At 39.4% G+C, this 576,716-nt stretch overlaps 9 protein-coding genes across 38 annotated transcripts; 6 read left to right on the top strand and 3 right to left on the bottom strand.

Annotated features, from left to right (window-relative positions):
• Positions 1-12,490: 12,490 nt before the first annotated feature.
• FAM193A (family with sequence similarity 193 member A) lies at positions 12,491-94,163 on the top strand. 3 transcript variants are annotated; one of them, XM_052780635.1, is made up of 22 exons: positions 12,491-13,018; positions 45,618-45,683; positions 48,398-48,643; positions 51,000-51,166; positions 51,459-51,626; positions 54,556-54,790; positions 58,077-58,201; positions 62,673-62,817; positions 67,633-67,710; positions 69,317-69,429; positions 69,588-69,830; positions 71,823-71,976; positions 72,089-72,268; positions 75,331-75,582; positions 78,030-78,228; positions 79,507-79,779; positions 80,122-80,404; positions 82,629-82,815; positions 84,689-84,919; positions 86,778-87,621; positions 90,605-90,686; positions 93,319-94,163. In XM_052780635.1, the coding sequence occupies exons 1-22, from the start codon at positions 12,746-12,748 to the stop codon at positions 93,410-93,412; spliced, it is 4,638 nt and encodes a 1,545-aa protein (XP_052636595.1). In that variant the 5' UTR covers positions 12,491-12,745; the 3' UTR covers positions 93,413-94,163. The 3 variants fall into 3 exon arrangements, with proteins under 3 accessions (XP_052636595.1, XP_052636596.1, XP_052636597.1); XM_052780637.1 differs by lacking the exon at positions 12,491-13,018 and adding an exon at positions 14,131-15,667; XM_052780636.1 differs by lacking the exon at positions 67,633-67,710.
• Positions 94,164-136,542: 42,379 nt separating this feature from the next.
• Positions 136,543-145,821, bottom strand: TNIP2 (TNFAIP3 interacting protein 2). 2 transcript variants are annotated; one of them, XM_052780638.1, is made up of 6 exons: positions 145,181-145,821; positions 142,440-142,745; positions 140,445-140,528; positions 139,606-139,887; positions 139,110-139,229; positions 136,543-138,613 (listed from the first exon to the last, which is right to left on the bottom strand). In XM_052780638.1, exons 1-6 carry the CDS (start codon positions 145,661-145,663, stop codon positions 138,332-138,334), a joined length of 1,557 nt encoding a protein of 518 aa, XP_052636598.1. In that variant the 5' UTR covers positions 145,664-145,821; the 3' UTR covers positions 136,543-138,331. The 2 variants fall into 2 exon arrangements, with proteins under 2 accessions (XP_052636598.1, XP_052636599.1); XM_052780639.1 differs by having other exon boundaries at positions 145,574-145,821.
• Positions 145,822-199,090: 53,269 nt separating this feature from the next.
• Positions 199,091-239,716, top strand: SH3BP2 (SH3 domain binding protein 2). Of its 4 annotated transcripts, none has more exons than XM_052780633.1 (13): positions 199,091-199,186; positions 226,281-226,420; positions 227,509-227,611; positions 230,049-230,166; positions 230,763-230,833; positions 231,232-231,320; positions 233,257-233,322; positions 233,898-234,486; positions 235,567-235,675; positions 236,047-236,102; positions 236,542-236,623; positions 236,879-236,938; positions 237,409-239,716. In XM_052780633.1, the coding sequence occupies exons 2-13, from the start codon at positions 226,285-226,287 to the stop codon at positions 237,544-237,546; spliced, it is 1,617 nt and encodes a 538-aa protein (XP_052636593.1). In that variant the 5' UTR covers positions 199,091-199,186; positions 226,281-226,284; the 3' UTR covers positions 237,547-239,716. The 4 variants fall into 4 exon arrangements, with proteins under 4 accessions (XP_052636593.1, XP_052636591.1, XP_052636590.1 ...); XM_052780631.1 differs by lacking the exon at positions 199,091-199,186 and adding an exon at positions 220,258-220,695 and having other exon boundaries at positions 235,570-235,675; XM_052780630.1 differs by lacking the exon at positions 199,091-199,186 and adding an exon at positions 220,261-220,695.
• A 6,645-nt stretch (positions 239,717-246,361) lies between these two features.
• On the top strand, positions 246,362-312,951 carry ADD1 (adducin 1). Of its 13 annotated transcripts, XM_052780620.1 has the most exons (19): positions 246,375-246,527; positions 266,356-266,456; positions 278,433-278,645; positions 279,912-280,074; positions 281,805-281,956; positions 285,173-285,253; positions 286,986-287,135; positions 288,346-288,489; positions 288,616-288,714; positions 289,096-289,272; positions 291,600-291,944; positions 294,968-295,069; positions 296,933-297,022; positions 297,124-297,141; positions 297,877-297,969; positions 303,883-304,039; positions 306,078-306,173; positions 306,926-306,959; positions 310,470-310,695. In XM_052780620.1, coding segments are annotated over exons 3-19 (2,097 nt in total). In that variant the 5' UTR covers positions 246,375-246,527; positions 266,356-266,456; positions 278,433-278,450; the 3' UTR covers positions 310,471-310,695. The 13 variants fall into 13 exon arrangements, with proteins under 13 accessions (XP_052636572.1, XP_052636580.1, XP_052636581.1 ...); XM_052780612.1 differs by lacking the exons at positions 266,356-266,456; positions 306,926-306,959 and having other exon boundaries at positions 246,362-246,527; positions 310,470-312,951; XM_052780621.1 differs by lacking the exons at positions 297,124-297,141; positions 310,470-310,695 and having other exon boundaries at positions 306,926-306,960.
• Positions 312,952-313,390: 439 nt separating this feature from the next.
• On the bottom strand, positions 313,391-344,024 carry MFSD10 (major facilitator superfamily domain containing 10). 6 transcript variants are annotated; one of them, XM_052780627.1, is made up of 14 exons: positions 340,463-340,624; positions 340,104-340,249; positions 337,747-337,936; positions 336,474-336,570; positions 331,653-331,756; positions 330,516-330,674; positions 328,513-328,701; positions 323,960-324,068; positions 322,826-322,937; positions 321,334-321,442; positions 318,975-319,065; positions 317,143-317,190; positions 315,583-315,672; positions 313,391-314,179 (listed from the first exon to the last, which is right to left on the bottom strand). In XM_052780627.1, exons 3-14 carry the CDS (start codon positions 337,915-337,917, stop codon positions 314,073-314,075), a joined length of 1,386 nt encoding a protein of 461 aa, XP_052636587.1. In that variant the 5' UTR covers positions 337,918-337,936; positions 340,104-340,249; positions 340,463-340,624; the 3' UTR covers positions 313,391-314,072. The 6 variants fall into 6 exon arrangements, 5 of the variants coding, with proteins under 5 accessions (XP_052636587.1, XP_052636589.1, XP_052636586.1 ...); XM_052780629.1 differs by lacking the exons at positions 340,104-340,249; positions 340,463-340,624 and adding an exon at positions 344,004-344,024; XM_052780626.1 differs by lacking the exon at positions 340,104-340,249.
• Positions 344,025-345,886: 1,862 nt separating this feature from the next.
• On the bottom strand, positions 345,887-371,484 carry NOP14 (NOP14 nucleolar protein). Its single transcript, XM_052780610.1, has 18 exons — positions 370,993-371,484; positions 368,719-368,853; positions 367,131-367,272; positions 366,421-366,566; positions 365,855-365,992; positions 364,184-364,306; positions 362,828-362,959; positions 361,165-361,468; positions 359,751-359,881; positions 359,421-359,506; positions 357,657-357,792; positions 355,648-355,749; positions 354,696-354,849; positions 349,957-350,116; positions 348,968-349,115; positions 347,907-348,025; positions 346,543-346,698; positions 345,887-346,195 (listed from the first exon to the last, which is right to left on the bottom strand). The coding sequence occupies exons 1-18, from the start codon at positions 371,182-371,184 to the stop codon at positions 346,096-346,098; spliced, it is 2,604 nt and encodes an 867-aa protein (XP_052636570.1). The 5' UTR covers positions 371,185-371,484; the 3' UTR covers positions 345,887-346,095.
• Positions 371,485-371,737: 253 nt separating this feature from the next.
• On the top strand, positions 371,738-415,721 carry GRK4 (G protein-coupled receptor kinase 4). 6 transcript variants are annotated; one of them, XM_052780604.1, is made up of 16 exons: positions 371,738-372,044; positions 382,652-382,738; positions 383,408-383,520; positions 389,684-389,761; positions 390,969-391,069; positions 392,436-392,528; positions 393,898-393,961; positions 394,735-394,875; positions 397,630-397,820; positions 402,791-402,828; positions 404,665-404,754; positions 405,314-405,522; positions 406,353-406,490; positions 407,150-407,287; positions 409,502-409,624; positions 411,178-415,721. In XM_052780604.1, the coding sequence occupies exons 1-16, from the start codon at positions 371,993-371,995 to the stop codon at positions 411,229-411,231; spliced, it is 1,710 nt and encodes a 569-aa protein (XP_052636564.1). In that variant the 5' UTR covers positions 371,738-371,992; the 3' UTR covers positions 411,232-415,721. The 6 variants fall into 6 exon arrangements, 5 of the variants coding, with proteins under 5 accessions (XP_052636564.1, XP_052636567.1, XP_052636568.1 ...); XR_008234180.1 differs by lacking the exon at positions 411,178-415,721 and having other exon boundaries at positions 406,353-406,498; positions 409,502-409,622; XM_052780607.1 differs by lacking the exons at positions 407,150-407,287; positions 409,502-409,624; positions 411,178-415,721 and adding an exon at positions 406,767-407,102.
• A 3,197-nt stretch (positions 415,722-418,918) lies between these two features.
• Positions 418,919-506,157, top strand: HTT (huntingtin). 2 transcript variants are annotated; one of them, XM_052780602.1, is made up of 67 exons: positions 418,919-419,297; positions 425,631-425,714; positions 426,163-426,283; positions 429,909-429,968; positions 431,962-432,041; positions 432,497-432,635; positions 432,879-433,020; positions 434,487-434,665; positions 435,167-435,371; positions 436,255-436,302; positions 439,614-439,694; positions 440,128-440,489; positions 442,332-442,455; positions 442,744-442,862; positions 443,815-443,926; positions 445,324-445,464; positions 446,425-446,583; positions 446,683-446,780; positions 448,354-448,493; positions 449,321-449,384; positions 449,802-449,902; positions 451,418-451,564; positions 452,619-452,739; positions 452,954-453,030; positions 455,289-455,440; positions 455,867-456,073; positions 456,921-457,043; positions 457,729-457,856; positions 458,572-458,682; positions 459,257-459,334; positions 459,977-460,200; positions 460,791-460,869; positions 461,004-461,165; positions 462,123-462,178; positions 462,942-463,090; positions 463,737-463,873; positions 465,964-466,080; positions 467,952-468,074; positions 468,616-468,854; positions 470,205-470,347; positions 473,712-473,919; positions 475,296-475,437; positions 476,697-476,876; positions 478,330-478,506; positions 478,762-478,838; positions 480,122-480,260; positions 481,946-482,068; positions 482,950-483,163; positions 483,361-483,506; positions 483,994-484,171; positions 484,461-484,556; positions 485,414-485,601; positions 486,859-486,985; positions 488,167-488,267; positions 489,761-489,915; positions 490,293-490,432; positions 490,600-490,682; positions 492,183-492,313; positions 492,495-492,624; positions 493,392-493,547; positions 496,193-496,383; positions 496,943-497,057; positions 497,285-497,498; positions 497,640-497,745; positions 499,102-499,264; positions 499,963-500,123; positions 501,097-506,157. In XM_052780602.1, exons 1-67 carry the CDS (start codon positions 419,197-419,199, stop codon positions 501,308-501,310), a joined length of 9,288 nt encoding a protein of 3,095 aa, XP_052636562.1. In that variant the 5' UTR covers positions 418,919-419,196; the 3' UTR covers positions 501,311-506,157. The 2 variants fall into 2 exon arrangements, with proteins under 2 accessions (XP_052636562.1, XP_052636563.1); XM_052780603.1 differs by lacking the exon at positions 436,255-436,302.
• A 39,251-nt stretch (positions 506,158-545,408) lies between these two features.
• On the top strand, positions 545,409-568,434 carry MSANTD1 (Myb/SANT DNA binding domain containing 1). The gene is made up of 3 exons (XM_052780601.1): positions 545,409-545,826; positions 555,970-556,254; positions 565,473-568,434. Exons 1-3 carry the CDS (start codon positions 545,573-545,575, stop codon positions 565,711-565,713), a joined length of 780 nt encoding a protein of 259 aa, XP_052636561.1. The 5' UTR covers positions 545,409-545,572; the 3' UTR covers positions 565,714-568,434.
• The last annotated feature ends 8,282 nt before the right edge of the window (positions 568,435-576,716 follow it).

Genomic DNA, 576,716 nt, shown 5'->3' with positions numbered 1-576,716 from the left:
TTTATATGAATGAGGTAAGTTCATGGGGAAAATAACCTTTTTATTTACAGATGTTTAAGTTTTTCAGCTGAAGGCCTGAGCTTGAAGACACGTGCAGCCATGTGCAGCCTCCCCGGTGCTGTAGCAAAGCCAGGACTAACTTCCCCTACAGTGGTTACAATTGGGGGAAAAAAAGGGAAAATGGGTGCTTGGTGTTGCCATGGTTACTCTGAGGCTGGACTTGCTGAGAAAGAACAGGAGGTTACAGTAATTTGGATGTACCCTAAGCATTAATTTTCAAGAAAATGCTTCTTTTTTTTTTTTTTTTTGAGAAAAAGGTTTCATTCCTTGTGCAGAGGAGACATGGATGAGCTCACGTGTCTTGCAGTGGGGCATTCTGAGATTACCACTCCACTTAACTGTAGTGCACAGACCCGCAAAGGTGCTCTGCCAATGGGCTGATTTTGCATGTGGGCCTAATAAAGTGAAAGAAGGGGTGGCTCAAAAACTCAACATTTTTCCTTGTCCCCTTTGCCTTTTGTTCTTCTGTTTTCCATAAGCTGCATTTTCTATGCCATCTTCTTCTGGCTTCTGCTTCTCCACCCTCCCCTCTTCCCCTCTTGGCTGCCAAAAAGCTTGCTGGCTTCTCTTCAGGAGACCCTCACCGCAACTGGAGTCCCAGAAACATCTCCAAAAATCCACATCTTCCTTTCTTCCCGCCAGTTGCTACCTCCCCTCCGGCAACAGTCACTCACGGGACACTCACCTGCTCTCCCTAGCCCACCTCCCGGCTCTTTTGGGACTTGCAGCCCTGTGAGGTCATTGGCTTCTCGGCTTTTTTGGGGGGTACATCTTCCACAGCTGCGGCGTTTCCTTCATTTGATCCTCACCACGTCCAAGCCCATTTTGTGCTCCTGGCCCAATGACTGCTGGGGACCTGGCAGCTCTTCGCTCCGAATGCTGCTTCCCTTCTCTGCTTAGCCAGGTAGAAACGGCTTCTCTCCTTCTTTCTTCCAACACAGGACACGGCAGCTTTGATATCACCACCTTCTCCCTCTCCTTCTCTCGGATTAGGCTTTTCATATAAGGCAGCAAGCAAATCCAAGCCCAATCCTGCCTTGGCCCATAGCGGAACCCAGATATTTTTGGGTTTCTCCACCAAAGCACAAAGGCCCTTTTGGTGTCCTCAACATGCGGCTATTTGACACCGCATCCTAAATGTCACAGGCGGATTGCGATGTGCCCTAAGGCATGTCCTCCTCATCTCTCCTCCACTTTCCCTCTTCTTTCTGTTCTTACCAATAATTACAGCTGGGGTTAGACAAAGCCTTCATTGTACCAGACCTCCAAGGATAACAGGAGGAAAATGCTGTAAAAACTCACCCAAGTTAACTAGGCAAAACAGACGAGAATTCTTCTTGCAGTTTAACAGCAACAGAGGGGGCTTTTGCCAATTTTATGCAGAACTTAAAAAAATGGTCAGTGATATTCTCTGGAAAACAGGGCCACATTTTCAAACCTGGGAAGGGAAGAAGATTTTACTTTAACAGCTAAGAACATGCTCAGCATGAACTCAGATCTATTTCCCTGAGTTATAGGCAGACCAGTGTCTTATGGAGTGGAAAGTGGTCCATCTACTTTGGCTTAACATGATGGTGTTCAGACTCCAGCATCTCACTGTAGGTGAGAAAACTGGGACTGTGGCCTTTTGTAAGGCTTTAACAGTGAAAGCACTAAGGAAATACTGTAGGTAACTGGTAGAACCAGAACAGTTACTAAATTGCTATGAGATAGTGATTTAGTATTTTATTGCCATTTAAAAAAAAGTTTTTAAACTGCTTTAATAAATGCTTGAGGGATGATGCTTTAACCAACTCTCACAAATACTGTGACAAGACAGTGGATATATATCTCCCTACTGCAAATCTGAATTTCCTGAACATTAAGCCATCCTAACACAGGATGACAAAACAAAGAGCACAGCTTTTCATGTGCTGCCAACATTAGATACCAGTTCTTAGATTGCTTTATAGTGATTTGACCCGTGCCAATATAATTCCACTGACTTTTTACATGATGTTACTGTTGTGTTTTGTAGGAGAAAATTATGGTTTAGTTCAACTACAGCAGCTTTTTTTACAGATCAACTTACCTTATAGATCAGATTTATATGGTCCTTGCAATCTTCAGCAATTTATTCTGGAAACGGTAAGATACCATGCCGGAGAGGCTCAGAAGGAAGATTTGCACAGTGGTTTTTATTTCTGTTTTATACAAGGAAAACTGAGCCCCAGGAAGTTAAATAAATTGTCAGAATCACACAGGGCATTGGGCAGAAAAAGAAACTCAACCCAGACCCTGCACGTCCTAAGCTAGAGCACAAGCAGCAAGTAACATCCAAGGGGTAACCAAGGTTAGATGGATTTGTAAAGGGTATCCTCAGTAGAAAGTCTTCTTCCAAGAAGCACATTTCTGGCAGCCCTTCCCCTACCAGCTTTCTAAGCTTTCAAGCTGCCAAAAATGAATTGCTCTCTTTGACAAAGCTTTTGAATTCATTCAGGCTGAATCTGCTGCCCTTTCTGGATTTGAGTTATTAACCATTATTTTTATCTACGATGCATCTGGCTAGCACATACTCTTAAATAAAGACATTTTCCACTTTTTTTCTCTTGCACTTTGAAGCAAATAAAATTGCTTGAAATGTAGAGAGGTGACCCTCCTTTGAGAAGTGCAGGATTTTCAAGTAAATCTTTAGTGTAGAGTACTTCTCACAGCAGCAAGTTATTTTACTAAAGCACATGATGTAGTGGTTTTATATACCATTTATTTGCAGTCCTGTAATGAAATATCTTTTCTTTGTTCCAGGCTATTTCTAATTTAGTCACCAAAAAATAAAAGAATTTGGAGAATACACCCATCTCTTATCTGGCACAACAGCAATGTCATATTTTTAATTTTGACTAAAAGTGCGCCACTATCCAAAGACAGGGAGCTGTTATATGGCCTGTAGAAGCTGAAATGTGATAGAAATACATATAAATAAAGTTAACATAACCAAACCCAACTACAGCCTGCTTCCCTTGACTTCAGTTGGCGTGAATTGCCTACAATAATGTAGACATTTTAAAAGGGGGAAGAGAAAATTTCTCATTTCTCAGTCAGCCCTGACTCAGGTACCAATTAGCCAGGATGGAGAAAATTTACCCTTGAAAAAACAATTTCTGACTACTTAAAGTTGCAGCACTGTCTCGCTGTTGTTCAAAATCATTTCGGCACCATCCTGGAGGCAACTGGGAGAAGTGGGATGAAGACTTGCACAGAAGAAGAAAGAAAGAAAGATGCTGCTTTTGTGCCCAAGCTTGCCAGTGTTTTCCAGGGGGATACAAACAGGCAGAAATTAATGGAGTGATCCACAGTGCCTTGGAAGCTGCACTTACATGCTCTCTCTTGACGTTCTCTATAACTGGTAGGGTTGCATGTGGTAAAATGTTTGCAATGTCCAGTCTTTCCTTGTTCCACACCTTTCCCAAACAAACGGCACGTGATTGATGGCACGATACCCTTTCTGAACGTGGATGCTTTAAAACAAACTGTGGTGTACAACCGTGCCCTAATTTCTCTCTGGAGTTGAAGATAAAGGTATGCTCAAATATGTATGCTAAATGTGACCATGGGGGTTAAGTTCCTTTTTATTCATATACATGAACAAGTTGGTGCACATGTCATTTTTACTACTTCAAAGTAAATAAACAGATACATAGATAGATAAACTCAGACAAGCAAAAGCCCTGAAACCCAGCAACTGTAGCCTTCTACTAATGGTTTGTGCCCAGAAACAGTGTACATTAACAAGCCCATCTCTGCTGAAGCTTTTGATATTGCTGTTGCACCTGACAACTCTGATACTGAAGTGGCTCAGAAAATGTCTCTGCCGGCCTTGCTAATGCACAAACTGCCTCCTTGCACTTACAGAAATGCCTCTTGCCAGCACATACTGCGCAAACACGTCAGTGTTTATTAAATCTGAGGCTGAGATGTGGAGCGGCCTCAGTCTCTCTGATACCAAGGCAGACAATGTTCTGCTCCCTGCAGGATCAGTTCTTAGCTGGTAAATAATGCTATATTCTCATTCTTCGTCAAGTAAATTCCCTTTCTCTGGCAATCACACACTCTTGGAGTGATGCCAGCCATATCCAAATGTGACTTGCCCTTTGGGTAACTTCCTTGAATATTTTCTCTCGTAGGGATGAGAGAAGCTCAGAATTATGACACCCTATATTCATATAAATACCATGAAATGGTTGTTTACAGTGAACTTCTTATCAATCCGGCAAAAAGCCCTGCTGTGCAAATGATGTGAATCAGTTAGAATAACAGGTAGCTCTTAAAGGACCTGCAGCCAAAACCCAGATATATTTGTACTTCCTGCTATGAGGTTTCTGGTGCTCAGCATCTTTTTGGATCACATCATTATATTAACTGCTCAAGTTTTCTGAGGATTAAAAGACCTGGTTTGGACTTTAGGAGACAAGATGGAAGCCCAGTCAGTTCCAATAATCTCACCAAGCAAACTAAATATTTAAGTTGAAGTACAGATGCTTATTGTGGCATGGAATTCAGTCTGGACTGGAATTTCACAGCTGGTTTTGGTATCTTTGATCTTGGACCAAACACTAGCCCCCAATGCCCCAGGCTTGGAGGCGTCTCAGCCAGGCCACCTCTGAATCTCGATCTTCACTGAAATGTGCTGCTCTATGAGGAGTGGAAATGAAGTTTCCCATGGGGTTGGACCCTGCATCTCTACATTCCTTCCCTTCCCCTCCTGGCTCTCTCATTTCCTCTCTGCCTGGCCAGGCAAGCAGCAGCATCTTTTATGCCGTACTTGAAGTTACACGTGGGCTGACTGGCCAGCGGGTTCTTGCCTCTTGTTACAGATAAGAGACCGAAAGTGTTTTTCCCTTTGTGGGGCTACCCTGGGGATGTAAAAGTTAATGTCCACCTAAAACTTGTAGGATGGCATATCTGGGGGATCTCTGCCTGTGTCAAATGGGACTGAAAGTGATTGGTGGATTAAAAAAATTCTTAAGTAGGTCACTGAGACAAGGTGGTAGCATATGGTTTGGTTTCCTTTGCACACTACTGCTAGAAACAGCTTATAGAAATTAGTTTTTCTAGCTTACTTCTTTTTTAGTGCTTAAACTGATATGTTCTTCGGCAGCCAAAAACCTTACTCCAAACATGGGATGTGTCTACTGCACCGGTGTCGGATGGTTCAGATTAACCTTGTGTCAGAAGCCAAAGCAGCAAAACTTAGTTTTGGTGCCTTGTCCTCCACTGTGTCATGTAGCTAAAGCATCATGGTTTGGTGGTAGGTGTCTGCACCACAGCCTAGGGTGCAAAGATGACATGCTTATGGGGGTTTGAATCCATTCCTGTAAAGGAGCTAGAGGCTTTTGATGGACCTCTTCTCTCTCAGATTCTGCTCAGGGTGGGGACAGAAACAGGGACTGGCACATTGCAGAAGACCTGGGGAAGAGAGAGGCAGAGATCAAGAACCTGAAACACACAGGATTATCAGCTTCATCAGTGTTCCTGCTAGTCTGTTTGAGCAAGGCACCATAAAAACCAGTGCCCTGCCATGGCTTCAAAACTTCCTCAAAGTGAGTGCCCTGTGTTTGCTCCCCTTAGCCCTCCCACATGCAGAACATTACTCCTGGCCCTTCTGCCCCACGATGAGATCTACAGGCCCTGCTCCTTGCCAAGCCGAATTACAATTACTGCCAGCACTGAATCATTATTGCTTGGATTTGATCCATGTGTTGCTTTTCCAGCTCACTCTCCACCCACCCCTAATAAAGGACGGGCAGTGCCCTCACTTTGCTGTCATCCCTGCCCTCCTCCTGGGCAGTCATTCCCAGGGGAGCGCCCACATGCTCCTCATCCAGTAAGTAGGGAAGCTGTCAAAACGTGCAATGAAGAAGGAACGTGTTCCAGATGCATGAAATGACACTGGGCTTCCTGAAGACGACAACGCTCCAGGCGTGGCTAGTCCAGCCCGCCTGGCCTTGGCACCACTAACACTGCCATTTGCCTCTGCCAGGCAAGGCTGTATCCAGCAAAGTCTGGGCTGCGGGAGAGTTATTAACATTTTAACAAGGACGGTAATTTGCCTCCTCAGTTGAACTTTTTCTGTAACCACCTGTTCTCCGTTACTCAGTATTTTTAAGGTTTGGACCAGAGATCTTTTGGAAAACACGTTGCCATCCAGCAACTGATTTGGGAGCATCCCAACAATAAGTGAAATTTTAAGAATGTTGTTGATGGTGTTCAGGTAAATTGGGATTTTCTAGGCTTAAAGTTCTCCACTTCTTTCTGTTCAACCAGGATGGACAAAAGATGCTGTCTGTGACTGTTGCTAATTCCCCAGTGTCATGCTGGTGGAGAGATGTTCCCACCCAGGACTCCCTCTCTCCTGCCATCAAAGGGTGGCGTGAGCCCATAAAATGCCTCACTGTTACTCTGGGTTCAACTGCTCTACAAATGGCAATTAAAATTCATTAACCTGATTGCTCAGAGACAAGCAGAGGGAAACTGGAAATTTTTATCCCTTTTCTCTGCTGGGTTTCTCAGACATAGGGTGGAAACCTGGGTGATCCATGAGCTCTGTTGAGCATCCTCATGTTATGAAGAGATCTGCTACTACAACCACAACTCAGTGATAGGGAAAAATAAATTATGTGGGATATTTTGAGGAAACAGCTGACAGAAGAGCGATGAGATATTCTTTTTTCCCCCGTGGTGATAAATTTTAAAGCCAAAGAAGCAGAAAGGTAAACAGTAAGAAAGATTCACAAGCTGCATTGTTAATTTTGATAATGTTAAAAAGCTCCAGATCAACAAGTGCAAAAGCAGAACATGCTTTTATTGGCACAACTTGCAATGAAATTGGATGTGTGCTTGTAGGTGCTAATGGCTGCCAGGAGGCAGGTTCCGATCTTTCAGCTGTCATACTCTGGATTAAAACTGATGGATGGATTTAGCATCTTCTAAAAGGTGAAATGAAAAGGTCGAAAGAGCCCCAAACCTTGTTATACAGCAGTAGCTGGAAAAGGGAGAAACTCTACTAGAATAATTCTGACCTGATGGGCAGAACCAACCCAAAATGCTGGGAGTCCTCTAAGTGAATGGCTTAATTTTAAGCAATTTTAATTTTACTGGCAATAATGATGGAAGAAAAAGGCAGAGAAGGTGAACATTCCTGGTCATCGTGGCCTTCAGAGGGAGCAGAGAGCCTGGGCTCCTCGAGGCACAGAGCTGGCTGGGCAGGCAGGACTGGAAACTGTGAGCAAGGAGACTGCTGCTGTATTTTCCTACTGCGCAGGGACTCTGTGAATAGAGAAGATCACGCTATGGAAATATCCTCTTCACTCCCCCAGCACACCAGCAAAGCTCTCAATGTGTAAGTTAACACATCTGCTGAAAGGTGGAAATTGGATTTTCTTCCAAAACTCCAGCTGAGAGACTAAACTTCATTCCACATACACTTTATTTCAAGGGTTTGAAAGCATCTGAAAGCAGACTTGTCCGAGCTGCTCTGCTTCATTTTGAACTGCGGCTGGTATTGGTGGTAGGACATCCTCCTGCTGTGTGCCAGCAACCTGCAGGTACACCATTGCGTACGTACAGGTATATCTCATGCTCTTGTTAGGAAAAACTAGAACCAGTACAGCGTCTTATCTGCAGTCTTAGTACTGATGTGCAAAATGTTTCTTTGTAACTGTTTCAATAGGCAACAACGGACAGCAATGGGGCTTTTTAATGCAAAAAGGCACCATATTTCATTATGTAAAATGTCAGCTCGCAGAGAGCAAAATTACATGACATAACCCGTATTTCAGTGGCCAGATTTAAGCAATGCTTTATAAAATGCAGGTTATGTTTCAAAAGACATTCTTCAGAATAGGCTGAAAGAGTTTACTCTGAGGGGGGAAAAAGTTGAGAATCAAAGGAATATCAGGAAAAGAGTTGCTGAATTAAGATTAGTTCAGTAGACATACATGTTCTAGCATTCCCATTGTGAGAAACAGACCATCATTCAGTTTATTTACTGAGGTATTCAGAAGGAAAAAAATTAGTTTCCTTGCTTTTCTGCTTCTGCATTTATTGTTTATAACTTCAGCACAACACAGGAGTCTTTCAGCACCGGCACTGTGAACAAGAACCTAGGAATCACACATCTCAGCTACAGCAAGTACCAAGTCAAGGTTTCCCTGGGATATTTTTCTCCATGGCGGATGCTCTGGAGCAAGTCTGACTTTCTGCAAGACCTCTGTGCTTATGGCTTTAAAGAACACATTGTTTAAGGACCAGCGAAGATTGTCTAGAAAAAAGCCAATAACCATAAAGCCGAAGAGGTCATAAAGCTCCGGAAATCAAATTTTATTATACAACACGTGAGATTATTTTTATTTTGCTCTAAACCTCTTCAGCATTAGATAAAGTTTTCTCAGCTGAGGCATCTGGCTGTGAAACAAATTCCAGAGGAGATTAGGTGAAACTGAATTTGGCCATCTAAAGGAAAACCTGCAGTCCTTTGCTTTACAGAAAGCCTTGCTAGAAGAATGACGTTGCTTGCATCATTCTTCAGTTTAGTCCCACCAAGCAACAAAACATCTCTCAACCAAAGCCAATAAATCGATAACCTTATCCTGAGAACGTTTTCTTTCTTTGAAAAGGAGGCAGTGCCTGGGACTCCACGAAGGCCATCCAGGAACTTGTTGTCAATGTCTATTGTACGTAGAAGGAGCTCAGATACTCTGGCATTGGGTATGAGAACTGGAGGTAAGCTGATTAAAAGGTACTTAGTGTAGGTATATGCTGTGATGCTGCTTTAGTGATCTATGTGCCAGTTTGTAATCATGACACTATCGCTGTGTGACCACAGACAGGGCTCTTCTGTGAGACCTCAGTCACCTCCAGGTGCTTTCCCAAAAAGTGGTGGGATGTGAGTTTGGTACATGGATCATGGAGGGGGTCTCTCACCGTTACGATGATACTTAAATCAAAAGTGATAGAAATGCAAGGCTGGAAGAGCCCTATCATGCTGTGCTGTGGCAAGGTCTAGTCCAGTAGGTCCTCTTAACCCAATCTGGGGAGAAGACAGAACAGCCTCTGGAGGTGAACAACGTGGACCTCTAATGCCACAGCCCCTGTCAACACTCCCATGAGATGAAATGTCTGGGCTCAATATTTTCAAAGTGTTTTCACTTATGCGTAAATACATCCTTCCCCATGCCCACACACGTGCCTGTTCACTCTCCTGTAGAGAAGCCTTTCAGAAAAATGAACTTGCTATTAAAATGACAGCTTGTTGGACAGCAAAGATGAATTAGTGCTAGTTGCAGAATAGTTACATTGACAAATTGCTTGAGTTCTGTAATGTTAACGTCAGTGAAAAACCCCAGGTCTTCAGTAAAACTGTAGCAGTATGGGAAAAATGGAGAGAAACCCAGGACCTCAAAGTAAGTTTTGGAAATGTAAACAAAACAGTAGTTCTGTGAATCTGGGTAATTACAGAATGGTGGGGAACAGAAGGCCAGCTTTAAACTCTTCTTGGGGCTACCTTGCATGTGAGTTGCTCCTTTGACTTCAGTCTATTACTAATGTCAGCAAGTAGCACTTGCAGAATTAAGAACTAAATGTGTAATTAAGAACCCCTCGAAACTAAAGAAACCATAACTTTTAACCTCCCTGGCACAGAGACTATTATTTAAAGAACAGTAACGATTAGCAGATCTCATATTTTTTACTTGAAGTTACAACAACAGTTCAGTGTGTAGATTCCTTACATCATTTTGTGTGCAACGGGAGACTAGCACACAGCGAGGCAGTAAAAACATATTGAGTTTTCCCAGCCACCTTGGCATCTTGAAGGCAGAACTCAAAGGTAACTGTGATCTGCACAACTCTCCATATGGCCTTTTATTGACTTTATGGCTCACAGAGAAAACTACAATGCTGCTGAAACTGGGGCTGGTTCAAAGGAAGAGCATGGGAAAGCACTGCAATGGTCTGCACTGTTTAGGCAGTGAGTTTTTATAAATGTCATTCCTGGAAAATGTGAAAAATTTTCAGAGTACAAATAATTTCCCTCCCCAAAGGATTTTGAAGTGCAATGCCATGCTTTAAATTAACAATGAGGTAAATTAAAGTTAGTTTGTTCAAATGACTGAGTTTATTTTCTTAGGGATGAGGTGGAATGTTTTAAGTAATTTGATTCAAGTAAGGGCAAGAAACTTAGTTGTAGGTCTTCACAGCAGTCAAATTAATTTCCTCTCCCTTTTGCCCCGGTTCATACAAACGTTCAAATCCACCACCAAAGTGGCAAGTTCATTTCCAAAACAACCTACTGGCTCAGCAGCTAATTGTAAGTTAAAAACAAGGTGTGGTAGCTGAGTTCAGTTCAAAACCATAAAAGTACTTCATTTCCCCGAGCACTAGTATTTACTTGCAGGTTTAAAAAAAGACCCTGACCTGCACAGTTTATAAAAACTTACCGTCCTGCACTGTGAATTTTCTTTAATATTGAAAACTGGATTTAAAAAAAATCACTGGATGGCCCTTATTTTCTGAAGTGTAAAAAGAAAACACTTATGTTTCTATAATGAGAGTATGGGAATTAAATGCTGTGATGTCAGACTAAGTAGTATTACTTTAACTCCTGTACAGTTGAGTGATTTTACTATAATAGTTTCCTGTAATAATGCTTTTTATCTGTAATACATAGGGGATAGAGAGACTGACAGAGCTGTAATCTTTCTTTCAGAAGCATGGTGTTAAATGAACAGGGGCCAAGTGAAAATATAATTCTGAAAGGAAGATAAAGACGGCCCTATATAAGACTGAAATAAGACGTGTCACCATTTCAAGTGAAAGATGTTAGCTTTGAAATTAGTGCCATATATTAAGAAGAGATGTCATATGAAGTCAACTTCGAATTTATGCTACAAGGCCTAGAATTTATTTGTTTGTGGCAAAAGGCTGCATACAATCACGTGAGTTTTGTACAGCCCCTACTCTTGCCACTGCTATTTGCTGTTTATGCAGCACAGTGCGTGCTGAGCATTGAACGCGTTTATGAAGTCTAGGGCCCAGCCCCCAAAAACTCACCATTTACTAGACCACAGAACGAACAAACATGTTTTCCTGGTTTCACAGCTGCCTGCATGTACTTGCAAAGCTCCTCCATGTGTACCGAGGCAAACTAAGCCTGGAACAGCTTCAGCATGGATGGTAGCTTCTACTGGAGCTGCCAAACGCTCATCAGGACATGCTGAAATTAGCGCCTTCTTCCATTTCTCTCCCCAAACTCCTGAGCTGTCTTTCTTGTGACCTTTTAAGTGTGTATGGTCATCGGTGAATGAAAGGCAAATAACGCTGGTGCCCCTGAACTATACTCTGACCCACCATCGCTACCGCGCAACACCATCACAATTTTAACGCTGCAATACTGCCCTAAGTTATCACCAGGTTTAATGGGCTCGTATCTATTATTTTTACATCACGCTGCCCAGTCACGTCAAAGCCCACTGCTACGGTACTTCATCTTCCCTGGGCCCTCACATGCGATTGCAGAGAACAACCCTGGGAAACAACGGCGACTGCGGCGAAGGTTTATAATCCGCTAGCAGGTGCCGACGGTCGGAGGAGTAGCCTGGCTGCCACGGCTGGTGGCTGTTAGGCTACCGTTAGCCTCCTTCGGCCTAACCTGGAGGCTGGCACCTCAGGTGTGAGGAACCCCGTGGCTGAGGCCCACCGGCCTCACAGCCAAAGGCCTCGGGGCGCTTCAAGGGCCCTCAGCCACCAGCCCGAGAGGTGCAACCTCCATTTTCAGCCCGCCCTGCCCAGGATTTGGGGAAAGCAGGGTTCGTGGGGTGCTGACGGCTGCGGGGGGTGTGCGTGGGGAGCGTGTGTGAACACAAAGCCGGTCACGCAGAGCAACGCGCGACGCCAAAGCAGTCCCGCATCGAAGGGCTGTGTTCTCTCAGAGCGGCGGGTGGGCTGCGGCCCCTTCCGCGGGGGCTGGCCCCCCGCGAAAGGGGCCGCAGCCCACCCGCCGCTCTGAGGGAAAGGCGGCCCGTGGCGCCTCAACCCCTAGCGGGAGCGCCCGGGAGCTGCGGCCCCTTTAAGGCGCGGGGGCGCGCGTCACGTGGTGCTCGCCGGCTCCTGGGCGGCGGTGTAGTCCCTTGACCGGGGTGGCAACGTCGGCCGGCGGGGCTAACGGCGGCGGGGGGGACTACAGCTCCCGGCGGGCACCGCGGGGACGGATGAGCTCACCGGCCGCGCCCAGGCGGGCCTCGCGGTGCACGCCGGGAGCTGTAGTCCGCCGCCCCCCTTCAGCAGCGGGCCGTGGCGCAGAGCTGGAACTACGCGTCCCAGCGTGCCGCGCGGGGCGGGTTCCCGTCAGCGCAAGGGGGAGCCCCCCGACGTAAAGGGGGATCACTTTCCCCTTGTGTCCGCCATATTGGACGGTAACTCTGGTCAGCGGCGCTGGGGCCGAGGGAGTCCCCGTTGCCGTGACAGTCGGTGCGCTCCGCTCCTCGGCGCCCGGGGTGGCCCGTGCCCCGGCCCTGCCCGTCCCCTCCGCTCCCGGGCGCTCGCCGCGGCCCCGCGCCCCTTCCCCTCCTTCTCCTCCTCTTCCTCCTCCTCCTCCTCCCCCCCCCCCCCCCGCCCCGCTCCCTCCTCCCTTGCCCGGGTGTCAGGCACGATGAGTCCGGCCGACGCCAAGCGCGGAGCCAAGCGCCGGAAGAACAAGCGGGGCGGCGGCCTCAGCAGCACCGGCGGGCCGGGACCCAGCGGCGGCGGAGGCGCCGGCGGCCTGGGCAAGGCCGGGGCGGCGGCGGGAGCGGCCCCACTGCGGGCTGCGACCCAGGCGGCCGCCGCCTCGCCGAGCGCGGTGGGCGGCCTGCTGACAGCGCCGGCGACGGCCGCCGGCAACGGAGCCCTGGGCGGCGGCGGGGCCGCGGCGGGACACGGCGAGGTGAGGCGGGAGGTGGTGGCGGTGGCGGGGGGGGCTGAGGCGGGCGGCGGTGACATCCCGCTGCGGCGGGCCCGGCACACACCCACCCACCCGGGCGGGCGGGCGGTGCTGGCAACCGGGGAGAGCGGCGGGGGCTGCCGCCGCGCCATCCGCCCTCTCCTCCTGCCCTTTTGGTCGGGTGCGGGCCCCGGGGCCTCCGCGGGGCGGGGGAAGGGAGAGCTGGGCCCCTCGCAGCGGCGGGGGGCCGCGGCGCTGCCCTGCCCGGCGGGGCGGTGGGGCTGGGCAGTGTCCCCGGCTCCCCACCCTTTGTGGGGGAAGGGCAGCGCAGGCTGCTCGGGGCCGTGTCGTCCTGGGGTTTCTCCTGAAATCCCGGTAGGAGCCAGCTCCGGGGTCCCCATCCTCCGGGGTCTTCGGGCTCGGGCCCCACCTTAATGGAGGAGCTGTAAGAAATGGGTGGGCGGGCCTTGAAAAAGCAAAAATATACCTTTGTGTATGTTTCTTTCCACGGATGTTGGAGCCCTTTTTGCAGTGGACAACTTCGTTAAGCACAGGAGGTTCATTCTAGCTTGGGCTGTGGTTTGCACTCGTGCCTCAGAATAATTTAGATCTGTTACATTATTTCATAATACGGTGAAATTTATTGGGAGCAGATTGTGTGGTTTAATTGGTCTTTTTTTTTTTTTCAAGAAAAACTACTCAGGGATTATTGGGCCTTTAGAAAGGTATCCTGCTGGCTCAAGTGACAAAAGACTAAGTTTATGTTCCTTTCTCTCATAAAGGTTACCCCAATTTTTTTGTTATCTACACAAAGCTTGCGTTTAGGTATCGTATTTACAAAAGCGTTTCCTGCTGACAGCATCTTCAGACTTTCATGTGTATGTCATACAGCCTGGTCCGTTTCCTCTCTTGTTCTCATAAACTTGTTGTACGTGTGAGGAGGAAATAGAAGAAGTGGCTTTTGTGATGTAGAGCATCTGAAATACCATGATGTAACAAATGTGTTTTTTTGTTTTCCGTGTAATTTTGTGCCCATCTATTTTGCTAGGTCAGCAAGCAATTTGATGATTGTAGATTAACTCCGCCCCCCCCCCCCCGAAACTTGTCTTTCTACACTCTCATACTTGGTTACCCAAAATCCACAGTGCTTTAGATTAACCATTTCTGTATGTCTGTTCTAATCTGACACTTATTTTGGGAATAATTTCCTTTTGGGACAGTAGCCCTTGTGTGATTTAGATATCCAGAAGAATGATGTGCATAATGGCAAAGAGGTGTGTGAGTTTTTATTTGTAACTTTGCAAGTCATCACTAAACTCTTTTCCAGTTAAACCTCTAGCAGGAAGATGCATCTTGTTTTGTTTTACATCTCTAAATTGCAAGCTCTTACAGGCACAGCTTCCTAGGTATTGTTGGAATAAACATGATAATGATAAGGGAAATAAGAAAAAATAGTGGAGTGGGAATGTCCCAGCAGAATGGGACATTGATGTGATTCAAATAGTGAAGGCTCCGCTATTGCTGATACTTTGATCTGTTTGTATCTTGTGGTTATGTGTAGTCTAGGACTTTGGTTCTAACCTAATCGCTCTGTATCAGATCTTTTTCTGAAATTCATCTTAAAAGGGCAACATCACTGCTAGTCTTCCTACTTCATGTTTCTTCTTTCTTTCAGACCAGGTAGTTGCTAATAAAATTTCTCAGTCTTCAGGAGTCTTCACTTGGAAAGTATAAGTAATATCTTCAAAATTAAATACAGTATTTCAGCACTAAATTTCTGGGAAAATACTTCTGTATATTACATGTACTGATATATTATTCATACTCTTATAAGTATGCACAACGTGTTATTTTGAATGCATTTGTAACTTTGTCTTAATTGACCTTTTTTGCCTGTACTCTTAGATGTGTATGCAATTTGTCAAATGTTTCCATTTCACTTAACAGTGTGGTACAAGTGGTTCTGAAGACTGACGGACAAACGGGGGAATTAAGAAGTTGGTTAAATAGATCAGTTAGTTAAGCTAGAATAAACCTGCAACACAGACCTTAGTTAATCAAACAGTAAGCATATTAGAACTAGATTTTGAGGATAGATAAACCCCTGTGTTCAGTTTCTGAAAGATAAATGCTTATACTCTATAATACTCCTTTAAAGTTGGTGTTACTTATTCCATGCTGGTTTCAGTGACCTTTTTCTTGATGTTTTCAATACCTTTCCAAGGGTGGTGACATATGAAAGTTGCCACTACTTAAAAGTTAACTGATAATCTTGTTTCAAAGATGAAATCTTAAAGCATCATTACATGACTATTACTTGCATGAAAATGCAATTTCCTTAATGGTTAATAATGTGCTAGTTAAGGGTACATGGTCAAAACAAGACTTCGTTCTTTGAGTGAAAGACTAGCATATGTTGTTTCTGGATGAAGTTGAGAAAGAAAACTGTGTATTTTACATGACTGATCGCTTCTAAATTAGGTGCAATATTTATTTTGGATGGATGGAGAGTAAGCAACAACTAATAGCTGTGAAGTAGTAAACTGAGTTGCTTTACTTTCATCTTACACAGAATATTGTGAAGTTCCCATTAGTGGCTAAGAGAAATCATCAGCCAGTTCTCTGCTGGACAAACTTGAATGTTTAATCTCTGTAAGTATATAAAATATAAAAAACCCCAGAATTTCATATTTGCTGCACAGCATAATGTTTTCTACTTCTCAACGTGCTTTCTGTTTCCGTCTTTCCTCGCTCCCCTGGTTTTAGGGCATCCATTCTGGATGTGGTGGGCACATCCTTCTATTAATGTTCTATTAGATGCTTCTTCCAAAATTTCTCTAAAATATAGAGTGAAACAAGATGTTTAAGGAATGATCCCGTGTGTGCTCCGTCGTCTTGTGTGTCAGTAATTGTTCAGAATGAGGTATACTTTCAACAGGCTTTATAAAACAGGTTGAACAGAGTTTTAAATTGGATATATTTATGGTTGAAACTAAAAGCACATGTGCCAGTATTGAAATTCTAGCTAAGCCTGTTAGAGCTAACAAATATATTTTAACTGAGGTTTTTTTACATCTTATCTGGAGGTTTTTTTAAGACCGTAGGCTAAATTCTGCATTAGAGTACATGCTAAGTCTTGTTCTGGGATGCAAGTGGGCAACTCCTAATGGAATCTTCCTGGAAGCTATGTTGCCCCATGCACATGCTTTGTAGCATCCAAATTCATCCTCTTTAGCACTGTCAGATGTTTTAGAACCATAGTGAAATTAAGGATGCTTTGGCAGTGTTTCAGTATCTCAGTTTTGGAAACCTGTAACTGTGTCAACTTTAACTGGAATTGGAAACAAAGTCATTTAGTTGTGTGGTGCTGTTGGAGGACTTCCCTAGGAGTTGTATTTTTTTCCTTACAGAACTATTTACAGCAATGTTGTGGAGTGAAGAGTCAAGTATCCTATAAATAACAGTAATTTGTAACCAGCAAATAAAATAAATATTTTGAAGTTTAATGTATATATTTAAAGAAATAGATCTTGCTTTCTGTTGTTGTTTTTTTGTTTTTTTTTTTTTAAATTCAGTAATGCATTGCATCAGGCCTTCATAATTTGATCCTATAAATTTTTCACTGACAGCTGGATTATTGATGCTGTGAGATGCATTGATTATCTTTATCAACCACTGCATAACTCATAGATATACTGTAGTAAAATTGGCTGTTCCTCAATATGTTCAGGTACTTCAGGGTGAAGAGTTGTATGTCAGTGGCTGATCAGCCACAGTAGTAGTTTTTGTTATAGGCCTGACTGATCTTGTGTTATTAAGGGGAATAATTTAGTAGCCATTTTACAATTCTCTCGCATTTTTCAAAGTACTGTTTGTCTGTCAAGGGTAGTAATGTATTAAATCTTTTTACATTTGAGAGCTGTCTGTTTTAGAGTTTTCATAAAATATTTCACTGGACTGTTCCTTTATTATGAGATACTGCTTTTAAAATAGAGATTCTATACATAGCAGACCATACACTGCCATCTTCTAGACCCATTTTTTTACGCAGCTTTGTAGTTCATTGCATTTTACTGATATCTGTGCTTGATTTGTTGTTTGAGATTTTCCCTTTTCTCCCCCCCCCCCCCGATTCAAACATTCAAAAGAAATAGTATACAAAAGAGGAGCTTTGTCAGGAACTCAGAAGTTCAGCAAATAGCTAGCTTCTGTACTTTTATGTAAGGCCTCCTCCTCTCCAAAAGCAAACTTATTCTGGCCAATTTTTGTCAAGGCTCAGGTAAACTAGATAAATTTCAATAAATAAAATAGTATTGTAACCTCTATTGTTCAGGCTGAGGAAGCAGGTAGTTCTCTAAATGCTCATAATGCTTACTCGATGAAAAATAAGTCTTTTTGACAGTCTGGTAGCACATTTGTTCCTCTGACAAAATGCAGTTCTCTCTCTTTCTCTCTCTTTTTTTTAAAATAGACATGCAATCCCTGCCCTGAAAAGCTTATGCTCTGCTTGTTTTTTTTTAATAAAAGGAGTTGTAACAGAATGGGGTGAAACTACCAGGATTCGGTTTAGGTGGTGTGGTTGAGTTAACTTGCTAATTTAGAAAGAGAATCTATTGTGACTTAAATGAATCTAACTAGAACATTTCAAACTTTAAAACAAGCTTAATGGTTGCATAACATTCACATTAATAGCTCTTTCTTAGCTTCTTCCCGTGATCAGTTAAGGCATTTTTCAGCTAATAGATCTGAGACCACAGGCACACGTATTAGTGGTTTGTTCAGATCTTGTAATACTGCTCCTGGGAAGTGTGTGCCTGTGTGTACTCATGACCTTGACGTAGATTGAATCTCCGAGCGCTCCATTTCTCCCCCACCTCCTGCACCTGCTATATCATGGTCAATTGATAACAAGAATAATCGGTTGTGAATTGTTAAATGAAACATGTGGGAAGTGTGGCCAAAAAAAATGGCATCTGGTTCAGCGGTGTCTGATCTGTACTGGCTAAGTATCCTCCTATGGCTTTGTTATGAGACATTTAATTCTGGGTGTGAAGGTGAAGTTTGGTTTTTTGTGTGGGGTTTGTTTTTTTTTTTTTTTCACCTTGCTGTATTGGTTGCAAAATGGTTGAGAGAGATTGAGAGAGAGAAATCTTTTACTCCAGAAAACATAGTGAATCCCTTCCTCTCCAGACTTTTGTTTCCTGACTGTGAAAACAAAACCTTGTTGATTTAATTTGGATCTAGATTAATATGAAAAGTTAGTTCTGAAATAGATGCATATTGATGAGAGTATTCAGGGTTCTTGTCCTGCAATTGATCCCAAACAGTATCTGAAGCTTCATTTAGGTATTTAATATCACGTTCTTTTCTTGGTTATGGCATTTATCCTTTTGCAGCGGTATCCCTCTTGAGGGGACCCCTCAGATCCTTTCTCCTTTACAGTCTGTGCGAGGAAGGGATCCAGGCTTACTCTCTTCTCCTTGCCTGGCAAGGAGAGCTGAGTGGATGTAGAAATTCAATTTAATGGTGTTTGGTGCCTACAAGACTAATGTTTAGTCCCTGATGTATGTGTAGCGAGGGTGGTCCTTATTAAATGCAGGTCTGCTGAAGATGTGTTGTGGAAAAGTTATTAGGAGAAATAACCAGAAAATAAACTTGCTTTGCTTAGGATGTACAGGGCTTCATGGATGTGCTAGGCAGTGTTCCAGGTTTATATGGATCTGGGTAATCAAAGAAGATTTAATATTTGTGGGGGCTCTTTCACTGGTGGGAAAGGAGGTCATATATCCTCTTTTATTAAGGTAATGAAAACAGTTCCTGCATTTTCCTTTCTTGTGCTAACTTTTTTATTTTAATAGTGACTGAGGTAGCTTTGGACTGGTCTGCTTTGAGAAAGCATATTCCATGTGTGAAATTTTCCTAGGATAATTAAACAGAAGGAAAAATTTGAGTTAAGTGGATAAAAGAATGCTGCAGTTCAGTTCTCTTTCTCCGTTAATATCTTAATCTACAAGTTCCAGATTTCTTGTGCTGCAAATGAAGAGTTCAACTGGGAAATGACGTTTATGATGCCACTCTTAATGTTATTATGGGAACTACTCAAATTGAGGCTTGTCTGAGAAGGCAATAAAATAAATATGCCATTATTTTTTGACATAAGAATTACTTAATTTTATATTGTAAAAATTCAAGGCAGCGTATGACATAAGTGACCTTCACCTCCTAGCCGTGTGAGGAAACACACCAGAAATAGTATTAAAGATAGGTCTGAGCAACATAGTAATTTTCCTGAAGTATGTATTTTCTTTTTTATATATTTTCTATTTATTTTCTTATATAGAATGTACAGCTGCTTTAGTGGTGCAGAAGTTAGTCTGAGCACTGCTTTATGAAGTGGATTTTAAGGGAAAAAATCAATGGGGTCACCTGCAAGCCTGTTTGAGGCTGTTGAACTGAAGTTGTTCATGTTAGACTGGTGATAGTGCTGGAGAAAAAATTTTCTTAGTGTGTGAACTTTAACCATGTTCTTAAATAATCAACTTGCAATCTGTTGCACAAGCCACAAGTGTAGTTCTCCCCATCTCAAAATTCCTAGTAATGACAGAACACACTCAGGTGTCTGAGAGGCAGGCACTCCTGTTCTGCATGACTCTGTAGAGTGGCCATCTCTCTCCATTCTTTATTAGAGGAAGCCTTGAGGGACTTTGGTACAAGCTGGGTGCCCAAAGTTGGATAGTATGAAAAATCTCCGTAGGGAGGCCATGCTTAGCCTCTACTTGCCTATTCAGTTATGGCTTCTTCCTTTTTTTTTTTTTAAAGTTGGAGCTCAGAAGGGTTGAGATGTACTTTGCTCATTTATAGGGAGGAAACAGAAGATTGACTCCGCTGTGCATTTCTCAGAAGAAAAGCTCTGGGCGCTTCCATGAAATATTGCTATGCATAGTTTCTTCTCAGGCCTAGAGAAACAAAACAGAATAGATTGCAGATGCGTCTGTAGTGTTACTTATGGTGGAATGTCACAAAGTTAGGTCCTCATGCACAGTAGATCTTTACAGTAGTCCTCTAACACATTGATCTGTTGAACTGGTTTGTAGTAGCTTTGTCAAGTGTCTGCTTCCGAAGAAACTTCAAAAACATGAGACCACAATCATCCAGGTAAATAACTAAGTTTTTACAGGGTTAGAAAAGTCATTATTTTGAAGTACAGAGCTTTGGACTCCCTTGATCTAGAGCAGACTTGTCAGCCATGTCATCTGGGCTTTAGGGCTTCTCTTCTGGTCTCATCTTCTACTTGTCTTAGAACGTGGCTGTGGGAGGTGAATTGCTGGTGGTGCAGGAGGGGCCAGGAGCTTTGCACTGCAATAGGCAGCAAGGACTAGTTTTCGGGAGTGTGCGTGGATGGCAGTTGCTCCTAGAAAAAGCTGCTGGATTTTTTTTTTTTTTTTTAAACTGCTTTGGCAGCAGTTCAGTGGTCTGTGTTGAGCTGCGAACAGATGGAGGATGTGATCAGCTGTTGGGGCAGTGTTTGCTGCTCTAAATAGCTGTTCCTTGTCTTCTCCAGGGAAAGGTAGCACGCTGGATAGAAGTGTCCGGCTGGCAGCCCAGGGGACTTCAGTGTTCTAGGTCGAAATTTTCAGATGCCCGTCTCTATTCTTCTAGATATTAACTATGCCTACGCTATCAAAAGTGTTAGTTTAGTCATGGCTTGCATTGCAATGTCAGCATTGCTCACTTTGATCTGTAAGTCAGTTGTTGCTCTTTTTGGAACTAACAGCTTCTCTGTTAAAGCAAAACCAAACAGTGTAGAGAACTGGGCAGTGGTGGGTTTATGTCCCGAATCTGTGAATATGCTGAAGAGGTAAGCTTTCTAAAGATTGTATATAAATACACGCATCACTAGCATATAAAACTCTAGTGATTGATCTCTGTTTATTAAATATGAGATTGATATGTTAGCTATAGTAATTTAATCCAATAGTTGTCCTGTGAAAATGTAAAGGGCTCCATGCACCCATAACTATCTGCAGTTTTCTGAATTAGGAATGTAAACACTGGTAACTTAGTCTATGCTAAGGCTTTTAGTACTTAGACTTCTGTGGACAACAGTGAAATAATTGAGAGAGGTGTTTTAGTGTAGTTCTCTTTTTCCCTCCCCTTAAGGTCTCACTCACCTCCTTCAGGAAATCTGCAAGCACAGCAGAAGTAACCGCTGAAATTATTCCCCGAAGAGGGTATTGGAGAGTAAAGGGTAGAGTTGTAGGCATGTTGTTCTACAGGATCAGAAGCTGAAGGAGGTTTACAGTAATGGGAATCTCATTTAGTTATAACACTCAGAAAGCTATTGGGAAGGGGGCAACATGCATATGGCATGTTGTGTTAGGACCATCCATCTCCTGAGCCAGCTTTCATCTAAAATTGGTCCTCTAAGCTAATATATGATCTGGATTCATGGTAGTAATCTGCCTCACAGGTGGACTTGGCGCAGCTGTGTGCTAGCATGGCTGTCTAGCTTCTGCCAGAGCTGGTGCATAAATAACTCCAAGTTAGTGTTCAGCATTCTTTCTGTACCACCAGCAACTATTTAGGAGCTATAAACATGGATATTTACCAACTAGACCAACGTTTGAACAAAACCCTGAAACAGCACCTGGACGTACTTTGTGTGTAGCAAAATGCTGCTTTCTCAGGGACTGGTCTTTTTTGGTATACTTTTATTCTCCCCATCTGTCAGAAGAAACAGGTGGCAATTACAGATCTGGTAAGTTAAGAGAAGTCTGCGGTTAGTGAATGAGGATGAGGTCTTTGGAAGGACAGAATAAAACTATAATGGCTTTTTCTTTCCTCCTGGATGATGTAGGAGATGAGTTAATGTGGATGAGGAGAGAAGGAGCTGTAAAAGAGCAAGCATTATTGATGTTACATGAAATGTTCTTAGCCTTTTGAAATGGGCAAGTGAGTTCATGAAAGAAAGACTCTTGAACATATTAACTGAGCATGACATTATATAACTTTTTTTTTTAACTTGATGAATAAGTTTTGGTCATGTCCTTCATAGGTTTTTAGTGCTGTCATTAGTGACATCTAAAAAACTTAATTATATCAGCATTGTAAGGTGAGGGAAAGAAAAGAAGGCTGTCAATTGAATCCTGCTCCTGGAAGAAGCCTGTTAATGCAAGCCATGACTCTCTAAAATCTATGTATTTCTTTATTAGGGTGTATCTCATTGTGTGTAGTGCTGAGATTTGTTGGGAACTATATTAAATGTAATGTACATGTGATGTTCTGCAAAGTGCTGTAAGGCTCTACCTTGACTCCTGTTCTGCTTTAAGCTTTGTGCTGTCAGACTGCATCAATGACAGCTCCTTACAAACAAAAGAAGTGGCTTTAGGCAGGGGTGCCAGACTTGAATGCACTCTGCCACCCGCTTCTTCTCTTTGAGGCTTTTTTCAAAGAGAGAAGTAATGCAAACGGCTGTAGGTTGATGGGGTTGGGAGTCAGTGCACTAACTGGGCACTGCAAACTTCTGTATTTTGGGACTAAAGTAATTTTGCTTTTAAACTAAGATGATTATTTTTTTGAAAGGCAAAGCTTGTTTTCTGGTTGGGTTTTTTTTTCTGTTTTGTTTTTGGTTGTGGTGTCGTCTGTCCCCCTCCCTCCCCCATGTGCAGAAGTAGTAGCTCTTGGAGCAGAATTCTTCCAAAGCTAGGAATAGGAAGGTGGTGCTACTACTGAATTGTACACAAGGGTAGTTCAGCTATTTTCAAATATTAAGTGTTTTTTTCCATTGATCTAGGTGCAACAAACTAAGTGTGATTTAAAATACCTTGAGTTAAGGTGTTTGCATAGGCAGACTTTGGTTTGTGATTATTACAAGAAGTTACGGAACCTCTTTCAAATTCTGGAACCATATTAAACCCAATGGTTGACTATTTCAAACTTGTTGTAGGGAGTGTTTCACAGAGATGGATGTGAGGCTCTGAATTTGGATAACACTAATATTGATGCAAGCCCAGAGACACTTTCATGGACAGATGCGTGAGTGAGAATGTGTGTATGCATGCTCATACATGTGTGTGCATGTATCCAAGCTTTTTAAAACATGGCATTTTTGAATGTGGATTAATAATGTTGCTATGTAAGTGTAGGCATGAAGTGAATACTTTGTACGTGTGCATGTACATTTTTTTGGATTAGAAGAGTCCAAAGAATATATGTTAGGGCTGCTGATGGACAAAGAAGTGCCTGAGTAAGTGTGTAAAGGTTCTTTGCCACACTGGGTCTCATAGTGAAACCAGTCATTGGGAGCAGAAGAGTTTGCCTTAAAAAGCAGTTCTGAGCCACAGTACAGTTTTGCCAGCCTTTAGTGTTTAACTGGTGTGGAGTTAATGACCAAAAGATTTCTTAATTGCTGTAATGCTTCCAGGCTGCTTATCTTCAGTAAGCTGCTGCCACAACAGATGGCAAGTTAGTGGTTTAGCTGAGGTTCACTGAAGTTTTTCACCACTTTATTTTAATGGCCATAACTTACCTATGTGGCTATAGATAATGTGTAGTTGAAACCCAAATCTTCACTGGAATAGGCTTCAGATGCATTAAGGTTTTATTTTGTCACTCACCAAGAGATAGAACATTCTTCTGCTGTCAGAAGAAACTTTGCAGTTTTATCTGTGTGATAATCTTTATTTTATCTTTACTTCTTTTTCCTGGCTACTCCCAAGATTCATCTCCACTATACTGTCATTCTCTGCTTCTTCTCAGGGAGTCTGCAGGGAATTGTACTGGTGTCTGCTGTGATTTGAGACAGCTTGCAGCAGCAGCCTGAAGCTGACTGGGGTTTTTTGTCAGTGTCATAACTGGTGAAGAGTCTGAACCACAGGAATGAAAGTGGATGAAATTAAACTTCCATAATTTTCAGATATACATTGCTTTAAAAAAAAAATTCTATGTTTTCAATGGAAAAAAATTATAATGATTTCTTCTGTCCTGAAAATAGGCTACCATACTTGTACAGTATCCTCCACTAGCTATAAATCTGAAAACTTATGTAGGAGGAGGAGGAACTTTGTACTGAGGACCATTGCATAGTAACTAAGTTAAAAATTAATTACTATTTAATGTTTTCGGAAGTGCTGTTGTTGGCAACCTAGCTTACTGGTTTTCAGAATTATGGGGAAATCATGACACTTAATCATGCACACTTTGAATATTATTTAGACTGCTTGTTGCATGTTTTTTTTAAACTTGACAGCTGTATCTTATGTCTTCCTAATAAGAATGAAGAGGAATATTCTTTTGTTGATATTTAAAGTCATTCTGAGCCTATGTTTTCATTTTTAATTAGGTGAAAAATCTAGTGATTGTGTGAGGTTTAGGGGCTTGTTCTGGTCCCCAGGAATTTGTTAAAACATTACTAGTAATGTCCTGTAAGAATTTATTCCTTAAGTACAAGCAGAGCTTTCAAATAGAAGTCTGAATGTGTGCTTGCCTTTGTGGCTTTTGACTAAGGACATAGGAATGAATATTTGTGTAAATGTGAAGCCAGTTCTGAAACAAACTTTGAAGTCAGCAGCTTGCACCTAATGATGTTACCTGTTAGTGAGATTGACTCATCCTCTCAGTCAATAAAAGATTTCTGATAATTTGACAGCTAAGCTGAAAAAGTCTGTGGTAGTCTGTGTCTGTTTTCTGTTGAAGCCTAGAGGATCCTAACCAGTGTTAGGCCTTCCTTATACTGAAGACACTAAAAAAAATCTGTTAAAGAAAGTTACTCCCAACCCTGTTAATATATATGATGGCCCTGAGAAAGTAGACATCCCTATCATTAGCTTTTTCCATGAAGTCTTGGCTTGGCAAAATGGCTGATACATAGTGTGCAATGTTGTAACATGAGGATACTTGAAGTATTGCCCTAATATTAAAAAATCATTCGCAAATAATTGTATTTTTACATTTTAATTGTTTTCCCAAGTTAGGGCTGAATTCTTCTGATGAGAAAATAATTTTCTATGGTTTCTTTGTGACTCATGTATTTCCTTTTTTTTTTGTAGCAGGAAGTTAGTCTTCACTGTTTTATTTTGCTTGCATTGTCCTATCTGTAACACTTCTGCCACAAGTATATTCTTTTGTGTAGTTTGCTTGAGTAATTTAACTTTTTGAAGTTACATGCAAAGGTTTTTTTTTTACTGTTTGTATTAACTCATGATCAGCAAAAAAAGTTGGTGCGATAGAGTCTGCCTTTACTGATGCTTTTAAGGCTTTGTAATTATGACTAGTAAATTTTTAGTGTCCTTGTCTTAAGCTTTTTCACTGCAATGGATATTTTGTAGGGGGCCTGTCTGTGACATGAGGGAATTTGGATAAGTATAGGAATAATCTATTAATAAGTGTTAGTACCTGGTCAGGGAGGTGTTACATCTTTCTTTTGTAGGTGTGTCTGCTTAGTGGGGTTTACTGGGGTTTAGTGGAGCACGAATCCCTCTCGTTAAACCATGAGAGGATCACTGGAAGATGATGTCTTGCTGGCACCTGTTTCATCTGCCCCTCCAATATGTTGTTGTGATTCTTCCTTTCCTCTTAAGCAAAATTTGATTGACACTAGTGAACAGGGAGGATGACTGTAGCTCCTCTTTCTGGAAAGCCAGCCCTCTTTGTGATAGACATCCTGATCTAGTTGGCCTACTTGAAAGGAAATGACATTGGATAGGCTTAGAACTCCACTATAATGCTAGAAAATAGTGGTGGGAAAGGCGTAAAGGATGGCTGTGTGTCCCACTGCTGCTGTGTGGATTTATCCTTCTAATTAGGCTGTCTTTTTTTTTTTTATCTTCTTAATCACACTTTTACTTGTTGCACATTCATGAGAGAGCATGCATTTGGGTGACTGGTGAGCAGGTACTGAGCAGGCAGGCAGTGTGAGCACAGCGGTGTATCACAAGCTGGGTAGCTACCAGGCAAGTTGAACTTTGTGGCCCTGTTTTTTCCTTTTGTGAATTGTCTTAGGTAGACTCTACTGATTATAGAGCTTTTTATCTTCTTTTAAAATATTAATGGACAACAGTATTGGTAACTATCTACTTTGGTACATATTAAAAGGTAGATATTTGTCTGAAAAAATAGAATTAATTTTCTTTAAGGTTGATTTTTTTTGTTTGGGTTTTTTTTTTTTTGGTTTGGAGGGGTTTTGGGGTGGGGTTTGTTTTGGTTTTTTTGGGTGGGGTTTGTTTTGGGGTTTTTTTTTGGTAATTGCACTCTAGGAAGCAGGCATAAATTCAAGCAACCATCTTTTAGAGCACTGCTCATAACCATTCTAATTTAACTATGCTTGCTTTACCTTTTAAATCTCATGCTAGCCAAGTAGCCGGACTTGCTGCTAATTTAGAATAGCTGCCTACTCTGTGCAAAAATGCTTTGCTACATGTTATTGAAACACCTGTTTTTAATTTCATTCTGTTACAAAGGTATCCTTGCTGAATAGGCCATGGTTCTTGGGTAGGGGTTTGGGGATTTTTCTTGTGAAAGAGCACATTAGAATCTGATGTTTTATTCTTGTGAAGGTACTTGTTTACTGTAACAGAATTACCCCTCAACTTCCTTTTTCATAATCAAAACTCATTAGACTCTCAATTAGTCTAAGCATGTGCGCTGGCTCTCAGGTAGTTCTTTGGTTCCTTCTGCACTTTTTTAACTATCTCCTTAAGTTTGATGCCAGAGCTGAATGTAATACTCCAGAATCTCTTATCAGTGCTATAAAATCTTGACTTCAAGTTTCATTCCATCCTTGTTTTTCTCTCATTCATTTGTCTGTCTTCTGGCTGGTGGAGACAGCACTGATTATACTTTTGTGACTTGTTTGTCTAACCTGCTCTTGAAATGATGATAGTTGATGGGGATTCCACGACCTCACCAAGCAGCCTATCTTTGTCTTTAAATACTTTGCTATTAATTTTCTACTGCATAGAAATCTTCCTTGCTGCAATTCAAACATTTTATTGCTTTTTCTGTTTGCTGTGGATACAGAGAACTAACTGACTCTTCCTCCCCTCAGTATTCTGATCTGTAAGCTTGGTGTCCCCAGTTCTTTCAGCCTTTCCTGGCAGGTAATATTGTCTGTGTCTGGTTAGCTGTTCTCTTGTGGCTTTTCTTCAGCTGTTCCTGTCTGGCTTGAAGACCTGTGTTCAGAGTGAGTTGCAGTCGTCCCTCTGAGACTTATTGGAGCAGTATTAGGTGGAAGGATTATGTCATGTGTCACATAAGCTATACATCTCAAGGTAGCATTAGCTTTTCCCAACAGTCTGACCTTGTTGACTTCTCTTTTGCATATAGTCACCTATGCCTATTTGGATATTCATGGTAGTTCTATCAAGATCTTGCTTTTTAGTTTGGCCATGAGAAATTCTCAGTAATTAAGACTGTCACAAACATTAATCACATAAATCATGACATTTATTTTTTCTCCCCTGTGTAACTCTGTCATGGAAGAAAGTTGTACTGGTTTGACATGGCTTGTTTTTGACAAAACCAAGGTGGCCGTTCCTCTTCTCTGTATCGTCTAAGTGCTTAAAAAGACTTGTTTGAATATATTTGACTAGCTTTCCTGGGAACTGAAGACAAGCCAATATTATTCCTCAGGTGTTTCTGCCCTTCACCATCCCTTTTCTCTCCCTCAGTTTTTGGGTTTTATTTGTTTGTTTTTGAGGGGTGAGGTTGTTTATTTGCTTTAAAGAAAGGGTTTATGTAATTCACCTTTTTCTAAGCTTCTGATATCTCAGGCATCTTCCATGAGTTTTCAAAGATATAGGATTATTGATTTTGAGATGGCTCAGAGGATTTCCTGAGCAACTTGGTTGAATGTTATCAGATCTAGCCAACTTGGGAAAAAAATGTAAGTATGGGTATTTCCAATAATAGGCTGACTCTGGGTGGGTATTTTACCCATTTATTTGTAGTAATTGTGCTAGTCACCTGCTTGTAGTTGATCTCTTTAGTGAGGACTTCATTAATCTGTTTTCCCTCTTCATTCAGTAATGGACAAATTCTGTTAGTAGTGGTAGTGTGCTGATAGAATGATTTCTTAGTAGCCTCAAGCTGTTTTGTGAGAATTATTTCATTTTGTGCCTTTAGCCTTTTTGATTTGTCCCCTGTATTCTCTTGCCATTGTTATGCTTGTTATTCCCTTTCTGTGTGCTTTTTCTGAGTCATTATTGTCTTGCAGTGTTTTCTATCCCCTTGCTGTGCTTGATTTTCTTGAATTTGTTTGTATCTATTGTGTCATTTGAGAATTAGCTCTTCCTTGCCTTAGACTTGCCTTCTACAAGCTCTTATTTAGTGATGTTAAATATGTCTCTTGCTCTTCTTCCTTCCTTTCCCTCTTCAGTAACCATTGACTTGACACTTCACTTCCAACAAAACTGTCTCTCATCGTTTACTGTCAACCACTTCTTTCTTGCTGGCTACAGCTAAAGGAAGAGTCTCTGGTTGGTTTTGGTATTTTAAAAAAGTAAGTTCCTTGAACTCTCACTGGAGTTCTGCTATGTTCCATTCCCAGTAGGTGCCTAGGTTCTTAGTACCTCCTTGTAACAAGAAGTCCTATGCTTTTCTTCATTCTTCCACCTGCTCAGAAAAGGTATCATCTGTCTGTCCACTGTTTTTGATGGTCTGTAGTAAGCTTGCAGCTTGATAGCATTCATGGGCTTTCCTCCTTTTATTATTTGTAGACTTCCAAGATACCTCTCTCTGCATTTGTGATGCTTACATCCTTTAGATATAGGGCATAACACCCCTGGGCACTTGGATTTGTTTGTTTTGGTTGGTTGGTTTGTTTGTTTTTTCTATGAACCCACTGTATCCTCTTTCTGTTAGTATTCCAGCTGGGAGTGGACTCTTATGGAGTAGATCATAGTCTTGATCATGTTCAAAGAATTCTAGCTCCTTTTCTTATGCTTCATACATTAGTATGTGTACTTCTAAGACTGATGGATTGGTTGCTTGTTTCTTATGAACTTTGTGTGAATAATTACTTGTTCTTATTTTAGGCTTTTGTTCAGGTTGCCCTGGTATATCATCTTTGGACTCTTGATGCTTTGCTTGTGATCCTAGTGTAAAATATTCTTCACTCAAGTTAACAAGCAGGAAGAGCTTCTTTTGTGTGTTAATTCCTTGAAATCATCTACGTTCTCACCTACCAGCACGTGGAACCTCGTCATGTGATCAGAGAAGCCAATGCTGTCCTCTGACGGCATTTTCAAACACATGGGGTTGTCTGCCGGATGAGTCTGCTCCTGACAGTGTTAGGATATGGAGGGCTGATAGGGAGCTTCTTATTCATTCTTGGTTGTTTTTAGCAATATAACTAGCACCCATGTGTATAAGCAGCCATGAGCAGTAGTTGGTGTGATGAATGAACATTGAACAGCTTTCTGTTCACGTTCAAGTTGGTACACATCCGCTTGTTGGTTAGGCCTGATATATGTGATTTCTGCTCCTCTTAGGAGTTGCTCCAGCCAACCACTTTTGTTTTCTTGGATCCAAAGGAGGCAGAGAACAACTGGAGCAGTATGCAGCCCTAGGTATGGCCAGCAGACAGCTTGTTCTCTACAGCTTTTTCTGATACAGCTGTTTAGCTGCCTTTGGCTTTGGCAGTCTCTTCATAGATTGCTTTAAAGACATCGCAATCGCAGTGTCTCAGCTCAGCTGCCTCCTGCTTCTCCTTAATGCCGTCCCTGCCCCCTTACCCCCCACCCCCCCCAAAAAAACCCCCAAACCCCAAACAAACCACCAAACCCTACACCCAAACCCCTGAAACCACTTTCTAGGACAATCTGTAATGAAGGATTTACTGCACTGGATGTTTTTCTTGTGACCTTCCTCAGAATAGGAAATCTAAGCAACTGTTGTGACAAATCCAGTCTAGGACTTAGATTTAGCTTGCTATCTGGATATAGCCCTTGTGTCTTTGGGTCAGAGAACATTTGAGATGAGAGTTTTGGAGATGCCACTTTTCGTTTTTTGTTCCGGTTATGTATGTTGTGATCATGGTTGGCTTCCTGCTATTAGCACCCCTGCCTTTTGCTTCTCTGCTTCTTAAGTTGCAGCAGTAAATCAGATGCTTGGGTCAAAGGACTTCAAGCTTTACATATTTCCTCAGTTAATTCAGTAAATTTCTGGTCCCTCCTCCCATAGTGGTAGTTGAAGCACACCATGTGTTATGTTTCAGTAGTGTATTTCATGTGGCTATAAGAAATTTAATACATGATGTGATGTGTGCGTGTACCGTGGACATGTAGAGCTGGGCCATTTAGGGATAATGAAGTGCAAGGACTGAGGTCATCTGCTATGGATATTAGCTTAACTTGTGGTTTTAACAACTTTGTAGTGATTTCTTAGATAACCTCTGAATGCAGTTCTGATGTTAAAGCTTACTTGCTGCATCTTCTCCAGTAATTTTGCTGATTGCTCTTAAGTTTAGCTATTAAACTAGGACTCTGCTGCTTATTGATGCTGATTTTTGCAGAATTGAAGGGGCTTGGAACTGGAGAATTATTTCTCTGCCTTGTATTGTCTGTGTCATGTCTGAGTACAGCGTATGCAATTTGCCTGACAATTCTGTTTCTCTGTTATGGGAACAACATGGCTAGTTTTAGAAATTGTATTTGGTGGATCCTTCTGAAAATACCCTCTCCCGTGCATGGCTTGACTTAATAGGAGATTTTGCTGTCAAGAGTGAGTATGTTTAACCCTTTACCAGTTACCAGGTGAGGTCATTTTCTTGTAACATAATTCCTGGAATAGAGCATCTACAGTTGTATCATTGAAGCTACATATTCAAGTAATTAATTCCTAAATGTTGTCTTGCGCACTTAAACTTGCCTTTGGGTGAATGTTTCTTACTGTTCATAGGGAAAGTGCTGGCACATTTTTTTGTTGGTTTTTTTTGTGCATAATCCTATTAATTTTACATATTTCTCTTCAGGATTGAAGTATAAACAACAGATTAAATCTCTAACAACTCTCTACTAGGAAAAAATGTATATGCATGGTTGTTACCTGTCAGGGCTAGTTGAGAGAATTTTGGGGTGTTTTAACTACCTGCTCAGAACACTTTTGGCCATTGTACTGGGGAAAAGAAATGTTTGAATCATCTTCATTATTAACTTTTGGTATTTTTTTTAGTACATGTGGCTGCATAATTGCTGGAAAATCGTTGAATGTTTTTCTAGTACAGGAAAGGCAGAATCCTGGTAGGAGGTGGGTTGGCTCTGTTCTGCTGTGTCATATTTGGCTACAAAGAAGGGAAGCATTGCATGTGGGATATGTGCTCCTAAAGAATTTGTGATGCATGTAATTAAAACAAAATCTCTTTCCCTCCCTTTTTCCCCTGGAGAGTCTGGGTTCTTGGTGGCTGCACATCTGGGTATTACAGACCCAAGTCTTTTTTCACTCAAGTCTGAGCTTGTCCACGCTCAAATTAGTTCTGTTATTTTGTATACCTGCTGCCATTTCACTTGTCAACTAGGGAATAGCATTTAATGCTGTGCAGAAAACTCTTTAAATATAATTAATTACTATACTTCAACCAGTAAAAGACATGATTTCCTCCTCCTCCCCTTATGGCTTAATATTACATTTGATTTTAATTTGGTTTCAGGTTTTCAAGTTTGCTTTATCTTGCAAATTGTCCATACTTTAAACAAAACTTAAAATACTAATTTTTTCTGCTTTTTATTTTAATTGCAGTGTTAAAAGGTATGCAAGACCCTTAAAAACTACTCTAGGCAAATTTCCCTTCCTCTCCCCTGCTGCAAATAGAATTTAAAAAACCACCCAGAAGACAAAGGCAGCTGTTCTGGTTTTGGCTGGGATAGAGTTAATTTTCCTTCTAGTAGCTGGTATAGTGTTATGTTTTGGATTTAGTATAAGAATAATGTTGACAGCACACTGATGTTTTTAGTTGTTGCTAAGCAGTGTTTATACTAAGTCAAGGATTTTTCAGCTTCTGATGCCCAGCCAGCAAGAAGGCTAGAGGGGCACAAGAAGTTGGGAGGGGACACAGCCAGGACAGCTGACCCAAACTGCCCAAAGGGGTATTCCATACCATGTGATGTCATGCCCAGTATATAAACTGGAGGGAGTTGGCGGGGTGGGGGGGGACGGATCTCTGCTCAGGAACTAACTGGGCATCAGTCAGTGAGTGGTGAGCAATTGCATTGTGCATCACTTGTTCTGTGTGTTCCAATTCTTTTATATTAGTGTTGTCATTTTATTATTGCTATTATTATCATTTTCTTTCTTTCTGTCCTATTAAACTGTTTTTATCTCAAGCCACGAGTTTTACTTTTTTTTCCTGATTCTCTCTGCCATCACACGGGGTGGGGGGAAGTGAGTGAGCAGCTGCATAGTGATTAGTTGCTGGCTGGGGTTAAACCATGACAGCAGCTCATACATTACAATTGAGTTGCAAATATATTTGGGCAACTGCAAAGTTTTTTCATGTGAATGGTGATAAAAATGTGAAGGGATCTGGGCAGTTTTTTTCATATTGCCTATCTGTAGAAATACTATAAGATGCCTTTCATTAACTGATTCAACTTCATTTGAAATAGATCTTCACTATCCCTATCTTTAGTTCTGCTTTACATCGTTCATACTGTGACTGATAGTCTTTTACTTCAGTTTGAATGTATTCCAGGACATTTTACTCTGCTTTTCCTGTCCTCAGTTTAATTCTGGTCTTCCGCCCAACCCCAGTGCATTCACAGAGAGAACTTCATTGCTTTGCTAAGCTAACTGAACCAGGCCTCTTGCTGATGACCCCCTTTGGCTGTCACCATGTCTATTCCAGTTAGTCATTTCTTGAAGGTGGTTGACCAAATGAGGTCTCTTCCAGAGGGCTGCGAAGCAGTACTAATACTTTCCAGTGTCTCTTGAAAACAGTGTGGTGCATCCTGGAATCGTGTTTCCTTGTCACAGTCTTAGGGATGAGCATAAGCCCTTGGTATAACCAAATCCTCCCCATTCGCTTCCAAATCTTGATAGAGAATTAATCTCAGAAAGGATATTTGGTTGCAAATACAGCACGAGACACTTATCAGTGTCTCTGACTTTTTTTGATGTTCCCTTAAGATGTGAAATTTCTTAATTTGGAGCTGGGAATTGAAAAATTCTGACAGTTGAAAATGTAAAATATGAATAATTATTTGAATAAGATGAAAGGAAGAAGTTACAGAATTACTAGTACAAATCATTTAATATGGATGTGCACAGTGATAATTCTTAAAAAATAACCAATTTCTAATAATGTATTTTTTAGTTTATTTGTAGTACTTCAGATCAATGCAATGCAAAATACAAAGAAGATAAGGATATTAATTGCTGCTGGCTTTAATCTGAATAAATGGTCTTATTTAGCTAAGTAATTGGTTGCGCAAGCATAGGCATGCTGTAGTTTCTTGGTTACACACGATTTGAGAACTGAAAGCCTCATACTTATTGTAGTTTGGGTTTTGTTCTGTTTAAAAACATTGTTCTTTGAGAAGCATGAAGATATAATTACAAAAAAGATGAGCACAAGCTTATGTCATAGTTTGAAGCCTTCTGATTTGTATTTCATTTTTTTACTTCAAAACGTACAGCTTTGATTCTTTCTGTCTTCACCATTTCTTTGCTAAAGGGTCATTGTTTTAGTATGCTGAGAAAGCTGTAATATTTCTATGATAAATCCTGTTTTACCTTACTCCCTCCCTTAAGGTTAACTACAGATACATTTTTTTTTTTTAAATTATTAATTCTTAATGACCAAAACTAATGTTTTGTTTTATTCTGGAAGTGAATTTTTTCTCTTTGTGATGCTATGGGGAGATGGCTCATCAGCTGCGGGCTGCCCGTTTGTACAAACAGTGACACTTGTAGTTTACAAAGTGAAGTTTGACAGTTGGATAAAAGTGCAGCTTTAGGCTTCTATTTCCACCCCCCCACCCCCTGAGAGCAATATCTTTCATTTATTGCAATACAGTGTGAATTTCAGTGTTGTAGATGATACGTATTTTTCTACTATGTGTTTATAGATTTAAGCATGGTATAAATTGCGATTCTGATACTTTTAGTTTTTTGTAAGATGAGACGGTTTTAGGTTGAAAGGAAGATAAAATGACAAGATGGGACTTGCAAGCATAGGCACTTTTCATGGCATCAGGGATCTGTTGCTTTCTCCTGTATTGATCCTTCTCCACTGGAAGGCAATTAACCACTAACCATCAGAGACTTCGGTCGGTGCAGGTTCACTATCACATTAATAACTGTTGCTTGGAAGCATACATTTTCCTTGAGAATGAACTTATGCAGGTCTATGGGGACGGCTGGGGAGTTTTATCTTCAGGGTTGGGGTAGCACTGCATCTAGTGTTTACTGCTTTTGAAAAAAGTAAGGGTGACTTCAGCTTGTTCACTTCTGAATGCAATAGAAGTATTTTTGTTCCTAGATGATGTGGATCTTCCAGCTTTTTGTCCTGGAAAACCTTCAGTTACTAAATGTAAATGGGTATATTGCTAGTGGGATACAGGGAATTCTGCTAATGCTGTTGATCTTTTTGTGTTGACTTGGAAGAAAATGTGAAATTTTATTGATAAAGCTTCCAGAGGATATAATGACTCGGAAAGGGATAATAAGAGCGCTCAGATGATTGAGGAAAACCAGTATTTGTTATATGCTACAAACAAACAGCATTCATGCAAGTGTTGCCAAATTTCGTGTGACTTAGCTAGATAGACAGACTGACCTTGGGGGTGGTTGTGCTGATGGCCTGTGCCTAGCTGCACTATTTTGTATAAAAAAGACAGACCAGCCTGATCCTTGAATCTATTCACAATCAAACAGAGGAGTAGGGAGGTTATTTTGTATCCGGCAGAGACTTCTTCCTGAGTGCTACCAGTTCTTATGGCTACCTAGTAGAAAGGGCCATGCTAATTGTCTGTGTTCCTGAGTTCCAAGGACCTGTTTTCTAGCTCTTTCCAGTTTCTCAGAAGGTAAGGAATAAATGGCTCATCAGATAGAAGTGTCTGAATACATAACAGAAGAAAAGTGATGATGGAGAGTAAACAAATATAATGAAATTTGCTAATTGATTCTGAGCCCAGATGAATTCTGGTTTAGATCATTTATTTGCTACTTGCAATCTTTGAATAGGGATTACACTAGATCATATCTTCTGGAAAAAGCACCCAAACAGGAATTAATTCAGGAAGGTCTTTGGCCTTTGTTAATACAAATTTCATGAGATCATGTGGCAGGCGGTGCTTAATATTTTTCTTAAGTACAGCTTATGTAGCTTTGTTTTTAGTGGTGGAATTCAACTTAGAGTGTCTACAGAGCACAGCAGGACTTCTGGTAGGGTCTGGACACGTCATTCTACAAAGCAACTGTGTATTTCTTTTTTTTTTTTTCTTTTTTTTTTTTTTTTCCTTAGGGTATTATTTGATAGTGATTAGTTGTCACACCAGACTTTTTTTAAAAAAGGGTGCTGGTGGTGGATTTTATTGCAGTGGTTGAGGTAGGAATGAATATACTCATCTGTAAGTTTCATGGAATGAATAGTTTGACTGCATCATTCAAATTAATGTCCAAGGAAGTAATTTGTCCTTGTGTAATAAAACAAAATAGATGAAAAACCTCTTCTTTTGAGTATAACCTTGCTTTAACTTGCAGTTAAAAAGTTAAGCGATTGTAGATCATTCTGTCTTATAATGTGTTACAGATCAGAGTTTCATCTTTTTAATTTTGGTTTGTGAATGCTTCCTAGTTCCTGCAGAGATCATAGCTTTTTTGTGTGTGCTAACATTTTCATATTGTGGCACTATAACCTGTGAACTTCGTATTCTTAACAGATGCTCATTTCCTGAAGGGTGTGTTTTAGATTGATTCAGCTAAAAGAAAAATTGAGTGTGCTATTGAAGAATGCGTGAGAGGAAGGGCACAGAATATAGATGTTGCTCCCTTAAAACTCATTACAGAATAACAGTATCTGTGTTTTTTTGAAAGTACTACCTCAAAGTTGTCTTTTTGAGGTACTACTGAAAAAAACTTTCCCAAGATAGTTTCAGGCACCTTTATTTGCAGAGTAGCTTATTTCATTTAAGATGGATGTGTTTCTGAGTATAGCTTTTTGACAGTCAAGGTTTGATGGGTTTGTGGTTTGTGCATTTAAGTAGCTGTTTAGACTTCAGTCTATTCTGATTACTGTGCTAGAGTAGAATTGTTATACCTTGGCTCTGAGGACCCAAAGGAAAAAAAGATGCAGTAGGTAAATAATCGGTTCTGTGTAAATCTACCAAAAGTGTTGCTTTTACCTATTTTCAGAGGACCTGAGTCCTTAAAGAACTACAAGTAGAAGGAAGACTGGTTTTCTTCCTATTCTGCATTGTTCAGTGCTGTCTGATTTCCTTCCTCCCAGCTCTGTTTTTGAGGCTTTTGTGTGTGTCTGGTCATACTGAAAACAAAACAAACCCTTGATTACGTATACTTTTTGCACTGACTTGTTAAAGTTATCTATGTATTTGATCCGGATGATGCTAACAGTGCATGACCAGCACTTTGCCAAACCATGGGGGAAAAAAATGCCTTTAACTTTCTCCAAGTACTAATATTATGCCTTGTGTTGAAAAACAGGGCTGTGTACAGGTGACTTACCCTCCTTCTCCCCCTGCCCCTGTGATGAGCCTGTAAATAGTTACATTTTATAAAAATTCTTTGACACAAGGTCTTGTTGGCCAAGTAACTTAAACTTGAGTTTTAGCAGGGGTTAGTAGAGACTTGTCATCTTGTTCTGTTTTAGGGTATCTCCAAAAATGGGTGAGACAGGGACAGCCTCTCCACCCACCCCAACCTCACTCTTAACTCATAACTTCTGCTGAATCAGAAAGTATTGGTCTTTTTGAACAAGTCCCGTATATGCCTACTACTTACACTACTTACACTTTTTATAATTCCTCTCCCTAGATTGAACATCTATAAAGGCTTCAACTGGAAAAAGTATTTCCTTTGAAATAATCTCAGTTTCTGTTGAAAACTCCTTTGATGCTTTGACTTAGTAGCAAAGGTCCTAAGGGATTTCACTGCTGGAGAAGAAGCAAATCAGGTTTGGGATCTTGGGGGTGTGGGGAGAGGAATAATTTTGTTGGGGTTTTGAGTCAGTCATAGTAAACTTGCTTTGTTATCTATATGCAAGGTAGATCGAGCTTTCTAGATTAAGACTCCCCACCCTCAGCTTGTCAGCTTGTTTGACATCAACAATTTATTTTAGGAATAGCTTTTACTAAGCTGTGGAAATACCGTGTTGTGTTTACTTAAATCCAAGTGATAAGTTTTAATAATATGACTTGTTGAAGACGGAAAGCCTTCAGAGAACCTGTCTTGCAGGTTAGTCAAATTCTGTAATTATGTGATTTTACTTAATAAAGAAAACACTGGAAGTCAATGTTATTACATTAAAAAGATTGAAATTGCAATAGAAGTGTCACTGAAATTACTGAAGTCTTGCAATGTTGACTGTATATGAATAATGAGGAAAATTACAAACAAGAAACCTATTTGTTACATTGGCTAAAGAGGGATTTACCTGGGATCTCACAAACTATTTTAGCAGTAGCACAAATCAAAAGGAATAGAAACATTTTGCTCGTAAGAATTTTCTGTGGAGATGCTTGGATAGTGAGTACCTAATTTTGAATTAATATGATGACTGTCTATTGCTAAATATATCTTAAAAACTTTTAATAGATTTATCTTAATATGTTGTTCCTAATATGAAGTAATACCATACTTCACCTTTTGGAGGCCTAAATGAGTGACCTGCTTGACAGCAGCCTTGTTAGCTCCTTGAACAAGTATTTGGGTTTGTAATTGAGTGCAACAGTGGTGCTATCTGCTTGGCATTTTCCGATCTTTTGCTTGTCTTTACAAACAAAACGAGTGCGAATTCTCAAGTTAGATGAATTATCTTTTCCTGCTGCCAGCATTGTCTCCCTTCCCCCTTCATAGGTTATTTCCTGTGGTTAGCCCTTGAGTGCATGATTCCCGCTGGCTAAGCATGATGGAGGGAGCATGACAAAATGGGCTAGTGTACTTTACAGTCACAATATTTCCAACTTGCCCTGTCCAAATGTATATACACAAGATCATACATAAATCAGTTTTAGTAACACGCTGTTGGTTATCATAGCTAGTTGATGTATCTCACAGCTAAGATGGTGTTCTGCAGCAAATCTGCTTCCACAAATGTCCTCTGTGACCAGGAGGGGGGTGTGCAGTCACGTCATGCTTAGCTCCTTGGCTGTCGAGTGGAGTTTTGGCTTATTTCTAATTCAGAACAGTATGGTAAGGTTATATATTTGACTGAGCTCTCTGGTATGATGTTAATGATTTCTGTGAAGTACGATAGCTATTGAACATAAATGTGCTGTGTATTAGATACCAGCATAAGTAAGGGTTGAGTCGACACGTTAGCTGTATTGATGTGCAGTGCTTTCTGCCATCTGGAGCCTCTGCCAGGTTTCTCACTAACGCTTTACTCTTGGCTGTTGTTCAACTTCTGGCAACTTCTCTTTCTCCTGCTACTTAATTATTTCAGACCTAAAAGGTAGTTTATTTATATTTGAGTGTAATATTCAGATTTTGTATTTCAATTTTGGGTATCCAGAGAGTCACAAAAGCCTTGTGACGCTCTTTGGAATGCTTGTTCTTCTGTAGCCTTCACTTTTCTGTATCCCTGATAACTGATGTAAAGATTTAAAGGCTCTCTGAAATTGCGCGTAGTCCGGTAGCGTTTTAAAGGAGTACCAAGGGACTGACTTCATGCATCACTGACCTGTTTATGGATATATTTTTCTTCATTGAACAGTCTTCCAATCTCAAGAATGTGGACTACATGAGAATAATGCAGGCTGGGCTGGGAAAGGATAACTTACCTGTTTGTGAGTATTAATGCCCAGAATAGCATGCTTGGTAAAATGGATTAACAGTCCGCAAAATTAATCAATTGGCCAGATCACATGTTGGCTGCCTTAATGTGGATATTTGAATTTTAATTATTATCACCTCGTCTTTGCTTTCTCTGGTTTCTGTTTGGTACTTCAGCATCCTTAGTAAAAATAAGGATCTTTTTGTGTAGGAAACCTTCACAGCTTTCCCTGTTGGTGACGTTTGCAGCTAATCAATAATCACTTTTTCTGTCAGTCTCTCTCCTATAATACCGAGACTCCCTGGCAAGCAATCGTGTGTTGTAAGTATAACTGCATTCTGTTCAGTGTCATTGAGATGTGTGATTATCATGTTAAAAATTTAGGTGTTTATAATGTCAATTTCTTAAGCAAAACACTCCTGCTTCTAAATCAGGGAGGGATACTATGGTAGTTTGTTCATCTTCTATTGTTACAGTTACAACTATTTGGTGGTCTTTATTCATATACAACCTGTCCCCCCAAAACCAAAGGCGTGTTTCACTACTGCATCACATTAAACCATGACTATATTTGGAAGTAGGAACCTCTGAACTTTTCACTGTTGTCAATCATTTACCAATTTCCAAGCTACTGCTTAAAAGCTTTATGGAATTGGATTTTGTGTAACTGATGTCAAAAGAATTTTTTTTTCTCTGAAATTATAATAATAAACTCTGATAGCTGCTTGAGTTTCTTGAGTGTTGCTGTGCCAGTGAAACTGGAAATGTGTTGCATATTACTGATCATTTTCCTGCCTGTTGTTGGGCATGTTAATTTTGCATTCTTCATACACCAGTGCTAGGAAGAAAACTCTTATTTAATCTTTTTTAAAATACCATTTTAGTATGCTTTTGTAAAAGGACATGTCCTCTTACTGCAAAACCCCTAGTACTTTGGGGGGTTATTTAACAATGAAAAAAAAAAATCTTTAGACTTCTACCTTACCTTCTGTGAGAAAAATGTCCTGTTCACCTGCTACTTTGGCGTCAGACTTTCATGACCATGGACAGGGACCATTAGTCACCTGGGGCCAGCCCCTCGCTGAGTGCAGCAGACCCAGTCAGAGGACACTTCTACATTTCTTGGCCATGTCAATATTGACCGTAAATATACACATAGCTGCAGTAGTAATGTGGTCATCCTCTTCGAGAGGAGTCCTGAATATAGTTCTGAGTGATACTCATCTAATTCCAAGACCTTCCTGGACCATTTCTTTCAGTGTTATACCACCCTTAACAACAACTACTTTCATGAAAAAATGGAGTACACTGTTTTTTGTAGTGCAGGTAGTTTTCTGCTTTATTAGGCATATGCTTTATTTTGCTTTGGTTTTTGCAGTAGTTGATATCTTGCAGGGCTTTATGGTATTTTGGTGGATGAGTTTGTTCTTACTTTCATGTGGTGCGTGGAACTGGTCTGTCCAGAGTGTAGCAAAGACAACCTTTTCTGTGAGAAACCAGAAGTATTTTGCTTAGTCTCTTGGATGGGTACTTCCAATGCTTTAAAAAATGTTCATGGATTTCTTAAAGCATAGCAGATGAAAAATAACCAGACTGTTGAAATAGATGAAATCACATAGGCAAGAGTGATGACACTGCCAAGTAGATCTGTTTCAGTTTGCTCTTCCTCTGAAAAACTGGGCTGTACCAGATGTTAACTAGGTATAATGTGGATTTAAAAAAGGATTAAGGAAGGGGTAAGTGTTGATAGTTTACTGCTGGTTTTTACATTATAATATCTCTTCAGTGCTGTAATATACCTTCTGTAGAGGCTACTGTTACCGTAGAGACTATGGTCACTACTGACAATGTTCAGGAGCAATGTTTAAAGCAAACAAACCCCAAAACCTTGCTGTGCTAGAGGTCTGGCCAGCATGCTGTCCTGTCTGACGGTGCTTGGTACTAGATGAATGGAGAAAAGAACCATGGTGCGTGTGTAAAATAATTCTCCTCCTGTGTCCCTTTCCACATCTTAACCTGTCCAGAGATGTCCTGCATCAGATTTTGCTACCTACTGTTGAACCCCTCATCCGTGCGTTTGACTTCCAGGATGGGTTATCCTTAAATCAGTTGGGATTAGGGAGAAAGGATCCTAAATTTTCATTTATTGGATAGTTTCCTATATCTTGAACTGAAGGCATAAAGAAATCTTTCTTCATATCTGAAAATCACTTAGGATTTTTTAAGTGTCACTCATCTGCCAGCAGCAGTTCTGTGACCAATTTAGCTGTGCCTGGGAGAGGAGAGGAACAGCTCAGCCTGCGACTGGAGAGCACCCAAGTTAGAGCTTCACTCGGGCTGTGGGGAGGGAGGTCTTCACCAGCGAGTGCGACTTGACTGCTGCCTCCCAAACAGCGTTGGGTGACAGCGGTGGGAAGCGAGACAGAGCTGCTATGTGAAGCTGCAGAGCAATGTCATAGTGTGCTCGGTGACTGGAAGTGCCGGAGAAGGCTTAGCACAGAACAGCTGTGGCAAATGGGTTTTGGCATAAAAAGTGTAGGCAGGAGAGCAAGTGGCATAGACAAAACATCCTGATGGGTTTTGAGGGGTTAGCAAGGGTTAAGGGCAGTACCTTCCTTTAGTGTTACTCAGACACTTAAGAAAATGTGTTGTTTCAAATGTTTTAACAAACTTAATTTTTCATCTCCCTAATGTGGTGGTGCATTTCTTTCCCCACTCTGGGCTGATTTCACGACACCTATGTAGAAAAAAAGGGAATTAATTCAAGTGGTATGGAATACCTTTGTTATATTAGGACCTTGTAGAATAAAGTGTAGCCTTTATCGTCTCTTGGTAACATTTTTTTTCCCTAATCTGTATATTTCTTAATGCGCCTGAGAAAATAAGTGCAATATTTTCTAGCTGTTTTCCCCCATGAGAAATTTGATTAAATCCTGCATATTTTTTGAGCATCACACTTCCGTTGAACTTGTTTAGGGTTCAGTGATGATGAGCCAAATCTAAATATTCCTCCTGTGCTTTTCTTTACCTGAGCTCTCCTGAGACATTGCATCACTCTCACTTTCATGATGTTTGTGTGACTTCACCAGGCTTCAACTGCGAGAAAGATGGGGGTGTGTTGTCTAGTAAATATGTCACTCAGCCCACTGAAGATCTGATTTTGATAGTGACAGGCTGTTAGAGCAAATCATGGCAGTCTTTGAGTGCTTATGTTCTAATTGCTCAACTGGTTTTTCAAGGTCATTCAGGTGAAATCAAGCACTATTGTTTAAGCTGTGATTTTCACTTTCTTTGTACTTTCTGGTACAAATTATATTCTGCTAAGGTGGTGTATGCCTTATTCTCCAGAAAATTAACATTTTAGACAGGGTGAGTTAGTGTGACAGCAGCTTGCAAGAAAAACAGTATTTCCATATATCTTTTCCATTGTAAATAACATTTATAGAAAGAACAGAAAGATTCCGTGCCCCAACCCCCCTTTCCATTATGGTGAAGAGTGCGTGCAGAGAGTCCCATGTTCCTGATCCATGTCAGCCTTCTTTCTGGCACTTATTTTCGTGAAATAGTTTTTTTTAAAACATAAAACTTTGAAAAGGATACTCAGGACTGTAAAAATAAGTTTTCTTTAATTTAAAAAAAAAAAAAAAAAGTTAGGGTTGTCCAGAAGTGACAGCTGTCTAGCTTGTCACTTCTTTAAATCTCTGCACACAGAGTTATATCTGTCAACATATGGCCCAGTAACTAGATCTTGTAAGGTCCTTCTGCCATTCTCCAGTCTCTTTAGTAACATGAAGAATTTAGTTCTATTAGTTAACTTTGTCATCTCGGGCACTTTCTTGCTACAGACTTTAGATAAATGCAGTTTCCTGGATCTCTTTTGAAAGCTTAAAAAATAAATATTTAAAAAAAAATCATTTTCTTCTACTCCTCTAGTAATGGTGAAGCATAAAGCAAGTGTTAACATACTGAAATCATTACTGCAACTGTAACGTCCTTGAGCTTCTTCAGGACTCTTGGCTGAATGTCATCCGCTCTTGGTGCTTTGCTGATTTTTGAGTTGACCATTTGCTCCACACTTTTTTCTAGCAGTGTTTTGCTTTGAAACAGATCCTCTAATGCATCTTCCATAAAGAAGCCTTTCACTGGGAGAATATCTTTAAACTCCTCCATAGTGAACGTGAAGATGTGAAAAATAAATCTGGTGTTTCTAACACGACCTTTGCTTGTTTGAGCATTTTTTTTAATGCATTTATTTGTTTGCTTAGTTTAGACTTGGAGATCCTGACAGGCTACCTACTGCTCCTTGCTCCTCATGTGCCTTGAAAAAGGATTTAGTTGTAGTTTTTATACTTTTTTTCCTCACTTCCTTAAATTATTTGTGAGACTGTCTCGTATTTTTTTTCTCTCTGTCTGTTTTTAGCTTGCTATTGTTTGAGCCCCATTTGGACAACTTCTACAAGATTCTTTTAATGTTTTCTCTAATATGCTATTTAGTCATCTCCTACCCTTGCCTGTCATGTCATTATTCACCCCCACTCAAGTTTTCTTTGTGATTTTTATATTTGCTCTAAGCATCACATGCAATGTCTTAAATCTCATTGCCTACAGACAATTTTTGATTATTCCCTTTAAGTTTCTTCCTATTTCTCTGATTCCTTTCTTTAAATTCCTTGGTGTTTGTTCCTCCTGCAGATATTTAGGTCACCACTAAATTCTGGGGGGTTTACACTAATATTTTTGAACCCAATTCTGCACAGTGCTTAGGATCAAGAGATGCCTTTTCTTTTTTTAGTAGCATGACAACTCATTCCATGAAGCCATCACTCCTGATGTTCAGTATTTTGTCTTGGCATCCTGTGACATTTGGTGGATAACAGAAACCTCCCACTGGTTTTGTTTTTGCTTTTGTAACATTTCTGACTGCCTTCAGCTTGGTCATTCAACATCTGCATGTTTAAATGTGATGGCTCATGCATTTCTTGTTTTCACTGTCTTGAATGTAAAGAAGGTAAATGTACTCCCTTAATGAATAGATAATGTTTTTGGATAAACTTGTCTTTTTTGAATTTTCCCCCCTGAAATTTTTTTTGAACTGCAGATAACAATTTCATTCTAAACTTTCTTACTGGTTTCTTTTTTTCTTGAATGCATATGCATGTCAATAACCAGTGGACCTCCAGTACTGGAGGGTTTCTTTTCTTGGTGAAGACGACTTTCTTTAATTCAGAAGACCTTTTCTTTTTACCACTTTTTGGAAAGTAGCTGAATAAAAATAGGGAACTTGTTCCACATCAGCATTTTTGCTCCCATGATTTTAGATCTGAGATGCTTGACTTGCATGTGAGCATGTTTTCTTAAATACCTACTCTTGAATGTTAGCATAGGGTATGTAAGTGAAGTTGTGTAGCTTCTTATCTGTATCTTTTCTAGCAGTTACTTGAAGATGGTGTTTTATCCTCTACTTTGCCTTGGAAAAATCTGGCTGAAGACAATGACTCTGCAATAATCTCGCTGGCTCTGTAAACTGAGCAGTCGGTAATTCTGTGCCTGTGTAAAACTCAAGGACATTCCTTTGTACTGGAGGAGGCTCCAGTTTGAGTTTCTGGTTTGGTAGCAGGGTAAAAATATTTTCTGAACTCTGTAAATCCAACACACAAGATGTGGAGGTTCCTATGTTAAACAGACTGGTTTTTAATATTTCTAAGACCCCTCTAAAGACCACAATAATGGCAGGCAATAGTAGGTAGAAAACTGGAGAGCAAAAAGAGGTTAGCAAAAACATGTGAAAGGTGGAACAGAGGCATGAGGTAAATTATATCTGAAATTCAAGAGATAAACCAGTGCCCAAGAGGAGGGAAAATAAAGAATAAAATAATTGACTGACTTTATCCCCCCGCCCTTTTTTTTTTTTTTTTTTTTAAATCAAATGCCTTTTCTTCGAGTCATTGTGATCTAGGACTCTTCATTGTCACTGACTTGAATTTGTATGCTGTCTTAACTTTACTCTTGTTTTAGTGTCCTCAAATAATGCTGTATGAAAACACTTGGGGATTGTGAAAGGCACTTCATTGATATCTGGTGTAGTCTCTGTAACACTTGTGGAGAAACAAGGTATAGAAGAGACCTCTGAGAGGTTTCTGTATGAATTATAACCTGGGGCAGGAGGAAGGCTGCTGTGGCGGAATAGCTGAATGCCAGTTGGAGGCTTGCTGTGGAAGAGTCTTCCTGGTTAACACTGCATATTTTTCTAAGCAGTATTGTATTCAACTTTCAAAAGGCAAGAATCTTTGGTAATTGTCTCGATTCACAATAGAAGTTTAAAAGCTAAATGCAAACAATCAAATACAGAAGGAAAAATGTCATTTAGCTTATAACTTGCTTTTTTTCCTGTATCAATTCTTTCATCTCAGAGTTGCTAATAAATCAGCTATAGTGCAAAAGTTTTTAAAATACATAAATTGTAAACTTTTGCATCTGTGAAACTTTTATTACAAAAGAAAAGGGGCTTTCCATCTCTGTAGTCAAACAATCATTCAGGTTTCAAAAGCTGTTTTATCAACCCTCATGCAGGGGAAGGTTTTGTTGTTTAATTTTTTTTAATGCTCTTTTAGCATTAAACCCAACTATTATAACCGATGTACTATTAATTTTTTCCAGGTTTCGCTAAATGGTACACAGTTTACAGACAGTTCTGTTGGATCAGAGTTCACAGGTGTTTCTCAGGTATGTGCAGCCAAATTTTGGGGGTGTATATGATAGCAGAATTATTTGCTAACAGGAGAAGGTATTAAACAGTATTAAACGTACTAGAGAAAACTCTCCAAAGGGATTTCTGTTTGAGATTGGAACTTGGCTAACTGAAGTCAGTTTCTGATGACTTCACTATTCAAGCTTTAAAAAGCAGTGAAAGCTACTATTTCTAAAGTAAAATGTTATTGTTATAATCTTGAAATTGGACATGGATGTAAAAAAAAAAAAAGTGCAGTTTTATGGTAACAAGTTATTCTTGGAAATAAATCTAAATACGTAGCAGAGATGCAGTTATTTCTGTTCCAGCTTGTCCTACTTCCAGCTTTCATTTATGAATGTTACATCCGAACATGTTTCAGAGAGAAAGTGAGACTGGGTGTTTTCTTGCAGAGATGCTTCACACATTTTTTGAAGCTTGACTAGTGGAAAAATATCTTGCTTTTCTCAAAATGTACACTTTGCTCTGATTACACAGAAGACACATACAGATATATATGTGACCTAATTCCAAGCTCATCTAATCCAGGAAGAGTTTATTGCTTGTGTTGAAATGGTCACATGAACAGTCACTGCATTCATCATCTTTTAAATAAATAAGAAACTGCAATTCATAGCTTCATTTTAGTATGACAGAGCCGCAAGGGGAATCTGAGATACTTATGGTCTAGATTTTGTCAAGGTTCTAACTGTCAATTTTGTTAGAAATAAACTGCTCAGAAATGTTCATTCTTAGCAGTTGAGTTGCATTGTGCTGTAGGAACCAAGTGCTTTCATTTGAACTTCATAGTTGTTGTAAATATGGGCCCAACTGGGAGATTGTTAGCGTTTTACTGAGTCTGTGAAGTGGCCAGAATTAAGATTGTTGTTCCTGCTGTGTTTGCCATTGCTTTTTTAATGATTATGATGCAACTTTAAGTAAATTACACACACAAGTCTTAACCTCTAGAAGTATTTGCACCATGGCTGGGATATGTTTGCCACGACCCTTACCTTTGCAAAAGAGTAAGTGTCAGGTTGTCTTAACTTCTGAACTTTTACATTTTTGTCCTCTGCTTTTCCTACTTGTCGCAAGATGGACTGCAGATGATGTTCAGAAGGGTTTACTTGCAATAGCTATAAAGATGTCATCATTCCAACAGAGACTTAATCTGGCTTCAAAAAAATTTTATTTTAACAAGGAAACTTTGAGGGCTAAGGAGATGAGCAGCCATGGCCTCCTGGTTGCAGGTTTTTTAGCCATTAATAAGATCTGTAGTTGAGCGCAGGTCAGCCAAGAGGAATGTCTAACTTGAGGAATCTGTTCATGCTTGTAGAGCCAATAAGGGGATGGTTCCCGCCTTTCAGGAGGCAGAGCGAGTCTTCCCTCCTGAGAATGTTTTCTGAAAACCTGCAGTAGATACCTGGAGAAATTGTGTTCTTTTTCTTGCCTCAGTGCTTAGGTGGGAATTCTTGAAGTGGCATCAGTGAGTAAAGAGATTAGCTGTTCTTACTAAAACTGTTAACTTAAATTTCTCATGAACTTCTGAAGGAGAAGATACTTGTGGAGATAAATTCGGTGTGTCTTTTTTGATGTCTAGAATTCTCAGTTTTTCTTTCCATGTTGCTGAGTCTGTCAGTTTTATAAATGCAAAGAACATGAAAATCAGAGTTTGTAATGCTGTGCTGTTTTTCTTCAGATGTCAGCAATAGGGAATTGATTTGTTGTTGCTGTGAAGACAAGAGAGTTAGTGAATTGTGCTATAGCTTCAACTAGTCCTTTGCCCTAAAGAACTTTTCACCTGTGCTTGTGCAGTTCAGCCCTACAGGATCTTTAAAGCAGTATTTTTATTGGTATTGGGGTGGGAGCAGTATCTAGAGGAATGGTTCAATAACTTATTTAAGTTTTGCCTTTTCTTTGAGAAAGAATTTCACTATTTTGAGGCTTACATAGAAGATCTTGCTAATTAAGGCACAGCTAGTAGCTATAATATAAATGGACAAATCTGATTCCACCGTTACAAGATGTGTTGTTCTATTCATTAATAGAATGGGTTCTGTTTCACTTGTTCTGCTTGATGTGTTTTTGAGTATCAGTCTTGGTGAATAATCAGCATCTCATGGCAGAACCATAACTTCATGCACAGGAGTATCTTTGAAGAGAAACTAAGTTTTGAACTACCTCTGTCCTCATAAGTTACCAAGTCTACTTTATTCAATAGCTGACAGTGGATTTTAAGACCCTACTGATTGTGTTTGTTAAAACTGAATTAAGCTTTTATTTTGTAACAAGCTTAACTGAAAGTATCTTTGTTTCAGTTAGTATTGAAAGAGGAGGTGATGCAGAACTTCAAAGAGCAGTTATTTTCCTTTTATCTCTAAGAATGACAACAGTAAAAGGAATTGTACTATCCCTTTTTTTATTTTACTTTCTAGATTATTGCATCTAGGCTGAACTATTTTAGAGGGGAAGGCTGTAGTCCATGCTCACTAAAAACATTACTTTTTAAATGGGAGTGTATTCATAATCAAAATTGTTTGCCACATGGTTATTAACACTGCTGTGTTTGATCTTGGGACACTCCAAATATTCACCATTTAATGATGACTGTTAAAATATGGTTTGGTTTTTTTTTTTTCAATCTCAGAATAAGTTTTTCTGGTATGTATTCTGTGAATAACCAATTATCTATCAAAACATTTATTTCTAGACACCATTTACCTTTGGCTTGGGCCAAAGGGCACCATATACAACTGGCGAGCATTGTCTTCTTTGTAGAAGTGAACGAAAAGATACTTCGCTTTCAGAGAGCGGAATAAAAAATTCTAGCAAAACAGCACTTTCCACATCTCCAAAAGCAAACAATATGCTGCATCTTCCACTGTGGGTGTGTCCAGACTGTCGACGAACAGTCGAAAAGGAGGAAAGGCATGCTACAATAGAGCAATCTCTTGTGGTAAGTCGAAGTATTTCAGTTCAGTAGACTAAGAAGATATGTTGTTATGATGGGCTGAATGCTACTTAGTGCTTTGGAACCACTTAAGCTGTAAATGCTTAGAAAATGTTTTAGGAGATTTTGAGTTGGTTTTCCTATGAGCTAAGCTGAACAGGCAAGTTGTTCCAAAAATGAGGAATTCTGATTCTGAATTCTAGATTTTTGAGTAGAGCAAGGCTTGGATTTGTTTCTTGCTGGTTTTTTACCCTTTCAGTTTATTGGATCTCATATGTTGTCCTTTTCCCCTTTACTTAAAATTCTGTTTCTTCTACTCTTACCAATGCAACTTTAATCATTATACTTTTTTTCTATTCTATGTCTGCTCATGTGTACTTCCCCCCCTTTGTGAGGTAAACTGTCTGAATTTTCCTTGTTCTTTCAGTGGTGTTCCTGAGTCACTGCACTTGCACTTCCACCTTCCTGCATGTGTCTGAGCTTTACCATCTTTTCTTTCCTGTATTTTTTTAATAAAGAAGCACAACTCTGCGTAGTACGCATGTAACAAATTCTTTGTTGTAGCACTGCAAACACTGATTTAATACATGGTGCTAATATTTCAAGTTGTGATTTTTCTAAATTAGGTATTAAAATATATTTTCAAATGAGAATTCAACCTCACTGAAGAGCTGTGCTCAGTGTAGCAGAAAGATACAAAAAGTTCATTGACAAGTCCAGCAAAACCCCATTAGAAGTAAACTCTGATGCTATACTGCAGAACCAAATCTTCACAACTCATCTGGGAAGCCACACACTTCCAATAATTGGAAGCATCTTCGATTCCAGCTGACATCTCCTTGTAGAGAGCTAACAGACTGTGCACATGCCCATAGGCGCATACAGATTTTTATTTCAGTAAACAAAGTGTGAAGAAAGATTGTCTTTGTGTAGCATATGTTGTTAAACTTATGTTAAAAGCACATTTAACATAGTTTTTTAAGAGTATATCACTTGTATACAACTAGTGTTTACTGATATTCTTGCTATTAACAAGGGTTAGTAAAATTAGTCAAAAGAGATTACATGTAAGGAAATTATACTGGTAGTCTGATGGTAAACACATCCTAGATAGTTCAAAGCACAGCAAGACTGAAGCACATTATTGTTCAGTTGAGTCAAAATTTTCGACATATTTAAGCTCTGTTTAATGAACTAGTAAAGAAAATTAAGTGTCCTACAAGTGCAAGAAAGGCAGGATTTGCTTCCTAAATGTTTTGTTAAGTTGCAGATACTCCAGGTAAAATAAAAATTGACAGTATTTTTCTTTTAATTTGGCAACTGTTTTCTTAGTTAAAGAGGAATTTTTAAAAGCAAACAGCAAAAGGATTTTCTAAGTTGGGAAGCTTGACTTAAAATAGCTACTAAATGGATTAGGTGGCTAGTCAAATTAGAGAAACAAGCTGGGGGAAAAAACCAAAATGAGTTAAAAAAAAAAAATCTGTTATCAGTCACTGCAAGCCAGAGTATAAGTGGTTTGCTATAGATGCTCCTGTATTCAGGTTGCTGTTGCTCTCATTGCTACCTTGGTTTGCCTCAGCACCATCCCCAATAGCTGGTCTTGCTGTTGACAGCAAATGCATGCAGGTTTGTTTTGACCTGTGTCTGCTTCCTGCTCCAGAATCTGGGGTGAAGCACAAAAAAAGCTCTTCAGTCATGTTCCTGACGTGGCAGAGATTTCTGGTGCCACAGAAAGGTGGTGGCAACCTGGGGAGGGTGCAGGAAGGAAGCATGGTATGTACTGGTGCTGGAGCACAGAGAAGGAAGAGAAACTGGAGACCAGAATACCAGCAGCCTTGGGACAGAGGTTTGTGTCATCTGCTACTACTGAGCAGCACTGTACACAGCAGATAGCATCCATTCCCAATGACAGCAACTTTCTAACATCCATTAGTATGAAGTAGTATGTCTGGCTGTTATAAACAAGGAGATTTTATGCTTTTTGCTAGAAGGGATTGTTGAACTTCAAAAGTCAAACATACTGTCAAATAGAGACTGAAGTGATTTACTAGTTTATGATTAATCATGGATGATGCAAGCCTTCCTTTAGCTTAGTTCATTGTTTATGCTGGAGTACATAAAGGTGGTAACTGTAACCAACATGCTCTGGTTATTAGAAATGAAACTATATTTATATCATTGGTTTTCTCAGTCCCTATCTTGCATTTATTATGCTTTTTGAAGGTAAATTCTTTGTGCCTGGTTCAATGTCCTTCCAAGACACATTCAGCACTAAGAATTGCTGCATTACTATTTGCCTACCTATTAACATTTCAGACTTCTACCTTACAAACTGAAGGCTACCTGTGTTTTTTCTTTTCAGAGCCAAGATTTCCTTTTGCACATGCCTCTTGGAAACAGTGGATCACAGCAGGAATCTGTAGGAGGAGGAAGAATAACTGTTGCTGCACAGACGGTGCCTGCTGCAGATCTTAACAATTCCTCACCTTCAGACATAGCATGCAACTGTGAGGCCTGTAATGAGCGCAGGTAAGAACTGAATTCAAACTCAACAGCATGGTGCCCGTAGTCAGACTGTTGGCAGTGTTGTAGCTTATTTGTTGGTGTATGCTTAAACTCTTTAAACAGGTTATCTGACAAGAACAGGAACTTACGGATGGCAGCTTTTATCCAATTTTATACTTTATTTTAGGCATGTACTTTATTTTAGGCATTTTCAGATGTACGTTGTTTTTCCTGAAGATCATCTTCAGAATAGTAGGAATCAATACACCTATGCGATGTACAAATATAGAGTCATTATTTTTGTCATTATTTGCAGAGAAAATTCAGCAGAGCCTGAACGTGAACCTCAGCAGCTTCAAAATTACTGGTCAGAAGTAAGATACATGGTTCGGTGTATATATCGCCAAGCTGGGACCCCTTTGGCAGATGACCAAGACCAATCTTTGGTACCAGATAAAGAAGGAATGAAAGAGCTGGTGGATAGGTACAACATTTTGAAAAATATCTATTAATTGCTAAGAGGATTTTTAAAATTAGTTTTTAAGTAGTTTGGCATATTGCTTTTTAATAGAATGTTATTTACCATCTGTAAGTCTGGTTGCTTGGAATGATTGCCTCTCCACTACAATGAAAAATTCAGAACGGTCGATTCCATTTCATGCAGGATTTTTAAATGCTAGGTTGAATGCATGGGAAGCTATTAAATTAATATGCTGTTTGCAATAGGAATATTAATGTATAATTCTGGAAGGGTCCCAAAATCTTATTCTTCAAAAGACCTTGAGGTGATCATTATTAATAAGACACTGTTTAGTTTGAATTGCCCCACATGAAAATCTTACCTTGTTGAACTAACCTGAGTTATAATAGTGCTTGCATCTTACTGTAGCTGTAGCAGCTAGAAGAGAATTTAAAAAAAAAAAAAAAAAAAGTAATATTGGCTATTGATCACTAGATGAGGCAGATTCCAAGAACTTCCTTCTCATTTCAGAAGTTGAAATTGTAGCTTTTCTAGGTGTGAAGTTAAAGATGTGCTTTATGAGATCCTAAGTTGTGGGTTTTTTCCTTTGGAGAATAGTGTGGCTGTCCTTAAAGTGCTCCAGGAGGTTCATCTCAGTTTCTGTCTAACTAAATATGTGGTCAAGGAATAGTTGCTCTCCTTGGTTCTGTACATACTTGATATACTAAGGCCTGACTAGTCTGACAAACTGTAGTTCTTTTGTGGAGTTTCTAGTTGAAGCTAAATTCTAGCAAGGTAAGGAAACTTTTGAAAGATTGTAGTCATCTAGCATTGCTCTTTACATAACTATACTACTGAATCAGCCTTAATAGATAATTAAATAAGCTTATTGCACTTCTGTTATGTCAAAACTGAGTGTTTGGTTTTGAATATGAGTTGTGTAAATGTAGAGTAATATAGTATGTCTCCCTATTAGTCACAGTTTATTTAAGTGATCAAAACATGCAACATAGGTTTTGAAAGCAAAGATGCTTAAATGTTGCATAGTGTGTAGGTAATTAAAAGTGAATCACAGCTAAAATGGTGGTTGATTTTTATGCAGTTTCTCTTTAATGGAAAAATTTTGGAAATTGGAACAAATACTGTGTACCTTTCTTATGTACTTATGAGCTTTGATTTCTCTAGAACTGTTTTTCACTTTTGAGAGAGATTATTAAAATACAAAGGCAAAAACGGTATCTCAAAGAAGGAAACCTTAAATGTCAATATGATTGTTTTTCAGTCGAGTTCCTTATTGTCTCCAAAGTATGAAATAAAATTAGGATATTGTGTTTGAGCAGACACCAGTGTGTCCAGTCCATGATGCTAATGTCATGCAAAATTTTTTAACAAAGCTAGTCAATGTAGGTATTGAAAGAGTAAAACCAAAACAAACAAAGCCAAACAAACTAAAAACCCCCGAACAAACCATGTAGGTAGCATGCCAAAGATCATGCTGTGGCCAAGTAAATCTATGTTTAAAAGGCAGAAATTCCTGATTCCATGCTCAGCTCTGTTAGACACAGGTGGCAAGAAACAGACTGTCTGGTGGTCTTGCTTGAAAATAAGTAGTGGTGCCAGGTACTGTCCCTATTGTATGTTGGGGCACTTTATGGCAAAGTGATAGTACTCTATTTTGTGAGTGATGAGGGAAGAGCAGGTAGTAGACAGCAGCACACTTATTCATCTAACTCTTAAGTACTTCTCTAATCCCTTTCTTCTTCCCTACCTCCCTGTGCTGTAAAAAACCTGAGGCAAATGCTTAAACTCCATGCACAGGACTTTAAATAGTACGATTTCAGTCTGAAGTGCTTCAAAGCAGCCATCGTGTTCAGTTTTTTTCTGTGTGAGGTGGTTCAAACCCATGTCTTGCTTGCAGGAGAGTATCAGACCTAGCCAGCTGTATGCTGTCCTTAGCAGGAAGCCCTGAGCCTCTTTGAAGCTGTGTGTTACAGTGACAAGTCTTGCAGGTATAGAGTGGCTGAATAGAGTGCATGCAGGGCAACATCATTCTGGAGCTTCAGTGTCAGTGTGCTTCTGTGGGACAGATGAGTCCCAAATTCTGGTGCCTGTTCTAGGTTAAACAAACAAACAAACAAACAAACCACCAGTCACTTGTAATGATTGCAGTTAGGTGCTACCACACTAGAGTGCCCTAAGTCGTGTTCCTTGAAGGATGTTCTTTGTGGCCCTGTGAATCCCACAACTCTGCTATGCAGTGGGCACAGCTTTAATAAAAGGTGCAAAAAATGTTCTTGTACGGAAGATCCACAACTTGGGGTAAGAAACTCTCAATGAAGGCAAGACGAGTTTCATGGCTGAGTGTCTTAAAAGCTTGGTAATTGTATGAAATGCCTTCTTTCAGTTCAGCTCAACAGCAGAAGGGTCCCCCAAAGCAGTCACGAAGTCCAGTCTGGTTGGTATGTGTTTAGGTATGTTCTGGCTGCCTTAACAGGTCAAGCTCCTTCAATGGCTTGAAGTAAATGCCTGTCCTTCTACAGGATATTAATCAGGCCTAGGTCTGGCTGTTCCAGCTGGGACACTTATTAGATCTGTATGTAAGAACATGGAGAAGTTGTGAAGAAGCTTGTCTGAAGAGTATGTCTGTAGGGCTGTATGCAAATTGAGTAAAGTTTTTTTTTAGCTCACAAGTTGAAGTGCAATACTGAGGTCCTAAATTAATTTGTTCCTCAGGTGTGCAAGCATCCTAGTCCTAAAGCTACACAGGAGCTCAGTTCCACAGTGTAAAAGTAGGGAACTGGGCTGTGTTCTCCCAGATTTGAGGTAGTTCTGTAAACCCTAGCCATTGTTTCTTTTTGATGACGATGATGGTAACTGGTAAATATTTTTAGGAAAGTGAAAATTGTTTATTACATGCATATTTTTTTTTGTCAAAAATATTCTAAAAATACAGGCTTTGTGAAAGAGATCCATATCAGCTTTACCAACGGTTGGAACAGCAAGCTAGAGAATATGTGCTTGAAATGAAGGTTCGTCTGCTCAGACACTTGTCACTGGGATCTAAAGTTGCATCAACATTAGCAATACAAGGGCCACCACAGGCACATCAGTTCATCTCACTCCTACTTGAGGAATACAGTGCACTCTGTCAGGCAGCATGTACAATCAGCGCCTTTCTAGTTACTCTGGTAAGACTGAAAAAATAACCTATATGCTTCTACTTGCTAGGGGTAATGCTAGCAGAGCTGTTCTAGGCTTTTTCAGGTATCTTCTGTAGTTTGTAAGATGTAAGGTTTTTTGTGTATGCATGCTTGGAGACAGGGAGATTCTGCAAACACAAATTTAATTCTTCAGAAACGTAGATGAGGCATCTCTTACCGCGAATTGATGAAATTATCTTTTGTTTGTGAAGAAAAAGGCAGGATGCTGTTTGTGGCACTTTTTCTGAAACTAATCTTTAAGCAGATCTACAAAATTTTAGATAATGCCTTTGAAAATGTGTGAAACACTTCTCTGTTAATCTTTAATGGTCTCTTGACAACCATGTTTAAAGGACACAAACTCTTATGTGGAGCACTAACTTAGATTGTTTCAATGTTCAATTATTCTTTTCCCTTATAAGCAAGAATGGCTACTTGAAAAGATGATCTCCTTACTCGGAATTAATCTGCTATGTTATTATTTGTAAAGTTCTTGTTCTTTCTTAAATGCTTGTTTTGTCAACTGATTGTGATGTTAGACTTGGGATTATATTGTCAGGTAGAAAATAAGCAATAGTCTTAAAAATCTCTTCTTGAGTAACTGTCCATCCTGACTGACTAATACGGTAAACAAACTCTGTAATTCTACTTGTTTAAGGGCTGAGAAGGTTATTAATCCTGTTTTGTTAATAATTCTTTCCTGTACATCCCTTGTTAATGTCCTTATCCTGTTCATCCCTTTTCTTGTGTAAACTTTGCGCAAGCAAAAAAAACAAGAAGTGGATAAACTGGTAGATTTGGGGTTTATTGCCAGTTAGCTGAAAGTGACTGTCTAGGTATATAGAGAGGAAAAGAATAGGCAGTAACAAGACTATGATGGCCACAGGGGAGAAGGATATAAAATGGAGGGGAAGCAGAGTGTCATTAGTGAGGTAGGACTGTTAGTAAAATTGAATTGGTAAAGCAGGAAGATGTTTTCTATTAAGAAACTTGAGCATATCTGATGCTTTCTTCTGTTGTCAGTGCTTTGTATTTGCTATTGTCTGTATTGTCTTCCTCAGCTTTATCACTTAGATACAGGTGTGAGGTCACTGCTGTCTCCTGTTTATTGGCTGCTTTTAATAGTCATTAAGTCTCTAACAAGGTGCTTGAGAGAACATTGCTCTTCGGGTTGATTTGCATTGGAATTTAGAAATTTGTTCAGCTGAAAAGCAGATGGATTACAGTACAAATGTTAGTTTTCTCAAAGTAAATCTGCCAATAACGAACACATTAGTACCAGAAAATAATATTTTAATATTTTTTCCCCTGGTTATTATTGTGAACTAGTAGTCATGAAAACTTAGCAGGTATGAGATATTGAGATAATGGCCGTGAAGAGACAGAAGATGCTTGAACTCCCTAATCTACCCCTTTTCTGACAAAATTCAAAGTAAAATAAAATTCCTATTCTCTTAAAAAACAAAGCATAAGAAAAAACAAAGTATCCCAGATTTTTCTTGTCCTTTTCCTTCTGCAGCCCAGTAAGTACTAAAAACTTCTTTCTACTAAGCTGTGACATTCAGAAACTGAAATCTGAGAATGTAGGATACTGTCTCTTCTCGTACATTTCTTAGATTTATTAAATAACCTTTTTATTAAATGGAGTAGTATGTCACAGCTTTCAGTACAGGTAGTAGAGTCACTAGTCTTTTCAGTGTGCATGGTTGGTTTTTCTCAAGATACCAGTGCGCTATGGAAGAAGGAATCTTTCCAGCTGAAATATGTAAAAGGCAGTCAAGATCTCTAAACTTAGAGCAGCCTTCCTTTTAAAGGTAAAACCTTAGCATGCTGTAAAAAGGCATATAATGCCTTGAACCTCCACCTGTGAGGAGCTAATTTCTCATTGAAATTATGAACAGTTGTCTTTCCTTTCAAAGGAATCCAGCTAACTAGTGAAGTTCAAGAGCAGGAACTAAAGCCTTGTGCCCCACCAGGGAATGACAGATTTTACTGAGAGCAAGCTGGAAAGACTGTGGTCAGTACAGAAGAGCTCTCAAGTACGCAGACTAGAAAGGAAAACTTACGTGGTATTTCTTTGTGAGAAATATCGTACTCTGCACAATCTGATATAACAAATTTTGAAGATAACTGTTGACTGTTTTGTTCACAGAATAATATGGAAATTGCTTAGGAAATCAACCTTTCTCAGTGTTGACCCTTGAGAAATTATTAGCAATTTATAGAAATTTTAAGTGTTTTGAAGACATAATATTCAAAGTGAAAGGGTACATGTGTCTTGTGCAACTCGGGCCGGGGGGGGCGAAGAACAAACACCACCCACCCTTCTTAAATAATAATAAAACTCCAAACGATTCTTTTTTTGAATACTGATAGTCTCGTGTTTAGGTCTGATATAAATATGTATTTGTTTTTTAACCCACTATGCTTAACAAAACTGAAATTCCAGAGTATTCTGGTATTTCTGGGTACTTGAGGTTATAGTGCATAGGGCTTGCTTGCTGATCTAATAGCCAGAATGCTTGCATTTAATTTTGCTGTGTGGGGGAGTCCTGCTGTAGAAAACCAGCATACTGCAGGCTGTATGTGGGAAAACTTACTGACTTGAAAAAATAGTATAGTTGTCTTTGATTCTTATGTTTTGATAATAATAGATTTAAGTTTTAGGCCTTGAAATTACATACAATTGTGTATTAACCTCAAATAGAAAAACATTCTGCTTACTAGAGAAGCTAGCTGTTGGTCTCTTGTCTATTTAGAAAACTTCATTTTTTGAAGCTGTACTTGGAGAGAACTGTTCACTTGATTTATGTCAGTTTTGAATAAAGATTATAGCTTGCCATCATATATGTGCCTGTTACTAGATAAGTTCAAAGAACTGAAAAATAATCAGAGATAGACAATTGTTTGACAAGAAAACCTTGAGAGCAACTGGTTCAGGTCATAAAATACATCTTTCAGTGCAGAAATGAATGGAAGCATTCAACAGCATAGTCTGATTTTTCTTTTTTTTTTTTTTTTTTTTTCTTCCTCTTCCATGACAACTTAGAAAAACAAGGAATGAAGCTATGGTTATTTAAGTCATTAAAGAATTAGTTACAGTCTGAGTTTCTGGATATTAAAACTGAGTAAGATCTGAGCTGGATAATCAAGCCTGTAGGTTGGAAACTAGATTTTTAAAAAAATTCTTGCCTTGGACAGAAATTCCACCCCCACTCCCCCCACGCCCCAGCCCCTAGCCCTGCCTTATTTCTGGTTGTTGTTTTTGTTACAGGAAAATGAACATTTGAAGAAATTTCAGGTGACATGGGAATTGCACAATAAACATCTGTTTGAAAATTTGGTATTTTCTGAGCCACTCTTGCAGAATAGCTTGCCAACGTTGGTGTCGCAGCTAAGGTAGAGTTTAAATTTTCTTTTGTAATTTAAAGGAGAAATGAAAACCCGTGTTTGCAACCACAGCGTTTAAAAAAAAAAAAACAACCAACAAAAAAACCTCTCTGCTGCTTCTACAATTTCATAGGTAAAAATCCTTGTTGATCTGTCTTGAAAACAGTATTGTTGATTGAGCAGGCTGCTGTCATAACTTGCTTGTCAGAAGAATTACTACCCTAATCTGCTTGCTTGTAAGTTACCTAGTAAAATGACAGCATCCTATGAAAATGCTGATGGTGTGACTGAATAGTACTGTTTTCACTTGTCATTAGGTGTTGCTACTGTCTTTACAGCTCTACAACTGAATTAAAGCCTCAATACCTTCATGCTTCCCACAGTGCACAAATAACTTAATTTGGCATTTTAAGCAGTCTTTTCACTGGCAAAAGCAAAAGAAACAAAACCCCTTGCTATATGCTTGTAGGTCTGATGGCATATCGTGTTTCCTGGGGCTTTAGAATGTATATTTTGTTGGCAAGGCTGCTCTGCTTGTGATTTGTGTACCTGCAAAGTGTTTGGGTTTTTTAGGGAAGAGGTATTAATTCATAGAAATTTTATTCTTTTTCCTATGTCCGAACATTTTTAAAGTACAGTCGTGGATGGTTCGTGTTGACCTCTCAATCTCGTTTCTGATGAAGAGACTTTTATGCTCTGTGTACATGTTTTTTAAAGGTATTGTCTTGGGTATTTTTTCATGGTACAAGAGCAGTTTGATTAAGTCTGTCACAGGAGATGTTGCTCACAGTGAATAAAGAAATTTCTAATGAGTTGTCCTTCTGCTAGTAGATACTAGAAAGGAAAGCAAGAAAAGGGAAGAAAGCTTAATTGTCACCAGGCTCAGCAAGAAGTCCAAGGTCTTTCAGAATAACTTGTCTAATTGGTTTACATGAAACTGGGTTGGTACTGAAAGCCTTTTTTTTTTTTTTTCTTCTTTCCTTTTTTTTCTTTTTCCTCTCCAGACAGGTAATTCTGTTCCTATATTCAATAGCATGTTGTGCAGTCACATAGTTTTCCAGTGATCCGTGTTTGACTTCCCAGTACCACTGATACTGTATCCCTCAGTCATCTCCATGCTTTCTGACAAGGCTTCTCTGCATCTCTTCCTCCACCAGTCCTGGCTATATGAAGACTGTTTGCATTGCCTCAATCTGCAGAGCTGAGAATGGTCTTAGTGAAGCTTATGGTCATTTCTTAACAAAAGCATTGGATTGTTTTCATTTACCTGTTGTTCTCAAGTGCTACTGCAATTCAAGTCTGAGCAACAGAAGGCGTTTCTCTGCAGAACTTCACTGTAGTGACAGCTAAGTTCAAGGCTTGAATACGATGAAGTCAGAATCTCTTCCTGCAGGAATTTCTTTTCCAATACATCTGTGCTCGCTAGATGGCTTTAAGGGTGTTTCACAAAAACTATGGTTTTGCCTAGATTGATTCACATGAGCTTTTTTTTGAAAGGAGAGGTTCGGCACAAGCTTCCTGTTCCATGGTTTCTAGTTTATATAGTGTATGTCTTGTTTTTCTTCGGTAAACATAGATTATGCCTGTTTTCATGGACTCCCAGGATTTTACTGCTGAGTTCTTTGGGTCTTGAAGTAAGAGAATTATGTAGCCTTCCCTGAGAAATTTTTCTGGAGGGTAATCTGCCTTACAGTGGGAATTGGTGGAGGAATGTTCCAATCAGAGAAGCCTCACATGGAGAAGCAGGGATGAGCCTAGTCCCCTGATCATTTGGTCAGGAGAGAATCATTTATTTGCATGCATTAGAGAAGGTGTTGCCAGTCTCTTTACAAAAGAGCATTGGCCTCATTGTTTTCTCTTCCTGAAGAAGAAATCAGCTTCACTTAGATTTTGGGAGTTCACCCTTATTTCAATCACTAAATCTTTTTTATATCTCTGGCTTTTTCAAAATATATAGTTGGTGTGCTGTGATTCGTTCCACGGATGCTTATCAGATGTCAGACTAGAAAAGATGTTCACTTAGAGAGGTTTAAACATAGCAGTCTTGTGGGGTTGAAGGTTACTAGCTGATACAAGATCAACTGTGTCAGTGTTTCACAGGACTGGTCATCTACTCAGGGTAAACTATCAGGGTCTTAATGTGTTGTATCTTGTTCTGCTACCTAGTCAACATCTCTGGTTTGTCTAGGAGGCACACTCAGTTATACAATCTGCAGACCAGCTGTAAGAGCTGTCCATATGCTTATCAAGAGCTAATTAATCAGCAGGGCTTCTAGATCAGACACAGCATTTCATAAGGCTGTATCTTCATAATCAGTATTTAAGGAAATCCAGTCCTTTCATAGGTGACTGAGTAGCAATTCCTGATGAAGGTTGTCTATATTAAAGGTTTCTTAGAGGTTAAATACCTTTCTTGGGTTTAGATGCTTTGGATTACATGCAACCACTGATACGCCTCCTACATTCAATGGGCTGCTTTATTGGTGTTTGGTAATGAAGTAATAACTGATACTTGGGGCTTTTCTGTCCTCTTTGCTTTCCCTGTACGGGATGGGGCAATGTTCAGGGTGTATGTACAGCTTCAGTTAAATGCTGTTGGACAAAAAATTCTGGGTTCCTGATCAAGATACAGGCATACAGTAGGATTTATGTCAACACGTATGCCTTGGAAGATTCGGTTATTGTAAAGTAAGCAATTCTTGTTAAATTTTATGTATGTGTGATGTTTTCATTACCTTATTTTGCTGCAGTCCAGGAATATATTCCACCTCTGTTTACAGGACTGAAATACTACCTAGATTGTTGCTTTATACTTGCCTTGAGGGGGTGAAAGTGTATTTACTAGTAGCATGTTAACCTCTAATCAAAAGTCACAATAAAAACTGAAAGTGTAAATGCTGTTGCATTGGTAATCTAAATTTTTAAAAATTAAGTTCTTTTGCTTCTAGCTTGAGAGCGTATTTTATAAAGATTTTATGCACAACTAGTGTTTGAAAGAATAGTACTATTCAGCAGCAGTTAGGAGAACAGATTCTTGACTTATGTACAGTAGGGATCAGAATTTCACGTAACTGCGTAATACCAGAAACACAAGTTTCAAGAAGAGTAGTGAATTGTGATCTATAACAGGAATTGACAGCGTTTGCACTGATAGTGAGGAAGTGTTGTATCCTAAAGTCCCCATATCCCTTTAAACTGCTTTTTGTACTCTACCAAGCAGAATGTGCAGAATTGCTTACGCACCCTTCTAAAATGGTTGTGTTGCAGGTTCCAGGCAAAAACAACAAAATAAAACAAACTTGAATTTATTGGCAAAGTCATGCTAAGAGCTGTGACTTAATGCTTACTGAGTTATCTGTTTGCTCAGCTCTTCATTATACTTAATTGCCATGTGAAAATTAAGGGCCCAGTTCTTTGCCAGGTGATGGGCGTGCAGGACTATGTAGTTCTTGGGTTGTGTTAGCATCCTGTTGCAATGGAAATCTCTAACAAACCTCCCTGAAATGCTGGAACTGGGCTTAAATATCAAGTTTTGAGGTGCTTGAATTTTGGTTTTTGCCACTGGCTTTGACTTGCCACACAACCTCTGTGCCTAATTAACTACCAGCCAGTTTCCCCTTAATTACTGAGTAGAAGAAATGTTGAAAAGCTTCAGTTTGTGTCGATTTACAGGTCATTACAATTCAGTGTGCTTTAAACGCACATTATTGAATAGAATTTTGTCTTTTTATTTATTTCTGAAGTCAAGATTTTGGGAGTTTGCTTATTTGCTTAAGAATCGTTGTGATGATGCAGTCTAATAGTTTTTTTTTTAAAGGAATTTGCTGTACAAAAACGTAGTAGTAGAAAGGGAAGTAAATCTGTCTCCTGTTTCTGGGGCTCCTTACAGAGGCAGTCATCAGTGTACGGCATAACCACGTTTTGGACTTGATGCTGCTCAAGTGATAGTACATAACTGCATGCAACCAAATTATCTCACTTGCCTCATCCTACAGCACTTTTCCCAGCTGGAACTCCAACTCGTCTAGTAATCTTTTTAGCATTGATCATGAGAGTTCTGATTAACAAGCTCTGGCTTTATTTTTACTATATATCTCTTCAGTAAATAGTCAACATGTATATTTAGTCCATAGAATTTGGAAGGATAAATATATCAAGCAACAAAATTTGAATAAATACGGCTCAGTAGGTTTGACATCTGGTTGCTCGTGGGAAAGAGGCTCTAGAAATGTTGCACTTCCCACATTCTTGCTATTGTTGGTTACAGAACATTGGAACAAGCAGTTGTTGGATATTTTTTGGAAAATGACTAAAAATACTAAACTTTGGGATACAAGCAGCTATGTGGGCCTAGGTGTATCAATAACTGCACTTTAACAACGCTTTTTTGGCTGGCAGAACTTAAGTGTGATTTTTTTTTTTCTTTTTTTTTTCTCCAGTGAAATGTCTCTTCTATAACAAGTGCTATTTGAATTTTTAGGCTTGGAACAACACACGATTCCTGTAGTGAAGATATGTATAGTACCTTGCTACAAAGGTATCATCAGCTGGAACAGGAAATGGGTCAAGTTGCTGAAGCATGGCTTGAATGCCAGAAAAGAATAGATGACTATGTTGATGAACAGGTAAGAATCATGTAAACAGTCTCAAGACTGATTATGTAGGGAGCAGCCCATGCAAGACTGTGCCTCCAGTGAAGACTTTCTTTGGTATTTTAATCCAGATCTTTGAAGCAACAAAAAGTAACTTTTTTCATTGATGTCAGTCTTTCAGAATAGGAAAGAACACTAACATACAAATATGTAATGGCGATTGTACAGAAACATCTTCAAATTATTGAAGCAGATTGTTGTGCCATTGTTTAGAGATGGTCTTTGAACATTTTTTAATTACTTTAGCCTGTAAATTACCCATAGCACAGTAACCTGAAACTTCCATTTGTAGATGTCACTAGGAAAAAGAAAAAAAGAAAAAACCCACCCCATAAAACCCGCTAAGTTTCTAAAATAATAATTGCACTAAATGAAATTAAAAACTGTTGCATGTTGCATAGTGTGATGACCTTTGTACAGCTGTCAAAATCAGAACTCCAGAGTCTCACTATAGAAATATTTGAGACCTCTAAAGTTATCCTTTTTTTATTAAGTATATGTTCTGATAGCTGATTCTTCTGAGGTCGTTCTACATTTCAGAAAATAATCACTTTGCTGTACTGACTCCTACATTGTCAAGAGCTTAACTTTCAGAAAAATAGCTGTTTATTTTGCAAGTGGTTGTTTATACTTTCCCAAAATTGCTCGTGTGCTTTTTCTCTCATGTTTAAAGAACTTGAATTTTTTTAAAACGGCTCAGGATAAGGCTTTGGATACTGTTTAGTTCAATCTTAAGTATACTACAAGAAAGAATATGTCTTGAAATAACTGAAAATACAGAATTTTATAGAACTTTTCTTGTATTTTGAAGTTTTATGAGCATTAGGAATATGGAGATCCAATTTGAGATTTAGTAATGCTATGTTACTCCCATAGATAACAAACATTTTAAAGTCTTACAGTACACTGTAACTGTCCTTCAGAAGCTGTTTCCTGTGATGAAGATTTAAGTGAACTTTACCACTAATTCCATTACTTTCAAGATGGAGACAGGAGATAACTAATTTTATTTTTAGAGATTGTTCTATATTTGGGGTCTGTATCTGTAAGCTGTCAGTTACGAAGTTTTCTCTTGGTCTGGCTGCTTTTATGCAACTAAATATTTGATTGCAGCTCAGTAAAATTTCATCATCTCACATTTTGTGCTACTAGAAGCCATTTTCCTCATGGTGTCAGGGTATCGTGGCTGTCTGATACTGCCTCCCCAGTAAGAAACAAAGCCCAATTCACTTCTCATTATTCACTTACTTTTCCAAAAGATGGAATTTCTGTGGAGACACATTCATATCAGGCTTCTGACTGGTTGATCTGCACCACTTCAAAATCAACTCTTAACTGATTTTCCTGTATTTCTCTGTATCTAGTGACCATGCAATTGCCACAAGTACTGTCTTACAGCATTTTTTTATCTGCCTAGTGAAGTCTGTATCCTGATGCAAACAGAAACCCTTCTCCCATTTGGGGAAACTTAGTATGATGACTTCTTATTTCCTAATGACCAAAAAAACCTCCAAGGGGTATGTGTAGGGGAAACAATTCTAAAACTTAAATGATCAAATTTTAAAGGAGATATTGGTATTTATATGTAGAAAGAACATTTTCACAATTGTGCCTTAAACCCCATGTTGGTGATAACCTGTGGTTATACTCTTTTGATCAAAAATACATCATTCAGTATGACCATCTTACCTGAATTTGCAGTGATATTTTTGTCAACAAGGTAGAAATCAGAAAGCCTGGCTACTATGGAAACTGTGGATCTTAACAGTGAATGCATGTTTATTATTTGCTGCCTCTTGGCTTATCAAAATTGTGAGGTTTTATTGCTAGTATATCAAAGGTTAGAATGCAGACCATCACAGAGGACTTATGAATGGTCCTCATTTATCTACTGTGGAACTATATGCAAAATTTTAGACAGGGCATCAGCAGAGGTAATTAATGGACCCTCCCACTATGTTATGTTATGTTACTTGTTCTTGGGAAAAAAAGTGAATAGCTTTTGCAAGCAATAGAAATATGCTTTATTTTTTTCTTTAAGGCTGTGTAGGACAGCTGTGTCATGCACAGACATGTAACTTAATACCACGTGTGTATGCTGTAATAAAACTTAGAATAAGGATTCGTTCATATCAGCACTGATATTCATCACATGTTAAAATCTGAGGAAGGTGTTTAGGGTATCTGGAAAACAGGAGAGCTTAAATTTGGTAAGAAAAACAGGATCTGGAGGTACAGGCTGCATAGATTTAGACTACGTTTAACTCAGGGGCTCCTAAATATATCTGGATCATTTCCATAAGTAATGGCTAGATAGTCATACGTACTTTGTGTGAAAGTGTTACCTTTTTTTTACTGCTGGCTCCCACAGAAGAAAGGAATAAAGGAATGCCTTTGCCCAGCTCCACAAGAGCCCAGGGAGAGCTTCTTGCTTGTCTCTCCATATTCGTATGTGACTTTTTTTTTTTTTTTTTACAGTTCTGGTCAACTTAATAGAAAAAACAGTATTGTACATGCATAATTGTTTTTTATCTTTATGGTGGCTGTATAAATAATTTAAACACTATTTTTCAGTGCTGAGAGTTTGTGATAAGAGGAATTATTTTATTATTTCTAGTGAAACAGGCTAGGAACATAGATTAGATTCACAGGTGGCATTTGGGATGCTCAAATGTTCTATTCACATGTGATACAGAGTTTAAAATTTGGAAGCAAGTAACCTGTGATGTATGTATGAATGTCAGAGTTCTCACAGGTGATCTAGTGGTATGTGTCAGTTCTGACCAAAATGCTGGCTTTGTTTTCATGATGAAATGTATTTCAGAATGGAAAAATACTTGTTCACCTGTGTGTCTTTACCATGTCTCCATCTGATGGATCTCAAATACTTCTTAGTGTCAAATAAACAGGGAGGAAGGAAGAGGGTGGTAGTGGACCTCTCTTCTCCATTGGACAGCAGTGGTACCATATTCATTGCAGATGTGCAAGGTTGAAGTGTAAATTTTCTTTTCTGATAGCATTTGAATTTATCTTCCACTCCCTAGCAGAATTCTTAGGCATGAATCATGTGGTTTGTATTGCAGCTGCTTTGCTCTGCTGAAATAAATATTCATTGGGGAAAAGAAAGAGGGGAGAGAAGTGATTTCCTATTATTTATGGAATTAATAACTTAAGATACTTGCAGACATGGGGTATTGGAAAGGCTGTGAAGTTGGAAGTAGGAAAATTTTAGCTTCAGCCGCTGTTCCCATTAATACTCAAGAGTACCAAGACTTAAACCATGCTGCTTTCTTTGACAGTTTCTTGGCAGGCTTGAGTAGGCAGCTCCCAGTTAATGCACTGGCTGTTTTAAACGTCATTCTTTGGCATTGAAGTCTTCTCTTATAATGTATAGTGAATGTAGGTGCCTGTCTCTGATGGTGAGGATTCAGCTAGGTGGCAGGGCACCTAAACCGGTTAGTGTTGCTGTGTTTAAATATAGCTCAAGGGTTCTCAGAAGCTGATAGTATAGCCAGGATGAAACTTCCAATGTTGTTGGCCCTAGGCTCTGCAGTACCTTTTAGTGTGTCTAAGAAATGGTACCAATGGTTCAAGAACATTCCATGCATGCTCTTTTTTTAAAAAAACACACATGCACATGATAAACTCATTTTTTTGGTGTTAATGTAACCTCACTGGAGCAAGGGAAATCAAAATCCACAGTAGTAATTAGAATTGCGTGATGCTGATTGTTTCAGAAATTCATTAGGCAGAACTGTACCACTTAATACTGTTTCAAATCCCCAGCTTAGAATTTCATTTTCCCAAGTTAAATAATGATAATAGCAATAATACACTTAGGTTAATAGTAAGACTTTAAACTTTTGATCAAGAATGAATTTCTGGAGGCATGCTTTTGAAGGAAAAAAAAAAAAAGATTGCTAGTGGTATAACCTACTGGACTTTGCTCACTAACATATCTTTCTGAAGCAATTTGTTACATTCTATAAGGTGGTAGATATTTTTATTAATTTGGTAAATCAAAAAAAAGAACTGTAAAAGATAACCTAGATAGTTGTTTTTCCTCGCTAATGAAGTAGTGCTCTTAAAATGTTGTAATGTGCAACAGGAGAAGCTTTGTTCTTGCATTTTGCTGTGTTAAAATTCATGGAAGCTTTTGTGTTATGTCAGAATGAATTTATTTACTAAATCAGAAAAATATCATTTATGTACAAAAAGTTACAGGCTCTGTACATTTATGGTGATGTGATTCAGGGACGAGTAATTGTATAAAATATTTTTCTAGCCTTAGGTAAATCATGGGCATGAAATACATTGAGGAATAAAAGTGGTAAATAGTGCTAGTCTAGGTTACTACTTCTAATTTTTTTTGACTCTTTGACTGGGTGGTTAGTTCCACATGTGGTACATCAGAGTTTGCACTTCAGCCTGTGTTAAGGCCTTGCTGAAAGTCCTGTATCTCTAGATTATAATGAATTTTAGTGGATCTGAGATGTTGAGGATTTAATGCCAATCACATTTTATTGAAAATGCTATGAAAATACTTAATGAAAAGAAATATTAACGTAAGGAATAACAGTGGAATAATCTGACTGAAAAATAGTGTAAATGAATATAAAATCTTATGTTTAACTGACTAAAATCAAATGATTAGCAAATAAAATACACTTCATATTGACTTTCAAAATAGTATAGACAGGCTAGGTTTAACGAAACTGATAGACCAATTGACAACAGCCTAGGTTTTCTATGATTAAATCAATGAGTTTTCCTTAAATTCTGTTTTAGATGGCAATGAAAACAAAACAACGCATGCTAAAGGAAGACTGGGAATTTTTTAAACAGAGGCGTTTTATTGAAGAGCAGGTAGGATTTTTTTTTTATACCATACTAAGTTACACTAATGCTTCGTGTATATTTGTACGATGCAAACATATGAGTGTAGTATATTGTACTAGTTCTATGTGATCTGATTCTGCAACTATGCCAGGCATGAAATTTGGTCAGCTAAAATAGAGAAAAGCAAGATTCAAGAAGCGTATGTAATAGTATGTCATCTCAGTTACTACAAGGTAAAAACTTAAGCACCACAGTCTTAGGATTGAATACCAGGTGTTAAAGTTCTTTACACAATAAAAGGGGAATTTTTGATGCCTTAGAGTGGGATCCAAAACAGCCAATACATTGAGTGTGGAGCTGCCTTGATGTACATGGTAGGGAATATTGTGTTCAAGAGTTTAACAAATTCACTTGTGTGTGCAGAGCTGGGGAGTGTGAGCCACGGTAGCAGGGCAGATGACTGAATCTGTTAGAATTCTGGAGATGGCTCCTACATGTGTTTTGTGGGGAAAAGGCTGAGCAGAACTACTTGCCTTTTTTAAGCTGTAGCCAGAGAGGGGCCAGTAGAAGTTCCTACCTTATTATAAAACTGTCTGCTGTTTAAGATACAGTACTCTCTTCTGTAGCCTAGAAGTGTTCAAGTATGTATCATGTTGTCCATAAGAGTACAGCGTGACTCGGCTAGAGTCAAGACTGGATGGGGAACCTCTCCGTTCCTGTACCACTGTGCAAAAAGAAATGCTAGTCATGAGCCAGAGAAAGAGAGCATATGACAGTACGTTTTGGTAAACCTAAGCTTAAATTAGCAATGTCCCAAAGCAGTCATCAGTAAGTACTTTTTCCTATAAGGAACATAAGCCTGTGTTAACCATGTCTTTAGAACATCTGGTATACAGGGCTCCTCAGAGGACTTGAGGAAGAATCCACTTTTTCATTAATCCTAATTGGGCTTAAGTGAGCTCTAAGCCCATGGCTGCTTTGGTCGGGATGAGGTCTGGGCATCTATAGAAGTGGAAGCTTAGGCACATCCTTGTTTAACTTAAGATTTGTAGGTTTCTAATGAAATCAGGTGCTTTCAGGTTTAGGCCTCTGTCAGGTGGAGGTTATTTGGATTGTATTTTTTCACTAATGCAGTCAAGTCCTGTTTTGGGCAGCTATTTCATTCCTTGAATCTATCCCATTGTGGCTACAGAATTAGTCCTAATTCTTTTTTGCAAGCTAAGGGTGAGTTTGCGTTCTCTCTACATTTGTCAGCAGTGTCCTTTTCTGCGTACCATGAAACAAGACAAGAACTGCTCAAGTTCAGGGTCTGTCAGCAGAAATACCATGCAAGATGCATGTACAAATGAGTCAAGGAGATGGACTTGGCCACTTTAATATTTCATAGGAGAAACATACTTTCTTTGAAGAGTTTCAGTGTCAAATGTTTATTGTTTGTGACTTTGAACTTCTTCGTTTTTTAACTCAAGATTAAAACACCACCTTCATGAAATTATTCTGAACCATTCTGCTTTTAAAATATTTTGCCCAAAGAACCCTTTTTGATTATGTAATTTGTTAATCATGATGTGCCATTGAATTGTTAATGGAAAAACTTGCACTACTAAAACGCTGCCTTTATAATTTACTTCAGCTAAATAACAAGAAAGCACTAGCTGGGGAGAACAACTTCACAGACACAATGAGACACATGCTGTCATCACGTTTGAGCATGCCTGACTGTCCCAACTGTAATTATAGAAGAAGGTGAGCTGATTTTTTTTTTTAATATGAAATCATAATATATCATTAATTTCTTGTTCGAGGAAAAAGGAAATACATTACTGGAACAAAGAGTGTGGTTACTTTAAATGAATGCTACTTAAACAAGATCCTAAAAATCTGTAATCTTAATTCTTGAACAGATGTACTTGTGATGACTGCAGCCTTTCACACATTTTAACATGTGGCATCATGGATTCTCCAATAACGGATGATATCCACATTAATCAGTTACCACTACAAATTGATTCTGCTCCGGATTATCTATCTGAGATCCGCCCACCCAGTATGTCTTCAGCAAGTTCAGGATCAGGTTCCAGCTCGCCCATTACCATTCAGCAACACCCCAGACTGATCCTCGCAGATAATGGTTCTGCACCAACTTTGTAAGTTCTTTTTCTTTGTTTTAAAATTTTGTAGTGAATTGAACTTAAGCAGGTGAGTTGCATTGGCTGACTATCATTATGTAATGCTTTTTTTGCCTTAGAAAATTATTTAATAATGATATTGTAGTCAGCAGACCACAACTCCAGCACTATATGTTGTGCAAACATAAATTTAAAAAAAAAAACCACAAACCTAAAAAACCCCAAACAAACCTGTAAAATTCTTAAAAATTTTTGAAGATGTTGACTTAACACTATTGCTAAAAGTGTGTGTAGTATGTACCTTCCTGCTTTGCGATTACAAGGACGTCAGATACTGATCTACTTTAGAGCATCATTTTAAAATGGCCTGTTTTCTTAGAATGAGCAAGGAAATTGGTGATCTTTTCTTTGAGGGTTGGTCATTTCATATGAATCAGTTTCATGCCAAAAAAGCCTTTATTAGGAGGCTTTTAGGATTGTTGAGGTTGTGTTAACTTGAGTCTTGCATCAAAGATTACTGTCCCTATCAGAAGTATATGCCACCCTCTTTCTTTAATTCAGATCACAATGACCATCAGATTTGAGGCATTAGTCTAATGGTAGACTTGTGCCCCTTCCGTAATTCTGAAGGATTAAAACTGCTTGGTAGGCTGGCTTCTGTACATGTTTAGGGTACAGCTAACCAGCAGTCTTCTCTGTCATGTGATATTCTAAAGGAATTTTTTAAAAAACCCAACTTCAGTACTGGTGGGAACACTAATGAAACACCTGTTGTCAGTACAGTCGAGGAAATTGGCGTTAGCATTCCATGTTAATATGGTGTAATGAACAAGGACGATGCAGATTTGTGGGATGTTTCTGATGAATATCAGTTCACTAAGTTCAGTTTGCTTTAAACATTTACCTTTGCATCTACTACCATCAATGGTTTAATCTTCCATAACAGGACTTTAGTTTCTGAACCCATTTGGGGAGTGCTTTAAAACAGATTATGTGGCGGTATGTTTAGCTACATATTCTTAAATGTGTGGTTTGCGATTTCTGTGAACTCTCATTAGTTCTGGCGTTGAGATATCCAAAATTGTTCAGTTTGCCTTTTCAGAAGCTAGTTTAGTTAAATCCAAGTATTATTTATTCGAAGAAGCCTATTTTTAGGGAAATACCACTGCTCCTTGGGGAAGGGCCATTTTATGTTTCATATCTGTTGTATTTTAGTTCCTCATTGCACATTTGAAATATGCTTAATGATGCCATCATGTAATTAAGTTTTGGTGCAGTATTTCATGGAATGCAAAAAGATAATGTGCACACTTTAGGAGCTCTTCTAGGAGCTCTGGTTTGCTGTAGAAACATGAACTAACCAATCTTTGCAACACTTCCTTGGAGTGGGTAATTAAACTTGCATGTTCTTTTACTAGCTCTCTGTGTGGAAAATATTTCCATTAAGTATTTTAGAGCAGATTCTGAAAAGCACGTAGATGTGGGGTTGTCTAGGAACTGACCGCTATTGAGAAATTTAAGAGTTACGGTGATGTGGTCAATGTTCCCTACTTACTGGTTTGACATTTAATGTATGGAAAAACTTTAATTTTATATTGTACTTTTTCCACTTCACACTTTCTGTAAAGGAAGTCATCGGCATAAGGCTTTTTTCATCCAATTAAAGGTCATCCATATCCTGTCATTATTAATTCCATAGATTCTTGGTCAGAAAACAGTGGTGGAAAAATATTTTACACAGAAATAGCAGAGAATCTTATTTTTCAATCCAGTCTGTCGTTCAGGCATGCAACTGCTGTATTCAGTAGGATTATATGGCAGGTTGCTTGATTTTACTTGCTTGAAAAAATAAGTTCAGTTAAACAACTTGAAAGACGATCCTTTGACTCCTGATTGGAACATTTGTACAAGGGATGCCCTCAACTTGATTTCATTTTGGTGTTCTACCTAATTTCACAGTAACCGAGGTTACTAAGCACTGTGATTTATCTAAGCCTCTTTTCCCCTCAGTGGTAGTGATGATGAAGATGTTGCACCATTATCAGCAAAATTTGCTGATATCTACCCACTGAATAATTACGACGATGCAGAGGTTGTAGCCAACATGAATGGAATTCACAGTGAGCTAAATGGTGGAGGTGAAAACATGGCATTGAAAGACGAGGTACAGCATTTACACTATCATTTTTCTGGCATATCTTTTTCTGGCAGTTGGATGTGCTCACTGGAGAAAGGCCTGTCCTTCACCCCTATGTTAATGAGTTAATGTTGTCCAGTCTCCTCAGGTGAGCAGTACTAGCAGCAGTTCCTCAGAAGCAGATGATGAAGAAGCAGATGGGGAGAGCAGTGGTGAACCACCAGGGACTCAAAAGGAGGAAATGTCTTTAGGAAAAAGGGCATTAAGGAAAGATGAAGCAAAAATGGATAGTCCACCACCTTCTTACCCCAGTCAGCAGGTACAGTAATCTAAAAGCAACCCTTTTAGTAAATTAATTTTTGAAATGTGGATGCTCGAATGATAATGTATTTATATCTTCAATTAAATATTTAACTTTTAATGTGTTAAGTTTTCAGTAGGTAGATACTATACCAAAAATATTTTTCAGCTGATTGTATATTGTCATGGCTAATATTTTCCTTTAGTCAAAACCTGAAATATGTTAGTTATATTGAAGGTGGCTTCAGTAAGAGGGGAAAAAAAAATTATTCTTGCCTGTATGAATGAGAAACAAACTAGAAAGCATTTCTACTTTGAAGTTTGAGCTTGGTCTTTGTTAAATATTAATGCTATTTGAAATTAATTGGGGTGGGGGGAAATGATGTGAATTCTTACTTAACAGGCACTTTTTAATATTATATCTGAAGACTAACTTCCCCTGATGAAACTCTGTGTAGTTAAATCCATTGCATGACTTATGGCATGGGTCTTGGGGTGTTTGGCTCTTTTTAATTTTTTTTTTTTTTTAAAGGTTTAAGGTTATTAAGCCCTTTACTGCAAGGTCACCAGACCACCCAGAGAGCCATGTCTAGAGTATCTGCTCAGCGGTGTTTGGTTTAACCTGAGCACCAAAGCAAAGCATCTGATGGACTTATTTTTGGGATTGTGTGGCTTTTAATTTGAGTTACCCTGCAGCTACAACACAGGCTTGCTGCATTGAGAGGGAACCTACCAGTCGCTTTTATTGCTTATTGTATAAAAGAATCCACATGGGAGGGGGCACCTTTGAGACCTTAGATGACAGTCAGGTGGGAACTCCCATTAGATATTCCCCTGTGGTTAGGATGTTTGTAAGGCCTTCCACTGGAAGTATTTTCTCGTGTGTTAAGTATACTAAGAGTATTAAGCTACTTTTCTTTCAGTGAGTATGCTGACATGTTTTACTCTGGCTGACCAATGGCATAATACTTATATGGGCTGAGACCGCTGTCAAACTAGTTTGAAACTGGTGAACAGATTCAGCATTTGTTGTGGAAAATCAAATGAGATTATGTAAGTCTGCTTGCCTTAGGGAAGCAAACTAAAATGCAAGATAAAAAGGCAGATTTAACTTCCTCTTTTTTGTTTTCTTTGAGGAAAAAGAATTTTCTCAGAGTTATTCTGAGGAACTCTTAATGTCTTCCTTTTTTTAGCCTGATTTTCTAATCAGAGCTGAGTATCTACCTTGTAACACTGCATTCAAGTGACTGATTTCACTGGTACATGTCATGTGCATTTCCGATTTTTTGGCATTATCTGTTGGGGTTGCTCATTTACGCAGTATCTTTATTTCTCTTCGGATTCCTTTTCATACTCAGTACCCGAAGGTTTGTCAGAATTGGATTTTGAATCTTGCCATACTGTTTGACATCTTTTCTCCATTTACATTTGTTAGTAGAATAGTATTGGTCTCTTCATGATACAATTTTTTTTTTTATGAGAAAGTTATTTTTTCTTTATACACCTAATTAATGCAATAACTGTATTTGGTTTATGAAATCTTTGGTAGTTAAAATATACCTTTTGTTAAAGGCTGTAATTCTTTTTTGTGATAATGAAGAGTTATTTGTTTCTGAGAGGAAGGCGTATTTAAGAAGAATACCACCTGTCAATTCTCTTCTAGAAAGCTAAGTTAGCTAATGTTGCTTTTTGGAAAAATGCGTACTGCCACGTTGCTGGGAAAAGTAGCAATTGGGAAGTGTTCCTGGTATTACTTCTTGTAAAATTATCTTCCAGTGAAATGTCAGGTGACAGTGGCAGGAAAAAGTACTGAGCTGAGAGAGGGAAATAGAGCTGCTCTTGCCTGGGCTGTTTTTCTTCCAAAGTCTTGAATCCTTTTGAGACAACAGAGGCTAATGATACCTTGAGATCAGTAAAAGGTTCTAATAAGGCATGGATTTCTCATGGTTGATGTGATTATGAAATTTTTTGTGAGAAACGTCTGCTTCACACAATCACAGAATAGTTGAGTTTGGAAAGGACATCTGCAGATAGTTTAGTCCAGCTCTCCTGCTCAAAGCAATGCCATCTAGAGAAGGTTGGTCAGCACTGTGTCCAGTTGGGTGTTGAGTATCCCCAAGGATGGAGGCTCCAGAACTGCTGTGGATAACGTGTTCCAGTGTTCAACCACTCTTATAAATGCTTTAAGTGGAATTTCCTGTATTTCAGTCTGTGCCAGTTTTCTCTTGTCCTTTCATGGGATACCACTGAGAGGAGTCTGGCTCTGTCCTCTTTACTCTCCTCTTCCCTGCCCAGCCAGGGAACGCACACTAATAAGATCCCCCTGAGTCTTCTGTCTTGAGGCTGAACAGTCCTAGGTGTCTCAGCCTCTCCTTGTATGACAGATGCTCCAAGACCTAAATCATCTTTGTGGTCCTTCACTGGACTCACAGCAGTATGTCCATCTCTGTTGTACTGGGGAGCCTAGAACTGGACCCAGCGCTCCAGGTGTGTCTCGCTAGTGCTGAGCAGAGTGGGAAGATCACCTCCCTTGATGTGCTGGCAGTGGTCTGCCTGATGCAGCTCGGGACTACCTCCAACTTTATCAGCTAATCAACCCTTATTACTGCTTTCTACACATACTGGTTTTCCATATGCTTGGAAAATTGTGGAAAATAATAATCCAATTTGAATTTTCATACTGGAGTAATTAATTGCCTAGTAATAATCAAATGCTGTCAAGGTTCCTATTCCTGTCTGTTCTTGATTATTTGCATCAGTATCTCGCTTGTTGTCACTGATTGTGAACACTAAATGTCTATATAGTATGAAATGCTGTCAGTTTCTAGGCCGTTCTTTTCTTAACTAAGATAAAGATCTTCCACTAGTGCTTTTACTTCACTACAAGGTTTTTTCCATTGGTATTAGATGAAAGAATTTTGTGGGTGCTCTGACAATATTAATTGATGTATGCAAAATGAAATAATATTAATGATTACTAAGAAAAAAGGATGGGGGAAGTAGCTGATTTTACTGTCTGTCAAGTAGATTGAACTTTATTATTATTGTTTTGGGGTTTTTTTTATTTTTATTTTCTTACAGGCTGACCAAGGTCCAAATGCTTGTGAATGTCACGTTTGCAAACAAGAAGCCTCAGGTCTAACAGCCTCTGCACTTGCAACTGGACGCCTGCCTGCTGGCCACCAGTTTATGAATCCTGAAAAACCTGCACATCCTGCACTTCATCTTTATCCTCACATCCATGGACATATACCATTGCATACAATTCCTCATCTGCCTCGTCCACTTATCCATCCCACTTTGTATACGGCTTCTCCCTTCACACACAATAAGGTAAGCCTGACGAAGGAGATGGATGCATTCTCACCCTAGGAAAAATGCTGTTACACCTGTATAAACTGGCATGACTGAGTATCAATGAAACCATGAAAGTTGCTTTAAATTGTCTGTTTATAGTAGTCCGTTTGGAGGGAATAGAGAGGGGTAGGGAACAGGACAGATTCAGACCTGGTGGAATGTTCATACAGCAGGGATAAGGGTAGCTTTTGTCAGGAAGACTGATAATTTTCTTACTGTGGTTAGAAAGCACATGGAGTCAAATGAGTATTGAATGGTGGAAACAGTGATGGGACTTTAGTCAGTGTAATAGGACTAATTAAATCTTCATTTCATATATATTGAAGGTCAAAATTTAATATTCCATTTTGGAAATAATATCCTGAGGTTTCTAGTACAAAATGCTAGTAATTTTTTTTTTTTTTTTTTGAGAAAATTGAGGCATAGGAGTCTATTTGTAATGGGGGGTTTTGTGCTTTGAGAGAACTTGCTTTTTTGCAGGTTCTGCAAAATTCTTTTCACCCAAAACTTGTAATAAGCAAGAGAAAGATGTGGAACAAGGACTGGGACCAGGTGACAGCTTTTCAGAAATATGAGTCAAAAGCAAGAATTACTATTAATGTGGTGGTGTTTCACATGCCATTTAAATCAGCTGAACTGTGGGTGCTGCTGAAAGGGGCAAAGACTTTGTCATTAGGTACATATTCCTGTTGTCTCCCTTTGGTCTGGTCCAGTGATCCTGTGGTTGCAAGAAGAGTAGATTAGTTCACTAAGATGAGTATTACTTACTCTTACCGTCCTTCTTAACATCCACTTTGTTTTTTCATCTTACTGGTGTCCCTTCCTTATCTCTGTTGCAGTGCACAGTGCACCAGTGTAACTGCACTGTGCCAGTCTGCCATTTCTCAACAGCCCACTGCCATTCTTCTGAAACCCCTAATTGTTGTACCCTACCTTCTGCCATCCTTCCAGAGCTCTTTTTACATATGGCAGTCTACTCAAGCTCCCATCCATCTGCTCAAGCTCCCATCCCTGATCTCTGCTGTCTTTCCTTTCAGAAGACCTTTGTGTAGCGGAACATCTGCAGCGCACTGTCAAGGCTGCACCAGAAGCCCCACGCAGAGTAGCAGGCTGCTAGCACTAAGTGGCTTTGTAATGCAGGCCAGATCTTTTAGCTCTGGCACAGCACCTGAACCAGCTGGGCTCCATGTATTTATGTGGTGCTGGAGCTGGAAAGACATATGTGGAAGCTGAAGCTTTAGGGACCTTTTGCCTTTGAAGAGCCAGCTGAATGTAGCAGAGCTGGTAGTAAATGAGCTAATAAGCCCTGTTGGATCAGGCTTGGTCTATCATGGATAGGCTGTTCTGCCCTGTGAAGTGTTTCTTTGTACCCATGTATATGAGTTTTCTTTAATGCAGGGTATTCCAGCCTCTCCCACCTTCACCATTAGTCAGACAATGAAAATCCTTCTATATAGAAAAAGGAGACTGGGTATGTAAGTATTTTGTTTGGCCATGAGTGTTCAGACTTTCATGTCTGAAATGTCATTGGACTCAGCTGATATTTTTAATATCTATATCTACTTCTGCGTAGCTTTTCATTGCATCAAATCTTGTGCAAAAATAGAACAAACTCACTCTTCCCTGACTTTTTTAAACATGACAGTAATTGAATATAATGCTTGCATTGCACAAGGTCTGTGGGAGAAAGTTACTTTCTAGAATGTGAATAAACAATTTCAGCCAGAAGAAATGCGGTGAGCCAGAACAACTTGCCTCTATAAAACAAGAAAAACTGAGTGTTCCCTTTTTTTTTTTTTCCCCTCCTAGTTGCTTCTTAAAATAAAACAGTGTATTCCTTCCCTGTTAAGTTTTAAGTCAGGAACCTGTTAATACTTGGAGATTAAAAAAGCAGAAGAATATAATCAACTTTAAAATGATGTTTTCAAATAACAAGTGTTTTATTTCTTTTTCTGCTGTGCTTATTTTCAATCCTGAAGTGTTTGTAATCCCTTTATCACAGTTGTCTTATGTGGTAATGATTATCATGTCATAGAGGATTGGTTTTGGCAGCTTCGGCTTTGAAAGGTAGTAATTCCTAACAAGTTCTACATATATACAAATACTGTTTTTAATTAAAAATGAAGCCCTACCAATATATATTAACCCACGTATTTTTAGAGAACGCTTTTTTGTATTTATCAGTTAGCTGAATCTAAAAGCAATGTTTGTGATTATAAAATATATATATGTACATACAATCTATGTAATGTATTATCTGTACTAAAAATCAACAAACCAGTCTTTTTATCATTCTGGGAAATACTAATTATGCTTTTTAGAATGCCTTTCACAATTGAAACACTATGATTTGAATATTGCTGTTGGAGTGACTGTGTAAGCAAACAGAATATTAATGAGGAAAATACTCTTTATTTTTGTAGGCATTACCGCCAGCTCCAGTTCAGAATCATACAAACAAGCATCAAGTATTCAATGCATCTCTCCAAGATCATATTTACCCAAGCTGTTTTGGGAGCACTCCAGATTGGAATAGTTCTAAATTTATAAGTCTTTGGGGATCAGAGATGATGAATGACAAGAACTGGAATCCTGCTACATTTTTGCCTGATACGATTCCTGGTGAGGGTTTGTTAATACTTCACACTGACTATTTAAAAGCCTTATGTTTTGAAATGGAGTGTGGCACTTTTTTCCAGGAATGGTAGGTTTCATCATCATGGTTTTATAAGATGAGATTCTGGCAGAGATTTGCTGCCATTTCTACGCCAGTGGGGCTGAAAATTGAAAAATAAATTCTTATGTATTGGGAAGAGGATGCTAAAGGCAAAAGAATAGCATGCTATTTTTCACCTACAGTCATTGTAGAGGTATTTTTGTCTTCAGAAGTTTAGGGTTGCAAAGAAATGGGAATTAAGGGGAAACTTAAATAATTTTTGGTTTTCTGCCACAAAGGCATGCTCTTTTTCTACAGGGTTGTAAGAGCATGTGTAACATGGTACTACATCCTACTTCTTAAAATGTGCAGAGATAACTGCATTGTCATACAAGAAGACAGAGGCATAAATCAAGCAAAAGATTACTTTAAGCCAGGAAGCCTTTGGAAATACTAATGGTTACAGTGAAAGAGAATAGAAGAGGAATAACAACAGAGAGAGATCTTTCTATTCACATAATAGCAAATATTAAAATGCCTTTTTTATTTCATTTGACTTGTGTGAAAAAGGAAGCTTGGTTTTGTGTGTTGGCTTTTTTCAGACTGATCTGCTGCTAACCTGTGTCAAGATAGTACAGGGATATTTAAAAGGGAAAGGCATTAAAAGCTTCCCCAGTAGGACAGCCCATCCATTTACAAATGTAGTTAGGGGTAGCTGTTCCAACAGATGACTAGTGGCAAGCTTGTGTGGAAGGTCTGTCACAAAGATGTTACTGTAGTTAGCTGGAATTTCCAGTAGGTAAAGATAAGATTTATGATGTTATATTGATAGAAGGATATGTTGTTCCTGCTTATAATTGTTGCATGGCTAACCTGGACTTCAGATATTGAAGCTTATATACTTAGCATGTAAAATGGTGTACAATTTTAATTTTTAAATTATAAATGGATAAAATATCTGTAGCGTCTTTGCTACTTGTTAACACACATTTAGTAGTGTTCTTAAAATTGTAACTTTAAGGTTTGTGACTTTTGCTTTGAGACTTCTTGGTACTTTTTGTTACAGCTATATTTGCGGGGGAAGGAGGGGGAAAGGAGGATCACTTCACTAAGCCTACCAAGCCAACACTAACAACATATCCTTGCTTCTCTGCATCTAAATTATTGAATGTTTAATTCTAAATGCCATAAAGACAATTCTGTAATTCTGTGATTCTTAATAACTACGTGTGTTTCAATTGAAGGGAGTGATATATTAGCACCAGCACTCTCAGAAATAAGACCCGAAGCACTTCCTACTACATCTAGCAATGAAGCAACAACAGTTATTGACAGCAAAGAGAAAAAAAATGCTGCAAAGAAGAAATGTCTGTACAATTTCCAGGATGCCTTTATGGAAGCTAATAAAGTTGTCATGGCAACCTCTTCTGCCACTTCTTCTGTCTCCTGCACAGCAACTACAGTGCAGTCAAGCAGCAACCAATTCAAAGTATCATCCAAGAGACCTTCGTCGATAGGTAAGGATTTGTAATTCATGTACAGCTTAACTGACTCATGTACATTTAGCAAACCATAAAGATTTGTATATGTTTATTTTAGTAATATTATGTATCTTGATGATTTTCTTTAATTGCTGTTCTTCTTACTCTTGAGTTACAGTCTCTGTCCTCCTGGATTAAAGAACTTTGTAAAAGACCTTGATGTTAGGTTTTGGAACTGGTAATAGAAAGATGTTGAAATACTGCTGTTTTTTACAGAAGCTGAGAACATCCAGCACTTTGTGTGATTGCTTGGGTAGTTAATGGCGACTTATTAATTACTTTTAATTGTAAGTCGCTTCTTTTTTTTCCCCAATTTAGGTGAAGTGTTCCACAATATTAATAAAGAGGACCATAGACATTCTGCACCAGTTGCACCACGAAATAGTCCTACCAGTTTAGCATCCCTTCCTTCGCTGTCTCCTGCTGCACTGTCTCCAGCCTCTACACCACATCTTCCAAATCTTGCTGCTCCTTCTTTCCCCAAAGCTGCTGCAACAGCCCCTGGATTTGTGGATCCTCATTCAGGTCTTTGTCCTACTACAGTTGCACCTCCTACTTCAACCACAGACAGCTCTGTAAGTGCCCCACCAAGTGTCTGCAGGTAAGTTTGTTGTTGTTATTGTTGTTCTTTTTTACAATAGAAGGGGAATTAAAATACAGATACCTCTTCTCCTTTGCCAATGGTTGTAGTGTGAAAGAAGAGCTGTCTGTGTGTTCTGCAAATGAGACTGAGTTTAGATACTTAGTATGTAACTTGGTGTGAGACTTTACAAATATGATTTCCATTGCAGAATCTAGTTCCTGAGTTTAGAGGCTTAAAAACAAATGTTTTCTCACTTTTAGAAATATCACCTGGGATAAATAAGTCAAGCTCTATTCTTTCTTACTCTATCTTGTTGGTGGTGATTGCTGCTGAGACACAAACCTGTTGTATAATGTATCTGTCTTCTGTCATTTCAGCATTACATGGCAAGCAGGAATGAAAAGCTGTGAAAACTTAAGGAGTCTGTAGACAGATTTAGCTCAAACTATAAAAAGGTTTTGAAACCTGCCACATAGTAACACATTTTCCTGACTACACTTAAGACTTCTTAGGTATCAGTCCCACCATTTATACAGTGGTTGTAGTGTGGAAGGATGTTCTGATTTCTGAAGGTTTTCAAAGGTCTTGGAGGTTGGGAAGAGTTGTCTTCTGGTAGTGTTATGTATTGTGGCAGACTGACAATCGTGCCAACTCTTCGATATGTCTGAAGAGTGCAGGCATAACAGAAAAGCAGTTGAGTCATTACTTTAAGTATTCTGACCTGCAGGGCTGTGGTCGTGGTTGCTACGCATGTAGTCTGCTGGCTACTGCAGTAGTTTTCAAAAGATGATGTGATATTTAGGTAGAGTTAGTTAACTGCATACCTGAAGTGCTTCTAAAAATGCCCTTATTTCTGTTATCAATGGGTTTTATTGATGATATCACAAAAGAAGTAACTGTTCTTTCCTGTTCAAGAAACTATTTGCAGTTTTGGAAAGAAACTCTCTTACGTAGTGCAGAGAGAGAATTGAATATAGGATATTTAATGCGATAGAAATCCAACTTTATCATCATGTCCAGGTGCTAACATGACAAAGTAATTTTAGTTCGTAAGGAATGAACTGGGAGAGAATCTAGAAACAATTATTGCAGTCTGTATGAATCAGTAATGTGCTATAATGGGGAAAAAGTGCTTTATGCTCTAGTCTTTCAATCTAGTGACTGAGCGACAGAACTAACGAAGCCTTGATTTCTATGGAATTGTATCTGTTACCCCTAGTGCGTGCTATCCCAGTGTGCTGCTGGGCACTGTAATGCTGACTCTCAACAGACAAGAAACAGTGATGCAAGGGCTGCTCAAACTGACTAGTCAGAATGTTTGCACTGACTGGCAGTATTTCCTGTTCAGCAGTTCTGCATGCCTTTTCCCTAACTGAGATACTGAAGTTGAACAATTTTTCATTTTGTCCTGGTAACTAATTCTTGAGAAACTTATTGGTAGGGAGTGGAGGGGAGTAAGATTAGAAAAAAGATTCACATATATTTTGCAGATAAGACAGATTATGGCTTGTTTTCACCTTTCTAACATAAGAATGAAGAAATACTAATCCTAGATGAGTGGATTTTCTTTTAAATACTTTTGAAGCAAGATCACATCAGTTTTAGAAGAACTGGGTAGATATGTTGGGTGCACAGTTATGCAGAGCTCTGGAGGGAATAAACTGCTATGTACGTGCTTATTGAAGAGACATGCTAGTATTTCCCCTTGAAAATAAAGGTGCAAACAGGGTAATGGGAACATTTTGGTTTTATCTGACCCTGAATTTTTTCTTAAAGTCAAGAGGTTGCAAATCTATCTAAAACCAGGGGATTTTAGAAATAAGTTGAGTACTTTGCAACTGCACAGCTCTCTTCAACTCACAAGTGATGAGATGGGCAGCAGTTTCAAAACCGTTCCATTTAAAAAAGGTAGAATCACTACTTCTGAAACCATTTTACCTGTTTAAAGCCAGGAAGAACAGTTCCAAAACTCATTCTCTAGGCTGCTCATTCAATGAGTCACTAAATGAGGTTTTATAAATCACTTTCTCTTGTATCATCTTATCTTGCTGTTTGGTTTTGAGCATCTCCATTTGCAAGCTACTAGATGAAGGCTTTAGGATTTGATGCGTCACTGGTGGCTGATTTCCCAGTTTGAGAGTCATTGTTCCCGGTAGATGTACATAGAACTGTATATGTTTTTTGAAATACCTTATTTACTATAATCTAGAGTTTTTATAAGCTTTTTCTTAATTTAACATAGTGATCCTGATTGTGAGGGCCATCGCTGTGAGAACAGTAACACATATGATCATCAACAGTACGATGGAGAGGAGAGCCAAGATGAAGACAGCTGTTCAGAGCACAGCTCCAGTACCTCAACATCCACAAATCAGAAGGAAGGAAAATACTGTGACTGCTGTTACTGTGAGTTCTTCGGCCATGGAGGAGTAAGTTGTTGGATTTTAAATTGCTTTTATTTGCTTTTTTGTCACTTACTCATCATTGATTGCATGTGATTTATCAGACTGCAACTAAGGGAGTGGCACTGGAGCTCACTCAAGAGAAAGAGTAGAAGGAGCATGGTTAGAAAGTAATTTTCATCTTTGAAATGAAGGTCTGAAACAAACCTTTCCAGCTGAAAGCAATTCAATAAAAATGACTAAAAGATTTAGGAAGCAACTGACTTGCATAATAGATACCATGTTTGACTGAAACTGCGAAGAGGGGCATTGAGCCATTCTAATAACTTTACAAAATTCATGCACTCATCTGTAGTAGTGTAATTATAAATAATGTGATGAGTTTGAGTAAAAGTACACTTAACATAGGATATTTTTTAAATGTTTGTGGCAATTTATGAGCCATTCTCCCATCTGTAAAAATAGCAATCCTCAAAGTATTCACTTGAACTTGATTTTTAAAAAAAGGAAAAAAAAGAAAAAAGAAACTATTCTTACGTAGAACTTAGGCAGTGTAAGTTTAAATTATACTTTTATCAAAGGAAAACCCAAAGTGCATTTTCCCTGTTTTCAGTATTACAGACAATTTTATTTACTGGTGCATTTTGATAGGCACTGACTTGTATTAGTACTTAAAGGGTGTTTTGAAGAAATTATGGATTTCTAAAGCATGTGGGTTATAAAATCTTTTCCCTTATGTTCTTTATTTGAATACTTAACACTTTGTTTGAAGCATCCTGAAGTTAACTTCATACACATCTAGTGAATTCTTGTAATCATATCTTTTCATTTGCACAAATGAAATGCTAAAAGCTGTTAAGTTGCCACATTAAATTTTTTCTTAACTTAAAATTTCATTTTCCTGCTGGCCTCATTTGTAAATCTGTGTATAGTCTGGTTTAATAATCAGTTAACTAGTAGAATTTGAGTGTCTGGCATTTTTTTTCCTATTTGACATACATGGCCAATAAACTGAGCTTTTATTTGATCAGATGCAGTTTCATCTTAGGGCTTGAAGTGAATTAAAAGCCCCTGCCCTGTGGCTGAAAGGGGCAGGGAGGGGATCCCGTTTCTCATTGCATATTCCCACCATGTCCATGATTGATCTGTCTTTGATAGGTATCTGATTGCACAGTAAGTTATTCATTTTGCTGAAGTGGCAGAACGCTACAGGATTTTTAAGTTAATGGGCTTTGTTTTGCTCGTTTAATGAGTTGAACTGGTGTAGCTCCAAACAGATGGGCACCAGATCTGGTGCAGGAAGGGAGAGGGTAAGGCAGCAGGAGGGGAGGAGGAATAAGAAGTTGAGAGGCAGGAGCAGTGGATGGGAATAGAGATATGAAACATGACGCAAGGATTCAACTTGCAGCAGTGTTACCAAGTTATTGATGCGACTCTGCTGGAGGTACGCTGGCATGCTTCAGTGCAGGGTCATCAAGCCTTCACAGTTACAGCCCAGAGGCCCATGTAGCCTAAACTCTGAAACAGACTTCATAGAAAATGGAAACAGCAGGAAATGTCTGCTCCTTTCAAATTTTCTAATGTGGTATACCGATCACAAGAGAATATGGAAATCTTCCTGTTTGCTTTTAAAGGTATTTGTCGTCTTACTTGTGCGTTCCTCCACAAGATCAGTCATTCTTTCAGTTGGAAAATACAGTTCACAAGCTAGCACCAAGTCTGACAGGTCTGTTGCCTGTTAAATACACCTTCAGGTATGCATACAAACAATAAGGAGTCTGATATTCAGGTTTGGACTTTCCAAGTTATTTGAAGGTTTCTAAAATTTCAAAACCTCAAAGGTCTTAGGTCAGTGAAATTTTTATATTTATTCACTAAACTTTTGTCTCATGTCCTTCAGCCTCCAGCTGCACCAACCAGTAGAAATTACGCAGAGATGCGAGAAAAGCTTCGTTTACGTCTAACAAAAAGGAAAGAGGAACAGCCGAAGAAACCAGATCAGATCTCTGAAAGGGAAAGTGTTGTTGACCATCGAAAGGTGGAAGACTTGCTACAATTTATAAACAGCTCTGAAACCAAACCAGTAAGCAGTTCTCGAGCAGCCAAGCGAGCCAGACATAAGCAAAGAAAGGTAAGACATAAAAGTATGTTTATCCTAGACCTTATGTTTTTGAATCTGTGTACTCTCTGTAAGTATACCACTGTATACTGACTTTATAATAATAGTATAATTGTTTTCTTTGTAGTTTGTGGTACACTGCCTGTTTGTACATACGCAGCTGGCTTACCTGTTCGGATACTGCCTGAGGAGTTATATAGTAGACTGGGAAGATTCCTCACAACGTCGTTGTCTTGTGTTTTGTTGCAAGTCAGCTTTATATTGGAATCTTCCACACTTTAGAAAGCTATTTCTAAGTGTCAGAAATGTTAAGAATTTGATTGTTTTGTAGAATTGACATTTAAAAGTGGGGGAGGGGTTAGAAAACTAGTGTTTCTGTACTGGGATAATGGTTATGATAAAGTATCTCTGTAGGAAGCCAGGAGACATAAGGTCAGTGCTTTTATGAGAGAGGAAAAGTTGAGAATTTATATTTTTAGAATGATTGCACTGGGCACCTTGCTGTCCTGATTGAAAGAGGTTAAGTGCTAGGCCACATGATGACATGAAGGGCTATCCCAAGCTGGAGTGAAGTGGCAAGCTGCAAAGAGGGGGCAGGGAAGAAAAAATTACAGGTTGCTTTCAAATGAAAATTGGCAAAAACATTTCTAAAAAAACTCCAATGTATAACAGTGAAATTATTTTTTGAAAACAGTATTTGCTGAGTTAATAGAGGAAATATATATATAAAGTTGAACAAGCAGGAAATTGACTTTTCTTACTGCAATTCAAGTATCAGCCTTAGGTATAAAGTTCAAGGCTCAATGAGATTGGTTGCTGAATGTTTCTGAACGCTGATAAGCATGTTGTGTGACCGCACTGTAAATATTTCTTGTTTGTGAATTTCCTTGCTGGAACTAATTCTGTGTTCTTTAAATGCTTCCATGGGTTTGGAAGACCTGATGTTCACAAGTTATATTCTTTATGTTCATGTTGTAGCACTATTCAGCAACTTGAGGGCTTAGTGAGTTAGTTATAAATAAAATTCAATTTGCAAAATTCATAATGCAAAATTAACTTTGCTCTTGCAGTGCAGTTTGAGCATAAGCAGTGGAAGATTCTCCTAGGGTATTTTGCATGACTTCTATAACTGTGAAAAAGTAATCCCATACAGGCACTTCTAAATGTGCAAGAAAAAGATGGATGTGATTGTTCTCAGTTTACGATTTTCTTTCTTTTTTGCTAATAATGCAAGATCAATGCTGCACAGCAAAGTTTTAGGCATTTGCAGTAATGGCTGAAAAAAATCCCTTGTGTCTTTGTTTCATGTGGTTAATGAACTTATCGCTGACAGCAGAAAACTTCACCATGCTTACTATTTTTGACAACTTTTAATGTAACTTTATGTGCTTAGTGTTTTGCTGTAAGATGTTTTTAATGATTGCTTTTCCTAATGTTCATGAACACTGAAACAAAGCAACTCTGCTACTGTAGCAAGAGAACAGGTAAACGATACAACATGATGCAAACTTGAGTTACCTTAGTAATACATGCAGTTGTTGAGAATGAAGCTGAATGTTTTGTTTTCAGCAGGTTTTTGTTCAGCAGGTTGTAGAAAACTTTGATACCGAGTTAGGCTTAGCAGTAGCAAAGAGAAGATCAACAGCTGGCATTACCAACAGTCAAATACGTTACAGAAACACAGAAATATAGAAAGGATTTTAATATACTTTAAAGGGCAGCTTTTGTATAAATAGCTATTTGCTTGCTGTGCAGACTTCTGGATTAAGTATGTTCGTATGTTAACAACCTAGGATTTATAATGTAGAGAAAAGTAGTAATAATTTCCAAAACATTTGTCACTTTCAATAAACCTATTGTTATTTTGTAGCTTGAAGAAAAAGCTCGACTTGAAGCAGAAGCCAGGGAGAGGGAGCATCATCAGTTGCTTGAGGAACAGAGGCGGCGTGAGGAAGAAGAAGAAGAGAGGCTGAAACAAGAATTACAACGGCTTCAAGAACTTCAGCAGTTGCGGGCTGTGAAGAAAAAGAAGAAAGAACGAACAAGTAAAGACTGTCAGAAGGTGGACATGCTTACTCGAAACTGCCAGGCAGTGAAGGAATCTGTCCCAAACGCACCCGAAGACATTCACAATGGTACACTTGAGCAATCAGAAAAGATAGAAACCTCCTCCGGTTCACTGTCAGGACATGTGAATCATACAGAACAGAGGCCAGTTTCAGAGACAGGCTGTGAACTGTCCAATCCTGTAAACACTAGAGACTCAAAGCTGCTTTATCAGAAAGAGGGGAGTGTAAAGCAGCATGAGCCCCTCTCTTTTCTGCTTGATATTATGCATCAACATAAAGAAGGAAACAGCAAACAGAAACTAAAGCAGATAAACAAACCGTGTGCTGAACAAGTGAAAAAGCCTCTTGAATCCCCCAAAGCAGCTGAAATTCAGACTAAAACCAGAAACCAAACAGAATCCAAAGCAAAAGCAGCAGAGCTCCCAACACTTGCAGAACCTAAAAAAGAGGAAAAGAAACTAAACAATAACAACAAAAAGCAGTTAAACCATGTAAAGGAAGAGAAGGCACCTGTAACAAGTGAATCCCCTTCACCAAGTGATCAGCAACAAAATAATAAGCTAATACTTGCAGATTCTCCTCAACCAAAAGGCAAGAACAAGAAAAACAAGAAGAAAAAAGGGGACAAAGTCAACAATTCCATTGGTAAGTGTATAAGAAAGTTGAAGAATTCAGGTTGTTTTTTATCGTTACCATTTAAGTCCAGAAATTTGAAATCTTTATCTTCAGTCATTCCTGCCAATGTAGATTAGAGAAACAGAAAAACTGATGCCAGGAAAACTCAAGTCACTGTAATGATAACAATTAGGAGATGCATAGAGCTTTAGTAAAGAGGTGTAGGATGCTTTAAAGAATGAATAAACTGGCATATGCTGCTGGTTTTGTTATGGGGGTTTTGTCAGTTAAGAAAACCAGTCTCTTCTGTAAAGCCTATCTTGCTTAAAATAAATATTTAAAATAATTCAATAGTATGCCAAAATCCATTTTGAACTTCTTTAAAAGCAAGGTTGTTTCTCATACAGCATTAAGAGTATAGTCTAAAGTTGGTCTTACTCTTTGAGCAAGGAAAGTAAGGGGATTCTGCAGCCAAAGACTGATCATTTATGCATAAATATGCATTTTCTCAGTGGAAATAATTCCTTTCATATATTAATTACATTAACAGGTAAGTAAATACAAAAACTAATTTACCATTTTTTATTTGCCAGAGTAAAAACTTAGTGGGATGTTAATGAGTTGATAATATTGAGTGTTTTCTCCACATAAATATTAGTTTGTGCTAGTAAACAGATTTTTTAATTTATCTGGTAGAAATAATAAAACCTTAGAGGATTGAGTTGACTCAAACAAGTTGCACTTGCATAATTTTCTTCCCAACATATTTTTTTGTGTTCCTGAAAACATCTGACAGCTAATACCACAGCTGAGAAGCTCATGCAGTGCTAGCTGGTTGGCTTTGTCAGCACACTAATCAAACTGCCATTCTTGGGCACCAGTTTATTCCTGCACATGCTTGGTCCATGCTGGGACTGCCAGTTGGGATGGCCATTTTGCGGTGTGGACATCTGTCTGCTCAGAGCACCCGGTCATTCCCCTGGGATCACCTGGTAGCTGAGTGGTAACGGTGCATAGATTAAATGTCCATTCACCAGAATGACTTAATATTGCAGTTCCTGCTGCTGTTCTGTCTAGTAAGCACATCAAGATATGAGACCTTAATCCACTCTGCCACTGTTTCAGAATGCTTATGTTATTAAGCTTTGTTACAAAAATGTAAACCAAATTCTTAGTTGTTGCAAGTGCTAGGTATAGAGCCCGACTTTGGTTTTATGGTTTCATGCTTGGGTTGAGTCAGCCCACCAGTCTGTCTTTTTAACTCTTGTTATGTTCAGTGTTTCCATTCCATGTCAATCGAGCAGCGATACAGCATTGAACCCTTTTCTTACCTTAGTTCTTGTGCATACTGTGTTGTGTGTTTAGGTTAGGTTTGGGGGTTTTTTAATTTACTGAGAAGAATGTGCTCCAGTCAATGGAGCAAGACAAAACTCTAGAATTAGGAGCAGAAAGAGAAGACTGGAGAAACCATTTGAAGACATTTGAAGGAGAAGCTATTGAAGGGGGGTGGTGGTGGAGGGTGTTTACTATAGGAGAATACAGGTAGCTTCCTGCATCTTCTCCTTCTCCCGGCCCCTCACCATTGTTTTCTGCTGCTTAAATCAAGAAGGGTTACAATTTCTGAAAACTGATGTTTATATGTGAAAAAACATAAGGACTTGTTTCTGAATTTATAAAGAGATAATTGTGCTGCTTTCTGAAGAGTTGGGACTGGATCACTACTTTGAGTAGTTCTGACTTCAAAACTACAGGAAAGATAATGAAAAATTGTATATTGCAGTTAGTTGTAATTTCTTGAAGACATAGGGTTGATGTACCAAATTAGCGAAGGCACAAAAAATGAACTAAGGAAAAAAAAATAGAACTAGGATAATTGAAAGAACATGAAAAGAGGGTAACAAAGTTTGTTGGGTTTTTTTAACTGAGTTTTAAAATGAAGTGATAAGGCAGTGAACATTACTGCTTTTGGTGTGATGTCTGTTTCTTGAAGAAAGTAATTCTGGCAGAGTATTTTAACTCCTTGTTATGAAGAGGCTGAAGAAAAGTAGGGGTATAGGGAAGCCCTCTGTTTATAGGGCTTTCTGGTTCTTCAGAAGTAAATTGCATGGCAAAGATGTGCAACCTTTAAACTACCAGGAATGCCTTTAGAAAAGAGTTGTTTGTTCTCATAATCTCAAGGATTCTAGTGTCCTGATGTGTACTAGGTGGTTTTGGTTAGTTTGTCTCACCCTTTTTGGAATGTATTCTGAAGCTGCTTCAGAAATGAGATTGGAGTATATATGTATAGGAAGATGCTCAAATTGTTTTTTGCAAAAATTTATGCTTTCCTACACATTTTTTTTTTTTAAGTACCAAAGAGAATCATACACTGAGACAGTACAATATACCAACAGACTTTAAAGAGACTTTGTTGCTATAGCTGAGACCTAAATTCAGGCTGTATTAAACTATGTTAATAAAAGTCTTAAAAAAAATTCCTGACTGTAGGTAGCATGACTTCATACTCTTGCAGACACAGCCTGATGATCATGTCCCAGGGGGAGTACAGCAGCTCTACAAACCCAGAATTCTTAAAGTATTTTTCTTTATAAATACCATTTTTAAAATGTTTCTAAAGCTGCCTTTTCTGTAGTAAGGCCAACAAATTTCAAGCAGTTGAATGCTGTTCATTAGCTATCTGATTCTTTGTACAATTTGATTATTCTCATGTGTATTCCAGGTTTATTGCATCTTTTGCAACCCATGCAATCAGTAAATTTATTGTTGATTCATCTGTCCCTTGTTCCCAGTGTAACTCCTTAAAGGCTGAGCAGAGGTACTAGTATAGGTTTTTTAAGGTGTCTTTTTAATTATAAGTTTGTATTAATTCAGCCTAAACATGAATAATCAATAGCCTACAAAGTTCAGGCAGTTCTCCAAAAAACACCTTTCATGCAGCTTCTTCAAGCTTCTTCCTCTCTCCTTCCTCCCTCCCCATGGAACCTAACATTGTGTCATCCTTTTTCCTTTGTAGATGATGTGTTTCTACCCAAAGACATTGATCTAGATAGCGTGGAAATGGATGAAACAGAGCGAGAAGTGGAGTATTTTAAAAGGTAAAGTGCCATAATCCCTACGCATAAAGCTGCTGTGCTTCCTCCCATATGCTGTGGTTTTTAAAAAAAAAAAAAAAAAAATCGCACCAACCCACAACTTAATAACTAACTCCTAGCAGAAAAGCCTGTGTTGTACTGTGTTGTAACATAGCAAATCCTGTTACAGCTGATGTTCTCAATACTATAACAATCACCAAAGCTGTAGATCTATGGGCACAGATCGTAGCTGAGTAGCACAAATACAGAAATGAATGCCAGAATCATCTGTGTGTCCCCCAGGTTCTCATCAATGCTTTCAGAATATCCTCAGTTAACATTTTTTTTCTATAAGCAAAGTTTGCATGAATATTTGTTTTATCCACACTGACCAAATACTGATTAGTGTTAAAAAAAAAAAAAAAAACTATGTTAGGTGTTAATTGTTGAACAAATAAAACTATGTTTTAAATTCCAGAGCAGATACTTCAAAAAGGTTTGTTCATGATGTTTTCTTCCTTGTTTATAGGAGCTGTTAGTTTGGAATTTTATACTGTACATGAAGTAGAGATGGTATAACTGTGGGATATTAGTTTATGCAAATCAAAGAGGGGATGTTTATGCTAGTGCAGTGTCAGTAAAAGAATAATATGAACCTATGCTTGTGAAACGCTTTTCTGTGCATTTTGGTTGCCTTAGGGATTTACACATCACATTAGTTATGTTTAAATTCCTCAAATATGAGCAGACAGCTCATGTTTAAATAATGTAGCACATGTTCTTCCATAATACTGAAATCTACTCAAGTTTGTGTTCTTTAATGGTGGCTGGGTGTACTAGTTTCCCATGAATACATCTAGTAAGCCTTTCATCACGATAGCCAAATCTGAAGTGTTACAAGCAAATCAGTTTCCTGCAGTTGAATAATTTAGGAATCAACAGTAGTATTTCATGAAACAACTAAAGCCATCTGTTTAAAGGGTAGGGTTTTTTAAGAAAGGGCTTTCAATATGGATTTCAAGTTCTTTTCTAAATTTATATAGTTTTCGTAGTCTGTGTGCCTGGGATATAATGTATGTCTGGGTCTTGCGAAGGACAGAGTACAACTGCTTCTCTGTGCTGCTTATTATTACTATACAAAATGCATATGTCTGTGATTATTTATGGAGTTACTCTATTCTTAACAATTATTTTTGAGTGATGCAAATTAAAGGATTTTTTTTAAATCAGAGTGTAGGTTTTATAGGTGAAATGTGGCATATATTAGTGCTAGTGTTGGTATAGCATAAGGCTTTGTTATGGGTTTCATGGAATATTCTTAGTTTCATTCAAGTTCGCAGTATCTGTAAAAATAAAATAAAGTTCTTTTCACCAATTCCCTACTCTCAATAGGATGAATGAAGTAGTGTCTTATATTTGTAGAAGTGCAGCTGAAATTTGGAGATAAACTTGTCAAACGTGATTCTAAATGAAGAGTTAACACTTTTAACTGTACTGTTTTGTAATCAGTTCAGTAACTGGTGTAATCTACTCCTGTACTGTCATCTGTTAGCAAGTGTGTGTAACTGTCCAATAGCCCTGATAGGTGCTGTTCTTGGGGAGAAAAACAGCTACTTAATGCAGTGAAGGCACCTTTAATGCATATGTTTTCTGTCACTTGATAATTTCCAACATAATACTTAGAAGGCTAGCAACATTGCTTGTTTTAGTAACCCTCCATGGCAATGAGCTGCACAGGCCTACTGAATTCATACTTTTTACTGATAGTTTGTTAATTTGTCATCTTTCCTTCTTGCTTTGTAGTGGCGTAATAGATGGATACTTTAATTACACCCTGACTTCGGAATTAATTTTGCAAGCTACTTTTAACTTTAGCATAGAAAGAACAAAATAAGTCTAGCTCTTCTAACCTTCCACTGTACCTTTTCTATTTTGCTTCTTCTGTCTGCTCCCCTTTTTCAGCTTTCAGTTGTTACAGAAGCTGTATAGCCTTCCAGAGAGGGGTATGCACTACCTTGATGCTGTCATGCAGCCTTTAGCCTAAACGAGTTACAACTTGCCTTGATAAAGTTCTTCAGCATGAATAACTGTTACTGAAATGCCTGCATATGCCAACCTTTTTCAAAAGTTCTTCCATAAGTTGTGTTCAGTGAAAGCGAATAAGTAGATTTTTGTTCTAAAGGTGCTTTTTCCAGGCATGTGGGCTACTTATCTGCTGTATTTATAAACAAACCTCCTTTCCCTAGGTCTTTGTCTCAAACATAACTTCGCTGTATTCACAAGAGAAGCAGCCGTGTCCCATGCCATTGGTGCTTCTGCTTTACACATCACCTATCACTCATTCTTACTGTTACAAAGTTTTTGGTAAATAGAGCAATGTCATCTCTGTTTCTAGTTAACATTCAGCTAGCTTCTGTGCTGCTAAATATTCAGTGTTCTTTGCTACTTCATTCACTTACTCATGATAATGCAACAGTGTTTAAGGTAACTGGTTTGTGATACATTTGAGTGATGGACAAGTGATTTTTTTTTTTTTTGGTATGATTTTTTAAGAGGTTTTGTCTTTCTGAATGACAGCTGCTTGTCTAAAGAGGGATAACACCTGTGGTTTGATTTTAAGTATATTGGTTTCACTTTATCAATTTTTTCTTTTCAGATTCTGCTTGGATTCTGCCAGACAGACAAGGCAGAGACTTTCCATCAACTGGTCCAATTTTAGCTTGAAAAAAACCACCTTTGCTGCACATTGAAATGACACAATATGGGGAGGGAACCCTGCAGGAATCAATGAACGACAACTCCACTTACCTGTCCTGCTGTGCTGAGAGCTTATCTGGTCTTGAGCCAGTGCTGCCTTGCCTTGTCCCCAGTGCTGTGTGGATCTGCACTGAACCCTTTGGCCTGATAATTCTTGCGGACTGAAAAATTGCCACTTTCTACCTGAATTTGTTAGCTTGTGTGCTTGTAGTCTGTGAGTGAGACTTACTTGATTGTAGCTGTATGCCGTTGGAGTTGGAACAATAGCTCTTTTCCATCTCCTTCTGAATGCCTTGGCCTCAAAGACTTTAAATTGCTTAGGCTTGGGTGGAGGCCAAAATACTAGTTTGCATCATCTGCAGTGGCTCCTGTCACTTCTGCATCTAGCTATGTTTTGTCATTCTGACTCCTGACAAAGGAATGGACCTAGTCAGTTGTGCTTTCATCTGCTCCAGAATTCTCCTGACATGACTTCATGAAAAAGAGGCTCTTATGGGACAAGTATTTCCTCAGTTCTTTCACAATCTACTGTTTAAGAGTGTACAAGTTACGCTATTTGTGTTTTGATTTTTTTTTCTGACTTGTAGCCAGCTTGTGTAAGAATACTTGCAGAATGAGAAAATTTAAAAAAGAACAGTACTCACACTATCAAATCTGTTATAGAGTGTATAATTGTATTAACACTGAAGCCTAACTGGCTACTTTTTTAACATATTGTTAAGTAATATTAAAATCATGTCTTTCTTTTTGAAAGATGGAATACATTAGTATGGCAGAAGACTTGTGTCTTGCTTTTTTCTGCTTGGGTGGGAAAAGGGAAGAAAGAAACATACCAAACAAGTAATGTTTTTCTAAACTAAATTTCATCTTATGTCAAAATTGGTCAGTGAATGCTACTCAACTTTAGCGTATTCCTTGTTTGCCAGCTCAGCTGATGGTAAAACCTGCTGTCTGCTAGAGCAAGGAAGACTCCTGCTGAATGCTGGAGTTAAGTTTGTGAATTCTGTGAATTACAGTAATGCTTCTATTTCAATAGATAATTTGTAAGAAACAAGGTAATACAAAAATTTCCAATTTAATATCAGTGCAGAAATGAAGCAGATGGGCTCAATGCTGCTATGGTGTAAATAGTTAACAATATGGTAATGTTATACAGGTTGCATAGTACTGCCCAGCGTGGAAGAAAACTGGTAGTTTAGGATTTTGATCTGTGTAGAGATATTGCACTTGTATAAGTATTTCTGATACTGTGCTATTTATTCAGAACAGAGACAACAGAATCTTTTTTTACTTCCAGATGACCATACTTATACAAATTATGTCAGTCTTCCTTTTTTTTTTTTTTTTGAGAAAATAGTACTTCCACTCAGCATGTATTTAAAAGGACTATATAGCTTCAAAGCCCAGTAATGTCCTTTTCCAGAACCATTCCACATTTTTCTTTCCTCTACTTTTTAACACATACTTTTTTTGTGATATACCCACTGGGCTTGGGACTGCTTTGCAAGACAGTGTAATTACACTCGGCTTTGGACTCAAGAAGGTTTAATGGATCATTGCTTCCTTGTCCGCTGTGAGGTCCAGATGTAGCAGGATTGGGTTGGCTACAGACCACTGGGATATTTACAACTTCACATCCTTGTTGGTCCTGGAGCTCCTATCCCAGTGTGTGCTGCTGGTACAGAATATAGTTGCTCAGCTTATACCCAGCCATTGTAGCTAAATGAGCCCTCAGTCTCCTTTTGTAGAGGAGGGAATGACAAATACCTGTTCTCAAAATATAGTCCAGGGATGTAAAAGGGAGAACTTATATTACTCTTCTTCAGATTCAGGTTGTGGAAGGGATTAATAGCTTAGCCTCACTTTTTTTGTCAATGCAGTATTGTAGTGTATGTATTTATTTGCTTGTGCTGGAGGAATAGCATCTCAAATCTAAAAGGTAGTATATATGCCACTTAGCACCAACTGCCTCTGCAAAACTATGTACTGTTGAAAATACCTGCATCAGTTAATGGAGAAGAATTAACTTTGTTTCTTGGGATCATGGAGGCTTGCATCTGTTGCAACCTGAGTTATATCTTAGTTATGTAGAAGTGGTGAGGCTTCTCATGTGGGACAGTGGCTGTGAAAAAAAAAAAAGCTGTTATAACAGCTGAAGCTGGATGTTTGTGTGAAATCCCAACTTTTCAGGCTTTTTCAGTTCTGAACTGTTACACAAGGTGGCAGTGTATGTCATCACTAGTAATTTCTATGTCGGTGATCTCAACAAATTGAGGCATAGGATGGAAAAACTAGCTGATGTCACATGGGCGAATATTGGTGTAGATCCCAGCTTCTCTAGGGTAGGAATGCTTTGAAAGTACTGAGATTTTTAATGGCGCTAGAAAACTCATTTCATAGCATTTGTTTTCACTAGTAAATGGGGAAGAAAGTCAGCTTTATTCTCTATTAAGCAAGCTGTTTGAAGAGTGTTACATGAATGTGACTGCTTCTCTTTATTTTGAAATCCTGGGTTAGGACAACAGAAGTCCTTTTACATTTGAGCAGTACATGTATGTGTTTGTAATAACCTTCAAAGATACTTGTCTTATGCTCCATCATGGTATATTAGTACAACTGACATGATTCCACGCACTACACAGAAAGCGTGAAGAATGAGGCTCCATGGATCTGCTGTTGTTGCACCCTGGTGAGAACTTAAAGGCAAGTCATATTTTTCTAAATTCATAATTAAATGAAGATAAGCATGGCCTAGTCTGGGAGCCAGCAGATTTGAAAGTACTGGCTTCAATTCTACCACTTCTGTGGCCTTGGGCAAATGAGTTAATTACTGTTATCCCATTCATTAAATGGGTTTATTAAGGATTTGCTGAATTATGAGCATGTTTTAATGCCTAAATAAGTAGCTATTTGAAGTCTGTTTAGGTGCAACACTATAACCTCCTATTAGAGGCACAAATATTCTACACTGGTATTTGTGTAGTTCAGATTCGTTTAGTCCAGATAAAATACATTCAAAGGTAACTTTGAGTAGAGGAGACCTCTGTAAATAATACATCATGACTGAGTAAATTTGAGTTCTTCATGAGAGTTGGAAGGAGGAGAAATTCTACCTTTGAGACCAGTCTACTTTGATAACTGTAGTGTAACTTGTCCCCCTATTCCTTACTTATCTTAAGCTGTATGAAAGATTAATATCTAAGCTCTGGAGGTGACTGGTGGCATAGCTATTTTAGGCCTGTCTGCTGATATCAGTGCTGCTGAATCTGAGGATGTGGTACTTTTTCAGGCATTTCCTTAATGGAGGAGGGCATAATTGCATAAAATGTTTGTATCTTGAACAGTGTTGATATTGGATGCTCTAAGACAGCTCTTACACAGGGATGTCTCATCTCGGCTTGGCATTCACTGTTGCTGCTTTCTGAGGTAATGTAACTGAGAGTTCAAGTCTTCAGCACACTTTTTTGGTGTGGCATTGTTGGTACTTAAAATTGTGTAGCTGAGGTTCAGCATGCTGGCAACACAAATCTCACCGTAGCCTGAGAAGAAGATTGATGCGTTAAAAATTAATTCACAATGCGACTGTTGAGTGCATAGGCGTTTGGTGTGCTCACTGCTGCTCAAAAAGGCTTTACAAGTTGCTTTCTGTTTCAGTGAAAGGTTAGCTCACCTTTACTTTAGTGTGGATCCTGTTGTATCATGATGGAAAAATTAATGGTTACTGGAGTAAATGTTTACTCTAATATTCACGATTTCACACATCTCCCAGTACAAATGAAGGTGTGCAACTTGTAATTGCAGAAGCTATTCTAAAAAAACCCCCAAATCTTTGATTGCTATGTTGTAACATACATCTGAGTGAGATTAGGTGTGTAATATCTTTGTTGTCTTTGGCTCTTTCTCTGTATTTAAATCTCCAGGAAATCTGAAGACTGAAAACTTTGGTAGGGGAATTCTCTGAAGTCACACAAGTGTTGATTTGGGATGTCTTCCTACCTCTTCCTGTCCATCAGAAAGAACTTTTTAAAAAAAATTCCAGTTTTCCAAATTTTAAATGCCTTCCTAATCACCAACAGCTTGTCTGTCCTGTTACCCCATTTGTCATTAACTGAAAATGTTAAACATAAAAATGTTTTATCTTGTACTGCTGCTACAGGCAGCTGATATAAGTGAACTGTTGTTGAAAGGAGGATGTTTTTCTCTTCTGTTCTGTTTTCCCCACTGAACAAAGATGTAACAATACCAAACCTTTGGACCTCATTTCTATTCTTCACAGGTGTGTGCATTTAGTTTCAGCTTTCCTGCTGCTTTTAGCTGTACAGTTGGGCTTCTCCCAGCTTGCTGCTTAAAGATGTGGAAGAAACTACCTATTGATGCACTCAAGATCTACATAAACTGTTGAAAAACATGCCAGGTAAACCTGTGTTTTCCTGTAACTGTACTCTTGGATTTTTACTGGTTTGCTTATAAAGATGATAGGTACAAATGGGATTTTTTAAGTAGATGGTGTCCAATTTCTATCTCTGTGGAAGACATAAAACAAAAGGGGAGAAGGTATATATTGATTGTATCTTCTCCGATGTGTTTTCCTCAGTGATTTTTACTTTTTAAACCTTCTACTAGTTTTAATGTCTCGTTTTAGGATGGCTTAAAGCATGTTTTAACACTTCAATCACAGGTCCATAGCCCTTAAAGTTGCTGTTTCACCAGGTATTATTTGATCAGAAATATGTAGTTTTATTGTGTCGTTAGCGGCTCTTTAGGCAGAGTTGCCAGGAGAGCTGACTGTGTGTAGTCTGGATGTTTGTTTAACCTAAAATTTCCTTCCAGTATATCCGTGTTGCAGAAGTACAGCAATCCACAGATCTGCATAGACACAATGTGTGAAGAGGGATCTACTTGGACAGTTCTTCTCTAGAAATCGCCCAAAGAAACCTCCACCAGTGATGAGCGTTTGGCAACCTCATGTCAACCTTAACCTCCATTTTTTTTCACCAGTTTTTCTGGAAGCTGAACAGAAAAGTAAAACCAAAATCTCTTTGACAATGCTGTAATACCCGTAAGCTGACGATTTCAGATTTGTTAACTGCCAAGGAACATATGAGAAGGTAACGTTTTTGCTGCACATAATACTTATGTCCAGCTTGCCATCTATGAAGAGAGGAGGCAGTGGGCAGGCAGGTGTAACATCTGTGAAGAAAAAGTGGCACCTAGTATTGAATGGAAGAATAAATAAAAATCTATACTGATGTACTCACAAAAGATTATGTCACTTACCTTGCATAAACTAGCATGCATTCCACACCAAGTATGTCACTCAACCAGCTTATACAAGTTTGATTTTTCTGAGGGAAAGATGTCTAGACTTGCTTTCCCATTCTGTTTGTTTTTTTTTTTAAACAGGGTGTTGACTCAAATCAAGTTAGTACAATGGCTTGTGCTGGTTTTGATGGGTTTTTTTTGCATGCAGGCAGCATGATGTTGTCTAAGGTTGTTTTACTTGACTGAAATACAAGATCTGAATCCAGTGCTCTGCAGTGGAAAAGCTGGAATGCCAAACTCCTCAGACCAGATGAGTGTACTGCTGCCTGCTGTTGCTTCAACAGACTTCATGCTGCAAACCAGTCATTTGTATCAGCTCATGGCAGAGTGGTTCCATATTAACTGGAAATACATAATCAGCAAAGCCCTCTTCTTCCAAAAGGGAAAAAAAGTGGGAATCAAGTCACCTGAAGTCAGATATTTCATAGAATCATAGAATGGTTTGGGTTGGAAGGGACCTTAAAGATCATCTAGTCCAACCCCCTGCCATGGGCAGGGACACCTTCCACTAGACCAGGTTGCTCAAAGCCCCATCCAACCTGGCCTTGAACACTTCCAGGGAGGGGGCATCCACAACTTCTCTGGGCAGCCTGTGCCAGTGTCTTACCAACCTCCCAGTAAAGAGTATCTTCCTAATATTTGATCTGAATCTACCCTCTTTCAGTTTAAAACTCTGACCCCTTGTCCCATCACTACATTCCCTGTTAAAGAGTCCCTCCTCATCTTTCCTGTAGGCCCCCTTCAAGTGCTGGAAGGCTGCTAGAAGGTCTCCCCGGAGCCTTCTCTTCTCCAGGCTGAACAACCCCAGCTCTCAGCCTGTCCTCATAAGGGAGATGCTCCAGCCCCCGATCATCTTTGTGGCCCTCCTCTGGACTTGCTCCAACAGTTCCATGTCCTTCTTATGTTGGGGGCCCCAGAGCTGAATGCAGTACTCCAGCTGGGGTCTCATGAGAGTAGAGTACAGGTGGAGTATCACCTCACTCGACCTGCTGGCCACACTTCTTTTGATGCAGCCCAGAATGCAATTGGCTTTCTGGGCTACGAGCACACATTGCTGGCTCATATTCAGTTTTTCATCCACTAATATCCCCAAGTCCTTCTCCCAAGGGCTGCTGTCAATCCACTCATCGCCCAGCCTGTATTTGTGCCTGGGATGGCCCCAACCCATGTGCAGGACCTTGCACTTGGCCTTGTTGAACTTCACAAGGTTCACACAGGCCCACCTCTCCAGCCTGTCAAGGTCCCTCAGGATGGCATCCCTTCCCTCCAGCGTGTCAACCGCACCACACAGCTTGGTGTCGTTGGCAAACTTGCTGAGGGTGCACTCAATCCCACTGTCTGTGTTGCCAACAAAGATGTTAAACAGCACTGGTCCCTATACCAACCCCTGAGGAACACCTCTCTTCAGAGGGAGAGATGGAAGGAGCTACATATCTTATGCAGGGAAACAGAGCTTTTGGGTTTTCAGAGCTATCCATGTAGTGGATCTGTTGAGAAAGAGGTTTTTTTATTATTTTTTATCGCTTTTGAATGATGACATGCAATGAAATAATGAGAATGTATGTTGTGTATTTCCATGCACCATAGTTGTGTAGTCTTGCTGACTGTGAAAGATGTGATTGCCTCTTCAAAGTAGGAGTGGAAGAAGTGCCCATAGTACACTAGTATCTAACGTACCAACACCACTGTTGCCTTTATCCTTTCATGCAAGGTCATCTCTTAGATTTCTTAATTGGGTGTACTCTTACTTTCTGTAACAGTCTGCAAATCAAGTCTTTGTTTACCTGTTAACTAGAAGACAAACTTTTCCATTTGAAGAGTAATGAAAATGCAGTTTGCTACCATTTATCTTATATGGGGCTTCTATTTACTCCTTTCTGTGCCATCAGACTATCTTACAAGCTTTAAAAGGTAATGTATCTTTCCTTCCTAGACTCAGAGTGCAGGTCTGAAAAGTCCATTTAAAGAATTAATGAACATTTTCAGTAGTGTAACCATGGGGCATGTCACTTGCCCAAACCATTTTGTGGTCTACAGTGAAATTGTTTCAGTCATTCATTCTCCGCAGCTGTCTCTGAGCTTTTTTGTCATTTACATTGGTCATACTTTACATATTTCACCAGGTGGGGAAACTTTCTGAAGGCCGTCTTGCAGAAAATCCTATCCTTTCTGTATCATGAGTTATGCTCTTTGAGTCAAGAGGCATGAAATTGTGTATTGACTGTTCCTTTTTTATTAAAAAAAAAAAAAAAATCTGGGACTGCTGCCTACGGTCTTCAAGTGTAATTCTGAGAGGAGCTGGCATAATGTCGGTGTAGATAAACTTGAGTGGGTAAGAACAGAATTGTAAGGCAAAAGGCTTAAGTCTGTTATGTGATGTGTTGCTCCTTATTCATACTACAGAGCTTTTGTTTAACACCTAGCAAAGCAGTTCATAGAACAACCTGCCAGGGAAAGTGTTAAGTACATCACTCAACTTCTCCATACTGTGTTTTGCTGCTTTGTAAATTGATACAAAAACATAATTGGTAGTTGAGCACTGGTGAAAGAGTTATGTAAATCCATGTGTAAAGTCATAACAGGTTTCAGATGTTTCTGAAATTCTCTGCTGAGCTACAGCTGGGGACATAGTGCTAGATAGTGATGTAAACAAGTGGAAATGCAAGAATTAAACAGGTCAGTGTACTGATTATACAGTGTGAGAAATAATCATCTTGCCGCATTGGAACTGTTACTCTCTTCCGAAGTATTTCTTTATTTCAGTTCATTCAAAGACCACCAGTTATGATCATTATGGTAACTGCTCCTCTGAAATCCATTTTTAACCAATCTTAACAATTGGGCAATCCCAAGTGGTCACAGCTGAGTTACTGGAGGGAGTTGGCATGTTTTTATGTGGTCTGAACTTTAAATCTCTTGCTTTTGTCAGTGTTAGCCACTATAGCCTGATTGTTTTTCTCTTTCTTCATGCAGATGCCTTTTTTTGGACACTAATCCACACTTGTGCAATAGGAGCTTCATCTCTAGATGCCTTGGAACATCTTAGGCATAGGAGTCAGGGGCTTGAACGGATTAAGCATTGGCAGAGACATAGATTTTGGCAATGCCTTGAACTAGGACATGATAATCTGTGTGATCCATGCAAGTAGACTAAACATGGAAGAGAAGCTTAAAATGTTGAAGCCATTACCCATGCAAAGGTATGTTTGTCCTTGGGTTGGAATCCTTTAAACTATGTGGTATAGGGACAGATAAGATCTGGCATGACATGTTGCCAGTTCCCTTTTCTCATACCACCATGTCCTGGTTTCAGCTGGGATAGAGTTAACTGTCTTCCTAGTAGCTGGTACAATGCTATGTTTTGAGTTCAGTATGCGAAGAATGTTGATAACACTGATGTTTTCAGTTGTTGCTCAGTAGTGTTTAGACTAAAGTCAAGGATTTTTCAGCTTCTCATGCCCAGCCAGCGAGAAAGCTGAAGGGGCACAAGAAGTTGGCACAGGACACAGCCAGGGCACCTGACCCAAAGTGGCCAACGGGGTATTCCATACCATGGGACGTCCCATCTAGTATAGGAACTGGGAAGTGGGGGCAGGGGATCGCGGCTCGGGGACTGGCTGGGTGTCGATCGATGGGTGGTGAGCAATTGCACTGCACATCATTTGTACATTCCAATCCTTTCATTATTACTGTTGTCATTTTATTAGTGTTATCATTATCATTATTAGTTTCTTCTTTTCTGTTCTATTAAACTGTTCTTATCTCAGCCCACGGGTTTTGCTTCTTTTCCCGATTTTCTCCCCCATCCCACTGGGTGGGGGGGAGTGAGTGAGTGGCTGCGTGGTATTTAGTTGCTGGCTGGGGTTAAACCGCAACACACCAATATGTCAGCATGACATGGTATGGTGTTGTGGGAAAAGCATTTATTGAAAACAACTGGAACCCGAACACAGTTGTAGATCACAATCTCCGGGCTGGCTGGCTGATTTTGCTTATTGCCCAGTTTCTTTAAAAACAAACAAACAAAAAAACCCCCAAACAAACAAAAGCCCAAAACACTCTATGTTTAAACTGGGAGATTATCATCTATACTCTGGATCTGGTTTTGATACCAATTGACACTTTGTAATATTTAGCTGTTGGTAACTTAAGCAATCTTGAATGTTGCTGTAATACAGAATCACCCAAACAAAAGTAGCCCAATGAGGAAACAGTGCAGCTGGTTGAGAAATTGTGGAAGTGATAGTGTTTTGAAATGACTGGGAGGAAAAAAAACCAACACAAAACCTAATTCTTTTTGCGTATAGCCTGGAACACATTCTGTGTGTTAGATGGCAGGAGATAATGCAGCATAAGTATGAAAAAGCAGCATGTTACTTACTTCAGTTATGTGTGTAAATATGGATGCCCTGCTTTAATGTGTAATGGTCTAAAATGGTATTGGTCTTAAAGGTAACATTGTTTTAAATGTGTAAGGCTTAAATGTTGCATAGAGATGACTTCTTAAAATCCTACTTCCTCTTTAATTTGGGGGGGGGGGGTAACATTTTTATAGGCCTAAACTTTATAAGATGTGTTATTTCATGGCCATGCTGAGCAAGTGGTGTGCTCTGCACAACTTCAGTCATTGTAACTTGTATGATACCCAAAATTAGGTAGCTGTGGGTAAATGAGTAAGGGAAAAATAGCTATTTTTAAGTACTTTTTTCTTAAAAAAAGGGGGGGTTCTTCATTCTAAGGTCTTTAGCAATTCCTTTTTGCATTTTAACTTTATTTGTAAAGCATGTAAAAGAAGATTGTTGTAAATCTTTAGTGCAAGCTTTTGTGTCCTACAGCTCTCTGGAAATGTGTTACTTTCTTTTGGTAAAGGACTCTGATTTAATCCACTTACTTTCTTAAATAGCTTTTGCCTTAACTTGCTGACAGTATTTCTGTTTTATTGTCACCCATGCAATTCAGTAGCTCATCACTGCACTGAGAATTGTTCTTTCTTTAAGACGATTATTAATGAATATCTGAACTGTGGTAAAGATGTCTCCAAGCTGACATTGGTGTCCCCCACTGGTGTACAACTGGTGAGGCAGGAAAGATGTGAGGCAGCTACGACTTTACTCCATTTTACAAAAGAAGCATCAGCACAGAGATGCACTTTTGTTAAGCAGAACTTAGGAATTAATACTATGGGGTTTATTTTGTTCAGTTAAACTGTTATCTCGTGCACGTCTGAAATGCTGCCATCACACTGTAGTGTTTCTTATCGTGTGTGGACAGCTGCGTGGCTGAAAATGGATGAAGTGCCCCATGCTGTAGTCAGACCATGTTGCAAGTAAGGTCAGTGGGGTCGGAATGAATTAAAGCTCCTAGTTGTTCTCTAAACAGCATTGGATGAGAGAAAGAGGAGGGGTCTGGTGTTTCCTTCTTAGCTCATTCCTTCGTGGCACAGTAACAGCATGTCCTGTGCTGTAGGAGGTAGTGGATGGGATGGGTAGGAGCTGTGGATTTCCTGGCCTGTTGTAATCTCTCTTGGTAGATTCTCATAAATCAGGAAGCATATACCTCACCGCTCTAGCCAAATTGCAATCCAGACCCTTAGTGCTCAGTTTTCTATGGGTCGGTTTCACCTCTTGTTCCTGGCTTTAGTAAATTTGTCTTTTGTCTTACCATGTCAGGGTATCAGGTTAATCTGGTTGCTGTTTTCCATCACACATGACCATGTTTCCTTGTGGGAATAGGAACTGTGAAGTGACCCTAAAACTAAGTATCGCTTTTGTACTTCTGTAAGATGGCTTAGTCGTTATTAAATACTTCTTTTATACCCCTCAACGGTGCTTGGTCTTTAGAGCATGGAACAGGCATATGGGGGGAATTTTCTTTTGAAAGGTGTTGTGCAGAAGTTTAGCAGTAACTGTTAAGTAAGGTGATGGGAACATTAAATGCTAATTAATGGTGTAGGTTACATTCTGAGATCAGTGTTGCATGGACTGGCTACCTGGTACGGTATCACCATCCTATGTATGGGGAAGTGAATCAGCTGGCTTATGTGTTTAATGCTTAAGAAATTCTAAAGATACAGGACCTCATGTAGTTCAGCTATGGTATAAATGTGATCTCCAGCCGTGATTGTCTACTGTGGAGAATGGCAATGGTTTCTACCCACTAGAAATTAATTTCTAGGAAAGCACATGACTTATTTTGTTCACCTTACTTTTGCTAATAGAAAGAAGCTGAGAGCTTTGATCAGTGGCAGCAAGTTTTGCATTGAGTGAGGATCCTTGTCTCATAGCAGATGTACTCATTTGCATGGGAGTGAGATAATTTCCAATGATCAGCTCAAAATGGGTTTGTCTAATTCAACTAGTAAATCTGCCATTTCCTGCCAAGAAGTGTAGAGAGAGTTGAAATCATCTACTGCTGTGCAAACACAGGGGAAGGAGACCAGGTATATGTAAAGAGCTTGGCCAAGTCTGTTTAAGCATCTTGGTCTGGTGCGATAGCTTTATTCCAATAGAATGAAAAGTTGCCTCTTAAAGCTTTTTATTGAGAATTCACTATGAAACTTGACACTGTTTAAAAAAAAAAAAAATGGTTTTCCAGTGTCTTGGTCTTCAGGTGAGAAAATAATCTTCCCTATAACCAGCAAGACAGGATACTGGATGCTAAATTTCTGTAAGGAGTGTGTGGCGCTTTTAGATCACTTAAGAGTTGCCATAATCTGTGCAGAAGATTAAAACCTATCAGTTGCTATGTTTCAGCCAAAGTGGACTTGGCAGGATTGCAAAAGCTGTAACTTTTTTAGTGGTGATGAGACCCAAATGTTAACCCGAAAGGTTAAAGTGCCTTTTCAGGGTAATGTTCACTTAGGTGAAATTTGGTTTGCCTTTTGTCTGTGTAACTGTGCTGGGTTTGCATGGCAAGGTTTTGGTAGCGGGGGGGCTACAGGGGTGCCTTCTGTGAGAAGCTGCTAGAAGCTTCCCCTGGATCTGACAGAGCCAATGCCAGCCGGCTCCAAGACAGACCCGCTGCTGGCCAAGGCCAAGCCCATCAGCGACGGTGGTAGTGCTTCTGGGAGAACAGATTTAAGAAGGGAAAAAATTGCTGCACAACAGCAACTGCAGCCAGAGAGAGGAGTGAGGACATGTGAGAGAAACAGCCCTGCAGACCCCCAGGTCAGTACAGAAGGAGGGGAGGAGGTACTCCAGGCGCCGGAGCAGAGATTCCCCTGCAGCCCGTGGGGAAGACCATGGTGAGGCAGGCTGTCCCCCTGCAGTCCATGGAGGTCCACGGTGGAGCAGATATCCACCTGCAGCCCGGGGAGGACCCCACGCCGGAGCAGGTGGATGCCCAAAGAAGGCTGTGACCCCATGGGAAGCCCGCACTGGAGCAGGCTCCTGGCAGGACCTGCAGACCTGTGGAGAGAGGAGCCCACGCTGGAGCAGGTTTTCTGGCAGGACTTGTGACCCTGTGGGGGACCCATGCTGGAGCAGTCTGTGCCTGAAGGACTGCACGCCATGGAAGGGACCCATGTTGGAGCAGTTCGTGAAGAACTGCAGCCTGTGGGAAGGACCCACGTTGGAGAAGTTTGTGGAGAACTGTCTCCTGTGGGAGGGACCCCACGCTGGAGCAGGGGAAGAGTGAGGAGTCCTGCCCCTGAGGAGGAAGGAGCAGCAGAAACAACGTGTCATGAACTGACCACCACTGACAGGGAGGAGGTAGAGAAAATTTGGAGTGAAGCTGTGCCTGGGAAGAAGGGATGGGTGGGGGGAAGGTGTTTTAAGAGTTGGGTTTATTTCTCATTACCCTACTCTGATTTGATTGGTAATAAAATTAAACTAATTTTCCCCAAATTGAGTCTGTTTTGCCTGTGATGGTAATTGGTTGAGTGATCTCTCCCTGTCTTTATCTTGACCCATGAGCCTTTTGTTATATTTTTCTCTCCCCTGTCCAGCTGAGGAGGGGAGTGATAGAGCAGCTTTGGTGGGCACCTGGCATCCAGCCAGGTCAACCCACCACAGGCAGAAGCTTGATTACATTGGAAACTCAAATTTCAAAACAGTAGATCTGAATTTCACTTGTTAGAAACAAAAATAATTTGTGTGGATCCTGTCTGTTCAGAGTGTGAAGGTTATGTCCTGCTTTTCCTCTAGGATGAGTTGCTGAAATATTTCTGCTCCCTTGTTGGAGAAGCCGCCCAGGAAAGGAAATGCTCTGGCCATAGTGAGAGTGGTGTGACCCGTACAGAAGTTCATGTACTTCGTGGCCAAGTGAGCTTCCTTTTTATGTTCGCTGTCATCTTCCTCTGCTGTTTTCCATTGCCAACACTACATGCTTTTTCATGTTTAGGGATCAGCATCAGGAATGTCTTAAATTTTATCCAAATTTTAAATCATTTCCGGTTCTTTCTCCCTGTTACCCCATGTATGGTGTCTCAGTGGACATACCTCAAAGGACAAATGAGTTCTTTGAGCAGAACTTAGCAGCTGCACTCTCCAGGGGCAAAAAAGTGGTGAATTTTCAGGTAACAGCAAAGCTGCAAATGCAGTTTGATGCTATTCGTGTCAAAATAAATGGGACAACCAACAGGGCATCAAAAAGAGTACTGTAAATTCTGTCTGGTTCCTTAAGCCAGGGGTGCTGCTAGCCAGAAACAGATGAGAAAAACAGATGACAAACAGAGATTCATTTTATGGGTTTGGCTGGAATTTAAATTGCATTTCTCCCTGTGTTAATTAAGAAAACGAATGTTTAGCACAGACCAATGAAGACTGGTAGCATGCTCTAGAGAGGACTCCTGGTGCAGCATCCTGCCCCTGCTGGCAGTGCTTGTGGGAAGCACGAGGTGGCAGGCGGCGAAAGTCTGTACCCAGCGGAGGGCTGGCCACCGATCATCAGGATGCGGGCATTTTGCAGGGGTTTTGGCTTCCCTTTCAAATTTTGAACTCAACTCAATTCTGTATGACTCAGTCTGGTTTGACGCTTCAAGGAGACAGGCTCGGGCCATGCCTGTTGCAAGATGCCACCTCTCTGCCACCCTGCCTGCTGCACTCATACGCCAGCCCAATTACAGACATGAAGTGTGGGCTGCAGTTTTCATGGTGATTGTGGCTTCTATTGAGCCCTGAAATCTGGTAGGGTAGTGAAGTCTGGCACACACGTTACAGCCTGGGCATCCTTTTAGATGCTCTCTAGCACCCTCCCTGTGCCACATCAAGGGTTGTTGCCCAGCTCTCTGGTGCTGTCTCAAAGCTGCTGCACTACCTGGCAATAGATGATCACAGAGTTGATGGTTCCATTAGGCAGGAGGGTTAATGACTCGCTCACTTTAATATTTTAAGGCTGGAAAGCTTGCAAGGGGAATTTTAGTTCTGAAGGTGGCACGTGAACACGTCTGTATTGACAGGCTTGAAGAGTTTGATAGTCCCTGTAGTCAGAGGCTGAACCTAGGAAGGCTGCAGAACAGGAATGCAGGACAGGGTAATTCAGGTTGGAAGGGACTTAAGAAAGTCTCCAGTCTAACCTCCTGCTCTAAGCAGGGTCAGCTTTGAGATCAGATTGGATTACTCAGGTCTTCATCCGGTTTGGCCTTGAAAACCTTCTGGTATGGAGAGTGCAACCTCTCTGGGCAATTTGTTCATTGATTTATTGGTTGTAATAAATGGGCATTTTATTTATTATTACTGTTCATTTTTAGCCCTTAGGCTCATCTTTCATGTCTCTAAGCTTTCTGCCTGTATTGGTAAAAGCAATCTCATGGCTTCTAAGCAAGTTCTGGGGAAAGAGTGGGGATTAACCCATGCATTTCAAGAATTTGAAAGTGAAACAGCATTGCCATTCCCAATTTTTCCATTTTGTTTAAGCATGTTTCCTCCCTTTGTTTAAAACCCTCACTGTCTTTTCGTGCTTCTTTCTCCTTACATGGTTCCCCACCCACGCCTATGATGCTGGTAGAGGAGGAAGGACTCTGTTTTCCGTGTATCTGGGGCTGCTGCTAGGACCTTTGTAGTATGTTTAGATATCTCAAACCATTTGATGCTTCTTCTAGTAAGTTACATATTACCTCAGTTCCTGAGGAAGTGAAGGATAGGGGCGATGAGAACAGGATCCAGATCTCCTGTTTTTAGGTACTGCAGTAAGAAGCTCTCCATGACAATTTTTATTCATATAATGTATTTCAAATATTGAGCATTGGATAGTGAAGCACCTGGTTTACATCAGCCTTGAGGTAGAGATCATGTTCTTGCAGGAGATTGGTCCACTATGTGACGATAATGGTGTGAGCATTGCAATGGTAGCGTTTGTGGTGGAATAGCATATTAAACCTGGCATGCAGTGTGATATGTTTGTTAATATTGTCTCAGGCTGGTTTTGTTGATGAGGAGCCTTGTTTCGTTTTGGCTGCATCATGGTTGTCTCAGACCTTTCCCTTTTTAACCTACTCACTCTGTAAGTTACACTAAGGAAATAATAAATAAATGGCAGTGGGCTTTCCCTGGCTGAAATTAGCTGTTGACCTTAGACTACCATAAGCTACACCTACAAAAAGCCACCGCTGATTTTCCCGGTGGGCTTGAGGAAGCCTCTGAATGGCTTTTTGTGAGTTAATGTTTGGAGGAGGAGTGGCGGGGATGGTGTGAATGTTATGTGTTTTGCTACATGAGCTGATGAATGAGTGGACTTCCTGATTCAGAGGTAAAGAATGAATGGTCTCTCCTCATAGTTTCAATTTTATTATAAAAGGTACTTCAGCAGCTCAGTGGTGTCTCCAGCCCCACGCAAGTGCTGCCTAGACAATTGTTTCCACTGCTTGAGAAAAAGTCCATCTGACGCACCAATGGGAAGTTGACACTTTCAGTTCATTAAAGAGAGTGTCTATGAGTGTATATACTCAGCTGAGAATGTTTCAGCCTCTAAGAAGGGTCTGAAAAACACTTGAACTTTAAAACCTTCCATTGTCTGAAGGCACAGGCTTTTACAGCTCAGCTCCCTCCTGCTGTAGCACTGGGACTAAGTGTGTAGTTGCTATTTGATTGTTGCAGCAGCCTTGCTTTATTTAAAAATAATTAAAACTGTTGCTTTCTGTGTTTGCAAGATAAATTCTTCTACATGTTTCAAACTAATCATTATCTGGCTGATGGTTCAGTGAAGGGACCTTTAGAGAGAACTGATGATATACTCATGTTTTACTCATTTTTCTAATATTTGGTTTGTTCTCTTCACAGAGCTAATATACCTGTCTGTATTTGCAGACTAGCTCCTTCAAACTGGTTATTACTGTGATCCAAGTAGTTCTGGAAGGTGGCCCTGCAGGGGCTTTCTTTCCCTATTTTGTTCTAATGGTTGCTTTGACATTACATCAAAATAATGCCACTTGACAATGCAGCAGGATACTGATGACCTCTAGGAAAGGTATCTTAATACATTAGCAATTGCATGCTACAGCCCAGACTTAAAGGGAGCCCAGATACTCTTGGAGAAGTTAGCAAACACAAACAGCAGGATAGGGCATCTTCCACATGGAAGTTGTTATTACCTTTTCCATCCTAAATGAGTTTACTGTGGTGCTGAAGCAATGGACATCCTTCCTCTAAGGGCTTGGGGGCTTTTTAATATTAGAGTATTATAGTATTCAATACTTAGCCACCAAATCTCTGATGTCAGCCCCTTGGTAATAGGGGGAAGCAATGATGTTAACAGCTTTTCTGATATGATTTAGAGGGCAGCACTATGTTTGGCCCCATCTTGTTCTCACCTGAGATAATGGTGTCTGAAAACGTAACTCTAGTAATGTCAGCATCTGACAGTGTAGTGTATATGGATAAGAACTGTTAGTGAACTTAAAATCGCTGTTTCTCGTATGCATTGTTATATTATGTCTTCTGTCTTTAAATATAGCAGATTTTTAACTTTGGCACAGCTATGGTTAAGATGATAGACTGAGATGACATTTCTACCTTGATTTTTCTTTAGATAATACAAGAGTTTATGGTGATCCCTGGGAATTTGTAATCAAGACTAATTCAGGTTGGAAGGGACCTTTTCAGGTCATCTAGTCCAGCTTCCTGCTGTCTTTCGTGATGTCTAATTTGCTGAACTGGCCCCTAACCCACTCTTTTTCTACTCTGGGTTATGCTTCACTTGCACAGACTCTGCCACTACCTTCAGGGAGGACTGAGAACAGACCTTCCCAGCCAAGTAGGCGTTTTATACCTTGGCCTTTTTTTGTGCCCTTTGTCCATGGACCAACATTTTCCTTGCTGCTGAGGTACTTCTTGTTGCCTCCTGCACCTCTTCCACGTTTCAACTCCAGCCACGCTTTTACTTTACTGTCCTCCTGTGTGCTCAGGAGTTGTCTCCATATTCCTCCTAAAAAGCCTGTCCCCACTTCCACCGCCTGTACACTTCCTTTTAGTGTTTGAGCTCAGTCAGGAGTTCCCCCTTGGGCAGAGCTGGCCCCCTGCCATGTTTGCTTGACTTCCTGCACATCAGAACAGGCTGTTCTGCTTTGCGTGGTTGTTCTTGGAGATCAGTTGGCCCTCCTAGCCCCCTTTGCCTCTGCCTCCGATGGGATCCTGCCTACCAGTTCCCTGAACAAGCCTAGGTCTGCTCTTCCGAAGTTCAAGATGTCTGTTCTGCTACCTGCCTACCTTACTTCTTTCAGGATCTTTATATTGCCATCTTACGATTGCTCTGGCCAAGGCTGTGATGAACCTTCACAGCTTTAACTAGTTTATCTTGATTAATGAGTAGCAGATTGAGCAGAGTGTCTCTCCTAAATTGACTTGTCTATCAGTTTTTTCAAGAAGTTGTCCTCCAGGATTGCTTTCTTGGATTGCTTGCACCCTTCCTTCTTTTCCTCCCAGCAGTTACTGGGGTGGTGAAAACCCCCAGGGAGAAACAGGGCCTGCAATCAAAAGGCTTCTCCTAGCTGATTACGGCTGATTTCATCCACTTTCTCGCAGTTTTGGTGGCCTGTAGCAGACACCCATCACACTATTATGCTTGTTGGCCTCCTCTCTTGTCCTGACCTATAAGCTTTTGACCAGTCTGTCACCTATTGCTTTGCAGAGCTCTGCATGTTCAGGTCACTTCTTTGCATAGAGCACAGCCCCAAGCTCTCTGTTTTCTCTTTTTTTCTTTCCTGAAGAGCCATCATCCATCCATCCATCCCAGCACTGCAGTCATGTAAACTATCCCACTGCATCTCTACTCTTAGAGATATTGTAGCTTTGTGTCTGCACATGGACTTCCAATTTGTTCTGTTTTGCAGCATTTGTTTGTGTACAGGCCCTTCAGAGAGGCCCCCTGTGATATACCTTGAGAGTGGGAGGGGGAGAATCTTGGGAAAAGATTAGGGACACTGGCTACTGTTTGCTCCTAAATTTTCATTTTCCATGGAACTGGTTGTGGTGTCACAGTGTCAATCCTTCTGTGAAGGAAAGGAGCTGCTCCACTTGCATAGGAAATGTCAGGAATGTCGCTCCTGGGTACTGTTATATCCTGGGAAAAGACCTTTTGTAACCCCATTCTAGGACCGAGTGAGCGAGTACACAGTAGGAGATACAGGCATTTCTAATTTGGTTCTTTCATACGCAGCTTCCATGACATATGGTGGGTTTGTGTACCTGTAGAATGATAGTGGTCTACCTCTTGTGGATTGGCCACTCTTTAAGACAGTTTGCAAATATGCTAAATCCCAGATGATTTACTTTAATACATACTTTCACCTACTTAATGCACTTGCACAAACGCATGCATGTATTCTATCTCTGTGATAACTTCTGTTCAGCCTTCTTCAAGCAGATTTTGCTTTTCTTCAGCGTTTTCCCATATGGTGGACTCTGTCCCACAGTGGATTTGAAAATTAGTCCCCAGTGAGGACGAATGGAGGAAAACTTTTTCTTCCTCTCCCCAGTGTAAGGGAGCAGAATCAGCTGGCATGGGTCCCATGCTTCCTCCTCCTCTTAGAAGCTGGAAGACTACAGTTCCCTCCTCCCACATCCTCATCTCTACTGAGATGTGTGCAACTATTGATGATTAGAAGTCTTTTTTTTTTCATGTCCAGGGTTCTTCAGGTGAATTCCACCCAGGCTGTGATAGCTCCTAAATTGTGCCCTGACTATCTGAAGAGGAACCGTCCTAGAACAATTGCTAGGAGCTCAGTGCACACTTCCCCTGAGCACTTCTCCATAGCTGTGGAAGTTATGATGTGCTCAATGGCTGTAGTATCTTCGTAACTTCTCTTCAGCCTTTCTCTTTGAGGGAGTTCTGCTGTACATAATTTGAGAGACTCTTCAGAAGAGAAACTAGCCAGTCATTGTGGTGTCATGTGTCCATCTGTCCCCCCAAAAAAAAGAATTCTGTCCACTGTCAAATGGATTTCTCTTATGCTGGTTAAAACTCAAAAGATGTCTCCATGTTCTGTAATGTATTTTGAACTCTGTGCTTCTAGAGCACAGTGATTGTCTACTTTGTCACACATACAGCTGTGCTGAGTTCCCTGCGCTCTACAGCTGCTGTGACCAGATTGCTCAGTGTTATGCTCTCCTTTACTGTACCTGCCTATAGCCAGGACAGTGTGTCTTGCAAGGCTTTTGTGGCAAAAACATTGCAGTAAAGTAGGCTGGAGACTGATGGCCACTGTAAAACCTTGGGATGGAGTGCCTTGCTGTGTCATTTTATTGCATGCAGCCTGTCACTAGGCAGATGTGAAGGTGGAAACAGCTTGTTATTAGTGGAATCCTTTTCAAGAAGGAGGAGACCTTTTCACATGCTTTGACAGTACAAGAATACCTTACTGCTACTTCCTCAGCTTACTGCTTATCTGAGGGCATGTATGTTTTGATGAAATCATAGTAATGTGTTTTTCTTGTTTCTGTTGTTAAAGATTACAGGGTAGTGTTTTGGGTAACTTCATTTTCTGATCTGTGGTGTAATGACCGCTCTATCCTTGCCTACTTGTCCCACATTCAATACGGGCACCAAGACTTTACAAGCAAACAATTGTTTTTTAACCTTTCCTCTTCTTTGATTATATTTGGAACTATAGTCAAAGGGGGATCTGTCACTTGATTGAAAGACTATCATGTTCAAAATAGATGTTTAAGAAGTGTATTAGAAGTGTGTGCTGAAAAATACTGTGTACTTCATTTCTTACAGGATAGATCTGTCACCTCTACAGAAGACTTTCTCGCTTAATATTTTGATTTTAATATTTAAGTGAGCTTTTCTCACTTAACATTTTGAAAAATGACAGTATGGGGAAAAGCTTTCTCATAATTTCCTGCAAAGCACCGTTTTGCCTTGATCAGATGAAGGTCTTTCAACCAACTGATACCTCTCTATTTTTAGTGTTTGATTCTGCTCTAGCTCTTAGCAGAGCAATCATAATTTGATGCTTCTTAGGTGCCTGTGGTTTCCAGCAGTGCAAGTGTAATGTAAAGCTGGAGTTCAGCCTAATGAATGCAGCATTCTGTGTTTTTTCACTTCTAGAAAATAAATTTGAGCCATGAGGCACAGCAGAGGGGAAGATCAGTTCATTGTCATTTAAGAGCCATTAATCTCTTATAAATGCTTTCCCTCTTCTAGCTGATCTCTTTTTGAAATGTTGCCTGGTTTTAAGTGACAAACCAAATGAAGCAGATGAACCGTACTCCTGCATTATTTCTGCAAGCTATGTGTTTCTTAATTACTGCTTTTGAGCCAGAGCAAATACAGAACACCTCTGCTACAGGCAGCATTGAGGCTAACCTCTGCTCTTGACCATGAGGTTTCCAAACCTTTGTGATGAAGGCTAGTACGGCTAGTGATGCACAAAGGGTATCCCACTAACAATTTCCACACCTCGTTTGTCTTCCCTGCTATGCAGAAGACTTGCTTAAAATATCGGCATCCCTCAACCACAGTCTGGTTGTGGTGGCTTAACCTTGCAATAACTCTAGCGAGCTTGGTAATTCCAGCGCACCATTCATGCGTAGCTCAACAGGGGCATTCCCATGCATGGCTCCTATGCTGACAGCGGCTGTCTGTCTTTGTTCCTGTCTAGATGGATTTTCATCTTTGGGTGCAGCCCCAGCTCCATGAAGCTGCTGATGCAATTCCCATTGACTTCAGTAGGGTTTGGCATTCCCCAATCATTCTTTCCTTCGTGCCTGCGTTCGTTCAGCATGTGTTCAGCTCTGGTTTCATGCTCAGCTCTCTTCTCTAGCCCTTCCTCCTCCGTTCTTGTCTCCTTAAAAGATGATAGAGGCACAGAAATAGCACTCTGCAGTCTTCAGAGGGGTTATTTTGTGGTTTCCTGGAGAGTCTTAAGCTTGCGTCTAACTTGCTTGTCAGTCTTTTCCCACCCCCCCCCCCCCTTTTGAAACTTTTATGCTGAAGGCCCAGCCTCACAGGAAACCATCTTTAACCAAACCACAGCAACAGAATTATCACATATACTCCCCTCCTCAAAACTGTCTGAAAGATCACATAGGTGGCACAGTTTCACAGCCTTAAGAATTTCACTGCTTTGCAATGGGAATGCACATGCTGTGTAGGAAATCCCAAGACGTTCCACTGTCTCTGCCTCAAACGGCCAGCGCTCATTAGGCTCATATCAATTCCTCTAAGGATTTTGGGGTAGGTTTTTTTTGCTGGGGTGAGGGAAGGAGGAACATTGATTCTGCCTTCATCACAGTGAACTTCAAAACAGCAGGAGTACTTTTTCAAGTTGTGCCTGTGCTGAAGAGGTCACGGATCAAGGCCATGCTGGGTTTTGACTACAGCGGACAAAAAGTCAGATATTAGCTGGAACCTTTTTGAAGTTGCCATTTGTTGCCTACCATCAGGATCCTTTTCTTTCCCATGCCTGATGACTTTTTATTTTTACTAAGATGTAAGTTCACTTAGCATCAGTATGGAATCAGGGATTCCTTCACTTACACTAGTGATGCCCTGTTTTGGGAGTGTGCTGGTCATCCACAGTTGTATTCTCTATTCACCTTTGTCCTCCACAAGCCTTTATGGTTGGGTGGGTTTTTTCTGCTAAAAGGTAATGCCACCTGTCAGGCATTCTTTTAACATGCTGTCTCTGATTTTAGATAATGCTGTTATTTGGCTAGTAATGTGCTGAAGCTGTTCTTGTTTCTTTTCTCGCATCCAGGAATATTTGCACAGAAATTACAACATCCTCATAGAACAATAACATAACTTTTTCTGATAAAACAGTGAGGGCTTTTAGATAAAATAAGAAACCATGCATTTGCATGACACTCCAGCTCATCTGTTGGAAGGCTCTCTTCCTGTGCCATTCCTTTTGTTTAATTTGGTCTTCTCAGAATTCTCAAGTTTATTTGAATTTTCCAACTTCCCTCTGATTTATCCAGCTTTCACAGTTCATTGTCTGGGCTAATCCACCTCTCTCCTTTATTCTCAAGTTTAGTAACAAGTTAGTGGAAGGCCTCATTCTGCTTGTAGTGTTGGTTGACCACATAAGAAATTACTTTTTCTATCCTTTTTTAAATTGGTATTTATTTCCTATAATGAATAATACCTTTCTTATAACCTCTTTAGGTCTGGTCACTATACTGCATTTTTTGTTGTAGCATGCTGAATAAATTATATTTGCATTAAGTGTTGCTTTTTTTTTTTCTCTCCTCCAGTGTCTTTTCTGTGTTTGTCCATACCTTCCTTCAAGCATGACTTTTATTTCCTCTTGTTCCTGGAGATGGGAAAGAAGCTGTGTGGGTATGGCACGGTTGCCTTTCCTACAGATGCCCTGCTGGTGCTTGTCACCAGCTTGGGGGCTGGAGCAGGTTCGGAGATGGATGTTCTCTACACACATGTGTCATACCTGCTGTGTGGTCTCCACTGCAGTTAGCAGTCATCTTCTTCCACAAGCTCCAGAGTTTCATCCTTTTTTCTGCTGGCAAGGAAGAGGATCAAAACCAGTTGGATTTAACACTTAGAAAGCGAAGAAGCCTAAGTGCTGTGATGCATGTAAGGAGAGATAACACTTTATCTTTCCTATTTTTCTCTCTTTTATCCTTCCCCTTGAGTTTTTGCAGGGTTGATGGTTGTTACCCTGTACATCTCTGTCTTGGACTGGCGACTCATGCCAGAGTGAAAAAGGAAACAGTTTAAAAGTATGAGAAGCATCCTGGGGCAGGACAAAGAGATTTGTGTGGAGGAAGGGCAATTTGATGTAGTGTTGCAGCTGTGGTCTTTCTTTTATCCATATATTGCTTCAATACTGTCCTGCATCTCTAAAGCTTTCACACCTCTGTCTCTGGGGCTCAGAAAGATGATCTGAAGCATGTTCTTGGTTCATGGCTCATACCATGAACCTGTTCATGGTAACATCTGAAGCCTGTTCATGGTTTGTACCTCTGCTATATGTGGTCCTGCATTTTTGGACAAGCAGTCCCCTGGTCATGGAGCAGGGACAAGCAGCACCAGGAACTTGTTCAGGAGGGCTGACACAACCCACATGGCCGTGTGATATGGCAGACTGGCCGCATGACTGCGAGATAACGTCTGGCACATGGCAGCTCTGACTGCAGGTACATAATGCAGTCGCTGGATGGGGAGGCAGGGGGGAAAACCCAGAAGAATTTAAAAATCTCCTTGGGAGAGAGAAAAAAAAAAAAAAAGCTCTTGGCCTTCTGGCTGCATGCTGAACCAGAAAAAAACTGCACATGTAACAAACAGTTCAAATAACAAGCCATAAAAGAGGCCACACTGCGAGATGAAAGTTTTCTTTTTTTTTTTTTTTTTTTTTTGACTTGAGGTACCAGTGATGAAAACTGCCAGAGGATGTCGCAGTCGATGACTTAAGGATGGAATTTCCACATTGCTTCTGGGTCCTCTTGGTTATGCAGAGTGACGCCAGCGCTTTGGGGTTACTTGAACGCTGATGATTTTGTAACAGCCTTTAACGCACAGGGATTTTATTTTGGACATCAGCACTCCTATCTCAGGAGTGGATTTGAGTGACGTTTTCACGTTCCTGTCCAGGAAACGTGAGAAATCCTCTCCTGTTCCTGTATGGTCAGAGGAAGATGGGGAGAGGAAAAGGCTTGGTTACCTCTCTGAATGAATGAATGAATGAAACTGTCTCTGCAACGTCACGTTGCCTGGTGTGTTTAGAGATGCTCTTTGGAGCACTTCCAGAGATGGGTTTTATCTTCCAGGAACAAAGAGCTGTATATGACTCTGTGTTTGCAGTTCCCAGTAGTGCTGCTGTGATTTTGCTTCTGATTGTTCTGAGCAGACATGAGCAGAGCTGCTCACTGGTAGATAGCAGGGTAGTAACACAAGCAGTTGACATTTCTGCATGAGGTTCGTGTGGCTGGCAGTTTGCTTTAAAGGTGGACACCTCAAGACTCATTCCTGCTCTTCTGATGCGCTATATGGATGTGTTTAAAGTCATTTAAATGAAAAAAAAGTTGCTTTCCTCAGCCCTAATTTCAGGATTTCAGTTCCTGATGTTATTGGTAGTTTCACCAGGTCAATACTGAGATAGGTTAAAAAATCCTCCTAAAAGTTAGAAGAATTACCTCAGGTAACCTATTTGTTACAGCCATAAAATCTGTCCCACTTCAAGTAACATAGAGGCATTATGGTATTGCAGTGACTAATAGGACTCTAATGCTGCTGCTTCGCTCCTGGCATGGTTTGAAAAACCCTTGTCAAATAAAAATTCAGCTGGATGCAGTGAGTGTTCCCTGTTGTAGCAAGTTTGTGACATGAAAAGTTTAAAAACACAATGTTCTAGGAAAAGTTCGTAGCTGTGGCAGTAAACACTTCTTCTAGCTGTCACCCCAGGTTTCATGATAAATCTGTGTGTTCCTATGTGTATGCACGTGCCCCCAGTCACGACTACTTGCAAAACTTGTTTGAATAAATTAAAGTGAAGTGTCTATTATGCCTTCCCAGGCAGCTGTGTTGTCCTCTGGCTGTCGATAAGAAGCGAGCTTCTCGGCTTCCTGTGCCGCGTCCTTGGGCGCTGCAGCGTGCCGTGCGTGGTGAAATCAGGGAATTTCAGTGAGCCGGAGAAGGAAGTGAACGTTCTGTCCTCCTGCGTGGTCATAGTCAAAAGTACCCGGGTAAAACTGAGGCAGTGGGGGGGGGGCGTGTTCAAAGAACTGTGGGAAGTGACTCCTTTCCTTGACCAAATAGATGCCAAATCCCTGGATTTTCAAAAGTAAAAATCTCCAGAGGTGGAGTTCTGTGAACCTGACACAGCTGTGGTGTCTGTGTGCCTTTTGGTTAAGGTTAACTGTGAAGCAAATGCCATGTTATACGGCTAGCAGGTGGTTAACCAAAGGGAATTTTGCTTTGTTGCAGAGAGAGGCAACCACAGTACGTGTGTCTTCCTCTAGGTTATTCAGTGGGCATTCAGAGAAAAAATCCTGGGGGTGGAGACTGTGGGGAAGATACTAAAAATTTCAAGTTTAGGTTCCTTTAGTCCATTCAGAGACTCTGTAACAGATCTGTTGGGTGGGTGGAGAGGGATATGTTGTGCCACAGATACCTTTAAGAGCTCTCCTGTCTTTTGTTAGCCGTATCAAGATGTGTAATCAGATTGTAGTCAAGTATGCCCGTTGTAAAGGGCGCTACTTCCAAATAGTTTCAGCAAATGATGTGTTTATAGTAAGGCTGTTAAAATGGATTCCTCATAAAGGTCCCTCTTAAAAGCAGCGATAGGAAACTAGAGTTTTTGGACTCCTTGCTTTGTGCTGGTATTACCAGGGACCACTCTTACTGAATGGCAAACACTGAGCAAAATGTTGTTTCTTCTGCTGAACAGACTAGTTGAACGTGGCCTGCAAAGGAAAAAAATCTAACTGGTGATGTTTCAGGTTTTGGGGGTTTTTTAAATAAATAATAGAATTCTTGGAGGGATTTTAAGGGAAGGAGGCAAGGTAGATGAATGGCCAGAAACCAACTATTTCTGCTTGCTTTGCACCATATAGACATCTATCCTTTAATTTGGATTGCTACCTGGATTGGCCCTTTTTGCTGTGTTTTACAGAAATAAGTTGGGTAAAGAGATAACTGGATCCAGAAGAGCATTACGCAATTTCAGACACTTAGTAATTTCAGTATGTACTTCAGGTACTTATGCTGTAGTGGTGTTACAGCACCAGCAGATAACTTACAGTCATCAAAATGAATTACATCATCTACTGCCCTGATATCTTCTCTCGTACATCAGTTTTCCAGATACTCAGAGACAGCTAGAATGAACAGGACTAAAATCAATTATACAAACCACCAGACCAAGATAGACTTTCTGCAGGAATCTCCCAGAAACAAGAAGTACAGAGCTTTGTTCCCTTTCTGTACATGCCAGTACAAGAATGTGATAACTGCAGTTCTTGGTAAAGAGTCTAGGATCAGCCTCTGACAGAGGCCAGTAATGAATAATATAGTGATGACTGTATATTTGCTCCATTTCTAATCTTATTTCCCTGAGGATCCCCTGCTGGCTTTTGTCAGCTAGTGATTTAGGGACTTCCTGAGCCGGATGCTGCATCCACACTTGTGCTTAAAAGCCAACAGGACTTTCTTCCTTCAATTCATCTGATCATTTTTGAAACCATTTATCCTTTTGCCATCCAGAACATCCCATGGCAGTGAGTTCCTAAATCTGTTGGTTTTTTTTTTTTTTTTTAAATGCAATAACTTCTTGGGTTTGGTTTTGTTTGGGTTTTTTTCTGTTTGATACTGAACTCTTGCATTATGAAAACCACTAAGTACTAATCCTTCATTCACCACCTTGTTCACTCATGGTTTTATAAACCTCAGACATCGGTCATCTCTCTTCCTACTTAAGAAGTTTGAGTTTATTTAATCTTTCCTTGTGTGGAAGCCTTTCTGTATCTCTCTATGTTCCCTTTCTATATGTTTTGTATGTTGTCTGCATCTCATTTATTGGAAGGCGACCCAAGCTGTACAGTGGTGATGAGAAATGGATTTTTAAGTTAGCACAATGGCTTTGGTTTCTCTCTCTTAATTCTCAGCTTCTTTTTGTCTTTGTTGTGGCACCTGATCCCTGCCCTGTTATGTTCAGGGAGCTTAAAACTAACCTTGAAATGGCAAAGGACGTAACGTTTTCTGAATGACTCACAAAAGATACTCTGCCTATAAGCGCTGGTTCAGACTTTCTGTGGAAGTACCTGCCAATACATATCAGTTAAGACATGGATTTGTGATTTTTACAGAAGTTCACTTGCTAGAGAGGGAGAGGATGGCTTTACGTTGTTGTAAGTTACAGTCATTGGTCCTCTCCAAGTTCCATGCCTGTTCCTCTCTCCCCTCCCAAATGACACAGCTCTGAGAAATGGAAAGGAAAATCTTTCCTAAAACTGTTTTGGTTCCTTTTCTGATTCTGAAGGAAAACACCCAAGTCGTGCTTCAGGATACCAGTAATTCCCAGGATTACAAAAGCAAATCACTTTCTTCTTTTGATTATAAGAAGAGGAGCTGAGAAGAAAACAGGAAGCTGATCCTGACAGTCTGATCTGTGCTGCATGCAAGGAATTTGATTTCAAAAGCCTTCCCAAACTCAGACTTGAGGGATGGAAAGTGCTGTGGTTTTTGCAGCAACTGAGGAATTTTGTCATTGGCTTTACTGGTTTGAACTACTTTTGGTTTTGTGGGAAGGTAGAAGCATAAAGAAACTTTAAATGTCAATGATATGTGCTGATACGTCGTTGATCCTACAAAAACTTGAAGCTTCAGGTCTCTTGTATATATGTTCAAATGTACTGGAAGGTCCAAATGTATGCTAAGAAATGTAGGAAAAGCTCTGGGAGGTAATATTGTGAGAAAATTACTGCAGTACTATTGTTGAAGCTTTTAATGAATTTTTTAAAGAATCTTAATGAGTTCTGAAATGCCAGTCTTACTCTGCAATGCAAAGCCAGTGTTAAGTATGCATCGTGTTTTCTTCTGTTTCACTGGATGATTTTGCCTGGCGTTCCTCTCATCGTTATCAGACAAAATCCCCTTTGTTTTCCTGCCTTTTATTTTCATCCTCAGCCCCTTTTGTTTACTTTTCTCAGCCCTCTCGAGTGTTCTCCTTTCTAGCAGAAGACACAACCCTGCAGCAGATGTGTCTCTGTTTCGGGTACATGGTACCTCTGCTTACGAAGCCAGAGCACCCGGCTGTGGCCAGAAAGACCTCCCCTTAGCTGGGAGGTGGCTGTAGCAGCATGTACACAGCACCCCATCTCTTCCCTGCTCCACCTGTGCGGGGGTATGTTGCAGGGAAGCAGGAGGTGAAGCCAGACCTGCAGTTCTCACCAGCGCTGCCAAAGACAGCATTGCTTTCTCAGCCTTTCATCCATGTCAGCCCTTCCACTCATCATCATCTTGTCCATAAATTTAGTGCCTTTCTATGCTGTTTGGTTTTTGGGTTTTTTTTGCAGCAATGCTGGGCACTCCTTTAGCAACATCAAACTGGACGAGTTGGGGTTACTGGGGAGCTCTGAAGCTGGCCTGCCTGCATCCCACTGCATGCTGCCCACCGTGGGCAGTGAAACCCCATCACTGCTCTGCTGGAGGCTGCAGCAGCCTCCTGCTCCGCACCTACCCACCCATTGCAGGTACTGAGCAGTCCCTGGCAGTGGAGGCTTCTTGGAGTCACACGTGGGTGTTCGTCACTCCAGTCTCAGCTGTGTTTTAAGGCACCTCTAGGAGCTTTAACCACTACAGGTCTCTGTTATTAAGAGCAGAACTGCCCCACAGCTGTGAGGCTGAGATCTAGAAATAGGAGCCTGAGAAATTGGATCAAGGCATTAAAAATCCAGGAACTTTATTCACTGGGATTAGGGATTTTTTGTTACAGATGGGGGGTGGCACAGGGAGTGTACTTCCCCCTCCCTGCCCCCCCCCAGTCTCCAATTGTTTTGCATGAGTCACTGGTGCTGATTAAAGCCCAGCCCAGATTAAATATATTAAGGTGACTCCATTACCACTGTGTCAAGGAACAGGAAGGTATAAACTGATAGATGGACGCAATTGCGCAGTCTGACCCTGTGTATCTAGTAGGTCCGTATGTCAGTTATCTCTCAGGTGGTGGTGGTTAGTGGAAAGGCTTGTGCAAGAGCCAAGAAAAAAGGAACGAAAGGTTAAGCCTGGAAGAGTGGAGAAGGGGAGAGGTGGGCATGAAGAGGAACTGAAGAGCTGGCAAAGGGGATTCAGCTTCTTGCAAACATGCAGCTTCATGAAATCACAACTTGGATCTGCATAGCTGAAGGTTTTTGGGAGCTGGAAGAACAAAATCTCTTTTCTTTTATAATTTCTCTAGTCCTGACTAGTGCAATGGGGGTGCAAATTTTTTGTCCGTATTTGGTGTCCTTGGGCTGGAGGAAGCATGCAAATGATGCAGCTCCCAGACATGCACTTTCCAGAACATGGAGCCATCATTTCCAAATTGTAGTATTTGAGGAATCAATCGAAACAGGGTGAAATGTTTGAAAGAATTGAAAATACCAGGCCTAGAGATACTTGGAGGTTTTGAAAAGCTGTTTTTGTTCTTGGAGAAAGCTAATTTAGCAGAACCAAAACTTTTATTGTAACTTAACCTCGGCTGAACTGTTGACTTTTCCAGAGGATATGCAGAAAGAAAGAGCCCCTATGAACCAGAAGGCCAAGGTGAAGAGTGGGTCTGTCTGCAGGTCAGGAGAGTCAGGTTCAGGTCTCCTTCCAGACAGTCTGTCTGAGCCCCCATCAGCGTTTGCGTGTGTAGTGGAAAAACTTCATCAGAACAGAATGGGAGAGACATCCCTGAACAACCTGTCACTTAGAGCACTGCCCTGTGGCGGGAAAGGTTCCTGCCCTACCACCAGATGTAGATGCACACATGTGCCTAATTTAATCAAATACGCACTGTTCTGCTATATGCATACACGGATGTTGGAGGTTTTTTGCAGGCAATGTAGTGAGCAGCCATGGGAGGTGGTGCACAGCGTCGTTTCTCTTCAGTTTGTTGCAGAAGTACTGCATGACGCACGTCGTGTCTGAACAGGGTAGGATGGCAGAAGACAGCTGCTAGATCTTGTGGTCCCCAGGGTCAAGTTAAGTGCTGTGGAGGGAAGGAGGGATTGCTCCATCCCTGGGAGTGCCTGTGCTGGGCCTGGAGGTGCTCCCACAGAGCAGGGTAGGGCTGCCAGCTGGCAGAGAGCTGCAGCAGGCTCTGCAGGCTGCAAAGGCTCCTTGGAGGAGGGAAGTGCATAGCACAGTGGCGGAAAAAGGGAGTAAACTTTTTGTAGGGACCAAGTGGACACTACGCGGAGTTTTCTAATCAGGGAATCTAATGAAACTTGCTGTACTGGAAAGACTGGAAGGCAGGCTGTGTGGTTTCTTTGCCTTCTGCAAGGATGTAGCTGCACTTCCCTCAATATTCTGCTCTGTTGTCATATTTTTGTTAAAGTCCTGTGGTCTTTTGTCCGATTTTTCTTTTTCCGTGTTTTTCTTGATGTACAGTTTTGAAAGCACAGTGCAATACTTCAGCTGCGCTTTATCAATGCCATGTGGAGCAGAGGGATTTCTTCACATCCAGCTGACAGCTATTCTGTTTATCCTCTGCACTTTGGTGCCTAGCTTATTCACAGCAGCCTGTGACTCAATTCAGCCTCTGAATCTTCTTGAGGAGTTGCCCTGTTAGTGATTCTTCATCATGTATTTGTGTAATTCATTGCCCTCAAACTACATAACTTTGCATTTGTCCTTGGTGAATTGCCAGCATTTTCCAAACCACCTACCCAATTTGCCAAAGCCATTCATTCCGATTCCTTTCACCAATGCACTGGCACTTTCTTTTCATTTAGGATCTGCATGTGTATTTAACACATCTCTGTCCCATCCCCCAAGCAGTAATGAAAGTATTTGATTGTTAGGTCCAGGACCCATCTTTGAGGAGCCTTGCTGATAAATTCTCCCAGACTGATTTTTGCACCCTTTGAGATAACGTTTTTTGGAGTTTGCTTATTGAAATGCCATGTGAAAATGGTATTGAAACTCTCAGTATCTCTCACGATATCTACTGTTTTTCTTCTGTCCACAAGAGCTGTCATCCTGAAAAAGGAGGAAACAATCAGTTTGACCATGAGTAGCAGCCAACATGGATTTCTCAAGAATAAATCACCTCCTTGTTGTCAGGTAGGCACTTAAAAATCATCTGCTTGTTCCTTTGAGGGAGGGTTGAAGTTAGTTTGTTTTCATTTTAAAGATGTTTGTCGTTTCCAAGCTTCTGGAGTTTCATCCATGACTTCCCAAACGAGATTGAGTATCTGTGGGAATTCAAAAAATTCAACCAATTTTTTTTATTCTAAACTTTGTGATGATTAGCATCAGCACAGTCACTTTGAAAAACCTAATGTATCCAACAAATCCTTAGTTTAAGTTCATGCTCCCTTGTTACCACTTGTCTTTGTGTTAACCACTCTCTTACAGCTCATTTTTGTCAAGACAGCAGGAACCGTGCACCTCTTTTATCAGATTTCAGTCCTTTTCTCTCAGTCAGAGTCCAACTCCTTCCTTTGTCTTCCTCCTTCAGTTAAATATCAGGGTCCTAAATGTGGTATGCACACAAGTGAGATTCAGAAGGACGTGCTGAAGTTCAGTGTAATTATATATAGATGCACTGTTGTACTAAGATCAGAAATTCAATAACATCAGTAGTGAGTAATGCCCTCTTTTTTGTCACTGTGTAGGTACCAGCAATTCAGATCCTGACTTAGAAAACAACAGAAGTGTTTTGTGCTTGGTCTTGCTCTAGTTCTTCAGTAGATGCAGATCAACATCTCAGGGCCGCCTTCGTGCAGCCTAGGAAAGCACAGAGGTTGCAGGTCATATTCGTGATGCACTCACAAACTCACAGGAGAGTTTCCAAAATGACGGCTTGGTTTTAGTCAACGCTGCTGTTTTCCTCACCTTTGTGAGCAATGGAGCCGCGCCACATCAGCATTGTAATACAGAGGAGGGAATACTACAAGCACTGACAATAAGCGTGAGGGATTTTTATGTTATCGCCCACTAGTTTGCACATGGTCTGGTGTGATTCATCATCTTCGCAAAATGGGAGAGCAGCTACAAAGAGAGCAATTTAGAAATCTCATCCAATTGAGCTGTGAGGAAATTAGACATAACAAAAGAATGGAAACAGTTGCTGTACCCCAGGCTTACTGTAAAACCTTCACAAATTGCAAAAAAATACAAATATCATGAACTGTGAAGTCAGGAAAGAAGGGATAACTCTGAGAGGGTCTAGCATATGTATAGTGAAACCATACTGTCAGGATTTTTAACTTGCTGTGATTTAGGGAACCTAGTTATAGAAGAGGTACGCATTAGACCTCCCAGGTTTTCAAGGCTCTTTTGCTTTCTACCTGTCTGTTAGATGAGTTTTCAAAACAAGGCTGTGCATTTGAATTGAGGAATTTCTAGAGTCTGCCAAAAAAAAGTGAAAGATTTTTTTCCTTCCTCTTCACCCTCCATCTCTGCCAACAACGGACCGTGTTGTCTTTCTTGTAAACACTTCAAGAATTGTTTGTTTTAGAAGCCATGCCAAATACACCATTTTTCTGAATATTCAGCACTGGTTCCTGAGATAAGTGTGTCACTTCTTTGTTTAGTGTTTTAGTTGAGGTTTTACGTGTCTCCTCTGTATCTCCATAGGATATTTATTTATCTGCAGATCCTGAATATTTTGAATGTGACAGTTAATAAATAAATACATAAAATCCCTCTCAGGATCGGGGGCAGGGGGGACAGGAGAAAGGGAGAAATAGGTCTATTTTTTAACAAGAATAATTCATCAAAATCAATAAGTGTTTTGGTTTTTTGTTTGGTTTGGAGTTTTTTTGCTTGACTGGTGTCAAATAGCTCAAGCTGAAGTTAAGCTGGGGGTCCTGGTAGGCAAGTTGAACATGAGCCATCAGTGTGCCCCTTGTACTAAAGGTGGCTGCTGTTAGGCAGGGTGTTGCTAGTAGGTCAAGGAAGGTGATCCTTCCCTTCTGCTCAGCATTGGTGAGACACATCTGGAGCAGTGAGTCCAGTTCTGGGCTCCCCAGTACGAGAGAGACATGGACATACTGGAGAGAGTCCAGCAGAGGGCCACAAGGATGATTCAGGCCTTGGAGCATCCATCAAACAAGGAGAGGTGAGGGCTGGGACTGCCCAACCTGGAGAAGAGAAGGCTCAGGGGTGGGTCTTCCCAATGTGTATAAATATCTGATGTGGGGGTGGCACAGAAGACAGGTCCAGACTTTTCTCAGGGGTGCCCAGTGACAGGACAGGAGCCAGTGGGCACAAGTTGAAATAAATGAAATTCCATTTAAACGTAATCAAAACCTTTTCTATTGTGAGGGTGGTTGAACCCAGGAGCAGCTTGCATAGAGAGGTTGTGGACTCTTCATTCTTGGAGGTGGTCAAAACCTGACTGGCCACAGCCCCAGGCAGCCTGCTGTAGCTGACCCTGCTTTGAGCAGGGAGGGGTTGAACTAGACGATCTTCAGACCTTCCTGTTCCCAAGCTCAACTATTCAGTGATTTTTGCAAAGTTACCATTGATTGTGTGACAGTCATAAATTTGATTTAGACAAATAATTCATGCCTAGACCTGCTGTCTTCATCCAGAAGTTCCAGTAAGCTTCTCTCTGTGTTTCCTTTAGGTACTGGCTCCATGCCCATGTCCTTTTCTGTGAAGTTTAATTCCTATCAGTACTCTCGCACGCATACAGAATTTTCCATTATTGATTTAATGCATGCTTGAAAGCTATTCTACTGTTTATTTCCTAAAAATCCCCTCCTTCATGGTCAGTCTTGGCTTCCAAATCAGTAGGCTTTTATGTGTTTATTTTATCCTCTTTCATGTTTGATCTCTCACTTGCAAAGAGCTGGAGTGAAAATCCCAAACTCCAGACACACAAACACAAGTTGACATTTTCAGAACCTGAAGTCCATAGCTGTTGCTTCAAAGAGATTCTGGCTTTCCAGATGTGAAGGATCCTGCACTGCTTACACTGGGGTCTGAGTTTACCAGCCTCAGCTGTCAGCCTCTTGTGTAGATCAGACTCATGTTGACTCATGAGCAATTGCATCACTAGTTGGAGTAATTGCACCAGTATAAACAACTGTGTAGCTACAGGTTGTACTGGTTTGGCGCACTGAAGACCTGAATGGCTGTTGCAGGTTGTGTTGCTACTACAAGTGCTCCCTAAATGTGGCTGAACTTTCACTATACAAACCTTTTCTGTTTGGAAATAGGTGTTAATGATGTGTTGATACATTTAGTGAGGCAGGTTTTGAACTACAGCCTGTTCATGGACATCAAGTAATGGGACAGGGTTGGGTGTACTGGAAACTTGCTCTTTGTTCTATAGCTGGAATTTTTAGTCAATATAGCTTTCAAAGGTGTTGTTTTGGGGTTTTTTTTTTTAATGCACTTAAGAAGTTGCATGATCATTGTAATTATTTAAGTACATGACCCCCAAATGTGGGCACAGCCTTAAACTACAGCAGTGCGTCAGGCCTCAGAGTTAGCCTCTTCAACCCAGGCATGTTGAATCGGTGGCTGCCTAAAGGTGCAGGTGGATGCAGCTTGCTGGTCCTTGCAAAAACTGGCTGAGAACTCTGGTACAGAACCAGGCCTGCTTCCTTGCTTATTCTTTGTCAACCACAGGGAGGAAAAACATTTAAATAATGTGGAAAACTATGGAAAGAAGAGCCCTAATGGAGTCTGTAGCCTGTGACCATACAAAGTGGCTGTACAGGTGACCCAAGGCTGAGACTTTTAGCGTACCCAGCCCAGGGCTTTCTCCATGAAATCACAGGGTTGTCTCATTGAAACGATGTCAAAACAGTTGCACTATTTGCGCAAAGCTTGTTCTGGTTTGTGTTAGCACCATCTCTAGAAGAACTGCAGGAATGCCCCTGTGTTGTGCATGGTGCCACAAAGCACAGTGCTTAAATGAGTCACAGCCCTTCCCGAAGTCTTCCTCAAGTTGAAAGCTGCATAGAGGGTACTGGAACTTAACTTTTAAAGTCCATTCCGATGTTAGCCACTTCAGTATTGTTGTAAGGCTTAATATTAACACCGGCTTGTAGACAAACGGCTCAAAGATTCAGAAGAATCGCTGAAGGGGTGTGCAAGCCCAGCTTCTTGCTTATAGACATTGGGGTCCTTTTCTGTAGGTGCTGGGGACATTATGTGCCCCTCTGGTTAAGGAAGCAACCTAAGAGATCAATTTTGTGAAAATCTGTTACAAGTTATTATCTGTTCTCACTGTTTGTTTTTGCACTATTGCAGCAAACCAGCAATACGTGCAAGTATGTATAGTGCAGGCATCCTTCTGGGGCTTGGCTCAAAATCATTCAGTTGCCTAGACTCTAAAAGAGGTCCAGGTAAAAATTTTGGTGACTGCAGGGTCTGGGTTGTTTACAGTTGCTGGGAAGGCAAAGGCACGAGCTGGCTGCAAGGAACACTAAAAGGTAGCGCTCGCCTGCCTTTCCAGGCAGTATTTCCCAACCTTGTTACTGCCCAGTGTGTGTAACAACTGATATTAATGCATGCAAGAGAGTACAGCAGAAGCAGGAGGGAGAGTGTCTTCATGCTGTTTTGCAACACTGCACATTTGAAGTTCCTCAGCTGTGCTAAGAGGAAGTGCTTATTTGGCTTTGCTGCCATTTCAGGAAGGATAAAGCTCCAGTAAACTTTCCCTGAGAGAGTCACCTGGAAACCACAGAGATAAAAATTTGTATTTGCCCACTGCCTGTCAAAGGAGATGCCACCAGAAGGAAACTTAGGACAAGGTGAGCACAAACCCTGAGTTGAGGAGAAAGGCAAGACCAGTGCAATCCCCACTGCACAGGAGTTAAACTGGTCAGCACATACTATTTTCCCCCCCCCCCAAATGGTTATTCTTGGGAGTCGAAGACTTTGACATTTTGTAGGAGGGGGTGCAGTGCCATGCGACCAGTGTGTGTAGGTGCAACAAAACAAAGCCTCAAAACAGTTCACAAAATAAGTTGTCGCCCATTCTTTGGGTGACGGTGATGAGGTGGTTGTGCTCATCAGTATTTTCCACTGCATGTTGTGCCTCCCCAGGAGCTGTCACCATGCAGAGAGTTTAGGGGATTCCGCATCTGCTTATCAAAGGATGGATCTTGTGTGGGAGGGGAAAGCTGCCTGCACCCCACACTGGCTCCTAGTCTCGGCCACAGAGATTCATCTAAAAAGATCAGTTTAGCGCACGTAACTGTCTCTAAAACACCCTGGTCTAGTCCACTGCTTTGCCTCTGTGTCTCTTTCAAACAAATTCCACCTTACTCCCCTTTCCAGACTCTCTCTGCTCAGTGGCAAGTGCTGCAGAGCTGTTCCCTCTGCTGGGAGATGAATTCCTGGTTTGCATGTAGCACAAATCGTTGGGGCTGTCAGGGATCTCCCCTCGGTCCCAGCACACCACTGGGCACAACCTGTGTCCTGTATATTCTGGAATATCTTTCTTGCAGGAAGACTTGCCCTGAAAAGGTGTAAAACCTCGCAGGTGGGAAAGTGATGTTACCTCTGGAGATGAAGTGCCTTTTGATGACCACTCTTCTTTATAATACAAGAGGTACTTGAAGGAGCGAGAAGGGCAATCATATGGTGCTTTTGGGGCCAAGCTGTGTGTCTTGGTGATTAGAGGCACTCAAATGGGGTGGCCAGTGTCATGGGCTCTGGGTCCTGCCCCAAGAACTGTTATTGTGTTTGAGTGTCATTGGAATAGGGCACAAGTGGGCTCTGGTGATCAGTAAGTGGACTGCTCAGGAGAGAGAGCGAGCCTGACCTCCTCAGTCCTATTAAAAGAGGTAACTTGTGGTTTTAAAGCTATTTTAGAGTCATGGGGGAGCTGCCAAAATTCTGCTTTATAAAATACAAGAGGTGCAAGCTCAGAGGCAGAGCATCTTTTGCATCATTCACCCTCTAATAAAGGCTAAAATCCTTTTTTTTTTAGCACGAGAAGTGTGTGTACTTGCACACGCATGCCTATTGCCTGCTATACCCAAGTTTCAAATTCCTTGCAAACCACTGCATTCCTTGATTGCTCCCTGGCGATGCCATGTTACCTTCATCTATATCCCTTCAACTTCTCTTCAGAGGGTTGCTTTTCATGGCTAATTGTAGGTCTGACCTTGCAATTACTGGTAGTGTGAGCTTCAGCTTCCTGTTTAAAAGCTGCTCTCAGGACGCAGCTCTGTAGTGATGAGGTTAGTCTGGATTTCGCTTGCTCTTCTTGCAGGCTGTAGCCACTGTTCTGTAGGATTTTCACGTGCTCTGGACTCATCTCTTCCCCTCTCAATATGCTCACCCAGCGAAGAGCATCCCGGTAACAGGAATGCTGGTAACTGGGAGGCTGTTGTTTTAAGAGCATTAGAGTAGATCACCGTGGCCCTTTTTAATGAATTTCGTAATTGCAGTAAATGAAAAGACTTTTATATTTTCCCAGTCCTGCCATTGATAGATGGAAGTTTTAACAACATTTAGACTTTGTCCAGGCAGTTGCATTTGGTGTGATGCCCCTCCTCTGCGTTGTGCAGAAGTGAAGCACAGACAGACAGACTTCCTGCACATCTCTGCTTCATCGCTGGTGTGACAGGGGACATGTCCTCACCCTAAGACTCATCTCATGTACATTCACAGTTGGCATCTGTTTGATCTTTAACTACAGGTGCAACTTGTGCCTCCCAGGTGAAGGCCTCGCAGCAGAGGACGTGTGTTGCTGGAGAGCTGTCACTGGGAAGGAGACCTTCCCCACTGCTGTTCCCAGGTGGGCCTGCATGGAGGTACCCCAACATGGGGAAAGATGCCCCCCTTAAAAACACGTCCTTTCTTGTGCCCACCACGTGTGTGTGTAACAGCCGCTGTTTCAGTGCATCACTTAACTGCCTGGAGAATATGGCGTGTTTTAGGAGTCATGCCACGTTGTGAGTAAGGAGGGGTCTGGAAGATGCAGCTGCTGGTGGACCTCTGCCGCGCTCACCTCTGTGCCGCTCTTGCTCCTCTGGGTCTTTGCTTTGACTGTCCTGTTGTGACATGTGAGGGGCAGAGGTGGGCTTTTGCAAAGTGCTCTAACAAGTCTCGGAGGCCATTAAGGATGGGAACTGCTCTAGCTCTTGTTTTCTAGGGACCCTACACCAGGTCTCTGATGGGGCTTGCTTGGTGGCTCTGGCAGCGCAGAGCAGTCAATGCTCAAGGAGCAGTTCCAAAAATGCACCCAGGAGGTGTGTCTCATGGGTAATAGATGTTCCTGCTGGTAAGGATCAACCACTACTGAAGTTTAGGGATGAAATTAGGACTGGTTTTCGTGGAGGGTGGAGACGCCCCTTATCACAGCAGCTAGGATCAAAGGAAGATCCCTTTCTCTCCAGAGACGTCTGGTTCTGGTCTGCCAGCTGTTGTTAGGGGTGGCACATGGGAGAGCTTTGTCCTTCCACCCGGGGAGGTAAGAACAGGCCTTGCAGAAGGTGGAGCAGGTACTCAGTGCTGAGGTCAGAAGAGGGGCTGAGAACCACTAAATTAGATCTGCATCACTGAGGGCAAGTTCAGACGGTGGGAAGGAGGAGTAGGATGCTCTTTTAGACTGTGCTGAGCTGTGGTGTGCATGAGTCACTTCACAACCCACCAAGTCCCCCTTTCTCTTGGTAGGTTATGTTCTTCCTCGAATGTCTGTGAACCTTTGCATGCCTCTTTGGATGCCTGAGCTTCCTTGAGATGTGGTGGTGATAGTCAGAATGAGGGCTGATTCCTCTGTGGGTGACTGAGCTCGTTTCCTTACTCCTTTTCCCCCTCGTATGAGCTGGGATCACTTAGTCCAAGCAGATCTGAGCTCCTGTCACTTCGCCCACCGTGTGTCCCAAGAGAGATGGAGACCCTGCCCTGTAGCGTGGTCTGAGACCTGCTTCTCACCGGGCAGGAAAAACTCCAGGGCTTTGAGCAGGACTAGTCACAGTGGGGCTGCTCCCAGAGCTGGTATGTCTGCCTGGGGCTCTCCTCCTGGCCCGGGGCCCAGGTGGCAGGCGCAGGTGGCTGGCTCGCATGAACTGCAGCTGGCCCAGCCCAGGGAGGGCTGCAGGGCCACAGCTGGAGGGAGACCACAAGTTGGCACCTTGCCCTCCATGCCAGCAAGGCACCATTGCGTTGGCGTGGGCTCCTGTCTCGGCAGAGAAGGTAACGCCAGGCATCACCCAAGTCCGGACTGCTGTGGAGCAGGATGCTGAGCTGTGAAACCCACTGTCCCATTCAGCCGTGCCGGTTTGGGCTGTGCAGGGGAGGTTTGGGATGTGGCTGGAGGAAGCCTGGCTGCAGCAGGAACCCACCAGCTCAGCAAGGCATGAGATGTGCTAGTGCTGGCCGAGGAGCTGGCGGGGCAGACACCAGGCTTGCCTGGTAACACGTGTGCCCCTCTTGTAAAAACCGCCTGTGATATTTGTGTGTAACCAAGAAGGTGTCTGTCTATCGGCGATTTTAAAAAAAACCTAACAAACACACAGATGATTTTTGTATGAAGACAGATTTGACAAAGAGGTTGGGTGAATGCAGGGTGGGGGAGGCAGGGAGAGAAGGGTGCAGTGGTGATAGGGAGGGGATGGAGGTGGATCTGCAAGTGCTGCACAACTGGGTCCCACTGCTCTTTCCTCCCTCCCACTCCTTGAGAAATTAGAGTGCGAAAACCTCAGGCAAGGTGAGTTCGTGTGACACCGAGGAGGTGGGCGTCAGCACGAGCAGCCAGAGCTGCCCTGCTCGCGGGTGCTCAGTCCATCCATCAACCAGGTCTCCAGAAGACGTGCTGGAGGACCAGCTTGGGGAAGGACGGTCAGGGGAGCAAGCATGGTTAAGCCAAGTACACACTTCATGTGTTTTGGGGGGTGGGGGGGTTGTGCCTTCTAGAAATAAGCTGTCTCGTAACCTGCCATCTAGTTCAGTGCTGTTCGCAGTGGAACTCCATGTGCTATGGAAATGTCTCAAGTTCCTGAGGGAGGCTATGGGCCACTATGGATGCCATACATCCAGTGCGTATTGTGAGGAGTTCCTGCACCAACAGCTTCTTACCAGTAAATGTAAAAAAAGAGGAAAAAGTGGACATACTAAAGAGAAAGGGGAAGAATGCACTGAGCAGCAGCAGGAGTGGAGGCTGTGCCGCTTGGGATAGTTGGTGCCTTTCGAGAGCCCCTGTTTCAGCAGTTGCTGCAGCACCTTGTAAACCCCCACCCAACCTTGTTGGAGCTCTGACCCTCCAGCTAGGATGGCCCGTGGCAGGGAACACTTCAGTGAGGGTGCTGGGCTGCGCTTTGCCCTTAGTGAGCGATTTGCAGCATCGGGTGAGAAGGCAGGAGTGCTTAGCCTGATAACCCCATCCCTCTGCTGAGGTCCTGCTGGGTTGACCTAGTGCCTTGTAAGTATTTCTTATGCTTTAGGTTTTTAGCTGAACCCCCCCAGCTAGTAGCTACTGGAGCATGGTACTAGGAAATATTACTACAGCATACTTTGAATTCACATAGATTTTGTAGAAAAAGCATTTGAGACTTCCCTTTTTTTAGAATGAGAAGCACTGCTGTTCTGAGTATAATGGTGTGGCATCTTGTTTGGAATTTCCCTTGCTTTCTATATATACACATGCAGAGAAGCCACAGGAAATGGAAGTTTAAAAAAAAAATACCATAGAGCATAGGTATCTTCTTCTTGAACAAATTTTATTCTTGTAATCGGTTTTATTATTAGTGAGCACTTAATCTTGAGGGATCATTTAAGGCTTGTTTTAAAAGACGTGATGTCCTAAATCATTGGAGGGGGAAGCAGGCATTGCCTTAAAAGTTGCAGAAGATTTGAGAAGCTTTTTAGGCTCTATACTGCCCATGCTACAGAAGACAGCATTATTGTTGATCTTCTCTCCCTTGGGGCTTTTGGGGAGGGGACCAACTTCTGAGGCTTCTCCCAGTTGTACTTTCTGAGATTCAGGGAGTTAGTCTAGCCCACAGTTGCTGTCGTGATTGTGTGCCAAGGGCCTACTTCTGCATGGCAACCAGCATAGTTATTAGTAAACAGCATTTACTTTAAAATCCCAAGCAAAATACATTATAATTAGGTCCAGGACTAATGAGAACCAGCTTGCCAGCACTTGGAGGATATATGGTCTGAAAACCTCATTGTTGGTGAGACAGCTGCTCAGGAGCTCTGAGCTCGTCCTGGGTCTGAACTCAGGCTGGTTTGGAGAGCAAAACTGAGGGAAGGTAATTTAATGAGGGAGAAATTTTAGGAGAAGGGATGGACTAATCATGAAGGTAATTGGTCAAATACATCTTGGCAGCTTTTAACATGCTAAGACACATTCCTGCAAGTCCCAGAAGAGACAGTTATCCTGTCTCCTCCCAGCCTCCCTGGACTTACAGAGGTACCTCTGTATTTCTTCTAGTATTGGCATGCCTCTCCAGTACGGGCATTGCTCACCAGCAGTGAGAGGTTTACAGAAGCCGAAACGGGCATTAACTTTGCCTGATAACAGGGTTCAGTTATCTTGGATGCCTTTTGTTACCAATACAGCAAATAAGGAACCAAGTCCCATATGGTCACATAGTTTTTCTGTATCATTTTAAGAGTCTCTTGTGTGAGGACTTGTTTCTGCAGTTTTACAGACGATGTGTGTTTCAGTGAACAAGTGTAGTACAAATGGATAACGAAAGTTCATAAAGTTTATGCTATTGAAGTTCCTTTCATTTTATGCAGTTACTTTCTTACTCATATGCCTTTATTGCTTTCTTTTGGGAAAGGAACTGGGTTACTTTTACCGTTTAACCAAACAAGACATGCACAACTTGGACGGCCATCCAAGTGGCAGAGAACACCAGTGTGAGGCCAGAAGGAGCTCTTCTTAATGTAAAGGGTTCAAAAAAATCCTGGGAGCTCATGGCTGCTTTCACTTCAGTGTTGGGGCAGTGGAGCTGACAGGTTTTATGCATTCTGGTCTACAAGTTGAGGAACCTGAACTGTGAATGTAGGTGGTGGTGGTGGCAATTGCTTGGGATGCCTTGATGTGTATGCTTTGACTGGTGAGGAGAGGGCAAGTAAAGATCTTATAGTGTTTCTTCAGGAGATCTACCAGTCACTTTGGAAAAGTCAAAGCACTGGGTAATAGACAAGTTCTCTTAGGAGGAATAGTTTATGCCCTATAATCTGAGACAAACATTTGCATGTAAGACACTGGTAGTTCTTCATAGTGTGTGTAACTGATTTCTTGGTTAAGCCCAAACAAGAAAGAAATAGGTAAGGCTTTTTACTAGCTAGAAAAATAAAACTCAGTAGGAAAAGGTAAAGTAAAATAGCTCTGAAGTGAGGTGTTTTTATACTGAAAAACAGCAGATCTGTCCTCGATTTTTGCCATGGGTATTCAAATTCCAGTCATCATTTATTGCACAGCTTTAGGTGGTAGCTGTGATCTGTGCGTGATCTGTAACTTCACCTGTTTGTGCCTGTTGGTCCAGTGTGGTCCTCATTGTAGGTATATCCAGTTTCCCAGCACTGAAGTGCCCTCCTTTCCCAGGATTCATACTAATCTCTGCTTTGTCTGGGCACTAACCCACAAGAATAGGTACTACTAATTTCTGGGTACTGCAGACTGCAGATTCTCCTATCTAGTTCTTGCATCTATTTCTAATAGTTGTAGGTCAGTCTGTCCCATTGTACCCACAGGGATTAACAAGAGGGGAAGCCTATAGCAGATGTGAGCTTCTGATGTATATTAAAGCAGTGATTATCTCAATGCAATAAAAAAAAAACACTGCCAAGATCTAACTCACTTTATTGTTGTGTTTGTAACTGTCTTGTAATGTGAATCACTAAAAAAAAAAGTCCATATTCTGCTGTATCAATCACCGGCGATATAGTATTGATGTACACTGAAGCTGTAAACAAGGTTTGTCTAATGAGAACAGTCAGAAACAGTAAGATTAGCTTATGCCACAGGAAGTTTAATCATACGTTTCTCAGCCTATATTCTGTGGGCTGCGTCTGATCTCTAAGACCTTAAAAGGCAATGTATAAAATGGTCACTAAAAAAAAGAAGAAAAAAAAAAAATCTCTGCATGTTTGTACATGTTGTGTTGGGAACAAGCAGCTGGTAATCAATCACAGGTTTGCAATCAGTTAGATTAATAAGAACAATTGCACCTGCACACTGCATGCAATGGCCCATGCATCTTTTTTGGCAATATCCCACCTAAGACAACATTGGCATAAACCATCGTCTTTCTTTGGGGCTGCAACAGGATCCTGAACAGGAAACATCAAGGAAAATATCCACAATCTTCCTAAAGTGTAGTACTGGGAAGAAAGCAAAGCAGAAGACAGGAGTGTTGTTACACAAAGTAAATTTTTTTAATTATGAAAGGTCCTGGTTGCAGTAGGCCTTTATTTTGTATCCTGTCCTTAACTCCAGCTCTGACATGGTGAGAAACACTTGGAGCCAAGGCTGAAAAAACCCGTAGCTCTGTTTGTTACATTTGTACACTGTAACTTCTGATACTTCTCAAAACAGCCCCCTGTGATTTGTTGAAGTTATTGCCAGTGTAGGTAGGTTAAGAAGACGTTTAAGCTAGCACTGGCATCATCACAGATGTGTGACAGGGTAGGGCGTTAATGTGCTCTCATGCATCTGAAAGGTCATTCTTCCTCACGTAAATGAGGAGTGATTTTTCAACCCATGTGAAAATAGTGTGAGACACTGGTTATCACTGAAGTAATGAAGTAACTCTTAATCTGAAACCATGACATTTAGTTAGCCCTTAGTATAGTTACTGGGACTATTTCACATTTAAATACTTACACTGAAAGAGAGATTTTTGACCACTTTACTAATGTAGTAAAACAACTGCACAATCACTTTTATTATAAAAATAATCCTTAGGTAAAATAGGAATACAGTCAATAATTACACAAATACACATTTACAAATGTGTAAAATAGTTACTTATTGCACAGAAAAAATAAATATTCCTGTACATTGTTTCTGTGCAAGAAGACAAGCTAGTTTTAGTCAATAACCAGCCCTTTTACATTTTCTTCACTTCTCCTGATTTCAGTGGAACACAAGGATTTTCGGATGAGATGTCTGAAAGTTCAGCCTCAGTAGACTGAGAAGAAAATACTTTCGCTTTTAATCCAGATAAAGCACAATAAGATTTTTTCCTATCTATCTTCTGCCAAAATGCTCCTCCTGCGTTCTTCAGCCTACTTTTTTGGAAGAGGAGGAAAATTTCAAGTTCAGTAATTTTTTTCACAAGACTTCAGACTGCTGGGAAGAGTTAGACTCAAATACAAGTCAAGCTGCACTCTGAAGCTAACTACCACTGTAAGTTTCAGTTTAGTTTGTAGTAGAATTTGCATTATTCTTGCCTTCCTCACAGTTGTTAAAAATAGTTCTTCATAAAAACACTTTGCTTTATCTTGAAGTCTTTCATACAGTCCAAGAGAAGGTGAAATCAAATAAGAGGTAGATATTGTTCATCCTCCTAATTCCTAAGAGTTTTACTGTCTATAAAGTAGTGATCGACTTACACGCTCACATCACGTGGTCACTGACAACATTCAGCAACATGCTTGAGGAATTCATCACTGAGTTCATCACTGAAAAACCTCATACAATGAGGGCATCTAAGTTCACCCTGTGCCCTGCCCTCAGATCCTGAGTTTCCATTGTTCGCAGGAGGAGAAGCTTGTTCAGACTGTGAAGATGTTCTTCTCAAGCCTGTTTGGCCTGGGCTATTGCCTCGTAGATGTTCAACGTTCGTCTGTACATACATATGATTTTGGTTACCAATGTGAACTCTGAAATGACTACTTGTGTCTCTTGAGTCCTAGAAAGAGAAAGAAGAGCTCTTGAAAAAGATGAAGTAAAAAGATATTCTTTAACAGACTATTTCATCACCTTTATCTGAAACACTGCTCATGTTTTTATCAGAAGATTTGTAAATAAAATATGCATCAGTTTTTGCAGTTTTATTAATATAGTTGTAATAGAATGCTTGTAGAAAACACAGAATATAGCCAGTATGCTACTTTAAAGATGCCACTGTTACAAGCGTCATGGCCATCCTTCTCTTCCTTCTAAGAATTCACCCTTAGTATGTTGATCCAAAATAGAAGGGAAACAGACTGGAAAGGGGTATTACATGTGTATTGGGAAACATCTCCACTAGAACTGACTATGAAATCATGTCAGTTTTGATAGCTGCCCTGAGCTGAAATGGTTTTAGAAGTACTAAGATTTTTTTTTAATCTATTTAAAAGTATATTTTAGTCCTGAATCCTGTTGACATGTTTAATTGAAAAAGTAGGATGTTGCTTCCTTACCTGTCTTCTTGCTAGCTGGTGTTGCAGACATGCAACTTCTGCCTGAAGCTCTTGTATTTTACTCTGTGCTCGTTCTCTGTCTGATCTCTCAGATGTGAAATCATCTTTATAAACTAGGACCTGAAAAATAATTATTATGTTAATATTTTATAAATTAGAGCATTGGAAGGTTAGACTAAAAAGTTGAGGCTGTGATTCCTTTGTAAATACTCATTCTGAGAATCTCAATATTATCTTCTCTACCATATCTGTACTTTAAAGGTATTTGTATTTCTTTTTCAGACCTTTCATATTTTGTATTAAATCCAGCAGAACTGCATGCAGTTCTTTAACTAGTGAGTTTCCTTTAAATCTGTGTTGTTAAGTATCTGTATAGCCAAATGTGGCAAGACAAGTGGCAAATGTCAAAAGAAATAATTCATTTTTCCCCCTGGGACTTCAGTGATCTGGGGAGAAACTAAGAATTCCCACCTCTAGGAAAAAGAAACTTAATGACCTGTTGCTCCAGCATTTGTATGCGCTCATTATCTCCTTCACTAGCCTTCTTCACATCTTCTAATTCTCTCTTTGTTTTTATGCATTCATTCATTTTTTCCTCCAGTAGCTTGTTTAACCGGAATATCTCCTTGTGCATCAGGTCAGAATTCGTTTGTGCTGAAGTTATGCCATGCTGCTGCTCCAGTTGAGACTTCATCTCTTTTAGCTGCAAGTGGAGTCGCTTCACATACTCATCCCTACTCGCATCGTATTTCTGCCATTTTGCATTTAAGTCTTCCACCTGAAAGATTACCCAGGAGAGTCATGAAGAACATGAAGACACAAACTTCCAAGCTTTCACAGACTGTCTGTATGTGCAGGACCAAAATTCTCTAAAAGACAATATAATATGCTGACTCAACTGCTGAGTGTGGCTAAGCCGCTTTACAGGTGAGCAGAAGATTATCGTGCTGTAAGCCAGGCTCTTCACGGGCAGCCTTCCCCATTCGCCAGTCCATAGGGACGGTATTAAATAACAGGGAATGGGGGGGTTGGCAGTCACTGTGGCCCTGGTGCTGTTCTCCTGCGGTGCAATACTGATGCATGGAAGGAACACAAAAATTTTCTTCTGCAGTGTATTTTTAATAACAAAACCCCAATACATTAAAAACAATGTAATAAGTTGTTCTTAGCTAAGGAAACAAAGACAATGTGCCATGTTGAAAGGACTAAGAAAAATTCTGGACTGGCATTAAACTGTCATTTAATTAGATTAACCAGGTCTTACCTATGCCAAATTTACTGTAATTCAACAATACTCAATCAAATCTTAATCTTGTACAGAATGAAAGTACTCACGTGAGCTACTTTTTGTTTTAACATCCTGTTTTCATCTTGTAGGTTGCAGATAAGAGCTTGAAGTGAAGTTTCATTGTCTAAAAGCTGTAATTTTAAGATAAAGGAAGTGTTACTTTAACATAAAAATCCCAAATGCTACTTAGCTATGCTGTTAAACTGTAAGTAATCTTTTTTTTAACTCCTCTAAAACTATTTGCTAAATACATACATCATTTCTATATAGCATATTTCTAAATACTAATAGTATAGCCTACAGTTTTTGTTATTAATAAGCAGAGCAAAAACATACTCAGGTTTTTACTACCTTGCTATTGCTTTTAAATAGGTGTGTGGTGTCATAAAAACATACCTGTCTTACCAAATTCTGAGCCTACTGAAGGTAACAAAAAATACCACACATTTTACATGCATGAGGGTCTACACTGATGACAACAGAGCTTAACAGTTTACACGAACTCCTTGGAAACTACTTGTTTGGAGTGGGGGAATGCATGACAAAGACACAGATATGCCTTCATCTTGCTTTGTTATTACTGTCAATTTTGGCCAGTACTAGGAAGAAATTACTGAGGGGGAAAAAAAAACCCTGCTTGCTAAATAATTGACTAAAATGATACCCCTTTTTTACAGTTGTGACATCTGCTTAAAAAACCCCCAGTGTATGTGAGTAATATAGAACTCTTTTGTACAAAATTCCCTAGAATCAGTTAGTAATTGCATCTGAAATTTCTCTTCTTCAACAGGGAAGTCCCCACCGTACAAGGTTAGCTACTTATTACATATATCAAAGTCAATCAAGTTTCCTGTCTATCAATTACACGTAAAATATATTAATACTAAATGCCTCAAGTCCCTTAAGAAGTCATTTTTTCTTATATCTGGTCAACCTGTAACTATTTCTTACAGGTAACTTTGATGTGAATAAGTTTTCTTCGGAAATACTCCTGGGATGTTTTACAAAGTCGAAGTGAGCGATGTATAGTTTATCATAAAAGCATAGATGAGTGGTCATGTGAAACACAGCATTACCACTACGTAGCAGTAAGAACATGAGACACAATTATTCTTTTTTTGTGAGAACTGGCTGTAGCATCCTACTCAATGCTCTGATCTGTTATTGGGGGTGGCACCTCTAGTGTTATTTCCTTATGGTATTATCATGAATTACCTAACAGCTCTGAACCATCATGACTTCTGGAAAAACAGAATAACATGATCTACCTCTACCCTACAGCTAAGGTGATGCAGCAAAGCCATACAGCTGTTAGCAAAGTACGCCAAAATCCAGGTGTTTCTTTGTGCCCCTCAGTAGCATTTCTGCCACCTTCCTATCATGAAACAATTTTTCTAAACATCCCTGCTGGAGAGAAACATTGCCTGGGACTGGGAGGCCAGGGGGGAACCCCAGAGCAAAAAAAAAAAAAAAAAAAGGTAAGACACCTTGACTCATTCTTCCCTAACCAACTTTCCATAGGTCTGTACTGCGTGTGCAAAGCCAAATCCTGATCTGAGAAAACCACGTGCTATAGAGTTCTTCATATAAACACTACTTTAAAATACCTCTGGTTTGTTTTGTGATTTAGTTGCTTAAATAAGTAATCAGGAGATACCACCTTCAAAAGCGCAGCACCATCTAGTGATGCACAGAAGCCTGCTGCGGTATAAAGAAGTTACGGTCTCCTGTATATGCAGGGAAGAATGGTAATCATGGAATTGCTGAGGTTAGAAGGGACCTCTCAAGATCCTCTCCTCTCCAAAAAAAGCCTCTGATGATGACATAAGTGAGATGGCCAAAATGCAAGTGACTGACAACTGCTTCCATCCCAAATTTTTGGTACTCGGAATTATTTAGAGCTTGCCATGGTAGTCTTTTCACCCTACACAAAATTATTTGAAGGGATGTTTCTCACCACTCCCCAGTTACAACTATCACATTGTAATTAACACCTCAGAAGCTAATAAGACTTTAAAGAAACATAGTACCAGTAAGAATACCTGATTAGATCTTTCAGTAGGTATCTGGTCATCTGAATTCCCCTTCTCTTTTCTTTGCTTCTCTTCTAGACATTTTGCCAGATGTTGACACATTTCTGCTGTGGACGCTAATTTGCGTTGAAGTTGATGAGTTTCATCAGTGAGTGAACGGCACAAAACATCGCTGGTGGCCTGAGCCTTTTCCCTCTCTGCCAAGCTCTTCTGAAGTCGTAAGATTTCTCTCTCCTTTTCATACGGAGGCTGATTTATCATCTGTTGTATCTCTCCATTTTTCTCCTCTAGTTGCTGATTCAACTTCTGTACTTCCTAAACATAAGGGGGAGGGGAAGTTATTTAAAAGCAAAGTGAACTCAAAAGCCAAAATACGTCTAAGACTGAATTCCATACTGCAGTAATGCCATATTGTTCCTATACTCACTGCAAAGTACTTAAAAAGTAAAATAAATCCAATTCATTTCTATATAATCACTTGACCTTGGAACCAACAGATCGATCAGTCAAAATCAAGAACTGCTCAGAGAGCTATACAAGCACTTCCTAGTCAGTAAATGAAGAAACAGCCAGCCAAAATTCAGGAAGATTTTATGAAAAGATAGACAGCAGCAACAAACTAAAGATGGAACTTACAAGAAACAAATTAAAGGAATAACTACGGAGACTGAGAAATGCTTACTGGTCCTGCATGCTAAACTACCAGATAGTAAAGATTTTCCTGAGGGGGGAAAAAAAAAAAAAAAAAAAAAAAAAAAGAACTGGAAAGTCATCTTATCAAAAACCAGTGAAGTGTATTCATTGCCTGGCACTGTCATAAGGACAAAGCAGCGGAAGCACACACAGCAACTTTCCCACCTAGGAAAGGATGAGTGACAAGGACAAGCAAACAGAAAATTAAATCCATGTGGCAGCAATGACTCTATTTTGGCCATAGCTGACTCTCCAAGCTATGTGAGCAGGTCGGACATACTCTTAGGAGACAACTGTGTATCTTGTTGCCACGCATTCTTGTTGAATTGGAAGCTCTGTGGGATCATCAGCATGGCATTAAGTTAACGTCTCTGCAGGTGTTTGGAGGAGGAAGAAGTTTGCTTGCTGACTGGGGTAAACCGCTTTGTAGTACCATGCATCTGAAGCACACCAGTCCTGACTTTGTCAAAAACAGCTTGTGCTCGATATCCTCAAAAAGTAGCGGACGCTGATAACAGAAGCCTCTGTAGCACGGCTCCTGCAGAATCAATGACGCCCTGGATGCCAGCACAGACCACGAGACAGGTACAAGCTTGACTCTACCCTTCCAGTTCTTCGGGAGGGCTAATGGAGCTGTAAATCACAGGGAACACTCTTCTTTGCCAGCACGTAGGTCTCTGACTTCACAAAATGTCTTTTTTTTGGTGGTGTTATTTTTAGTGACAATGATTTCAGTGTTTCTGATTTGGGCATAAAATATTTATATCTAAGAAGAATAAAATTAGTATCTAACTTACAGAAACAGTACTTGTTCTTATTACTGACATTTAAATTCTTCAGCATCGTGCTAAATTTCCCTTTTGCTATAGATTAAAGACATTCAGCATCAGACTTCAAAATATATTCAGATACCACAGGTTTGTCATCTGTCTGCAAAGTGTCAGTAAGATCATCTCTTATTACAAATTTCCAAACTTGAACTTCTTTAAATGTGTTTTAGGTGAGTGTCATATATGGAAAATGTTTTGTATAAGCATTAGGTCAAGAGATTACTTATGACAAAAATACTTGTTTCAATTTTAAGTACTGCTTCTGGGTTTGGAAATTCCTTTATGCGGCTTCATATAGAAAGAAATGCTTTAAAATTCTTTAAGTATTTCAGACTGAACGTGGGAAAGTCTTAATGACAGTAACAAAAATAGTACTTGTGGCGGATGGGAGGGGATGCAGTTTAGAGACTTTTTTTTCCCTGTCATGAAAGGTACCGATTTCCCTAATCTATCTCCTCACAATCCAGACTTGCCAGTTACTTCTCCAACTATTAATGTGCTGCCTTAATGTCAACAGGAAAATCCATCTTTAAGTGCACTTTAAAAAAAACCACTTTAACAGAAAAAGCAGTGGCATCAGTTGTTTATCCTACAGAACAAAACTGTTGCATCTGATAAAGAGTAAGAATTACTTACTTCAGTAAGTAATATGGAACTTCCAAATTTAGGGCTTTTTACTATTTTTCCTTCTCCTTGTGAAAATAGTTGCATGAAGATTCATAATGCCACGCTACGTTTTTGCTTTAGGATTTTATGGTTTACCTCCTTGAACTTAATGCAGTGGCAACTACTGTTGGATACAGATGGCTGAATTGCTTTGGGCACAGTCCAACTCTGGGCACAGAGCGACAGAGCCAGTCCTGTCAAACGCACCAGCATTGCATTGCGGGGGTCAAGACATTTGCTCTCTGGTCCAGGCTCTGCCGCCACCCACTTGCCGTGACAGTGGGCAAGTCACTGAAACCAAGTTGTCGGGACTGGTGCCTGGGCACCCCCATCTGTCTCCATAAACGCGAGTGAGCAGTCTGAATGCAAAACGTCTGCATCCTCGATTCAAGACAGCCACTGCTGGGCTCACTGAACTGAAATCGCTCGTTTTTGCTGGAGTGCGGAACGCAGCTCCCGCGGTGCGCGCTGCTGCCGCTCCGCGGCTATACGCGCAGCCTTTCGCCCGGGGAGGCGAGGCGCTGCCTGCCAGCGCTCTCTCGAGGGCATTCGCGGTTTTACCTGGCTCAGAGCTTCCACTCGTCGCGCCGAGAGTCGCTCGCTGTCCCTGAGCTGCTCCCTGGCCTGCCCCAGCTGCTCCAGCAGGCTCTCCACCAGCGAGCGGGCCGGCTCCGCGCCCGCCGCCCCCGCCTCGCCGCCCGCCGCCGGCTGCGGCTGCTGCTGCTGCCGCCGGGCCAGGCTGCTCCGCAGCTCCCGGATCGTCGCCTCCTTGGCAGCCAGCTGCAGCTGGAGGTGCTTCAGTTGCTGAGCGGACTCGTGGTACAAGGTGCAGAGCGCGTTGTACCGAGGCACTTTATTCTTCAGGCTCCTGTTTTCCCGGTGCAGCTTCTCCAGCGTCTCCTCCACCTGTTTGAAGCGGGCCACCAAGGGCTCTGTACTGCTACCCTCGCTTACCGAGCACATGGCCGGGGAAGGTGAGCCGCGGTCACGCTGCTGCCCCTTCTCTTTCTTCTCTAGGGCGAGCAGTAATCCGGCCAGGTGCATATAAACCCGCAGGGGAGCCAGGCAGGGCCGGGGGCGGGGGTAGTTGTTGTTGTTTCTCCTGCTCCTGCTTCGCTCTTCCGCCTTCCCCGTCGGGGGAGGAGGACGGCCGCTCTCCTTTAAGGGCTCGCAGGGCCCGCCCGCCCTGCCTCCCCTCCCTGCCTCCCTCCCTCTCTCCTTCCCCGCCGCTTTTTCTACGCCGCGGGCCGGCCCGGGCCGCGCTCCGCCTGTGCGGAGGGGGGAACCCCGCCGCGGGGGAGGGCAGCGCTTTCCCCCGCCGCCAGCGCGGGAGCCGGCCCCGGGGGCAAGGCTGGTCGGGGAACCCCGGCGAGGGCTGAAAAGGAGAGAAGGCACCCGGGGGCTGCGGGGCGGGAGAAACGGGAGCGGGCCGAAACCCGGGGGCGAGTGAGGGGGCCCGGGGGGGAGCGGGAGGCTGCTGAGGGGACGGGGGAAGTCCGGGCTGAACGAGGGGGGTGGTGGCTGAGGGGAACGAGGGGGAGACTGCTGCAGGAGAGGCCGCTGGGGGGGGGGGGGGCGGGGGCGGGGGTCCTTCGAGGGGCTGGAGGACGGCGCGGGCCCCGCGTTGCTAAAGCCCCGTAGCGCGGCGTCCCAGAAGGAGCCGCGGCGGGAATTTCCCGGCTCGGAAGGGGGCTTTCCCCGCTGGCGGCGACCCCCGCGGCCGGGCCGCTTGTTCCCCCCCCACCCCCTACAGAGGCCGCGGCGGTGGCCGGGTCGGCGCATGCGCCGGGGGTCAGGGCGGGCGGGGGCGGCCTCCTGCCCGCCGCCGCGGCCCGACCCTCGCCCCGGGGCGGCAGCCGGGTCTGCGGCCTGGCTTTGTCCCCGCAAACTGTGACGAAACGCCCAGGATATCCTGTATAGCGTGTTGGAGCTGGATCGGTAGCAACGGGAAGGCTTTGGACCCAGGCAGAGCAGCGCAGCGCTCCTCCGAGGCTGCACAGCTTTGCAGGTTTTGAGGAGAAGCTTGGCTTAGGAAAGGCCTCGAAGAGACCAAAATCTAACGGTCGTCAAACTTCCCGTCATCAGCTAGTGTTTATACCCTCGGGGTTGCGCATGGAGATGAGCGGAGTTGGTGGGAGTAAACCCAGCTGTCTGACGCCCACCCAACAAACAGGTGCCGGTCAGCTGACCCTGTGGTGGATAACTTCGTTATTGGCAGCGTAGCGATAGAACCTGATAACGGAGGATACAGCTGTTGGAGAGGTTACCCTGGTGCGGTATTCCTCACAGCAGGAGGGGAAGATGGTAAACTGGACTGATGTGGGTTTTAGATTGGTTTAGTTTTGTCCATGTCATCATACTGGTGGAACGGCTTGGGAGGAAAAAGCTGTAAACCAGTACAAAAATAAAGCCTAGGTTACGTTTTGTTATTATTTGTAATAATGTTTATTGTGTGTATATGTATGCATGTGTATAATAACGTATACCACATGGAGCTCTATATGTGCACGCAGACTTATTACACTCAGTTCAGCACAATCATAGAAGGTGTTTCTGGACCAAAACGCTGTCCAATTACAGAGCAAGTGAAAATCACCACATGCAAGTGGTAGAGGGGGAAAAAAGAGAAGACTTTGGTCAGTGTGATGGAGAGCAGCCTCCTGTGCTGGCACTGTAGCTACTCGTAGGTGTCAGGGCAAAAAGATACAGCAATAAAGAATTTGCGTGGAAGAATTTACAGGAATCAGAACATGATGAAAGGAGAGGACACTGAACTTTAAAGTCGAGACGCTCAGTGCCACTGGTGACAGATCGGAAGCCACGTGATACTGGTGTGTATGAAATGCAAGGTGTAATGTTTCAGCCTTTCATGAAGGCAGTGGGTGTAAGTTGAAACGAGAGGTTGCAATCAAATATAAGGAAAGGTCTTCCCTGGAAGGGCAGTCAAACATTGGAAGTGCTCTGAGCAGGAGTTTGGGCTAGAGACCTCCCTGAGGTCCCTTCCAACATGAATTATCCTGCGATTCAATTCAGCTTTTTCAAGGTGGAAAGTCGTAATTTTGTCACCTCAATTATGCTAGAAAGGGTTATCCAAAAGATTAGGAGCAATACATTCAAAATGGTCCGTTAGCTTAGCTGTTTCAAAAAATATAACTGAATTTTATGTGCATAACAGATCCTGTGTGACAGAAAAGGGTAAAACACTTGCCTAAGGTACAGGTCTGTGGTGTATTTGCTGTTTCATCTTATAAATAATGTAAATACCCCATGATTAAGGACAGTGAAAAATCTGTGTGGAGGTTGAGGGAATACAGTTTTTGGTTTTTTACTTGTACAGCGTTATATCCTACAACCTTAAGACACTGGTTTTGCTGTGAAGGAAGTAAAGTTCCTGCTTTAAAATACCTGTACTTTATGGTTTTCCTATATACTAGTAGGAAAAGGGAAAAAAATACATAGACTTCATTATATATTTTCAACATCATTGTGCTACAGTCAGAGCTAATTGAAAAATTCAGAGCAAGAATGCTTTTGATGACTGTCAAAATATTTTGTAGAAATGTATGATGAAGCCCTAGTAATGGAGAAGTCTGTTTGGTTTCCTGCCAGTTCAAACTGCAAGGAAACTCAGAAATCCCATGTCTGCAGATGGGGCAGTGATGTCCTTAGACCAAACATCAGGGAATTTAGTTAGCTATCAAACAGAATACTTTATAATACAGTTATATTTATACTCTTATATCAGTATATTAAAATCAGCATTGCATCTGATTACTGAAAGTTTGGTATTAATAGTGCTTTGGATAAAGACAGCACTCCCCCAAGGAAAACACCACTGACTTAAGGGAAATTTGACCTGCGTAAGTCGTGAGTAAGAAATTGATCCCGTATGTTCTCGGGAATGCCCTTAGATGACTGTTTCCTTTTGTCAATTCTGAAATACAGAGGAATTCCTGGGAATTCAGTAAGAGAAGCTGGTACCAAAGAATGAGTCACATCTTGAGATGTGTTTCATAGTGTACCTGGCTTTTCCGGGATTGCCTCTCGTGTGCTGTTCGTCAGATCTGCTGATAAAGCAGCTGGTCTGTGGAGTGGCATAGTTGTCCTTTTTTGGTTTTAGACAATCAAATTAAGGCTTATTAAATACAGTAATTCTGGTCAGCAAATAATCACATGAACAACAGGCATGCTGTGCACTACTTTATATAAAGGAAAAAACTTTATTTTCCATACCTTACTGGTCTCCACTTGAAATATAAGGTGAAGTTCATTTTAACTCTTTCTCAGTACAGGATGTAACAGGATATTAAAGCCACTAGAGAAAAATTTAACCTTAAATTAAATTTTGTTAAAGAAATCTTAACAAAGTTATTTTGAATAAGTAATTCTATGCACATCACAACCAACTGTTACAACGCGTAAGAAGTGTCACACAGTGTATGAACAGAAGTGATTAGGTACTACCTAGAAACAAAAAGGAGATGAAGCAGATCTTAGGAAACCAGGAAGAAGGAAAGGTGAAGAGTATAGTTAGATTAGATTAAATATGCACAGACGTAGATATATTTAAAAATTAATTTTAAAATGAGTTATTTGTAGATTTGGTAAGAATAATTCCTCTGAACATAGTAGTTATAACTCTGTAGTATCAGTGCAAATAATACAAGAACGAGTCTCTGTATTTGAAAGTGTAATTCTGTGTGGACAAGACTATAAAACATATTGGTGCAGGTTCTGTTGTTTTCCGAATAGTGATGTATGCTTAATTTGCAAGAAACTGTATTTTTATTTGTGAACTCCAGACACTGTTCAGCCAATCAAGCTGTGTTTTTTTCCATTGTCTTAAGTCACCACTAATTGTCCTGGAGGGTAAGTCATGACCTAGTGACAATTATGATATGTTCTGTTGCCTTGAGCTGATTTACCTAAGCAGAGCTGATTAGAAATTAGTAAATTATCCTCTTGCTGCTGTAGGCTGAAAAAATCAATAGCAGTTCACATTTTCTTTGCTGTTGATTGTGCAGTGCAAAAGGGAATAAAAACCCATAATGGTTTATTTTCCCCAGTGAAATCATCTGATATGATGCTACTGCTACAAAAGCTGCCTGCCTTAGAGCTCTGCGTGCATCCGAGAATCTAATACTCCTGCTGAGCAAGTAGAATGTCTATGCTTCTGTGACTCATAGTTTAACAGTAATTATAAGCTGCAGCCATGTTTACATTTCTTACATGGGAAGGAGTAAACATCCTTTATATACATTACTCTACTGGATGTTCTGATAATTTAATGTTTTACGTATTTTACAGTTGGAATGGCAAACTTATGGAGAGGTTAGCTCGAGGGCATTCAGGATTCCCAAAACTGGGTGAACCCATTGCTATGACTTACGTATTTAGCCATCTCTCTCAACTGGGACTCTGATTTGGGTCACAACATTCCTCTTTCAGTCTTGTTTTCCATTTATACACATGAAAATATTTAGTGTAGTTAGGAGAAACAGAATGATTTTTATTTATTTCTAATGTAAGCTTTTTCCCACATGTGTTTTTTGCACGGCTTGAACTTGGGAGGATGTCAAAACCAAAAGTGTTTTGATGCTTAGGGCAGAGTCCCAGGACCTGTGTTCTGAATCACAGCAAGGCTGAAATAACCAGAATGAAGAGATGACATTGGTCAGATCCAAAGCAGTGCTGTTGCTTTTCCCTAAGAATTGTTTCTTTCACATTTATCTGGACTAAGATGGTTCAGTCTCATCTTTATAGGTGTTGGCAGATCAGCAGGATATACACTTGTAGGTCTCTCTCACAAGTCTTGTGATCAATTCAGGTCTGTATCCAGGCAACAGGCTTCTGTTATGCCTTGTTACTCTTTAATGCTTTAAATCTTTGCTGCAGTTCACCTTTCTGTGCAGGCTTACTGGTCCTGTGTTGGATATTCCCCCCCCAAGTGTTTAGCTATTTCAGGGCCGGCTTTAGTTTCTTCTGGATATTTTTACTTCTTGCAGTTTCTCCTCTGTTTGCCTATGGCACAGTAGTACGAGTTCACTGGGTCTCTCCTTACAAACTGGAATTTATTTCTGTTGTTGATGCTGTCTCTTGATCTGAGAAGTTCAAGCAGTATGCTTCGTCCTTTAGGAAACTCTATCACAACACAACTGATTTTTGAGCTATAATTTTATTTACAGGAATGCAAAAAAGCTCCCTGTTTGTTGAACACAAGTTATTGACAACTGGAGACAGTTTGCATACTCACAGGCTTAGACCACTACAGCTACCACTCCTACTGAGAAAAGCAAATTACTTCTTTGAGCTTGTAGTTTAAAAAACTTAGGGGTTTGCCCATGTCTATTTATTCCTGGTGGGCAGTGCAGGATACGCTGCCTTGTATTTGTCATAGGACACTTTTTCCTAAAAACTGATGCTTTGAAATACTCCAGAGAAACCTTTTTTGGGTTGCAGGAAACACTCCCCAGCTCTGATATTCTTAACATGATCCATATTACAGATTCTTTGGGGATTCTGTATATACAGATTGAATTTTCTGGTTTGATTAATATAGAGTGCTGCGAGTTTTCTGGTTTCTGTTATTCACCTTTCCTTAAAGGCCAGGCAGTTTTAAAGCTAAATTGGGGGGGGGGAAATAAAATTATTAAGTATGACTAAATGCCAGGCATTCAGTTGCAAGACTGGAAACAAAAGGTTGCAGGTGAAACCCTAATTCTTTGTGGATTTGTTTTATACATTAATGTTGTGTAATGAAGCTTCCTAATGCAGGCTCCATGGTGTCTGTGATCCAGACCACTTGTTCTAACTAGAACAAAATCAGTTTACATGTTTCTGATCTTTAGCTTTTCTGACCTAGAGGGCAAACAGACCTCTAGAGTTTGATTAGAGAAATGTTTGATTTAAATGTTTTATTATAAATATTTGTTTTAAAAGGATGATTGGGAAAGGTAATTTCCTAAGACTATTGGGAAGCTCAAAAGAAATCATAGTTGAGTAGAAATTCTGTATATAAATCAGGAAAAAAAGAAATATTGGAGGCTTCTTAACATGTCCTTGGTACTAGATGGTGAAATAGTTTTCAGAACTAGAATGTTGAAGAAGGGCTGGAAGGAATTAAGTAAATAGAACAAGAAAGTGGAAGTGGAAGCGTCCTTGCCACGCCATTCACTCCCCTCCCACGCACCATGCCGTTTCCACATAAATAACAGAATTTACCAAAATTCTGATTAGTGTCCGGTTGAGAGGCAAGAAACAGCACGGTAATGTTCCTCTGGAGCCCCACTATAAAGCGGAAAATCCATCAATCATCCTGGCAGGACATGGAAAAGCTGTTTTCAGCAGAGTTTTAAATTCAAGTAATTGATGTAGTCTTTTGTAGGCTGAAGTGAAGAAATAATGCCATATAGATACCAACTGCTGAAAACTTCAGCACTTGTTTGAATGTATTTTTGTTATAAGCAAGAGTAAGTATATTCTTAATTGTAGACGAGTTGTCCATCACACTTGAAGTAGACAAGCATTTTGACACTTTCTGCTCTCAAACAGGATTCATGGAACATGAAAAAATAGTGTTTCTGAGGAGTCTGCATGCCAGTATCTGTTGAGCCTTAGAGCAATAAACCAGTTGTCCCAGTTTTGGCTAGAATAGAGTTAATTTTCTTCCTAGTAGCTGGTATAGTGCTGTGTTTTGGATTTAGTATGAGAAGAATGTTGATAACACACTGATGTTTTCAGTTGTTTCAGCTTCTGATGCCCAGCCAGCAAGAAGGCTGGAGGGGCACAAGAAGTTGGGAGGGGACACAGCCAGGGCAGCTGACCCCAACTGGCCAAAGGGGTATTCCATACCATGTGACATCATGCCCAGTATATAAACTGTGGGGGGGGTTGGCTGGGCGGATGGCTGCTCGGGAACTAACTGGGCATTGGTCAGCGAGTGGTGAGCAATTGCGTTGTACATCACTTGCTTTGTATATTCCAATCCTTTTATTAGTATTGTCATTTTATTATTGTTACTATTATCATTACTAGTTTCTTCCTTTCTGTTCTATTAAACTGTTCTTATCTCAACCCACGAGTTTTACCTTTTTCCTTCCAATTCTCTCCCCCATCCCACTGGGTGGGGGGGAGTGAGTGAGTAGCTGCGTGGTGCTTAGTTACTGGCTGGGGTTAAACCATGATACCAGTTTAATGTGGACATGCAGATGTGTGGATTATAGAAGATTAAATCAGGAAACAATAAGAAAAAAACCCATATTTCTTAAAAGTGATAACTCTTGAAAAAAGCCACTGCAGCTATTTTTCATGGCTAAATTTGCCTAAGATATCACCAAGTGGCACAGGAACTTATACTTGTGGTACAGTGAAATATGCCTGTTTCAACAGGAATAAATCTTTTTGGGTCTAAATGAAATGCTTTCTCCATTTAATTATATTATATTTATGCAATATGTTATGATTGTTGCTGGGTTAATGTACATTTTAGGGCAGATGGCTGTTTGTTTGGCAAAATTATTACACTATCTTTTTGCCCTAATCTGTAGAGGAAGGACCACAGGGAATCCTATACATATGGCTTTCACTGAAGTTTCTGATGAGAACTACTAATATATTTAACTGAACAAATAAAGAGGTCACCATCTAATGGAGCGAGTTTGAGAATATAATTTGAGAACTGGTTGATTTCTAGTGTCTCTTCCCTTGAGTTTACTTTGAGTAAGTCTTGTCACATCTTAGTTTGCTTTGCCATTTGAAACTTGCATTGATGATAATAGTGACTTATTGTAGATGGTTTAAAGGCAAAAAGGCTGCAGAATATTAAGTATTTGGTCCATGGAATGAAGATCATACTTAGTTTTCACTTATCCTTACTTAATTTTTAGACAAAATCTCAAAGTGTTGACTTAAAACCGGTTAGCAGAATGACATCAGTGTCTGACCCATTATGACTTTTTTTATTGATACACTTATCTGCCTATGACTGAAATGCTTAGAAGCCAGCTGTGAGAAAGTTAATTGTGTTAGGCCTTGCATAAACAAAATACTTAACGATCTCTACACTGGAATACTCTACACACTGGCTTCTTTGGGAGCTAGTCTTAAGCAAGTCATATTTAGTATAATTGTGACATTCCACTTCAAGTGTGTCCAGATACACAGATACCTTTAAAAGGGCTAGTTTCAGAAACACTGCTTTTGAATTTTAAGGATTTCCACCAAAGTCATGGTTTTCATGTAACCAACTTAGGAAATATTCCTGTTTCTTTAAGGGTTGATTGAAATATCATCATAATCTTATATTTACTGAACTTAAGTTTTTAACAAACTTAAAGATGATGTTACAAGAGAGGTGTGGCTTGGAGGGAGAGAGTGGTGTTGTTAGATCCTCTGATACAGCTGGAAAACAACAAAGACCTTTTGAGACCATCCCTACTTCCCCAGATTAGTTAATCTGTCTCTCGCTACAAACTTTGCTTCCATTCTATCTGTAGACCATCACCTTTGCACCATCGCTACTGTGACTTACAGATAAAACAACTTCTTGTAGTAGTTCTTTTTACCTGATTTCTGAAACGATGGTGATGGCCATTAGCTGACCCAACAGCTTTAAAAAATGAAACATAATCTCCCCTGTCTCTTATTTCCTGTAAGCTATCCAGGAAGTGTCTCAGAATGAAAGAAAAGCTATGAATTTGCCAGATAATGAATCCGACTCTTGGTTCATGGTTCTTTCCTGTAGGCAAAATTATAGGTTTCTTGTAAACTTAAAGGAAGTGGAGTGAAGGAGTTCACTTGCGTGATAATGAGAGTAGCCAAATGATTGATTAGCAGTTGAGAAAACTATGCTTTGGGCATTATTGATTTTCAGAGGCCCTAGAGGAGTGTGGTGGGTTGACCCCAGCTGGCAGGTAAGCCACCACCCAGCCACTCACTCAGTCCACCCCCCAGCAGGACAGGAAGAGAATCGGAAGGGCAAATGCAAGAAAAATGTGGGCTGAGATAAGGACAGTTTAGTAAGGGAAGAGGAAAAAAAAGGAAAAGAAACCAAACAAGTGATGCAAAGGCCATCACTTACCACCTCCCACCAGCAGACTGATGGCCAGCCAGCCTCTGAGCAATGACTACTTTCGACACACCACCCACCCCCAGTTTTATTGCTGAGTGTGATGCTCTGTAGCATAGAATATCTCTGTGGTCAGTTTGGGTCAGCTGTATCGGGTGTGTCCCCTCCCAACCTCCTGCCCACCCCCAGCCCACTCCTTGGGGGTACAGAGTGAGAAGCAGAGAAGGCCTTGACGCTGTGCCAGCTCTGTTCGGCAATAGCTAAAACACTGGTCTGTTATCAGCACTGTCTTGGTCACGGATCTAAAACACAGCACCAACCAGACCCAGTACAAGAAGTAAGTGGCAAAGTGTTACTCCAAAAAAGAGCCTGGGGAGGACACCAATATTTTGTAGCATTTACATGGCTTTTGCAGTTTTCATTTAATAGAAGCAGGCAAGGATTTTTTTTCTCTGTTTGGGAATGAGGAAACCTGAAGCAGTGAGATATCAAGAGATTTGTTCAAAGTTGCATATAACATCAAAAGACTATGAGCTGAAGAAGCGTAAAATGCTTGAGCTACAGAACACTGAAAAGACTTTGGAAAAAAGTACAAAGACATAGGCAATTTTATAGATGTAATGTCTGATAATAATAGGATCAGAATTTGTTTATGACTACTGCTAATAGAAAAAATTATGGTTAGAATAGTCAGAAAACAAAATTTGTTTCTTTCCCAGGTTCACTTATGGATTAATGTCAATCTATACTAGAAGATTATACTTGAAAGACATTTTCCAGCCTCTCCTTTTCCCATCTTCATTAATAACGTCTCCAACCTCAGCAAAATTCTCAGAAGTACATTTCCTGCAGAGCAATATAAGCCAAATGGAACCAGTCTCTGCCAGAGCAGCACCTTCAAAATTTACCAACTTATCTCCGTAACAACTACAAGATGTTCTTGCCACAAGGGAACCACGATACCTATCTTGTCAATGGCTTTTCTGTAGCTCTTCTGACAGAGCACATAACATTCAAACTGCTGTTATCCCCAGGGTGATCCCTATGTATTTATTCCTGCAGCAGCCTGTATGTGGGATTGCAGAAGAGGGATCTAATAAGCTTGGGCAGAGGCAAGCGGAAGAGAAACTGGCCTTCACGTGCATTGCGTGAGAACCACTGTGAAAAAAGGGCTTTCCTGGCTGCTCTGTGTGGGGAGCAGTTTGAGAGTCTTGTGCTCCTTCAGGTGCCCCGTTGGAAAGAAGAGATGCTTTTGCATGGAGCAGTGAAGTGCTGTCCCTGCTTGTTGTGCAGCTTGTGAACCCCATGCTGCTGTTTCAGGGACTGCCTGGAATTTGGGCTGTTCCTCACTAGTGCGCAAATTCTGTGACCCTTGCCAGAGGAGTCAGCCTGGTGCTGATTTGGCCCGTATCTGTCTTGCTATGGCCTTAGTCTTACAAAGAAACCTGGAGTCTTCAGGATCCATGAGGGCAGATAGCGGAAAGGGGCCCTGCCAGCCTCTCCAAATCACTCTGCTCCTGTCTTTGTGTACGGAGGCTTCCTTGTGTGTGGAAAAGGATAATGTCCACAATTCTCCCCAGCCCTCTGAGAGTGTTAGCCTTGCAGTGACTATGCCCCATTTGGCTTGTCCATAGACTGGATAGGTTTTGCTAAATACATCGTGAGATATGGTGAAGTGGTAGAATGGGGAAGTGATACCTTTCTCAAAGTGTAGCATGCTCAATATGATGGGGAGTGGTTATTACTGTTACTTCAGAAGGGTGATGCTGAGTAATTTGAATAAATGTCTGCCATTTATGGTTCTTGATTTCAAATCTGTGTGAGAGAGATACTTTGTTTTCCCGGCATGTGCATCACTGTTTTGAAAGTAATATGATGCTATTTGATTTTCGTAGAAGATAAGATGGGAAGACTTGGGTATGTAGCAACTGGTATGGAAGCAAACTGGGAAATACCTGCACCACTTGTGTTTGATGCAAATATGTACTCTTTGCTGGTAGTGTCCAAAGTGTGATGTAGTTGGTTACTATGCAGAAGCCATCCTGCCGCTTACATGGAGCAAACCATTCAAAAAGGCTGTTTTTCCATATTTTTCCTCCTTCACTGAAGCAGAGAAAACCACCCAGCCACACTGTGGAGGCTTGTAGTGATGGGGGTTGTAAAACAGGGGTTGAGAGCAGGCCCCCCTCACACACCTTTCGTCTGTGAAATCAGGCTGGCCGATTGCCCTGCTTCCCAGGCCACGTGATGCAGCATCCAGGCGTTGGATGGATCATACAAATCTGACATAGCTTAGAAACTGTACGTGTATACAGCCAGTCATTGGTTCACGTACCTAGTTTTTATGCAAGGAGCTTTTAACTTTTTCAATTTCAAGCAGTATTGCATATGTAACCTGCTGTTGGAGCGATGGCTGGACCAACAGCTCTGCAGCAGGAGCTGCTTTTAAGCTCGGGGCGACAGCCTTGGTCCCTGCCCGAGCAGCACTGTAGGGATGCCTGGTACACCAGCCATGGACCTTGCTGATCCTGACCCTGCCTCACTGACCCCGGCTTGCCTTGCCGGGTACTCGTCTGGCGAACACCCGACTCTTGGCTGACCCTGGTTCCTGCCAGGGGAGCTGCTCTGCGCTTCTGGCTTGGGTCCTGCGGGACTGTGACTTTCGTGGGTAAGGATGCTGCCCCTGCCTGCCTCGCTGTCCCCCTTGGTTCCCGGGTTGTCTTCCCTTGTGCAGCAGCCCACTCTTGCTGCTCCTTGACGCCCACAGCACTGAGTTAGGAGGCATCTCCTGTTGGTGGACTGGGATGAATGAGCCGGAGACCTTTAAAGCTCCCTGATGTTGGAATGTCTCTACACGTATTAAGAACGGGACCATATTAAAACCCTGGATTCCAAGCTTGTTGTACAGCCCTGAGGGTGGGGTATTGTTTGTTTTGTTAAGCTATCCAAACTTACGGAAGTACTGCTTTGTATCCCCCAGATTTCTGTGTCATAGGCTAAGGCATATAGTACATGCCCTGGCACATTGTTTTGGGCATATAACTCCTCCTTTCAGCACACTCCTCCTTCATAGAAGGCTGCTAGCAAGGCTACTGGAAGAGGAAAAACATTAACAGAATCATGTGCATATTGTCTGACCATTGAGCAAACAGTCCCCCAAACTATGCTCTTAAAGGTATAGTCATTTTATCCCTAAAAGACACCCAGGAGCATGCTAACACAGAAGCAGACTGGATAACTGGGAGATCAGGGTGCAGGAGTAAACCAACTTCATAATAGCATAAATCCACAAATCTTTACAAGGAGCTTGCGTATCATAGTATCTGAGCTGCTGCTAATAGCACAGAGTAACAGAGATGACCTTATGGCATTTGCTCTATTTTATTTTCCCCAGGAAAAGCTTGGATTATTTTACTTGCCACGTGTCTGCTGTTGCTTTTTGTTTAAAATCTGTGTGTTGCACTATATTTGGGAGAAGTGAAAGTTGAAAATTTGCCATATGCCTGAAAATTATTAGCCTGTATATTCTGAGAGGGTCAGCAACATTTATCACTTTGCTCTTGTAGTGTAGCCATTTAAAATTCTAAAAATTGATGTCAAACGTCAATAAACTTATGTTGGGAGGTCAGTATATATGCAGTGACATCCTGCCACGTGGATATCCTTCCATAAACAATGCCAGGCTCCCTTAGCATACCTCTGTAAAGAAAACCTCTGTTTGGATGCACTCAACTTTCATATTAATCTGTGAGTTACGTTAATGTTTAGTTGAGTATCTCTTCTTGTAGCATTCTGATTTACATGCAACATCAGGCTATTTAATATCTATTTAATGAACCAGGTACATCGCTTCCTAGACGCTTATTGGGAAAATGAGGTACAATATAGTGGTAGGACGTGGCGTTTGATTTCTTTCAGTTTGCATTGTTTTGAACTTTGGTTTTGGTTGTATTTGTGTAACAAAGCACAGCAAGTATTTATGTGCCAGTCAAGAAAAAGCAGAAGTTGTAACACGGCAGCTTGAGCTATCAGGGTTCAGTGCTCAAGACTGTCACGTTTCTTGTTCTGGAGGTCCCCAGTTTGGTTCTTGATGTGTCAGTCAGGAAAATGCCTGTCACAGCTGTACTTGTGACTTTCTGAAATTTTCTCACCACCAAAAGAAATCAGACTGAACCTGGACTTAACCAAGTTAGTGCAACTATAGGAAAATTTCAGAGAACATTTTGGTATGGGTAAGGACAGAGTCTGAAACTGAGACTTGTAGGATGCTGTTTGTATGCCTTTCCCGTTTGTATGACGCTGCAAACCAAGAAAATTGATTCCCCGTGCTGTGCATGACTCTGCAGTTATGCGATTGCTTTACTGCGCGAGATAGCTGGTGATTTATAAATAGCTCCACTTCCTCAGATGCAGCTGATGATTACAGAAAAATACTGCTCAGTGGTAAAGGTGGAACAACTAGTACTTATTTCCCATAACCAACAGAAAACAGAAAGCAAGGTAAAAAAAATGGGGAGATAACTTATAACTTACAGTTCATTTTCAGCATTTTGTTTTTTCTTATTCCTTTTTGTGGGATCAGTTATTTCTTAGGGCATGGAGGTCCAGCCATTTCTTATCCCTCTGCCATTTGCCAGGGTGATGCCAGTCCTGCATTTCTGTAACTTGGGATCTTTGTGAGAACAGGTTGTTAGCTTGTATTCCCTTTGATCTCTCCATCTCAGACATCTTTCATAGGCACCAACATGCCCACTGGGGTCGTTGCAACATGCAGAAGATCCCATTACCTCAGTGTGTCATTTCCGTGTAAACACAGATTTTCCCTGAAAGTTAGTTACAAGACTTTTAAAAGAAAAAACCTTCTCATATAAGCATTCCAGGGTAAAAACTTTTTTTACATAGTCTTATAAAATATTGTATAGAAATTATATTACGATTATAGGAGCTGGTTATATATTGTTAGTTCACACTCGTGTGCATGTGTAGACACACACAGTGTATGCTGTACAGTCTTTGCAAATATGGTACAAAACTGATACAACATACTGTAGAAAACCAGATGATAAAAGTGCATCAATCTGTACAGTCAGTTGAGTCCCTCATTCTGTTGAGAGTACCAGTGAATTTTTTTAATTACTCTGGACCCATGGATACTTAGTTACTGAGCTTCGGACGTCAGGATTATTTCGTGTATATCACAACTCAACCTAAGGCAATGTATTTCAATCTGCCAATAACTATCTAGTCTTGTTTGAAACAGTTTTCATACCAAAAGATTATGGATTCCACCCATTTACTTCAGAAATTCTGTGAGTCACTGCATTGAAGAGAAGCTGAAATGGAAATTGCTCCGCTAATATTTTTTTACCAATTTTTAATCCAGTAGTACCCAGATAGTTTGCTAATAGGTCAGGGCTCCAGAGGCTATTTACATGTTACTCGGGCACCATAGATCAAGGTTCTAACTCCATGTGACTGCAAGCCAAGAAAAAAAGATCACCTTATGATCAGTTCCAAGACCACTTTCTGGTTATGTTTCTCTATTATAAAAAAAAAAAAAAACAACACAAACACCCCCCCCCCCCCCCGCAAAAAAACCAAACAAAGAAACCACCCCCCAAAAAACCCAAACCAAGAAGGATAGGAAGATTGCTATAGGGGTTAGCAGGAAAATGACCAGTGAAAAATCTTCAAAGAAGTAGATTAGTCACAAGGAAGCAAGCCTGTGGGGTTTATTTACTTTCAGTCAACAGGACTTTGTTATTTACAGGACCATTTCCATAGTGGTTCTTAGTGGAGGAAAGTTCTCAGTGGGCCTCAAGACGTGAAACTAGCAAATTCTGGTAATCTATAGATTTTTATTGAACTGGCATCCTTCTCAAAACAGAAGTTATTTCCGTCTTTATTACATCTTAATACAGCTGTATGAAAGCTGTAATACAAAGAGATCCAAATCATATTTTACAGTAAGATTTGTAAACATTTTCCCATTACCAATTGTTCCTTTTCTCTGTCTCACTTTTGTACTTTTTGTGATCTAAATGGGGGACTGTGACATGTTTGGTTTTCAGTAAAGTAAAAGGAAGTGCACACAGTGAGTTTACCAAGTTTGTCATCCCAGGCTAATAAATTGACTTGCCTCATCTTTGTAGAAGCCACACTCTCCCAAGAATTTTCTAATTCAATATAAAAAAAGAAGATAAATCACTGTAGCCTAATTAATAAATGTGTTCAGTAGAGCCCTTTATAAAATGTTGAATAAAGCAAAACATCCATCCTAACTGGTCCAAATTACCAGGAAACTGCTGCAGATTTCGTTTAACATTTCTTAAGCATTAATATTTGCTCAAATTACTGATTTACAGCTAATAAAAAATACTGCAAATTGCTGTGACTTAGCAGTAATAATGTTACCTAGCACTCTTCATCTGCTTTTCAAACAGTTTACAAAGGTAAGTATTCTTATTCCCCTTTTAGTGATAGGAAGCCTTGGATGAAGAGGAATTAAGGGACAATTAAAAAAATATAAGCAGAGAAAAACAGGTGTGTAAAAAGTAAAGTAGCCCAAATAGAGAAATTTAATCTAGATATAAATGGGGGGTGGGGTGGGGTGTGTTAGAAAGAACATAATGAGGCAAAATGAAATCTGTTGTAATACCTATTCATTCAGAACACACAGTTCTGTTTCGTAAGCAAGTTCTGACAGCATTGCTCATTTTTCCGTGTTTTTTCTCTAGAAAGAAGATAAAGGTGAATAAAAAACTCAAAGCCAATAAACGCTTTCACATCAATGGGAGAATGTGCTCTTTCACAAGTTTCGTCTGTGTCATCATTTTCCCATAATGTATGTTACATTTTACACGCTGCCTCTCAGTTTCCTTCTTTACTACCAGTAAAAGCTACCGTGTTTTTAGTAATGCTATTTACTGTAGCCAATGTAGGAAAAAAACTCCAACTTTTCTTCTAGAGAAGGCGGCAAATTCTATACCAGAGATTCAGTTCTTCCTCTCACAGATTTCTTCTCGTGTCATTTCAAATAAGCCTAACCTCTGCTTCAGAACGAGCTAACTTAAACTTACCATGGGAAGGCCACTGAAACTAAATTTATCAATCATCTGAGTTTATACTCGCAGCCTGAATCTTATGTCCTTTCCCACAATTGCTCAGGTTTCTGTTTCTGTCCCGAACTCTTTCATTTTTAGCTCTCAGCCACTTCCCTTCTATTATTATGATAGTACCAAACCTCTTGATATATATTCAGATTTAATATTGATTTATTATTTTTAAAAGAATGAAAAAATGTCCATCTGATTGCTGAGAAGTCAAACAGATTATGGAAGAAGCTGCGAAGTCATGCTGTTAAAAAAAAAAAATCTCAGCTGCCTTTCATCAGTTTCAGTAAAATACTGAAGACTGTTCAGTGGAGCGGTACATGAATATTACCAGCTGATGGCCATCTCCATTTCTAAATGGCATCTGTGATATTTTTAATAAAACATCCTTTACAATAATAGATTGACACTGAGGAGGTAAATCAGATCTTTTCCATATTTTTACCAGTTTTCTTACTTGCCTTGTTTGGTGTTGTAGATGGTGGCAGAGGGAAACAGTGGGAATTTTGACTCTTCTATTCATTTTCACAGCATTTTTCTGTTCTTCGGTGTTGGAAACCTGGCTACCTCATATCACACATTCCTTTCCCCATCTGTAGAGAAGTTCTGGTCTTCGTCCAGGTTGTCACGTATCAAGATTCAGTGGACTCAGTTTTCTGGCTGCTGCTTTTGGTGAGAACAGCATCCCCAGCAAGAACACAGCTATTTTGTATCTTCTGCTCAAAAGTTATTTGATCTCATCACCTTTACATAGGCAACAGTTCCTGTATGGTACAAAGTGATCCTGTGCAACATCCTCATATACAAATACCACCTTATTAATGTAACTCAGTAAGTGAAAGGCAGAAATTGCTTTAAAAATAAACTGATAAAATGTCAAGTGGAGAGCAAAAGCGTAAAATACTGAGCAGATCAGTCCTCCTTTTGTGTGTTAGTGGCTGAACTCTGTGCTCAGGCTGATTAGGCTTTCCTTGTATTAAATTCTCACAATTTAATCCTACCAGGAGAATTACATCACCTACCCAACACCCTCTTTCAGCTGGTATCGATGATCCAGCAATCATAAAGTCGAGAGCTATGAAGTGCTGCATTTGGCTTTGTTGAAGGCCTTGGGGACCCATCACCCTGATAGTAGACAATCCTTCTGGATGATGCTGCTTCTGCCCGTACGGCTGGGAGCATCAGGGGTTCCTGTCGGCACCTTTGCAGTCAATCTGCCATGCTCAGTCATGTCTTACTGCACCGTGCCCCGGCGGGACATCCAGGACAGCCTGCTGGGCTAGGTGCCTCTCACAGACAGGGGGTCCTACCTATATCCCGGGGGTGACACTGCTAACCGTGATCATTAGCTCACAACCGCATAGCGGGCACGTGTGTCTGGACGTTGCGTGTTTGTGTGTATTTTGAATTTTGCTTTATTTGCTTTTCCCACACATTCATCAGAACTGTAATAGTAAAGACATTATCATTCTTCCTGGCTTACAGAGCTCTCGTCGTTATCATCATCATCCACATTTTGCATGCACTGCAGTGTGGTTTTCTGGAGGCTGCCTTTGACACTCAACACAGAGCACTGATCCTCACGAGATAAGAATTCCTACCCGATTAGTGGAGTTACTCGGCTGGATCACCCACGCGCTGAAGTTTTCATTTGATTCAAATGCACATTTTTGGTCTCGGTCTACAGCATGTCCAAGGTTCATCTTCATGAAACTGTAGCTGTGATGACACACTCCTTAAAATTAGTAACTTTGCCTGACTATGGAAGGTAGTGGTGGATTCAGACAGGCTTAAATTTGGGTTTATTAGTCGTTAGAATATTGGGTTTATTAATCATTAGAATATTGGGTTTATTAATCATTAGAATATTTCACGAGGCCCAGCTCTGCACTGTGACAGCTCATCGGCTTTCTGTCATTTTTCCCCATCAGGTAGGTACTTCCCCTTGTGCTGGGTTGTCCTGGGAAGGACTTGTTGTGAAGTGCGTGGGGAGTTTCATGTACCGTGTCATGTAAATGTAATGTAACATGCACTGTATGTCTGTATGTCACAGCAGTCATCGGTGTAATTTCTAGTTGTGATTGCACTGACTTGAAACCACTTGTGAAAGTACCATGTGATCAGGGGTGAATGTGTGTGGTGTCACTATCAATACAATTTTCTCTGGTGTCATTAGTTGTGAGCTTCTAGTTCATATAATCACTCTGTGCTTATTTCCTCAAGAGCTCTGCAATTGGCAAGTCTGATTTGATTGTCAGAAGTATTAGGTAGCTGGAGCACAAGAACTTGGATTGAAATTGCTTTGCATCATGGTGAAATTCAATTAACTTTATTTTTTTATTGATTTAAAAATAAAATTAAAGCTTTTTAATTAAAAGCAAAAGAGTTAACGTAAAATTAAAAAGTAAGTTTGAAGTGTTCACAGAGATTTCAGGGCAGATTCACTAGCCCACTTCAAAAATGCCACCTTTCTTTGGAATATTTTGGAATTCTTTTGGAATATTTTATGGTCCCTCAGGCTACTATAAGCCCTGTGCTTTGAGTCATGTACTCCAAGTTTTCATATATTCTAATTTTTTAACGTATTTGCCTCGTATGTCTTTCTTCTTAGGCTAGATAGTTTGAACTTTGAAGTTCACTGATTTGACATCAAATTAGTCCTCTGGTTTACCATCTCCTTCAGTTCTTCACCATTTTATCTATTTTATCAGCTGAATCTTACCTTATCTTGTACGGTGTTGGGGCAAAATGGAAATTAGATCTGTGACTCCTCTTCAAGCCTTCGCCCTGTTGTCAAACAACATAAACACCCCAAAAATTAATTAATGGAAAGAACTGATCTAATCATTATCTTTGCTGAAAAAGAATTTTTTTCTCCTGTTCAACAATTTTCCTCTTTACAGTCCAGTGGGGATTTTGCCTGTTGAATAAATCTGCAGAACATGACTCATGAAATTACACACAGGCTTCAGTCTGTATATTAGTGGCCCATTTTAAATCAGTTTGTGCTACTCACAGGCATAAAATTAATGTTTTCTGTAAGTAAAGTTTTTTGTAAGATTTTAAGGCCTTGGTATTTGTGCTGATATTGTTTATACAGATGAAATTATATTTCGGTTAATCCTGAATAAAGAAAAGGGCAATAAAAGCAGAGGAGGATTTTAAATTAGAAGACTCTAAACCATCGCTATTCAGCATTAAATGTACTTTTACAGGAAAATGTTTTCTGGACTTTTCTACTTAAACTGCCCATATATTGAATTAATATCTGCAGAGTGCTCTAGAATAACCGTATTTTGGGTAATAAGTTCTCCATTCTTTTCCCGCACTTGTGCAGGTCACTGGGGAAAAATGCCAAGTTTGTGAACTAGAAGTCACCATGTAAACATATACCTAATCATATATGTGTAAATATACATGTGTGTGTATATATATACACAACACAGTAGTGATATGACCACATGCTTTTCCCATTCTTACGTTCCAATATGATACTTTGGGGAAAGTAATAAATATAGTATTTGGAAAAATAGAAAGCATGTAAAAATCAACACAGAAAAAATGGCAAGTCCAGTATTTCCCATGCTTCTAATCTAATCTGTTGTAATTGTTATCAAAAGCCGTATTTCATAAATAGCCAATGATCTTTTCTTTCCTTCTCTTTGCTGGAGTCCCACGCTCTCCTGGGACCTGAGTGCAATATAAAAAAATTATAACAACATAGTAATAAATAAATAAATACCACTTGCTTATCTGTCTCGGGAAGGGCAGCTGGGCAGCTCTCTGGCTTCAGCCCCGCTGCCGCTGGAGGGGAAGGGAGGTCACGCAGCAGGTCCTGCGCTGGCGAGGCGGGGGTGCCAGCAGGTTCCGTCAAACCTCCCATTTACTACGAACTTAGCCTAAGTAAGTCCACAACCAACCTTTCAGTCTTCTGGCTTGCGATCTTTTGCTGACTGTTGTAATCTCTAGATTTTTGCTGTTTCCAAGGGTTTTTGCACTGACAAAACACAAGGGTGAGACCCACAGGCCAACGTGGCCTGGAGGTACCTTCTGGGGGAGGGAGGGATGGAAAGAAGGGACGATAGGAAAGAAGGGAAGAAGGGAAGGGAAGAAGGGAAGGAAAGAAAGGAAAGAAGGGAAGAAAGGGAGAGAGGGAGGAAGGAAGGGAGGAAACAAACAAACAAACGAACGAAGACCCTCCCCGCAGCACAGCATGGCAGGGCAAGAGGAGGGGAAGCAAGCGGTGCAGCTGCAGCCTCACGTTTCGTGTGCTGTGGGCTGAGACACAGCCTGGGCTCCACCTGAGGTGCGTGCAGCTGCCAGCGCTTTTTGATTCAGGACGCAACCCCGTCCCCGCAGCCCCCCTGCCACTCCACCGCTCAGCCGTGCCTCGTCAGCAAGTCAAAAGTTAGCAGCTGCATTACGTCTGTGCGCGGTGGATGTAAAGAAAGCAAAATCTGATTCGTGCCATTTACCCCGATCTTACAAAGCACAGCGGTGTATCACATTGAAGCAGCGAAGGCCTTTACCGGTGGGATATTGCTTGCCTCTTCCCTTCCAACAAAATGTGGCCATGCCCCGACCAGCATATTCACACTGCTTCGCATAAACATTGCAAGAGATGCTGGGGAGGGCTAGGGACATGCATCTGAGGGCTAAAACCCAAACTGGACAGGGTTTGGTTATTTCTTGTGTACGAAGAGCGTAGCTGGAGAAGGAGGGGATAGCTGCGTTCCCATGGCTTCCTGCTGCGGCAGCGCTGCTTCCCCATAGTGTCTCGTATAGCCCATTTCGCACCGTGACGATTTAAAGGTGATGACACCCATATTTGTTTGACCGTTCTGGCTGACTCAGGCTAAACGAGAAAAAAAGGAATTCTGAGGAAGCCGAGGTTTTGCAGTGACCCTCTGCCTTGGTGCCTGAAGCCTTCATTGCCCTCTAGTGACAAGCCATGAGGAGGCTGTGGCCCCTGTTGCGGGAAGGGAAGAAAGCGTATAAAAGTAAAAAGCATTAAACAAACGTGTAGTGCTCACTCTCTATGCTTATTTAGTGTTTATCCCCATTAATCTTTTGTAATAAGCTTTTTTATTAGTGCTATTGATTTACTATCTGTTTAGAAGGGATATCTTTTTTCCTTGGATGATAGCCTGCACTGTAATGTCTAAATTTACAATATTCTTGCTGAAATAATAAGTAACGAAGCTGTAATCGCTTCAATGTTAAGAACGGGTTCCTGTGTGATGGCTAATACAGGGAAGATATAGCTGCGATCGCCTGTGTTTGAAATTCCCATTATCCGCTTGCCTCCATTAGGAATGCTTTGCAAATACAGCTTTACCAGCACACTGATAACAGTCCAGATGGAAGCAATTGATAGTCATAAAAGGGGGCAAAAATGCTTTTGCTGATACAATGTTATGTGAATTTCTGAAATAAATTTTAGCACCTCTACCACTAGTTTAGGTGGTACTTTTATACCATTATACCTACGCCAGCTCTGGGGCTGATTTCTGTGTCAGTATGAATTGCAGGCCCTAATTTAGACAAAGTTTAAATCGTTGCTCTGTTTGGACTGCACTAACTACCACAAAGGAGTTTATATCAGTACACCACCTTCTCTTCTGAGAATGCAGGCTCACAGCATGGCTATACCCGCATGCAGTCACTCAGGCTGGAGACCTCGGCTCTCGCCACAGCACGTGTGCAGCGAATGCCCGTACTTCAGCCTGCCTTGTACCACAGACGTGGGATTCAAGCGCTCTCCAGCCACAGCACGTCTCTGTCTGCAGCTGATTTCAGCTTCTCTGCAATCAGATTATTGTAGTCCTTTTATTTTTTTATTGCTTGTTTGCAGGTTTTATTTTGTATGATAAAGGAATAGTCTCATTTTCACTGGATTTTCCTGTGACATCCCTAGCTTCTGAATTTAAGTAAGTCACATATAACCACGGACAGTTGTGCTCCCCAGGTAGATGGCTGCGCCGTGTGTTCTGTCTGAGAGAGGAGCTCAATCCCCGCTCCTGCATGGACAGAGATCATGCTTCTCGGCAGCAGAGCCCTCAGGGTGAGATACTCAATTACTCATAAATCTGCATTGTTGTTGCTGAGGAATGATGACCCGCTATGATACTATACTGATGAATGATGCTGATGACCTGCTAAATGAGGCAGAGCCAAATTTTTGGCAACGGTAGGGCACACAGCACCAGGAGTTTCTGTCCCACCAATATGTGTGCCACCCAAAAGCCGCTCATGTCTTTTGTCCTAGAACAAGGGGAAACACAACTGCATTTAGAGGCCCTTTTGATAGGAAATCTCCATCTGCCCACAAGTATTGGAAGGCCCTCGATTTTTACATTTTCATTGCAGATTACCTACAGTACAGAAAACCTGGCAAAAAGATATTTCGTGTTTTATTCTGCTAAGAATTCCTTGTCTGTAGGGCTTTGAATTCCTCCTTGAGATGCTGGTCACAAAGATTCTCACCTGAGATCAAGAATCTTTTTGTTGCCTCTCTCATTCTTCAGAATATTTACTTTTACATTATCATTAAGCCAACTCACAGCAAAAATTTTTCAGTTCCTTATGAGTCATAATCATCAGTACAGAGCTTCCCACTCTGACCATCAGTGGACGTAAGAGTCATCATCACAAACCTTGTAGTTATGGTGTTCACTTCTTAGGACACAGTGGCTCTTTAGCCTTGTCTTGGTGATTGGCTGGTGAGAAATCATCACCCCAAGTATATAGTTCCTTATGTGTTATTCTGTGTGTCTTTGACTGTGGATATACTGAAATACGATACTGCCCTAGTTCAAAAGTTCACAAGCATACGTGAGCCTGATGTTAGCCAATGCTTACTTCTACAGTAATTATTTGCTAATGCTGTAAAATCCTGGAACTCATCTCAGCATTGGCTGATGTGACTGCATGTCAGATTTGCAAAAAAACCACATGCTGTGCTTATCCCAGTCACATGTCATAGCAAGTCTTACCTTGTCTCTGATGATGCACAACTCTTCCTAGGTCTGCCTGAAGGATGCTTTTTCTTTCACAAATCCTACCCAGGCTGACAGTAATGTAAGTTCCTGGAGTTTCTGTAGATGGTCTCAGGTCACAGGATGCACGAATGTGCTGGAGCTCTAGAGCATGAAAAGTACAGGCTGTACATTTTTCACTGCATCAAAAGATAACATGTACAGGTGCTGATAGACTATCAGCCTGATTAATTACATGGTAGATCAAAAAAAGGGCTAGTACAGAACTTCTGTCTATTGAGAAGCTGTTGATCTTTGGATCATGCATTCAGAATTATAACCATCTGACAGCAATTTATCTCACAGCTGTCCTGAGTATGTTGGCTCAAAATTCATTTTATTCTTCTAATAAAGGCGAGAAAACAAATTACAAAAGGGCAGATATTTGTCATGGTCTTACAGAAGACAGTAATATCTCAGAGTAGTCCATATATTCTATACTTTATATAGAATAAAAAAGAACAGAAATTCCACATTATCATGTGATCAGAGGTGCAACTGAATTTAGAGCAGCATGAATCTTTCCCACTGCATGTAGTAACCAAAACTCTTGCTGCTCATAGAACAGAACGTTCAATGATGTTGCTTCAAATCTCATAGTGCAATAGGTGTAGGGAGTAGGATGTGTTTTGTTTCCAGGCAAAATCAGAAATACATCTCCCACACTTACCATATCTCAATAGAGTGAGAAACTCTGTAAAGTCCCTTGCCCGTTTCCTTCTGCTTTGTCACTCCTGAGTAAACTTCCCAATTCTTGACGTTCATACTTCTGTATAAATATAAAAGGATATATAATGGCAATGGTATTTACTGTTAAGTATTTTTCACCATAGGAACTCGTAGTCATCAGCTGATTAAAGGCTGCAATCATGTGTGAAGCAGGTGTGGCTTGATTTACATATGCCTTTTGCATTTTGTTGAATAGGTCAGTGACAGAACCAGAAGGAAAATTCAGGAGTCAACTCATTTTAACCTTTCTGTAAAAATAATCCAATTTACATAATATATAAACATAAAGTAATTCAGCAGCTTGACCCCAAAGGTAGGAGTTCTGATCTCTTAATTATAACATGGAGTATTTTGTGTATGTCAGTTAAAGTTTCCATATCTCATTTTCCTGGTTTGTCAAGTACAGAAAATAGTAATTACCCTGTTTCTAGGGTTGTTAATCCTTTTTAAGGATTTTTAAGCACTATAAAAAGAAAAATCCCCTGTGATAGCATTCCTAATAATTATGCAGTTTGGCTGTCTGCAGACCGGAGGGCTTGACTGGTTACCAGGGGCTGTAATAACAAGGGTTTCAGACACATCTTGATGAGATGTTATTACTCAGGTCATGTCTCTAGCCTGTTGCTGTGTTATGAGAACTGCTGCCTTCACCACTGGCAGTTACACAACTTCCTTCTGGCTTCTAAAGTTGTTTCCAAGGAATTCCTTTCTTCTGGTAACTGGTAATGATTTCCCAGGCAACAAGTCCTGATGCTGGTGACTGTTTCATCTTCTCCTTTATTATTTTAATGACATGATAGAAACAGACCACATCTTCCTTTTTCTTTCCAGAGCTTTTATATATAAGGTCACCTTTGAATTTAACAGTGTGGGTGCTTGTTGGAAGCAACTGAAAACCACGAAGAGTCATTCATTGCTTAATTTTTCCTAAAGGAAAGAAGGAAGAAGCATCCATGGGCTGGAAGAAGAAGAGGGAGTCTAAGGCTAGCCCAGCTCTGGCCAAGACAAGAGCAAACAGGACAACAGCTGGGGTGTATAGGGAAGATACCACATTGATTTGGTAACAGTTTTATTCCCTACATCAAAAAACATCAAAGATTGATTTTCTCAAAAAAAGGAGAAAAATCTCACTCAGATTCATTCGTTCCCCTTAGCTCATCCCTCTCAGATACTCATACACAATGGATACTCCTGATCCCAGTAAAGCTTGTGATAGACACCTTTTCCAAAAGAAATAAAGGCTAGCATTCGCATTCCTTGAAAGCAGCAATGGTGAAGAAAAACTGGAAGCAAAGATGTCTTGGGAATATGGGAAGCCAGCTGGGTAAAGCAAGGCTTGGTCTCCTTTTCCAGACTCCAGAAGAGGAAAATTGATTTTTCATGTTGTACCCAGAAAGGCTTTATCCTGAGCATGGGCATACCCAGCTGATAAATTGAGAGTATTTAATCTAATTTAATCTAATTATCAGTCACCAGTCTACAGCTGTTAATCAGTCATCAGTTTGCTATTTATTGGTTCAGCAAACAGTACTCAGTGTTCAATTAGCTAAATTGATAAATGGTGGTTTCTCTGAGTGGGGTGCTTTGACCCTTTGGGGACCTTGAGAAGTACCCTACAAAGTGCAAAAAGGCCCAGGGGGGAGTAGTCTCCTCATACCCTGTAGTTGCCCCCACCTCCAGCTGCCTGCTGGGACGGTGCAGGATGCAACTGGGGCAGCTGGGAAGGAAATAGTGTCCCAAACTGGATGAATAAGATGGAGAGTGGTGGGGACCAGGTGTGAAGGGCTGGGAAGCAACTGAGTGAGAAGAGCAAAAGGATGGGGGAAGTATTATCCAGGAAGGCATGGAAATGGGGGGAAATATGTCTGGTATGGCTAAGATGGAGGCAGGAGGGAATGAACAGCCCCAACGAGCCCGCTGCTTCCAGTGCTGCCCACCTCGCACACCCAGCACAGCGGGAGCAGGAGCTGCTCCGTCCCTACTCCGCCGCTACTCCGAGTGCGGACTGCAGGTGGTGCGATTGCCTCGGGAAACGCCTTTCAGGTCGGTTGGGCGGTTTTTCAGTGTGGCTTAATCACGTTCACGGAAACTTTCACCGGTAACTGCTGTTTTGATGGCAGAATAGATAAGAGGGTTACCTTAATCTTTTATTTCATTCTAAGTGCTTCCTAAACTCTTGATAAGAGTGGTAAATCCCCAGTTCATCGCATGGAGAACTAAACCGTCGTTCCTAGAGATGGTGATGCAATCGCTGGTATTTTCCTTTCTCTCATCTATATTTTAATTAATGATTTCAGACCCTGCAGCTAGACTTAATAATCAGTACAGACGTCTCAGCTCGTAGATAACGATCAAGTCAATTCAGCCGCAGGGATGCAAGTAAAATCTGCGCACAGATTCATGCAATATGTTACACAAGCAGCAGGCAGAGGCAAAAACAGCTGAAGGAAAAAAAAAAATCATGTTACACAATGTTCTTTCTAAACCTTCCAATCCCTTTGTTTTAATGTGCTCCTATATGAAATAAAGTCAGTAGATACATTTATTTCATTGCTTTGGCATTTTATAGCTCCTTTTGCAGAATACCAGGACCTTTTGGACCTCCTCTTAGGTTCCACCGCATATAGCTCCATGGCCAAAATGTCAACAGCTATAGACTTACAGTAAAATTACATTATAAGCAGTCTATGTTATTAATGCCTATGGCAGAGTTGTCTTTCGGTAGCTGAGCTGTTGTTTGGATATCTCATGAGACGATGCTAAACATCCTAGAGTAAAAGCCTTCTCCCTGACACTTTGAAGTCCATGGGACTTTTGATGTTGGCTTCATTAACGGTAGGATGAAGCCATACATGCCTATGTATTGTATAAGGCTGACCTTTTACTGAATCACTGTGGCTATGAGTGAGTCAGTCAGCTATTTGGTGCGTCATCTTCTCTCTCTCTATAAGGTAATTCAAGGAAATGTCATCCCAGGTGCAAGCTGAGGAAATTCCTGAGATAGAAGAGCAAGTTCATGGAGTGCAGTTAACTATCTTTTTCATTCTTTGTGGTCCTTTGTACCAATCTTTTCTTATAAGCGTTGCTTGTTGTGAAAATGCATTCCCCAATGCTTGTAGAAAGATTAGAATCTGTGCCATTAAAGAAGTGCAAGTGTTTGTTGAAATGAAAAATGCGTGTTTTACAAATTTGTAAAATGTGGTAGCAAAATACCACGCGGAGTTCAACAAAGTGAAACAATTCTTCCAGCCCCGAGAGTTACCTGTTCTTGTCATGCAAGGCACGGAGTCACATCACAGGGGACCTGTGGGGTAGGAGTACTCTCTTGTGTGTAATGAGATCTGCAGTGTGATGGGAGATGCTCTGCTACGTATCATCGATTCAGTTTTTCAGGACGGTAGATCCTTCCTGAGCCAGAGGTGTCGGTGATGGGTTGGGGACTTAGTCTCCCCATCATGTGGATACGGCAGCAGAGGCACCTTTGAGGTCTGAGGATTTATCAGTTCATGGACAGATTACAGGATGCTCAGTTGTTGGACATTGTAAGCTGCTCTCACAGCAGAAGAGATGGTATGAGATTGTTCTGAGTCACAGTCATTAATAAAACAGACCTTGCTTGTAATTTAGCTGTGATTGCTTTGGTAATGTTGTAAATTTGCATGATTAGTTCGTTATTACTCATATGAGAAATATAACTAATGTGCAGCAATCTTCTCTAGCATTTAGTTTAAAAGCAGGATAGAGAAACAGCATAGCAAAGAGTTTCTTTGATGTTCACGTGGCAGTGGCTCCCTAGCATTGAATGATCTGTAAAACCCAAATCTTCTCTCACTTGTATTGGTCTCCTGAAGTGACCAGAGAATTGCAGTTCTATTCTTCTCTGATCCCTGGGAAATAATATGTTTTACTTTATGGGATAAACAGCTTCGAAATCTCAGATTTAGCTAGAAAGTTTACCACGTGTGATCTTTGGACTCACTTTTGTTTGTCCCTAATATTCTAGCAGGCATTGGCCTTATTTGCCTATATATCTGGTGTAGTCTTACCATATTAATTACCTTTTCTAGTGTAACAGTTTAGAGGTGTATACCAGCCTTTTGCAATCACTGGTTAATACACATTCATAATTGTTCACTTTTTGTTAGCCTTTCATCCATCACTTCACACACACATTCAGTAACTAGTGCAGTGAAACAGTCAACTCAGGTAAGCCTTTTTGTTTCCTTGTTAAGGATAAGAATACTGAAGTGTTATATAGGCCAAGCATATCAGAAGTGGCCTGAGATTTTTGGGCGAATAGCTGAGTTTGTTGGTGTCCAATATAAGCCACCTAGAGACCTGATTTTCCAAAACAGGCGAGATACATGCTTTCTGAAAGTCAGGTGCTTCTAAAGGGTCTCTAAATAGACATCTAAAAAACTGAGTCACTGAAGCTGCTTCTGGAAATCCTGATGAGTGTGCTTTGTCTGAAATCACATAACAAGTTAAAGGCAGGTAAAAATGAGTAACTGACTCTTGCTTTCAACTGACCTGTGATGCCTCCTTTGCCTACTCATTAGATTTCTCCATGGCTTTTGTCTAGTCTACCCTTTTTGCATCTTGTAATTGCTCACCAAGATACATCATCATCTTTCTGCTGGTTTGTCATTAACATTCCTTTTCTGTGCTGCCTCCCCCCAGCAGCAGACCAGTCAATACGCTGGCATGATAACACTGTCGCACCAACTACCGAGTTATTTTCTTATATTTCCTCTCTTTATCCTTCTGCAGTGTTTCACATTACACTTGTATATGAAACTCTTTGATGCAGGAACCATTATTTTTGATTGTACAGCATCTAGAATAATGCTAAGTTTATAAATGAGGTTCTTTGGGGTTCACTACACTACTACTACTACTACTAAAGAATTACAGGATTTGCTTGTCATCTATGTTGATTTTTCAATTTAAAGTCAGCTCAGTGCGTTGTGAAACAGAGTTCAAGAACCTTATGCTTTATGCCTTATGCTTGAACACATTAGGGTGGGATTGCTGCTGAAAGTTATTTCCAGTTTTCTGAGTCAGAACTATCAAATCTGTGTATTAGGTAGGACCGAAGCAACTCTACTTACTCCAGAGGACAAAATTTAGCAAATTTTCCCTATACTAAATTTCCATTGCTTTTTGCCTGAGAACGCTCTCATATGTCAGAATTGCAAGAGCATTTTGTGTATGATGCTATGGAGCCGCCTCTGTGAGATTTATAGTAAAGAATTTTCCATGGATGGTATGCAACTCTCATCCTTACAGTACACTGGAAGGATGAAGAAGCTGTCTGTGTCTAGAACATATTTCATCACAGTAACTAAACATATAAAACGTCTTTTTTCTCGATACATTTAGTATTTATGGAATTATCAATTCGTTTTGCTTTGTAATAAACAGGAAGTAAAAATTCCTAATACGCTCCCAACTGCTCCAATTTCTGGGACCAGCTGGAAAGCCATCCCTCCCTACATTTTTCACAACTACTCCATGCTCAATGCTATACTTTGCAGACCCTGTCCTTCCTTAAAGCCTGGTTTAATATCCAACACATTCTGTTGCTTTTTGTTATTATTTAATGAAAGTCCTGAGTGAGCAAATCATAGTCATAAACCCCTCAGGAATTCAGTTTTATTAAACAATTTTCTCAGTCTTAGCAGAATTATATAGTGCAAGTTAATTAGCCCTTACAACAACCACTTTCAAGAGTAGGGACAATGAATGTATTATTGTCCTCACGACAAAGCAGAGAAGTTAAATCTTATTTAAATCAGACAGAGTACCTTCTGGTCTTGTTCTCACAGGTATTACTGATGAAGCATGTTCCTGTGAATGACTGATGTGCCTGTTTGATCTTTTTGCAAAGAAAATGACTTTGGAAAGGATCGTGACCAAGAGTGCTCCTGATTTCCTGAGTGTATTGACCTGGACCAGCAGGTAAAGCGAGGCACACCACGCTACAGGTGCTGGGCACCGAAGCATTTTATCAGCATATGTGCTGATGTCACTACGATATAAAAATGTGCAATAGCTGCTGTTATTTCCATTGAGTCTTCAGTCAGGTCCAAATTCAGCACAGAAAAATAACCCTGTCTTATTTTAAGCACGCAGGTATTCTCAATGCTTTATTTTTACTTTTGATTTTTTTTCTGGTTGAGCCTGAGTGACTGGTTGCTAACTTTGACATCTAGATTTTTTTATGTTCTTTACATGTTTCCTGGAACAGTTTTATGTCATCTTTTTTTTTTTTTTTTTTTTTTTAAATCAGAATACCTGCATAAAGGCACGTGGGTGGGTTTTTAAAATTCTTTTCTTGTGTGCTGTTTTTCACCGTAAGATGTGAGTGGGTACTTTGTCAGGGTACTTTGTCAGTATTTCTTCCAATGTTCCTCTTGCAAATGCTTTTTTACTATATCCAGCTTAGTATTGATGTGTTTCTTTGCAGGCACTGTTCTGCTTCTGTCTTCATGATATCTGAATCAATCTGGATTCACCAATTAAAATTAATTATCTTCATAACACTCTTGTGAATTCAGATAGTGTTGTTATCTTTGACCTACAGCTAGGCTCTCTAATCTGGAGATATTAAGTGTCAGATGACCATCATTTTGGTTTAATGATTTGGAACATTTTAAACATTTTTTTTGGCATAAGTGAGCACAGTGTTTAGCATGTTCGAATTCTCTATTTTCTTTAATAGGGATGTTTTTATTTCTCCTTTCTGGGATGATTTTCCCCATTGACTAGACATTTTACATTTTTTTCAGCATCTAAGTTAGGGACCCTACCAATTATACCATTATTAACTACCCACCCCTGGTACATTTCTTCTCATACTGAGGAGGAATATTCACCCAATGCATTCAATAACAAGCAAAACCACTATGTTGTCATGCAATTAAAGGCTGAATTGTAATGCGCTTGCATGCATGCACTTAATGAATTTAATTAATTAAGTTTCATTTATGTTTCTCAGCTTTTGAGGCCTGGACTTCATAACCTTTGTATTTTTTAAAGTAATTTAAAAATAATATTGTAATTATTAAGAAGAAGAGAAGTATTCTATCACTTAGATTTTGTTCCTAGGTTGTCTCACCATGAAGTTTATTTATATAAGTGTGTATACCAGATACCAGAGAAGAGGCCTTTAACGTTCATGGCCAGAAACATATAGACTCATGACTTCTGGGCTTGTTGCCTGATTTTGGAAAAGGAGATGCTCCAGCGGTTGTAGACCCTTCAGCCTGTTGGAATCTACTAACCTTTTCTAGCCCCAGATCTGAAACTAGTGACGTGGCCCATGTTGATGCCAGCCAGATTTCTGCTGGAGACAGCCACAAACTGAAGTCCTTGATCTTTGCTGCACAAAACTATAATTTTAACACCAATCCTAAACTAGCTTATGAAGTCCTTTCAGACACCATCCAAAGTCTGTTATATCAACCCTACTCAACATTGAGATCTGGGGCTGGCAAGAACCAGTAAGATTAAATTTAGGACTAACTTAAATTGGTTTTTGGATCACAAGGGTGGTTATAATTCAGGATGGGACAAAAACATGTCCTGGAGTTAAATTTGCCACCCAGACTGACAACCTGAACCAGGTTTGGGTCTGGGAATGGCTGAGGCTGGCTGCATCTGCTGGACGGGAGTTGGGCTTAAGGTTTAGGTGATGGAAGAGGGCACAGGCAAGCAAGGTCAATGAGTTTTATTTAGTTCTGGACCTGGCAAGGGTTGCAAGGCTAGATCACGGCTGTGGCCTCTCTGGTTTTTATGAGGCTGGAAGGGCTCACTGTGTTAAAATTAAGAAAGGATTTGCACTGCTGTTGGATTCATGCTTCTCTTGGCGCCAGCCTTAAATTTAGCAAGGGCTTCTTCCCAGTCCAGTACCTGATCTTTCTTCACCAGCCCCTGCTGGCCTAAACTTTTTCCCAATAAAAATCTTAGAACTAATTTTAACATCCAAAATTCTGTAAGATGAAGGCCTAAAATTAGGGATGTCATATTGCCACAAGCCCCAACATTACCTTAGTAAAGCCTTCTACGTCCACCTTAACCCTACATCATAGCCCTTGTCAACCTGAACCTTAAACTCTTGTCTTGTCCTAACTGTGACTCTTGCCAGTCCAACTCTTGATCTAGTTATGTGGCTGAAATCACAGTCTTAAGCTAAGAAGCACTCATTATACAGTGCCAGCGCAATTATAGCAGATTTTATTTGCTCACATGGAGCAGTTACATTCAGTAATACTGCTTCAAGGCCCAGCTAGATAAATCGGTGTATTTATATCCATACATTGTTGTTCCTGAAGAACTGAGCTCTCCCTGAACACTGGGGGACGTGAGGACACAGAGCTAGCAAGTTCGGGCAAAAGTAACTGTACCAGGTTTAGCCATTACCCAGAATATACAGGTAGCAGGAGGTTCCCTTTATGGCCCGTGCGTAATGACAGCAGCTGGCAGCTGCTGAAACTCCAGCTGAGAGCCTTTATATCTGAAAAATTCAAAACTAACAGCTTTAGAAACAGAGTGGGTCCTATTTCCACTGCCAGAAAAAGTGCTGTTTAATGTGCAAGGGCAGTGTTTATTTTTGTGTATGACACACATGGACACTTTGATATACAGCTCAGATGCTCTTTTTCAAAATAGCACTTATTTTGAGCTCACAATGGGAGCTCTCATTAGAAAATTAGTAAAGTTGCATCATTTTTCTCAGGAGTGAGATGTGTCAGTTTTATTTCTTCTGGTAATCCATATCCTTCATCAACAAGAGACATGGCTAAACATTTTAAACAGTTATTGGAAAACCAGTTCTCATTCTTCCTAACTAGAAGTGACATTCACAGGAATTCACATTTCTTGGGGACCAAAGAATGACATGCAGGATGTTACTGAAAACAGGAGCAAGATAAAAAGAAAATGCAAGCTCTTTATCCTCCAACAAAATGAAAAACAGAGTGACAGGGATTGATTTATTCTTTTTTTAAGAGAGAGAATGAAGGGGAAAAAAATACTCTCAGTATGATAGTGAAACATTGCATTCCCCCAAGAAATCAGTCCTTGTTATCTTGCTGTGAACTTCCCCTGAATGGCATTTCACACATAACCAAAGATACTGGAAAAAACCCACAACTTTTTTTCTACTACCGGTCAGTGGTATCAGACTAGAAGCAATAAGCTGTTTCTGAAGTATCTCCTTACCCGATCCCTGGCGGATCAGAAGAGCTATCATGGGATTCTCCTTTCATGGAAAACTTTTTTGAGGTGGTTAGCTAGTGCATCTTGCCAGTAGGAGACGCTTCCCCTGTGGATACAGGGCACAGCAGAATGCCCCTACATTTCGGGTGTGCTGGGAGATCATAAAGGCGAGTAGGCAAGGTCCTGTTGGTGCATCCTGGTGCAATATTGCACTAAGCACAGCTCAGATGGATCAGGATCTTCAGCTTTCTCTTTCGTGGCAGCTTAGGAAAAGAAACATTAGATAAAATGGCAAAAATAGACAGTTTAGATTGAACAGGATTCTGAGTGCTGAGGAAAACTGTGGAGGAACTCAACTTATTGGGATGAATAAGAAACTTGCCAAAGAAACTTTCAGGTTATCACAGGGAAAGGAATAACATAAACTATTAATTTATCTCATTAGTTCCTATAGTCATTGTCATCACTTACTAATTAACTCCAGATGTAACCCTAGGTTGACTATGGAAAATGCTATCTCAGTGTGGATCAGCAGCCAGAAAAAATTACCTAAATCCTTGGATGCATAAAAGCCTGGAAAATACAGTGCCACAGTCAAGGGAATGGCTTCACCTGGCATGTTCTTTGTAGTTTCACTCATTTCTAAAGAATTCAAGATACAGAGTGAGTTATAAAGCAGGCAATGGAAATGATTAGTCACGGGGATGGTGTGCATGGGCAAATAGTGCAGAGCAGGTGACGTGCCAAATTATGACAATGATGTGTTCTTAGGTTCATGTGCTTGTACCTGCCTCAAGATTTCACTGAGGCCAATAGTGCAGCAGGAGTCAGGGCTCAGAATCCACAATGCTGAAAATAAATGCCATGATATTAGACAGGATAGTGTTTTTTTCAGAGATACCCAAATACTTCAGAGCATGAAAGAAATATCTAGCAATGCAAATCTTGCTTACGGGGAAGTTATTTTATATTTTTCCATCTGATGGTTTGTTGTGCCTTCCTCAGAAGTACTTAACGCTGAGTGCTGCTAGAGAACTTGGTGGAAATTTCATATGATCTAGCCAGGATGTTCCCATATAACCATATGTACAACTCCTTTGATTTAGATAATATTATTGGAATGAATAAACTGTTCACTTGCATACCTATTTCCAGGACAGGACCTAGCTGCTGTAAAGTTCCATCCTGTTATTTGCAGTGTGAAACAAGTAGTCATAAGCTAACACGCTTGACTGAACTTCCTCATATTAACACTACTAACCAAGAGCTGAGCTTCTGCTTCATATGTCTTGCTAATCTTCACAGAAAATTGTCTTGGAGGATGAAAGGTGTAGGCGGAGTGAGTGACATGAGGACACAGGTTTGTGTACAAAACATTCCCCCTACGCAAACGGTACTCTGGGGGGTGGCTGCTATTTTTAGTCTCGAATTTAAAAGCCACAGTCCAAAAATAAAGAAGTGGCACTACAAATAACAGAAGTGAGGCCAGCAGGTCAAATCTGGGTTCTTGCTTTTTTTTTTTTTTTTTTTTTTTGAAAGGTGGATGTGTGTGGGCTGTGAAGATGGTTTGAGCGAGTCACTTTTGAGAATGAAGAACAATATGGGAAACAAATGAAAAGTGCTTTAGGTGTTGATCATTTCCTTTTTCATAATAACAATGGAATGGAACATATTGGTAAAGCTCACATACTGTACACCTACGTTTTGTATTTTTTAGAGAGTATGTTTGGTGCTTAATCCAAGATGCCATAGGAGGATCTAGTGCTTCTGTTGACTTAATCACTTGTTTAAAAAATGTGGTTTAGCATGGCATGTATTTTTATGCAGCAAGAAGGCCTATTTATGACTGAAAATTAGTACACAGTAAATTAAGGAGTGAAATTATAATCTGCTCTTTACCCTGCATTCATTCCCCATGAGGACACTTCTACTCTTACATGGAAAGTGAAGTAGCCAGTTCTCTCTGAACTCATCCTTGCTTACTCCACCATCGTTCCCATGTGTTTAAGTCCCTCCAAAAGTACTAAATGTCGCACTTGTAGGTGAGGATGTGAGATGAGGCTCTGCTTGGCCTCACGCTCTGTAACCCTGGGGGCTTAGTCTAAGATCAATTTAGGCACCCAGGTGCCTTTAAAGCTATAGGGGCTTCAGAGGGAAATTGCACTAAAAGTCGAACCAGTATTGTTGACAGTGAACTGAACCAAACCCAAACCTGACCTGCAAAGCAGCTTCAGTAACTTATTTTTATCCTCGAACTGACATTGAGCCATTAATTTTATGTTTCTGTTGATTCCTACCAGGAAATGAAAGCCTTCTCAGGGTAACAGCTCAGCAGTGTTTCCCAGCAGGGACCTGTTCAGCCTAGGGAGGGCCGGCAGCTCCCGGGTCCGGCAAAGCTGCTGTGTCGCTGCGTCTTCCTCCCTTCTGCCCCCGTCTTTCTCTCCCCGTATGACTCACCCGTGCACAGCAGATGTTCCTGCCCCTGCACCACGATGCCGTGGTGCTCCGCAGCCCTCAGCAGGGATCGTTCTGGCACGGGGTTTTTTGCACTTGCCTAAAGTGAGCTCCGGCTGTACGGTTGGTTCCTGGCAGGAGGAGGCTGACTTTCATGTCGTGGGGGTGAGCAGCTGACTGCCAGCACTGCCCCTAAAGCCTGCCGGCACCCTCAGCCTTGATTTCCCACTATCATCAGCCCCATTGCGTATCCCTGCATATGGCTGTGGGATTATGCTTGCGTGGTCTTCCACCTACGTCTGTGCGTGTGTGTGCTCTTACGTTGCTATATCGTCTGCATGCAGACACGCATCTACTAGGTGGGGATGGGAATGGCAGAGAACCGCAGCTTCTCTCCTTCAGCTTCAAGGAGAAGGTTGAGAGAAGTGGAAACGCTGTGCTAGGGCAATCATAGAATGGTTTGGGTTGGAAGGGACCTTTAAAGATCATCTAGTCCAACCCAAATGTCTGGTGTCTGAGCTGAAGATAGGTTACAGAGACATCTTATCACAGGACTTCCCATTTTTAGGACTTATGTGTTTTTTCTGGGGAGCAGTTCAAGGCCACCAAATAATTAGGGCTTGTTACTGGACTCAACTGGAACTGAAACAGAAGTAAGACTAAAAGGTACTGGTCTGAATCTCTGGTTATAAGCATTCTTGTCTAGAGCAAAATAAGTCAGGAGGAAAGAGGGTTAAAATAAACTTGAATTAATAAGGGAAGTATATAATTTAGAATCTGCTGACTCTCAAGAACTGTTCTGATGTTTGTTTTGTTTGGCCTTTCTATCTGCATCATGATACGAAACCCTACAGCTTGACTTTCAGTGATTTCCCTTTGAAACAAGATAATGTTTCAACTCTCCAAAGACTGAAGGCTGAACTCCTACCACAGCTGTGATGGTGGAAGTGCGGAATAACTCACTGACCTCAATCTCAGTTGCTCTAAATAATTTTATGAGGTACGTCTTTAGCTAGGTTTTCCTGTCACTCTTGTATGTGAGGAATTTTTATGTGGGTCGGGTTTGGGTTTTTTTTCCTTTTGCAAATTTTTTTCTAATGATAGCAGCGCCTTCTGAAAAGCATTGGATTGACATTCTGGACATCAAAGCCTCTGCCAACAGAGCACATACTGAAATACTGCCCTGCCTATGTTCTTGAAGCATAACCTGAAGGGATCATTTGTTAAGAGATGAAGATAATTCAGTCTCTAAAACCACCCAAGGCCTGGCCCTAAGCAGCTAGAACAAAGATCAGTTTGTCTCCAGACTCCTTTACCTTTCTTTCCCCCCCCCCCAACTCTGTTGAAAGCATTTCCCAATGTCTTGTTCTTTTAGGTAGTTTGACAATAGACAGAGTAAATTTCCCCTATCTCTTGGTCATAATTCTGGTTATTTCAGGAAAGGTTGCTGTTCATTCAGTCTGGTTTCTTTGGACACCCAATCTGTGCGGTCAATATGTGGCTCTTACATCCTGTAAATGATAACACGTTTCATACCTAGTCACCAGATGGATTAGTCGTACCCAGTCACCAACATCTAGTTCTGAATTATTCTCTCCCACCACTTTTCCTCACACTTTTACTCAGATTTTCTGTCTTTTGATTTCCAAGGGGTCTTGGTTTGTGGGTTACAGCTCCTACGGGCTTTGAGCTGGCTGCATCAGCTCAAAGGCCTGAAGATGGTCTCAGCACGCTGCTGGTGTCACCAGATAGCACACATGGGTCAGGGCAGCAGCTCTCTGCCATGGGAGCTCACTTCACTGACAGCTACAGTGGACATGAAAGGTAGTAGTGATAGAAATATTTCTTGGTTTCTGTCAAGGCAGATGCTTTCATGCAGGGGACGTGGACTTTTCTTGGTATAGCAGCTATGTTACCTCCAGTCTTATTAGAAAACACAGATTTACAACTGCTTATCTCAGAGGTGACGGAATGTCCTGGCCTTGATGCATCTTATTTTGTGGTAATTTCAACAGACAGAAAGCTTTCAAAAGCTCCAAGGGCTGAACAATTTCTTTGTGATAGAAATATCTCATTGTGCTTTATCTGTGATGTTATCATCTGGGTGAAATCAGAGATCCCTGCATGCAGAGGGTTCTTGCGAAATCCCTCAAAGACAGATTTTGGGGATTGTTTTTCTCTAAACATCGCAGAACAGCAGATTATCATTTGGTTTGGTCGGATCTCAGTAAAAAAAGCCAATAATCAGCATGTACCTTAATTCCATTTATATAGTTGTATAATTTCTTAAGTTACACATATGTATAAAATCTAAGTTTCAGTGGATGGAAGATAATTCATAAACCTTAGGCAAGTATAGGTACAGAATTACTTATGGAAGTGGTGGTGCGTAGTGCTGGGCAAGGGATAAGAGTGGGAAGTCTTTAATTGTTCTGTTGAAAGAGGTGGGTTTAGCCCCACTTCCACTCCCCTCCCTGCATGTCCTGCCACCAGATGGGGAAACCTGACTGCACACTGTCAGGGTTGCACCTCTCTGCCAAAGTCACGCTCGCACCTCCAGGGCAATGCTACTGACAGGCTTATAGAAGGCACATCAAAATACCTTTCAAAACGGATTAGAAGTGAAGGAGTTTTGCAGAGATAAACTGAATGTGAAGGGAATTCCTATAAATGTCTGGGGAAAGGACCAATTGTAACAGATACCATCATTTGTGGTTCTCTCCGAGGAATGTATCCTCCAACGTGAAATGTAAAGGACAGCAGAGTTCCCAACCATGGGGGTCAAGGAATATGCACAAGCAATTGAGTGGATATGGGAAGAGATTTTTGTTGTTGATTAAGCATTTTTTTCTGTTTCTTCAGAAATATTTTATCAACCTTTTTTAATTTTTTTTGCCTGGCTTGAATGTTGTAAGTAAACATTTTTACTTACCATTTCTTTATACCTCTTTGGAGACAAGGGTGGTTTCAAAGTAGTTGCCTAATTTTCGCTTTAAAGATGTGGCGGTCCTTAACACTGGAACACCACAAGCAAGCTTTCAGCTTCCCTTATGCTGGTCTGAAATGCCCAGAGGGTGAGAGAATATTGTCCACAGGAACTGCACAGGCCAGTTTGAAAGCTGGTGCTGTGACGGTCAGCAGCAGCGGCAGCAGCATCTCCCAGTGGCTAATGGCAATGAGGAAGGTCTCTGGCATGTGGCAAGGTGAGGAGGAACCTCACCTGAACCCCAGGTGTCCCCATGAAGCAGTTCCCAGCTTTGAGGGACAGACTGAGTGATATTGCAATTTTGGAAATTTCAGGAATGATTTGCCGAGTCAGCCTGAGGCAAAGGATTGCCCAGTGCCAGATTGTAGGGAGACATTTTCACTGGCAGGCTCAGCACCTCTCTGATGGTGAGCAGGAGGCAAAGAATAAGTTCACAGCTCTGGGAGTGTATGAGCTGCTCACGTTAGCTGATAGGCATGTGTCCTGAAAGACACCTGGCCTTGGGCACCCCACTCAGTATTACTGGGACACAACTTCTTCCATGTAGGATATAAATTTGATGGCCTCCTCCGAAATCAGACACCTAGAAGCTTTCATTCCAGTATTTTCTTTTCCAGTAGTGGTGGTGGCAGTGTTACCAGTGACACTGTGGGAAATCCAGGTTCAAGTTTTTCTTTTGTGTCTGGGATGATACAAACCCCTGTTGCGTAGATGCTCATGAGATGCTGGGAACAGGAACCGGACACTTGGACTGCAGTTTCTGCCCATGGGATTCTCCATGCACGTCATCATATGACACTGCATGTAAAATGCAGCAGGAACCCAAGCCTCCATGCTGTATTCCCTCTAATAAAAGGGTTTATCTTTATAGTCACTCTATACCTTATAGGGACTTGATGCGCAGCAGTAAATATATGCCTTTGTGGCGCAACAGATTTTTTAAGCAGCACTATCAGAGCTGGCTGTCGGAGAGCAAGCTGAAGACCAAAGCCATATAAAGAGCTGTAGAGCTCTGTGCCAGTTGATTTAGCCTGTCTGTTAGCTGGACTAATTAGCCCAGATGGAAAGCAATACTAATGTAGTCAGTCTGCTTCTGCTTTCTGAGCCAGTTTGTTCAGAGCCAGCTCTGGTATTTCAACACAGTAGTACATTGTCTCTGTAAATATATTCTCCATGCTGCAAATCAAATCACTTCGTAGCACCCTTACTGCTTGCGCATATCATTGCTAACTCATATCTTTATATGTCCTGGGGACTGCTTGTATAGGGTCTACAAGTGAAAAAGGCACAATTTTCCCCATGTTACTTAGTGGTAGAGTTTGTATTTCCTACCCTATACGTTCTAGATCACATGTATTTTTTAATGACTTTTAATATGAAAATTCCTTAATGCTGCTGTGAGTTGGCTTCTATTGTGCAACACCAGCATAAAAGAGTATTTTATACATTATTTCTAATGTAGCTGTCAGTGTTGGCAAACATATATTCCAGTGAAAAGATTAAACAGTCTACACAGCAGAGTACAAAGCAGACTAAAAAGTAGGCTAAAAGAAAGATATTTCTAAGTGGGTTATCTTCACATGGATATAAAACATAGAGGGAAGAAAATTAAATACTCTTCATCAAAGCTGTGATCAATTATGTAAGGGTTGAAGAAGGATGACTACTTATGAATAATTCTTCTTTTGACTTCTAGCTGTCCTTTAAAAATGTAAAATACAATTTAGAGACAGGTAATGGAGCACTGGAGTGAAAATACATAAGAAGGTCTGGGGAAAAGAATAAATTGTACCAAACTGTGCTGAAATCTATATGAAAAACCATAATGAATGGCGGTGAACCTGAAGCCTGAAGGAGCAGAGGTGGAGAAACTGAACCCGTACCACAGTCTTCAAACAAGAGGCACCAGGTGCCCATCTGCCATCTGGGAGAAAGGATGCCTTTGCAGGAAACAGGGGAGGTGTCCTTTTGACTGTTTATTTGCCGGTGGTGCAGTACCCTCACCAGAAGTGGGGATGCTGTGTGACTGTGCCGACTAGCAGAGCGTTCACCAGATGGAAGTATTACAGTCAGATACAGTGGTGAAAAGGACATGCTGGTGCGAAAGCGTTGTTTCCATGACACCTAATCTGGTTTAGAGAAATCTCTAGGAATTTGTAGCAAATTGCCTAGGAGGTGGTAACAAATTTAGATTTAGGCAAGGAAATTCTCAGAGAAATTTCTCAAGGCCTCGGGTGCCACACAAAGCATAACACATACTGGAGGGCAGATAAGAAAACGTTCTAGGGAAGTTACACTGAGTTTTCAAGGTCATGTAAATATCAGTGCTCAGTCAGAAAGGTGGGTTAGCAATAACTTGTATTTGTTTAAATGATAATTGGTGTTAGTGAAGAGTGTAGCGTATTTTGTGCTTACCTGAGGCATCCTTACCAGAAAGGCAACTGGTCTTAATCTCCTAATATCAACAGAAGGAAAATTTGCTTCCTTAGCTAGTTTGTTCCCCTCTGTACGTATTAGTGGTCCATACCACTAATATAAATATCTTGGTCTCATCTTTATTTAGGACTCCATCTTTGTGTCATCTGCAAATTTATCCATGTTTTTTTTTCTTTTTACTTCCACGTCAAAGATGGAAATATTCAGTAGTGTTTGTCCAGCATAATACCCTGCTAGAAACATACCATTCGATGATGATCCCCACTGAAGACATGTTGAAATCGTTCAGCTAGTTCTGAATCTGTGCACTGTTTGGGTTATTTGTATTTCATGATGCCATATTTGTATCAGGATGTCAAGTTTGAAATACTGAATAGATACCTATGCTTTCATTGAATTCTTTATCTGTTCTTCCACTGTTTTACCTGAGATTGACAAACTTAAATCTTTTCTTGCACAGATCTCCCACACAATGTGTTTGTGTGTTTTTAATGTTGCCACAACAGTTGCACTCTTCCAGTCTTTTGGAATTTCACTCTAGCTGCATTTGATATTGTTAATGCCAAAATATATGAAGAAATATCAGTAGGCCAGAGATACTCCAGAGCCTGCTTTCTTACAGTTCCTGGGTGCAAATAATGCAGGCTAGTTGACGTAACAGTATTTATTCCAAGAGATGCATTTTACCGTCACCTGACTTATTTGCTGATTTGACTGCAGTTCATCATCTTCATGTGATGTGGGTACATCATATCCCTTCCTCCAAATATAAACTAAAACCCTTAAGTACTTCTGCATTTTCTGAACCGTTATGGACAGTTTTATCATTTCCTTTGACTAATGGGCCTTCTACAATAGCTAGGGTTTATTTTCTTCCTAATGCATGTATAAAATTTCCCAACTTCTTCATAACTGTAGTCTCTTTTAACAGTTTTCTGCCATACTCTAGCAGTTGCCCACCCCGTGGAAACCTCTTATGAAAACCTGTATCTGGCAGGCTATAAAATAATTGTTTTATGAACGTGCTTCCTGGCGAAAAGGCTGCTCACACATAGCAGGACCCGAGTTACCTGCAACCCAGAAGACACAGGGGCTCGGTAATTGTTTGCTGAGACCCTCCATACCTGTATGTAGGGTTTTAGCTGTGAGGAAAAAACATTTTGGTGATAAGCAGTGTCCGTTCAAGTTCAAGGAATTTAGTATGTTATGCATTCATGCGAGTGAGCTGCCTGTGGGTGCTGCTGTGTGTACTGACTGATCCCATGACAAGGTGAAGATGTCCTCAGCGAGGAGGTAACCAAGCCTTTGATGTTCCAGAAAGCCTTGAGGTCAGGGTGAGGGTTTGCATGAACCTGCCAGGCCCTGAGAACATGACCTTCATCTCAGTTTCTCTGACCACTGTGGCAGTGGAGGATGCAGCTGAGGGGCCTTTTGCACAGACCACAGAGATAAAAAAAAAAAGGGAGGAAATGGCTAACACACCATACCTTCAGCACAGTAGCAGAATCTAGGCTTGATGTGGTTCTTGTAAATCAACTATATTGATTTGTAGTTGAGGGGAAAGGCGAGAGAGCACACAGACATGTGGAACTTCTGGTTGCCTAAACATGAGCACCAAGCACCGTTGAGGTGCTCTGAGCTGCGGGGCCATGTCTCTAGCTGCAGCTCCAAGGACACAGGTGCCTCGGAGCTCCTATGTCATAGCTGGCAGCTCCATGTGAAAGTTCAGGATACCTTAAGGCATCTCAAATGGCATAAAATGCAAATATGTAGGTATCTGAATTAAGCCCTTTGAGTGGGAGTCACATTAATATACCTTAAAAGACGTAGCTGAGTGGAGGTATCTAATTTGCAAATAAAGCTTCCCTCATAACCAATAAAAATCTCTAGTAATGCACTCTAGTAATTTGATGAAGCATAGGAGGGTGCGTTTGGATAAGCTGAGTAGCTCTTTGGAAATATTGACCAGGGACAGGACACCATTGCCTCAACGGAGGCACGTCGCGACTCGTTAGATGCCTTGGGTATCTCACCCGGCCCCTGGCTGCTGCTTCCGGGGTGCAGGCCCTGTGTCATAGCTACTATCCTCCCTGTGCAGATGTCACGGATACTGTAGGGCATCTTAAATAACGTTAGCCATTTATGTGTGAACAATGGGAAAGCTATAATCAAGCCCTAGAACTCCACTGGCTGCAAAGGAAAATTACCCAGCTAGCTCACATATAGACATTTAAATTTCTGTATCTTAATCTGGAGCAGAATCTCACCCACTTGTGTGAGGCTAACATTGTGCTTAGTTTGGCTCAAAAGCTAACATTTCTAGATTGCATGTCAACATGTAGCTGCAGATACAAAATGGGAATACTTTGTGTGGTTTACTTTTAACCTATGCAGGATATGTCGTCGGCTCAGATGCTCTATTTGTAGAAGCAGAATTTAGCAGCAGTTTTCTGTCCTTCATGCCACTGAGACCTGCAGTCTCTCAAGTCATTTATGCGCAGTAGTGAGGACAGGGAGGGGAGAGTATTAGCATACCTAGCCGTGTACACCCATGGCCTGAAGTGAAGGAGGCACATTAATATGTGAGCAAGAAGTTGCAACACCGTATTATTGGCCCTTATAATATAAGTAACAGCTTCTGTCACATCAGTTTTGCTATCCTTTATTCCTAATGTAAAGTGATGTTTTGCAATAAAAGAGGATATCGCAAAGACTTTCTCAGGCACCAGTCTGTTCACATCAGAGACAGAGAGTCTTTCTGCTTCTGCAGACACATCAGTTCCGATCAAGGCAAAACTCTCACCACTTTCCTGGAGGGAAAAATCACTGGAAATATTTTGTGGCATCAGTGAGTTTTGTGTGAGTAGAAACATAGGAGAAATGCCTCCTTTTTCTCAGTGGTTCAATATGTCACCAGATAACTCTGCCCTGACGCACTGGAGAAGATTTAGCATTGAATGGAGATGACAGAAGTTAATGAATAATTACTTGGATGTATTATATCTTTCATGAGAAGATTTCAAATTGCTTTACAAACAGTAAGAAAATAAGCTTCATAACACTTGGTGATGTAAAGCAAGGTGAAGGAAAATTCATGTCATATTGAAAATGTGTGGTTGGCTCGATTTTGAAAAATGTAGGGCTTGGAAAAATAAGCAAGCTCCCTTATTATTGTACCAAGAACAGAAATAATAATTGTATTTAAAAAAAAACTGTGGAGAAACAAGATGAGCACTGACTGTTTACAATTAGTTTGAGATGTGAACAGCTCAAACCCTTCAGATATTTGGCAGTAGGAATGAAACCTTGCAGGCAAGGACAATTTTTTCTGCACTGAAACTTTTGTTACCTTGTTTCACCAGGGGTTCAGTAGCCTATATATTTTCTAAAAGTTTTCCTATAGACTTTCAGTTGTTCAAGTACCTGTATGCTTTGCGACTACTATTTTTTCTTACCATTATTGTTGTCTGTTCTCGATATGCAGACAAATATTATAACAGAGCTGACTGATAGGCTTCAAAGATCAGATTGGTGTAATTCCTCCTATATTGTTACTTCATATTGTGGTGTTTCACAATGCATGGTCCTAGCATCAGCTCTGTTCTATAACTCCACAGCATCTCCTGTGCTTGCTTATAGTGATCCATCCTGTATCGTATCTGTTTCTGCCTTAAGACTATGTGGGGCATGGATATAATTTATTGTTGAAATAACTTTGTCTCTTGTAAAGTGTTATGTTCGTTTATGGATAGTGAAATTGCCTTCAAGCGATGAGTCATAGAAAATGCCAACCCACGTCTCTCTTGTTTCCTTATTCCTGCTTGAAGGCTCACATAATTTCATTAGGACTGTTACAGTTTGATATTAAACTTGCCTTGAAAACACTGCATTTCAAATACATTCTTCAATCTAAAGTAGGGTGTCAGGGTTTGTAGTCATCTGTATTATGTCTGTCACAGAGTATATGCACTCTTCAGAGCTAGACTGCAGGGTATCAGACAGCTTCCCCAAGGAAACAACACTCCTTTGTTCGTTTCTGGCTGTGTTTTTTACTTATTAGTTGAATTCTTGGCACAGTTGTTGGACAGATGTCCACAGCGGTCACAATCACAAGACTGTTTTGGGTCTTCTGGTTGTTAGGTTTGGTTTCTAAGGAGCTTTCAGCTTCCTTTTCATTGTCTGTGCCCTTTTGAGACATAGCTGTCCTCTCCACCACCTTTCTGAAGGGCGAGGCAATTTTCTATGTAATTCTGAGTATAGAACTTTCTCATCCTGATAGCACTGCTATGTCACAATAATTCAGTTATCATATCCAGTCCACAGATATTTCTAATTAAAGGATTGGAGCTGTATATTAAAAGGATGAAAAAATTCAGAGGTGCTACCTCTGCAGAGCCTTTCCTGTTTGTACTAGCTTCACCTGGATCTTACAGAAAGTCCCAGCAAAATTCATGCTGAATGTAGCAGGCAATGGATTGAGCCTGATGAAATATGACATGATGGCTCAGGTGTTATGAACCGATCTGCTGGTACAGTTTATCAGGTGGCTGCAGAAATATCAGCTGAGGCACTCTCACAGTGACAAAGGAGCAATTTATGTAATATATTTTGAGAGCAGTGATGATACTTTGTACTGGTCATATGAAAGGTCTGTCTAGCCCAGTGGGTTTTTCCAACACTTAGAAAGGAGTGAACTTTCTGGAGGGAGAAGTGGTATATTTTTTTAACAACTGATGATGGGTTTTGCTGCTTTAGGTTTGCCCAGGCTCACTTGAAACCCATCTGAACTCCTAGAATCCACAGCATCCTGAGGCAAGAAGATCTACAGCCTAATTGCACAACTACCACCTTTTGTGGTATTTGTCTGTATCCTTCTTGGAATGGGGGAACTAGAACTGCACACCGTTTCCAGCCTGTGAGGCTTGAGGGATTTACACTACGGCATAAGGCTGTTCTCCAATTTGTTCTCGGTTCCCTTGCTAATAATTGCTAATGTTCTGTTTGCAGTTTTACTCTTGCTAAGCATTGAACTGCCAACTTTTTGGAACTATTACAGCCCAAGTGCTCATTCCTCCGTGGTAATAACCAGCTCAGGGCCCATCATTTTATATGCTGTTAGGAAAATTTTCGCAATGATTTGCACTCCATTTCAGCTTGCTCTGTTGCTCAGTATTATTAAGTCCTTCCTCACACTCAGCACTTATCTTTACTACCCCAAATAACTTGATATCAGCACATTTTATCACCTCCCTTCTCACAGTAAATTTTGCATTGCAGTACTTTTATCGTATCGTGTATGACTATGTTGAACAGCTTTATTTCCATGCCAGTTCCCAAGAAAGGAAAATGTCTTTCCTCACTGTGAAAACTCTCTGTTTAACTCCTGCCTTCTTTTTCCCATCTTCTAGCCAATTTTTTTGCCATTGGTGCTCAGCTGCTTGAAAAGTCTTTGATGAGTAATTGCACTGAGGTTGTTTTAGAAATCTGAATAGGCTGTATCAGCCACATCTCCCTTTTCACGTGCCTAGTGACTCCTTTAGGGAACTCCAAGAGATTTACTTGTGAGGTATAAGTCCTCTTTCTAAGAGCTATGCTGACTCCTCCTTAACACATTATCTTTATTGCCTCTCCTAATTCTTTTATTATACTCTTTATTAATTCACCCTGGTCCAGATGCAATGTCTGTAGGTCCCTGACTCTCTTGGTACCATCAGAAAAAAATCACAATCACATTTATTACCTTTCTCTTCTCAGATAAAATGCTGGTTTTAAGCAAGATGTTATACACCATAGCTTAAACTATATTCACTTAGAACTCCTGGGAGAATACAGTCTTGTTCTGGTGATTATATAGTTCATTTAAACTATAGCTTTTCCTACTGATCCTTCAATTTGTCACAGATTCTCTAATAACTCTCCCGTAAAGAAAGGGTCTTTCTTGCATGGAAACTTCCCTAACTCTTTTAGAGAAGTAAGACATTTATTCAGCTTTTCTGTAATGCTCTGCTACGATCTTATCTTCTCTGAGGGTACCTTTAAACCTTAATCACATATTGACTCTACTGATTCTCTGGTATGCTTCCTGCTCTTGATGCATTTGGAAAAGGATTTACTGTCAGTTTTTATACTTTTTGCGAGTTGCTCTTAAACAACAGTTCTGGCCTATTTTATTATGCTTTTAAGCTTTTTTAATTTATTATTTTCTTCATTTGGGTATGCATCAGTTTTTAAAGGATGCTGTAATAGATTCTACATCCTTGCAGGATGAATAAGCAATAAAAACTCTGCTACGGTTTTGCTCAGTTCAAAAGGATGATTCTTGCTGGTGAGGATTCCTGCCAGAAATAAGCTCAAAGCAGTAGTTAAGAGAGTTAAATGGTCTTCATGCTGTCTAACAAGGATTTAAAGAAAGATAACTATGGGAGAAACAGAGCAAACATAGCCACATATGAAGAAAGATTTGAGAAAGGGCATAAGGATGTCAGCACAGTCAAAGGGCAGAATAAGGGCGACTCAGTGTCCTGTTGTTAGGGAGCAAAGCTGGAAACTGCCCTGGTTTCCCTAGCAATACTTGCTACCCACACCAGCAACTTCAGCTTTCTCTACCAGGCAGACGTAGGCAAGAGCTCCACACTTCCTCACACTAGAAGGGTTTTGATGCTACTGCTGCCTTCAACCCTCGGCTGCTCCCTCCTTTCGTTGTGCCTAAAATCAGCCCTGCTCCTGAGAGATGCCTGCTTTCCCATTCTTCTAATGATGATTTCATACCTAAATCCTCCTACATGATATTGAAACCCTTAGCCACCAAGTTTTCTGGTGTTCATGCCTTCATAAGCATGTCTGGAGCTGAACAGCCCTGAAAGGTTGTGTTTCTGTGCTGGATTTTGTCTTGCCCTTCACTCTTCTTGGTGTGAAGCCATCATAAAAAGGCTGTAGTTACCCGAGTAGTCATTTCCTGCTGGAAACTTCACAACCATGTAAGTTATATCATTTTGACAAGGTGAAAATAATTTTACTCACTAGCAGCAGACTGGAATTGATCTGATGATTTCCGTTACTGTGCAGTTTGCTGTAAGAGGCTGGAAAGAGTAGGAGGAGATGAGTGTGGTGCACTCAAATCACGAATCGTATGTCAGAAGTTTAGCAGCGTGTTATTTGGGATTCTCTGCCCCTGCAGCTATAGCGAGATTTCATTTACTCAGTTTCAAAAGCAAAAAAAAGAGCACTCTATCTGGAGACAAGTTGCACTGTTGCTATAAATTTGGTGTTTACTGTCATTCTCATTTATGTGCTTAGTGTGAAACCGATTACTGCATTTTGGATTGTAAGGAAATATTCTTTTGGAACATACGATGGAAACTGATGCTTCTCACCTGTCTTATGAGAACACAGGTTAGCAGATGAGGTCATACTTTCATACTTTCAGCTAATAAGAGCAGGCAAGTTAAGGAAAATGCATTCTTCTTTTCTCAATAATGGCCTTCTCAATAAGTATAATCATGTAGGCTGAAAATCCCAGCTATCCAGAGTGTGGTTATTTCCTCTGAAGACCAGGTAGGTAACAGATTACTTTCCTGGAATTTTTATGAATCCCTGTTTTCAAATACTTTTCATGTTCTTCCTAGATGTTTCATGCATTTGCAAAACATGTTAGTCAAATGGACATCCCTGAGTCTCCCATGACAGAACTCGGTAACGTAGATGCCAAACCCAAATTATAGCTGCTTCAACACAAACACACTGAAAACCAGGCAGAAGAGATTGTTGTTTTCTGTAGAGGGAACAATACAATTTGATTGCAAATGCAGTGCAGCAAAAAAGAAAGGGAGTAATCTGTGTTGCCAGCAACAGTAACGACCGCAGGCAGATCACTTTCCTCTTGTCCTGCACATCAGCAAGACTGTAATATTGAAGACAAGGAGCGATGTACTAGCTGTCAGCCAAATATGTTGGAGAAGTATTAGTCAGTTTATTTCCTTAAAGCTTCAGCCGGAAATCATGACAGAAATAGGCAAAATGCCTTCACGAAGCCTTGCTTTTTCTGGCATACTTCCTCCATCCATAATGAATTGTTCTTTCTCAGCAGGGATACAGTTGGACCCTGGAATATGTTATGAAACTTAAATTAATTGCAATATTTGTCAGCATTAAAAAACAACAACAACAAAAAAGCCAAAATAGAGGTTGTATTTTTACCAAAGGCTTGGTAAGAGTCCTATAAACACAACAGAGAATATCACTAATGAAAACATTTGCTCTTTTTTAGATATCTTTGTCTTGGGAATTTAAGTATTTTTCATGTTTTTCTGGCACTTTGAACTAACAAAGATAAGTACCCTCTTTGCACCTAAATATATTGTCATTTCAATGCGTGCCTTTTGGGGAGAACAATTGGAGTCTTCGTACCTCTCGGAGCAAATGTTATTATTTACGTGTACTGCACTGTTACTGAGAGGCCCCCATTAGGGCCCCTTGTGATAGTGTCTCTGGAGCCAAACTCATGAGCTTTCAGCCTGCATTCCCAGACTGGGATAACAACTAAAAGAAAGAACAGCAAGCAAAATCAAAACTGGCTGTGATTCTGCGGTAGAACAATAGATTGAGAAATACCTGAGTATATTTAAAGCATTAGATGTGTTGCATATTCAAATAGGTAACTCAGTCCTGAATCCCATAGTCGGAAATCTTGTTAGTGTCACAGTACCAGCTTTTAACCTGGCACTTCTGTATTTTTGTAGTTATACAATTCTCTGATGCTTTTCAAGCAGAGCACAAGTACTTGAAATTTGGCACAAATGCTTCTGTTCCTTGGGACTAAGCATGTTTTAGCACATGTTTTACAGGGTAATTGATAGAATTACAAATAAACAGAACAAAAAAACCAAGCAACCCTTCCACCCCACTCTTACCCCCACCCCGGGTTTGCATTTTGGATGATGCTCAGTTTGGCACAGACAGGTTACATGGGGCTCTTTACAACTTCTATGCCACATGCCTGCATAAAAAACATGGAAAGAAACTTTTACAGAGCAGCTGGAGCTCAATGTGAGTAGCGAGCCATCACAAATGGGAAATCAGGTATAAGCAGAGACTATGCAAGAAACAGAAAGAAAGACTGATTGGCAAAGGTAAACCATGTCTTGAGGCCAGGAAATGAGACTTGCCAAAAGTCAAGCTAAATTAGACATGCGAAGACAATTCTAACAAATAGGCCAAGGGTTTGTGGGCACATTAAAAAAAAAAAAAAAAAGAGAGAGAGAACAAGGAAAGAGGAAGCAGGGCCACAATGAAGTGAGGGACAGTATCTTTCTCAGAATTCTGGGTAAGCTGGCTAAGGAAATCACAAACAAGTATTTTCCTAAGTCTGTTAGGTTGGGAATCTAGTCCAGCTAAAAACCACATAATAATGCTTATGCAAATTCTGTATTTAAGAGGAATGGAGGTGAAAGCAGCATCACAGCTATAGTCCCTTCAATCTGATTTGTTACATGCAAATTTGAAGAAAGAAAATAATTAAGGATGTAGAGGTAAATGGGATAAAATGGAAATTTTTTTCCCCAAAGTAGACGATGCCAGACTAGTCTGACCATTCTCTTTGAAAAGACCATGGATTGTTTAGATGAAGGTAATGTTATAGTTACAGATAAAACGAAGTTGGGGTGTTTCCTCACTACAGAAGATAATTGCAATTCAGAATAACTGGGTGGCATCAATGACTAGAACAATGCAAGTTCAATAGTATATAATACAGTTGAGAGCTGGTAAAAGCTTTAGATACAAGTAATGAGTTCATCAGTTTGAGACAACTGAGAAAGAGCAAGCTCATAAATTAACTATGATTTCCTGACGTTACACAAGTGTGATCCTAAAAGGTACTGGGCAGAGTGTTTCCAGGAGGAATAAGCAAGTGTTCGAGTCCTCTCAGCTGGAACACTGCACACAATTTAGGTCACCCAGAAAGCTTAGCTTGTACAAAAGGAAAACTCAACTCAGAATAGAGATGGAGAAGGGCCTGTTACCCTGTAATACAGTTTGTACAAAGGCTTGTCAGTTCAGCCTTCAGTTTGGGGGTGGGGAACATTTTCCTTGCTAAGGACCAAATATGCCTTTCCAGCACACTTGGCAGACCACACGTTAACATGCTCCGCTATCCAGTAATAACACACACACTAATTTTAATCATGGGCTGTACCCTATAAAATGAAGTCACAGGGCACATTCAGCCAACAAAACGAAGGTTCCGCACACCTGCTTCAGCTTAATGCTGTCAATGCACTAATCTGTCTTCTCTGGAGACTGAAAGTTCTGGGTTTAATCAGGCAGGAAAATAAATGCTGTAATTTCCACCAACAAAGTCAGGACGTTCTGCCACAGAACTCGCACCAAAATCAGTGGAAGTGCTACATACAAACAGCTCTCCTGCTTGTGGTCTTCATATGGGATTTATTAGTGTTACGCAGCCTGCCCACAGCTGTACACAGCTGGCAGTCTTTGTGCAACAGAAAGCTAAGGCCAGGGTAAAGGCTGCGGCTGGCTGCAACTGAGATACACACTGTAGGAAAGTTTAAGAAACTTCATTTTCCTTAGGCTCTGCCAGCGCAATTACTCCCTTGTACTCAGAAATTATCTTTTTCTTTACGTAAAGGCTCCTTCAAATCCAACAGTAGGTTTTAACAGCGCTGTATGTATGTTATAGATCCATCAAAGATCATCACTAAACCCCATTTCCTAACCAGCTTTTGCTAGTCTCTGTTGTACTAAAAACATAGGGCTTCATTTCACAGACCAAGCACTCTCTCTGTTGTATTTAGAAGAGGGATTCTCTTTGCTACTTCATACTGCAAATTTCTGTGAGTGACAAAGAAAAATACTAATGAATGGTATTCACAGGAAATATCACACCACCTTATTTTCTGACCACAGAAACTACTCTAATACCATTGTAAAGGTTAAAGGCTTTAAAACTAAACTGAAGTATTAGCTGACTAAACACCAAAGGAATCTGCTGCTTTTTATTCAAATAAATCTACAGATTTATGCAAAGAAGATCAGTGTTTTGGGAATATTGCTTTATTAAGTGCTCTTTTTCAGTTACATTCTTGTTACAAAAGTAAATGGAGTTAAAACTGACCACTTTGTACCTCTCATAGCAGTACTCTCACAGCAGTAATACTACTTTGTATATAATTTTTACAAGACGAAAAAATGCATTCTAAGTTGCTGAGCATTTTAATAAAGTAGCTTTTTGATAGATTTTTTTCATATTTTGCTTCCGGATATTTTTAAACATCATTTTGATTTTTCAATTTTCTGTTCATCTTATTTAAAAAAAAACCCCACCTTTATTTTTAGTTAGAAAAAGAAGTCTGGGAAGTAATAAAAGGCAAACGGAGAAACAAACAAAGGCCCAAGAGAATCCGAAATACCGAATGAAATAAAAGCATATCTTAAATTAACACTTAACACGTGAGAATGAAGTGAATGAAGTAAACTTCATCTTACCAAATTTTAAAAGTCACCTTTTAGAGCACTTAAAAATACCTTTCCAACCGTGTAACATCTCTTGGGGGTACAGGTAAGCTTCAGAGTAATGGAGTCTAGCTACCATGCGTATGGGGAAAACCTGGATAAAGCGAGAGTTGAGTGCAGAGGTCTCTGTGTTCAGCCAGCATGGCTGGTGGGCCCCTAGGGTATTTCGGACCCAGACTAACTCTGCAGTGCTCCTGGTAACAGAAGCAGGGCATTGAGGCACTCCAGCTGCTTCATGGAGAGCCAGCCTGCATCCACACCAGCCGGGCTGCAACCCACCGCTGTGCCTTCCCCAGCCCGGAGCTGGCCATCCCCGCAGCGGGGCCACGCTGGTGCAGTCCCCCCAGACCTGAGTCAGTGCCTCCACCTACTTCCCGATGGACACAGGACACTCGCAAACGATCTTCACCGCGTGCAGGTGTGTTACAACCTGCTTTATCCCTGCCCCCGTGTCTTCCAGGTAGGGACCTGTGGCAGACCCTGGTGTCAGTCAGATAAAACCCGACCCTACCAAGTCACGTCCTGCGGGGCTCCGACTTTTATCCCCGCACTTGACAGACCTGAGGCAGCAGCCGCCGCCAACAAGGCTCATGAGACTACCGAGAGTTTTCAGCGCACACGCAGCCCCGACAGAGCCGAGCGGTGCCTAGGGCTTTTAAACCGGACCCTGCCAGGTCAAGGCAGCCCCTCAGGCACACACGGCCAGTGCTTCGGCACGGCGTTGTACAGCCCACCCCACCCCCCTCCCCGCCCAGCCCTCCCCCGGCGGCCTCCGCCCCTACGGCAGACCGAGGAGGGACGGCGCTGCTCCGCCCGCCGGCAGCTCCCACCGGCGACGGCTCGGGCGGGCGAGGGAGGGAGGCGGGTGCGTCCCGGCAGGTGAAGGAAGGGGCGGGCGCTGGGCGCGGTGACCGCGGCGGGGCCGGGCTGTGGAGCGGGGATGAGCGGCCGGCGCGGCAGCTGCCGCCCGCGGAGCTGAGCCAAGCTGCGGCTGAGGTAAGCGCCCTCCCCTCACGGCGCCCTCCTGACGGGGCCGGGCGGACGCGTTCCCGCTCCCACCCTCCCCCGGCTACCGCCACCCCGCTCCACGCGCGCCCTCTCCAGCGGTCCGCGCGCGAGCCCCCCGCCGCCTCCCGTGCTCCCCTTCTCCCCACCCCGCCCCGGCCCCGCGCACCGGCGGGGCGCCCGTGGCGGCGAACGGTGGCTGGGGGGCGGGAAGGGGCGTCGCGCGTGTCCGTGTCTCCCTTCCTTCCCCCCCCCGCCGCTTTGCTGCCTCAGCGCGGTGCCGGAGGGCGCCGGGAAACTCCTCGGGTGAGTCACCGGGAGGCTGGAGAACCGCCACTGCCGCCCCGCGGGAGAGCCGTCGTGCCGGGCGTCAGGGCGTGCGGCCTTCGCGGGGGAAAGGCGCGGGGTCGGGCGGCTCCCGGAGCCTCCGCCTGGCGTTGAGGCGTTCGGGAGCGGCCGGTTTCCCTCGCGAGGAGTTCTGGAAGCTTCCCCGGCCTCGGTCTGCGTCTCTCGGCAGCTGCGCGTCTCTGGGAGCGAAGGTAGTCCTCGCCGCGGCTCTGGGGAAGGCGCGGTTCCTGCTGCTGTGAGGGAAGCGGTGGGAAGAGGCCTCGTGTCTCCCCGTCCCATGTGTTGATGCCTTCAGTCCGGTGCTGCTTTGGTCGCCTGCAGGTGGAAGGTGGGACGGAGTTAGTTCGGCAGTGTCAGTCTGACCGTGTGAGAAGGAAAGGCTTTTCGGGGAGGGGAAGAAAAAAAGTGTAGGTGCTTTCCTTCAGGAAGGAGAAGGTCAAAGAGCTGTGCTGTTTCCCCACTTATGCTGAGCCGTGGCTTTGGTGTTAAAAGCATCAGGAGTAATTTCCTAGCACGTTTCCAGTGGTAATATATGTTAAAGGATGAGGCAGGAGTTCTTAGAGATGAAATATAGAATACAAAGGCATTTTCAACAGCATTTTCTTCAGTGTTACCATCTTCAAGCCCCTTCAATCTTGGAAGCCCCCTCATTCTTACTTGGCTCACCCTGTCATTTCTGTCTAGGTTTGAAGTTCCCATTCATCTACAGGTAGAGGCTCTGTGCAAGCTATGTACTGTGCTTCTTGTGTCAGTAGAGAGCAAGGACACCTGACGTGTTTATTTGATTTGTCAACTTTTACCCCACAAGTGACTGGTGCAAACTGGTAGCAACTTAAGGATACTGCCTTCCAGAATGAATTGAGAAGGTGGAGAAATGTTGCCCCTCCTACCATTCTGTTTGCGAAGACCCCTTTTCTTGGGTCTTGATGATGCTAGCAAAGAACAGGTCAGTAGTGGGACTGAACTGGCCTTGTACCTTGTCTAACTTCAGCATTACAGGTGAAGCAGTGTTGGCTGAGCGGATATCAAAGAGCCTCTCGTGCTGGTGTATGCACTCTGGCTGGCTGGTGCACCAGGCAACACTTCATTTTCCTGTGTGAAATTAGTTGCAGTAAACTGGTGTGTTTCCTGCTGTGAAAAGCCAATTTCCACTTTCACTCTGCTCTTAGTGTCTTGGGGGTTATGAAACAAATTCAGATCTGTATAATTATACACCTCTTCTCTTTATTTTTAGTTGTATTTGTACAGGAAATGTAGAGCTGGAGCCTCTGCAGTTTATTTCATTCACATACTTCTTTCAAGCTACAGACAAAAGTAGAATTAACTTGCTGTCTGTCTTTTAGGCATAACATGTTTCTTTCCCTTCTTGTTACTGTATTTTGGAGCCATCTTGCCGTTGCAAGAGAGCTGATTAAAATATACCCCTTGCCAATATTCCATTACTGAGGAGTCAGTACTGGGTCAGCTTAGTGGTAGGTTAAGTGCTGTTTCCTGTTTGTAATTTTTTTGTTTTAATACTTCCCAGCTCTCCATAAACTTCTCCACAAAGCATGACAAACTCCATGCTAAAACATCCAGAAAATAAAGAGCTTTTTTTGAAATTATAAAGGAGGGATATACAGAGACACCAGTTCTGGAAAAGGTTTAAAGTTTTCAAGCCAGTGAAAATGAATACACCAAATATAAATTCCTGCAGGCACCCCAGGCAGGGCTGTCCGAGTGAGAATTCCTGTGTTTGAGGCCAATCTGATCAGTTGACCGTGCATCTGTAAGCTCCCACAGGCAGACAAACCCTCTGTACTTTTAAGACCAGACTTCCAAGCTAATTTTGTTGTTAGAAAACTTAGCCTACCAAAAAAAACCCCCAAACAAACCAGGGAGTGTGAAAAGTCTCCTCCTCCAGTGTCTTACTTAAGTGGACATGGAGCAGCCTCCTTTGATAGAAAACCAAATATGGCAGCCACTTTGGTAATGAATACTAAGTAGAAATGGAAATACATTAAGAACTGTTAACTTACTCTTTACAACATTAAAACACAAACATGCATGACCAAAGGGCACATACATATTTGTCATTTTAACTGTAGGCAAAGTGCTTTTGACACTAAAACCCTGGTGGTTACATTCCTTACTTTTCACCCCGTAGCTCTTACATTGTTAGTACATTTATTGTTATGCGTTATGATATGGTAAGATTGCAGTAATAGAGGGGTATGTGTTTTAACTTGACGTTGACTTAGTATTGGTATATCTTCCAGTCTGTTTGGCATGAGATGTTAGACAATGGGTAACTTAGGCTTTTGTCAGATTATCCAGCAGTTTCGTAAGTTGTTTGGAATGTGCAGCCCTGCAAGTATTGTGTCAATTAATTGTTGCTGGCTTAAGCCCTGATCTTAAAAGTACTTGCAGATGTAAATAACCCTATTATTTGTAAAACTGTTAGTTTGTATTACTGTAGGATCAGGATCTTGGCTTGCTACTTCTGTCGGACCTTGCAGGAAAGTTCATACGAGCTCAGACTCTCAGCAGAATTGATGGATAGCCCTGTTAACAACGGTGAGGACTCATAACAGTTACCAGGGGACTTCCAGAGTAAATTGGTTTTGTTTAGATTTGAAAGTATTGGTTGATACAATGATTCTTCCACAATGCATTTTGTCTTCTGATGGGGATTTCTGAGGGAGGAGAGAAAATAACGTCCTAGATGGCTATTCTTCTCTTGCGTAGCTAAGCTGCTGGCCTTTTTTTAACGTAAACATATTCCATGAAGGCATTTCCTGATAACGTTGCTTCACAGTTGCTTTGAACCTGTACTGTAGTGGAACAAACAGTGTCTGGAAGGGAGCTGGGAGTCTGGAAAACAGAGGCACTTAAAGGCAGCCTCAAAGGTAATATGAGAGATGCAATATATTTCTGTAAATAAAATACTAAATGGAATGTGCATTTTTTTATACTGTTGTCACAGGTACATATGTCACTGTCCATTCCTCTAATAATTACGGACCATTGCTAACTCGCTTGTTAATCAACACCTCTTCTACTCATCTGATGCTAGAATGTCTAGACAAGTTATGCCTTTTGCGATGTGTTGAGGAAAGAATTGAAGGCACTGAAGTTTTGATCAGTGTAACTACACTGTATATCACTTTAAACTTTAAGGAATTATTTATGATGCTATATATTACAAGCATATGTATCATCAGATTGCTTGCTTAAGATAGATGACTAGACTAGAGCATGTAACAGAATGCTCTGTACTCCGTGCTTTTTAAGAGCAGTGTGCTGTCTCCACAGTATTCCTCCAAGACCTGTTTGAAGGTTTTTTTTCAATCTTGCCTCTTCTCCATAAACTATGCTGAATTTCTTATTTCTTTGTTAAAAAGAAAGGGGGTTGAAGAGTCTGCATTTCATTTAACACATGCAGGAATCTGAAAACTATTTTTCCTGAGGTAAGGGATGAATTTTAAACAGGGCAATAGAGGAGAATGCAGAGACATGACTTCCTATGGAAACAAACCAAAATGTTGTTCTCCCCCTATCCCAGCATACCAGCATAATGGAAATAATCTATTTATTTTACTTGCATGCCAGCTCATTTCCAGTAATGACCAAGTTCTTATCTCTTCCAAAGTGGTGTTACTGCAGTGGTTACTCATATGTGACTATCTTTGGCAGAAAGGTATTTAAAGATGATATACAGTGCAGAGAAGGAATTACAATTATTCAGAAATCAGACCTTGGCAATACTTAGGTCTTCAGCTCCTGCTAACTTTGGTTTTAGAAGAGAATAGCTTGCATGCCTGTTGTAAGAAGTGCTGTTGTATCTTCCTGCCCCAGTCACAGGCTGGTTTAACCAGACTCATTCAGGGACACCTAATCTGTAGCTAGGGCTCTCTCTAAAGTAGTTCTGGCAAATCTTAGCTTCGTGGTAAGTGGATGTTCTGGATCTCCTAAAACGGTTGTAAAGAGCTGAGCTAGATAGAAGATGTGAAATAAGCAAATCTTTGTCTAAGTTTAGGAATAGCTGCTTGCTGAATTTTGTTGCTGGAATAATCTTAATATCTGTGGGTGCCCAGAGGTAGGGAAAGCAGACCTTTGCTTCATTACAATTTTATCTTTCTGGAAAGGCCACAGGTAAAACTCCAAGAAGGTTAGGGAACTCCTGTTTTCATCCTCTTTATGTTTGAAAATTCTCACTGTTTAACTGCTTATGGTTAAAGCTTTCTGGATTTTTATTTTATTTACGCTAAGTTATAATATTGTTTGACAAACTGTGCATCATTAATCACGTATGATCAGGACTGCTTCTGTCCTAATGGAACAGCAGGTACATTTGAATCATTAGGTCTGTTCTGTCTTCCAGGGAGTGCGTATGTCTTTAATTCCTTCCTCTGCTATTCTAGTGTTAATTTGTCAGAGGGAACTTCTCAGTTCAAGCTAGCTTTGTATTCTTACATTTTTAAAAGGTAAACACTTTTTCCATAGTTAAATGAAACTACTCTACTGTAACTTATAAAAACATGAGATTTGTTTTTGTCATTGTAGACCATTTCCTTGGTTATGTTAGGGCAGGAAGACAGGAGTTTTGGGTTCTGTTCTTTATAGTATGTAGATGGTGAAACTGTATATTGTATTGTGTGAGCACTTAAGGATGACTGTGGTAATTCCAAATGGATTTAGGTGCCTAAGGAGACTTTTACAGCATGGAAGTGGCTTCTTTCATTCTTTCATGGAACATTTAGAAAACTTAATATCTGCACATAGATTTGAGATCACTTTACAAAAACTTTAGAATGGCCTATGTAAACAGATTATGATTGTTGTTGCTTGATGTAGTAGACATTGCAACTAAACTTTGGTTATGTGTACAATATCATCTCCTCTTGACGAATGCATGCACAAATGACTTGCATGTATCACTGTAAAACACCTCATTGATATTCTTGATTGTTTCAGTGCAGGGTGTATATTACAACCCCCAAACAGGAAAGTTACCAAACATGTTTAACCAAGGCTTTTATTTCGTTATCCCTTCAGCTTTGCCGTAAATGAGAGTACTAGGAGAAACTCGGATTTATGCCTTTAATCATGAACTTACCTGTAAGGGCTCTTCAAACAGGAAATCTTTCATTCCGGATGGTTTCTTCAAAAAATGAAAATGGAATTTCCATCAAAACTCATATGGGAGCAACAACTGAGCAAAGTATCAGCCTTAATTTTTTTTTTTTTAAATCTGGTGGCCATGCTGAGTAATATTTAATGTCTTTGTGAGCAGCAAAAACCTGAAATTTTAGAATTGTGTTCTTTTTGGCAGGAAGACCACACAAATATGCAAAGGTCATGAATGAGGTCCCTAAGAAGAGGGAGTTGTATGTCTTTTAAGCAAGCATTTATAATTAACTTTCTTTGTGTACCTGTACTGTATGTCTTAAGCCTTTCCTCTAATTGGAAGAATAACATGGCGTTTTAAAAACCCAGAAACTGAAATCCGTCAGCATAGTAGCTGGAGCCTTAAAAGAAGCAAGGGTCAAATTTAGTAGTTGGCAACATTCAGTACTACTTAAATGTGATCAATAAGGATGCCTTTCCAAGGCTCTGGACACTTTCGCAGAGTTGAACGTTCATCAAATTATTTCAGTTCTCAGAGTTTGAATTCAGTTACGAGTTTCTGTATAGATAGAGCATAATTTTTGCCCTGTAAAGGAGATAACTGTTTCACAGACTGGAGCAGCTGCCTTTTGTCATGTGGGTTGAGACTCATGGTGTCAGGGTGTAGTCATCCTTTCTTTAGTGTGTTCACTTTTCTTTTGATTGTTTACCTTCTCTTCCTTCCTTCCAATCCAATAACTGTATTGCTGTCTTTTTACTGTTTTCAGCATACCTATGAGAGTGGTAACAGTCTGTGGCCTGAGTCTTCAGGCTGAGGTGGGGTTTTTTGTTTGTTTTCTCCTTTCTTTGTCAAAATCGATGGCATGACAGAAAGACTGGAGGTGGATCAACTAATTATCTTGCCAATTATTTTTAACTGTGCTGTGCAGCAATACAGCAGTATGCTTTTTGCATAGATGAAGCAATACTGCAACAATGCTAGAATTCAGGCACTATCAGTTTCAGCATAGTTTTAGTGAGTTTAAAAAAAGAAATCCCACATTGACTGACTTGTGCTCCTAGACAGTGGCTGCTCACACATAGAGCAGAGGAGGAGCTGCAATATGTAGATCAGAAATTTACTAAAGGACCCAGTTCTTAGTATCGACTATTAGTATTTTATGTTATAGTTCATCTCCTGTCTTACAACTAATTTGTAAATTTCCAGCACCCTGACTTAACAGTGGCTACCAAGTTCCAGTTAAGTGATTAGTCCCAACTTGCTGTAGAAAAACAATATGCATTTTAGAGTTTGGAATGATATTCCCCATTCTTGCTTCTGGCAGTACTTGGAAAGAAAAGGCTGGGAGTGTCCAATGGCACCAGTATGCATGTCTGGAATTGCTGCTGCCTCAGAGATCGTCGTCTAAGTGTTGACTAGAGGGAGAGAGATGATGGGAAGTGTGCTGCAAGGCTCATCATGAAAGGTGATTTGTGCATAACAGAGACATGACTAAAAGCAAAAGGTTTCTCAGGAGTTTGAAGTGCATCCAAATCAACAAGGGGAGAGAGAATAGTAGAAGGAAGTAGGAAGATTTAGGATTCCTAGGTCTAGTACTTATATGCTCAACCACCCCCTCCTACCCCCATACTGGGTGATGGAAATGTAGTCCGCATGTATGGGTTTTCTCTCTATTAGGACAAGAATTTGAATTTAGACTGGCCTTCAGTGACCTGAACTCCATTGCTACTGAGTGTAAATGTACTTTTTCATTGTTCAGGTTAGCCAACCTGGAACTGCCAGCTGAACTGCATCTTTTGGTGTTATTCTGCTTTAACAGGTGGAAATAAGGTCAGGTCTAGTTTAGCTGGCAGTCTTTCTATTTAGATGAACCATGAACCTGTGCTGTGCAATTTAATAATTAATCCTTAAACAAAAGCAAGACTTAATTCTAACTGTTTTTAAATTGAGATGACTTTAAATAACTCCAGCTTCATCTTGTATTAGCATTGAGTTTTTAATTTAAAGATATGCAGAATAAAAACCAAGAACCCTTGGAGGAGGGAAATCTTACTTAACATGTCAGTTTCCATTTTCATGTTCAGTTCCAGACAAGCTTCCTGCTTGCCAGGAGAGCTTTACTCTGCTGAAATCAGTCGCTGAGACGTTGTTATCTTTATTTATGCAGCACTTCAGGGCAGCATCTCAGATCCTGAAACAGATTCAGTAAGTGTAAAAGCGTGTGTTACTCATTTTCATTTTTCATGTAATAACTGCTTAGTAAGAAAAAGGAAGAAGAGAGGCGGAAGTAGATAATGTTGTGAATACCTCGGTCTTGTCTGGTGAAATATGGCTTGTAAGACAAGAAAAAAAAAAAGTGGTTTGGTCGGAAGCTTTGTTTCTCTGTTCTATTTTTAACTTCAGCTACTGTAGTGATAGACATTAATCATCATTCTGGAAACAGTCATTTTTATAATTGTTTGCATATTTTCCTATTAAATAAATGGTAGTCTGTTGAGGTGGGAAAAACCTTATTTTGAGTTTAAATGTCTCATGAACTATGACTTTTGGGATTATACCCTGTTGAACCTATAGCAGTAGAAACTAGATTTGATCTGTGATTACCTTTCGATGTCTGCATGTAAATCTTATTCCATGTTAAAATCTCTTTGAAGCAGTCCTTCATCTCATGTTTTATTAGCTCTCTTACGTTATTTTACAAGACTTGCCATACTTCTTAACATTCTGACATGAGTGAGGGACAATCTCTCTATTGGTGTATTTGTAAAACTTGTTAAAACTCTTCTGTAAAGTAAGAAGTTTTGGTTTAAATGCTACATCCTCACAAATTTCACCTCAAAGTCTACCTAGTTCCCCTTAATTTCAGCAGAAGTTGCTTGCATGCATCTAAGTGCCGAGGTTGGCATTCAAACCAGAGTGTAGTTAACCTTGAGAGCTAGTTCCTGCAACCAAGCAGTAGAGGCTTAAATTATTAGTCTCTAATCTTGTGACAACCTTACTAAAAAGAGTAAATCATTACCTTGATGTTGCTTAACAGTAATTCTATTACAACATGTCACATAATTGTTTGTTTCTCCCAGACTGAGCTGGAAGTCTGAAGAGACTAAGTTCAATGTATTACAATTGCAAGACAGTTATTTCCTTGAGTGAGAGCATCTCTTAGAGCATTGTGGTATGATCTTATTGCAGAGATGGCATGGGTTGTTACTGAACATTGTTCTTTTGTTATACGTGCTCCTAAACCTTTTAAAAAATCTAGCAATTGCACTGTTTTGACCAAGGCTATGTACTGAAGTCAATTTCTGGTATTTCCTTATGCTAATAAAACTATACACCTTAGATACATAGGCTTGTGTAAGAGCTAGTCGTCTTCCTTTTTATGTGCTCTACTTTACTGTATTCCTGGAAGGATTAGCATTTTTTCTACTTTAAGTCCTGATAATAATGCAGAGGGAAATTGAGCACAAAGAAACCTGGACTATGAGCCTACAGGTCCTATTGACAGATGAAAGGCTTATAATTAGCTAATTCAAAACTGATCTGATCTGTAAACTTGACTAATCAAAATGAGGCACTTCAAGCTATGTTCAGGCAAAATAGTGACCTGACTTGCACACTTGCTGAGCATCTGCAGCTGTTAATTGCTTTTAATTAGTCAGGCTTAAACATTCAAGCTTTCCACTAATTTTTCTGTCAGTTAATTAGACTCCACTATCATGCCAAGTAGGTATGTTTCCAAAGCACTGTACAGTTTTGAGTGAGTGGAGTGGGATTTGTGTATATAGGCTTTTGTACATGTTACATGGAGAAATATGCTTTCTGCTGTCAAAGTGGGCATACCACGTGTAGGAGCACAGGACAAAATCAATCCTGTGCAGTCTTTGTTGTTTGGTGTCTAGGAGAGAGTACCTTTCATGTCTAGCTGGAGACTTGCATTAGGACTGTAAATAGGTGAATATACTCAACAGAACACTAACCAGAAGAGGTTTTCTGAGAAGGCAAACTACCCATTGCAGCAGGGGCATGTGAGTCTTGCTATAACATTAGTAGTTCTCTTCCCCCTAAAGAGCTGGAGGTAGAAAACTACCTTGAAGAATACTAGTGGGATTATATACAATGGAATTGTGATCCTGGGTTTAGGAGAACCCAAACAAATAATAAGATGATGCATGGTCTCGCCCAAATTTATCCAATCCCACCATTAATAAGCTTGTGTGGGTACTCTTATAGCATGGCAGACTACTGGGATTGTGCTAGATAAATACTTGATGTGTGACTGTGCAGTGGGGGAGGGAGGGAAATTTGGAAGGGAAAGAGGAATATTTTAAATGTACTTTTCATGTCTAAACTAGGAGAACAGAGTTTGATAGACTAACTGTTCTCTAGCTGCTTAGAGGAAATTATTGTGTTTGTGGGAAGCTGTTACGGGAAGAACTCACAGTGAAATTCTTTTTTCCCTCTGAACTCAAAGCCTCAGTGAGTAATTTTCCTCCTGCCTCCCCCCCCGCCCTTATTTCTGTCCCTGTGTAAATATCACAGCTGTTGTGAAGATGCTTATAGTTCAGAAACCCACTGATCTGAGTGTCTGAAGAGGCAAATAGAAGCATTATCAGAGGAATGTGTGAATTTGCTGAGTCTCACATCTCTTGCTTTGAGGTGCAGATAACCTTTCTAATAATGATGGAAACAATGCTGATAAGATGGAATACTGTATTTCCAAATGTACACAGTACTAGGTGATATCAAAGTGATTAAGTCTGGAAACTGTCTGTCATATTGGCACTATGCCTGCTGCGCCTCTGCTGCCAGACTGTTTCTCCACAGCCGCATGGCATCACTACTCCTGCAGTGGAGAGCAATTGTTTCTCCTCCTCCCTGCTGGCTGGCAGCTCCTCTGCTTAGCAGACCTGGCCAGTGCTGTCACTTATTGGTCCTAGAGGAATGAGAGGACTGCCAGGGGTAGAAGAATGTTTTGGTGGAAGAGAAGGGTGCCACAGTGCTGCTGATGCCACCTGTGTACTTGCACTGTGGGATTCAGCTCTCCAGCAAAATTGGGTTGGCAGGTGGCGAGGGATTAGTGACAAATCTGTTAATTACTGAAGATGTACTAACCTCTGATCTAATGGGCTGCAACGATATCATGCTACTTAATAATTACTTGGTAGTGGGAAGCTCACTGCTGGGCTATTGAACTGGGAGCTAGGTTTCTTCTTCCAGAGTTGGAGCTCTTACTCCAAGGAATGTGGCACTTCATTGATGGGCTTTGTTTATTGAGAGAAAGCCAAGCACAAAGGATTTGCAGCAGCGTCTTTGCTATGAAACGTGGCAAATGGAAGTCTTTTTGCTTGAAACTCTTCATTTGGCAACTTTATACAATTCCCTTCCTTCCTGGGGTGTTCTCTTCCATTTTGGATAGCAAGGAGCAAATTAATTAGATGAGTGCTTCTAATTAATTCTTACTTCTATGCCTATGCCATTTCTACCTTTCTAGTCAACGTACTGAGTAATTTGACTGCCATGTGTTACTCATTCACTGTCATTTTGGTAGCCCTAAGGAGATGATGATAAGTGCATGGTCTAGTGGTCTGGTAGGATTTTGCTCTAAATGCACCTGCTGGTCTGTGTTAATTGAGAAGGTATGTGGAAGAAACGCACCTGACACATAGGTTGGCAGTTGTGAAATGTCATTCTTGCCTTCTTATGGAAACAAAAGTTGTAAGAAAGCTGTCTCCCACACAGTCTTTACCTGTTGTAGTATTGGTGTTGGTAAGTCTTCCTTTCCTTTTTTTAGTTTCTTATTGTTGGGCTTTTAGGTTTTTGAGCAGCTCACAGGTAAAGATTAAATATGAACTTGGTTCAGGCATGAGTGCACACAAAAACCAAATACAAACCTGATGCATTCCTAATAATTCTGTGCTAAGAAGAAGATAAACTATATCACTATTGACTGTTTAACACTGGTGCCCTAAGGTCTGATGGTTTTATGTTGTGTATTTCAGCAACATCACCTAGAAAAAGAAGAGGGAGCTCGTACTAGAATGAAAAGGATTGAGGATAATATTCCGTAGAACAGCCAAAATACCAAAAAGGATGATGAGTCTTGAAGAATAGATTCTTTGTGATTTCTAACAAACAGTTGCATCTCCAGCAAAGTGGAATGAAAAATGAAGAAAATATATATATCATTCCAAATGACAAAAAAATTCAAGCTTTAAGATTTCAAGTTATACAGTACATCGCAAGAGCTCTTTTGAGATCAGTTATGTATACTTTAGTCTTAATACTTTCTAGTATTCTCTCTATCCTTTCTGACTTAAGGCTTATTTTTCACATTCAGTTAAATTATAACTATTGCAGTCCTTGCACTAGTTATTTGTGATTGTGCCATGCCAGCTGCTGGTTCTCTGGTAGACTGCACAGGAGAGGAAGTGGGACTGGAGCAATGGAAGTAAAGCACAATGATTGTTGTTACTTTCCTGTTGCCCATTTCAAAAAAACAAGAAAAGTTTTTACTAACTGTTATTACAATTATAAATGTCTTATCTGGACTTAAAAGGTAGACAAGTCTTATTATGTCTTGTGAACAATTTGACTTCCTTTTTTAAAATAGGTCAACTGAAGATTATTGAAAATGGAAGTTAATGCTTTTGCTACTTTTTTATTGTGGAGAGAATCCACACAAGAGGTCTTTGGAAGAAGAGCAACTACTTCTCTGATACCTTAATACTTATTCTTGCTTAGATGCAAATAAAAATGGATGTTCTTGTTTGTACAGTTAGAAAAATTTGGCACTCTGTTATAGCTGGAGTAATCTAACCACCATCTGTTACGGTTCTTCCAAGAAAAACAAAATAGCCATAAATGCAAGACTAGCATTGTTAATCAAAAGTGTAGTATTATGCTACTTTTTGTTAATGGTGGTTCTTTCCAAAGAACAGATTTTATTCATACATACCCACATTTTATGTTACATATATAATGGGTATATGTATATAAACATGCACAGATATAAATGGAATATAACCTGAATAACAGGAGGTGGAAAGAGTCTGCAGTTTTACCTAGAACAAGCTATTTTCCAGGATGTGCCTTTGATAACCATAATGATGCTTTTGTTTTTCTGGTATGAGAAGACCTTTGAATAATCAAACAGCTTCTTGCAATTTTCCTTTTTTTAAAGTGATTCTTTGGAGCAAAAATCCTGCTTAATCTGTCAGTAGTGTATCTCCATTGGTTTATTGTATAAACTGTATGTGCTTTTGTGATTATATCAAAATCTTTGTTAACCTGTGATGATGCTAAATTTAGAAATATTTTATAAAACTCTGTAGACAAAATTTTTTCATGTAAGTAATGGGATAATTTTAGTTTGAAGCATTGGGACTGTTGGGTTTTGATCTGCTGGAGGTAGACGTGACAGAAATTGAAAATGAACTCCCATTATAACCCGGGAAATGTCTTTCATTAAAACAGTGGCTTACTAGTTAACAATAAATGATTAGGATGCATGAAAGATTGTTTAATATTTTCTGGAAGAAGGGGAGGCTTTTTAGACAGTGTAATGCGTTTCTAACACTTTCTAGTACGCCTCTGAAGCTGAGAGTTCTTTTTATGGCTGTAGATACAAATGTGTTGGTAATGCATGTCTATGCTTTGAGATAGTTAACAAGTGCAGTTTTTTAGAGGATGTTAAGTGTATCAGTCTGTATGGTTTCAAATGCTATATAAAATGTCACAAATACCATTAAATATTTAAAAAGTGTGCAGAAACAGCACTTTCTACAGAAGCTGAACTTCAAGGAAGACCTTTTGTTTTGTGGTGCCAGTAACACACATAGCTGAATCAACACATCTGTGATACTTATGATCTGTCATTTGGCTTGGGTCTGGGTGAACTGTTGTTTTATTTACTATACAAAGATGTCAGGTTTGATTACTTAGGTTGAAACAGGACTAATCTCGTTGACCCAAATTCCTGAATTTCCTTTGTGCAAATGAAATCCAGCTTCAGCTCTTCATTGTGTACAACTGACTCGTATTTAGAATGCCTTAAGAGTATCTAGGATCTGTAGAGTAGGAAGATAATCTGTAAATATTGTAAAAGCTTCTGCTGGAAGTGTTATATGCTCCATATGAATTCTGTGGAGTACCAAGACTTGGAAATGAAAGAATGCTATATGGACTCCTTCAACGTAATGACTGTTAGTTCTAGGCAGTGCACAAAACATAAGATTTTGGAGGTCATGAAGAAGAGTGCCCTTCTATCATCACCAGCTCATCTATGTAAAGAATCTGGCTGCACTGTTTTGAAAGAGCTTTTCAAAGAAACCTTATAGGAAAGAATGGTGCACAAAGGCAATGTATTCTTTGTAGCTCATCTTGCTAAGAAGATTAGAAGGGTTGCTGGAGTTTATAACATACAGCATTTCTTTAAGAACTGTATACAGATGTATTTTTATATATGTATGTATTTATTTATAGTGTGTGTAATAAATAAAAGTAAGGTTTGGAGGTGAAAAGTCAATGAGGCCAGGAGTCAGCCAAATGTTCTTTGGACCAGCTTTGATGCGACCCTAAGAATGGAAGGAATAGACAATGCTATTAGATGTTTAAGAAAAGATTTGGAAAGAAGCAAGTTCTCTATGATAGGATAGGTTAATGTGATGTCAAGAAGCATCTTCAAATTAAAAGGCGGGGGGGAATAATCTAACTGGACTGTAGAGTGTATGTAAAAAATTCAAGGCTCCTGCTAGACTCAAACTTTGGCTGGAATAAGTCCTTACATCTTAATTTAAAAAAGGAGAGTTGGTGTGAAGGGAATGGAAATATCTTTTAAAGTGAATGTTCCAGTTTACAGACTTTTCTTTTTTTTTTTTTTTGATCTCTCGATGGGACAATAGGAATAGCTGTATGGGGTCAGATCTGAGGAGTGCTTACAGAAGAGTGCAAGAACTGGGCAAAGATATAGAATATTCTTCCAGCCTAAGAATTTGCAGCTCAGGGGCTTATTGGTGTCATTTTGAAATGCCAGAGACTGAGATCTTGGAATCTGAGATGGATTTCTGTATTCCCAGTTTCTCAATTGTAATGCATCTAGCTTAGTGCACAACAGCATTTTTCTCCCTCCCCCCCCCCCCCCCCATATTAATGATCACCACTCTAGGAAGGGGTTTGATTTACATGTGCAGCACCACTAAATCCATTCCCATTATCTTTAGTTTTCTGAAGTCTTTTTCCCAGTGTGAGCGAGTCAACCCTCATGAAGACTTTTACAAGAGTATATGCCTTGACTTTCAAGACAGGTCAGAAGAGGAGCTGATTTGAGGAGAAGAGTTAAGTGACATCAAGATCAGATGGAAAGTAACAATCTAGAACTTGTATTTTAGGTCCTTGCCTTTGACCAATATTACTGTCAGGTGTTACTTTTATAATATGATGTGCATTTTTTGTATCTATTGGGGAAACCTTTCTGCAAACTTTGTTGGCAATATGCTGCTTGAGCAGGCAAACTGTGATCTGTGTTGTAAAATAAGAACTTTGTTGTTCATGTCTTACGAAGTATTGTGTATGAATATCTTGTGTACTTTAAAATAGACCTGCGTGAACTCACTTTTGAATGCAGTTCTACAGCTTCGGAGGTGTAGGTCAATGTCAGGCTAATCCTTGCTGTTTGAGTTCATTTAGGCAAGATTCAAGGGGAAATAATTTTTTTCCTTTTGGTGATACTTCTGAAGCAAGTAATGGTTTCCATAAAAGAAATGGTAATATAAAATGGCATTGTCCAAATTATCTTGTAAAAAAAGCCTGTTGCATGTGAGTATACATTTTTAGGGTTATTTTAAGTGATATGAAAGGACTGTTCCCTCTGTCCTCTAAATTAAAATTGTTTACTGCTGTCTTTCTGGCACAGCCTTGCAGTGTACATTTGTTTTAATTTTAAAATCTTGACCTAAAATCCCAGCTACGCGTGATCTGGTGGTTACGATTAAATTCAGCTTTTGTAGAAAGTGAGCCTGAGCTTGCAGAGATTCTTCTCTCCAGTGCATGTTTAAAAAAAGACAAAAAAAAAAAAGAGTAGTATTTACTTAAGTGATGAAATATACGTTAGCCTAAAATCCTGATTCTTGTAATCCATGCTCCTACCTGTTTCAGTCCTTTGATTTAGTGTTTTGCATGGTTGGAGTTGGGAGTGGCAAAATACTTATGCCTTACAACATCCTTTAGAAAAGTTCATATTGTGATTTAAAAGGCAACAGTTGCTGGAATCAGAATAAAGAAACCTTGTTTCTGGTACACCTACTTGCTTGCATGAGGTTTTGAGCACAAGGAGCTTCAAAGCTGTTGGAGGTGGGGACTGTCCATTAGCAATACAGCCCAGTTGGGCCTTCTAATTCTATAAATTACACTTGCATGGTTATTGGCTTATTTTGAGATTCTGGTTCCTAGTCAGAGTTTCCAAGTGTAAGAAGAGCAAACTATGAGATGCTTCACTGCATTGCTTAGAAACCAGTACCATCTACTGTGTTGTACAGCAGTAAAGTATAGAGTAAGTCTTTGCGGTTACACTTTGTCTTTAAATTGTATCACAAAGTCTCTTTACAAGCAAAATAAAAATAGCAAATGTTTGTCTCGTGTTGTATTCCCAGGGTCTCACAGAAGCTGAGCTCCCCCTTTGGTGCTGGCTGCAGTGATTTGCCTGCAAAGGTACATTTCCTTAAATAAAAGGTTGCTGCAGTCCACCAGAAGAGGGACACACAAGCTTGAAGGGCTCAGAGATGATGTGACCAAAAGCTTCCTCTAAACCAGGGCTTGCTGAATTTCTTTAGTATTCAATTAGTAGCTGCTTGTTGGTATCAGCGATAGTGTCTATGAATTTACTCACTGCAGTCTTTTGCTGATAGACATTCAAAAGGACTTTCTCTATAAGCTTTATGTTTTTGTTGTTTTTAATATCCTGCTGCAGGAATATTTTAAAATTGCTTATATTCAGTAATTTTTCTCTTGACTTGCATATACACTCACATGAAATATTCTCTTTAACTGGCAATAGTAGTTTTGGACCTAAGTTTTGTTAGTCTTGTACAAGCACAGTAAACAATGAACTAATGGATGTTGTACGTCTTGCCAGTATGCTTTAGTATCAGAAATGGTAGAAAATGGTGAACATAAGTGTAGACCTCTAAGGTGGGGGGTTTTGCCTTTCTTCTTTTTTCCCTTGGACTCTTGATGTTCTTTAAATTGATTTAAGTAAAATTCTAAGAAAACAGAAAAAATATTTCCTAACAACAGACTTGACTTTATATGGCAAGATGTATGCTGGTTAAATGTACCTATCAGATATGCTTTATAATCAGTAATGGATATTTGACTCCCTCTTGTAAATTTCTAAAAGCTTTTATTTAGGTGTTGCTTTTACTGATGTTCAAAGGTATGCCACCTTAAATGCTTAAAGGTGTTTTGACATCTAAGCAGAAATTATTTTGTAGTCCAACAGTGCTTCCTAAATTACCAGTTATGAGTACATTAGTGATGGAGTTGTATGCAGTTCATCACAAACCAGCCTAGCAGTAAAACTGTTTCAACAGTAATATCTTATAATCAAATACTTCTGCCAAGGAAATAAATAATTTCTGGAAACTCCCACTTTAAGTGTCTACGTGTATTTGGGGAAACTCCCTTTGCAGTTGTTTGCAGCGCAACTGTCTGTAGGAATAGGACTTTGGCAATCATGTTTGTACTTCTGCTCAGTTGTGGGTTTTTTTAACTATGGTCTAAATTGTTCTACAAACACTGGTGAAAGATACCACTTAATCATAACCATAGCTACATTTACAGTGTTTTTTACAAGGACCTTGTGTATAGGTAACAGTTAAAAGGAACAAAGAACCTGTCCATCTGGTTTGAATAGTAAATGAGAATGAAAGTCTTGCCTTGGTAATGTGTCTTTGAATTTATTTGAAGAAACATGGTAAGCAGCAAAAATATTTAAGAACTTGCCTTCCATTTTAAGTGTTACTTGTATGAAGTGTTACTGGTATAGTCTGACTGGCATAGACTTGACACCCAGTTAACTCGCTGGGTGAATGCTCCTATACAGTGTTGAGGGGCCTTTTGATTCAGTAGAAATCCCTTAAACTTAACTTGAAAAGCTACTCAAAATTGCCAACATAGAAAACTATGCTAGGATAGCTGTACTGATTTTAATTCAATCCTTATTTACATCAGTATGAAGTCTTAAGTTATTTTTCAAGGCTAGCTGATGTAAGAGAATCTGTTAAATGATAATGTTTTTATATTGAGAGTTTGCAGAAGGTTCTTCTCTTCCAGCTGCACAGTATAATTTGTTTTTTACAAGCTATGCATGTACTGCAAATACTTTGCGGCTGTACTGTGGTCTACAGACATCTGAGCAATATATGAAGTTAATTAACCATATCCCAAAATCAGAGTCAGTATCGTCTAGGACTTTTGCCAAGCTGGTGAAACAACCAAGGAAAGTTACAACTTTGTTTTAAAATTGATAACACTCTTTCTCTCAAGTATGGCTCATTTATTGCAGACCAGTGATGGCTGGCTTTTTTGAAGTTCCAAGCCAACAATATGTCCATCGATGTTCAGAGCTTAAGAGCAGTGGGATATAAATAGAAACTCAGACGCTTTTTGACCTGAAGTGTTTCTCAGTTTTGGATTGAATATATATTATCAAGGCTCCAGCTACCTTCTGAAATATATGTAAGTAAATAAGTAAAAATAAATATTATTAAGGCTTCTTCAGCTCTTCCTAAGTAAGCTGAATGAGGGAATGATAGTTGAAGCTTAAAGAATAGGAATTCTTTCAGCATTGAAAGAGGATTTTTGGAAGTTCTGGCCTCATTTCTTCCCTTTGTGCTGATATTTTTTTTTTTTTTTTAGTTATAATTCTGCAGGTCACCCAGCAGAAGTAATTCTGATGCATGGTTATTCATATTTTCACAGGACTGCCTTACCTAGCAGATGAAGGATTCAGGCGAGTAATTTACACTTGCTCTTTTACAATCTGCAGTTGTGGAGTATACAGTTGACATATATTATCTCTCAATATAGTGGATTTGTTTCCGCTGTGATCTGGAAACTTGGGACTAAACGAGTTTGGTAGAATTAATGAAATAATAAAACTCATAATAATCTACTCCTGATTCAAGCTTATTAAAGTCAGTAAAACTTTAACAGAATGTGGCCTTCTTTAATGCCTTACTATACTGTAGGCTTTTATGGAAATATATAATGTATGAACTCTTACCTTATTCTGAACAGAACTTGACTACTGAGCTGACTACTTGCTGCAGCTGAAGGAAAGTGGTTTTCATGCTTGTTTTTGTTGTTGCTTTGTTAATTTTTCTGCCTCTCCTGTTGCTGTGTTCTTGTGCTGCTTTTATGTACACTCCATTCTTGCAGTTTCCTGTAAATTGGTCAGCAAGAGGAAGCTCTCTTGCTGCAGAGACAACTCAACCCTTCAGCTAGACTAGTGAATTTACACTGACAAGGACAGCATAGTGCTAGATGTATATTTGATTGCTCTTGCTTTCCATTAACTAAAGATAAGTAGGATTGCTTTTGACTGGGAGCAAGAGCTGTTCCTAACAGTGGCAGAGACGATTGACTGATGCAGTGGCCCGGCTGGAATGAAATCCAAATGTTGGTTCCTGATGCTTTGGTTCTTCCTTTTAAGGTTATCTGAGTGAAATCTCATAATGCTAAATAAGTGAAGTAACTCCTTTTGAGTGAAATTTTCCCTAGGCTAGCTTGGTGCAAAGTTCCTTCTCACCACTGATTTTGTAGGGATAAATGAAGGTTAGTGGTCTGAAAACCATATACCAGAGTTCCTTGCAAGACAGACTTTTGTGTTGTGAGGAAGGATATATTTAATACTCTTTCACTTTCATGACAGACATGTTAATCAAATCCATGAATATTTCATGTCTCTTCAGACTCTTTAATTGCAATTTTGAAACACAACCCTTCTGCTTAATGTTCGGTCTAGAAAGTTAAGTTGAATTTTTGTTCTTCCAAAATTGTGAAACAGCTAAAATTTTTTTTGTTGTTGTTCCCTAGCGGAACACCAGCTTGTATGTGTGCACATATGAAATGGCTTCTGTTCTAACTCTGTGACCATCTTGTTACTGTTGGAAATCACCAAAAAAAATAAAATGGAGATCTTAGAACGTGAAATGAAAAATACTGTATTTCTGAATGCTTAAGTGAACAAAGGGAGAGGACAGGATCAGAAAGGTTAGAGTGGAAAAGCAGTACTTCAGGAACATGTGCTGGATAAATGAGGCATGATTAAAATGAGACTGTTGAGGCCAAAGAGCATCGTACTGTAGTTGTGGAGTTTGGACGGGAAAACCAAGACTTGTGTGTCAGACCAGAAAAGGGAAAGAGGAACTGATTTTTTTTCTAGTGTTACATACACTCAAATGCTGTCATTTTGATCATCTCTTTTTTACTGAGGTAGAGATACAGGTTGCAAAGATGGTAATGCAAGCTTAGAAGAGTATGCTTAGATAGAGAACTGGGGAAGGAAAGATTGCTTTAAAGTATTGCGTGTTAATGCTTAAAGTCTAAATTGGTAACTGATATTGTAGCAGATAAAGCAAGTGAATTTAATTCACAAATTGCTGAGATGTAGTCCTCTACATCTTTTCTGTGTGAAAAATCTGTTAATTAAGCTACTGAGACAACTGGATATTGATTCTTATTAAAGAGCATCAGGATTTTGTGTTGATATGCTGATCCTTTTAGCTAACAGCAGGTGTGTGGTATATATGGTTTGCTTCCCCTTCCTATATAGCCTGGCTATGGAAGGAGGGCAAATGGATGCCCTATGGTGAAGACTGAGAATTGCTTTTCTAGCCAATACAGCCATGGCCAGTATCTGAAATGTTATTTTCTTCTGTGCATTGAGTGTTGGGTAGTTTACACAAAGAAAAGACATTGTATAGAAACTTCTTCCTTCTATTTTGGAGTAGAGATTGATGTCATTTTCCACAAAAATACATGAAGTAAGCTTTACTTGGCATATTTATGTGTGTAGGTTTTGTCCATCATTCTGAAACTTGCTAGCTGTTTTTGTCTTACTTGAATGTTCTAGTCTGGGGTGTTGTTTAATTCCAGACAGTCAGTGAAACACTTGAATCCTTTTAAGAGGTCCAGATGAAGATAAGTGTAAAACAATGGCATTTATTCATCATCAGTTGGTGATACTTGTCCTGTATAATTGCTGCCCTTGTGTTGTGAGCCTCTTGGATTTGAATTTTATTGTCTTTTGTGGTTTGCATAGCATCAAATGTACAGGCAAGACTCTCTAAAGCACATACATGCTGCATAATCTTTCAAAATGGCTATTGTTAATTTCTTGGGTTGAAGAGGGAAGGACAAGCTCCAGCTACAAAGAAGAAAACAGAGATGAAATACTTATCGTAGTTCTGTGGTGCAGTGCAAATACCTGAAGCACAGGCTCTTCAGAAGCACAGGCAGCATTTCTGAGCTGTGCCTCTGCTGGTGTGAGAACCTGAGTCCACTGTAAGAAAAAAGGACTACTTACTTTTTCTCCCATGGGAAAGTAGTTGATTGAAAGGTGAGTAGGAAGCAAGCAAACAGTGGAAAATCCCCTCTGCTTTCTGGCTTGACGTCTGACAGATGTTTGAGGTATGCAGGGTTTGATTTATAACCTCTCTGGGAAGTTGGGAAATCTGACAAAGATAGTGCTGCCTGCTAACACTGGGGGAAACAGGAAGTAACAAAGGAAACAAGTCATTGCCTAGGCGTCCCTTTTGGCCGCAGTGCAGATGCACAAGCAGTTGGGGCAGAGTTTCTTTTCCTTTTGTGTGTTGAGCGTACAGCAGCTACCTTATAATACACAGAGCGGGGAGAAGCGCAGAGATGTTCCTGTCATGCCTGAGAGGGGTCCGAAGTTATTAATGGCTTTGTCTTCACAAAGGAAACAATCATTTGGTGAAATTGTTGGCAGAAAAACTATGTGTCGATCAGGAATGGTCACCAGGTTAGTGCATATTTGTGGCTTGTATTTCTGTCATCTTCTCATTTAGGTAGAGAGCAGACTAAGAGTAGAATATGGTATCTGGGGTAAAATACTTTCAACTCATGCAGAAATTTCAAGACTAAAGAATTGAAGGGCGAAGAGATGAGGCGAGTCTTGGTTGGAAGCGTTTGCCAGAAAAGCAGAGCAAGTTAAACTGAGTAAGCTTACTTACAACAGTGTATTTCTGTTGGGCTTCATTCTCTGTTTCCTTTGTCCTGTAAGATTTATTTGACTTCACAGTGTTTGTACTGTGCTATTAATCCTTCTGAGAGACTATTGTGAAAGGGGCTGTTAGAAGTATTAAGAAATGGAATGTGTAACCAAAAACGTATGAGAGATATGGAAGAGTATTTTAGAAATACTGGAGAATGGTTAATATATGGAAAAGAGGCCTGAGAATTTTGCAGAAAGTGGTTTTAAGAACAGATGCTAAATGTTTAGGTGGTTGAATTAGAGAACTAGTTTTTGTTCAGAATTGCTCAGAGCACATTGGGGAAGCTTTTATTTTACAGTTCTGCTGTATGTAATGGTGCCTCATTTTTGGTTAAGCCTTTTGTAGAGACTGAAACTTAAGTCCCTCTCTGCATTATATGAGGAATGCATTTGTTTCTGTAAGTTGTGTGTTATATATGTAACGTTATATGTAAGTTATGTGTTCAGAAGGAAACTAGCATCTTGCTTTGCTAGGTTTTACTTTCAAAACAGATTTAAACACCAGAGGTTATGAGATATTACGGAGTTTAAAAAGTTCTCAGGCATAATTGGCATAGAGATACTTGTTACAAATTCAGATCAGGTTTAATTTTTGTACTGCAGCTTTGGAAGCTGTTTTTTATTTGTTTTCAGCATGACCAAACTGGGCTCCAGGACAGACCATAAATGTTACTATAAAAAGTGAGAACTTCTAATACGAGTTTTGGCAGCTGTAGTTTCAGAGATGAGGGGTTTTATGCCTATATACTGCAAGATGTGGAGATGATCACATCTGCCATATGTTCTGCTGAAGTTAAGCAAGAACTGAGGACTCATGGCTCTTCCAGGATGCAATCCTTAGTTGAATCAGCTTGTACTTGCTTTAATTGGGTTGAATACCAATAGCTCTTCAAGCCAAAAGGGGTAAGTGTTCTTCTATAATGTAATCCAGATTTTTAATGTGGCAGAATTTTATTTTTACTTGTGGAGGGACTTTTACCCTGTAAAGTTATGCCCTAGCCTCCAATCTAGCTATTCTATATATGCTGACTGAGGGGATAGGTTAAAATTACTTCACAAATGTATACGTTTGCATACTACACAGTAACAGAAGTCTACTCTCCATTTAGAGTTTGAGCTTGGTAACATTATTGTTGTGATTCAGAAGAAACTGGCATTATCTAGGTTACATGATGAATTGTGTAATTTCACATTTTTTCATGCTGTTATTCATCGTACTTTGAAATAAAAAGCAGCTCATTGTGATAGTGTTTGAGAAGTATACTCGTGATAGACTTGGACTGACTTTATTGATACATTAACAATACACTGCAAATTGGTTTGTTTTTTAGTCTGGCAGACCAGTTTGTATATGTGAAGTAATTACAATAGTAAGTGTATAAGCTGTGTGTCATGCTCGAGAGACTGACGCTGTTCTGCACTGAACTGCAGTGAACTGCACTGGTGTGTCTTTCCAAAAGCTCTGTTGAACGATGAAGCAAATCCTATAAACTCCTGTTCCACTGTTTTTCCTATTAAACTCTAAGGCCTATCGTTTCCCTCACAGGCATAGAATTGTCATGGGGATCATCTGAGAAACAAAGCGATGCAAGGCCTTTCACTGTCTGCTGCTGTCCTCTTCTGGTTCAGAGGGTTCAGTTCAGTGCTGTTTCAGTGGGGGAGAAGGTTGATTCCATAGTCGCTTATAATGGGTTTGGAGGCTTGATGGGTAATTTAAAGATACGCATCCCTTGGTGAGTGGAAAGAAGAATAAAGTGTGTAGCTATTACTAGAAGCTTGCACAAAATGATGCGTGAGTAATGGTACCTTCCGTTTGTAACAAAGGACCAGCGTCAGAAAGAGAGCATGGCTTGGCTCTGATTTCACTTAGTGGGGCCCTTTCTGTTAGCTTCATTGTCAGCTCCATGCCGATTGTGAGACTCTGCTGGTGCACCTGGGGCGAAAATTTGTAGTGGGGTCTTTCTCTTGTAGTGCAAGAATGTAACTGCATAAGAAACAACTTGGAGATGTCTTTCTGTTCTTAATGATCATGGAGCTAACAGGCTCTACAGTGACTTCAGTGCTTGCTGTTGTGTATACCTGGTAATGCAACATCGATCTGTTCCTCACGTAACGTTTTAAAAAAATAAGAGTGGAAGGCACAGAACCACTTCAGTGAGCTAAAGGCAACCATATTGTAGATGCTAAGGCCAAAAAAAATCTTCAAGAGCATTTGATTTTCCTTCTTCTCACCGCTACAATAAAGATCCATTGGTTGCATTGTTTTGACAGCTTTCTCCCAGCAGCTTAATGCAAAATAGCATCTAATGTCCTTCCAGAGTTGTTTTGTACTGTCAAGAAAAGAAGAGAAATCTGCTTGGGACTAAATTCAAGTACTTAAATGGATTTTACAAGCCTACCAAACATTTCAGTTCAGAATACCAGTGTCCTCCCTGTGCGTCTGCAAATGAAAGTGCTTGAGGAGTCTACAGATGTGATGGGGAGTGCTATAAGCCACAGATCCAGAAAATAGGCATGGCAGCCTCAAAATCTGTTGAAAAGTCCGGTATGTTAGGTGGGCTCTTTAGCTCTTACAATGTGTACTTGCTTGCCTGGAGTTCAGCCACATCTCTTATTCACTTAGCTGGGTTGGGGAAGTTCCGAGGTTTGGTCTCTATTCTCAGGACCGTTTTATAGTAAGTAGCTAAAAGTAAGAAATGATCATGAATAGAGGAAGCAGAACCTGATACTCTGATGTCCTTTCCCCTCAGTTAAAGCCTGTAGTCATCAGACTGTAGAACTGGATTTATTTTTTTTCCGCTGCTTGCTCTTCTGCTTCCACTTTTTTTTTTTTTTTTTCTGTCTGCCTGATATTCTGGCTTTTCAGGTGGAGGAGAAAATGCCCCATCCAGGCATGCTTTAGCAAGTAGTCTAACTAGTCTACTCCCATACTGAAGGCCAACATGACCTAGTCAAATATTTGTTTTCTGTATTTACCTAGGGTGGGATACCCTTGTCCCCAGTGTTTGTCATTGGCTTCTTAGAAATCTCAGCTTACTGGTTCTTTTGGATAACCTCTCTGACACATTTAACTCTGCCTTTTCTGATATGTTTTCAACCTAAGTACGTAACACTGAAACAGTTTCACACCAAAGGCTAGGTCCTTAAGTCCTTTCTTGTTCTGTTCTTTGTAGTAAAAGCACACAGGATTTGAAGACCCATGATGAACTTCAAACTGTTGGATGGCATTGAGACTAATGTTAGAGTTAGTTCAAGAAAACTGACATCAGAGTATATTTGAATAAAAAGGTTCCATTTTTACTTATTCTTTTTTCTGAATGTAACTAGAAACAGACTGAAATAACTTCATCATAAATTAACTTCTAATGTTTGAATGTTGATGTGCCTGTTCTTAAAAGAAAAGTTTAGCCCAGGACTTGCTTTTGCGTTCCTCATTTCAAGGAAATCACTCTTAGCAGTACTGCAGTGTGGTTTGGTATCAGCAGCCAGCTGGTTAATGCTCTCCGTTTCCTTCACTTTGACTTTTCTGCAAGATGTGGAGAATTAATTTGAAGGATTTTTTGGGGGGGGTGGAGGGGTGTTGGTGTTAACTTTTATGACTATTTTTTAAAAATTCTTAAAAACTATAAAATACCTGTGTGTAGCTGCTTCTTGGACCTGTTAACACATTGCTGTTGCTAGAAACTTCAATGTGGGGAGGAGGAAGAAGGAACAACTCAGCTTGGAAGGACCTCAGTCATATAATAAGAACAGGGAGGAAATAGCAGAAGGAAGGATATACCTGAGTACAATAAAAGTAACTTACCTTCTGGTGAGCAGGAAGGTCCTGGAGGAAAATTGGGAAACCATGGTGCCTTGCAGTGTCTGCTGTGAGAACCTTTCTAGGGCCTTGGATCCTATCTTCTCTGCTTGTGCCTGTTTTATAACACTGGGGACTAAAACCTAATTTTTGTGATTAAGTTTTCTAGGCTGCCTAGAGAATTTAATTGAGTTTAAACTCTCCTGGTAGAAATTGCTAGTAATTTCCACACCTGCCTACACAGGCATCATCAGCAAAGGGCAAGCAGCTAGATCTAAATCCTAAGCTGATACACTGAAAGATCAATTGACTTGCATTTCTGTTTTTTCTAACACATATACAAGGGATAGGTTCTCTGCTGTTGCAACTAATCCCTCAATAAAACTGTATCACTTGCTTATTCTTTTCAGTATGGGTACTTCAAGTTGCCATCTTAGGCTGGAGAGACTAGTGCTTGGGTAGGTGTGTTGTGCTGTAGGCTCTTGGATTCCCATACTGAGCTACACTATTGATTTCCCTTACTGTCCCTTTTGGGGAAAGGAGAAGCAAACAGGATCCATTAGATTTCAGTCCTCCACTAAAAGCTTTTCAGTTCTAAACCATCATTCCTTTATCAGAAACTAATTAACTGGAACTTTATTAGTTTGCCTCTTACCAGCAAAGGTCTCTAGCCCTACACCTGAGGATAACAGACCCTTTATGTCTAGGTCTAACTTCCCATTGAGTTCATGCATGATTTCTTTTCTGTATACACAGTAGGATTTTTAGCCTAGTTCCATTAACAGTTGAAGAAAGAAAGGTGTCATAGTGATATATCAGACAGGAAAAAAATACTACTTAACAAACTAATTTTTTTGGTAACCTGTTTAAGATGACTGCAGAAGAAGTGTTAACTGCAAAGGTGCTTGGTGGAGCATGGCATTAATAATTCATATCTAATTTAAATGTAAGCCTGCAGCAATCTGAGATGAACTTCATTGGCACAGGATGCTGTCACATATGACATCCAGTATGAGATTATATACTAATGATTTCATTCAGAATAAAACATGCAAATATAAGGAGTAAGTAGTACTGGATACTGCAGATACTGGATACTTACTAAAATACAACTGTTGATTCCTTCATTATACAGAAAATTACATTGTATATACATGCATGGCGTAGAACTTTGGCGAAGAAACTGATTTTCTTTCTAGTCGCCTGCCTGATTAAGTCTCACAGTGTTACCTGGGGCATTTTTAAAATATAAATACTTAAATAACATTTACTAAGCACTCTTCCATTGTTTCGACAACTGTCAATCACTTTTGAGAGCTGTATAAAAATAAATCGGGACTTTCTGCACCATGTTTGTTTTATACGTTTTAAACTTCCTGGAATCTGTGAACACCCGTCTGTGCTACATACTTGACTGCTGAACCATGTTAGTTGTTTGGAAAACTTGTTTAAGGAAACAAGCTTTGTTTCTCAGTACTCATTTCTTAAAGTAAAATCTAAGTTTTAAACTGTTTTTAATTATTCTAAATTGCAGAACGATGGCCTCACAGGAGCAGGTCTGGCCAGTCCCAATGAAGGCAATTGGAGCACAAAACCTTTTGACAATGCCTGGAGGAGTGACCAAATCAGGGTATCTTCATAAAAAGGGAGGCACCCAGCTGCAGATCTTGAAGTGTAAGTTGAATGAGGTATTAACTAAATTAAATGTTTTAAATGCTTGCCTTTGGGGCCATTTTGGGGCCACATTTCATGTTAGCAGACTATTCAATGAAGCTGTTCTTTTGCTTACTTTGTCTGTACTGAATTACAGTTTTACTGGAATATATGTATGAAAGACCCATATTGAAACAATTTCCTTTAATTGTTTTGGAACTGTAAATCTTAGATGATAAATGTTGTGGTTGATTTTCTTTTACTTGGTTAAATCTCTTATCAAGTCCTTCACAAGTAAGATTTTAAAGACAGAAGCAGATACCTGGGATATGTATCAATTTCAAATATTCTTTTCTAAGAGAAATTGGTACTCAGCTTTTTTTGCAGTCCGTTATTCTGTAGTGGAAAAATGTCCCCATTTCCTACTGCTGTTGTGAAATGGAAATTTCTCACTGCCAACGTTAGGCTGTACTTAAAAACAGTAATTGCTTCTGGAATCAGAATCTATTTACATGGAGAAAACTTAAGATTTTGGGTTTGTTTATACGCTATTCATTTGCTATCCCTGTTTATAACTAAACTATACTAATATAGTTAAGGACAAAGATTACTGCCTTTGATAAAGTGGCCCCTTTAAAAAAAGAAAATAAAACATAATTTTATTGGCAGCTTTATGTACTTGAGGTGAAAGAAGAGAGGGAGATGCTGTCACAGTTTTGGGATGGACATAAATATGTATTTGTAGCCTGTGGCTACCCTCCTCCCATTTTGTTTTAAGTTGCATTCTTACATTAGCTTATTCGTCTAGTAAAGAAGCACAGGTGGAGGTCAGACCTGCAGTCTCTTAGGCTTCTTTTGAAGTTATCAGATCAGCTGCCTCTCAAATGAGGGAAGCACATACTACCCTTAGACCTGAAACTCTGTGAATGGACAGCTTTATCATGTGACTAATCATGAATGAGCTGTCACTTAACTAGTTTGTGCTTGTTTATAATGATTAATAAGATTACTAAAATCTTAAATGATAATTCTACCCAAGTTAAGAGGTTCTAGTTCATGTACTGCCTTTGGATTTATATTTTGCTCATTCTTTTTTGTTATCTTTCCAGGGCCATTGAGATTTGTGATTATCCATGAGGGATGTATTTACTATTTTAAGAGCAGCACATCTGCATCTCCACAGGGTGCATTTTCTTTGAATGGTTACAACAGGTGAGTGCCAAAGAACTTATTTAACATGCAAGCTCCTTTTACTTAATGCAGGGAACTATGGTTTTCACTTCCAACAAAGTTAAAGGCAACTACATCTGTTGTTTGGTTAAGCACTGATCTCAGATTCCAAGAGATGTATTTCTTCCAAATTGTATATATGATGTTTCCTGTGCTTTGCAAGTGTATAGCCTTCATCTTTTGTAATTTAACCACTAAAGCTATTAAAATTGCAGTGGGCTTACTCTTGTTACCGACTTAATGCAGACTTTGCACATGCAGGTAGATGCGGATTCTTTCCGACAAATGATCTTTGTTCTCTAGTGATTTCAATGATAGTCACAAAAATAGAAAGGAATCAGAAAGGAATATTTATGGAGTTACTGATTCAGTAACACTAATTAGTGTCAAAACTGAATCAACTATGGAGTGATAAATGAGAGAATGCATGTGCAAAATGTCTGACTCATTTCACTACACATTATAAATCTTAATATTTGCTTTTTAAGTTGAAGGCCAAAATAGGTGTCTTTTTCAAGTTAACCAGTACTATCAGAATATGAGCGCAGCATACATACAAGGCCTACTAATAGAAGTCTAACTTAACTTTAGGAATTTGCTGTTGTTGTAATTAATGCTAAGAAAGGAATAATGAGACACAATGTAGAGAAATATCACATTATTGGTCCTAACCACTGCAACTTTATTGTATTTGTAAACTTTAATGTTATTCTTGTACTGCATAATGTTCTCAGACTTTTGGAATAAGGAAATCTTTTATTAGAATGTGAGAGCTTTCTAACTGACTACAACAATGGCACGTTTTATGGGAATGGAGTTGTAAACATTGTAGCCAACTAAAACTTCAAGATTCATTTGTATAAGAAACCTATACTGTAACTTGGTCATGACACTAGCTTCTGTAATCACATTAATGTGAAAAATACAATGGAATTTGTAAATGCTAGGGACTGTGTTGTTACTTTTTAATAAATCTGCATTCTAGCAGCCTTGTAGAGACCTTGGTTGGAATTGGGACCAGGTCTTGGTTAGTGTTATGCACAGACACAAGCATTATTGAAAAATAATTTGAAATGAAAGAATTTGTTAGACTGGGTAGTTGCATAAGGTTGTGTGAAAACAAGTCACTCCAAGGCTTCCATGGACTTGTATTTTGCAGTCTTTCTTCAATAGCCTTAGTTTGTTAAGAGTGGACAGGAGATCAGAAAGTGCTGAGTTCACTAGTGACTCAAAATGTATAGTGATGCCTATTGCTAGTATCCCGCCCCAGCTGTACCATGGGCATTTCCCACATTAATATCCTTATTAGCCTTACATTAGTGAAATAACTTACAGTTCCTTTTGTGGCTTTGTTTTGGACTGGGCAGATGCAGAAAACTACAACCTCCAGCTTAAAAGTAGGGTTGGGGTTCTAAAAAAAGATGCAATCTCTAATTTTGAAATAATTTTGCAGTTGACATGGTTCTTAATGGCAGCTTGGGGGTGTTGATTAGATATGTTTTATTTCAAAATAAGGTTATCCTGATTAGGTACCTAACTAAAAACCAAATGTGCCTGAGAATCTTTTTTTCTACGTTTACAAACCACCTTCCCTAAATATTAAAGGACTTGCAGAAATACTGTATTATATGAGGAAATAGGTGAGTTAAAGTTTAAGAACAAGAAAGCAAGCCCCAATAATGATTGTAAAAAATTTAATCAGATTTCTTTATGGATATGCTAAATAAATCTTAGACATGTTACTTTTAGATTCCCCTCAGTCCTAGGATTTTAGTCTCCTCCTTTATTCCAAAGCCTTATAGTGAGCATTTACAACCAAATTTCTGTATGTGTAAGGAACTTCCTCATTTGAGACCCCTCTGGGGAAAAATTAAAAAGAAATAAACTTATGTAATGCAGTTTGTGAAAGAGGTTGAGTTATGCTTGTTTTAAAATAATAAAAAAAGTGCAAGAAACTGTTTATAAAGGAAAGGTGGAAAAATAACTAATATTAAAAGTTAACTTATCTTTTATTTTCACGGAAAAGCTGTGTTTTGATTTCTCCTCTGTACCTTTCTGAAATAAGGATCACAGGCACCATAAATGCTTCTTACCGTGGTGTGAAGCTTGTGAATTAATGCAGTTCATTAAAACTACTGAATTTCAATGTGGTCAAAACATCTATTTGTAAGTCTGGCTGGTGGTTTAGCTAGTGCTTGTTCTCCTGTCAGCGCTCTTGCATTGTCCTTCCTACCACTTTGATGGAGAAGTACTACAAATGCACATATGGGGATTTTTGTGGTGTTTTCCTGGGCTTGGGTGTTATTTTTCGTAAGGTAAAACTGGCCAGTAAAACTGCTTTCTATCAGACCTTTGACTTGCACAGCAGAATTAACTTTATAAATTAAGATTTTTATGTATTGTTTGTTCTGTTTGTCAGGGTTATGCGGGCAGCTGAGGAGACAACATCAAGCAATGTGTTTCCTTTCAAGTTAGTTCACATTAGCAAGAAGCACAGGACGTGGTTTTTTTCAGCTTCATCTGAAGATGAAAGAAAGGTAACTTTCTTCTTCTTTTGCAGTGTAATTTTCCTTGAAGCAGAAAGTGAATCTTGGACTTCCCTAAAATCTAATTGAAATGGACACGCAGCTGTCACTGAAATTTGTATACCTAGTTCTTTGGGCTCCTCTGAAAATCATGTCTGAAGTTTTAACTATTAAGTTAGCGTTAGTTCAAGTTGTAATTTAGGGAATGACTATAAGTGACATACTAGATGGCATGGTTTTCTCCATATTCCTCGTTTTATTTTTAGCCAAGGAACAAATATTTGTATGTTAAGCCTTTGATAAAGTATGAAAACTGTTAATTGAAATCTCTTACCCGTAAACACACTGTGAACAAGTGCCTGGCTTTAGAAATAACAGCTTGAAGTTTGCAAAATGAAAGTTTAGTATTTTAATATGTTCTTACAGTATTTTAGATAGTCAAAACATTTGACTGATAAGGCCTCTCAGTATAAAGTCATGGATAAATACTATTTCAATGTAGATTCTTTGCACAGTTACTCTGTTCTTACAGAGGACAAATGCTGTGCATCTTTGTTTAATGATTTAAAGATGGATGTGTTGAATGTTGTATTTTTATACTTATTTAGAGTTGGATGCTATCCTTGAGGAGGGAAATTGATCACTACCATGAGAAGAAAGAAACAATAACAGAATTCAGGTATAAACCCTTAATCTTTATTTGCTTTTTATCCCTTTTGCACTAGCTCTTGACAGTGGTGTTTTAGGCTCTTTCCACCTACAAGTGATTTACTGTGAAATAAAAACAGGTGCAGTAAGGCCCAAGAATGAAAGGCCTTCCTAATACATAGTTTAAAGAATACCAAGACAAAAATAAATCTTTTTACTAAGAGAACTTTAAATGTCAGCTTTGTGTAAAACAAATAAAAACTTTAAAAAGACAGCAGCACCATACCTGGCTGTTAACTGGTAAATAGGAATAGATTGCTTCTGCTTTTCCAGCATTCCTTTCCAGTGCTGCAGTCCTGCTAACAGACATTACTGTCCCAAGACCGATAACACGGTGATGCAGAAGGTACTCTGTCTTTTCTTTTGCAGTGACTCTGGTTCTGATGCAGACAGTTTCTATGGCTCAGTAGAACGTCCCATTGATATCAAGTATTCTCATCATTCAGCAGATAATGAAGGTGACAAATTTAGACACTGATAAATAAGATTTATTTATTTGCTTATTTATTTCTTCTGGATTCTGCAGGAATTATTCCAATAGCTTAAGCAAACTGATCCAGTTTGCAACAGAAGCAGATATTCTGTGCCATAAACCACTAGTAAAAATAAATGGTAACTAAAGAAATTCAGATCTTTCAAGGTGGTGTCTGACACCCTAATAATACTATTTAAAATTTTTATTAAGACTGCATGTTGGAGAGTTTGTAGATCTAGCAAAAAGATAAAACTTTTGAGTATGTCCATAGGTCATAGTGTAGAAATACAAAGTGATCTTTATTATGATAATTGAATATTATTGACAGTAATTGAATACAATTATAATAATAGGATATTAGTCCCTTAAAAGTATGTTCTGAAAACATGCGGAGACAATGCAGTAAAACATTGTGGAGCTAGTTACCTCCTATCTAGATGGTGAAATTAATTCACCTGTCCTGCAAAACAAGCAGTCACCCACACTGGGATGTTGTGGCATTTGTGTTATAGTCTGTTTAGTATGAAACAGAATTGATCATCTCTCCGGTTCAGGAAGATCTTACATTAGGCATAGGATGGGCCTAGGTCAAATGCATAGGATAACATTCTTCAGTAACTTTCAAACTGAGTGACTTTTTGAAGTAAGGTTCTCAAAATCTCATTCTTAACATAGCCTTTTTTATTCACAGTTTGATACCTGTTCATTGCTGTAGTTGTTTCACAGTAAACAGTTCCGGCTGAGTGTGTTTATTTTTTAATTAGAAGTGAAGACGTTACAGAAAGCCTGTCAGATAGGCATTCACAGCATATTTCAGCAACTGACCTCCTAGTCGAGAAACGTGTTAGTAAAATCCAACATGAGAAGCCTCACCTCAAGGTTCAACATAATTCCTTTACTACGCCTTTTCCCATCTGCCCTTTCAGATTTCTACGGGCAGGGTTGATTGGAGCAAGTACTCTCATTTCCTGCAAGGAAATTCCTGACTATTTTTCCTGACTAGGACAAAAAGGCAGGAGTGAGTCTTTTTAGGAAATCCGGTTCAATTGTTGCAAAGCAGAGAAAAACAGACTCATCAGCATTTCGTGTAGGATTGTAGTTTAGTACTTCTGTGTTTATGGGAGGGCAGGGTTGTATGCAATACAAATTATGTTAAGAAGCCTAGCAGGAGTTCAAATTAGGAAAATTAGAAGAGCTAACTGATTTTTATCAGATACTCTTACCTTTTTCTTTTTGCGGGTTTTTTTGTGCATTTCTTTGGGGAAATACTGCATATTGTCCTTGAGACTCTATCGTAGTCAATGATGAGAAATTACTGCCTAGAAGTAGCATGTTTTTCATGTCTTGATTATTGTGACTTACAGTTAAAGGCAACATTGAAACCATTTAAGCCATTTCTTATGGTGCATTTTTTTGTTACCAGAGCAAGGCAAAAGAATTAATTGTTTTGTAGATCACTAGGCTTGCTTAGGCTTCCATATTGCAAAATCATAAATGTTTCTGTGTTAGTGTTAGGTTTTGGGGATTTTTTTTTTTTCCGACTGGTTTCGCCAGTACATCCATGTAGTTGTGTCTCTGCAACCAATTTCAGTTTTTCTCAGGAAGGCTATAACACTAGAAAGTGTCACCAGAAAGAAAATTTAAACTTGAAAGATGGAAAAAAATTAATGTGCAGTGTAGTTCATCTCCCACTGTTTTAAGTGATGGCTTTCTTAATTGACATCAAAATTTAAGGAAACACCTATTCTAAATAGCAGAGTGGTGGACAAAAATATATAATAAATAAATTTTTTTCAAGTCTTTTAAAAAAAAAATTCAACTGAAAAATACTTGTTTATCAAAAAGCAGTAAGTACTCAATACTCTTTCTTGGTTCCAGGAGTACTTATCAGAGTCTGACACGTTGATTTTTATCTGCAGATTACGACCAGGAGGAAGAGGATGAGTCTTACTTGCAGCCAGACACTTCTGACATAGTGAAAGATGGTATGTGATTTCTTTCACTCCCTTCACAAAAGGCCCCATGAAAGGCCCCCAATGAAGACAATATTCATGTAGAATGCCAGATTACTATTTTGGCTTCATCGTATCTAAAGCATTGCAGGTGGTAAAATAACTGAAGTAATGCACAGGTATCTGATCTTGAGAGGTATTTAGGGTCAAAAGTTCCTAGAAACAGCAGTAACGATTTACAGAAAGTGTTACATGCCTTTAAGGGCATGTTTTCTTGTAGGCCTCCTGCCCTGGAAGGACCTGTATCTGGTCATCAGTCTGGAGGAGTGTTAATGCTTTTAATGTAGTCTCTTTATTTTTAGCAAAGGGAAACCTCTTTGCTAAGTTATCATAAGCTATGCCTGAATAAAAATTGCAGGAGTTTACTACACATAGCATTCAGAATTGTGCTGCAAGTTACATGTTTATTGAGCATTTTGAGTACTATCAGACCAGATGCCAGTGAAATATCTTAAATCACATAGAAAATAAATTTGAAAAGTCTCGTTTCTTGAAATACTGTATTGCCCCTCAGTGTGTCATGTCTTTTGGATGTTTTCTTTCTGTAGATATGGTCCTGCCCCCAGCCTACCCGCCTCCACCGGTTCCTCATGTCAGAAAAGCTAACTACTCAGAATCAAGGGCAAATTCCTTTGCTGGCAAATCTACTGTGCCAGTACCACCACCGCCTCCTAAAAGAAGCTTACCTGATATCAAACCAGAGGATCTCTTAAACATGAGAGAACCCCTGTTACAGTGCCGAGCTGAACCTAATCTAAAGATTCAATCTTCAAGCCGGAGACTAAGTGAACAGCTGCCCCCTGTACCCACTCTACCTCTTTTCAAAAAGCCGGTGTATGTCAAAGAATCTTGCTCATTGCCTCCAGAGCTTTTGCCTCTAGCTCAAGTTGTTTCTACTCCAGAAGGATGTGAGAAGCTAAAAACCTTAAACCTTTCACCGCGAACTCCTCCTCCGCTACCAAGCAGTAAACCCAAGCTGTCACAGTTTACTGAAAAAACAGTAGAGCCCAAAGTGCCAAGAGAACATGGTAAACCTGGACTGTTTGTACCACCAGTGCTCCCAAAGCCACCTGTGCCAAGCCACCAGCCCCCTGGAATCAAGCCTAGACCAGAGAAGTCTTCATGTTCCCAGTTACAGTAAGTACAAAAATACAACGCACCATTAAATTTTTCCATTGTGTTATTAGTTAACTAGTTCACAAACATATTTCTCAGATTCACATCAACATCTGTTTCTCTTCCCTGTACCATCCCTCTCTTCCTCACAGTGGTGTGCTTTTTTGCCTCTCTATTTGTTATTTGAAACTTTTGCAATGAGTTTAGCTTCTGAAATAGTTCAGAAAGAAATAGAAATAGTAGCTAAACCAAACTTTAAAAAAAATTACACCAAAATTTTGTAGTTCATTTGTTTTCAGTCGTGTCTTAAAGACTTAATAGCCTTTGCTTGCAGTGAATAAGAAGCCTTTGTCAGAACCTCAATGAACTGCAAAAACAATTTTAGGCTTCTGTGGAGATAGGAAATGTGTTTCATTTTATATTCAGATCAGCTTTAGTAAGGGTTGTGGAACTAGTTATGGTGGCGAGTCAGATGAAAGTATTTTTGTCCATTGGATTGTTTAGCAGCTCTGAAGAACAAGTAATAAACTCTTTAAAGACAGTACAGGGAAGACACTGATATACTGGAGTGAGACCAGTGGAAGGCCACCAATATGTTTGGGCTATAGCACATGGTATGTGAGAAGAGGCTAAGAGAATTGGATTTAGGAAGGCTAGTGGGAGATCACTGCTGTCTACAACTACTTAACAGGTAGGTATGGAGAAGACAGAGCAAGGCCTTAGTGGTCTGCAGTGGTAGAATAAGAGGCAACAGGCAGAAGTCACAACCTAGGAAATTACAGCTAGGTATTGGGAAAAACTTTTCATCACGTGGATGGTGAAACACCAGAACAGGTTTCTGCAGAGAGGCTGTGGAATCTCCATCCTTGGAGATACTCAAAACTTGACTGGACACGGTTTCCTGACCTGGTTGGACCTGCTTTCTGCAGGAGCTTGGACTAAATGATCTCTAGAGGTCCCTGCTACCTGAATTGATCTGTTCTGGGGGCTAAACTGAAACTTGTTCTGCAGTTCCAGTTTTATTATCCCTTCAGTGTTTTGTGTATATTTGTTCTGTTTTCCTGAGGAGATGTCCTTCAGTTTTTGTTCTGTTTCTGCCAGGAGATCACCACCAGATGGACAGAGTTTTAGAAGCTTTTCATTTGAAAAACCAGCACTACCCTCTAAGCCAAACCAACCTGATGATGATTCTGATGATGACTATGAAAAAGTAAGATCAAACAGATGATCGATTCTCAAAGAGTATTTTTTGTTGCTTATGTGTACTCTTGGGAATGTTTTAAATGCATTATTTCAGGAAAAAATAACTTTCTGAAAACACAGTGCTGTGTGATTTTTTTTTTTTTTTTTTTTCGGGGGGGGTGTTTGGGTTTTTTTTAGCTTTAAAGAATGCCTTGATAAATTCTGGATTTTAATATTGGATGTAAAGGAGGAAGAAGCATAAAGGAAAGATTAAATCACCATTAATAATTTCAGATACTGATGGCTGTAGCTTATTTGCATAACAAGTTGCTAGCATTTTGAGTTGTCATTGACTTACATGGTGACTTATTTTCCTTTTTTTTTTTTTTTTTTTTACAGGTTGGGCTCCCTGCTTCAATATTTCTTAATACTTCTGAATCCTTTGAAGTTGAAAGGTAGAATGTGACTTTAAAATAGTTGCTTAGAAGTCCTACAAAAACCTGCACTGAACAGTAGTCCAAAGATCATTTTGATAGGTACAATTTGTGTTTATAACCACAATAAAAGTATATAAATTACTTTAAGATGGAAATCACTTTTTAGGGGAGTTAGTTCAGTGCTCATGTATCAAATGAAAATACATACTACTTGCAAAGTGATTTTCCTCTATCTAGGGAAGGTTGTTCTGCCGGGATGCTAGATGGGACAGAAAGCCAGATCTTCTGTGCTGTATTGCTGGTTCAGATGCTAGAACAGTGAAATTCCTTCAGCTATAATGTACTATGAATTACTACAACCAAAATAGAGATTTATAATAAGAATTTTAAGAATCTAGGCATTTTACTTATCTGAGTCAGAAAATGCTAATATATGTAATTGCTGTATTATTTTTAGGACATTTAAAGCTAGTAGCCCACGGGGCCGACCGCAAAATGGATTGTACTGTATTAGGAACTCATCTACTAAGCCTGGAAAGGTAACTTGCAATTGCTGAATCTACCCCCAAAAACCTTTTTGATTTAGAGATACTTATCTTATGTATGACAAAGTATTTAACAATTTAGATGTGCTCTTTCCTTAAAGCAAGAAAATCTGAGACAATCACTATTATAATTTCGGGGGGGGGGGGGTATTTATTTATTTTAGGCTGGATTGTAACTAACTCCTTAATAATACATTGACTTAGAGTTTATTAGCATAGACTGAATATGTCGCATTTTTCTTCTTCAAGGTATTGGTTGTATGGGATGAATCTGCAGAAAAAGTGAGAAACTACAGAATCTTTGAAAAGGTTAGTAGCTGTACTATGTGTGCCTGTGTATATATGTGCATGTATATATGTATGAATTTCATGTATTTATATGCGTATAAAGAGTGCATGTGCATAGGGATATACCAGAACTAAAAAGTTAAAGTCTAAACTTCTCCCCATTCCTAAAAGTAAAAATAAGCTGATTTATAAATATCTGGTCTAGGATGAGAGTCTCAGTACTCGGATATGGGCTTTCTAGTTGCTGTATCATGCAAAAGACAAACTAGCTGTAAATGTTCACATCTAAATTTCAGCTCCAACCAAATCCTAAAGGAAGGAATATTAAATTCCTGAGTTTAATTTGGATTGTCTGTGTAAGTGACTAGTTTGCAAAGCAGTAGCTTGTTTGAAAGAACTTTTTAGTTCTGATGATGTTTGGGGTTTTTTTTTTAAATATTGAGTTGGAAAAATTACTGTCAATTATAACACATGTTTTTGTTCTACAACAGGATTGCAAGTTTTATCTGGATTCAGACATCATGTTTTTGAACATGGGAAGTTTGGTCGAGTACTATAGCATTCATGTCTTACCTAGTCATGACAGCCTTATTCTTCGGTGTCCTTATGGTTACTCTAAACCAAGGTGACATGACTGGCATAATTCACTGATGCTTAGGACAAATGGGTTCCCTACTGCCCTTGAATTAAATGTGGACTCCTGCCACTGTTGGACATCCCATTGTTTGCACACAGAAACTGACTCTGTTTCAGCCATTTATTCTCACATTCATTGTATATAAACTCCATTTAATGAACTCTTGGTAAAACCTTACAATCCAGATCAGTGGATTTTATGGTCTTGTTTTAAAAAGATCTGAACTGATTATGCTGTGAAAGCTGTCCATGATACCTACACCTTTTATAAAACTGCTGCTATTACTAATCTCCTTGGAATGTGGAAGATGGACACGAACAAAGTAGTGGTCTGAATACAACCAATACAGAAACGGGAAATTTCTGAAAGTGTATCAGAATTCACTTGTGACAGGGAATACTAATACTCTGACTTGAAGGTATTACTCCTTAAGTCAGCACTGGTGCTCAACTGAGAGTTTTTGTATTACTTGTATAGTTGACGTGTAAATAATGAAGACTTCTGTGCAAATAATTTGGTTTACTATAGGTTAAGATGATCAGAAAATGTGGCTTTTTTTTAAGCCACCTCATACGTAAATGTAGCTTCTGATTACAATGTCTGCAGTAATCAATATCAGGGTACTATCCAACTGATATGGTTGTGGCATCCCACGTGTTACTTAATGATGTGCATTTCAGAGAGACGTGGAATAATATTGATTTGGCTTTCACGGGAGCCTGATTCCTTAGTTCTAAACTGGAAGGGTAGGTGCCACTAGTATTTTTAATGGGTATGAGAAAAGAGAAAGGACTACTTAGGATTAAGGGGGAAGGGAGGGAATCTTTTGAATGCCCCAAATTCTGACTAGCAGTTTTCTCTCACATTGCTGTAATCAAAGGTTCTTTAAAACAAAACACACACACAAAAAACTGAAACCATGAGTGTGATGCTACTATCAACTCTGTAAATCTTTGTGGTCAGTCTCTTAGGATCAGGTTGTCAGCCCGTTGCATTTTGTTTTGTTCTAGGGCAAAACACACTGGCCTAGGCTACTTCTTGTAGATCACCAAGAATTTTTCCATTATTAAAATTGCCACTCGGTTTGTAGTTGCATGCAAAATAAAATCTGTTTTTAACATACTATCAGTGGTAGGCATTACCAGGGTGCTTGTAATATTTGTTCCCTAATATTTTGGGGACAGGTATCCTAAAACCAAGGGCTTGATATTTATGCTAAATATCCTAAATTTTAATAAAGAGGAGAAATTTATTTTAATGACCTGTTAAGTAAATTTGTTGATTCAAAAATACTGTTACAATGGTCTCCTACTCTAATAATGTTTACAAGACCTGCAATAATAATAAAAAAAACCCCAAAATCCTGTCGCTCCTGACAGAAGGTATCTAGTTTCTATCAGTCTGAATCTGTATCCATAAACTTAACTCTTTTTTCTGTTACCTTTTCAAAGTTTATATGTGTCAGTTTTAATCTTGTTACAGTTAGATGGTCACAACTTTAAAAACATGAGCAAAACCATTACAGAATAAGAATTTTCTGTTAATGAAAACAATAAACCAGGATTTAATCCCTAAGGGATTTTCTTTAATAGAGATGTACTATTAGGACCATACATAGGAATTGAGGCAAGAAGCTCTGCCTTTATCTTTTGCAAGAGACACAGACATACACAATATCAGTCTTTTGATCTCTGTTCTCACTGTAATAGGTTTTATGTGCGTAAAAAATGTGATACTTAAATTTCAGATTCTGTTGAATATTGGATATTTTAAGTTTCTAATTCCTTATTTTAAATGAGTATCCCTGTGGTTTACTACCCTGATATGATCCACTCTGTAAAGAAGGCTCAGCCAACAAAGTATTTGAAAAATATTTTTGGCATATAGATATATGTATATCAGAGCAAGTTCCAGTTTCTTGCAGTATTTACACATACTGTTTACAGAGTAAATTTTTCTCTGGGAATAATTGACTTCATTGTGTCAGGACAGTCGTACTTACAGTATGCTATCTTTGGGGCCCTATTCAGATATTTCTTTTTTTTTTTTTTTTTTTTTTGCAACCATATGCTCTTTTTTAAACTGTAAAAATACTTACATAATCCAATACATATAAAACATAACACTGTCTACCTGTGTAATACAAGATTTGCAAATATGTACATTTCTGTGTTGATTTCCTTTTTTATGTAAATGTATATATTTCTGATGTGGATAAACTTTCAATGCCAATTCACTTAATTTTGTGTAGGCATCTTTTAACTTCATGGGTGTGTGTTTTAATGCTTTTGTTTGTAGTTGTGTTAAATAGTGCTTGATTCTTCTAACCGTGAAGTTAGAAAATAGGTGGAAATTACCTATTTTCCATTTACTTCAAAGTTTCTTGAGTGCCGGGTGGAGGACTGAAGCATTCATTTTATCTATGGACACAAATGCAAGTACGACCGTAATAAAAAGAGCACCTCGGAGAAACAGGAATGTTTGAGCAAGAAAGACAAGTCTCCAAAGGTGTTCTTCAGGAGCTTGCTTGGTTCTGTCACCACAAATCAGCCTCTTGTGTATACAACCTACTGCAAGCTCCTTAGCTTTAAAATAGTTTGTGGTGAAGTGCAAAGGCAGTATCTGGTATGCCAAAAAAAATGCAGGTTGTGAGTTTGGTAATATCCAAGTCAAAATAACTGATAATAATTTTGGAAGAAGTCTTGCCTTTTCTGTCTAAACTTACAAGATAGTGTTAGAGGTGATAGGTGTGGGGGGGATTGCTCTTCTAGGGAAAAAAAATTAGAGGGCTTTTGAAAATAAAATTTTCAACAATGGACTGTTAAGTAGTGTATCATAAAAAGTGAACCGATATCCGGACAATTCTTCAATGATAGTGAAGGTGCTTGGTGCTTTGTGTCAGCAGTCAAGTAGTCCCTAGTTCAGAACTTCAGTTTTTACAAGAATGTAAATAAGCAGTGAGAGTATTCAGGGCTTCTGGTGCTTCATGATGTCTGAAGTTTTAACTGTGATTATTTTGAATGTGGAGACATCTGCCGGTCAGCCTGTTCCACTCAGGGTTCCAAGCAACAGCAGTACAGCCGCCAAGTGTCTGCATAGAAGTCATTTGGGTAGAAATCAATCCGAAGTGAATTCGGATAGAAGCTAGAGATTAAAGCTTAACTTTAAAGGTGGAAACTTAATGGGCCAGGTCTTTGAAACTTAAGACGTCTTTTGGCTCATCTTTCTCATGTAAGTAGCAATGTTGTTTAGCAGAATCACTCATCTGAATGTCTTTTAACCTACGTGGCAATGAAATGAATTGAATTTTATATTTCTGTTTTTAAATTATTCTTAAACTTTGAGGTAGAATTTACATAATGGACGTCTGAGCACCACCTAAATTATCTGCATCGTGAAGCATTAAAGAGTTGTTCTGAACATTAAATACTTCACCTAGCTGCAAGCAAATCACATGATGTTGCAATAGTTTCTATCTTACTAAACAGTCAACTCCTTGAAGTCAAGGAGGTTTGTTTTCTAGCAATGGGACTGCTTGAGATGATCATGATTACAACCTCTTAAATGGGAGAGCTCATAGTTCTTCTACTATAAATACTCCAAGTACCAAAATACCAAATAACAAATGCTACTAAAACTTTCAGAGTAGATAGCATTTGAGCTCACTTTAAAACTGGGTGAAGTGATTAAGTTCAGTTGGTTTAGGGTACATAGTAAGTCTTGTAGCATAGCCAACCCCCAAATCTATTCCTTCAGGACTTCCATTCCCGTATCTTAATTACAGGACAGTCATTACTACCCGTCACCTGTACCTTCTTCCGTACAGCATCTAGTTACCAGGGAAGTGGGTAATCCAACCTCTCGTGTTCATGACATGGCCCTGATGGGCATGTAATCTTAGAGATATCAGAGTCATTTTTAACGTCATTTTACTCGCACATCTCTACTGGAGTTGGTTTGCATAGAAATGACAGTAATAATAACTGCCTGCAGGATCAGATTTCTGGATATATAAAACCAGGGAAAAACATCTAACCCTTCTTTGACTTGCCACTTTTTCTGCCTTTTAACAACCACTTTATAGTAACTCCCTCTGTGTGCTATCTTGACACAGTTGGTTCTTGTATTGGGAGGCTGATGTGCACTTAAATTCTGACCTTGAAAGCTTTTGCATGGACAGAGTTTTGCACCTGTACTGAAGGCCAGTGAGGTGAAAGGTCTGCCACAGCAGCACAGAAAAAAGAAGTCTATTCCATGTAAACTTATTAAAGGGTTTTATTACAGGATGAATAAGGAAAGATGTACCAGGTGTGGCCTCACATGCTGTCTGGTTTAGGCTTCAGTGATTACGTTGTGCTTTAATTTACACTGTGCTAATGTTCATGCTTATTTATTTTTCCCAGTAAATTCTAGCCACACCCTAACCACGGGAGTACTGCTGAAAATTTACCTTCTTAAAATTAAATGTTATTTAAAGGAATTCAAAATTTTATATTCTAATATTACAAAGCTTCTCCCAAGATTAATTAATTTTCTCCTATATATAATAATAATAATAATTCAAATATTAAATACTTTAAAATATTTTTCTTATGCTTCTCAGCCCTTCGCATTACTTTGAACTTGCCCTGGTATCTTTTTTTCTTTTTCCTCTCTTTGTTTTTCTCTCCTGGGTCTGTTTTTAGTTCTAAGTTAGTTCAAAAGTTCTAACTTTGGTTAGAAAAGTTTGGCACTTTTCCTTCTCCTACTACTAAGGATGAAGATGTCATTAGAGAGCCGCTAAAAACAATCTCCACAGCTCTAGTGACATTGGAATTTGTATAGAAGCAACTTGTAGAGAACATACAGGTGGAAGGCACATGATGCTTAGGAAGTCATGAATGTTGCAATTAAAAGAATCAGCTTTACTTGGAAAAGGAGTTTGGAAAAACAAATCCAAACCTCCACAAAGAGTGTTGTAATGTTAAGAGAGGAGGTTGGTTGCTTGAGTTCCTTTTGGCTAAAGCGATCATTGCACCTTTGGTTGTGCTTAATTGAAACTGTTATTAACCAGCTTGAACCATGAAGCTAGATTTACATTTAATCTCAATCGCGTATAAAAATTTCCCTGTGCCCCTCTGAGCACAAAGTCAGTATTTTTCAAACTTAATGCCAAAGTGGCCTCTTCGTTTACTAGATTGTGTGAAATCTGGCAACATTTAGTGTTGGCCTGTTCAGCTGCTCTGCCCTTTCCCCACCTGCTGCTTCAGTTCTCTCCATTTTTATTTTTTTCAGCTCAAATAAACCTCAGATATGTTTTTGTTTGGTTGTGGAGGGAGATGAAAGTAGACCAGAATACTCCCCCCCCCCCCCCCCCCAGTTGATCCATCTAATATTTCTCAGATATATATACATTAAAGATTGTTTCTACATACTATTTTTCAAATCATTGGGAAAGTTCTTCCTTACATAAGTGCATAAAATTCAAAAAAGCAGCTCACTCCTGCGAAGAATATGACTGCATCTGGGACAAAAATAAAGTTTCTAATAGTACAGTATGGTAGCAACTCCTGCCCAGTCAATAGACTGTAAGGATAGAATGGTTCTGGCAGGCCAAGAGGGAAAGATCTATTTTGATACTCTCATTGCCAGTTTAGGTAAGAAAACTGACCTGGAACTGCTTATGTGGAATGAGTGCACCCCATATAAAGGAAAAGATAAATGTCCTGATGCCAGATTCATGACATCTACCTAGTACTGTGCTTCTCACAGGTAGCTGTAAGCGGTTTGATCATCAAGGAGTGCTAATGCCAGGTAGGGAGGTCAGTTGGGTAAAAATAATTGTACAGCATTATTTTTCTGACACCTAGTAAAGACAAACTAAAATAATTTGTAAATGAATACATTTGCATGGACTTTTTTATTTGAGACACTATGATGGAAGTTGACTCCAGTGCTGCTGATGCTTGAGCCTGCTAAGGAAAACAACTTACTGTGGATGAGTCAGCAAGTGGAACCTCTATACTGCCTGAACAGTACCACGTTCTGACACCTCTTGTGGGAACGTTGTGCTCTCTGTAAGTATGTGGTAGTATTTTTCTGTTTTTTGAAGGGCGAGTCCATTTCCAGTACATGTGCAGATGTGCATATGGCAAGTGCAAGCCTACTGGCAACAAGCTTGTCTTTGTCGTTTTCCCAGACCCCTCACCAGCAGTGCAAAGATCTTGAAGGAGTCAAATACTACAGGCTGAAAAATACTGTGTGGTTCATACTGTACCTTCTGTTGTAGCTGTCATGCTGTCAACCCAGCTGGTAAGAGTTAACAAAGACAGACAAGTTCTTCATGCCTTAAATAATGCAGAAGTTTTTTTTTCAGGTTGTCTTTGATGCCTTATTTCTGCAGCACAGCATACTGCTGTAGTACATGTCAGTACGTATGTGCCGTATTTTATGTTTCTACCCGTGTAATCCGACCTTTGCACCAGCACTGCTGTTCCTGCCGCTGGGTAGAGGCAGTTCAGGAACCTGGCCAAGCAAGATGAACACCATCATGCACCAGTTTTAGCAGTCTGGGGCTGCAAAGTGAGGTGGTCGAGTCCCTGATTCAGCAGAAAGCTGGCCTTGCCTCCTCCCTCACACCCCAATTTTGCTATCAGATTAGCCACGTGAAACAGTATCTTCTCTGGCCTCATGGTTATGGGATATGATGCAAGGGGTGGGGGGAAGGTTGAAGGGGACAGTGGGAACCTGCGTCCTTGGGCAGGTCACAGAGTAGGACAGCAGAAGAGAGGGGTAAAGGAGCGGCACTCTTCTGCAGCCTTTCACTGTTAGAGTGAACAGGTGCAATGATAAAACACATCCTTTGATCAGCCTAAGGTTCTTGTGACACCATGCCCAGTGGTCACACAAACACTTCAAGCCAGCACTGCTAGTCAAAGAGATGACCCTGCCCTCCCCCTGTCCCTGGGCACTGCTGCTGTCCTCTACATCCCCCTCCTTCTTGGCACTGCTGGTCTTGCAGCCATGCACTGAGCTGGAGAGGAAGCCCATTCATTTTAAAACAAAGCAGTATTTTTTTGCTGAGTTAGTTTTAATGTGGATCTGTTCTCCCATTTACTTTACCAGACAAGGAGAGAGCGAGCTTTATGTGTTGAATGCCATGGTGAGGAAAGGAAAGAGAGGTAAGTGAGGTGCCAAGATGAAGGAGAGTTTTGTCAGAGAGTCATCTACACACCAAGGGGAAGACAGTGGGTGAGGCAGGTGGCTGGACCCTGCAGGTGCGGAGCACCTGCAAGTCTCATTGAGTAGACTTTGAACAAGGACAGAAGTATGCTGTCTTGTATGTAAACATCCACTGGATTTAACAGGGTTCAGCACTAGCCAGGTGAAGTGACTTAATGTTTTAGGCTTACAGCAACAGTTCTTGCAAAAAAAAGCTCAGACATGATTTGCTAATTACTAGTAAGTACACCAACACATGTCCTATCATGGGATGTTTTTGATGAGGCAGGTCTATGTCCAGCACTGTCGTCTTGTCAGATGTGCCATAATCATTCTGTGTCATCACTTGACAACTAAACCACCATTTTTGATGGTTGAATTCACATTCAAGTTTACATATATCTCTGTGGCCTGTTTTTCCATTCTGAACAGTGAACAAACGAGGATTAATTGCCAGAAAGCATGAACTAGGTAACTGGAGTGTGTTTTCTTGGTGGAGGTGGTTGGAGCAGGCTAGATTCCTCCCATACTCTAACGGAGAGATGTTTATGGCTCCTGAAGGCACCCATCGGGTTCTGCTAGCAGGAGTCTATTTTTCTTCTGATCGTATGGCTAACTTGGGGATAGGGGGGTACAGATAACAGAGGAGAAGAGTTCAGTGTTTCTGAAAGCGTGTTCCCAGACTCCCAACTCTTCCTTCGACCTGAGGCAGGCACTATTCTATACAACAGTTTCCAAAAAGAAGTGTAAAGCAGCATTCATAAAATGATACAGAAATTATAGTAAAAATGTACAGAAAATAAAGATAGCTAACAGAACAAGTTAACTTTACAGTTGGTGCTTTATTTGCAGTGACTAACAAACTGTGGGGCTATACTAGCCACACAGCTCTTCAAAAGGTTTAGAAGATCTAAAGGGCTGATTTATAAAGATCTAATCAGGCCTCCTATATACAAGCTATACAATATATCTGCAAGCTTCCTGAATCAAGTATACAACTTCTCATTAGACTGGAATTTAACATCCGGATGATATTCGACTGACTTAGAGACATCTGTCAAAATTGAAGGTATTTAACCCCCACCAACGCAGTTCTCAAGCTTGACTACTCTCGCTGGGTATCTGCACTTCTACATCGACCTTGACTCGCTTTGAGCTTCCAGCGATTAGATATCGTCACTACCGTGCGTTAAAGAACACTTCATCGTAACGCTTCCTTGGCAATTACCTGATTTCTGCCCCTCTCCCTCAGCCTGCTCCAAGATAAGCTTCCCAGACGGCGCGCTGCTCCTTTCCGAAGGGAGCCTGCTCCACGAGAACCCGCCTTCCCTGTGTCGGGGGGGGCTCTTCTCAGCCTCTGCCCGGTCGTTCGGGAATCACCCAGCACTTCCCGCAGCCTCACAACCTGCGAAGCGCGGCCCCGGCCGAAACAACCCGCTCCCAGAGTCGCCGACACCGCTCCCCGCCATTCCCCTCACGCGCCTCCCGCCCACCTGCCCCTACCAATAGGAGAGCCGCTTAGTCGCCGAGCTTGCGCCCTCCAATGGGCGGCGCCGTTATTGGCCTGCGGCCTGGGGAAGCCGCACCCTGTCAGGTGGGGGGAGGGGGGGGGGTTGGGGCCGCTCGGTGGCTGTGGGGGAGGAGGGAGCGGAGCGGCGGGAGGCGGAGCTGGGGCCAGCGGCGGCGGAGACAGCCTCGTCGGGGGGGACCGTCTGCAGCGGCCCCTTCTTTGCCGCTTCCCTCCTGTGCCGCCCGTTTCTCATCTGCCCTCGGGTGAGCGCTGCTGGGGAAGGGCTTACGGGGGTGGCGGTGGGGGGTGGCGGTGGCGGGAGGCGCAGGCGGGGCGCCGCCGGTAACGGTCGGGGGGGGGGGGTGGTGGCGCAGAGGAATGCGGGGGGCGCGCGTGGCTGAGGGGCGCAGCCGTTAACGGTCGTCGGCGCGGGGTTTGGAGGGGGGGGTAGGCGGGCGGGGGCGCAGCCGTTGGCGGCGGGCAGGCTGTGAGGGGGAGGCGGGCGCTGCGGAGGGGCGCAGACGCTGCGGGGAGGAGGGGGGAGGCGAGGCGAGGCTGGGGCGCCGACGCTGGAACCGGCTTGTTTAGCCCGGGGCGGCGGGGAGGAGAGGGGAGGGGGGTTGTTGTCTCTGCCTTGAAAACAAGCGGCGGGCGGGTGGTGGGTGTGGGTGTGGAAAAAACAGCGGCCCGCTGCTCGCAGGGTGCCTGGGGTGAGGGGCTGGGGTGGGGAAGGGGGGTTTCGGGTCTCTGGGGTGCTGGGGGGGGGGGGGCAGGAGGAGGTAGGCTCCAGCCGCTGAATGGGGTGGGGCGGTGGGGGCTGAGCTGCGGGGGAGAGGCAGGGTTGGAGGGGCGGGTTCCTGTCAGCCCCCTCTCGGGAGAGACGGTCCCCCCTGCCCGCCGCGGCGAGCGAGGTGGGATGCTCCTGCTGCTGGTGCCGCCGCAGAAAGCGGCCGCTCAGCGTTTAAATTTCCATTGCACCCGAGCGATGCGTCTGCTGGCTCTTCCCCCGCCGCCCTTCTGCTTCACCTGCCCCTTCTTCTAGACTGCGAGGTGACCTGCTGATTATGCTTGGCGAAATGCGGGCATTAGAGTGTCCAAATAATCGTCCGCAGAGGACGTAGGAATGAAGGAGGAGATGTGATGCGTTTGTGCGGTGTTATTGATTGGCCGGGTACCAGCAGCAGCAGTAGCAGACGGGCAGTTGTTTTGTTTCCTCTGCTGGAAGGGGCATCTATATTTTAGCATTTCCAGTGTCTGCTTTTGATATAAAATGTCACATGTCTTTCTGCACATAATTACTGCTCAGTCTTTATGCTGCTTTTAAGGTTGATTCTTCATCTACGTCAGCTTCAGTTAAAACTAGCAATTAGGAAGGGGGAAAATCCAGTCAAGCTGGAAAAATATCCATGGCTGTACGGAGATAGGGGGGTAGGAATAGCACTGGGCTTAAATGGTTCGTGAGATACTGCTGTAGCTCAATGGTGCAAGCTCATTGCTGGTTTTGTTTTATTCTCTGCTTTTTGGAAAGTTGCTGTACATCATAACATCATATACCAAAAGTATTTTTTCTTGCATGGTGACTTATGTCTTTATATGGAGCTTTACAAAACATGTCTGCCTTCAGCTTATGAATTCTCAGACTGCAACTACTGCTAGGTAATTTCTGTATGCTTTGCTGAAAGCTACAGGTATCTCCGTGCACACAGGCTATTTACGGCTGTGGGTTCTTGTAACATGACTGAATGTGCTAACAGAATACTCGGCAACTCTTAACTGCCACAAATTTGTTCTTTTTTGTAGAACGAAAGAATTTATTTTAAAAATAAAGAAATGCAAACTATTTCTAAGATAGGCTTCCATTTTTCTTTGTTAAATTGATTGATGTAACAATTCTGTACCTCAATAAGGAAATATTCTTTTTAGAGTTGTTGTATAATAAGTGAGAAAAAATGCAACTATGGACTGGACTACTGAAGCAGGTGGCTTTGGTATTTCTCTATATTCAGTAAGCAGATTGGATGTGATCGTGTAAAAATAGTCTGAAGTGAACATGATGTTCGGTGTAGTTTGCCTCAATTACAGAATTTAAACTTGGTGGTTTTCTTAGAGTTTTGAGGAAGACACAACTGCAAGTTTTTACACCTTCACTGTAGCAAGATAATAATATGTGCATTACTATGTTTGTATGTTTAAGTATCTTGTAGTTTTACTGGAGTTCTTTTTTCTATATGAGGTTCCATACTGAGGATAGTGCTTTTTAGCCAAAAGCTGTTGTGTTGCCTGAATGTTTTCTTTTTATGGTTGACTGTTATAAAATGGTGTGAGAAATCTGAACATTTGTGCTTCATCTGAAACAAGCACTTTTGCTAGCATGCTGTGCCAGTAAGTTCATTAGAGTATGGTTCACTAATGCTGTAGAGTGAAGAAGGTCGTTTACTGAATCAGGATCTTTCTGTGACAGTTCTTTTTAGATGTCTCCCAACAGAAAATGACTCAACTCTTCTCATTCTTTGAGATTCACTATCAATATTAAACGTTATTTTGCATGTATGGAATTGGATCGTTTGGTGAGATTATGTGGACAAACCCATTTGAGGACTGAGAGACTTTCACAGGCATAAGGATAAGCTACTTCAGCCCCATTCAAGTCTCGGTTTTTGAAGGATAGCTTTGCAGCATGAAGTGCTTTCAAATCTCGTCACCCAGCATTCTGTGACTTGCTATAGGAGGAAAAAGCTGAATTTTGAAGTAGCCAATTTTGTTAATAAATAGAATAAAATATTACAACTGGAGGCTTCAACCTAGGAGAACGATGTTTGGCATGTTGATTGCTAGTAAGCACGCAGCTTCTATGTGACAAGTGCTTTCTAATGCTGAGGAAGTTAGGCAGTGTATCTTATACCCACTGCTTTTCTGAGTTGTAGAAATAGTTTTCTTAATTATTTAAGAACTGTAGCAGTGGTGAATAGTGAGTAATTCGTAAATCCCAAACTGTTGCTATGCAAATGAGCCAGTCCTGCTTTGAGGGAAAAATCCATAGTAACAAAACTGGCAGAGCGTATCAGAGAAATGTTGCTTTTGTTGTGCAGTGAGGACATGAGGTAAAAAATAATGCTAAATTTCTGATTTTTATGGCTTTCAAATTAGAATTTACTCTTGGACCACGCTGCATGGCAGAAAGCAATCTCTGAAATAGCATAGTATTAGTAATTCATACTGTAACTAAATATTTCTTAGACACTTTTAGAGTGATAGGTGCTTTATATTTAAAAAGTGGTTGTGAGCAGATAATGAATGTAAGTTTAAACTGCTGATTTTGTTGTGCAGGTCATTTGACATCTGCTGAGGAACCTGTCTAAAACTCTTCTGTTAAATTATACATCTATATTAACAGGTTCAAAAGCAGGTATTTTTTAAAAATAGTAGAAGTTCCTAGATTACCTGAGTTTTGCAATTTTCATTCATATAATTTAATCAGCCTTCTCAGGGGAATAGGAAAACATTACTTAGTCTTGCCACTTATTCAGCATTTCTCTTCAAAAATACCCTTTTTTGGTAGGACTGAGAACAGTAGCTGTACAAACCTCTCAGTAAAGAAAGGTGTAAAGTGTGAATCTTATAAACCAGTTTATTTCCTGAGGAAAACCTCTTCTCATTAGAGGTAGTAAAGCTTAAAAAGTACTGGTCATACAGATATTTTGATCTATGATAATTTTTACTTCAGAATTACCCTTTTCTATGGTTACTCTTTCTATCACTTTGAAGTATTACGTGTACAATAAGAGGGTTCTGTGGTAATTTAATTGGGTGTTCGACATAATTTTATGATAACATGTTACCATCTCAGTAAGCATCTGTTTATTGAGAATAATCTTGACAATCTTTAGTCAAATTGAAGCAAATAATTGGTTTCTTTCCTCACCAGTCAGAGGATGTTGTTTACTGTGGTCTTGTCAGTTCAGAAATTTTAGTGGTTAGTAGTTGCAAAAGTTGTAAGGGCAGAGGCTCCAGGAAACACCCCGTTTTAGAACTATTGCTTTTTAAATCGGGTACAAGCTGAGCGGATGTCATTTGTCATGAGGGCTCTGGTTTAACATTCTAACAAACAGTCCTGGTCTTGAATAAAGTTTAAGTATTGCTGCTACTTTGGGGAATTTTAAAGTCTAACTGTTCTTCGTTTCACGGCAAGTTAAGTTTTAGTGTAGAGATGGATTTGAATGACTATTACCAGTCAAGCTGGCTGACCAGCATGGATGCTTGCTGGCTTTGCTGGATTGACTCTTTGACCGTTAAGAAGAAACTGAAAATGTCGTCCTTGAAGGCGTAGCCAAACGGGAGTAACAACTTCTTCAGCACCTTCCTAACTTCCTCCTTTTGACCTTGCTTATTAGATTGCATTTTGAGAAATGATCTCTGCCTCCTCTGTTGGATGCAGTTACTAGTCAGTGAAAGATCAACCTTTCAACCTCAGATCAGTTGTGTTAGCAAACAGGACATCAAAAGAGTTTTTCACTATCACTTACTTGAGTGGTTTTCCTTGCAGATTAATTAAAAGTCAACATACGTGAAAGCGCATTTCAATTCACTTTTAAAACTGGGATATTAAGAGCTACTCTTTAAAACTGAGATTTGGAGTTTCTGTGGTCTTCAGACTAATCAAGTATTCCTTTGCATTTTTAATTGACTAATGTATTGGGTTTTGTCTTTTAAAACTACTGATTTTTACACCATGTGTTTTGTATAATTTTTAGATCTTGACTCATGAAAGCTGAAAAGGTAGGGAGTAAAATATTTCACAGTTCTGAGATTTTCTTCCGTATACCTAATTGAATTGCTGAAAAGGGGTCATGGAAACAGTGAGCAGTAAGTGCAGTTAATCAGTAGCACTTTATGGTATCTTTGATACTTTCACATCAAATGAGTAGATAAATGCACTGAAGACTGGGGGAAAATCAAATGCCTATACCTAAGATGATCTAGGTTTTTGGTTAGAATCAGTAAACAAGTAAAAGCAACTTCAGACTAAAAACTTTAATTTGACTTGCAGCCATAGAAACTTATTTTAGTTTATTTTGGGTTTGTTTTTGTTTTGTACATTCAAGTTTCAAATTCTTGTGGTGCTTCTTATGCTTTTTTATCTCTGTCCTGTTTTAGATCTTGAATCTTGAGAGGTCTGATGCACTATTTCAGCTTTATTATAGCTAATGCCAGATTAAACCAGCAAGTGTCTGGGAAAACCTCGACCCATGAAGACTGTCTTCTGTGGTTTTTTTGATTGGTTGTTTTTTTGTTGGTGGTGTTTTTGGTTTTGGGGTGGGGTTTTTTTTTATTATATGCTACTGAGCATAAAGTTGCTGTTGCTGCATTGTGACTATGGAGGTGAAGGATAAGGCATACTTTGAGTTTAGTCTTCTTTTAACAGATGAAACAATTTCTTTAGGTGTTGTCACTACAAAATATTGCTGAAAATCTATAAAGTACATGTGCATGTGAAACATCCATTCCATTTAAAATTCAGCAAAAGACATTGCTGCCGTTATGCATCAACTGAGAGATGCAGTATACTTTGTTTTTTTCCTCCAAAAAATCTTGTCTAACAAAGCTTTGCATAGTAATCTTGAATCAACACAGCTTAAAGTATTACAAAGTTAAAGGGACTTATTTTATTTTTCTCTTCAACTTCTGAACCTATTAGCTATGTTCAGCTACATTTAACAGGAAAATGGGGACTTCAAACATACAAAGTTTCTGCCAGTAATGGGATAATCTGATGGCCAAACTTGGGCCCCCACTAAGAGAGGGGCATGGCTCCCTGATTTGTTTTGAGAGGCAGGAGCATCTGGCTGCCTAGCTGTTACACACTTGCCTGCCAGTCAGTATATGGGTGCCTCTGAACCAGTCCTTGTGTATTTTGCCACTTGGATGGCTAACCTGGGTGGGCCAGTGCTCAGGTGAAGGGCGGAGCAAGGATGGACTTAGGGGGCAACATGAGGACTTGGGATAAAAAAGGATAAATAGGAAAGCATAGGAGACTTCAGTTGACAGAACTACTGAAACGTGATTTCCTGTCATCTTTCTCTAGGTGCTTTCAGTTACTGAAAAGTTTTTCATGATTTTCAGGTAAAATTCTACACAGCTAAAGCATTGCTTTATTTTTAAATGTCACTTCAAGTTTCCATATGATTTGAGTAACAGATTCAGTGTAAAGCACAAGATTCTACTTTGATTCCAAAGTAAATTTTCTTTCTTAACTGTGGATATAATTTTTAAGCCTACTAGTATATATAGCAAGGTGTGGTTTGGTTTGTTGTTGGGTGGTTTTTTGTTTTTTTTTTTCCCCTCCCAGTTGGACTTAAAGTAAAATTTATTAGATGGTGAGTTTTCAAAGATATTCTGGTAATTTCGGTTATAACTGATAACTTGGAAGCATTTCAGAACAATTTTATATCTTTTATGAGTGAATTAAGGATGAAGATATCAGGGAAGTGGTGTTCGTTTTTGTAAATTATTTTTCATAAAGTGTTCGTGGCCAGAAGTATACAGTAAAAATTTATTTGGTTATGTAGAACATTTGCGGTACAGTATTAAATTATTTTGGAATCAATTATTAATAGGCAGGAAAAATAAATTAATAATGATCTTAGATGTTTGCTTAGATCTCAACTGTACATATGAAATGAATCTTTTTTTTCTGTTTGCTTTTAGGTAAAAAGTTAGTAAATTCTTTAGAGCTTTCCCAAAGCAAGTGAATCATACATGGTTTGGTGGAGAGGGAGGTAAAATACACATGCTTAATCTAAGGGAATTTTATGTGTCAAGGAAAGGTGATGGATTCCTGGGCCTTGGACTCAGAGGACCATCCTTTTGTTCTCTTTGATTGCTGCTACTTGTAACCGAATGTCTGCCTGTGTGTTTTTCCCAGTTTACTTTCAATCTACTTCAGAACCTGCACTAATCTTGATGCTGCTGAGTTATGTGGATCATCTTATACTGACCTTCTTGCCTCTGTCCTGGAAGTAGAGGATGTTTGTGATTGCAACATAGGGTAAGAGTTTTGACAGGTGGAACGTCCACTGCTGGATCTGCCATAGTCTTTATTGTTGATCTAGGACACTTTCTTTGACTCAGTTCCAGTCTGTTAATGGAGATGTTGATTTAAGGACAAGGAAACCCCAGTTAAGATGCCCATACCTTTGCTTCACAGTCGTGGAACGATAGTCCTTCCAGTATACTCCAGTTTTCATTCAACTGCAGCAACTTGGGGAGGAGCCAAGAGCAGAGAACCCAGTGAACAGTTTGCTGCACAAATTGGAAGAAGGTAGTATCTGAAACTGTCCTGTGGCCTGCCCAGCCACCAGAAAATAAAGAGCATTTTGGCAGCTGGTCAGTGAAAGCCAGAAGTGGTGGACAGAAGGCTGGGAAGCATGGTTAAAATCTGAATGTCAGCCAGAGAAGCTGGACTTAGGCAGTCTTGCAAATTATGACGGCAACCTTATTAATTGAACATTCTGGCTGGTGGAAAAGTTGCCTGAGGCTTAGAGTCATTATGGGTCAATACTTAGCACTAAAGTGGGGAGACATCCCTCCATGCCTCAAGCAAAGCTCACAATGTCAAAAGTAAACCTTTGTGGCTGCATTTGCCACTTCAGCTGCATGTTTAATGGCTTTGGGATCCTGTCTAATGTGAGTGGGCTAAAATATTGAAATAGCTGGTCTCCAGAAAAGACTGAGACTACTGTTACTCTTTTCAATCATTAACATAAGTATGATATTTATTGATACTGAAATAGTGTCCATTCTGCTAATTATTTTTAAGCATTTATTAAAACAACCCCAAAATACAAAGAATGTTAAAAGATTACATAATGGAAAGAGATGTGAATAATTAGTTACTTAGGATATCCTGGGTTTGTTTTTCATAATGTCACCTTTTTTAAAGAGCTTAAGCTTATTTCTGTATTCCCTGGTTTTCAGGGCATTAAGTCATTACTGTGTTCACTTATGTTGTTGAAATATGTTAGTTCTGTAATAACCGAACTGTATTTTCAGAAATTCATTACACCTCCAAGTCAAATGGGGCACATTATTGCATGTTTTCAGTAGTATTATAGTTACTGGAGTCACTTTTAATTAAGAATGAGGCAGATTTCGAATGCCTCTTTTTCTTTGCAGACCTTTATCAGGACTAGACACCTTCCTAAATAATACTCTTTGTTATCAGTTATTGGTTTGAAGACCTGTTGTGATACCAAATATTTAACGGTAGAATGAAAAGGTGAGGTCATTCAGTCTGAAATTTTGTATTTGCTACTTCTTGTACTACAGTTTTCACTTGTTTATTTTAATCCTTAATTTGATGTGTTACTCATTAATGAACAGGATAAGTTCAGTTAATTTGACTGAAACTCAAATCTAAATTTACTCTTTCAAGGATTTGATGATCTGAGAGAGTAATCTGGTAATTTTCCTCTCCCTCCTCTCTGTTGCTATAGTAATCCTAAATCTGAACCTTGTTTCTGCAGACTTTTTTTTTTTCCTTCAAGTAAGTTTTGTAATAGCTGTGCAGTGTGTTCTTGAACCAAAATATTTATAATACAGGTTTTGTTGTTGCCTTTTTTTTTTTTTTTTTATTTGGATGTAGCATCTGAAGTAAAGCTGAAATTAAGCAGCTTTGACTTGCCTTCTCTTTCTAGCTCTGGGGAGACCTTGCGGCATTAAGCTTTTTATTCATGTTTTAGGCATATATCATTTAGGGGGAAAACCAAGCAAACAAGGCCAAACTAAAGCCAAAAAAGCCCCAAACCTCTCTGAGTGTCATGAAAAGCTGTTAATAATTGTAATTATAGAGGTGAACGTTCAAATTGCAAAGGCTATAAATCAGTTTAGCATCCAGATGTTCTTGCAATTCCAGTTTTACAGCAATGTTCAGGGCTTTCAGCTACTTCTGGCATGGCTGAACTTCTGATACAGCAACAAATGCAGATAATTCTAGCAACTGTATAAAATACTTGTGCTCTTACCAAACTTTGATTTTTGTCATATACAAAAAAAGTGGCTACGCAAGATCTGACAAGGTTAATAGCAAATTGAAGAGGAGCATCAGAAGTAAGCAGAAAACCTGAAAAAGACTGATTGCCTGTCTTGTCAGGAAGCATGGGGACAATGAAGTAAGACTAAAAATAATTTAGATACAGATGAAAGACTACATGAAAAGTTTGCCTTAATTTTCAGTGAAGACAGTTTTGAACATTCGCATGCTGGCAAATAGGTCTTAATGAAGTGAGGTTATAAAAATTATTTCCATAAAGATAAAGTTGAACTTAGAGGATGCAGATCAGTGGGACTACATAATTTTACTCTGGAATTTTGAAGTGGGTCATCTGTGTAACTAGAGGCTCATTTGCAAGAATTGTTATTAAACATGAAGGTGGAAGGGTATTGGCTGGCTGGCGAGCAGCAAAAGTATTCACTGTTCAGAGGAAAAGGTGGTTTGAGATAGTTACTGCATCATTAGTGTGACCTTAATATTCAGGGATTTGTTTAAATTTAGAAAGAGAAGCTATTCTATGTGGAGGTAAGATGAAATTGGGGTATGAAGTGATATAGATCTTAACAGAGGAAGACTTTGTCAGAGAAATCTAACGGCTCTTTTTATAAGATACCTGACTTCTTGGGGAGGATACGTGGTTAGAGCTGACCACTTAGAAGTCATACAATGTGTAATATGATTCCATGTAAAAACTACAGTGATGTTTCTGTGAAAATTGATTTAAAATGGTGACAGGATGTGTCAAGTGTGGATAGAACTGGATGACCAGAAGATAATGTATTGGAAGTATGTTAGTAGTGGAATTTGTCACGGGTCAGTTTCAAGATTTAGTATTTTCATTAAAAACATTGATGCATTCCTACTTCTTATGCCAATCTCATGTTTTCTCATCAGATGTCAAGTATCATCAATACAAAAGACAGTTTTGCACAGAACAAAGTTGAGACCTTAGGACATGACTAGTAGAAAAAGGAGTCATATTTAATAGGATTAAAAAAATGAAGATGATCTTATTACACTTCAGGATGACTAATCTATCAAAGTTAGCAACTGTGAAGAGTATTAGGAAAACATGTTGTTGCCCTACTAATATTTTCCTTTAAAGAAGTAAAGCGGTATTGACTTTTTCTGGTACTAGTGAAAGGTTATCTGGAATATTGTGTCTAATTTTTACCACCTGCCATCAAGTAAAAATGGCATTCGCAGTGGAGGAGGTACAGGGACTGATTCCTAGAATGACCAAGAGAATGGAGAATTTGCTCTGTAAGGGAGACTCAAAGAATGTTGTCTTTGATCTGGGGAAACAAAGCATGAAAGAGGTTGCTCTTCATAAAAATGAGTGAAACAACACAGGTGGGTAAAAAGAGCTTCTTAAGCTTGAGGTATGAGAACAAATGGGTATAAACTATCCAAGAATAAACCTAGTCTGGAAATTAGAAAAAATGGTTCCTAAGCAACGGAGGCATAGAAGTCTGCAACAGCCTTCCCTTAGGAGTAGTTGAATAAGACTGTCTTTAAGATGGAGCTGGTTAGCTTATATAAGGGGGGGTAGTGGTGGATATAACATGTCATTTTCCATAGTACCTTGGGATTTAACTCCTTGACCCAGAATATCAGTTTGTTCCCATGATTCCTGTCTTGTTAGTCAACTATGAACTTGACCAGATATTGTCCAGAGACGGGTAGATACAGAGGTGGTCTGTTTCTTAGACAAATAGACCAGTTGCGTTCTGAGGTACATAAATGTTTCTATTGAGGGATAATAAATGTTAGACAAGTAGGATGTTTTAAATACTGTTTTATGTAATACACTACATTGTATCTTATGTAGTAGATATCTATTATGTTTTAAATTAAGAAACCCCAAATGAACACAGAATAATTCAACAGATTTAATAATGAGCCCTGTATTGTTTTCTTCTTGTGCTGTCCTGTGTGATTGAAGAAAGCTGCCCACAACATGTGCACAGCAATGTCATCATCTTCATATTTCTCTGAGCAAGCTGGAGGGTTGGTGTGGTGAAAACCCTTTATACCATGTTGCTGTGTATTGCCCTGCTTTTCCCGTATATTGCCCTAAGACAATGTCCATCTAGTAAGCTTGGAATGTAATTTCTTGAGGAAGCACTGTGCTTGTGTTTGCACTAATGAGAGACACTCCCATATCTCTGCATAATAGAAGGTTGGTGGTTTTAAAGGAGACTTGACAAAGAAAAGGGTTCTGCTGCCTTCTCCCTGCCAGAAAGACACTAACTGGCAAATTGGGGAATTAATGTTGCTTGAGGTTACAATATTTTTCTATTTTATTCAATTGTTATGACATGTTAAATCATGCTTTAATTCCTGCTGAGGTATTTCGGACCCAGGAGGAAACTTGTAAACGCTCATTTGTGCAATTGTTTCGTGTATGTCAGTAGTGTGTGTGTTACTGGATGTGGGTTTTTTATACGAACAGAAACAGAAATACAGTATCTGCTTTATATTTTTCTATTCTCTAACTCTGCCTTACTTATTCTTTCTAAATGTTCACCTTGAAGGCTTCATTTTTGGAAGGAAGTTCCAGCATAGAAAGTAGTTTGGTTAGGACAGGATAGAATTTTAATGATATTTGAAAGGTTCCTTCCTGACTGTGCTTAATGTGTATTATTGACTTCCCTTCAGCTGTTAGTTGAATTTCCTGTTGATTTTAGGGATAAATAATTGCCAAAGCAGTGTCTGTCCCTATCTGTGTGCTTAAATTAGTGTTGTTTTCTATATTCACAAGTTTAACAGTATTTTAATATTTTCAGAACTAATGTAGAAGACTGAGAGCTAGATCTTATTCCTTTAAATTGCTGTATTCACACATAATGATTAATATGAATGGTAAATAATCACATAGGCATAACATCAATGACTTAAGTGGCACTTTGCACATGTTTAAGCGTTAATGTTAGTGAAGTTACATCCCAAAATGGAATTTTTGGGGGAAAGTGCTTGACAGTTATAATTTTGAAAGCTGATAAATAATAGTTAATACTTCAAAGCTTGAGGTAGTGTTCACTACTGAATGAATATTGACTGAATTGTATTTAATCTGCTTTATTATTTAGACATTTTGTCTTGTCATTTACTGTTAAATAGGTGTGAACTACAGACAGTCTCATGTAATAAAAGAAAAAAAATCCAGAGTCTGAAACACTTTGGCAATAGTCTCCGAAGAGCGGATGACTTAGCAGATGTCATCTTAAAGCTCTTGCAATGAGGAAAATACATTTAGGAATACTGGTATTTTGAAAGAATGTATTAATGTATGTGCAGTAAGAAAACTGTAAAAGTTGATTATCTTGACTTTTTGTTCTTAAAGTATGTTTTTCAACTAGACTGTATAGGATTTGTCATGGTAACTGAAAAGTTGTCAGATTAAAGTAAATAATGTTATTGCCTTGGAGTGATAGAAATAATAGAAATAATTACTGAAAAGCCAAGCAATTTTTTTTTTTCTAATTTGCTTAATGAATATGACACTGGAAGCCTGTCAGTTTCCCCCTTCTGGTGAACCAGGTGATTTGTTTGTTAACTGAAAATATACTATTAAACACTGGAGAGAAGAAAAAGCTTTCTGGCTTTATATGCATTTTTTAGTTGCTTTTTTTTTTTAAATTCATTTATCTGTTAAAATTGAAGCTGAGGATTGCTCAGTTGTCTTAAATTGAAATAATCTTTTATTGTGTGGTCTAGAATAGCATCCCCTGCAAATGTGGCCTATGCTGTAGCTAGTTCTGAAAGGGATGCAGTCAACACTGGAATAATTTACATTTTCAGCAGCATATTCAGATCTGACATTTTGGTTTCTTATTTCGTATGACAGTCATGTCTGTTAACTTTTTTTTAAATATTATGTCATGTTAGCTGGTGACACACTTTTAAGTAAATGTTTTTAAAGGTTTATTTTTTGCATTGGCACTGTGCCTCATAAAGACATAAAATCTAAACTGTCTTATAAAGTGAAGATGCATGTTGACATGCAGTTTGATCTTTGGAGGATAAATCAGAAAAATCTTACTTCCCCCTCTCCCCCCAAAGAAGAGTGAGTGTATATCCTTTCCAAGACTTGGTGGATTAGATTAGTTTCCCTGTGAAAAATGTTACAGAATAGTTGGTGAAGACAGTAGCATCTGCACACAACCAGTCTGCAACAAGGAGATACAGTACAATGACTAGATAATGGACTGTCCGGATTTTGTCACCTTTAATTTCTTCCTATATTATGAGAGATCTAGAAAACTGAAACAAATTAAATTTGAGGTAACAGTCTTGTATAGGTTGCTTGAGACTTGGAGGAGAGCAAGGAACTTGAGCATGACATAGAGAAAGATCAGGTATAAGGTTGATAACAGACTTATTTATAAGAACAATTTGAGCTAGTGAGATGTATTGCTATTGTGTGTCATTGAACATCTTCATAAACCCATGTGATTTTTAGTGATGTTCATAGAAGTTCATGAGATTAAGGGGGGGGGGGGATTCAAAGTATTTCCTGTTCATTGTTAGCTATCTCTGAAATTCTATAGTAAGGTCTGGTACTAACAGGAAAGAAAACAGTGGGCAAGTATGAGGCAGGAGAGAAAGTTAAGGTTGGTTTAGTTTAGAGAAGACAGATAAGAAAAATAAATTGATACTGTAAGGTCAGAAACAGTTTTAAAAATCTGGATTACATTACACAGGATTTCTCTAGGATTTTTTTTACACATAATGTGTTTAAAACACACTGTTTTTAAAAAGTCTCATTCTGTATTAGCCCATGGGATTTACTGCTATAAGGTATTGTTAGGGTCAAGAGTTTAGCACAGTGCAAAGTAAGATTACACATTTTATATCAGTTATACAAGGAATGTTAAAATATATGTAACTTTTTTCATGGTGTAAAGCATAAATAGATAAATCTGCATATATGTGTGGGTGGTTTATACTGTTCTTAAAACTGCACACTGGCAATCGTTATTCAGGATATTTAGAGAGTTAAACCACTAGTTTGGTCAACTTTGGCAATTTTTGCCCTTTTAGACAAAGTTTTGAAATTTGCTTATAAAACCCCAATTGGTTTTTACTCTGGCAGCTACAGAAACTCTTTGTATACAAAAAAGAATGCTACAGAATCTCTTCTTATGAAATCAGGGCAGTTGACTAAATAAGCATCAGGCTTAATATTTGAGGATTAGAATTGCCAGACTTTTGTTTTTGTATTGAAAAAAAAAAAAAAAAATTCGAAGCTACTAATTTCTGGCTCCAAGGTAGCTGAAGTTGAATGGCCTACATAGACTGTGTATATCTTGTGTGGGGACTTATGGGAGAGACATAGTAGTATATATTGGTGTCTGGATATGCATAGAAAGGTAACATTTTAATGTTAGAAGTGTGGTAGTATATGCATTTATCACGTGGCCCTATAGAATACATTTTTGTAGGATTTCTGTTGGATTTCGTGAGCTTCGTTGGATGCTTTGTTACTGAACAGCAACAACAAAGTGGGAATTGCTTGTGGCCTAATATGTGTTTAAGTATGCGGACATCTTGGATCCTACTGAAATCCCTTAAGGGCAGGAGCTTCTGATGAACAGGTCTGATTGCAGGTTCGGATGGGGGGAGCGGTTTACAAATTACTTACCCTAGCCTGTTATTCCAGCTCACAGCATGACCACACAGTTGCGTAGGCTCAGCAATGTAGCCCATGCAGTGTGGGAATAGCTGTCAAGGAAGAGTGTAAAAATAACGCTGTGCTTCTGAGAAAGCATGATATACTTACAAAATATGGAAACAAAGACTTAAAAGAGTAGATGTTTCTACATATAAAATAATACTGTTGTAAAAACCAATACCACAGTACAGCTCTAATGCAAGTGATTGTTGTTTTCATTTCACACAGTTGTTTTGCCCACCTCCTTGGAGAGCTGCTTACCAACTTCTAAGGTTCTGTTGAAATCAGTTGGACTTCACATGGGCAGAAACTTCTGGCATGTATCCGACTGCATGCTGTTTGGGAATCGCTGTAAAAGCTGGGTTTAGAATTCTGGCTTTGAATACTGTGTGCATGTCACTGTGATTTGCAATTTCTGATGCCAGTAGCCTTTCAATGAACTTGAAAGAACTGTACATACATATTTGAGCAATAAAATAGTGGCAGTAGGGTTTCTAGAAAGAGTTCATTTTAGAACTTGAGTCAGGAATGAAAGTACTTTGACAGTGCTGTGTGGATTATTCAACTGATTTGATACAACTATGTATCTTTGTTGTTCATTATTTTAACTTACATTTCTGTTTCTGGGATTATAAACCTATCACTGGCTAGGTGTGATTTTTAGAACACAGTAGGGAAAGGTCTCTGGTTTCTACTAGGCAAACATAAGTAGGTGTACTGTGTTTTTAGAAGTTTTCTAGCTATTGGTAGTGATAATGTTGAAAGATGGAGGACATTTTGTCCATGGATAGAAGAGGAGTTGCTTCGATAGGGATCTGAGTAAAAATCAGTAATAAAGACAATATGATAGTCAGTGGAGTTGTTTTTAGACAACCAATAATAAGACAGATGTGTAGAAACATTGGGGGTTTTTTTACTATTAATCTTCAAATTTTTGTCAGCTAAAATAATCCTTGCCTAAAGGTGTTAGTCTTTATGGATGGATAGTGTTCAGTTTAATCTGGAAGCATGGGTATGTGTAGAACAGGAGCCTTTCAGTTTTACATTCGAACTTGAATTCAGTAAGTGCAGAATGCCCAGAAGCATGATTTCAGTTTTGTTCTTTGGTTTTAATAGTGGTTTGGTTTAGTTTTCTAAAACATTACAGCCATGCAAAACTGTTGTGACCTTTGGATACTTTGTTGTGCACTTCTGTCTGTACCTGAGGCTTGGGGCAGAACCTTAAGAGAGGACTTGTGTGCTTGGGACTGGTTCTCAAAGCTATATGTGTGGAAGAGCAGGAGGGAGAGCTGATGCGTGGCCCTTAGGGTCTCGGACTGGATGGTTGGAACCAGACCGAAAAAATAAATGCATCCATCTTGGCCTCTTCAGTGAAGACAGCCTTTATGAATGGGCCTACTTTGTAACAGCAGAGCAGAGCATGAGTTGCTCTGTCAATTAACCAGGTTGTGGTGTGCAAGGCTCTACAGCCATTCTAGTAATTGAGCAAGTATCGGGCTTGGATTAGTCCTTGTCCTCCTGCAACGCAACCAGAATATTTATGCCATGGTTTGTGCATGTCTTTCTGTGTTGTGTGCGTTCTTCTTTATTCTGTTGAATTTTCAGTTGAATAATGTAACAGTCTGGAGACTGGAATGGTCCTAGTTAAGAAATTAAGAAATAGGCCTAGTAGAAAGTGTGAGAGTGGCCGTGATTCCTGAAATACTAAAGTCTGGGCTTCTGTAGACAATTGTGTTTGTGATTCTGAAAGTAACTTCGCTAAAATGGCCATTAAACACTGTGTTCGCATGATTTACAGTGACTGGAGAAACTGGACTGCTGCAGTTCTCCCCAGATGTAATTCTGAAACCTTGTAGAGCAAAGTAAATAACATCTTTTTGCCACTGTCAGGTAGAAGCAATGAGAATCTCAGCTGGAAGGTAAGTCCTGGGTTTGCATAATGTTGATTTATGCAGCCATATTTGGCTGTGCAATACTTGCCTGACAAGGGCAACAGCATGATCAGGAAGATGGTTTTCTTGTGGTGTTTCATCTGTTACCATGTGGGTGTGCATGACCCTCGAGGTTTACCCAGAAGTAGGAAACATGACTGCATAATTTTGGGGTGGGGAGCGCATTCACACTCCCTGGGGAAAAACAGAAATGAGTTGCTCCTAAAATAGAGTTCATGGGGGGTTTCTTGACATACTATTTCCTAATATGGAACAACCAACAATCTAATATAGGAAAATGAGTTCCAGTCAGACTTTTTTCCGTAGTTTATATGTCTTTAATCTGTAGATAAAAGTTGTCAGGAACATTCTGAGAGATGAAAAAGAATGCTCTTGGATTTGGGAACTGTGTAATGGGATGAACTTTGTCTTACTGTCACTTCTGTGAAGGTAGTGTTAATATCCTTTATATAGGGCATGTATTTTAAACACTGTCCAGAAATTTTCAGTGTAGGGTGGATAAAGGATGGTGTAAACCACTTTGTCATCCTAAAAATTTTTCACCTACCTGAAGGACTTAAAAATGCCTAATTAACCACCATGTAAAGGAGTTTTTTGAACTTCAATAAGCCTGGCTGCTAGCTGTCTAATTTGGAAATAGAATGATGATACATATGTGAGGCTCACGTTTCAAAGCTCTTTTTATGTGCAAGTGCAGTATAAAATCTCACATGGAAGGTTTACGTCAAAATTAATACTTAGGCTTGCATTCTCCAAAGATATTTGTTTCCTCCTGCTTAAAGGCTTTTTAAATTCTGTCCGATTCTACTGTGTCAAGAGACTAAATTGGTCTCATAATTTATTTGGATTTCCGCCCTTCCCTCCCTCCCCCATCAAAACTGGGAAGTGCTATAAAAGAACTGGGGGGTGCCACCCAGAAAAGCCTCAGCTGAACGCGAATGAGAAATTCATGAAAAATTCAACATCTCCACTGCCTTCATCTGCCTGATTCAAGCCTGCTTGAAATCTCCAGTCTTCGTATTAACCTCCGCCTCATTTATGTACTTTGATTCACTCTTTTCTAGCTCAAACCGGTAACACACCCATCAACAACATTTGTGCTGCTTACATATCAAACTTGCTGGTTCCAGCATAATGCCTGCACACTCTCTAATCACTGTAGCAATTTCTGAGTTACTTGGATTCTCTGCCAGAAAATAATGACTGAATTCATGCACCTAGTCATGAATATTCAGGTTAGTTCCATCTCAAAAATCTTAACCAACCAGTCTCATAATAATGCGGGATTTTTTCTTGTGGGGCATTTGCTGTATGATCTCCAAAGTTAGAGGTATATTTTAACCATGAATTCATCAAGAAACAGTAAGTTCACCTTGTGGCTCTGTTGTCAAGTTACTTAGCCTCTTCATTCTTCTTTTTGTAATTTCATAATCTCTTGGAGCAGCCACACTAATTGCTTATAACTTTCTTACCATTTCTTGAAAACCATAAAGAAATTCACGTAATTCTTGAATTTTATTTTTGGGGTTTATGACATAATTTTAAGTAGCAACAGATGCTGCCAGAGCATATTGAAGATTTATGATGTCATTGCCTAACAAACCCATCAATAAAAATGTGATATTGTGTAAAAAAAGACAGTTTTAGTGTACCTCTGATTCAGATAAAAATTGCATAATGAAGTATAAGCTCCTAAAAAAAAGGGGGGGGGGGGAGGGGTGCATGTCAAATTCTCTGAAAACTAATTATCACTGTTGATGGATAGCAAGTTAGATTATCAGAGCAGGAGCTCAGAAAAACACAAGAAAAGTTAATGAATGGGATGTCTTGGGATGTCTTAGCATAACAAAAATAGATATCATGTAGTACAATCTAACATTAGCGACTGTGTTCCTTATTGTAATATGTAAGGAACATATTAAAACTTCATTTCAGCCTGGAAAGCAAAACTGATATGCTTATGCACTTTTAGTTTGCCCTTGCTTCAGTAAGAATGTCTTGTCTCCAAATCAGGATGTGTAAGAGCTGTTATTAAGGTCTAATAATTTCTGGTGAATGCAGAAGTTGAACTAGAGTATTTCGATTTTGCAGTCCTTTTTGCAGAACACTTTTATAAATCTCTAAGCTCTGTTTATACGATCAGAATAAATTGTGAAGCAGAATCTCTCTCTGGTTGAGATGTTTTCAGCATTTAACCTGAATTAACTTTAAAAAAACCCCAATCAAACCTATAAAATAGCTCTCATGCTTGCATGAAGTGAAATCATAGCTTTAACAAGTCTAAGGTAGTGTTTTTCCTATTTATGTGTAACTGAAGAGAAAAAGATTCTGTGACTACTTTTCTCTCCCCTGTAAATAAGTAAAGATGCATAATGTCATCCAGCTGTTCTGGAAGAAGTTATCTTTGCAATGTAGTTCAAAGGGTTAAATGACATTGTTCTGTTCATTGCCAACGCGTTTCAGAAATCTTATCCCTCGCTATTCAGTCTACATGAAAATAACTGGATCCTGGCCAAAATGGGGCCACTTCGCCTATGCACTGCTGCATTTCAGTTGATCCTTTATGCATCATGATACTAATATCTTAGATTTGAATCAAGTTACTGAAATTTATTGCATTTTTAAAGTATCGGTGAAGTATCTATGTTCCTTTTCAAAAATGAGTTTTAATTTCTTCTGTCATTTGTAGAAGCTTTTGTTATTCACAGCACTTTTTGAAAGCACAGGTTCCGAGTGGCTTCAACAGCGATGAACATTAAACATAATGTAAATTTTAAACATAAGTTTTTCAGTTTTTTATATCTGTGATAGCACTGGGTATATAGGTGGGGTCTTTTTGCTTGTTCGTTTGTTTTTTCCTAGACACTGATCTGGTATAACCTTTTTGAAAACCCTAACAAACATTTTAATAAAGGTAGATTTTCAACTCTAATTTTAGAATGTCCACTCTCCTTTATCTAAAAAACAGAAGGGTAGCACTGGAATAGGTAGTACCATCAGAAACTATTACTTATAAAACCCTATACGAAAAGTGAAACAATGCTACTGTGGTCATACTGCATAGTGGAAGGGGCCTTGTTCATTTTGCGTATTTTGCTGAAACTTGAGGTCAAAAGAAAATCTTGAGGGAAGAAGAAGGCTGCTCTTTCCTCTTGTCTTTACACCTAGAGCACATGTGTGACTTTCCTTTAGACAACCTGCAACTCATACTGTGTCCTGCATTCAAATGAGCTCTGGAGTCTTCTTCCTTCTGGTAAAGCTGCTTATGACCTCCACAGTTCTCATGCAGTGCTACAGCCTCTCCACTGCTGTGGGGAAGAGCCCGTGCTGTGTGCTCTTCCTCTTGACCTGCTGTATCAGAAGCATCCCCAAGTTTACGACGGACAGTGGTAAAACCTTGTCCTCAATTGTAGGTCCTGACCTAGTTCTCAGTTCTGTCTAAAGCTGCTGGTGCAACCACTGCGCATCTCCCTGAACGTAGCTATTCTGTGAAGCAGCAGTAGACTCTTCTTGGGTAAGTGCCACCTCTATGTAAGCAGATGGCTTTCCTTCTGGGGGACTGTGTGGAGTACCGCTAAGGAATTTGGAGACTTTCATGACTTTAGGTGTGTTGTTTCTGAGGAAAATATGCTTTCAAACATGTGTATGTGAAAATTATGGAAATCTTATTACCTGATTTATTACACTGCAAATTAAACGTCTAATTTTGCTTTGGTCAGTTTTGGCTCTTTCTTTGATAAACTGATGTGTGCATTTGTGTTTTCCACAAATCCGGTGTTGGAATTAAAAGTTTAGCGGCTTTTATAACTTCAGTTTAAGGTCAGTGTTCATTTTTGGGTCAGACATGCTGATCAGTTTGTCTCAAGCTTTCCACGTACTTGTTGGCTAAAGCTGGGGCCCTGCCCTTGGAAAGCTGGTGATCTGATTTGACCTGTGCTCAAAAATCTGAGGGCACTGGCTTATTGGTGTGTTTGGCATGAGGCTTGGGAAGTGCATGTGGGTTCACAGCAACCTAAAAATAAGCAGTATTTGGGTTAAACCTCTTTATTTGTATGGACTCGTGACCCTGAATGCAAAAATAAACGTATATTTGTTTTCTGGTACTGCCACCACCATCCATGAATATTAATAGTGGAAAAATATTTGAATTTTACATTGTCTTGGCCTCAGATATTTTCTGCACAATTAGAGGATGAAAACGAAAGTTCGTGACTTGACTCATTCTTGTGTAGTACTGAGTGGCGTCTGTAGCTGAGTCTCTGCAACATCAGTGATGAAATTTAATGTAGCAATAAAGCAGACTGGAAAAAATACTTGTCACTAATGTTTTCTGTTCAACAAATGTTGTAGTTTTGTCAATAACGCATAGAGAGATCGCCTCTCTAGTGCAACCCTTTTTATTCTACAGGCTGTTAACTTTAAAAGCCATTAACCTAAGCAGTTCAGTTTCAGTGGACTAAACTGCTGAATGCATCGAAGAAGCCAGTGAGACAAGCTAAGTTATTTGGGAACTTGTGTAGTTTTTGTCATTGAAATTTCTCAGTTAGGGTATGCCTGAATGATTTGGATGGGAGATTTGCACTTCATGCTGCAGAAGATCATTAAAAAATAGTAAGAGATACCCTACCTGATCTGAGGGAAAATTTGTCCCAATTGCAAGTCTGATGAGTTTGACCTGAGCACAGGAGAAGGATTAAGGAGGATTTTTGGTACTGTCTCTGAGTACTTCTGCCTTCTGTCTGACATTCAGCCTCCAGCTGTCACCAACCTACCAGCAGAGGAAGGTGCTATTTAGAAGAAAAAAAAAAAAAAAAAAAAAAGTGCTAGAATACTAGAAGTGCTTTGGAAGCTGCAAATAACACGAGCATATTGTGCATATGGGAACTTATTTTTCCCAAAGCGTAAAAAGGATGGGCAGGTTCATAGATTTCAGAAGCAGACGGGACTCTGATCTCAGTACAGACAGATACTAGAAGGTATTCTGGAAGTTGGATTAAAACTTGCGTTTTATAAAGATTTTCAAAGCAAAGTTACTGACTCAGTATTGTACATATGCGGTTAGGAAACTTCCATCTCTATTCAAGGGCAAATGTGTCTGGTATTCACTCCCAAGTGCTAAATCTCTCCATGCTTTTGTTAGCAGGACTGAAAGGCCCTGTCACCTCTATGACCAGTCAATCTTTCTGCATAACTGAATAGGTCAAGCTACTAATCCTTAAAAGTTAGTTTTCCTGCTCTCCGGATCTTTTTTGTAGCCCTTCCTTGAACTCTGATATTTCGTGTCTTTTTTTGAAGCGTGTATGTGAGAACCAGAAATAATATTCTAGCAGTGTTTTTTTCAAAGTTAGGGAAGATAATTTTGCTACTTGATATTCCTTGTTTTATTTTATGGTTACAGTAGACCACCTGGCCACAGCATAATCTTTGCAATTACTACATAGTGACCTATGACGGCTCCTGAATTCAGTTCTAATCTTGCCTTTCCAGCACTGAGTAATTCTGGCTTAATTTTTGTATCCAGTTGTACTCCTTTGCATTAGCTGTGTTAAATTGAGTTTTGTGATGCTACACTATTAATTACGTAATTCTCTGTGGTTTTTACTTGAGAAGCTTATTTGAATTGGAACTCAGATTTCTGAAATAAAATTGCAGGCAAATCAACTTCTGTGGTATTTGGCATATTTTTATGTGGCAGTGTAATTATGAGGACTCATTTTGGGGGCTCTTTAAGTCCAGGTTCAACATGCAGGTTTCAATGTCAGTGTTGGTACAACTTCATAACATAAATTTATCTGAAAACCATGATACTGCTCTGAACCGTAACACTGAAGCCCATGTTTTTTACTAACTGTAAGGAGTTATTTTGAGGGCTAACAGACACCAAAGTAGTGGAAAGGAAAAGTGTCTCCACTGCTATTACCACCTGTGACCATTGGTGCTCCTCTGGTAAAGAGGCAGTGGAAAAATATATGATAGTTTGCAGAATTCATACTTCCACATTGTGCCCAGAGAAATACAAAAGACACTGGTGAAATTCCTGTTTTGTAATTTGCATGTAAACTCTCTGATACATTTGTGAAGCTCTTAGGGTTTCAGCAGAAAAGCTTAAGGTATCTATGGTTTAAGGTACTAATATAGAGAGTTTCTGTTATATGAACAGTGTGACATGTTATGTTATGATTTCTGCTATTCACTTTCCTTAATCTTTCATGAATTTACGTACCAAACATTTCCAGAAGTGCTGTATGAGAAGTGCATGAACAAGTAGATTACGTTACTGAGAGAAGTGAAAGCAAGGTATTTTGATGTTGAGTTAGTGAGTTCGTTTGAAACTGTTAGCCTTTAGCAAATTCTTGGAGGCTAGAAATGGCTGTGCTGTTGTTTCTCGTGTAAACTGCTTAGCAGGAAAATTGGAGGAGGAAATAATCTGAAGAGGCAAAGGGATGTTAAAAGGCTAGGACTGAGAAGAAACCGGGGACCTCGTCAATAGGAGATACGAGTTAACAGTTTCAAGAGTCATTCCCTTTTTAATCCTATTCCTAGTCCCATTTTTAGATTGGGATTCCTTCCCATTGTCAATTAGCTTGGAATGACCTGTTTGTTGGAAACTTGATCTTTCCAACATAAATGAATAAATCATGTTAGAGAGGGTTTAACATAAAAATGGTACCAATGGTGAGCGTAGACTGCAACCCTACCTTCCAGCGAGGCCAGTGCCAGGTGCTGAGGGGAGGAATAGCGCAGTGTGCTGCCCTGTTCCTCCTTGTGCATCATGCTCGGCTTCCTGCAGAGTCCTATCTCTGGGACGCAATGCTTTTCCAGGTCAGGGAGGGGAGGTGAATGTTTCTAAAAGTTTGATACTCTTGGTCTTTTAAATCCTGTATTAAAAAGAAGGTAGTTACCTTTCTCTATCTTAGCTTCTAGTGTAGTTTTAATGCTGGCTTCTCCCCTCTTCTGTTTGCAAGGACTGAATTATGTATTCTGAGCCATATATATTGAAAATTCTGCAGAGTTTAGACAGCTGTATTTGGCCCTCCTTTGGACCCTCTCCAGTCTGTCTGCGTCTTTCTTGAATTGTGGAGACCAGAACAGGACACAGTAGTCCTCCAGGTGTGGCCTGACAAGCGCTAGGTAGATTGGCATGATCACATCTCTTATCTGTGCTAGTAATGTCCCTGCAGATGCAACCCAGGATCCGATTTGCCTTCATGGCTGCAGCGGTGCACTGCTGACTCCTGTTCAGCTTGTTGTCCGCCAGGACCCTTGAGTCCCTTTCAGCAAGGCTGATCCCCAGCCACACAGATCCCAGCCTGTACCGGGCTCTTTGGTTGTGTCGTCCCAGCTGCAGGACCTTGCACTTGTCTCTGTTACACTCCATACTGTTCTTGCTAGCTCACTCTTCCAGCCTGTCCTAGTCTGTCTGTAAGATGGCTTTCCCTTCTGATGCATCCACCTCACCACCCAGTGTGGTGTCATCAGCAAACTTGGTGGTGGTGCTCTCAGTCCCATCGTCCAGATCATTTAGGAAGATGTTGAACAGTGTGGGTCCCACTGTCGATCCCTGGGGGTCCCCCACTTGTGACAGGCTGCCAGCCTGAGTAGAAACCATTGATCAGTAGCTTCTGAGTGCAGACTGTGAGCCAGCTTCCTGCCCATCTTGCAGACCACCCATCCAATCTGTATCTTGGCAGTTTGTCCAGCAGAAGGCTGTGGGAAAGTGTCAGATGCTTTGCTGACATCCAGGTAAACAATATCTATTACTCTCCCGATGTTGACAGGAAATGTTATTTTGTTGTAGAAGGTTATCAGGTTAGTCTGGCAAGATTTGCCTCTGGTGAATCTGCACTGGCTTTTCCCAGTCACCTGCTTCATTTGGCTTTGGTAAAGCTAGACAACAATTACATTGTTTTACAACCTGACATAGTTATTGCTGTGCTTTACCTGTGGCTCCTTAAATGTTCTCTTAACACAGCAGCCTAGAAAACTTGTTTATTAATGGGTTTTGATGTTTTGTTTCTTAAGTAACATAATTTCCAAGATGTTGGGGGGGGTTAATTGTGTTTTTTCTTTTTTTTCTTTTTTTTTTTCCTCCTGATTTACTGTAGATTATGCTTCCTGTTCTAAATGCAGGATCTTTTAATTTTTCTGTACAGTCAGAGGATGCCAACTAAGAAAGGACTTAATATTATAAGTATATGGTCTTAATGAAACATTTTTTTGGTGATCATTGGTTCTTTAAACAAAGAAAATTATAACTTTTTTTTGTCAATCGGAAAGCAATTTGATATTTTGTATGGTAAAAGGCCTGTAGCAACTGCTATTTTGACAATTCTGTTATATAGATTCTTGCCCTTCATAAATATTTGGAAATTTAGGTCTAATTTGAAGCAGATTTCTAGCTCTATTATTTGTTCTTAACAAAGAATCTCTTAAATTTTAAGAGGGGTTTTTTTAGTGTAAATATTGGAAATAATAAGAAATGTTGATGAGCTTCTATACACAAGTAATACTGTGTCTTAAAAATGTTTATAAATGTTTACCCTTTTCTATGGTTTGAGGTCTCAAGTCTACCCAAATAAATTTTTGCCAGTTCTTTATGTAACCTTGTGATCACCTACAGCCCACTGTGCTAAGCCTCTGATTTCAGTGTTTCAGAGAAGGTGAAAATGGGAAAGAGTTGCTTACAGAGTAGGTGCATTTCAAGTAAGTTTCTGGGACTTGATCTATTTTTTCTTTTCTTTTCCTTGTTCTCTAACAGAGTTTGTTTCTTGAACTACTGTCATAGATAGTAAGGCATGATATTACAGATAGAAAATGCAATACTTTTGGTCAGATAACTGTTGGATTTCTCTAAATTTTTAGAGTCCAGTATTTAACTTGCAGCATCTCTGTTAATAAGCAAGATGATGGTGCCTGCATTCAGTACAAGATAAATAACTGTTCTTGTTCATGAAATAGTCTCTTCCTGTTTGAAAACAAAGAGCAGGGGAAATTCTGAAGATGCATGAGCTAGGAACATTTGCTAAAAAAGAATATATTTGTTCATGATGTTAAGCATGTTGTCTGGTAAGTAGTACAGTCATGATTTACTTTCTTTGTTCTTAGACTTCCTAAGATAGTGCCAGCTTTTCCTTTTTTAAAAGTTCAGTAGGAAACATTTGAAATGGCAAGAACAAATCCAGTCTCATTGGTGCCAAAATGTTCTCACTGATAATGATGGAAATTGTAGGGCAAATCATAAATAATTTCCCTATTACAAAGTTATATTGATTTCTTTTTTTTTTTTAATGGAGCAAGTTTGGCCAATGTTATTCTTAAGTAAAGGAAAATTGAAAAAAATACAGAAAGTACCAGAATATTGAGTGAATTGGTAACACTGCAAATTTATGAACAGTTTTTTTGCAGAAAATGCAAGTGATAATGAAACCTTATTTTCTGTAGATGGATGTTCTGCTTCCTCGCCATCTCCCCACCAACTCAGTTTTCATGCGAACTCAGACTGTTTGCAATGGCTCAGTTACCTCTTGGGTTTTTTGCTGCCCACAGTGCTGCGCCACCCCAGTGCTGCTCAGCCCTTCCCTTCCTATTTCTCCCTTCTGTCACCTCTTGACTTCCCTGTGCAGTAATTTCAGCTCTGTAGCTTTCCGCAGTCCCCTAAGTCTCTTTCTTGGGCCATAAAATTACTCTGTCTTTTCTCTGTTCTTTCCCTGTCCTTTTCTGTTTGCATCCAAAATAGAGCTCCCTTCCCTCCTCCTGCCAGCTCACTGCCTGACCTGTCACTTACATGAGCCTTTAGGTAACTTTTAGTCTTCAAAGGCTGCTCATTTGCACAACAGTAAAGAAAACATGTTACTTTAATTTGTTTTGCTACCCCCTTGTCCCTTCCCCAGTAACTTCTTGTCAAATCTGTTTTCACCTCTGTTAGACTTAGTGGCATAGTTCTGGTTTGAGAGAAGATAACTTGTTGAAAGAACTGTCAGAAAAACTTGGATACAAAGCAAATTACTATGTTGTTTTAAAAATAGAGCTCAGAAGCTATAAGTTCTGGAAATGGTTACCCTCGATCTTTGTTGCTAGTGTCTGGGATAGTATTGACAGTTAACAAGTGTGCTGCTCATTTACTTTGCAAATTTGACGCAAGGTCCCATACAGATGTTTTGCTTGCATGTTATTTTGTACAGAGAAATTGTAAGCCACCAGGAAGAGGGCAGGTTTTTGTTTTCATTTTTTTTTCTTCTCCGAAATGCCTTGATTTTGTAAGGTCTTGATCAGATAACTCTCTTAAACTTAAAAAAAGCCAAACAAAACTGTAGGAGGTTTTTTTGCATGCACTGTCTTGTGAGTTGACAGTGTATTTTAAATTTTTTAGAAGTCTTTTAGGCTCCCTTGTCGTCTTGTCACAACCTCCTTCCTGCTTCTTGGAGTGTATTTTTATTCTGAACTGGCCTCAGCAGACTTAAAAGCTGCATTAGTGTGAAGAGGCGTGCTCAGTCCTTTGGTGGCAGTGAGCCTTTAGATTAGGTCAAATTCCATCGACTGCAGCCTTAGTAAAAACAAGTTCCTCTGGGTGTGGAGGAGCAAAAAACCCATTACAAGTTACTACAAAACAAAATGAACCTTTAAGCGATTGCAAAAATCATTTCTTCCAAGAAATGTAGTTAGCTGGTCCCTGCTAGTGTACATATTGTGAGACATTTTAAATCTTCTCAAGGTTCCCATAATATTCATGAGATGATTCAGGTGAGAAACACTGAACCTATAAACTACCAGAAGCATAAGTACTTAGATCTGTGCCAACTTTCAGGTATTGAAATGAGTTTAATATTAAAGTTTTAAATGTGTTTATTAACTACAATGAGATCCCAGCCCTAATCCAATGTTGTTTTTTTAAATTATTTTATATAATTTTTAGATTTAAGGGTTGTTTTTTTTTTTTAACGCACCCTTAAATTATTGTAGATTCTTATTGGGTGTTATTCACTGTGTTACCTGTTTAAGTTTATTTAACTATATGTGCATCATCTAACTCTCCAGACTGAGTACTGAGGAACATAAGCTGTTTAAAAATTGAGATTTTGATTCTTCCTGGATGTTAACGTGAATGATTATATGGCATTCCTGTTCTGAAACTTTCTTCTTTTGTTTAAACTAAACTTTGTAGCACCACTTCCTCTTGGGTGAATCCTGTGATGGAATTCGCTTGAGTTAGAAGAGGATGGGGAAGAAGGGGATTTTCAGAGATAAAAGTAACCCAAAATACTAATACTAATTTCAGAACGCTTTTTGTAAACAGTGCTCAGTATCTGTAAATGTGCTATAAATTTTATAAATTTTTTGTCAAGAAACCAGTTTTATTTCGTGAACAACCTGTTTATAGTACTTGCATACACATGTGCATGCCCTGTGATAAATAACAATACGCTGTGAGTTGGCTTGGTGGCTCTCATTTGATGTGGTGGCTTATTGAAATTTCTAGTGTTTATACATACATATGTATTAGAAGAATGGATCTAATTGCGTCACACTATAAGGTGTGATTTGGATTTTATGATTTGGGGGTTGTCCCCCGTCCCGTCCTCCCCCCAGTAATAGATGCTGTTCCCTCTGACTGTCTTTTTATATTTGAAAATGGCTGCTTCCAAGAGAAGGGCTTTTTATGGACTTATATTTTCCAGCCACAGCTTTTTCAGTTAAGGGTGTGGCTTTTTGTGATACAGTTGTGTTAGAACAGGCTCTTGCATAAAAACACTTATCATGGGAGAAAGTTCTTTGACATTACAGCTTATCTTACTTGGGGGCTGTAGTACACTACATTGGAAAGGAACTGTCTGTACTGAAGAGTTGTGGGTGTGAAGATGGTCTTAATTTTTTCTTTTTTCACTGCTTGAGCAGCCTGATGTGATTTTCAGTGTGACTTTCCAGTTTATAGAACCATTGGCCATTCCCCAGTGTGTATTCAGCTTAACTGTTCAGATTCCTTTTATTTATTTATTGGTATACATATTGCTGAAGCTCTTTCTGGAGAGTTCATCACACCTTACTCCCAAAGGGTCTTCCGAGGAAACTCATAAATAAATTTCAATGGCTTGTGCAAAGTGTTGTCAAACACATCTGTTTCTAATTCAAAAATCAATACCTTTATCATCAGTAGCTGACAGCAATTAAAGTAAACAATTACTATTACAGTTATGTTGAAACAGTTAATTACTAGACCTTGGGGGGTGAGATGCCATTAATTTTGGTTATCTACAAAACTGAGCTATGAAACTGATATTTAACCTTAGATATAAAAAGATTGCTTAATGTTAAACACTGAATTTCCTATTAAATTATTGCCACTGCATAGTGATGAAGCAGTAATAGCTTCCCAGGACCTTCTTGAATGCCATTTTATACCTGAGTGAAGGAGTAATACAACTTTGGCAAGACACTGTGATTCCATTTTAATGTTGCCTGTGCAGGCTGTTAGGGACCAGCTTCTTTCCAGTGTGAGTAAGAAACAGTGAAGAGAAGTAATTAGGTATATAATTCATTTGGAAATAGCTTTTGGTACTCTGAAAGTAAGAGGAATTAGTGTGAATAATTAAACTCAAAATCATGTTTGCAAATGTGTGTACACTCTTCTTTAAATAAGACTGCACATACACATATACACAAGATACAACATTACACTTAAATATATTCAGGAAATTGAATGCTTCATCAGGCAGGAGTGGGCCATTGTTCTCTGCTGGTGGCCGTGGCAGTAAGCTCAAACTTGATTGTTTTCCCATGCTTTGCTTTAAAGTAAATACACTTTTGGGGCTGCACTCAACAGAATGCGGTATAAATTCTGAACTACTTGAGTGGTTCAGTTTGTCTTTATTTGTGGACTTGCCCGTGCACTGTTTCTAAACTCCCTGATTCCTTGTGGTAAGCACAGGGTGGTGAAATTCAGACTTAGATTGGGCCAAGTGAGCTATTATTGTAAGAGAGTAAGCCATATGTTTGGATCTGCAAACTGTCATTTTTCAACAAAAAGCTGGATGCGGAGGCATTAGGCTAGCTGATAGAGCTCAGAAGAGGGTTTGTGGAAAGTGGTAGCGGGCCTTCAAAAGCATTGTTGAGGTGTGAAATGGCAGATGGTGCAGGCTGGAGGTTGTGAGGAGGAAGGGAACTTACAGGGATCTGAAGCTGCAAAAGTAGAGGTGGCTCCTTTGCTATAACATCACTTGCTTAAAACTTTCTAGGTCTAACACCTTAAAAGGTTTTCCATGCAGATAAAAGCATTATTTTTTCTCGCTATACCCTATATTTCTTCCTGGGTGGAGGAAAGCTAGTAATTAAAAGAAGTTGTAATAATAAAGATGTGTGTATGTGCTTACTTTAAAGAAAAAAAGAAAAAAAATCTGACCATGACTTTTAAAGCCTAAACTGATTGGTTTAAAATGAAATACTTTAAACAGTGCAGAGGTGTCTGTGTGTGTTTATTTAGCAACTCCGTGGGTGGAAATCACTGAGCATCTAAAACTTGAGTGTCTTAAGTGCCAACTTAGATTTTGATAGTAGTATCCTGTTCTGCAGAGTCAAGGAAAATACTTTTCTTTTGCTCATTGTGTTCAACTGTCTCAGTTCAGTGATTTGTTCATTCTGAAATAAGAAACCAGTTGAGTTTTGAAACTTGTTTTCTAATGTAAGAATTAAATAGGATGAGATCTGCTAATTCTGAAATTTTGAAGTAGATGATTTTCTTCACCACAATGATTTTAACATAATCTGCATTTCAAAATAATTTATGTAAACTTGCCTTTTCTGTGTGCATCTACATCTGAGGTGGTTTTAGCTAATAAATATGCAAGCAAATTCCTAATCAAATTAAAATCCACAAGCAAGTACAGTTTAAGACGAGTCACTAAGAAAAATCTAAAAACAGTAAAAGAATAGAGACGTATATCAAAATTTACTAGTTATGATATGTAGATTAATCATTACTTAAATAAAGATATGTACAATCTTTCCTACTGCATAGCAAGAAGAATTTCAATGACTTGATAATATCAGCAGATTTTAATGGTACTAATCCTTGCAAAACTAAAGATGCATAATGAAATTGACTGTTTAAATCAGCGTTCTCCTTACTGTGTGAACCCCGAATCCAAATCAGCATTATTGAAATTAGTCTGTTTCACTGTACTGGGACAGGGAGCCAGATTCTGCTACTTTATTCTCTTTATCTATTCTTCCACCTCTAGGAAAAGACCTGCTAGCTTTTCTTGGCTTATTTTCTTAGTAAAGTTGCTAAATGTCATGATGGCAAGGGATTTCAACCTTGCATATTTTGTGTATAATGTAAACAATTGCAGTTTGCTGAACTAGCAAGCCATTCAGAGTTAAATATTCTTATTACAGTTCAGTGAAATACAGTTTGTGTCAGTGCCATTTTGTTTAATCGTGTACAATATGCAAAAAAAAAAAATCTTTTCTGAAAGAGCTTTAATTTGGTATGTCAGATGATCAGGAGTCAGAGGTTTGAGTCTCAAGGTGTTGCAAGGGTGGCTTTATTGAACTGGTTGCTTGTCAGTAGAAGGCTTCAAAAAATCTTCTAAAAAGGGTTTTGGAATGAAGGTTATAATAATGTGCCCCAAAAACTAGGGTCATGTTACGCAAAGGGATTCTTCTGAGTGAAAGAAGGATGTGTGTATGAGCAATGCCAGCGGGGTTTTCAGCCTTTCTAGTAGATACATGCAATTGCTGATTACAACATGTAAAACTGAAATGAACCCTAGCCAGTGGGTGGGGGTTGTGTTTGTGTGTGTGCTTTCCAGATTCCAAAAACCACATGCTAATCTAGTGATGTTGTTGAATGAACCTAAAATAAATACATTTGTGAAAAGTACGCCTCAGGTTGCAGAGTCAGTATTTCTGTGTTTGTCTCCAGAAACATTTTAGCAATCTGAGCATGTTTTGGTGGGGTTGATTCTTCATATTAATGAACATGTGTAATGTCTTATTTTCCGTAATGATTTAAATTCTGATTTATGCAATATTCTTTTCATTATGTCTGCTTAAACTTTTTAAGTAAAAAAAAAAAAAACCAAAAGACCAAACCCAATGAGTTCAGACCTCGCGTGTCTTGAACTTCTCTGTCATTGTCTGTGAGAATGTTTGAAGGGCTCCCGTGCTTCTGAAAATCAAGCTGCGTAGACAGCTTAAAGAACTGGAGGTACTTTAGATGGGAACACTGTTATTAGTTTTGTGTAGCATGTACGTATGTAGCATATTTGACTTTTTGTATATGTTAACCTACTTTTCCAGTCATGTATTTTAAAAGCTTTCTTTCTCCTCTAAAATATTGCTATCCAATTTCACAAACATGGTTTCTGTGTTTGGGAAGCCATGCTAATTTTAGGTGGATTTTACCTGTTAACTCTGAAACAAGAAACATGTACAAAGTTCTTAATTATTTCCTTGCTTGATTTATTTATTCCTCTTCTCTGCCCCCTCTTCATAGGTTCCTTAAAACTGTGCTATGAATGGTGATTCTGGTGTGGGGGTGGTGACTTCACCACCTCCAACAACAGCCCCTCATAAAGAGAGGTATTTTGATCGAGTTGATGAAAATAATCCAGATTATTTGAGAGAGAGGAATATGGCACCTGACCTTCGCCAGGATTTTAACATGATGGAACAGAAGAAGAGAGTCTCCATGATTCTTCAAAGCCCAGTAAGAAAAGAAAATGCTCCACCTTTAAAGTGATAAATTTATTATCTCTCTTTTTAATGTCCCTATGGAATTGGAGAATTTTGTGGTATCCTAGATCCATTTGATCTTTCTTCTGGTTGGCCTTTCTTCTGAAGTATTCTAATTGTAGCCTAATTTTTCCTCACATTATCTGGTTGAATTTTTATTGTCTACTCATGAAGCAGCTCCTCAGTCTTGCTTTCAGAATTCTCTGTGTAATCATCAAAATTTTTTCATATTTTCCATCTAGTCCGGGACAGACATTTTTTCACTTGTTTCATATTTCAGTATTCATAAATTAAGTAACGCTTCAAAGAGGAGCTTATACAAGGCAGGTCTGTCCTGTGCTTAATTTTTCATACATGATTCTGACATGTGAAATATTTTTATATATCTCTTTCTGAATGCTGCACAATAATAAACTATGAATGATTGACATTTAATATTAAAGATGTTTCCCTCAGGGAGAGAGTACACAAAACAACATTTATCTCATAACATTTTTTTCCTTTTGTAATAACTGGTGGTTGACTTTAGATACAAAACATTTCATGACAGAACTTCATTAAAAATAGGGATGCATTGGTATATTCACAGTTTTTCCACGTGAAATCAACCCATTTGATTTAGATTCACTTAATGATTGGAATACTTCTCTTTCAGTACAAATTCCAGTGTTCTTGTCAAAAGCAGCAGCTACTAACAATAGTAAAAAATACTATTTTCTTCCTTTCAAAGTTAAAACCAAAAAAACCCCATTACCAAAACAAAAAGGAAAAAAAAACCAACCAGGAGAAAAGTAACCACCCCTTGTTTAAACATATTTTAAAAATTTAATGGCTATTCCTTCCTGTGTTCCTGGATTCTTTCTTGGCTCTCAGTTCCCTGTAAGCCACACTTACAACTTTCCTTCTCTTTTCTGGTTCTACTACTTTTCTTTTCATGTTTTGTGTTCAAGTCGATTGTACGTACTGCTCCTTCTTCCAGAAATCCATATTAGTAGGTTCAATGAGTTTTGGTGTTACTTGGAGAGAATGCTGGAATTTCCATTCACAAAAAAGTGACTCATATCCTTGGAGCTCCAGAGAGCAACATTTTCAAGTAACGGTGTGCACCCAGTAATTCTGCCCTGAGCTGGTTTTCAGAAGAGGTATAGGATGTTTCCATCCAAGTGCTAGAAAGAAGCTGTGTGTGAAAGGTTGATGTTCATTTGAACACGCTTTACAGTATGCCATGTCCTGTTGCTAGGCTTTTTGTGAAGAACTGGAATCTATGATCCAGGAACAATTTAAGAAGGGGAAGAACCCAACAGGTTTATTGGCTTTACAGCAGATTGCGGATTTCATGACAACAAATGTACCAAATGTCTACCCTGCAGCACCACAGGGCGGAATGGCTGCGTTAAACATGAGTGAGTGCACCTTAATTTATAATAGTTGAATTTCTTTTTTTTTTTTAAAAGCTTAAAATGAAGGCTGTGTGAATGAAATGAAAAGTGCTGTGAAGTTCAAATGCTATACTGTTCTGCTCACAGGAACATGGCAAACATAAAATGAATTGATTAGTTTCTAAACGCCACAGTGATATGCAATGTGATTCATGTATATAATTTAAATCAAAAGCTATTTCAAGTGTGGTATTGTTGTGGTTTAGCCCCAGCCAGCAACTAAGCACCTCACAGCTGCTCACTCGCTTCCCCTCCAGCCAGTGGGATGGGGGAGAGAATTGGGGGGGGGGGGAAGTAAAACTCAAGGATTGAGATAAGAACAGTTTAATAGGACAGAAAGGAAGAAAATAATAATGATAATAATAACAATTATAAAATGACAATAATAATAAAAGGATTGGAATATACGAAACAAGTGATGCACAGTGCAGTTGCTCACCACTCGCCGACCGATGCCCAGTTAGTTCCCAAGCAGTGATCCACCCCTCCCTAGCCAACTCCCCCCAGTTTATATACTGGGCATGACGTCGCATGTTACGGAATACCCCTTTGGCCAGTTGGGGTCAGCTGTCCTGGCTGTGTCCCCTCCCAACTTCTTGTGCCCCTCCAGCCTTCTTGCTGGCTGGGCATCAGAAGCTGAAAAATCCTTGACTTAGTATAAACATTACTTAGTAACAACTAAAAATATCAGTGTGTTATCAACATTCTTCTCACAGTGGACCCAAAACATAGCACTATACCAGCTACTAGTAAGACCATTAACTCTATCCCAGTCAAAACCAGGCCAGATATCTTAACTGAAAAATAAGCCTGATAAGTCAGCACTAGTAAAAAATGTAAAGATTTAAATATTGCTAATGTTTACCACATGGATTGTCTGCAGGAAAATGAAATGTTCATTAGTAGTCTAGTAACAGCGAAGGTCTTTAGAAACTAATTATTTTTGTCATTGAAATACTGTTTGCAGCTTTCTCCTGTGAAGTGAAGCTATAGATAAGAAACATCAGCAAGCAAAACGAAGAAGGAAAACAAAAACTAAAATGTGTGAATGCATGTACACACAGGTTTCGTGTTAAGATAATATAAACCCTTGCCTGTGCTCCAAAATAAATCTATGGTTTAGACTGTAGCATGGCCTGGTTCTGCTTTATCACAGTTACTTTTAACCACGTTTCTAATCACACTAACTAGAACTACAGCGTTTGTAATTATTTACTGTAAGCCTCCTCTCTCTAGCTTGTACTTAATTTTTCCTAATTAAATGAACCTGTGTGCATCTTTTTATATTCTTCCTTTTCAGGAATACCAAATCACGTATCTCAAAAAAGTGGAATATTTGGGGTTACATTTTTCTGTTAACAATGAAGTTGTATTTTACAGACAATCATTAGTTTGAGAGAGAAAAAAAAATACTTTGCTAAGGGACACACTGTCACCTTAGCACTTATGAATATTAAGGAAGAAAACGAGCGCTGAGTCTACCAAAGATAAATGATGTTGTCCAAGACTGTCATTGTATTTGTGTAATATAAATTATGACATTACAGTAATTAAAGTTTGTTATCCATTTCTTAGGTTAATATGTTGTTATAAACTAGTAAGAACAATGACTATAATAGTGGTGCGTGTTGTTAGGTTTTAACTGATGTTGAACGCAACCCCCCTTGTGTTTTTTTACCCCTTCTCCTTTCCAGGTCTTGGCATGGTGACACCCGTGAATGATCTGAGAGGATCAGATTCCATTGCTTATGAAAAAGGGGAGAAGTTGTTACGATGTAAATTGGCAGCTTTCTACAGATTAGCAGATCTCTTTGGCTGGTCTCAGCTTATTTACAATCATATAACAGTGAGTATTGAATCAACAGATAACTGAACCAATTGTTTTAACATACAAGAGGATTGCTTCCCTCCCCCATCTGTCATTTTCTCTTTGTGTGGAAGAGGAGCAAAGTGGTTCTGAAAGCAGTATAATAGTGAAGAGATTTGTCATTGCATCTCACGAATAAGAATTGGAACAGCTTGGATGTCAGCTACCATAGCCTGAATAGAGTCTTAAGAGAGTGTACATGAAAGTTCTTATGATGAAATTAAGATTCCTGAAAGACTCAGTCTTTTAGTATCTTAAATGCTTTGAATAATTGTATGTATTATTCTGCAATTTCATGTCTTAGTTTTCTTGCTAAGTACTAAAATATCTTCCAATTAGTCATTCAGATTAATTTTATAATTCAAGGTACCAATCTTTTTGAAAAAGGAGCCATAGGATTTCTGAACATGAGTGAACTACTTAGCTTAATGCAGCGTGCCAACAATTTTCCTTGTGACTGAGTAATTGCTGGCATCCATAAAAATAATGACATGGAGGTCAAATCAAGGAGGTTTTATATGCCAGAAGAATGATCAACATGAGTCTCATGAGTGAAGTCACAGCTGTGGTGTGCAACCCAGTCAATTGTTTTCCTGACAGAGCTGAATTGTTTTTTTTCTACATAGTAGAGGTTGTCCTTCATGTATTTTCAGTTATTCTAGTTGCAGTCTGAATGAAATATGGTAATTTTATTATTACTGCTTTTTTGAGATTTCAAGGTATATTATTTGTGAACTGATGAAGATGATAAATGATATTGGTAGGCATAGGATCAAGGCAATGTTGGTTATGTTGTTTCATTCCTTTAGTATGGGAACATATCCAACATTATGGTTCTTGTAAACATCTCTGTGCCGCCCGTCATTTTTCGTATGTGACAGGAGAATTGATTTTGTAAAAGGGACATTAATGCAATAAAAAGATTATTAGATAAGTAGGTTTGTAGATGGCTTTTTAGTGTAAAGTTCAGCCCTGGGAATGTTTAAGCATTTAGATAGAAAGATAAATGTAATGAAGAGCAGCATGCCTAGGGAATTGGTTAAGACAAGGGCACGTGATTGGGGTGGAATGCCTCAAGTTTGGTTTCTTTTGGTGGCAGGGGAAGCACAGGAAGGTGATACCAGTTGGGGTGGAAAACAGTCAAAGCACTTGGAGTATGAGATTCTGCAAGTATTTTAGACAGTTTTGAAGGGCAAAGTGGTACTGGAAAGCTCTTGCTTAAATGGTTTGTCAGCAGCAATCACAAGTCATAATTCACCTGTCTTTTACAAACGCCTCCAGTGAATAGCATTCTGAAAGGTGACTAGTAGATATAATTTACCTTCAGAAGCTGATCTAGAACAAGGTTGTTATATTTACAAAATAGTCTTGTCTTTGTTCCATATACCCATACATTAAGTAGTAGTGTGGTAGTAAGGCACTCCTTTGGAAATGTGGTGAATGCCTATTGCTTCATGCAGAGCTGGAGTTTGACTCCAGGTTTTCAGTTTTTTGTGAGTGGAGGCTCTAATTACTACGTGATTACATTCAAGTTAAAAGCTGCCAGTGCAATTCTTAAGTAAGAGAAAATATACAACAGCATACTGTGAGGGGCATAAGCCTGTGTGTTAGAGGAGAAGGGAATTGTGAGGATATGAAAGTATATGCCAATCTGGGCATATTAAGGAGCTGGGTGGAGTGTCTTTGCTTTTCTGGATCCTTATCAATCACTGACAGCTGCTGTGTGTAGAATTGTTCAGACTGGTGCAGTCCTGACACAGAAGCAGAATTACAGAGCGTCAAAAGCTTTCATGTCAAGTACATTAATGTGGAGTAAACTTGGGTGCCTCCAGGGTTAGGCAGAATTTGAGATTACAGGTTTACAGAAGGTATACATCATTCACCAAGTCTTGGTTTGCTTTGAGGGCATGAGCTGTTGGATCTAATCCTAAAGTAAGGTGGTTTATGAGTCTTGCTGCTTGTTTATCTTACATTTGACCTTTCTTATTAGCTTTTGGGGCATTTTAAATAATACCTGTTCTTGGTTTTGCATAAATAAGTAAAAGATTTTCTAGATCATGTACACTTCTGTAATGGAGAACTATTTTGGTGATTCGTAAAAGTACAGGTTAACTTCAACTAACTGGTTCAGTTTAAGGCTCTTGTGCTATAGCATGTTACCAGCTGGTTGTAAATGAAGCCAGATTTGTACTAGAAGCTTTTGGATGACTGATCAACTACTTATTTTAGAAATTTTTTTTCCCTGCAGTAGAACTATATCAAAGCACACATGTATTTAATGTTGCAAGTAGTAGAAGATATGAGGGAGCATAAAGTAGCTGCATCTCAGGGAAATGCAGAATTCATAAATAAATAAAGAAATAAAATTTTTAAATTATTGAAAAAAAAATATCAAAAAACCCAAACACAAAACCTGGGTAGACTCATAGCAAAATAGGGAGTTGTCTCGCCTGTCTAGTAAAACATTTAAAGCCTTTTAATTCTCCATTGAAAGACACCTAAACTACCTAGCTGTCCTGTACTTTTCGTTGTACAGACTTTTAACAGATGCATCCCAAGATGTGAATGGTTTGAAGTCAGAATTATTTTTGTATTATAAACTCCTGATTGTGTGAATTAGACAAAAGAGCAAAAACATAAGTGAGGGTCAGGATACTTGGTAGAAAACCTGCCAAGTGTGCTGTACTGCTCACAGATGTCTCTCAGGCACCAGCATCAGTGATAAAACCCTTCTCAGCATCAAGGTGTTTTAGATCTGTGGGCTAAATTCTTGTGTTTTCTCACACACTTCTATTTCATACCTTCTGTTTTACTAGGATAGAAATACAGTTGCAGTATAAACTCATTCTTCTAAAAAAAAATGGTAACTTTTTATTTTCCCATTTCTCTCAGTATCATTCCTTTTATCCACAGTAGTTGAGTTGTCATTACCACAGGATCTAAGGACTTATTACCTTCCACCAGTCTGAAGGACCCTGATACGTATCTGCCATCTGGTTTTGTTCAACACGAGTTAATTAACTGTTCTGTATGTTGATTATCTGTTACAGCATACATGAAAGTCATATTGCATATGTTGTAGGCATACTTGCCCTGTCCATACTCAGGAAGTGAAAGTAACTGTCATGTTTTTGGGCCTTCTTGTATGCTTTACTAAAATATTCTTAGTAACTTTTACTCTTGTTTTATCCGTAGGCCAGAGTAAATTCTGAGCAGGAACACTTTCTCATTGTACCTTTTGGACTCCTCTATAGTGAAGTTACTGCATCTAGTCTGGTAAGCAATTACTATTTTTCATAGCTGTAAAATATGAATAGCTGAATCTGCTCTGTATATCTGTCACTGTTTAAATTCTATCCTAGAGAATATTTTACTCTGTGTTACATGTTTAGAATAGTTTCATTCAACAGGGTTGGTTTTGGGACAGCTGAGGTATTTCTGAGAGATTTCTTTGCACGTGTTCACCACCAGGTGTCCTCCAGTTGATCTAGTTGTAAAGAGGAGCCAGGTCATTTGGATAGCTAATCACATCACACCCTAGAAAGCTGCTGGCTGTTGAGTCAGGCTTGTCGAGGGAAACAGTATGTGTTTCAGACATAAATGATGCAAACCACTTACAATTTCAAGACGTTGTGTCAGATGCCTAATTTAGTTACCATCATTTAATGATGTAAGTAGCTGAGGGTATAGATGGATTATGTTTTTGAGATCTAATGGTTGCAGCTGAAGACACAACTCTCTTGACTGTTAGCTAGTGGGAAGCATTTTGTGAGTGTTTATTTTCAGTCTAGTCGACACTGCTGCTGAAGGCAACTTGAGTTAATGTGGTTGACTCTCTTGTATTGAAACAAAATAGAAACTTACACACTATTCTTTCTACCTGGCTACTGCAAGGTAAGTAACCTCTAGCAGAGAGGTGAGGTAAGTATGTGCAGAGTAGTAACATTTCAAACTTGACACCTTAAGGTCCCAATACTCTCCCTCAGCTATCTGTAAAGTTGGCTCTTTCTTACATAACTCCACCTTAACCATCCATGAAATTTTAATTGAAAAAGCTATAGGAAAAGGAATGGAGAAAACAGAGACCTGCCCTTTCTTGCCACTACAAGATTTTTAGAAGAGGGTAAGGGCCATGCTGTGGGGGTATTTTGTGTGTTTTGCATTTTTTGAAAGGTGTTCTGATTTAATCTCTATATCAGGAATGTAAGTACCTTGAGAATTACGGTTGCATGAAAGTAGCAAAATGCACATATGGTAGAGAGCATGTTCACACAGAAAATAGCTAGCAGCAGGATTTAATAAGAGAGACTACGGTGATAAGGCACATAGCTTAGCCAAATGAGCATGCTGACCAGCAGCCTGCTTACACAACTGGCCCTTCATCGCCCCTTTCTCTTCATTTCTCCCATGCTTGTTCTTCCCTTCTCAGCTTTGAAACTCCATTTTCTCCAATCTTGTTCTCTCCCAAATAAACAACCCATGCATAATTACTTTTTCCCTTTTATTCCAGTTTTGCTATGTCCATATCCAAATTTGGTATCATAACATTACCACCTGGGCAATCTCAGCCTTACATGGTATCAATGGTATGGTTACCTAGGTGCTGGCCTTTCAAGAACCTACTCCCCAAAAGGTCCCAATACTCTTCTTCAGGTATCTGTAAAGTTTGCAAGTTTCTTATATAAATCCACTGTAACTCTCTGTGAAATGCAGCCATTTGTCGCAGTGCTGTCTGTAACTTTTGTTAGCTTCTTGCACTGTTACCTGTTACATGCAGCAATTTCTCATGTCATATCCAATGGTTTCTGATGTCCTCTTTAGTTAGCTTAATCTCAAGCCAGGGCCCTGATCATTATCCTACCTACAGCCTTATTGTGCACATTTTGACACTTGTTAAAATAAAATACTGAAAGAAATATGGTTTTAGAGTTTCAGTGGTAGATGCTGAATTAAATCAGATTTTTGGTAGTCTTGATTCATTTATGAAATTAATTCTTTTCATTCCCAGGTTAAAATCAATATTCAGGGAGATGTAGTTGATCGTGGAAGCACTAATTTGGGAGTAAACCAAGCTGGTTTTACTTTGCACTCTGCAATTTACGCAGCTCGACCTGATGTTAAATGCATTGTTCATATTCATACACCAGCAGGGGCAGCGGTAAGCACAGTTTTTCATTTGTCATCTGTCCTGTTCTCCCCCCCTGCCCAAACTGGAAAATAGGTGAGTCCCCCTTAATCAGATTTACTTTCTTTTTGAAGAGCACAAAGCCTTTAAGTCTGCCTTCAAATATGTGATTCTGTTTGAATCAATCAAATCCTCCTTATTTGGTTGTTACATGAGTGGTCAGACAGTAAATCGAGCTCTGTAATTGGAAGATACGTATTTCATATTTGTGTGGCCTTTACCACAAAAGACCATAACTTTTGACAGTGAGTCATAAGAGCTATAGCATATTTTGTTGGTTTTGTAAAGCAAATATACCAAGGTTTTCTTAAATATTTGAAACTTTTCCATTGCCTCTCATTAGAACAACTGGTTACAAGTCAGTTTTACCTCTTTGGAATTTTTTGAGAATCATCTGGTGACTCTATTTCAAAGTTCACATTCTGTTTGTTTGGGTTTTTTGAACTGATTAACAGCAGTGATACAACCGTTTTAAGGATAATTGATCAGATTCCTAAAATGGTGAATTCTAGAGTAGTCTTTAAAAATGTTCCTGAACTTTACCCGCAGCATTGCGGAATTACTTGTGTCAAAATTCATTACTAGATTTCTTCTTTTGGGGGGGACGGGGAGGGGGGAATCGCTGAGTGGGTTAAAAGGAATGAAGGATGCAGCTGATTTTGGTGTTTGTTTTTGGTGGTGTTTTTTTTTTCTGAGTCTTTTCATATTGGTGTTGGTGTTGTATAAAAGCAGCCATACTGAGTCAGACCCAAGATCAATGTGACTTTTGTATCCAATCAAAAAGTTGTGAAAAATAGAGGCTTTAGGGATGGAGTATACGACCACTATGTATGTGCCTATACAGACACATACATATAATATACAAAAACATATTTTCTATTATAATTCTCATCATTATAAGATTATTCACAGTGAGGTTGGTGAAACAGTGGCACAGGTTGCCCAGAGAGGTGGTAGATGCCCCATCCCTGGAAACATTCAAGGTCAGGTTGGACGGGGCTCTGAGCAGCCTGATCTAGTTGAAGACGTCCCTGCCCATGATAGGGGGGTTGGACTAGCTGACCTTTAAAGGTCCCTTCCAACCCAAACTACTCTGTGATTCTATTATTAAATTTTCTTTCTTTTTTTCTTTCCATTTTTTTCTGTTGCAAGAAATTAAGCTAGTTGTTTTAATACTTCTTAGGTTTCTGCAATGAAGTGTGGTCTCTTGCCAATTTCACCTGAAGCACTTTCTCTAGGGGAAGTAGCTTATCATGACTACCATGGTATTTTAGTGGATGATGAAGAAAAGGTGGTTATTCAGAAAAATTTGGGGCCTAAAAGCAAGGTCAGTATTTACACCTAGAATTCAAGAAAAGTAGGGGGGGGGGGGGGGGGGGAGATATGTTCTTTAATCAAGAGCAAGAAAATACTTGCCTTACTGCTGTTAACTTTATTTGCAATGTCTCTCTAGGTCCTTATTCTCAGAAACCATGGCTTAGTATCAGTTGGAGAGACTGTTGAGGAGGCTTTCTACTATATTCATAATCTAGTGCTTGCCTGTGAGATTCAAGTAAGAATTTTAGTATGTTATGTAATAACACAGTCTGCTTTATTAACCTTCAAACAGATTAATAGTTGTGCAATTCACTGGTTAAACTCTTGATCTAAACTAACATGTTGATTTGGAAATCATTATATTATGCGAGGACATCCGAAACATTGGTTTAACCAGCAATATTGAAATACTGTATTGGAACCATTGATTTGATATATGCTGCCTATTAAAACAGAGATATTTCCAAAGCTTTAAGATAACTTCTATACAAGTATGTTAATTTATTTACCTTTAAAATTAAGTAGATCTCTTCTGTTTTTTGATGTCAATTTTGGGGGGTTTTTTGGTTGTTTCCCCCGCAACAAGAAACCTAAAGGTGACTTTACTGTTTTTAAGGTACGTACCCTGGCCAGTGCAGGTGGACCTGACAATTTAGTGCTTTTAGATCCTGGAAAGTATAAAGCCAAGTCTCGTTCCCCTGAGTCTCCAGCAGGTGAGGGTACTGTATCCCATCCAAAATGGCAGATTGGCGAACAGGAATTTGAAGCTCTTATGCGAATGCTTGATAATCTGGTAAGGCAGGCGTTTTTGTCTAATTATTTCATATGATAATGTATGAATTACTTTAAAAGCTGCAATAAGGGACGTTAGTAAAGAATGGGCTGTGTGCAGTTAGGATAGTTTATACAGCCTGCAACCTGTTCTTCCCCAAAGATTAAGTGCCCTCAGAGGAGGAGACAACATGAAAAGCATCACAGAATGCTTCAGGTGTCCTTTGTGCAGACAGCAGATTTACTTCGGTATTCATAATCTGGTAGTTATCGGTGAGATCAGAGGGGAGCCTTGTGTGATTTGGCACTTCTAAATCAGAATACTGTGGTGCTTGCTACTCCTTAGTCCGTGTCCTCCCTTCTGTTCCCATCCCCTCCCAAAATGTGTAAAACAGTGTTAATGTTTTATCAGGTGCAGGGTCCAGCATAATTTGACTTTGTAAGACTCTACTAGAAACTAGAAGAGCTCAAAAGGCAGACTTCAAATAAATAAATAAAAGTCTTCAGATAAAATGGTTTCAGTAAAATTCCATCTGTAATGAATGACCAGCTACCAACATTTTTTGTCCAGCTTTAATGGGAAAGGTGATAGCTTTCCTTTCAGAAGGCTCCAAGTGGTGTCTGTAGATAACGGTAGTGAACATATAAAGAAATATGGTCACTGTAATAATCAGACATAGTCTTCTCATTTGTGATTTAATTAATCTTTTCCTTCGTAGACTTAACTGTGGTCTTCATGGTCATATGATGCATATGTCCCTGACAGGATCTTTTTAAGATGATATCTTAAAACACTATCCACCACATCTACTATGTAGTAAATAAATAGATTTTTTTCCCCTTAGATCAGTGTACTCTGTGTAGTATGGAAAAAAAAAATTCAGGCTACTTCATTAGTAATTTGAATATCTAATGTTTTCATATCAGACAAAGTGATCAGCCTTAAGTCCATAGAAAAATTCTCATTGATTTTAGTGAGCAATAATGAGACTATTAATGTAGTTGGCTGTGGACAGCAGACTCCCTGTATCACTGACTGGTACCTTTGGTAGATTCAGTTGGATTTCAGTTTCTCTAGGGAATATCAGTTTTATGTTTCTTACTGCAAACAGGAAGCAGGATCACAAAGGAAATAGCATTGTACACACTAGGAATGTAGGAATAGAAAGGAGCTTTCAGTCATGTAGTGCAGGCCGTTACTATGACAAATAGCCACATATTATATTGGATAGTTAACTACATTAGGCAGTAGATAATTACTCAAGATGCACTTTGATCATTAAAAGATGGAGCAGCAACCAAAATAATGCCTCAGCAGTGCTTAATGCATGGAAGCTCTGCAAACAAAGCTAAGTCCGCATACTCAGGGCTGAAGTTCCTTTACAACTAGCTTTATAAAGAATTTGAGTGCTGTGGGAGGTAGGCTATTCACACTGTTTTTCTTTGAGCCATGTTGATAATAGTTTGCTGGTGGAAACTTCTTGGAGAAACTGTTAAATGTCCCTTTTGTATGTTAAATGCTGAGGAAAATATGGAAGAAAGTGGGGGAAAACATGACTAGTGTATTAGGGAAGGTAAAAAGCAAAACTAATTCAGAGGAAGTAGGAGAGAAAAACAGCATAGGAAAGAAGATCATGGAGAGGAGAGAATAAGGACATAAAAATAGCATACTTGAAGCTTTCCCTTGTGTACAATATGTTGAATTCTAGATGTTAGAACACAGAAACGACCTTCTTATCTACCCCACACTTTGTATCATACAGCTGCTTTTTTATGTCCTTGATTTAGAATTGTGAGAACAGTCAGTACATTTTATTGCAGTTAAAAAAAAAAAAAAAAAAGAGTAAATTATTAGCTGGAATGTGGTACAAAGAAAAGTCAGAATTCTGTGTTTGGACTTAAATCCAACTCCAGAGACTTGGAACAATTACTTGAGAATTCAGTGAAAAATACCAGAAACACCAATATACGTTCCCTGCCCCACACCACCCTGGTGGAAAAAAAAAAACCTAGCTTCTGAAAAGTATGGCTTTTTGCAGGACTACTGTAAATTCTTCATAAAAGTTTGATACAAAGTTTTTGAAATTTGATCTACCAAAAATGGTGACTCATTTAAATAAGTGGTTCAGAAGTTCATTAGGTTGGAAAGGATGCTGGTATAGCCTCAATAGTGTGTGTCATCCACCTTTGATGTGGCTTTGTCCACCATAACTGGTGAACAGCAGGTAAAGAAAAGGCTGTGTTGTAGAATGTTTTTTGCGATTAAGGGTATTGATCAAACCAAAATTCAGTCGTCTGTTGAAAAACTTGGAGGTTTAGAAGACTAATTCTGCTACTCTGCTTCTTCAGGGTTACAGAACCGGCTATCCCTATCGATGCCCTGCTCTGAGAGAGAAATCTAAAAAGTACAGCGATGTTGAGATTCCAGCTAGTGTCACAGGTTACTCCTTTACTAGTGATGGTGAATCAGGCACTTGCTCCCCCCTCAGACACAGTTTTCAGAAACAGCAGCGAGAGAAGACAAGGTGGCTGAACTCTGGCCGAGGGGATGATGCTTCTGAAGAAGGGCAGAATGGCAGCAGTCCCAAGTCGAAGACTAAGGTGTGGACGAACATTACACACGATCACGTGAAACCCTTGCTGCAGTCTCTCTCGTCCGGTGTCTGCGTGCCAAGCTGTATTACCAACTGCTTGGTCTGTGCCTACCTTACTGTTCATAGTTAGATGATGTAGAGCAACTTGGGGTGGCTGGCACTTAGAGGCTTTGGGAAGAAAAACGTTACTCTCCTAATTCTTTTCTTCTTTCTTACCTAAAAAAAACTACATGTGTTTTACTAACCACTTAATTTGGCTTTGATTGGATGTGAGCTGTAAAAGTCATCTTGCTTGTTAATGCTTAAAACTGCTTAAGACTTCAAAGCCTCTAGTTTTCTTTCAGCTTTTCAAGCTAATGACCAAACAGATTGAATCATAGTTTTGACTGAATGGGTTCTGCCTTTAAATGGTTTAAGGACAACTGTGTTAGGGAACTACTAATTCTATCTGCATGAAAGCTTTTCAGTTAAAACAAAAATGAAACTAACTATTCAATGTACTTTTGTACAAGTACATGTAAAAATAATCAAATTTCTACCTTCTGTTACATATACCAACTTAATTTGCAAGCCATTTGCAACCCTCTCTATGTATGAGAGGGTAGAATTGATTTCAAAGTATTTTAGTGTTGTGGATTTTTTGTTTTCCCCCTTAAGCAGTTTTTCTTGTCTAGTTTCTCAGCTCCTCTTCCTGTCCTGTTTACTATGCTTTTGTCTACCCCAAAGCCTCTGAGTGTTCACAACCAGCTGCCTTCTGCATGTAGTGTTGCATGTAAGTAGATGGCCATGAATGGAAAGTCTTTCCTAAAGTTATCAGCTGGGTGCGGCATGACTAAAGTGCAGCTCAGGCCATCAGCAGGCACTAATCGATAGATTCTGCAACCGGTGCTTTTTTTTGTTTATCAACGCTGCTTACAGTTAAATTTTGCACTGAAAGATATGTTAATTGAAAAGCAAAAGTATCGATTGCTTTCAAGTGGACATCAGTAGCTGTTGGTGTGTAACTGTGGTTTTGATATTTTCTTGGGTATATACAGAGCATCTAAACTGTAGGCAGGGATTTGCACGCATACAAGCTTTTGTAATGGTTGACTTCAAGCTGAACTATAGTAGTTCAGTAGTACTTCAGTAGTGGTACTATGTATAGTAGTAATATGGTTACAGGTGAGTCTTAAAAAAAATAAAACTAGTACTCTGGAAAAGGAAAAAAAAATACACATTCTTTTTTTCTAGAACACCTCTTCGTTCTTATTTACCCCTACAAAACTCTGCTTCACCTCTGAATACACTCAGGAGTTCTCTATATTTTAAATACTTCCATGGAATGACTACTCAGGCAATGTGTGTACTAAAGTATATAGTGTTAACATGTAGAAAGTCCTGAAAAAACAGAGGATCTCTCTCTCTGTGGTATTTTTTGTGGTGTTCTTTTTGGTTTAAGAAATTAATATATACGTGTTGTTTGTACTATCAACATTTTACTAAACTCAACTATAGTTTTGCCTTGATTGGAAGAAGTTTGGAGCAGTTTGTGCTTTTCAACCTTAGCTCACAAAGTAGGTAGTATTTTATATTTGAAATTATCAGTGAAAGATTGAAGCAAAATTCCTGCTCAGAAACTAGTCTTGTTTAATGATATACTGAAGCAATAGAAAATTTTATACAGTATAACAGGTTTGTGTATTTAATTTTTTTTTTAATGCTTGTTATTAATCTAAAGAAAAAGTAGCTTGTTATGTTGAGGTTGTTTTTATATATGTTTTGACTAAAAACTATCTTTAATAAAAAGCTGGAGTAGTTTTTATCTGAGAAGATAATCATCAGTGAGTATTTCACAGCTCCATGTTCATTCCATTTTTTACTTTACAGTTGCAAAACATTTTAAAATTCTGTTGCTTTTTGAAGTTCGACAGTTTCTGGCTCTCTTATTGTTTCTTGAAGTTACTCAGGAAAAAACGCATAGCATTTGCTCTATAAACAGGTTTGCTTTACTGTTCGGTGCATTTTCTATGCAATAGTGATTGGAAATTAGGACGCCGCATATAATAAACATATCAAGATAAAGAGTTAGTTGTGCATCAGATTAAACAGAGCTCCATACTAAATGCACTGTTCAAATAAAGCAACCTTCTATGAAGAACCCATGAAGCGCTTAAAGCTTGTGTTTGGGATATTTTTGTAACCTTTTGAGCTATGAGTTATAAAATATTCGACATCACCAAACTGTTCCTCTAGGTTGCTGTGCTGATACAGCTATTTATTTGTGCAGAAACTAATTCTGGAAACAGAACATTTTGCTGAAGTAGCTTGTTTTAATGCAAAACTTTGGTGATGCCCACTCTTGCTTCACAGTACAGAATCATTCACTAAACCTGGTTAGTGACATCACATTGCTTTTCATACTTCTGTCATCTTATGCTTTAAGTTCGCTTTGGTGTCTGTTGAGTATTGGAGGATTGAATCAATGATCTCTCTGTCTCTCTCATGCTATTTTGTAAAAACACCCAGCAGAAAATGAAAATGGCAGTAACAGGGTTTTAGAGCTCGTGTCTTAGATCTTGCTGTACTTCTGTTTGGGTAAGGAATAGTGTCTTTTTTAAATAAATATGAACTCATTGTGAAATTTCTGATAAAAATGTCCTTAAAAATAAGTAATTATGTTGGAGTTTTCCTACTCCTGTATTAATATGTCTCTTCATAAAGTGAGAAGAGGACCCTTTTTAGAAACAGGGAACACTGCAGTTGTCAGTGTGGTCAAGTGCACAGAAAAACAGCTTAAAAACCTTTCAGTCTCCATAATCTCTGAATTGCACATAGCTGTAGTAATTGCATCATTTTGGGTGGAAGTTATTTACAAGTTAACTGGCTCTCTAGTTTTTGTTGTTGTTACTAGCTTGACTTAATAGAATGATTCTGATATTTAGAAATTTACCTGAAGGTATAGTTTATATTACTGAAGAGGGAAGCAACTTAAATAGTCTTAGGAATGAATAGAAAAATACAATCATTGGTTCAGTTCTCTGCTATGTATCATGCATGATCAACTATTATGTGAATTTGCTGCTCTGAGTGTCCATAGCCATTACAGCAATTCTGACTGTTCAACTGTTCTTGATATTACAGTGGACTAAAGAGGATGGACATAGAACTGCCACCTCTGCTGTCCCTAACCTGTTTGTTCCATTGAACACCAATCCAAAGGAGGTCCAAGAAATGAGGAACAAGGTTTGTAATAGCAGTAAAATAACTTTTTTGGTCATCACTACAATTAAGTTGCATACTTGTAATGAACTAACTTACATTGCTATAGTGAAATTCTTGGGGTTCAGGAACACAGCTCTGGTATTGTCCTGCCCCTTTCTAACTAGATACTGAAACAATTCCTAAATGTTCTGAACTCATCTTGGAAAAAGATGGTATTACTGTCCACTATATGAAGACTTTCATTGTCTTACGTTTTGTTTTTGTCAGACCAGTTGCTGGATACCTCTGAAACAACCTCTACTGAGTTTATGGTAGTAATTTTGTTCCCTGAGATCATAGTTTTACATTAGTGAATTGTTTTCCTGCTTTGGTTTCACCAGTTGAAATTGTGGCCTCGACAAAGAAGTCTATGGATCTCTCTCCATATTATATTTTATTATATTATAATATGCTGTGATTGTTGCAGAAATTTTGGGGGCCTTTGGAACTGCATGTTAGTCTTTTTGAAATGACCTAGCAGTTAATTTTCCAGTCTTCAAATTTCAGATCTTCTTGTCACCAGTCTACCAACAGGAAAGCATTGAATGCATTGGGTTTTTTTCACTTTATTTCTTTTAAAGTATAAAATATGCACTGGTATCTTGTTAATATTTAATTTGTTCTGGATTGTTTTGCTGCTTCTAACTGATGGCCACGAGGAATATGGGAGTTAGCATTACGTCACAGGAAGGTCTGTGTCACAGGAAGGTCTGTGTGCAGGGGTACTAGCAGGAATACTGATTTATTCTAAATAATTTGTGTAAGGTTGACAGAGCTTTTGCTTTTCCTGACTTGGCATTGTAAAATAATAATCACTTGAAATGAGAAGTCTGGTGAAATTGCCAAGCAGTTTCTTGGTGTTTGAAACACAAATACTGTTTTATTAGAAATTTGAATAAAGCAACTAAGAGGAGGGAAGTAAAACTTCATACTTTTTACCTTCCTGATGACAAGAAGGGTAGTAAACTAGAAAAAAGTACAGATGATGCAGGATCTTCATACTTTCTGAAATACTTGTGTTTGTGTACTTGTATGCATGTATTTTTACATAAATTTAATGTCTTTTTTAGTTGTAAAGTAGAGGTCTTTCTGGCTGCATGCTTTCCTTCATTTATCTTGGAACAAGAACCAGAATATTTTAGAAATAAATTTTGAGTCAGTTGTTACGAATTCTTTACCACTGTAGGATATCTAATTTAAATAGATAATACCTAGATTTAAAGATCCAGTTTCTGTTCCCATCTTCTGTATGGAAGGAACTGGGAGATATTTAGGATGCATCAAAAGGGATATGTTGGAGTATTCCAGAGTGTCAGTTTATGCATAGAAAAGCATTTATATGCCCTTTTGAGAATATGGTCCTGACTAGATGTAAAAATTGAATGTTATGCAGCGTTTTACAGTAAGTTCTGTAAGAAGATGATATTGTGGTGCAGTATTGGTGGCTAGTGACAGAAACCTCTAAATGACTGGTCAGGTACAATAGACTTATATAAATATGACGTCTGTGCTTCTCTTCTCACTTTTCTTTGCAAACTGGAGTTGTCTGTTACCTGATATGTGGAGTTTTACTATGAGCCAATACTAAAAAAAAAAAAAAAAGGACAGTACCTGCTATGGTACTTAAAGATGAAATTCTGAGAAATGTGAGGAAACAACTAGGAGCCTGACCATCTATCTTCAAGTGGTGTTTATAAGCAAAGTTTTATTTGATGGGTAGGGCCATAGCAATCAACACTAGTTGCAGCCTGTTGGCAGGTTCGCCCACCCCTTTTTCAAATATGAAAATGTGGTTAACTTTTCTCTGTTGTTCATATGACTGTATTCTGCTGCTTTCCTTTACAGATCCGAGAGCAAAATTTACAAGATATTAAAACCGCAGGCCCTCAATCACAGGTTCTTTCTGGGGTAGTTGTGGACAGGAGTCTTGTACAGGTGAGAGTATAAAATGCCTACAACTATTAGCTTAAAGTTAATCTACGATATCCTCTGCTTTCACCTAATATATCACTATAAAATTATTCTTTAATTGGCAGAGAGTAACTGTTTATAAGGTAAGTCTTAGAGGTAACACCATTGTCTTTGCGAGAGTGCTCAGGGTCAGAAATTTTAAGAGGCTTCAGCCATGTAGCCCAAGCATGTCTGTGGAGGATGCTTCTTGGTTTTTTTGCTGAATGTAATGCATGAAATTCAGAAGGCTTATTTATATGGGTTAGATACTTGTTCAAAACTAGTTGGGCTTTGTGACACTTTTTCTTTGTTTGTTTTCCAAGTTTATGTATCTTGAAGTATTAATACTGGGCACAGCAGGCTCACTGTGGGGCAGTAGTGTTGCGTGTTAGATATGTTTTATCATGCTTCATAATATTTTATTTGAAGAGCAGTTTGGAAAAAAAAACCTATTATACATCAGTAAAACTTCAAAGCAGTATATCTGGATATACAAAAGGCTTTATCTATGAATCATAGCTCCAAAGTAAAGTTAAGAATTAGAGCTATACAGCTATACTGTATAGCTAAATGACATTAAAGTTCTGTATATCTGAGTGCTTTAACTGCCCCAGATAAGTATTTTCTGATATACTTTAAAAAGTTTGGCAAGCCTTATCATGACCATAGCATTATTCATGTTGGGTGTCATGTTGTGTGCATGTCAATTCATTGCCATTTGCAATTTTATCTACCAGTTACTGTTTCTTTGCATGTTTTTAGCAAGCATCATAATGCTTTTCGTTGATGTTTTAAAGCCTGGGCTCGGTTTGCTCTGTTTACTCAATTTACTGTTGCAGGATGCTCCCCTCTCAGACTGTACGGAATCTATTGAAGGGCTCGATCTCACAGAGCAGGCCTTTAGTCCCGCTAAATCTCTGTCTGTTAGAAAGGTACTGCCCTGTCATACTGCTCTAAATACTGTTATTCACCCTTCATTTTACCTCTTCCTTACCCTGACCTTTTCCCTCTGTTAGCTAATGATTTGGCTAGGGGAAAAAAAAAAAATAAATAGATGGATCTCCAAATTATGTATATGCAACTATACAAGCAGTTACCTTACCCTGTTAAAGTATCTTTTAAGGATTTTGATCTTTTTCTTTGTCTGTAGAAGCCGGTGAGGAAACACATTCGATGTTAAGGTGCTGATTAGGTTCTGCGTATAGTGGGTTTCTTTGCGCATGCTGTTAGTGTAGGATTGCTCTAATTTGAGATCCATTTTGAATTAGCTTAATCTCAACCTGATTACATCAGTGTAATTCTGAAAATATCCACATGTTCAGAGTGTGTCATGCTGACAAACACTGTCAACTTTTGATTGTACGTTGCTAGACGTCTTGTTTCCTTAAAACTTCCTGTGGTTATCTACAAGAGTTGCTGAGTAATGCCCCACATTTCCGAAATCAATTGGCTTTCAAACATGTAATCGTGCTTATGTAATATACTTTAAATCAGAATAAATTCAAGAGGTGTGTGTATGGTTGGGGTGGGACAGTCCTTTGAGGCTGAGTAAACAGGAACAGTTTGCACATTGGAAACAGTCTGTCCATAGCTGTCTTTCCAGGTTTTGAAGGAGTTTCTTAGTGGTGATCTAACATGGTAGCACAGTGTGTAAATAAGCGTCAGTGTCTCTTCTGCTCCAGTATTTTATCTAAAAGATTCTTAAATCTTGGTTTAGGTCATGCCTAACAATCTCATTATCAGAATAACTTTCCCATCAAAAACCAGGATACTTTGAATTACGTCATTGTTGTAAATCTCATGACTTTATAATGCTTTCTAGTGTAATGAGCCAGTTTGTATTATAGATGGTTGTATCATACTGAGAACTTGATAATGATGCTTTTCAGATTACAGTTTGTTTTATCCATATTCTGAAAGGAAAAATAATAAAGCACTATTTCCATATTTAAGATGAAAAATAAAACAAAGCCAAATTCTTCCAGGCAGCGCATGTCTTTTATTCTCTGCTTAATAATACCTTCAAAGTGAAAAATTGTTTTTATGATAGTCATAACAAAGGCAGCTTCTTTCATCAGTGATGTGCAAGATACCTTTCAAGTATTATTTTTGGATAATGGCATCATCTTTCTATAAAACTAGTCAAATATTTTGCCTGCATTTTTGTAGATGGCAAGGAGCCAGCAACAGGTCTATTGGTATATGGTTTTGCCTAGTAGTGTCATGTTAGGGTTTAGATGTCCAAATGATGTGTTTCCTTTTTGTGGTGTCATGAAAGTGCTTTCCTCTGGAAATACTGTGTAAAATTACATCACGGTGTTAATTACAGTAGGAGTGGCCTATTTCGTAATCTTTATCATATTAATATGGGTTGTGACCTGAATGCTTAATAATTTCCTGTTGCGGGGGGGGAGAAACAACAACCTGCCCCCCAAACAAACCAAACAAACAAACAAAAAAAAAGGCAAAAATACCCAACGAACCCAACAGCAACAACAAAAGAAACCACCACAGAAATTTTGTAGAAAGATTATGTAAAAAATCAGTCATGTGTTGTGGAACAGAGGAAGTACAAGAAATCTTAATGATGCTCACATAAACATCACGTGAAACTTTGAGGAGACCTGTAGATCAAGGAGTTAAGGACTGTTAGGTACCAGATACTTACAAGTTCTCAGTTGACAAATTCTTCAACACTCAATTACAGTTAAAGTAAAAAGTTCCATCTGATTGCAGTAATGCTTAAAATGTATTATGTTTTCAGTTAACATTGAGATATATATCAGATACTAATGCACACTATTTTGGGTGAAAAAAATCCTGTTTGTGTACAGTATGCATGTAATGCTTTGAGTCTTCTGTGCCTATGGCTGCAGTAGTAAATACTCCATTTTGCCTTGTCATTTGCTTTGTCCATGTTCTGAGAAGTCCTGGCCATGTCGCAACACAAGCTCCTTGTGCATCATGTAATTTTATTCATGTTGCAGACTTGGTTAACCAAGCTTCTGCTGCAGTCTTGGCTGAATGAGAGGGAATGTTGGTTACTCTTACCAATGACCATTCTGCAGTTGGATTTAAAAAGAAGTAAATTCACATGAATTTTCAAGCATTTTAAGTAAAAGGGGAATCACCCATTTCGTGTTTCTTCCTTTAGAATGGAAATTCTCTGGCTTTGTTCTTCATGAAAAGCCTCTCACTTCTGCCCCAGACATGGCACTGTGTTTTAATGGCGACTTCTACACGAACAGTACTTTAAGAATCTTGGTTTTTTGGATAAAGGCACTGCATTAATACCAGGTTGTGTTAAGAGCGATTGTTAACTTCAGACAATTATTATGAACCTACTGTCTGATTGAGAGAAAAATTGGCATGTGTGAGGGTCCAGTTTTGCTCATATCTATCCCTGAGAACAAGATGAAGTGCTTGCCTGTTAAATGGTGGTCACCTCATAGCAATTTTGAATTTTTCTCTGAAAGCAAGATTTGGTGGAGAAGTTGCAGAATGACTGGATAATCTAAAATTTCCTTGTAGGATATGTGAGGTCCAAGTTTAGTGTGAAGGTATATTGTGTATAATTAGCTATAAATGCCTTTCCCTTTGTTGGGTCTTTGTGGGAGAGTATGGCCCTACAAAATTCTCAGGAGTGAAAATATATTCTGTTCATGAGTGTGATCTATCCATTATTTCTTACAGTGGAGAAAATGCTTTTGATATTCAGGTGCTTACACATGCAATCAAACTTCCAATAGTCATCAAAATAGTAGCAGAATTGTCATCAAAATAATACTAGTACTAGCATAATCCAGATGAAATCACCAGAACATTTGTTTTTTACATGTCATCCTGCATTGAAACAGAGTGCCAGTCCTTTATATAGGAATTTATTCCCTCTCTACAGGCTCTCTAATACTGGAAGCAACTCCAGACCAATTTTCTTGTTCAGTTTTTCTGAACGTTCGTAGGAATCTCCAGACAGCATGGACAGGTTGATAGCTCTGCAGAGTCTTGTGTATTTTAGTGTCACATTTAACAATCCAAAATATGCCTTGTACTGTCTTTTTAGTCCTTTATTCTCGTTTCCTTTCTGTCATGTGTTACTCTCTTCATTTGGTGTTGTATATTTTTATTTGAATTCTTGGAAAGCTGCTGTGTGGCCTATTCTGTGAAGTAATGCATCTCTACTTCTTTGATTTGTTCATGTTTTAGAGTAATCATGTTGCAGAACTTACTAGCATACTACTATAATTTATTTTCCCCATAGAATCAGTCCCTCTACCCTTATAATTTTCACTAGTGGCCTTTGAACTGCTTCCGTATTATTGATACTGAGCAAAACTGGATGTGTTAATCTGGAAGCAGCTTTTAGCAGATCAAAAGTTTGCCTTTCTGGTCTCTTGTGTAATTTTTCTGCTTTTACAGTCCAAAAACCACAAGTGGTTTTTCTTTGTAATACATAATCTGCTTACTGTCATTGTCTCTCATCTTTTTCAATATTTCTCTTAGGTCAGAGATACTCAGACAGTACAAATACTGTTTGCATTGATGGTGGGTTTGGTTTTTGTGTGTGTTTGGTTTTGCTTTGTTGGTTTTTTAATTTAGTAAATGCGATAAGCTTGATGTGGTGCTTTTATTCCCAGTAGTTAACAAAGGTGCTCTCTTAAGGAGGAGAACACATACTGCCAATGCAGTAGTCATCTTGCTGCAAACTGCATGTCTTGCTGTTCGTCATTATTAAATCAATAGGCATTCAGTAAAATGTTGTTTCATGCGAAAGTTGTTCTACCCAGTCATTTTTGGATTTAACTTGCAGACAAGATTCAAAGCTTCTTAAACATTCCAGGAAGGAATACCAGTGTGCACTGTATGTCTTGTTCCTCTGTTGACTTTTGTAATCCTGGAAAACTCTAGAAACTCTGCCTGAAATCAGTGCTTTACAAGCCCCTGCTACTTATTGCTGAGTTTCACTTAAAACTACCTATTTAGTTTGAAAGGTGGATAGAGATAGAAAGGGAAATATAAAACTGCCATGGGCACCAATTTTCTGCCATCATTAAAAGCTGGAACCTGTAGTTTTGGGGGTGTTTCACATTTTCTACAAAACAATTAGGATTTGGACAAAGGTTGATGTTTTTGTGACTTTCTTATGCATTATCCTGTAAGAAAAGCCATGACTATCAAATCGGGAGGTTTTCTGGTATTGATGGAAATAGTTGAGAAAAGGCTTTTGACATTCTACTCACATTCTGCATCTGAGATGAGAGTTCCTCTTATTTTATGGAGAAATGGAGGTGAGCTATAATGTTTTAGAGACGTTTCTCTCCTGCAGTTCCTTTCAGGATCTTACAGTGGAGAATTGTTGTTATGCTGTTTGTTTTTCAGTACTGCTGGCTGGTGTTTGCTTCCTGAAGAGCAGCATAGATTCTAACAATCAGCTGTTCTTACTTCCCCGGATTGCTCTAGACCAGATTTCTGGAGATCTCTCATGAGGCTTTCAGAAATATATAACTGCTCTTGTCCTCATTCGATCTGGACATTCTTGTCTGTCACCTTTTTGGTGCTGACAGCTTGTCCAAAGCAGCTCTTAGCATCCAAAAGAGTACTCTGTCTAATTTCATCTTCAGTTTTACAGTGATGATCTCATGCTTGTCCATCAAGCATGGACATGGAATGGAATGTTTGTATGTTTGGTGCTATTTATTTTTGAACTGTGCTTTCTAATGCTTTCTTTTAAATACTGGTATAAATAACATTTGAATATGAAGATCACTTGGACCAATCAATAACCTGTACTTATTTGGTACTGGAATTCAGATACCTCTTTTCACCTGTGAAGGCAGTTCAGGTATCACAATGACACAAGGCACAGACCACACATCAGTCATTTCCAAACTAGTGTGAGTAGAGTTCTGTATATCTAATGAAAAAACCAAATGCTTAAACAAGGCACTTGAACGATACAGCAGCTATCCAGGCAAGCATCTTCCGTATCCGAGACAATGAAAAGCAAATGGCTTTAGTCTTTACTGTATGATTAGAGAAGAAAAACTAAAAACCTTAGTATTAGAAAATCTCTGATGCAGCTGCTTTTGTCCATTGGAACTTACTGTACTTAGAATTGCTAATGTTTTATTTTTATTTGTATAACTTTTTATCTGGCTTGTATGACATGTTATAGATGCAAATATGCTAACTTGTATAAGATTACAGTTAACCTTAATTAGTTAAAAATTGCTTGTAATAAACTGTTAATCTGGTGTGTACAGAATGCATAGAAGATGGCTTTTTACTATAACGTCTGTTTGATGTTACATAGTAACTACTAGAAATGGCTTTTCCCTTATTAAAAACAACAAAACAAAATAACAAAACCAAAAAACCCCAAAACAAACCCCAAACAAAAATACCTATGAGCTGAGTCCTGTGAAGTTCTGCAGGTATTCTGTGCCCAGACTGCCCTGCAGTTGGGCCTGGTATCCTGTTTCTTTTGTGGGGAGAAAAAGAAACGTGATACTTCTGTGACTTCAGATGTAATTCAGCTAGACTGTTTGGCTGCTGTTTGATTTACTGCTTAATGGTGGATATTCCCTGGTGGAAACACTGATGTGTCTGTAAGAGTGATTAATGAGACCTGTTTTCTCCTTTATATTAACCTGTTGTTGATTTAAAAAAAAAAAAATAAATTCTGTCATAGATTTTTTTTTTTTTTTTAATCTAAGAGAAAATAAACGCAGCATTTTTCATATTATCTTTTTGTTTTGTTTTTGGTTGCTTTGTAGCCTCTGTACTTCTCAGGGTTCTGCAAGTTACTGCATGATTGCAGATGTATCTTAATTTTCTTTTGTCAGGGAGAACTGGTGACTGCGTCCAAGGCAATAATTGAGAAAGAATATCAACCAAAAGTCATAGTGAGCACAACAGGACCAAATCCCTTCAATAAACTCACTGATCGAGAACTGGAAGAATATCGCAAAGAAGTAGAAAGAAAGCAGAAGGGACCAGAAGGTTGGTTTCTCTGTGTGTGTTTTTTCTGCAATAGACTGTAATAACAGCAAGCTTATTACTAATTGGAAGGTGGGTTACCTGCAAAGGCCATGGATAAATTACTCAGCTTTTGTGTGTTTCAGTTTTTCCAGTGTGAATTAGAAATTTAAAAAGCATATTGGAGATAGAATGTGCGATCTAAGTGTTAATGGAGTAGTCTGTAAAATGCATAGATCTTATTTTAAAAATTATCCTTGTAGACAAACTGGGGTGTTTAGTTTGGCCAGTTACTGCTGCTGTTAGGAAGTTGAAAGCTTGAAACTTCAGTCAAAAAAATTTTAGGTCCTGCAAAGTATTGCAGATTGTTCCGCTTTGTTTCCTTTAGTGCTAGAGAGAGTCTAGGGTGAGAGAATGGTGGTGTTGCTTTTCAGCAGCAAAACTGCAGTTTTCTAACTCATTGAAAACTGTGGATTTGAGAAATCTGTTGAATGGGGAAGATACAGAACAACATTTGATTGCTACTTGGCAGTGGCACATCTTGGGGACTTCCCCTAAAACAGACCTTCTAAGTTACCATAGAATTATGAGAGAATTGTGCTGTAAAGAGATCATTGCTGCATCTGAAGTGGTTATCCTGCTTTACTTCTGTATAGTTTTAAGGGATGATACTTGTGATGCTCATCTGTTGTTAGGTTTTGAACCTTGAGTGATGCAGGAACCAGAAGTGCCATTTCTTTTGCAGTGTGTGCTCCCTGCTTCTGCTTTTTAATAAGAAGGTATAGGAGCCATTGTAGATTGTATGTGTTCGATCAATCAAGTATTGGACTGTGCGGGGTGGGATACTCTGCTGTTAGGCCTGTACAACTCATACGTTTATTCTCTCAGTAACATTGCTACATCCTTCTTAGATAAGATATCAAAATATGGAGAGACTGTGTTACTGAGACAGACACCAGCTGGGGAACAGAGTACATTGCTTAGAAATCAGATCATCAGTGAGCAAAATACATCAGATAAAAAAAAAATATCTCTGGATTTGAAAGGCAGATCAAAAACCTTTCAAGGAACAGATACAAAGACTTTACAGGATCGTTGACGTATCATCACTGTCTAAATCTTTAGATAACACTCAGTTTGCTGCTGCATGGGTTTCTTGTCAGACCACGCAGCAAGTCATCGCACATCTTAACCGAGAAGAGCCAGATGGGCAGAAGTCCTCCCATAAGGAATTTCATACTGCAGTGATCAAAGCATTAAGGTCTGATCCTGACCTTTTGGCTGAGGCCTCAGGTATTACTAATATGGTACAGCTGTGCTTGCAATCCAAGGAGCAACCTCTTTATCTACACCATTTGGAGATTCTGTCAGTTGACTCTCATCTGTGGGACTGATTTCACTTGTAATTGTATAAGTGAACTGTATGGAACAATGTTTTAATATTGTTCCTGATACATGGTGTACTCTTGATAGTTTTGCCTTTGGATCTAGGGCTGTTTAAACCTCGAAGCAAGGGGGACCCTCCTTACTAATAACAAATACACCAAGCACTGTGAAATCTGTTTTGAATCATTTAATTACTGCATGTTTCCCTGATTATCTGTGCAGTCTTCTTTTCTTTTGGGATGCAATTTTGTTTACTCCGAGTTTCAGCAATACAAAGCAAGCAAAAGAGCATTATCTTGTGTAGGTCTGATAGCATTCCCTATGCCCCCCCCCCCCCCCGTTTGTTTCTATCTGCCTTGTGGTTTTTCCTCACAAGTTTTCTTTAGAACAGCATGATAAACCAATTCATAAACAATTACATTATTCATGCCCTCCTATGAAAAAAACCCAAACAACAAAACACCACAGAGCACAACTGTGACTCGAACGGTTTTGTTAATATCAAATGATCACTTAATTTTCTTTTGCTTGTTTTGGTATTTAATATCCTGGCAGAATTTTGATTCAGAAAAATGTATTCATATCTTGTGTGCATGGAGCAAAAGGACACACTTGTTTTCTCACACGTTGAAAGGTTTTGTCTGCCTTTTTAATTTCTCTTTGTCTGCATCTGCAGAACCTTCAGAAGACGGCAGGCAACAGAAGGAGAGAAGCCCCCCTGATCACACTTCAGCTCGCACTCCTCCCAGTACGCCGATTAAAATAGAGGAAGGTATGTTCTTCTCATTTGGGGGCCAGGGGAAACCAGTAACTGCATCATTAGTGACTGACGCATGAAAATGTATGAACTAGTATCTAATAAAGGTAAATTATTTCTTGTATTTATTTTTATACTACCTAAAATATACTACACTGAACTATGAGTGTAATAGGACTTATGTTTACAATAATAAAGAAGTGTGCATTAATATAAAGACAAATTTCCATCTTTTCAGTACTGCCTTGTCATCTCTTGGTGTTTCTCAACTGATTTACCCTTTTGTACCTTTTCTGCGAGAAAGACTTGCTCTTACAAAATGAAATAGTGTCTGATGGTGAACCAGACACCAATTTAGATGCTTTGGTAAATCTCCTTCACTGATTGCACATTTCTTAAACATTATTGTACTTGGATTACACCTCAGTAAATATTATTTCCAACTCAATTTGAATCTAACTATCATTATTTGCTCACCTTATGGAGTATTTTAACTAAAATGAGAGCAGGGCTAGTAAAGTCTACAATTTCCTCAAAAAAGGATAAAATAACAATCTTGAACAGGTGTAATCTAATTTTTGTCTTGTTTCCTTTACCTTGTACATTGGATATATCACTTGTCTGTTAGTCTTCCATTCACTACTTCATCTCATTCTGTTTTCTATAAGAATGGTTGCAACCATTCTTCTGACTTAACACAATGGCTGTGATGAATGCATAGATTCTCTACTTGTGCTTTTTTCTTCTTGTGGCTGCGTTACAAACAGGAGATGGATATGCTAAAGAGTACCTGTTACCATAGTAAGTATCATTCCATACTCTGACCTGCTTATGTGCTTTGCTTCACTCTTGCATCTTTGTTTACTAAGGGCTTTTTGTTGCTTTTGTTTTTTGCTTCTTTTTAAAAAAGCAGGCTTTTTCAGTTGAGACGCTGATTTCTTTAGTTGTTGATTTCATGAAATTCTAGGTAGTTACAGATCTTATGTTAAATGCACTTCCCCTTTGAAAAAGACTGTGAAAGTGACATTATGTGTTCCCATATCTGTGTGTCCGATTCCTCAGTTTAAAAAGGAATAGTCTGAAGTTGTCTTTTAGATACAGCTGAAACAGGTCTGGTAGTTTCTGCCCCAACAGTTTGCTGCTGCCTACACAGCTTGGACCTGGTAATGAAATGAAAGAAAGTTCCTAATCTATTCCAGTGCAAAAGTGTTACCACTGACATTGATTTAAACTTACCCAGCAGACTTCTGCACAGAAGTGGATATGGAACTACTCCTATGTTATATATGTCAGCTGTAGGGAAATGCAAATTCCAGCCAAGGAATAGCAGCAAGTACTTGGTGGCAGCAACTTCTATGGCTGTTTCAGCTAGATCTGCAAGGCTACCTCAGATTATACTTTAAAGTAATAAGGATGTTTGGCCCCCTCCATTTGTATGTCCTGTTATATCCGAAAGTCAGTGTGTTTGTCATAGACGTGAAAGTCAAACTACATCGTAGACACCTGTGATGTTACTAGTAAATTCTAAAACCTGAAAATTCTTTTAAACTGAGAATTGTGTTCCACAAACTCTTCTAGTTGTATAAATTTTCCAGGACAAACATACTAAGCTTGTTTTAAAGAGTAACTGGAAGTTCATGCCATGATGAGTTTGGTTGGCAGAAGTTCTTTTGAATGACAATGTTCTCTGTATACAGCTGCTTCTCAACTTTTTTTCCCTCATATTGTTTCTATTTAAGCATAGCTGAAGTCAGAAGAGTGTGTTGTGTTAACTCAGTTATAGCCTAGTTTGAATGTTTGTCCACATGTTTGTGTTGGGGGAAAAAAACCCATAAACCTTTATTTTCATAGATAATGTGAATTGTAAGCCCACACCGGTATTAATGTTACTTTTGAAATTCTTATGCCACAGTATATATAAAGGGAGAGCACGGATGTAGACATGATTATTCAAAAAAACTGAAGAAATTTTGAGGTACTGCTGAGTTCTTAAGCTGTAAATAGGTTTTGCAGCAAGATATATTTTCAGACCTTCCTAGTTATGTTACTGAAATCCATCAAGTAGAATAGCAAGGTATTTACATATTGTATACTTTCTTTATCAAATGTGGAATTTGTAAGTCACCCTAATTCTGGTAAAATATTGCCCTTCACGAGCTAGATAAACAGATGTTTGTTTGATTCCAGCATAATGTTAATCTGTTTAGTAAAGATGATGGTAATTTGACAAACTGGGAAGGGATAGCAGTCCTGGATTAATGAGTTATAAACCTGTTTATATTTATCCAATGTTTAGGCCAACTGGCAAGTGTTGTTTGAATGCCTGTGGCTTCCTATTTTTTAATTTTAAGAATTTCTAATCTCATTTTTTAAAACTTTGTTTAAAACTTTCTTAAACTTCTTTTAAAAAGATAAAACAAAACTGACCGATAATCTAATATGGTGCCTGTTCTAAAAATTGGGACAGCTAATGAATAGGCTAGACTATTTCAGTTGGAAGGGACCTACAGCGATCATGTAGTCCAACTGCCTGACCACTTCAGGGCTGACCGAAAGTTAAAGCATGTTGTGAAGGGCATTGTCCAAATGCCTCTTAAACACTGACCGGCTCGGGGCATCGGCCACCTCTCCAGGAAGCCTGTTCCAGGGTTTGACCACCCTCTCGGTAAAGAAACGCTGCCTGATGTCCAGTCTCGACCTGCCCTCGTGCAGCTTTGAGCCATTCCCAGGCGTCCTGTCCCTGGATCCCAGGGAGAAGAGCTCAGCAATGCTTTCAGTTAATTCCTGAGAAGTAAAATGAAATCCAAAAAGAGTGTAGTGGTAATGAAGAATTGTAGGTGGTGCTTCTTACAAATTTGTGTGTCACATACATACGACATTAAGCTAGAGCTTCAGGAGGCAGCTTGTAATGTACATAGTTGCTTTCTCTTTTTCACCCTATTTTAAATCCCGCCTGCATTATAACTTTTAAACTGCTAACTTGTGCATTCTGAGTGTTTGGCACTGAATACTAGTGTGTTTTGGTTTTTAACCTATTAGAAGTTCATGGTGCTCTAGGTAAAACATGGTTTTCTAGCAGGTATTCACAGAACAGAGCCCTCTGAAGTATATTAGAGGATTATTAATCCCATCTGGCAGAAACAAAAAGAACACTCATTGTCATTTTCATAGGAAGAATGGGAAAGTATCAAGTATTTCTGTAAATTCTTGTGAAAGCCTTCAGTCTTTTCAAATTAAAATGAACAAGATTTTAAAAGGGGGAAAAACAGTTGCCTTTCTTTTGTGCCTTTACAATGGGTATGGCCTGGATTTTGTTCTCAATTCCTCCTTACGTAACATCAATGGGGATATATTTGGCACCGCTGACAAGATACTTCTCAGCTACAGGGAAGTGATGAACATTGCAGGGAACTTTAAAAAGTGCTCGTTGTTAAATACATATGCACAAATTGGAGCTTTAAACACAACATCTCTGAAGCATAGTGGTGAGTGAGGGAAGTGTTACAACTGAGGGAGTAGTGGTAAAGTTCACCTTTGGATGTAAAGTTATCACTAGATTTTTGATGCTCCTTTATACAGGGGTGAGTTTTGCTGTTAGATGTCACATACATTTTTTTTAAAAAAAGCTGTATCGCATAACCTGCTGAGCTCATTTAATTTGATAAACTACATGGATTTTACGTCTAGGAATCCATAATATATGGTCATGTCTTGCAAAAGAAGTGAAGCCTTTGTGATAGGAAATCATATTCTGGAGCAACATCTGTTAGATCTCATGGAAGAATATTATGAAAATCGAAGCATTGTGATTAAAAATTGGCAAGCCGACAGTTTAGAAATTAATGGATTTGCATGTATCAGATCCCTGCAAACCAGCAACCAGTTCTATCCCACCAAAAGAAAAAATAATCAAGATACAGAATTTCATGATGCTTTCTCTTCAATGCCAATGAAAACTGTAGGTTTAATTCCTGCTTGCTGTACTAAAATCTCATGTCACGTGCAAATATTATAAATAAAACATGAGAGCAGTCTGAACAGTTACTTTCTTGCTGGTTTACACCAGCATGATGCAATTCAGCTTTATCTGTTCTGTGGTAAGAAGCATAAAAGCCAACAAAACTTTTGTATATCCTATTTCTGTCTCTGTGGCCAAAGCTAAAGGAGAACAGACCTATTACAAAGGCTTTTATGCAAAGTAAATACCTTAGGTTTTTTTATAGAGAGCGCTCTACCATCAACTCGCTTCACTGTCTCTGTTGTAGGGACACTTATGTAAACTAACTGTGTCATTGTCTGTCCGTCCACTAGAGACACAGCAGGACCAGACCTACAAAGATGACAGTGACGCTGCAACTTTCAAGCAAACCCTCCCAGATCTCACCCCTGATGAGCCTTCAGAAGCACTCAGCTTCCCTCCCTTAGGAAAGGAGGAAGGGAGATGTGATGAAGATGTGCCCAAAAGCCAAACGGAATCACCTGCAGTGGAAAATAAGGAACCCCAGTCTCAACCCGCTGAAGAGCCAGTAACACCAACAGCTGAGGAGGGGACAGCAGCTGATGCAGGTAGTGATGAATCTCCAGGGAAGTCCCCATCAAAAAAGAAAAAGAAGTTTCGCACTCCTTCCTTCCTGAAGAAGAGCAAAAAGAAGAGTGACTCCTAAAGGCCAAACACACTGCAGAAACACTGTCATATTTTAAAATCCATTAACCACTAGAATGTACCAGATCGTACTGAGTGTTTTGTCTTATTATGTAAATGAATGCAACAAGTAATCCAACCAGCCCCTCAAGTTATGGCTTGATTGTTTAAGGTTATAACCAGAAACTAATGTCCAAAAAGGTGCTAATCCTGTGTTTTCAGCAGCTACCGCAGATCTGATCCCTAATTTGTAATCAAATGTAAATGACTTCCATGTGGAAGGTATTCGATCGCTATTTTTAATTTAAAGCCCGCACCGCTTTACAAAAGAATAAAAAAAAAATTTCACAATTAATAATAAAACACACATTGCTTACCACAAGAAGTGTTCTTTTCCAATATTCTGTTCCAAGTCACAAGTAAATTTCTTCTTAAATATTGACTTTTAGAGAGGATGCTTTTGCCGTGGTGTTTTCGAGCGGGATGTATTCTTGAACTGACAAGTAAACTTCTGCAGGCTTGTGATTACAGATCATGTTTTAGTCAAGCTTTGAGGCTATCCATTCCTTCCTCTTCTTCTCCCCTCTGACTATTGTAACAAAATGAAGGTGTTTTTCACTTTGTTTTATTTTATAACTGGCTCGTGGAATCATCTTTGATGTCTAGGACTGAAATAACTGTGGTGTGTTCCGCTCACGTTGCGCATTGAAAGAGCCCAATCTGGTTTTGTTTTGGTTTTTTTTTTCTAGTGAATAGTTTAAGGGAAATCTGTCTGTCAGTCTTGCCTCCCTAAGAATCAGTCACATGGTAATTTGGCTGTTAGAAAAGGTTAAAAAGTAACTGTCTTAAAAGTATTTCACAAGTTTTTCAGCTGGTGGTATGAGGCATGGGCAGTTGTATTTTGGGCCTTAGCATAGGGGTTTTTCACCCTCTTAAGAATCCCTTGGGTGCACGTGCAAACCTGCTGCATATAAACCCTATTTGCAGCCTTTTGTGTTTGTTCCTTCCCATACTAAAAATGTAAATGCATTACACTGAATATTTAACCTTGGTTTATATTAATTATTTTCACTTATAAAAACTGGCATTTCTTTAATAATTTTTTTGTTGTTGCCAGCAGTAAAGTACAGAAATCCCAAGTAACCTTAGAGGTGTATTTTCACAGTTTGCTATAAATGTTTGTTTAATATGTAGCATGGTAAAGAAGATCACTTTTGCCACTGAACTCACTATTTTCCAGTGATTGCCATGCTTCTGTCTATCACTAATTGTAAAAGTAGTTTAATATCAGATAGGTAAAGCTTGCAGGAATTCTCCAGAAACTGTAATTACCCCAGCCAAAAGCAGGGAAGGTTGGTAACCACTTCTGGTTTCTAGTATTAGCATTTCTGATTTTAGCAGAAAACATCGACACCTGGTGTGGGAGAGAGAAACACTGACTTGCAGTAAGCGTCTGTAACAAAACAGAATATGGATGTAACCTTTTAGGACAATATTAAACATTGCAATTGGTAAAATAGCAGAAAACTGATGCCTTATCTTCATGCAGCAGAAAGCATCAAAGGAGAGGTGGGTTGAGCGGTCGGAGGCGGCTGCGGACGGACAGGGCCTGTGTTAGGCTGGGGGTGCTGATACCTCGGGCTGCTCTCAGGCAGCGAAGGGGAAACAGCTGAAAGGAGGATGAGAGCTGTAAGGCCTCAAATGGGCAGAGAGGTGTGGAGGTAGTAAGTGACGTCATTGAGAAGTGTCGGGTGGGTGGTTGTGGAACGGGTGGAGGTAGGGTGGGACAGAAGCAGCAGGAGAGCACTGTGCAGGAGAGACCCCTGAGCAGCAATGTTTAGTCAGGACTGCATGGCACGAGTGGCTTTCGGCTTGTACTTCAACCTTGTATGTCCTCTGTACACTAGGAAGCATACAATACTTATTTTGCTAAATTGTGTTCTATTGCAGGGTCATAATTAAATGACTAATTGCTATATGTTTCAGTTCTTTAATGGAGTCCCTCCATTTATCTTGACCACATATGCAATGACTCTTAATTTCTAATTTTGTAGTTTGTTCTTTTAATTCTTTGTATTACGATATGAAATGTAGTCATGTATGGTATGGTTACACACTTTGGGGCAGAATAAAGTCCTGTATTTTTCTTTCTTTCTTGTATCATTAAGTTCTACTCACAAATAAAATCTTTAAAAAAAAAAAAAAAAAAGTCTTTTCCTGCTCTGCTTTCAAGATTTGTACAGCTTTATTCTGCAGCTGTAGCTTGTTGAATTTAGTTTGCTCCACTTTCTTTTAATGATTAATGTGTTGATTAATGATTGCTTTAATGTACTCTCGGGAAGTATTCCAGTTGGCTACCTTAGGGCTTCCTTCCCTGAGAGTCCCAGCTGGGCTGCAGGCAGAACCTGGTGGAGGGGTCCTTCCTTCAGCAGCCCTGCCTGGGAGTCAGCACCCTGGGAGGCTGGCCCACTGGAGGAGGCTTTTGGCACCTGGGGTGGAGTTCTGGACCCCACTTCAGCTTAGCCAAACAGCCATCTTTGGGTTAGGTGGGTCTAATGTCGTAAACTGTAATTAACTGACTAGACAAGTGTACAATGTAACACTTTATTTGTAATGCAAAAAGAACAGTACTTGGTCATCAAAAAACATCACACAGTATTAGAAATATAAAAGATCTCTCAAAATTTAATTGTGTATTGAAAACAGTCCACCTGTGCCACAGTATCAGTCAGGCTGAGCATTTGTGAAGATCTCATGACAGCTGGATAGACACTGCCCATTAGAGGTACCCTGTGGATTTGTTCTCTGCTGGACAGAACCAGACAGAACAGACCAGTCCCTGTCGCAGAGGCTTCGGGCAGTGCCCTCGATGGGGCTTGTGCTGATGTGGAAGGGAGAGGCGCAGAGAAGAGCTCTGTGAACGCACCGGTGCCGCGTTCAGCAGCACTGGAGGGTGAGTTGGGATTGCAGCGTGCTGCATTGCTGTCACACCCCCCTCTGCTTGTCTGATCATCTTAATGCTTTACTCAACTGTTTTGTGGGTTTTTTTCTGTTTGCAAAGTGAGCCCCGCTGGCTGGGAGGCCATCTTAAACATCACTGCTTGTGGAGGGCCATAAGAAACTTTTAGTCTGTTGTTGCTGCCAATGGTTATGGCCCATCCCCATGCAGAACATCAAAATCTGCCTCTTCATGTTTGATCAGCGGAGTCAGGTGCCGAGAGTCAGGCCTTGCAGAGGTCCTTGGAAGCTGGTGATAGGTCTGTGGTTACTTTCTACTCCTCCTTTCTCTGCTGTTTTATAGAGCCAAGTAAAACAAAGGGGATGAGGAAGAAAGCGCCACAGACGGTGAAGCAAACCTCTGCCCCTGCCAGCCAGTAAACTGCAAAGGAAACAAGATTTAGCTCGTTAGTACACTTGTCCTTGCATCAAGGTAAACTGGGCTTCAGAGCTGCTGCTGTCAACGACTTGACTTACCGATACAACTGTAGAACACACAACTACTGAATCTTTCACTGCACATCCTTGCTGGCACATGAGTTATAAAGAGGAGGTGGCCAATAGCAGTGCTGGTTCTCTTCCAAGGAAAAGTGATTATTTTGAATAGGATATTTTCATTCTTGCCAGTATGGCAACAGGGAAGTTCCTGTTCACGCATTCATTCAGCTTTACAAGGCAACTATTCAGCTCTGCCCCAGCACCTCCTCCACAGCTGCTCCTGGCACTGCCTGTGCTGCTCTTGAAGGTCTCTCACTGTTGGCATCGCTCTCCTGACATGAAACGCTCCTGAATCCAATGCCGAGGGCAGGACTTGCACTGCACTCGGGAGCAGTTTTGCTGTTACGTCCAAAGCCCGGCTCTTCCTTTCAGAAAGCTGCCGTGCACAGCAGTGGTGTGGTGAGCCAGTTGCTTGGCATATGGATGCAGTCAGGAAAGAGGGTCTGGCTTTGCTCAGAGTTCAAGCTCTGACTTGCTGTGTAGCTGCTTCCCCTTGTTCTGTCCCTTTACCCTGTAATGGCCTGGGGGAACTGAACCCCGTACAGGGGGTACCTGTGCTCCTTAGGCACGGTCTAGGTTTGGCCTTAGCCAGGGCCACTAGGCACTGCACACTCCCTGAGCTCCGGGGCGTTAGTAGAGTGCGGACTCTTTTATCTAGTTTATAGGTTACAGATGCTTTTAATGCTTAAAGTTCTCTACTGCACATTATTGACTGTCCCTCCTTAATTTGTCTTAATTAAGACAATGAAGCACCTTAATTAATCTTGGGATGCAGCTTCAAGAGATGTGGGGGAACCAGTTACCACAGCACAGGAGACCTTTATTTTACCCACTCCTGCTTACCCAGTGCCAGGAGGGCCCCTCAGCAGGTGGGGTTACTTGCTAAAAATGGCTAAAAATAAGTCCAGTGAAGGCAAGGGTTCCTGGTCAGCCTCGGGCTCTCTGCATGCTGGGGCCAGGCCCTCCATGGTGCTCCTCTGCCCGCACAGCTACACCCAGGGCTTAATTAGGTTGACACTGTTGCTGGAATTTTTAAAGAGTCAGGCAATACCTGCTGTCTAGTTTATCTCTGCTTGTATGGACTTTTTTAACTTATCCATGAGGCTTTCATTGGTGCTAACAAGGACCATGTCCTGCCCCTGGTGCAGCTCTCAGGGGTACCTACTTCTGCAGAGACAACTTTATGGCTCTGAAAACGTGCTGCACTTCCGACCCGCCCGGGCTGCGGGGACCCAGAGTGACACTGTATGTCGGCAAAGGCAGGAAGGAGCACAAGGCCACACTCACCTGTAGCTGACAGGATTGGTCCCAGGGCTCTGGCAAGGGCACCCAGGCTCCTCAGGATCCCCATGACTCGTCCCTTCTGGCTGGCAGAGCCTGTGCAAGCAGAGAGATGTCACTCAGTGCGGAGGTTTTGCTTGGGGCAGGGAAAGCATGCAGGGCAAGGCACTGCTGTAGCTCTTGGAGCCTTGTTCTTTTGGAGGTTATTTATTTCCCACATGCATCTCCCCCTCCTTTAATTTCACACTCACTGCCCAAGCTGCATTAATTTCTCCTCCACCAAGATAAAAATGACTGCGTCACTGAAAAAACACTAGGGCTTGTCAAGAGTGCTTATCCATAGACAACTTATCCTGCACTCTCCCCAGCCCCCCAAACAAAAACGACAACAAACAAGCTTTGCATTGTACAACAGATCTGCTGAGGCAGCACAGGTGTATAATAAACACAGAAGCATGGATGCAAGTTAAGTAAGAGCAACATAAAAGTGGCATTAACGAGCAAAGCCTTCCTTTTTCGCCTCAGCAAGCACTGTAGTGCTGCCAACCAACTGAACCAAAGCTAAAGAAAGAACTGTGTCATCCACAGATGGCAACACAGCTACATCTGCTTTAGAAGGTTACATAGCAACCAGTGCCACAAACACGCAAGGTTTTAGAAAGTTCCTTAGAAGGTCTTTTCTAAGGAATCAGGAAGAAATGATTTTACTGCTGGCAGCGATGCCTGGTGTCTCTTTCAGAGAACCCAGGCGATTCCCTGCTCAGTGCTGTTTGTAGCCTTTGCCCACTCTTCCTCATCTTCTTAATCATAACTGGAAATAAGGTTGCTTCAAGTTTCCCTATCACACTGGAACAAGGTGCGTTACACAGTACAAAATTGAAGTGCAATACCGATGGTCACTCTGAACAGATCATTGCTGTTTGTTAGCTCTGAAACTATCCATTACAGAGTGCCGACAGTTTTCAGAAACGGGTACAAGTCAGTTTGGGGTTTTCCTATGCTCCCTTTGCGGGGCGTTTCTGAATTTCCCAGAGTCAGGATATTGTCTGCCCATCCCCAGCAGCCCCGCTTAGCTTCCCTTCTGTGAAGGACATTCATAGAAGGGAAGGAGTCGAAGGCTGTAGCAATTCCAGTGCAGCATAGCTGGTTTGCCTTCCCATGGCAAAGCACGGTGCGATCGGAAGGTAACGACAGTCATGGATCGATCGCTGGCTATACTGAAAAGGGGCAGCATACAAGTGACCAGGAAGGGCTCTTTTCTAGGCTTTAGCCTCACTCCTGCAGGGGTGGTTATTGCTTCAGGGTTACATAAGTACAACATGGCATAGGAGTTCGCTGTAACACTTAGCATTTCTGCCTTCCTTGTTAATGCATTTGGGGGGAAAAGAGGCCTTTTATGAAGCCAAGCAGCAGCCAGAGGCACTGGTCCAACATTCAGACCTGAGGTGGACCTACACCACAAGCGTTCTTGTTGATGCATCACTAGACTTGAGGTCAATTCTGTATTTGAGCCAAAGGTCAATTATGTGGCCAAGGGCTGCTGCTCAAAGCAGGAAAGACACTCACCATAGCCTGACACCACTGCTGACAAACACGGGATAACAATGGCCGCAGCTGGAAAAATCCACAAAAGAGACTGTCAGTGAACAGCAGAGAGCTCAAAACAGTTACAAGAGCAATAGTGAAAAACATGTGGCCCAAACTCATTACTACTGCAGAGAAATATGCTGAGCTCTGGGGCACTGTACCAACAATGAATCATCAGGTTTAATCCAGTTCAATAATGAAAACAGCCAACCTGCACGAAGAGCCCAGAGCCGCGAGTGCTCTGAGCAGATGTTTCACATTAGTATCTCTCATTCTGTGAGCCCACAGGAAAGGGGCAGATAGGTCAGATCAGCTAACTAACTGGTAGTTTTCCAAATCGCTGTGGTCTTGTCAGGTGGAGCAGGGAAAAGGAATTGCCCATATTTCAAACAAACAATGAGGTGGCTGTACACAGAATTGTGCTGTCCCCATGCATATGGCTTTACCGTACTCATGGATGGAAGAGGCAGCTATGTTCTGTCTTGGGAAATAAGACAGTCAAGTCCAAGAAGAAGTTACAAAACTTCTGGACACAAAAGCCAAGAGCTGTTTAACAATCACTGCCCTTTTACTGAAACAGGGGCCTTCTCTGCCAAGAAGGAAGTGCTTTAAGCATACAAAGCAGAATCTTTTCTGGGAAGGAAAAGACAATTGGAGAGCAGGAACGATAGACGTGTTGCCTTAACTGCAGGCACCCTAACTCCTGGGGCAGAGGGAGGAAGAGAGGGGGGGAAAGAGGCCCCTCCAGAGGCATTTCTAGCTGGCTTAACTGGGGAACAGATGGGGACTTCTGCCCAGGTATGGAGCCTAGGAAGATGAGGCTCCTAACTTAGAAGCACAATTAGACAAAATGAATACATCCTCTCACCCCTCCTCACCCAGTGGGCTTTCAAAAGCAAGTTAATCTGTCAATAAGATGTAGATTTTGAAACCTGTCAAACACACAGCTGTGCCTAGACAAGCAAGCTACTAAATAGATGCATTTTGTGGTTTACAGTTTACTCTTAAATCAAGCTGTATCATGCAAAAGAGAAGTCTGCTACTGTTGTAATTAGTCCTATTTGAAGCTTTTTAACAATAGTTATCAGCATTGGGAATATCTGCAATCTCTTTTCAGATAAGCACTTCAGTAGATGAATCCAACTTCATTCATAATCATTTCCCTGAATAACGGCTTAGATGATTGGCAGAATATTATTTATCTAAACAATTAAACATCTTTGAAAACCATCTGCACTTATCAGAAACAATAGGTGCAGTTTTGTTCCCTCCCTGAGCTACCAGCTTGCAATGCAAGAGAGAAGAGCGGTGTCCAGCCAGCACAGCCCTGTGCCACAGTGTTCAGGGCAACACTGATTTACCCTCACTCTTGCTCAGCCTGAACGCACACTCCGGCCTTCAGCTTCAGAGCGCGCACGTCTCTTCAGCCTAAGAAATGATGCAGCCACCACAGAAATACAAAGACATGCCATCTCCCTTCTTTTCCTGAGATGAGCTATTTAGTGAATATTTTGCTTCTAGGTCTAGTAAGAGGGGAAAAAAAACACCCTCAAGAGCTCCCCAGTGAGACAGGACAACAGGAGCACTGGGGATGCTTCCAAATATCACTATGGCAACTTCCCATGATACAAACAGCATCAGAAAAAAAAAAAAAAACCCAGACACTATTTCTTCCATATTTTATAAACAGAAACATCAACTTTCTGTTACTTATAGTTTGAAATTAGAAGTGCATCTTTTTTAACAGGGTGAACAAATACATGAAGAAAAATTATTTGTGCTTAGCTTTCAATGCGTTTTGAAAAGCTCACCAAAAGAGTACAGCAACAGTCCAACACTCAGCATGGTCACACTTGCAGCCCATCCAATTAACAAGAAAGCTGGAATCAGCAACATAATAGCCTGCAAAATGAATGAGTCACACAGTTACATTTAAGCCCGGCTTGTTAAAGCTTAACTCCAGGTGTCCTGCCAGTTCTCTTCCGCTGATAGGACTACATTTTAAGTTAGAAGCAGAAAGCCCTTTCTTCCCAAGTAGACTTTTCAAATTCACCTGGATGACCACACATCAGCACAATTTACTTTTCTGTTCCCTCTCACTGTCACATGATTGCAGACCACATGCAGGCTGGAGTCACCTGTAACATAGGCTGTAGTTATCCCACCACCAATTTCACACAACTGAGGAAAAGATGATTTTTGCAGGGTTCTCTCTCTCACACAATCTACTGGGTGTTGGTGATTTTTTTCTCTTGTTCAGTGTTGAACTGGACAGAAATCTAGCTTTAACTTTATCTCCTGAGCTGGTACAAGAGATCAAAAAGCTTGCATGCAAGAGGACTACAGCTCCTCTGCTTTTTCTCAGCAGTATTGACCGATTTTATCTTTAGCTTTCAGAGTCCATACTTCTGGAGCCAAGAGTTAAAAATGGGGGAGGAATGGCATTTAAAATTCAAACCCCAAAAGAAAAAACATTCTTCATCTCCTCCAAGAGCCTGGACTGCAGTTCCCCTGTGATGTCTCCCTTGCATACAGAGCTCTCGCAGAAAAGACAGATCAGTTGTTAAGATCTGCTGCGTGTTTCATAAAAGAGGGTATTCACTCCTGCCAAATGTCTCATTTTGAAGATTTGGTTATAAATGAGCTACTGTAATCACTGTGCTAAGAGAGGCCACATTTGCCATGTGACCCAGATTCACAAATTGCCAGAATAATTTCAGCAAAAGAGGGAACTCCCACAAAAGCCACTCAAGCCACATACATCCACGGAAAGAGTGCCCCTCGGCCAGCGGGTTTCTGCATAGTGCACATGGGTGTTTGAGAAGCGATCAGCCCAGACCAACTAAACTAAGTGTTTAAAGGTAACTACAGTTAGTAGTTAGTGCAGGCAAGAGGACGGAGTACAAAAATTAGGGGGCCTCTACTACTACTGATAAAATCAAAGAGCTGCTTGAACTTTGAGTGAACTATCCTAATTAACATAGTAAAAACCCCGCCCTCGGGAAGGGAAAGCCCCTGACCAACAGAAGCCCCCTCCTCCCGGAATACTGCAGTAAAAGAGGAGGACTGTGACTAAGTGGAGCTGAGGCTGGTGAGAACCAAAAGAAGCAAGGGTGACGGAGCGAAACCGTGAAAGTACCGATCGCTGTTGCGTGGGGTGTGTACACGTCTTCCGCTTGTTAACCAAGGGGTGCTAGGTTTGTGGAGTCACCACCTGGCACCCATCGCTGTGCAGACACGAAATAAACAAGTATCTCAGCTCTGTGTGCAATCAGCTCTTCGCACACCGGGTGTGCATGCTGCCACTGTTGAAATCACACTAGCCTCAAAATAACGTATAATAAAATTGATGGAGGCTTTAACAGTCCATAGCATACCTACTACCAAGCAGCCAACAAAAAAAGTTCAGGAATGCTTGAAACCTGCTTTTTCTAGTTCCACGCACAAACGTAAGTGACAAGACATGTCTACTTGTTCCACAGCTGTGTAAGCTGCAGGGAACTGCTCCCTGTCATCCCAGTGCAGCAGCAGCAGCATCTCTATGAAGAAAGAGGCAAGCAAAACAAAGAAACGCAACACTTTCGTCAGTGAAACTTCAGTCGGAACATTGGTACATGCTGTTGTTACATGTACTGCTGATGACCACAAATCGAAGATTGGAGGAAGAATCTATTTCCCCCTGCCCACCAGTGAAATATACTCTAGGGAAAGCCTGTCAAGCACAGAGATGGCCAGACTGATGATGTCGCTGAAAATTTGCCAGAAAAGGAGTCAGAGATCAGCTCTGAAGCAGCTTTAGTAGTTTCAATGTCTGCACTGCAAGAGAAATCACTGAAACAAAGCAAAACCTTCACAGTGCTTCACCTAGCTTGCACAGACAGACACTCTGTTCTCATTCCCTACTGCAGTTATATATGAAGAACTCAAAGTTTCAATAATATCATAGCTGATATGGTAAGAAATGGCTCTAATGTTCCAAAGTTTAGTTAGACTGGTAAGTGCCCAACAACCAGGGTCTTGAGAATTCATTTGGCTGGATTAATGAGGCACAAATTTCTTTTGATTTGACAAGTACAGTTACAGCCGCCAACTACCTTTTGTTGCACTTTAGACTGAAAATTAACATAGCAGATTTGTGGGGGAAAAGAAAAAAAAGTATTATTTTTTTACCTTTTTTACAGCTCTGATTTCATTTCCTGGCTTGATGCGGCGAGCATAGCCTCCCTGGATCACAGCCATTGTTATTCCAATAAAGAAAAACATCTTGCCCTGGTGCATGCTAGAAGGGAGGCAAAAAACTCAGATTATGGAGTCACGCACAGAGCATTCCACCCTGGGATTCACAGGTCAAGTGTAGACCCTTTCCTGGACAAGTGAGAGAAAATGCTTTTTGGTGCTCGCATGAGCAGCACGAAGTTCTTAATATGTTGACATTAGTTTCCATGGCAGGCAGACAGCAAGAAGATAAACCTCTGAGGTCTTACGTAGAGATGGGACAGCTGCTGGCAAATGCTGCAATCATCTCTAGGCTGCTATGATGTAGTTTAGTTGTTTCTAGGGTGGCCCACAAAGAGTCAACACATTAATTACCCTGTGCCCTGGAAGTCTGTGCCATATGCACAGGAGTTGTTGGTTTCCAAGAAACAAGTGTTTTGCTTTCTCACAACCATTGCCACCACTCATGCAGAGTTTGATTAAGGTCACCAAGGCACAACATGGGCAGTGGCATGGTGGTGATCATGTATTGCACCAGGAAGCTTGCAACATTATTCCCTCTGCCCTTAAATATTGCTTCAAATTTCTCTTTCGTCTCTCTTACCTACTAAACTATGTGGACATTCTCAACTAAAACTTCTCACCTCCATAACAAGCTTGCTTGTCACACAGCCTGTACTGTTAGCATGAAGTTGTGTATCTACTACATGGTCATCCTGAAAGGACTGTGCAGAAGCAAGCTTAATACACTAGAAAACCTTTCCTTGATGCACACACATTAGTTAAGCCACAAACTGTAATGAAAGACAGACAAGGAAAGATGAGACAAACCTCTGAGAATTACTCAAAGGAAAGGACACACATAAGGAATCAAGCTGCAAGATCATGTTCCTGGCTGGAAATCTTCCTATGAGCTGGCAGGAAAAGTATTTCAAGCTGAGCTGCTGTTAGTGGATTCTGCTCTCTTTCTTCTCTTGTGTTTGACTAAAGGCAATGAAACTCTATGATGTAATGACTGTACACCATATGCAATGCAGAACTCTGATGAGCAAATGTAATCACATAGCTATCTTTCCATCCTTAGCCTTTTTTGAACTTCAAGATTTGTCCTCATACTGAAGAACTCTTCGGGGCAAGAAGAGAACAGCTTTTATTATAATCAATACAACTAGCCCAGCTATACATATTTCAGGAGCTTTAATTTAATCTTGTGTTGATTTTTCTCTAGTATTAGAAGTTGTAGAATGAGTATTTCCTTTCATGATAAACAGTGTGCCCATATTTTCAAAATTCTTCCCACAAAGCCCAAGTATCACTGAACGCAGTGGTTGCTTTCTGAGTGTTTTTACTAACCTCATAAAGCCTCTCTTGAAAACAAATGAAGAGACCTCAAATCAAGATTTTGGAAAATAACCTAGACAAAATATACAACATTTATCTTCTATACCTGCTGAACTGGAATCTCTGGTGAGTGAGAAAACTCAGCGTATACTCCAAGCCGGAAAACAGGAAGAGGTACAGGAAATAAGCCAGGCCCAAGATTTTGAGATTCTGAAGATCTAAACAAACAAAAAACCAAACAAACACCAAGGGGGGGGGGGGGGGGGGAAGAGAGAGAGAGAGAAACACGGTGGTGTTTTTCAGGCATAGCTTGAGAATGTAACAACAATAGTAGAGCAACATTGATCAACTATACAGGGAAAAGTTCCCACCTCAGATGCTCATTTTAAATATCCATACAAGACAATGCCACAAAATGACTTCTGCCCACTACCTCCCTTCTTATGAGGGAAGGAGAGCCAAACAGACTAATCTCTCTATGGGTCACCCTGGTCTCACTCACCCAGTCCAGCCCCTCTGCCTCACACTCACACCCCCACCTATATGGGGAATTATTTATTTTAATCAATACCTGTACCCACCTAATACCTTGACGCTGCTCTCAGGATGATACTGGCTAAAGCACAGTATCCCTTTTTGCAAGCTACAAATGGTCTGTGACATATTACCTTACTTATTCTTCTGCCAATGCAGGGTTTAACAGGTTTTCTCCAAAGTGGCAAATACTACTCTATTCCTGATGCAGCAGCAAGGAGGACTGAATGATATGTTGGTGTAGCTGCCAAACACTGATTTATTTTCTACAGCTTAAATAATTTAATATATAGAAATGGCCAGCTCAAATCCTACAACTCCAAGCCCTGAATTGAGAAATAAAATTTCAGTCCAAAGTTTCCTGGTTTGCAGCTCAAATAAGCAAACTCACACCTCCCTTACTCATACCTTGATCTATCTTTTAAAATCACTTTACTTACCCCATGCTGCAGCCAGTGCCTGAAGATAAAGCAAGTAGCAAGTCAGAAATCTTCAAAACACTAATCTCTAAAATCTTATTTTGGGAATAACAGGACCAGCATCCAAGGGAACTTGCAATTCCCTGTTCCTTAGTTTTAAATGAGGTGGGTTTTACATGAGTGAATGGAGTGCTGCTTCTGAAATGGTTTGAGTAAAGTTTTCACTTAGAAACCACCGTCACATACAAAAAGACACACAATATTATAAAAAGCCAGCTAACACTTACTCTCCTTTGAAGGAGATTCCTTTTCTCGGGTGACTGCAGAGAACTGAAATAAAGCCAAAGGACTGAGCAAGTCAACTGCTGCCTGAAATCCAGACGTCACAGAAGAGACCTGATCAGAGAAAGAGAGAGGTTTATTTAAAAACCTGATGTAATAACTACTGCAAGGAATTGACAGTAACAGTCAAATATGCTTATACACCTACACAAATTATCTGAGATGAAACAAGGGAACTGGCATTGGGGTTCGAGTGACCCCCAATAACAGCCCAGACTTTCTGAACACAGAACTAGCTCCAGCACTATAACTAGGAGGTAAAGCACCGATAGCAGCTTTCACTGAAGACAGAAAACAGATTCTCCCCTGGGTTCTTAAAAGCAGAAGAGGGTCATTCTCCAAAGCTTGAAGGTGCCTTTATTTGGTTCGCTTTTTGCATCATCCCTCATGTGCAATGAACATTTACTGGGCAAATAATGGCCTATCTGCCTGCAAGTTCATGGGAAACGGGATTTGCTTGTGTGCTACAGGTCTGAGAACAGTACGTGTAGCACATCAAACAACGGTCTGTTTTGGTAGTGGTTGTTCTTTTAGCTAGCGACACCTCCTGGGGAAGAAAAGGAAAATATCATTTTTAGAGAGATTCCTTGGAGAGATTTTAGAGATTCTGCCCAGATACATTGTGTGGCTTTTTGAAGAGGAAAATCTATTTTGTAGCACTTCTCGTCCTTGTACTCTGTACATCTCAACCTAATTACACATCTCGTGGCACTCTCCCTGCTCTTTATCAACAGAAGCTTAAGAGATGCTTATTCCTTGATCTATAGGGAATTTAATTTTTTTAATTTGTTTATTTTTTATTCTAAGGTATAGAAAATTAAAGAAAATACTAACAAAGAAATAATGTCTAAATTCTTAAGGAAACAATTCCTTTTAAAGTAGTTGAAATTAGACTGTCACTCTACATGACAGTCACAGGAAGAGATAAGACAGACTCAAGAATCCTGAATAATCACACTAAGTATTTGACGTCTTCAAAGAACTGCACAGACTTTATCTGATGAGCTTCCTTCTCTTCCCAGATAGGGAGGCAGAGAGCTATTATCCCCTGAGGGCAGAGACTAAAGGTCAAATTATCAGTGGAACATAATCTCTGTGCATGACCTCAGGATTCATATGCATTGGTTTTAATAAAGCTGTAAACAAATCAACATTCAATATAGTATTAACAGGACCCCTGTCTTGTTTTGACAGTCAGAGCTTCTGAGTATCCAACAGCAGAGCTCTGGAGCACATTAGTCTCACAACAGCAACCAGTTCAATATACCAGGCTGGTTTTGTATAAAGCCATAAAGCTGCTGATCCGCATAGAGCAAACTGGGTGATTTATTTCCCCTTCCACTGCATGTATTGCAGAGAGTAAACAGGCACTCCCAAGAAGAAGTTTCCTCATGCTTTTAAAAGGTCTGTAAGAGGATTTCCTGAAGCTGGCTTGTAGCAATCCTCAGTTCCTGCATTTGTTGGCATGATGGTGTTTGTACTACAGCATAGAGAATCTGGTAACTAGCAACTCTCTTCAAGCATGTTTGCCAGTAATAAAAAAAACCTGTAGTTTGTACCTGTTTTGAATTATTATCCACATCAGACAGGGTGCCAAGCTGCTTTGTACTACAAGGTTGATTTTAGTTTGGTCCGGAGGATATACATTATATATGTATATGTTTAAAATTTTAAGTGTTTTATGAAACATATATATCTATTAGTTTTTTTTTAATACACATGTGTGTGCGCATGTAAATTTCTTTTAATGTCTCCTATCTTTGCCCTAGAAGCAGTGGTCTACAAGAGACTTCATCCACTGATCGACAATGAAAACATTGTCCTAAAACTGACAAAAGTGTTTCACCACCCCCAAATAACAAAGTATACACTGCCAATTTCAGTCAATGTCACCAGCTGCATGGAGTTTAGATTCTTCACAGGTTCAAAATCTGCAACATCTAACTGTATTTAATTTCTATGTTTATAACTTATTACTCCAAAATTGCTCAATTTTACTTCGTAATTACCCCAAAAGTCACCTTGAATGGCAGACATTTTTCACAGTGTCTTTATTTACTCTGTTTTCCTCTAGTGCAGAGAGTCTAAGTAACATGTCTTGAAGGCACAGGCAGTCCAAATCAGGAATACAGCCTGGGCTTTCCAAGCTCCAGCCTTACCCTTCAAATAAGACACTCTTCTGTATGCATAGAGCAAAAGCCTTTTTTTTCCAAGTTTGCTAGTGATGCTGCACAGCCCTACACATAGTCCTTGCATAATTAGCTGGACACCAGAAAAAAAAAAGTTGTAAGACCCTCCAGCTAGGCAGCCCTGCCCATGACTAGCTTAGCTAAAAATTAACTCAAAAGCTCTTAAAGGGGACAGATTCCACTAGAGACCTTTCTATTCCTCCCTTCTCCCAAGCAGGTAACAGCAAGAGGTGTTTTGGCCACCTCATGTAAGACCAGTGTCTCTGACAGGTGAAAGGTACAGGTACTCTTCACCTGATAAACTTGTTGAACAGTTGAAAAAAAGGGGAAGAAAAATAGCAAAAATTCTGTTCTCTTTGGATGAAAACTCATCCTTGCTCTCCCTGTCCCCCTCCACCTTCCCCTTTCTACAAGTTAATTCCAACATGAATGAATGTGAAATACTTGATCTTCTCTCCTGTGAAAAGAGGACTGATAAAGAAACAAGACTATCATCAGAACACAGCATATTTCAAGGAAACAGATGTCTGATCCCACTGGCACATCCTCCTACCGGTTATCATTATAATTTCCCTTCTTTTTACAGCTTTGTCCTTCCAACCCATCCACTGTTATACTCTGGGAGCACCTGCTCCAGCTCAGCAGCCCAGCCAAGTTCCAGAAAGGCAGCCAACATACCTGCCTTTCCTTCATCATCCACAGGCCAAGAAAACTGCTCCCCTCCCACTCAGAAATTGAGAGGAATTACCCAAGAAAAGAGTAAAGCAGCCTAATAGGTGAAATTACAAATACCCTAGAACATATAAATCACATGGGACCACTGCCCAGATGCAGGCTGAAAGGAGACAGCACAAAAGCACTAACACTGATACCAACCCCAAGAAGCTCCAATGCCAGACAAACCACTATCTCATCAGCTATCAAACACTCCGTATTTTGCATGACTGGGACCTGACCCTGAGAGGCAGCTATTAATCCACCTCACGCAATACCCACTGCTGCACAGAGCCCCAAAAAGCAGGGACAGAGCACTCATTTTCTTATCAAAATTCAGTCATGTTGACTAACACAGACTAGCTTATCAGAAGAACTCTCAAGAGAATCATAAACGGGGGAGGGAAGTATTCAGGCATCACACAGTCCTAAAAGGCACTGAAGCCATTTATCCCTCTACAGCAAAGGTGGAATTGTTTATAGAACACAGATTCACTCTACAGCACTTCCCCACGTCAACATGTTGCCACCACCCCAGAACATGCAGTTCTAACCAAGAACAGGACTTTATCCGGAATGTTTAGAAACAGCCAAATAGGAAAGGGGAACAGGTGATGCATGGAAAGGCTGTTAAAAAAAAGAAAAAAAAAATAGCTGTAGTGCTTGGGAAGATAACATGAGCGACCAATTTCATGTGAGACACAACCTGCTGGGAAACACTCAGGGAAGGTCTAAAGTTTTGCCCCAGCAGAAGCATTGCAGACAAAAGTTTCCTGAACAATTCCCACTGTCAAATGGGTTTGGCTATCCATAGACCAAGCATGCTTCAACGGCTGAGGGCTGCTTAGAAACAAGGGATGATAGGAAAGATCCAATCCAGCTGAAAGCCCCAAACTGAGTGCTTCACCCAGATACCTACGGCTGAATTCAGTGTCTCCCACACTTCCAAAGGAGACTGCTCCATGAGACTTTTAAATCAGATATATCTTGGACAGTGTCCGATCACTTAAAATTAAATCATAATGTTAATAAATGTTTGGCCCCACAAATCCAAACAGTCACTGAGTTTTAGCAAATGTAGATATTTTCTACCTGTGGAAGACAACACAGCTCAGAGATAACAGTCATTTGCTACTTGAGTGTTCAAAATAATCAAGCAAAGACAAGATAATAGTTAAGAAAATTTCTAACATACTGGCTAAATGAAAGAAAATCCAGTCTCTGATGTGTTTACTTTTATGATTAGCTGAAATTCATCCCGAGGGAGTCATTGTGATCACAGTTTAAAATTCAACCTCTTCCTCCTAAGGTCCCATTAATTTTTTAGAAATTTAAACCTAACACACCAAAACCAGCAATTAAGCAGACATGTTAACTATAAAGAATTTCTCATATTACACTGGGCTAAGAGGTAGGACCATCATCCAACCACTTTGACACTAGTCTGAATAATAATATTAAGTCCTAGTCCCAGGAATGAGCTAAATTCGTGAGATACTGACTCAGCCCCTTCTTCATGGTTTCCAGTATTTCAACAGTTCTCAAATCCTGTTTTTCACAAGAAACACAGATCTTCAGATTGATAGTCCATTTACCCGTTTTTCTTTGGGAAGTGTCTCCGGAAGTAGGAAGAAGATGAAAATTAAATCAGCCACAGCAAACATGAGTGCTAACAATGCTGAACGAAGATAGAATACTTCTCCTTTCTCTGTCTCCATGGCTAGGTAAGCTCCGATCATGGGACCCAGGGTAAAACCAAGGGAGAAAGCAATGCCAATCATTGCCTGCAGTGATACAATGAACAGAGACATGTGGTTTTAGACACCAGTTTGTTCAGGTAGCTCAGTTCTAAAACAATTCGGATTTCCTGGCATTTATCTTAAAGAAATGCAACCACCCTGAGGATATACAGAGTACACAGCAATGACAGTTAAATGTGAAAAAACTGTTCTTTCCAAATAACTGATTTTATTTTCTGTCTAGTCAGGAAAGTGGCAGGAACAAACTGCAACATGGTTATAATTGAAAGGAAGGTGGGAAGGGAAATAATGATTCTCACCTCAGGGACTGCTCAGCCAGCAGATCCTTCCGCCATAGGATAAACTTTTGTAGTGTAGAACTGGAGAAGGGAGGACAGCACCATGGTAGGAATTCATAATGATGTCTATAGCTTCTAAAAAGCTTTGGCAATTTCTGTATTTAGGAATTTATGTCTCATGGAGAAAACAGGCTGAGGGGCGTCCCAGAACAATCTGAATTTAGTGCAAGTACTAAATAGGATTGATGAACTCACTATGAAACCAGTATATAGGAAAAGGGGTAGAATCTGTACACTCTGGGTGGGAGCTTAAAAAAGCACTGATTTGAGTCATCAGCCTCAGTGAGATTGCTTAAGAATACAACAGTGCAGGATCTGGCTCATTTTCTTTAAGAGACATTCAGAGATGTATACTTGCATATACAGGACCCAAACATGACATCCCAGGACACAATACTCCTGCTTTCCTGAGTCTATTTAACTATACCTACAGTACTAAATTAACAAGGCCAGGGCACACTCAGGTGTCACCTCACAGTCTCCAGTGTTGTTTCAGCCCGCCCAGCTAGCGCTCTCCCAACCAATGCCCCATCACAGTTTGTGAATAGCATCAGTCAGACGCTATTCTCTTCCCAGAAAGCAGAATTAACATGCCTATTCTGCTCTGAAAAAGAAGAGAGTATAGCCATATGGATGTGAGCCATGCTGTACTAAGTGACTTGCTCTCATGACTTGCTCTCAGACCCTAAAAATAGGCCCTGACCCATTTTATTTACTAGTGCTGTATAGCTCTCCCTCTCCATACATAAAAATACACTTTGGCTTACCAGGACTATAATAAATTGATTGGAAAATTCATTAGCTATTGCTGTGAAATCTAAAGCTTTCCCCGCCTAAGAAGCAGCTGTCTCGCATAGTGGCTTGTAACAATCTGTTAAGAGAAGTTTGGACCCCCAAGGTTTTTATAAGATGAAAGATCTAACTGGCAATTCACAGGCAAAGTTCAGCCTGCAGGGTGTTTCCATCTGGTCCACTGCCTTCTGGAAGAGGACAAGGCAGCTGTTCATATTACTTGCTGCTCAGTCAGTCAAATGCCACATCCTTTACCCACTGAGCTCAGATCCTGAAGCCAGTGCAGCATCCAAGGAAGTCAGGACTGTGCAGTGCTGCTGCACTTCCACAGTTTGGGAAGGTGAGAAAAATGGGTTGTCCTATAACTGGCTTCCGGCTACCAAAATTGGGCCATAAGACCTTTCAATTTCTCAGCTATTACAATGAGGATTACAGTTACCAGCAGGAGTAACAGCTGTAACGCTTACACAGGTAGTTTTTCCACCTCTAGGGCATCTGCGTTTCACTTGTAGGTAAAATTCATTGACAAGTAAAGTCTGAGAGCTCACCAGCAAAATGATCTGGCATCCTTCCAGAAGCAGGGTAGTATATAAAGTCATGTTTTCACTTGATCAATGAATACACACCTGAGGAAGACATTCTGAGCACCTGCAATCAATTAAAAGTTACCCAGCAAACCGAAACATATACCCCACATGTGTAACTCACCATGCCCTTGCTCCGTGCTTTTGGAGAGTGTAAGTCAGCAATTATAGCTGTGGAGAGGCTGACATTCCCTTTGCTTATTCCACCTACGATCCTGGAGAGAAGAAAAATGCCAAAAGTCCTAGAAGCAGCCCATAGTGCGTATGATGTTATCAAACCCATCTGCAGAAGCAAGAAAGGGTTCTTTATAAAGCAGAGCAAAGCTGAAATCATTTCTGCATATTTCCCAGCTAAACATTTAATGTTTTTGTTTGTTTGTTTTCAACACCTGCTCCAAAGCTCATATAACAGCAATGTCTGTATATACTGATACTGCACTATGTCCTGGACAGTGATATAAAATAAGAGAAACAAATCCATACAAACTTCATATAAATGTGAGATTACTAATAAAATTAGAAGAGCAAGGAAAGTTCAGAGGGAGCTAAATCAGTCCTGGGCACAAAACCACTTTTGTACATCCTGCTCCACTTGTTTCCAACTTTAAGAGAATTCTGATTTCAAGATAAGAATAATTCACAGTTCCAGCCCTTAAATTGCATAATCAATCATAAGCATCCGTGTTTATTTAATTCACTCTCCACAAGCCTATAGGATAGAGAGATTTGTATATCATTTGCTGCCAAGTTCCTCCATGTATGTACATACTTGCTCTGCGCTGCTTCTGTAATTAGAACCCCATACCAGCAACAAAGAAAAAGTTTTGGAGAATGTTCACGTTCATAAGAAATAACACTGCTATACAGCACTTCCTAACCAACAATTCCCAGGCTCTGTGAAATAGGTCATGAAGTGATCAGCCCTCATGAGTCACTTGGGGAACTAAAACATACAGGGATTAAGTCTAACATTTGTAAACAGAGCATCCGAAGTCGTATTCCCATACACAGGGGAAAGAGATTCTGGAAAACCCCAGAAACAGATAGGTATTTTGGTGCCTTCTATGTACAATTCTGGACCTGGGAACCTCAGCTTAAGCACTTGCATTTGGAAGTGTGGCCAAGTGACTTGGCAAGAAGCAGTCAACAACCAACAGACCTAGAACGTTCAATTTCCCAGTCCTTTGTGCTAACCACAAGACCATAGTGCCTTCAACTGTGTATTGAGATGTCATGACTAAAATTGGTATGAGACACATACCACTGTCATCAAGATGACAGGCCTTCTGCCCAAGCAGTCTGACACAGCACCAGTGAGGGGAGAGGAGAAAAACTGTAGGATGGAAAAGATTGAGCCAATCAGACCTAAAAAAGAAAAATAAAAAAAAAATTACATGTATCATTAGACTTGCTGCCTTCACCTTAGATACAAATACAGCCAACCTGTTCCAGACCTATCACTCCATTACATCCTTTAAAAGCATGCAATTAAATGTAGAACAACAGCTATAAACAGCAGCTTTACTTTGAAACTAAGCCACCCTCTAAACACCGATCTTGCATTGCTACTTAACTGAGGCGGCAAATACAGACAGACCAGAGTAACAGGCATAAATCAGATAATTCACTGGTTACTTCACTGGTGAGAGGCATTTGAAACTCACTGGTTATAATGGAACGCTGATTCACCAATGCTTCCCCAGCTGACTACATACATTTTCTGTTCTTAAAGCAGAGATAATGCAGTCTTCAACAGTCACAATTCTTTTTAGATTTTTTTGGTTGTTTGAACCTGATTCTGTCACACTTAATTAGCTTTTCTTTCCTTCTTACCATGGAAAGAAGGACATAAGCACTGCTGTTAGTGATGCACCCTAAGAGGTAGGAGTGATTCCAACAGACTCCAAGAGTCTTTTGAAATCTGCCTCCAGCTTCTGTGATCTTTAATTCCTCTTCTCTCTTGCCATTTCTAGCTTCACACACTTATTAATTTGCACTACACTCTCAACAAGCAGGCAAAAAAATGCCTTGCTGTCACAGTTTTTCTCTAAAGGAAAAACTGGGTTGTATGTCTCAGATCATTCAGCTACCAAAGCTTTAAAAGGCAGAGGAGGGACCAGAACTCCTGCTCCCATCAACTTTGAGAGAGGCAGAATATTGATACTGAACACCCTGGGGAGAACAGCTGCTTGTGATAACTCAAAAACCTGTGCAAAAAATCTTACAGATTGGTACACTGGCAGTTTATGTTAATGAGAGACAAGTATTCCTCCTTGTTTTTCTAGTACTGTAAAAACACCCAGACATGCCAAACACTTCACAGCCAGGGAGCAGCAAGAGCAGGGCTGTTCCACATGAGGGAAGGAGCCAGGAGCTGAGTGTGACCACAGCACTGGCAGTGCCCCCACTAAGCAGGGCGCAGTCCCACACGACCCGGGTGGGTTGGGCAGAACAGGGTCTCGCTAGCAGGGTCCATTGACAGTCCCAGACAAGGCAAGGGTTATACAGCAGGTCCATCCAGGGAGTCCAGTCAAGACCAGCAGGAGAGAGATCAGAGAAAGGAGTGGAAACAAGACTATGATGTAGGTCCATTCAGGAGATAAGACACCTGCAATGTAGGTCCGAGGTTCATCCAAGAGACAGGGCCAGAGACAGCTCTGGAGACAAGGCTATCCTTATGATATAGCTCAGGCAAGGCCCAGGCCTGAGCCGAAATACAGCTCCTGAATCACTGGGCAGAAAGTGTGTGGGTGAAGGCTGGTCACTGCAACTGAGTATTGGTGCCCTCATGGCCTTGACAAGGGCGGGGAAGGTTTCTGCCCTGAAGAGGTCACAGTCTAAACCAAGATGAAAGAGAACAGAATATATCCTGCACTGGGATAAGCAACAAGATGATCTTGGAAGTATCTTTCCAATCCTGTGCTCCTTGTAGCAGATGAAGGCAATGAAGGAATGAAGGCCACAGGAAGACTGCAGTGGCCTCTGATTAACATCACAAGTACAACGAACCTTTCCACTATAACCTTTTAAGGTGCAATCAGACAAGATGGACTGAGACAGAGCTGACTACAACTAAGATAGCTTGTTCATCTTCCCCTGCTTCTGCAGCCTCAGTCAACTCTCCAGTGAGCTAATTCAACTCAATCTGGCAGGAAACTAATCTGGAAGAAAAGAAAAGAACAAAAAAGTTTTCTGCTGGTTTAGCAAATCAGATGGCTCATTAAGAATAGCTGTCATCAAAGCCAGCAGAAGAGATGGAGTCAAATGAGACAGATACCAGGTTGATTCAGCCACCTTGTCTGCACCCTCACTGCCTGTGGCTGCCAGGTAATTAGTGAACATTCCCACCACTGCTCATTACTCTTCTAAATACTTTTCTTCAATACTTCTCTCCTAGAGAGAAAACAGCAAGGGATACCAGCTTCCTTTCCGAGACAAATAGCATCCATTTTATTTGCACGTTCCCAGTTAGATGCTATATTTTCTTCGAAGGGCAGAAGAGTCAGTTGGACACCTCTGGAAAGAGCCCGGAGATTTTTCCTTCCCCTTGAAAACAACTGAGCCAAGTCAAGGGATACGGCACTCCCAAGAGTACAGGACACAGCAGGCAAAAGGACAGGCAACAAGTTCAACACAACTGTGAACTCCCAGCTCCTTGTTTAAACAGTCTGAGACAGAAGGAAGGAACAAGGAGGAGGCATGCAGTCAGGCCTTAGAGGAGGCAGAAAGCAGTTTCTGAAGGATTAAAGAAAATTGTTTTCTGCCATTTAAAGCCAGTAATCTGACCGAAAATGAGAACTGAAACAACAACATACCTGCAAAGACACTGTGGGAAAGAAGAAAATGGTTTATAAACTTTCTAATGTCTGTTAAACCCCCAAAACTACTTTAAATAGTAAAAATACATTCACACATTCTAACAAAGTTTTAGGTTTTTTTTTTTAGTTTAAAAGCCTTTTGCTTATCTTGGGGGAGACCTCAGCCTCCACTAAAAGGAATAGGTCTAGACATCTCCAATTAAAATTAACCCAGACACCCTCACATCTTCATACTCTGAAATCCCAGTTTCCTCACAACTCTCTAGATCGCAAGGAGCCAAAAGACCACCTGATGCGTAACATGACATATATGCTGCTGGATTTCCTGCACCACTCCTGGTGGAGCTCACCCACACCAGAGCGTCCTAGTGACAGCAAACGTTTCTGGACCCTGAAGTCAGCAGCTCTCCTGCTTTTAATAGGCCTAATGAGATTTAGAAGCAGTGCTGCACTATAGCTGCCCAGGGGGGAGGTGAGACTTGAACTCACAAGCTTCTAACTCCACTGTTTCCTACTGATTGATCTCCAGTCACATGCGGATCAGTTGTTAAGGGAGAGTAATTTCTGTGACTGTGCAGGGTGTAGCACAGCACGCTCCTGCACAGCAGGCTCCTGACCCTCAGCTGGCAGTCTGACAATAAGGAACAGCAGGCCTGTATTTCTGTAGCAATCTGCAGAACAAATTGGGCAAGATCATAGGATAATTCAGGTTAAAAGGGACCTCCCTGGAGGTCACCTACTCCAACCACCTGCTCATAGGGTCAGCTATGAGGTCAGACCAGATTGTTCAGGGTTTCATCCAGTTAGGGTTTGACAGCCTCTAAGGATGGAGACTACAAAACCTCTCTGGGCAACCTGTTCCACTGGCCATCCTCACTGTGAAAAAGTTCTTCCTCATGTCCAGCCTGAACCTCCCTTGCTTCTACTTATGCCTGTTGCCTCTCCTTCTCCCACCATGCACCACAGTGAAATGCCTCACTGTCTTCTTGATAACCTCCCCATAGGTATTGGAAGGGTGCTAATTGCTCCAGGCTGAACAAGCCCAGGCTCCCCAGACCCTCTGTCTTCCTGGCCCTCTGCTGAACTCATTGCAGTTTTGTCCTGGTTTCAGCTGGGATAGAGTTAACTGTCTTTTTAGTAGCTGGTATAGTGCTATGTTTTTGAGTTAGGTATGAGAAGAATGTTGATAACACACTGATGTTTTCAGTTGTTGCTAAGTAATGTTTAGTCTAAAGTCAAGGATTTTTCAGCTTCTGATGCCCAGCCAGCAAGAAGGCTGGAGGGACACAAGAAGTTGGGAGGGGACACAGCCAGGGCACCTGACCCAAACTGGCCAAAGGAATATTCCATACCATGTGATGTCATGCCCAGTACATAAACTGGGGGGAGTGGGGGCGGGGGGGATCACCACCTGGGGACTAACTGGGCGTCGGTCGGCGAGTGGTGAGCAATTGCACTGTGCATCACTCGTATCTTCCAATCCTTTAGTATTGCTATTGTCATTTTAATAGTGTTATCATTATCATTATTAGTTTCTTCTTTTCTGTTCTATTAAGCCGTTCTTATCTCAACCCACGAGTTTTACTTCTTTTCCCAATTCTCTCCCCCATCCCACTGGCTGGGGGGGAAGTGAGCGAGCAGCTGCGTGGTGCTTGGTTGCTGGCTGGGGTTAAACCACAACAAGTTTATGGATGCCTCTCTTGTACTGGGGGGCCAAAACTGGATACAATGCTCTAGATGTGGTCTAACATGTGCTAAGTAGAGGGGGACAATCGCTTCCCTCAATCTACTGGCTCTGCTTCTGTTCATACAGCCAGGTGCTATTGGCGCTTTTGCTGCCTGGGCTGGCTCCTGCTCAGCTTGCTGCTCACCAGGACCCCCAGGGCCTTTACAGCAGAGCTGCTTCTCACCAGTCAGTGCCCAGTCTGTATCACTGCAAGGGACTACTCCTTCCCAGGGGCAGGACTTCACATTTGTCCTTACTGAATTTCATAAGGCTCCTGTGGGCCCATTCCTCCTGCCTGTCTAGGTGTCTCCAAATGACAGAGATGGGGCTGTCCAACTCTTCATTGCTATCAGTGTGATGAAAACAAAATCACTTATAGCCTACTGTGTTATTTAAATCTAAATCTAATAACAGGCAAATATGCTTTTTGTATTTCTTGTCATTTTCCTCATACTTCCTCACATCAACAGTGCAAATAACTTGAAAACACGCTTTGTTTTTTTTGTGGTCTGTTAGCTTGTTTCTCTAATGTCCATACCTCCAAACAAGACACTGTTGTACTTCCGCTCTGGAGGCATCCCAACCATCACTGCAAACCAGTCCACACCACGTTGCAATGACAAATAGAATCCGTCCTGAAAAACAGATAGTTGGGAAATAGAAGCAGGAAGACAGTCACTCTGTTTCATTTCCAAAGACAGCATCAGAGCTTAGTTAGATGACTCCTTCCCTCCTCCTCCCCCCAGGGAAAACCTCTTTGCTGATCAGTTGTCATAGGCTAAAAATAGCTTAAATTGTGAATGCTAACAGGCAGCAGATAATTGGGTGTTTGGGTGGAGGAATGTCTGAATTTGAACTTTTCAAACCATCAGGCCTGCTACTTGCTAAAACTTGAACTAAGCAAAAGTGGAACGTCCTGAATCTTTCGATTAATAAAGCAACATGAGACACACTCTGTCCCTCTGCACATATTAACCATTTAGAATGGGAGAACCAGGGATTTGTAAGTCCAGAAAGAAGAGGTGGTGCAAAAAAGAACAGTTTCTGAAAAGAGGAGGAGGACTTGAAAAGAAGGGGGCCCTGAAAAGAAGGTGAAGATCTTGGGTATAGGAAATACACTGGAAGTGGGGGAAGATCCTGGAGATCAGAGCCCATGGTTAGGGTTAGAGATAAGGATGTAAGAAAGACAAAGCCTATAGCTGCAGTTGGAGTGGGGTAGGAAAGGGACTGTGAGATAGAGGTGTGAGCAGCAAAAATAGTTCTCCCCTGACATCTTCATCTTGTCCAGTAACACTTGAGAATGGTAACTGTGAGCAGCTGCACAGCAGGTAACCAACACAGCTTTCTGCCCTGCGTTCCCAGAGCAGCAGCCAGCTCCCTAAGAATGGAAGTTGAGACCTAGTGAATGTGATGCTGGGGATGGGAGGAAGCAAGTGTGTGAAACACTCAAGTAGGGTAAAAGCTCTCATCTCTTTGGTTCTTAGATAAAACCCAGGATGCAGATACATTGTGGATTGTCGTTTACTCTGTCTCACCAGTGACAGCAGTGTAAGTTAGAAATGCACTGGCAATTACAAGGACTACCCCCTAAGAAGTACCTGAATTTTCCCCAAAACACGTCTCTCATTTTAATGAAAAAGCAAGAGGGAAAGAGTCTTATGCAGGTTCACAAACAAACTCAGTCCATACACCATTTAAATGTGCTGCCTATAGCTATTTGGTTTGCCCCAAGGCAGGGGATTTTCCTTCCATCCTTCCCTAAAGATCTCATACCTAAGATTTTCAGCAGGCTGACTTTCTCTGTTACTTACCTCAGTCTGGCTGTAATAATCAAGGATGGAAGGAAACAGTGGCAAGATGAGAGCGAATCCCAACAAGTCAATGAACAGTGCCAGGAAGACAACTGTAATAACACGACTACAGTTCTGTTCTTGCTTGTCATTTATGGAGCTGCTGCTGCTTTCTCTCTCTCGCAGGGCCATGTTCCCAGGTGCTCTGCTTCTGGAAAATTACATTTATATCCGGTCAACAGGAAGCATTTTGCAGGACTTTCATAACAGTATCTTGCTGATTCATTCTCACTTTCTACAGACTTCACACACAAAAAAAAAGCTACCTGGTGTTCAAGGGAACAGGAACCTCAACTCTCTAGTCTTGGTTATTAGCTCAGCATCAAGTTTGCTGGCATCAAGAACAGACTACAATGGCAATAAGATAACTCTATTATAGGAGCATCCCAAATAAAACACAGAACTAAGGAGCATTTAAAGTTTGTTAACATGTGAGCAATGCTATACAACTTTCCCAAATGTTTTCAACTCAGCATTGTTTTGAATATCCCCATTCAGGTAACTAATAGATTATTTATGCCTTCAGGATTATTTATGCCTTCAGTGTATACTAGAAATTACTAAAGCAATAACAATTTAAAAAAAAAAAAAGGTAGACTTCCTAAATATTGCAGGAATGCTGTCTTCAAGATAAACCCTGGAGAACAACAGCAACTCAAGAAACAGCACAATAAAATTTTGAAACTTTAAATTTTTTTTTCTTTCTCTGGATGACTGCCATTGATAGGTTATATGAGTTTGCATCAAATGATTAAAGAGCATTTTAGTTTGTCAGAAATATCAGAACTATCAAATTTCTTTGATAATACCCCAAAACTGTCTTAAAGACCTAAACAAGAATGCAGACCATACCCTGATCAGTATTTAACAAATTAAGAAATCAGTCCGTATTCCGAAAAAAACTCAGTTTCAACAGATACCAAAATTAAGGAGTAATACACAAACCATGAGACTGCAAACTTCGGATTTCTAAAACATTACCGTGTATCTCAGTCATAAAACAATCAAATTTGCAGTCCCTTTCACTGAAAAAATCCCTGAACATTTGTTGCACTAAAAGAGTAAAAAAGGAGACAATTTCATCCAACATAGCCAATCAATACCAAAATATCCATTGACATTGATAAGCCAGGATTGAAAACACTGAGCAATTCTTCATACAAATTCTATTCCAGACAAGACATACCATATTACATACACAAGGCCCTTGTGCATATAACATCATATTACACTAACTGAAGATCATAACTTTGTTATGCTCAGCAATAAATATTATTGTGACATTTCTTTACGTGTGGATTCAGTTTCCTAGCGCTTAAGCAATATTAAAGGTCAAATGCCATGAGCTAAACATGGAAAGGGGCCACCTGCAATCCACTTCTTAAACTCTTGGCATAACGCTCTTAAATCTGCTAGTAAATAGAGCAGTTTGGTTATGTTCAGGATCCTTTTATTTAAAATGGTAAGTCACCACCACTACAAATATTTAGCATTATGTATTTACTCAAATGATATAAGAGCATCTGGAGCCAAAACAACCATTCCTTTAGACAAATTGCCCTGGCCCTAGATCCATCCAGCCAACAATTGAAGGATGGGTTCATTCTGGCAGATTCTGCCTTGTTTTTCCTCACAACTTGTTTATTCATCCACTGAATTGTATGATCAAGCTGAACTTTATTCCAGGGTTCTTTACACAGGGTAACATCCTTTACACCTCACCTTCACAGCCATTTCAGCTAGCGTGCGGCTTGAACCTATTGATGCTAGCACTGACCTTTCATTCAGCTCCAGTTTCGGCTACGTGGTTGCAATTTCCCTTACGCAACGTCCCAAGGTACTACGCGTTTCTGCCTTTGTGCTCCACCAGTTTTGTTGTTCAAACCTCTCCGTATTTTTTGCTAGGCAGGAAACCACCAAACATTTTATAGACCCTGGCATCCCGTCAGCAAAAACAAAACGCTTCACCTCTACCATGACATTCGATTTCTGTGAGACACGTCTGAAGAGGGGGGAGGATTTTCAGCTTAGGGAAGTTGTTTCGCTGGACACTCGTGGCCCTGACAGTGGCTCTGCCTCGGCTCTCCCCAGCCGTCCCCTCAGGACTCCCCGTCTGTGCCTCATCGCTTCTGCCTTCCCCCCCGGCCGGCAGGGCCGCCGTTCCACGTCGCGCCTCTCAGGAAGGGATCGGCCGCGAAGCTGGCCCTGCCCTAACGCACGAACAGAGATTTGTCATCTGCCAGCAGGAAGAATTTCATCCTTCTGGTGTTTTCTTACCACCCCTTCCCCTCTCTGAAATCTGCTAGGCCCGGCTTTACCTGCTACGCCTTGGGAAGGGGCTCCTCTGACTCTTTAACAAAGTCCTGATTCAGGTCAAGAGCAGGAGTTTCAATCGGGGGGGGACGGGGGGACACCGGCAACTCCCCAGAGAGGCCAAAGCCCCGGGCACACGAAAGGGACGGCCCTGGAGAGAGGTGCTGTCCGCGGCGAGGACTCGCCGTGTCCGTCCGTCCCCCCCCCGCCCCCAGCAAGGCACCCTCCGCCGCCGCCTGGGCTGAGCCCCCAGGGACCCGCAGCCCCACCGAGGCCAGCCGTGCCCGGCCCAGACCCACTCCTCCGGCCGCCCGCCCGCCCTCCCACGCCGCCGGCAGAGCCTGCTCCGCTCCGGGCCACCTACCGCTCCTCAGGGGGGCTGGGCCCGCAGGGTGCGCGGGCGGGTCCCCTCCGCCTGCCAAGAGCCCTCCCTTGGGGATGCTGCGGGCGGGCGGCGGCGGCTCCTCCCCGGCCCTCCGCGGCGCCCCGGCGGCCTTCCTCTTCCGGCCGGGGATGGAGCCGCTCCCGCGGCCCCCGCACCGGCCGCCGCCGGGCCGCCGCCGTTCCCCTCACACGGCGGGCGGGCTCCCCTCAGCGCGGCGGGAAGCCGCCGCTGCTCGGGGCTGACGGAGCGGGGAGGCAGGGCCCGGCGGCCGAGAGGGACTCAAAAGGCAGAGTGAGGGAAGTGCCTTGTCGAGACACCCCCGGTCCTCCTCAGTTAACGGTTTTAACAATGTAAGTGGGCTTCCCGTACCTCAAACCACAGCCGTTCCTTCGTGCGCTGAAGATTTTTTTAGTGAAAACACACGTGTTCCGAGAAGAAAGGGGTGTTCGTTCGTTGGTTGCTACATGGCCACGTTACAGCAGCAGTTAGCTGTGGTTTTGATAAATGGAAATTTCCTTGTATCTGACAAACAAAAAAAGGTAGTTGCAGAAGACGTAACCCTGTTCCTAAAACAAACTGCTCCCTTAAAACACTTGTGGGTTTTAGCACAGAGAACATGAATAGGTTTGATATTGATAGCACCATCTGGCATTGTTCTCTTGTCCAGCCGTGTCTAGTCTCCAGGCTGCCCGGTTAAAATGTGAGTATATGGTTACAAGCGGACTAATCGCATGCACCTTCATAGTCTTAAATACATAAGGATCTGCCAACAAAGTGTTTAAAGCAAATTAATACAGTTGTTGAAAGGACTTCTGCTTCCCTTCAAGGTAACACAGTCCCATGGGTGGTGTGGATTTACAGTTACTAGCACTGATGAGGACCTTTCACTCAACAGTGACATCTCTTGTCATGGATTCCCCAACCGATTAGATTTGGAGGAGCTTATCTAAGCATAACATCAGGATTAACGTGCCAGATCAAATAGCGAGCTGCTACTCTCATGTTTACCTAAGCATTTTATGTACTCAGTGTGGTGTGAGAAAACGAATGTGGTAGATATGGTACATACGCTGAAAACCAAACGATTACGCAAGGTTCGCTGCTGACTTGGAGGCCAACTTCTGCTTTAAGGTGCTCCAGAGTAAGCATGAATAATCATTTATTTAATGTCTGGAAAATACATGTAGATATATTCTTCTGGCTCTGGATCATTGTATGTAACTGACCAGGCACCATCTGAATTCAGATGTGTTTAAAAAAAAAAAAAAAAAAAATCCAGCTCTTCCTGTTCTTAAACCTACCAACCTAAAGCTTTTGCAGATCACTGAGCCCAGTTATTACTGCAGTCAACCATGTCATACAACCTTGCATGTAAACACAGCATGCTGTTTCTAGAACCAGATAGGTCATTGCCCACCCTGTCCCAGTGGAAGGCCAGTCCAAAACCTTGCAGGTCTGATAGATAATAAATTATTATGAGGGAACTGAGGTTGTTTAATCTGGAGAAAAGGAGGCTGAGGGGAGACGTTATTGCGCTCTCAAATTATCTGAAAGGAGGTTGTAGTGAGGTGGGTGCTGGTCTCCTCTCCCAAGTGACAGGACAAGAGGAAACAGCCTCAAGTTGCACCATGGGAGGTTGAGATTGGATATTAAGAAAAATTTCTTGACTGAAAGGGTTATCAAGCATTGGAACAGGCTGCCCAGCAAAGTGGTTGAGTCACCATCCCTGGAGGTATTTAAAAGATGTGTAGATGTGGTGCTTAGGGACATGGTTTAGTGGTGGGCTTAGCAGTGCTAGGTTAACAGTTGGACATGATGATCTTAAAGGCTTTTTCCAACCTAAATGATTCTATGAAATTTGGGGTTTAGACTACATTTATTAACATTGATTTTTTTCTTATGTCAGTCTTGGTTTTTTACTCAAGCAATGCCTCTTCCACTCTGGCTTCTACTTACCTGATTATCACTAAAGAGCAATAGTATTAACCCAAACATTAGTATTTTAAAGGATTTAATGCCATACAGGGTCTTCATCTTAGTATTTTTCACTCAGCCAGTGTTCAGGCTGCATAGAAAATTTTAGTTATCCACTCCGGACCTAATTTATTGAAAAAAAAACCCCAAACACCAACACCAACAAAAACCAAACCAAACCAAACAAACCCTTACAAATAACCAGTCATTTTAACTACGCAAGGTGGCACAGCTAATACTTTTAGGACTGAGAATGTACCTGTTTAGCTTAGGTGATAAACTCGGAGACCAAAAGGAGCACGTTTGTAGGATGGTTTTGGCCCCCTGAATATATAACACCTCACAGACTCAGAGTTATGAAAAGCAGCTCCACCAGTTCCTATGGCCAAAGAGGCTGCAGTACCGGAGACACTAGCCTCTGCCCAACAGAGCTCCATTTTTGCTTCACAATAAACTCTACGTGCTGAGCTCAGGAACAGCCTCAGTACCTCCATATAGCAGAAGCTGAAGGCAAAAAGCAATGGCTTACACAGAATATGGTTACACCACAGTAGATGGTAACTTCTGCAAGGCACAACTGAGAATATCAAACTGCATACCCACTTTCAGCTGACAACTGAACTAATGAGGAAGCTTTTCATGCTGTCATAAATAAGGTAATTTATGCAATATCTAGCTGAACAGTTTTATTCTCACTCTATTATTTACAGTATTTGTATTCAGGGTAGAGGGGGCATGGTTAATGGTTGGACTTGATGATCTTGAAGGTCTTTTCCAACCGAAATGATTCTATGATTCTATGATTCTATGATTCTCTGGACAGCTGATGTTGACAGATAAATTACCTGAACTAAAGGCAAAATGGTAATTTTCCTTTTTTTGTGTCTGATGATTGTAGTTACTGAATAGTTTCTTTTTTTGCCTAATTAACAGCAGATTTATAGTTGATAACAGATGTGTCAAAAGGCCTGTTATGACAATTCCTGGTTTAAGAGCAACACAGAGACAAGAGAATAATTTGTGAATGTGATTGTGTTTAAGAAACTCTGTGAGAAAGGGTTTGCTCAAGCTTGTCCAAGCCCTTTGTAGTCCAAATGACCAGACCTTCCTACCACCTTCTACGACATCAGAGCACCACCACCACCTAGTTACTGCAGTACCTACACAATGACAAAACTATCGGACGATATTGATTATTAAGCTGAGGCAGGACTAGGTAGTCCTGTTTTCCTAGTAATGTAAAATACTACATGTTAAGCATCACCATTAGTCCCAGGTTTATAATACTAAATCTGATTTTAAATATTGACAGTATGATTTGTAAAAGTGCATGCAGTGATTTTCATTCAGCATGATTTCAAAAACAACTACTTTCAGTCTGGCATTCCAAAACAGTCATGTAAGTTTATCAACTGAAGTCTCCCTGTCCTTTATCTTTGTTCATCAGCATCGCAAGACATCCATGTTCATTGTCTTGTTCCAAAAAATGTCCTTTCCCACAAACACTATCAACCCACCTTACTTGTGTCTCTCTGCTGTTTCTTACCTCCCTTACTGAGGAATAACAAGCAGCTGCAAGTGGTATCAAGAATCACTGCCCCAGGATCAAAGTGCAGCTGTCAGCCTCTCTGTGGTTCTAATACCCTGCTGGATAAATCCTCTATTCTTCCAACAGCAAGTAGCTTCAAAGTCAGATAAATAATAATACTTTTTTGACAGTTTATTTGTGCAAAGGAGAAATATACTGGGACTAAAACCCCAAACTGAAAGTGCTGATTTATAGCATGAAATAGGAAGCTAACTCCTTCCTCATTACTTCAGTCTTAAGTTCTTGGTTTGAACGATATAAAAAGTTTTGGGTTTAAAGATACTTTTTTTTTTTTAAAGAAAAAAATGCATACTGTACCAAATGGAAATACAACAGGAGGTATACTAGTCTTCTGAGATCCCTTTGAAATTTCAGAAGATGGTTTTACTGATTTTTGAAAGGTTAACTGAAAATATGTTTGTTTTCAGAAGCGTGAATGAATTTCAAACACAGAAATCTTACTAATTTTTATGTGATATGAGTATCTCCCCCCACACGTACTTAGTATCCAGCCTATTTTAACACTTAATACAACTGGTTTTGCAAGCCAAAAAAGCTGATGATAATCACACATTACTTGCACTGCTACAATTGCACTAAGATTCAATAAAAGCCCTTTTCTTCAAATAAAGTACTTTTCTCTTTTAAGAAACATACATAGATAAACCTTTAACAAGACTTACCTTACAAAGATAGTCGTCATTAGAGTTTAAACGTAAAGCCTAAGCATTTAAACTCATCCCCTCCTAGTTTTAGTCCTGCTTCCATTACAAGTCTCATTTGAAAAAAAACTAAAACCAAAAACCAAACAAAAAAACAGAACAAAGAAAACATTTTAAGCCACCCTGAAACAACCAGGCCTAACTGTTAAATCAGATTTACTGACAGCATTTAAGTCTTTCTTCATGAACACTAGGTAAGCATTACCACGTCTGAATTACCTATTGGCCAAAACACAGGAGATCAGGTCTAGGAACTGTGTTTGAAAACGGAAGAGGTTTTGGGGGTTTTGTTTGTTTTCATAAAGAACCATGACCATTAGTTCAATCATTATAGGATCTTCTTTATAGTTTGTTCTTTAGAATGAAATTGGAACGTTATTGTAAAAGAGGATTTCATTTTCATAAGTTTTCCAAGAAAACATTACAGTTTTCTTCAATGCCTAACAACTGTCACGGAACTTACCAAATAGGTAGATTACAGTGAATACCTGAATAGTGAACCCAGTTCAAGCTAGCACCTTTAAGTAACTCTGATGCTCTTTGTCTCATTGCAGTGTTTCTTCAGAAATATAGTATTTTAAAAAAAAGAGCATTAGAAGTATTTACTGGCTCTATTTGAAGAGCAGATGTTTTCCAAAGTCATGCTGGGCTGTTATCACTGATTAGACACACATGATAAAGTGGAAGAGAGTTAAGGACTTCACTGCCCACTTAAATCAGACAGTTATGAATAAACTGAGGAACTCTAGTTAAACACCCTAGATTATTAACAATTTCAGAGCTGTGCTCAATTCAAAACTTACTGAAGAGATGAATGAGTGTACAGCTTTAACAAAGGACTTCTACTTGAAAGCCGATTCCATTACTCCACTGAATACATGAATTAATGTCCCAATGCCAGAGACTAATTAAAATGTTACTGCTCAAATTCCAAATATACTACCACTATGAGAGCTGCCTGCAATTATTCAATATTTAAAAAGATAACAAAAAGTTTATGCTGTACAATTTTTTTGTTTCTGTGTAGTTCAAGTTAGACTAACACCCGGTCACACACACACTTAAGAATTCTGATTATTCATTCAAATATTCTCTATTATTAAAATAAACAGAAGTATACCACATACAAAAGTGTTATTTTTATTTTCTTTATGGAAACCTGTGGATTTTTCCAATAAGCAGGTTCACTTTTTCAGACAGATCTGATGATGATGTCTCCTCAAAAGGAATGCATCCAAAGAATGCAATTAAAATCTGTTCAAAAGCTGTAGGATTGGGGTATCTTATATGGCAGTAAAAACAAAGTTTCCTGCTGTAGATAGTCCCAATTAATTCTTCCCTTTTTTCCTTTTCATTGCTTTCCATTCACCTTCCTGTGTAGCAAGACTACCAAGAAGCTCTTTCACTTTTCTTTTTCTGGCTGAATCTCTGTAAAACAGTCAACACAAAATATTTCAGATAGATTGTATTAGGGAAAATAAGTAAGTATATTTAGACAATAATTATTAATATATAAAAAGCCCCCCAACTCTTAAATTTCACCAACACACACTTTAAATAAAAACAATCTGCATATTCTTAAACTAAAGAAATGAAACTGCAAAGTTGAAAACATTTTAAATTATCTCTACTGAAAATGTTTGGTTTTTCCCAATTTGTCCAATTTTATTTATTTTAGTATGGTTGATCATTATTGTCAGTCTTGGCACACAGCAAAGAAATCAACACACAGCAGAACAACTCCCAAACTGCTGCTGAAACAAAGGCTACATTACCTCTCCATGATTTCTGAAAGTTGCGTTCTAGCCAGAAACTGGTTATCTTTCCGAATCTCACGAATGGCTCCTTTAAGCTCACGTTTATGCTTCCGAATCAACTGCTTTCTTTCTTGCTCCTTCTTGCTGCCTCCCTGCTTTCTTCCAAACTCTAAACTGAAATGAGAATGTATGTGTGAGCACAGAACACCTTAACAAAAACAACTTTTTCATGTTTATAAGGAGTGAGTTTTTGTATGAATACTAACTCAGTATTGCAATTCCTGCGTATTATATGATTAACTTGAAAAATAAGGAGCTGCCCAATGAACATACTGGAAAAACACTCACCAGAGTGTATGTCGTCATCATGCAGACAACAAGCAGACAACATTTACACTTCAATCCCCCATATGCAGCCTGCATTTTGAACAAACTGAAAAAGCTAGAGTAGAAGAATGAAAGACATCTGGAGAAAGATGGAATCTCCCAATATATTTTAAGTTTTTGTAGACCTTCTCTGCAGATGAATTCTACAGAAAAAGTCTGATCAGTTACTTGAGGATAAATGCGTACAGCAGAGGAAAGCTGTCCTCTTCAATTACTAGAATAAATAAGGCAGACAATTTATGCCCCTGTAGATAACCAACATGGCTAAATAAGTCAGCAGCCAATATAAAGCAAACTTCCTGAATCAGAATAGTATTATTTACAAAACCAAACTAGTGTTATTAAAATTTAATTCCAAAACAGAATATAAAAATGCACATGGTCATTGCAAACTCTGTAAAAAAGGGGAGAAAAAAACCCTATGTTTTTTGTCATTGCTGCTGTTGGAAGGCAGAAAGCTGCTTGGTTTGGGGAAAGAAAGGAACGGGGCAAGTATATTTAAAGGTACACTTAATCTGACTGATCATTTGTTATGATCTATGATGCGAAGTACAGGAATAGTCTGCCTTATCTTTTGTACTGGTGAAGCATCCCTCAGTACATTCATGATTCATCCTTACCTTCATATAGTTCATATACATATGAACTACTCACTCTTGTTCTTCAGACTTGAGTGCTTGGCAGAGCATTCAGTAAAGCACTTGACTAGATAATAACAACCTCTTTTCATCTTGAAATTTATTAATTTACAACTGATTATATGGGCAAGAGTTGACTTCCAGTGCTATTTTTTCAGCAAAACAATCTTTGCTCTATTCCTTCCTTTTTCTTTCCCTCCTTACCACCCAAATAGCTGGTCCCTTGTGATTTGTGCACAAAGTCTAGCAGAGAAACAGTTATCTGGTTTATGTCCTGTTTTCCAAATCCTTCTAGCTTGCTGAAAATCTTAACGTTTAAATGCACTTTTCCTTTGCATCAAGTGTTGCTTTACTTACACTTTCACAATTTTAGGTGTATACTGCTTCAATGGCACTGGCTTCTTTTTCTCACATATCAGTGGGGTATAGTGTTTTACTTTGTTCTCTAGCTCTTTCAGAGCACTGTGATACCATTCCTGAAAATGCAAATCAAATTAAAACTTTAAAAGCATATCAAAGACACCATAATTCACAAACTACTGTAAATTGAATCAACAGTAATGTTCTCCCTGTAAGTTCTTTTTCTGGGTAAAATCACTGCTATTCATTAGGACATTGCTAACATTGAAATGCTGTAAGCCTTCCAGGCTGGATAATTTTTAAACACTTTTGGAAGTCTATTAAGATGGTATCACAGACAATCAGAAAAGTCTGCAGGTAGTTTCACCTAACAGAGGAAGAGGCAAGACTAAAGCCAATTTAACTCAGACTCTGCCTTTCTGGGTCATTTTAAGAATGATTGTTCATTTTGTTTATTTTGATGGCAAAAAATATAAGCCATTTTGCATCATCTACGTTACAAAATCTTGTTCTCTAAGGATATTTCATGATGCCTCTTTGAGGAGAGGACAATTCTGCTACATTCAGAAGAGACAGATTAAAAATTTGAACTTCATTGCTAGAAAATAAACAACTGCCCTGTTTTAAGTAAGGTAGCTGACCAGGCATTATGTTGTTAGTTTTACTTACACGGTTATAAATACTACCTCATAATTTGGCACACGTATTTGGTTGTACCAAGGTCTTACAGATTCATTACAGAAGTACAAGAGCAACTGGATGACCAGACTACTGTTCTTACAAATTAAGTCACTCGTGGACTGTTACATTATTACAAGCTAAGTGCTAGTCTCTTCAATTAGAGGGGCAAGACAAGATACACAATGAAAAAATATCTTTTCTAAACATTCTCTGCTCTTCTTTGTTTTTTCAACAGAAACATCACTGTGATTTTTGAAGAGCACAGAAGGCAAATACCTGACCCTTGAAAAAATCTCACTGATGCTTATACTTGTTTTTTGTTAGTTTTTATTAATAAAACAAACATATCAATTATTTCATTCCTGAGGAACACATACCTGCATTTTTTCAGGATATTCATTCACTGGCACATGTTGTGCAAGGAGAATTCTGACAGGATGCATTATTTCATGGAACGATGGTAAAGACTCATACAGAGATGCACATTTTTTAATAAGGTCAAAACACAGGGCTAGACATGATAACCTGTTAACGCACAAAAGAATTAACAATTTCACTTGCAAAAACTGTAGTGGATTTTCAAATAAAATGAATCAAATTAATTAAATTTGGAAGTGTTAGCAGCATCTATTATTAAGACTGCTTGACAGAACCAGTTACAAGGCTGTTTCTAGTTGTTAATTCAGACTAAAAATTTCACTCTGCTAAACAAATACCCAGTAAATCCAACAGCAACTAATCTTTATGTCAGTGCACAGAGCACAAGCCAGTATTGTGTCTTTGCCACTTATGTGGAGTAAGAAGTTTTTATACTGGTTCTACAAGTGTTCTGGTATTGGTTCTGAAGTTCTAAAATTTCATTGAAACAGAATTAGTAATTTTGGTTTGGGGTTTTCTTTTTGAACTTCATAACAAAACACTTACTCATCCCTGAAATGTTATAACATAACACATGTGCAAGGTGAAAAATGAGGCTGAACATGGTTAATGAACATGTTTAATTGTGGTCTTTCCTTAACTTCAGTGTTTTATTACTTAAGTGACACTTTCTAACATAGTCTTTGTATGTAAATACAATTATTTGCTTCTGAAGAGATTGACAGTTCAAAGTACTGAGTACCTCCTCTATCTACATCATCCTCGTCAGTTCACAGCTGTACTGAAAAGGAATGGAAGGGCTGAGCACTCCAACAAGCGCCCTGCATAATGTTCTGGCAAAAGATTAGCAATTTCACATGCTGCAGAGTAGCACCATAAAAATAAAGCAGAACAACTCACTACTCCTATTGTTACTCCAAAAGAGCACTGTCATTGAGATTACCCAAAAGATGATATGGTATTTCTTCTGTTCACATTTCCTACGTACCTGATATGATTCATTTCTGTTCTGCTGGTTTCCTTTAATCTAGTCACAGTACTTAATGGCAGATTTTGCTTCTGCCAACTTTCCAGATCCTTCTTATCACACACCAAAAGCAGTTCTAAATTTTTCCCTACTGGTGTAAATGGATGCACTACAGTATAGCCTAAAAAACAAGAACAATAATCATTAAACAAGATCAATTCTAAGCATTCTTTCTGAAGGAAGAAAAACCAACAACTCTTTTTACGTTTTCAATCATACTGCCTTAAAAAATATTTTACCAGCATTAGGTTTGTTTAAAATAAGGGAAAACACCGGAGCATGGGTGCAATCATAGGTAAGTGCTCTAGCCACACTACCCAAGTCACAGAAGGCAAAGGCAGGGACTTGGAGAATGAAGTACTGCCCACCACAGGAGAAGATCAGCTTCAAGGCCGTCTGAGGAACCTGAAGGTGCCCAAGTCCATGGGACTTGATAAGATGCATCTGTGGGTCCTAAGGGAACTGGCAGATTAAGTGGCTAAGGCACTCTCCATCACATTTGAAAAGTCGTAGCACTCCAGTAAAGTTCCCAGTGATTGGAAAAGGGGAAAAATAACCCCCATTTTTAAAAGGGAAGAAAGGAAGACCTGGGGAACTACAGGCCAGTCAGTCTCACCTCTGTGCCCAGCAAGATCATGGAGCAGATCCTCCTGGAAACTATGCTAAGACACACGGAAAACAAAGAGGTGACTGGTGACAGCCACCAGGGCTTCACTAAGGGCAAACTGTGCCTGATAAATTTGGTGGCCTTCTACAACGGGGTTACAGTGTTGGTGGATAAGGGAAGAGCAACTGACGTCATCTACTTGGACTTGTGCAAAGCATTTGACACTGTCCCGCACGACATGCTTGTCTCTATACTGGAGAGATGGATTTGACGGATGGACCACTCGGTGGATAAGGAATTGTCTGGGTGATCACACTCAAAGAGTTGCAGTCAACAGCTCAATGTCCGCATGGAGACCAGTGACGAGTGGGGTCCCTTAGGGGTCCTTACTGGAACCAGCATTATTTAACACCTTTGTTGGCGACACGGACAGTGGGATTGAGTGCACCCCCAGCAAGATTGCCAATGACACCAAGCTGTGTGGTGCAGTCGACATGCTGGAGGGAAGGGATGCCATCCAGAGGGACCTTGACAGGCTTGAGAGGTGGGCCCATACAAAAACTCATGAAGTTCAACAAGGCCAAGTGCAAGGTCCTGCACTTGGGTAGGGGCAATCCCAAGCACAAATACAGGATGGGCAGAGTGAATTGAGAGCAGCCCCACAGAGTAGGACTTGGGGGTATCGGTGGATGAAAAACTGAATATGACCCAGCAACGTGTGCCTGCAGCCCAGAAAGCCAATCACATCCTGGGCTGCATCAAAAGACATGTGACTAGCAGGTCGAGGGAGGTGGTTCTCCCCTTCTACTCTACTCTTGCGAGACCCCACTTGGAGGACTATGTTCAGGTCTGGGACCCTCAACATAAGAAATACATGGCCCTGCTTGAGTCAGTCCAGAGGAAGGCCATGAAGATGATCAGGGGGCTGGAGCACCTCCCATACAAGGACAGGCTGAGAGAGTTGAGGTTGTTCAGCCTGGAGAAGAGAAGGCTCTAGGGAATCCTTACAGCAGTCCTTACTTGAAAGGGTCCTACAGGAAAGATGGGGAGGAACTTTTTTAACAGGGAGCGTAGTGATAGGACAAGGGCTAACGGTTTTAAACTGAAACAGGGTACAGTTAGGTTAGATATTAGGAAGAATCTCTTTACTGTGAGGGTGGTGAGACACTGGAACAGGTTGCCCAGAGAAGTTGTGGATGCCCCAGCCCTGGAAGTGTTCAAGGCCAGGTTGGATGGGGCTTTGAGCAACCTGGTGTAGTGGAAGGTGTCCCTGCCCATGGCAGGGGGGTTGGAACTAGATGATCCATTCTAGGATTCTAAGTATGGGGAGAGAGAAGACATGTTAGGTACATGTCTACCCTGTGGAGAACAGGATGCACAGTTAAACTGTCAGTGAGGATGGAGTATTGGATATGCTTAGGATGGACAGGCAGGAATAGGACTTTCCTATGGAGTTACAAGTAGAAGGCTTTGACCAGAAAGTGGTCAAGCAGCACAGTGAGCTGGAGCAGCAAGAGCCCACAGTTGCAGTACATCACTGAGCCTCTCCTGTAACCTCTCAACACAGGCCCTCAGATGCATACTGTGAAGTCCTCTCCCACTCCAGTTAAGTAGTATTAAAACAAGAACACCATGGAACACAGAATATATACTGGGGCAGGGCATACAGAAAACACTTAAGAATCACTGTGCTTCTGATCATAAGCTGATCTGTGAAATGGTACTTATAGAGCAACATGAAAGAAGCATCTGAGGAATTTCATGGCTAAGGGAGAAAATAATTTGCAGCCTTTGTGCTGGACCTTTTTTTTTTCCTTCGTCTTTGTTTTCCTTACCTCCTGCAAGTTTGCAATGGAACTTACTTCAAAACTTTTTCAAACTGTAAGTTAAGATTATTTACATGCTCTAGAACCTATACAGGGCTCTTTACAGATAGGCCAGAAGACAGTATGTTTAAATAATGATTCATAAAGTTTGAGACTCAAAGTTGTGAGAGATTACAACACACACAGACATATGCAAAATCAGGAACTAAGGTACATGAGTTTTATTATCTGCTTTACTTGTGAGAGGATAGCAGATCTCATTAACAATTCCATTAGCTAAGGCTATCAACAATGACAATTCCTTCCCACTCCCTCCACCTCCAGCTTTTCTCCTTTTTTAAGGTAATAAGTCTCTTATGAAGTTGTAGCGCATATAATTTCTTCATGTCAGAAATTTATGGATCAAGCTCATAAGATGAAAACAGTAAGAGTTCTATTTTCTGATTCTACTTACTGTCAAAATTGAACCCCAAGAAATTTTTTGGTGTGACAGTAGATCAACATTCCAGAGAACTGGATGTGTGCTCATTTTAAAATATTCTGTGTTGACAGCCTAACCATCACATTTATCAGCAATACTTTTGATAACTTCAAAACATCAGTATTGACTGAAAAATTCTTGAAGAGAACACTGTGCCTCTAACATACCTTTTATTGAACTTTTCCTCACTGCTAACAGAAACCAACACCATGCAAATTTAACTAGTGCAAAATCATTAACAGAAATACAAAGGAAATTTAAAAAAATGGTTAACACGTGATCATCAATTACCATTAAATATTTTAAAATAGTTTATCTGATTTTACAGAATCCTATATTTTAACTGCACCAAAAACTTCTGTAGATCAAACACTCCCAAGAGATTACAGAACACAGAAAATACTTTAAGTGCTATGTAACCCACCCACTCCATAACCTCTTCCCACTTCCTTCTAAGAGTTCAACTGTCTGTGTTCTGAGAATCCTGGGCTTAGCTCTGATGCAGCCCAGCTGTGTAACCTTGGCTTACACTTCAGAGGAAACTGCTGAGCCGTGAGAAGCAGCTGGGAGAAAGTCTGTAAGGTACAGCCATACAAAATAATAAAGGTGAAAATGCAGTGCTAAGCTTGTTGAGAAAGGAATCATTCGTAGATCAAAAATTCAAAAGAAAAAAATGCCAGCATGAAAAGGCATAAAAATCCTAAGGGGGGGGGGGGGGGCGGGGGGGAAGCAGGGAGCTGCAAAGCAACCACTCAGTACTACTGAAGATGTACTGGAATACTGCAGCAACAGCAGCTGAACCTTCTTCACCAGACTGATGACTACCTAGAGAACACAGACTCTTCAGGTGTCTTATCAAGAGTGACAAGTGTATTAATATGTAGCCTATAGATCATTAAATCCCAGATGTTTTGTGAGTTTGCCAACAAATAATTGAATTTTTCACTTGAGAATATCCTGCCTGCAGACTCTTCTCACACATGCTAAGTGACACTCAGAGTGACCTGGGCAGAGATACTTACACATGAATTAGTTACTATGCTCTGACAAAGCTCCTCATAAGTGAGTAATTGTCGCTAAACTTGTCAACAAAAAAGCCCCATATCTAGAATAACTTTAAAGCTAGAAATGAATCCAAAAGAAAAAGTTGAAGAAAGAGAAAGACTGGCAAATAAAAATCATTTGCTAGCATATGGATCAAATTGAAAAGATAATTTTATTCTCCCTGTTGTCTATGCAAGTTGCTAAGTTTACACAGTTATGTTACAGCACAGACTAATCCTACTTGTGGGGATAGCTGCCCTCTGTTACACTACAACAAATCTATGTCAAATAAATAAAAAGGAAGAATACCAACTTTGAGATATAATTCTTATTTATCTCAGCAATAAGGCTATTAGCTGAAGAGAGAGGGTATCTGCAGCATTAGCTACTGCCTCACTGTGAAGATACAGGGTACTCATCAGGAATCCATTAGGGACTGAATTTCAGAGCACAGTCCAATCACACAGTCTATTTAGAACAACAATATTGCAAAAATACTGCACTGTGGGTAACATGACTTAATTTCCTTTAATAACTGCAGTTCTTTCCTTCCTGCAAACAACACTAGAGGAGCTAGTTCATAACAAGGTCCCCAAGAATCAAGGTTGTGTACGGCTAACCTAGCAGATGATTTTGGTCTTTTGTTCAAAACAATAAATTCAATGTGAAATATTCTTATTGAAATTTAAAAGATAAATCCTAATACAAAAATTTATTACTCATTTACTCTAAACAAACTCACCTTGGGCCTGTTTTTTGGGTAGAGATATGTGAAGTACTCCAAGAAGAAAATTGATGAGTTCTGGTACAAATCGTCTGGAGAGAGATACATATTCCAGGAACAAACAGCATACAAATAACCCTTTAATAACATCTTGCAATGTTGTGATGCGACACTAAAAGGAGAAAAAAAAGCACAAAATATTAATAATTAAAAGTCTATACATCACAAAAAAGCAGAAATCTCCCCAAAAGCAGATATAATTTAATAACTTGTATACATTTAAAATCTGTAAAATTACACCCTTTGGAATCACATGAAAAACATACTGGTTTTCCCTTGCCCTCACTAAAGAGTATATGCGGATTGAGTAGGAAGTCTGTCAGAACTGGTTTAGCCACTAGAAGGTGCTAAACCACAATCAATAAGTTCTTCAGAAATGAACTAAGGAAATGTACGGCTCAGAGCAACTTGGATATCTGACAGTAATAGAACAACTAGCTCAAGACTTTTGAAACATATAAACAGGATATTTGGACAGAAAAATAAGGACATATTTTAACTGCGCTGCAATGCACTGCATTAGGTACATTTTCAAGGAAAACAAATACTGCCAATTTTCAAGTAAGTGTCTTCAGTAGGAACAAATTCAATATATGGAAGAGAAATCACTAATGAATGATTTCAGACTGTATCAGTCTGTTCAATTAGTCCTACATAATTTGCCATATAAGGAATTCTTGTGTGACAGCTTGAAAAAATGATTAGATATGGTTTTTTGGGTTGTACTATACTCTGCAAGGGTTTCTTCCTCTTCACTTTTTCTTCCAATTACTATCTGTGACTATACCAAACAAAAGCTGCCTTTTCAGTACATTTCCAATATATACATTAAAGCTACACATACATTTGGAGTGCTAGGAAGAAACAAGGAAATGAAGTTATATATTGAGATACAACATCATAGACATACCTTAGTAAGTAGCTGACTCATGTACATAAAAGCAGGTGTTACAACTGGATGCCAGAAGTCAGAAGTTGGAAACAGCAGGGATGTAATTTTCAAATAAATAAGCTGATAGCACATAAAACAGAGTAAGGCAAAATATAGTTAAGACATTATTCCCAGGATCTTGACTTTACACATATGTAACTGATGAATGAGCAACTGCCATGTAGTAGTCTAAAAATACTACAATATAAATAATTTTGAGAAATCTGATATGATACATGACCTATTTGAGACGACTGTTTAAGTTACATGAGAAAATGGAACATGCATTATAGGTCTAACATTGCATTAATTCAACGAGGCAGCTGAAAGAACAACCAAAAAGTAACCATGCCTCCTAACCCCATTTACTCCATAAGAAAACCTGACCCCTTGCAGTCCACCACAATCACATACTCTCACACCTCAAACAAATGAGCAAGTGGCTACACTTGCTGAAAGGTGTCACAGGTCCTCAACACAGACAATTAAGTGACCAGGATCCTCATGCACTAGCATACATCAAAAAATAACAGTTGCAGCCAAAAGAACTAAACAGTGATTAGGTACACTTTTACTAAAGGGGACTTATTAGAAAGCTACAAGTGACCTCCTGTCAAGACCATAAGGATGTTAAACATCAGTTTCGAGGTAATTCTGAAAATTATCTAAGTGGATATTTACACAGTAAGCTAGATGCAAGTAAAGTTTTATTGTTTCAGTTCTTGTTTCTCCCTATGAGGTTTCTGTCGTAAACAAATATTCTCCTGAACTGTTCTGGTTACTAAATACCACAGTACAAATTTCAGGTTAGATTAACTATAGGCACATATAAGGTCTACTAACACAACCAGTCTAAGGAACATTCATTTAAACAAGTGCTTTGAGAATGGGAGAGTGATATAATTCCACCCTAAAAGATAATGATGGCTTGAAACCAGGAAAAGTCCACTGAAGGGAATGGAAGTCAGAAGTGTAATTGGTGTCGTAAGGGTGACAGTGACAAAATAAAAATAGAAGTTAAAATCTCTCTACAATACATTTCCTGCAAAACCCAAAACATCCTGAATAAAGACTCTTCAAAAGAACTCAATATAAATATTTTCCATACTGTAAGAACCAAGTCTTCTAGGCAAATTCTTCAGTCTATTTTCTTTCAATAATCTAATTATTCCATTAGGCAGCACTGCTCCATCAAGCTGGGAGACAGAAAACAAGTAGCTCCCTTTGGATTACTGACTTATGGTTTGTCTTTGAAACTTTTTACTACAATAAACAAATACTCATTTCCCACATGCTCCATTCTTGAATTTCCTAACAGCCATTTACCTAGACACTGAAAAAGGAGTCAGTTCACATTTAGCATGGCCGCTGAAATTTTGAAATATTACTAATATAAGAAGGCAAGGTCAATTCTGAGTCATTAATTTAGCAATTATGATATATAAAGTATATTAAAAAATGCTGTATTTTTATACCCATAATAATATTTCATTGTTACTTTTGTTAAAGTAGGAGATAGTGCTCCATAGAAGTGCACTTTTTTTTAAACATTTGCACTTAACACAATTAAAGAAATCAGGACATAACTGACAATATCACTTCTTCCTAGAACTACCCATTTAAGTTTCATCAGGAAAACAAAGAATGTTCTGCTATGAAAACTGGAGTGGCAATTTTAAGGTATTTTCCTTTTATTAATATCATAGAGTCACACTTCTATTCTGAAGAACATGTCGGGGGTGTGTGTTTGTTTGTTTGTGGTTATTTGTTTGTTTCTTGGGATTTTTTTTGCTGTTGTGGGGGTTTTTGTTACAATTTACCTCCAGAGAGGCAATTTAAAATATTGAGAAACCTAAAAAGTCATATATGCTAATAATTCATTACATACTTTGAAATATAAAATTAAATTTAACGTCATCTCGCATTTACTGGCATTTCTGTACTAATGGAAAGAACGAGAGATTTTCCTAGCAGTATGCATTCGTTACCATGTCTAAACCTGGAAATGTTGCACGGCTTTTGACTTCAATTACTTCTGCCATATCATGTGCAGCGTCTCGAAGGATAAACTTAATGCTGTCACTGGCTGCCTCAGGAAACATCTGGCAAAGATTGTACAATGGCCTATTAACAAGAAATGTAAGTCATAATCAAGTTACACCATTGATGTTAATAAGAACTGATTTTTAAGCACCTGTAGGAAGATTTCTTGTGTTCCATCTACATTATAATAATAACAAATTCCCTGAAACAAGTATATAGATTATTATTGTAATACTTTTAGTTTACAGAGACATGTATTTTTCATTGGGCCTTGTGAGATAATCTTTGATTCAGTGGTTTCTAAATCTTAAATAAAAAACAATTAAAAACTTTTAAATACATTCCCAAATCATCTGCTGTGGTTAAAACATATCCTTCTGATTCTCCTAACTCTACATTTTACTGCACTGAGGTATACCGGCACATACTAGGCAGCCCACTACTCTAAATACTCTTAGGCAATGTTAAACAACATGTGAGGCGGCATGTGGTTAGCAAAAATTGTTACTGAAAACAAGAAAAAAATACCCACAAAGTTAGGTCAGCTTCTGGCCTATGGTTAGTGCCTACAGGGAGATGTAGTCAAGAGTCTGCATGGTCAGAGTTTTCCCAGTATTTTCAGTCAAAAATGTCTGTAGTGATATAATAAATCCCAGTTCTAGAAAACAATCAAAATGTGTTTACACTTTTTTACAAAGCCCCAGCATGTGCGACAGCATCAACGGGTCAGTGCTCTTGCTGACGAACGCAACAGAGCAATTAATGCTAAAGCTGCACATAACAGACTTTTTAAAACTTATTTACTTTAGCATAAAATAAAAAACATATGCTGAAAGCTACATACAAATAACTCACTGAAAGAAAGCTGTCTAGCCTGCAAAGTCAAGATAGGAATCACAGACTAATTTTGGTTGGAAGGGACCTTTGGAAATCATCTGATGCAACCCCCTGCTCAAAGCATGGCTAACTTCAAAGCTGGATCACGTTGCTCATGGCTTTGTCGCGTTTTGTGTATCTTCAAAGGTGGAGATTCCACAGCCTCTCTGGGAAACTTGTTTTAATGTTCAGCACCTCTGCTGTGAAGATTTTTTTTCCTTACATCTAATTGGAATTTCCCGTGTTGCAGCCTGTGTCCATTGACTCTTGTCCTTTGCTGTATACCTCTGAGACAAATTTGGCGCCCTCGTCATTATAACTGCCTGTCAGGTATTTGAAGACAACAATGCTAAATTGACAACTTCCTGCAAAGTGTTTATTTGGAACTTCTGTATGAGCTTACTATAACACTCTTTAATTCCATTTTCATCTAGCCCTGAGTGAATTCTCAGAACAGAAACCCCTGGAAAAAACAAAGTTGCAAAAGGAACTGCACACCATCATTGCAAAGCTTAAAATCCTTAATCAGTAGTCTAAATAGCTTCATATACAGAAGTGTGCATCCATACATGGCATTATTTGTCTACTACCCATGAAAAGCATTTTGCAGTTCAAAAATTACATTCTGAGGTTTTGAAAATGTCTCAGTACAATTAATAGCTCACCAATACATGAAACAAAGTTAAAACACTATAGAGCTGCAGAGTTACCAGTTAGTTGCCTACAATCCCTATAGAACTATTTGAAACAAACAACATGCTAAATGCTTTACCCTAGGTAACTTTTCTCTTTAAATCATAAAGGAGCAAAAGTCCATAGGATTTATTACTTACAGGACTAGTTTGTCAATTGTTCTGAGCTCTGGTAAATCCAGAGTTGCTAACTCCCCAATATACTCCAAAAGAAAGCCAAACAATTTCTGCAAGAAGCATAGTATGTTAAAATTATTAGGATTTTTTCTTCATTGTACATATTCTTAAACAGCACAAAAGAACAGTGATATGGAAGTTAGAAAATGAAGAGTGGTATGTTGATTCTACTGCTACTTACAACATAGAAGCATGTATGTTTTATACTGCTTCCTGAATACTTACTAAAACTCACTCTGGAATTCAAAGTTAATTTTAAACTTAAAACAAAACAAAACAACAAAACCTCCATACTTCCAACTTTGCTTTGTTTCCCACTGCAAGGCTTGGATGATTGCATTTCTGAATTCTCTCCAGTATAGTAAGCTGTTGTTCTATTGTTCTTCCAGCCAATAAAGACTTAAACGTCTCATAGGACTCAGGAACTAGGAAGTAAAAACAAAAATTGACCAGGCAAAAATCTCAAACTTAACATACTTAATTCAAGTGAACATCTAACAAATTTCCCATTTGAAAATGTTATTATTCAGGAAAAAAGATACCATACAGCTTTTAAATAATCAACTTTTAAACACTAATAACCTATCAGCATATATATAACATTATATAGATGAACATAAGTCAGAAAGTAATGTAAATGTTTTCAAGGTATTAACATTCAATCCATCCTGTATTTGTTGCCTAAGCTGTGCACAACTATGTTGACACACACAAAGCAGAACTAAACTTAAGCACACATTCAACCATAAATTTACCATAATGCAATCAGCTCTATGTTCAATTCATACCTAACTAGCTTTTGTATGAAGGATATTAAGAAAAGTAAGAATCTTGCCACTAATAGAAAATAATTAAACAAACAAACAAACAAACCCCAACCTGGCATATATTTAGTCTTTTGCATAAGTCCACATGCTAGAAAACATCCTAACTGGCTATGTTTTTTGAGTTATTTTAATGTGACTGCTTTCTGGTTAACACAAAACCTGAGTGCAATTTAAAAGGCTTTGATGGAAAAATGCAAGCACTGAAGCAAGTTGTTTGAAAGGTTGTTTAATCTTGTGACAGATACTTTTGTTAGAGAAATCTACACCAGGACAATAGTTAGATGCATTATGTACTTAATATTAATGAATGTTTTGTGTACTACTTGAAAATGCGCCTCCTCCTTCCTCCTAGGCACAGACCCAAAAGGAATCAAACTTTGAGTGTCTAACAGTACTGCGATGTTGTGTCACAGGGATTAAACCTCAGAATCCTGCCTCTCCGAGCATGTTCTCTGACAAAAATGTCAGTCCTAACACTAGAGAAAGTAACCTTTTCTCATTTAAGTATAGATAATAGACTACTATTCTGGCTTCCCTTATGCAAAACACTAGAACTTTGGATCCAATGTGTTAGTGGCTTTCAGAAAGGGGTACAGATCTCTTAATTTTTCTCCCCAGTATTTATATTTCAATTCTAAGGCTGCTTGGAGGAGCAGAAACAGCCCTGGCATGAAACAGCCCTGGTTCCCATTGCTCATAGCATGACTAGGGCTGCTCACTAAGAACAGCAGTTACTGACTACTCTTGGAATAGTAGAAGACAACCTTGAAGCAAAACTTCACTGATGAACAAGAATATGTAAGATCTTACAGGGCAGAGGTAGAAGCTGGTTATAAACCCCCTGAAGACAACTGAGATCTCTGGATCAGTCCTTCGCTTACCAGCAAACGTATAGGGAAGCTCTGATTTGGCAGCTTCCATTTTTGGATCTAGTTCCTTCACATTCTGTGATTCATTTTCATTTGTCTTGTGTTTTTTCTGTTCTTTATTCCCTGTAGCTTCTTCTTCACTCTCAAGGTCAGATTCAAGATCAGAGTGGCTATCTGCAGCAACATCCTCTTCATCTTCATTAGCAGATTCTTCCTCACTTTCTTCTTCGTTTTCGTTATCTTCCTTCCCACCTTCCTCCTCTTCTTCCTCCTCATCTTTTTCCTGCTCTTCATTTTCAATATTAATTTTTCCATCCTGTCAGTAGAGAAAATAAGCCAGTTAAAACACCAATAAAGGGACAGCACCTCACACTGATAAAGGGACGGCAGCTTGCAACCATGCAAAGCTATCATTAAATACACATGAACAGGATCTGAGCCTTGCTACACTGACCAAACAGTGAATGGCAGCAGTGCTGGCCAAGAAGGGATACTCTCCTTAGAGAGAACATGCATACAGATATACGAATAGTAGGGTATTTCCAAGGGGCTGTAAGAAACTGGAATAATAGGAGGTAGTATATGAGGACTAAAAGAATCAACACAGAAGTAAAAACTAGTAGCAGATGTTATGAAAAAAAAGATTCAGCATCACTTACAGAAGCATTCTTGGTTAAAAATAATACATTCCTTCTATGTATTAAAACAGCATATCAGATAAATATTTGTTCCCATCCTTATTTTATTAATCATCAGTTTAAACTCACATTCACCATTTGTATTCTCCCCCTCGAGGACAACAGCAGTTCCCTTGCTACTTACATGTGAGAGGATAAGAGGATTAGTATGCACACGTGTGCACCACAGTCAGGGTGACTCACTACACCAGCTTTAAGGTTATATTGCTCTGCTACCTTAATCAAAGCTACTTCATAGGGGAAGGGTTCTTTCAGAAACCCACTCATCCTCAGGCTGAAATTTGGTGGAAGCCATTTCAAATACAGCAGGAATTAAAAAAATTACCAGAAGTGCTAAAGCCCTCTCTTCAGCCCAGCAGGCTAACAGCATAGAAGGCTACTATAATAGCAGGTGTATAGTCAGTAGATCGAGGGAAACAACTATTCCCCTCTACTTGACACTTTTAGGACCACATAGAATACAGCATCCAGTTTTGGGCCTTCAAATACAATGAAGACATCTATAAACTGCAGCAAGTTCAGCAGAAAGCCACCAAGACTGTCAGGGGGCTGGGGCACTTGCCCTGTGAGGAGAGGCAGACCTGGGCTTGTTCAGCCTGGACCAAATAACCACCTTCCAGCACCTACAAGGGCGATCACTGAGAAGGCAGAGCAACACTCTTTGTCACAGTCCATGGCAGGAGAACAAGAAGCAACAGGCCTAAGTTGAAACACGAGATGTTCAGACTGGATACAAAGAGAAACTTTTTCACGGTAAGGACAGTCAGTAGAACAGGCTGCCCAGGGAGATGTGCAGCCTCCATTCTTGGAGATTTTTCAGGAACAGACTAGATAAAGCCCTGAGGAAACTGGTGATTTCATAGTTGACCCTGCTTTGAGCAGGAGGTTGGACTAGAGGTTTCCACAGACGTCACTTCCAAACTGATTTTCCTATCTTCTTTTCAGAACTCTGAAAATTATGAAGTTTTAAACCTTACCTTGTAAGACAATAAATGCCTGTCATCTTTATCCAGGATAAAGCCATCAGCTAGATCATCAGCTGATATGTGGCTGGGTTTCTTTTTATTCACCTGTTCATCTATTCCACGCATTCGACGTAGTCGATCTGCCTGTGTTTTAGAAGAAATACCACAAACAGATGTGAGCCATCTAGATCAATCAGGTAACTACACCAGAATGGAAGATCCCTCAAATACTACAGCTAAGAAAATAAAAGAAAAAAAAAAAAAGTTAACTGGGATTACTCAACAAATTGATGAAAAGAAAAAACAGAAACTTGAGAAATTATGGGCAAAAGCTGATGATACCTTATTTTTTGTGGGGAGTGCAATCCAATAAGAGCACATAGACAACTGGATTAACTTATTTGGAAGGCTTTAAAAGTGGCTTTATAAGAAGCATTATGCTCTCTCATTTTAAAATTTATCTGTCTTGCTTATGAGACAATGTGTCATTACTAGAAAATGTAAGCTTCTAAAGTGTTTTATGATTCTGCAGTGTTTATCTGTGTTTCCCATACATGTAACAAGTTCGTGGTAAACACAACCATATCCTAAGATTTTTTTTTAAGACACACTAAATTTGTAAATAACCTCAATGGGCAATATCTGAACCAATCATTTACCAGAGGATTTCTACCTGGGCAGCCAGATAGACTGTGCATCAAACATGATGACAAGAACAGAAAAGAAAAAAAAAAAAAAAATTCTTCTTTCTGAAGGCTACTGAGCTGTTCTGAGGTAACCTGAAGGTACTGAATCCCTGCAGTCCTAAATGTGTCCCTAGTATACCAAAACAAAAAGAAAAGAAGGGACAGAAACATTTACCACATTATTCAATCTTTCCCTAAGACCCAGAGCTCCATGTAATAGAAAGAGCATTCAACATTTCCCAAGAGAATCCTATTCCTATGCAAAGCAAAGCTATATACATGCTACTGCTGGAAGAGTCTTGCAACACCAGAAGAAAACAATAAATGACTTGCCAGTGTATTAATTCAACTGCTGTGCAACACGATGCTCCCCCTTACTCACTTAGAAACACGTCTCAACTCTGAATAATTTAAAACATTTAAAGGCAAATCGAAGTGATAGCACATTTTTATTGAAGAAAGATCAACTCATTTCATAACCTTCAATAGTCAAGTACTAAGCCTATGTTTTTTGTTGTAATATCAGATTGCAAACAAAACACAAACAGAAGATTTCCTGAATTCACCCTCTGAAGAACTGCAATTTAGTACAGCCACTTTTAATCTAAGGTCATGCAATGAATATAAGCGGTCACTCCCAAAAGACAGGCCACAAAACAATCTAAAGCCATAAATGGTATACCTCCAGCTTCTGGAGTCGCGCCTGCTCCTCTTTTGCCAATTCTTCTTCTGTCTTCATCCTTTCTGAAGGTTTTGCTTTCATCTCAAATCCAAGTTCTCGAACAATCATATCATATTCATCAGGCTAAAGAAATATTTATATAATTGTTTATTATCCTAAGTTTTATTATTCTGCTTTGCAGCCCCCCCTCTGCCAGACTAACAGCTAAGAAATAAGACTTTTAAGATATAAGGAAAAGCCCATTTCCAAAGAAAGCTGCAAGAACATTCAACTGAGTATTAAGACAAGGAATGGAATGAACACTTGAATAGAAATTATCCTGGAATTTCCCCCTCCCCAATTTAAGTTACTTACAACTGAAAAACTTACAAATAGTATCTAAAATAAAAACTGGTTTACTTATTAATTGAAAAACTTTAAAATACTGTTTATTAATAAAATACTATTTTCTCAAAAAGCAGCTAGAATTAATAAATTTATAGTTTACATTTCACTTCATACTGTCAGACATTAGCTAAGTCTTTGTTATCTTAGTTACATAGATGTCTACCTTAAAGAAAAGAAAAAGTGACGCTGATATTCAGTGAGTTTAAGGAGCATACTTAGGAAAACAGTCACTAGCAGAGATTACACTGGACTTGCGAATAGTCTTCTTGATACCTGCTTAAGTCACTAAACCATACAGCTTCTCTAAAATTCAGTTCTAGGAATTTTTCTTCTTACACACGACTAGATAATTTTCTCCAATTCAACGTTAATATTATAGAGCATTACTAATTCACACTTTGCATCCTTGATAATTCTTAAATTGGATCCACACATATGAAGCAAGGGAATCTAATCTTCCTTTTCAGCAAGCTATGATGACAAAATCTTTGTCTAAGATACCACACTACCAACATACTAGAGTATTCAGCATGTTATGAAACATCTTAAAACCAAAAATCAATACACCAGAATATGAACTTTTGATCCAGTATCTTCTGTTTGTTATTTGAGAACAGTTTTAACATAAAACCAGTTCATTATTTCAATCTTTCAAAGACTGAATTCTACTGCTAAAGAATAAATGGAAATTCACAAAGTTCTTGCAACGTAATACAAAATTTCTACAAGAAAAAAAATAGCGCAATGTATTACAATACCTATTCTTAGATTTAAAAGTTCATTTCCCTTAGTAAAAAATATGAATGATAGAAAAAGCTTTGAGACCATAAGATATCTATTCAAAATTTAAATATTTTCATTCACTTTTTGTACAGACAGTACCCAATTTACAACAAGGAAACGTTTGCTGTCAAATAAAAGTTGGTTTATCCAAGGAACGCTGCAGAGGCATTCAAACTAAGTCAATCTTCTCAACAATTTTAGTTCTTCAAGAAAATGTACGTGTCAAAAATAAGCTGTAGCCAACAGTGTTGTTCAACCTGCAACCTCTCTCAGATTTGGTAACTAATGAAAAGCAATAGGCAATTAAAATCAGATAAATCATACAAAACCTTATATTCCTCCAACTAACCAAACTGTCCTAAAACTGTAGCATTCCTTCAATGTGAATAGCAGCCAACATTTTATTTTACAAAGAGATGAACTTTGCCTTATGCTTCAGCCACTACGAGTCAAAACCACAAGTTATTAGAGCAAAAGAAAGCAGTCTAGCCAAAACCTTACCTTGGGTTTTTCTACTTCTTTGTCCTTTCTCTCTGACTTTGGGGTTTTGTGGGCAATAAGGGTTTGGATTTCCTTCCAGTCATTGTCAAGCTTTTCTGTGAGTTCTAATGCACTTTCTCTCCGAGTTTGCCTCTCTTGCTAGAAAAACAAAACAAAAACAAATGCAGCAGTTATGTTCAGATGAACATGACATAACATTTACAGCGTAATACCAAAATGCTGTCTTTAGCAAATGAATAATTTTAAATATTTAACATTTTAAAGGTGTAAACATTCTTTGTGGAAAAAGCAGTATAGAGTTATGCTGAATGGCACATGGGTTGCATACAGAAAACAAGTTAGAAGTCAACAGAAGGGGAGATTTCGGGATATAAAAAACCAGCAGATATTCAAGCATATCCTAAAATGCCTACGAAGTCAGATGGACTTTATTCAAGGAGCTTGCACTCTTCTCCTAGACAGCTATCTCCTTTGTTTTCTATGACACTACTATTTTATTCTGCAAAGACAGAAATTGTGACAGCTGCTTAATCATGCTCATTTATAGTTCAGGGCTAAAAACTCACCTTTTCTTGTTTAGATTTGGCTATCATCTCTTCTATGAGTTCCTTCCTAGATTTAGGTTTTTCCTCCTCTTCATCTTGCTGCCCACTTGATGCTTTTTTACGAAGAAGGCCTCCACCCCCTCCAAAGTGAGCAGCAGTTAATTCAGCTAGAAGAAAAAAAAAAAAAAAGTAGATTGTGAATCCTTTCCAAATCCATACAGAAGTGCTAGAGTGCTGCTGGGACAGTATCTCCCTATTCTTTGAGAATGGGAGCAATTAAAACTATTGAATCAATCATGTGCTATTCCCATCCCTATGGGAATGGCCATACCAAAAGAGATTGATGCTAGACACACAATTTACGCTCACATTTTGTATGAGGTAGGAACGTATTTTTTTTCAATATTTTAACTAGTATTTAGGTGCAGAGGTGCAAGAAAGCAACATGAGAACTCACACTTCAGATTCTGCCCAAAGGGCTCGAAATACAGGTACCTATTGTATGCTGAAAAGCCCATAGATTAAAGAACCTTGCCAGGTAGGTAGTACCAACTTAACATCTGCTAAAATCCAGAGAGCTGTTCTGTGCGTGGTTAAGAAGTAATCAAATCTGGCTTAAACATCCCAATCAATTACATAATTTTCTTTTTCATTAAAAGACAGTACTGAATGAATGATGTACATGTACCAACAATAAAACCAGCAGTGGGATACTAGCTGACATGTCTTACCTGACAGTGTTCCTCTTTCTTCTGTGTCACTGTCACTATCAAGAATATCATTTAGTTTTTCAATTTCTGCCAAAGATTGGCCATAATGAGTCAATTCCTCATCTTCATTAAGATTATAGATATTCTTCTTTCCATAATTTTGCTAAAAATAGTAAAACAAACCAATTAAATAAAAAAAAAATTTTAGTTCCCAGGCAATAGATTGATAAAGCCTGTATTTTTAATGCTAGTTGAGGAGATTCTTATTCCAATATTCTGCTGGAACAGAACACTGGAATGAGAGCACTACCAGACCAATACTTTCATTCAGATACATTAAACCTTAAGCGAGGGAGTATGATGTCTCTTATTCTTATGTACAAATGGAGTAACTCAGAAAAACCAAGGAAGCTTAAGTTTTATCTATGTATCAGTAACATCAATTCTTCCTTACTACATTTCATGCCTAACAAAACAGACTTTAACCTATAAACATTTTAAGTAGAATATGATATTACACTACTCAGTTCTGGATACTGAGTATGATGAGGCAGAAAGAACACTACTGCACATACAACTTACATTACAGAATGACAGCAAGTTACAGAGTTCTTCTAGTCAGCAAATGAAATGGCTGCTGTTCAACAGCTGTACTGGAATCTCAAAGCATACTTGATGGTGGTTGCCTTTTCCTAATTCAATTCCCAAATCATAGTAGTCAAAGCAGTCAAAGAAAATCAAGCAATCAATGAATCTTCTTAAAACTGTCTTTCCTGCATACCAGTGCTCAAAGAAATTTCTGCTTCAAAAAGTTGTCTTGCAAAACCAGAAAGTTTTAATGAAAAATTTTGCATTCCCACAAAAAATTGCTTTTTCATAAAAGTTCCAAACATATAAAATCAAAAGGAAAGCACTACCCTGCAAAACCCTTTTGTGCCGGTTTTGGCTGAGATAGAGTTAATTTTCTTCATAGTAGCTAGTATGGGGCTATGTTTTAGATTTGTGCTGAAAACAGCATTAATCATACAGAGATGTTTCATTATTGCTGAGCAGTCCTTACACAGAGTCAAGGCCTTTTCTGCTTCTCACCCCACCCCACCAGCCAGTAGGCTGGGGGTGCACAAGAAGTTCGGAGGTGACACAGCTGGGACAGCTGACCCCAACTAACCAAAGGGATATTCCAGACCATATGACATCATGCTCAGCATGTAAAGCTGGGGGGGACGTTCAGAGTGATGGCGTTTGTCTTCCTGAGTCACTGTTACGCATGATGGAGCCCTGCTTTCCTGGAGATGGCTGAACACCTGCCTGCTGATGGGAAGTGGTGAATGAATTCCTTGTGTTGCTTTGCTTGCATGCGTGGCTTTTGCTTTACCTACTAAACTGTCTTTATCTCAACCCACAAGTTTTCCCACTTTTACCCTTCTGATTCTCTCCCCCATCCCACTGTGAGGGGAGTGAGCGAGTGGCCATGTGGTGCTTAGCTGCCAGCTGGGGTTAAGCCATGACACCTCTGTCAAGGTGGACACTCCCAACCTAAAAAGTCAAGTGTTTCTTGTGGTTTGGGGTTTTTTTGTTTGATTGTTTGTTTTAAATTCCTATACTTTACCTGTCTTTCCAAAGTGAATCGTCTGATCATCTTTTCCTCTGGACTTATTTTGGTGTTATATTCACCAAAACGTTTATCTTTAAACACATTTGTCTTTTCCCTTTCTTTATATTCCTTCAGTAATGTTTGGGTACGCTAGAAGAAAAAAAAAAAAAAGATCAAATTAAAAAACAAAGATAACAACTACTTTGAAAGCCAAGGCAAAAAAGGCTCCATGGTATCCTGGCAACATAACCTAATTTATCAGAATGAAATGAAAGAGAAGGAAAACAAGAAAAGAGATGGGAAGCTCATACAACATATTCAGAGTCATTAAGTTCTCTTATAAGCTGCCCATATGAAGATAAAATATGATGCACTGTATCCCACCTTTATTTTATCACATATAAAAACTCTGCATTGCCACTGAAGAATTCCAATTTGTCTGAAGCTTAGTATACTAAGAATAACATATTAAAGAAAGCAAAAAAGCCCCAATGTCAGCTGAACCTCTTTTGGTCTTGTCACCTAAGACCTAAAAACCACCCCAAGTGGGTACATACATTTAACTCTCTGCTTTAGTGTTGAGCACAGGGAGATTATGCATCAAAGCAGTAAAAGGAAGTTTAGCAGACCTATATGAGGTAGTATGTGCTGTACTTATGGTACAGGTAAGGAGACAGGTTTACTTTTCAATGTCAGTGAACTAATTAATGATAAGCATTTGATTTACCTTACTATTAAATAAAACTCAAAGACCTTAAAATATGATATTAAACATTCATAAAGTTTTCTAAAATCTGGACAAACAGTAATGAAGACTGAAAGCTAATTTATAATTTCATGCTGAAGATATTATATAGTTTCTAAAGAACGAACATGCTGGCTGTGTTTAGACTGAAAAAAATCCATGTTTATTAAAACATGTTAACTGATTCTTACGGAAAGGTACTGTTGCTATTCATATTACCATGAACTCACAGACTGCTGCACTGAAGGAGAAGGCTGAGTTTCCTACAAGAGGCCTCTGCAGCCTCACTTGAGCAGTCACAGCTTTCAGATGCCGCTGTAACCGACACCAGAACTCAGGTTTAATTTTAATCTACTACTGTGCCAGTTCTACCTTGTATTTACTTCTTGCACAGAACATATAAATTATCATGCAGCTTAAACACTGTGCATGAACTTTAATATCTCTTACTACCTTGGATATGGAAAAGTACTTTTGTTTACCAATTATTTGATGTCCTCTCTCATTGATTACTTTTACTGATAAAAACATATGTAATGCGTCACCTCTTACAATGCATGCAAAATGATAAACTATCCATTTCCTTTTGCTGCACTATTTTTAAAAAGAACTTCTCTTTTCAGTAAGTGCTTTGAATTCTGTTTGACAACAGATTGTATGTAACATGTCAGAGAGAATCTCAGGGACAAACTTTCAAATTATGCTTTTCTCAGCTTTAACAGAATCTAGAGGTTTTAACTTGTTTCCTGATTTGTTTGAAGGGATAGATCATAAAAAATTCCAGCGCTTCATTCAAGGATAGGGTAGGTTGCTGGAATCCCAGGTGCACAGAACAACACAATGTTCTCCCTTATGCATTACAGGTTTTGGTCAGGTAGCTAGTGATGTTAGTAGAGGAAGAAAAAGAGGCAATTTTAAAACAGTGTAAGGATAGAAAGATTTACTCTCCTTAAGTTGTATGGTCATTCTTATGAGAGCAATGAGGACAGATCATTATTTTGCATCCCAACATACTTCTACAATGTAACTATTTAACCAGTGCACAAAAAGCCATCTGCATGCTTTCCAAATCAATGGCAGTTTCTTTGTATCTACACATTTCTCACTGCATTCAGCCCTTAGTGCCTGTTCAAGCTTTCACTATTGCAGCAACGTTGCACGATTATCAAGAAGCTTAACATCCTGCAGCAACCAAAACTGACCAACATAATGAACACTTGTAACCACCTGCACTCTGGTCCAGTATTTGCTTTCTGACAACATGTGCCGTTGTATTCCGGACCTAGGTAATTTGAAAAGGGAATATTCTCACACATGTGATAAAGGAGACTTGCACTACTGAACCCTGTGCATTGCAATGGAGGGAAACATTTTCAGCAGACTTTTCATCATCATCTAAGCAATGCGAGGTGACCAGCCACTCCTCCTGTGCGCGATGGAAGTAGTCTCCTCTCTCACCTGAGATGGCTCCATGCTTACCACCTCTCTACCACAACTACATCTACAGATGCCATCCTTCCTCCGAACTCTCAATGTCCTCTTACCTTCTTGATGGCCTTGGACCGTGAGACACCAGGCAGCCCCACATCATTCTTGGTCTTCCTCCCCAAGATGTTAAACTTCTGCCTGTTGACCTTCACCTCAAAGGGGTTGCTCTTGACCATGGCCATAGCTAACTTCACAGGGCCCTTGGAGGGCACCGAGACCTTTCGCTTCCGCTTAGCTGCCTTCCCCATTTTTGGTTTGGCTGCCTGCGTGGACGCGTGTGGGGACGGAGAGGCTCAGTACTCACTCAGCGTGCGGGGGCCAGGGCTGGAGGTGCAAACAGGGCGAACAAAATGGCGCCCAGGGAGGGGGACAAACCCGCCCGAAGTACCCCTCGGGCCTGACCACTGCCCTCCGACCGGTGCCAAGTCGCCCGAGAGCTGCCCCCGAACCCCGTGAGAGCCGGCGGGGGGGGGGTGCAGAGGAGGGAGCGGAGCGGTAACGCCGCTCCCCCAAAACCGGCGTGCCCCGGCACTACCACACGCGCATCGGTAGCCGCGCACCTCTCGCGAGAGCTTCGGCCAACGATCGCGAGATTTGCCGCTCCTCTCCCCTCCGGCTTTGGGACGAGCCGGGGGGGAGGCCGGGAAAGGTGTCGCGCACTACATATCCCAGCAGGCATCGCGCGGCAGCGCTGGCGTCTCCCCTGCGCACGCCGCGCTCTGCCTGCTGGGAGTTGTAGTCCCCGGGAACGGGGAGGGGGCGGTGGCACAGGAGCGCAGAGGCGGGGCTGGCTGAGGCGGGAGGAGGAGGGCGGTCGAGCCATGGTCGGGGCGGGCGGTCGCTGCCTGCTCCTTGCCTCCGCCCTCGGGGAGGGGGAGGCCGGTGCCGGGGCGAGCAGCGGGTGATGGGGAAGAGGCGAGCGCAGCGCTGAGGTCCTGCGGGGCCGGATGAGCGGAGGCTTGGCGTCGCGGCGGTGGCGGGGCTGGAGGAGGGGGCGAAGGAGGCAGTAGGGGCGGCCTCCACTCCGGCTGCCCTGAGGGGAAGGAGCCCCCGACCATGGAAATCGAGAACATCGTGGCCAACACGGTGCTGCTGAAAGCCCGGGAGGGTGAGAGCCGCGGGGCGAGGCGGCGGGGGGAGGCGAGGAGGGAGGAGAAGCGGGAGGGCGAGGCGGGGCGGGCTGGGGACGTACCGAGGGGGAGGAAAAGGGTCTGAGGTGAGGGGGAAAGGGGCCAGCCGGCAGGGGGGAGAGGAAGTGATGGAGGAGGAGGAGGTGGGGAGGGAGGAGAGGCTGCCGGGCAGGGGGGTCCGCGCGGGGCGTGGACCCCCTCAGGGGCGGTGGCAGGAGCTCTCCCCGCTGCAGCGGGGCGGGCGGCGAGTCCCGGGCAGTGCCCTGAGGCACCTGCCCTGCTCCTCCCGCGGGGTGGATTTGGAGTTACTGGCTTGTGGCTTGCATCTGGAAAAAAAAAAACAAACCCTGTTCTCCTTCGCCCTTCGGGCTCTTGATTCAAATCGTGGTTTTGCTGGATGTTTTAAGAAGATCGTTAATCTGTAGTTCTCAGTGTATTTATAAATATGTATGCATGTGGGTATAAAGGACAAAGTGACATCATTCTATGATTCTGAATCTTCTTTGGAAGAACCTCGCGCTCTGTCTTGCTGAAATTCCTGCCCATGAAAAACAGAGCTGGTGAACACTACCTGTATTTTGCAGTCGAATATTTTGTGTTAACCTAATATTAAAGTGTGCTATTTTCCATTAGATTAATACATACAGTTTGATTCCCCAGAACATCTTGACTTGAAGATTCCTCCCCCAACTAACAAACATTTTGGATAGATAATAAAATTTAGTCTAGCACATGATTGCTGTTTAAAAAAAGTCCTGAAATAAGATTGTCCTGCTGCTTTTTCATGTATATAACTGTCCATTAAATGGCCACTTGAAAGCCTCCCCAGATTACCACTGTACTCAGGGCAAGTATGTTTTTCAACTATGAAATGTGCATATTCTTTTTGGATTGGGTCCTACTTTTCTTAATTGTGTTGAGAAGTCCCATTAGTTTAGCTGGAGCTGTTTAAAGTGAGTAAGAACAACAGAATCTGCCCCTGTACGTTTTGCAAGTTCCTCCAACTCTAAATGGGTTTGGCACTTACGCCATATGTGTATCCAGTTAAATTTGCCTTAAGCAGCAAGAGAGGAAAATCAGCTTTTTGACTTTGAAGTGGGGTTTAAAAACCAGAACAGTGATCACAATTTTGGGCCATTTCCCAACCTTAGCTGAAAAGACCACCTCAAACTAGAGGACATGTTTTGGCTGGTTTCACTGACGGTAACATGTCTGTGGTGGTGCTGCCTGAATTTGGAGTTTACATTGAAGTGATCTGAGAAATGAAGGGAAAGTGGAATCTGGCTCAAAACTTTACTGTGCCCAAACCCTCACCACAAAGAGTGGAGTGGTAATCTGGAAAGGCTTTTAAGTGGCTGCTTAATGTCAGGTTGCCTCTTTAGTTAAGGTTTCACTATGTTTAAAATAAATTATAGTGGTAGAACTGACCAAACAAGATATTTTAATGAACTAAATGAAAGCCTGACAGCAACTGATGTGAAGAAGATCAGTTCTACCTGATGTGAAACTTATAAAAGTAATGGTAACAAGCTGTTACTCTTTTGTACCTTCAGTTGGCCTGGGCTCTTTTGTGTAAGCATGCACAAAAATGTGATTTCTGGCTTTGAAACTCTAAAACTCCATTGATCAATTGATAGAAGGTCTTTTACCTTGTCAGGTCTGAGTTCCTGTGCATGGGGTACTTTTTACATCACATTTTTCAAAACGCTTCTTGAAATGAAAGTATTTTCTGTTTGTTGCATGCTCTGGCCGGTCTGGGAATGTCTGGTTTACTCCATCTCTCAGGACCATTCCATAAAATCCCTGTCCCAGCTCTATTCTTATGTGCCCAGTAGACTCCAAGGGAATGGAATTTGCAAAGTTAGTATGTGAGGTAGATATTTTACTGAAAAATATTCTTTGCTAAATGGACCTCACAATTGGGACAGAAGAGCAGACTTTCAATTGACCTTTTCCTTCCCACATTCGTATTATCTCACTGTAGACTGTATGGAGAGGTGGGATAGCATGGAAAAGTGCAGAATGACTGTTTCTCATGGAAGAAGGCAAAATCCTAAGCTAGTATAAAATAGCAGCTTCACTTACTTTCATGTATAGACTTGAGCTACATCAGTAATCCTTTTTCCAATTCTTCAGTGTGTTAAAGGTTGGGTAAGAGAAGGTGTTGACCTGGATAAATATTTCAGTTGTAAAAGCAAAAGAAATAAGATGTGAACTACTGTGCTCTTATTTTATAGTTTTCAGTGGCATGTTGAAAGAAATCAGTGTAGGCTTAATTATGGCTTGCATGGGTCAGTCTCAGTCTAACTTGAGATTCCTTCATGATAAAGATGAGAGTGGACAAAGTTTGTACTCTTGAAAGCATCTTACAAAGCCTTTTACCGTAGAGATATGTAATTTTCATTTTGCAAATACAGAAACTGAATTAAAGATGTTGTGTACTTGTCCTCATCTGGTGAAAGGGTATGGCAGATGCTTAATGAGAATTCAGAAGTGCCTGGTAAATAACACCAAGTCTAAACAAATCATACCTGAGCACATGAACCAGACCTAACAGTCAAAATTATGATCCCAGATTTGTACTCATCATTTTCCTTTAATTTTAGGTAGTCTAATACTTCTGGATGTCAGTATTGTTAGGATGTGAACATCATTTGGGTTTTACATTTGTAGGTGTGCAGAATTAGCACACCTTGAACAGCTAGGTTCATGTCTACTGTTTAATTCTGATTTGATATATAGGCAGTAAATTCGATCTATGTAATTAGAGAGCCAGGAACTAACTAGTGTGCTTAGACAAAGTGCATCTTACACTGCTACTTTCTTCTCCTACAGAATAAAAACAAAGTGGTATTGCTGTCTATTGCTAGACTACCTACCTTCTACCATCTCACTAATAGTGTTACTGTTAATTTATTTCATTAGAGGCGTGAATCTTCTAATCCAATTTGCATGTGATAACATCAGTTTGTAAGAGTTCACCAGTCACATTTTTCAGGCCAGATCAAACCCCGGCTTCCCCCCAGCCTCAAAACTTTAAATTTTGTCTTATGATGCGATTCTCTAAGAGGATTTTTCAAACCTTTTCATAAAACAGATTATTTTAATAGAAGCCTGTCTCTTTCCATTAAAGACTTGTAATATCTCTCTGTAGCAACTACAACACTTGTTTATGTGAAGAAGGAAAGCTATGAGGATTCCTTATCTTCTTTTAATGTGGCTTTGTAAATAATCAAATGCCAGTTCTTCGCACATGTGGGTGTTAGTGATGGCTCATAATATATGACTCTTGTACATACCTACTACTAGAAAATATTGTGATGACACAAAGTATTTTATGGATGAAAGATTAAGGACTCAGGAGCTATACTGGGAGTTCTTTTCTTTCCTTGTCCACTTTTCTAGTTGACCTGCTCGTGCTGAGAGCTAACCTGTCCATGGAGGGGTTTGCCTCTGTGTGAAAACTGGAGTGCAAAGTGTTCTGGGATTCCCTCTCCTGGTTTTCTGGGATAAGTGGCCTTCTGTGCCAATCCAGTTCTTTCTTCTTGTGCATACATTACTTTTTGAGGGAAATCTGTATGTGAGAAAGAAAAACGGAAAACTTCCTCTTAAGGTGAACCCAATGGTGGAACAAGCACAAGTGACTCAGTAGAAAAACAAGATTATAAGGCAAACTCAAAGTTGATCTTATGATCACTGAAGTGCAGCAACTGAGATAGAAAAACAGGTAAGTGTTAAATGATAGTGATGTAAGACAGATGGTGCGAAAGCTTGCAATTTCATGATCTCCTTACTCAGATTTTCACATACAGAGATTTTTATGTGTAGAAGAATGATGTACAGCAATATGACTTCTAGTTTTATGTTAGAGCAGAGGAATTAACACATTCATTTTTTCTGAGCAGAAATATCTTTGAAATGAGTATCTCTTGAAGGACATTGAAGAATTTATCCCATAAATGGGGACAATAATAAATATAAACTAGGTTATTCTGAAAAAAATCTGAAAGTTCACAAAAAAGTATTTTTATTTTATATTCACTTTTCTCTTTATTTATATTTGTATCTTCTGGTTTTCGTAGTTATGTCGATCACTCTCAATAAATCCTCTGAGTAGATGTAAGCCCCAAATTCATTTCAGTATCCCACACATAGTCTGTGATGTTTTGAAGGAAAGAAATTAATTGCTGTATGTTTTAAACTACTTAGGAGCCTTCCTTTTTTCATTGCCTAAAGTAATAGTCTCCAAAAATATGTCCAAAGGGTAGATCTGTAGTTCCTTTGAAGTCAATGGCAGTTTACTGCAATTGAGGATCCATGCCAAGAGTAAGTTTTAAACATACCTGGTCCATTTGCATCCACTTTAAAATTCATTTGTACTGCTCTGGCAGGAGCAGTTTGTGAATGAGAATTGGGTCTGCTGTTAGGCATATAATATCCTCTATGTCATGATTGATTTAGCCTAAATTAAGATCATGCCTCAAGCAAATTTTCCCCCAAGCTCTTAGTTGTATTGGTTCTAGCCTGTGGTTGCAGAATGGGTAAGATAGTTTCCAAATGGATCCATGAACCAATCTAGGGTATGTGGGTTGTTGTGGTGGTTTTTTTTCTATGTTGCTGGGTGTTTTGGGTTTGGGGTTTCCTTCCCCAAATTAGTTTTCAGATGGATCAGCAAGCTCCTGCAGATTTGATAATTGTTAGGTGCAGCCCAAAGATGGAGTTAGCAGGAACCTTTCAGTAACAGAATGTGATTGCAGTTTGGCTTAAGCAAATCCTGAAAGATACTTGTTTCAGAATTGAAATTGTATTAGTGTAGCACTCTTCACAAAAAATAAACAGTCCACTCAAATTGTGTTTTATCTCTCTAGGTTTAAAAATAACTGGAATAATTCTGCAAGCGAAATACATCCTACTTTTGCTTGCAGTATAAGGTAATAATTCAGTACTGTAATGGTGATACATAGGCAGATATCCTGTTATGTGTACATTTGTAACTAGGAGGAAAATTCTAAGGAGATTGCTCAGATCACTGCAGTCTGGCTTTCAAACTTTACTAAAATCTTTAATTATTTAAGGAGTATGGACAAGTGGGAAATCAAGGCACACTCATACACCAGCACCAAATATGAATTTTAACGTGAGAGTGCTGTGAGTTTTTGCAGTTGCTGTTATTTTTTTCTGTTCTTCCCTTATTTGCCTCCTATGTTCTATTGCACTCCCTTATTGCATTGTGCTTTAAATTGCTGTAAACTCATTGTGGCAGGAAACATGTCTTCCTGTGTTTGTACAGAATTATGCACAATGTCTGCCTTTTTGTCCTTTATTTAATGAACTGTAAGAAGAATGCATGTGGGCATGTTGGAATCTAAATAATTACATTTACTAAATAAATATAACATGAGAGGTCTAGTTATTGATACACGCTGCTGCTTTGGTTATTTCAAAAGTGGCAATTATAACTAGAGGTTTCACAATCTGCTTGAAAGAATTTTACCTCTTTTCTATCTGTTGCAGTCTTGCTGTGCCATCATGATAAAAAAAAAAATCCTTGTTTGTCAAGGAGTTGTCTGTAAAATTGGAGTTTTCCTCCTGTTTCCGCTCCCCCCCCCATCCACCCTGTTCATAAAGTTGTTATAGACATATCAAAATGAAATGGATACACAGATGTTACATTGTTTGAGTGCAAGATAAGGTTAATAAATTCTGGTTCAGATTAGTTACATTTACCTGAGTGGATACAAGACTTTCATACCTAATTTCTGGAGAAGTGCAGAAGCTGTTCAGCATGTATGCACTAGCATTCTTAAATGTGCACATGATTACTGGAATTGTATATAGAGCTGATGTGAAGAACCAGTTGTTCAAGTGGTTGTAGCTGTGGGAACAATAAATAATTGTGCATATAAACAAGCTGCACAAATGTTCACGTAGATACCTGGGGTTTTTAACTGCTTACAGTGTTACTGCTCTAACAGCCAGATGAGTAAGAGGACTTGAGCATTACCTTGCTGAAGTCTGACTCTAGGCACTTGAATCCAGGAGTGTGAGGAATATTATCTTAAAAATGCTATAACAATCTGTAATCTATAGGTATCTTTTATGTGTTTATTTATTGAACTGCTTGTATTTTTTCTTCTGTTTGTGTTCAGAAGTGCCTTGGCCTTTTTAATGCTGAAGAGTTAGGTGCCTACCTTGCACTGAAACCTGAACTTTCACTAGGTGATTCTGGTAAACTTGCTGAGAGCCAGCCAGATTATATATATCATACTTCTGGGGAAAAAAAATCTTTCTCCATATAAAAGAGATGCCACTCTGTTAAACCTGGTTGTTAAGCTGTGACCAGGCTTGTTTTTCAAGGAGCTGAGATGTCAAAAAATATATCTGACCTGCGCAATGGAGAAGGTTGCAGAGACCCCACAACGCAGTATGTCTCTAGAACTGGAAGCATGACACCCTTCCTCAAGGTGATGGTATACGTGAACTTGTCTCCTAGCCTGAAGTTAGTGGTACGTCAGTGTTACCATTCTGATCTGAGGACCTGAGGTATTCTGCAGTGTTTTATGTCCTGAAGGTGGATCTTGCACAGTAAGGGCATACCATAAAAATTTGTTACTTAGTGGGCAGTGTTTTACAAATGTCTTCGTAGCATAAGGCCATAGTTAAACAGGAATGTTTTGATTTTTCAGTGAAAGGTTTTAATTGTTATCATGAGTGGTTTGAAGGAAAATGTGTCTGTAAGTAAGAGAAGATTTGAATTCATGTGAGTTTAAAACCTGTTAGGAAGCTTGCCTGCAGCTTTTTCTGCTTTGGGAAAGATGTAAGACAGTGTGTGTATCCAGATTATTCTCATGCATCTCAGTGTAGATGATGTAGAGCTTCTGCATCAATTCTTTTGCATTTTTCATTGAACCAATTGATTGATTTATACAGTTAAAGGCATGCTGTAAATCGTCTTCTTGTTGCAGTTTTCTGCTTTCGGAGCTTATCTGGGTGTGGTCTAGTATGAATTTCTCAGCTGGTATCTGACAATCTGGTTTGTGGAATCAGTTTTGCAAGAATGATGTTGTAAGCAGCCATGCACCCCTAGTGCTCCGTAGCTGTGTGCTTCTCAACCACAGAGATACGTTGCTTGCCTTTTACAGGCACAAAAGCTGAAGCATGGAGGTCCCTCAACAGCTCAATGCCGGAATCTCAGTGTCAGCATAGTAGCCACTGCATCTTACCACATATAGTCTGTGTACATTTATGAGCCAAAGATAGTACAATGCTTCTCACTATTTTCGTTCTGTAGGACAGAATCCAAGTTTTCTATCTCAAGGAAGACTGACTAATAATGTTCAGTGAACATTGTGCTTAGTGAAATGAGAGTCATGCTACAAATCCTGTCTGTGAGGAAGATCACTGTGGCTGTGGGAAGTCCATCGGATGAGTTAAAAAATATTCTTATTTGTCTAAATCTGTTTCTGCACCAGATTGCTTTGTTTTGCCACAGCAGTTTCTTTTTTTGCAACTAGTTGTGTTTTTACTGATGAATAAGACTACCACCTTGCCTTACATGTTTTTCAAATATTTCTCTGAAGTTTAAAAAAAAAAGTTGAAAAATGAAAACATCTAAACATCTTTACCATACCATATTCTAATGCAATGACCTAACTGAATTTAGTATGTATCTTTTTAAGAAGCGAAAAATCTGAAGAGGTAAATGCTGAAATTCTAACTGTAAGAAGTAATTTGGGGAGGAGAAGGTAAGGTTCTCACGTACCTGAAAATGTAATTGCAGTGTTTCCTCACTGTAATGGTGTATTGCTGCATCCACCCTTCTCTTTGTAAAAGATGAGTCGCTTCAAGTTGGACATTGTTCTAGCCAGCAATTACATCTGAAAGAGGCAAAAGTGGTAATTTATCTGAACCACACAGGTCAACCATAAAGCAGATTAACCTAATGGCTTTGTTGCTGCTGTGTTAGAAAGTAAGCTGTTGGTCTTTCTAGAAGAATTCTATCTGCAGTATTTTAGAATGAGATCCAGAATAGAAGCTCTGAAATCAATATTAAGACACTTACAAACCACAACTATTATAATTTGATTTGATACTTCTTTTAAACTGCCTCAGAAATGGAAAAGGATTTTGCAGTTAGGGAATAATACGACAAACAAATTGGCCTCCTCCCATAACTTTTACCAGAAATGGCTAATTTATCTGTAAATGATGTAGGTCATGCATTCTCTTTACATTATTGGGATATACAGACTTTTTCTGTGCATTTGCTGTAAATATAAGAACAGTCAGTTCAGAGAAGAGAGCATGTTGATTTAGTTGATACTCCTAGGCACTTGATTCTTGTGTATCATTAATAAATTATATGTAGTCTTTATTGACTTCTATAGGATGGTGAATTAAAGTGTATTCTAGCATGTGATCTCTTTTTGTAAAATGAAGTTCATAATGGTCACATAGTAAGTAACTGGCCAAATATTTGGGGCAAAATACAGCAGACTGTCTTGTGTTAGACTTGAAGTATAATGCTCCAGTGATCCTCTTTTTTGTTTTGGTTTGGGTGTTTTGGGGGGTTTTTTGGTTGTTGGTTTTTTGGGGTTTTTTTTTTGACAGTGCTTCAGAAGATGTATGCTTGGTGTATATCACAGTTCACTTTTACTTCTTCCAAACAGCATTGTGGTATTAATTTGGGTCAGTTATCATTCTTGGTCAATACTGATTATACTGTGTCATGCACAAATGAGTCTTTCTGAGCAGTTTCTAACAGAAGAATTTTAACTTCTGTGGACCTTGCAGCTTAGTGTAGTTTTCAGTTGCATGGTTAAAAATTAAGTTGACACTTCTGTCCATTGTTTTTTGTGATCACATAATAGTCTATACCCAGTCCTTTTCTATTCGTTGTATGTGTACAGGCTATCTATGTTAATATTCCTTGGTTTTGTTGGTGTTCAGTTCTGTTAGAAATGGTCTTTGCTCTGTGTGGTTTGATTTTCTTCAAGTATATACTCCTTTTTAACATCAAAAATATTTTGTTAAATAGTTGGAGTTTATTTTAGTGTTGCTGGTAATTATTGCTTCATGATTAGTTCTGGTACTGCATGAAGTGTGAGGGAGGAAGTAGATTCGATATATTTGTATTCTAAAATATTTTGGAAAGAGCATGACTTACAAAGCAATATTAGGAAATAAAGTGCAGAAGGTTTTTTAGAGAGTAGGTATCAGTTCAAAGAATCTCTGCAAGCCAAATTTTTAAGGTTTTGTATTCCTTATTTGTTTACTTTTCTGGTGATACTAGAAAATGTTTTGTTGCAGCAGCACAGTGAGATGTCAATGTTTGTGTTAGCAAAGATCATGTAAATTTGGTATGAGCTAAGGTACACTAAGCTGGGACTGCTCTGACTGCAATGGTGGGATTGTTCAAGAAGCTGTATGTTTGAGTGAAGAGGGGGTTTTTTAATACATATTTTATTATTCTGAAGATGTTAGTTCCTTTCTCCCCAACGATTTAATTCTGAAAGAGTTGAGTACTATTTGCTGCTTGGTTTCTATTCGGGTTACATAGGGTAACTCCCTTCCTTTCTCTCCCATTGTGGTTAACGGTACATACTGCTTTGGTACAGTTAGAAAGTTTCTGTGCAGTTTTGCTACTGTTCTGTCATGTGGAAACGCATCTGGCCATATCACTTAGTAAAATCTTCTTTTAAAATATTTTGCAACGCAAAAATTACTCTTCTGATGAAAAGTTTTGCAGTTAAAAATATATATATATATATATATGTTCCTGTATCTATCACTTTGCTTTTTTGATAAGTATGCATATCTTTTGTAAATGGAATTGGCTTCTTCAGGTCAAAGTAATGTGCTAAAATTCCAATTTAACATAGAAAATGGAGTACAGATATATGTTTTGAGAAACAATGGGGAAAATACTGCAGTACTTGTTTTTAAAAACCAGTTTAATACTAGTGCTGTAAAATCTGAAGCATTGAAAAGATCTGAATCCTGCAACAGCTAAATTCTTCCTGGTATCCTTTATCCTCCTATAGTCTGGAATAAATGGTGTGTATTTGAGCAATGCCCACTCATTTATTAGTGGGGTCTACTCTTATTACTATTACTGCTCTTGAAAAGAGAAAGAGAATATTTATGTACAACTTAATTATCCAAAAATATGTTTAAGAACTTTGTTCTATGTATTTCATTACTCAACTTTAACGTCTCCCATTCTTCACCATGGTTGAGAGATAGTTCTCAAATTTTTTTGGTTTCTGTCTTTAATGTTTCAGTTTTGTTTGTAATTTTCAGAATACCTAGATATTTGCCTTGTCTCTGCAGAGACATTCTGTATGCACAGCCAAAACGTGAAATATTTGTCTTGCAAAAGACTTTCTGCATTTTTTAGTTTTTCATATAAAAGTTCTTCTATATCAAGTTTGTTTGGATTTCCTTGTAGATGGATTTGTTTCTAGGCATGAAAAGCAGTCTGGCAGATCTGTGCAGAAGTGACCTAATTTTATACTGTTAATGTTATGTTTAATTTTATTCTGACACAGTATTGTATTTTACATTACTCATATTTTTCTTCTAGGCAAACGGAGTGGGCGTAGTAAAAAATGGAAAGAGATGCTGAAGTTGCCACCTGTTAGTCATTGTGAAGGTATTAGATGCTCAATCGGTAGGTGTCCTGTAGAATGGTCTGTCTGATTTTTTTGAGAAGGAAGGGTAAGAGTTTGGTGGTGTTATCTGAAAGGATTCTGTCTTGCTTCTGAATGCTAATTAGCAAAAAAAAGCTATTAAAACTTTTAATGTGATGGAGAAGATAAATTTATAAGAAGATAAAAGCTCTATCAGAGCTCCTTGTTTGTTAGAGGAAAGTGCTCCTAAAGGATAACTCTACAAAGCCATGAATTAGAAAAAGGAATCATGTTGTAATTTGAATGACGTGGTAATATATTTCACTTTTTTTCTTAATGTCTTGTAATAATTTTTTAACCTTTTCTGTTATTATCTTGTATTACTCCTTTCCAAACAATCTTGTTTGCTTTGGGATTGCTATTTCACAGTGTTGTTGCTTTCCACCCCCCAGCCTAAATGAAACTTAACCATACCATTCAATGTGTTTTTAATAAATGTGATAGGCTATAAGAGACAAATGTGGCTGGAAGTGAGTGTTTCATTATTCTTTGGGATCATTGCATGTTTTTGATGTCTTGGCTAAATATGTTAATGTAAAATCTTCACATTTTAGTGATGTTTTTCTGACCTATTCTCAAATGGGAGTAAGGACCATGCTATGACAAAGATAAAAATAGATAAATATATTTACTTACTATTTCTTTCTCAGAAAGAGACTATAACCAGCTTTGTGACAAACAGCCAATAGGAAGACTTCTCTTCAGACAGTTCTGTGATTCCAGACCAGATTTGAAAAGGTGCATTGAATTTCTGGATGCAGTGGTAAGCAGTGAGAAACTGGAGATGGGTATCAGTAGGCAATAGCTCATACATCTTTGTTTGTGAAAAGTTTGATTTTTGTGCTGGTTTTGGCTGGGATAGAGTTAATTTTCTTCATTGTAGCTCATGCTGTGCTATGTTTTGGATTTTTTACCAAAACAGTGTTGATAACAAGGATGTTTTAGTTATTGCTGAACAGTGATTACACAGCGTCAAGGCCTTCTATTTTTCTCACGCTGCCCCACCAGTGAGTCAGCTGGGGGTGCACAAGAAGCTGGGAGGTGACACAGCTGGGACAGCTGACCCCAACAGACCAAAGGGATATTCCAGACCATATGATGTCACGATCAGCAATAAAACCTGGGGGAAAGAAGCAGGAAGGGCTGAAGTTAATTACGGTGTTTGTCTTGCCAAATAGCCATTACGCATGATGATTAAGCCCTGCTTTCCTGGAAATGGTTAAATATCTGCCTGCCAATGGGAATCATAGAATGATTGGGGTTGGAAGGGACCTTAAAGATCATCTAGTTCCAACCCCCCTGCCATGGGCAGGGACACCTTCCACTAGACCAGGTTGCTCAAAGCCCCATCAAACCTGGCCTAGAACACTTCCACGGAGGGGGCATGCACAACCTCTGTGGCCAACCTGTTCCAGTGCCTCACCACCTTCAGAGTAAAGAACTTCTTCCTTGCATCTAATTTAAATCTACCCTCTTTCAGTTTAAAGCCATTACCCCTTGTCCTATCACTACATGCCCTTGTAAAAAGTCCCTCTCCAGCTTTCTTGTAGGCCCCCTTTAGGTACTGGAAGGCTGGTGCAAGGTCTCCCCAGAGCCTTCTCTTCTCCAGGCTAAAAAACCCCAACTCACTCAGCCTGTCTTCATGGGAGAGGTGCTCCAGCCCTCTGACCATCTTCGTGGCCCTCCTCTGGACTCATTCCAACAGGTCCATGTCTTTCTTCTGCTGGGGGCCCAGAGGTGAATGCAGTACTCCAGGTCTCACAAGAGCAGAGTAGAGGGGCAGAATCGCATCCCTTGACCTGCTGGTCACACTTCTTTTGATGCAGCCCAGGATACGGTTGGCTTTAGGGGCTGCAGGCGCACGTTGCTGGGTCATGTTGAGCTTCTCGTCAACCAACACCCCCAAGTCCTTCTCTGCAGGGCTGCTCTCAATCCACTCATCAGACAGCCTGTTTTTGTGTTTGGGATTGCACCTGCCCATGTGCAGGACCTTGCACTTGGTCTTGTTGAACTTCATGAGTTTTTGTATGGGCCCACCTCTCAAGCCTGTCAAGGTCCCTCTGGATGGCATCCCTTCCCTCCAGCATGTCGACTGCACCACACAGCTTGGTGTCATTGGCAATCTTGCTGGGGGTGCACTCAATCCCACTGTCCATGTCACCAACAAAGGTGTTAAATAATGCTGGTTCAAGTAAGGACCCCTGAGGGACGCCACTCATCACTGGTCTCCATGCGGACATTGAGCTGTTGACTGCAACTCTTTGAGTGTGACCACCCAGACAATTCCTTATCCACCGAGTGGTCCATCCGTCAAATCCATCTCTCCAGTATAGAGACAAGCATGTCGTGCGGGACAGTGTCAAATGCTTTGCACAAGTCCAAGTAGATGACGTCAGTTGCTCTTCCCTTATCCACCAACACTGTAACCCCGTTGTAGAAGGCCACCAAATTTATCAGGCACAGTTTGCCCTTAGTGAAGCCCTGGTGGCTGTCACCAGTCACCTCTTTGTTTTCCATGTGTCTTAGCATAGTTTCCAGGAGGATCTGCTCCATGATCTTGCTGGGCACAGAGGTGAGACTAACTGACCTGTAGTTCCCCAGGTCTTCCTTTCTTCCCTTTTAAAAATGGGGGTTATTTTTCCCCTTTTCCAGTCACTGGGAACTTTACTGGAGTGCTACGACTTTTCAAATGTGATGGAGAGTGCCTTAGCCACTTAATCTGCCAGTTCCCTTAGGACCCACGGATGCATCTTATCAAGTCCCATGGACTTGGGCACCTTCAGGTTCCTCAGATGGTCTTGAAGCTGATCTCCTGTGGTGGGCAGTACTTCATTCTCCAAGTCCCTGCCTTTGCCTTCTGTGACTTGGGCGGTGTGGCTAGAGCATTGGCTGGTGAAGACTGAGGGAAAAAATTCATTGAGTACCTCAGCCTTTTCCATGTCCTGGGTCACCAGGTCTCCTGTTTCCTTCAGAGAAGGCCCACATTTTCCCTAGTCTTCCTTTTATCACCAATGTACCTATAGAAGCTTTTCTTGTTGCCCTTGACATCCCCAGCCACATTTAATTCTATCAGGGCTTTAGCTTCCTAACCTGATCCCTGGCTGCTCAGACAATTTCTCTGCAATCCTCTGACACTACCTGTCCTTGCTTCCACCCTCTGTAGGCTTCCTTTTTGTGTTTGAGTTTCTCCAGGAGCATCTTGTTCATCCATGCAGGCCCCCTGGCATTTTTGCCGGGGGGAAGCAAATGAGTTCCTTGCTTTGCTTTGCTTGTGTGTGCAGCTTTGCTTTATCTATTAAACTGTCTTTATCTCAACCCACAAGTTTTCTCTCTTCTACCGTTCTGATTATCACTGGGGGGGAGTTAAAAACTTGCATGGAAGCCCTAGGCTAGACAGAATGTGCTAATTAAAAAAAGTACAATGGAGATGGAAAATTAGGGAACCATCTATGGAAGGAGAGAAACCAGATTTTAGAGACTAAGGGGAAAGGAAGTTTTTTGTCTTGATACATTTGCATCTTGGTATCTAACACTAAAGAATGAGGAGAGGAAGGAAGTGTGCCCACAGCCATGTTTTGTAAAAAAATTCTCAGACAAAACCCTCATGGGGAGGGGGAAAGTAATGAGAAGAGTAGGCAGGCACACAGCAGTCCTCAAGAGGAGAGAATAATAGCTCAGAGCTTTTTATTCTTTGTCCCGCATAGTTAATCCAAGCACAGTAAGATATAGACTTAAACTGAGATTGCTGCCAAAAGAACAGTTTTCCTCATCCCACCAATTTTTGTTCTTATATTCAGGGAACAAATGACCAAAGAAGATAGAAGTAGGGTAGTGCTGCTGTTCACATGTGTCCGAAATATCAGAGCAAGATGGCTCTGAAAGGTGCAGGATGTAAGGAAATATATGGGATTATTGTTGTCCCCCCACTTCACCGTATCTTCCTTCCCCCTATGGGAGTATAAACTGAGGCACATGATCAGCTAAAAAGGAGCTTTAGTGTCAAGTAAGTAGAATTGCTTTATATTTGTCAATGAATCTTTGTGCAATTAGGCTTACTCCCCAGGTGCATTTCACTATACTTTTGTGACTCTTAGGAGCTGTTCTAGCACCAAATTCCAGAGACCAGTTTGACAGCTGGACAGCTAGAATGGATTGAATGGAAGTCCAGAACAGCAGAGCTAAATGTCCTGAAGTGAATGTAAAACAGAGCCTTTAGTGACAACTGCACAGTGGGGAGACCACTGAGAATTGTGGATGTACACTTAATGGTTACAACTTCTGTACACATTTTTAATCCTTAAAAGCTTAGCTAATGAGTAGCAGAATCTTTGGCAGCACAAAGGAGAAAAAAATCTTAAGCATGACTGTAAGGCAGGCGTAACTTTTCTCCACAGACATAATTTTTCAGGTGAAATTGTCACTGAGAAGTGGCTGTGTTTTACACTAACTGAAAACTTTGAATTGCTTTGAAATACGCAGCCTATAATGTTATGTGGATTGCAACACTTCTGTGAATTATTGAAGACTGTCATAGTTGAGATAATCTGATGTAAGGGATGATTTCACAATTTACTTTCTTTTATTTTTTAACTTCCAAAAAATCATAGTGAAGAAGTATTCTTGGGAATCACTGAAACAGAAGTCTCTTAAGAGCTAAGATAATCTCTAATCAGTGACTCTCATGATCTGAAAGCTAGCATGCTGTCGTGATCAAGGAAGTGGGATAAAATACCTACTATCTCTTACAGATGGTTCCTGACTTAGTCTGATTCCCTTTTCTGGACTGGACTTCAGCAAGCTTGTTCAAGCTTTTTTCTGGAGGGAGGCGGGATGGGGAGTGGGGTTGAGGGTCTTTTTGTTGGTTTTGTTTGTAAGGCAGTAATGCGAAGGGAGAGGCTAAGGTTGTGGGGATTTTACCTTAGGTTTTGCCAATTTTTAAATTTTTTTTATTTTAAATAAATTTTAGACTTAATCTTCCTGAAAATAAACTTTCTGGCATAAAATGGCATAGTCTTAAGAGCCTTGCATCTCTATAAAAGAGTTTTCTGACTCTCCTCTATGGAGCAATGTGATTTCAGCAACGTGATTATTTCAGGAGGCCAAAATGGCAAAACCAAGGTAGTACAATGCTATGTTGTCTACCTGTACTGAATACTAAGACTGGTAAGCTTTAACTCTTGAGAATGTGTGACCTTAAAGTATGGCATCAGCTTGGCTTTACAGAAAGAAGAATTATGAAATAATTGAATAAAAGTGACAGAAATTGAAGTGAGGAATTACAGTTATCCAGTCATCTAGTGACTCATTTCACTAGCTGGGGACAAGGTTACTCAAGTATGAAAATGAATGGGTGACGGCTCAAACTACCCTCTTAAGCTCTGTGAGTAACACAAATTAGTTGACAAGGCTGTCTCTTAAACTTCCTTTTCAATTACAGTATCTGCTTAAAACTGTATGCCTAACTGTATTAAATTAGTGACTACTTTGGCATAACTGAAAATGTTAGAGGTGGTAAGTGCACTGCTGTGGTTGATTAACTTTTCAGACCTGCTCAGGTTGTTTGGTAGTTGCAGAAGAATTCCTTACCATTAGACTGATTGTTGTGGAATTAAAGTAGCAAAAACAATGGCTTGCAATTGTTAATGGATTTGAGTACTGTGCTGAAGTGGTTGATACCATAATGTCTCAGCAGAAAAAGATGTTGATGACTTAGTAGTGACTCAGTGTGGGTTAGTTGCAATTGATTGCAGAACTGGAGTTCAGGAATTCTGTTATTTCCAGTATTGTGTGTGTGTTGGGTTCTTGAACTGTCATTTTTCAGTGTGCTAGTTTTCTTTATAAAGGTACATAACTTCTCTTTTGATTAGATCAATCACTTGGAATTTCCTATGAGGTTCTTAATGATTATTGTCCCAATACGCCACACTGTTGTTTTGTATGATACAGTCCTCCATTCTGGAGGTCTGCTGTATATTCTTTGTTCCTAGGTGCACGCATTTACATTCTGAGATATGAAATAAGCTTTGATTGAGTTGGCCCAGCTTACGAAGTGAATACTGGTTGCTATTTGAGATAGCTCTTTTCTAATTCAACTTTCCCCAGATTCTGTGTTATCTTTAAATGTTGTAACTTCTGATGTCTGCTTTTAGATTATTGCTTAAAATTATTAATAGCAAGTAGTCCTTGGAGTTTTTCCAATACTAGTATCTGTTTGATGGTTTGGTTTCTTTTTTCCGTAAATAGCTACCTCTGGAGCTCTACTAAGCTGCCGGTTGTTTATCTGCAAAAAGCACTGTATTGCACAATGGTCTTTTTTCTGCATCACAGTACCATATATTACTAAGTCAAAAACCATGAAATTTTTCGTGTACTCAGTTTTACTTTCTCAAAGAATGAAGTAGGGTTTGGTTTAGATCTCACTTATTTCCAGTTAACATGACCTTGTAGAAAGTAGTGGGTTTATCCCTTGTAGTAAGTAGAAAAAAAGTAGTTTTACCCAAGACTGTAGTAAAGAAAAATACATGAAAAAAAAAATACAGTGAAAAAAGGCTGATTATTGTATTCTTAATTATTTCCCATCTGGATCATTCTGTCCTACAATACTACATAAATACTATTTCATTGTAATTGATCTAATTTAACCTCTAGGATGCAGTTTCTGTAATTGCATTTAGACTAACTGTTAGTTTTTGTATGTTTTCCAAAAGTTAAATACCATGTGGGTTTTTTTCTGAAGACTGTTCTTCATACATGTTTCACTGTGTAGCCTAAAAATCTTTAAATAGATTTTAAACAGTGAGAGTCTGCAGTTCCTTTTATATTAGGAGTATTGTGTTATTCATGATAAAATTTACCTAGCATCATGTAAAAAACTGTGGTGCCAAATTGCTCTGAACATAATTTAATTTTCAATTCCATTCCTCTAGGCAGAATATGAGGTATCTTCAGATGAAAAGCGTATAGACTGTGGCCTGAAAGTTTTAGAGACGTACTTCACTAATGGGGTAAATATATTATATTGCAAAATATTGTCTCAAGTGTTTTGTAAATGTCAGATAAATAGAGATCTAAGTGGTTGCATTTTTTTAGTAAATTGACTTTCAAACCTCATTAGTCCCATTTTTGTCTTTCTGGAAGGTATACTGCCTCTAAAATTGTGAAGCTCTTATCAACTTGAGCAGAAACCTTGACTAATCTCAGCTTTTAAGACTACTACCGTTACGATTTATTCTCCTATGTTTTCTAATTAAAATACTGGTCTCAAGTAAAGATATATTTTTAAACAAACTCATTTATCATCTAAAGAGTACTTATTAACAAATTAACTCAGAGGTTTTTTAGTCTGAAGACATGAGAATGAGGAATTCTTGAAATTTTCAGGCTTCTTTTAGACTCCTGTGTGGCCTTGGTTGGTTTGCTGTTAAGTTTACAGAATTGCTGCAGGTTTTCACAAAGTGAAATGCTGTTTTGGCTTGGCTTGGCTTGGTTTGGTTTGGTTTGTTCTAGAGCATTCTGTTTCTCTGTATTTTGCATGGAGATCATTAATAGCTGATCTTTTGCATATATTAGATCTCACTGATTGATTTTTAAGAGTCTGTTCTTTGGTATCCAGTAGAAGCTTTTCTGTGGATATATAATTAGACATATGCTTTCTATGAATAGATGCTCCTTCTGCTTCTCTTACTTTGGTCATCCTAGAAGACTTTACTCCAAATGAAGGTCTTGCAGATGCCTGAAAAGCAGATAAACTCCAAGTTTGCCACATGTCTTCTGATAATTTGGGACTACCATAAGTCACATGCGGTTTTTGCAAAAAATGGATTTCTTTGGGCTGGTTTGAAACAGTTCCCCAGCTTTTTGTATGTGCTTCTTTCCCCGTCTTTCTTTTCATCCTGCTAAGCCAAATAGAGAACTTGCTTTTGTGGTGATAGACTTCTGGAGAGAAAAAGAAATTTGACTTATTGCCAAGTTTGTTTCCTTAGATACTGCAATAGTAAATAACTGTAATAGCTTTCAATGCATTTGTATGTAATAGGGAACAAATAAAAATCTTGCCTGAATATGACTTTCTTGGTTTTCTCTTCAGCCAAACCATTCCTTTCCTTTTCCTGTATTAGAAGATTTCATTTTACTTTGAATACAGAACTTTTACTCATTCTATCAATTTACAAAATTGCTTTCATTGTTGCCTTTTTGTTTAATTATGTAAAGTCTGCAGCACACCTGCCAGAAATACCTCAGGAAACAGTAAATGAATGTAAAGCAAGACTCGAAAAGAACCCTTCTAAGGATCTTTTTATGGACTGTACTAGGTAAGTTAAAAACGCACAGTGCCAAGTTTGAGGATCACAAGGGAAATTTGTGTGTTTCTGAGAGAAGTGAAAGGTGAAGCTATTACACTCAGGAGTATTTGGTCTCTCAAATAAGTGTAGGTAAGAAATTTGGAACAGATTTATTAAAGGACTAGGTTTCCTTCAGATGTGATTTAGATGTTTGACTTTTGCAGAGCTTTTTCTTTAATGCTATTTTTGCATAAAAACACACTATTATCTCCTGCCAAGTATTCTGTAAGTTAGAATAGTATTTCTCTTTATTATATTCTTACCTTTTGAGTGACTTCTCTTCCATGATGAATGTACTCAGAAAAATATGAAGTTATAAACTGGAGCTTGAAAGGTTTCTGAACAATGTTACACAATTTATGGTTCTTGAAAATGGGTTGAACAGAGGCCAACAGTTATATTCCATTAAGATGGCTAATTAGAGGATCGATTAACACAGTGATAGTTAACCAAATACAACTTGGTTTTGCTCTGAAGTCATGAAGTGATATTTCACACAGCAGCAGCAGGAAGGCTTTTCTTGGAGGGACGGTACATGTTTACCAGTGTTGCATGTCTTTCTAAAGCCTTCATGTTTCTAATATTACTGGTTCTTCAAGACATGCTTGATCCTGTCTGAAGGATTACAACACGTTTTGTCACTGCTTGGGTCATCTCCCTGGCAACAAAAATAAGCATACTTTATAACAACCTGAGATTATAAGATTGAAAGGGATATGTGAGAACACCTAGTAAAACACGTCTCAAATGGAGGATCTGTCACGTAGGTCATCCCCTTTCCTCTGTCCAATAAATATATGAATACAGTTTGAATGACTTGTTTTCCTTCCCCCCACCCCACCCTTGGTGTGTTTAGTTTAAGGGGAATGATAAGGTACCTGATGTTCAGGTTTGCATATGGCATTTAGTATTTCAATTTCAAACCTAGAATAAAATTTTACTTACCAGTCTCCAAAGAATGTATGAAAACTTGTAGATACTTTCCTGTAAATATCTTTCACAGGTCATATTTGTGGGGTCATACATGCATTGCATAGCTACTGAGAAGCTGATATTCAGGTGGGCTTGAAGACACTTAATGAAAAGGCAGAGGTCAAGCTTTATAGTTAGTGTAAGTAACAGCAGTTTGACATTCACTAGTGTTTTGACAGGAACAGTTTTCTGTGACAGGCACTCACTGTGAGGCATTTAGGTTAAAACCATTGTAGAGCACAGTGACAATGTTTTTCTGCCTACGGCTTCATTGATATGTTTAAGTGTATTTTAATAGATTGATAACACCTCCTGCTTCATCAGTTTTTTCTGTACAAGATTGATTTTATTTTCCTGTTGCTAGAATTGTCCATGAATACCTAAGCAGAAGACCTTTTGAAGCTTACCAAGAAAGTGTGTATTTTTCCCGTTTTTTACAGTGGAAATGGCTGGAAAAGTAAGTTTATTTATAATGTTTGCATTATGATTTTGCTTCGCTTTGTGGCCATTCTGCTTCTTGTGCTAGAAATGTTGTAGAGCCCTAATGAGTGACACTGCCTGTCTAAGAAATTATGATCTGAAAGACAAGATGTAAAGGATGATGTTGATGGGACAGTGAGAGCGCCAATACTCCCAATGGAAGTCCAGTAGTCTTTAAGTGATAAATTTGTATTAGGTAAATACAAATTTATTATCATATGGATATATGTCTGGCTGTCAAGTGTGCAGTGGGATACCAGTCTTCCTTGAGAGGAAGTTTCAAACTTGGTCTAATTAGTGGTTAATAAGTAGATTAATCTAGTTTTATAACCCAGTGGGTGATTGGATAACTAATCAGTTTTTCAGGGTGGTACAGACACAGATTTAGTAATTACAAGACAGCAAGATTTATATATATCAGAATCTAGTTTGGGCTTTTAAATCAATACTAAGTGAGTGTCCAGACTTTTTCAGAAGGCTGAAATTGGTAGAAATTTATTCTAATTCAGCACTGCTGGGTATCATGATCACATATTGAAACATTAAGGTGCTTGACCATTAATTTTATGGTAAATTCCAATTATCCAGTGTCTTTATTTGACTGAATTAGTAGCAAAAGCCAGGAAGAGAACTAGGGAAGTTACTCAAACAATTAAACCAAAGGAACCTCCATTTGTTGTCCTGAGAACAAAGCTGCATTAACAATGAATGCACTTTTAAAACAAAACAAAAAAACCCCCACCACCATGAAACAGCCCTGCTCTGATACATGTTTAGGAATGTTTTAGCATAGAATGGCTGACACCTTTACTGCCTCCAGTTATTTGTTCTTCTTCTACTACATCAATACCTTAACAATTTGGCTCTTGAACTGCTGCTGCATACTGCAACTCTTTCTTTTTTGGAAAACCTAAACAGCAAAGCAAAATCAGAAATGGTTTACCTTTTAAATGCTGCATAGTGAGCATGATCTCATCGAAACGCAGCCTACATGTCAGCATACTGCAACTAAGGGAGACAACAGACTAAGGAGGTGATAAATTGACTGTTGATGAGAACAGATAAAGCTCTAACCATAAACAGCATAAGGCCTAATTGATCAGCTTTTCTTCCAGCTATTGTGAATGTCTGATGACCACATGAGGGAGCCAATGATTCTAATCAGAGCACCCCTTTCATATGAAATTCAGCTTATTATAATACTGTCTTCATGAGGTCGAGGCAACTGTTGTTCAGTAAGCTGTCATAGAACAGGAAGGAGAAAATTAAGACAGACCTGAGCGTGGGGAGGGGATTACTAACTCTTGTAATTCCTGTTGCAGTAATTGTTTCTTTCTGTTAATCAGGCAACCAGTAACCAAACACACATTTAGGCATTACCGAGTACTAGGCAAAGGTGGATTTGGAGAGGTGAGTACAGAATTATCTTTCTGCAAGGCAGTCCTTGAGAGGAAAAAAAAAAAAAAAAGGTTAATACAGAGGAGAAGCAGTTTTTTAACTCTTGACTCTAACAATCTACATTTGACACATCACCTGGCAAACTGTTGTTAGTCCAAACTGTTTTCCTTTGGTGTGTTATTTTCAGTATTGTAGGTCATGCACAAAGTTGGAGAAAACTTCTACTGACTGATAACAGTTGCTTCTGCTCAGAAATTTCATTTGGCAATGAGAATGTAGTTTCTACTTAATAACTATGTAGAATATTCATGAACCTAATAGGAAAATCTATAGATTTTATTAATTCTGTTTATAATTCATTGGGCTTTTTTTCCCCCTACATGTTTTAACCAGAGCCCTATATTGAAGGGGAAGGAGGGTTACTAAATTATCATTATCTTTTTCCTGCTTGATTATGGTGTGGATATTTGTCCTCTGTCCTGCTTGCCTAGACATACTGTTACCACAGTCAGGTGTTTCGCCAACACAAGATCCAGTTGTACTGAACTATTCATCCCCAACAAAAATGCGTTTGCTCCTGTATAATCGCTTTTTCTACTTGTTACAGCTTTTGTGACCCTTCAGAGTTGTTTCATGGGTGAAATATCTGTATTGATTCTTACAAACCTTCATTTTCTGAGAGCATTCAAGAGTTCAAGAAAAGAAAATAAAATTTTATCTTCTTTTAAAAAAAAATTATTCTAAAAAAACCCTAGCATCTTTGACACACCTTCCTTCTTTTTTAGGTGTGTGCCTGTCAAGTACGGGCAACAGGAAAAATGTATGCTTGTAAAAAGCTAGAAAAAAAGAGAATAAAGAAGAGGAAAGGAGAATCAATGGCTCTAAATGAGAAAAGAATTCTAGAAAAAGTGAATAGTAGGTTTGTAGTAAGTATCTACTTCTGATCTTATTCTCAGAAGTTTGTCTTGCTTTGTTTGCTTCATTCTAGTCTCTTTCAGGAACTTGTGGGCACAAGACATTTTTTAACTGATTTAGAGAATGCATGACTGCTGAGAGAAATGATTGATATAATAAGATGTATGTTTTGGGTTTGTGTGTGATTGTGAGTAGCTCTGTGCAGAGGACTTTTTTATCCAATATTAAATTGATTTTAGTCTGCCTGCTTTATTTCTCGCTTAAAACCACAACATTAGGTTGTGTTTCAGCATGCTGATACCACTGAATCTTTGTCCTCTGTTTAAAGGTGACTAGATTATTCTGTAGTGCTCCGACTTGAATAATCACTTAAATTCTATTTCTGCTGCAGCCTATGACTGAGTATGTTTGTCTGTGTTTAATAAAGAGGATAATTCCATATACTTTATTCCATCCTATTTTTTCCTTCTCTGTTTCTCTTCTCTGTCTCTTCTTCCAGTGCATTGCTCTCTGTTTTCTTCTCTTACCCCCTTCTTCCGTCCCATACACCTATTTTCTTATAATTAATGCTGATTTCTAATTTCATTTTTGGAGGTCATTCATAAAGGCACTTACAAAGGGGTGACTTCATGAGGGTCTCCCATTTAATTGCCATTGGAAGTTGCATATCCTGCATTTCTGTGACTTTTAATAGTAGAGTTTTTATATCCTTAGGTATTTTCATGGTATTCATTACTCTGTTGCTTATACATTTCAAGATAAACATGAAATTTGACTAGTATATCTATTCAGGTTAGTTATATTGCTTTTCTGTGTACTAAGGCTTAAAGAGGTATCTTGGATGTGAAACAATTAACATAACTTTTTAATAGAAATTCCACAGAATGAAAATCTTAGTCTTAATACTTTAACCTGATGCTATCACATAAATTATGGTCTGTTAGTAGCTCTAATTACTAAGCAGTGAAATAACTTAGAATGATCAAACTTATACCAAGTAAACTTTACCCCAGGTAATGTTTATTTTTTCATTGAATTCTTGTCACTTAAGTGTTAATTTTAAATGCATTTTGCCTTGTTTTTAAATCCATTTACTGATAAATTTTGTATTGCAGTTCAGAGAGGATTTTAAAGTACCTGTTAGAGGATAGTAGAAGTTATTTATAAATAAACATATATATGTATGTATGTATAAAATATGTATGCATGTATTTTCTGATAAGCTTTATGTATTAAAAAACCCCTGTAGAGTACTGCCAGCTAAAAGAAAAATTAAGAAGCTGCTGGCCAGATACTTTAATGTATTTTAAACGATTATAAATAATGTTTTTGTATAAATATGCTAATGTTGTTTTCTCACAAGGCTCATGGGCTTGAATTGATTGAAATTGAATCCAGAAATTACCTGAATTGATCCAGAAATTACTAGTTGTGGAGATACATGAGATAAGAGTGAAACTTATATTTTTGAGTAATATTTTTTCAACATATGTAAATACTATAAATCAATAATTGATCGAAGTTGAATCTGAAAACACTTTATAGGATTGAGTATAAGCTATTTTCCTCTTGCCAGCCAAAAAAGCTTTTTTGAGGCAATAGAGAAGATCTAGACCTAGGATCTGCAGTAATACTGGGTTGGAAGTGGGTAGATAATTTGTCATGCCTGTGTCACAAGTCAAGTCATTAATAACTGGACATGTCAGTTTAAAACCACCAAATAGTAACCCTTGCCCTGAGTAGCTGATTTATATATTTATTTCATTTTATTATTTACTATTGGATTTATGCTTCTGAAGGAAGAGTTTGGACTTATTACCGAATTATGACCTTTATGTATTTGTACTGCCTTTAAAAATACATTTATTGAGTCAAAAAAATCCTACTGATTTTTACTTAGCTTACTTACCTAATGTAAGCTAAGTATATGTTTAAATCCCATCGGTTTTAACACAAGTTAGTTAATCTCTGTAGTTAATTTTGAAGATCCTGCCAGATGATCATTAGCATAGCATAGCTTTTACTATTGAAACTGAGTTTGTAATTTAAACAACATATGTTGAATTTTGCAGTATACTACATTGTTTTAAAATTGGGTTTTTCTGAATTCACAAGTCTACTTTAAATGCACTTTAAAAACATTTACCTAAAACCTGAAGAAGAAAAAAAGCGGTGTTCTTCTATCCCTATTAGCACTGCATTCCACATACAGTGAGAAGAAGAAAGACTATAAAGAGCTATACTAAGTCTTTACTGTTGGCAAGTTCTAAGCCAGGGAAATATGCAGTTTTTTTGGGGGGGCAGGAAGGAATAGAAACTACACATTTGATCTTAAATAACTTTTTTAGTTTCTCTAATGTAGGGCAACTTTGAGTTTTGTAGAAGTTCAGGAAGGTGGTCTGACAATGCCTAATTCCTGAATGAAATAAAGTATATGCGCATGTTCTCTTTACAAAGAGTAATACAGATAATGTGCAGCTGAGGGCCATCATCAATAAATGTATTGTCTGGATGGAGCTCTATGGTATCTAAACAGATATGTCACTAAACTTTTGTATGGTGATGTAGGGTTTGTGTATGCATGCAAATTGGAATACCTTTGTGACTTCAAGTACTCAACAGGAGTGATTCTCTACTTGACTGTTGTGTTCTTTTTTGTTTTAAAAAAGGATTCATATGTTGCTTGTATTGGAAAAAAGAGCTGTGAATTGTATTGGGGTTTATGAATGAATAATGGTTGTCTTCTCTTCCTGCCCCATTTTTAGGTTAGTTTATCCTACACGTATGAGACGAAAGATGCCCTGTGTTTAGTATTAACCATAATGAATGGAGGGGATTTGAAGTTTCACATATATAACATGGGAAATCCTGGCTTTGATGAAGAAAGGGCTATTTTCTATGCTGCAGAACTGTGCTGTGGCCTAGAGGATTTGCAGAAGGAGAGAATTGTTTACAGGTGAGTGTCACCTACAGTCACTCGTACCTTGAATTTTCCATGTCTGTTCAGCATTGAATGTATTAATTGTTTTCTACTAAAACAAGTTTATACTTCAACTTCATAGTAAAAGAAGCAAAAAATTGCTTAGTTGTCCTTTTCACAGCATGTCCTTCAGAATAACTGATATTATTTGTGTTCTTACTATTAATTTAGGTTCAGATACTTGCTACATTCAAAAACATTATAAAGTTGATTCAAGGTTTGTTTGTAAAATGAAAGTAAATTATGATTTACAAAGCAAATTCATTAGTAATTCAAATAAATAAAATAAGTTTTAGGAACATGGGGTTTGTATTTCTGCCCACTCTAAAGCAGGAATTCACAGAAGTCCCTTGCTGCGTTGCTTGTTACGCCCAAGTGGGTAAAAAGTCAGTTATAATCCATATGGCCCTCTTTCTTCTGTTTTTATTTCAGGTTCCTCCAATAAACACTTTATTGCTTTTGAATTAATGAAACTATCAGAAGCCTCATGCATTATTGTAATTGAGATTGTATGGTCTTACTGCTCTTTTCTGTCTCTGTACATACATCATTTAATCCCTGGCATGCATTAATATCACAGAACAAGCAAAACAAATTTAGTGGTGGACCAAGAACACTTTCTTTATATTACTGGTGTATAACACCAAGTACCACTTGTTTTCAAAGAAGTTTTAAAGTATAATCCTGCATAACTTCAATATGATGACTCTTAGTCTTTTCCCTCCCCAATACAGAAGACTAACATACACACAAAAGAAAGTGGCAGAACTACAGAGTAAATCAGGCTTATGCTGGTTGTTGTATGTGGTTCCCTAAAGAATTTGGCCAATCTTGCAATGTTATGCAGTGTGTTTTGGCATGCATGTAGGAGGAAAGCAAGGATGAATGTTTTGATCAGCTACAAGTAGGTCATTTCACATTGTCCAAGTGAAAACAAAACTGATTGTTTAAAAAACAAAACAACAACAAAAACCCCCAAACAAAACAAAAACAACAAAAAACCCCACAGCCCTTGTGTTTAAGCCCAACTTGTTAGCTATTTGCTTGTAAGAAGACCTTCAAACACATATGTCAAATCCTAATGTTCTCTGTCTGCAATTCCACATCTTGGAGTGGTCGTGGTTTCTTCTGGAGCAGTCTTGGTGTCTAGATCTCTGCCCTGTTTTGTGCTATTACATAATCAGTTTCCAATTATTAAGAATTTGTATGGCCTTATATTTATGAGCAAGGAAAAAGGTAGTTTCACAACCAACTCTGAGTAAAATTGCCTGTTAATTAAAAGAATGGGAATTATTTTCAGTCTTCTGTTCATAACAAAATGAAGGACCAAGAGACAGTTACCTGTACATGTGTTAGTAACTGAATAATTTGTATGCTTGGGAAAAAAAGAAGGGCTTAAATTTAATCATAATACCTGAAGGTGTTATTTAAACAATTCGGTATAGGACATGCTAAGGGAGTTCCTGCTCAGTATGTAAACAGATGAAAAAAGACTCTAATTATACCACGTCAGCTCAACTATGCTTTAGCACTAAAACTAGAAAATGTTTGGATAATTTTGCACTCTTTGTAGAATCACTTTCAGCCCTGCACTTTTTAATATCGAATGACTAACTTTTTGTAAAACAAAGTCTTGTTTCTTCTCTTTTGCTAATGGTAGTTTTTTTCCTGATGGTCTTCATTTGTTTTTTCCGTATGTATTTCTTTTTGTATCATGCATTTAGGAGCATAATTGTAAATTTTACAGTTTTAAAGTCTAGAAACCAAAACAGGTGGTCATGGAAGTCTTCAGAATGTCACCAATTACAATGATAGGTTACATGATCAAAATTCTCTATCAGGCATCTTAATGGAAATGCATTTAAGCAGCAATACAGTGATTATATATGATTAGTGAAACAGAAAGCTTGGGAAAATTTGCCATAATTATTTTATTCTCACTAAAGAAGTTATGCTGGCAACCTCCAGTCTTAATGTTGGCGGGGGGGAGGGGAGAATATAATGAAGCATGTTTTAATTGATTCAATGATTTATTTTTCTGAATTATGGTAACTAGTATTTTTCATTCTCCAGGGCAAGAAAATACAGAAGGAATGTTTTTCTTATTTTGCTGTCATTTTGAAAGCATTTAATACTGGTAGGACCACTGAATTTCTGAAATTGGAGCTAGTTCTTTTTCTTGTTGCCATATTGCAAGATCTATTAGTGCATTTGTTTTCCAGCTTTAAAGGAGGAGTTTTAAACTGTCTTTTTAGACAAATACCTTAAATTGTTAAAGTGGACTTTAATTCTGTAACTTACTGTTATAAAATATTTTCTTGAGAACGTGTTTTTGTGGCTATCCATCTGTATATTCACAGTAAAGTGTACTGCAAAGGCAGTGGAAGAAGGGAAATTCAGAACTTCTGAAAATAGAAATTCTCGGTACAGAGGGGTGTCAGTAGATAGCAGTAAAATCAGTTCATCTTGGCAGTTTGTTCAGTTCTAGTTCTACAGTTTTAATGTAAGTCAGTCATGTTAAAATTTATTATAAATTTATTACATTTGGGACATGTTGCCATCAGTAGCAAAATGCCTCATAAAGTAGAAAAACTAGGCCTAACTTTCCTCTCCATTAACACCAATTTTTATGGTGTGTTTCGTGTGTCTTTATACCAATTATTACTGAATTTCAAGCAGTGGCATTGGTGCTGTCTGTAGGACCCTGGAGTCAGTTGTGCCATTTTGTTAGTGGGGTTCCCACTGGCTTAAGAGAACAGGTGCAGAGCTGGAAGGAGGGCCCTGTGCTGCCCTGTGATAGCAACTGAGCCAGTTTGCTTGTTCAATGGGAGCTTGTGAAACTAGCTGTAACTTGCCATATGTTGCTGACGTTAGAAAAATAAGCAGATAGGAACAGGCAGCCGAGGAGCTATTCATCCATCTGCTACATAAAAAGTCTGATAATACTTAAGAGCAAAGTCAGGATTTGCATAAGACAGAGTGGGGAACAAGTGCCTGCTTTCCAAAAGGGACTTAATTGCTGGAGTTTTCCTGCAGGAGTTACCAGACTTCTCAAGGATGGTAGTGTTTTTTATTAGATAAGCTGCTTGAATACCTAGTTTTCCTCACAAACTCATGTAGGTGCCCATAGAATGTGCCTGGAAGGTCAAAGATCAGACTCAAAGACCTGTTGAAGCTGTAGTGGATAAACCCAAGTAGCTCCTTGCCTGCCTCGTGCCTATGCTCAGAGTAGACATCTTTACAGTGAAATCCCCTGAGGGTTTTTATCCAGAAATTTTCTCTGAAGGAAGGCTGGTATAAGCTAGAGAACAAATAGACTTGGAGATGGAACTCTTTAAACTTGTTTACTTGAGTTAACCTGAGCATATAATATGTGCTTTAAAGTAGATTTGTTTCTACTTAAAGTTTGAGCTGAATTTTCTTTTGCTTTTTTGATACTGATGTGGGGGGGTTTGTGTTTTGTTTTTTTACTTTGATCTCTTCTGATTTCTCTGGTATTGTAATCTCATATCTAACATCAAGTGTTTAACATTATGGGGACTATCTAGACTTAAAAGTATTAGAAGCAAAGTGTGTTGCTGACTTCCTTATACAGTTAATATCATGAAATAATGAAACTTTAACATGAATACACATACTTCAGAGCACCAATTTATCAATATTTGGGGAAAAAAAGCATGCAGATTTCTTGGTGAACAAATGTCTGTGTGTATATTTCTCTCTCATTTTGAATGTAAATTCTAAAGTCGTTCTTCCTAAAATTGCTTCTTTTACGTTATTCAGTCTTTTCTGCTTGTATATGAATAACTGTTCTTGTCACAACTGTACATATACCCATATATGTATATATTGTTTTTAATAATCTATTCCAATAATAACTGAATCTTTGGCCAAGTACTGATTTTTGCTTGTCTACTTCTGGCTTTACAATATTTATGGTGGAATAAATCTAAGAGACTGTATTGCAATCCACATGTTTCTGATGCATATCACAATTATATATATATATATATATAAAAATACATGATATCTTTTATACATATAGTCCATGCATATATATATATAAATATGTATGTTCTCAGTAGAATCTGCTAGAGGATAAATCCTAGAACTAACCTCTGAAAAGCTTCTGGTTCAGCTTCAGTGACTCCCCAACTTTTCCTGGGTGGGGGGAAATCCAAATATCCCATTGAGTTTCTTCTTTTGTTCTTAAAGTAAAAATGTACAAGAAGATGCCTATAAAATGCAGAACTGCAACACTGAATTAATTGCCCTTTTACTATTTCCTGAGTCTTGCTAGCATTTAATAGCCAAAAAATGTTTCATGTGAAACTTTGATGTTTACAGAAAAGTAGTAGAGACTCTCAGAAAGTTGATTGCAAAGAATCCTAACTACATATGAAGTGTCTAGTAAGCTTTAGAAGCTGAATGTCCAAATTAAAGGAATGGAGTTTGAATGGATGATATTAAGCCTGTACTTAGTCTTGGGAATATTACTCTTTGTTGATTTTCTGACACCCTGGGGTGGAATATAGCAAGGGGTCAGCATCAAACTGCAGCAAGCACTGGTGTGTTTTACCATTGTAGAGTTGTATTCTCAGGAGAAATGTCTTTCACTTATGAGCACAAATTTGGGTCTAAGTTGGTGGTTCTTCATATCTGGATTTTAGTGTTGTGTAGAGAAAGATCCTCAACCGTGAAATATGAATTGCTGTTGTTAATATAAATGAATTAGAGAGTTGGGAAAAAATGGATCTTGAGTTCTATGGTTAAACTATTTGTAATATAGGTCCTCAACTTCACAACTTTTTTTTGTATATAGGTGGAAACTGGAAAAATTGCTTTAATCAGAAACCAAGAAGTCTTACATTGCCTCTGTTGCACTTGATGATGGCTAATAATTTTGCCTTTGTATAATTCACATTTCTATTCTGTTTAATTTGTAGAGACCTGAAGCCTGAGAATATACTCCTTGATGACTGTGGTAAGTAAAAATAAATTTAATTTTTAAATCACGAATTACAAATCTAATTGATACTGTGCCAGAAACCAAAGGGATTTCTTCATGATAAAAGGGACCTGGCTGACAAATGTTAGCTTTAATTAGTAAAGAAAAAAAACTGCCCTTGCTTTTTAGAAAGTAGGGGAAAATACTGGGTTTCTGGGGGATGACAATGATGATGTTTGAGGGGTCAATTTCCCACCTTAAAATGGCTACTTTTCCCCTTTTGCTCCCCCTTCTCCCCATTACCCTGGATTTAAGATGGCTAAAACTTTTATATGGCTTTGTTCTCTGTTTGTCTTTTCTTCGACTGTGGAAACATGATTTGTTAGAAGTGGGGCCAGAATTTTACTTGGCAAACTATAATGTTTAAGCAATAAAGGAGAAAAGAAATCTGAAGCGTCTCTGTTTGTTTTAACATTTCAACTAAAACAGGTCTGATGGTCACTGATGCATATGTGGCTGGAAGGAATCAAGGAAGTACAAACAATATGAAGAAATGTTTATAGTTTTTTGTTTTTCAAAAGCCAACTTAATTTTCTTTGATGACTTTGTATGAAATTTATCAGAATCTTTTGAATTCACTGTAGAACATGTGCAGCAATTACCTTCTAAGCTGTGGATGAATATTACCAGTTTGTTCTTGTAATTGCTGAGTATTTTAGTTAAGGAAAAACTGTTTTTGAAGTCATTAGCACAGTATTTTTTTTAAAAAGTCAACATGTTCTGACTGAAAATTTCTAAAAAGTTGATGCTTGGGAGAAGTCACTTTCCAAGAGCTAAAGCTTTGCTAGACATCAAATGCATTCTTTAGTTTTTCTCTCCAGCAATGTCTTGCAAAAGCTGAAGCCTTCTTTGAGGAAAAATATAGCCTTGCAGGACTGCACTAGAATGCATTCTCTCTGCCAGGGATATTCTGATCATGTTCCAGAGAGCAGAGGGGACTAATTAGAAAATCACTTCAGGAGCTCAGATCCTGCACTTAAAAAGGGGTTCATCAGATGTCAGGGAAAAGAAGAGCATCTGAATGTATTTAAAATAGCATTTGCTGCTCAAGAGCATTTAGTTATTTCCACCCAGTATATAGAATGTCACTTGACTTTCTCTACTCTCCCTTCCCACCCCTTGATTATCTATCACATGTAAACAAGAAATTAATATGCTATTAACTAACATTGACGCTGTAGAGCTTTTTGAATGACAGAGGGCACAAAGGGCACTCAGGCATTGGAATGGGCTACCCACAGGTGATGCAGTGTCCACTCTTGGAGCCTTTCTAGACAAGAATTTAAAAAACCTTGAACACTTTGGGAAAGTAGGGTACTTTGTTAGAGGAAAACCTGGTGTCTCAGTACAGGCAACAGTTTCCCCATGTTTGGAATAAATGGAGTAAATTCTCATGTTTTGTTAGGAAGTCAGAAAGCGAAGTGTTTGTGGCGGGAATACAGAATGGAAAAATGCAAGTGTCTGATGCATAGATACAGAATTTTAAATGAGCAGTCATCATTTGTATTTGTCCTACAGTAGCAGCCTATGCCAAAGCTAGGAATTAGAGTACTTAACAGCAAATTTTTTTGTATGACCTTCAGGAAATCAGTTAGATCTGTGCCTCTCTTCCTTTAAGTATTTAAGGAAGAGTTGAATAATGATCAATCACTCCCTTCTAGCTAAGTTAAATAAACTTAGTGCTATGAGTATATGAATGTTTTGCTGTTTTGGGGTGGTTTTTTGATGAGGTATGCTACAGAAGGTTTTGTTTTAAAAGTGATGATACTTTATTATTTGCTGACTATGCATAATTTATTTTAACATAAATAGGACATATCAGAATTTCAGATCTTGGATTAGCTGTGCAGATTCCAGAAGGAGAAACGGTCCGAGGACGGGTTGGAACTGTTGGTTACATGGGTATGTAAAGTATCCTTTGCTAGTTACGGTTTACCAGAAAACTTGCTTCTGTGAATATATGAATGACTTGTCCAAAGAACTATATTGGGCCTGGATTAGTTAGTTACTAGACATTTTATGGGAAGAAAGGTTACAATATGTGGTGGTAGATGTTAGTAGTCAATTATAAGCCTACTGATAAACTTGAAAACTTAACTCTGGAAATTCTACCTTTAGGTAGAACTTTAAGAAAGCACCTAATTTTTTTCTTGAGGTTCAAAGAGATTTAAGGTCACAGGTAAGCAGATGAATTACTATGACAACACATTTCTTTCCTTGCTTTGGAAAAACTTCATTCTTAGTTTGTAAACAATACTGCTCTTAAGTGTTAAAGGACTTAAGTGCTTCTCTTGGATATAAACAGAATCCTTGCTGTAGAAATGAACGTTTCTTCAAGGCACAGAGGAGTTACGCAAAGATCTCTGCACAGAGCCAAAAGAGTACCTGAGAGTTTTTCCAATATTTAATTAGTCAATTTAAAGTGAATTGTCATGGGGGTTTCTTTGTTTTTGTTTCATAGCTCCAGAAGTGCTCAAAAACGAAAAGTATACATTCAGCCCGGATTGGTGGGGTCTTGGGTGCTTGATTTATGAAATGATTGAAGGACAGTCGCCATTCAGGAAGCATAAGGAAAGGGTCAAACGGGATGAGATTGACCGGAGAGTAAAGGAAGACCAGGAAACGTATTCAGACAAGTTCTCAGAGGAGGCAAAATCCATCTGCAGGATGGTGGGTGAAGAGACATAGAGGTTTGAAAATTAAATTTCTAATCCTTTTTAAGAGATCAACTACTTTAACATCTTCTGTTGAAAATTTTTCAAAGCTGGAGTTTTTAAATCCTGCTTTGGTTCAATTGAAAGTTTGTGATTGTCCATGAATTGTTCAATTACAAACTTTGAGAACTCAGAACTTTTTTTCCAGATGAAGGAAGGCTGCATAAATTGATTTTTTTCATCATGTGAATGAAAAGGTCCAGTACTCCTTGGACCACATGTAATCGTAGATGGAGTACAATAGCATGCTCAACTTTAATACTGCGTGGGGAGAAATGGCAGAGCAGTATACTAGTTTCCTTGCCTAAAAGAGTCTGTATGAGACAGCAGCTTTTTTTTATCTTGCATGTTCTTAAATTTAATAAGAGGCACATCTATACAGAAAGATTCAAAAGTTTTCTTTACTAGTTTATGCAATATATGTGCATTACTTAAGCCCATTGGAAAAAAATGTAAGTCTGTATTTCCTGAAAGTAAAGTCTACTGCAAAGTCTGTACTGTAAAATCTATTCAGCATGGCATCAATTAAAATATTTTCGTATAAATTTGGGTATAATCTTCAAATGGTCTGCTTTGAGGGATTCTTTTTTCTACTGAAAATCATCTTGCTCCTAGAATGTTGTAGTTTGGATTTCCAGTTCATTTTGATACCATGATAAATTTCATCTAATAAAAGGCCAAGTAACAAAATAAACTTATTGAAAGACATTGTATATAGATTTTTTTTTTTTATTTAAACTGTGGGATTATATCACTGGATCAGCCTTTTTTTCCACATCTTTGCAGTTACTTGCTAAAAATCCAGGGGAACGACTGGGTTGCACTGAAGATGGAGCTGCTATTGTAAAGCAACATCCTATTTTCAAGAATATTAACTTCAAGAGGCTGGAAGCTAACATGTTAGAACCTCCATTCTTGCCAGATGTAAGTAGGTGAGACAGATTTGATTAGTATCTAAAAAGGCAAGAACTGTCATAATTCTATGTCAGCAATCATAGCAACCAAAAGCAGCACACATGTGAACTCCACAGAATCCTTGAAAGTTAGTTAAATTGGCAGGAGAATGCCATTGTAGCTATCGATAGCTAGTTGTTTTGTGGCATTTCATCTGAGATTGCAAAACAATTTACAATAGTGGTATTGCTCTAGGGAGCTTTGTAGCTGATTTCTTAGCCCTAAAACTCTACTTCCATAGCTCAGATGCTGAACAAATGAAGATTAACTTTGAAGAAATTACTCTGGAGTTGAAAGGAGAGTGACAGAAGATAAGTGAATTCTGACAACCATTAAGAAATCCAGAGAAGTTGCATGCTGTTTCTGGTTTTGATATTTCTTTTCTGTTACTTGCAGGATGGATGGAATGGCTTAGGTTCCTTATGAAGACAGCCTTTTAAGTGTTTGCATTTCTGTTTTGTAGTATAGAGTAATTTGGTGATCAGCAATGTGAAATAAAAAATTGCAGACATTTCGCTTCCCCTTTGCTCATCTAGGAAGGAGAAGAAAAAAAACCAAAACAAAACAAAAACCCCATGAAAAACCAAAACCCAAAACCTTAATGAAGCAATCTTGTATTTGTACTGCAGCCACGCGCCGTATATTGTAAAGATGTCCTGGACATAGAGCAGTTCTCAACAGTAAAAGGAGTGAACCTGGATACTACAGATGATGACTTCTATTCCAAATTTGTTACAGGTTGTGTCTCAATCCCTTGGCAAAACGAGGTATTGTATATTTCATAAAAGATTATTTTCTTTAGCACAGCAATATAGAAGATTTAATAAGGGATATAATTTATACTATTAACTTTCTCTGTGAGAAGTAAAGAAGTTTCTGCTTTAGACTTCTTTGCTGAGAGACTTCAGAAAAAAGGTTTTCCCAAAACATAAACACCTTGCTAAAAATTGGGATCTATGGTAGATTTGCATAAATAGAATCTGGCATCTTTGTGTCATAGATACAGCATACAGAACAGTATTTAGCATCAGCATGACCACATTTTCCTTGTTCTTCTATCACATTCAATATTGCTGTTCATAGGAGAGGGATAGAATGCTATTCAAAGTATACAAAAGCAAATAGGCGCAATGCAAGCTGTTTGTGTATCATGCTTTCATATCAATAGAGTATCCAAGTGACATAGTAATACAGAACTGCAGACTCACCTTTTCTAAGGTTTCAAAACAAATGGTTCAATATTGGTTGAGTCAGACTTTCTCTTAAAGCTTTTTCATCTGCCTAGTGAATGTGTATTCTAGTATTCTGCATAGAATACTAGAATTTTGCTACCTCTGTGTGCAGTTCTGTCTGTATTTAGGAAATTCAAATCTTCTTTATTATTTTGGGAAGAGCACTCGGTAACAATTATTTAAAATTGTAGTTCTTGTAATGAATGCCTTCCCCCTATCATAAGATGTTCATAACTTTCTGAAATTAGTATTGTCTTGAATTCTACTAGTGTAGTTTCTTTCCCAGTATGAGTTTTTTTTATTTTATTTAGAGCTTGAACACAAAAGATGAGCAATTTCTGAACAACTCAAAGAAAAAAAGTACATTCCCTTTTGTTTCCTTTTTGCTTTTTTTTTTTTTTGCATTACATTAAGAAGGAGATTTGGAAGGTGTCATTTGACATAGGAAGTCTTCACTAAGAAGCAATGAACCTTAGGCTGTTGGAGAAATAAATATTACCTATGCTATGTTGTAATTCTGAACTTCAGAATATGATCTAGTCCTTAAGAAATGCACTGCAGCTTAGTAACTCTAACACCACATATAGGGATGAAGTTGAAAGCAGTTGTGGAATTCTGGTGATGGTAATTCCTTCTGTTCAAGGAATAACTATGCAGACTTCATTTTACATTTGTGCTTTTATTTTCTTTTAATTAATGTTAATAAGCTTTCCCTCAAATCTTTGCTCTCAGTCTCTTAAGAATTCCTCCTCCCCTCCCATAATTTACCTTACATCATGGTTTACAACAAAAGCAGACCACGTTTCTTCTTATTCCTCTTTATGCCCTCTCTCCCTCTACAAGGTGTACTCATTTGGTTGCATGCCCATTGTGATAGATGTGTATCAGTGGCACTCGCCAATAAATGCCAACTACATGTGGGCATTAGCCACTCACCCCCTTCTGATCATGCCTGTTTGTTACATTTTGGCATTTACTCTTTCTGCTGTCCTTTCTGCACCCAGTAATTGTGGTTTTAATTCTTTTGTTTTCTGTGTACACAAACACAGGTTATTTCAAAATCCCTTGCTTCTCTCCAGAGACCAGTCTTCATTATATGGTTTTTTTTTTTCCATGAAGTATTACCTTCTCTGTCTCATTGCATTATTGCTAATTATGGTATATGTTAGTTGTGTTTTGATATATGGTTGCTGAAAACACCAAAATGATGTTTACATTACTGTGGTCTGACATCAGCTGCTTTTTCCCCAAGAATGCAATTAGTCCACTTTGTAAAAAGTATCCCCCCAATGCTATGCAGGTACTAGTATTCTGCATAGAATAATCATTTCTCCTACTCAATGTCATGTTTATTAATTAAGTTCAGTACAGGGTATAGAGATACTATATTTGTTAGGCTGGACTGCTCTGAAATGAGCAGAATAGATGAAAGGAAAATCAATTTCTGGTTCTAAAAACTTCTGCTTATTGCTTCATGGGCAGAAGAAATGCCTTACCAAAGCAAGGGAGCATTTGAGAACTTACCCGCATGATAGTGCTCCCATTGCCGTTCTTCAGTTCGCTGGGTGCACAAGGAAAGTTAATGTAGACTCTCTGCCTTCCTTCATGGAGCTCTCTGAGTGGTGTAGTTTGGCTGATGAATTTGTAAGTTGTTAGGAGTACCCAGCCAGAGCAAACAGACAGATAATAAATGGAACTTGTTTCAGAGGCTTGTATGGATATTTCATTTATATTTCATATGTTTCAAAGATGATTGAAACGGGATGCTTTGAAGATATCAATGCCTATGAAACTGATGGTACTGTGTCACCAGACAGAGAGAGGTCTCCTAAACCAAAGAGAGGCTTCTTTCACAGACTTTTTAGTGGAGAGGTAAGGGTATTTCTTTTCTTTCATATGAAAATTACCAGTAAGACCTTAACATCCATTCAATTTTTTATATTATTTTGTGATAGGAAAAACAAGTTGTTCGCTGAATACTGAAACTAATGAAATCTGGTTTATTATGTCTTTGCTGCTGCTCTGCATTTCAGAAACTGTGGCAATCCCTATAATTCCAGGAGTTTTTCCTCCCTCAGCATTCTGTGTTCCTCTAGTGTCTGCTAGCTGTTACCTGGGGAAAACATAGTGTGTGCTGTTAACAGCTGTGCTATAGATCTTTCTTTCCTAAAGATATTAATTTGGGTCTTGCTCCTTCTGTATTTTGCCAGTTTTTTATCAAAACTTCTGGGGAGACAATTTCAGGGATAATTGAGGCCCTCTCTGTAAAAACTTAAATAAAACTGACTAATGAACTCAGAAGTGAGTGTGGTGGAGCAATGCAACTCCTAGGACTCTCTCCTTTAGGAAGTTGGGCTCCCAATGATTCTTTCTAGTGTATTAAGCAAATAAGTAAAACTATCCCCTAAATGAATGAGTGTGAAGAAGTGTCACTAAACAAATGTTAAAATATCGTAGGTAGTTTAATGTCTTTACCAAAACAACAACAGAATATGTGTTTACACAGCTGACAATGCACAGCCTTTTCTTACACACATAACTTCTACTCTTGAGTAAACATTTAGAGGTATATGAATTGAGTATTTACCACCTAAAAGACATGTGGCATATTGTGCTTGTTTATAGGTTGTGAGAAGTAGGCTATTTGTAAAGGTTTTCAGTTGAAGATGTTGTACACAATTCTGCTTGCTCAGTATGCCTGCACTTAGAGTGGAATTACCTTGAGAAGCATGAGTATATTCCAGTAGAGAACACTTCTGTAGAAATTACATTTGCTTTCAAGCAGAAATGGAATTTTAAAATTGCTAGGAACATATCATTAAGTAGCCATAACAGGGCCATGTATTAAAATTGCATGATGATTTTTTTGTCATTAGCTGGTAATTCACCTCTCTAAAATGGTACAATGCTAATGGAATGTATAATAGTACTGTCATTTTTGGTTCACCTTTTCAAATTCACTTTTCCCCCACTTACAGTAATAGAATAGAAGGAATGGTTAAGTGTACTAATAATGTCACATAGCTAAAGTTAAAGCTTCTGTCTTACTGTAGTCTTTTCCAGCTGAATCAGCAGGGTTCATACTGTCCCAATGTATGGTTCTATGTATTGAGAAAGAGTCCTAAAAATATCAATAGCACTTGAGAGCCTTCAGTTGGTTTTGAAGTAATAAGACTGCAGTTAATTGTCCTGTGAAGTTAAAAGAAGGAAAGAACTTAAGGTTAAATGAAACTTTAATGACTTGAGATTTCGCGTTGGGTTGTGGTTTCCCTTGATATTCCCAAAGCATGTAGTTAGTATGGAGTAAAATGTGCTGGAAAAAGAGCCATCCCCCACCCCCCTAGCCTTTCTGTGCCCCATAAAACACACAAACCAACAATAGTGTCAGTTCTGCAGCTGAATTGTCTCCTTGTCTTCTCTTGCAGGTCTGCTTTAAATCTGATTGCAGTGATGATGAGCAGGAGTCCTCCAGACTTTAAATCATTTTGCTTTCATCAGAAAGGATGAGCAAACTTTAAATGTTTTATATCTCTGTAGCAAAGTGTATTATATATATTTTTTATCTGAGTTCAAGGATTTTTGTACATTTGTACTTCATTTGTTTTAAGATGTATATTTTCACTAAAGCTTAATTGTACAAAAAAGCAATGAGTGCCATTTGAGTGAGTGTGTTTCTGTATGTATTTGATTTATCTTGATTTTTTTTTTTTTTCCTAGTGGGATGAATCTAGAAATACTAAAAGGATTTTAAAGAACAGAGATAATATCTATGGCATCAATGTAACTTGACTTTGTATGCTCCTGGTAAAACTCTTCTTGTTCATTAGGATCTTTATTAGCAGTTTTCTTAACAGTAAAATTGCTGTACTGATAAATTTCATAATTCCGGTATTATTCGGCAGCATGGCAGTGCTATTACCTAATGTATCTCTCAAGCAACTGCTAAGGAAAAAAAGGAATTCAGTGCACCGTGGCCAGCTATTATGAATTGCTCTTTACTCTCTGGCTCTGTAGAATGTCCTTCTGTATTTCTATATATAGAGAATAATTCTGAACATTTAGATTAATCCTGTAACAAACTGTATTACCGCATTCTTCTCTTTTCTACCCATCTTACACATCCTCTCCATACAGTTTCTTGGCATGGACCATGCAAGTAGACCTATGCCAAAATTTTATAACTATATTTTGAGTACTTTGTTGTCTTTACCAAAAGGATTTCTTTTTACCTGTGGGGACACCTTTTTATTTTTTTCTGTAAATGAAATTGTTTACAACTCCATGTAGGATGTTACAGTTTTATAATGGGTTAAAAAACAAAGCATGAGCTCTTCTTACCTCCTCTCTGCTTATTATGTTGTAATACACAATGTTGTAGGGTTGACAGCGATCACTGCCACTGAGGGAAGGACAAGGTAGTATTAAGTATCAAATTTAATTATGTAAATAATGTTTCCTTATAGCCTTTAAAAACTTCAACATTAAAAGCTGCCTTTAAAGATTGCTTAATGCAGATGTGGAACTGGTATTGAAGTTTTAGTTACAATTACCTGACATTCATTAGTAAAACCGTATCCAGCTGCTTGAAAGCTTGTCAAACTTTCATTCTTCTGGACTCAAAGTGTTCCAGACTTTCTTTTTATTTTGTAAAGTTTCCAGTAAAACTATTAATCTGTGTTTGAGAATGCATTTAGGGAACACATTTCATTAAGAGCCTCTTCTGTTCTCAAAATTTGAGTTAGGGACTTGAAATGTGATGGAACGCACGTGGAGACATGACTTTTGTTACATATTTTCTTCTGTTTTCTGAAGATTTGTCTCCACTGAGCATGCATTTTTTTTTCCTCTCAAACCTCTAGGGCACCAACCAGACCACACATGTATTATACACACAGAGCAACTGAATATCCCTCTGCTTCAAATAGGTTTCTGCTTGTGATCTGCAGACTCACTGGAAGAAACTTAAGCTGCTTCTGAGAAACTCAAAAGATACATTTGATACTCAAGCCTAATGTCAGGTTTTAATTCACAGTATTTTGTCTCTAGTGACAAATGTTTTAATGGGTTAGAATTTGAAAAAAAGTTGGAAAACTAGTGTGTTACAGAATCCCATTGGGGCTGAACTGATGTCTATCTGAAATTGTTCCTCTTGGCTACTGTGCCACAGAAATGAGGAATGAGACTCTTTTCCTGCATTTTCAGTGCATTTTTCCTCATGTCTAAAAGAGCATAGAGGACAGCAAAATGACTGCCGTAGAAAGTACAAAGGGAGAAATTGACAGAGGGAGAGTTTGAATGAATTACTGTAAGACAGTCTGATGCAACATTGAAGGGATGGGAGGCTTGACAAAAAGAAAAATATCTGAAGTAAGGGTGTTGGCTGGAACCATTACGTGTGAGACAATGAGCTGGCATAGTCTGGCCTGACCCTCTTTATTATGTACCACAATAACAGAAGGACTCTGAAAAGATGGGAATGGAGAAATAGGGAAGTAACAAAAGTGTTTTATAAATACCTACCTGGTTGGAGAAGTTGTCATGTTTCTCTGATAAAGGGGTTTCATTTTTTAAGGTCTTAGGTTTGTTGTTCTGAGGCAAAGGTGACTGTATTAACACTAGACATATGGGGTGACAGTCTGGATTTAATGCCTGCTTAGAGAAACTTGAAATTTGGGCAAGAATACCATGGACACAAGCGGAGTAATTTTTATGAAGAAAATACAGGGATTGGCTTTAACAAATAAAAAAAAAATCTGAAAGTCTATTTATCATGTATTTCACATTTTCTTTCCATATTGGAGGGGGAGGGATCTTAACTTAAAAAAATAATAATAAAGAAACCAACTCCTCTATTTTGGAGTGCTGAGACTTAACACTTACTCTCCAGGGAACTGTGAAGAAAAAAGGCTCGATGAAGAGAAAAGGGAAGTTGTTCCTAAGAAGTGGTTATTTATAAGTCTGCTTCTTTGAAAAAGGAACTCCCACCATGCAAAAAAGTGGAGGATTTGTTCGTTTTTATGAAGCTTTATTTAGTTTAATTTCACAAGTTTTTTCTTATGTTCTGAATAATACTATTAAATTGTTTTTGAGTAACTACATGTTTGCAGGATTAGGATCTAAATTCTGTTGCTTTTGGGGTTTTGTTTGTTTGTTTTTTCCCCAGTAGGCTCAAGATGGCATTTTTCTACTATAAATTTGTCCCTTTTGGCTAGAAATATAACCACATCATAATGACTAGATATTACCTAATGTGAATCCCCTAATGAATTAGAAAATGCAAGAAACTGGAAGGATCAGCATAACTCTCCTTATATGGTACATGGAGATGAAGATCTTATGCTGTTTAATCTAAGGAGACTAACATTGGTTAAATGTCTTTACTGGAGTATTAGTAGCTTGGAGATGCATTTTGAAAGCGGGAAAGGGTAAGGAGAGGGGAGAACACCTGAAAGCAAAATATTGTGGTGTGATAAATTTAATATGAACTTTGCTCTTGGTTTTTGTAGGACGTAACTGAGACAAAGAAGGGGGAAGGCAGCAGGTTGTGTTTACTGATTATGTAGCCTTTTATTTCCATGAAGTTATTTAAAAAAAATAAAAAAAAAAGCCAAGGTAAATTCTTGTCATTTCAGTATGACTTCATTATACCTCCATGAATTCAGATTCTAGATCCATGTGTTAGAAGGCTTTAATAGCAGTGAGACAATCCAACAGCCCGACTGCTTTGTTCTACTGGTGCAAGATATGGAAAGATCTATAGAATTCCATGGAGTCATTTGCATGAGATCAACCCTCCTTTTCTGTGGCTTGTGTTTCCAAGCATTTGTGTATGTAAGTCTTAATGTCTGCTTGTGCATACCTCATGAATCTATATATTTAGCTCAAAATTCAGAAACTGTGAAACAATGTACCAGTATCTTATTGGTTTACTTAATGCTTTTGAATGTTGTGACTAACAGAATAGAATCTTCATGCCTCAGGGTTGTTATCTTTCTATAAAAAAAATTGTCAGCTTTTTTTTTTTTTCCAGAGGTGTAGTGTTCATAATAGAGATGGTGTTATGTTTCTGGATTATAACAACAAAACAGTCTCAGTTGAAAAAATGAGCACTTAAAAATAAATACTGTATAGTAATAAACAGGAAAAAACCTGTGGTATTTCTGTAACAAAGAGAGTGCTATTGACAAATCTTAGCCTTCAATAGAATATGTTTTATGTCTTTTTTTCCCCAAATCATTCTTAAAACAATAGATCTGAAGGTTTTGATTATGAAAGAGAATTATCTCCATCTCAGAATAAAATTATGTCTAATTTGAGAAATCAATGATAGGAGCTTTCTAAAAACAACTAAAAATCCATTTTTAGAATGCACTTCAATTATTTTTCAAACAATACTGATATAAGAAATTTCTCATTGCCATTTGTACAAACGCAGAATACTTGTTTACAAGTTACTAAAATAAGTCAACAGAAGTAATATTATTTTGCTTTGGTTTACAATTTAGTATTATGCTAATTTAACATTGGAATTACCATGTTCACTTTAGTGTAGATTTTCAGAAAATACTTCTCTTTAGGAAGTACGTAAAAAATTGGATTAAAATTAAAAAAAAAAAAAGGAAAGCATCTTTCAGCTAAATTTATGTTTACTTTGATTTGAATTACCTGCCTGGCTCATTTTGGTGATGATGATGTCTCTTCTGCTGAATATACAATTCTTTTTTTATTTCATAATTGTTCTTATGGTGTAACTTAAGTTTTGCACATGAGATGTAGGTAACTTTTCTGATGTCCCACATGTATCCAAACCACCAGAATTCTTTCCAAGTATAGTGAAGCTGACTGTTAAATGTGATGTGTTAGTTCCGGTATCTCCAAACCACTGAACTGTTCTTGTATGAGCTGTTTTCCTGGATGTTCTAGCATTGTTACTCCTGAAATAAAAGCAAAACACTGCTGCATATCTCAACCACATGTATTACTGTCTAATGTGATTTATTTACCATGTCTATCATGGTAGCTGGGATAGAGAAAAGAAAAATTGTAATTTGAAAAAAAAATTGCAATTTGTTGAAGCACAAAATGTGTATTACATGCTGTGAGTTCTTTACCAATGTAAGATTGTCAGATCCAGGAAAAAGTGCCCCAGCTCTGTTGTATTTGCTCAATGGATACCTTATCTCATGGTCTGAATCTTGATTTCTACATAAATTTCTATGTGAAAAGACAGAATTATTGGAATGGGCTGTTTAACACATTTATTGTGGTAACACTATGAATGTGAGTGCAAGATTGATCAATAGTAGCTGTAGCTCTACTTGTCATTAGCTTTATCATGCATATTGAATTTTATACTATCACCAAAGGAGACTAACCAGACTTCACTTTCCTTGAGAGAATTTATACCTTGATATTAGTTGGATTTGTGGTTTTTTACATCAAATGCTTTTCAACAGTAGGCTGCTTGTATTTTCAACATTTTACCCTGTTTATGCAAAAGCTTTCACTGTAATTTTATGACATGAGTTGAAGGGCTAAGCACTCAATTACTATACAAAATGGCTTCAAATTAAGTGACTTTAACAATGATAAAACTGTGCTATGGCATATTGCAGATTATCTGTGCATATGTTGAACTACATGGGCCAGCAGTCTCATGAAGTCTATTGGATAATTTGAGTAGTACCAACTACTTGCTGAATTGTTTGTGGAAATGCAGGATTGCTGACCTAAGTGTGACTTTCAGGACGGAGCGAAAAATATTCTTGATGTGCTTGTCCAACCTGTTCTTAAAAACATTAAATCAAGAGGTAACATGCCTAGGTAGCCTGTGTTTAGGAAACCTTTCCACGTTCATGATGTTCATGTCTGTGTTATAGACAAGGCAAAAGCATGTTTCTTCTTTTTTTCTCCTGGAGGTTGAGATGAATTCATCGTGATCCACTAAATTACATATGACTTTTTAGGTATTCACTGTTACTCCCTTGAGATTGTGACTTTTTCTTTGTGGTAACGATGGCTTTACAAAAATGCCTGTTCTCTAACCCTGCCTGCTTATTCTTGCCCCTTGCCAGTTTTACATGACTTTATTTTTGCCAGTGCAGCTGTTTGTGGGGCTGCTATTTGAACCGGTGAGTGGCATGATATCTGCAAAACCATTCATCGGTAAATTTGAATTGGGAGAACCTACTGATAAGGTACGTGCCAAAGAAAAACGTGATACCCCTGAGTTCTCTTCCAGTTCCCCCAACTCCTGGTTTATGAGCCAGAGGGCTCGCACTGCTGATACAGTTGGGAAAGACAAGGAGAACAAAGAGGAGTGTGCTTGCAGGCAGGCATTGCCTTGTCCTTCCTGCCGGTGAGTCAGCAACCCTTAGGGGCCTGACATGCATTTTGATCTGAAGCTTCAAAACAGGTTTGCAAAGACTGACTTGGGTGGTGGCTTGTTTAATCTCTGATAAGAGCTTATGCTCTTTTTAACGTGCTTAAATTTATTTCAAAGTGTGGAGTGGCACATGTAACTATCACATAGCTGGACTGCTGCACACACTATGCTGTCTTCCTTTTTCATGTATCGTTTGCTAAATAAAAATTTCATGATTGTCCCTATGTTCCAGAGAAAACTGTCTGCAAGCTTTATCATAAAATAATCAGGAAAAATATTCTTTTTACCTTAAAAGCTCACATTTTGTTACACATTTATAATGAAATAGGGGTTTTGCTAGAAGTTGAGTTGCTTTCAGTCCTGTAGATAGGTTTACTTTCAGAGTAATGTTTCAAATGGTTCATCTTTTATTAACATGCTAACAGAGCACTGTTTTACTGAATATTTGGCAAGAATGTGATCAGTGAGGTGGTTCTGTCGTGACTTATGTTGGCCTGAATATCCAAAGACATAAGCTTTGCTGCTTTTGTCTATCCCTACTAGCAATAACTAAGTTGCATATAAGGTTATTACTGGGACTTTCTTTTCTTAAAAGTTCCAAGACCTGTTCTCCATTTCCATTGCTGGAACCAATTTCATGTGTTTGAGATCCAAGTTGACTTGCCAGTTCTTATAAGCTGTCATTTAAAATGTGTATCAGCAACTAGATGTATTCAAATCAGTGGCTGTAATTGGAAAGTTCACAATACTGTTGGTTGTTTTTAATTAAGTGCTTAGTAATAGAATCAACAATTTAAATATTGTATACTGTATTTTTAATATGTGCTTTAAGAGTGCAAAAACTATTCTCTGATAAAGCAAGCCCAGACGCACGAGAGGAGCGCTGAAAGGCTAATGGGTGCGTTGCCAAGGTTTAAATGTCCTGTTCCTGTAAGCGTTTCCTCTTTTCTACACGCAGCCTTAAAGAAAGGCCAAATGCCGGTAGCGCCTGTGGCAAGCACCTGTGTGCTAAGGGGGCTTGCTGGAACTGGGAGTGGGCGAGCCGTAGGGGCTACCTGTGACGCGTACTGGGTGTATGGGCACACGGAGCGTGTGCCTGCGCTGTGGGGGGGGACGTCGCGGGGTGACGATGAGAGCTTGGCCCCCACTTGTGCAGCTGCAGCGTCTCCCAGGGCCGGCCAGGCGGCTGCGGCTGCTGCCCTCTCGCTCCCGGGGAAAGGGGAGCGCCGGCGCATCCCTGCCCGGTACAGAGCCGAGGGGGGCCGTGGGGCTTCCCCTCCGAGGGTTGTTTTTCGGGCCACGCCGCTCTCCGTGCGAAGACAGACCCCCCCACACCGCCATCGCTCCGGCCTCGGGGCACTTCTCGCCTCCCGGGCGAGCGGCGGCCGCCGCCGCCTCCCCCGCAGGGGGCGCCGCGGTGCTGCCGGCCGGGCCGGCGGGCTCTAGGACCCAGCGCCCCCTCCTTGCTCAGCCGCCCGGGGAGCAAGGACCCTGGGTCTTCCTCACGCGCTGCCGTCTGCCTGATCCATATTCGGGAAGGGGTGGAGCCATCTTTCTGATTGGACAGATTGTCGCTCCCCCTGCTGCCCCGCCCCATACCTAGCCCGCGTGCCTGTGTGTGTACGTACGTAACGGTGCGCGTGACACCGGGCCGGGCGCTGCGGTCTGCGCATGCGCGCCCGGCGCGGCCGAGGCCAGGGCTGGGACCTTGCTCCGGGGTGGGCGGGGCAGCCCGGGAAAGGGGGCGGGGGCGGGGCAGCGGAGTGGGGACTGATGGGACGGATTCAAGATGGCGGCGGGGCATCTGGGGAGTGCTCGCGGCCCCCTGCGGCGGCGTCTCCCTCATTCATTGCGGCAGTGACGGGCGGCGCGGCGTGAGCTGGCGGCGGCGCCTCCTCGGCTGGCCTGAGCTTGCCGGGCGAGCGGGAGAGAGCGAGTCCAGGAGGAGGAGGAGGAGGAGAGTCGGGCGAGAGTCGGGCCCGCCAGGAGGAAGGCGGGCGCCGCCGGGCGCCTGTGAGAGGGCGGGGAGGAGCGGCGGGTCGGTGCCGCCGGAGCGGCCATGGCCACCATGGAGAAGCTGATGAAGGCCTTCGAGTCGTTGCGCTCCTTCCAGCAGCAGCAGGGTCCGGCTGCCATCTCCGAGGAGCCGCTCCAGAGACCGTGAGTGACCTGCACCCGGGGACTGGGAGGGCTCCCGAAACGCTTCGGCGACACCCTCCCCTGCCCTCCGGGGGGAGGCCGCCTCGCCGAGCCGCTGCCGCTCGGGAGCTGCTGACAGCCTGAGGGGCAGCTGGCAGTCCCCGGAGGAGTTAGTCCCGGGGTGCTTCCCTGTCCTTGGCGGGAGGATCTTCCTGCGGACGTGTCTGGGATTGCTGCCTGCTCGCTATTTAACTTTAAGCTAGGAGTAACTTTCTGGGCAAGCACACTTGAAAATGCAGCAGTATGGGTAATGAACGGGAGGTACAAGAATGCTATATGGGTTTCACAGGCTGGTTCTAGGAAGGAAAACCTTAGTTTCAGCTAATACGCTGCTGGAAAAAACGCAAAACCCTCTCAGCGTAACTTAAAGCACTAAGCCTCATAAAGCTGTAATCTGAGCTCTGATGCATCTGGGGGGACGTGGTGTGGATGTCTGTTTATGACAAACTTCACTTAAATGCTTGTGCTGTGTCTTGCTGTGCAGAGACCTGGGAGGAATTAGTTTAAATATTCCTGGTACCTTTTTGCTTTCTTAAACGTTAGGGACAAATGCATTATGTCCATGAGATATTCAGGTTTCCCATGGGGAGGCATTACTGGAGGACAAGGACAAGGAGCTGTTCAGTACCACAGTGCTGCCCCTTACATTTGCATCCTCTAAAAATAACTTCTATTGAGCAGGTGAAAAGACACGAAGATTTTTACAGGATAAATACATGAGTCACGCTGTTGCTTTTTCTCCAGCTGTTGGGGAGACAGGAGAAGCAGATGGGTTGAGGAGCAGGTAACTTCTAAATTGGCAGTTTCATAGTGTTTTGGCAGAGGATACTAAGCACTGGAGCTGGGCTCTTGGCCACCTGCTCCTACAGTACTTTCTGATATGGATGCCAACTAAACTATCATGGTTGGTACTGCTTGAGAGTGTTGTCTCAAACAATCTCAATGCATTTTCATACTTTTGGGGCATAATAGATGAAAAAACTCATCTTCTTCGTGAGCTAATTGTTTTTAGATGCCTACTGGTCTGCAGGGACTAATTGCTCTGTTACGTGCATTTTTTGTGCTAGTACTTTGTGTGACAAGGAGGATAGGTGGCCATCTATTTCCAATCTTTCCTATATGTAGTTGAAAAAAAAAATCTCTCTAAAAAGTTACTGATGAGATAGATCATGGTATTTCAAGAGAAAGTTCTGAAAATTATTTGTGATGCTTGTTGAGGGATGTTATGCTTGGTTTGGGGGTGTGAATTTAGGCATACTCTACTCAAAACATGATAAAATTAGGATTGTAGTTGTCCTTGTTGACTTTGCTTTGTGTTTAAAAATAGGCTATATGTTTTCAGAAAGCTGATGGTATTGCATGCCCCCAGGAGCTATACAAATTCAGTAACAGCATTAAGCCTCATAAAAGCCTGTGAAAGGACATTGTGACAGTCTTTGCTGAAGTTTCGCAAACTTTTAGTGAAATACCAGCTGACATCTCAAATGTAATTCGCAGTACTGTCTGCATTTGTTTGTTTGTTTTTGTAATGGACTGGAAAGGAAAATTGCCTCTGTGTTTTCCTTGTGTTTGGGTAGAGGTGTTCATCTTCATTGTGGTTGTGTACAAGTAGCACTTAAATATTTTGTAGTTCTATGTGGTAACTTCCTATTGTTCTATCTGTTTATTGTTGTGAAAGGATGTGAGCTTACCTGTGGGTAATGAAAGAATAAATTAATTGGTGAATGTCATAGCATAAATGCTACTGATTTGCTCTTTGTTTCATTAGATATCTATTTGGCATTGTCCGTTAGATCAAAGTTGTCCTGTTACCTAAATTAGATGAGTGAGAAGCTGTCATTTCTCAAGTTATAGAGTAATCTCATTATTACAGGTGGTGTTAGACATTTTTTTGTTAGACTTTGTTGCTACAGTAAAACAACCCACCTCTACCTTTATTTTTTCTCCTCAAATAAGCTACCTTAATTTATAACAGCACAATGTTACCTCTACATGATTAAAAATAATAATTTAAAAAAAAATCTTTCCTGTTGGAGCAGGAAAAAATGGCCTTTTAAATATTTTTCATAGAAACTGAGCATTCCACATCTGATTGGTGAATGAGTCCTGCTAAGGACTGTCTGTCTCCTGCTATGAAATGTTTTCAGATCACAGAGATTGGGGTAAAGAAGACTTAATTGTTTACACAACATGTATTGAAGTTTTTCTTCAGTTTATTGTAAGACAATGACTTCTGAACTCTTGATAAAACTGATTTCCTGGCTTTACTTTTTTCTATTAGAATATTAATTTAATTCAGGCTTTTACCAAGAAGGTAAGAGCTTTTTCTGTTTTAAGAGATTTTAATCAGCAATAATAATGTGTTCTGCTTTTATTATGTGTTATATTAGTCAGACGTCAGTTTCTGGCTCCCTCTCTTATCTCTTGCTGTTTTTTTTGTTCTGTGAAGACGTAGGTTGAGCTCTCTGTTGTCATATTGCTTCTATACACTTTTGCTGAGGCACCTTATTTTCTTCCATATCTATTTTTAGCTTTTTAGACCCTTAAATTTTGGTTGGAGTTTGGTGTTTTGTTTTGGATGACAAAGCTCCCACTAACTTAAAATTTGATTAGTATGATGTAAAAATTCAGAGTTTACTCAGTGAAACTAAAAAACAGATGGGCTCTCACACAACATCCTATATTTTATGTTTTATTCATTTTTACCTCTGTCAGCTGAGAGAATGACTTGCTAATGTTTCTTCTGGAAAAGTACTTAGCTTTGATTTGATTAATCCAAAGGTAGGTTCTTCACCTTTTCTCTTGTCAACTTGTTCTAATAGTTAATTATTGTAATTGTTTTTTAATTGTGCCCTATTTTGATTTTTTTTCTTACCTTTAATTCTACCTGTTATTTTACAGCACAAGGTGTTGCAAGAGCCAAAGTGTTCTCCAGCGATGTGCATTTTTCTATGCTCGTGAATTTTTCTGTCTTTTTAATGTTTTACTGAAGCTGTGGTTGTAGGTTGGTTCATCAGTGCTGTATGTAGAGGTATCATGAATTTTTTGCTTAACTGAAGACCATGTGAACTGCGTGGATAATACATATTGCCCTGCTTCTCAGTGGTGGTTCCCAGATGGTTTTTTGAAGTTACCATTTCTAGGGTGTGTTGTAGACCTGTTCTAGTTAATTTGACTATCCATCATTGTCTGTGTTACTACACATTGTTTGAAGTGTCTGCCATATTTGGGCTTAGTTTGTATCTTGATCCACTCACATTTCTGTTTGTCGTTAATAGAATCTTTTTTGAGTTTCCCATTACTTTTCTCAAGATTAATGTCACGCTGTTTGGCTTGGCCTTTTTTCTTAATGTTGGTTCAGCTTTAGAGCTTCTGTACTCTTTTTACATATCCTTAATTCCAAGGCCTAAAAAATTATCATCATTGACCTGCATCTCTTTGTAGCCAGCTTCAGGCTCAGAGTGCAGAATTACCTGGGCTTGCTGGTTTTACATTGTTTATTAATCTTTTTGGCTAGAGATTGTAGAAGTATGCAGAAGATTCAACTCCTCTGCATGTGAGATGAAGCTTTCCTGTAGATAACTGCTACTTCCAATATCTCCTACCTTCTGTTACTCATCAAACTGAAATGACCTTACCCTTGGGGCTTGCTCCTTAAGCTCTCTTCTAAGAAATGTGTGATGCTGTTGTTCTCCCCTTGGGTATGCTCATCAGCAGTTTGCCTGAGGACTTCATAATACTTCTGAATAGAGGCTTTTTGATTTGGGGTTTGGTTTTTTTTAATAAAAAGTCATGCGTTCTGTCTCTAGAAACTGTTCTGTTATCCTTTTCCTTCTGTAGGCACAGAAAATGTGTGTGTGCACATGATGTACATTAAGTGTTTGTCTTCCACCTTTTCTTTCATTTCTTCAAAGGCTGATTTTTTTGGAAGTTGAATAACCAAATGGCAGATGAAAGATTCAGTACAGCAAACTTGGTTGAATGTTTGTTCATCTTTCCCTTTGGATAGTAACTGATAATTAGTCTTTACCTCTAGTTTCTGTTATTTCAGTTTAAATGGTAGCTTGTTACCTATATGCCTTCCTTCTAAGTTTTCATGTAAAATTTTCTCTAGTCGGGCCTTTTTAAGTGAGGTGGTGGATTCAGTGTTAGGTGAGCTTTCTGTTTACAGAAATCTGCCAAAGAGGTTGATCTGTACTATTCTGAGTAGTATTGAACACTACTGCCTGCCTTGCTCAGGGCTATATTATGGGTGGGTAATAAAGAACTTTATTCTGAAAGCAGTCTCATTCAATATCTTTAATATGTTTTGTATCTGAAATAGTGAGCTTATGGGCAAGTTCAGATGTGCCTGTTCTATTCTTGGGTTGAATGTGTACTGAAAATGGTGCTCATAAGAGATGTGGGCAATGCTAGGTAAAATTATCATAAAAGTTGAAATTATTTATTCAGTTTCTTAGATGCCTCTTCACATCAATGGTACTTAATTTGCAAAATCAGTTGGACATTTTCGGAAGTATTTGCTGTTATGTTAGAGGTGATCTGAAAGTGCTGTGAAAGACTCTGTGATGCTTTTTCAAGATAGAGGGAGAGACGCTTTATATCTTGATCAAAGTCAGATTGGCTACTCATATTCTGCCAGTTGCTTAAGAACACAAGCCATAGAAGAGACCCTCTTTAAGGAATGCTGAAGCTTACCTAAACAAAATACAGCCAAATTATAACAGAAAAAATGGCTTTGTTCAGAACTATTCCTTAAACTTTTAAAAAGAGAAAGTATTTCAGGAGTGAGATGAGAGGATCCTTGGGAGAAAAACTGAAATCTTAGAAGCAAACACTTCTCAACCCCTGAATTCCAACCTGATGGAATTAAAAGGATAGGTGTGCTTGCAAAGAATGACTTTTTTGAAAAACTCTACTGTTATTTGAGCTAAAGCTCTTAAATATTACAGCTTAGTTCTTCAAAATTTTTGTCTAACAATGTATTTTGACTTAGCTTAATTTAATGTCCTTATTGGCTACTTGCTGTTGGTCCTTAATGTTGTGTTAACTATATTAATGTATCTCAAGGCTGTTCACATAATTTTCCAACTTCTAGTTCAGAAACGTTGTTTTGCTCTTTGATGGTTTTGCTACTTTTTGCTAAGACAGAAAATTAAATGTTAAAAATAGAGATGATTAGTTTTCACTTGGAAAACAAAAGGGAGGATTCTCTGTGAATGTGAGTGGAGCAGGTACCTCCTTGTTGTGAAACAGACCCAGGAGAGCTACCTTTGGGTGTGCAGGTTCCTGCACTTCTGCTTTCCTAGAAGTGATTCTGCGTCTGTAAAGAGTAGGAGACACTGTGAGATTTTACTTCATTGTATGCAGTCATAGTTGTAAGTATCTCTCTTTTTTTCAGTTTCTTTGGGGGAGGAACAGGGAAGAAGCTTCTGTTCTAGACTCAGCCATAAAGGGTTATAGGAGCTTATATCACGTTGAAGTGAATGTTAAACAAATTTTGCGAAGTAGAAGCTTTTCATATTGCGCTCTGCCTTGCTTGTAGGTATGCATTCTTTGTTTCTGTGAATTTTATTCTCTTTGTTTTACACTTATCTGCTGCCAGTTGACTAAGTTTGGCCTTTCTTGGACTATACCAAGTGTTACTATAGGGACATTATTCTTGATGGGCATCGACTGTGTCTAGAACTTTTTGCTATTTTATAATTATGAAACCATTTGGAGGAATGTGGCATACGATAGGATTGCCTCAGCGTCCTTTCCAGTTCAGATACAAAATGATCGATTTACTAGAACTCTAAGATTTCAAGAACTTGCCAGACAAAAAAAGGCTGAGGCCGTATTATGTGTGAGGAAGGTCTTTTTAAGTATTTTTAGGTCTGCAAGACTTGTTCTCATGGCTTATTTTCCCCACACTTTTTCTTTCTGTCAGTTTCTGTATTTCAGCTTTGTCTAGGTCTGCTCCAATTTTTCCTTCCTTTCCCTTTAGTCCTCTTCATTCTGCAGGTTTTTTCCCCAAATATTTTCTCAGTGAAAGTTATGGAATTATTATGATACTCCTTCTAAGTTTGTAACCTTCCTTTTGCTCATGTGCCTGCATGCTCTCAGCAGCAGTTAGTGTATGAAGTCCTGGTACTACAGGTAGTTGGTATACAGCTGTTTATATAATGACCAGAAGAGTGCATCTTTTTCTTGTATAATCGTTAGACGCTACTCTAGCAGGAGTGTTTAAATGGTCAGTGCTCGCTTTTGAAGTTTTATCTCAGACTCATTATCATTGTGGTATTCTTTTAGAAAGAAAGAACTTTCAACTACCAAGAAAGATCGAGTGAATCATTGCCTAACAATATGTGAAAACATAGTTGCTCAGTCTTTAAGGTAAGACAATGTCTTTAATTTATTGCATTAATATGAATAGCTACTTTGGAGTGTTAGTTATTTGGAGGCTTCCTGATATTTGCTGATTTCAAATGCTCAACTTCTGTTTAAAACTGAAGTGGCACAATTTTTTTGTTTGTTTGTTTTTTTAACAACCCAAGATCTAAGAAGTAATTTTATTTAAGCATTGGTAGAGTAGGCATTATCTTTCTAACTCAGACAGAGAAACTGAGGCACTGAGGTCAAATACCTTGCCAGATTATGTAGGAAGGAGCAGGGAAATGATCTCCCAACTCCTAATGAAGTGCTTTAATCCACTGAATGTCTTCTCCTATTGTATAATTGGGTATAATATATGTGTAGTTAGATTAGGAAACCCCCTCAAAAATAGCATTGGTGTTTGCTTTTTGTAGTGCGCATTGTAATTTTCTAATTTTTTTTTATTTAGAAATTCTCCAGAATTTCAGAAACTGCTGGGGATTGCTATGGAACTCTTTCTCCTCTGCAGTGAGGATGCAGAATCTGATGTCCGGATGGTTGCTGATGAATGCCTTAATAAAGTTATTAAAGTAAGAACTTTCATGTACTGTGCTACCAGATTTTACCTCCTCTTGATGCAGTGTCCTGTATGAATTCACACTGATGTTCTTTTAGTTGCTTTTCTTATTGTTGATAATATCTCATAATGTAAGAGGTTAAGTAAGCTTCTTTACTGTATGTGTTCTTAGGAGAGCTTTTTATGTCTTCTGTCATTCATCGTTCTAATCTATTCTTTTCTTCAGTCATTCATTAACTATGTTCTCTTCAAACAAGAACATGGGCTTTTCTAAAATCATCTTGTGTGGGAGGAATACTCACTCTATTATTGTTCTGTAAACATAAAGATACTTAAATGAGGAAAGGTAAAAATATTATTAAAAAGCTGACTGAAAGACAGAGTGGCTTTTTCATTCCAAACTAGTAGTATGCTGTAATTCAGGTAGTGTGATTTGCTGAGACTTGGAGGAAGAGCTTTTAGGCAGTAATTAGGATAAAGATGATGTTCTGGAGATTATTACCCTACTGTGATCCAGAAAGAAGGGCTTGTTGGAGAACAGCAGGCAGGCATTCGTATGAGGTCAGGCAAGGTCTAAATCTTGATTCAAAGTATATTAAAATGAACCTTTTGAGTAATTGCTGTGAGCTGCTGCTTTCAGCACAGGTTTACCTTCACCTGCCCATTCCTGTTTCTTTCCTGTTTTCCAAAATACTTGGCCTTTGAGTCAATGTAATGTACCTGCATAATTAATCTAGTTGATGCACAGTTTAATTGCTTTAGAAATATGCAAATAATAATTTTCTTTACCATGAAGGGGTGTATAGAAGCAAGCAAACAAAACATCCCTATTTCTGTAGGGATTTCTCTCGGGTAAGTTCTATTTGATATCTGAATGAGTTAAGTTTTAGGGGTTCTGCTTGTGGCTGAAAGTTGTATGGAGAAAGCTTACTGATTATGTAGTGTATTCCATAATGATAAGGAATGAGGAAGTGCGTCTTTTTTGCATTGTTTTTGTTTTGCCCTGTAGCACTTTGCTCTGTTCATTTCAATTTAAATGTTTTTCTGTTTGCAGGAGTTTAGCACTCTATGAAATGCATACACCATTGTGTAACTTAATTTGCTTTAAATGATACCCTGAAACAGTTCTAAAGAATGAAAACTTAATTCCTTCTTTCCACCAAACTCTTCTGTAGGCTTGGTATAAAATTGACCTCTTTAATTCACCAATCTATTTAATATTGTTGCCTTCTGGCATGTGTAAAGATAACTTGAAAAACTTTAATTTTTTTCAAGTCTTTGTATGGTAGTTTGTTTTGTTTTAAAGATTAAAGTGGTTTTAAATGATGGAGTCTTCTATTAGTCATTAAGCTTGCCAGCTGGTCACAGCTGTGAAATAGTTGTGATATTCCAACCACATGGAAGTATCAGACCGTTATCGAAGCTGGTCATAGTTTATATTTTGTTTCTATGTTTTATGCTGTGTGGAAGCAACTTAGTCTTTAGGTAGATGCTCTCTCATGTATAAATGCAGAGACAAAAAGATGTGCAGTTTATTTTTGGTTGTGCAAGTAGCAGTGATGCTCATGGTGAGTGTAACGGAGGCGTCAGGCCCCTAAGCTTGCATATTAGTCAACGTTCAGCTTTTCTAGCACCTCAGGCATTTTAGAGACTAAGTCTGTTGCTAGAAAGATGCTTTATGTTTTCTGTCTTTCAATATAAGAATATAGATGTAAGCGTTACTTGTGTAACTCTGTGTCTATCTGGAGTTTATGCTCATTAGTATTAAAACGCTAACGCCTCTGTGTAGACAAGGCTGTAAGTTGAAACAGCAAGTAAGTTTATCTAAACACTGTAGGTCATCTTTAAGTATCGCTACACTTACCTGTCAGAACCTCACAGACAGCATAAATAGCTCAAAGTTTAAATAGCTTTGGTGATAACCTTTATTTAAAAGAAAAAATACCAAGTTGGGACTTACCAGGTTTCTGTGGGTAAGGTGTTACTGAAGCTGTCTTGTTTCTGAAGCTGATGTACAATGTTGTAGTATTCTCTGTGCTAATGATAGTGGTGGGACTGTTCACGCAGATTGGAGTACAGTTGGTCTCGGTAATTGGGATTTATTATTTGTAGTAATTTAGAGTTGACTATGCTTATGATTTTTTCTGATTGGGATGACTTTTTAGATTCTAGCCTGCTAAAAATACAGGTATACAGTAGTAAAAAGAGTTGCTCCAGTTGAGTGTGTTTTAAGGACAACTTACCCGTGAAGCCAAATAGTGGCTGGTGCCTTTTTGTGTTGCTTGATAACCTTATATACAGGGACAATGAACTTCCCATAAAAATGAAATTTTGTGAAGTGAGATTTATCCCTAGCTACCTTCATCTAGGCACCTGCAGTTAATAGTTGGGGTGCTTATGTCAATATAAAGATACAAGCCAGACAAGATTTTTCAGGAGAAGGTAATACTATTTTATTATAATGACTGGTATAATTGGGGAGAATGAAGTTTTGGGGCATACAATTTTAGGCTAGGGGAATCATGCTCTGGAGGAGCCACAGACACTTCACTGACCATCCTTAAGCAGTTGTGGCCTCTATATCAGCATGTGCCATGTAACATTTTTGTAGTCATCGTGAGTAATCTTGTGAAGATGTGAGCTTAATGGTTGGTGGTCAAGTAGGCAGATAGAAAATCAGAAATTATTGAATTATTGGTCAAGGAATAAAGAATGAAATACTAAATGTTTTAGCACCGTATAAATCCACAGTGCAGACACTTGCACACTGTATGAAGCTCTCATTTCATCTGAGGAAGTGGTGGTGGCAATGTTCATAAATAGTAGTATGCACTAGGGAAAAAAAAAAAAGGAAGAGAAAGGGTAATCGTATGTGTACAAAATTTTCCATAGGAGGAGATTATATATAGTGGAAGTATTTTAATATTTTTTTCTTCTGCTATTTTAAAGATGGAGGGAGATGATTGAGTTGAGGTGAACAGAAAATTACTGCTTCTCGGTGCTTACTTACATGTACCCTAGTTCTTAGCCAGACTGCAGGTTCAGACTACAATATATGCTCTGTTGCAGTATGCTTGATTAGATCCTGGGATGCGATACTTCTGGTGTCCAGAGCACCTTGTGGTAATAAATGGATGCAGAAAATAGACTGATTCATGAAAGGAGGAGTTTTCAAGGGCTGTTAAAGGTATGGGAAAAATACAACCTCAGTTTGAGAAATAGTAGGAGGCTGCTTGATGGTGGGGAATACCTCTCACTGCTTCTGAATACTATTTTTGTGTTCTAATATTCTATTCATGAGTATCTATTCTTGGCAATTGCCAGGAAGCATGTTAGGTTGGCTCTGCTTGTAGTCTGATCCCATATGGCCTTTTTTAGGTAGAATGGGTAAAGCAGTCAATATTAACTGCAAATAACTGTTAGAGCTTGTGGAATTTGTCTGTTTCTGTTTTGTGTTTGTGTGAAAGATAAAGGTGTCTCTCTTCACTATTTAGCACTTTCCTGGTTATACATCAAATATATAGGGGCAGTTAGATAGTTCTGTGCCTTTTTTGAAGTGGTTTTATTGCGTGTGTAACATTGTTCTTGTAAAGTGCCTCCCCTCTGACACAGTATGTTCTCAATGCATTTTATTGCAGGCTTTGATGGATTCCAATCTTCCTAGGTTACAATTAGAACTGTATAAAGAGATTAAAAAGGTGAGTTTTTCTTTCATGTCCTTTTGAAATATGGTATTTAGTCAGTGTTTTAGTATATTGGAATGTGGCATTAGTGTAAATAAATATTGCATGTCTTTCAAGATCAAGGTCAAATCTTCACTTTGGAAGTATTTGTGACTGTTTAATGTATTATTCTACCCAGTTTCTCGCTATTGGCCCCACTGTTTAGATTTAACCACTCCTGAAAGCTTATCTGGCAGAAAATGTGTGAGCATTTGGTGTGAACAGCAGTCTAAGTTACCCTTAGCGACTCTGCACCCAAGTGAATAAGGCATATTCATGATGTTTGCTACAGTGACTGAGCTGGAAAGAATAACTTCAAGCAAAAGGGTGGTGAAAAGTAGGTGGAGGACAGTGACATTCTTAATTTGACATAAGTATTGGAGGAATAATTTGATCAAGAGCTGAAGTGACCCAATACAAGTTTTAACTACTTTGTGGCTGTCTGATGTGATGCTTCTGTAAGAAGCATAAGTAAAAATACTGAAGCGTCTCTTTTTGTACCAAAAGTTACAATTTAGTTATGTCCACAGGAAGAATTTTAGTAATAGCCTTTTTGAAGTATATGATTATGAAAGAAAAATGCTGTTTTCAGGACAGTATCACTGAAATCATGTCTCTTGCATCTATAAACATATAGCAAGGCTTGTATAGAGAGAAAATATAGGTGTTATTTGTCAGACAGTAATGCTATTGCTATTTGTTTTATTTCTTTGGGAATGATAGAAGTCTAGAAAATAAATAACAAAAGCAATGTGGATAGCTTTTCTTCTGTCAGATGTGGACTACTTGTAGGCCCTGTATGAACATCTTACTGTATTGTTGTACCTTAGTGTCATGCAAAATTTTTGAGGGTATAGAAATGGACATCTAGCTAATTAATAAAAAACAGCCAACATAAACAAAAACTGCTCTGAAGTTTCTGCACATTATGACCAGGTGCAGGAGGAAATATTTTGTTGTTCAGGTGGCATGTTCTTCTTGAATAGTTGCTCTGAGATTCATGGTAGAGGCAAGAGAGAGAGGTAGCAGGCATTACAGAAACACCCAGCAGACTGAATTTTGTTTGTGCATCAATTGGATCACTTTAGGAGCCATGCCAGAATATGTTGTTTGGCTCTGAACCTGAAAAATGCACGTTTTGTAATTCAGATGCAAGTTTTTTTTTACTTGTCATGCTAACAAGACCATGAGCCTTTGATATACTAGCTAAAGAAAATAAGAAAGAAATGACAGTTTCTAAACATCTCAACTCTGTCTTCAGAGGGACTTGATTTAAAAAGCATTTGGTTAGGTTCAAACTACATAAGGTACACAATTTCTGCTAGACATCTATTGACTTCCATAGTTTTCTGTATTTCCAACAATACTGAGGAGCTTTACTATATCCTTAGACACTAGGTCTAAATGCATTCTGGGTCACGTCAGGTGCACAACTGAAGGTGTCAACACAGACAAATAGATACTAAACTTCAGGATGCAAGCCAGTATGAAGTGATACAGATCAATACGTGGATTTTTTCTTTGGTATGCTCAGGAGCTGAACATTATTTATTTGCATATCTCCACTGCTGTCAATTTTATGCTGCATTTATATCCCTGCAAGTGTTCCAGTGATTTTTTTAGACTCTCATATCATCAGTGTTTCTTTGTTGGTTGATGCCTTTCTCTGTGGTATTTTAAGCTGATTTCAGCAGAGTGGAGATCTCAGACATTTCGTTCTCTTTCTTGGCGTTCCTTATTATTCATTTTGGGTCACTCGGAAAATTCCTAATTACAGACAGAAAAACGAAGGCAGTCACGGAGCTGACATGACTTCCTTTTGGCTGAAGGAAATTTATGGCTTCCAGACACCTTACATCTTTATCTGTTTAAGTAAAATGGTATAAAACTTTATACTGTTGTATATTATAGGTATTTTTTAGGAAATTATTTTGCTTGATGAAATGTAACAATTGCATACTCTGTCTAGAATGGTGCTTCCAGAAGTCTACGTGCTGCACTCTGGAGGTTTGCTGAACTTGCCCATCTAGTTCGGCCTCAAAAGTGCAGGTAAACACATCCTAGTAATGAACTTTCCAAAGAAAATTTAACAAAATACAGATGTTAAAAAAATGTTACTGTTCTCAAGTTTTAAATATATAATTGGGAAGTTGGAAGAATTCCTGTCACATTATTATCTCTGAAGTAGCTTTATTTGATTAGCTGGTTTTCTTTTAGCAGAGTTTTAGTTCTGTGCTGTACAGGAATCTGGGGGAAGGGGGGAAAAACTTGTGAAGACAATGACTTGTATTTTTTTTTAAGTGTATTCTTCTCTTTAGTTGTATCTTAATGTCTGCAAATTGTATTCAGAAGGCTGTTGAGTTTTTTTCTGCATTCTGTGTAGGTAACAGGTACATTTTTTTTATGATTTAGTAATACCACAGAATTTGAGTATGAATTAAAAATGTTCAGATGGGTATGGTTGTTCTGATCTCAAATTAGTTTTTCTCCTTTGCCATACTTAGGCCATACTTAGTGAACCTTTTGCCCTGTCTAACACGAATAAGTAAGAGACCCGAAGAATCGGTACAAGAGACGCTAGCTGCGGCAATACCAAAAATCATGGCAGCGTTTGGCAATTTTGCAAACGACAATGAGATTAAGGTATCTTTCTTTAACTATTAGTGTTCCCTATTATATCTCTAAGCACAGTAAGCTATCAGCATTATCAATCAGATGTTACAGAAAGCAGTGTTAACAGCTGCATGTCTGAAGGCAAAAGTTGCCCTTGCTTGATGTACGTTAAGTAATGCTTTGAATGAATGAAAAATAAATTTGCTGACTACTTAATTCACTTGTCTCCTTTTCTTTCTCGTAAAAAGTTAAGTAAGATATCTTTGTTTTTAGGTTTTATTGAAGGCTTTCATAGCTAATCTTAAATCCAGTTCCCCTACTATCCGTCGAACAGCAGCAGGATCAGCAGTAAGCATCTGTCAACATTCGCGAAGAATGCAGTATTTTTATGCCTGGTTATTGAATGTACTTTTAGGTAAGATTCAAGAAGAAAAATTAAATTTGCTTTAGGTATAAGTGACATGAATTTTTTTTTTTCCGTGTAAGACACTTTTTGTATGTGAGAGGTTTTCGGGCAAAGCAAGAATACTTACACTGCTAATGCCTTCTTTATTTTGTCTTAAGTTAGGTGAAGATATGACTAAAGCTATCTGTATCTCTGTGGTGCAGTGCTAATGCAGTAATGTTGAAAAGAATCAGCCAAAGCTAAGGAAGCAAGTAGCCTGTTGGAAAATGAGGAGGTCTAGGGATTCTGGAAAAACTTGCTCAGGAGTCTGTGAAGCCTTGCATTGTTCAGCTGCTTGGTTGTTAGTGCAGCAGGTCTGAGGTGGAGGATATGATTGTTGTTCTGTGGGTCATGAACACACACATGCCCTGTAGCTTGTTTTTAGAAGTGCCACTATGTAGATTCTTTGTTGAAAACCTAACTTAGACCAGAAATGGAATTTTTTTTATTCAAAAGCACACAACTGTGCATGAAGTATTGCTTCCGTATTTCTTCAGCTGGGAAGTTTTAATGGTCTTTGGGATGTTTTGCAACTCATGATGAGATGCTTGTCTGGATTGTAGTGGAAACTTTTGCCTCAGTTTTGTTACTGATGAGGGGTTCTTTACTGTGTAGACTATATTGCAAAAGGAGAGGCAAGAAAGACCCAACAGATACATAAAGCATTACTGTGTTAGCCTTGCTTCTTTAAAGAATGGGTGAAAAATTCAAATGCCACGTAGTGACTTTCTTCACTCTGTGTGACTTGAAAATGGTGTACTGTGCACACATTGTTCTTTCCTGCCTCAAAGGTGATGTTTCATAACATCTTGGCAATGGTACTGAATTCAGACAGGAGTGCTAAATAGAAATGCCATTAATTAATTCTGATTTCCCTTTCCCCCCGCCACCCCAGATAGACGGTTGTGGTTTTTTACGTAACTTAGATTTGTTCTTAATATATTTTGTGTTTGAGTCTGTGATTAGCAGGTAAGCATATGGAACAAGGTTCCCAATACTTGAGGGAGGAGGCAGAAGTGTAGATGTTATTCATTAGGATAGTAGCACATGTGTCTGTGAGGGAATTATGTTTGGCCTTAATTAAACTGCCAGGTGGAGGGAGGAGGCAGGTGAGGAGTGCAAGAGAATCTAGATCACTTGGTGAAAGCATCAGGTATTATGAAAAAAATTTTTCTTTGTTTTTATTGAGTGAAAAGTGGTAGGGAACAGGTAAGGTGAGACAGGGTCCTCTGACCGTTCTCCCACATTGCTTAAATCATTGTCAGGAATATTAAATAATGCATATTTTCAAATGTTTCTACATTTAGAACGCATTCTTAAGTTGCTGCTAGGTTGTTTGTTTTAAAGAAGCTATTATATGGACTATGTGAAATAACATTTGTTTTGAAACTAACCACTGTCAATAAGTGAATTGGCTGCTTCTTTTCTACCCCCAGGCTTGTTGGTTCCTGTAGAAGATGATCATCCTACTCTTTTAATTCTGGGTGTTTTACTTACACTAAGGTATCTCATACCTTTATTGCAACAACAAGTAAAGGATACCAGCCTTAAAGGGAGTTTTGGTGTAACAAGAAAAGAAACAGAGATTTCACCTTCACCAGAACAACTTATACAGGTAAAATATGAATAATAACCCTACCCTGAAAAGTACTAATTGGAAGGAAAAGAAATAAATCTTCTATGTAGTATGATACGGCACTAGTTTGATGTTGAACATCTGAATTCTTTTCTCAAATTCCTGTTCATCTTGGTAAATGAAAGGTGGTCCAGTGACTGGACTTATTGATAAATAATGACCAGAAATCCCAGAAAAATGCATCAGCAGTACTTGTTAGTTGTTCCCAAAGGAGCTAAAGAACTTCATAATCATTACGGTGTTCTTTGATGTGATTCCTCCTTCTATAACAATAAACAGAAACAACAGACTTCTACCAAAAAGGCAGTTGAATGGCTACAATTAATTGGCATTTTCCCCTTGGAAGAGTGTGGTGAATATTAGATATAGCAAATGTCAGTCATTTTTAATGTACCACTGAAATTTAAAGTGGTATGTGAGAAGAAATGTAGTATGTTATGTCTTCGTAGAGACTTACTCCAGTACTTTGTTGGGTTTTAGGTTTATGAATTGACTCTGCATTACACCCAGCATCAGGACCATAATGTTGTGACTGGAGCTTTAGAATTATTACAACAGCTCTTTAGAACGCCGCCACCTGAACTTCTCCATGCTCTGACTGCTTCAGGTGGCATTGCACAGGTCAGTGTATCCAAAGATGAATCAGCCAGCAGGAACCGCAGTGGGAGCATAGTGGAACTTATAGGTAAGCTATATTTTTGGTAATTCAAGTAAAAGGAGATGACCATACATCACCAGCTGTATTTCTCAGTGTTAGCCAAAAGTATGAAGGATAAAATGAAATGTATAAAGTTATGCATGGCTTTCACCCCCTACCCTGCCCCCAGGTACAGTAAAAGGTTTTTTCCCCTCCTTCATTTAAGTGAGTATACAGGCTTTGAGTAATGACAAACTCCAGTGTATTTTTTACAGTTCGTGTTGATGGGTTTTTTTGGTTACACAGAACAAGTTAACTGTGGTGACAGACTTTTTTTTTTTTCTCTACAAAATTAATGTTCTTCTCACCAAGCATCTGACAACTGTGATTCATAAAAAGCTGATGTAATCAGAATTTATATTAACTGAGAGCTCCTTGCTGAATACCAAAACCAGCACGAAATTAAAGCATGACTTAAGCTTATCCATAACTGTTAAAATCAGCTATCAGTGTTCTTGTCTGTGAAGTGCATGTTCTTAAAATTGTCTCTTAACTGCTACTTACCTGTTTCAAAAGAATCAATCTCTGACTGGATTTCTATAAGGACTTCTGTATTGAACTAACGGATCATTCTAATATTGCTGGTATTAGAAGGTAATTCATTAGCCGGAAGCAATCATAACAGTGAAATTTAGAGCATATTTTTTTAAAAGCAAACTTTGCACAAGTGGCATAGAAAAATAAAAAGTCATTTGATGGCAAATGATCCAAAAAACTTGGACTTCAAAAGCAACAAGTTTGCTATTTCTTCCTGGCTTTGGGTTTTGTTTTTTGTTGGTTTTTTTTCCTTCCCATTTGTGGCTATTAGAATTCCTTCATGATTTCAGCAGCTCTGTCTTTGCCCTGATGTGTTACTTTCTGTGATTTGCAGCTGGAGGGGGGTCTTCATGCAGCCCTGTTCTTGCAAGAAAGCATAAAGGTGATTATTTTCAAAACCAAATCCTTAATTGCATTCCTTTCTTTTTTTTTGGTTGGTTGGTTTTCTTTTTTTTTTTTTTTTTCCTCCCCCCCTTTCCACTTCATTGTCTTGCTGAACTTTGGTCTTCATTCACAATTGCCTTTGTGTTATCAGCTGAGCTTAATCACTGGAAATCTTAAAAGAATTCTGACGTGATTTCTGGTATTGCAGTCAAGATATTCTAAAATTACTCAAAGCAGTATAATTCTTATTTTTGCTGTAGTTCACTGGCAAAATTATGGTGATGAATATTGATGCAATTTTCACTTTTGAGCACATCTAAAAATAATCTCTCTGAACAGGGCATTCTTCCTTTTGATGGTAATACTTAACCTTTAATGTAACTCTCAAAATAGTTAACCTTCCTGCTTTTTAGGCCTGGTTTGTTTTTTTTTCTTTCACTAGTGCACGTGTACATTTGCATGCTTTGATATGATGCTTTTTTATTTCTTTTTCTGTTCTTCATGATTAATTCTATACATTTTGTGTCTTACTGTGTATATTTTAATTTCTTTCTTCAATAGGTAATTAATTTAGCAGGATTTTAAAAAATACAATTTGCTCTGAAATATTCTTTTCCCAGTTTGTGCGTGAAAGTACTTCATATCTAGTTATATGTTTACACTTTGCTTAAAACCAGTCTAGAATCACTCTAGATACAGCTGTGTAACAGTTTCATCGCCTGTTTTAGGTGGGCAAAATGTTGCTACTGCAGTGGAACTATGTGTGAGTGTAGTGCAGTCAGTACAAGCATAGTAAGTGGAGAGGTGTGCAATACTGAAAAGAAAAACTTCAAGGAACAATAGTTTAAGACCAAATAAGATTATACAAACTTTAAGGACCATTATAGCAACTAGCTTACACTTTTTCCAAATATGTCCTCCCATATCTCATAATGCTTAAAGAATATACCTATATGCTTTAAGAATATACCTAAATGTGAAATAGTGGTTATAGCTGAATGAAATAGTGCTTACGGATGCCGTGATAATTTCTAGTTTAGAAACAATAGAGTGAAAGAAAGGGTGTTCTGAAAGTAGATATTGCTGCATCATCAAAAGGTGAGACAATGCAACAAATCAGAATAAAAATGCGTAACACTTTTAAATGAAAAATGGTAAATCATCATTTGGATACTTTGAATTGTTAGTAGTCTTCAGTGTAACTGTGAAGTATTAATAATAGTGTAAATTCAATTAAAGTACTTGTTAAAACACTAACCTTTCCTTCACTCAGTGGGAAAACATGTATGAGTCATCAGCTTTTATCCTTTTTCAAGACCATGGTGTGAAGATTTTGTGGTCTAAAACAATGGCATAAAGGAATTTGAAGAAATCTGTTCACAGTTTTGTGCTTTGTACAGGTTTAATTTCAAATTGTGAATTGTTCATTTCCTGCTCCTCTCCATTGTGGAAAGGAGGGAAGATTCAAGCCTATTCCCAGTTCCTACTTGAAGTTGTTCTGCAGTCTACTGTCTACTACCATATAGAGTAGTATGCTTCTGCTGTTGGCTGTGGCTGAAACCTCTCTAGCTGTAATACTCCTTTGTGTGTAGGGGTGTAAAGTGAGGCTGATCTACAGAAATCTGTGACCCTAATATAAGAACTCAGATATTCCATGTCTTTTCAGTCTTCCTGCTTCAGACCAACTTTAGTTTTGAGTAGCTGGAGCTGGCCTATGTTGGCTTGTTTATGTTTCAGCTTTAGAAAATTATTTGCAAAAAAGGCTGAAAACTCATTTTAAAATGAAAGCCTATGTTCTGCATCTTAACTGATTTTTTTTTTTTTCCAAAGAGTGGAAAAGTATCCTGTAGCTTGTTTTATATACTCATTTAAACATACAAAGCCTAATATGCCTAATAAGCGTTTTTCAGTGTCCTTCCTCTTTCACTTTTAAAGGTGATCACCTGTGGAAAGCAGAAGAATATCCTGGTTTGTTTCAGTGAAATGGATGTAAATGTGAGAAAGAATAGAGAAGAATATGCTATCTTTCATGGTTTTTTGTTGGAAACACTTAAGATTTTACTCGTTCTTTTGTAGGATTGTGTAGTTCTCAATTACTGTTATTTTACATAGAACATACATGGAAATGTCATGGTTACTTTTCTGCATTGCTTGCAGGTTTAAATAGCAGAAAACAAACTTTTCAGAGGAAGAAATTCTACGATGTTACTGCTATGTATGAAAGCAGTTGTGATAGAGAAATTAATACAGAAGTCTGTTAATGCTTTTTTACATGCTGGTAACTTAAATGAGATGCAAATGAATTCACCTAGAGTTATCAAAACATTGGTATTTTGCATGGTGAATCTTAGACTACAAGTGAAGCTTATTCTAAATGGCAAAACAGGCTTATCTCAAAGCAGTTATGAATCCCTCTGTCTCAGCAAGTGACTTGCGAAATCCAGAAGGATGGGCTCAGTAGCTCCCTCTGCACTCTGTCCCCTGTCCCATTTACAGACTTTTCAGTGCAGTTGTGTCCTTGGCTGGCTCCTAGGCAGTGTGCATCTGCAGGTATTTTTCTCTTTCCACTGCCTCTATTTTAAATAAATATTACTCTGTGAGTAAGAGAACTCTGTGATGATTGTGTTAGGTTATAAGTGGTTCTCATTTTTCCTATGGCAAAAGCCTTTTGGAAGATTTCTGCCTTAGCAGTCCCTGGATCTCAATGGCTGTTGTTCATGGTTCATCACCCTGTCCCACTTCTGTTGTCTTGTGCTTTTGGTCTGTGCTGCTCTTTGCCCTAGGCATTTTCCATTCTGTTACCATTGGACTTCCAAGCCCCAAACTGCAAGTAGCCTTTGATAATTTTTATAGCCTTAAGGAGGAAGAGGTTATTTATTCTGTTACTTGTGGTGCTTTAATGTCCTTCTGAGTTGGTGGCAGACATCCAGATGCCAGGTATCTAGTCCTTGGTAATAGGACATATTTGATGAAATTAGTGGGATCTTAAACATAGTCCACAAAAATAAACTGGTATGAGTAAGGTCATAGGTAGTTTCGTTAATGGTTATGCTGTTAAATAAAATTGCTTAACTGTGTGTTTCCTTGTCACTGCTGCCTGTTTCTCTCCTGATCAAATAGTGAGGGACTGTATATTCACTTTCTTCATTCCTTTCTCTTTAACATCTGTTGCCTGTCATAGCTTTGAAAAATTGTTTGGATAAACTTTTTAAAAATAGATTTCACATCTAACTGACTTCAACTATTCAGCATTTAAAGTTGGCTATAACTTTGGAAAACTGTAAAGGGTTTTCTTGTATCACTTCTCAGGTAAAATACTTCTTGGTGAAGAAGAAGGTTTGGAGGATGATCCTGAAACCCGATCAGATGTCAGCACCGCATCATTTTCAGGTAGTGGTCTCTGCTTTTAGCAGTGCAATCAACGTGTGTTTACTATACATTACAAATCCTTTCTTTTATTGCTCTATGTAAAATATAAAAGTGATGTGTTACAGTGACTAGGAAGTGGATGACTAGGAAGTGGATGGGCACTCAAAAGACATGCGAACAAAACTGAAACCATAAATACTCCTGGGTATAAAACTTATACTTAACTAATGAAGTTGACTGCGTATTTTTTTTTTAATGGATAGGCTGTCATATTGAGCTACTGGTATAGATGAGATGGCATCTTACAGATGCTTATTTCCCTACTTATAGTTTAACTGTTCAGTTATACACTTTCCTTAGCCTAGTTTAATATATGGCTTAGTATGTGGTGTCCATAGCAAGAGTGAAACACAAGTTTAAACACTTGAATGACTCACAAATGTCTGTTTTGCAGCTTCCATGAAGGGGGAGATAACCAGTGAACTAGCTTCTTCATCAGGGGTATCGACAGCTGGGTCAGGGAGTTCAGCTGCTGATCCTACTGGACATGATATCATTACTGAGCAGCCACGTTCTCAACATACGTTGCAGTCAGACTCTGTAGACCTGACAAGCTGTGATTTGACAAGTACAGCTACTGAAGGGGAAGAAGATGATGTGCTTAGTCGAAGCTCCAGCCAGATCAGTGCTGTCCAGTCAGATCCCACTATGGACTTGAATGATGGTACACAGGCTTCCTCACCAATTAGTGATAGCTCTCAGACTACTACAGAAGGTCCAGACTCTGCTGTAACCCCTTCGGACAGTTCTGAAATTGTAAGTGTGCAACGGGCAGAGGGGGGATCCCCTTCTACTGAGGGGCCCGACATATCTCAGAGCTCTTCCATGGAGGGCCCAGACTTGGATTCATCTACTTACTCGTCTTCTACTTTTCCATCCTCAGCTAGTAACAATGGAAAGGTCAGCAGCTCACACCTCTATTGGAGAGCTTGACCTCCTTTTAACACTTTCACTTCAGCAGTAATTAAAAACTACAAAGCTGTAATCAGTGTGTTCACTGGGTAGGTCATATAAAGGCATTAACAGATTGTCACTCACTGGAAGAATGTCAGTATCAAAGGCTTGACATAAATATATTCTCTTAGTAGCATATCCTTCATTTTGTATAGATACATTTATAATTGTTTTGGTGCAGGAGGACTAATGGAAGTGTTAAAGGGTGAACAGTCTATTGGAATGATAGAGGAATACTTTTGGAACCTAATGCTTCACATTGTCTTCTGCCTGTGCTTTTTCACTTGGCAATACAACCTTTTTTTTTTTTCCTTTTTATTCCATCTGAAGGATTTCTCCTATACTGAGCAAATACTGCATGACTTACTAATGTAGCAGTTACATATCTAATAAACACCTGAAATGTGCATACAATATAGCTATTTTAAGAAATTTGTCTCTCTTAAGCAAGCGTATTGTGAGGTTGTAATAAAAACAGCAAAAATACAATTACTGGGAGCAAGAGCATTAAATGGAGAAATGGGACAACTTAGAATTTAAGTTCTTTTTTTTCCAAACATTATCAAACTTTTGACTTAAGTTTGCTGATAGTAGCTTTGGAAAACTAATAGTCTCTTACCACTAAAAAAAATGGTAAATTTACAATTATGATAAGCAAATACTGCTGCAAGTGTGAGGATTCAGGAACCAAACGAGTGATGGTAATTGCTCTGTCTCTGAATTCAGTGTAAGCAGTGCAGAGGCCAAAGTGAGCAGGCATTTATTGACAAGTTGCATTTATTGACAAGATGTGTTTCTTGCAAATTCTTGTCAGACTGTTGCATATGTCAGTTTGCATACTGTTTACAAGCAGTAGTTACAAGTAAAATTTTTTTGGAATTGACAGACTAAGTGGTTGTCCCACTTACCCACACACAGGCTTTTTAGTGAGCAGTTTCCAGATGCTTACAAAGTCAGGGAGTAACTGAAGAAGTATCTTGTCTTCTGATAAACTTACAATGAAATGATTTTACTTTTACTGTCTTTTATTATCATTATTAATTTTTTTGTCTTTTATGGTTGTTTTTCCATATACCTACTACCTATATATTGCATTGGTACCAAGGGTCAAACTCTTCTAGAAGTGTACATTTTAGTAGTCTCTGGTTTAGAATGGAGGAATTACAAATAAGCTTAAACATATTTGTCCTTTTTTGTCCTACACAGTGTGTTCTCAGCTTGACTTTATGTATCCAGGACAAGTGAGGTTATGGGAGAGTTTGACAGTAAGGGACAAGTTCAATTTGTGACAGTTAAGGTGTTGGTTGTGATTTGTAACTGCTGAGATAGAGGGACAGTTGTGTTTGGCGTAAGGGAGCAAGGAGAGCTGCAGGAGACGCAAAGCACCAAGTGTTCAACTTTCTTACTGTTAATATCCAAGTTTGTGGCTCAAGTGGGAGAGTGTCAGATATAACTATGGTTTCTGATAGACCAAATGCTGGAGGAGGAGGGGAACTGCTTTGGAGCCTGCACGCAGCTGTACACTAATATTTATCAGCTCATATTTGCTTTCAGATTATTTCTAGAATACTAACACTGCATGTTTGAGATTTAATACTGTGCGTTAAGCTAAGTTATTTTAAGTCCTGTCCTTGCACTGTGTAGGTTTTGGAGGGTGCTGAAGGACAGTATTCTGGAATGCAAATTGGGCAGCTGCAGGATGAGGAAGATGAGGCTGCAAATATTTTCCAAGACGATTCATCAGAGTCTTTCAGAAATTCTTCTGTTGGTATGTTGATAAATGGGGGGGATGGGACACAGAACTAGTGACACCTTTAAGGTGGGTGTTACCGGTGCATCTGCTGTCTAACTTCCAAGGGACCGAAGACTCACATAATGGATATGAAAAACAAATAACTAGATTGAAATGTAAAATAAGGAATATATTTCAACACTTCTAATGAATCACTTGTTTTGATCACTGCTAATTTATTTTTCATGTTTGTATAATTAAGCTCAATTAAAGTGCTTTTTATTTGCATCTGAAATGGTATTTCATGAATTGCCTTTTTTAAAGCTCTTCAGCAGCCTCACCTGTTGAAAACCATGAGCCATAGTAGGCAGCCTTCTGACAGCAGCGTAGATAGATTTACATCAAAAGAGGATGCAGCAGATCCTGGTGATCACGAAAATAAGGTGAGAAGTAGTCAAAGTGTCTGGTTTAAAGTTTAAAACAACTAAGTTTTAAAAAAAAAAATAAATTTTACACTTATGATCATGTAAATTAGTGGTAAATGTGGGCAGCCTGTATATGTGGTGTACTTCATTATAGGTCAAAATAAGGTTGAATAGTAAAGCTGAGTTGTAGCCTGCATTTCATTTAATGTAAGGTGAATACACAAGTGTTGATATCTTGAATGCAATCACCAGCAACTGTAACAGAATACAAACTGCTGAGAACACAACCCCCTTTTGTCTGTGCGTTAGTAGGGTACACTGATACTTTTATTACCCGAAATATCTTTGTGGCAATGGCTAGCTGTGTGGGTAACTTAGGATCTCCTCAGAAGTTATTATGTCTTACTCTTTGAGCCTCTCTTTCTGCAGAGAGGTTCATGCCATTCTAACCACAGGTTACTGATTTCCTGTTACATTTTTTTTACTTTAGCTTTGGACCTTGTTCTGAGCTGGGGTAAAAGGAGTTTCGTTTGTGGCAGGCAGAGTTAGATCAGCTTGGGCTACTGGGGAACTCTGAATGTGAAACTATAGAAGGTTTTCAGCCTTCTTTGGAAAGAACTTAGAAATTAATTGTTTCTCATACAAAGTTTTCAAAGATCATTGTTTGGTGACAAAAAGTGGTTTATCATACTCCTTCAGATGCAGACAGCAAGGCTAGGCAATTCAGAAGATCTACAAAATGATTGTTGTTTCTGTGATAAAATTAAACCAATTCTGATACTGGATACAAACTTCGCAAAAGCATTACATTTTAAGGCCTTTTTTTGGAATATGTATTAAACACATTTTGTATTACAACCTTTATACATTTGGGGATGTGCAGTATTTCTAAATCTTGTTGTGCTTAATGTTTTGTTTAAATTGAAGATTAATTTTTATCTATATAAAAATTGTGATTTGCCTTCAATAGCCCTCCAGGGTAAAGGGAGACATAGGTCACTATACTGATGGAAATTCTGCTCCTTTAGTACACTGCGTTAGACTTCTGTCAGCCTCTTTTCTACTTACTGGGGAGAAAGGTGGTAAGTTTCTTTTCAAGTTTCATTGGTTCATTGTGTGTCTCAGCGTAGAAAGTTGGAAATGTGATCAGTTTACTCTGGTTTTTAATCTCACTTTATTGGAGATTTTGGGGGGGAGGTTTCTGTGACAGTCCTGATTTAAATGGTCACACTAGAGTACAGGAAAACCTGAAAACACTTAATTTATGCCATTTTACAATGAATCCTGTTTTGAGCGATTGGGCATCTAAAGAAGCGTTATGGTAACTTAACCCATAAGTCAAATACTTAATTACATTTACAATTTGTAAATTCTTATGGGACTTAACCTGTGGGGCCATGATGGTTTGTAGATTGTATGAAGCTGTGAAGACAATCTAATACCAGCATTTCTTTTTATCAGTGTTGGGTGCCCAGTTTGTCCACGATGCATGTATCAATACCTCAGTAAGGAAACAATTTTCTGAGTTGCAGTTCATTCTGTGGAAACTCCTAAAAACAAGTTCAGAAGAATATAGTTCTTTCAAGTACTTGTCTTTAGTATTTTTACAATTCATTTTGTTTATAATGCCTAAATTGTTTTAATTAAAAGAAGATTAAAAGTATCTTTTTTAGCTTTATCGCTCACTTGTGTTTGAATTCCATGTTAATTTTTTTTGAATGTACTTCAGGTAGAGGAAGTGCCGTTGTACCCATTTGTGTTTGGGAAATAGAACTTGGTATTTTAAATGATTCAGCTGTAGTAAACCAGAGAATTGACCTAAGGTTTTCAAAGACCTAGCTGAAATCTCAAGTTGAACTTTTTTCGTCACTTTTAACATCATCTAGCATTTGCATAAGTTAGTGGGGCCATTTTTCATGTGTTTTTTCATGTGTGATGGTCAAAGAGAAGCTTTTTGACAGGAAGTGATTTTTAGAGGAGGCTGTTGGGGCTCAGAAGAGTTACTTACCTTTTCAGCATAGTAATAAAATGTCAGTAGGGATTTTCCAGAAAGCCTTTATGGCGTACACTGCTGCTTCCATTTTATTCATGGGGAGGTCCTTCAGAGGCATGTGTGTATGTGTCATTATATGTGAGTGAAGTGAGCATTTAAGATGTTTGGGTTTTTTCCCTTTTCTAAACTGTTATTTGTTCACGTACTCTGCTAATGTAGTGTTCTTGGAAAGACAGTGTAATAGCTGTATTCTCAGCAATGAAGGGAGTTGGAAGTGTGTGGGGTTATTAGTTATTTATTTTTTTCTTTTTTGAAAAAAAAAGCTGTATATAACTGCTGTCTCTGGTAAACTGGAACTACTTGTTCTGCCTTCATATTTTTTGTCCAGGCTAAGCTATTTATATCATATAGTTATTAGTTAACTTAAAAACAATTCGGGAAGCTTTTAAATACCCCCCCCCCCCTTTTTTTTTTTCTTCTCTCCAGCTTTAGTTCCTGATAGAGATGTGAGAGTCAGTGTAAAAGCCCTGGCAGTAAGTTGTGTTGGAGCAGCCGTTGCACTTCACCCTGAGTCTTTCTTCAGCAAACTGTATAAAACACCCCTTGAAGCAATGGGAGAAGAGTATGGTATGTTGCAGTTCACATATATAAGAAGGCTCCTTATAGAAAGAAGCCTTCCAGTAGCTAAAGGGGGCCTACAAGAAAGCTGGAGAGGGACTTTTTACAAGGGCATGTAGTGATAGGACAAGGGGTAATGGTTTAAAACTGAAAGAGGGTAGATTTAAATTAGATGCAAGGAAGAATCTGTTTACTGTGAGGGTGGTGAGGCACTGGAACAGGTTGCCCAGAGTGGTTGTGGATGTCCCATCTGTGGCAGTGTTCAAGGCCAGGTTTGATGGGGCTTTGAGCAGCCTGGTCTAGTGGAAGGTGTCCCTGCCTACAGCAGGGAGGTTGGAACTAGATGATCTTTAAAGGTCTCTTCCAACCCAAACCATTCTAGGATTCTATGTTATTCCATTCAGTAGTGTGTTTGGGTTTTCAAATAAATGAGGCAGCATCTATACTGAAAACTCTAAATCCAGTTTAGTATTTGCAAACAAACATTGCACCAATTGGAATGAATGTGCTGTCTGTACTAGTAGCGCATGTGGTGAGATTTTTGTTTATTTTATAAATGGTTTCTTCTAACTTATTTCAGGCCATCTTATAGATGATTTCTAAGCCATTAGCTTCATTTTTATGAATGCTACAATATGATCAGCAGGGACCTTGAGTATTCAACTGGTTTGATACTGATAGTGGCACCGGTGGAGTGTTGACCAAAGCTCTTAGATTTCCCCAGAGCATTTTGTGTACAATTGAAATAAGTCACTAGTGTTTTTATATCTGATTATTGGTCTGGAAGGTGTGAATGATCTGTAGATTGTATGCAAGGGATCTCTGAAAGGTAGAACTAAGGCAGGCATATTGTGAACAGGCTGACACTGATTGTACAATAGTTGGTACCTCCACTGAAACATTTTTAGGGATCAGTTAAGTCTAAGACTAGTATTTTTAAAATAAAGTAGTTGTAACTTATTTTCTTAGAGGAGCAGTATGTATCAGATATTCTGAACTACATTGACCATGGAGATCCCCAGATTAGAGGAGCTACTGCCATTCTGTGTGGAACAATTGTCAACTCCATTCTAACTAAATCCCGCTTTGATGTGGAAAAATGGCTAATAAATGTCAGAAGCTCAACAGGTACCAATTTATTTTAAGGGTGTCTCTTTTTTTCTCATGTAACCAAAATTTTCTTTTGTTTCATTTCTCTGATTTTTTTTTTTTTTTTTTTTTTTTAAGGAAATCTCTTTTCCTTGGTAGACTGCATACCTCTGTTACAGAAAATGCTGAAAGATGAGTCCTCTGTTACATGTAAACTGGCTTGTACAGCTGTGAGGGTAAGCAGAAGTAGTAATTTAGTTGAACCACCACAGATCACAGGAGTGTTATTCGTTGACTGGGATCCTACTATGCTCAGGTGTATAAACATGGAGCAAAAATTACTTCTTCCCCAAGAACTTTCTTGTGGAAAACTTTGCTTCAAGCACGGAAATGGAGGAACAAACAGCTAGAAAAGAATTATGTTCATTAGATTGCATAGCAGAATAATCTCATCACGATATTTCTAGTCATAAATGTACTGGTATGAGCTGTAATGTTACATTAACCAACAATAGGATGAATGCATTAGATAAAAAGGCTATCTAGCCTAAACAGGGAAGTGTGAACCTGTAACACCTGGTTATAACCTATATTTGGAGAGCAAAAATTAAATGTGAGAAATGCCAAGTAAAATAGTGATTATTTTCTGAAATAATAATTTTTAAACATGAGGGAAGTCTCAGGAAAGTAATTGTTTCAAATTGTCTGAAAGATTCATCAGGCAATTGTTAAAATAGAGATGGTATCTGAATTTGTGAGTGGAACTTAGAACTTGTGAATTTTATTTCTGTAATAAAAACTGTGGAAGGTGTTCTGTAAAAAAGCAGGGGGTGAAGAAGTGATCTTTTCCTTGAGGAATTTTCCAAAAAAGTAGAAGAACAAGGACAAATTGGAGGCTGAGGGGAATTAATTCATTGGAGAGAGGCACAGGGTGGCTAACTGTATTGCAGCTTATGGGTCAGTGAGGCAAAGCGTAGCTTTTAGTAAAATGCACATAGTTAATGTAGGGAAAGTATGATTTCATGTGCTGAGGAGGGGTCTGTGATGCAGCTGAGGGAAGGAAATCTGGTTAGTTAAATGATGCTATCTTTTTAACCTTCTGTTCCACGATCTTACTGTTTGTATATAGTGGTTTCACGTATGATTACACTTAGGATTATGGCTTTTTAGAAGAATTCACTAGAATTGTTCACTTCAGGCAACTTGTATTAGTCAATTTTGACTTTTTCTTTCTCTCAATATGTAATGTAGCCTGACTTCATACCTTTGAGCAGAAATGTTCTAAAGCACTTTGGGTTGTTAATCCCCGAACAAGAAAGTACATTTTCATGTAGCTAAGAAGGACATAGAAATGTAGAGTTCTATAACTTTTTCCAAAGATCACACATGCATATAGTTGAACAGTCATTAAAATGAAGAGGTATGACTTTTTGAAAAACTTTGGAAATCAGAACCAGGTGTCTAAAAAATACCCTGTGGAAATTAGGAGAGACTGTTTTTGAACAGATAAGAATGTAGTGCTTGTGGTGTTTAATCCCTGTGAGTTTTAGACCTTACTCTTTGGAGGATTGTCCTCTCATCTGAGCCTTGTGTTGCTTTCCAGACTTTAAATTCAGCAGCAGGTTTTAGCAGTTCAGATGGAGCTAGTGTCCTAGCCTTGCAAAGTACTTAGCTCTAGTACTTTCTCCTAGCTCTTAAGCAGTACGTTTTTTTAGTATGCTAAACAAAACAGATTTTTATGATCACTTACATACTTTGATTCAGAGAACCTCTTCTGTAATGTAACTGAAAGTTGTGTTTTCTTCTCAGCATTGCATCACGAGCTTATGTAGTAGCAGTTACAGTGAACTAGGTTTACAACTAATTGTTGACCTCCTTACGCTGAAGAATAGCTCATATTGGCTAGTAAGAACGGAACTTTTGGAAACTCTTGCAGAGGTAGATTTTCGGTAAGTGCTTATATTTTTCCATGGGTGTTGTAGCTGCAGCGCATGCTGTGTATAGGAAACTGGAACCAAAATGGAGCAGTTTCTTCTGAAACACTAGCGAGTTTCATAAAACTAAATCAGACCAATCATTCCTATAAGGAATGTTTATCAAGTTACCATTGACTTCACTACCAAGCCCAATCCTAGTAACACTGTATAGGACTTTCTAGTTCAGTGGCCTGTTTTATCAAGTCTTCTGTAAATCTGTGATTGCCGAGAGACAATATAATCTTGAAACGAACTTGGTTTTCATGTCCAGTTCTGTGTGTTTTTAAAGAAAAAGTACCTGACTTGTTCTCCATTATAGTCGGCTCTCTTCAGTTGCTCAGTTCGTTACACTGAAATGAGTATGACTTTAATTGCTTTTCTTGCATTCCCTCATTTTCTATAGGTTCTTCCAGGCTGAAAGACAAAAGATGTTTATATGAAATTTCTTTAAGTTATCCTTAGCCATACAGAATTGGACTCTTTCTGAATAGTGATATTTGGAATGTGTTACCATCTTTTCAAAACAGTCTGATTTTTCCATGTATGGGAAAAAAATACAATCACAATGTGTAAATAATGTTTTTTAACTAAAGAAAGGTAATTCTACTACTACCACTACTAGCCAGATAGGAGTTTAACAAATAGCTTACCTTTTCTAACGGTAGCAAAAAGTGTGTTTACTTCTTACATTTTCCCTGCAGTAGTGTTTTTAAAAAATAAATAAAAAAACTCTCAGAGCACTGGAGGGAGAAATAACATTTAATGTTAACTAATGTACTCTAAATTCTATTTTACTGTAGGCTAGTCAGCTTCTTGGAAGGAAAAACTGAGAGCTTGCACAGAGGTATTCATCATTATACTGGTGTAAGTAAATTATTCAATCAGTATATTGTGTTTCTGGATTAAGGTACCAGTGCAATTTCAGCACTTTGTGTTTAAATTCTATCAATGCTGGTACTTGTTTTAAGTATGTTTTGTGTAAGTAGGCTCATGTTCTGACACTTCTTACAATTGGAAAGATACTTCACTACCGAGATTCAAATATCTTAGTGTTCTCTGGTGTCTGTGTGGCTGTTGTTGTAATTTTTTTTTTAAACTTCAAAAATTTTTTTTGCATTTATGTATTTAAATAGTGTATTTAGTGTATTTGGCAATGTTAAGGTAAAGATTGTCTTACAGGCTTGTATGACAGATGAAATCTCACTTGTTAACTATCTTTTAACAATCTGGTCAAATGATGAAAATGTTCAATTAACTTTACTGTACTAACTTATTTTCTAGCTACTAAAACTTCAGGAGAGAGTGCTTAATAATGTTGTAATATGTCTGCTTGGAGATGAAGATCCGAGAGTGAGACATGTAGCTGCAGCTTCATTAGTGAGGTATATATGGGTTGGTTTTTTTTTTTAAAGGAGTTTAGAAACATATTTGCATGTTACTGCGTAGCTATAACTAAAATAATCTCTTAGTGGGGTTTTTATATTTTTGTTTAAATGAGGGATGGGACACAAATGCAGCTTTATGGTACCTGGAACGTGCATCATTCTGAATCATCAGGCAATTGTGCTTTGCTTTTTATTAGCATTACAATTACATTTAACTGTACTACATTCTGAGGGTCACTTTCAGTTTCAAGTTCTTTAAGGTAGTTTTCTGCATGCCGAAGTGGATTGTTCAGGATCCTGACAGTAGCTGATGGACTTAAAATGTTGCAGTTCTACCCAGTTGTCCTAACTTCCAGACATTGTACTTTCCACGTGGTTAAAAGTAGTGTATCTTAAAACTTTTGTGCTCACTTATTATAGTAAAGTAGCTAATCTTGCTTAAAAAGCACCTGTTTGTAACTGTAGTAGGTCACAGCAATTGCTGTCCGGATAAACGCACCAAACAGTAATGATTAGTTGATAGATTTTTTTATTAGAATTGAAGGACTTAAGTTTTATGTTTAAAGAAGTTGGGAGCATCTAATACTTAATTCCTGGAATATTTTATTGTCAGAGGAGTCTCTTTCCTAGTTTTTTCAGACTATTAATTGCTGTCCATTCCTAATAACAAATAAAGGACAATGAAACCTTAATAATTCTGCCACTTGAAAGCATTTATATTGCAGAAATGGCTCAGTGCAGAAATCTGTAACTGTTGCATTATAGTTAGTAGTAGTTGCTTTTATTCAGGGACTTGATTTTTAAATGGAGTTACTTTAACTGAGTGGTAACAAGTTGGAGTTTTTCCTGTATCTTCATGTTGACTTGGTGACAGCACACATGTTAAGGTTGGAAAAGACTTAACTGCCCAAGACAGCTGCTACAAGCTTGCAGAAGCCCCTTGAAACATCCAGTATGGGCATTTATTGGAAGTACTGACAGTGAAATTACAAAAAAGGTATACTGTAGCTTTTCACTGTTGTCTAGGTTGAAAATGTTGTTCTTCAAGAACACTGGATCTTATTGTATGTTTAAATTTTGCTGCATAGAAATTGGATGGTGAAAAATTGTCCTTTTCAGGTAGAAATTAGTTTTCAGTTGACACAGATATCCATGGGGATAATATCTGGGGAGATAGGGGAATACAGAGAGAAATACTCTAGCAAAGTGGTCGTTGTAGCTTGTAAAAGGTAGGTGTTTCTAAAACCCCACAAACCTTTTTAAACTACCTTATGTCTAGAGCAGTTCCTTTGTCCTGATTTGAGCTCCTTGGTTATAATGAAGAGCAGCTGTATAAAGATGAATTCAGCTTAACAGTATGAGTTTTAGTAACAGCTTTTATTACGATTTGATATGTGTAATTAGTGTATGCAGCTTTCTGAATTGTATATCAAATGTATTTTAAATCTACTTTAAATTGTATATTAAATAATTTCTGAATAATACTTTTCTTTTCTGACAATTATTGTTCAGGCTTGTTCCAAAGCTATTTTATAACTGTGATCAAGGACAGGCTGATCCAGTTGTGGCAGTAGCAAGAGACCAAAGCAGTGTCTACCTGAAACTACTAATGCACGAAACACAGCCTCCATCTCACTTTGCGGTGAGCACTATCACCAGGTATGTTATGTGTCTTGTCTTGCTTTAAAAAGAATGTGGACCCAAATTTCAATTTGTAATGCCTGGAATCGTAGCTAAATCCTGCAAATCCATGTGCTCATGAATTCTTTTTCCAATCTGTAGGAGCATCTGTGGTAGTTTCAGGCTCCGCAGACTCGTGTTTAAAGAATAAACTGGGGTGTGAGTTACTAGTGATGTGCTCCCACGTTGATCATAGGGAGTCATTGTTCTGTGATAAACTATCTTCTCTTCATCCTGAGGTCATCCTATTTGTCCATTAAACTGCACAAGTAGGTGCAGCTTTACAAGCTAATCGTATATATACATTATTGGTTTTTCAGGTATGTTGATCAGGTTTTATAACTCTTCACATCCTGTTATAATGATCGTGGTTGCAGAAGTCTGTACTGCCTGTATAATTTAAAAATAAATTCTAATTTTGATAGTGTGATCTTGTTGCTGTACTTTTGCTGCCAATTATACTTTCCTAAACTCTTTTGTCTTACAGACAGTATGAGTTGTATATATTTATGGGGGCTCTTTGTTTTTATCAATTTGTCATACAAGTTTTTAATTATGTACCTTTTCCATACACGATCTTCATCATGTCACTCAAGATTTATATACTGTAGTATGGAAACAATAGAACTTTGTGGACACTGTTATTTCAGATAACAAAATAGTTATGTTTCTACAGCAATAATCTTTTTACAGCAATAATCCAAAGTTTGTGAACATGCAAAAATGTTAGATGGATTTGAGCAAAAGCAAAGACTAATGTTAAATTGGTGGTGATTTCTAGAGCACTTAAGTATTCAGAGTTGGTCTACTGTTTGCTAACAAAGGGATTTGATTTATAAACTAAATTGCTGTTGCTAGTACAGAAGAAAAAATATTAAAATATAATAAGGTGGTATTTAGAGTGTTCTCAGATTTTGTATTTTATAAGCAGTCTATAAAATATGTAGTAGTAATTTAAGCCATAATAATTTTTGATTGAGTTTGTTTCTTTTTTTAAGTACATGTTTTAGTGGTATAAATATTCTTATTTCAGAATATATAGAGGTTACAATACGCTGCAAATTCCAACAGATGTCACTATGGAAAACAATCTGTCAAGGGTTATTGCAGCAATTTCCCATGCATTGACAATATCCACTACAAGAGCACTTACGGTGAGTTTTCTTAGTTGCTATAGTGGCTGACTTTTCTCTTTTTTGCTCGCTTGGTTTATTTTTAATTATTTCCTGGCTATATTTGTATCTACAGCTTTGGTACTGTGGCAATAGCAATAGTAATACATTTAATTCTCACTCTTAAGATACTTTGTTGTTGTTGCTAACTCTTCCAGTGATGAAACTGATTCAATTCTTGGTGTTAACTTTTCAGTTTGGCTGCTGTGAAGCTTTGTGTCTTCTCTCCACAACATTTCCAGTCTGCACCTGGAGTGTGGGATGGCACTGTGGGTATGTTCCCTCATCTGTTATTCAAGCTTCTGAAAGTCGTGTTTGCAAAACGGAAGTACACTTATTTAGGTATCGGAAGTCCTGGTTTAGAGGTATGCTGTTAAGCTTATCTTAGCAGTTATTTGAGAACTTTATACAGAAGGGTGTAACATCAGGTTGTCGTGATACTGTGTCAGCACATTGTCATCTCTGGAACCACAGCGTATATCACAGGGATTGGCTGCAACTGCTGTAATAGATGCTGACCATATGTATCTTTATCTAAATAAGTAATAGGAGAAAATTTTCCATACTTCCGAAAGAATGTTTATCTTCAGGATATTGTCTTGTATCTCTTTAACATCAGAACATCATCATTTTCACCTTGATCTCATGTTTATGTCGAGGAACAGTGAGTAGAGGAAGCTGGTTCATGATTGCTTTTATAACTGTAAAAGTGTCAGATGTATTTAAATTGTTCTCATTTGGCACACTGAATGGGAATAGCAAATGAGATACTTATAATACTTAAGTGTTATTTAGGTAATATATGACAGCCCCAAAGTACTTACATTCTAAAGAAACTCTTCAGAATGTAACCGTACAGTTGGTAACTCTAAAGCTTTGATCTTGCCTCTGATTATCAATGTGCTGTGCCACGTGAGCTGTAAAACTAGCTACTAAAGATGTACATGTGTGGAGCTGTTTGGTTTTTAAAGAAATTTTAAATAATTTGTGTTGATTTTCTTCATTATTGTCATTGTGTCTCTACTCTTATTTTACTCTTCTGGTATCCTGAAACTCTACTGCAAAACTTTATCTTATTTTAAAACCGAACCAAAACCCCAACAACAACAAAAAAACCAACCCTCCCTCAGCTGCTTTTCTTGTCAGCTTGCCCTTTCTGCCCTTGCTGGCCATAAGTGTGGCATGCTCTGTATATGAATTCTAAAAGATGTCTTTTGTTAAAACTGGACCTGTAGCTCAAATGAAGTAGGCTAGGATGTGAGCAGTACTTAACTGGAAGACAAAATCAATGCAGAATTGCAACAATCTGTCTTCTGATCTACCTGGCTTAAAAAAATGCCATTTTTAAGATGCATCTAATGTTCATCAGTGATGCAATGACATAGCCTTTGCCCTTTCCTCTAATTCCTTCTTTACAAATTTTTGGTCCATGTTCATACTAATTTGGATTGTAATTTTATTTTTGTGGAATGATATGAACATTTATCATTCTGGGTAATAAGAATATAATAACATGGATAACATGAGAATTTTGCCAAAATTGTTTTCTGTCTTAAGTGTTGTTGTTGTTTTTATGATTAAAACCTTTTTGGAACTGCTGCATTCCAACTCTGTACGACTCTAACTGTATGTAAACGGAACAACACTTCCATATGAAAATACGTTTTTCCAAAAAAAAAAAAAAGGAAGGCACTGTAATTACCTGTGTAGCTTTGTCAAAAGAATAGCTATACTTAGTGTAAATTTTATTTTCTGAAATTGCTCTAATTGTATTGGACCAGAATGACTACATTAGAAGTTTTGTTTTGTTTTGTTGTTTTTAAATAAATATCCTGAAAGAATCCCTTTATTTAGAGCTTCCATGAAGTCTTTTCCTGAAAGAAATTTAGTAGTATCGTGCAGGTCTTACAGCTTTGAAATGATGTGTGTAATTCACGTAGTATTCTGACAGACATTTTCTGGTGATCTCTGCCTGCTCTTTTTGAAACTTGAGTTGTGTGGGAAAATCTGATTTTAAAATTATTGTGAAGGAAAATATGGAATGCAGAAGCAAATTACAATCTTGGGTAGAGTCCACCCATAAATATAGGTGATCTGATGGATTCCAATGGTTTAATTAAATTCTTGTCACTTTAAAACAATATCTTGTTATATTGCAATACTACAGCTTATGTCTCCCATCCTTACCTTGCATATGCGTAAGACTTTTAACTGGAGATATTTCAGGACCGTACTGGTTAACAACTAAATACAGAATTCTTCTGTTTATCAGTAGATGTCACTAGCAGCTTTCATATTTGCTATTTTAAAAAAAAGTATTGGCTCTTCAAGACGACAAAGCGTTGTCAGGTCTCTGCTGCAAACTGTGTTTTTTTAAGTCCTACTTGAGTGTTAAATGTGTATTTCGGTAGTACTGTTTGGTTTGGTTTTTTTTTATATTAGCAGTCTACTTGACTGTTAGTTTTCTTAAGACTTTAAACTTAACAAAAGGGGGGAAAAAAAGTCATGACATTCCAAAATTAAACTTCCAGTGTTTCCCAGCCAAGTCCTTCAGATGAAGCTCAGAAGGGCTGTACCATCGGAATGGCTGGCATGGTCCTGTCTCTCCTTTCATCAGCATGGTTCCCGCTGGACCTCTCTGCACATCAGGATGCTTTGATTTTGACTGGAAACTTGCTTGCAGGTAAGGCAGAATAAGAAAAGTAGGATTGTCCTGATATTTTTACCATTGGCATCACAAGGCCCGTATCTCACACTATACTTAATCGCATGCAATAAAATACTTGCAAGACTGAGCAGAAGAAATGAAGAAGGAACTTCTTGCACCCAGGAGGTTTGAAAAGATACTGCCTCCAAGTTGCAAATTCCGTCTAGTTGCCAAAGGGAATGTGTAGTATGCTTAGTACAGGCCGGGTACAAATAATTAAAATTTTTTGGTGGTTGTTTAAAACTATGCACCTACTGCTGGTTTTGAAACTGTAGCTTCTCTTTTTCTATTTGAATTTCTGTTGATACAGAGATGATAACCATATATACCTCTAAAATTTTCTCATACTTAATTCCAAGTTTTTATCTTCTTTTTCTTTAAATAATGTGATTCCTATTGCAGCAAGTGCTCCCAAGTGCTTAAAGAATCCCTGGAGTGCTGAGGAAGATTCAAACCAAGGCGCTGCAAAGCAGGAGGAACCCTGGCCAGCTCTGGCAGATCGAACTCTTGTTACTTTAGTAGAACAGCTCTTTTCTCATCTGCTGAAGGTCATTAATATTTGTGCACATGTAATGGATGATGTTGCTCCTGGCCCAGCAGTAAAGGCATGTATTAAAAATAAATAAATAAAATTGTGTGACTTAAATACTGTTGTGATACAGACCTCTGCATTTTGGAGTTGATATAGGCACCTACCTAACACCTTGATAATATGACTCCACTATGCGTAAGAAAGCAAGTAATGTGAAAAGAACATGCATATCGTTCTTCCATGTAACAGGTTGTTCTTTAGTTCTGCAGTAATATTACCTTAAATTTTGAACCTTTTATTTCTGGTGGCTTTGCTTGAAATGTTAATTCAGTAAGGAGTGTATATAGTAAGTGGAGTATTGGATTGCATACTCTGGCAAACATCTGTTGACTTTTGGGTTGGTTGGCTGGCTGTAATGCATTGAACTCCTTTGGGGGCTAAAAATAACTCTTCTGTCTTTTGAATATCCTGCAAAATATTTTGACTTCTGAAACAGCTCATATGAGGTATTTTTGGGTTTGGGTTTTTGTTTTATGTTGTTTTTTTTGAGGCGTCTATATTTTGAGACTGATATAGTGACTGTAAGGCAATGTTATTAGGATTAGTAATTTCTTCATATTTTAAAAATAAAAGAATATTTTTTTTGACACTTCTTTGTCTTGAATCAAAAGAAGCTTTAGTCATTGAGTTCTAATTCCATATCATTAGCTTATGCTGAAGTTGAGAAGGAAAGTAGGGAATATATTAAACTTCTTCCTTTTCACCCAGGAAATTCATGTCTTCAACCTGAGTTGAGACATCTTAATTTAACTGACAGTCAAATAAAGGGGGGTTTAAATGGAAGATGAATATGCTTGATTTGTGTAGAAGAAGAAAAGCTACTTGTGCATACAAAATTAATGAAGTTGATTTAATTCTAGGCAGCATTACCTTCTCTCACAAACCCACCTTCTCTTAGTCCAATTCGGAGGAAGGGGAAAGAGAGGGAATCTGTCGAACAGGCATCTGTGCCCATGAGCCCTAAAAAGGGTGGTGAAGCAAGTCCAGGTAGGCACACTTACTGGTATTAACCCTCCCACCTAAGTATGGTTACAGCATAGAGAGAAGAAATAAAACCGAGTAACTTGTTTGCTGAAGTTTTAGTTCAAAAGGCTGGCAGACCTACTGTCAGAAGTTCTTTTCAGTATTGCATTGCAAGAAAGGTAGCCATGGGTGGGGGCTTCTTTACTGTTTTTTATGAAAATTAACTGTACTCTTCAGAAGCAAGATCCTTCTGAATCGTTTTCCTAGATGTTTTTCTGAATCTACTCAGCTGTTGACTAAAATTACTTCTTAATTTTTGCATGTATTTTACTTAAAAGAAGTTTGAAAGTTGCTTTGTAGCTTTTGGCAGGAGTAGCTTACATTGCTCTTGGAAACAAGATTCTGAATCTTGAAAACTTTTTGTTCTTAGTAATGAATGAAAGAAATGGGTGTCAATTCTGTTTTGTAAATTGTACTTGTGCTTCAATAATAAGCCCTCTGGCTTAATTTCTCAACTCAGAGGGCTAGTTTCTTGGAATGCTGGTTCATTTTCTAGTTGTACAGCATGTGTGTTTGCAGTTTAAAATATGCATGCAGATCGAAAAATTCATGCTGTTTAATAATTCAAATATGGTAAATTATGTTGAGTATACATGTCATGAGCACCCTAGAAAAAGTATGTTGTGCTAATCTATAATATACTTTTAAGCTACTAGGCAAACTGATACTACTGGGCCCGTTCCAACAAGTAAATCGTCTTCAGTAGGAAGCTTTTATCATCTTCCGTCATATCTGAAGTTATACGATGTCTTGAAAGCAACCCATGCTAATTACAAGGTACTCCATGATATTGTTTGATTGAATTAGAATGTGGTTAGGCAATCACTTTGTTTCTTTTGAACATGGCTCTCCTTGTATCGAGACTCACTTGTTTGCCTGTGTAAAGAGTTTATCCATGCAAACTTCCCCCCCCCCCCCCCCCCCCCCAAAACACAACCACCACTATTAAAAACAAAAACCAGCCAAACAAAAACCCCTTATAGGCATTGTCACCCTGTTGCTTGTTTCTCTGCTGTCACTAATGCTGGTACTGAATGACGTTTTGCTGGCTTGGCAATGCTGAATGGATCCCAATGTCTGTTTTCTCTGCAGTTTATTCAAGGATAGGTAAGCTTTTTGCTCATTAGTTCAGGTAATAGAAGATGCATTCCCTAGGGGCTTGGTGATCTGATTTGTACACTTCAGGGCATATATTCTTATTACACCTACTGTGTTTCTGAGAAATACATTATCCATTACTTGTCAACATCCTAGGCCTTCCCAGATGGTGTAACTTCTTCAAGCTAGAAGATCCTTCTTTTTCTTAGTCAAAATGAAGTCCTGCCTTTACAGAAATTCATAAGGGAGTCTAAGCTGTCAATGGTGTTGATTGAACTATGCTGAAATTTTAGGCAAAAGATTATTTTGTGTCAATACCCCCATCTTTCTGTAATTTTTATCTCCTTGTCAAGTAATTGTTAAGAAAAAGTGTGTTTTTACTTTTTGGGACTAGGTTACTTTGGATCTCCAGAACAGTAACGAAAAGTTTGGATGTTTCTTACGGTCTGCCTTAGATGTTCTGTCTCAAATCTTGGAACTTGCTACTCTTCAAGACATTGGAAAGGTATAAGATCTGTGTATTTTTTTTTTTTGTAGTTAAGTTGTCCAGTATCTGTGGTCCTTACTGGGAAAAAGCACATATCATTGATTTTAAAATTGGTACTGTTGAGAGAGTAGTCCTAGAAGCGTTGTGCTGCCACAAAGTTGGGTAAAGTGCTAAAGCAGATTTTCCCTGTTAAATTGCTGCTGTTGAAAACTGGAGTAATTTTTTTACTGTTTAAATTTCATGTGGAGATTTTTCTTTCCAGCAAAATGGTTTGCCTTCAGTCATTCTTACTATATTAATATGTTTAAATATATTCATATTAAATATACAAAATGACAGAAGGCATACTGCTCTCGTTCCTCTCTTGTGTCTTGGTATTTTTCCTCCTTAACTGTTGCGTTAGGCATTGTGGTATTTTAAGACTAGGAAGCAGATCTTGCATTTTTATTTCTTCACATACTTGCATGATTTCCCTTAAAGTAGTATAGCTTTACTTAGTAAAAAAAACGGTGCTGTTGTCCAGTTTTCATAGTAATGCTTTATACAATGAAGAAAAATGCAATTAGGTGCAGTTGTTTTTCTGCTTTTCTAGTGTGTAGAAGAAATTTTGGCATACCTAAAATCATGTTTCAACAGAGAACCAACAATGGCAACAGTTTGTGTACAGCAGGTAAGGAGGTAATTTTTTGTGTGTTACTGGAAGGTTAATCCTGATGTCCTGTGGTTATCAATTGGATGCTAAGACTAGCCATTCTTTTAAGGGAAGCAGTGTGAGGAAACTGTAGCCCAGGTGGAGCAAACAGCATGTTTTTATTAATTTTCATGACTTTCTGAAACTTGATACCATCTGAGTAATATAGTTTCTTCCTGAACTGCTTCCAACTCAAAGAACTATTTTAGCTAATGCTCAGAAAACATTTGTTTCCTACCTTCCCATATATGTTCTGTAGCTAGTTAACTACATCAAAAACCTGGAAAGCAAAGAACTGCCTTACTGGTGGATTTCTTGCAAGCTTCCAGTTAAACATTTGGGTTCAAGTTATCAAAACTTAATTTTGGTGGGAGGTGAGCTGTAGTAGACTATTTTGAATTGTCACATGGAAATAGCTTCAGTTGCAAAAACAATCATATCTTTTGGGGTGAGGTGTGGATTGTTTCTTTTTTCCAGCTTTTTTTCTGTCATTTTTTATTTGACTACATGATCCACAGTTTGCACTTTGACCTTTCCTTTTAAGTTCTTTGGGAGGATGAGTAATCAAGTTTTTTTTCCTGAAATATTAACTTTTTTTTTCCTTCCAATTTTCTTCTCTAGTTATTGAAAACATTGTTTGGGACAAATCTGGCTTCTCAGTACGATGGCTTGTCTTCAAACCCCAACAAAGCTCAAGGCAAAGCTCAACGCTTAGGTTCTTCCAATTTGAGACCTGGTCTCTATCATTATTGCTTCATGGCACCATATACACATTTTACACAGGCCCTTGCTGATGCTAGTCTAAGGAACATGGTTCAGGCTGAGCAGGAACACGATGCTTCAGGGTAACTTTCTTCCCTTACAATCTAATGCTAACTTGAACTAGACTCTCTTTTTATTGTTTTTCATAAATGCAAGTATCACAGGGGAGCTAAGTTACTTGAAATTACAGTACTGTGTATTATTTATTTCTTGTAGACTTAAGCAGCGTAATTTGTCTTGGTAGTGAGATCCTGAATGCAACACTGTATTGATTATAACTAATGTGTTTTCCAAATCAAAGCTTAATCATTAAAATGGATATCACTTAGATTTGGGTTTTTTAAAGCATTATAGTTTTAAATGCTTGTATTCAAAACTATTCCATTAATTTGCTAATTATAGCAAATAGTAGTCTTAAAGGAAAGGCAGAAGGATGACTAAGCAAAGACTAGAAATTCTTTCTCTACTAGATGTTTGTTGGCCACAAATCTGTGATCTGATCAAAGCGTACTGTAGGTTGTCTCTGTTGCTTTTTTGTTTTGCTAAGATTCTTGAAGCAGTCAGGTAGATAAAGAAAAGTTGGCATTGGTAAAACAATATGCATCTAAGGAGCGTGTGTTTGTCCCTTCATTTTTTTTAATGTGTATGGCTTTTTTTGGTTTTTTTGTGACAGATGGTTTGATGTGTTGCAAAAAGTTTCTACACAGCTGAAAACTAGCATTACCAGTGCAGCAAAACATCGTGCTGATAAGGTACTTCTATCTATGTACTCCTGAAAGAGCTGTACCTTAGATTTAAAACTTTTTTATTCCTTTTAAAAAGTAATTTGGTTTTGAATCAGAGACCCGTTCAGATGTTAAATTACTTTAAAATCTCTCTATTACAGAATGCTATTCACAATCACATTCGTTTATTTGAACCCCTTGTCATAAAAGCATTGAAACAATATACTACAACAACATCAGTACAGCTGCAGAGACAAGTTCTAGACTTGCTTGCTCAACTGGTTCAGCTACGAGTTAACTACTGTCTTCTGGATTCGGATCAGGTTGGTGCTTCACAATTTTGCAAATTTGTAATACAGGGATCTCACCAGCAGGCTTAATGTTTACAGCAAAAATATTTGCAACAATCCGTTCACTTTGCTATAGGTGAAAACAAAGACTTAAAGGAGGGTGAGACTCAATTCCCCCCCCCCCCCCAACCACAGAGAGCTTCAGATTTCTGGTTTTCTATCGCATATAAATTACTTCCTAAGCTCTGCAACAACTATTAAAGAACTGTTTCTCAGATTGCCTTTAGAAATAAGATGATGTGGATGATATCATCAGTGTTAAATAAAACTTCATTTAAAAATAGAAATACTTTCTATATTGAGAGTATGGACTTACATATGACTGATAGCGTCGTGGTTGACAACGATTATTTGATTTTAATAGTGGGGGTAAGCTAGTGGCAAATACAGTAGTCTGTGTGGTTGTCCATATAAGCAGTAAATTTGTAACATAAAATAAAATTTAAGTGTTTTATTTACAAGTGTTTTACTTCCAACAGTATTTTCAGGTTTATAAACTAGTATGAGTTGCAAGACGTAACTTTCCTGTAAGTTCGTACACAGATAAATCTTTTCAATGCATGAATACTTTGGATTTTATCTTGGTTTAGAGCTAAATTTTTGGCTCATTCTTAACTTCTTGACTGTAATGCCTCAAACTGTGTGTGTTACATGAGTGAGAGAGAAAGTTATACTTAAAAATATAGAGACTACAGGTAAAATGTTGTATAAATTCATGCAAAACATAAGCTCTAACATCAACAAGATTCTCAAGATCTTATGTAACTGTAAGGGAATGCTTCATAACGTATTAAAATGAACTATAGCTGATTTTCAGTTCTGTCTTTCCTTTCTCTCCTTTCAAAACACACACTTTTACAACTCTGTCAAAATTATTTCGAATGGGAATTAATGTGTCTATATCTGTTGTACACTTTATTCTCTCTTTAGGTGTTTATTGGATTTGTGCTAAAGCAGTTTGAATACATTGAAGTAGGACAGTTCAGGTATGAAATTAGCAAAGATCCTTTGAACAGCGCGGGTTTACAGCTGTCTTATTCTGAAGCATGTAGTGATTAGTTTTGCTGGTTATTTCTGCCTTACAAGAAAGGGAGAGTTACCTTCTGGGCAACGTGCTTGTTGATTTTCTGGTTCCAGTGGTAGCCCTTTCAGATGATCTAGGTTTCCTGTGGCTGAAGAAGTTGGGAAGTAGCATGGAAAAAAAAATAAATCTTAAGCTATGTTGATTTGTTTCTCCATTTGGTATTGTAAAACCATTGCTTTGGGATCTCCCCCACAAAGCTATGCTTTCAGGAATCAGCACTTTGTTGGTAGGATTCAGTTGCTGAAGGGAGAGCTACTTCTTCCTATTGTGGATTCAGTGTGAATCTGTATGTATTCTGATCACTTAGTACATTTTGTATAGTACCTAATAGATCATAAGGAACGCAGTGGAATTTTTATTGTCAGCTGTTTCTCTTTTTTCTCACACTTGAGTTTGTACAAAGAGATAAGCAGGATTTTTACTCCAATATGTGTCATGTGCATTAGATAGTATGTTATAATATTAGTAACTGTGTAATGATCAAAGATTGAAAGAAATCACTTGGAAGAAAACCCATAGTAAAGAACAGGGCACAAAAATTATAGAAATACTGTATGAAAGCAGAACAATACATTCTTAAAAAAAAAAATCTTACTGTAAAAAGATTCATTTTTATTGATCAGTTGTGCAATTCAAACTTGACGCTTTTAAATTTTTGTTTTCAGGGAGTCTGAAGCAATTATTCCTAATATCTTTTTTTTCCTGGTGTTGCTGTCTTATGAGCGGTATCATTCCAAACAGATAATTGGAATTCCTAAGATCATTCATCTGTGTGATGGTATCATGGCCAGTGGGAGGAAAGCTGTTACACATGGTAATTAAAATAAAAAAAGAAGGCACCAACACTAATATTAGTAATAGTTCAGCAATAAAAACAGTATTGAATACTAAGCTATAGAAAGCTGTAATCATACAGATTGTTCCAGAAGACACTAGCTTTTAGATTTTTAATATATGAAATAAGTCTCACTTAATTCCTTCAGGAAGGTTACTGTACCCTGCTAACACTGCTACCCCATATTTTGCATCGTACATAATAGCAACAAAGCTTTTATTTGAAACTTTATTAGGTAATAAGTTCACAACATAGCAGTACTTTAAAGGCTTTCATTTTAATTTTTAGTCCCCTTCCCTTTCTCTCCACTTTCAGCCTTTAAGTAGAAGCATATCTCTCATACTTTCCAGTGATTCTGCTGAGAAATACTTTATAAAAGTGTCTATTTTAGCGCTATGAGCAGGGGCAAATGTGTCCATAATATAAATTTTCTACTAGAAGTAAAAAGATAGACATCATTATGCATTATAAGTTTGGGGTTTGTTTTTGGTTTTTTTAGGGATGGGTAAAACATTTAATAAACTAAAGCATGGTTTACTTTTAGTAGCTGAACTGTTAGAATAAGAAAACGGTGTTCAAGAGTGACTTGTCTCATGCTAAAACAAATAAACAAATCTCATTTTAGCAATACCAGCTCTGCAACCCATCGTTCATGATCTCTTTGTGTTAAGAGGAACAAATAAAGCTGATGCTGGGAAAGAGTTGGAAACACAAAAGGAGGTGGTAGTGTCAATGCTGCTGAGACTTATTCAATACCATCAGGTAAGAGAGGAGGACAAAGCATTCCTGTTTACAGCCTATAGAAGGGTAACATTGCTCTGACTGCTAAAAATGCTTCAGGCAATATTAATGATTTTCTATATAAAACTTGAATAGCTGGACTCTGTGTGTGATCTTTCCTTGGAGAGTACGCAAAAATTTTTGGGGGTAGGGGAAAGGTTCTGCACTACAAATCAGTTTTTCAAGTCAAACAACATGTCTGTGGGATTTTGTAGTCAAGCCTAGGTAACAAAGCACTGAAAAGCTCCAGATAGGATCACGATCTTGGTTGTGTTGCACATTGAATAAACAGAAGGTTAGTAGAAGAGTTGTAATAAATTAGGATTCAAAAAACTGAAAAGAATGAGGGTAAAAGTAGAAGAGAGGACAAGATTAGAAGTAGGAAACATGCTGCATAGAGATGATTTAGGTGTTGCTGTACAATAGCAATATCTTCAAAAATATTTTAAAATACGAATTACTTGAATGAGGTAATGAAACTGGTAGTTAAACAGTTAGCACTTACTACTTTGCCCCAGACCTCATGGATCTGGAAAACATGTTTCTGCCTTGTAGGAGCGTAAGAATGACTTTCCTCGATACACTTTGTTTAAAAGAAAAACATAAAAGTAATTTTAAGAGAAGTGACATAATTGACATGGGACCTTATTGCTTATTCAGCTGCTTAACAAACTTAATGTGCTTTTCCTTTCATTGTGTTAAAATGCAGTTCTAGTGTATGCTAATGTAAGCAATGTATTTTGTGAGCATAGTTGGAAAAAAGTCAGTACATCTTGTCAAAATAATTTGTTAGAACTGCATGTTCAGATTGGGGTAATTTTGTGTATCCACATTTTCTTTTGAATTTGTGCTTTTATAATCATAAAATGACTAATATAACTATATGAAATGACATGTGTCTGTAGACACATGATGTGAAATAGTGAATAACTTTTGTTACGTAAGGTACTGCAATTGCTAGCAGATCCCCTTCTGACACACTTAACCTATTAAAGACCACCCATGCACTGCTCTTCCTACACCATCCCATTTGTTGTTCTTATTCTGTCCTGTTCTCCTGGTGCAATATGTATAAACTAACCCCTGGGCAGTTCTGTTGTTCCCTGGCTGTGGCTGCAATGTTCCACAGTGGTGTCCCTGTACCTTGAGAGGCTCTAAGAGCTGCAACCTTTAACTTTTTTCTGTTACAATTGTAGCTGCCATCCATGGAGCTCCAGAGTTCGAGTCATTCAGCCCAGAATTGCTCCTATCTCCTCTCTTGTGAGAAAGGCTTTTGGGGAAAGAAGTCATCTAGTGATCACGTTTTCTTTTTTTCTTTTTTTTAATTGGCTGCATTTCTGACTTTGAACTACTTGGAGCACTTGTAAAAGAAATTCATCTAACTGGTTTTCTTCTGTCCTGCTTCCCAGTCCATATATTAACATTCCTGCTTGCTGTGTTTTTGGCCTGTCTGTCCTTGAAAGTGTGGTCTCCATAACCCTCAAACCGATAACACATTCAGCTACTAGAAGTGATCCTTGCTGGTGCTGGTGGTGTGTTCCATTATATGCTGTCCTATAAACTTTTATATAAAAGTGGCGTATCTCAGGTGAATGAGCTCCATAAAAATGTCTGTTTTGTTTCCTTGACCAAATCTAAACTTTATTTGAGCTAGAGTAAAGAAAGAGTATACATGTGGGAAATTACTCTTTTCTTTCCTCCCCTCTTTGTTGAGTATGCGATGTGGCATTTAGATTTACTATCCTTTTTCCAGCTGTTTGAGTAGTCTTTTGACAAATGCCACTTAGAGAGGACCAAGAAAGCATTTCTTTTTTTCTAGTTTACAAAAGTAACCGGAAAATTCTTTAAAAATAAAAAGAAAGTCATAACTAAGAACAAGCTTTTAACCTGGAAATGGGGTTTTAAAAACGTGTGATTTCTCATGTGGATTTTCTCTTTTGTTTTTTTGTTTTTTTTTTTTTTCTTCTTTTTGGCAGTGGATGAAACAGTAAATATTTTTCCCACTACGGTATTACTTAAATGATTCCTGTTAGTGTGGGTGTTTACTTGCGTTCTTTTGGACTTTTCCTCAGGTGCTAGAAATGTTCATCTTAGTATTGCAACAGTGTCATAAAGAAAATGAAGACAAATGGAAAAGATTGTCTCGGCAAATAGCTGACATTATTCTCCCAATGCTTGCAAAACAACAGGTTATTATATGATTATTTTTTTAATCTATAAACGTCTAAAATAATTGTTAAAATGTATGTATCAATAATGGCTTTAGGTATTTGATTATTTTATTTTTTTATATATGAAGACAGATTTTCTTGAAAGTGTGGTTGCCATATCTAAAAAAACAATTACTGCAAGGTAAACTAAGTCTTTGAAGTGATGAAGGTCATATTTAAATGCATGAAGTATGTGCAGTATCTTCGAGGCTGTTTCCAGAGGAAGCTCATTCTACTTCTCTTATATACATGATTATATCAGAGCACTTATTAAATGGTGTGAAGATTCTCCCATGTTTATAGAATGTCAAAATTATTTTTTTTGTAACTGCAGTTGGTCTAATTGCATTTTTTTTTTCTTAGGAGAATGAAGACATAGTCTGAAACTGCATTAATAAATCACAGAATCATGGAATAGTTGAGGTTGAAACGGACCTCTAGATATTGTCTTCCCCTCAAAGCAGGGCGTACTGGAGCAGGTTGCTTAGGACCATGTCCAGTCAAGTTTTGACAGTCTCTAAGGATGAAGCCTCCATAACCTCTCTGGGCAACCTCTTCCAGTGTCTGAGCATCCTCACAGGCAGAAAACAAATAAATAAAACCCGTATATAAATGGAATTTCCTGAATTTCAACTTGTGCCTATTGCCTTTCATCCTGGTACTAGATACCATTGAAGAGATTCTGGGTCTTCTTCTGTAGTTCTGTTGTCTCTTCCAACTGCTTCCCCTGGTCAGATACTTGTACACATTGATAAAGATCCCCATGAGCCTTCTCCAGGTGGGACAATCTCAGCTGCCCCTTGTATGACAGATGCTCCAAGCCTGTAACCATCTGTGTGGCTTTCTGCTGGACTCCCTGCAGTGTGAGCATGTCTCTTTCACTGGACTGCACACTGGGGATGGAGAGTAGGCCCTCTGTATCTGGGAAGAAAAGACAACTCCTTTCAGGAGAAAGTTCGGGGTTTTTTGTTTTGGTTTTTTTTTTCAGTGCTGCTCCCTAAGAAACAGAGGACTTGACTTTGATACAGCTTTCCTGGAATTAGAAACACCTACTTCAAGGATAATAAGTAAAACTAGTGAATTTGTGCCCTTAATGTTCTTTACTCCATGATGGCAGATCCCCACTCCCAGGAGGAGATCTCATGGTTGGGGAGAGTTGGCAGTTATTGTGGATCAGACAACAGTTTTTGAGCAAAGCTAAAATGCTGGCAAATTGAAATTGTCTTTGTTTTGTATGAATCTGTGCACGTGCTCAACTATCAAATTATTTAGGCAAGATAGTCATCCAGATTTCAAGTCTAGTCCTTTGCTTTTTGCAGTAGATTGTTTGTTTTATAATTTATCTAAAAAACTGATCAAGTAAGTTGTCCTACCTCTGTTGCAGCAGTGTAATACCATTGTACCTCCTCACTTTTCTGATGATTAGGATTTTTTTTTTTTTTTTTTCCCTAGTTACCAGCTTAAGTTTATTCACGACCAGCTTTGTTCTCTATAAATATGCCTGGTAGGATGTGCAGGGAGGAGAAAAGTTTTTAAATTTTATGACAAGTCAGTCTTTTGGTCTCATTCTGAATATGGCATATTTTTCCTAATAAAATAGGTGGTATGTATATTGAATTTCATTTGATAGATTTTTGTCTGTGTTCTCAAAACTCCTGTGTAGGAAGGCCTGCAATGAAGCTTTAATTTACCTTTCATAGCTTTTGGTTGCTCTAAATTTTGTACTGTAAAGGACAGCTTTATTACACACAGGTTGTCACAGAAATGTTTAAAACATGAAATGGTAATTTTTGTGTTGCAATTACCTTTAGTGGATAGTTACAAATTAGTTTTGTGTTTTTCTCTTACAGATGCATATAGACTCTCATGATGCTTTGGGAGTATTGAACACTTTGTTTGAAATTTTGGCTCCTTCATCCCTTCGCCCTGTGGACATGCTTTTAAGGAGTATGTTTGTTACTCCTAAAACAATGGTAAGCAGTTCTTTCCAGAGAAGAGAGAATCTGGTGTCTTTCATGCAAAACAAAAGAGCATGTGTTTCTTTTTCTTAATTTGCCACTTGGTGATGAAGTACCTGCAGAAGATTTTAGGAAGGAGTTGGTTAGAACTAATATTATTTACCAACTGGGAGCACTTTATATAGGAATGTTCTGCTTATGGATTACTTGCCTTTATTTTGTATTTTGAGGATCAGGAATGTAGAGAAACGTACTGTTACAGTAAATTCTAGAATGCAGTTTAATAGGCAAATCACACTTCTGTTATGCAAGTATTAGTACCGTTTTTATAGTTGAGAGATTGTTTAACTTCAGAGGTATTCAACACGGCATAGGAATGTATTCCAAAAAACTAACAATTTCATTAACTGTTGTATAAAAACCAGGCTCTTTTGAGAATGGAGCAAGCAGGAAATAAATTTTACGTTCACATCTTCCAAAATGCTATTCTTGTGGTAACTGTCAAGCTTATATTCACTCTGTTTAACAATCTTCTGCATTTTTGTGTTTGTTTTAGGCATCAGTGAGCACTGTCCAGCTATGGATTTCTGGAATTTTAGCTATCCTTAGAGTTCTGATTTCACAGTCAACAGAAGATATCGTTCTATCCCGTATACAAGAGCTTTCTTTCTCACCATATTTGATTTCATGTCAAGCAATTAGCAGACTGAGACGTGGAGAAAATAACTTATCTGCACCAGAGGATCGCACTGAGGTTAAACAGGCTAAATATCTGCCTGAAGAGACATTTTCTAGGTATGTTGTCTCTTGAATAACTTGGGAGAAAGATTTAAGGTTTCTGAGAAATCACATGTATATTGTGCAATATATACACATGTATAGAACTGTTATCTGATAGGAATAAAGTCTGTTAATTACTTGATATGGGAGGAGTGTGTGGGGAGAAAGGAATAATGAAGTGAACAGTAGAGGGAAGAGATGAGCAATTTGTATTAGGGACTTTGGACTGTTTTGATACCTTTTGATACCTACCAAGTGAGGGACCTAATGGAGCTGTTAAAATGGGTGAATCCTGGACTTACTATAATCAGATCCAAAAACTTAATTGTTTAACCCTTTCCTTCTTCCCTGTGTGGGGACTGAAAGATGAGTCATCCTGTTAGTAGAAGGCCAGGTTCTGTACTAGAATCTTGGCAGCAGATGGATTCAAATCTATTAAGTTAGTCCTGCTCTTTACTTCCTATTTTTAAAGAGCTGGCATTATCCAGTTAGCTTCCCATGCTGATATCCTCAGAGAGTGACGAACTTCAGGCAAAAGAAGTGTGGAGAGATGGCAGCGGTATTATGTGGACATAATGTTTGTCATTAAGGCATTATGTTTTAATGTGGTGGGAAGCATTTGAAATAGCTATTTGTTTAAGGAAATAAGAACTTTTTAATCAAGTGTGGAACTTCAGATAGAAATAAAGTGCTGTTTCTTATCATTCAGCTCACTGTGAGGGTGATGGGTAAAGGGAAAAGGGGCTTCTGGAGTCCCTTAATGTGACCTTATGTCCAACACGAATGACTTGAGGAACGATTACGGCCAGGAGCAAGGATGGCTTTCCTCAAATGCTCTTTTTTGGTGTTTCTTTTGATTTATTTCCCTCCCCCTCCTGCCCCCTGGCTGGAGGTTTGATATGGAACCTCTGTGATAGAGTGTGGATAGATGAGGCTGTAAGCAGCTGAATGACTGTGACTTGCTGACTTTACCCCTCCTCAGCTGAGCTGCGATAACTGTCATGGTGTAGTTTTAGCTCATTGCAAATCACTATAAAGACACCATAGCGTTGTGAATGTTTGCTGTGTAAGTGAGGTAGGCAGGTGTATGGATGCTGTCATGACTTTAGCTGATAAGTAGATAACCCGGATCCAATATGTAATTATTGAAGCGCTTGTGATCATCTCTCCATACCTATAGCATCATATTTGTTTTAGGTCAACCTGTTCTGTAGCATTTAATTTAGCATCCTATTTAGAATGAATGGACAAGGACTTCATATTTTATTTTTCAAACTTACTGAGTTTTGTGGGCAAACCTCATCTTATTCTGAAAGATGTTGCACTGATAGTTTTTCCTGTTGATTGTATACGTGGTTTTTCAAGGTTCTTATTACAACTGGTTGGCATTCTACTGGAAGATATTGTTACCAAACAACTGAAAGTGGACATGAATGAGCAGCAACATACTTTCTACTGCCAGGAGCTGGGCACACTGCTTATGTGCTTAATACATATCTTCAAATCAGGTAATACTTTAAACACTGCCTGCAGTGGCAGGGTTTTTTTTTTTTCAATTCTGAGACAATTGTTGAATGTGTTTAACTACTGAGAAGGAATACGTAGGTGCTGGAGACATTCTATCCTATTCAATATAAAGAACCTCCCAAACTTTGTGCTCGTGCATGCAGGGCACACTTGTCACTTTTTTTCTATGCGGAACAAAATATCACTAGTGACTCTTTATCTCTCCTTTTAACTGTCTAAAATCTTCCAGTCCAAAAATGCAAAGCATTCCAAATTTGTGGTTGTATTTCTCTTGTTTTTTCTCAATTTGGAGGTTGGTAGGTATGTTCAGGCTTAAAATACTGAGTTACAGACCACTGGTTCAGACTCATGACAAGGTACGTTCCTGTTCTTTGTCAGAATTAGTAAAAACATATAAAAAAAAAAACAACAAACCAAAACAAAAAAACAACCAAACAAAAAACCCCCAAACCAGAAAAATAGGAAACGTAGTACTGTTCCAGCTAGCTGGTCTTGAGCTCCTTTCTTCAGGTTTGGGAATTCTGCCTGGGATGTCTTCTGCTAGATATCCAGTCTCTGGCCCTTCAGTGTAATTCCTTAGCCTAATTCTGTAACTTATTTTCCTAATAGCGGCACTATCTTCCCTTTATTTTATTCTTTTATTCTTTCTTTGCTGTGACTGTCGGCTTTGCCTTCTAATTTTCAGCCTGCAGCTGAAATCCAACTTTGGATTACAGTAGTTGGCTGCAATTTAAAAGGTCTTGACACAAGTCCGTGGTTCTTCATAGACTTCCGTGCAGACACAGGACAAGGAACTCTGCATTCCATGGCCTCATCTGTAAAATGAGAGTTAAAATACACTATTTAGCAGATGTGACTAACCAAAAAAGTGCATGCAGAATACTGTTGTTAGACATTTAACATGATTCTGTGCTCCATTGTATCACAACAACCTCTAATCTTTTTTTCTTTTTAAGCTCTTCCTACAGAGTTCAGTTATGAAGTCCTTTCTTGAGGGAAAAATACTTAGTTCTGTTCCTGTCATTGCTACCAGCTGCTTCTTGCAAACATAAGTATTGTAGGTGTAGATATAAATAAATAAATAGAGTGCTGATGGAAGTGTTCTGGGTCTTCAACCGGTTCTCTATCAAAGCTCAAAGCTTCTGCATTGCCTTGATTTAACTTCCAGTAGCTTTACTCCTCCTAGTCTTCAGTGACAGTAACAGATAGAAAAGTGAATGGGAAGCCAATTGAATTATGTTGTGAGAGTTTGTGCAGCCACGGTGGATGATATTTTGTCTTTTGACTTGTCAGAAGAGAGCTTTGGTTTAAGAAATGAAGTCCTGCAAACCTAGGTTCTTGTCACAAAGACCCCAGGATTGTGCGTGAAGAGGCACAAAATATGGTGATAGTTACCAGAGCCTTCCTTGATCTTTGTTTTAAGCCTGCTCTAAGATGTATTAAGTGATAGTTCTCTTTTCCCGTGTGTCTGTTACAATAATAACTGTTTATACTATTAATTTCTGTTATGGAGAAACAAATATTATAACAAATAACTTATGCCAAGGTGATTTGGAGTAAGTGATAAAATGGTGTCAAGCCAAGACCAATGAAATCAGAAAATCAAGCTGGTAATTGAAATCTGGGAAGTGGGTTCTTCCACAGTGGGAGCTGGGGATAATGGAAAGGGAAGGCTCAGGCTAGTTCTGCTGCAGCAACTGGCTTCTAAGCTGCACTGTGAGTCTTATCAAGAACTATGTAGAAATGTTCATACAAAATTAAAATACTAATGCAGAGCACTGGGGTATGTGTATTGTATGATCTCTAGAAATGAATTTAATGTAAGACTACAGATCAATTCTAAGTACTAGTAGTAATGTGGTTATCTTATACTGTGTAACAGAGTGGAAGGAAAGCTGTTCAGACATCTGGGCTGTAATTTCAAGTTGTAGCATTTTCTTTCAGGTTTAGGCTTAGGGTTAACTAATTGCTTGGGTTTGTAATACTTTGTTCAGTTAAAACCTCTATAATTTTTTTTCTCTTTAAGTTATAGTCTTCTAACTACAGGTGCAGCTTATAGGAACTTGTGTTTGGGAACATAGACCAAGGTCTTCTGTCATTTTTAACCACTATTCTACTTGGATGTTTTGTCTTCTCACCCATTATAGTGTTTTCAAAACATGAGCATTGCTGACTCCTATGTATTCAACTATAGGAAGCTGCCAGATTAGAAATGAACGTTTTCAGTGCTACTTTGAAGTTAGTAGAAATAAAAGGCATACATAAAGTGGAAAAATTAGCATGCAGTGGCTTTCATGACTGTAGAAAGTCACTAGATGGTGCAATTACTGCAAATGCAGGAAGCTGGAATGGTAATAGCACTGGTTTGCTGGTAAGTGGAATCCAAGTTTTGAGACTTAGTTATTTTTCCCATTCTTTGCTATTTACATTGTGTATTTATCAGTCCTGGAGGCAGCTTAAACTGGTCCACGTGGCTGTGGAATTTACAGCTTCATTCTTCTGTATATCTGGTGAGGCAATCAAGCAACATTACAGATCTCCTTCATTAATTATTCTGATCAGCTTTTGGTTTATAACTGGTTCTGAAGAAACTCTTTTTTTCCCTGATCTTATCTCCTCATAGAAACTCAAAATCCTGTACCTTTAGACAGCTTTAAGTTTGTTCATTTTCCTTGGTTTCCCACCCTTTGTTCTGGCATGTGAATACAGAATCAGCAAGTCAGAAAGCAAAATTCAGCTTTTGTGCCAAGTGTTCAGTATGCAGGGTAATGACTTTTCTCCACTCAAAAACATTTACTTTTTGCACTTTAGAAATTGGTTGGAAGGGTATCAGTTTAGTTTCAACTAAATGTATTTGAGAAGCCATCATCTGAAGTAGGCTACTTGTAAGCAATCTTTCTTAGCATGTAGAATAGTAGTTACAGCATGGTTCTTAATTAGAACTTCTGTATTTTACTTTATAAACAAAACAAACAAAAAAAAACCCCACCCCAAAATCCTGGTCTGTAATTAACAGTTTTAAATTTGGTAAAGGTATTTGCGTATCAGAAACTTTTTTATGGATGACAGAGAAAAAGTTGAGAAGATAGACTAGAATTGTAATGAAACCTATCTAAATCATTATTTATTGAGTTTGGGAGCTGATCGTTATTGGTTTACACACACTGCCCTTGGGCAAACTCCATTACTTGCCTTACATTTGTAAAACTGCTTAGGATATACCTTTCTTCCAGGAATGGTAGCGTCTTATGAAACAAGTTTTGTATTCTCAGGGTACCCTGAATAATTTTAAAACTTCAGAATTCAAACTAGAGCATAGTTACTCTAACATGCTTTTATTTTCAGGGATGTTTAGAAGAATCACAGCTGCAGCCACCAGACTTTTTACAGGAGATGGATCTGATGGTAGTTTCTATACCCTTGAAAGTTTGAGTGACCTTGTTCAGTCCATGATTCCCACGCATCCTTCTTTAGTACTTCTCTGGTGTCAAATTCTGCTTCTTGTCAATTATACCAACTACAACTGGTGGTCAGAAGTGCATCAAACCCCAAAGTAAGATTTGCTTTTGATCCTTAGTAGTAGTAATGTGTCTCAATTATATTTGCTAAAATAATATTTTAAAAATCTGGCTTTTTTCCTGCTAAGCCTGTCAGCCTGTTGAATAGTACTATTTGGATTCTGAAATAGATAGTTCTGCATTTACTTTACGTGTATACATATTGTCTGTTCTGATGTCAGTATGCCTTTCAAACTAAGGAAATGTGTCGTGCACTCAGTTGTTCCTCAAAAGAACTGCCAGGTAATCTGTTTATTTTTAAGGCAAGAAAACTTCATCCATGTACTACTTTTAATTAAAATTATGGAAGTAGCTACAACAAAATATTCAGTATTTCGTGTTCCTGTGGAGACTTTGTATTTCACCTTCCAGCAAATAACCAGCCAATGTTGTTTATGAAAATACAATCTGATCAGTATAACTGTAACTATAGTTATATCTGTTCTCTGTTCTCAGTGGGTCTGTTACTAAATCCTGTCAAAACATAGTATCAGCACCGTGCTGATTCATTAGTATCAAGCACCATAGTAACCTCACTTAACTTTAGCTGTCTGAAATTTGGGGATTTGGTCTAAAATGAGTGTGCTCTTGGTCTGAAGTTAGTTCATCCCACCTGTCAGGCATTGGAATGATTTGTCCTCTGGGGGTAAGGAAGATACCCCATGTGTGGGTGGGTATCCCTCTGTGTTAACTGTAGAGGGAGAATAACAACTAACTTGAGAGACGTTTCTGATGCTTGTGCAGTGAATGTTAGGGAAGACTAATCTTGTTCTACAACATGAGCGGATCAATACTTGCTCAAAGTGAGATTCTTGCCTCAGTTCAACCTCATGATGTGAAAAAATATTATTCTAATTTGAAGAAACATGAAAGTACTAGGCTTATGAGCAAAGTAGGGCAACTAAAATAGCTAAGGTGACACCTGCTATTTGTTGCAGTTATCTTTTTTGATTTACCAATATCACCTGTATTTTTTCTGGGTTGGGCATCACTTTCAATCTGACATTACACTAAGTGATCAAGAACACTGTTTTGGCTTGAGAAGAAAATAGAGTATTAGGTTCTGTTATTTTACCAGAGATGCAATAGCCCATGTTTTTCTTTTAAATAACGTGTTCAGTTCTTCAGAAGTTCTTCAGACTGTCCAAGGAAGTAATAAGCACGGAGCAAAAAAGTGATACTACAATTGTTAGAAAGTAAAGAGCTGATGGAAAGTAAAGTGTCTACTTCAAAGCAGTCTAATATTTGAATGAAATTTCTAGGAAAATAAATATTATGTAAGGACGTTGGTAGGATATTCCAAGCAATTTGATTGTTAATGTTTCAGTACCCATAGCAATAAAATAGTACCAAAATATAATATTTCTTGCAGGAGACACAGTCTTTCTACTACTAAATTGCTTAGCCCTCAGATATCTGGAGACAGCGATAAATCGGATTTAGAATCTAAACGTGGCATGTGCAATCGAGAGATAGTGAGAAGAGGAGCACTCATTCTTTTCTGTGACTACGTTGTAAGTTTTGAATTACAATTTTATAACTATAGATTTGAGTTATTTTATTATGGTGACAGTCTTTTATTACTGATGCGCATTAACTGAATCTGGTTCACAAGTGAAAAATGAAGACTTATAAAACTAGTCATTTTATTTTCAGGTGGTGCTTCTGTAAGCTTAGGTATGATCTCATTTGGCATTTTTTTTCTGTTCTGAACTGAGAATTCTCTTGGCTTGGAAAGGATAGTGGTGGGTAATAGAATTATCTGCTGGGTATCATATCCCTTACTTGTGACGTGCTAGGAGCACATGAAGTAGTGTTAGACTTCCCAACATCAGTAGCAGTGCACAGTGTCTAGGAGACAACAAATTTATGTCTCTATACCTTGGGAGGTTTTACATTAATATTTAACTTCTGTTTTGCTTCTCTAATGAGAGTAGTTCCTGTGGCTTTGGCCTCTTGCTGCCTCAATATTAGCATTTTAGTTCATTGGGAACTTTTGAAGTGAATCTTCCCGAAATATCTAGTATTGCAGTTTGGTTTGCGTTGCAGAGCAGTTTTGGGAAAAGCAAACTGCATTCCTTTCAGATTCAACTAAACCAAAAGCTATGTTTAAGAAGCTCTTTTAAGTACTAATGGATTTTCAGTCACCAGAGTCAGATTAGAGATAGTCCAAGGGTAAAACCCTCCAAAACTCTCTTTACTGGGCACTGTCAGCCTATCAGCATCACCTGGTTAGCTCTACAGACCTTTTCATGTTGCATTCCACTGTTTGGTGATATACACACAGCCTCTGTAGGTTTAAAATTAATTATTGACAGATCTCTTTGGATTTGCTTTCCAGAAATTATTCATCTTGTGTTTAAGGCCAGTAGTAATAAGAAATCTTTAAAAAGAAGCCTAACAAAAATCACGTTTTACAAGAAGACTGTGTATGTGCATGTTTATTTCTAACAGCATTTCATTAAAAGCAACATCTTTGAATTAACCTTCTCAATTTACTTGTTTCTAACCTGGATTTTTAGTGTTTTAAAGAAGATAATTTACAAATTCATTATAAATCTCTTAATTTGCAACAAGATCAAAAGCATTTAGAAAATGTGTCATGTAAAAATAATGATGGTGATATTAAAATATAGATGCTTTATGCCATTATTTTAAAATAGCTACCAGAATTATATATGAAAAACTTCACATTGTGTCAGATGAAGTTTTTAGTAATTAAATGCTCAACATGGGTATTACTGGAATCAGATTTTCATTTTTTCCCCTTCAGTGTCAAAACCTACATGATTCAGAACACTTGACCTGGCTTATTGTGAATCATGTTCAAGACTTGATTAATCTGTCCCATGAGCCTCCAGTACAAGACTTTATTAGTGCAGTTCACAGGAATTCAGCAGCCAGTGGTCTCTTTATCCAGGCCATTCAATCACGGTGTGAAAATCTTGCAGCTGTAAGTTTAACTTTTTTACTTTTTTAAACAATAAAGTCACTTATTTCAGTGTAAGTTTAACTGATAAGTATGCAAATTCTGACATTTCTGGGTCATTTATCAACTTATTTTACTTTTAAAGTTACTTCTTTAAAAATACAAACAGCAAACCTTATAATGTATTAGCAACTTCAGCATCCGATGTGTTCCAATCCATCAAATCTATGAATTCAGATAGTTGGGTAAGCTGCTTTCCTTCCTTCCTGGGTATTACCCCTGCACAATAAATATCTGAAGGGTAAATTAAAGCTGTAACTTTCATCTTTGATTTCAGTGCCTTGGTAGTATAAATAACAGAACTACTAACTACAGAGGCAGGAATAGGAACCAGTCCATCTTCATAGGCCCTAACAACATGAAAATTATTTGCAAGCTTGTGCCGTCCCCACTGATCTACCCCACAAGTGATGGAAATACTGCTTCAGAAATTCAGTGTATGATTTCTGTTGATTATTTTAGTTTTCAAACGAAAAGGAGTAGATGATGTTTTATAGGGATGTAAGGTTGTATGCATCCCTCTTAATCTTGGGAACTTGCTAGGTAGGAAATGTCATTTGCTGGGCTTCCTCTAGAGCTAATGCTGGGAGATGCCACTGCACCCTGAATAGCCTGGTAACCTTTCCTGTCTCTTCCCATTGTCTCTATGCAAATCTAGTGCAACTGCATTAGTGCTTTAGGCATGTGAGTAAAACACTTTAATGTTAGGTGAGATGAATCTGGGCTTTAGTGTCTGAGAATTGGTAGAATGAACTAAACTAAATGTGTTTGAATGGAAGATGTCAATCTGTGAAATGTTTGGTGATAATCAGAAAAGTTAGTAAAATTGAAATAGCTGGTATTTACAGTCTGTTCTAAAACCAGGTTGGTTCCATGAGTCAAACTAGTTTGTGTTTCTTCCTTTAGATTATTGGTGCTGAATTGGTGCTCATATTTAAAAGAATAAAAAATTTTTAAAAAATTCTTTGCACCCCCTTTTAATCCTGTTCCTATGATTAAACACGTGCTCAAAAAAAAATCCCTAATGCTTATCTGGATTTTTGTATTGTCTCTTGTCTTGACTATGCTCATGTTCCTATCTTTGTCCAGCAAGAGTTCAAGCTTCTCATTGTTTTCAAAGCTTTCTACAATTCCACTTAAGCCTCTCTAGCTTTTTTCCCTAAGTTTTGCTCCCTCCTTTTTGCTTACTTTTAAGAGTAAGCTTTTACAGTTAAACATCAAACAACTTAGTGTTCATATTAATTAAATAACCCAGTAACTCAAACCTATTCATATGTAGATTATTATATCGAGCAGCTAGTTGTCTGCTATAGTTTTTTCTAAATGCCTTTCCTTTTAGCTTTAAGATCTTTGTATTCCAATTGATTGCTTTTTTTTTTTCCTCTGTTGTTCTGTTTTGTTTTGTTTTAACACCTAGCCCACAACTCTGAAGAAGACTTTACAGTGCTTAGAGGGAATACATCTCAGCCAGTCTGGGGCCGTCTTAACATTATATGTGGATAAGCTTCTGTGTACTCCGTTCCGTGTGCTTGCTCGCATGGTTGACACACTGGCTTGCCGTCGGGTAGAAATGCTTTTGGCTGCAACTTTACAGGTAAAGATAAATGTATTCATTTGTAAATAAGATTGGGTAGTGCTAGCAATGTAATCAAGTGTAATGATTTAAAGTACATCAAAATATGATGTTTAAGTGATTTCATTGCAAAAGAAATTTTTTTCATTTAATATATAGATACATGAATGTTTACGTTTCACTTTATCTGCCTATAATTTTCCTAATCTGTTCAAAGTACCTATAGGTATTTTACTTATTTCTGTCCTATAAAATTCTTGTGACTCTCTTCTATAGAACAGCATGACTCAGTTACCAGTTGAAGAACTGGATAGAATTCAGGAATACCTTCAAAACAGTGGACTAGCAACAAGGTAAATAATACCAATACATGTTAAAAAGCCAGACTAAGTAATGTTCTAGTACTAATTGTGTTAATTCTTTTTTCCTATGTTTGGGTTTTTTCTTAAGATAGTGGGTCCTTTTTGGAAATAAAACAGGAGTAAAGCCTCTCTTAGGAGATGCAGGCATATTCTGGCACAAGGACAGTCATGTTGGCCGAGTTGAATTTGCAATATACTTAAGGATTAAAGCAAGCTAAAGGCTTGAAGGCATCAAATTCTCTCTCCTGCATCCCACTCAGTATTTAACTTTTGAGAGACAGCAACTGTAAATTAATTCCTTGACAAAAGCTACATAACTGAAAAGAACTTTATTTTCCTCTAACTTTTGGAGAACTTTGTGAGTCCAAGCTGGGTGGGCTGGTTTTTTGTTTTGTTTTGGTGGTGTTTTTTCCAAGCAACTGTGTTAAAACTTTTAACTGTTTAGTCTCCCAGCTGTTTAAACTGCTGTTACAAAAAGGAGCAAATTACTCCATTTTTGAAAAAGCTTTATTTAATGTTAGTAAGAGCCTAATTTACTCCTCTTGATGTCATTGCTGTTTGAGGTTAATATCTGTTGACTGAAATAAGAAAGAAGTAGGTGGAAAGAATCTAAAGCCCAAGACTGCAGTAGATTGATAGCAATGTGTCTTCATAGGTAATGTTACGTTTGAATTTTTAAAAAATTCCAAAATCTCCAAATGACTTTATACAATGTCTTGATAACAGTAATGAAAAAAACAAACACCACCACCCCCCCCCCAAAAAACCCCCAAAACAAACAAACCCCAACGTAACAGAAAAAAACCCTGACACTGACATAAATCTACAAACTGGAATTCTTAATATATTTAAAAAAAAAAAAAAAAGTTCAGTTGTAGTCGATTCTTGTTTGGTATCTGTTAGAACGTATTTGTCTGCAATCAAATAATCTGTACACTAACTTTGATTCTTCTTACTCATTAAAAAGATTTACTGCATAAAGAAAACTGAACACCTTGCATTTTATGTACAAATGTACATGTACAAATTTTAAATCTAAACTAATTTTAAATCTTTATTGTTGATTGTGCTGAGTTCATTTGGTTTTTCTTACTGATAGCTGGTGAAATTTGTGGTTTTGCATCATATGACTGCATATATCCAACAAAGAACTTAAGACCCTACTGCTTTTCTCTCCCAGGATTAGAATTGGCTCACTGGATGTCTTTCTATCTTTAAATGATTTACAAAACTGAGTAAGTTAACTCTCTGCTAATGTGTTCTTCAATTTTCAGACACCAAAGACTTTACTCGCTCTTGGATAGGTTTCGTCTTATGGTAGCACCGGACACAACTAGTCCTTCACCTCTGGTTACCTCACACCCCCTAGATGGAGAAGACCAACCAGCTTTAGAGAATGTAATTCTAGACAAAGTAAGGTTATGTTTAGAAAGAGTCACTAAAAGTGCCTTGGCTGTAAACAAGTTGTTGCTCATTACAAAATATTTAAATACAGCTTATTTTTACTATGCAGTTAATGTTCTCAGAATTGTCAGTCAATCTCAAATATAGATCAGTGAATGATTTCATATGTGTTGGCTGACTGTTGAACTTAAGATGAAGAATTAGCACATGCATAGATGTTTGTTATGTTGACGGTGCTGTGAAAAACTATCAAGTTTTGTTTCTTTGCATAATTTTAGTGGAAAGATTTATATAAGGTTCAGTAAAGACAGATAAATACTTTTACTTGTTTTCTTAATGTGTTTACTGCAGTGATCAGTTTTATTCATTTGCTGAAAACTGTTGGTTGTCTCTTGGAAATTAAGCATTACTTCTCGGTTTCCACTTCTCAGCTTTAAATTACTTTCAGAGAACAATCATGACTACATAACTGTTTCTGTCTTTCATGTACTTAGATGCATTTATTTCAAAGTGGGTGGGAGGCTAAGAGCAAGCCTTTTGGGCCCTGTGTCTTTCTTTGGAGTTTGTCCCATGGCAGAGATAATTTCTCCTTTTCATTCCTTCGTGTTCTACAGTGATACACAGTAATAGGAAACGTATGTAACCAAGATGGCAAAAATTATTTCATTAGCTGACAGTTTGGAGGAGACTGATAAGTAGTCGAGGAACCCATTGACTTAGGAGAGAGATTGAGAGCTACTTAGACAGCAGGAGGAAACACTCTTTGTGCCCAGAAACCATTCACCCATAGCTTTGTGTCTTCAAATTAACCAAAAAAATCTCCTTCCTTTGTAACTCTAAATCCTGCACAAAGGAAGTAGTTTTTGTATGCTTCCTCCGCAACCCCTACATAGTTCATAGAATCATAGGCTATCTCAAGTTGGAAAGTACCCATAAGGATCATAGTGTCTAACTCCCTGCTCCTTGCAGGACTACCTAAAATTAAACCATATGACTAAGAGTGTCATCCAGATGCTCCTTGAACTCTGACAAGCTTAATTGCATTCTAATTAATATCAGCAAATTCAGGATGTCCAGTTACGAGAGAGAAAACACAGAAAAGGGGTGACTGAGCCTCTTCATATTCCTTAGTTAAATTAGTTATATTATTAACTAATTCCTGTAGGCTCATCGCTAATAATTTAAGGAGTACATCTGCAGTGATGTGTAATGGTCTTCATTTATTTCAGTGTGTGTTAAAAGATAGATGTTATCTTTGTCTGCTGATTTATTTGAATCTGAAGACTCTTCTTCCTTGGTTACAGTATTGGTTTTTTTGCTATTACTGTTATGTTTGTATGACTACTGAGTATTCCAGGCTTTTTTTTTCTAGATATTCTCCTCAGCTTTAGGATCCTAATACATACGCCTGTGCTATATTTTAAGCTTCTTTTTTCCTTGTTTCCTGTGCAGACTCTATGGAAATAAACAACTTGCCAGTGGACACCCATTGGTGTAGTTTAAGATGGTTCATTCACCAGTTGTCTGTTTTGCCTTGCTTTTTTTCTTTGAGTTTTTTTGACATTAATGTGGCCTAGTGATCTCTTAAACGGACCGCAATTCAATGCCAATCTGCAGTTCTCCCCCTGCCCCCATGAACTGTATTATTTTCTGAAAACAAATATGTAACAAATTTCTTTTTTTAATTATTAAAGGACTGGTATGTGTCACTAGTGAGGTCACAGTGTTGCATCAAGTCTGACTCAGCACTGCTAGAAGGCGCAGAGCTGGTAAATAGGATTCCTCAGCCTGACCTGAACTCCTTCATGACCAGCAAGGTAACTTCTTTGTTAGATGAAACACAATCAGCTGAAGAGGATGTAATTATTTCTAATATTCTTATTGGTAGTATTAATAGATTAGATTCTTAAATGTAAACACTTCAAATTTATATAATACCGGTAGTTTACTTCTTGAATGTCACTTCATTTTGGAAACTAAAATAGTAGGTGTTTCATTTGTGTCTAGCAATGCTGCTAATAGTAGCTTTCTAGTAGTGCAGGTTGGGTGTATAGAGTGGAAGTGAAGGTTAGTTTATGTATTGCAATCACAAAAATCCAGTTTTACCATTTTACATGAACTTCTCATTTTGCCATACAGTCTCTTACAAGGCCAGATGTTTCTGTAACCTTTTAAATATCTGTGCTAGGTGACTTGCAATATGCCACTAACAGGCCACAGACAGTAAATCTGGTACAAGGACAACTTGTATCTATTACTTTTTCTCAGAACGTATTTTGTTCAAATTCTCTACATTACATTTGCTGCTGGTATGCAGAAATAATAGTGGGAAACTTTTTAAAAAGATTGTTTGACTTATTTGTTTGAAAACATATTGCTTGAAGATTCCTTATATATAGGTCATTGTTAAGCTTTATTCATATATTGTTCTGAAAATTTCGAATAAGCTTACTGATTTTTCTTTCCAGTACAGTAATGTCTGAAATTTAAATGTGTCATGGTTTAACAGATCATGGAATGGATACGGGCTTAATTATGGTATTGTTACACCACAATAGAGCAGAGGTCATAATAATAAGTTAGTTAATTAATAAACTGTTAATTTACCACCATATTAGTATTCCAGAATAGTACCATCAGATACTGAGCTTCTCTTTAAGAGCAATTCCTTTACTTATTATTCACTATTTGATTTCAGGAATTCAACCTAAGCTTGTTAGCACCTTGTTTAAGCCTTGGCATGAATGAAATATCAAGAGACCAGAAGAGTAGCTTCTTTGAAACAGCTCGGAGGGTAACTCTGGATCATGTGTCTACCACTGTACAAAACCTTCCTGCCATCCACCAGATTTTTCAACCACTGTTGCCAACTGAGCCATCAGCCTACTGGAAAAAACTAAGCGATATCTTTGGTAATAGAAATAATCGTCTTTTTAAGTTTATTCTTTCCTCTGCAAAGGTACTTTACAGATATCTTGTGAATACATGAACTTACTGCTTTAAACAATCAAGATACCTGGCATAGAAGTGCTTATGAAATAATTCTGAAAAGCATTTATTGAGGGGAAAAAATTTGAACTGCTAGATTTCATCCAGTCTTATTTTATAGGAGATGAGATGATGTATCAGTCTATGATGACTCTTTGTCGTGCACTGGCTCAGTATTTGTTGTTGCTCTCAAAACTACCAGCTGGTCTCCGTGTTCCTCCTGACAAAGAGGATGATATCCTGAAATTCGTAGTTATGTCAGTAGAGGTAAGAAACTACAGCATAATTAAAGATGTGATGAAATGTTGGGAGAGGGATCAACTTTGATTTAAACTGATCACCATTGAGTAGCTTTTGATCTGGGCAATTTTCTTGTCTTAACTGTAGAAATTTCTTCAGTGGTTATTTTATTTGACCTGTGTTAGTAAATCAGGTGGGCTTATGGGACAAGGGCAGCTTTTTACAAGAAGAGGTTGGCTGAATGATGGAATCATCTTGGCATTTCAGAGAATGGACCTGCATTGATCTTTGGGACACTGAATAAACAGTATATAATGCTCATAATTTTCTTGTACTTAAAATAAGTTCTGTTCTCTCAGGAAAAAAATTCAACACAACTTGCTAATAAAACTTTACATGTTGCTGAATAAAAAAAACAAACCCAAAGAACCAAAACAAAACCCACCTTTGGCTGGTTATAAGTTCTTCTGTTGCAAGAGTTTGCTATTAATGGGAAACTTTTATTTTTGCACAGGCACTATCATGGCATTTAATGCATGACCAGATTCCATTAAGTGTAGATCTTCAAGCTGCTCTGGATTGTTGCTGTCTGACATTACAGCAGCCTAGTCTCTGGAATTTGCTGGCTTCTGCAGCTAATGTGACACATGCTTGCTCCTTAATTAATTGCATTAGATTTATCATAGAAGCAGGTGAGTCCAATTTGAACATCTATGAGAAAATTTTCTTAATAGATTGTCAGTCATCACTGATCAAATGCTAGGTGTCTGGAATATTTCCTCTGAGTCCTTTTTAATTATTTCTTTGATGATAAATTTATTTTTACTACTTTAATTTCTCATTTAAGATTTTGTGTTTACTTTTGAACTTGGCAGATGCCTTGGAGATGTTAAATATTTGACCACTATGTGGTTTTGCGGAGAAAAATGGAATATGAGATATGTAATGGCTGTATCTTTTAAATATTTTTGTGTAATTCAGTTGCTGTTGAACCTGGTAATCAACTTCTTAGTCCTGAAAGAAAGAAGAATACTTCAAAAGCCTTGAGTGAGGTTGAAGTTGATTCAAACACACAGAGTAAGTAAACGGTGAATTCCACTTTTGCCTTATACTTTCACTGAAGAAATATTTGTAGGTACCCTTTCCATTACTATTTTTTTTTTATCAATGAGAGTTCCTCTGAGACCTTATTTGTATTTGAATGTTTATTAAATATAGGTTGACATTTTTGACAGGTATAGTTGGGTTTTTTTTCTTGTAAGTTAAACATTAATGCAGATTTTTCTTTTGGGGTATTCTGTTAGCTCTGCAGCATGCTGCAGACTGAGCTTTTTAGTGTTGTGGGATTTTTAAATTTCATGTGGGAGAGGTAGAATTGTTTATATTTCTTCTGAAGAGTGGCAGATACATTATCTGCCCTTCTACAGTATAGGAGCACTACGTTGAAGTGAAAGTCAAGTGTAGTCCTTGAGCGTGGACAGCATTGTCTTCCATAGTCAGCTGTGCTCGTACAGTAAGATACCACTTCCATCTACAGAAATTACCTTCTTGTCAGATTTAGCGTAGAGCCAGCTATGAGACTGTTTTCTCATGAAACAGATTAATTGGGTCACTTTAAATTCTCACAAATGCTCTATTCAGTGTGGCCTGTTCTTGCTGGGGTTAGCAAGTGAGCTGCTCTGCTGACAGGTACTGGTAATCTCCAGCACCGAGACTGGCAAACAATGCAAGCCATTGCAGGGAGGGTGGTAGTAGTAATCTTCAACTAGCTGAAATGTTGTAGAATTTTTCTTTGTATATATCCTTATTGTGGTTTTGTCCTTTTTAGTCAACATACTCTTTCATTAAGCAGTTTTTGGTTTTCTGTATCTTTTTAAATCATGTGTCTTTTGAATAGACTTCATAAAACTGAATTTCTTTTTCTCCCAACAAAGAAACTAAACACATTACTGCAGCTTGTGAAATGGTGGCTGAGATGGTGGAATGCTTACAGACTGTCTTGGCACTGGGGCACAAAAGAAACAGCAGTATCCCGGCATTTCTTACTCCTGTCCTCAAGAACATCATCATCAGTTTAGCAAGGCTGCCTCTAGTGAACAGTTACACAAGAGTACCTCCCTTGGTATGTTCATTATGCTTTGTTTTCAGGACTTTAAAAGCTATTGAACAACTTTTTGAAAACCAATATGGTGCTGCATCTTAAGTTATATGTCAGTAGGACTGCAACCTTTAGCTAGTTTGGTCAGTTAGTTTGTCTTTTTAAATACCGAGTAGCAAAACATTGTAAAGATATAAAATAAGAGTTCACTTTGGAATCAGAGATTTGATTAGAAAGGAGTGTAGTTGCTCCTTACATTCATATGTGAAGGAATGTCCAGGTTGTAGTTTAAGAAAGGAAAAGCAAGCAGTGACTTGAGTGCTTTGTTAGGGCTAATATCTCCTCCTCCTCAGTGGGATAGCTTAACCTGGAAAGAGTGCAGAATCTACACTGCTACTTTCTCTATGACACCTGAATTGATAAATTCAGTTTTTGTCATGCTAAGCACCACAACGATACAATGGTGCTGACGTGTCTGAATTAGTGTCTGAACTAACTCAGGTATTTGTGTGTGGTACCATACTAGGGTATGCCATGCAGATACTTTTGGATTAGGTATTATCATTCTTTCCTAACTCATCCTGGATCTTTTAGACAAGGTATTTCAACCTTTTCTTTTTGGCCGATGTAACATGGATTTAAGAACACCTCATTGTTACCTCCATGTATTGTTAGTACTATGAAATGGCTTTGTTTTGCAAACTTCAAAACCATTATTGGAAACATTTCCAGATGCTTATTAGGTAGAGCAAAAGGGAGTTTCCTGATATGTGCAAGGCCATTTCTGTGGCCTTTCTCTGTTTCTCAGCACTCTGGTTTTGAGGGGATGTCAAAAGATACTAATTTTTTTGATTGAGACTTTGTTGCCCACTCTCGGATGTATCTTCGTGCTTTTTCAGGCATCAATAGTATGTGAACTATTTTCCCTGAATTACTTTTCAGCATCATTTCTGCACAATCTAGGAGTCACCTGGCACTTAAATACTAAACAGAAAAAAATGACAGGAACTTACTTGCTTTCGTATCCAAACATGGACAGTGGGACTGAGTAATTAATTCATAATGGGAAATATGCAAAAAAACCCCCCAAACTAGAAATACAATGTAAAATGTGTATTAGCTGTGTCAAATATGTATCTTTCTCTAAGTTTTTTTTGTATGTGGGAGAATCACTTTATTTACTGATGTCTCATTGCTTTTGAATGGTACATATATATTTATAGCTGTCATATTAATATTATTTCTGTTTTGGGTAAGTAGATTTCCTTTATGTTTCTTCAGGTCTGGAAATTAGGCTGGTCACCAAAGCCTGCAGGTGATTTCGGCACAATTTTTCCTGAAATCCCAGTAGAATTTCTTCAAGAAAAAGAAATCTTTAAGGAGTTCATCTATCGCATTAATACACTAGGTATGTACAAAATTAAAAACTAATACAGTTGGCTCTTATTAGGCATTTACCTGTGTTGTGAAGTTACTGAATAACTGAATCTGGTACTACTTGTTTACTTTTGTTGCTTATGTGGAAGAGAGATAGTATTTCAGAGTGGGTTAGTAACTGTGCTGCAATAATTCTTACATTTTGCTCAATGCAGAGAAAAAGTTATAAACTACAGAAATAAAGCCAAAAACTATTCCAACTCAGGGATGTGATTTCAGTGTGCTTTCATAGAATGGCCCCTTGTTTTCTGGAGCATACACTTGACAGTATGTTTGAGAATATTTTGCTTCCCCCCCTTTTTTTTTATTCATGCATAGTATATAAATGGAGTTTAGTGCCACACTTGCAATATTTTAAATGAGATGCTGTCACTTTAAAGCTTCTGGATATGTTAAGGTTTACTGAACAAGAGCAGTGAGGCTTAAGAGTTCAAGTCTTTGTCAACAGATGAGACTGTCAAGGGTAATGCATCAAATGTTCCATATGCTTATGGAAGTTTTTTGGTTTTTTTTCCCCCCTCTCTGATCTATGGGTTAATATTTGACTGACTCGTGGTGTAGCACCGATTTCTGTTTGATCACTCTAACGCCTAGAGATGACATTCTCATTTTTTATTCTTTAGATATCATTAGTATAAACTGCAAGGTGTTATTCAGGAATCCTTTGCAGTCTTTTATAGGTAAAAATCTGTTTGGAAAAACTTTTTGAGAAGTGCTTCAATTTTAATGGCCTATTTCTAGGCAATTCAGTCATTTTGCTTTTAGGGCATGAAGTTTTCTTGGATCGTTACGGGATTCTCCACAACTTACTTTCCCGTGAGAGTTGGCCAGTTTTCTGGATGATTTTCTGTGTTGTGAAAACCTGATAGATCTCAATACTTTGAAAGTTGGACAATCAAAGTATTTAAATGTATACAAGAAACAAACTGAACAGGACCATTTAAATAATAATGTGCACAACCCTTCTAAATGGCTCATCACTTCCTAAAATAGAACAGTTTAAATTTAAGCTGTAGTGATTACAACAAATGCCAAATCAAATAAGAAATGGTGTGAAACTAAATCTATGGAAACGATGTACCATTTCTTAATGCCTTTTCATGTTTAAGTTTGTGTTAAGACATAAATGGCTATCTCTGAGTGTTTCCATAGGATGGATCAGCCGTACTCAGTTTGAAGAGACTTGGGCTACTTTGCTTGGTGTGCTTGTAACTCAGCCTATTGTAATGGACCAAGAAGAGAACCAACAAGAAGTAATGTCATTCACTGATTTTTTTTAAAATTAAATTTTACTTAAACTAAGAAAAATGTTTCTATTAATAAACCTGTAAAGCACAAATAGTGGATCCTGGGTAGCAAAGGGGTTTGTTTTCCTTGCTTCCTAGGTGTCAGACTCCAGAATGGAGTAAGGCATCATCATACCTCTTCCATGGGTTAGCATTTTCTGTTAGACAGACTTGGACGCTTGTTTTGCAGCCTGCAGAATTTTTGACTTAACTCTTTTCTACATAATGGTCATGTTGGATCATACTTAAGGCGACCTAGCTATTGGTAGTTCCTTATCTGTCACATAGAGAGTGTTTATTTGTAAAACAGGAGTAATACTGCTCCTTTACTTTCCAAGGAAGACTAAGATGTTCAAAATTATAAACATTTTAAGCACTAGTATAAATATCAGTATGTTAATATTTTCTGAAATAAAAATACAAGATTCTTTTTTAAAAAAAAGAATTGAAAATTTGTTACCATCTTATGTTTTCTAAAAAAGTTCAGACTCTCTTCTGGTCTGATACTTCCAAGAAGGAATCAGAATGTATACTATGAAAGCAAAAAATGAAAAGCATCCTGCCACTTCAGAATCTACAAGTGTTTGTGCTGTTCTAATTTTAGTCTCTAAAAAACCTGATTTAGTCAAAGTACTGATGATAAACAGTTGTGAGCAAAAAAGTTAAAAGTACTGCAAAGATTCTTGCTACCATCAGCACAGGGAGAGTGAGTTACAACCAACAGCGGCAGAAGTTTATTTCAAGAGGTTTGTTTTTTTTTTAAACGGGAAAGAAACAGACTACTACAGTGATGATGATTTACAGGGGCAAAGTAGTTGATGCAATGTGTGTAGTTCCAATTACTTCTATTGGGGAAAAACGGCAGTGCCTCAAGTATGAATAATGGATTGAATCTAACCCAATATTTTAAGAAAGTTGTGTTACAGTTTTCTCACACTTTTACAGTGGTGCTAAATATTGAATATGTAGCATCTTGGTTTAGAAGAAACATTGGATGCATCTGGATAATGATCCCCAGAAAAATGCTGCTGAAAATTCATTTTGAGGTTGAGTTTTGCTCCTAAACAGGGAGTTACTAGAAACAGTTAACATGGATCTTTCTCTGAAGAGTTTCCAACTCAGATTTGGTCTTATTTGATGCTTTGTTTTAACAGGTAACTAACAGGTAGATACAGAAAAAAGAAACTAAACACTTAATATGTCCATTCTGGAACTTTCAGAGGTTGTAATGCTGTTCAGATAAGAGAGGATGCATGCAGAATGGCTGATGAGACAGAAGGATGTGTTGCTGCTACAGCCACAGTGCTCTGTTTGTATTGTTTGTGTCAGCTAGATATCTGGATGGGAAGAAGTCTAGATGTCAGGCTTACTAATGATAACTTAGTGGAAGGTGACAAACTGATTGATTTTCAGAATATTTTTTTTTTTACAATTCAAATTACAGTAAGTTCATTTTACAGGAGGATACAGAGAGGACACAAATTAACGTTCTTGCAGTACAAGCCATAACTTCCTTGGTGCTGAGTGCAATGACAATACCTGTTGCAGGCAATCCAGCAGTTAGCTGTTTGGAACAGCAGCCCCGCAACAAAGCTTTAAAAGCTCTGGACACAAGGTATTTTTTTACTTGTTTTAAAATGCCTAAAAGTTATACTTGTGATTAAAAAATAATTACAATTGCTTAATCTAGCTGTAGCAAAAATATGTATAGACTGTATTTTCTAAGCAAGAGTGTATACAGATGGATCTGTTTACATAGAAGTTATGTGGACTTAGCATCATGAACCTGCTGAGTTAAAAGACAGTACCTGAAAAAGACAATGTCTTATTAAAATCTAGTAAACAGTGTGCAGAATGTATTTGTCAACATTTCTCAGTTTTAGCATCCCTGATAATGAAAATAAGCATAGACACATAACATTGTAAACTAGTCAGACTTGCACAAAAAAGTTAAAGGGAAAATGTACTTAAATTGATTTCTCTTGCTTTCAGGTTTGGGAGGAAGCTAAGTGTTATCAGGGGAATTGTTGAACAGGAAATCCAAGCAATGGTATCTAAGAGAGATAATATTGCTACTCATCACTTATACCAAGCTTGGGACCCTGTTCCATCACTTTCTCCTGCTACTACAGGTAAAGTGCCTGGGGGGGGAAGGGGAGAGTGAATTTCTTTTAAATATAAAAAAGTAGAAAAGATATTCTTACAAATTTATTTGAAATCCAGTTTGCAGGAAATGAGGCCATTTTCACATCTACTTTGTCATGCATGTTTTAAAAATTTGTTTTCTGTTTTGTTATAGGTGCTCTTATCAGCCATGAAAAACTCTTACTGCAGATCAATACTGAACGAGAAATAGGAGATATGGATTATAAACTGGGACAGGTTTGTTAAAACCTTAACTTTGAACTTGACTTTTGTTACATTTCTTCTAGTTTGTGAAAATTCAGTTGAGACATTGCTTAACATCAAACGTAAACTAAAAGCTCTGAGTGATGCAGGGTAGATCATAACTGGGTGACTCCTCTCAGCCAGCTGACCCCATGTCTCGTGGAATTTTTGGTTTTGTGAGGTCTACCCATGAGCCAGCTATTGAGTTGTACTTTTCAGCCTTGTGTGTTAAAGAGCTCTTGTAGCGTTAGCTTCCACTTTAACTTTTGGATTTTAATTTGCTATTGCATGCTCGCGGTAGTCCTTAGGAAACGAAAAATCACTGGACATAAAATAAGCAATGTTGTTTTAATTTTAAATAAACCAGCGCAGGGACATAAATTTCACTGGAAAATTAGCACTACATACAGTGAATAAAAAAATAGTCCTTATCCAGTTATTTATCTCCTTAAAAAAATTAGTCATTATGTAAAGTTACATATAAGTTTTAAATGTAGTACTTGTTTCACTATTTGAATGGGATGTAGTAGTGAAAAAAACTTAAATACTGAACTCAGATGACATTATTTTTCTTGAGGAATCTTTTGTGTAGGGAAGACTAAATGATCATTTGTCTGTCTCTAGGCATCCGTATGTTCTCTTGAGATCCTAATATTCAGTATTTGCAGGTCTACAGACACTATGTGTTATTTACAAAAACTGTTAACTCTATAACAATACTAGGCATTAGACAATTTATTAGAAAAATAAATAAATGTGTGTATATTTTTGCTTAACATGAAAAAGAATTCTATGTAAGGATGAATTTTTGTCTAAGAAAGAAGTCTTGAAACACAGGAAGTGCCGATTCTGTTTTGGCATCTTCAGACAGATCATTTATGAAATGCCATCAGCAGGTCTGATTGTTCTGAAACTTTAATTTTATAAGTAAAACTCAAAAAAGAACTAATACGTTTTCTTCTTTGTAGATAATTGTTTATCTAGCCTAAGTCAGAAGACTTGAAATCTTAGTCTTGTCTGGTTTCAGAAGAAAGGTTATATTGCAATCAGACATACTGAGTTATGGTTTGAGTAGAGTTAGGAATGTGTTTTCTATTGAACTGCAGTTGTTACAGTTCTTTCTGAATTATTTGCTTGCTTGATATGAATTGTAAATATTTATACTTTGCTTTAGATTTTAGATCTGGTATGTTGACTTTGAGATGATGCATGCACATTGTTAGTGCATGCTTACAGGTTAGCCAGATGCTGCTTTCAGCATCACCTATTTTGCTGTACTAAGGGCATGGTGCTACTGTTTTTGCTGTGCCATACAGCTTAAAGTGAGTTAAACTAAAGTCTTAAAAAAGGTTTTGAAAAAAAATGATAATTTTAAGTGATGTGCAGTTCATGTAAATGTTATTTCACGCTGTGTATTGGGATTCTAAGATTTTTCTAATCTGACTATGAGGGTGTTAAAAGTTGTGCTTCTTTTCTATTATTTTGTCTTGCAAGGTCTCTATACACTCCATATGGTTAGGAAATAATATCACTCCATTGAGAGAAGAAGAGTGGGGTGAGGATGAAGAAGATGAGAACGATGTACTTGCTCCTTCCTCACCACCAACCTCTCCTATTAATACCAGGTGTCTTATTTTTTTCTTGTCTCTCCTTTGACTTTATTAATAAGCTTTTACCTCTTCATGTCGAGTTCAATAAGCTGGGTTTATAAACTGGACGCTAGTAAATAACTGTATTATTTCAAATCAGGTATTTGAGCAGGGCTTAAGAATAGCCATTTTAACACTTACATATTGTGCCTTGCAGGAAGCACCGGGCTGGTGTGGATATACATTCTTGTTCTCAGTTCTTGCTTGAACTGTATAGTCAGTGGATACTGCCATCAAACCCTAGCAAGAGAACGCCAGTCATTTTGATTAGCGAAGTGGTGCGATCAGTAAGTCTAAACTATTATTCAGTCATAATTGAGTACATGTTACCAAATATTTAGAGCTAAGTGGCATTTGTAAAGCGTCTTTTAATATATGGGAAACACTGATTTTTCTTGGCAGTGCTATTATATGGGCAGTACAGAAATATAACTTGAACATCTATAACATCATACTGATTTAAACTATATAAGCAGCTGGATTGTGTATTCTGCTACTATATTACAAACACTTCATTGTTACTTAATGATAGTATTTTACTTGACTACTTGCTAAAAGTAGGTTTCAGGATTTTGCTTATCCTATCTCTTTGTAAGAATATGAAGATGGAACAACCATGTATTAGAGGATTAAATTGGCTATTGAAGTGTAGAAGCAAAACTAAAGAACACAGTTGTGCAATGTGTCTTGATAGCCTATCATAAAAGACTTAAAATGAAACCATCCTTCCAAGAGAGTACGTATTGTGTGTTTTGGGGTGTTTTAGTACATTGTAAATGGCAATGTTCGTTCATTTTCTAGAATTACTTACTATAGTGGATTCGGGTTTGTAAACCTTATGGAAAAAAAGACCATTTGGAGGTTAGTTGTTATCTGAGATGTACGGTGGAATTAATTCTGGATGACAATAGTTATTCCAGATACTTGAGTTAATGTTTACACATTTAATAGATCGATCCAGGAATCTCTTGCTGACAATTATAACAGAAGGGAGAGTCAATTTTTGGCTGTCTGCTAATGGGCTTTTTTATATTAAATTTTAATTTGTGTACAGCTTCTGGCAGTGTCAGACTTATTTACAGAAAGGAATCAGTTTGAGATGATGTATACAACATTGACAGAATTGCGAAAGGTGCATCCTTCAGAAGATGAGATTCTTGTACAGTATTTGATACCAGCCACTTGTAAAGCTGCAGCTGTTCTCGGAATGGTAAGAAATTCCTATGGAAGTTTATTGCAAATTCATGAGTGTCTAGGTTAACTCATCCTTAGCTTCTGCTGCAAAACCTGATGTACTTGGTAAGAGTAGCTTGTCTAAGAAAATCCTTTAACTGATCTGCATGGCTATAAAAAGTAATAGGATATGTGTTCTGGACTTTCAGAGGTTGCAAATACTACCTCCAGTTGCCCTGTATTCAAACAGAAAGGTGGTTTGGTTTAGGGCTGTTCTGAGGCTTGAGCTTAATTCAATGTGCTTTTTGGTTTATCTTACTCAGCTGAGTGTTACCGTTGCCCTGGACTCGCTTGTTACATTTCAGGCCAGAAATGAGGACTGTGGAACAGCTATTGCTAGATTTGTGTTACAGGTGAATGGCTGTAATCTCCTGAGAGGCTGGGACAGTGATTGTGATGAATACATAGCTTGATAGTCAGGTATCCCTTTTCTTTCCCTCACTCTTCCCTCCACTGCATCATTCTGCATGTAGGGAAAGAACATTATTAATTCAAGTTAAGTGAAATGTGTTGCTGTCTTTAAATCTGTAGACCAGAGAGCGGTAGTATTTTCCAATGGCCATTTCAGAGTGGGATTGTTTAGGAAAAAAATTACAAATTATTTTGGATGAAGATAGCCTTTCTAGAAGCTCTCTGTGAGAGTAATATAAAACTATATGGGTAATAGTGATAAGAAAAGTTTTGAAAGACTTTTGGGGTAGGGCTTCCAGTAGCCATTGTAGCAGCAACTGTGCAAGGGAAGACTGTGAAAGTGATGCCAAACATGCAGAAGCAGTTTTAGAGATCAGCTTATTCTGACTAGGCTGTAATTTCCCACTCAGTGAACTAATAACACTTTCTCACAAGCAAACTGCTGAATATAACAGGTTAGTGGGAGGGAAAAAAAAGTTGGTTGCATCAAGAGTTGCTTGTTGTCCTGTACTCAGTTATGTAGAAAAATACGCTTAAAAAGAGCAACTAGAGAGCACACACTGTAAAACTGGCTTGTATGTTAGATACTTCATGAATACAGAGGCAAGGTAAAACAAATAATTTCTACTAAATGCTTAAGAAGAAATGCTTGTAAGAAAAAGACTTTTCAAATCTAACACTTTAGAATAGATTTTGCATATTCCAAGAGTTGTTGTATTTTGATAATAGGGAGTGAAATATCCGATACCAGCTTGATGTTTGAAGGCTAAACATAGAACCATAGAATCATTTAGGTTGGAAAAGACCCTTAAGATCATTGAGTCCAACCATAAACCTAGCACTGCCAAGCCCACCACTAAACCATGTCCCTAAGCATCACATCTGCACATCTTTTAAATATCTCCAGGGATGGTGACTCAACCACTTCCCTGGGCAGCCTGTTCCAATGCCTGACAACCCTTTCAGTAAAGAATTTTTTCCTAATATCCAACCTAAACCCCCCTTGCTGCAACTTGAGGCCATTTCCTCTCGTCCTATCTCCAGGCACCTGACAGAAGAGACCAGCACCCACCTCACTGCAACCTCCTTTCAGGTAGTTGTAGAGAGCGATAAGGTCTCCCCTCAGCCTCCTTTTCTCCAGGCTAAACAACCCCAGCTCCCTCAGCCACTCCTCATAAGACTTGTGCTCCAGGCCCCTCACCAACTTGGTTGCCCTTCTCTGGACACGCTCCAGCACCTCAATGTCTTTCCTGTAGTGAGGGGCCCAAAACTGAACACAGTACTCGAGGTGCGGCCTCACCAGTGCCGAGTACAGGGGAACAACCACCTCCCTGTTCCTGCTGGCCACACTATTTCTGATACAGGCTAGGATGCCGTTGGCCTTCTTGGCCACCTGGGCACACTGCTGGCTCATATTCAGCCGGCTGTCGACCAGCACCCCCAGGTCTTTCTCTGCCGGGCAGCTTTCCAGCCACTCTTCCCCACGCCTGTAGTGCTGCATGGGGTTGTTGTGACCCAAGTGCAGGACCTGGCACTTGGCCTTGTTGAACCTCATACAGTTGGCCTCAGCCCATCGATCCAGCCTGTCCAGATCCCTCTCTGGAGACTTTCTGCCCTCAAGCAGAGCAACCCTCCCTCCCAACTTGGTGTCATCTGCAAACTTACTGAGGGTGCACTCGATCCCCTCGTCCAGATCATGGGAGTGGTGGAGAGAAAGATATGCGTAGGTCTGAGTGCCAGTGGTCTTGGAGAACAAATAAATGGAACGCTGTACTCTGAGTTGAGTGGATGGCAGAGTATTCTTTTGGATGCAGACTACAAGCATCTACCAGTCAGTTTCAGACAGAAGCATCCTTTGTGGTTAGCTGAAGGCCAGAAAATTCCAACCATACATGTCGTATATGTAGAGGATTCTTAATAGCATGTATTATTTACTGAACTAATGCTTATCTTGGTTTTTTTGGCTTTAAATCTTTAGATAACTTTTTACAGGTGAAACAAAGTAGCATCAGCTTACTAGTTAATCTGCAAGTCATGTCTTATCTGATTATATTAATCTTGTGACATTTGATTCAAAGTAGTTTTAATCCAGGCTCTGATTCATGCCATATTTTCTGCTCTTTAGTTTGTTCCAAGTATTTCCAAATGGCAGGAGTCACTGGTATTGAACCAGTGTTGACTTCTAATGAATACTCTTGTTGGATGTATTAGGATAAAGCAGTGGCTGAACCAGTAAGTCGACTGCTGGAATCAACCCTAAGAAGCACCCATATGCCAAGTCGGATTGGAGCTCTGCATGGAATTCTTTATATCCTTGAGTGTGACTTGCTTGATGAGACAGCAAAGCAACTCATTCCAATTATCAGCGAGTATCTGCTTTCGAATTTGAGAGGAGTAGCACAGTAAGCTCTTCCCTCCCTCCCCCCACCCCAAACTGTTGCATGCTTCTGTGTGAACAAAAGGGCTCTTTATGGTTTGCGGTTGTCAGTACATTTTAGAGCAGGCTGTTGTATCAAGCAGGTTTTGGCATTTTTATTGAAAATATCAGCCAATTTTAGATTTGATTTACAGAAGTGAAAGGATATTTGAGGGTGAGAAAACTTTGATAGCTCAGACTTTTGTCTCTTTGGTAAATTGTGTTCCCTAAACCTTATTTTTCTGTCAAAAGGCATACTCTTTGAAGAAGACTTGCAGGATCAGTAACGAAGCTTATTTCTCCTAAACAAGTCAGGCAATGATAGTTTGTAATTATACTGCTGAAAAATTTCTTGCATTGCACTGGATTTCCATGATAACCCGTGCTCTTATGGCATCTTGGTGATACTCTGTGTGATCTTAAAGATCACATAAATTTCATGTGAAAAAATACTTTGTGTTTCTAAGGATTGTTTATATTGTCTCTATTTGTGACCCAGACAACTTTGATGCAAAGTGACCACTAGTGTTTTTGCTTATTTACAGTTGTGTGAATATCCATAACCAACAGCACATCTTGGTAATGTGTGCAGCTGCTTTCTATTTGATCGAGAATTACCCACTTGATGTAGGGCCTGAATTCTCTGCAGGAATTATACAGGTATGTTGTGATGCCTCCAGTCAAAGGTGGTCATGTAACATGGGATCACCACATAGCTATCTTTAACACTTAACTTGATTATTCTGGTGTAGGTATGCTTTTGGGTTCAGTTTCATCAGGTTTTCTTAATACCTGATGCAGTTCCATACTAGCTGCAGTGGTATGGTGCTAGAAGATGACCTAAATACACCTCAGAACCAGGTAGCTGGCTTTTTTATTTATTTCAGATGTGTGGAGTCATGGTGTCTGGAAGTGATGAATCAACGCCATCCATTATTTATCATTGTGTCCTGAGAGGATTAGAGCGACTCCTCCTTTCAGAGCAACTTTCTAGGCTGGATAGTGAATCGCTAGTTAAACTGAGTGTTGACAGAGTGAATGTGCAGAGCCCCCACAGAGCAATGGCGGCACTTGGATTAATGCTGACTTGCATGTACACAGGTATTTACTTTTTTTATACCTTTGTACTGAGAGACTAGCTTACTAACAGGGCTAATTTTCTTCATTTATTTTTGTTATCAATGATAAAAAGGTTTTATTTTAGCAATCGCAGTAAACTTGTAACAAATTATTTTGGTTTAGGAAAGGAAAAAATCAGCCCCAGTCGTACCACAGATGCAAATCCTGCTGCTCCTGACAGCGAATCTGTGATCGTAGCAATGGAACGAGTATCAGTCCTTTTTGATAGGTAAGAGGATAAAATGCGTAATGGGGCACTGGGAGGGAAATTATTCTGTTTGGCACTGTGTGGTCACTGCTCTATTTGATAGTTCTAATATTAAATTAATGATGTTTCTCTGCTTACCATTGCTTAAAATTGATACTTCTAATATACACAGTAACACTGATGGAATTGCTGAAGGCAGCAGAAATGTACAGGAATGTAAATGGAAAACAGACATGTCCTAACTGATACTGTGTGTTGCACCAACCATAATACTTTATAAATGTATTTCCATCTCCCTTCAGGTCAAACTCTTAAGTGCTTTTCAGGATGTCTTCTGCATAATTGAGGATATAAATCCAGTTTACGGGAAATAATCTTTCAAACCACCCTAAGAGTTTAAAACTTTTTTCCCCTTCCCCCACCCAAGTGTTGCTCTTTCCAAGGCTGTTAAGTAATTGCAGTGGAAGGGTACACTAAAACTTCTGTATTCACATGGAATTCATTTAATGAAAACATTTCAAAATCCCTGTTTTGATCTTTCAGTCTAAAGCTGTCTTAAGTGAGCATAGCATGTTAGATTTTGCATACTAGTTTGTGGGATAATGGTTTACATTTTTTAAAGTGTTCAGTGGTTTTTCCATAAAACTGGATGAGGGTTTCGCTTTTGCACTCAGTGAGAACAGAACTAGAGTAGTGCTTGAGTGCATTTGAAAATATCACTCCTAAGGGTTAGCAAAACAAATGTGAATACTACAAGCAGAAAATAAGTTTTGCACGGAGTAATCACACGATGGTAACTTGATCTTGACCCATCAACAGATGCAGCCTTTATTAGAAAGATTTTCCAATTGGTGTTATTTAAGTAAAATTGTCTTTAAGTCAGAGTATCTTTTCCCCTCTTTACAGTGCAGCGCAACTTGCTTTTCCTGTTTGATATATTCGTCATCCTGGTCTTGAATAAAAAATGCAAAGATGTTATGAATGGACATGAGTGTTCTACTTATAAATGGTCTTTGATAACTAGGAGTAGTGATCTCCCTGTCCTTTTTGTTCTTGTTTAGTTTTTTTGGCATGCTATTATTAAATCTTGTCTCTGATGCAATTCCAGAGTTTCAAAAAAATGTTGACTATTTTAAAAAAAAAAAAAGGGGGGGGGGTGGGAGGGGACACAACACCTGTAACAACTTCTGATAGCTTTGATAGACCTCTGGGTAGACTGTTAGATTACATGAAGACTTAGATTCCTCAGTATTGAACACTTCTTTGCCTATCTAGAGGTGAAAGTAAAACATTCTTTCTATTGCCAGTTACATTGGAAAAGAACAAGATATTTACTGGAATTCAATGATAAAATATGTTCTTTTTTATTATTTTCAGGATCAGGAAGGGATTTCCTTTTGAAGCTAGAGTAGTGGCTCGGATCCTCCCACAGTTCCTTGATGATTTTTTCCCCCCACAAGACGTAATGAATAAAGTTATTGGAGAATTTTTATCCAATCAGCAGCCTTACCCACAATTCATGGCAACAGTAGTTTATAAGGTAGAGGTTTTTTTTTTTTCTTAAATGTTTCAGAAGATTTCTGAATAACTGACAGCTCAATCAGAGGGGCAAATATCAATTTTGTTAGATCTAACAAACCAGTTGCAGTGATTGAGCTGTACTGCTGTGACCTTTGTCTTCCGGGCAACATAGAGGGCTAGAATCACCATGTCGCCCAGAAGACAAAGCTCACAGGAGTATAGTTCAATCACTGATAATGGGAAAATAAACAGAAAATTAATAGTTGTGATCCTGGTGCTCAGACTCTTTAGATCTCAAGGAGCCAGCCCAGGTCATCTGTCTGTGTGAACTCTACAGTCAAGCCCCTGTGGACTCAGTTGGGCTTCTGGGTATTTTGCTCTTCAGCACCTACTTATTGGACTCATGCATCACTTGAGAGTGCATATGCACACCGCGTTTGATCTGTAAGAATATAGATGCCAGACAAGTCTTGCATTTCTGTATGCTTACTTCAGTTTGGCACAGATGTCACGAGTCCACTTGGATCCTGGCTGACACTTTTGCAGAATCTCTTTGTCTAGGCATTGTTCATTAATTCTTTAGACTCAGAGTTGTCTCCAGGAATCCAGTTTGTGAACCTCAGAGCTTTGTAGCTGGAGAGAACTTTACAAGAGAGACTAAACTCTTTCCCATGTCTATGTACCATGTCTTTATTTCTGTGTAAAATATTTTTGCAGGTATTCCAGACACTACATAGCACTGGACAGTCCTCAATGGTCCGTGACTGGGTGATGCTCTCTCTCTCTAATTTCACACAAAGAACACCTGTGGCAATGGCAATGTGGAGTCTTTCCTGTTTTTTTGTCAGTGCTTCCACCAGTCAATGGATTTCAGCAATGTATCCTAAAAAGACTGAATGTGTGCCATTTCTGGGTAAATATAGTGATTCTGTAAAGCACATTGATAGTCTTGAAGGATAAGAGTACAAGTTTAACACACAAGAAAAGGCAGATTCACTGCAGTTAATAGTGGCGTATACCACTTTGTGCTATTGGTGCCTCAGGTTTGAGGGGAAAAAAGAGAACTTCTAAACAGATCATGAGAATGAAGTTATCTAAAACTACTGTTTTAAGATCAGTTCCTTGTGACTATGCAAGATGATTGGGAAAGTACTTGCTTTGAAGGACTTCTTAAAAGCTTCACCAGATAGCTTTGCAGTGACCTTTTAAAAGCTTTCTTCTATATTCCTTCTGCAAGATAAAATATATTAAAAAAAATCCAACCAACAAACCACAAAACAACAAAATCTAATTAAAGAAATTATCCTTTACAAACTATTTTACAAGCGTCCCCCTGGAGGTGCACTGCAGTAATAGTGAGCTTTGGCGATGGAATGACATCAGCCAAATAAATTGGAACAGCCGAAAGACATAGGTGGTATCAGTGCTGGGTTTATTGAAAAACAAACAAACACCTCAAACGAACAATCAGAAAAATAACTGTTGCCTTTCATGACCAGGCAAAAAAAGTAGCCATATGTCATGTTTGAAACTTCCTAATGACTCTTAATCTCAGCAGTGCTCTTTGGCTATCAGCAGTTGCGACTGTGGTGCTGATTGCACTGTTTGCTCCAGTGGATAAAGAAAACTACTGCTAGATTAAAATTAATTTCTGGGGATAAGAAACTGCATGAAGTTAATGAAGAAATAGAATTTCTGTAGTAGCAGTTTAACTGCTGTGTGACAGTATTTTGCACCTTACCATTATTGGTGAGCTCAAAAATACATCATTTTATTGGAGAATAGTGTTTAAACTGTGTTACCAAAAGATGAGCAACTTCTGTCATATTATGACCTTAACTTATATTTCAGTCTTCCACATATTATCAGCAGAATGGGAAAATCAGAGCAAGTGGATGTTAACATCTTCTGTTTGGTGGCCATAGACTTCTACCGACATCAGATAGATGAAGAATTAGATCGGAGGGCCTTTCAGTCGGTGTTTGAGGTGGTAGCATCTCCAGGAACGCCATATCATCGCTTACTAACTTGTTTGCAAAATGTCCACAAGGTCACAGCATGTTGAACATTCTGATGTGTAATGGAACTGCATGACTAGTATTGGAATCTGATATGAATTACGGGGAATGCAAGATCAAGAAAGTATCTGGGGTTGCATTTGTGATAAATATGGACCTGTCAGTTTTACTTCCAGAATGCATGGACAAGTGCTCTGCAGCACTGGAAATCACCCGAAAAGTCTAGTGTGGTTCTTGTTGTTGTTGTTGACACCAGATACCTGTGAGTGGAAAAAAAATATGTCAGTGTTTTTCAAGTGGTGTTTGGGACTAACCTGAGACATGTTTAGTAACTATAAATACGAGCAAGTGCTACATGCAGGGTAACTGGTATTACTCTTCTTCCTAATGTTCAGCTGAAGCCACTGTGGTGCAGCTGGTAAGAAACTGACAGAAAGACTGTTATTGCAAGCTGCAGTCATTAGAAAACTTCGTAGTTTTATGTACCTGTATATACTGTTGTGTAGTACAGAATAGAAATTGTTTCCTTATGTCTCTCCCAAACAGGGATAAGAGAAAATGGCTTTCATGATTTACACTTCCAGCATGTAATTCCCCTCTCTGGACTTTCTGATATCGCGTGGTGTATGTGTTCGTAATATCGGAGATATAGTGCACATACATAACCACACATTTTTCTTTTTTCTTCTCAGGATTTAAAATTTGAGTACAGTATATCAGTAAAAGAAATTTTAACTTAAATATTTCTATATCATGTACAGTATGTAAAATTGTAAGATGTGTGGTGCATGAGCTGTGCTGTAATTTGAGATGAACAGAAGCCACGTTACTGAATGTCTTGACATCTGTATTGTCCTCTTTTTTTTTTCCTTGTGCTTGAATTCATGTTCCTTTTGGAAATCCATCTTAATGTACATCTTGTTTTGCATCTCACTTTTTCTTAAAGTGCTTTAAAACTGGAATACATTGATTAATTTGTCTTGAGAGACTGTACTAAGGAGGCATTCTTGTGATCCACTTTACTGTAGCTTCTTTAGAATTCCTTTTTTTTGAGACTTAATGGTAAAAGAGAGGACTAGTTACTCTGGATCAGCCTTTTGTATACTAAGAAACTGTTCTTATTTGCTGCACAGCATTAAGAGACAAAATGGTGCAAGCTCCCTAGTAGTCAATAACCATTTGACCTTTCCTAACTGAGACCATGGAGTCATCTGGATTCAAACCACTCTCATGTAAACAAATTTATGCTAGCAGTTAAGAATCTGAAGGCTGCTGTGGTCTACTTTGGGACTGGCTAAGGTGTTAGATTACACAACCTCTTTTATTACCTGTTGTATACATAATGCTTTAGACACAAACACAGTACAAGTATCTGTGAATTTCAGGACACTACACAGGGCCAGATTTAGCTTTTACTCACCACCCAGGGAACCCCATTGATTCCTAAGCATTACATGGGGAAATCTAGCACAGCATTTGTCTTCAGTTGTATTTGTTATAATTCTTTAATTACAGAGAAATGATACCTTGGTTCTCAGTCATGTCCTATATTTAACTTCTCTTCATTTTCTTATCACACCTTTTGGTGACACTTGGAAAAATGAGATAGTGTTGTCAGGAGGAGCATGTACTGTATGTATTTCTGTATATAATGTATATGTTGAAATTATACACATGTGACAACATTTAATGTATACAGATGTGTATATTTGTATTTATTAAACCCATATATTTAAACTAATTCCAATCTAGACCAAAAATTGTTGCTTCTGCCCATAAATTGATTACAAAGGAATTGTCCACTGATGTCACTTCCTTTTAGAAACTGATAGAGGAAACTGACAGTATGGGCAGTAGAAACAACTGTAGATGTTGCTGTATTTAGCTCTCTACAGATCTTCCTATCTAGAGCAATTATTTCTGCCCTTAGTTGGGTTACTCTTCGTTCTTGGGCCACAGCACTGTGGTGATTTTTAAAAGAAACTGAACAGGAGTTCAGAAAAAGATTTAATAAAATAGATACTGTTTGAAAGTTTTTGAGTTATATTGGAAATTATCTTAATTCTGATAGGAGACTAATTCAGGGCAGTGAGATATAATGCCCTGTGTTTTCAATAAGGGTAGTATAGATCACTCTTCCCTTTTGTAACCACCAATAATCGTTTTGTACTGTAAACTCACACACCAGTCAGTTTTGTATGATGTATAGTTTAAGTGAAGATATTTTTGTAAGCTATTTTCCAAAATTTAAAATAGATTTTAATATATTTTTTAAGCATCAGGTTAGTCATATTCTTACCATATAACAGTATACATTGTGTTACAAACTGTTAAATTCTTCATCATTTTAAGCTCCTCATGATTAACACAGAACAGCTGGTTACTTTACCTTGGGGTAACAGGAGCTAGACCCTTTATGAAACTTTCCAAACCAGTTTGGGACTTGCCATAGAATCTTTCCAAGCAGTGAAGGAATATATTGAATTAAGCAGTCAGCATGGCTGGATGAAAAACATCAGGTGTGGCAGACCCCCTTTCCTCAAATGTCCATTGCTGGCCTTCAAGCAAATATTTGCATTACCCATTTCAAGTCAAGCTTCAGAGCTGATGCAGTTGGTTCTAACCTCACACAGATTCACTGGTAGTAATAACTCCATCTGTTTTAACTTCTCTTGGAGATTTGTCGTAGTATACCTCCTGAAACGTGTCCTAAGTGTCTAAAGAAGGGTACCTCCTCTTAGGAAATCCTCAGTGACCTGAAGGGAATGTAACTTAAGGGTCTTCCTAGTGTGGAAACACACACCAGTAGTGCTTCAAATCTAATGTTTCACCTGCAGCACACTTTCCTGACTACTTCCTAGACATGCTTTCCCCACTCTCACTTATTTTGGAGTGAAATCATATTTAAAATCATTCCTGCCTGCTTCTAGTGACAAGAGCCAAGAGCTATGTGGTGGGGACAGTGACAGCAAAACAATGGCCACTAAGAAGTACCGATGTTGGATTTAAAGCAAAAAAATAAATCACTTGTCTCTTGAGGTTGACTTCAGGCAAAATTTTATTTCACAGAATGTTTTTAACTTGCTGTAGACAGAAAGCTAATTCTGAAGATTAGGCTGTTAGTTTTTCATTGAGAACAGGGTAGAAATGTGTTTGGGCTTAATACTTACGTTTGGTGTCCTGGCTAACCAAAGCAAACAGTTTCTTTCATGTGCTTTGCAGTGGAACTGGCTTCTTTACAACCTTACAAGATTAGAGGTATGGCATGATTGGGAGCATACTTAAGACAGATTAATGTTTAAAACTTCGTTTACAATTCAGTTGTCAAAGAACCCACTTTACTAAATCTATAATATGGCCCTCCTTTACGAACACTGTATGCTAGCCAATTTTTTTATAAATAGTGTTTGGGCCAGCTACCCATTGGCCCATTAAATAAAGCTCGATTGCATTTCATTTCAGTGTGCCCCCTCCCTTGCACCGAGTGCAAGGGTGAGGAGTTGGAAACTACAGCTCATTGTAAACCAGTTCATATTTGCAGGATTCAAAGCATTTTCAGTACTATTTATGCTCTTTTCCAGTTGAAATTGAATGTGAGTTTATTTAAATCTTCTCTAAAGTATATACTTAGATGTTATTTCTTGCCTAAAGCATCTAGTAAATGATTGTGTATTACTTTTGCTTTGGTAGGAATGCCTTCTCAGCACCAAGACATTGCTTGTTTCTTAACCACCAGCAGCATTCCTAAAGCACTGAGTAATGAATGAACAGATTTAGATCAAACGAAGTGGGGAACAAATGGAACCTTTTGGGTTAAAAGTAATTTGTTGATATTTAGTAGATTTGCCTTAAGAGCATTCTGTCTTGCCATTCTCCTTTTTAAATGGCTGTTAACTTTATATAGCAGATAAGGAGGTTGTGTCAAAAACACTGCAAGGACAGTTCTCCAAGAGCAGCAGACCTGATTTGTCTTAAGATTTTGTGGAGCTGTCACAGCTAAGCATTTACGCTTCCTAAATAAAAGAAATTTTAGGGTATAATGAGCAATAAATATAGCAATAAGCAGTTTAATTAAATTTGGTCATCCAGGATCTTACCTGGTGGTTGAAAGGGATGGGGTGGGAGAAAAAGGGGAACTGATTGAAGTACATTCATTTCATAAAGCAGAATTTTTCCATGCACAATCCCAACTAAACTTTCTACTAAAGGTAGAAATCAAGTAAGTGACAATGGTAGATGCTTTGCTCTTTTACTTTTAAAACAGTTTTGGTTATAAGGATAAAATTGATGAAAGTTGTAAGAGAGCAAAGTACTTCGGAAGTTTTTAACTAGTTTAATTGTTTTAAAGTGAAAGCAAGCTGCTGTAAGAACTAGAGTAAGCAATGTAGCAAAATTTTGGGAAAGTCCAATATGCTAATTTTACCTAATTTTGAGATTTCAGGTGAACTCTTTGTGCATGCTACCTTAAAGTATCCATTGAAAACCTTGAGAATCCCACAGTCGTACCCAGGAGAGCTTCTATTGTATGTCAAGTTTTAGCTGTATTCAAGTTAACTGGGTATAAATGCTGCAGAGCGTTTGTGAAGCATGTGCTGCTTTTTGTCATGTGCATTTTGTGTGATTTTTATCATTCCCATCAGTCTGTGTATGCATACCATCAAGTTGGATCAACCTGACGAAGGATAAGGTAACGCACCCTGTGGTGTGGTGTTGTCTTGTATAGTTTGAGGGCAATGATGAGAAAAAGCTCGGAGCCCCAACCCAAAAAGCAATTGTACTCAAAGGAAAAGGAAAGCATATAATTTTAGATGTATGTTTAAGTTTAAAAAAAAAAATGCTGAAAATACTGCACATTGAAACTAAAAGAGAAAATAAAATATAACTATTACTGTAAGTGATTTTTCTCTGGTTATTTAGAAAAAGATCTTGATGCATTCTTACTATAGTTTTTTCCCCAGTATCTCTTCTTTTCAGCAACTATCAAATATGGAGTATTTTAAAAATATGCAAGAATACTTGAACCCTCTGCAAATGTAGGTGCACTTTACAGTCACAGTGCTGTTTGCACTTAACAAAGAAGTATCACAGTTGAGCTTTTAATTGTATCTAATAGTCATGCTTGCTGAAACTTCTCCGGGATTCTAGATGAGATGAGAAAATGCAAAATTTAAGTGTACAGCTGTATTTGTGAATGAGAGTGTATTTATCTGCAGCAGTCCTGGGGGGGATAATGTTACACAGGAGAAGAAATGATTTAACTTGCCTAAGCTTGGTTTCCCAGCTGTTCAGCTTGCATCTTAAAAGAAGTTTCTGGGTGGTCTTACTGCTGAGCACTGGAGGATCTCTTGCAGTACTCAACTGCTCAGAGACATCTTGTTTTGATTAACTTTGCAGCACTCGGCTGTTTGCTTGGAATTCTGGAATAAGCTCTAAAGTAGTAGCTTAATGTAGAAAGCACGTGCTGGTTTCATTCTTGGTCAAAATAATTTTTTTACATCTTGTTTTTCCTTGTTGGTGTTCGTAGCGAATGATCAGCCACTCTTGTCACCTTTTAGTTTAGCTATGGAGGCAAGGAACAGAACTGTAATGTGGTAAGTTTCTTTGTCTTCAGAGTTGAAGACTTGTTTGAATAATAAAGTCTTCATCTTTTTGTCACTCAGAGAAGAATACCCATTTCATTTTTTGAAAGATTATCCCTGAAGATGAATTGCCAGGCACAGGGAGATGAAGCATTGCACTTAGAAGACTAGAACTTTTTAACTTACTATAACTTTCCTACTTTCCCCACTGCCTCTCCTGTCCCATATAGGTATTGGTTTGTTTCTTCTTTTTAGTCAGTGCAGCTGTGAAAGTATTGCAGCGATCATTTTGGAATTGGCTTGGCTCCACCCCAGTTACAAGACAAAAAGCTTTGATTGCTTGTAGAATTATAGTGTAATTACACCATAAGTTTTGCATAACTGTTTGAAGAGATGAAAAGATTTGTAACTTGTAGGTTTGTTTAAAAAGTTGGAAGTAGGAACATGAAAAAGTTTATACAGTATATAGAACGATACCTTCTGAGTCAAACCTCCTGCTCTTCTATTGCAGCCATAATTCTGCTTTAATTTTGTTTCTGTTCTTTCCCATGGCATATACATCCAAGTATGGCAGAGTAATCCTCACCCCAGGTGCTGTTTTCATATCCTTCAAACTGCAAATGTCACGGGTAGATTTTGATCGAGTGCAACCTGATTGTGTTACCTCATTATTTACGTTTTGGAGTTCTTTCAGCCAGACTGCAGTGTTTGGGCTCCAAGCAAAATGCATCCCTGAGGGCTGGGTTTGACCATGCCTCAGATGCCTGGAGAGTTGTGAGCCAGATTAAGTCAGACCATTTAAATAGTATGTTTTTGCTAATCTAGCTCATCTTGAATTATGTGCACTGTAAACCTTCAAGTCAATGTTCCCCAAACTTGAAATAACGTCCCCAAATGAGAATCTTAAATACACGTTTTCTACCCATTTCTCCCCTTGAGGAAGAGGCACCAAGTGTGTTTTAATCCCTATTTTGCTCTTAAATGGCTCTAGGATTGAAGTATCTGTCTTGTCATCCAATGGAAATGCAAGTGTAAAGCTTGCTAACTTTTTTCGTTTCTTGATATGTTGTCTTAATGTTGACATTCCGAATACCATCTTTGGCATTTGATTTAACACCTATGAAGTAACACAATTCATCTTTTAACTTTTGTTTCAGGCAAGTTTGGGCAGATACTCTTTTAATTATACTTTGTTCATACTCACTTTTCTTCCTGACTGCTTCAAACTAACACTGTTTTAAACGAACACTGGGTAATGGAGAGCTGGGAGGTATTTTTAAGTGCTTTTGAGGCATCTGCTCCTCACATCTCTAGGCAATGTGGCTTAAGCTCATTCCTTCTCCCACCTTCTTTCCTCTGCCCTGACCCCTAGAATAAATTTTTCACCTGGCTAATGCTTTAAAGTAAAAGTTGTATGTCATCAATAGATTGGTACGTGACTAAGTAACAGAAGATAAGACTGAGTGATCTAAAGTATCTGGAGTTTATGAATGAATTGTGGGTCCTGAAGAAGTAAATCTTAAGAAGGGGACTGAATAAATCTGCGACTTTTTAATACTTAGTGTAATAATTGAAGAAGATTTTTTGGATGTTTATCTTCATCGGTATCAAAATCAAATGCTTTCACAAATGACATTTCTATCTGTACTTTTGCTTCTTTACTGCTTTTGTGGTTGTACCCATGCTCACTTAAGCAACATTTATATACTGCATAGTTACTTAAATGTGAGCTTGTGGATAACACCTGTTTCCATCGCAATGTGAACTGATAATATTAAAAAATGTGAGAAACATGGTCTGGCAGCTGGGAAATCTGCAGCAGCACTAACAGTAAAAGTGAAAGGAACCTGCTGCTTCAGCAAATGTTATCTGGGACCAAGTTACATTATCAGTGGTAAAACAGAAGCTGATATGATGCTGTAGGTTAACTTCCCAATTCTCCCACTGGCCTACTGTGGGGTTTGAGAGTATCCCAGCATGGGAAAAATACAGCAGACTTGGTCTGATTCAAGTTGAATTGTCTCAGGTGACTGAATTAAGCAAATCTATGTTTCTTAGATCCATAAAAATCTAAACTGCCTATTATACCTTTGAAATAAATGATGAATCTAGTGGTGATGATGGAATGTTGTAAGAAGTCATGTTACCGTGTTGCACTTGAAACGAATGCTAGACCATAAGTATTGGTGGAAGTATGAGAAATTCAATTTGTTGCAGTGAGATTTATAGTGTTTAAAGTTCTTTTGCATTTTTGCTGATGGGTTAAATATCATCAAAGTGGTTATTAATTATTAACTTCTTAGTGAGGTCTGGCTCTCCTTTGTATACGCTGCTTTTGTTCTCAGTTTGACTGCATTAACTCTAGATGAAACATAAATGCCAATCCCAAATTAATGATGATTAGCCTGCATCGTTCTCTGTAGCTTGATTACATGAAAAAAATCTCAGAACGGGAGAGCAAATTTGATTATTATTTCACCTGTACTCAGTCATGCTTTACTGGCTATAAAATCTCCTGTAGACAGAATAACTTTGGAAGCTGAATGCCATAAACAAGAATTTACCCCTAAATGACATATTTTGAAGAGAGTTTCAAAGCCTGTCACGAAAGGTGGGCATTCATTCAAAAGAAAACGATCAAGAGTTGATGTTTTAGCAGGACCCAAAAAGAGGTAGTGATGAGGGTTGTTTGACATGTGGGGTTTTTTTCTTGTGCTTTTCTGCTCTAAAGCTCCAGGACATGATGCGGGAAGCAATGATAGGATTCTGTGCTGCAGCCCAGTGTGTGCTATATGTGAGTAAAGGACCTTTTTGTCTGGTGATGGCCAGTTATGGACAGGGAAAAGTATTGAAGTTTATTAAAAAAAAGTAATCAAAACATAATCCCAACCCCAAGCAATTGGATGGTTCATTGCTGTCTGTTGCATATCATTACTACTTCTTTGTGCAGCCTTTGTGTGGATATTTATGCTCAAGGCAGTTTGTGGACCTTGAAGATGCTGTCTTCTCCCTTAAGACCAAACAGCTATTGTGCAGCCAAGGACAGAGAGGCAGCTACGACACTTTCAAGGACGTTGTAGGACAGAGCCAGGCTGACAGCTTCTGAGAAAGGGGCCGAGAGCCTTAGAGCTGGAGAGAGGGCGGGAAATGGCTTCACATAACGTGACTCCAAGGTACAAAGGAATGATAGGAAGCATTATCTTCTTATTCCTTATCTTCAGTGACTATGTCCATTTTACCACATCATGCCTGAAAATGTTTCCTGCCTGTTTTTAAAGGTTCAAGAGCATTTTTCCAGTTTGCTTCCAGCATTTGCATTTAGTTTTCTCTGGCTCCATGGGTGTTTACAGAGCAGTAAGGAAAGGAAATGCATTTTTAGTGAGCTGTGATGAAGTGAGCAAGATGAAGGAAGGTTGCAGAACTTGAAACTGCTTCTTAGTAGTAGTGGTTTTTACCCTTATAATTAGACTTTAACTTGAGTGTTCCTTTATATTTGATTATAAAAAGAATAAATACTTTATTTGTTCTTTGAACTGGCATTTTCCCCATAAATTACTACTCCAGAGTCAGCCAGAACTATCTTTCTTCTTTATATACTGGTGCCTTTCATCTAGCTGAGGAAAGCAAGTGTGGGTTTTTTTCTCTCCTGACAATCAAAAAAGTAAAAATTTTTCTGCGTTTTCTAGTTACAGTTGCACCTCCTCATATTGCTGCATTTTTCCCTAGTGACAACCTGATGTTTTGAGTTTTCCCAGGTATTATTCTTGGATTATTTTGTTTCTTGATCACATTCCAGAAAGTTACTTCTCCGAAAAGATGTTATTTTTAAGTCACACAATTGTGATGTACCAGAGTTCAACATATGCAACATTAAGATTTATCAGACACTGGTTGTTTCTGGTTTTATAAACTGACCTCTTGATATAATGATTTAAAAAAAAAAAAAAAAAAAAAAAAAGACAAAACTTGACTGGGCATCGGTTGTAAAAACTTGGTATTGCACAGCTTATTCCTAAATATTTAAATGTTGGATAATGCTTAGCAGTCCTGTCAGGGAAATCATTAGGAAAAGGGTTTTGATAGGATGAAGATGGCTCCTGCCCAGAATGCTTTTTGGGAAAGGGATAGTTTCTTATTTCTGTGGTATGATTTGGTCTTGTCCAATCCTTGAGCTTTTATATCTCAGCCCTATGTACATACAGTCATACTGGGGCTGAATACAGCCCTGAGAATTGCTTTATCCATGCAGCACTGTCTCTTTGCTCTTCCCTCTCAGCGTGCAGGTCAATGAGAGCAGGTTGCTGGCTGTCCCCCAGGTCTTTTTCTGCAAAACTGCTTGCCAGCCAGTCAGCCCCAGCATATACTGATGCATGGGATTATTCCTCCACAGGTGCACAACTTCCATATGTTGAACGTCAGGAGGTACCTGTTGACCCATTTCTCCAGCCTGTTGGGGTCCCGCTGGATGGCAGGACACCCAACTGGTGCATCAGCCACACTTCCCAGTTTTTATCCTCTGCAAACTTGCTGAGGTGCGCTCTGCCCCATCATCCAGGTCATTAATGAAGATGTTGAGCAATACTGGGCACAGTATTAACCCTGGATTACTCCCTGAGCGACTGCGATCCACTTTGTGCCACTAATTACAGCCCTTGGAGCCCAACAGTTTAGCCAGTTTCCAATGCACCTCATCACTGTCCACTTATCTAGCCTATACTTGATCGGTTTGTCTGTGAGGCTGTTACGGGGGGCAGTGTCTCAAGCCTTGCTAAAGTCAAGATAAACAAGTTGCACTTCCCTCCCTTCATCCACTGACCTAGTCATTTCATCAAAGAAAGCTCTCAGCTTGGTCAGGTATGATTACCTTTTCCTAAATCCATACTGATTACTGCCAATCACCTTCTTGTCCTTAATAAGTTTGGAAATGGTTTCCAGAATTATTTGCTCCATCACCTTCCCAGGGATAGAGGTAAAGCTAAGCCTGTAGTTCCCCAGATCCTCCTCCTTGAAGATAGAATTGATGCTTGCTTCCAGTCCTCAGGAACCTCCCCTGATCACCACAGCGTCTCAGTGACTCCAGGCAGTTCCCTCAGCACTCATGAATGCATCCCATCACATCCTGCGGACTTGCGTATGTCCATTTTGTTTAAATGTTCCCCAGTTTGATCTTCTTCCATTGAGGGTGAGCCTTGGTTGCTCCAGACCTTCCCATGGGTGGGATCAGGATTCCTGGAAGCAAGTTTTACCAGTGACGGCCAAGGTGGTGAAGACATAGAATGCCACAGCCATTTCCATGTCCTTTATCACCAGGTCCCTCATCCCATTCACCAGTGAGCTCACATTTTCCCTTGTCTGCCTTTTGCTGCTGATACACTTCTAGAAGCCCTTCTTGTGTCCTTCATGTCCCTCAGCAGGTTCAACTCCAGGTGGAGGTTGGCTTTCCTGAGCCCATCCCTGCATGCTCGGACAGGATGGCTGCAACCAGCATCTAAACCAACGTGAATCTGAAGGAAGTATGATATGATACGAAGTTAGGGGGAGCCATGCTGAAAGCAAGCAAAAGGAGATGTTTTTTCACTTAGCAAGTAGTTAAGCTGAAGAACTTGCCACAGCTGTGGATGCTTGGATGCTAAAGGTTTAGATGGCTTCAAAAGGAGACTAGACAAGATCAGAGAGTGCAGTATTGAAGATTATTAAATACAGAGGAAGCACATCTTGCTTTCGGAAGTCCCCGAGCTGTGAACGCTTGAAGGCTGAGAGAATGCTTTGGAAAATTCTCCTATATGCTTGTTCTGCTCTTGTACACGTCTTTAGGTGACCACTCTCAGCCTTTGTTAGAGACAGGACACTGGTCTTGGACTTTTTTTTTTTTTTTCTGGCACAGTAACATCTGGGTCCTTTGTGCTTGACTGAGAGTGCAAGTTTGGATATCTAGGAAGCCCCTTCCAATTCTTTGTTCCTTTTTGTTTCAAAATTGAAATAATATAATTTCCCTAGAGTTTTGCTTTTTGGCTTGTGTATTTCCACCTCCACAGTGAGTGTATCTTGGCCAGTGATAGAGCCAGTAGTACAGTGGTGGTGTCAAGAAACCCCAGGCCCCTTTGTGCTAAATGTTGTCCATATACATCACTCGAATATGTGAAGCTGAACTTAAATTTGGCCAGTTAAGCTTTGTCAGCTAGAAGAGGAGATGGTGGGAAAATCGCACACCTAATCAACATATAGATGTGCCTACTAGAACACTTCTCTGTAGATGTAAAACTTTTTTTATTTTGCTGATCTAGCTTATTTCTTCGAGGAACATAAATGCTAAACTCCTGTGAGAGGCTTGTTCTAGGAGCAAAGTTTTCTGGCGTATCTAGATCTGCGAGCTCTTTTTATTATGGACAAAGAACAACACAAGGCTACAGCATTAGTGCGAGGGAATTCAAAGAATTATTTTTTCAGGAGAATGTTCTGGTGTAAGATTTTTTCTGGAATTTGCATAAAGGAAAGTATATGGAACTTTTATGGCTACACCTAGGTTCATGCCTAAGTTGAAGCTATCAAGGATCCAGAAGGCACATAAGCGTTCACTGACCTAGTGCTCCTGGACAAGGTGATGAGACATCTTTTTCCTCTGTCACAATCATCTTTTCCTCTGGTCTTCCGTCATGTGAGAACTTTGGATCTGTAAAAAGATTCCAGAGACCAACTGCAATGCAGATCAGGGTATGCCAAAATAAAAAAAAAAAAAAAAAAAAAAAAAGGAAGGCTATTATCATGAGCCTTCAAATATGTTTTTATGTCAACTCTGAACAAAGTAATGGTTGAATAATTTTGCAGAGTCACCCCTTCTCCACCAAATTTGGCGCTGTATTGGGCACGAGCTTTGCTTCTCATTTTCCTTTCAAAAGCGCGCTTTTATTATGCTTTTAGTACCTAAGAAGGATGCTGAAACCAGGCTTTTTTTGATAGTAACTCACGATGAAACCCAGAACCCCAGCACAGTCCCGACCCGGCGCCCTCGGTAAAGCTGCGAGCTGTACGTCCCGCTGCCACCCACGGCACCCGCCGGCCACGGGGACCTCCGTCCGAGGAGAGGTCTGCTCTGCGCTGCGGCTCCTTCGAGCCGGGGCAGCCGCTGCCTGTCCGGGGTGGGGAGGGAGAGGCTGTCGGGGGGCTGTTGGTGGCAGATAAAAACCTGAATTCACAGCCAGGTCCTGAAGTGATCTCTTCCCGAGGTAAAGGCTTTTGCAGCTTTTTCACTTAACTTTGAGCACTCCTGCCTTTCTTCTCGCACGGTTTAGCTTTGACTTTCTTCTCCTTCTCTGTCACTAGAGAGTAATTGTGCCTTTCATAAGGACCTTGCTTTAACCTTGAACAGCGGTTCCTGTGGCACCTGATGTGCATTATGAACTCTCTATACTGATGAAAGAGCGAGGTACAGTCCTAATGTCTTCCTTGATGTTTTCTTTTTTAATCTGTTTCAAGGAGCCCTTTCAAATGGGACATGAAAGCTTTCCCAATTATTATAAAACTCCTTGTGAAATGTTTTTATTTGAAATATAGACTTATATTTAGAATAGCAGGGAAAAAACACAGTCTTAGCAGGCTGAAACAGCATTATCCCAGCTGTTACGAGTTGCTGTTATCTGTCCTTTTGTCTGGGTCTAAACGTGAAATGGGTATTCCATTATTAAATGCATACAGAGCCTTTCATTCTGGGGGATACCCATGCACGTACTTCACCAGGGTTTTTTGCAATATGTGGTATCTTGCAGGCAAAAGGTAGATGTTTTTATGACAATACTCTGACAGGGAGTGCTGCAACAGGATTATATCCTGGAGAGGGAGAACTCTCCTTTCAGGACATGGTTGAGAAGAGTCAAAGGAATAAAACCGAGGAGTTGTTCCGCAGCAGGTACCTTCTTGTGCTTGCACCTGGTGGCAGACATGAGCTGGTTGTGGCAAGTGGACACAACCAGAAATTAAGAATTGCTTTGTCAATGGAGGGCATGGTGAGGGCTCCTAGACTTTCTGCCGCAGCTGGACTTGTAGGAAGAGAAACGGGTGCAGAAACTGAGCCTCACAGGAAGAAAGCTACAAAACTGCCAGACATGCAGAAAAAGGAAAAGCAGAAAAAGAGTAGATGTGTTATTAAGGGTAATGAGCAATGCACATTCTCTAGCAGGATTAGGATGGGAACAGGAATAGACTTGCCAAGCTAAGGTAAAATCCTATTTCTGAAAAATGAAGGAAAAAAAAAAATCCTCTAATGTGGCTTGATAGGGAAAGTGTTGACAATTGTTACCAAGAATGAGGAAAACCAACAGTTATATGGCTAGGCTGTGCAAGATGGCTGATGTTCACAAATCTTCAAAGATGAACTCAGCAGTGATTAATGGGAATAAAAATGGGAGTGAAAATGCTGGTGGGTACTTGAACTTGTTGTTAGCTCACTAGCGTCTGTGATCCTTGCTGACGGTGTTTGTACAAGCATAACCTGGGCAGATGTGAGCCCAGTGATCGCTGCAAGTGCTGCCCTTCTCGTCGGATCAAGCCCAGGGTAAGAAGTCACAGTGTGGAGCAGGGTGTGTTAGCTCTGCCCCAGCGTTGTACTAATGCAGTTGTTTGCTGCTTTGGTGGGGTATGGGCACAGTAAACTTTCTTCTGCCTAGAATGTAACACGTAGATGCTCCTGTCCATCTCCCACAGCCTGCAGGACATATGTAAAACTTCTGGAAAGGAAGTATGCAAGCAAAGAACATTTATGAGCTAGCTCAGAGAGATAACGAAAAGCACTTTGAAAAGTGCACCTATGTTTGTGCAAAGGCAAGATGCAAATATGCGAAGAGGAGGAGATAAAATGCAATGAGAAGAGTCAGCAGACGAGGAACACAGAGAGATGGAAAGTGCTGCGTTGAGACACAAGCGGTGACTCAGAGAATGGATTTTACAGGTATGACTGGTGCAAAGCAGCAAAAATGATTTGTGAAGTGCAGAGCAGCACTGCGTGCTCTGGGAAAGCGGCACTGCTCCTGCAAACAGCAGCTGGCAGAGATGCAGTGATGAGCATGTGGGGCTACAGGGAATTCCTTAACCTGATGTGAGAGAAGAGAAACTTAGAGCAAGCCAATCCAAATGAAAACCAAACGACAGCGTGATTGTAGTATGGTAAGGACAAAGTAAATGGCATACAGGGTGTTTTGGAAATCAAGCATGCTGGGATTACAAGTCACACATAAAACACAGGACTGCTTAACTCAAGTGGAAGTACAAACCTCCCCCTATTAAACTGTGGACAAACTGTTTTAATAATACATATCCTAACAAAACAAATCCAAGTAATTCATAGAATAGGGAAAATAGCCTCGTGGATTTACTGGTTCCTTTAGGCTGAAAGTTCCTTTAGTCATCTCCCACGGGATGCGATAGCTGTGCCTGGTTACAAAAAAAATAAATGCAGAGGGAAGGAAGCAGCACAGGAAAACCTGAGATACAGCCACTGCCTTCAGAGGGCACACACGTGAAGGCAGCAGCAGAGAATGTGGTTTTATGCAAGTTCTCCAGGGAACAGCACGGCTTTCCTGTGAAAAGCCTTCTTGACCTGAGGCCAAAGGCTTCAACAAAGAAGAGACTTCTGCTCCTGATACTACCTTTTTTTTCCCCCTCTTTTCTTCCCTGAAGAAAAAGAGGACTGGTGACAGATCTAAGATTAAAGGTGCAGTGTTGCAATTTTGGGGCATTATGTCAGTTGTGAGAGATCAGACTGTGAATTAGAAAGAAAAAAAAGTAAATTCAGAGGCATTACTAGAAACCCTGTTATTAGAAAACCCAGAAATAATCCTTGATAAACCCATGAATATTTGCCAAGCAAAGGAAATTCCCTGGTGCATAAGAAAACTTAAGAGACAGCAGGCAGTGCTCCGAGCATGATAAAAAATTAAAACCATTACAAGACGGAGACCTGGGGTAGTCTGTCCTGCAGAGCTAAACCACTGATCCCCGGGGAGCTGCAATGCAAGCCTAAGCAGCAGCCTAGATCTGGGGGGAGAAAAAAGAGGTAAAATCTGCAACAGCTGTGTCATTTTGCTGCAGGTGTGCAGTATGGGCCAGGAGAGGAGAGCCGGAGGGGAGGACTCCTTTGCACGGGGAGCTGCTGCCACCGCAGCAGGAGAATGATCAGCCTGAAAGGAAAATTGGGGTCTTGTGGAGTTGGATGCTGTGTGCAAGCCAGTGTAAAGCTAGCAATACTGCAAGAGATTCACAGTCAGGAGAAGGTAAATACATGAAATTCAGGGTTAGAGTTGTACATTTATCCCCGCAGAGGGAAGACGGGACCAAGCACACCTAACAAAAGGGGAAAATTACAGTTTGTAGTATATGCTTGCTAGGATGTTAGAAGACCGTATGTTGCCCTCCTGAATTGATGGGAGCAAAACAATTGCTGCATTTGGGGATGTCTGAGGAGGAAGGAGATTGCCTAGCAAGGCCAAAAAAAGTATTCAGAGAACCCAGTTTTGCTATAGTTTCCCCAGAGGCTGAAAGACATAGTCAGAAGGCTCCCTGCTCTGGGAAGCGAAGTGCTCAGAGCTGAGGGAGTATGTCCTGAGCATGGCAGGGCAAATATGGCGCTTCGATCTCTGGTTCCAGCTAGAAGACTTTCTGATAATATATATATTAAAAAAGCCTCAGTACATTGGATTATCACTATAGGCATCCCTATACATATACTATCATTGGCTCATGCCTATATATCATTGGCTCATGCCAATGCATAGTTTTAGTCCAACATCTTTGATTTTTTTTTTTTTTTTTTTCCCCAAAATAAATACAATACAGTGAGGTGTCAGCACAGCATGTGAAAGGTGCTCACCACAATGCCTCACCAGAATGCCTGTCTGGGAGACAGGAGGGATAGAGAAACTGGCATGCTGAGCTATGTTGGGAATTGCTTGTCTAGCTTATGTTGTGCTGTGGCCAACTGCAGAGCTCTGCTGTCCAAGTATGTCTATTTGGCAGGAGGTATTAGCCCTGATAAAAGGCTTGAGAAACTGAAGAAGCATTTGAGGAAAGTGCAGAAACCAAAGGCCGAAGGTAATGTGGTGAAAACCAAGTTTAACAAGCATTTTCAGGTACCTTTTGTTTCACAGAAATGGGTGACCCTTGTGTTCCCTTCAGACTCTGATTGCGTATGATAAGCCAATATGCAGCAGTAAATAGAAAGGATCGAGTGGCACTTGAGATGGATGAATGCAGCCCCTAGCAGCATGGGCTGGTGCTTTCTGATCCTGGCTTTAGGGCTGACTGTGCCGGGGCTGATAAGGTTTTGGGGTCAGGGTACCTTTGCCCAGTTGCAGCACTGAAAGGACAGGCACTGCTGTGGTCCTCTGCTATCAGTTTACTACCACTGGTGCAAAGCAAGCTAAGCACCAATATGCTCAAACGGAGAAAAAACAACGTGGCCTGCTAACTGTGAGAAAGGCTCCGTCTTAGCTAAACTGACCTTTTAAGTACAGGTACGTACTTTCCATTGTCAACTCTGTCACTGGAATTACTGTCCAGCACTCCTTGGAGATACCGTATCCTGCAGACAATGCTGTATCTGATACCAGCATCCCACAGGCTTCCACTCTAGGCGCTGGGACAGTCCCAGAGGGAGGACAGACACAAATGTGTCTACGGCCAAATCCAAGCTCTGCCCACCTGGGCCTATGCCTGTACCTGCTTGGTGTCAGCAATACAAACCCTGGAAAAACTAGAGCCTTGCCCCTGTTTGCTTCCAGTTGGGGCTGCAGCTCTGGGAAGGTTGCTTCCATGAAAGTCTTTGATACGGGGAAAATCTACCAGAAGTACTAAGCAATGCGGGAGGTGGAGGGAATAAGTCCCGAGAGGGAGAGGAAGGCAACTGCTCTTCATTTCTGTGCTGTGCTGGTGAGATTGCACCTCGGACCTGCACCGGCTTGAGAGCAGTTTGCTAGGACTGTCTAAGAGGTATTGCTATCTATACCCTTAGTTCCCCACCAGTAAATCTTCCCCGCAACATTAATACAAGTTACTGGCTTTTAAATCTTTTCTGTTTCTTTTATTTAGCCTGGTTTGAGTTGCCAAGAGGCTTATTACACTTTGCACTGAGCGCAGAGCGGCTGTGCAGGCTGCTGAGCAAGGGGACTCCCAGCCGGTGCTTCCAGCCAGCTTGGGGATCGCAGGCAGCAGCTGCAGGTGAGTTCGGATTTGTGAAATGGCTTTTTCAAACCCACGATCATGTCCCTGTCACCAGTGCACTGCCGTCTGCTGAGCCAAGGTGTTTGGCTTGTCGCTGGGACGATTCTCCAGTGAGCTGCAGCGTGGTCAAGCCCAGAGCTACATCACTTTGGTGTGCGGGGAATTTTGCCTCTAGCTTCAGTCAGCATTTATGAGTCCTGTTAAACCTGAATAACCACAATCCGGGGCTCTTGCTTCAAAAACATCAGGTGGAAACGATGGTTCCCAAAGCTTTGGTGGAGTAAATTTTTCTCTTCACAATACTGCTTATGCACTGGGAATTTTTTTTGCTTTAAGAAACATGGATTTATGGACTATAGTTGCAAGTGTTAGCGTCTACTCTTAATTCCTTGTACTTTCACACGCTTTCCACGGCAGATACTGAAAAGCTTGTGTGACGGGTGTATTTACACATATTCACACCCAGGACTGTTGCAGTGAGGTTTCAGTATGCAAAGTTCCCCGTCCCCTGAAGTGCTATCAGCCAGTGACTGACTGCTCGGTCACACCTGTGTTAAAAGTCACATTTGTTTTGCTAAAGTTAAACTTTGAAATCTGTTTAATTACACTGGTGTAAAACTGTTTGTGGGTCCTCTTCTGTGTGCTTTAATTGAAATCCGCGTAGATTGGTTTTTCTTTTGGAAAGCTGAATCTGTTTAAGAGTATCCACATGGGCTCGCAATTGGTTCCAATAAAGAGAATTAAACCCAGGTTTTGCTTAAATCGCTGCAAGTTTTAATGCAAACAGGGCCTCAGTGAAACTGAAAATCCCCTTGATTCTTCTGGAGCGTTTCTCTCCCGTGACACCCGAACATTTTCGTGCGTTCAAATGCGCTGCGAACTAGTCTGCAGGTTCTCCAGTATCCGATCTTTTCCTGAAACAAGCAACCTACTTTGAGTTTAGCAGCCTCTCCCCTGCCCCTGACTGGCTCTTGCGCTTCCAATCAGGCACGGAGGAAACATTTAAACAGGCAGCCCCTCTGCTTTGCCTCCCTGGCTCTGCTCAGAGCAGGAATCAGCCATGCAACTCAGCCCAGGTAAGGCCACACTTCACGACCCCCATTGCGGCGATGTTACATTTAACAGATTTTCCCCTCCAAGCGCCTCAGTTGACTCTTTGCCTCCTCACTGCACAAAGAAGGGGAGAGAGTAAAACCCTCCCGTGCCCTGGGAAGGCAGAGGCATGGGGAGAGCAACTTGCCCACGGCTGCTGCTTTGCCCTGGTACAGCGGACACCAGCAGCTTTCCCTGGCTGAGAGCTGAGGGCTGGGATGGGAGAGGCTGGCGGGTGGGATAGGAAGGCTGTCAGGGGCTGTGGAACCGGCCCAGGTCCTTGTCCCGCTTCTGCCCGAGACCGGTGTGGATGCTCGGGGCGTGCAGCAGCCCTCCGGCTCATCCTCCCCTGCAACTGGACGCTGTTTTCACCGGGCAGCATAAGTGGCAGTGTATAATGCGGCATCAGGTTTGCCACCGACGAACAGAACCGTCGCAGAAAATCCAGGAGGGCATGCGCCTCCTAAAAACCTCCTCTCTACCTTTTTCACATGCTGTTAAATTACCCTGATGCCTAAGTGTAATTTTCTGGCTGTTCCCCGTGCCCATGAATTACTCAACATGGCATGCTGGATCCTTAGCTGCAGGACAGTTTTTCCAGTTGTTTGTTTTGAAAGCTCTTAAGAGCAATATACTATCAGCTGAGGTTTCTAATTAACTCTGAATAGCTAGTCTGCTGCCACTCAAGTATAATTCTCATTAGCATCTCAGCTAACAAGCTTCAGTGTTTGCCCTCCTAATTAGCTTCTAGTTAGAAGTCTTTCCCTATCCTAAGATGTGCTGTTGTTAATTGCAGTTCCAATTGCTTTTACAGCAAACTCCTGAGAGACTGCTAAAACTGCTGGTTTATATAGCCTGATAGAGATCAATATCTGGGATACTTACAGCTGTGGGTTCTTTATCCTCCTGTAAGTGTCTGTCTATATGGCATCTTTATGCAAAGAGGCGGGGGGGCAGAGCTGCAGCTTTTAAAATGAATGAGGAAATATTTTGCCTTTTAAACAGGTGGTACGATCTCAAAATGAGTCTGCTTAAAGTGAAGTACAACTTTCACAGCTAAGGCTGCATAAACTGCTTTCCAGGTTTGGTTTTGGTTTTTTTTTCATGCAGCTGTCCATATAACGGCTGATTTTCTATGCCCACGGGTTTCTAAGGGTTTGTGAGTGCCCCACAAAGTGCCCCATTGATGCTGAATTTAAAAAGCAAGTGTATTTGTCTGTTGCCCGGACAGAGCATGTGTCAGGTTAGCTATTCCTTCTAGGCTGCTAGCTCAGGATGGTATTCCTGGGGAATGCTGTTAGCATGGTTTAATGTATGCCTGCGAGTTGGATTAACCCCTTAGTCCCTACAGCTTGGGAGTACTTATAGCACATTTAGTATTAGTGGGCTGAAACAGCTGTGACTGTGTGGAACAGGCGAATTGATTCAGCAGAGCAGGGTGGGTGGTTGTGCGAGTTTCCACTAGAGCAGAATGAAGTATGCAGATGGAGAAAGGTAAGTCTTACGAGTTTCACAAAATACCTTAAGTTGTCAAGTAGCTCACCCTGTGGAAGTAAATCCGTTCAGTGCAGACTTTCACGTCACACATTTACTTCTCAAAGAGGGGGAAAATATTGCTCAGCTTGTGAAGCTTTACTAGCGGACTTTTTCACTCCAGCCAGGCCCAGAGCCCTCCCGTTACCTTTTTCTAAATTGAAACCCACTTTTTGCTGAGGGTTCTCAAATTGGTTTGATTAATTAGATCCTATGTATCCTACTGCTCTGGGTAGGATAAGAAGGCAGCAGCACTGAAACCGAATACTGAATTTTATCGTAGGTTGCCTGGATCCCTCTACCTTGATAACTGCTTCCTGCTTCTCTTTTTCTAAATTGAGGGTTAAGGTCTTGAGGTTACCAATACAAACGAATTTAGAAGAAAAATATGAATCCTTTTTATTTGTCTTAGGAAAACTACCATAATCCTGCCATGCTTTATCATGCTACAACTGCAGGCTCTGGTTGTAGAGGACCCATGCACCTGAGCAGAGTCCCCTTACAGCAACATATAGGTGTAAGGAGGTGCCCGGTCAGATCCAATTGTAGTATCAGGCTTTTAGAAAGGGAGAAATTCTGGTAATGAATACGCTTTGGTTCATAACCCATTGAATAATGCAATTTAAATATGGCCTGCTCGCACTAATAGCAATAGATTTAATTAGTCATAGATCTTTCAAATCTGATTGCTTTAGAAAAATGTGCAAGTACTTAGATGGATCTAAGGTAACTGGGCAAGTTGAAAGGGTGGGAGTATGTTTACGCAATGTTACATATATGTCTGGTTTTGTTCATATCAGTTTTAATCTTTTGGTCATAAATTATTCATTAGCCTTTTTTAGCTTCAAAAATATCAGAATTTAGAACACAGCACTTGATAAGAAGCTGATTTTCTTGATTTGGCTGCCTATATCCAATTAATGTGTTGGAAAATAGGAGTAATGATGGTGAGCAAATCTCAGTGTTTGAATCTATTTCGGTTACATATCAAAGAGGCACATTTAAATGAACTGTTTAACCTCTTTTATCTGCAAAACTGGATTCCAAATCACAAATATGCCACTTACTGTGCTGTACTTCAGTTACAGGTGGCAGCGTTAAGTGAAGCACACTCATATGATAAAACCTTTTTAGAAGCTTTAAAGTAAAACTTGAGTTCAGGTTTGGGGAAAGAAAATTTTCAAGTGAGGGATCTGTAATGTAAGTATTAAATACAGATTAAGGCAGGAAATTAATCAAAGGTAGAAGAAAGAAGAATTCAGAACAAAGGGTTCTATTGGTAAAGCAGAGAAAGACACAGCACTTAAGTGAAAATTTGTAGATATACAATCCTTGTCCAGCTACTGAGGGGCTTTGCCCTCAGAAAAAACACAATCCCAAAATAACTCTTTCAGATCAAAATTGTGGAGATGCTACCAACATCTTAGTGTGAGCTATCAGACATGAATTTGCATGCCCTGCAATGCAAGGGAGGTGTTGACTATTTTATCCATTTGCGATAATAATATATGTCCTCCTTCTTATAATGTCCAATTTGTGAGGACTTTAGTGCTCTTAGTGTCTGGGGGGAAACCTCCAAAGAAGACCGGAGCTTGGGCTGTAACAACTATACTGCCCTTGCAAATTGTTGAACAGATAAAGCTAAGTATGGCGGGCTCCTCATGATCTCCGTCCTCTTTAACATAGTTTGTCCTAAGTATTTTTGTCATCAAACCAGTTTATATAGTGCTGGCTTATTGTCAAATTTGTCACATAAAGTATTTTTCTTGACGTGATTGTAAGCTAAATTGGTGTCATGATCTTTTTGTTAAGGCAAGCAATAAATTGTATTCTGGGATAGAAGAATGGTGATAAAGTACCATCTATGCTGACAGCGTAGAAAGAATAATGTTGAAATAACTCATAAACATACTGATTGAGTAGGTTCCTCTATAGATCAGGTAAAGCCTTCACTCTGTCTGGCTCAGTAAACGTTCATGAGGCTTTTTGAGTCTGAAAATGGAGAGGATCTTATAAGCCTAATTCTTTCTTCTAATAAGACTATGATCCAGGCCATTTCTTCCAGCAGAACAGCCTTTCTGCATAAAACGTTAGAGAGGGCATCCCCTTAATTATTTATACTACACATACCAGGTGTGCTGATTATGAAATTTCCCTTGAGGCTCCAGAAGGAAATGAAATCCTAATAAATGCATAAGATAGTGGAACAATGCTAGAATCTCCTGGATGAAAATCAGTCATCTGTGTCAGTGATCCTCCTTACAGTGGTTTTTAGAAAACGTTACAGAAGATAATCTTCTTAGACTTGTCATCTAAACTATCCTGGAGGTGTGAAGAAACTGCCCTTCCAGGGAACTCCAGTGGTCTTGTGGGAAACTAAGAAAGAATAAGGCTAGAGGAATACATTTCTTATCTCAGAGAGATGTGGAGGTACCAGTGTTGATATTGGTGTTGACTGTGTTTGTAATTAGTATTATTACACAGTGATGACTGAAACATGGTCCTGAAACAGCCTGGAAAATTCTCCTTATCAAAATGCTGGCTGGGAAAATCAGAGGACTCTGTTTTGGAATACGGGGTCGTCTTCTCTTGGCAAATGGAGCAATTTCATTCGGAAGAGAGACTTGTATTTTTTTGAGATGCTTGTTATCAAGAGAGTATTTGGTGAACTACAGGGGAAGAAAGGGCCTTTCTCTGCAGAAGTAAATGGAGAAATACCAATGGCACTAAACAAAAGATCAGAAAAGAAGGAGAAAGACCTTCATGTGAGAGACAACAGGGAAAGCAATGTCTGGATGTGAAACAACTTAATGTAATAGGAGAAAGACAGCACTGGTTTTAACCCAGAGCAATGTGCAGTGACCAGGACAAACTCAGTTTTCTTGTCCCTGTGCAAACAAAAAAACCTCTAAGATGTGGAAATCATAAATATAAGAATGATTCTTACACTTTTGTGGTTCAAAGAAACAGCTAAAAGAGTAAGACGCTTGCAGAGAACATGCAGCCGGTGAGAAGACATTATAATATGAGCTCAAGGAAGTGTGTATCGCTCTTCTATCAAAAGGCTTGAGCAGAACTATGAAAAGCTGGTATTGTTCAATGGAAGAGCAGAGAGATGTTAGAAGTAAAAAGACATCTTTCAGAAAGTGGAGGTCATGTTTGAACAGAGAAAATAGAAAAGAGCATACATTCAAGTTAAATAAGGCAAGTTAAACAAGGCAGGTAAAATCAATTTTGAGGAACAACTTGCTAAACTCACAGAAACAATGAGAAAACCCCTTCAAACACATGAAGAGTAGGAAGCCTGTCTGTCAGCAGGCTTGACAGGTGATTGCAGTGTAATAAGAACACTCAAAGTACATAGGGCTGTTACAGCAAGGCTAAATAAATCTTTGCTTTGCTGTTCATTATAAAGGATCTCGGGGAGCTTTCTCTTCTGGAGCATTTTGGTATCTGAAAACGTGTAAAGGAGGGTTTTAAATTGAAGTGTCAGCAGAACAGGTTTAGAACAATTGCATAAAATGCATAATACTATTGATAAAAATAGGTGGTAGCCATGGTAGCCACCCAAGAGTCCCAAATGTGGAGTTGTCGAATTAATGGTTTTGTTTGATATGAATTAAATAATCGCTGTGGCACATGAAGGTGGCAAATGTGATCAGTGTTTAAAGGGCTATGTACACTGGTAAATCTAGCCTTCCTTGGGCAAATTTATGGAAACTAAAATGAAGACTTGAATTTGTAAAGTAAATATTATATATTGGGTAAATGTCAAAATGGATTTTGTAGAAGGAAGCTGTCACAAATCTGTGTACTTTGAAGCCCAGCAGCCCTTGGGTTGAGGTGATTAGTTGATAAGGTATAGCTGGACTTCCAAGGTCCCTTACCAATAGCCATCAAACCCCCTATATTTTCAAGAAATAAAAGGGAAAGCACTCCTGTAGTTTTGAACTGGTTATGGTTCTAATTAGTTAAAGGTAATAAAACAGAGGGTTGGAATTGAATAATCCATTTTTCCTGCAGGAAAGTCACCAGGCTACAAGAATCTCTGTTGGTATCTCTACTGTTAAATTATTTACTAATGCTTTAAAAAAAAAAAAAAAAGAGATGACAAACTTTACCTCTAAGAAATTTTCAATGTAGTTAAAATTAAAACTGCTGCGAATATTCTTCTCCATTTTCTCACCCAGTCTAGACCACTACAAAGTAATGCATAAGGGGAAAAGAACCATACCTACGCATCCACAGAGATGTAACCATTCAGGAAAAATATCTTGGTGTTATTGTGAATAGCTCTTGGAAAATACCAGCTCGATCCTTAGTAGTGATCAAGAAGATAAATGGGATGTTAAAGATTTCAAAAAAACTTAAAATAATGATAAAAAAAAATTAGACCTATGTGTAAATCCACAAAGTGCCCAAGTGTTGCACAGTGTGATAACTGTGTCTCGAATACAGTAGAAGTAGAAATAGTACCTAGAAAAGCTGCAGAAATGATCATAGATACAGAAAGGTTTCTGTCCCAAGAAAACATAAACACAGGCTTGGAAAGGACCCCTGGGGTCACCATGTCCAGTCCTCTACTACCTCTGGCATGATGGCATACAGCTTTTTCATGTATTTCTCAAATACTGCCAAAGAATTGTCTGGTCTCTGATTTGAATGCATTAAGCCTGTTCAGCTCTGCTTACATGCCAGTAGATAGCTGTCCTACTCTTGTTCATACCACCTATTGTGTCTTTCTCCCCCATTCAGCAGTGTCATTCATCCTGAAAACTGAGCTAGACCCTAAAACTAATTTTTTAAAAAATTTTTTGGATTGCATCTGAATTATCTATCATATCCACCTGAAAAGCAGCTCCACTTTCCCTTCCCTGTTTTTTTTTGTGTTTGTGAAAATCCTTTTTCATATTTGTTTTGACATTAGGGAAGGGAAATTTTTGAGTTTTGGCATCTGTGGGATATATGGGGAGAGGTAAGCACGTAAGGTCTCTGATGTCTCTGCTGTTTCCCATAGTCCTCGTTAGAGGACTCGGGTTTTTTTTTTTTTCTTGTACTGTTCAGAGATGGTTATGTGATAATCATTGGGAAAGAAGAGTTCGTAGTTAAGTTCGGTCACAGAATAACTATGCTAACAAAATCCCTCATATAGCTATAGTTAAATGGGCTCTTTCCTTTTGTTATATTAGTTTTCCTTACAGAATACCTTATTTTATTTGAGAAACAGTTCCATACCAGTGAACCCCCTTTTTTCCATAGTAAAAATCAAGTCTGTGCAACGATGACTCGATCAAAACAAGACCACTACCTTTTTGTAGCTAGATATAATTTTAATTGAGGATGTTTATTTTAAGTGGGCCAAAATTTTTTATATAATCTATGAAGGTAAAAAAAAAATTTTCTTCCTTTTCAGTGCTTGATGCATGTTATTTCCTTGCTCGTGAGCTTCTTGAAATGCATCACAAAGCAGTGGTAGATGCCTTCAGTGATTCACCTAACCGTTTTGCATCTATACTACTACAATAAACACATCCTGGAGACTATTCTTTGGGAGTCACGGGAACTGTTGGGAAGGCTCTGGTCAGTCTCTGACTGTGAGACTGGAAACATGCCAGAGGATCAGAGCTGAGATACTGCCCTGGCCCATGGAGAAGACATTAGGAATTCTGGTGTTTCTTCTTGTTTGAAGCACGCAGGTTTATCTTGGTTAGCACCAGGCCCAGAAAAGGCATCTATTTGGATCAAATAAAATAAAATTTGGAATTTGATGCATTTGTTTCAGAGGCCAGACTCGCCTCCTGATGAACCACCCTATTTTTGTCTGGGGACGTAACTTAAGTCTGACGAGAAGCTGTCTTTTTTCAGCATTAATTGGGAGTTTCTTGGGGCTATTGAGCTCTGCAACCAACACCCAATCTCTAGCATGTGCGGAGCATCTTCGATGACTGATCTAGACAGAAATGTGAAGTAGAGGGGATATTTCTTCAGATTTGGGCTGTATTTTGCCACCACAGAAATGATTGTCTCATCAATGAAGCTCTCATTGCTGAAGTGAATGTCTGTCTCACCGAGAATATATCCCCAGGAGCTGGGGCTCAAGGGTTTGAAGATAATGTAGGCTGGCATGAAGGTACAGTGGGTGTTGTAGGAGAGCTACATAGTGCCATGTAGAAGTGTAGGATTTTCTTATGTGATCTTTGCTTCCTTCTTTGTATCGGCAGTTTTGGGAAAATGGCAGCGGTGGGTCTGAGAAAACAAATGATGCCAAATTGTGGGGAGTTAAATCAATGCTGAGCTCCAGTGCCAAGGCTGGAAAGTCTTGACTGAGATCTGAAAGAGGAGGAAGGATATAGGGCAACAATAGCTTGCTTGCCACTGAATAAGGGGCTGGTGGTGGTAGTACCAGCTATGGGTTTGGATAGCAGGCCGTGCTGGAGGAGCGATACAGTTGGTCTCCTGTGGGAGCAATGGCATCCCTCTTAGCGGGATTCAGAGGAAGGTGGTGGTGTGTGCACTGTGCAGTCGGTATTGCTGAAGTCTGGATTCTCTTTCTTTATGGTGCAGAACATAAACTGTCAGATATTACAGCAACCGATATGGGTGTCAGGTGTGCTCTGATCTGCACCTTGATGTTCTGTGGGAAAAAAAAGCCTGAGCTCAGATATGCCCTATGGGGTCTGCACCCATCCCACGAAATGCACATGGGCAATCATTCTGAAACAGACAGAGGGTACGGCTTATTCAAGTTGAGCGTATTTAGAGAGGATACTAGTTACAAAACCATAAACCTGACCCTGATTTAGGGCTGGTAAGACTGCATGGTGTATTGGCATGTGGTATAATTAATTTTTGGATATCTAATTAAATAATGTGATAGTGCAAGCAGGATTGGCCAGTGTTGCCCTCCAAATGACAAAAGCGGTATTAAACTTTGTAATGCTCCCACACCATTGCAAATGCTGAAAAAGCAGCTGTAGCAACTCAGTGGAGATGCAACTGTATGGTATTTCTTCTACAGCCAACAGGTGCTTGGCTGGAAGGACCATAAGCCATGTTTGTGTCCTTATGCTCAAACTTATCAAAATGTAGGATCCTCTCTTCTTTTTTCTTAGAATAAAAAAGAACTCCAAGGAATTTAATCTCTGTGCAACTGTGTACTTTTTCCTAACACAAGTCTCCCAAACACTTTCTGATGCTTTAGATACTGGATATCAAATTCCCCCAGCAGGTGTCTTCAGAGCTGTGGGGGTCCAGTGAGGAGGTTGTATTCCTTGACAGAGATTTTTAAATTATCACCTTGTTGAGGTGAGTGGGAAATCCTGTCTAAAAATCATCAGTGTGGAATGATGCAGAATTTTAGCTCTCATTTTCATATTTTGTGGGAGGAGGTTTAGGGGCACTTGCTGTTCACTTTTAGTGCTGTTGGATAAACTAAAGACTATGTCGCTGAGATGAGTCTGAAATCTGAATCAAACTCGTGTCAGACTTTATTTACGAATGGGCCTGAAGCAAATTCTGGAGCTCTTGCACATATCTACCTGCAAAATTATCTTGCCAAATGTCTAAAATTAATTGCAAGTATTTCCATTTACACAGCCTACTCAGCTATCCCTACTTAGAGGGATACATCCTCTAAATACCTCCTGTTTTGTCAAAAAGTGCCACTTTTCTACTGCATAGCTCCTATTTTTATGGTTCGTACATTTCAGTGAACTTAAAAGGTACTTATTTTCTCAAAAGACTTATTTGCAACTTCCAAATAGTGGTACCTGTCCTTCCACTTCTTTCAAATGCATATTTAAAGAATTGGAAGAAACAACAAATTTGAAGAAAATCAGGCTCGCAGTATTTAAAAACACGTGTATAGACTTGCTCTTTAATTACATATTCTTTTCTAACAATTAAACGTAGAGCTAGCTGTTACTTTATTGTGTTGGTTTGTGATAAAAACACGTTGACTAACAGCTACTTTTAAAATTCCTTTAAGAAACGCCTTTAGTTAAATTTTTGCAGCTAAACTCTTTTAGTTTGAGGTTGAAGAAGGTGCAGGAAGCTAACTAGGCACACAATAGTTAGTAAAACTATTGAAAATCTCTATAGCTTATTGGACTACAGAGAGTTTACGATCTGCTTAACAGTCAAGGAGCCCAGACTGTTTTTAACCTCAGCTTAAACAAACACTTAAAAATTCAAGGTAAAAGCACTTTGGTGGTGATTAAAGAGATTTTAGTTTGACATTTTAACCCTAAAGTAATAGGTTAGGACTTCAAATGGTGGGAACTGATGTATCTCTGGTGATTTCAAGAGGGCTTGTTTGCAGGATCTTGTTCCCTCCCCGATACTTGTCCTGATATCTGCTTAGGCTCCTGGGTACCCTTTTCCCACCCACGTCCCCGTGCCAGGTCGTCACGCCGCATCCCGCGAGCGGCTCCCACACTCTGCGAGCTCCAAACCCGTCCAGGTGAGTCAAACCTGCCCCTGTTGCCGAGGCCTCAGCTCACAGCCTTGCACTCGTTGCTTAAGATACAAATGATTGGTGTGGTGGTTTTTGTATAATAACTTCATGGTTATAATACTCGTCTCAGAAGTGGTCGAACTTGGGTTTGGGTCGTCCTCCTCCCAAGGGATATTCAAATCCACCTGTCCCTTCCCAGGCTGTAGGCAACCTCTCAGCCCTTCCTATTGAAGTTGTGCCATGGTTTGGAGAAGGATTTTGCGGAGCCGGAGAGGAGAAGCAAGTGGGAGCCTGACTGTGGCCTACCGGTTGGGACCTCCCCCGAAGGGAGGTGGGGAAGCAGGTATCTGGCGGCATTCCCAAGGCTGCTTACTACATGATTTGCATTAAAACATCACTGGGTAAAAATCAAAACCGGCCCTGGAGGCAGAGTCCAAGCCCAGCACCTCTCTCCACAGGGAGAGGTTGCAACCACCTTGCCCTGGCAGCGGGTGCTCTTTTCGTGCCACCCCACCCACACCCTCTTCCTCCAGCCACATCTTTAAATGAAAGTCGGAGCGGCTGCTCCCTCGTACTGACGCCAGAGCCGCCCTGAGGAGCATTAGCCGTGCTCACAACTTCCCAGTCCTGTGTGGGCTTTTGCGGGCATAAGTGCGAAGAGGTTCAGCTTGGCCCAAATGGTGGGATCTCAGCATGGAGGAGGAAAAACTTGAGGTACCCAAATACCTTCTTTTGGTGAAAAAATGGGCTCCTGTGGACTGTTAGGCACCTAATCAGTTATTTTCTTGGAGCAGGGGTGAAGTTGTGGCTAATTTAGCTCTGCGTCTTAGGCTTGGAAATCGTTTCCCTTTGTGATACTCCTTAGGTGCCTCTGTGGCTTTGAGGACCTTGCCTTAAGTGAATTGAGAGCGTATTTCATTTTGAGATGTGACTGAAGGACATGTAAGGTTGACTTCAGCTCCTGAGTGTCCAATTCTCTTTTGAAAATTACTTCAGTTTCACAGTCATTTAGAAGCTTTTGAAAATTTTCCTCTTGCTGTTTCTGGCTTCTCCTTGTGTAAAATAGAGATAACAATACCTTCAGGACCCACCATATTTTAAAAAGATTTGCGATCCTCTGAAGGACAGCATGCTGAGCATTGAGCATTAACTCACTAATGGAAGAGTTTGGCAAATGAGAGAAAATTCAGGAAAAATTACGTCTGCTGGTGGTCAGGGTGAGGCTGGGATGTCTTTTAAAGAGGCACCTTTTGCTTGCAGTGGTAAAATATGTATATGAGGATGTTTGTCATATTCTTTTAGCTTAAAATGAGTAGCTTTCAGCACACAGGAATGAGGTTGTTGAAGGCTTATGGGCTGATTCAAGTAATTTATGATGGGACTATATAGCTTGGGGAATATATTTGTCCATGCTGTTTGAAATGCTAGAGTTTGCAAACTAAACTAAACCCACCTCACTAGACTTTTACAAGGTAACCTTGGCTAAGCACGGCTGATCTTCCTCCTCAATTGCTATGAAACGTTTCCTCACTCCCCTCCCCGCATGGTGCCTTGTTCTGCCGAAATCTCTCTTCCCCAGACACAAAGTTCTGCTCTGGGTCAGTGATCTGCTGCGAGGACTCCTGCATTGACTTCAAGGCTCATGGAGGATCTTCTGTTCCTAGGACAGCAGGTACTGAAGGTTTTCTTCTACACCATGAAACCCCCAAAGCTATAAAAGCGTGGGTTTGCGTACTGAGCCTGTGCCTCCCTCCTGCTTCACCTATGAAAAGCTGGGCAAGGAACGGGGCTGAGTGTTTCAGGGCTGCAATTTCTGAGTGTGGAGAAGTTGCTGTGTTGTCTTCAGCCAGAGGAGGTCAAGTCGGTCACTATTTCAGTCCCTTGTAAGGAGTCACTTCACAGGTTTGTGCCTTCTGGACAGACGAGTCCACGTTATAACACCGGCTTTCTGTGGTGATTGCTGATTTGGGTTTTTATAAGGTTTAACTGTTCGGTACTTTGTCCTTGAACCAATTTATTTTCTTCTGATGCACTGGCTCTGAGGTTGCTGTGTGACTTGACCATTTCTGAGGTGTTAGCCCATAGACTGTATTTTAGCATTTGTTGACTTTTAACATTTCTTCATGGTTTTGAGAGTCCAACGAGTTTTTGTGTCCCATGGTGGACATGCCTTCTTACAATCCTGTATTGGACTGGCAGTCGGTCCCATCGTCTCCCCAGGCTTTTACATGAAGAATTTTCTGATGAGACTATTGCTTAAAGGAAAAAAAAAAAATTTCTCTTTTTGGTGATTCTTATGTAAAACTACAGCACACAGAAAAACAACTTGTGGCATCCAAGCATTTTTTTTATTTTTAGCAGTCTTGGATTTGTCCTGAAATGGTGCAGAGTCTGTAGGGACATGCAATGCATTTCTGAATTTTTGGAGGGAAAATACAACACTCTTCCACTTCCTGAGGGTTAATCTGCATGTCGGGAGCTTTCCGTGGGCTCTACGGTGAGGCGACGGGCCAGTCTTCCTTCAGATGTCCCTTCCTCTCCTCTTCCAAGACTTATGTTGGAATAGTTGCTATTAGAAATCAACCAGGTAAAATAATGCGTGTCTGTGTGTGTGTGTGTGTATATGTATAAAAATATAAAAAGCATCTGTGTGTATGTATATATGTGTGTGTATGTGTATAAATAAAATAGGCAGTGGCGCAGATGTTGGCGCTCTGACAATAATTAACACAGTCAAATGTAAACGAAAACCTTATTCACAAGATTTACTTACTGTTTTACTGTGGTTTTATACAGAATTGAGCATTTGGGAATGAAAGAGAGAGTTGATTTTTTACCATTTCTGAGTGCACTGCAATCATATCATGCTAATAATCTAAAACAAAGCTGATCTTGCTTTCCCATATTGTAACATGTTGAAAGAAGTGGGAAGCATCTAAATTGTCTTAAAAGTGAGAGTGAGTCCAGAAACTTTGACTGATAACTCACGTCACCTGTAATATTTTAAATTTTTAGATGGAATCTTGCATGTGATGCCTGTCTGAAGAGTTCTCATTTGTAAGATAAAAATGACATAGGGAGGCAGAGTAGAACAGAGCACAGTAATGTTATTACTACGGTAATAAGATGCATAAAATGCTCCCAAAATATTCCTCGTAGCTGTGACCACTGTTCAGGATTCTCTTCTGCCTTTACAGCAGAAGAAACCTGAAAATGTGTACTTCTGTCAAAGCAAACACTAGTAAGGATATATCTGATCCTGCTTTTGGGACCATGAATTTTATTACCGAGTGAAGTGTCTGGTTCTGACATTCCAGCGGGTGTTTTCTGTTGCTTCAAAACCTTTTTGGACCTTTCTTTCAGCTTTCATCTCTGGTTAAATGGCTACTTAACCCTGCAAGGCACTGCAGAAAAAGCACGTTAATATTTTCATCTGGGCGTCTGCTATGACCCAGCACTACGGCTTTTACCCAGAGGCTGGTGGAAGTCTGCATGTCAGTTGTCGTTATCTGATAGCCATGTACAATACCCAGAGAGGTGCTGTGCAGATCAGAGGTCAGGGATGGAGCTGCATATCGGTCGATGAAAGAATTTGGTTATTGTGGAAGCAGGTTAAAGCAGGGATCAACAGGAGTTACAGTAGCTGGGTTTTGGCTGGGTGTAGTAGTATTCTCCAGATTTCAGGGAGCAAAGAAGATCAGAGAGTTCATCAGGAATCTTTCATGTAATGTCCAAAAGCTCTTGTCAGACTTGCTCCTTTGTTTTCAGAAAGGCAGGATGATATTTTGGAAAACGTTTACTATTGTGATTTTGCTAGACTGTTTTTTACAGCCAGAAGAAATGGATAAGGGTTTGTCTTGTCCCATTTATCGAGCATGTCCCGAGTCTTCATTTCTCAGATCTGTGTTGTGTTGTCCAGCCACTCCAGTTCATGTGTTCAGTGGTCCTGCCAGATCAGCATGTCACTGAAGTTCTCCATAATGTATTCACAAAAAGTGATAAAACACTCCGTAAGAGGCCTCAAGGAATGATTAGTTTAATCTTCAATTAGTTCCCGCTGAGACTTGATGAGAAATCATTTGAAAAGGTATGCATGAGGTTTAATATAATCTGCCTGTCCAGTTATCATGAAGCATAGTGTGCAGAGAGGAAAGATGTTTCAAATGGAGAAAACCATGACGCTAGCATTGAATATTTTAGATTGCTGCCTTTGATGCATTTTTGGTCTGCTTGAGCAGCTTCAGCCACTGGGATATTGCTACGGGGCATTAAAGACAGCCTGGGGGAAGAGTCAGTGCAAACAGTATGTTCAAGCATGCAAGCCATCACTGCTGGATTAAAGTTGTAGTATATTAGCAGAGAAGAAAATTTTCATTTATATGGCTAGTGAGATGCTGACAAGAAGCAGTCATACTTGTTCTGCCCTTGGTTGGGAAAGTTTGTGGATCAGGCTGTTGAGCTCTTCTTAAATCCACAGCAAAACAGGAGCTAAAGCCAGTCCAAGTAGTTTTTACAATACCCTTTCACGGTAAGGTGAGTGAGGTGGGGGGAGAAGAGGACTGACTTCCTAAGTCCTTTGCAGTTGGCCGATTGCTTCTAGTGAACAGTTGCACAAGAGTGCCTCCCTTGGGAAACGCACTATTGCTTTCTGTTTGCACAGCACATGAAAAACACTGGCCACTCTTATTAAAGAGAATGAAATACTGTGTTGTGAGCTGGCTTGTTTTTTTGTAAATTGTTTATCTTGTTTCTTTGCAATCAGTTGATGGTTCCTAGTTGCTTTGTTTAGAAGGTCTCTGGTCCTACAGACATTAAAGTTGTTTTATATAACCAAAAAAATCCCAACCTTCTGAGCAATTGAGGATTTGCTTAGAACATGGGGATCCAAAAGTTCTCCTTCTGGCTATGCAGAAATCTGTCTGTCAATTGAATGTCTAGGGATGAAACAAAGTAAGAATTCCCTAGTGCCATTCGCATCTGCCACGGACTCCCTTCAGACAGCTTGTCTGTACTTGCATCTTCATGCTGGATGTCTCGTGCACCTGTGTGGTTTTAGGTTCCGTACGTTTTAGGTCTGCACTTCCCCCTCAAACATCTGGGTTAGGTTTCTTATTTATGCTGGTTATGCCCAGCCCCCTGTGGACTTTGGCTGGAAATACGTAGGCTTGGCACTACTGAAAATCTGGTCTGTAGCTCTTCAGTTTTGTTACTGTTCAGAATAATCTTTGCTCACCTACAGGAGGCAGCTTTGCTGCCAAAAAAGAGTCATTTGAGTGCTCACTAATTTGCTACAGGCAAACTGAGTCCACTCAATCCATAATTTAAACTAATCTTGTTGATTGCAGTTGCATGATCTACTCAGAAGAGAAATGGATGGTGGCAGGTACTCTGCCACTTCTTTTGGTAGTATTAGCTTTGCTTGCCTCCAAATCTGCATCAGGGGAAGTTCAGACTGGACATTAGGAAAAGGTTCTTCATTGAGAGGGGTGGTCGGTCACAGGAACAGGCTCCCCAGGGAAGCAGTCACGGCACCAAGCCTGTCAGAGTTCAAGGAGCGTCTGGATGATGCTCTTAGTCATATGGTTTAGTTTTAGGTAGTCCTGCGAGGAGCAGGGAGTTGGACTTGAGGATCCTTATGGGTCCCTTCCAACTTGAGATATTTTATGATTCTACGAATACCCACGTTGCGGTGGGTATTTATACATTGCGGTGGGTATTTATAAGCTGCTTTTGCCTGCAGAGACCTACACTTATTTGGGGCACGTCCTCTGGTTTACAACAATGAATGCCATGTTGAATGAAAAGCACTGGGGAGGATTTTAAAATCACTGGTGATATTGGACAGCTGGTGTTGGACGTGGGAAAGTTTGCATCCAGAAGTGGTTTGTGGGTGTGCGTTAGTTAGGGAGAACTTATGAAAGGAGGCAGACGGACTTCCGCAGGCTGGCCAGAATGCTCCTGTGTGTGACAGCTAGAAAATGTTTCTTTGATCCATGGGGTGATGGGTTTGCTGGCAGCATTTCATTGAGGCCAAGAGAGGAAGCAAATACACACTCCTTGGTTTAGCGATAGCTGAAACAATAGAAGCTGTGCCTGGATTGGAGGAGCACGCTAAGGCTGGAATATAAACTGAACCCTCGTGGCTGGAGAGGGGCTGGAGCAGAACTGTGTCTGATAAACAGCAGTGAGCCACGGAGAGGGAAAAACAGCTGGAAAAAGCCAGGAGTCAATGAGGAACGTAAAAGCAATTGCAGTACAGGCTTACGGCGAAGGCAGCGAGAGGAGACGTGGTGTCCGGGGGCAGAAGGCCGGCTGGAGGGGCACGCTTGGATGCAACGGGGGAGATGACCCCTCCTGGCTGTCTCTGGGATGTCCAGGGAACAAGACTGCGCATGCTGTAAACCAAGAGGAATCACAAGACCCCAAATACTGGCAAACTGCTTTGTGTTAAAAGGGGCAACGTTATATGCGTATCACAATAAACTTTTCTACATTGAGAAGGGTCATCCTCCAGCCTATCACGAGATGTGAGGACTAATGCTTAAGTTCCCAATACTGTGTTCGTCTCGGAGCTGCAACTCAGTGTCCTGGTAGCTGAAGAATTCGTGTGGATCATCTGCACAAAGGCAGAAGTCATCCTTTCAGGGGAAGCATTTGCAAACACAGACCGTACAGGACTTCACAGGCCATAAGGCTGCACAGTCTCTGTGGGACAACATGGAAATATATGCTTCTACTGGAAACCCTGTGTATTTTCACTGGGGATAGCAGCTTTTCCATGTAGCTCTTTGACGAAGTACTAAACTCCCCTAAAACACTTTGAGCACGGCATTGGGTATAAAGTCAAGACCAACCGTGACCTGCTGTGTGATACTTCCAGTTCAGTCCCTTGAAAGCCGTACGTGTTTCCCATGCAAGGACACAGAGATGCTGTGGGATGGCTGACGTCGCTGGCAGCCTGTCCCAGAAACGGCAGCTACTTCTTGTAGTCTCAACTTCCATTAGCAACCACTTAAGCAGATAAGCTCTTTGGCTATTACAGTGGTGCTGGTGGATTTGGTTTTACTTATCTGTTTGGCAGCTCTCAGATCAGGCAGTGCTTTACGAGTATCGTCTGAACTTCATAGGTTGCAACACTTTTCTTGAATTTCCATTCCTGAGGCTGCCTCGCAATAATACCCAAAACACCATTTACATTTTAGTATTTAAATCTTTTATGAACTGATATGAAAATCTCCTGTGCCCTAAATATTTTATCTGAAGTATGTTTTTTTTCAATCTTGCAAATCTTTCTCTGTGGGGCTGGAGAGCTGAGTGAACCCTTGCAAGGGGAAAGGCCTGCAGCTGGGGGTAGTCGGGGGTAGTCTCGGCTCTCCGAGCAGAAGCGCGGAAGGAGAGTCGGAGAAGCTCCTGCCTTTCTCGACTTGGCAGACATCTTTGATTTCTAATGCTTTTTATTTGCAAAACCTGTGGTTGATTAACCTGCAGAACAGCAGCATGTAATCCCATCGCCGTCCCCCACTGCGACGAGCTGGTGCGAGGTGTTCCCCAGCCGCCTTGGGGTAATTGTTGGGCTTGCCTGGAGCGTGGCTGCGGGCAGAGGGCAGGGTATGGCAAGGGACCAGAGCATCCCCGCGTCCATCGCGGGCCTTGGCCGGGAGTCAGGCAGAGACAGAGCAGGGATGCAACCAGCTGCTAGATGGATGCAGCGGGCTGCCAAGCAAGTAGCGAGCTCCGAGCGGCAAGGCTGGGCTTCTGGCAGGGAATTGCCAGTGATTTGCACTGCAGTTTCTCTGAGGTTGCTGGAAAAGGGCCCAAACTGCTCTCCTTTCTGGAAGAACAGCAAGCTAGAACCCATTTATTCAACGTGGCTCTAATGCTTGCTACCACAACGGTGCAAAAACTTGCTTAGCTGGAGTCCTGCGCCAGTGCCAAGCTCCCTGTGCTTGGCTCGCTCTCATCTGTTGGAAGGCGGGGGATGGCTTCTCGCTAATGGATCAATGAATTGATAACCTCCTTCAAGCATTTATTTAAACATCGCTACCTTTTGCGCTGCTGTTAGCAAGGGATGAGACCAGCAGCATTAATTCTTGCTGGGGCAGAAACAATACTGCGTGCCGCAGCAGCACCACCACAGTCAAACCAGCTGCCGTCATCTGGTTTTTCGTGACATGGCATTTTTCTCCTGCCCTGCTGAGTCATGGGAACGTCGCTCAGCACAAGGCACAGGGCAGACTTCTGCGCAACAGGGATTATTTTTCTTCTTTTGTGACACATCTCGAATCCAAACTGGATTAAATCATGGTCTACGTCTAAAGCGAACTGTTCAGAACAGGTTCTCAGAGGAATTTGCTTCTGAAAGAGAAATATTTGCATAGCATTTTAGGAGCAGTTTTTAATGAACTAGACACTTTCCAGCATGTAGCTTGCTAAAATGTGCTAAAAACCAAACATGGGCAGGAGGACTTATTGACTAACCCCCGTAAGTAAGCAGGGCCTCAATAATTTCTTTCAAGTGGGATTTGGGAAACCATTCATTGGGAACTGAGCGATTTTCATTGTAATCTGATTTGTTGCTTGCTTACCAGAAAAGGAGTATGTCTGATACTATGTACTGCAGGGTTGTTCCATATGCCAAGGACCTGCAAATGATTTCTTAAGAGTAAGCAAATCTCAGAAATGCTCTGTTTGCTATAAATTGAACTGGGAGTATGACACATGTAGAACTGATGTCTTTGTTCTCTCTACTATATAACTAAATTTTTAAGAATATTGCCTGTGTCTCCCTGTATGCCTGAAAATTTAGGGACATGTGTCACTGAAAGTCCATCTAGTCTGGTACCCTGCCTCCATATATTGTAAGAGCCAGGCATTTTGGGAGTGGTTATTTGTAACTTCTGGACATAAGGGACTTTTTTTTTTCCCCCCAATAAGCTAAACTAGGGTCTGTGGCATGAGCGTTTGTGTTCCTGCTAAACTTAAAAAAACCACAAAGTAATTAAAAAAAAAAAATCTTAATATTGTAATTTTTAATCTAATTACTACCAACATACCAGTCTATACCAGGTTTCCCCAAGCAGTGAATTCCTTGGGTTCCCTGCTGTCCATGAGCTCCTTCTTCTAAAGCCTCACAGAATTCCAGCTCTCCCCCTTGTCTGTGCTAATGCTTCCTGGTCTGACCACAAAAACTGCTGAAGCCCCATTTCCCAGCTTGTCTGCATTCACCTCACTGTCTCTCGCCATCCTTCTCTCTCCAACTGAATGTCTGTGCAAAGCTGGCTTCCATGGTTACTACTAAAATAGGCAAAGGAGATATTTTTGGTCGGAATCTGCCAGTTCAGCAAGATCAAAATGCTTTTGGGAAATGTTCTGATTACTGTGAAATTCAAGCAGGACGTGGTCTAGTAAAATGAAATCAAAAACCTCTGCAGGTTCTGCCAGCTCACCTGCACCTTCTCAGACCGCCGTCCTCCTGGGCTGCCCGGTGCCCCGCTCCGCCATCAGGGAAACCTGCCACACAGACAGCCCAGTGGCAGGGCATTTGCGTGGAAACGTTTGTTTTTCTTGTTCTTTTTGTTCTAAGCATTGACATACCAAAATCTTCTCTGCCCCGTGTCAGCCAGGATGCCTTCCCCTCAGCCAGCTTCTTCCAGAGCACCCATTTCTGTTGTCAGATTTCTTTGCAGGCATTATTTATTTTAGATGTACATAAAAGCTATTCAACCATGCGATGGCTGTTGCTCACTAATGTATTGCTGTCACTTGTCCCTCCTGGTCTATCCTGTTTGTTTCCCTTGTGGTATGTCCCAAGGGGCTGTCCGTTTTTTACATACCTTGAGACACCTCCTGTACTTCCTCAGCCTGAATATTTTGTTTCTTTTTGTCTTTGTAATAGGACCTCCTGCAGTTTGGATAGCTTTTGGCTCCTTTACAAATGCTGTGTTGTATTGTTAAACTTCCCTCGCGGGTATTAGGACAGCATGAGCTGTGGTTCATGTGCAGTTTTACAGCACTGACCTGATGGCTCTGTGTTCACAACCCTTATGGTTTTTTATAGCTTCTGAGGCTTTACAAACCCACACGGCTCCATCACCCGAGGAGACCGGCAGACCAAAGGGTGCTTGGACCTTATCAGAGTTCCCAAGCCCAGCTCCACTGTCTGCAAGGTGCTTCCCTACCTTAGGGTGAGCTCCTGGTTTCCAGCACTCTCCTGAGCACAGCAGCTTCACTGCCATGGACCTGTTGGCTTAATGGAGGAGAAAAGAGAGCAGCTTCTTCTCTGTGATTGCCTGTCCCTGCCTATCTCCTCTGGCCAAGCTTTTCAGAAGCAATGGAAGAAGAGTATTTCTTCTCTCATTGCATTTATCTCTCTTTGCAAATGGCAGTGTGCAGCAATCAGAGACACTAAAAACATCATTTTCAGAAATACTTTGGAAAGTGGGCTTTTTAGCCTGGTGGACGGCAAAATGTGGGGCAGGAGGCAGCCTCCCAACATGTGCAGACAGCTTTCGTGAACTCAAAACTTTAGTATCCCACTGCAATGCAAAACTCAAATGCTTTGTTTTTAAACAGCCACACGCATACTTTTAACACCTTTTTAAACAGAGTTATCAAGGTGTGCCTGCACTGAAATAACCAGAGGATGAACACGTGCTCTGCAGCCACTACCCGATTTCAAGATTTCTTATTGCCCACATGTGTTATGCTTCTGGTGGGCCAGACCGGAGGATTGCAGGGAGCAGTGACAAGCCTGTGCTTTGGATGCCCTTGCTTTCAACAGCTTGCCCTAAACACGAAAGGCTGCAAGCAGCTTTGTTTCTTGACTTATATGTAATCAAGACATTACAGGATGGTCTATTGAAATACCCACGTGTTTTAGAGAGTAGGACCTGTGTCTTTGAGGGGTGATGCATACTTCTGATGGCCCTCCAGCGGGGACCTCCTTCCTCCAGTGTTGCTGCCTAAAAGGGTGTTTGCTGCCAGTAGTGCTAAAACTGGGACCAGACCAATCGGTCTCAAGACTTAGCTGAACCAAAACCAATGTACTTCCATATCTGAAATCCAAATAGGCAGTGACCTGTGCGTCAGCAACCTCTGTAGGCAGCTGCCTGTTTGGATTTCAGTCACAGAAGTACATTTAGGAGAAGCTGCAGAAATTTCTGGCATCCTAATGGAATAAATTCTGATTTGCCAAGAAGGTGCTGCCTATCCTACCACAATCCCTATCAGCAGGATCAGACATGCTCTTCTGTAATCACAGTTTAGTGGCTTACAGTTTGTGGGTTGAGCTCCGGTAATTGACTGACTAGAGCCGTTACCTCCCTGCAAACACAAGGGAAAACACCTTTCCCTAAAACTTGGCTAGAGGAAGTGTTATTTGGCATGCGTTAGCCCTCACTTGCAAAGTTGAAGGCTGTATATGCAGTCGGTTAGCACAGATCGCTTGATGTATAGTCAACAGATATGTTAGGATTAATGGAGTTGCCTGAACTCTGTGATAGAAACATCTATAGGTGAACTTCTTTAGATCCACATCTGCAAATTAGAAACCCTTCTACCCTGTTTGGGGTTTGTTATCTTTAGAGATCACCATGAAAGGTGGAACAGCTGTGAGAGCTATTATTCAAGCTGATACATAATGACTGCAAAAAAAGGTAGGGTGTTTAGACAGAAGATATGAAGAACGGATTTGTGAGAGAATCACTAAGTCAATGTTCCTCTGAGCTCTTAGGTGCAGGTGTGCATTAAAAGGAAGGGCACGAGTGAGATCCTCAAGCCCACTGAGGTCAGTGTTCCTAAGAATATCTTCTAGACTTGTCATTGCAGCGCCTGTCAGAGGAGGGTCTGGGGTGAGCAGGACAGCGGAGGAGAACAGCTTTCTCCTACAGATGGAAGTCATCTACAAAGGTGTCCTCAGAAGCTCCATTATGTATTTCAGTGGTTTCCAAGAGAAGTAGCAGCCTTATTTTATTGATGAGAACAGTTAGAGCTTCAGCTGCTTGCATGGTACTTGGTGCCAGGCTGGTCCCCGCTCTGGAGGAGGCTGATGCTGGAGGACTCCGTTGTCAGCAGAGACGTCGGAGCGGAGCGTGTGAGGGATGTCAGCGCCCGTTGCATCCGTGCCTTGGGTCTGACAGAGTTGCAGCTTGTCACGCCAGCAGTTATTCTGGGTTTGGTGACCAGCCAGTCTTTGAGGTAGATGATGAATCTTGACTGGCCTCTAGCTTGAGAGGGCCAAGAAGCAGCCGAGTGCTAATGGAGCTTCTCCTTCCTAATGCCCCCGTCCTGGGGAGGGACAGCTCTCGCTGCTGCAGGGCCGCTCTTCCCCTAAAGGTTTGCCAGCCCTGGCTTAGCTGTTTCCCCTGACTCAGGGGCCAGGACAAGGGGTTAGTGACTCCCAGGGACCACACATATCTGCAGAACATCAGCGGGGAGAGGCACAGCCTGGAGAGGTGGTGTTTTCCTCCCCTGGCTCTGGTGAGGACTGCAGGGATTATTTGGGGGTAAAAAAGCTTTCCTTGCTTTCAGGTCCATGTAGGAAAACAGTCACTTTATCAACCCCTTGGCACATGTGCTTCAGCGAGGCAGAGGAGGCCTGTGGAGTCTCCATAATTAATATCAATGACTTTCTCGGAGGAGGGGATAAAACCTGAGTCCTGGAAACTTAGATTCCCTTCTGGTACGGAGGGGAGGGGAATAAGGGAGGTATTATTAGAAAGCATTTCTTTTATTTAACAGATGTTAAATAGCACTATACCACTCTACCAATCTGTCAATTACGCTAATAGAAAACAGCATATAGAAAAGTTGAGATGTGAATTGCACAGGGAAACAACTGCTCCCCTTCTGCAGGATCCTGGCTTGGGGGCCGGGGGCTGGCCATGGCCCCAGCAGACGGTGCAAGGAGCTGCTGCACATATGCCAGGCACATGTGGATGAAAAGGGGAGGGAATACTTGTGGACCATCACGGAAAGAACTTGTTGCAGCTGGACAGGTTCTCTCTGACCCTGTCCTGGTTGTTGTGCTTGAAACTGGATTAAAAAAGTCTTTAAAGCAGAGACCATATGTATCTTTGGGGTTTTTATAACATATATATATCATGCTATAGGTTTCAGTGGTAATCAGCATTTTCAGAACCTAGATGGATTAAAGTCTGGAGGAGAAAAACAACCCCCTAATGGATGATTAAAGGTTGAAAAGCAAGCTTGGCTTTGCAGTAGCGTGCATTGGTCCCAAGTCAGACCCAGCGCTGTAACAAGGGACCGGTGGGGTTTTCCTTTCGGACACTGCATTGCTTCCTTAAACGTGTCCTGGTGATCCCCAGCCACTGGCTATGACGGCAGCCCGCCGACTTTGGTAGGGTTTTACTAACAGAGCTGCATGGAGCCCAAGGTTAAGTGATGGGAATTTCAAAACCAAACAAAACAATAAATTAATAAAATGAACGTGTCACCAGCTGATCCTCTTCTGACCACCATCTGTCCCCTGATCATGTGATGTCTCCCAGCTGGCCACCCAAGAGACAAACCATGCAAGATCATCAGCACAACATATGCTGCTATTTACACATTTTTAAAGGTAATAGTTGCTAGGCTGTCATATTAGTAGCTAAAAGTAGTTATTTGGAAGCTAGGGGATTTTTTCTTTTTTTCTTTTTTTTTTTTTTTTTTTTTTTGAGGAAGCCAGTGACTCAGCAGGTATATTTCTGACAGAGGCATGTTCAGACTTGGATCAGTGGAAGTTCCTATGTACAGTATATGTGACTCTCTCCCCCCACGCCTTGTTCTATGGTATGCTGTTGTGCCTTTTGTAATAAACAATAGAATAAATAAAATAGAAAGAAGGCAACGATACTACAAATTTTACTAGTGTACCTTTTAGGAACATTATGTGTTCTCTTTGCTATCTCCAGGTTGCAAACCAAGCTGTGCATTTTTAAACTATTGTTAAGATCAAGGATGTGGTTATGAGAAGACTTACAATTTATAGGATACTTAAGCATTAAGGATTGAGGCACAGAACATTTCCTGGGGATTAACGACTGACTGGGTGAGCCTCAGGCCATTAACCCCTGCCTGTCATTAATCTTCAGGAAATGCCCTGCAGTGAGGTCGTTATTGCTGTTATATGCTGAAACAGAAAATAATAATAAGAAAGGTCCGTGGTTTATTCATTTATATTTTACATAACACGGTTATATTGGGACGGTAGGAAATTAACATCTTTAGCTGGTTGTACTGCTTGAATTAATGCAGTTCGTGCATCTCACTATTTTGTGAAAGCCTCTTGTCAGATTGCACGAGTGTAAGCAGGGGCAGAATTTGGCCCACTGCTGGTGTTGCACAATATTTAATATGATGAACAAGCAGTGCTTCTCTGGTATAACTGCCGGCAGAATTTAGCCCTATACAGAAACCAGCTCAAAATGCTTGTTTTACAGCAAAGCAATTTATTCACAGTTCTAAGCATCTCGCAGCCTTTTTTTAACTCATTGAATAATCCTTTTAGGTTCCCCATAAAGCAGGTGAAATGCTTCTGCTGCAGTCCTAAGGCAGAACACAGGCTGCATAAATAGCATCTAAATTACTAGGAATACAAAATACACATACAGTAATACATACCTACAAAGGCAAATTCATACTGACAGGACTGCAGTGTGTGCTTATCAGCAGCAAAACATCTCGGGGAAAAAAAAAAGTGGCTTTATATTGAAATTGTATATACATTTCTCTCTCTATTTAAACACTTAAACACTATTTTGTGCATGTTCTTAAACCCAGATGCAGGCTCCTTTTTAATGAGCCTGCCTGCTTAAACATTTATTAGCTTGGAGATGTATAGTTTTCATAAAGCTGGCTGAAGCTTTTTGCAGAACATCTTTGCAAAAAAAGCTTTTTTTTTTGTGTACATGGCCTCAGTCCTTGCAACCTCCTAGAGAGTCTGTCAAGGCGCAACTTAAAAGCTCGTTCAGGCGACCATGACCCCCTGCTAGCAGATTGTCTGCCTAAAAGGTAAGGGAAAGCTAAAAAAGAAGTAGAAACTTAAAAGTAGCTTCTCAAAGGCTGCATAGATCTTTTTTTTTGTTAAACCTAAAGTGTTTAAAAGCTTTAATATTGATGGCCTGTCAACTTTGTCCTGATTCTTTGGCTTTCAGTTAAAAGGTTTTTGTTGTTGTAGCTTATGCAGTTGCTCTGTTGCTATGGAAACGTGACATCAAAATGACGTTTCTCTGTTTAAAAGCTTTTAACTAAATTCCTGCCTGTCAGATGTAGGCCCCATTTTGTGCACTCAAGCTTCAAGCTGTTGCAAAAAGGTTTCATATGTTCTGTTGTCATTCAAATTCTTTATCCACATATGCATGTCTTGCACTACAAAAAACCTCAACTAAAAACTCAATCTATATTAAGTGTCCTCTTTTAAAACCCTTTTAGGTCAGTCAGCAATGGCTGCAGCAGAAATTCCCAGTTACATTGTCTCTTCTCAGACTGAGAAACACAGGAGGGCCAGAAACTGGACTGATGCAGAAATGAGAGGTTTAATGCTGGTTTGGGAAGAATTTTTTGATGAGCTGAAACAAACTAAAAGGAATGCCAAAGTTTATGAGAAAATGGCTAACAAACTCTTTGAAATGACTGGAGAAATTCGCCACGGAGAGGAAATAAAGATAAAAATTACAAATATGACATTCCAGTACAGGTAAGCTTCAGTTAATTCTTTTTATTTTAAGAGATTTTAGCAGGGACAACGCAGTGATTTTTGCCTTTCAGAAAGAAGTCTCCTAGAGGAAATCTGTAGATAAAAGATTAAAGATTGTTCATATCGCTTTTAAAATTCTCTCTTGCCAGTGCTGTTACGTCATTGTTAATTTTTTCCCCCATTTCATGTCAAACTCCGGGGCAACTTTGTTTCTTTATAATTAGCTAGCGTTGTTATGATGCAGAGGGATGGAAATGTATTTAGTGGGAAAAGAGATTTTTTTTTTTTTTTTTTCTCTTTGCTGAGGGGACTGATTGTGTTAGCTTGGCAGCAGTTCCTTGCAGTGAAACTCCTGCAGTTTGAAGTGGCCAGCGAGAATCGGTATTGTGAGGCAAAGTTTAAAAAAACCCCCACCGAATAATGTTTTGGGGGGCTGAAGCTCCTAGATTATGGTCTCGTGAGTTGAAGGGTTACACTTCACGGGGTCAAGAATAATTGAATGTCTTGTTACTGAGTGACACACATTGCTATAATTATAAGCAGCAGCAGCAGCGAAAGAACTATTATATCTGCAGAGAGAGAATCAATGTGCACCGTCAATACTGCTCCAAAGGAGTCGGGGGGAGGGCGGAGGTGTCTACAAGGGGATGATAAAGAACAGGCAGTGTCAGTCAGGAGGGGAAGTTGCCTTTAGAAAATGTGAGGCATTTGTGCATTTGTTGTTTGCGGGGGAAAAAAATAATTAGAACTTAAAAGAAATATTTGTGTATCTTCCCCCCCCCCTTTTTTTTTTTAATTCTTATCTCTATGAGGCACAAACTGCCTCATACTGGAAATCCTGAGTGGTGATTTTAGCTATGTGCTTGTAATGCAAGAAAATCAAATACGTGAGACTCTTATTTAATCTCTCCTCAAAGCTCGTATTAATAATAAAAAAGGTTATTACAGCAGGCAACCATGTTAAAACGGCTCGCTTTTCTGTAAGGCACCCTTACTGTATTTAATGCAGAGACTACTCATCAAATAGAAAACTAGGGAAAATCCTGTAAACCCCTTAACTTTGAATGTCCTTCTTCTACATTTCTATGATCCACAAGCATAATCTTTAACATCGTTTCCCATAATATTAAACTTGATGTTTTGTAGCAAATGCTAATGTCTCCAAAATGTTTTACTAACCCTGCTGTAATCCTTACAATCTCCTTCACCCAGACTGTAGACGAGAAAGCTGGAAGTAAGATAAATTTTTGCCCAGCATCACGCAGCAATTCACACTTGGATGCAGATTTAGAAGTCGGGAGTTGTTGGCTACCAGGCCTTTACTTAGTCTGCTAAATCTGCAGTCCTCCCTGCTGAGAAATACATCTCGTGGCACTGAGATTTTACAGGTGTCTAGCAACACTGCACAATATTTAAGTGCTGTAATTGCCAAGTGGAATAGGTTATTTCTGTCAGCCTTTGTTCTAAATTTTCAGTGTTGTCATCAATCAGACTGCCTCAGTTTTTCTAATTAATGTTTTTACTTTAAAGTTGCACCGGGGGAAGGGAAGAAATAAAATCACTCACATTCGTGCACTCTGTGTGTGTATGTGTGGAAACACAGCACTTTTTTAAAAAATTCATCTTATGTTTCTGTGAACTTCTAAGATTGTTTCTGTTGCATATTGTCATGCTGCTTTTCTATTTTGCAGTGCATTGCAGCTCCCTGCTTATTGATTAAGATGCTAATGTAGGAGAGTTAGAAAACTGCCTTGCACTGTCACGGTGCTGTTTCATTTTGTATGAAACACATCTTTCTTATTGTTTGTTCTTATCCAAAGCACGCCTGTGTGCTTTGCTTTCGAGGCAAGGGGGTAGAGAGAGGAGGGACAAACAAAAGCTGTGACTTACAATTTCTAGTTTTCTGGGTACTTTTTGTTGGTGTGTGAAGATAGCAGACGTTGTGATGAAACTGTAAATGATGTGAGTTGCCACCGACTGCTGGCTTTGCTGTGAGGCAGCTGAGTTTTAATCCACGTTTTGGTGCCTGCAGGATACTTGAGGAAGATGCTTTACCTCACTATATTTCTGGGCATCATTGCTGCACTGTGGCATAAACTGAAAAAGAAGATCCTGAGAGTAGGAAAATGCTCTATTTTGAGAAAATATTTTGTAATGATTACGTAGGGTTAGTAAGCGTGACGTGGGAGAAGGTAGCACCAGCAGCAAGAATGAGGGGGGTGTTCTGCACCCGAGCGGTTATTTCTTCCTACCACTTCAGGATCCTTTACTTTTTTAGGCAACTGCTTACAGCGTTGCAAACGTGCTATGGTCTCTAGTCTTTAATAGTCTGAAATGAACTGGATTAGAATATTTAATCAGATCATAGTATTATTTAGCTGTGTGCCATGATTTCATAAAGGAAAATAAAATTTCTGTCCTACAAATTGCTATGCATATGTATATGCATGTATACATATATGGGTTTTTTTCTGTAAAAGGAAAAGCAGTACTTGAATATTTCTACTAGTCCTTTTAACCAAGTTCAGTGTTAAAAGTGTTGTCACTGGCATGTCTTATCTTGGGACATCTCTTGAAACAGATATTAATGATCTGAAACATTAGAGGATCTGAAATAGAAAGCAGTGAACACATTTATAATGGTCCTTTCTAGTTTGAGGATCCCATAGCATTTTAAGATGCAGTTCTGTAAATACTGTTTTGCTTATTTTGCTCAGTGAAAGCCATTACTCATTGTGCACAAGGAGTCAAAGTCAGAAAAAAATACACATAGGTAGGGGAGGAGTGTTTCTTAGTTGCTAATTATTGCAGTTGCTGCAGCTAATGCAACTACGTGCATGCTTACGGTGGCACAGAGCTCAGTGTGGGCTTACAGCCCAAGTATTCACCCTGGTTCCTGGTATGTTGGGATTCTACGTGGAATTTTGTGCTGCCAGATAAAGTTAGTTCAGGTGTAGTTTGGTGCATGTGAGCATCTGTCACAAAAGCAATTTTAGGGTGATCATATCCCATTCCTCCACATCTGAGGTAAAAACATTATTCAGATGTTAAAATGCCATTATATAAATCTATTTTATGTCATTGTTTTCTCCTTGAATTCTTGTGTTTATTTCTGACTGCCCTATATTTCAACGAGGTGACAAGAGAATGAGAAGATGTTTAGGAAACACAATTAGGCTGAGATGTGGAAAGCTTGCTTTATTAAGAGAAATGGAAAAGTTTGTGACTTGCTTGGAAAGAAGGCAAAGAAATATAAAGGAGTTCTAGAGGTGCGTAAAAATGTACAGTACTATTTTTCAGAATATAAAGCAGGTATTTCTTTTGCCATAATACAAGAAGTTATTTATTGGAATTGCAAGGCAAGAAATCTAAAACTAGTTAAAGTCATATAAATTTGTATTGCACTGCATAATAAGCATGTGGAACTCATTACCACTGAAAATCATTGACACCAAGAGAGCAGTAGGTTGTTTCATTATTATTATTTTTACTAAAGATTAGATTTATTAAATAAAAATACAGACATTGTCTTCAAATTAGATAGAGTTATAAAACACAACAGCTTTCAGGAAACTAGTGGTCGATAGAAAATTAAGCAAGTGTCTTTATGGGCGAACGTGCCCCCAAAACCTGTCTATCAAAATGATTCTTGAAGTATTTAGCACTGACCTTAGTCAGAAGTGAGGCAGTGGGATGATGGGCTGATCTGGGAGCGGTTCCTGTATTCCTCTGCATTACCATAGTCCAAGTGCATTTGGAGGAAACTATTCAGGGAAAAATATACCATGACCTGAAGTAATTCTTACTGGAGTCTCTGTATATTAAAGGACCATTTCATCCACCGTGGAAATTGGATGGGTGGAAAATTCTGCCACAGCACCATAGGTGGAAGGAAAATTTTTTTGCAGGTGCATTTGAGTAAAATTCTGCTTTTAGGAACTGCTGTAGAATCTGAAATATCTGCTGTGGATAGATCAGCCGCCAGGTTTTTAATGTTCAATTTTAAAGACACCTGCACGGTGAGCTGCGTGAACCTCCCTATTTATCTGTCTTGGAAGAAGGAAGGGCTGAGTCAAGCCTGCTGGAATGCAAAGTTAAGCTTTCTGATGTGCTGGTCATCAAAAGTTTTGCAGAGATTAGCATGCCAGCTCTTGCAGTTTAGCATCACTTAGAGCATGTGCCGAGTTCTTTCCATTATGTAGGCTACTTGGGGCATTCAGCACATACGAACCGGTAATTAGTCCTTCTAAAAGAAAGCACTGTCCTGTCACCACTAATATGCTGATCTTAATGTGTAACAGTGCACTGCATCTGTTGTTACAATATTTCCACTGACATAATACACACTGGCTTATAAAAAGGAAGAAGGGTTTGTAAAGCTTGCACAGCAGTCCACAGTTTTGACTGATTCCCTCTGATGTTTAAAAATAAGAGCTGTGTGAATGCAAATTTATTATTTTCAAAAACATCACCCTCCCCAAAGCCTAGAAACCAGGATGCAGCTGTTGCTTTTTTATTTAAATCGCAGTCAATTAATGTTAATGATTGGTAAATTTGAATCAGTCTCATGATTTGAATAAAAGATTAGTCTAATTTTTTATTTTCTTGTGTACATGATAGCAATTAAACATTGTTGCTTGTGTAATCCGTTGCTATACTCTATGACATTAAGCAACTGGAATATTTGACCTCTGCTACAGCAAATGATAAAATATAAGTGCAGCCAAATAACTGCAGAAAGTTGAGTTTGAATATTTTACTATCTTTCTCTTTAATTTCAATAATTTATATCAGATGCAGAACTTAGTACTGTACTTTCATACATCTTTCTTCTCCTCACCATTGATTGGTTCATGAACAGTTGCTATTTATTATTTATTTTGAAAGCTTTTCTCAGAAACCCCAGGAGATGGATCTTGTATCCATTCCTTAAGGCAAGTAGTAATATCAAATACTGTAATAATAATAAAAAAGCAATAGTGTTTTGAGCAAAGCCTAAAAAAAAGGCAAGTTATAGATTGCTTGCTTTCTACTGACTAAATAATGATGATTTAAAAAAACTCTTTAGAACATAATATTGTAATACTTTTATTTTAGAAGGAGAATTAATAGGCACAAAGAATAAAGTCTGAAGAAAGGTCAACGGCAGCACAAATTACTCAACTGTTGTCTCAGTCCATTCAGTGGAGCATTTTGGCAGTAGGATCTCAAAGCCCATTAATTTATTCACTTCTCTGCAATAAGACAAGCAACCACTTTTCAGATTAACTGGAGTGACAATGTTTTTCATACTTCAGACATTTGTCCACCGGTAGCTCTACTTTGGTCCCTGAGTTTTTGGAGAGAGTTCTCAGTTGCCTCTGCTCTCAGCTGGATTTTAATAGAGCCTCATGAAACAGCAACAGGTCTAGATAAACTCAGCATGAATTTATTTTGCAAGCTCTGTTGACTTTCTCACTTACCTCTGTTTCTTACCTGATTTTTCTGCCTGGCTTGCTCACTCAGGCAGTGATTTGCCCAATTTCAAAGTGTTGAATGTTTGGCTCATCTTCCTCTCTCATTTCTGGTCTCTTGCACCCCAGCCTTACTATTGTCCTGTTTCTTTTTAACGTCTTCATTTTTCATTAAAACAAACAAACAAACCACAGAGAAATAAAACAAACAAAACCCCCCCAACTTTACGTTTTGGATTCAACTAAGACCTGGTGTGATGAGTTACGGTAATGACTGACTGACAGCAGTAAATTCATCTTTGCTTTAGACTTCAGTTCTGCCAGGGTTATGCTTTCCTCGATGCAGGCAAAAACTCTCAGCTGTCTCACTAGGTTTTCTGGACTTCTGGCAGCTGTGGAAAAAAATATTTAAAAATCAGTGAATTCTGAAACTTGGTATTAATATTGCTAAGTTATTAATTTGGTTTGTTTTTACCAGAAAGCTAAACCATCACCACTATTCCAGTGAATGTTCTCCCTGTTAACCTCCACCTGCCGCGTTCCTACTTCTTTTCAAGAGGACTGACACTCCCTTCCCCCTTATCTTCTCATCTCTCCATCTATTTCATCCTTTTTTCTTTATGTATGAGCCAGACTCCGTACAGGTAGATGGTTGCTGCTGGTGTTGCTTTTAAGCTAACAAAGTTCTCTTGCCTACCTTCTGGTAGTGATCCCCTTTTTTTTAGCCCAGAGCTATGGTAAGCAGTCAGAAGTGAAAGAATTAGTATCCATTCAATGCATTCAGAGCCAGAGAAATACCTTGTTTTATATAGCTGCAACTCTACAGCTGTCAGATAATAAACAACAGCTCTTCCTTCAAAATCATGATAGTTTTGTAAAAAAAACCATGGTCTGGGTACACAGCTGAGCTCAGACATAAAAACCAAGGTACTGACCTACTCAGGCAAAACACCTGCTCCTGAAAACTTTTCATAGAATCACAGGATGGTTTGGGTTGGAAGGGACCTTTAAAGGTCATCTAGTCCAAGCCCCTGCCATGGGCAGGGACATCTTCAACTAGATCAGGTTGCTCAGAGCCCCGTCCAACCTGACCTTGAATGTTTCCAGGGATGGGGCATCTACCACCTCTCTGGGCAACCTTGTTCCAGTGTTTCACCACCCTCATTATAAAAAATTTCTTCCTAATAACTACTCTGAATCTACCCTCTTTTAGTTTAAAACCATTGCCCCTTGTCCTGTCACTACAGGCCTGGTAAAAAGTCTCTCTCTGTCTTTCTTATGATCCCCCTTTATATATTGAAAGGCCACAATAAGGTCTGCCCAGAGCCTCCTCTTCTCCAGGCAGAACAACCCCTACTCTCTCAGCCTTTCCTCACAGGAGAGGTGCTCCATCCCTCCGACCATTTTTGTGGCCCTCCTCTGGACCCACTCCAACAGGTCCATGTCTCTCCTGTGCTGAGGACTCCAGAGGTGGATGTAGTACTGCAGGTGGGGTCTCACCAGAGCAGAGTAGAGGGGCAGAATCACCTCCCTCGACCTGTTGGCCATGCTTCTTTTGATGCAGCCCAGGATACGGTTGGCCTTCTGGTCTGCGAGCGCACATTGCTGGGTCATGTCCAGGTTTTCATCCACCAGTACCCCGAAGTCCTTCTCCGCAGGGCTGCTCTCAGTCCCTTCATCCCCAACCTGTATTGATACTGAGGGTTGCCCTGAAAATCACCAGCAAGGGTGGGTGATTTAGTGAAAGCAGATGCAAGTAATAAGGCTGAAGATACTTGGTTCCTTCTTTATTTCAGTCTTCACTGCCCAGGTGTCTCAGTCTGGTGTGCCTGGAGCAGGATTAGAGGAAATACCAGTAGTAGAAAAGGATTGAGTCAGGAATCACCTGTGAAAGTTTGTGAAGATTGAGGGAGGTCCCTGGGGACGGAAGAAAGGCCACTGTTGAACCCACCTTCAGAAAAGGCAAGAACAGGAGTTAAAAGTTGATTGATCAGCTTCCCTTCAGCTCCTGGGAAGATCACAGAGCAAGCCATCTTGGAAGCAATTTCCAGTCACATAAAGAAGGCGGTGGTGACTGGAAATAGCCAGAATGGATATACTAAGAGTGACTCATATTTAACTGACCTGCTTGCTTTCTGTGATTAAATGACTAGATCTGTGGATGAGGGTAGAGCAATGTATATTGTCTAGCTTGACAGTAGAAACCCTTTTGACACGGTCTCTGAGAACGTCCTTGTATCCAAGTTGGGATGTTATACTTCAAATGGAGATACTACCAGCTGGGTGAAAAACTGACTGGATCACTGGGCTCAAAGAGTCGTGGTTAATGGCTTGTACTCCACCTAGAGACTCATTCCAAGCAGAGGACTGTAGGGATTTATACTGGGACATGCCCTGTTTAACATCAACAACCTGAAGGAGGAGGTGGTGGAGTGCATGCTTACAATTTTGCAGATGATGCCAAAATTGGGGGTCTGCACATGCAAGGGCAGGGCTACCATTCAGAGGGACCTAGACAGGCTTGAGGAATGGGCTGACAGGGAACTCATGAAATTCAACAAGGGCAAATGCAAAGTCCTACCCCTGGGATGGTTGAATCCCCTGCACTGATACAGATTGGGGATGGACTGGCTGGGCAGCAGCTCTGCTGATGAGCACTTGGGGGTCCTGGCTAACGCTAGGCTAAACACAAGTCTGGCCCCAGAGCAGAGTCAGCAGAATACCAGCTCTGAGCTTTCCCTGTCCTTTTTGGCACAATGTTTTGCAGTCCTCAAGGCTCAAGCCATGTCCTGTGAAGTTTTAATGCAGCTGCTGGATTTTGCACTGGCATGGCTGAGATGTGCTCACTCATAGCTTTTTGCCATCTCACCCGTGAGGATGACCGACCATGGCAAATGCGTTGCAATGAGCTGCTGAGGATGGTAATGTTTTAAACCCCATTGCTTGAATATATTGGGGGTTTCAACATGGGCAAACAAATGTGGAATGTAGACTTGGCTAGTAGCTTATAGTGGTGTAATTGATATGTTTTTCATGCAAATAGCCTAAACAATTGAACTAAAAATAATCAATATCAAGTGATGGTTGCTGTCAGCCCTGTATTTAGCTATTTTTTATCTGTGCTGGATGGATATACATGTATTTGTACGTTGTGCTAGATACTCTCTGACGATGAAATTGCAGCAGTAGGTTGTAAAACATGTATGAAATTAAAATTTTGAATGCATAGAGGGCATAAAAATATGGATGGCTGTGGAGGCTTTGCTATGCAAGACTATGATGTGCATTTCTAAATAGCTGGAAAAGCTCATCAGACCTTGCAAGGATGAGAAAAAAAAAGAAAAAGAATCCTTAAATGGCTTTAAAATTTAAGCAAATCTTTCTGCCTTCTTTGCTCACTGGTGGATTTCCTCTTACCCTAGGCTGAGAGCTGTTTAAAAGGAAGAACTTCAAGTTCTCGCTTTTAAGTTTGGCACCATTTTTGTCATGTTTACATGTTATTTAATTCTATCCTTTGTAGGACCGGTGTGGGCAGGATGGATTCTGAGGAAGAAAAACCTGAAAGGCTTCAAGAAAGGGGGGGGGGGGGGGGGGGAGGCAGGTGTCCAGGAAGAGTTTTTATCCTTTTTTTCTGCAAATGGAAACCTCTTGCTAGCTGTGAGAATCAGATTTGGTTCAGCTTTTTGTTAATTTGAATGAAATTTACTTTATGAAAATGGAGCATTTGTCATTGGTCTTGTCTTTCCTGTTGTGTTCCCTTGCTGCATTTTGATTTAGAGTAACAAGATCCCAACTGGGAAAGGCAAATGAAAAGGAAGTTTGGGACTCTAGCTGGACACTGGAGTTTCTCTGAGATGTATAATTCATCTATACACCTCAGTTTTATACTTCTCAGTAAAAGTAAATAAAATAACAATGGGTACCAAGTGGGATAGCAGTGAACTTTGTGTTAGGACTGAATAATAGGTCTCATAATAAGATGCATGGGAAAGACAAGGTCATGGTTGATAGTCCTTTCACTATAATGTTTTTGTGCATGCTGTTTATAGTGCATTATTAAATGTTTTTGTTGGGGTTTTTGGTAAATTAAGGAAATTCTATACTTCTTCCTACGCTGATCTTCATTCTGTAACAGATGAACAGACATCTACATCTCATGGTTATTACTAGGATGTTTACCTAGGCAATTCAGAGCTTTTAGGCTATATTAGGAAAAGGATATAAATTATATTTATAGCCACTTGTATTTATCATGGAAAATAAATACTCATTTTTCAAAGCATGGAAGGACAGGGATGCCCATAGTTTGGTAAAGGCTGTGGTGTGTTGCATACTCCAGTTGTCAGGGACTGCTGTGAGATTGGTTAGTCTGGCACTCTGTAAGGGGAAGAAAAACTATTCTACAACCAACATAGTTCTGTTTCCATTAGAAATTGTAATGTTCTTTATTTGTATTGAATTTCATTTAGGGTTTACATGCAACTTTTAATCACAGGTCAAAACCAGGAAAAGAAACTAAAAGGCTTCATTGGAGATTAAAAGAAAAAAGTGTTTAATTTTATTCCATTCCATTAAAACATTCAGTTTGACTCCTAAATGTGACCAGAACAAATGTTTTGAGATAGAAGATCTGTATGAAAAGTACTTTTATAGGAAAACAAGATTTAATGTTCTATGCCTTTTCTTACAGGAAATTAAAATGCATGACTGACAGTGAAACCGTTGCACCTGACTGGCCTTACTACAAAACCATTGATAGGATCTTATCCAAAGTGACAGACCACAGTGATGTGAAAATGCATGAAAATCAGCAACCAGGTCCTTCTACATCACAGACGGAGGCCTCGCAGTCTCCATCAGCTAAGTCTACACCTCTGTATTTGCCATATAACCAGTTTACATATGAAGGAAGGGAAGAGTGCTTTGAAGATGAACATTCAGAGAGCTCGTCAAGCTTACTTTCTTACAAGCTGAGGTAGCATCTATTTTTCCCCCTTGTATTTCACAGAATGAACTGGATCTGCTATGTAAAGGGGACACCCTAGAACATTTTTCTCCAACAGCTTTTGTATCTTTTTTGTAAATCACAAATGAGATCTGTTCCCCAGTCTCAGCCACTTTGCTGAATGAGGGCATTTTCTTTATTCCTTTATGAGATACTGGAGGGGAGTAGGAGGACTGGGCAAAAAGTTGTATAATATTGCCAAAACTCAGCATGCATGTCACTGCTCACATGAGGTAGAGTGTTTATAATAGGAGCATAGGCATGTTCAAGAGAGTCCTGCAGTGCAATCAGAGATATAACATACCGCTTAGATGATTTTTGGCTTGCTCCAGTTTTGCTTTTGGTATGAGTATGAAATTTCTCTGGTTTCAGCTATTATTAAAATGGTGAAAAGCTGCAAACTAAATATTTCAGTGGACACTGAAATGCTGCTCATGCAGTTTTGAAGTACATTGTAACATTTTAAATACAATTGAGAATGTAACTTTTTCAAAGTAAATGCTAGTTTGAGAATGCAAACATGTTTCCTTTTTCCATAAGATTGGAGTTCTCTGGAAGGCAATATTTTAACAAAAGGCAGGGTTGTATACTTGATACAAATTTTAGACTTTACTGGTCTCATTTTTTGTCCAGAGTGGTGTGAAATAAGAGTTGATTACAGTTTTCTGGCAGGAAAAAAAGTTGATCCTAGAGATCCTTATCATGAGTCTGTGAGGCTTTAACTATGACAGTAAAATTATCTGTCAGTCATGCAACTGAGAAGGTGTTGAGCTGGAAGCAGAACCAACCTAACAAGTTTGGATTATTGTTTCCAGGCTTACTCTTGGATGAATAAAACTAGGGTAAATTCATTCTGTCATTCAAGCAAATAGCCCTTGAACAGCTGATTATTTTTTAAAACTTTTTTTTGGCAACTGAATACATATTAGGGTGTGTAATTCTTGAACTGTAAGCAACAATTTTTTTCATCCTAGTTCATTGTAAGTAGATATCCCTGATACACAATTTCTCTTGATTTTAGGATTTGCAAACTCCAAGATCGCTTTTCTGAAGCAATAACTTTTTTCCTAATTCACAATTTGATTTCCAATAATATTATTTAATATTTAATTAGAAGGTCACTTTTCCACAAATATGAGCTATATGCTGTTCACTAGGCTATTTAATAACATCAGACTTTTTCAAAATGCCAGATGTTAAGTTTCTTCAGCTTAGGGACAACTCCAGGACAATACAGTTTTGTACCATAGGTGACTGGTAGGGGATGACAGAGGTCACCACACCAGGTTTCATTACAGAGCGTAGACAAGCCATCACAGAAGTCAAGCTAATGAACCACAAATGTGTATCTATCTGTTGTGCTTACAGTTTGCACGTGGACTCCCACTCTCATGTAGGTGCTTTCATTCACAGCTAAAGTGGACTTAAGCCATTCTAACCGAATTATTTCCATAGTGATAAGATCTGGAAAATTTAGGGTATAATGCATTTTAGCCAGCTTCAGGGTCAGTGGGTTTTTTTACTTTGTCTAAGGTAATTACCTAAGCTGTTTTAGTAAAAAATATTTTAACTTTACTTGGCCAATGTAGAAACTGCAGGTCATTTAACTCTGGCCTTTAACGGCACAGGCTGGCTTTCAACTGGCTGCAAGGCTGTATGGCAGGTGATGATGCTTTGTCCTTGCAGTAGGTCAGGCTGCAGTGCTGCTGTTGCCTGCTAAGGATGGCTGCGCAACAGTGTTTGGGAGCTGGAGGAAAGGGTAAGTCAGGTATCAGTGTGGTAGGACCTCCATAATACATTGCTCTCTAATTTACAAATGCAGCCATGCTTTCACAGTCTCTACTATAAACAAATTTTGTGCAATATAATATTGTGCTTATCATTTAACAGCAAGATATGTACATATTCACAAGCTAAAATACAGTTCTGCTGTGTTTAAAAAAAGGAAAAGTTGAGCAGTAGATACCACTCGAGAGATTAGCATAACATTTCAGGTGACCATTGTGATCGGATTAAAAATTAGAAGGCACTTGTGATATTAATGGGGCACATATCTGGGAGGAGGAAAAGTGGTATTCCAATAGTCATAGGAGGTTTTGAAAAGCTCGTACAGCTTTGACCTGTTTAGTTTAGCCTGATGAATGAGAGAAGGGTAGGGAACCCTTTCTTGGCCAGAAGGAAATACAGTGCTTGCTAATGATATCAGATGGGTTAAAATCACTTACAGCTGCCATGGTAAGACAAGGAAGATAATTCTTTTAGAGTTACTAATGGAAAATTATGAACTGAGAAGCAATTTTCAGCGTAAGCAATTAGTGTGTCATCCTGTATTTGAAAAACACTTTGAAATAGCCAACAAGAGAGAAAAGAATTAGCATACAAAATTTGGGTCCATCTTGGCTTTTTTGTAAATGCCCTTGCCTCTAAACAGTACACAGTTGATCTAACAGACTCAAAAAAGGAGCTAAAGGCAATACTGGGATTTGAAATTAAAAGAACATTTCAGGTCCTCAATTTCTCTCTTGATTTTTGTACATTATGGCTACGCAAAACAATTATTTTGAAACATTTTGAAAAATATATGCACATATCTATATGTAAAATATAGATGCATTTTACAGCTGTATATTTTACAACTGTATATTCCTTTTTTTCCTGTGAAGCAGACTATACACTGATCAGTCAAGTATGCAAAGTAAGCTTATGCTATGGGATTTTTTTCTTCAGTAATAAAAATCATAATGTTATGGCAACAATAGATAGTGGAAAAAACCTCAAGCAGTACTTTTTTTAAGTCAATTTTTGAACTTCTGAAAACTTTAGTGTTATTCCCTTAAACTCTCAAACACAGCTTTTGAGTGTCAGCTTTGTATTTTCCACAGTATCCTTGAACATAGCAGGAGGATACTTGGCTATATAAATTACAACTTAAAAAAATTTATTGATTTTAATGTTTAGCTTTCACGATAGAGAAAGATGCCAAGATTTATACTTCAATCAATACATACATACTCTCAAGCTAAAAATAGCTGAAACTGGGTTTCTTTGCATTTTATTTGAAATTCTTTGTGTTTGGGACCTTCTTACAAAAAACAAATTTTGCTAGGTAGTGATAATACAATTAATGTGGGATAAAATTAATTTTTATTTTTGTTGCAATTTCCAGATGAGGAAAACATTTGGAATCCCTATTTCCCTTTAGTGGGGCTCCTGCTATTTGTTTAGTATTGTTCTAACACTGTTCTTGGGCTTCAACAAAGCTTGTATTTTACTGCAATGTCCATAAAACATCTGACAATAAGAGAATTATTCTATTATGGTCAGATAATATAATGCAATGTGGCAGAGTCTTGTACTGCAGCTTAAACTTTTAAAATCAAAATTCCTGACACCACTATAAATGACTTTTTATCTAACTGAAAACAGTGTTTTTTCACCCTGTGGACTAATTTATAGTCTTTATTTTCATTGTTAAAGTAATGACAGAACATAATTATACAGACTGCGAATGTGATTCAGACTTCATCTGTTCTGCCATTTCTATTGTACTGAAAATGGAGGTGAAAGAGTTACTTTCACAGATTAATAGACCATAATAAAACCACCATGTCATCTACTCTGACTTCTTGTTAAATACCATCCATGTATTTGAATTCAGTTATTTTGGTGTGGAGCCCAGAAATGTTATGGAGGGGGTTCTGTGACATGCTTCCCTTCAGCAGAGGACTACTGCACTCAGGAGCCCCATGTCTCTGTTGTCCTCCACTTCTTTGCTTCTATGATTCATTTGACTCTTGGAAATTTTTACTAGATATTCAGTCTAGATCTGATATATTCAGAAGATGGAGAATTCAGTCATCCCTATGGGGTTCTGTTGTAGTGATTAATCCTTTGCTTAAACCAGTGTCTTGTTTCTAATGTGAATATAGTGATTAAAATGTCAGATGTTACTTCCATTTATTTTTCTTTTCACTATATTCCAGACCCTTTCAGCATTTTTCACTTTTTGCCTCAAGGTAGTTGTGTACCATGATCATACCATCTTTGGTATTCTTTAATTTTTAAATGTAGATTAAATAATTTGGTACAGAAGGTTTACATATGGAGAAAGAGTAAGAATTGGTAACATGAATTAGCTAAGATATGAATTGTTTAATAGAAGTGCATTAAAACTTGGCGAGGTTGCTAATTCAGGAAATAACAGTTTTGGCAAAGCCTTTAATCTTTCTAAAATTATGCCATGGCTATTTAAAATCTGAATGGGCAGCATCTACAAAGAAGTTTGAGCTTTAGGCTATGCGCATTATGTAGTGCATCTTAACTCATTATGCAGACTTGTTATCATAGCAAGATGCTTTGCCCAGGCTCCAAGCCATTTTTGTGGTTCTTTTCTATACTTGACTTCAAGGATGAGCTTCATTAATTCCTGAATGCATCTGGCTGTATTTGAATGAGCCGAGTTTACCAGGAGATCCAGGTTGCTCGATCCTCAGTCCTCAAACTCTGAAGATCTTTGTGCCATCTCTAAAATTAATGTGACTTATTTCCAGATCATTGTTAATTATTTTCCATAAAGATATGGGTTATGGAGGTCCACTCAGATTTGTACATAGCTAAAAAAGCACAAACAAGCCAGAAATAGCCCTTAGCTGTTGAAAGCCATAAATTCCAGAAACCAATGGTACTGGAGACCCACTTGCCACGAAGTAGTCAGAAAGGAAGAATTGTTTCAGTGGTTTTGTGGGGGTAAAACATTTTGGTAGACAGATAACTCTTTGTATTCAACTTCTGCTTCATTTATTATTCACACACGTCCCTGAAATTGGGCCTTATTAGGTGAGTGCAGGCAATCAATCAAGGAACTTCTAATTGAACAGTGAATTAAATTGATCTTAGAAAGGTAGGCAGCACATGCATTTGAGACTTGCCTAATATCTTGCCTAATTATATCTGGAGGTTTTGCTTTGTTCACCCTGGTCCCCAATAAACACTGTCATTTCTGCTTGGCCTCCTAGATGAGATGGAACATTTTCTTTCCCTTGGTTTGCTTCCTTTGAACCCTGCCTGTCTGTTCTAGAGCACAGTGTGGAAATAGCTTTGCAAGCGTCTGCTTGTAACACAGTCCCAATGCCAGAGCTCCTCCACACTTCATTTGTGCGATCGGGGGAATACCAGTGCCAATTCTTTTGGAGGCTCCCTGCCGTAGACACTGTGGAGGCCCGAGAGTATCAGCAGATTTTGTATTTGAGGTCCTGGATTTCCTAAACCCCTCTTTCCTCCAGATCTCAAAATCTACCTTCAGAGACTAGGCAGACTAGGCTTGGCAAAGAGTGGAGATGCTTCCTTGGCAGAGGCTGTGGATGCTGTCAGGATCTGTTGCACCCCTACTGTCACAGACATGTTGGCTGCACAGGAATGCAACATGGAGAAAAGGCAACAAGAACCGACTGGTGTTTGCTGCAGCAAACATTGGTCATTTCTTATGCTCATGGCTATAGATTGCCAAACTACACATACTCCTAGCTGAAACTATTTGAGGATACTGATGCTGGTGGGCTACACAGTGCTGAACACATATTCCTATCCCTGCTTCCTTCTCGACTTTCTGTTATAAAAAGTTACTGACACTGGAGAGGTCTCTCTGGTGTGCTACCTAGGAGACCTAAAACTTCTCAAGAAAGATGGCTAAATATCTGAGGAAACGCTTCAGTATTCATATAACTCCGTCAGGCATCACTGGACATTTTATGTTGTTTCATGTTGCTGAGAGTTCTTTACTTGTAAATTAGATTCTTTAGGTCCTTCTTTTGTAGACCCCTTCTCAAGAGCTCTCCTTCAAGAGCTATTCTGAAAGAAGAGAGGATTGTAAATTCCAAGTCCTTACTATGGACTTGTGAGTGATCGCAAAACCCTCTCATTGGTAGTCACTATGGCTGGAGAGAAAAGGAGATTGGGAACACCACCAAAGCTAGGGGTGTATGAAATTCTTTTCAATGAAGGCTGTCTAATTACCAAGTCATGTTTGTTAATTGTAAACAAACATAGAGGCTACTTAGGAGACCTTGAAGAATCCTTGTGCCCTGGCTTTCAGGGGGACTTCTCTGTGCTGAAACCTGATTTTGAGCAAGCGCTTGTCAGTGAGTACTTTCTCAGTTATTAGCAGACGGCAGGTACTGCTGATACAGTTCCCCAGGTAGCTGCCATCACCACCACACATTTTGCTTCTCTTTCCTCTCTGAAGCTGTGCAAGACAGTTATCGTCTTGGGCATATGGTTATATGTCTTACAGGTTTTTGATGGACCACAATTGTTTAGCTGAAAAACAGATAAAATCCTGTACAGACTCTAGGAAAACACTTCAAAGATTTTTTTTCTTCTCTTAAACATAAGGCTTATTTTAGGTCTTTCAATCCAAATTACTCTATGTCCTTTTTTCATGTTTTTTTTTGGTCTCGATTGAAATTAAAAACCACATGGCAGCCACAATTGCCGAGAAGGTCAAGCAATACTCAGTGCAGCTCAGTACCATTGACATGCCTCAGATCTTCTCTCTCATTCCTTATGAAGGACCATTCTCACCAGGGCTTACTTTGACAAGATGCAAGCCCTCTTGTGGCTCTAGGAGCAGTTCTTACTTATTTCAGATAGCTACTTTCTAGTACTGTATAGGGAAGAGGATAGAGATCCATCAAGTTTTCAATATTTAAATCCTTTGTGAAGACAAGTTTAAATTCAAAAGGTGACTTTAGCTAAAACAATACCATAATTTCAGAAAGTTTCTTGCCCTGCCTACCAGAAAACATGCATTCTTTGTGAATGTGAGTGCAGTGATAGGAACCTTGGAATAACAGATTCAGTGCTTTCCTTAGACTGCTGTAGACCTTTTCCACTTGCTTGACTTCTTTGAGAACCACATTTCAAATCATTCTGGCCCTTAGAGTTAATGGGGAGAAACAGACTTTGCTGTCAGCCAAGACCCATTCTTGCAGGATTGGCTGGCTGTGATAATCTCAGTAATCAGCTGCAAGCTTGACCCACAATTTGAGCAGAGCAGCATGTATTTATTTTACGCACGTTTATTTGATGCCTGAAGTCAAATATGATATATAGATCTGCAAAGGTGGGTTTATTTTGTATATCTTCCAAAGTTTTGTTTAGCATAAAGATGATGACTTTCCCTTAGCATCATTGTAGTAGTGTAATAGTGATAAAGCCCTTTGAATTATACAAGTAACTTTAAATTCTTGGATAATCTGAAAGCCAGTGGTCTTGTTCACTGTGTTAGTGTGCCACCTGCAAAGGAAGATTGTTGTTCTTTCTTACCTGTGCACAGGGAGACAGCACATTCAAATGACTAAACAGTGCTCAAACAGTTTCCCTCATGACCAATTCTAAATTTTTTTCTCTAAGATTTTAATAGCATTTAATTTAATCCACTTGTTTCTTTTCATAGAGCTCACCCTTTTTCGGTCATTGCATTCTTAAATGTCAAGGGGCTTGTATATTTTTGTTATATTTGCATTAATTCTTTCAGGTGCTTAGGATTGTTTATTTCTCTTGCTGAGAGATCTGAATGTCACAGTCACTGTTGCACAAAGCCTGTCAAGTAGGATAAGAACATGAATGAAATTATGATACCAATCTGCCACAGCTGAGTGACCTCCCTCCCCACTCCCCTTCTTCACATTAATAAAAATACATTCCTCAAGAGTTCAAGTTATCCTTATTCAAGGATGCCTTGAAATCTGCAAGATGTTGACATAGCATACTACTCACAACTGTGCTATCTCATTATTGCATTTCACCTAGAAAGGATACTGCGTTTGGCAGAACACAACTGAGATTGCTGTTTGCGTGAACGGACTTCAAGACCCATCATCAGATAACTTCGATGTTGGGGACTCCAGTCTGGAGTTACAAAAAGTGTGAACAAACACGTGGACTACCACTTTAAGTTGGAAAAGAAGTGATCCAGCTGTAACTGGAGGTTTTTAAGATGTGTCATACACTTACACATTTGCCGGCTCGTACTCAGCTGGCTGCCGACCAGCACCCCCAGGTCCTTTTCTGCCGGGCAGCTTTCCAGCCACTCTTCCCCAAGCCTGTAGCGCTGCATGGGGTTGTTGTGACCCAAGTGCAGGACCCGGCACTTGGCCTTGTTGAACCTCGTACAGTTGGCCTCAGACCATCAATCCAGCCTGTCCAGATCCCTCTGTAGAGCCTTCCTACCCTCGAGCAGATCAACCCTCCCTTCCAACTTGGTGTCATCCTCAAACTTGCTGAGGGTGCACTCAATCCCCTCATCCAGATCATCGATAAAGATACTAAACAGAACTGGCCCCAGAACTGAGCCCTGGGGAACACCACTTGTGACCGGCTGCCAACTGGATTTGACTCCATTCACCACAACTCTTTGGGCCCAGCCATCCAGCCAGTTTTTTACCCAGCAAACAGTACGCCTGTCCAAGCCATGAGCAGCCAGTTTCTCCAGGGGAATGCTGTGGGAAACGGTGTCAAAGGCTTTACTAAAGTCCACATAGATGACATCCACAGCCTTCCCTTCATCCACTAAGAAAAGAGGGAATCTTGTAAGCTGTATCCTGCTAAACTTTTATGTTTATAATGTTTTGTGATGGAATATACAAATGAGTGGTCAGTGCAACTATTGTGTCTCAGTGCAAGGGCAAATTCTGAGACTAGTATTCTGTAGTGGGTCCAGCCTTACTGATGCAATGCTTTAAGAAACGAGCTGTAACTTACCACCACACATAACAGTGCAGCGCTTTCTCTGGATGGGATGGTTATTTCAGCATTAAAATTGGAGTTTTAATGGCCAGATGAGCAAAATCTCTCTCCCAATACAGTTTATAAATTCAATGTGTAAGAAATGTCAAGATTGGAAAAAAAAAAAAAAAAAGCCTGGTGTTGTGCAGGGAAAATTCTTATTAAAAACAATGAGATTTAAAAACTTTTTTTTTTTTTAAACTGTCTGTAACACTATGCAATAATACAGTAAATACTTATGTTTTGGCATGAACTTGAGAGGGAATTTATTGGAGAACACAGAGGGGTTTAAAAATAGGACTAGGTTGTAGCTTGGCCAAGAATGTAGTATAGAATTTTAGGTTCTAACATAGTTCTTTTTTTATAAATATAAGTTTAATTGTTAACATGTATTCACATTTCAGAGCTGAAGAAAGACCAGTTAAGAAAAGAAAAATGCAAAGCTGCAGCTTCCAAAAGAAGAAGCTAAAAATAATGGAGGCCATGTTGGAAGAACAAAAGAAGTTGAGTAGAGCTATGGAAGAAACCTGTAGAGAAGTGCGCAGGATTCTGGATCAGCAAAACATCATTCAAGTTCAAAGCTTACAGTTACAAGAGAGAATGATGAATCTACTGGAAAAAATGATCTCCAAATCTAATGTGTAGTTTCCTTTGTGAATGCCTCTGAGATTACTATTGATATTATAGATATCCCTTTATTGCACACCATATGTGTGTCTGTTGCCATATTCCCAGGTTTTCCATGGAAATTAAAACCCTAGTGTAATCTTAGTTAAGCAAAGAGAACAGATAATGCAGGGCGAGAGCTATCCAGTATGATAAAATTAGTGCAATATATGCCGAAGTTGAATTATTTTTATATGGAAAGGTTAAGGGATGAATAGCTCTGGGAACTTCAGTACTATTTATGCCTAGGTCAGGTATTGTTTTACGAACAGTGGTGTTGTATATTGTTTCACATCAAGGACTGTAGCTTGACCTGTTGTAGGAGAACGAAATAGTGCATTTCTAAACATGGTAATTGCATCTTGACTTTGCTGATGATTAAACCCTGTTTTGAAACATATGCCGTGATTGTGCAAGTGAACTATGGTTCTTGTGAAGAGCTAGTTGGGACCATGAGATACATCATTTTAAACTCCATGCCTGATATGAATAGTACTCTAAAGTATTAGGGTAAAAATAGTCTATTCAAATACACTTTTGATATAAAGAGAAAACCCCAAACCCACCTTACTATATGCTGAATACTAAAATGTATAGAAGATACTTGAAGTTGCTTTTGATATTAAATGTTTAATTTTTTTCATTATTAACTGGAATCTGTTGACTTAATGAACAACCAGCAATGAAAACTCTCATTTATTCTCTATCACAAAAGAAAAATATTGTATTGTGTGTATATACATATATATATATATATATATAATCTATCAAATGAAATAAAGAAAAAGAAGAAATTTATTATTGCTGGGCAGATAGTATGCTTTGGGACAATGAAAAATACTGGGAGAGACAACCACGGTCAAAGTTTTTAAATTCTTAATTGCAGTGCAAAGATCTATACTGATGCCCAAAATATAGAGATGGAAGTCATGAAGAACATTCAATACCTCTACAGTAGTAGTTGCTGGTGGCACAGCTTCGGTGTGCAATTAGAGGTTTTAAGGTGTGGTCTGTAAGGAAGATCAACATTGATATACCACAAGAGGGAGCTGGAGGCATAAAGGATTGTATTTAAGTCGTTAAGATGAGGTTCCAGCAAATGTTTCATTCTTCAATGAAATATGACATTGAAATAACCTTTTACATAAATTTAAAAATTCATCGGCTGAATTTCCTATATACCATTTCTTTTTGCATTCTCCTTGAAAAACATATTTCTGCTGCTTTCACTGTATTTGCAAGACTGAAGGTTAGATTCAGATATAGAAGTATGGAATTAATGGTAGTACTAGGAACTCAGGCCATTTTCCATTCCCACTATTAAATAATGCTCCCTCTTGAAACTTGCTTTTGAATTTTTGCATTTTCCTATATATTTTAACATATTGTTGTCTAAGCTAATGTTAGCTAAACTATTTTAAAACCCAGACCCAGCCAATTAATCTGTAATTATGCTTAGTGAACAGGATAAAGGTTATACTCACCAAGCAAAGTAATAATATGTGGAAATGTTTCTTAGAAGATCCTGCAGGTATGAAGATTACGAATGATTAAGTATGTAAGTGTGGCCCATTCCTAGAGAGTTTAATTCATGATAACAGGATAATGCAAATGTAGTAGAAGACTGAACCAGCAGAAAATGGTGGCTGCTGAAAATAACTTTCCTTCACTCCACCTTTACTACAGTGATTGGGTGACTGGAAAAAGGGCAAGTGTCTGCAAAGATAGGGTGATAGCTGACATTTAGCAAAAGTGAAATTCCAAATACTTTTGTGTATGTAAATTGAATTAGTCATATCTGGAAGAGAATCATAAAACCTTATTATATCTCTGCCTGCAGAGCTACTGTTAAAAGCAGGACTGTTCCTAATGTTATATAGGTGATCAGAATACTTGCAAGAGCATTGTCATACAGGCATATAAGAGAGAGGGCATATATGTTGTGTGCTTTGTCATGGTTTTGCACATTCCAAATGTAGATCTGTAACAGATTTGGGTAGGCTGATGTATCCATGTTGTAGTGCTTCCTGACACTTTAAGTTGTTTACAGTAAGATATAAAGAAACTCTCCCCTGACTCCACAGGGATTAAGAATATTTGCTGATATTATCTACTTGAACCTTATAGCAATTAAATCCAATTAATGAGCAATAACAATGGCAGCGTATGTGAACCTTGTTCCGTAGAGTAGGTAGCCCCTCTCCTTGCATGCTAAGAGAATTGTAACTCCAGAGCTGTAGGAACAGGAATGGAGGAAATCCACTGATTCCTTGCCTGCTACCACAAGCAACCGTGTCATAATCCCTTTTGTAAATGTGTGGACCTTAAAATGAATTAGGTGTTTTGTCCCCAGAATTATATGAAGAGCTGCATTAGAGATGGGTAAACTGCAGTTTAGAAGACTGCTTCTAGGATTATTCCTGCTCAATTTATACCAATTTCTTCTTGTATCAACACTGTGATTTTGCCACTTGCTGTAGCATTTACTCTTGAGAGCCAGAGGTCATGTCCCATGCAGCCCTTCTTCAGAAGACTAACACTCTTTATAAGGTAGGGATTATTCTAATGACTGTTTTGTTAATTTTGCTCTTTGAGTCCATCCTTTTTAAAGATGAATGACCAGAATGATATACAGCATTCTAGATGAGACTCCAAACATTGTCTTATGTAACTACATTAAAGGAAGTGGTGTTTTCTGGAGGTTGTGAGATTTTATTTCTATATAAAACATCATTTTTTTAGTAGTTAAATTTAGAAGTTCAGTTTTAAAACCTCATCTCTTTAACAAAAGGCTTTATTCCCATCCTTCCAGATTATATGTGTTCTAGCCCTGTTTTTGTTCAGAGAGTGAACACAGCACTGCTGTAGACAAATATAACTAGTTTCATGTATGACAATTTTTCTAATGCTCTTTTTGACAACAGGTTGAAAATTCCCTATCTACCCATAGTTTCTTTTTGCTGCTTGTTTCATTTGTTTTAGTAAAGATTGAATATCTACCTGAAAAAACAGGTTGAGTGATTTTTCTGTTTTTTTTGTTTTGTTTTGTTTTTTAAGGTAGGCACAGATTTCTCATCTATAGAGGACAGTTACCTGCAGGTAAAGATATTTGAATATTTGAGCTATTCAGACAAATTATAACTTGAAAGACCTGCCTAGAATTAAAATGCTTGGTAGAATTCCTGGTTTTGCAAAACTGAGACACTGCTGTTGTGTCTGTATGAGTAGGGAGTTTAGAGTGTAGTAAGTATTCAAGGAGAGCACATCAGGGGTTACTCAAGTTTATCATTGTAACTATGACATTAAAGGAACTCCCTCATGGCTGCTAGAAGTGTGATCAACAAACAAACTGTAGCACAGGAAAACAAATTTCTTATTTTCAGGGCAGTAACGGGGTCAACACAGTATGATATCACTTTCACTAAATGAAGCGCCTGTATTACACACAGATGGTGCAAATGGAAAAAATAAATAGGGGAGGAAATACGCTGCCTGGAGGCAGGTGACTTTGTAAGTGATGTAAAAATGGAATGAAAAGGAACCTGAGGAAGCAGATGAGAAAATGAGACATTGAGAAACATGCAAGCAATTGAGGAGAAGCAGATTGTGATGAAAGGAAAGATGGAAAAAAAAAAAAAAAGTTAGGCAAAGGGGCAAAGTAAATGCCTCCCAAGGAAGCTAGTAATGACAGGGACGAGAAGGAACATAACATTTTAAAAGACAGGAAAGTGAAAATGGAAGAAAAAACATAATGTTGAAGGAGAAAAGTTACATTATGAATATGAAGATCTAACACTTGTGAAATTCTGTATATTTTGAATAGACAGCTCCTACCAATAACTTAGACAAGTTCTAAATAGGGTACAGCAAGCAGTGACATTTTTTTTCCCACCAGAGAAAAATAAGTCTCTGGACAAATATTTGGAAGCAAAAATATTTTTCACAAACTAGAGAGGTTAAGTAATTTATAGTAGGATCCCATTATAATTAAACAGCATTTTCTCATGTTGGTATTAACAATTTGCTGGTTAAAATAGTTTGTAACTTTTTTTTTTACTCCTTGACTTCAAATTGGAGAAGCATTTTAAGATTTTAGTTTATTTCAGGCCTTGCCAAGTTTAACAGTTATGCACAAAAGCAGGCAATATATTTATGGACATGGAATGTCTTTTATCATTTTCTCCATAAACAGCTATCTCTTTTGCAAAGTACAAAACCAGCAGAAAAACACATAAACAGAATTTTAAAATTATTTTTCCAGACTTAATCTGCCCAATTCAGTGTAGGTAAAAAGAGTTTACAACTCTGTAGACTTACCCTAAGTTGACAGCCTGGTTCTGTGAATAGTCTCTTGTACTAAAGTCAACAGGACTACTCCAATAAATTTATTGAACTCTGTATTTATATGTTTGCAGGATCAGTTTCTATGCTGATAATGTAATGTGAAAGGCAAATTTGAAAAAGAAGTTTAGAAACATTTGGTGGTGTTATGTCAGCAAGTAAATACTAACCATCTGGTCTCTAGATTGCTAATCTATTTCCCCTGATTTTATGGGTAGCATACTTCCTGTGTGTGCAAGCTTGAGCCTACATCATTAAACTTTTTTGTTGATCTTTTTTTAGTTTTCTAACAGAAACATTTAAATTACTTTGCCATTTTGGGGGTGAAATTTTGTTCCTATGCATAATTTTTTTGGCTGGAAATTTTTCATTCTCCTACAGTTTAATTTAAGGTGTTTTATTGAAACATGTTTCTAATAAGGATGAATAATTTCAGGTGTGTTCTTTGAAAGACAGACGAGTCATCTGCAGTGAACGACATCCAGTTATCTAAAGCTAATTACTACAGATAAGATTTCAGTTCGTTCCTGGTTGAAAGTTATGTCATAGAATCATAGAATACCGGGTTGGAAGGACCTCAAAGATCATCTGGTCCAACCTTTCTTGGCAAAAGCACAGTCTAGATGAGATGGCCCAGCACCCTGTCCAGCTGAATCTTAAAAGTGTCCAATGTTGGGGAACCCACCACTTCACTGGGGAGCTTATTACAATGGCTGATCGTTCTCATTGTGAAAAATTTTCCTCTTGTGTCCAGTTGGAATCTCCCCAGGAGTAAATTGTACCCGTTACCTCTTGTCTTTTCCATGTGACTCCTTGTAAAAAGGGAGTCTCCACGTTCTTTATAGACACCCTTTAAATACTGGAACATGGTAATAAGGTCTCCCCTAAGCCTTCTTTTCTCAAGGCTGAACGAACCCAGTTCTCTCAGCCTGTCCTCATACGGCAGGCTTCCCAGTCCTTTGATCATCTTTGTGGCCCTTCTCTGGACCCTCTTCAGCCTGTCCACATCTTTTTTGCATCACGAGGACCAAAACTGAATGCAGTATTCCAGGTGTGGCCTGACAAGTGCTGAGTAGAGTGGGATAATGATTTCTTTATCTCTGATAGTGATGCCCTTGTTGATGCAACCCAGCATCCTGTTGGCTTCTTTGTCACAGCAGCACACTGTTCACTCATATTGAGTTTGTTGTCCACCAGGACCACCAGGTCCCTTTCCACAGAGCTCCTCTGCAGCTGGGTAGATCCCAGCCTGTTGCTGCACTCCTGGATTATGTTTTCCCAGGTGCAAGACCTTACACTTGTCCTTGTTGAACTTCATAAGGTTCTTGTTAGCCCACTCTTCCAGCCTATCTAGGTCTTCCTGCAGGGTGGCTCTCCATTCTGAAGTGTCCACTTCCCCACTGAGTTTGGTATCATCAGCAAACTTCATTAGCATATACTTGATCTCATCATCCAGATCACTTATGAAGATATTAAGCAGCGTTAGGCCCAATATCAATCCCTGGGGACCCCACTTGTGACAGGTTGCCAGTTTGAAAAGGAGCTATTTACCACCACCCTCGGGGTGCGGCCTGTCAGCTAGTTCCCCCACCCACCGCACAGACCACTTGTCTAGGCCATGACGCATCAGTTTCTCTAGGAGGAGGCATGGGAAATGGTATTGAAAGCCTTGGAGAAATCCAGGTAGACAATGTCTACCGCTCGCCCCACATCAACCGAGTAGGTTACTTTATCGTAGAAGGTGATCAGGTTTGTCAAGCATGATTTGCCCTTGGTGAATCCATGCTGGCTTTTCCCAATCATGTGCTTCATTTGACTTGTGACAGCTCCCAGAAGGATTTGTTCCATAACGTTCCCAGGGACTGAAGACTGATGGGCCTGTAATTTCCTGGATTGTCCTTTAAGCCCTTCTTGTAGATAGGGGTGCCATTAGCCCTCTTCCAGTCTTCTGGGACGTCCCCTGATCTCCATGACGTCTCAAAGATTATGGAGAGAGGCCTCACAATGACGTCAGCCAGCTTAACGCCCTCGGGTGGATAATGTCAGGGCCCATCAGTTTGTAGGGGTCAAGCTCCTGTAATAGTTCACATACCAACTCTTCCTTCACTGTCAGTGGGTCGGGTCTGTGTTTGCATCAGCCTGGATTTTTGTTCGCAAGCCCTGGGGCCCAAGAGTGCTGGTAAAGCCAGAAGTGAAGGAAGTGCTGAGAACCTCTGCCTTTTCAACGTTGTTGGTGACTAATTCACCTCTCCCGTTTAACAGCGGGCCAATGTTTTCCTTCTGTTTCTGCTTGTTGTTCATGTATCTGAAGAAGCCTTTCTTGTAGTTTTTGACATCTCTGGCCAATCTCAATTCGAGCTGAGCTTTTGCTTTTCTAACTGCACCTCTGCACACCCTGGCAATGCCCTTGTAGTTCTCAATGGGTATTCATCTGCTTTTCCATTTCTGGTACACTTCTGTTCTGGTTTTGAGCAGACTCAGAAGCTCACAGTTAAGCCAAGGGGGTCTCTTGCTCTGCCTACTTCCCTTACCTTTAAAGGGGATGAACTGTTTTTGTGCTTCCAGGAGAGCATTCCCAAAAAACGTACAGCACTTGCTAGCTCCTTTATCCTCCATGGAAGCTTCCCACAAAATCCCTCCCAACTGAGCTCTGAGTGAGCTGAAGTTTGCTCTTGTAAAAATCTAAAACCTTTGTCTTCTTAATACTAACCTTCAGTGTGCTCAGCAGGATCCTGAAATACACAATATTGTGATCACTGCAGCCAAGGCTATCACTAACTGAGATATTACAAAGCAGGTTTTCTTGGTTTGTGAGTAGCAAGTCCAGCAGTGCCTCATTCCTGGCTGGCACATCTAACATTTGTATGAGGAAGCAGTCCTCTACACATTCCAGGAACTTGATGGATGACATGTGAGCTGCTGTATTGTTCTTCCGACAAATATCTGGGTAGTTGAAGTCATCCATAAGAATCGTGTCTTTGTAAAATATTTGCAATGTAGTGAAGGGTGTTGCTTGTATTCCAAATCTCTTGTTCAGTACTAAAATATTTTTTTAAAGAAAGTAGCTCATATAAAAATATCTTTCAAAGTAGCTGCCTTCAGCCATTTGAAAATGAATCTTTTTATAATTCTGTTTTCTTAAACTGTGCTTCTTCCATCAGGTTCTAAGAATTTGGCAAATAACTCTTAAAATGTTTAAGATGTTAAACCACATATATCTGAATTTGGATTTGTAAGTGTGTTGGTAAAATTTTCAACAAAAGTCTAACTTCCTGACTGTATGTTGTTATCTTAGGGGTAAGTTCTGGCTTGCTATGCATTGCCAGAAAAAAAATGAATCGGTGCATGCTATTTAAGGTATAAAATTTGTTACATACTTAATGTTGAGAAGTACTTATCACAGTGTGAGGAAGGCTTGTTTCACTGAAGGAAGCTATAGAAATGTCAATTTTCTATGAACTGCAAAGTAAACATATTTAGAAAATTAATTAAAACTACTTTAAAAACTCTCCATGATCCTCATTCTTCCCCCTACAGGTTTAACTATAATTTATCTTTAATTCAATATAATTAGATCAAATGCAGTCTCCTTTATGGATGCATAAAACCTTGCCCACATGAACTTCTGTGGTGTTAACTATAATGCTATACTTTCTTTAAACTTATATGACTAAGATTTTATATACTTCTTTTTCAGTTAGCTTAACTTGGAACTTCACTAGATGAAGATGAAATACAACACTTTAAATCTTTCACAATAATCAAACTGCCTACATAGGGTTTAAATCTACACCTCATCTGTATTTAAGGATTTAAGCCTATTTAGAGCTGGTTCACACTGGTTAACATTCCGTAAAAACTATGACTGAATTTCACCAGCTGAAATGGCATAATACAGATTACACCAGAAATTATGCACTTGTTTCATGTCTCCTTGCTGGCAAGAACTTCTTGTGATTTGGTTTATGCATTCTCATTTGAATAAGCCCTGACCTTATTTTAGGAAGGTGGTTAAAGAAGGTACAATATACATTGAAAAACTTCATTCTTAAGTGGACTTCCCTTCTGTGTGACTGACTGTATGTGTTCATCTGTGCAATGGACAACTCCATGCAACATCCCAGTTTGCTTACAGAGGGGTACCAGCATCTTCAGTCGAAGACATTTACCCCATGTGCTGAAACATCAGGAATGGCATGGTGCCTAGTGTAAGTTTAAACTGCCTGAACACTGGTGCAGCATTCTGCAGCACTAGAAGAAAATTCCTCTCTGATAGTCCTTATAGTCAGTCATCTGCCTCCAGATATAGCTGTGCCTCTGAATCTCCTAGCTGCAGACACAGCTAAGTCTTTTGATCTTGTCTTCTCCAAATACAAAGAAAATATACTTGATGTGTAAAGTATGTGGTTCAGGTTCAGTCTTAAGAATAATATGGCTTATGAAAAAAAGCATAGGCTAATTTTCTATTTCAGATTAAATTAGGATGTTATGCTAGTCAAGAACTTGGAGTAAGCCAATTATCAAGCAAAGTATGTTTATGGAGGATCAGCCATAATCACCTGGATTTCGGCAGGAACCACCTGGATCACCTGGCTCATGAAATGGCCACAACAAATGTTGTATCCCTAAAAAGGTGAAGTAGGAATTTGGCTGCCAGATGTTCAAAGAATTAGTCCATCAACATTCAACTTTTACCACGGAATAGAAATTTTAGTAGGAGGCAAGACCTTAACCTAGTTTTGAGAGGAACCTTAAGAAGAGATGGTGAGGGTACTGAGAAGTCTTTCACACATACTGTCAAGGCCAAAATGACTCTTAACAAATGCACTTAATGGAAAAATCCATTTCTTTTCATTCCAAAAGGTTATTTAGAATAACTGCAAGGCTAGTCTGAAATGAAACCAAAGTTTTGGTGGAGCACAAAGAAATTATTTTACTTTATGTAGGTATATCTTAATGAGTTTTTGTACTAATAATCATGACACTTTTTACCCAGAATGAGGAGGTGTATTCTAATCTTAAAAGCCATTCAGCATCTAGTTATGAGGTGGAGGAAGATGAAGTCAGCCTGAGTTAAATCAGATTTGAGAGCCAGGGCAGGATCCTGTCATTCTGCATTATTAAGCGTGGAACCTGTTAGCACCAAAACTGCCTCTGCCAAGGTGGACCTAAGCATCACTGTGGTCATGTCATGGCTTTTCAGCTGAACTTCAGGAGAAGAGATTACCACAAGCAGAGCAGTGCCTCTGGCAGGGATACTGAAGACAGACTGAACTTGGTCCCAAAGTACCCTCTGTTTTCTCCAAAGTTTGGAGATAAAAAGCTTGGATGAGGATATGGGAAACTGCTTGGACCTGACTTGGTCACAGCCCAACTGGAGAGGTGGTAAAATGCGTTCCCTGATTCCAGGTTAACTACTGGGAGTAGAGGATCCCTCCTCCTTACTTTAATGCTGCATAGTTTGTGCTGGAGCCAGGGTCTTTTATCAGGGGGATTATGTTAAATCGGAAAATGCAAGATCACCTTCTCTGTCTATTACTCATGTCACCTCTTCAGTGCCTCAGGCTCTCATTTTCACTCAGTTTCTTTTTATGGAATCATGTGTGAACTTGGAGAACTCTTAGCATGTTTTTCCTGTGGTTTAGGGATGTGAGTGGCACTTTTATACTGACACTTGTGCCTCATCACTTAGGAAATGTACTTAGCAGTAAACTTAGCCAGCAGAGTCCTGGTATGTCTCCCTTGTACGTTATGTGAACCTGAGAGCCACACCACAAATAGCCTCAAAGAGGAAAAAATGGGAGACAGGAGTAGAGTCCTGGCAGACGTTACTCATGATCCTAATTCAGCTTGCTGTTTAGACGCTTGCTTGCTCTGGGAGAAGCTATTGCTGAATACGATAATGACTTTTTTGGCATGGTACTTAGAGCCGCAAGGAATACCTCCCTGAGATATCCCTTTTCCTCACAGCACCAAAAATATACAGTGCTTCTTCAGAACATGTAAATTCAGCTGCTAGATGATGCACATTTTTAAGCCCAATGGGACTGAAGACAGCTTAAATGGAGCAGCAAGACCATGGCAGGTTAATTAGTCAGGCAATTTTGAATTATAAGATTAAAGCTCCAAGGCTTAAAGAAAAAAAACCCAACCAAAACCAACCAACCCTTCAGTAATGTCTCAGAGATATCCAGTCAGAGAGAGAAAAAAAAAGAAATTAAAAAAAAAAAAGAATTAAATACACTAGAAATTTTTTTTTCCCATTTTTTAATATATGTGTTTTAACAATATTAGAAGGTGTCCATGACACAATAGGAAATTAAAAGTTTAAAATCATTCTGGCTCAGCTAGGTATTCCTCAGGAACTGAGGAATTTAGGGTATACACTATTTGCCCACAAGAAATGGTGGGGTAGAGGTTTCTGTGCTTCCACTGACACCATGTCCTGGTTTCAGCTGGGATAGAGTTAACTGTCTTCCTAGTAGCTGGTACAGTGCTATGTTTTGAGTTCAGTATGCGAAGAATGTTGATAACACTGATGTTTTCAGTTGTTGCTCAGTAGTGTTTAGACTAATGTCAAGGATTTTTCAGCTTCTCATGCCCAGCCAGTGAGAAAGCTGGAGGGGCACAAGAAGTTGGCA

This window comes from Harpia harpyja, chromosome 2 (genome assembly GCF_026419915.1).
Source record: "Harpia harpyja isolate bHarHar1 chromosome 2, bHarHar1 primary haplotype, whole genome shotgun sequence".
NCBI lineage: Eukaryota > Metazoa > Chordata > Aves > Accipitriformes > Accipitridae > Harpia > Harpia harpyja.
The sequence above is the reverse complement of the archived record's forward strand: the minus strand, read 5'-3'. Positions and strand labels throughout refer to the sequence as shown.

Bases quoted from the DNA above. Each gene is read 5' to 3' on its own strand.
- ADD1 (XM_052780612.1), top strand. From the start codon at position 278,451: ATGAATGGTGATTCTGGTGTGGGGGTGGTGACTTCACCACCTCCAACA. The intron at 278,646-279,911 runs GTAAGAAAAGAA...TCCTGTTGCTAG, and splicing joins CCATGATTCTTCAAAGCCCA to GCTTTTTGTGAAGAACTGGA. The intron at 304,040-306,077 runs GTTGGTTTCTCT...CTGCATCTGCAG, and splicing joins AAAGCAGAAGGGACCAGAAG to AACCTTCAGAAGACGGCAGG.
- HTT (XM_052780602.1), top strand. From the start codon at position 419,197: ATGGCCACCATGGAGAAGCTGATGAAGGCCTTCGAGTCGTTGCGCTCC. The intron at 446,584-446,682 runs GTACCAATTTAT...TTTTTTTTTAAG, and splicing joins AAATGTCAGAAGCTCAACAG to GAAATCTCTTTTCCTTGGTA. The intron at 449,385-449,801 runs GTAAGTAAATTA...CTTATTTTCTAG, and splicing joins GTATTCATCATTATACTGGT to CTACTAAAACTTCAGGAGAG.
- GRK4 (XM_052780604.1), top strand. From the start codon at position 371,993: ATGGAAATCGAGAACATCGTGGCCAACACGGTGCTGCTGAAAGCCCGG. The intron at 372,045-382,651 runs GTGAGAGCCGCG...TTTTTCTTCTAG, and splicing joins GCTGCTGAAAGCCCGGGAGG to GCAAACGGAGTGGGCGTAGT. The intron at 383,521-389,683 runs GTAAGCAGTGAG...CCATTCCTCTAG, and splicing joins TTGAATTTCTGGATGCAGTG to GCAGAATATGAGGTATCTTC.
- MFSD10 (XM_052780629.1), bottom strand. From the start codon at position 337,917: ATGGCCCTGCGAGAGAGAGAAAGCAGCAGCAGCTCCATAAATGACAAG. The intron at 324,069-328,512 runs GTAAATGGACTA...TTCTCTGATCAG, and splicing joins CACTTCCCAAAGAAAAACGG to GTCTCTTCTGTGACGTCTGG. The intron at 319,066-321,333 runs GTAAAAAAATAA...TTCATTTTGCAG, and splicing joins AAATCAGAGCTGTAAAAAAG to GCTATTATGTTGCTGATTCC.
- NOP14 (XM_052780610.1), bottom strand. From the start codon at position 371,184: ATGGGGAAGGCAGCTAAGCGGAAGCGAAAGGTCTCGGTGCCCTCCAAG. The intron at 362,960-364,183 runs GTATACCATTTA...TCTAAAACACAG, and splicing joins CGCGACTCCAGAAGCTGGAG to GCAGATCGACTACGTCGAAT. The intron at 346,699-347,906 runs GTAAGTAAAGCA...TTCTCATTTCAG, and splicing joins ACACCTAAAATTGTGAAAGT to TTTAGAGTTTGGAAGAAAGC.
- TNIP2 (XM_052780638.1), bottom strand. From the start codon at position 145,663: ATGCACCTGGCCGGATTACTGCTCGCCCTAGAGAAGAAAGAGAAGGGG. The intron at 142,746-145,180 runs GTAAAACCGCGA...CCTTATGTTTAG, and splicing joins GAGTGGAAGCTCTGAGCCAG to GAAGTACAGAAGTTGAATCA. The intron at 139,888-140,444 runs GTGAGTACTTTC...GTAATCTTTCAG, and splicing joins TAAAACAAAAAGTAGCTCAC to GTGGAAGACTTAAATGCAAA.
- FAM193A (XM_052780635.1), top strand. From the start codon at position 12,746: ATGAGTCCGGCCGACGCCAAGCGCGGAGCCAAGCGCCGGAAGAACAAG. The intron at 72,269-75,330 runs GTACAGTAATCT...ATTTTCTTACAG, and splicing joins CTTCTTACCCCAGTCAGCAG to GCTGACCAAGGTCCAAATGC. The intron at 87,622-90,604 runs GTAAGTGTATAA...TTTCCTTTGTAG, and splicing joins CAAAGTCAACAATTCCATTG to ATGATGTGTTTCTACCCAAA.
- MSANTD1 (XM_052780601.1), top strand. From the start codon at position 545,573: ATGGCTGCAGCAGAAATTCCCAGTTACATTGTCTCTTCTCAGACTGAG. The intron at 545,827-555,969 runs GTAAGCTTCAGT...CTTTTCTTACAG, and splicing joins AATATGACATTCCAGTACAG to GAAATTAAAATGCATGACTG. The intron at 556,255-565,472 runs GTAGCATCTATT...TTCACATTTCAG, and splicing joins TTACTTTCTTACAAGCTGAG to AGCTGAAGAAAGACCAGTTA.
- SH3BP2 (XM_052780630.1), top strand. From the start codon at position 220,481: ATGCACAAGCAGTTGGGGCAGAGTTTCTTTTCCTTTTGTGTGTTGAGC. The intron at 234,487-235,566 runs GTAAGTACAAAA...TGTTTCTGCCAG, and splicing joins TCTTCATGTTCCCAGTTACA to GAGATCACCACCAGATGGAC. The intron at 236,624-236,878 runs GTAACTTGCAAT...TTCTTCTTCAAG, and splicing joins CATCTACTAAGCCTGGAAAG to GTATTGGTTGTATGGGATGA.